This window comes from Elephas maximus, chromosome 4 (genome assembly GCF_024166365.1).
Source record: "Elephas maximus indicus isolate mEleMax1 chromosome 4, mEleMax1 primary haplotype, whole genome shotgun sequence".
Taxonomy (NCBI): domain Eukaryota; kingdom Metazoa; phylum Chordata; class Mammalia; order Proboscidea; family Elephantidae; genus Elephas; species Elephas maximus.
This window is the reverse complement of record NC_064822.1, coordinates 190,843,365-191,335,161: the sequence shown is the minus strand read 5'-3', so window position 1 is coordinate 191,335,161 and position 491,797 is coordinate 190,843,365. Positions and strand designations below refer to the sequence as shown.

The 491,797-nt window shown below is 49.6% G+C and overlaps 9 protein-coding genes, 1 long non-coding RNA gene and 1 pseudogene across 20 annotated transcripts; 7 read left to right on the top strand and 4 right to left on the bottom strand.

Moving 5' to 3' along the window:
- The first annotated feature begins 45,538 nt into the window (after positions 1-45,538).
- On the top strand, positions 45,539-240,860 carry CELSR1 (cadherin EGF LAG seven-pass G-type receptor 1). Of its 4 annotated transcripts, XR_007517446.1 has the most exons (36): positions 45,539-49,604; positions 117,891-118,529; positions 144,171-144,393; positions 151,136-151,251; positions 153,726-153,814; positions 173,472-173,629; positions 174,711-174,874; positions 175,324-175,449; positions 178,455-178,621; positions 187,525-187,710; positions 189,324-189,437; positions 190,430-190,604; positions 192,071-192,212; positions 194,336-194,456; positions 196,779-196,962; positions 198,222-198,323; positions 199,222-199,316; positions 200,011-200,220; positions 201,647-201,830; positions 204,447-204,593; positions 206,013-206,214; positions 207,455-207,622; positions 210,055-210,181; positions 212,740-212,940; positions 229,082-229,256; positions 233,857-233,969; positions 234,344-234,423; positions 234,728-234,854; positions 235,471-235,596; positions 235,896-235,990; positions 236,228-236,331; positions 237,046-237,213; positions 237,732-237,899; positions 238,187-238,457; positions 239,067-239,742; positions 240,170-240,860. XR_007517446.1 is itself a non-coding variant. In XM_049884670.1 (35 exons), the coding sequence occupies exons 1-35, from the start codon at positions 46,052-46,054 to the stop codon at positions 239,089-239,091; spliced, it is 9,012 nt and encodes a 3,003-aa protein (XP_049740627.1). In that variant the 5' UTR covers positions 45,539-46,051; the 3' UTR covers positions 239,092-240,860. The 4 variants fall into 4 exon arrangements, 3 of the variants coding, with proteins under 3 accessions (XP_049740627.1, XP_049740626.1, XP_049740625.1); XM_049884670.1 differs by having other exon boundaries at positions 234,377-234,423; positions 239,067-240,860; XM_049884669.1 differs by having other exon boundaries at positions 239,100-240,860.
- Positions 80,228-81,765, top strand: LOC126076173 (uncharacterized). Its single transcript, XM_049884690.1, has 2 exons — positions 80,228-81,129; positions 81,199-81,765. Exons 1-2 carry the CDS (start codon positions 80,499-80,501, stop codon positions 81,474-81,476), a joined length of 909 nt encoding a protein of 302 aa, XP_049740647.1. The 5' UTR covers positions 80,228-80,498; the 3' UTR covers positions 81,477-81,765.
- On the top strand, positions 120,192-125,491 carry LOC126076174 (uncharacterized). 2 transcript variants are annotated; one of them, XR_007517448.1, is made up of 3 exons: positions 120,192-124,829; positions 124,894-124,957; positions 125,278-125,491. It is a non-coding gene; the product is annotated as an uncharacterized LOC126076174 (long non-coding RNA). The 2 variants fall into 2 exon arrangements; XR_007517447.1 differs by lacking the exon at positions 125,278-125,491 and adding an exon at positions 125,022-125,265.
- A 51-nt stretch (positions 240,861-240,911) lies between the features above and the next one.
- On the bottom strand, positions 240,912-287,029 carry TRMU (tRNA mitochondrial 2-thiouridylase). Of its 5 annotated transcripts, none has more exons than XM_049884686.1 (12): positions 286,904-286,990; positions 283,760-284,352; positions 281,894-282,059; positions 280,269-280,375; positions 266,040-266,162; positions 260,671-260,843; positions 259,194-259,247; positions 259,045-259,111; positions 252,266-252,366; positions 250,091-250,235; positions 249,462-249,544; positions 240,912-248,595 (listed from the first exon to the last, which is right to left on the bottom strand). In XM_049884686.1, exons 3-12 carry the CDS (start codon positions 282,034-282,036, stop codon positions 248,431-248,433), a joined length of 1,161 nt encoding a protein of 386 aa, XP_049740643.1. In that variant the 5' UTR covers positions 282,037-282,059; positions 283,760-284,352; positions 286,904-286,990; the 3' UTR covers positions 240,912-248,430. The 5 variants fall into 5 exon arrangements, with proteins under 5 accessions (XP_049740643.1, XP_049740642.1, XP_049740641.1 ...); XM_049884685.1 differs by having other exon boundaries at positions 283,781-284,352; XM_049884684.1 differs by lacking the exon at positions 283,760-284,352 and having other exon boundaries at positions 286,904-287,029.
- An 8,390-nt stretch (positions 287,030-295,419) lies between these two features.
- On the bottom strand, positions 295,420-333,099 carry GTSE1 (G2 and S-phase expressed 1). Its single transcript, XM_049884671.1, has 12 exons — positions 333,011-333,099; positions 332,562-332,648; positions 323,025-323,082; positions 322,276-322,924; positions 319,295-319,465; positions 318,344-318,470; positions 315,779-316,156; positions 305,607-305,679; positions 303,458-303,694; positions 297,814-298,018; positions 296,361-296,600; positions 295,420-295,825 (listed from the first exon to the last, which is right to left on the bottom strand). The coding sequence occupies exons 2-12, from the start codon at positions 332,626-332,628 to the stop codon at positions 295,742-295,744; spliced, it is 2,289 nt and encodes a 762-aa protein (XP_049740628.1). The 5' UTR covers positions 332,629-332,648; positions 333,011-333,099; the 3' UTR covers positions 295,420-295,741.
- A 7,104-nt stretch (positions 333,100-340,203) lies between these two features.
- On the bottom strand, positions 340,204-368,471 carry TTC38 (tetratricopeptide repeat domain 38). Its single transcript, XM_049884683.1, has 14 exons — positions 368,252-368,471; positions 367,158-367,235; positions 365,339-365,420; positions 364,253-364,424; positions 363,547-363,720; positions 358,819-358,894; positions 354,286-354,405; positions 349,190-349,249; positions 349,022-349,060; positions 347,819-347,900; positions 344,466-344,631; positions 343,892-344,051; positions 343,582-343,655; positions 340,204-341,832 (listed from the first exon to the last, which is right to left on the bottom strand). Exons 1-14 carry the CDS (start codon positions 368,282-368,284, stop codon positions 341,739-341,741), a joined length of 1,410 nt encoding a protein of 469 aa, XP_049740640.1. The 5' UTR covers positions 368,285-368,471; the 3' UTR covers positions 340,204-341,738.
- Positions 359,488-361,121, top strand: LOC126074810 (60S ribosomal protein L36-like; annotated as a pseudogene).
- An 11,866-nt stretch (positions 368,472-380,337) lies between the features above and the next one.
- On the top strand, positions 380,338-387,617 carry PKDREJ (polycystin family receptor for egg jelly). Its single transcript, XM_049884663.1, has one exon. It carries the CDS (start codon positions 380,522-380,524, stop codon positions 387,341-387,343), a length of 6,822 nt encoding a protein of 2,273 aa, XP_049740620.1. The 5' UTR covers positions 380,338-380,521; the 3' UTR covers positions 387,344-387,617.
- Positions 387,618-389,045: 1,428 nt separating this feature from the next.
- On the top strand, positions 389,046-397,774 carry CDPF1 (cysteine rich DPF motif domain containing 1). Its single transcript, XM_049884667.1, has 4 exons — positions 389,046-389,504; positions 392,683-392,795; positions 394,314-394,425; positions 396,861-397,774. Exons 2-4 carry the CDS (start codon positions 392,683-392,685, stop codon positions 397,005-397,007), a joined length of 372 nt encoding a protein of 123 aa, XP_049740624.1. The 5' UTR covers positions 389,046-389,504; the 3' UTR covers positions 397,008-397,774.
- An 818-nt stretch (positions 397,775-398,592) lies between these two features.
- On the bottom strand, positions 398,593-488,550 carry PPARA (peroxisome proliferator activated receptor alpha). Of its 3 annotated transcripts, none has more exons than XM_049884664.1 (8): positions 488,449-488,550; positions 487,381-487,461; positions 433,125-433,371; positions 423,461-423,621; positions 420,930-421,068; positions 419,578-419,780; positions 411,979-412,426; positions 398,593-406,440 (listed from the first exon to the last, which is right to left on the bottom strand). In XM_049884664.1, exons 3-8 carry the CDS (start codon positions 433,330-433,332, stop codon positions 406,193-406,195), a joined length of 1,407 nt encoding a protein of 468 aa, XP_049740621.1. In that variant the 5' UTR covers positions 433,333-433,371; positions 487,381-487,461; positions 488,449-488,550; the 3' UTR covers positions 398,593-406,192. The 3 variants fall into 3 exon arrangements, with proteins under 3 accessions (XP_049740621.1, XP_049740622.1, XP_049740623.1); XM_049884665.1 differs by lacking the exon at positions 488,449-488,550 and adding an exon at positions 488,128-488,215; XM_049884666.1 differs by lacking the exons at positions 423,461-423,621; positions 487,381-487,461; positions 488,449-488,550 and having other exon boundaries at positions 433,125-433,230.
- LOC126076499 (uncharacterized) lies at positions 487,408-488,269 on the top strand. The gene is made up of 2 exons (XM_049884990.1): positions 487,408-487,665; positions 487,836-488,269. The coding sequence occupies exons 1-2, from the start codon at positions 487,408-487,410 to the stop codon at positions 488,247-488,249; spliced, it is 672 nt and encodes a 223-aa protein (XP_049740947.1). The 3' UTR covers positions 488,250-488,269.
- Positions 488,551-491,797: the final 3,247 nt, after the last annotated feature.

The window sequence follows — 491,797 nt, the reverse complement described above, 5'->3', positions numbered from 1 at the left end:
AAGGTCATTGATTGGTCTGGCCTGTCATCTGCCCTTGCTCAGTCCAGAAAGGCAGTGGGGGGAGGGGGGCCTCTCAAATCAGATCTTAGGGTCAGACCGTTCGCTTCTGAAAGTCTTCCCCCACTCTTGGGCTGCTAAAGTTTGGTCCTATCCCGCAGGAGAAAAGTTCTGGGGTCACCCAGAGGACGGGGTTGATGGTTCTGCGCATGTCAGGTGGGCCAGATTTGGTCTTAATTGGCTCTGTGGTCTGTGACCCCAGCCTTGTTTTTCTTATCTTGGACGGGAAGTTGGCCGATTGCCTAAAAAAATCCGGTGAAACCAGTTAGAAGGGGAGGTGGCTCATGCTACTCTACTTACAAGTTGGGGATTGGTAATGGTGCCCAGAGGCTGTTGGCCTCATCACAATTGTTATGATTCAGCCATTGATGCAGCCACTGTGTCAGTCCATCTCGCTGAGGGTCTTCCTCTTTTTTACTGACCCTGTACTTTACCAAGCATGATGTTCTTCTCCAGGGACTGATCCCTCCTGATAACATGTCCAAAGTTTGTGAGACAGTCTTGCCACCATTGCTTCTAAGGACCATTCTGGTTGTACTTCTTCCAAGACATTTTGTTCTTTTGGCAGTCCAAGGTATGTTCAGTATTCTTTGCCAACACCACAATTCAAAGGCATCAGTTTTTCTTTGGTCTTCTATTCATTGTCCAGCTTTCACATGTCTATGATAAGATTTAAAACACCATGGCTTGGGTCAGGCACATCTTAGTCTTCAAGGTGACATCTTTGCTTTTCAACACTTGAAAGAGGTCTTTTGCAGCAGGTTTGCCCAAGTTAATAACTCGTTTGATTTCCTGACTGCTGCTTCCATGGGCGTTGACTGTGGATCTGAGTAAAATGAAATCCTTGACAACTTCAATCTTTTCTCCATTTATCATGATGTTGCTTGTTGGTCCAGTTGTGAAGGTTTTTGTTTTCTTTATGTTGAGGTGTAATCCATACTGGAGGCTGTGGTCTTTGATCTTCATTAGTAGTAAGTGCTTCAAGTCCTCTTCACTTTCAGCAAACAAGGTTGTGTCATCTGCAAAACGCAGGTTGTTAATGAGTCTTCCTCCAATCCTGATGCCCCGTTCTTCTTCATGTAGTCCAGCTTCTCGGATTATTTGCTCAGCATACAGATTGAACAGGTATGGTGAAAGGATACAACCCTGATGCACACCTTTCCTGACTTTAAACCAATCAGTATCCCCTTGTTCTGTTCGAATGACTGCTTCTTGATTTATGTACATTTTTTTTTTCCTCATGAGAACAACTAAGTGTTCTGGAATTCCCATTCTTTGTAATATTACCCATAATTTGTCACAATCCACACAGCTGAATGCCTTTGCATAGTCAATACAACACAGGTAAACATCTTTCTGGTATTCTCTACTTTCAGCCAAGATCCATCTGACATCAGCAATGATATCCCTGGTTCCAGGAAGCTAGAAGCAGGAATTCAGGTGTGGCTCTAGGGGGAGGTCCTTCCTTGTTGTCTTAGTTACTTAGTGCTGCTATAACAGAAATATCACATGTGGATGGCTTTAACAAACAGAAGTTTATTGTCTCACATTTAGGTGGCTGCAAGTCCAAATTCAGGGTGCCAGCTCCAGGGGAAGGCTTTCTCTCTCTGTCAGTCTTGGGGGAAGGTTCTTGTCATCAATCTTCCCCTGGCCTAGGAGCTTCTCAGCACTGGGACCCTGGGTCCAAAGGACTCTGCTCCTGGCTGTTCTTGCTTGGTGGTAATGAGGTCCCCCTCCTCTCAGCTCACTCCTCTCTTTTGTGTCTCAAAAGAGAATGACTCAAGATACAATCTAATCCTGTAGTCTGAGTCCTGCCTCATTAACATAACTGCCTCTAATCCTGCATCACTAACATCACAGGGGTTAGGATTTACAACACGGAGGATAATCACATCAAATCACAAAATGGTGGACAACCACACAATACTGGGAATCAAGGCCTAACCAAGTTGACACACATTTGGGGGAAGGGGGGCATAATTCAATCCAAGACACTTGTCTATTTCAGTTTCTAGTAGTTGGCAACCGTTGGCGTTCCCGGGCTTGTAGATACATCTGTCTCCGTCTTCAGATAGCATCTGTCTTCCCCTGTGTGTGTCCCTGTGTCTGTTCTGGTCTTTCCATAACTCAGAAGTGACTTGGTTTAGGATCCACCCTACGCTGGCATGACCTCATTAATGTAACAAAAGAAAAACACCATTCCCAAGTGGGATCACATCCACAGGTCCAAGGGTCAGGAATTCAACATTTTGGGGGACATAATTCAATCCACAACACAAGGCATGGACCCGATATCCCTTGACATGGGCACTTGATGTGTAGGAGGCATCCACACTGCCTGGGGCAGTGCTCCTCACGGCTACCTTATTGCCCCATTTACAGAGGAGGACACCCGACCACTCAAGGCCACACAGCCAGTTCCCCACCTCCTCTGCTTGGAGCTGAGCTGGATGTGAGGGAGAGGCAGGACTGTACCAAGAGGATATCACCAAAAGCCAAGCTGTGCTGGCAGCTCCAGAAAAGAGGCCTGGAGCCCACTCACATCCCTGGGATGGACCAGACCCTCAGACGCCATCTCTAGCCTCAGATGTTCTCAACAGCGCCCCAGCGCCCCTCCCAGACCCTGCGGGCATCTGGAGAGTAAGATGATTGGACTCAATAGAAACCCCCAGACAGAACTACCATATGACCCAGCAATCCCGATCCTAGGTATATACCCAAAAACTGAAAGTAGGAATGCAAACAGAAACTTGGACATCAGTGTTCCTTGCAGCGCTTTTCACAATAACCAAAAGGTGGAAACAACCAAAATGCCCATCAACAGATGAATGGATAAACAAAATGAGGTGTACCTGTACAATGGAGTACTACTCAGCCAAGAAGAGAGATGAAGTCCTGATGCGCGCTGCAACATGAATGAACCTCAACAACATTGCGCTGAGTGAAGCAACTCAGTCAGAACAGGACACATACTGTATGACCCCACCTACATGAAACAGGCAAGATACAGAGACCAAAGGTTATTAGGGTTAGCACAGGGGGGAGGGAGGAGGAAAGGGGGAGTCTTAGCTCAGGGGACATGGAGATTCGGGTAATGGAGGTGGAATAATTTGGTCACGGTTGCACAAGATGATGAATGTAGCCAATGTCACTGAATTGTACCTGTGAGAAAGGTTGAACTGGCAAATGTTCTGTTCTATGTATCTTTACCACAATACAACAATTAAAAAGAGAGAGAGAAACCCCAGGTGACAGCCAAAAGTAGAGGATGTTGGTGGCCAAAGGAAGGCACTGGTCAGAAAGAGGCCAGTGAAAGGCATGGGCAACAGAGCCTCGGCAGACCCGAGTTCAAATCCCAGCTCTGCCTTTACCCTCTGTGACCTGAGGCAAGTCACCTGACCTCCCAGAGCCTCAGTCTCCCAAACCCTGAAATGGGAACAGCAACACCCACCTCCCAGCCCCAGGGCCAAGGGAGATGATGGGGGAGGGGCCAGGTGGTGCCTGAGCACCTCCTATGTACCAGGCCTGAGCCCGGCCTCTGCCCCTTACTCAGCCCACCGCAGCACATGGAAACCACTGGTGGGACACTGGACAGGCCTCTGTGCTCTGTGCCCAGCACCAGCAGGTGCTCCAGGAGCAGTGCTCAGTATCCGGTATCCACACACAAAACCCAGGTCCCAGGGGACACCAAGGCACAGGGGCTCAGTACCTGGCGGGGCCACCAAGGACAGTGAGCCCGGGCTCTGAGCCCCTGGCTTCCTGTGCAGCTATTTGTGAGCTGGCAGCACTTGGCACAGAGCAGCCCTGGTAAGGTGTGGCAATACCCAAATGGATGTCAGAAGAGACTCTGAAACTTGCTCTTGCTAAAGCAAACGGAAAAAATGATGAAGTAAAAGAGCTGAACAGAAAATTTCAAAGGGCAGCTCGAGAAGACAAAGTATTATAATGACATGTGCAAAGACCTAGAGATAGAAAACCAAAAGGGAAGAACACGCTTGGCATTTCTCGAACAAAAAAACTGAAGAAAAAATTCAAGCCTTGAGTTGCAATATTGAAGGATTCTACAGGGAAAATACTAAACGCAGGAAGCATAAAAAGTAGATGGAAGGGATACACAGTAACTGTACCAAAAGGAATTGGTTGATGTTCAACCATACCATTTCAGGAGGTAGTACGTGATCAAGAACTGATGGTACTGAAGGAAGAAGGAAGAAGTCCAGGCTACACTGAAAAAAGGCACTGACAAAAAACAAAGCTTCAGGAATTTACAGAACACCAACTGAGATGTCTCAAAAAATGTTTGCAACACTAGAAGTGCTCACTCATCTATGCCAAGAAATTGGAAGACAGCTACCTGGCCAAGTAACTAGAAGAGATCCATGTACCCATTCCAAAGAAAGGTGATCCAACAAAATGTGGAAATTATGAACCAATATCATTAATATCACACACAAGTAAAATTTTGCTGCAGATAATTAAAAAATGGTTGTAGTACATCGGCAGGGAACTGTCAGAAACTCAAGCCAGATTCAGAAGAGGACATGCAACGAGGAACATCATTGCAGATGTCAAACAGGCCTTGGCTGAAAGCGGAGAATACCGGAAAGATGATTACCTGTGGTTTATTGACTATGCAAAGGCATTCGACTGTGTGGATCGTGACAAACTATGGATAACATTACAAAGAATGGGAATTACAGAACACTTAATTGTGCTCGTGAGGAACCTGAGCATAAATCAAGAGGCAGTTGTTCAAACAGAACAAGGGGATACTGCATAGTTTAAAGTCAGGAAAGGCGTGTGTCAGGGTTGTATCCTTTCACCAAACCTATTCAATCTGTACGCTGAGCAAATAATCCAAAAAGCTGGAGTATATGAAGAAAAACGGGGCATCAGGATTGGAGGAAGACTCATCAACAATGTTCGCTATGTGGATGACACAACCTTGCTTGCTGAAAGTGAAGAGGACTTGAAGTACTTACTGATGAAGATCAAAGACCACAGCCTTCAGCAGGGATTGCACCTCAACATAAAGAAAACAAAAATCCTCACAAGTGAACCAATAAGCAACATCATGATAAATGGAGAAAAGATTGAAATTGTCAAGGATTTCATTTTACTTAGATCCACAATCAACACCCATGGAAGCAGCAGTCAGGAAATGAAACGAGGTATTACATTGGGCAAACCAACTGCAAAAGACCTCTTAAAAGTGTTAAAAATGAACTAGATGGTGCCTGGCTGCAACCGATGACTGCCCTGACAGGGAGCACAACAGAGAACCCCTGAGGGAGCAGGAGAACAGTGGGATGCAGACGCCAAATTCTCATAAAAATACCAGACTTAATGGTCTGACTAAGACTAGAAGAATCCCGGCCGTCATGGTCCCCAAACCTTCTGTTGGCCCAGGACAGGAACCATTCCCGAAGCCAACTCCTCAGACATGGGTTGGACTGGACAATGGGTTGGAGAGAGATGCTGATGAGGAGTGAGCTACTTGCATCAGGTGGACACTTGAGACTGTGTTGGCATCTCCTGTCGGGAGGGGAGATGCGAGGGTAGAGGGGGTTAGAAACTGGCAAAACGGTCACGAAAGGAGAGACTGGAAGGAGGGAGCGGGCTGACTCATTAGGGGGAGAGTAAGTGGGAGTATGTAGTAAGGCGTATATAAGTTTATATGTGAGAGACTGACTTGATTTGTAACCTTTGACTTAAAGCACAATAAAAATTATTAAAAAAAATGTTGAAAAGCAAAGATGTCACCTTGAAGACTAAGGTGCGCCTGGCCCAAGCCATGGTGTTTTCAACCACCTCCTATGCACATGAAAGCTGGACAGTAAATAAGGAAGACCGAAGAAGAGCTGCTGTCTTTGAATTATGATGTTGGTGAAGAATATCGCATATACCATGAACTACCGGAAGAACAAACAAATCTGTTTTGGAAGAAGGACAGCCAGAGTGCTCCTTAGAAGTCAGTATGGTGGGACTTAGTCTCACATACTTTGGACGTGTTGTCAGGAGGTTCCAGTCCCTGGAGAAGGACCTCATGCCTGGTAAAGTAGAGGGTCGGTAAAAAAGGGGAAGACCCTCTACAAGATTGATGCAGTGGCCCCAACAACGGGCTCAAGCGTAACAGTAACTGTGAGGCCGGCGCAGGCCCCAGCCGTGCTGCCTTCTGCTGTGCGTAGGGTCACTCTAAGTCGGAACTGACTAGATGGCAGCTCATAGGAACAAGGGGAGGAGGGCAGAGCTAGGGGCCGGGGAAGCAGGATCCTGGAACTGGAGCAGCCGCAGGGAGGCCTGGGGACAAGCCCCAGGCCGGGAGTCAGGGCTTCTGTCTTCTGACTCAGTGTGACTACCCAGCAGCTGCTTAGGCACTCTGGGTTCTGGTGCGGAGAATGGGGGGATCCCAGTGGAAGCCTGAGGGGCGCGGTCACATTTCCCAACAGCCAGGGCCCCCAGGAACTGGCCACATCCTGTCTGCCAGCCCCATCTGAGCCTACCCTGGACACCCCCAGCCCCCACCCCCACCCCACCCCCACTCTCCAGCTCAGGTGGGGGAGTTGCTCCCACAGTGTCTTCTATGCTGACACCTGCGTCCTGCCTTCCCCATGGCCCTGTGCTGCCCGCCTAGGAAGCCAGGTGTGCGGGGACCTTAGGATGCCTGTGGGGTGAGAATGGGGTAAAGCCTGGAATCTGCAGGGTAAGGGGACCCCCAGAAATTCTGGGGTACTCTGGAAGTCCAAGATGCTCACCCTAATCCCTCACAGCCCTGGGTGGGTGCAGGTGAGAGAGGGAGGACTCAGAAGACTACCCCTCAGCCCCTGCACTTCCCTGGGCCAGCCTGCACTGTCTCCGGGATCCTCACACCTTCCCGCACAGGTTACATTCCCTGCCCGGTTAAACAAACAAACAACAAACTGGTGGCTGTTGGGTTGCCTCGACTCAGGGGTCAGCGCAGAACTGTGTCCTGTGGGGCTCTCAATGCCTGGCTTTTCAGAGGTGGATGACCAGGCCTTTCTTCCGCAGTACCTCTGGGTAATGCAATCTCCAGCTTTTGGTCAGCAGCCAAGTGCGTTCACTGTGCGTCCCACCCAGGGACTCCGGCCTGCCAGGAAAGCAATGTATTCCCCCTTTTATATGCGAGAGAACAGAATGTGCGGATGTCACATGAGCTGTCCAAGGCCTCTGGGGACACTCTGAACCCCGAGTGTCTGCCTCTGCCCAAAGCTCACACCCTTTCCATGCCCGTCCCACTGCCTACCCTGGGCAGGAGGACTGTCAGCAGCTCAGTGTCTGTAGCTTCCAGGAAGAGCGTCCTGGCTCTTCAGAGCAGGTCCAAGAGAAGCCAGCAGGGGGCGGGGTGGGGGCTGCCCAGGACAGGGGCCCCTTTGGGAGGGATGGGGGCTGCCCCGTCTGTCGCCAAGCCCTGGGCAGGGGCAGCTGCAGAGTGCAGGCCTGGTCCGCCTGCTCTGTCCCTGTCCCGGCCCCTTGTGATGGGGGCAGTGGTCCTTTGTGCATTACGCCTGTCTGGGGATGCTGATGACTCCAGAGGTAAAGAGTCTAAACAGTCTTCAGCACCCAGGTCCTTACCCTCAGCACCGGCGGGGTTTGAGGTGGCTCCCCCCATGTCACCCTTGGAACTGGCAGGGTCTACAGTGGTCCCCCCCATGTTGCCCCAGTACTGGCAGGTGGGAGATGCTCAGCAGGGGTGCACGCCAGCTGAAAGGACCCAGTACAACCCCAGCCTTGCCCAGAAGGGGAACAGGCTGAGTGAGCCCCGAGGACAATCACTTCTGACCTCTCTTTGTGCCAAACCCGGTGCTGGGGACACAGGGGCAGGGGAGGGAGACCCAAGGCTGTCCCTGTCCTCAGGGCTTCTTGTAGAGAGACAGAAGCAGACAGCTGAGCTTGTCACAGCATGGCCAGTGCTGGGATGTGGGGTGGGCAGGGTGAAGGCAGGGTGGGGGCCTGCAGAAGACACCTGGACGAGAAGAGGCCAAAGAGTGAGCAGGAGCAAGGAAAGGTAGGAGGGGGCCATCCAGGCAGAGAGCATGGTGTGTGTAGAGGTCTGGGGGATGGGGGAGACGGAGAGAGAGAGAAGATAGCGAGAGGAGAGAGAAGACAGCGAGAGGAGAGAGACAGACAGAGAAGTAGAGAGACAGACAGAGAGATACAGGAGGCAGAGACACAGGGATACAGGAGACAGGGACAGAGAGGCAGAGGGATATAGGAGACAGAGAGAGACAGAGAGAGGGATACAGGAGACAGGGAGAGACAGACAGAGGGATACAGGAGACGGAAAGACAGACAGAGAGAGACATGCAGAGAGACAGAGACACCCTTATAGTACACTATGTAGTGCCCTAGTTTGCTCTGTGTATTTTCTGTTCCCCACTAGAATGGCAGGGCCTCCCCACCCCCATTGGCTCCTTACACTGCACACAGTCATTTGTGCAATGACAGGTCCTCACCTCGGGGCCCCGCCCTAGCTGTGGTCTCTTCCTGAGTGCCAGCTCACCATCCAGCCTGACATCCCTATTGCCATCCCAGCACCCACAATAGTGGGCACCTTTTGTCTCAGAGCCTGTCCCTCCCACAGGCTCCTGCACTGCTAAAGGGCGGGGCCGTGCCTGGCCCCTCCAGGGAGCAGGGGCCTTGAATATAGTTCCTTCCCAAGCCCTGGAACAGGGCTCGTCTTGGCCATCTCATCCCTGTGCCCCCTCCTCCAGGAAGCCTTCCTTGATGGCCCCTCTTCTCCAAGCACCCACAGGCTGCTTGGCTCATCCTGGGCTTTTCAGAGCCTGCCCACATCCCAGCCAGAGCCCATGCCATGGGGTTCCCCTGTTCCCTCCTCCTGCACCCTTGAGCTACCCCAACATTGGACTTGGACACTGGCCTCAAAGCCCTGCCCCCACCTCAGATCCTGAGCACTGGCCCTGACCCTTGGGCTGCCTGGGGCCCCGCCCTCTCCTCAGCATGATCTTCTCTAGGTTGTTGCAATCTTTGGCCCCATAAAACCATGTAGACCCAGCCCAGGGAGGGTCAGGCCGTCCCACACATGATCTTGGCCTCTGGAGGGACAAAACGGCCCACCTCTTGGTGGCCATGCGTGGTTGGACATGCCACTCCAACCCTCTGAGCCTCAGTTTCCTCATGTGTGACTAATGAGGTGCCCACCGCCTGGGCTGGGCCTGGGGTCTCTGCCCCACCATGCGTGCCCTCTGGAGAGGCAAAGCAGGAGTCTGTATGGGGGGAGCCTCCGAGGAAGGATCTGGAACAGGAAATGCAGTCCCTGCCCAACTGGTGCTGAAGGTTTGGTATCTCTGTGTGTTCTGTATAATCACTGCATATTTGCCCTCAGCACCGGGAGCACCCCGCAGATAGTGGGCACAGTGATCGTGGCGTCAGCGAGTGGTCAAAGGACCCCAGAAATGTAAGGTTCCTATTCCCTTGGGTTTGAAATGCCGTCAGGGGTAAGATGCACCATCTACTTAGGAAGAGCTCTTCGGGAAGGAGAACCTCCCTCACCCCCGCACTAGAGGCACACGTCTGCTGTAGCTGCTCTAAAAAAAAAAACACCCCAGAAATGTCCAATCAGGACAGACCAGTGTCTCTGAGCCAAGGAAGCATGGTGATAAAGGCAAGGTGTAAATACAAGGCTGTCTCCCTTGGGAAATCGTTTCCTAGGCTGAGGACTCTGTAGGATCTCTGGTCCCTCACCAGGGCTTAGCTGGACTCCAGGGAGGTGGGAGGGAACAAGGATGGGGGGATTGCACTCCAACTTGGGGTCCAGTACGCTGAGCCTGAGGGAGTGCGCCACCTGGTGGCCGTGGGTGGCAGTGTTGCGCTCAGGGGCAGGCTCACACCCCTGGACCTTGAACCCATCCCCTGCCCCTGCCTGCACCTGGCTTCCTCCTTAGCAGCCCTGCCTTCTGTCCCCTCAGGGAGGAAGGACAGGGACTGGGTCAACTGCTGTCCTGAGTTCTAATCTAGGCTCTGGGTCTTCCTGGCTGTATGAGCTCAGCAGGACTGTCCACCTCTCTGAGCCCCAGTTTCCCTACTTTGTAGTAGGTGGTCGGGTTCTCCGTCCTGCCTTCTTCCCTCCCTCCCTCTGCAGCCATCCACAGATGCTGGCACTGTCAGACCTGCCTGTGAAAACCTGGGAGAAGAGGACCCGTAGGTGGGCCCCCAGGCCACGTGGTCAGAGGCATTGAGTTAGCTCTGACTCACAGTGACCCTATGTACAACAGAACGAAACACTGCCTGGTCCTGCACCATCCTCACAATCATTGCTATGCTTGAACCCATTGCTGCAGCCACTGTGTCAATCCACCTCCTTGAGGGTCTTCCTCCTTCTCGCTGACCCTCTACCTTACCAAGCATGATGTCCTTCTCCAGGATCTGGTCCCTCCTGACATGTCCAAAGTATGTGAGACAAAGTCTTGGCACCCTTGCTTCTAAGGAGCATTCTGGTTGTACTTCTTCCAAGACAGGTTTGTTTGGTCTTCTGGCAGTCCATGGTATATTCGACAATCTTTGCCAACACCACAATTCAAAGGCATCAATTCTTCTGTCTTCCTTATTCATTGCCCAACTTTCCCATGCATATGAGGCAACTGAAAATACCATGGTTTGGGGGAGGCGCACCTTAGTCCTCAAAGTGACATCTTTGCTTTTTAACACTTTAAAGAGGTCTGTTGCAGCAGATTTGTCCAATGCAATACATCTTTTGATTTCCTGACTGCTGCTTCCTTGGGTGTTGATTGTAGTTCCAAGAAAAATGAAATCCTTGACAACTTCAATCTTTTCTCTGTTTATCATAATGTCGCTTATTCGTCCAGTTGTGAAGATTTTTGTTTTCTTTATGTTGAGGTGCGATCTATACTGAAGGCTGTGGTCTCTGATCTCCGTCAGTAAGTGCTTCATTTTAATTAATTCAAATGTAAATAGCCAAACGGGGCTGGTGGCTGTGCCATATTGGACGAGGCACGTCTAGGCAATGAAGTGTCTGCAAAGACACACCCACAAAACTGACAAAGGTTGGCACCTCACACTGCAAAATCAGCCAAGAAAAATAAAGGAAAGAAATTAAGAAAATGACAGAAACCGTGGAAGAATGACTTAATTCAGAACTGGAAAAGCTCAGAGACAAAGCTGCAGAGCCAAGTTACGACGCGCACTGGGAACAAGTGAGCTGGGGCTGAGGCTGAACGTGATTAGAAGAAAGGAAGCTTTGAAAGCTGAAGGAGTCATTCGAAATAAAAGAAAATGTAGTTTGAAGGTGCAGACCTCAACTGAGAGGGACACAAGAATGAATAAACACAGCAGATAAGGCCTTGAAATAAATCGTTGGTGTTAGCTGCCTTCAAGTCGGCCCCCGATTCATGGCGGGCCCCAAGCACAATGGGTTTTCATTGGTTGATTTTCAGAAGTAGATCGCCAGGCCTCTCTTCCTAGCCTGTCTTAGCCCGGAGGTACCACTGAAACCTGTTCAGCATCATAGCAACACGCAGGCCTCCACTCACAGATGGGTGGGGCCTGCACATGAGGCTCATTGGCCGGGAATCAAACCCAGGTCTCCTGCGTGGGAGGGGAGAATTCCACCACTGAACCATCATGAGCCCAGCAAACATTTACCCAGCAGGTATTCTTTTTTATTTATTTATTGTGCTTTAGGTGAAAGTTTACAAATCAAGTCAGTCTCTCATACAAACAGTTATACACACCTTACTACGTGCTCCTAGCTGCTCTCCCCCTAATGAGACAGCACACTCTTCCTCGCCACCCTGTATTCCCATGCCCATTCAACCAGCTCCTGTCTCCCGCTGCCTTCTCATCTCACCACCAGACAGGAGCTGCCCACATAGACTCAAGTGTCCACTTGAGCCAAGAAGCTCACTCCTCACCAGTATCATTGTCTGTCTTACAGTCCATCCAATCCCTGTCTGCAGAGTTGGCTTTGGGAGTGGTTCCAGTCTTGGGCTAACAAAGGGTCCAGGGACCATGACCATCAGGATCTCTCCAGTCTCAGTCAGACCGTTAAGTCTGGTCTTTTTAAGAGAATTTGAGGTCTGCATCCCACGGTTCTCCTGCTCCATCAGGGATTCTCTGTTGTGTTCCCTGTCAGGGCAGTGATCAGTGGTAGCCGGGCACCATTTAATTCTCCCGGTCTCAGGCTGATGGAGTCTCTGGGTTATGTGGCCTTTTCTGTCTCCAGGTGGGTTGGCTGCTTGCTAGCATTTAAGACCTCAGATGCCTCTCACCGAAGTAGAATGCAGAACGTTTTCTTAATACATTTTGTTGTGCCAATTGACCTAGGTGTCCCCTGAAGCCATAGTCTCCAAACCCCCATCCCTGTTACTCTGGACTTCAAAGCATTTGGTTGTATTCAGGAAACTTCTTTCCAGCAGGTATTCTTGCCAAATGCTTGCTGGGCCCTGGATTGGCAGAGATGAGCCAAAGGAAAACAGAACATACATACAAGTAACCACATCCCCGGGCAGCCTGGGCTAGAGACCCGAGAGGGATCCTGGTCCAAAGACATGGGAGGCGGGAGGAACATTCTGCCCAGGGTGGTTAGGGAAGGCTTCTTACAAAAGGGGTCATTCAAGCTGGGTGTGGAAGCAGGGGCTGGCTGTGATAAGCACAAGGCACGGGGGCTGTGCAGCCACTCATTGCTGATTGATCTCCAAGTATGTGAACATTGGTGGGTGCCAACCTGGCCAGAATCGAGGATCTGAAATGCTCATTGCAGAGCTGAGAGCAGACCCTTCCACTCACCTGGTTTGGTGGCCTGTGCATCACACCTGCCTGGCATCCCTGCAGCACTGGCTGAGCTGGAGGCTAGGGAAGGACAGGTGTGCACTGATGGCTCCCCGACCCTGCACTTTTCACAGACCTCTGGCTGAACCCTGAGGTTGGGGGCCCTAACACCAACATGACCCATGAAGCAAGACCCCCAGGGGCCTGGCCTGCCCACCCTAAGCAGTGCTCCTGAAATGTCCCCCCCTCCAGGCCTCCAGTCCTTGCCAAGTCCCAAGGCCATCAGTAGTGCTGCTGAGAGCTGGCCTGGGAGCCTATGGCCAATGAAGGCAGAGATCGCGCCCAGCAGGCAGCAGTGAGTGGCACTGACTCCTGGGAGGATGGCCAACAGGATGTCAGCCTGCCCAGGCACGTCTCTTTCCTCTAGCTAACTGTGACACAGCCACTAAGGCCCAGCCCACCATCACCCCTCTGACCCACCAGCTGGGCTGGGTCCTCCCACGTGCTGTCCTGCCTCAGGGCTTCCCTCTGTGATATATAGACAGTGAGTAGTTACAAGTGGAGAAAAACCAACTCAGGCGAGCTCAAGCAGAAAAGAAAATGCACTGACGCCCGTAACTGCCAAGTTTGAGGGTGTCCTTCAGGCACAGTTGGATCCAGGCTGAAATGGCTCTGCCTCTTTTGGGGTTGGTTTCACCTCATGGCAGTGCCAGGTCAACTGTCTCCCCTGTCAGCGACTGCATGAGAACTAGAGATTTCCTCTGTTCAACAGTTCTAACTGGTTGTGCTCGACCTGGCTGGAGTCACATGTTGGCCCCTGAAGCATGAAAGACTATGGTTAGCTCTGCTTGGACTCCATGGTCTGAGAGTTGGGGAGGAGATGGGATGCAGCGAGCAGTCAAAGGAAAAATGGAGCTGATAGGCAGCGACACAGCTGTCCCCCTTATTGTGGTTAGATTCCCCCCCCCCCAGACTACCCACTACAAGGGCAGGGACCTGACCGAGGCACCCCTGTGCCCCAGCACTGTTGGCACCAAGTAGACACAGAACAAGGAAGGGCACTAGCACGCTGGCTTTGGTAGAGCTCCTCAGGGCCTTCATACATGCTGTTCCCTCTGCCTGAAACAGCCCTGACTCACATGCCCACCTGTAATGGTTAAGGCTGTGTGTCAACTTGGCTGGGCCATGATTCTCAGTGATTTGATAGTAGTATGATGGTGGGATCACTTCCATGATGAGGTTTGATGTTATGTGATTACCTCCATGATGGGATCCACCATGAGTAGCCAATCAGTTGAAAGAGAATTTCCTTGGGCATGTGGCCTGCACTGAATATAGGTGGATATCCTGGCAAGACTTCTGGCTTTTGCTCATTCTGGATCCTGCAGCTGCTCTGTTATCTGATCTCCGGTTCTTGGAATGTGAGCTAGCAGCTTACCTGTGGTCTTGCCTGCTAATCTTTGGGATTCGTCAATCTTCAAAGCCTGTGAGCAAGAGCCCTGCTCTCCAACCTGCCCATCTTGGGTTCGCCAGCCCCTGTGGCTACATACATCAGGAGTCGCCTGGCCCACGGCCTTGGGACGTTCCAGCCTCTATAGTCACGTGAGCCGTTTCCTTGATATACATCTCTCTATATATACATATATTTATACACTTTACTGGTTTTGCTTCTCTAGAGAACCCAGCCTAAGACACCACCCTTCCCCATTACGCCTCTTCATCCCTCAGGTCTCACTCAGCTCAAAGCTCACCTCCTCAGGGAAGATCCCCGAGCCCCATGCAAATTGAGTTCTCGTCTTTGATCTCAGAGAACGGCACACTGGCATTAGCCCCCTGCCTGCGCCATTAGTTCATACGGTCTGTCTCCTCCAATTAACTCGCTGCCTGTGTCGTTAGTCCGTAAGGTCTGTCTCCTCCACCAGAATGTAATATGGACTATGCCCGTGGAAGCAGCAGTCAAGAAATCAGATATATTATTGCATTGGACAAATCTGCTGCAAAAGACCTCTTTAAAGTGCTGAAAAGCAAGATGTCACTTTTATGACTAAGGCGCACCTGACCCAAGCCATCAACTTTCCAATTGCCTCACATGCATGCGGAGGCTGGACAACAATAAAGGAAAACAGAAGAATTGATGCATTTGAATTGTAGTATTGGCGAGGATTATTGAATATACCAGAAGAACAAACAAATCAGTTTTGGAGGAAGTACTGTCCCAGTGCTCCTTAGAAGCAAGGATGGAGAGACTTTATCTTGCTTACTTTGGACAGGTCATCAGCGAAGACCAATCTTTAGAAGAAAGCATCACATTTGGTGAAGTAGTTGTTGCTGTTGTTGTTAGGTGCTGTCCAGTTGGCTCCAACTTGTAGCGACCCCATGTACAACAGAACGAAACATTGCCCCGTCCCGCGCCATTCTCACAGTCATTGCTATGCTTGAGACCACCATTGCAGCCACTGTGTCAATCCATCTCGTTGATGGCCTTCCTCTCTTTTGTTGGCCCTCTACCAAGAATGATGCCTTTCTCCAGGGCTGGCCCCTCCTGATAACATGTCCAAAGTACATGAGACAAAGTCTCACCATCCTCGCTTCCAAGGAGCATCCTGGCTGTACTTCTTCCAAGATAGACTTTGTTCTTCTGGCAGTCCATGGTATGTCCAATATTCTTCGCCAACACCCATTATTCAAAGGCATCAGTTCTTTTGGGTCTTCCTTATTCCTTGTCCAGATTTCACACGCATATGAGGCAACTGAAAATACCACGTCTTGCATATGGCCCACCTTAGTCCTTAAGGTGACATCTTTGCTTTTTAATAATTTAATGAGGTCTTTTGCACCGGATTTGCCAAATGTATTTGATTTCTTGACTGCTGCTTCCACAGGTGTTGATTGTGGATCCAGGTAAAATGAAATCCTTGACAACCTCAATCTTTTCTCCATTTATCTTGATGTTGCTTATTGGTCCAGTTGTGAGGATATTTCTTTTCTTTATGTTGAGGTGTAATCCATACTGAAGGCTGTGGTCTTTGATCTTCATTAGTAAGTGCTTCAAGCCCTCTTCACTTTCAGCTAGCAAGTTTATGTCACCAGCATAATGCAGGTTGTTAGTGAGTTTTCCTCCAATCCTGATGCCCCATTCTTCTTCATATAGTCCAGCTTCTCAGGTTACTTGCTCAGCATATAGATTGAGTAGGTACGGTGAAAGGATACAGCCCTGACACACACCCTTCCTGACTTTAAACCATGCAGCATCCCCTTGTTCTGTTCAAACGACTGCTTCTTGGTCTATGTACAGATCCCTCATGAGCACAATTAAGTGTTCCCAAATTCCCATTCTCCACAATGTTATGCATAATTTGTTATGATCCACAGAGTTGAATGCCTTAGCAGAGTCAATAAAACACAGGTAAACATCTTTCTAGTATTCTCTGCTTTCAGCAAGGATCCATCTGACATCAGCAATGATATCGCTTTTTCCATGTCCTCTTCTAAATCCTACTTAAATTTCCGACAGTTCCCTGTCGATATACTACTGCAGCCGCTTTTGAATGACCTTCGGCAAAATTTTGCAGGCATGTGATATTAATGATATTGTTTGATAATTTCCTCATTCAGGTGGATCACCTTTCTTGGGAACAGGCACAAATATGGATCTCCTCCAGTCGGCTGGGCAAGTAGCTGTCTTCCAAATTTCTTGACATAGATGAGTGAGCACCTCCAGCACTACACCGTTTGTTGAAACATCTCAATTGATATTCCATCAATTCCTGGAGGCTTGTTATTTGCCAATGCCTTCAGTGCAGCTTGGATTTCCTCCTTCAGTACCATTGGTTCCTGATCATATGTTACCTCCTGAAATGGCTCAACATCGACTAATTCTTTTTGGTGCTTCCTGAGTCGTTTAATATTTTTCCCATAGAATTCTTCAGTACTGCAATTCGAGGCTTGAATTTTTTCTTCAGTTCTTTCAGCTTGAGAAATGCTCGGCGTGTTCTTCCCTTTTGGTTTCCTATCTCCAGGTCTTTGCACATGTCATTATAATACTCTATCTTCTCGAGAGGCCCTTTGAAATCTGTTCAGCTCTTTTACTTCATCATTTTTTCCTTTTGCTTTAGCTACTCAATGTTCAAGAGCAAGTTTCAGAGTCTCTTCTTACATCCATTTAGGTGTTTTCTTTCTCTCCTGTCTTTTTAATGACCTCTTGCTTTCTTCATGTATGATGTCCTTGATGTCATTCCACAATTCATCTGGTCTTCAGCCATCAGTGTTTAATGTGTCAAATCTCTTCTTGAGATGGTCTCTAAATTCAGGGGGGATATACTAAAGGTCGTACTTTGGCTCTGGTGGACTTATTCTGATTTTCCTCAGTTGATGAACTTGTTGATGTTGTTAGGTGCTGTCGAGTCAGTCCTGACTCATAGCAACCCTATGCAAAACAGAAAGAAACACTGCCTGGTCCCGCACCATCCTCACAACTGTTGCTATGCTTGAACCCATTGTTGCAGCCACTGTGTCAATCCATCTCATTGAGGGTCTTCCTCTTTTTCACTGACCCTCTACTTTACCAGTCTCTAGGGACTGATCCCCCACTGATAACGTATCCAAAGTATGTGAGATATAGTCTCGCGATCCTTGCTTCTAAGGAGCATTCTGGTTCTATTTCTTCCAAGCAGACTCCACTCTTGGTGCCAAATTCTGTCTTAGTCATCTAGTGCTGCTATAACAGAAATACCACAAGTGGATGGCTTTAACAAAGAGAAGTTTATTTCCTCAGAGTAAAGTAGGCTAAAAGTCCAAATTCAGGGCATCAGCTCCAGGGGAAGGCTTTCTCTTTCTCTGTCAGCCTTTTCTCTCAGTCAGTTTTCCCCCAGACTAGGAACTTCTCGGTGCAGGGACCCTGGGTCCAAAGTGTATGCTCTGCTCCTGGCACTTCTTTCTTTATTTCTCTCTCTCTCTCTTTCTCTCTTTTTTTTTATTGTGCTTTAAGTGAAAGTTTACAAATCAAGTCAGTCTCTCATGCAAAAATTTACATACACCTTGCTATATATGCCCAGTTGCTCTCCCCCTAATGAGACAGCATACTCCTCCTCTCTACGCTGTATTCCCCGTGTCCATTCAGCCAGCTCCTGTCCCCCTCCACCTTCTCATCTCCCCTTCAGACAGGAGCTGCCCACATAGTCTCATGTGTCTGCTTGATCCAAGAAGCTCACTACTCACCAGTATCATTTTCTGTCTTATACCTCAGTTCAATCCCTGCCTGAAGAGTTGGCTTTGGGAATGTTTCCAGTCTTGGGCTAACAGAAGATCTGGGGACCATGACCTCCGGGGTCCTTCTAGTCTTAGACCATTAAGTCTGGCCTTTTTAAGAGAATTTGAGGTCTGCGTCCCACTGCTCTCCTGCTCCATCAGGGGTACTCTGTTGTGTTGCCTGTCAGGGTCCAGCACTGCTTTCTTTCTTTCTTTTTTTTTTTTTATTAACTTTTATTGAGCTTCAAGTGAACGTTTACAAATCAAGTCAGACTGTCACATATAAGTTTATATACACCTTACTCCGTACTCCCACTTGCTCTCCCCCTAATGAGTCAGCCCTTCCAGTCTCTCCTTTCGTGACAATTTTGCCAGCTTCCAGCTCTCTCTATCCTCCCATCCCCCCTCCAGACAGGAGATGCCAACACAGTCTCAAGTGTCCACCTGATATAATTAGCTCACTCTTCATCAGCATCTCTCTCCTTCCCACTGTCCAGTCCCTTCCATGTCTGATGAGTTGTCTTCGGGAACGGTTCCTGTCCTGGGCCAACAGAAGGTTTGCAGACCATGACCGCCAGGATTCCTCTAGTCTCAGTCAGACCATTAAGTCGGGTCTTTTTGTGAGAATTTGGGGTCTGCCTCCCACTAATCTCCTGCTCCCTCAGGGGTTCTCTGTTGTGCTCCCTGTCAGGGCAGTCATCGATTGTGGCCCGGCACCATCTAGTTCTTCTGGTCTCAGGATGATGTAGGTCTCTGGTTCATGTGGCCCTTTCTGTCTCTTGGGCTCTTAGTTATCGTGTGACCTTGGTGTTCTTCATTCTCCTTTGATCCAGGTGGGTTGAGACCAATTGATGCATCTTAGATGGCCGCTTGTTAGCATTTAAGACCCCAGACGCCACATTTCAAAGTGGGATGCAGAATGTTTTCATAATAGAATTATTTTGCCAATTGACTTAGTAGTCCCCTTAAACCATGGTCCCCAAACCCCTGCCCTTGCTCTGCTGACCTTTGAAGCATTCATTTTATCCCGGAAACTTCTTTGCTTTTGGTCCAGTCCAGTTGAGCTGACCTTCCATGTATTGAGTATTGTCCTTCCCTTCACCTAAAGCAGTTCTTATCTACTAATTAATCAGTAAAAAACCCTCTCCCACCCTCCCTCCCTCCCTGCCTCGTAACCACAAAAGTATGTGTTCTTCTCAGTTTACACTATTTCTCAACATCTTATAATAGTGGTCTTATACAATATTTGTCCTTTTGCCTCTGACTAATTTCACTCAGCATAATGCCTTCCAGGTCCCTCCATGTTATGAAATGTTTCAGAGATTCGTCACTGTTCTTTATTGAAGCGTAGTATTCCATTGTGTGAATATACCACAATTTATTTAACCATTCATCCGTTGATGGACACCTTGGTTGCTTCCAGCTTTCTGCTATTGTAAACAGAGCTGCAATAAACATAGGTGTGCATATATCTGTTTGTGTGAAGGCTCTTATTTCTCTAGGGTATATTCCGAGGAGTGGGATTTCTGGGTTGTATGGTAGTTTTATTTCTAACTGTTTAAGATAACGCCAGATAGATTTCCAAAGTGGCTGTACCATTTTACATTCCCACCAGCAGTGTATGAGAGTTCCAATCTCTCCGCAGCCTCTCCAACATTTATTATTTTGTGTTTTTTGGGTTAATGCCAGCCTTGTTGGAGTGAGATGGAATCTCATTGTAGTTTTAATTTGCATTTCTCTAATGGCTAATGATCGAGAGCATTTTCTCATGTATCTGTTAGCTGCCTGAATATCTTCTTTAGTGAAGTGTGTGTTCATATCCTTTGCCCACTTCTTGATTGGGTTGTTTGTCTTTCTGTGCTTGAGTTTTGACAGAATCATATAGATTTTAGAGATCAGGCGCTGGTCGGAGATGTCATAGCTGAAAAATTTTTCCCAATCTGCAGGTGGTCTTTTTACTCTTTTGGTGAAGTCTTTAGATGAGCATAGGTGTTTGATTTTTAGGAGCTCCCAGTTATCTGGTTTCTCTTCGTCATTTTTGGTAATGTTTTGTATACTGTTTATGCCTTGTATTAGGGCTCCTAAGGTTGTCCCTATTTTTTCTTCCATGATCTTTATCGTTTTAGTCTTTATGTTTAGGTCTTTGAACCACTTGGAGTTAGTTTTTGTGCATGGTGTGAGGTATGAGTCCTGTTTCATTTTTTGCAAATGCATATCCAGTTATGCCAGCACCATTTGTTAAAAAGACTATCTTTTCCCCAAGTAAATGACACTGAGCCTTTGTCAAATATCAGCTGCTCATATGTGGATGGATTTATATCTGGGTTCTCAATTCTGTTCCATTGGTCTATGTGTCTGTTGTTGTACCAGTACCAGGCTGTTTTGACTACTGTGGCTGTATAATAGGTTCTGAAATCAGGTAGAGTGAGACCTCCCACTTTCTTCTTCTTTTTCAGTAATGCTTTGCTTATCCGAGGCTTCTTTCCCTTCCATGTGAAGTTGGTGATTTGTTTCTCCATCACATTAAAAAAATGTCATTGGAATTTGGATTGAAAGTGCATTGTATGTATAGATGGCTTTTGGTAGAATAGACATTTTTACTATGTTAAGTCTTCCTATCCATGAGCAAGGTATGTTTTTCCACTTAAGTATGTCCTTTTTGATTTCTTGTAGTAGTAGAGCTTTGTAGTTTTCTTTGTATAGGTCTTTTACATCTTTGGTAAGATTTATTCCTAAGTATTTTATCTTCTTGGGGGCTGCTGTGAATGGTATTGATTTGGTTATTTCCTCTTCGATGTTCTTTTTGTTGATGTAGAGGAATCCAAGTGATTTTTGTATGTTTGTCTTATAACCTGAGACTCTGCCAAACTCTTCTATTAGTTTCAGTAGTTTTCTGGAGGATTCCGTAGGGTTTTCTGTGTATAAGATCATGTCATCTGCAAATCGAGATAATTTTACTTCCTCCTTGACAATCTGGATGCCCTTTATTTCTTTGTCTAGCCTAATTGCTCTGGCTAGGACCTCTAGCACAATGTTGAATAAGAGCGGTGATAAAGGGCATCCTTGTCTGGTTCCCGTTCTCAAGGGAAATGTTTACAGGCTCTCTCCATTTAGAGTGATGTTGGCTGTTGGCTTTGCATAGATGCCCTTTATTATGTTGAGGAATTTTCCTTCAATTCCTACTTTGGTGAGAGTTTTTATCATAAATGGGTGTTGGACTTTGTCAAATGCCTTTTCTGCATCAATTGATAAGATCATGTGGTTTTTGTCTTTTGTTTTATTTATATGGTGGATTACATTAATGGTTTTTCTAATATTAAACCAGCCTTGCATACCTGGTATAAATCCCACTTGGTCGTGGTGAATTATTTTTTTGATATGTTGTTGAATTCTATTGGCTAGAATTTTGTTGAGGATTTTTGCATCTATGTTCATGAGGGATACAGGTCTGTAATTTTCTTTTTTTGTGATGTCTTTACCTGGTTTTGGTATCAGGGAGATGGTGGCTTCATAGAATGAGTTAGGCAGTATTCCGTCATTTTCTATGCTTTGAAATACCTTTAGTAGTAGTGGTGTTATTTCTTCTCTGAAAGTTTGGTAGAACTCTGCTGTATAGCCATCTGGGCCAGGGCTTTTTTTTGTTGGGAGTTTTTTGATTACCGTTTCAATCTCTTTTTTTGTTATGGGTCTATTTAGTTGTTCTACTTCTGATTGTGTTAGTTTAGGTAGGTAGTGTTTTTCCAGGAATTCATCCATTTCTTCTAGGTTTGCAAATTTGTTAGAGTACAATTTTTCATAATAATCTGATATGATTCTTTTAATTTCAGTTGGGTCTGTTGTGATGTGGCCCTTCTCGTTTCTTATTCGGGTTATTTGTTTCCTTTCCTGTATTTCTTTAGTCAGTCTAGCCAATGGTTTATCAATTTTGTTAATTTTTTCGAAGAACCAGCTTTTGGCTTTGTTAATTCTTTCAATTGTTTTTCTGTTCTCTAATTCATTTAGTTCAGCTCTAATTTTTATTATTTGTTTTCTTCTGGTGCCTGATGGATTCTTTTGTTGCTCAGTATCTATTTGTTCAAGTTGTAGGGACAGTTCTCTGATTTTGGCTCTTTCTTCTTCTTGTATGTGTGCATTTATCGATATAAATTGGCCTCTGAGCACTGCTTTTGCTGTGTCCCAGAGGTTTTGATAGGAAGTATTTTCATTCTCGTTGTATTCTATGAATTTCCTTATTCCCTCCTTGATGTCTTCTATAACCCAGTCTTTTTTCAGGAGGGTATTGTTCAGTTTCCAAGTATTTGATTTCTTTTCCCTAGTTTTTCTGTTATTGATTTCTAGTTTTATTGCCTTGTGGTCTGAGAAGATGCTTTGTAATATTTCTATGTTTTGGATTCTGCAAAGGTTTGTTTTATGACCTAATATGTGGTCTATTCTAGAGAATGTTCCATGTGCACTAGAAAAAAAAGTATACTTTGCAGCAGTTGGGTGGAGAGTTCTGTATAAGTCAATGAGGTCAAGTTGGTTGATTGGTGTAATTAGGTCTTCCGTGTCTCTATTGAGCTTCTTACTGGAAATCCTGTCCTTCTCCGAAAGTGGTGTGTTGAAGTCTCCTACTATAATTGTGGAGGTGTCTATCTCACTTTTCAGTTCTGTTAAAATTTGATTTATGTATCTTGCAGCCCTGTCATTGGGTGCATAAATATTTAATATGGTTATATCTTCCTGATCAATTGTCTATTTTATCATTATGTAGTGTCCTTCTTTATCCTTTGTGGTGGATTTAAGTTTAAAGTCTATTTTGTCAGAAATTAATATTGCTACTCCTCTTCTTTTTTGCTTATTGTTTGCTTGATATATTTTTTTCCATCCTTTGAGTTTTAGTTTGTTTGTGTCTCTAAGTCTAAGGTGTGTCTCTTGTAGGCGGCGTATAGACGGATCGTGTTTCTTTATCCAGTCTGAGACTCTCTGTCTCTTTATTGGTGCATTTAGTCCATTTACATTCAGCGTAATTATAGATAAGTTTTTTAAGTGTTTAGTGTTGTCATTTTGATGCCTTTTTATGTGTGTTGTTGACAATTTCATTTTTCCACTTACTTTTTTGTGCTAAGACGTTTTTCTTTGTAAATTGTGAGATCCTCATTTTCATAGTATTTGACTTTATGTTTGTTGAGTCGTTACATTTTTCTTGGCTTTTATTTTGAGTTATGGAGTTGTTACACCTCTTTGTGGTTACCTTAATATTTACCCCTATTTTTCTAAGTAAAAACCTAACTTGTATTGTCCTATATCGCCTTGTATCCCTCTCCATATGGCAGATCTATGCCACCTGTATTTAGTCCCTCTTTTTGATTATTGTGATCTTTTACATATTGACTTCAATGATTCCCTGTTTTGAGCGTTTTTTTTTTTTAATTAATCTTAATTTGTTTTTGCAATTTCCCTATTTGAGTTGATATCAGGATGTTCTGTTCTGTGACCTTGTGTTGTGCTGGTATCTGCTATTATTGGTTTTCTGACCAAACAATTTCCTTTAGTATTTCTTGTAGCTTTGGTTTGGTTTTGGCAAATTCTCTAAGCTTGTGTTTATCTGTAAATATCTTAATTTCGCCTTCATATTTCAGAGAGAGTTTTGCTGGATATATGATCCTTGCCTGGCAGTTTTTCTCCTTCAGTGCTCTGTATATGTCATCCCATTGCCTTCTTGCTTGCATGGTTTCTGCTGAGTAGTGTGAACTTATTCTTATTGATTCTCCCTTGAAGGAGACCTTTCTTTTCTCCTTGGCTGCTTTTAAAATTTTCTCTTTATCTTTGGTTTTGGCAAGTTTGATGATAATATGTCTTGGTGTTTTTCTTTTTGTATCAGTCTTAAATGGGGTTCGATGAGCATCTTGGATAGATATCCTTTCGTCTTTCATGATGTCAGGGAAGTTTTCTGTCAGCAGATCTTCAACTATTTTCTCTGTGTTTTCTGTCCTCCCTCCCTGTTCTGGGACTCTAATCACACGCAAGTTATCCTTCTTGATAGAGTCCCACATGATTCTTAGGGTTTCTTCATTTTTTTAAATTCTTTTATCTGATTTTTTTTCAGCAATGTTGGTGTTAATTCCCTGGTCCTCCAGATTTCCCAGTCTGCATTCTAATTGCTCAAGTCTGCTCCCCTGACTTCCTATTGCGTTGTCTAATTCTGTAATTTTATTGTTAATCTTTTGGATTTCTGCATGCTGTCTCTCTATGGATTCTTGCAACTTATTAATTTTTCCACTATGTTCTTGAATAATCTTTTTGAGTTCTTCAACTGTTTTATCGGTGTATTCCTTGGCTTTTTCTGCAGTTTGCCTTATTTCATTTCTGAGGTCATCCCTGATGTCTTGAAGCATTCTGTAAACTAGTTTTTTATATTCTGTATCTGATAATTCCAGGATTGTATCTTCATTTGGGAAAGATTTTGATTCTTTTGTTTGGAGGGCTGTAGAAGCTGTCATGGTCTGCTTCTTTATGTGGTTTGATATCGACTGCTGTCTCCGAGCCATCACTAAGATATAGTAGTGATTTATTCTATATTTGCTCACTGAGTCTTATCTTGTTTTGTTTTCTTTCAATATACGTGGATGGGCTACTAGATTGTGCTGTCTTGTTTGTTGTAGCCCTTGACTTACTTATGACCTATTACCAGCTGGTTTGGGCTGTTGCCAGATATATATGCCTGAGTCTATTCACTATTCTTGAGTCAGCACTGCTTTCTTGCTGGTGTGAGGCTCCCCGTCTCTGCTCTCTTCCCTTTCCTTTTTATCTCTTGGGAGATAAAAGGTGGTACAGGGTAAAGAGTGAGATTCTTGGCTCAAGTAGACACATGAGACTATATGGGCGGCTCCTGTCTGGAGGCGAGATAAGAAGGCAGAGGGGGACAGGAGCTGGGTGAATAGACACGGGGAGTACAGAGTGGAGTAGCAAGATGTATATATGGCTTTGTATGAGAGACTGACTTGATTTGTAAACTTTCACTTACAGCACAATTAAAAAAAAAAAAAAAAAGGTGGTTCAGGGCACACCCCAGGGAAACTCCCTTTACATTGGTTTAGGGATGTGTCCTGGCTAAGGGTGTTACAATCCCAGCCTAATCCTCTTTAACAAAAAATTACTATCACAAAATGAAGGATCACCGCACAATACTGGGAATCATGGCCCAGACAAATTGATACACTTATTTCTTGGTGGACATAATGGAACCCATGACATTCCACCCTTTGGTCCCCAAAAAACCACATCCTACTAACATGCAAAACATATCCATCTCATCATATCAGAGTAAAAGTCTTAACTCCAAATCCAAAATCCAAAAATTTCTCTTCATCCGTGAAATCTAGAATACAAGTTATCTGCTTCCAAAGGTACAGTGGCAAACAGGCACAAGCTAGACATTTCCATTACAAATGGGAGAAACTGGAGGAAAATAAGGGAAAACAGGCACCAAGCAAGTCAGCAGAACATATTAGCCCTCAAGGCTTTAAAAATAATCCTCTGTTCTCTGAGAGAATTTACACAATAGTCCTTCCCTCCAGGCTGTAGGTATTGGCCACACTCTCCAGCTTCTGAGTGGAGGCCTCTCAGCCCTGTGGTTCAGCTCCACCTTCCAGGCCACCGGGACGGCAACTCTGCTCCCCCGGCTTTAGGTGCACCGTTATGAGTAACTGATGGTCTCTGATCAGCAGTCAGCCCCTGGCCTTGGTCTGACTGATGGTATTGAGCTTTTCTGTCATCTCTTTCCACAGATGTAATCAATTTGATTTATGTGTATTCCATCTGGCTAGGTCCATATGTATAGTTACCGTTTATATTGGTGAAAAAAGTATATTTGCAATGAAAAAGCCGTTGGTTTTTTAAAATTTAGTCTCGTGAACTCCGGCATCGCTTCTATCACCAAAGCCATATTTTCCAACCACCGATCCTTCTTCTTTGTTTCCAACTTACACGTTTCAATCACCAATAATTATCAGTGCATCCTGATTGCATGTTTGATCAATTTCAGACTGCGAAAGTTGGTAAAAATCTTCAATTTCTTCATCTTTGACCTTGGTGGTTGGAGTGTAAATTTGAATAACAGTCATATTAACTGGTCTTCCTTGTAGGGGTATGGATATTATCCTATTACTGACAGCATTGTACTTCAGGATAGATCTTGAAATGTTCTTTTTGACGATGAATGCAACACCATTCCTCTTTGAGTTGTCATTCTTAGCAGAGTAGACTATATGATTGTCCAATTCAAAATGGCCCATACCAGTCCATTTCGGCTCACTAATGCCTAGGATATCAATGTTTATGCATTCCACTTCATTTTTGATGAGTTCCAATTTTCCTAGATTCATACTTTGTACATCCCAGGTTCCGATTATTAATGGATGTTTGCAGCTGTTTCTTCTCATTTTGAGTCGCGCCACATCAGCAAATGAAGGTCCCGAAAGCTTTACTCCACCCACGTCATTAAGGTCGACTCTACTTTGAGGAGGCAGCTCTTCCCGAGTCATCTTTTGAGTGTCTTCCAACCTGGGGGGCTCATCTTCCAGCACTACATCAGACAATGTTCCGCTGTTATTCATAAGGTTTTCACCGGCTAATGCTTTTCAGATGTAGACTACAGGTCATTCTTTCTAGTCAGTCTAGTCTCCACAGCTTAAAATCTTTGTCACCTGCAGGATAAAGGCCAGACTCTGAAGGCCGGCTGCTGCCCACCACTGGCCTTATCTCCATCCCTGCCCCACCCCCTGCACTTCCCCGCTCAATAATATCAAATTGCTTGTGGTCTCCAAACCCCCCACAATATTTTCTTCCTCTATGCCTTTGTACAAGTTGTTTCCTTTGACTAGAATTCTCTCACATTCCCATATGCTTGCTGAACTTCTATTCATCCTTCAAAACCCAGCTACCTGGAAAGCTTTCTCAGACACCTTCCCCTTCCCCACAAGGAGGCTGTACTTGGAGTGACCTGTCTCTTGGCTTCATCCCACAGTATTTTAACTAGTGTGCGCGCGTCTATCTCCCCACAGACTGAACTCCGGAAGAGGAGGTACAGAACTTCTGGTTCACCGGACTCCACACCCAGCACAAGGCAGCCCTCAGCAATGGTACGGGGCCCAGATGAATCCTGAAAGAAAGCAAATACACCCACTCCCCTCCAAATCCTGGCCCCCAAGAAACATGGTGAGGGTTTGGAGGTCACAGTGGCACCCCTCAGAGGGCCAGTCTGGGAGTGCTCGTGGCTCCCACTCGGGAACAGAGGCCTGTCTTCTCCTCGTTAAGAGTGGTTGTGAGGAGGCGGAGCCAAGATGGCGGACTAGGCAGACGCTACCTCGGATCCCTCTTACAACAAAGACACGGAAAAACAAGTGAATCGATCACATACATAACAATCTACGAACCCTGAACAACAAACACAGATTTAGAGACGGAGAACGAACTAATACGGGGAAGCAGCGATTGTTTCCAGAGCCTGGAGCCAGCATACCAGTCAGGTACGGCACAAGCACAGAGACCTGCTCCACCCCCCTGAACTAACCCCGGGAGGGGGACTAGCCGGTTCCACGGGCGGCGTGGGACGCAGCCGTTAGGAGAAGTCCCCGGGAGGCAGTGACTGATCTTGGAGCAGAAAGAGCAGCACCCGAGCCGGGGAACCGTCCCACAGGGATTTGGACTGCACGCAGGTACGCCATAAACACGGAGAGTTGCTCCACCCCCTGAACTAACCCCGGGAAGGTGACCATCCGGGTCGCGCGGGCGGCGTGGGACGCAGCCGGTAGGAGAAGTCCCCGGGAGGCAGCGACTGGTATTGGAGCGGGGAGAACAGCGTTCCAGCCGGGACACTCGGTCGCGGCACAAGCACGGGGAGCTACTCCACCCATCTGAACTAACCCCGGGAGGGGGCCCACCTGGTTCACGGGGGCGGCACGGCCACGCGGCTGGAGGGACGAGAAGTCCCCGGGAGGCAGCGACTGATTTTGGAGTCGAGAGTGCACCGTCCCAGTAGGGGAGCCTTGACGCTGGGCGTGGGGCTGGAAGCGGAGGATCTGACCGTGACTCCAGCGGGCCAGACCCCCCGGGGGCAATCTCCACACAGACAGCACACATAGGCGACGCGCCCGCGGGAATCTCAGATATAATAGTCTTTCCAAGCAAGACAAGCAACTCTGGCTATATTCTGAGGTGCTACTCTCCTATCTCTCTGTTCCCTCCCCCACCCTCCCCAGGCGGCTTCATTAACATCTGAATAGCCTGAGCCAGAGGGAGAACTCTGATAGGGATCTGACTGCAGTTTTTTTTTTAGCGGATTTTCTGGAAAAACTAGTTTCCCAGTGATGGCTCGGAGACAACAATCCATATCAAACCACTTAAAGAAGCAGACCGTGACAGCTTCTCCAACTCCCCAAACAAAAGAATCAAAATCTTTCCCAAATGAAGATACAATTTTGGAATTATCAGATACAGAATATAAAAAACTAATTTACAGAATGCTTAATGATATCACAAATGAAATCAGGATATCTGCAGAAAAAGCCAAGGAACACACTGATAAAACTGTTGAAGAACTCAAAAAGATTATTCAAGAACATACTGGAAAAATTAATAAGTTGCAAGAATCCATAGAGAGACAACATGTAGAAATCCAAAAGATTAACAATAAAATAACAGAATTAGACAACACACTAGGAAGTCAGAGGAGCAGACTCGAGCAATTAGAATGCAGACTGGGACATCTGGAGGACCAGGGAATCAACACCAACATAGCTGAAAAAAAATCAGATAAAAGAATTAAAAAAAATGAAGAAACCCTAAGAATTATGTGGGACTCTATCAAGAAGGATAACCTGCGGGTGATTGGAGTCCCAGAACAGGGAGGGGGGACAGAAAACACAGAGAAAATAGTTGAAGAACTTCTGACAGAAAACTTCCCTGACATCATGATAGACGAAAGGATATCTATCCAAGATGCTCATCGAACCCCATTTAAGATTGATCCAAAAAGAAAAACACCAAGACATATTATCATCAAACTCACCAAAACCAAAGATAAACAGAAAATTTTAAAAGCAGCCAGGGAGAAAAGAAAGGTTTCCTTCAAGGGAGAATCAATAAGAATATGTTCTGACTACTCAGCAGAAACCATGCAGGCAAGAAGGGAATGGGACGACATATACAGAACACTGAAGGAGAAGAACTGCCAACCAAGGATCATATATCCAGCAAAACTCTCTCTGAAATATGAAGGCGAAATTAAGATATTTACAGACAAACACAAGTTTAGAGAATTTGCAAAAACCAAACCAAAGCTACAAGAAATACTAAAGGATATTGTTTGGTCAGAGAACCAATAATATCAGATATCAGCACAACACAAGGTCACAAAACAGAACGTCCTGATATCAACTCAAATAGGGAAATCACAAAAACAAACAAATTAAGATTAATTAAAAAAAAATACACATAACAGGGAATCATGGAAGTCAATAGGTAAAAGATCACAATAATCAAAAAGAGGGACTAAATACAGGAGGCATTGAACTGCCATATGGAGAGTGATACAAGGCGATATAGAACAATACAAGTTAGGTTTTTACTTAGAAAAATAGGGGTATATAATGAGGTAACCACAAAAAGGTATAACAACTCTATAACTCAAGACAAAAACCAAGAAAAACGTAACGACTCAACTAACATAAAGTCAAACACTATGAAAGTGAGGATCTCACAATTTACTAAGAAAAACGCCTCAGCACAAAAAAGTATGTGGAAAAATGAAATTGTCAACAACACACATAAAAAGGCATCAAAATGACAGCACTAAAAACTTATTTATCTATAATTACCCTGAATGTAAATGGACTAAACGCACCAATAAAGAGACAGAGAGTCACAGACTGGATAAAGAAACACGATCCATCTATATGCTGCCTACAAGAGACACACCTTAGACTTAGAGACACAAACAAACTAAAACTCAAAGGATGGAAAAAAGTATATCAAGCAAACAATAAGCAAAAAAGAAGAGGAGTAGCAATATTAATTTCTGACAAAATAGACTTTAGACTTAAATCCACCACAAAGGATAAAGAAGGACACTATATAATGATAAAAGGGACAATTGATCAGGAAGACATAACCATATTAAATATTTACGCACCCAATGACAGGGCTGCAAGATATATAAATCAAATTTTAACAGAACTGAAAAGCGAGATAGATACCTCCACAATTATAGTAGGAGACTTCAACACACCACTTTCGGAGAAGGACAGGACATCCAGTAAGAAGCTCAACAGAGACACGGAAGATCTAATTACAACAATCAACCAACTTGACCTCATTGACTTATACAGAACTCTCCACCCAACTGCTGCAAAATATACTTTTTTTTCTAGCGCACATGGAACATTCTCTAGAATAGACCACATATTAGGTCATAAAACAAACCTTTGCAGAGTCCAAAACATCGAAATATTACAAAGCATCTTCTCAGACCACAAGGCAATAAAACTAGAGATCAATAACAGAAGAACGAGGGAAAAGAAATCAAATACTTGGAAAATGAACAATACCCTCCTGAAAAAAGACTGGGTTATAGAAGACATCAAGGAGGGAATAAGGAAATTCATAGACAGCAACGAGAATGAAAATACTTCCTATCAAAACCTCTGGGACACAGCAAAAGCAGTGCTCAGAGGTCAATTTATATCAATAAATGCACACATACAAAAAGAAGAAAGAGCCAAAATCAGAGAACTGTCCCTCCAACTTGAACAAATAGAAAGTGAGCAACAAAAGAATCCATCAGGCACCAGAAGAAAACAAATAATAAAAATTAGAGCTGAACTAAATGAATTAGAGAACAGAAAAACAATTGAAAGAATTAACAAAGCCAAAAGCTGGTTCTTTGAAAAAATTAACAAAATTGATAAACCATTGGCTAGACTGACTAAAGAAATACAGGAAAGGAAACAAATAACCCGAATAAGAAATGAGAAGGACCACATCACAACAGAACCAAATGAAATTAAAAGAATCATTTCAGATTATTATGAAAAATTGTACTCTAACAAATTTGAAAACCTAGAAGAAATGGATGAATTCCTTGAAAAACACTACCTACCTAAACTAACACATTCAGAAGCAGAACAACTAAATAGACCCATAACAAAAAAAGAGATTGAAACGGTAATCAAAAAACTCCCAACAAAAAAAAGTCCTGGCCCGGACGGCTTCACTGCAGAGTTCTACCAAATTTTCAGAGAAGAGTTAACACCACTACTACTAAAGGTATTCCAAAGCATAGAAAATGACGGAATACTACCCAACTCATTCTATGAAGCCACCATCTCCCTGATACCAAAACCAGGTAAAGACATTACAAAAAAAGAAAATTATAGACCTATATCCCTCATGAACATTGATGCAAAAATCCTCAACAAAATTCTAGCCAATAGAATCCAACAACACATCAAAAAAATAATTCACCCTGATCAAGTGGGATTTATACCAGGTATGCAAGGCTGGTTTAATATCAGAAAAACCATTAATGTAATCCATCACATAAATAAAACAAAAGACAAAAACCACATGATCTTATCAATTGATGCAGAAAAGGCATTTGACAAAGTCCAACACCCATTTATGATAAAAACTCTTACCAAAATAGGAATTGAAGGAAAATTCCTCAACATAATAAAGGGCATCTATGCAAAGCCAACAGCCAATATCACTCTAAATGGAGAGAACCTGAAAGCATTTCCCTTGAGAACGGGAACCAGACAAGGATGCCCTTTATCACCGCTCTTATTCAACATCGTGTTGGAAGTCTTAGCCAGGGCAATCAGGCTAGACAAAGAAATAAAAGGTATCCGGATTGGCAAGGAAGAAGTAAAGTTATCACTATTTGCAGATGACATGATTATATACACAGAAAACCCTAAGGAATCCTCCAGAAAACTACTGAAACTAATAGAAGAGTTTGGCAGAGTCTCAGGTTATAAAATAAACATACAAAAATCACTTGGATTCCTCTACATCAACAAAAAGAACACCGAAGAGGAAATAACCAAATCAATACCATTCACGGTAGCCCCCAAGAAGATAAGATACTTAGGAATAAATCTTACCAAGGATGTAAAAGACCTATACAAAGAAAACTACAAAGCTCTACTACAAGAAATTCAAAAGGACATACTTAAGTGGAAAAACATACCTTGCTCATGGATAGGAAGACTTAACATAGTAAAAATGTCTATTCTACCAAAAGCCATCTATACATTTAACGCACTTCCGATCCAAATTCCAATGTCATATTTTAAGGGGATAGAGAAACAAATCACCAATTTCATATGGAAGGGAAAAAAGCCCCGGATAAGCAAAGCACTACTGAAAAAGAAGAAGAAAGTGGGAGGCCTCACCTTACCTGACTTCAGAACCTATTATACAGCCACAGTAGTCAAAACAGCCTGGTATTGGTACAACAACAGACACATAGACCAATGGAACAGAATTGAGAACCCAGACATAGATCCATCCACGTATGAGCAGCTGATATTTGACAAAGGACCAGTGTCAATTAACTGGGGAAAAGACAGCCTTTTTAACAAATGGTGCTGGCATAACTGGATATCCATTTGCAAAAAAATGAAACAGGACCCATACCTCACACCATGCACAAAAACTAACTCCAAGTGGATCAAAGACCTAAACATAAAGACTAAAACGATAAAGATCATGGAAGAAAAAATTGGGACAACCCTAGGAGCCCTAATACAAGGTATAAACAGAATACAAAACATTACCAAAAATGATGAAGAGAAACCCGATAACTGGGAGCTCCTAAAAATCAAACACCTATGCTCATCTAAAGACTTCACCAAAAGAGTAAAAAGACCACCTACAGATTGGGAAAGAATTTTCAGCTATGACATCTCCGACCAGCGCCTGATCTCTAAAATCTACATGATTCTGTCAAAACTCAACCACAAAAAGACAAACAACCCAATCAAGAAGTGGGCAAAGGATATGAACACACATTTCTCTAAAGAAGATATTCAGGCAGCCAACAGATACATGAGAAAATGCTCTCGATCATTAGCCATTAGAGAAATGCAAATTAAAACTACGATGAGATTCCATCTCACACCAGCAAGGCTGGCATTAATCCAAAAAACACAAAATAATAAATGTTGGAGAGGCTGCGGAGAGATTGGAACTCTCATACACTGCTGGTGGGAATGTAAAATGGTACAACCACTTTGGAAATCTATCTGGCGTTATCTTAAACAGTTAGAAATAGAACTACCATACAACCCAGAAATCCCACTCCTCGGAATATACCCTAGAGATACAAGAGCCTTCATACAAACAGATATATGCACACCCATGTTTATTGCAGCTCTGTTTACAATAGCAAAAAGTTGGAAGCAACCAAGGTGTCCATCAACAGATGAATGGGTAAATAAATTGTGGTATATTCACACAATGGATTACTACGCATCGATAAAGAACAGTGACGAATCTCTGAAACATTTCATAACATGGAGGAACCTGGAAGGCATTATGCTGAGCGAAATGAGTCAGAGGCAAAAGGACAAATACTGTATAAGACCACTATTATAAGATCTTGAGAAATAGTAAACCTGAGAAGAACACATACTTTTGTGGTTACGAGGGGGGGAGGGAGGGAGGGTGGGAGAGGGTTTTTTTATTGATTAATCAGTAGATAAGAACTGCTTTAGGTGAAGGGAAAGACAACTCTCAATACATGGAAGGTCAGCTCAATTGGACTGGACCAAAAGCAAAGAAGTTTCCGGGATAAAATGAATGCTTCAAAGCTCAGCGGAGCAAGCGCGGGGGTCTGGGGAACATGGTTTGCGGGGACTTCTAAGTCAATTGGCAAAATAATTCTATTATGAAATCATTCTGCATCCCACTTTGAAATGTGGCGTCTGGGGTCTTAAATGCTAACAAGCAGCCATCTAAGATGCAGCAATTGGTCTCAACCCACCTGGAGCAAAGGAAAATGAAGAACACCAAGCCCACATGACAACTAAGAGCCCAAGAGACAGAAAGGGCCACATGAACCAGAGACCTACATCATCCTGAGACCAGAAGAACTAGTTGGTGCCCGGCCACAATCGATGACTGCCCTGACAGGGAGCTCAGCAGAGGACCCCTGAGGGAGCAGGAGAGCAGTGGGATGCAGACCCCAAATTCTCATAAGAAGACCAAACTTAATGGTCTGACTGAGACTGGAGGAATCCCGGCGGTCATGCTCTCCAGACCTTCTGTTGACACAGGACAGGAACCATCCCTGAAGACAACTCATCAGACATGAAAGGGACTGGTCAGCGGGTGGGAGAGAGACGCTGATGAAGAGTGAGCCAATTATATCAGGTGTACACTTGAGATTGTGTTGGCAACTCTTGTCTGGAGGGGGGATGGGAGGATAGAGAGAGAGGGAAGCCGGCAAAATTGTCAAGAAAGGAGAGACTGAAAGGGCTGACTCAAGACGGGGAGAGTAAGTGGGAGTAGGGAGTGAGATGTATGTAAACTTATATGTGACAGACGGATTGGATTTGTAAACGTTCACTTGAAGCTTAATAAAAGTTATTATAAAAAAAAAAAAAAAAATTAAATGAGACCACATGGGCAACAGTTACTCTAAAGCATAGATGAGAAGTTTGGCAGGGGGTTGGGGGGAAGGCAGTGAGACTAAATTAATGGGAGTGGGACAACTAGAACAGAAATAATGAGAATGTTGACAAACTGTAGACTGTAACCAATGTCATGGAATGTTATTTAAAGAAACTGTTGAATGGGGAACTGTTTTGCTGTGTATGTTTTCATCAAAAATATAATAAAATATTAAAAGAAGAAGCAAAAAAAAAAAAAAAAAAAAAAAAGTTCCTGGACGGAATTAAAATAAAAATACAAAATGAAAACCTACGGCTATCAAACTTTGTGGGTGAGAAAACAAATAGACGGTTGTCAAGGCTGGGGTAAGAAGAGATTGACTGCAAAAGGGCATGGGAAATGGTCTGGCATGATGGAATACCTTGGAATAGCTTGATGGCGGCAGTTGCACCATTGTGTGCATTTGTCAATACTCACCAAATGGTTAGCTAAAAAGAATGAACTTTATCTAAATTATACTTTAATTAAAATAATTTTAAAAGCATGTATCTTGTCACAAACAGAATTTTTAGCTGTTTCAGCTTGTCTCAAACCCAGACAAGGGAAGTGGGGCTGTGGGTCTCAGTGACCTCTGTCCTCCTTTAGCAGGGTGGATAGCATGACCTCGACCTCGTGAAGGATCAGCTCCCCCCAGTCATCTTCACCTAGTTCAACAGCTCACTGGGATGGGGAGTCAGAAAAAAAAAAAAAAAAAAAGAGTGGTTGTGGGTGAGTTGCTGCACCTCCCCTCGGGGGCCGGCATGGCCCCACTGGTACATTCTGGCACCGAGAACACCTGCTTCCCTGTGGAAGACTCTAGCTCCATTTCTAGGTGGCAGTTAAGCAGTGGCTCCCAAGGATGTCGCCTCTCCCCAAGAAGAATATTGAGTATACCGTGGACTACTAGAAAAACAAACAAACCAGCCTTAGAGGAAATACAACCATAATGCTCCTTAAAAGCAAGGATGGAGAGACTTCGCCTTGCTTACTTTGGATGCATCACCAGGAAAGACCAACTGCTAGAAAAGGACATCCTGTTTGGTAAAGAAGAGAGTCAGGGAAAGTGAGGGAAATCCTCCATGAGACGGATCGTCACAACAGCCGGAACAATGGACTGAAACATGCAATGATGGTGAAGATGACGCAGGACGGGGCGGCCTTTCATTTTGTTACATACAAGGCCGCCGTGAGCAGATGACAGCTACCAACAACATAGATGTCCGTGTCCTCATTGCAGAGCCTGTGAGCATGTTGTTAAGTGGCAGGAGGAATTAAGGGTGCCAATCATCTGACTCTGAGAGGGGAGATGGTCCTGGGTTAAGCGGGTGGCCCAGGCTAATCAGAAGGAGGTGGGAGAGGAAGTCAGGTGGTGGGATGTGGGAAGGACTCCACCGGCCACTCCTGGCTTTGAAGACGGAAGAAGGATATGAGCCGAGGACCACAGCAGCCTCCAGAAGCTGGAAAGGGCAAGAAAATGGATGATTCTCTCCTAGAGCCTCTGAGGGTACGCAGCCCTGCCGACACCTTGCCTTTAGCCCAGGAGCACCATTTCGGACACCTGATCCCCAGATCTAGAAGAGTGTGCATTTGTGTTGGTTTAAGCCCTTAGGTTTGTGGGGTTTTGCTACAGCAGTAACAAGAAATGAGTGTACCCCACTTCACAGAAGAGGAGGCTGAGGCCCAGGGAAGGGACTCAGCCAAGCCCACAGCCAGGGGCCCGGCCAGACCAGTGGGTTCCCTGCCCGGCGCTCCTGGCCCTGGCGGCCCTCCTCCTCCGGTGCAGGGACAGGGCCCCAGCAAACACAACTCTGCAGAGACGAGAGGTGGGAAAGGCCAGCCGCACCCATGTTTCTGGTGCCCCAGCAAGCAAGCAGATTGTGTGCTCTGAATCAGCCAAAGCGGCCAATTAGCCACTGTGGGCAGAAGTTGGAACTTGCAGGATCTGAGCACCCTGCCAATAGCTCCTCCTGGTCCTCACGGCCTCGCGGGGCAGATGGCAGAGCGCCAGGATGTCAACGTTGTTGCGGGCCTTCTTGGCCTCTGTGGGCACCAGCACACGCCCCTCCCAACTCCCCGAGGCCCGCCCGGGGCCCTGGCCTCTTTACAGCATCCTCATCCATCTTCTTGGCTTTTGATCTGGGCAGGGGCTGCTCTGGGGCGTTGCTGCAGATCTCAGCATGCTCACCAAATTCCAGCAGGGCCTGAATCATCAGGTCCTGCCCAGGGAGGCCCTGTTCCCCCAATGCCTGAGGGGCTGGCCCCGCACACACCAGGTGATGGCCAGAGGCCTGGCCCTTGGGCCAGCTGTTCAGGGAGTCTCAGCCGACCCCTGCCAGGAGGAGTCCTCCAAGGAAAGAGGGCCTTGTGTCCCTGAGCTGGACTTTTGTCCCTGGCAAGACTGGCGGCCTACAAAAGGCTGCAAGAGCCCTGGTGCTGGCAGCTCCCCACGGCTAGGGGCTCTTTCTGGGAGTCACACAGGCCTCAAGAGAGCTATGCCTCACTTCTCTGATGGCCACAGGCCCTGTGCTCTTGGAATGTAGGACTCCCTTCGGGGTTTTCACTTAGGGACCACCGCAATGGCCTCCTGCCCCCAGGCTCTGGCGCAAGCACACAGACAGCCAGTGCCTTCAGGTTCAGGTAGGGCTTCTCCACCTGGACAGTTGAGCCTTCTGTCCCAGGTGTCTGCCCCAGTGGTCGGGGAAGTGGATGGCTCCCTTCTCGTCCTCCCCCACTGCCCTTCCCAACTCCCTCCAGGGTGACAGGGTGGGAGGCCTGTGGTCTGCTCCCAACACTCCACATAGTGGGTGACTGCACTTGGTGACAAAGGCTGTGAGCTGGGCCGGGCGGAGCAGGAAGGGGAGTGAACTTTCCTTAATAACGACAGCAAAAATAGCCATGCTCTTTTATCGGGTGCTCGCTGGGCTAGGGCCTCGTTGGGGTTATTTCTCCTTCCTTCACTGTCACCATTTCCTGGTGGAGCCTGAGAGGCTGACCCACTAGTAGAAGGAGGCAGGGGGACTGGGATTCCAACTCAGCTCCCCCGGCTCCAAAGCTTCGTGGCCTCTGGTGCTGTGTTCTTTTTCCAAGGAAGATATAATTCGGATCTGAGGACTGTGTGTATCTTATCTGTCTCTGGGTGGCACAAACAGTTAAGCACTGGGCTTCTGAACAAAAGGTTGGTGGTTTGAATCCACCCAGAGGCAGCCCAGAAAAGACCTGGCAATCTGTTTCCGAAAGATCACAGCCATGGAAAACCCCATGGGGCACACTTCCCCTCTGACACACATGGGGTTGCCATGAGTCGGAGTTGACTAAACAGCAGTGGCTTTGGAATATTTTTAAAAATCTTATCTGGGTTTTCCTCCCTTTCCGTGGAATTACCAACAAAATCATCCCTGTCCATGGCCATGAGCCCTCACCCCCACCCACCTCATATCCTGGAAACATTTTCCGAGTTGAGCAAGTGAAGTAAACTACCAGGGTGTGGACTGCTGTGTGGGTACCGGGCCTTCCCGGCCACCCTCTGCCCCCAGAAAACCAAGTGGCGGCGGTGGCAGCCTCCTGTGGGAGAGCCTGGGGCCTTCCCACTCCGCCTTCCCCTGAAGCCCTTCGCAGCCCCCTGCCGAGTGTCCTGTGCACAGAGGTTCCACAAAATGTTCCTCCAAATTGAGTGTTTGGTCTGTACACCCTGGTCCTCTGCAGTGACAACAGGCTTCTCCCAGGGATGGGGTCAGTGGCATGGAAGATTGCCAAGGTGTTTCAGAGGAGAGAGAAGGCATGAGAGGTGGGGGAAGGGAGGGAGGGCACACATCTTCCCCACCCCGCTGCCTGGAGCACCACATGCCTGCTGCCAGGGCCCAAACCTTTTGGGGACCTTGATGTCTATTTCCCTCACCCATCTCCACTTCCAGCCCATCAGTAAATCCTGCTCGCTCACCTGCAAAAACCAAACCCATTGCTACTGAGTCAGCTCCAATCCGTGGCAACCCCATGTGTTACGAACGAGCAGAGCTGAGCTCCACTGGGCTGTAATCGTTACAGAAACAGATCACCAGGCCTTCCTCCTGTGGTATTGCCAGGTAGGGCTGACACTTCAACCTTCTGGTTAGTAGCTGAACGCAAAACCGCTTGTGCCACTCAACTCCAGCCCAAATCTGACCACTTCTCTCTCCTCTACGGCTCCCAGCAGTCCTCACCTGGATGCTGTAGTGTGGCCTCCTAACCAGCCTCCCAGAGCCTCTCCATCCACTTCCAACCGTCTAGAATGACAGTCTGACAGCATAAGTCGCGCCCCAACACTCGCTGTTCTCAGTGCCCAGTGCTTCCCGTCGCACGTCCACCGGCCCTGCATTCCCCTCTCCCCACCCCAGCCACACCAACTGCAAACAGCCCAGTGCATTCCTGCTTTGGGGCCTTTGCACTTGCTTGAATGTACTTCCCTGCCTGGTATGTGCCTCCCCCTAGGTCCCCAAGGCCAGCTCTTTACCACTTCCTTCTCTGCACCTTTGTCACCGTCCTCTTTCTGGATCACCCCACCCCAAAAGGCCCTTCCCACCACCCTCCTCCCCTTATTCAGCTTTATTTTTCTTCCCTGGAAAGTGTGTATTTGCTTATGGAAGGCTGTCTGTATTCTCCCGTGAGAACAGCATCTCCATGAGGGCAGGGGTGCTGTTTTGTTTACCGAGGTACTGAGTGAATGTTGAGCGAGGGCAGGAATGAGTGCAGGAAGGGAAGAAGGCCAGGTGTAGGGTACTGTGATTGTCGCCTCTGCCACCGCTGAGGGTTCGCTGGCCTCCTGCTGCAGGCAGGACGTAAGCCCCTGGCCAGGAAGCTGGGATGGTGTGTTGGAGAATCACTAGCTGCATGGCTGCTGGGGTCAGGAGGCTGTCCCACCCAGACACACACCAGGGAAAGAGGACTGAGCAGCGAGAGGTGGGCGATGGTCGGGGAGGCGGGGAAAGCAGAGGTCACCCTTCAATTGTGGGAATCCCTGGGTGGCACAAATGTTTAAGCGTTCGACTACTAACTGAAAGGTTGGCGGTTTGAATCTACTCAGAGCACCTCGGAAGAAAGGTCTGCTGATCTGCTCCCAAAAGGTCACAGCCATTGGAAAGCCTGCGGAGCAGCTCTGCTCCGACACACGTGAGATTGCCGGCCTGCGGAGCAGCTCTGCTCCGACACACGTGAGGTTGCCGGAAGTCAGGACAGGCTCGATGGCAACTGGTTTGAGTTTCTTTGTTTGTTTTTTGGGGGGTGGTGGGGGTGGGAGCAGCTTCAGCGCCCCTCCCTTTACTCAGCAGGGATTGAAGAAATACCCAAGGAATGTCCTCAGGGAGCCATTGATGACAGCCAGGGTAGTGGATTCAACATCAAAATATAAAAATAAAGAATAATTTCAAGAAAGATCATGTGTGCAGTTTTGCAGAGTACACAGTTGTCTTGCCTTCCCCTCCATTCAGAAGAGGGAGAGTGTATACAGTCAAAAAGCAGAAACAACCCAAACACCCATCGATGGATGAACGGATAAATGAAACGCGGTCCACCCATACGAGAATACCAGAGAGTTCTCCTCTGACTTACAGGGTCGCTACGAGTCAGAATCGACTCGCCGGCAGTGGGTGGGCTTATAACAAAGAATCAAGTACTGATACACGCTCTGAAGTGGGTGAACCTTGAAAACACTGTGCTCAGTGAAATAAGTCAGACACAAAAGGACATTAACCGTGTGACTCCGTTTAGAGGAAACGTCCATGACAAGCAAATGCATAGAGACAGAAAGCAGATTGGCGGTCGCCAGGGCCTGGAGGCAGGGAGAAATGAGCGACCGCTAATGGGTACAGGGTTTCTTTTTGGAGTGATGGGAATGTTCTAGAATCCGGTAATGGTGATAGTGGCGTAACCTTGTGAATATGCTAAAGACCCTGAATTGCACACTTTAGAAAAGAGTGAATCTTATGGTAGGTGAATTATACCTTGATAAAAAAAATTAGAAGATACATGTACGAGAAAAATAATCAAATAAGACAATTGTGCTTTATATCATATTGGTTTCGTTATAATATTTATGGGTATTAGGTTGGGGCTAGGAACAATGATGGCGATGACGACAGTAAACACAACGAAAAAGACAAGAGCAAACACCAAACACCTGTGGGTGGAGTGTTGGCCCTCTCCTGGGTGCAAAGCTGCATTCTCCTTCCCGAGAAGGGGTTCACTCTCCCATTTTGCTCTGCTCCTACCACGTGTGGCTGTCCTCAGTCCTCGGGATCCTCTGATCCGTAGCCCTCCCAGACACCTCCCCCCAAAATGCAGCTCCAGGGACTTGTGTCCTGGATTTGGTCCTTCACTCTTTGCCAGTTTAGGTCGTTCTCAGGGTTCCCCATGGGTTAGCGGCCAGATCTGGCGTGAGACAACATGGTGGAGTTCCGGCCCCCTCCGCATGCTGTGTGCTCTGGGCCTTATTTTACAATGTGTGAGCGGGGCTAGGAGCCTTACCCTGCAGACAGTGAGGGGCTCACGGGTCCCAGGAGTAACAGGGTGGTGTGATCCAGAGGCTGCGTGACTTGCCACTGCTCACGCACAGCAGGGGCTGCAGAAACTTGGGGCCGCACCTCCTGGTGTGTGTACACATCCACAGGACCTTCTGATCAAGGTGCGATGACCGTGGAGCTGAGAGGGTCGGGCCCGCTGGGGTCTCGCCACCTGCTCATGAACAGTGTTTGGTGGACATTGGCACTGGGAGGAAGGAGCCTTGGTGGTACAATGGTTAGGCACTCAGCTGCTACTAAAACGTTGCTGGTTTGAACCCATCAGCTGCTCCGTGGGAGGAAGATGTGGCAGTCTGCTTCCTTAAAGACTTACAGCCTTGGAAGCCCTATGGGGGAGTTATACTCTGTCCTATACCATCACCGTGAGTCAGAACTGAAGGCACCACAGGTGTCCCCAGGTATGGGCGCAGACTGTACTCGGCCACTAGAGGCCACTGCAGCCCGAGGATGGGCCGGGTGGCCCCACCAGGACTGGCACAGTGTGTGTGGGGTGGAGGGGTGCCCTGTCTTCCCTCCCCACCCAGGCTCTCCAGAGAGACACGATGACAGTTCTGGTTATGAGAACTGTCCCCAGCACCTTGAGTTCACAAACAGAAAAGGATGAATTAAAGCATTTCAAGCCAGTCTGGAGAGCGAGGCTCCAGCCTTTGCCCATGCCAAGGACCTTCCAGAACCTTACTCGAGCTAGAGCACGGCACAGTGCAGGTTGGCCAAGTGCTGGCAACTCCGGAAGAACCACAGACTCACAGCCATCACACTCACCACTTCAGAGGCCAGGGAGGGGGGCCTAAAGAAACCCACACTCGTATGTAGACAGATTCTGGCCACTTCAAGCAGGAAGACACCCTTTTTTTGTCATCATGTTGTCCTGGTCTGCTGGGGAAGTGCTAGCACAGAAAACGTGCTTGGTTACAACCTCAGTCCCCTTCATCCCTTGCCTCCATTAACATCTAATGAGTGCACGGTCCCATTTTTTGTTCCACATTTTAACTTTCACAATTTTCCAAGGCGAGTGGGTGGTAGGAAGGGGAGAGGTGGGTGAGGAACTCTGTTCCCAAGAGGATTTTCCTTCTGAGTTCCAAAAACAGGGCCGACCAGAGCGAGGCCAGGACTCGATTCTTGGTTTTCCCTGACACGGTGGTTTCTTGTGGCTCCTGGCTCCTTAAAGCCGGCCAAGGAGTTTACTGTGGAGGAAAGAGATCCCAGAATTCTTGTGGGTTCTGGTTGGGGTCCCTGGCAACCTGGCAAGAAGCACTTTGCGCTGCTTTTTAGAACATGTGCAACACTGGAGATCCACATCTCCTGCCTTTTTAAAAAAAAAAATTCTATTTTTATTTTTAAAAGCACTACCTTCAGGTGAAATACCTCAGGAGTGTACTAAATGTAAACGTCAATTACGATTCCTGGAGTCCAGGGAGCTGTAGCAGCGATTCCAGATACAGGAAAGAGCGCTGGCAGTTCCGTCTCTTCTAGCCAGTGGCTCTCAGGGGCAGGGGCTCCAAGTCACCTGGGGGGCTGGTTACTAAACTCCAAACCCCCTCCCCCTTCTGAGGTGACCCCCAGGAGGAGCCCCTGAGAATCTGTGACTGAGCCACTGTTTCTCAGAGCTCCTGGGCACTGAGAAGAAGGAGGAGGGAACCCCTCCTGCCAGCTACCCCCAAAGCAGAAGGGGAGGTGACCAAGACATTGACACCAGCCCTTCAGGCGGTGCTGGATGAGGCTACCACAAATGCCATGTCCCCTGCCTGGAGCCCCAGCTTCGTCTCTGAGCCTCGGTTCCACTCTCTCTAAGGGCCCTAAGTGGATGGGATCATCCGCTGACCACAGACCCCTAGGAAACCAGTTGACACTTTAGCCCTTGCCTGGCCAGAAGCACAGACACGTGTGTGCACCATCCGATACGCAATTTCAGTGTCAACCTCAAAGGCGCTGATGACCAGAACTCAGGCTAGGTATCAACGGCAACAATAATAGTAACGGTTAGCCCTGGGAGATCTAAAAGCTGAGCCAGCCCCTTTACGCAGATCAGCTCATTCATTTCTTCAACAATGCTAACTAGTTAGTGGCAGCATTGGAACTCAGGATTTTCATCCTGCTTGATGCAACTGGACTTTTTTTTTTTAGAGGTGGAATATAACATGCAGACATAGAGAAAAGAGCATCAAACCTGTATTTAGAGTTCAGTTCAGATTATAAAGCCACACTCAGGTCCAGAATCAGTGACCCAGGCCCCCAGGCTCCCTCCATTCACAAGCATTTCCTTGCTATTCTGCCTGTTCCTCCTACTGGTGGGTTTCCTGAACAACGTGGTTGAGTTGGGTCGTCTTGGGCCTGCTTGTGAACCAGATCATATTTTGTCTCTCAGCCTGTGTGTGTGATCCAGGCCTGTGTTCCGCCCCAGCCCTGGGACCAGGAAGTGGTGAAGGGCAGCCCTGGGTTATGTTGCAGGTGTTCTGTTCCGGGAAAGCAGGTCCACGCCCAAGCTCATTCGCTGCCTTTGATTCAAAAACCAGCCAAGAGCAACGCAACAGAATCTTCCACTTGCCTAAACTCAACCCACCCTATTTTAAGCCCTATTACACAATGCGTACTCTCTGGGGTTCTCCAGCTTTCGCCCCACCTGGGTCTCCCTTTGCCCCAGTTCAGATGTCTTCCACAGGGCCCAGCGGAAGGAGCTTTGGCCCCACCTGGCTCCCATTTCAGGCTTCTTCTGTGGGGACCACCAGCAGGGGCCTGTGAGCCTTGGGGTCCTCCCTGCCTACTTGACCTGAACTCCTGTCCTTTGAGCTGCTGAAACACACACAAACGGTGGTCTGGGGAGGTCCTGGATGGGTGGCCTTCCAGGGGCAGACTTCTCTCCTCCCCCCATCCTCCACACACACACTTCCCAGCAGGGCTCGCCAGTGGAAACTCCCAGAGTTACAAGGTTCTGAAGCAACCAGGGAACCCTGGTGGTGCAGTGATTAAGTGCTAGGCTGCTAATCAAAAGGCCGGCAGTTCAAATCCACCAGTTGCTCCTTGGAAACCCTATGTGGCAGTTCTACTCTGTCCTATAGGGTCATTCTGAGTCTCACTTGACAGCAACAGTCCCCCCCGCCCCCCCCCGGGGTTTGAAGCAACTACATTTTGGGTCAATCATAAGGTCTTCAAATTCTTGTGGATGGAAGAAAATGCTCTTCTCTGGCTTCACCCAAAGACATCCTTTTTAGCAGTTTTGAGTAAAACTGGCGGAGCGTCTGTATTGCCTAGATTATGTCCAAGGAGATATACCCTTCCCCACTTCTGAGGTCGTTGGTGATGGTTGTCAGGCTCCAGACACACAGCGCCTGGAGGCGCTGAGGGGATTGGACACGCCCTCGTACAAAAGACCCCAATGTGGTGGCGACTTCGAAACACATCGCACCCCTCTGCTTCGATGGGACCCGTAAGGAAACTTCGTCAGAACGCGAGAGATCCAGACCCCACCCCCAACCCCCAGCGGTCCGGGACCATGAAGAGGCTGGAGTGGGTTTCCCTCAGAACTCTGTAGACGGAACGCTCACCCCGACCCGCGGCGGGGGGGTCACAGTCCTGAAAAGCCCGGCTTTCCAGTTGGTTCTCCGTAGGAGGGCGGTGCAGTCCGAACGCCCTGCTCCTTCCCCAGGTTGATCCTCCACCTGGCCGCCTCCGGGGCGCGCTCCAGGAGCATCCGGAGGTTCTAGAACCCAGGGACAGTGTCCAGGCCGGGCGGCACGTGTGGTAGGCGAGCTCGCCCACGCCGTCCACACTCTAAATCCCGATGGTCGACCCAGGCTGTTTTTCTTTTCGTTTAAAAGTGGGGCCGGAATCCGGCTACTCGCATATTGGGTTTCAAAGTCCAGGGACGGTTCTTCTCTCCCGGCAAAGCACTTTGGCCTCCCCGCGTGTGGATGAAAATGGGGAACCGCCCCCAGCAGCCTCCGCGGGTCCTTACCCGGGCCTGACGCCCTGGGTCCCCTCCCCGGGAGCCGCCGGGTCACTCGCTGCGGCCTGGACGGCGGTCTGGACGAACCAGCTCCGCCCGGAATGGGGGAGCTTAGGGCCGCGCCCGGGTCCCCGACGTGCGGAGTCCGCGCCCCTGGCAGCTGCCGCCCGGCGCCCCGGAGCTCCGCCTCGGCCCGCCCTCCGGGAGATGGGTAGGGAGGGCTAGGGGAGTGGGCCCGGCCCCCGCCCCGCGCGCCCCCGCGTCTCCATAGCGATTCTCCCGGCGCGCCCCGCTCGGCCGGCTCCCCCCGGGCCCGAACAATACTCGGCGGGCAGGCGGGGCGGGGCCGGCGGGGCGGGGAGAGCGGCGGGCCAGGCGGAGGGAACCCGCAGGAACCGGCCGCCCGGGTGCGCAGCCCAGCCCGCCGGACCAGCCAGCCCGTTCTGCCGCCCGCACCTCACGCTGCCGGCCGAGCCGCGCCCGGCCACCTAGAGCCGCCGCCGCCACCGCCGCAGGTTGATGCGCGGCGCCTCCCGGGACGCGCGGAGGAGCCATCTTGAAACCAACTTCGCCAACTTTCCCAAGTGCTCTCGCAGTGGAAGCTGCGCGGGAGGCCAGGCGCGCGGCCCTCCGAGCCCTCGCCAGGACCTCCCGGGAGGCCGGGGAGGCGGGGCGCGGGTCGCCTCGAGGGGTCGGCGCCGGGCGCGCAGGAGCCGCGCCGCGGCCGCGCCGAGTGGATGCGGAGGCGCGCGGGGTGCATGCACTGTGCTGGGGCGCCGGGCTCGGGCTCCGGGCCATGGCGCCGCCGCCGCCCGTGCTGCCCGCGCTGCTGCTCCTGGCCGCCGCCACCGCCCTGCCCGCCCTGCCTGCGCTGGGGCTGCGCGCGGCCGCCCGGGAACCGCATGTCCCCGGCGGGGCCCGCGCCTTCCTTCCCGGGCCCCGCGAGACCTACCCGCTGGACTCGGCGCGCACGGCCCGGGCGCCGCGCGAGTTTTTGGCCGTAAGCCGCGATGGGCGCCTAGTGGGACGACGGCGCGGGCCGGGCGCGGAGCCCCGGGGCTGCGCGCGCCCGGGTAGGCGCCCATTGCCGCTGCCTGTGCGCCTGGCCGTGCGCGGCGCGGGGTCGGCACTGAGCCTACGCCTGCGGGCTCGCACGCTCGGCCCGGGCTGTGGGGCCCGGCGCGGACCGGCTCCCGGAGCGGAACTGCGCGCGCGGGCCCTGCTCTCGGCCCCCGGACCTAGCTCTTCTCTCTGCTTCCCGGGCCCCGGCGGGGCCGCGCTGCGCTTGGCCCGCACCGCCTTCAACACCTTCCCTGCCTGCCGCTGCCCGCCGCGCTCCGGGCCCCGCTGTCCGCGCCGCCCCGTCTGCCTGCGCTTGATGTGCGTCCTCGGGCGCACGGCCGGCACCGTCCCGGTGCGTCTAGCCCTAGAGGCGGCCTCAGGGACACCCTCCTCGTTGCCGTCGCCGCCAAGCCTGCCCCGAGCTGGGGCGGGGGTGGCGCGGCGGGCACGACGGGGCGCGGGCGGCATTACTAGCCCGCAGTTTCCGCTGCCTAGCTACCAGGTGTCAGTTCCCGAGAACGAGCCGGCGGGCACGCCAGTCATTGAGCTGCACGCGCTGGATCCCGACGAAGGCGAGGCAGGGCGCCTAAGCTACCAGATGGAGGCGCTGTTCGACGAGCGCTCCAATGGCTACTTCCTCATAGACGCCGCTACAGGCGCAGTGAGCACGGCCCGCGCGCTGGACCGCGAGACCAAGGACACGCACGTGCTTAAGGTGAGCGCCGTGGACCACGGCTCGCCACGGCGCTCGGCCGCCACCTACCTCACCGTCACGGTCAGTGACACCAACGACCACAGCCCCGTGTTTGAGCAATCTGAGTACCGTGAGCGCGTGCGTGAGAACCTCGAGGTGGGCTACGAGGTGCTGACCATCCGCGCCACCGATGGCGACGCTCCCTCCAATGCCAACATGCGCTACCGCCTGCTAGAGGGCGCGGGCGGCGTCTTCGAGATCGACCCGCGCTCAGGCGTGGTGCGCACGCGGGCCCCGGTGGACCGAGAGGAGGCGGCCGAGTACCAGTTCCTGGTAGAAGCCAACGACCAGGGCCGCAACCCGGGCCCGCTCAGTGCCACGGCCACCGTTCACATTGCCGTGGAGGACGAGAACGACAACTACCCCCAGTTCAGTGAGAAGCGCTATGTGGTCCAGGTGCCCGAGGACGTGGCACCCAATACGCCCGTGCTGCGCGTGCAGGCCACAGACCAGGACCAGGGCCAGAACGCTGCCATCCACTACAGCATCGTCAGCGGGAACCTGAAGGGGCAGTTCTACCTCCACTCCTTGAGTGGGAGCCTGGACGTCATCAATCCTCTGGACTTCGAGGCCATCCGCGAGTACACCCTGCGCATCAAGGCCCAGGATGGGGGCCGGCCTCCACTCATCAACTCCTCGGGGCTGGTGGCCGTTCAGGTGCTGGACGTGAACGACAACGCACCCATCTTCGTGAGCAGCCCCTTCCAGGCTGCTGTGCTGGAGAATGTGCCCCTGGGCCACTCAGTGCTGCACATACAGGCGGTGGATGCGGACGCGGGGGAAAACGCCCGTCTGCGCTACCGCCTGGTGGACACGGCCGGTGCAGGGGGCGGTGGTGCTGGGCCTGAGGACCCCGCCCCGGGCCCGGACTTCCCCTTTCAGATCCACAACAGCACCGGATGGATCACAGTGTGCGCGGAGCTGGACCGTGAGGAGGTGGAGCACTACAGCTTTGGGGTGGAGGCCGTGGACCACGGCTCGCCGTGCATGAGTTCTTCCGCCAGCGTGTCCATCACAGTGCTGGACGTCAATGACAATGACCCAGTGTTCACGCAGCCTGTGTACGAGCTGCGTCTGAACGAGGACGCAGCGGTGGGCAGCAGCGTGCTGACCCTGCAGGCCCGCGACCGGGACGCCCACAGCGTGATCACGTACCAGCTCACGGGCGGCAACACGCGGAACCGCTTCGCCCTGAGCAGCCAGAGCGGCGGAGGCCTCATCACCCTGGCCCTGCCGCTGGACTATAAGCAGGAGCGGCAGTACGTGCTGGCGGTGACCGCATCCGACGGCACCCGCTCACACACGGCTCAGGTCTTCATCAACGTCACTGATGCCAACACCCACCGCCCGGTCTTCCAGAGCTCTCACTACACGGTCAGCGTCAGTGAAGACCGGCCCGTGGGCACCTCCATCGCCACCATCAGTGCCACCGACGAAGACACGGGGGAGAACGCGCGCATCACCTATGTGCTGGCGGACCCAGTGCCACAGTTCCGCATCCATCCTGACACCGGCACCATCTACACCATGACCGAGCTGGACTATGAGGACCAGGCCGCCTACACGCTGGCCATCACTGCTAGGGACAACGGCATCCCCCAGAAGTCCGACACCACCTCCCTGGAGATCCTTGTCCTGGACGCGAACGACAATGCACCCCGCTTTCTACGTGACTTCTACCAGGGCTCTGTCTTCGAGGATGCGCCGCCCTCAACCAGTGTGCTCCAGGTCTCTGCCACCGACCGAGACTCGGGCCCCAACGGCCGTCTGCTGTACACCTTCCAGGGCGGGGACGACGGCGACGGGGACTTCTACATTGAGCCCACGTCTGGAGTGATCCGCACTCAGCGCCGACTGGACCGGGAGAATGTGGCCGTGTACAGCCTCCGGGCTCTGGCTGTGGACCGGGGCAGCCCAGCACCCATGAGTGCCTCGGTGGAGATCCAGGTGACTGTCCTGGACATCAATGACAACCCCCCTGTGTTTGAGAGGGACGAGCTGGAACTCTTTGTGGAGGAGAACAGTCCGGTGGGGTCGGTGGTGGCGAGGATTCGTGCCAATGACCCTGATGAAGGCCCCAATGCCCAGATCATGTATCAGATTGTGGAGGGCAACGTGCCCGAGGTCTTCCAACTGGACCTGCTCAGTGGGGACCTGCGCGCCCTGGTCGAGCTGGACTTTGAGGTGCGGCGAGAATATGTGCTGGTGGTACAGGCCACGTCGGCACCGCTGGTGAGCCGGGCCACGGTGCACGTGCGCCTACTGGACCAGAACGACAACCCACCGGTGCTGCCCGACTTCCAGATTCTCTTCAACAACTACGTCACCAACAAGTCTAACAGCTTCCCCAGCGGTGTCATCGGCCGCATCCCAGCCCACGACCCCGACCTCTCCGACAGCCTCAACTATACTTTCCTGCAGGGTAACGAGCTGAGGCTGCTGCTGCTCGACTCGGCCACGGGCGAGCTGCAGCTCAGCCGCCACCTGGACAACAACCGGCCGCTGGAGGCGCTCATGGAGGTGGCCGTGTCGGGTGAGTGGCCAGGGTGCGAAGAGTGGCTCTGTGGGGACGTGCAGGGGCCCTGCCCGGATGTGCCAGGGCACATCCGGACAGGGCCCGGGGCAGCTCTTCAAGGACTCGTTGCTCTGCTGGTGCTGGGAGTGCCCCCCACCCAGGGCCTGGCAAGTGGGAGAGGCCCATGCTGCTTCCTGAGCCTTTTGGCTGGGAGCAGGCCTGGGCTTTTTCAAGTTCAAGGCCTTAGCTCCTTGGCACTTTTCTCAGTGGGCCAGTGGCTCCTGCATCCTGCTGTTAAAACTTGGCCTTAGGGTAATGTGGGCCGTCAGGTTTGCCTGGCAAGGCTCTGTAGCCAGCCACATAGGAAGATCAAAGGTCACTGTCCACCCCACGTGCCAATTAGTTTTTGGGTGGGACCGTTGGAAATTGCCGGATGGGTCCCTGAGTCACGCCGTAGTGCGGCTGTAGCTCTCAAGAGCCCCTTCGGTCTGGCTTTTCTGTCTCCTCCAGATAATAACAGTCAGGCTTATGTGAGCTTGCATGTGTGAACAGCATAGCCTCATTTGATCTTGGTTTTGGCTCCTGCACACGGTCTTATAATTTGGGTGTTACTTAAGAGGCCTGGCCAGGATGGCGGTGGAGCCAGGGTGGGAACCCTGCTCGCCTGGCCCCAGGGCTGGAGGTGAGCTGGTGGGGAGGAGGGCTCAGTGTGGAGGCAGAATGGTCCCCACGCCAGAGTCCTGGCGGGGCCTGCAATCCTGGGTGGAAAAGGACGAGTAGAGAGTAGGGGGATTGCTAAGCATGGAAGAAAGAGGATTTCAGGGTGCAATAAAGGGGCCCCCAGCACCTCTTTGAGAGCATCTGCTTGCCCTTCCACCCAAGGGGTGTGAGTGGCTGGCATAGGTGGGCAATTTAGGAATGAGACCAGCATCCCTCAGACCAAGCTTAGGTCTGTGCGTGGCTGGAGCCAGTGTTTGAAACGAATTCTTTAAATAAGAAATGGTTATGATACTGTATCTTCCAGGGAGTCCTGAAAGAATTACAAAGTTAGTTTTTTGAATTGCTTTGTTTCCATAATAAAAAGCTGCCTGTAATTCCTTCTTTCTAACGGCGGGGTAGTGAACAGGTTCCAGTTATGGCTGTTTGCTCATAAGATCTGGAAACCCTGGGTCCCAACTGAAAGTGTTGCAATATGTTGACATAGATTTGGCAGCATTGTCTATTTGCAGGTGAACATTTTAGGTTTTGGGAGTGTGAGATGCTGACCAGCATTACAGCCACTCAGAGCAATGCTGTCATAAAAATAAAAATTACAGATAGCACAAAAAAGTTTCTATCCTAAATTTCCACTTGCATTTTCTTACCTTTTAACTCTGGTGGTATAGTTTGAATCCACCAGGCGCTCCTTGGAAACTCTGTGGGGCAGTTCTACTCCGTCCTATAGGGTCGCTATGAGTCGGAATCGACTCGACGGCAGTGGGTTTGATTTATCCCGCTTCAGCAGTCTTTTGCTTTGATAAAACATAGTGAGAGTTTTGGTCAATGTAAAAATAGCTTGGCAAAATAATAGGGTTTTGATATTATGTGGAATGGTGCTTTTAGTGGGAGTGGGTCTGTCCTGGGAGCAGGGTTGTGTGTCTTGAGCATGAGGAATGTGGATGCCCTCCCTGCTGGGCCCACAGCTGGAGGAGGGGTGGGGGCTCCACGTCTCAGTGACCCAGCTCCTGGCTTTGCATCCTCTTGTAAAAACCTGACACTGGGGCCTCTTGTGTCCATCCCCCAGATAATAACGATGGCCTTTCCCTGGCTTCTTACCAGGCCTCAGGCAGTTTTCTACCCTGTTGTTTTTACACTGTCATATATTCCTCTGGTAACTGAGGGGAGGAGTGGTAATGCTGCCACAGCCCATTTTACAGATGATGAAACTGAGGCTCAGAGGCGTTAAGTGACCTTCTCAGCGCCACATAGCCTGTGAGCAGGCGAGCCAGGCTTCACACCACCAGATGAAAGAGTTCCCGCTCTTCAGAACCCCCTGCCTTACCTAAGAACACACTGCAGAAATGAATTGTTGAGCTCAATTATCCCAGTGGCAAAACAGTCTCCTGCCTCACAGGTGGCATCTGGGGATGCTCCTAACTCTCTTAGACCTTTTGATTTAATGCCCTGAGGTAGTGAATCACTGTAGGCTATAAAAATCTGTAATTCCAAACACCAAAGCTGCGTCTAAACAAAACAGGACAAGAGACCAGCCCTTGAATTAAGCAGACCTGGATTCTCTGATTCTCCGGTTTTACTAAGGAACAACCGGGGAAAGCCATTGTTTCAGACTTACACAAAGTTTTCAACAAAGGTTTACAGCCATACCCTAAAGCCTTCAGTGCGTTATTACGGCCCGGGAGGCGCTAGCAGGAACAACTGGGCTGTCTATTAGGTTTTATTGCCGTGATTCCAGGAAAAGTGTGTGCCTCTAGCAGAGGAGCCTGTTCAGGATGGTGCACTTGGGGGTGGTGTACCTGGGTAGGTTGCACCTGGGGATGGTGTACCTGAGTAGACTGCACCTGGGAATGGTGTACCTGGGTAGGTTGGACCTGGGGGTGGTGTACCTGAGTAGACTGCACTTGGGAGTGGTGTACCTGGGTAGGTTGCACCTGGGGGTGGTGTACCTGGGCCGGTTGTACCTGGGGGTGGTGTACCTGCGTAGGCTGCACCTGGGGATGGTGTACCTGGGTAGGTTGCACCTGGGGGTGGTGTACCTGAGTGGGTTGCACCTGGGGGTGGTGAACCCGGTTAAGTTGCACCTGGGGGTGGTGTACCCGGGTGGGTTGCACCTGGGGGCGGTGTACCTGGGCCGGTTGCACCTGGGGGCGGTGAACGTGGGCGGGTTGCACCTGAGGGCGGTGTACCCGGTTAGGTTGCACCTGGGGGCGGTGAACCCGGGTGGGTTGCACCTGGGGGTGGTGTACCCGGTTGGGTTGCACCTGGGGGTGGTGTACCCGGTTGGGTTGCACCTGGGGGTGGTGTACCCGGTTGGGTTGCACCTGGGGGTGGTGTACCCGGTTGGGTTGCACCTGGGGGTGGTGTACCCGGTTGGGTTGCACCTGGGGGTGGTGTACCCGGTTGGGTTGCACCTGGGGATGGTGTACCCGGTTGGGTTGCACCTGGGGGTGGTGAACCTGGGTGGGTTGCACCTGGGGATGGTGTACCTAGGCTGGTTGCACCTGGGGGTGGTGTACCCGGGTAGGTTGCACCTGGGGTGGTGAACCTGGTTAGGTTGCACCTGGGGGTGGTGTACCTGGGTGGGTGGCACCTCGGAATGGTGAACCCGGGTGGGTTGCACCTGGGGGTGGTGTACCTGGGCCGGTTGCACCTGGGGGTGGTATACCCGGGTAGGTTGCACCTGGGGGTGGTGAACCTGGTTAGGTTGCACCTGGGGGTGGTGTACCTGGGCCGGTTGCACCTGGGGGTGGTATACCCGGGTAGGTTGCACCTGGGGGTGGTGAACCTGGTTAGGTTGCACCTGGGGGTGGTGTACCTGGGTGGGTTGCACCTGGGGGTGGTGTACCTGGGCCGGTTGCACCTGGGGATGGTGTACCCGAGTAGGCTGCACCTGGGGGTGGTGTACCCGGGTAGGTTGCACCTGGGGGTGGTGAACCCGGGTGGGTTGCACCTGGGGATGGTGTACCCGGGTAGGTTGCACCTGGGGGTGGTGAACCTGGGTGGGTTGCACCTGGGGATGGTGTACCCGGGTAGGTTGCACCTGGGGGTGGTGTACCTGGTTGGGTTGCACCTGGGGGTGGTGTACCTGGGTGGGTTGCACCTGGGGGTGGTGTACCTGGGTGGGTTGCACCTGGGGGTGGTGTACCTGGTTGGGTTGCACCTGGGGGTGGTGTACCTGGTTGGGTTGCACCTGGGGGTGGTGTACCTGGGTGGGTTGCACCTGGGGGCTGGTGCACCTGGGGGTGGTGCTCCGGGGTAGGGAAAACCTAGGGGCTGGGCCTGAAGCAGACATGCCCCAGAATGAGGGCAGCTCCCTTCTGGGGCCTGGGGTTTTAGCACAATCATTTTGACTGTGAGAAGATAGTGTTGATGTTTTTCTGTAGCCACCAAGTACAAAAGACCATTTGAGAATGTTTCGAGGAGTGAATGTAGCTCAATGCAAATAGCTGCCATTTTGGGATTCCATCCGTGATGTAAAATGTTCATTTTATATGCGACGGTTTTTGAAGGAGGTTTTAAATTCTGTGATAGAAGCTTTTTTATGATGAATGCTTCCAAAACCTGTGTTGGTATTTTTCAAAGCAGCCTGGCTGATCGCCAAACAGGAAAGGCAAGCACTGCGTGCCTGCAGCACTGCTGGACGTTGGCCTCTTAGTAACACAGGCAATGGGAGTTGGGCTTGAACATGCGTGTGCCTGCGGGCTTAGGCTGTTGGTAAAAGACTTCCCTGACCCTGTGTGCGTTTGGATCTGCAGATGTGGAAAAAGCATTTGGGGGGTAGAAATAACTGCTCGATGAGTCATTCCAACACGTCAGAAGATACTGAAACTCGGAAAAGCACGATATTGAGTAATCTTTTCGCCGTTTACTGTGGTGTGGAGTGAAGGGAACAACCTCATCCAGGCTTCATAAAGTCTGGAAAGTGTTTGCCTCGTTTCATACAGGACACCATGGGGATTTTTAGCTAGAAGACTACAGATGAAGCGGTGAGGAACAGGCCCTTGTCCCAGGCGTCTTCTGGGTGGAGGGCATTATTTTATTTTTCTGGCGCTCACAGTGTAGAAAAGGCTCAGGAGATCTTAAATCCCTCAGTGGTGCAGCTGGGTTCTCCCTGGGACAGAAACTATCCGGGAAGAGTTAGGTGCTCTGGAAACGCTAACCACTTAAGGACATAGATAACTGTGAACACCGAAGTCACTTACTAACATACTTTCTGAAACCGTGACTCAAAAATGGAATGTTTATCCATTTATTGAGTGCCTGCTGTGTGCAGCCAGTGTGGTCTGCACAACAACTGTGGGCCCTTCGCTGCGGGTGGTGGTACACGTGGGCTGAATTCAAGGATGGGGAGGTGACTGGCAGATGTGGGGAGGTGACTGGCAGATGCAGAAAGGTGGGTCCCGGGACACTCCGGTGCAACTGTGAGTGTGTGGCACGCAGTCTGGGCAGGGATGGGGACCCCCTGAGTCTGAGGAGGGCTGGGCTGAGTAGGGCTTGGTGGTCCTGTGAAGAGGAGGCTTGGGGCTGAGTGGACACATGGGCCGGTCTCTGGGGCAGTAAGAAAGGGTGGTGGAGGGAGGAGGGAGCATGGCGGGAACTCGTGCAGTCAGCCTGGCCAGTGTGGGGTGGTGGGGTGGAGACATGGACCAACGGAGGAGGGCTTTGGGCGGTGAGATGGTCAGATGGTGGTGCAGACGGGGTTGCTCATGGCCACGTGCTCCCCGGGCCAGGAAGTCCCAGGCTCGGCCTGTCTGAGCACAGCCAGTTTCCTGGCCCACACTACCTTATGAGTAGTAGGTACTGCTACTATTTCCGTCTTGTGGATGTGGAGGCCAGGGCCCTGAGAGGCTCAGTGACGCGCACCCAGGTCACCCAGCTGGGGTGGCAGAGTGGGACCTGAGCCCGGCCGTGTGGCTCCATTCTCAGAATAATAGGCTCTAGAGGGGTGAGAGTGAGGGAGAAGCTTGTAGGAAAGGGATGCGCTGTGGGGAGGACCACGAGGCACCTTTGAGATGGTCAGGAAGGCTTAGATGTGCAGGTCGCAGAGCCTGGAAGGGAGCTGGGGGGGGGGGGGCGCTGGGAGGATGGGCGGGGGCCTCGGGCGATGGGGTGACTTGGACCCATGAGGGCCTGGGTCCTGACCTCAGCACCTGCAAGCTGGTGGTGTGGGGTCTCTGTCTTCCTCTACCTAACAACCAGGGTGACGGGGAGATTGTTTCATAAAATCCGAGAAAAATCACCAGGTGGGGGGCGGTGGTGGCAGGAGGGGGTGGTCCTGGAAAGTGCCCTGAGACCCTCGGAAGAACCAGCCAGGAGGAGGGAGTACTGAAGCCACGTCTGAAAGAGTAACCTGCATTATTGGTGACGTGAAAGCCCCAATCGGGGCCCAGTGGCACCACTGGAGAAGTCCACTAGGTTTGGGCTGACGTAGACGCCACCCATTTAGAAACCTGAGAGCAGAAACCTGTTCAGAACTGGATAGATGGAGGGGGTGCGGGCCTGGGGGGCTCTGGCAGTGCGTCCGGGCCTAGAGTTGTAGTGGGTGGCACAGTGCCCAGCGTGTCATCCTTGCCAGCACTCAGATTCAAACAGCAGTAGATTTTATCATGTGGGGCACAGCATTGTGGGAACTATTCCGAAGTTCAGCCCTATTCCATGCAGGCCAAAGCCTTGGGGGAAATATTTCTCTAACTTTTTCTTCTGATCCTGTAACCTGAACACACAGGTCCATAGGAAAGTCCTAGAATTAGGCTCCTGACTACTGGGGGGCGGGATGTAGTAAATAAGCCTTTTTAATTCGGCTCTCCTTGGCCGTCCCCTTGCTTTTTGCATGTTTGTTGTGGAAGGCGGCCAGGTAACCAGGGTGACCTGAGGACCGATGGCAGCAGAGGAGTCCAGGTTGTAACACTGGGGGCCAGTTTTAATGCTGGGCTGGTCCTGGGGGGACCATGAGGCACCAGGCCTGGCACACAGGAGGTGTCTGGCAGATATTTGTGGAATGGGTGGGAAGGGCACACAGGGTGGGGCTCTCAGCCGAGGCCGTGTAGCTGCCACCTTACTTGGTAGAAGAGGAGGCTAATGAGGAACAAGACCCCCCCACCCCGATTTTAAATCTCGCTGACATATGCTGGGGTTCCTGGGTGGTGCAAACAGCGCACATAACTGCCAACCAAAAGGTTGGAGGTTCGAGTCCACACAGAGGTGCCTTGGAAAAAAAGCCTGGTGATCTACTTCTGGAAAATCAGCCACTGAAAACCCTCTGGAGCACAGTTTACTCTGACACACACGGGGCTGCCGTGAGTTGGGGTCCACACAATGGCAGCTGGTGGCTGCATGTGCCGGGGCGACTTGGCACCGGGTGGGAGGAGTGGGCGTTTTTAAGGAAAGCTGCGAGTCGGGAATTCTCGCCCTTGACTCCAGGTAAGGGCGTGTGGGTGTCTTGGCAACAAGTTCCCCTTTTGAGGTGCGAGCAGTCCAAGGCTGAGGAAAGCCCCGGGGCAGCCCCTTGGTGTTCTAACGCTTTAGTGGGCATCTGTTCCTGGGTGTCCTGGGCAAAGGTCCTGGGTTCATTCTTTTTTTTTCCTTTTCCCTTTGTTCATTTCATTTTTTAAATTGTGGTAAGAAATATATGCAGTGAAACTTGCGGGAGCTGGAACTTGACAGGACTGCCTTGTTCTCCCAGGTCTCACAGGTTTTCCACCTTTGGCAGGGTGCAGCCTTACTGCTTTTCTATCACTCGTTTTAGCGGAAAATATTTGAGTTTTCCTTCTTGGGCAGGTTTCTGCCTTTTGTAGGCATAACAAAACGTTTGCCAGATCACCTGTTTTTCCGTGTACAGTTCAGTGACACTGATTACCTTCCTCGTCTCATGCAGCTCCCACCACTACCCTTCCCTAAATGCTTCTAGATGATTCCACTGCAGTAACAGAAACGCAGAGCCCCCTGAGCTAAGACCCCTGCTTTCCTCCTCCCTCCCACCCCCGGTAGCCACCAGCGCGCTTTGGCCTCCGTGCATTTGCCTGTTTCACACAGGGGTCGTACAGCATTTGTCCTTTTACGACTGACTTCGCTCAGCATCGTGTTTTCTGTTCATCTACGTGGCGGTGTGTATCAGGACTTCCTTGCTCTTTATGGCTGAGTAATATTCCATTGTGTGGATGGACCGTGTTTTGTTTGTCCATTTGTCTCCTGGGGGACATTTAGGTTGTTCTGGCTATTGTGAACAGTGCTGCAGGGAGCCCTGGTGGTGCAGTGGTTAAGCCTTTGGCTGCTAACCGAAAGGTTGGTGGTTCGAGCCCACCAGCCGCTCCATGGGATAAAGATGTGGCAGTCTGCTTCCGTAAAGATTACAGCCATAGAAACCCTATGGGGCAGTTTCACTCTGCCCTACAGGGTTACTGTGAGTTAGAATCAACTTGATGACGTGTTTTTGGATTCGGCGTGGCTTCTGGCGGGATGTAAGTGACATCCAGTGGGGTATAAGCGACATCCATTGGGGTGTAAGCAGCAAGTGGGCAGTTGTTGTTAAAAACCTTTTTTTCATTATTATTGTGGTGAAATCTGTATAAGACTTACCGTTTTTGCCATTTTTAAGTGTGCAATTCTGTGGCACTGACTACATTCACAATGTTGTACAACCATCGCTATTATTTGTTTCTAAAACTTTCCGTAACCCCAAACAGAAACTACTTATCAAACGATAACTGTCCCCCTCCCCAGCCCCTGGTAACCGCTCCCCCCGCTTCCTATCTCTGTGTGTGCCTGTTGTAGGTGTCTCATGTAAGTGGAATCAGACAGTCTTTGTCCTGTGGTATTTGGCTTCTTTCATTCAGCACAGTGTGTTTGGAGTTTGTCCGTGTTAAAGCACGTGTCAAGACTTCATTTCTCTTTATGGCTGCATAATATCCCACCGTACATATGTGCTGCATTTCGTTTTATGCCATTTAACCCACGGAGCCTGAAAAACACACTTGAAGCTTGCACAGATTCCCATGAGTTGGGGGTTGCCTGTTGTCGATTCTTCCAGAAGGATGGCTGAATTAGTGCATAGAAAGGGCTCTCAGTGGTTTGTTCCAGAAGGATATGTCTGGTCAGTGCAGTTGGCATTCCTAAATGCCAGCAAGTCATGGCATGGGCCCAGCTCCCACGTGAGACACCGAGGTTCACACATCAAGAGGCTGACCCGGTGCCACCTGGGCTTAGGAGCCCGCCGGTCAGCCTGGCCTGGGGACGCGGGAGATGTTCGCTATGTGAGTGAGTAGATGAGTGAGTAAGTGAATGAATGAATGGACTGTCTTCAGTCCACACTTCCTTCCTGGCTCTATCATAGTTGCCTCTTGGCTGTGAGGGGACTGGACAAGCAGCATCTTCAGATTTGTGCTGTCCCCCCAACTGGCCTTGGGCCGAAGGATCTGATGACTGCGCCGAGAGGGTGACCCAGTGGCATTGTCGGCCAGGTGAGGAGAATCTCTTGGGAGCAGGGCTGTGAGGCTGGTATGGAGGGATGTTAGGAAGGTCCCAGGGCCTGCACGCAGGAGCGCAGAGGTGAGGCTGCCTAGCTGGCAGAGTCAGGACAGAGGAGCTGATCCAGCTCAGGTGGGTGGAGGCCGACAAAGTGAAATGCAGCCTGCACAGATGCGGAGTCTGTCCAGGGACCGAGCGTGGTCACAGTGCCTCAGGGCGTGACGGTGGCATGTCTACCAGGGAAGGTGCTGTGGCCGTTTTCTAAGCATTTTCTAGTGTCTTCTTGTGCCCCCGTCCTGGGGTGGGCAGCCGAGGCGGGGGGTGGTATAGAGGGGCAGGGGAGAGAGGGGTCTCGGGAGGTGTATTCCAAGTAAGGGTCTCTTCTGGGTAGAACCAAAGGTCAAAGGTCACCTCAGCCAAGCTGGTGTCTGGGCTCGGGGCGCTCATGACCCTTGGGAGGGGGCTCCTGGTGGTAGGCCCCCCAAATCTTCTTCATCTCCCCTGTTTCCTGGGCTTCTGCCAAGGGGAACTCTTCATGCTGGGAGGAGTCCTCCACAGAGCCCCTAAGTTTGTGGGACCAGGGGTCATCTTCCTGGGCATGGTCATGGCTAGACCTGGGTGTCCTGTAGACTCTCCCCTAGCCTCTGGTGTCGGCCATGCACCCATCCTGCCCACTGCTGATGGTGGGGTAGATGTGGACGCTGGGACTCTAGGCAGCATGGAGGTCCCCTCACCATCTGAGTGATGCAGGGGCGGTGGGTGGCCCTGGGCAGAGGGACGAGGTCACGTGTGAGTCCAGGTCCTGTTTCTGGGTCCTGGACACTGACAGATCACATGAAGGGAGCTGAAGCAGCTGGGATCTGACCCCCCTCCTCCTTCTCCCCCATACCTTCTTCCATGCAGAAAGTTTTCATTCTTTTTTAACAAATAATTAAAAAAATTTTTTTAATAGACTTTGAATTTCAAGCACAGGTTTAGGTTTACAGGAAAGCTGCACTGAAAAGACCGAGTTCCCCTCTGCCCCTCCCCCGTATGCTCCTTCTCCTGTTGGTAACATCTCGCTTTCATTGCTACCATTGATGAACCAGTTGTTGTTAGCTGCCAACTCCTGGCAACCCCATGTGTTCTGGAGTAGAACTGCACCGTAGGGTTTTCTTGGCTGCCATCTTTACAGATGGCCAGGCCTGTCTTCCACAGCACTGCTGGGTGGGTTCGAACCACCAACCTTTTGGTTACCAGCCGAGTGCAAGCCATTTGTGCCACCCACGACCTATGATGAGTCAATACTGATACATTATTGGTAACACAAGTCCGTAGTTGACATTAGGGTTCACGCTCTGTGTTGTACAGTCCTTTGGGTCCATCATCACAGCATCGCGTGGAACAGTTTCCTGCCCTGAAAATGCCCTGGGCTCTACCTGTCCATCCCTCCCCCCACCCAACCCCCAGCAGCCACTGATCTCCTCACTGTCTGTATAGCGTTCGTTGCCTTTTCCAGAATGTCATATACTTGGAATCGTACAGAATATAGCTTTTTCAGATGGGCTTCTTTCACTCAGCAACACGCATTTGAGGTTCCTCCATGTCTTTTCATGGCTTGATAGCTCATTTCATTTCTGAGTAAAACTCCTTTATATGGACATTTGTTCATTCATCTGTTGAAGGACATCTTGATTGCTTCCAGTTTCTTTTACCAATAACTGTTTACCCGTTGTCATCAATTCCAAGTCTAGTGACCTTATAGGACAGAGTAGAACTGCCTCGTAGGGTTTCCAAAGCTGTGATCTTTATGGAAGCAGACTGCCACATCTTTCTCCCGTGGAGTGTCTGATGGGTTCAAACTGATGACCTTTCGGTTAGCAGCCAAGCCCTGCACTTTAACTGCTGCAACACCAAGGCTCCTTGACAGTTCTGAATAGAGCTGCTATAAACATTTGTGTGCAGGTTTTTATGTGATTGTGTGTTTCATCTCACTTGGGCAAATACCTAGGAGTATGATTACTGGATTGTATGGTAAGCCTGTGTTTAGCTTTGTAAGAAAGTGCCAGACTGTCTTCGAAAGTGGCTGCACCATTTTGCGTTCCCACCAGCAGTGAGTGAGCGTTCCTGTTGCTCCATATTGTCAACACTGGATGTTGTCAGTGTTTTGGATTTTAGCCATTCTAATAAGTGTGCGGAGGTGTTTTGATTTGCATTTCCTTAATGACTTTTGAAGGAGCCCTGGTAGCACCGTGGTTAAGTACTTGGTTGCTAACCAAAAGTTTGGCAGTTCAAACCCACCATCTGCTGCATGGGAGAAAGATGTGGCAGCTTGCTTCCATAAAGATTACAGCCTTGGAAACCCTATGGGTCAGTTCTACTCTGTCCTATAGTGCCGCTATGAGTCAAAATCAACTCGGCAAGGGGTTTGATTTTTTTTTTAGTGACGTGTGATGTTGAGCATATTTTCATATGCTAATTTACTAAATGTAGATCTTGTTTGGTAAGACGTCTGTTCAGGTCTTTTACCCATTTTGTAATTGGGCCATTTGTTTTCTTGTTAAGATTTCTTTTTTAATTGTCTGTCTTCACGGCCAGTTCTATATAATTTTTATAGTTTTAAGATTTGTGTATATCTAATCTGAATAGTACTTGGTTAAGTTAAGCTAACAGTAATTAATTCATATAAAGCCATATACTATGTTAGCATTTGGAGATAAGACTCTTACAAGGCAATAAACTGTTATCAGCTATCTGATTGTCTGAGAGACTGTTTTAATTGTCAGAGTGAGGTTGTTTAGCTGCGGGGAGTTTCCCCTTAGGTGGAGCCAGGGGCAAGGATGCAGGCCCTTCAGGAGAGCCCCTCTCCCTACTGGAGAGAGCCGCAGAGAGTTCACTATAGTCGGCAGTGAGGTTTGGGTCTGCACCATCACTGCCCCATGCTGGCGAGTCTGGGGCAGGGGGACAAGGTCACGTCCACCCCCTCTGGGCCTCAGTGTCCCCTCCTGACACAGCGTGGGATCACATCTCCCAGGACCTCTGACCCTGACTGTTGTAACATCCTGTAGGCTAAAGGTTGGAACGCAGAATCCAGCTTGGGCACACCTGTTAAGTAGTCACTCCTGTCCCTGCGCCCTCTCGTCCTTGATAACTTTCTGTCTCTAGGGATTTGCCTGTTCTGGACATTTCATATGAGTGGAATCACACACTATGTGACTTGTGTCTGGCTTCTTTCACTTTGCATGTTTTCAAGGTTGATTCACGTTGTAGCATGTAACAGAACTTCATTCCTTTTTATGCTGGCCTCTTTTGGAGCTGGCTCCCCCCTCGGCTGCCTGGGACTTCCCTTAGGCCCCACTACGGCCACTAGGGCAGACAGATCGTTCCCAAGGGCACCAGAGCAACCTCAGAAAACCAGAATGTTCTCTTGACCATCAGGAACAGAGGAGGGAAGAGAAATGGTTTGGGAACTCTGAAAATGACCTTGTAGTCCTGGCTCAGAGGACCAGGACAGAGAAGGTTCTGGAGTGTGGGGAGTTACACCTGGGAGTCAGAAGTGTTGAGTTTGTTTCTGCCCTGTAACTTTATAGCTCCTGAGCTCTGGGGTTCCTGAGAGAGGAGGTGGCCCAAATAAAGGTTCTAGCTTCTTCCAACTCTTCACACTTTTTGGTCATCTCAAATGCTGTCTCCCCGAGAAAGGACACTGGAGTGGGGTCAGAACTAGGCAGCTGTGTGGTGTTGGTCATGCAATGGCGGGGGGGGGCGCACCTTGATTAGGAAGAATGAGGAGCCCCCATCCCTAGTCACCAGGATTTTACTGAACTCCGGGGGAGCTGGTTAAACCCAAATCAAACCCATTGCAACCCGATGTGTTACAGAGTAGAACTGTCCTATAGGGTTTTCTTGGCTGTAATCTGTACAGAAGGACTCCTGCTGGCACAGTGGTTAAAACGCTCGACTGCTAACCAAAAGGTCGGCGGTTCGAAACCACCAGCGGCTCTGCAGGAGGACGATGTGGCAGTGTCCTTCTGTAGAGATTGACAGCCTTGGAAAACCTGTGGGGTTGCTATGAGTCCAAACTGACTCAACAGCAGTGGGCCTGGTTGACATTTGGAATCTTTATGGAAGCAGATGGTCAGGCCTTTCCTTCCACGGTGCCGCAGGGTGGGTTTGAGCTGCCAGCCTTTAGGTTAGTAGTGGAGCCCAAGCCATTCGCACCATCCAGAGACCTCTTGGTGAGCTGAGTGTATGCAGGCAAATAGTGGTTGTTGTAGGTGGGGGGAGCCCAACGAGGGGGGGCAGGGAGCCCTGCAGGCTGGGACAGTCAGGAGGGATTTCCCAGAGAGGCCAGGAGCTGTTGAGCCTTGAAGGGCAGGTCAAACCAAGCAGCCGAGGAAGCAAAGGGCCCAGGGTTGGTGTGGACGATGCGGGGGTGGGGCAGGCAGGGTCGTGGAAACTGCCCGTCTGCAGCGTTGTGGAGGGTGCAGGCTTCTCAGGAAGATGAGCAAAATTATCCCAGGGTCTGGACATTGCGGTCTGCAAAGGTTTCAGGTCATGGGGTCAGGGTCTGCTGGAGCCACTGACCAGCAACTGTTAGGTCCGATGAGGTCAGAGAGTCCAGCCTCGCCTCTGGGAGGCCTTTGACGTTGCGCATGAGCTGGCTCCTGGGGACATTCACTGTCTCTGGGTTCTGTCCTCCAGCTTAGCCTGGGCCTGTGCAGAGAGGGCTGTAATTGTGGGCGTGTTGCTGTCTGTACAAGTGTGAGGAGGAACACGGCTCGCCTGCAAAGGCTAACGGGCACTCCCTGTCTCACGGGCCTTCTGGAAAGTTCTGCTTCACTCACAGACTTTGGAAGCTGACACCTGTGCTTAATTCAAGCCTCTTATTAAGCCATAAATAGGAGCCCTGGTAGCGCAGTGTTAAGTGCTCATCTGCTGACTAAAAGGTCAGCAGTTCAAATCCACCAGCAGCTCCGGAGAGAAAGATATGGCAGTCTGCTTCCGTAAAGATTACAGCTTTAGAAACCCTACGGGACATTTCTACTCTGTCCTATAGCGTTGCCATGACTCAGAATTGGCTTGATGGCAACAGGCAGTGTTCCATTAAGGAGCCTGGTGGCGGGTGCAATGGTTAAGCACTTGGCTGTTAACTGAAAGGTCGGAGGTTCCACCACACCAGCTGCTCCACAAGAGAAAAGACGTAGTGATCTGCTCCCATAAAGATTACAGTCTAGAAAACCCTATGGGGCAGTTCTACTTTGTCCTATAAGGTTGCTATGAGCCGGGATCCACTTGATGGCAGTGGGTTTGGTTTGGTTTTATTAAGCCATACAGAGTTGTTATCAGTCAGTTAGGTATTAGATTTTAGGGAGAGAACCAGGGCTTTTTGTGTGTGTGGACCAGTTTTTCCAGGTACAGACCTACCTTCGTTTCAGGTGCTTGACCCTGATTCCTTTGGGTTAAATTGTACGCCGAGGTCTCCTTTCCGAATGAACAGAATCCAGTTAGCCCACCTTCTGAAAAACAGCGTCAGATTCCCTTGTTAGCATGCCAGTGGCTTCTGGGGAGCCGGCCCCTTCGTCCTCCTTTCTTCCCCTAATGGCCTGGATGATGGGCAGGACAAGGCCCCGTTGACTGTGTTCTCACAGACGTCTTGTTCCTGGGTAACTGCTGAGATGAGATGGTAATGGAGTCTGGGTCCTGCTTCTCGGTGTCACTTAAGAGGGGGGCGAGCAGTATGTGCAGAGTGAACACCATGCAGAACCGGGGTCACCGGGTAGGTTTTCAGACACGAGTCCCCCCTCCCTTTCTTTTTTGTGTCTTAAAGCCAAGTGACACAGCTGTGGGAGTGTCCTTTTCAGCCCAGCCCTCTTTTCCAGGCATGGAAAATCCAAATATGTTATTGAACCCGCCCCCCCACAGATCTTCAAAGAGAGAATGGAAAATATTAGGGTTTATTGTTCTCTGAGATTTCCTATTCATCCGGCAAACGGCTGTCAGGGGTCAGGGATGGACCTGCCTCTGTGTGTCTGTGTATGTGCGTGCGTGTCTGTGCAAGCGTGTGCCTACATGTATGTGGGTGTGTATGTGTGAGCATGTGTGCATGAGTGTGAATATGTATGTGCACATGAACATATGGGTGGATACATGTATGTGTAGGCATGTGTGAGTGCATGTGTGCAAGCATTTGTGAGCACATGTGATGCATGTTTGTGCATCTGTACCTATATGCATGTGTGTGAGCACATGTGCACGCATGAGCATGTATGAGTGCGTGAGCATGTATGTGCATACATGTATGTGTATGCACGAACAGGTGGGACCGTACATGTATGTGTGCATGTATGTGCGCGTGTGTGAGTATGCACGCAAGCATGTGTGTCTGCCTGTGTGTGAGGATGTGTGTGTGAGTGTATATAGGCACACATGTATGAGTGTGTGTGTGTACCTGTGTATGTGTGCATGTGAGTGCGTGTGCGTGTGGTGTACAGGGCAAGGATCCTGGTGGAATGAGATGGTGTGTTTGCATGGACATCTCACTGTAAGCACACGCGCTGGGGACAGCAGGACTGTTCGGTGACGGTGGCATGTGTCTCTGCTGCCCGCCAGCACCGGCCACCATTTATTGCTAAATAGGAAGTGGGGAGTTCTAGGTGGGAAGCTGCTGGCTGCAGGGTTGAGCTGGCTCCGAGTCCCTGGTCGAGCCAGGAAGCCCACCCTGTCTGCAGGGGCTCTGTTTCCCCTCCTGTTGTTTCCGTTGCTTCTCTGCCTGGCATTTTTGGAGACCAGAAGCGAATTTGGGGTGGTGAAAACTGGGCTGAGCTCCTTCAGTGACAAACTTGTGTCTCGCAGCTCCTCTCTCTGGAGTTGAGGAAACTGAGGCAGCAGGGCTGGGTTTGGGGGGGCAGGGCTGTTCCTCTGTATGCTGTCCCAATGGGGTGAGCACCCACCTGGGCCAGACTCCAGGATGCTTCGAAGTCTGTCTTCCATGTAACTTCGTGTGTCTCTGCATCTACACTGTCTGAAGCCGACGAGCCTAAGCCTTCTGGGTTTTTCTTGCCCTTGTAATTCCTGCTTAAAAAAACAAAAAGGGTATCTCATGACTTAACCCCACGTGACACAGGCTTAAGTAGGATTCTGAGGGTGGGTCAGTGAGGGGTCAGCTGCAGGTGGATGAGGGAGGAGGGTGGGAAGTGTGAGGTCAGGGAGGCCAGCTGCCCTTCTGTGCCTGCTAATTCCGGCAGTGTGGCTGTAGGGAGCAGGTGGCAGCTCCCATCACAGCACTTGGGGTACTGCTGCCACTTCTGGAAGAGAAAATGATGGTGAGAGGCGGGAGAACTGAATTCGTGAGTTGAAGGGGCACGATGGAGCGAGTGAGCTGGACGAGGAAATTGCCAAGCAGGTGTTAAGGTGGCAAAGACAAACTTTCTAAACCTTTTATACTTTTACAAGATCATAACTGCATAATCTTTGTCAGAGGCACTGTATTATACAGGTAGTCTCTGACTTGTGATGTATTCGAGTTGTGACGAACCGCACGTCTGTTTTTTTGTGTTTTGTGTACAGGCAGTACCCGACTTATGACAGGGTTCCATTCTGACGACTTCCTTGTAAGTCGTTTCTGATGTAAGTCAAATACCTCATTTTTTAGTTTTCATTATTATTGCCCTTTATTTTCACTATGTACATAAATACAATCTTTATTTGTCTTTGGGGTTTAGGGAACATTACATATAAACTTACAGATACATTTTAATACATGCGTCCATAAAAAAATACACAGATCAGGCCCAGGACAGAAACCATTCCCGAAGCCAACTCTTCAGTCAGGGATTGGACTGGACAATGGGATGGAGAGGGATGCTGGTGAGGAGTGAGCTTCTTGGATCAGATGGACACTTGAGACTATGTTGGCATCTCCTCCCTGGAGGGGAGATGAGAGGTTAGAGGTGGTCAAAAAATGGCGGAATGGACACGAAAAAAGAGAGTGGAGGGAGGGAGCGGGCTGCCTTATTGGGGGGAGAGCAATTGGGAGTATGTAGCAAGGTGTATATAAGTTTTTGTCTGAGAGACTGACGTGATTTGTAAACTTTCACTTAAAGCACAATAAAAATAAAATAAAATAAAATACACAAATCATTAAAAAAACAGAGTCGTAAGTGCAAATCGTGTTAACTTGAATACGCCCTAAGTCGAGGACTCCCCATAAAGTTCTCTTGGTAGGGTTAATAGATTGATTTAGGGGGGCTGACTTTGGTACCACCAGCTCGTAACACAGGTTAAACAAGTTTAGTTTCTGGTTTCTGAAAGCAACCATGTATACTTTTAAAAAAAATTGTGGTAAAATTCACTTGACACAGAATTCACCATTTTAACCATTTTGAAGTGTACAATTCAGTGGCTTTTAGTACATTCACAACGTTGTGCAACCACCCCTCTGTCTAGTTCTAGAACATTCTCGTCACCCCAGAACTGCACATTATTTTTTACATTTTAAAACCAGATGGCATTTTTTAAACAATGTTCAATATCACTTTGGGTTTTTGTTACTGATATTGGAGAGACACTGTCAAATCACAAAGACTTATCTCTGTCTACCGACGGTGACGGGCTGCCTTGGTGGGAGTGACAGATGCCTGGCTCATCCTCGCAGGGCTTGTGGTGGGCAGTGCCTGGAGGCAAGGCTTGGGGGACAGGCTATAGCAAAGGGTCAAGTGCATCTGCCTGCCTGCGTGGGGTTGAACCTGGAATTCCCATCCCGAATTGGTTACCAAAACCTTTGGGGCTCTGCCAGGCATTTTCTTTCCCATCTCTTGGCTGACACTGGAGTCCCCAAACACCCTGGTTTGCCTGGGATGGAGGGGCTTCCCAGGTCACAGGACTTTAACTGCTGAAATCAAGAAAGTCCTGGGCAAACTGGGATGGGTTGGTCCCCCTAGCTGACAGCCAGCCCTGACACACTCGGGCTGTGGTTGGAGTCCTGAGCATCTCTGCTTTCTGGGAGACTGACCCATTGGTGCCCCCAACCTGGCACTGGCCAGGCACCATCCGAGCTCCTTGCCTGGCTCACCAGATCTACCACAAGCCTCTCTCAGACTCATCTTTTTAGAGTGCGGTATCACCACCCCCCACACACTTTGTTCTGAGTGTCAAGTGAATCCCTGCTGCCCACCACTGCCCCAGGCCTGCCTCTGGAGACCTAATGCCGCTCCTAACCCCTTTCTCCCCCAGTTCCTGCCCACCCACCTTCATGGAGCAGGTGTTTCTGAGCTTCTATTCAGTCTTCACGCCTCGTCCCTGCCCGGAATCCTATATCCCACCCCCACCCTAACTCCCATCTCCACAGACCATCAGCCCCAGCTCCGACAGCGCCAACTCAGGGACACCTGGCCCAGGTCACCACAGCTGCCACTCAGCGAGGCCCTTCTGGACCAAGAGCTCCATCTGGGTCGTCTGTGGCCCTACACCGCACCTAGCCCATGGGGTAAATGCAATGTTGTGGAATTGAACTCAGTACCTGGCCCCTGCAGCCAAACTCGGGCCTCCACTGCTTCCTAGCCACTTCGTGGCCACCTGCTGCTCGCTGAGTCCAACCTCAGGCTGTCTCCACCCTGCCGTCCTAACCCCATCTTGGTGTCAGGGCCCAGCATGCCTGCGTCTTCCTCCATGTGCCTTTCCCTGGCCGCCCCCATCTAAGCTCCATCCTGTGAAATCCCCCGCACTCGTTAGCCAGCACCACCCTGCCTGGTGAAAGCTTCTCTCTCTTGAGCTGTTGGCATTCAGCCAGCCTGGGCAAGCAGATGTCCGGCTAGTGGAAGCCTTGATACTTTACCATGAAAAATAATCCTTTAAAGGTATTCTCTACACTTCTCTGCTTTTGAAAGACTGATTTTATTAACAGGATGCATCAGTCAGAGTCCAGTGGGGAAAACAGAAGCCACTCTAGGTATTTCAAGCAGAAAGGGATTTAATTCAGGGAATTGGAGTGGCTACGTAAAGGGGCTGGCCCATGCTGGTGCTGCCTTTTACCCACCATTAGTTGTTGTTGTTAGGTGCCATCTAGTTGGTCCCGACTCATAGCAACCCTGTGTATGACAGAATGAAACACTGCCTGGTTATGTGCCATCCTCACTTTGTTGTTATGCTTGAGCCCATTATTGCAGCCACTGTGTCAGTCCATCTCGTTGAGGGTCTTCCTCTCTTTGCTGACCCTCTACTTTACCAAGCATGATGTCCTTCTCCGGGGACTGGTCCCTCCTGATGACATGTCCAAAGCATGTGAGACAAAGTCTCACCATCTGCACTTCTAAGGAGTATTCTGGATGCACTTCTTCCATGTCAATTTGTTCGTTCTTCTCACCCACTGCAGGGCCCGTTCTACTTGGAGCCTGTCCTCCTCTGCCCCCTGGGTAGCCCCTGCAAGAGCCAATGCCTCTGCTAGCACCCCCACCAGACCCGAGGGGCCTGTCGCACCACTGCATTGCCCACACTGCCCAGAGTGAATGGCCTCCTCCCTCCTGATCTGCACAAGCTCCTCCCCCTGGCAGGACTATTTAGAACCCCACAGGTCAGAGAGGAGGCGGGGAAAGGTAGTTTTCAGACTTCCAGCCCCCTGTTTTGCAGAGAAGAGCACAGAAGGGCAGGAGTGGGCTAAGTGCCAATAGTCATGACACATCTACTAACTTTTCTGCAGTTGATGTGGGAGAGTAAAGAGAAACAACCTGAAGCAATACTACCTAGAAATAATCATTTCTGTAGCGTATCTTTCCAGATTTTTCTATGTATATTCATATACGTGTGTGTTTTGCCACAATTGTTATATTGTGTAAACTGTTTTGTGACTTGTTCTTTTTACTTAAACTCTGTTATTGTTGTTGGGTGCCGTTGGGTTGATTCCAACTCAGAGAGACCCCATGCAACAGAATAGAACTGCCCATAGGGTTTCCTGGGCTGTAACTCTTTATGGGAGCAGATCACCAGGTCTTTTCTCCCTTGAAGCTGCTGGGTGGGTTTGAACCGCCAGCCTTTTGGTTAGCAGCCAAGCACTTACCCATTGTGCCACTAGGGCTCCTTCAGACTCTATTGCAGGCATTTCAAATGCTATATGTCTGTGTCAGTCAGGGTCCTCCAGAGAAACAACCTGTGTGTGTGTGTGTGTGCGCGTGTGTGTTGTGTATAAAACTTTTTCTAAAACTGAAGGTGCAAAGGAGCTTTTGGTGATGTTCTTAATTGTGACTGTGCACGTAGAATCTCTAAATGTGGATGTAAGTTTGTATGTTCGTTACAAGAAATAATCTTCGCATGCGGATGGTGTGTAGCCAAAGATGTTAAAATGTGATTTCTTTAAAGAATGCTGGGATTGAGACAAGGGCTGAGGGCCCGCATCCAGCAGTGGCCTTGGAGTGGACACCTGGTGGCCCAGCGTAGACCTGCGGCAAACCCAACCGGGCTCGAGGGTTGGAGCTGTTGTGGGTGGAGGCTGGCACCCCGGAGGGGTAGGTGGGGCTCCAGGGCTCTTCCTGCACTGTCTTGCGCTTGCTGAGTGCAGTAGAGTGACTCAGAGACCCAAGTGTGCTGGGTGGGGTTGCTTCTGAATGTAGCCCCCCACTGTGGTGCTGACCAGGCTCCCGAGGCAGGGCAACCACCTCCTAGAGGTCCTGCTGCTCTGTGGTGTGGGGAGGATGGCCCCGTAAAGCCGGTCATGGTCTGGGAGGATGAAAGGGAGTGGCCCCACTGGCGCTGACCGTGGCCATTGTCCCTGCCTTCCAGTGGGATCTGTGTCCTCGGGCCATGTCCTCCTCCAGCCCCTCCCTCCAGGACTGACTCTGAATGACCGCTGGCCTCAGGCCTGCGGAGCAGAGCATCAGGTGAGCTTTCACCTTCGGGCCTCGCCCTGATGGAATATCAGGACCCGTTTCAATGTCAGAGTCCCTGGGTGGTGCAAACAGTAAAAAGCACTTGGCTGCTAGCCAAAAGGTTGGCGGTTCAAGTTCACCCAGAGGTGCCTTGGAAGAAAGCCCCAGTGAACTTGCTTCTGAAAAACCAGCCACTGAAAACCTCACGGACCGCAGTTCTGCCCTGACACACACGGGGTTGCCGTCGTCAAGTTGACACCACGGCCGCTGGGAACTGGGATAAGTGTTGGGCTGAGGGCTTCAGCATCGTACAGGCCGACAGTTGAAGCAAAGCTTCGGTGGATTTGGCGGGGAGATCAGTGCAATTTAGAAACATGTCCCCGTGGTCAGCAGCCTCTCTCAGTCCCCCTGGCACCATCGTCCTTCAGCCTCAGTGGGAGCCCCAGCCTCGGGCCCCACCTAGGTGTGGAAAGACCCCCCCACCTCAGCCACAGTTAGAGGCAGATTCTGGCCTCAAGGACTGTTTCCCATGAGGGGCTGGGAAGTGAGAGAATTGTAGACATGCCACATACAGAGCTGGGATAAATGATAAACATTCACACAGTCTGTTATTCTGAGTTGTTGTTAGGGGCCGTGGAGTCGGTTCCGACTCATAGCGGCCGTGTGTACGACAGGAGGAAACCCTGCCCGGTCCTGCGCCATCCTTACGATCCTTGTTACACTTGAGCCTATTGTTGCGGCCCCTTTGTCAATCCACCCCATTATTCTGAGTAGGCATCAGTGAACTTACCTGCAGCTTTTAGTTCCCGGTGTCATTTTCCCAACGAGCACTTAGGAAGAGTCTCTCTGTGGGGGAGTGCCGGCCCCCGAGACCCTAAGGATGGACTAGACAAACATGTCGCTGCCTACGGGAAGCGCGCCCCATGGTGATGGAACTCCCGTTGCTGGTGCGGAGGATGAGGGCAGATTTAATAACCCCACCTGCGGGGTCTCATTACGGTGAACCTAAAGCCCCCCACCCCCCTGCCAAATTCATCTTTGCTGAAATTTTATGGTTGAGGGTGTTGCTTGAGATACTCAAGCTGTAACCTGAGACCCCGTGTGCTGGAACGCCTCCATTTCAGCTGTCTGACTACATCTGACTTCCGGGTGTGGACAAGCTTGTGGGCTGAGCCAGGCACCTGTACAGCCTTACTCAGGATCCTGCGTGTGGGATGTAGATGTGGGTTTTTATCTCCTCGAGGATTTATAGGCTGTTTTTGCCTAAGACAGTCATGGACACTTTTTCCCTTGTGTTGCCTGATATTTATAGAAAGTATAATCAGCAGTTAGGGCCTCCTGCCCCTGTTCCGGGTCGCCGCTGCTGTATGGAGGCCCGGGTGGCCCAGTCAGGGGGCCACCGTGGTGGTGGAGGTGGTAGAGAGACCTGGGTTTGAATCCAGCCCGGGGAGACCACTCTGTTTTAAGCACCTCCTCTTCACCCTGCTGGTGAGGGAGCAATTCCCACCGTAGCGTTATGGGGATGGCTGAACACACGACAACTGACCCTGGACAGACTGACGAGGTGACAGCAGTTTATCAGTCACGTGTGCTCACAGCCAGGGGAGGAAGACGTTGCACCATGACGGGCAACACGGGGGCACACTGAGGAACAGAGTAAACAGCAGGGGCTGTGGGAGGCAGGCTTTGTAGTAACAAGAGGGTGAAGTGCCCTCTGGTTCCCACAGGAGGATGTGATTGGCTGGTTTGGATAATTCTCCGGGCAGGCAGAGAACTGAAACGTACCACTCAGGGAGAAGCAGTAACTGTGCCTGGTCCCCTGGGTAAGGAGGCTGTTTGGTGAAGGGACCATGGGGAAGCAGAGGGGGCAGGGGATTTAGGCTTAGGCTATGCGAGGCCCTCCTGGTTTCTCCTGATGTCAAGGTATATACATAACACTGAGCCTGCATTTTAGGCCTTACACCCCCTCACCTCTGTGCCGCACTTTCCTCACCTGTAAATGGGACCATCTCCAGCATCTCCCTCTAGTTGTAAGCTCTCAAGGACATGCTCTTGGTGAGGGTTTGATACGTACAGGCTGCATCGTTACTACTGTAACTGCCATCACACCCAGGGCTCCTGCCAGCCCACCCCAAACACAGTTGGCAGCATGGGGACCATTGGGCTTGGGCCGAGATGGGGAGCAAGGCTTGTGTCAGCTGGGGCACCCCAGACCTCAACGATTTGCCGCAAGGTGCCACATGGTCATGGCGGAATTGAAATAGCTGAGCTGGGAGGAAAATGAGAGGAAACCAACACCCCACATTCCTTTGACCTGGGCAAGGGACGTTCTTACTCAGGAAAGGGATGAGGGTGGTGGGTAACTGTGTCCAGTTACCCAGAGATACATGTGTAGTTGGTGGCACCTGGGGCTGTAGGACAGATGCTGAGGGCACCCACTTGCCAGTGGGAAAGTGCTCATCTTGGGGCTGCCCCACACTGGGAGGTGCCTCGCCAGCCCCAACCCTCTGCCTGGTTGCCCACTGTTTGCCCTCAGCACCAGGTGACCAGGTGCCCACTGTACTTTGTAGCTCCCCCAGAGGACGTGGCCCTGAGGCATATCTTCCCTGCTGCCCTGAGCATCAAGTTCTGGGGTCCCACTGTCGTCTGTGCGGCTAACAGCTGCCCAAGGTGGAGGCACAGTTGGTTTTTGTTGAATGAATGAATGAATGACAGAATGCCAGAGACACTTAGCACAGTTAGCACTGTGTTATATAGTATAGTCCAAAAGGGAAGGCTTACCGAGGTTGTGTTCTGTGTGGAGGCAGGCAGGGCACTCTGACAAGCTCCGTGGTCCCCATGAGGTTTAGGGGCCTGGGTGATGAGGGCAGTGGAAGGAGCCATAGGCTGCCACCGGGCCTGAGCTGTGCCGACCAGCTGTGTAGACTCATGGGGCCAGGGGCTGGAGGAGATGGCTGGACTGTAGGGCCTGCCGCGTGCACCGGGTCATGCCGTCCTCGTCTGCATCTTTTCTCCATAGTGGTGATGTTTCCAGCCCGTTTTCAATACCTGTCTTCTAGGCACAAACAAACCCAGACAACTGCTGGGCTGACCTGATACGAAAACCGGCACTTTGTATTTTTAATTTTTTAAGAAACTTTATTATGAGCAATAGAAGTTGGTTTTCAGAATTAAAAAAAAATGGGGGGCGGGGTTTGTTTACAAAGGTAAGCATGCTCACTCTAGACAGCTCTGGCAAAAGCGTAAAGGGGGAAGCAGGAAACCCCCAAGCCCCACAGCCCAGAGATGCCCCCTGTTGACCTCCCGGCTTGCTTTAATTGTGACTTTCTTTGTGCTGGGCTGTTTCTGACTTTTGTGTTAGTGAGATGAAGGTGCTTTCTGGTGCTCCCAGGGCCTCGCTGTGCCTGGGGAGTACTTAGTGTCAGCCATGCCGCCCTGGCTGCAACCAGGATGCCTTTCTTGGCTGTCTGTCGCTGGAAAGGCCCTGGCAGGCACACAAGTTGCCATGGCGATGGGCACTCCTTGGGGCCCTTTACATTGGAGAGCCAGCCCTTTGTCCTGATACCTGCTCCGCCCCGTGGGACAATGGCCCTGAGCAACAGTGTGTATCCCCTCACTTTAATTGCCTTCAAGGGGAAGCCCAGGAAGAGGGACAGTCCAGTCTCCTGGAAGGAGCCGAGCTGCTCAGTGCTGTTTGCTTCTTTAATGCTGAAGCAGAGCCCACAGCTGGGCCTCCTCGTTTAAAAAAAAAAAAAAAAAAAATCGTTTACTCATTTCACACCCTGAAGACCTTAGCTTTTTTACGTCCCCTTGATTGATCAGAGACCACCCCTGTGGGTGCAGCTGGGCTAGCCTCATCTGCTGAACAAAGAGGGTTCAGAACTAGTCCAGCACCATCATCCCTGTCCCTAGCCACACTGGGAAGGGGATACATTCTCCCTCCCTCTGCACCTCCACTAGCCCTGTGGCCAGGAGTGCGGGTCCCTCCTGGCCCAGGGCCTCAGAGGCACTGTCTGTGCAGGGACAGGGGAGTGGGCTTGTCAGAGGGGTGAGGACAGAGATGAGTTTGTCACCTGAGTGGAGGAGGGGAGGGTGCTGTGGGTTCTCAGTGCCCCATTGCATGGGTCCCCTATCAAATCATAGCAACCCCATGTGACAGGATAGAACTGCCCCATAGGGAGCCCTGGTGGCACAGTGGTTAAGAGCTTGGCTGCTAACGAAAATGCTGGTGGTTCAAATCCACCAGCCGCTCCTTGAAAACTATATGGGGCAGTTCTACTCTGTCGTGTAGGATTGCCATAAGTCAAAATTGGCTTGATGGCAATGGTTTTTTTTTTTGGTTTAATGTTTAGGGAAGCATATCACCAGGTCTTTTCTCCCATGAAGCCTCTGGTGGGTTTGAACTGCCAACCTTTTGGTTAGCAGCTGAACGCTTAACCCGTTGCGTCACCAGGGCTCCTTTAACCAACAATCTATTGTGTGCCAAGTCCCAGGAGCAAGCCCCTGCCTCAGGATGCTCTGGGCCCCGCCTTGCTGAGCCTCTCCCCCACTGCCCCGGCCCCTCATCGGCCCCTCCTGCCCAGGTACCCTCCTTCAAGGGCTTGCCCTAACCTGTCCCCTGAGCCTCGGAACCCCCAAAAACCTGTGTTCTCTGTCTCATCCTCTGCAGTGTGGACACTTGGGGCCCGGATCATTCTTTGTTGGGGGCGGGGTCTGCCCTGTGCACTGTAGGGTGTTGAGCAGCACTCTACCCCCCCAGCCACCTCTACCCACCGGTGTCAGCAGCCCCCTGCCCCCGAGCTGTGACAGCCAAACACAGACTTTGCTTCTTTAGTGGCTTCCTTTAGTGGCTTCCCCGTCTGTCTGGAACGGCCGAGGGAGGACAGTGGGGCCCTACAGATGGCTGCACTGCTCCAAGCCCTGCCTCCTTTGGAGGCCTCGCGTCTCAGGTTTACAGCAACCGGAAAAATCTCAGCGTTTCCAGGAGCATTCTCACACTGGCAGGGCTTTCTTCTCACCACCCGTGGGAGATGTGTTATTTATAACTCTGTGGCATATTCATTCTTAGAAATCTGACATTTCTGAATTTCAGCTAAACTGAGACTCACATAGACCCTTGGGAGGCAAACAAGCTGCAGCTAATGAACTGGGGCCGGACCTCTGAGAGACCCAGAGAGGGACCTCACGCGTGTGGGAGGTGGCATTGGGCCCCTGAGAGACCCCTGCACGCATGTGGGAGACGGCACTGGGCCCCTGAGAGACCCCTGCACACATGTGGGAGACGGCATTGGGCCCTTGAGAGACCCCTGCACGCGTGTGGGATACGGCACTGGGCCCTTGAGAGACCCCTGCATGCGTGTGGAAGACAACATTGGGGCTCTGAGAGACCCCCGAGAGGGACTGCACGTGTGTTGAAGGCAGCACTGTGCCCCTGAGACCCTGAGAGGAACCGCATGCGTGTCAGAAGCGGCACTGGGCCGGGCCATGGAGAAACCACTTGAGGGAACAAAACATGAGGGCACTCATAGCAAATGGGGGGGCTGCCTAGAGAGCGTGAGAGACCGTCGGAATTTAGCAAGTAAGCGACGCCTTTCAGGGAGGGCCAGCAGGCGGGAGGTGAGTGTCAGGACGCTGAGGGAGGAGAAGGGGGGCCTGGCTTGTGGGAAATGCCACACAACAAAGAGCTTTTACAGGGGGCTATAGGGGGCAAGCAGGCCCAGCGGGGGGCAGGGGATGACCGAGCAGATGACAGAGAGAAAGCAGAGCCCCGCGTTGCTCACATTCTCCTGACAGGGACGTGATGGGCCCCTCCTCCCCCTCGCCCTCAGCTGCCCCGTGTGGACAAACACTCCCAAGCTCCTGAGCCCCTGCCCGGAGCCACTCTTTCTGGGCACTGCAGACACAGGGGCCTGCAAAAGCTGGCTGGCCTGACTGCTGGAAGCTTCTCTCCAGGGGGCCAGGCAGTGCCCACGGTCAACTGGCCGCTGTTGCCGGAGCTATGGAGGCAGGGGCCCTGAGGAGGCTCGGGGGGGCCTTTAACCCCACACACGCCCAGTGAGCGCCTGCAGGTGCTGAGCCCACACCCGGCACTAGGGTGTCTCAGCAAAGGGGCAGGGGCTGCCCCAGGCCTCCATTCTCCCAGGACTGTAAACCCACATGTAGGAGGGCTTTCCTGTGGTGGAGACGACTGTAGGGGAGTGGACAGGAGTGGCCAGGCGGGTGACGGCTGGGGCAGTGAGCCTCAGGCAGATGTTGCGGGCATGATGCTTGGTGTCGCTGCCTGGTGGGAGGCCTGGCACACCTCAGTGTCTGCCTTGGGAGGACATGGGCTCCAGGACAATGTGATGACCAGGGTGGCCACTTGCCCTGGGGCACACCTGACTAGTGGGCCCAGATTCTCATTTTTTTTACGTTTCAATTCTTGTGAAAATATACCCAGCAGAGCATACACCCATTGGTCAGTTTCTACAGTTTGGTGACGTTGGTTACGTCTTTCGCACTGTCGTCGCTATTCCTACCCATGTTGTCTCACCACCGCTGACTAGACTCCCTGCCCCTAAACTTCTCACCTACGCTTTAGCCTTATTGTTGGCACTTTGATCTCCTATAGATAATTCTTTAAAAGAGCACAGTGCTCACAGTGAACACTCTCTACTAGTTTAGCTAAACAGTTGTTTAGTTAAAAGATGGCTTCAGGGAATAATTTCGGTTCCCAGTTTTAAGATTTCCTCAGAGCGGTAGATTTGGGGCTTCCTCCAGTCTCAACAGGTCCAGTAAGTCTGGATTCAGTTAGAAGCTGAAATTCTGTTCCATGTTTCTTTCTAGTGGGCCCAGATTCTGCCATTTAATGGAAGTGGCAGAGAGGACTCCAGAGGAGCTGTCCCGGGAGCCCCCCCTGCCAGGGATGGCCAGGCCACAGGCACCTGTCACCAAGGGTCACCCTGAGCTTGGCTGGTGGTTCTAGAAGGCCAGTGGGCTAGCCATCGGGGCTGATGATGGTGATAGCACTGGGGACCAGGCACACACTGTGTGCCTGTGCTGAGCGCCACGCGGGTGTACTGGCGCCCGTGAAGGAGGTGTCCCATTGCCCTGGGAGCGTGGGGGAGGCGGCAGGTGAACATGTCATGGGACGGTGTGCTGAGGTGTGAGGAGGGTATTTGGGAGGTGGATATGATGATTTCTTCACGGTGCCAGGCTGTGTGAGGTCTGGGGACTCATGGTGAGCACCTTGTGGTGGGAACGGCCACCCAGATGAATGGGGGCCCTAGTGCTCCAGCTGCAAGGTGGGGCACTGAATGGCAGAGCCCAGCCTGTTTGTGGATGTGGAGGGTCCAGATTTCAGTCTCTGAGGCCTGGGTGGCCGGCGATGAAGGGGGAAGTGGGTAAGGACAGGTCACAAGGGGTCTGCTTGACTGGCTGAGAAGGTGGAAGCATGGCCTGGTGTGGGGGCATGTGTTTGGAGATGGGTGGCTGGGTGGGGTTTGCGTTTTGGAGTCACCACTGTGGAGGCTGGAGGGGTGCTGGGGAGCTGAGCCCGGAGGTGGAACTATTGGAATTCTTGGACAGATCAATCTTTTTCAATCTTTTCCATAGGTAAAAATAAATATCTTTCTTTTTTGATTTGCATTTCTCTCTTTAGGGAAATTGAGCAGTTTTTCATCTGTTCATCAGCCATTATATTTTTCCTGTGAATTGCCAGTTTGCTTTTTCAGTTAGGTTATCTTTTATTGATTTATTTACTCTTTGCATGTTATAAACTTGTAATATACATATATATTTCATAATATTGAGTTTTTCTTTTAACTCTATGGTGTATCTTGCTGTGTCACTTTTAAATATTTTTGTCATGGAAACTTGGTCTTTTTTGTTTATGGCTTCCGTGTGACCATGGACAGCTTGCTTAACTTCTTTGAGCCCCGGTTTTTGTTCTTTGAAGTAGGGACAGACCTCGTAGGGTTGGTTGAGGATTAACTGTACACTGAGGTAGCAATAAGCATCTCACCCAGCCTCTGGCTACCTGGCTCGTTCCTGCTGGGAACTGACCATGGCTGGTGGAGTTCACAATACCTGGTTCTTTCTGGCAGGTCTCTGGGGCCTCCCGTGGTCACAGGTTGGGGGGTTGTAGGTTCCTCCGACCTCCTCAGCACCATGAATGACAGGAAGAGGAGTCTCAGGCTGACTCCCTGTCTTCGTCTCCCAGTGCTGCTACAACAGAAATACATGGATGGCTTTAACAAAAGGAAATTCATCTTCTCACAGTTAGGAGGCTAGACATCCGAACTCAAGTCGCCAGCTCTAGGGGAAGGCTTTCTCTGTCTGTCGGATCTGGGGGAAGGTCCTTTTCTCTTTTCAGCTGTGTTCCTCAGTTCCGGAGAGATCGTGTGGCATTGATTTTCCCCTCTGTGCTTGCTTGTTTCTGTGCCTGATCGGCTCTTTTATATCTCAAAAGCGATTGGTTTAAGACGCACCCTCCACTGACATGGCCTCATTAACTAACAAAGAAAGCCCTTATTCCCAAATGAAATTAGGCCCACAGGTATACCAAAACCAAACCAAACCTGTTGTCGTTAAGTTGATTCCTATTGATAGTGACCCTATAGGACAGAGCAGAACTGCCCCATAGGGTTTCCAAGGAGCGGCTTGGTGGATTCAAACTGCCAACCTTTTGGTTATCAGCCGAACACTTAACCACTGCACCACCAGGGCTCCAGGTCCACAGGTATAGGGGTTAGGAATTACAACACCTAAATATGGGGACACAGTTCAATCCAGAACTCCCCCCCACCACCAACCTGGCAGACCACATTCACCAAGGAGTGACACAGCGTAGTGTCGCTCCGGCCCTGTGAGCTCAGTGACCTGCCAGCTGTCCCAGCCACATCTGGCATGAAAGGGCTGGTCAGAGCAGAGGTGGAGTCTGGAGTCTTCCAGCACCGGCTCTAGCTGACCTCCTAGGTGGAGTCAACCAGCCAGTGAACAGCCTCTGGTTGTCGACTGGACATGGCAGTTGAATTTCTGGGTCCAAGGCTCCATCCCCAAGGGGGCGGGCTCCTGCCTGCTAAGTTCTCAGGGCCTGTCCACCCAAGGGCCAGGGGCCCCTATGGTATTACTAGCTGAGCCTAGGACCCCAAGGCCCCTTATTTTACCAGGAAAGCTCCTCTCTGCCCCCACTGTTAAGTAACAAAGCCACAGGAGAGGATGGAGACAGAGGGATGGCGGAGTGTCTCCTAGAGTCACCTGGAGTGGCCACTTCCAACTGCAGCCAGTCAAATGCTTACCAGGCGCCCTGGGGTGCAGTTCCAGATGGGGGCCTTGAAAACATAACCCACTTCTCCTAGGGAGGACAGTCATGGTAGCTTATTTGGTACAGGGAAGTATTTTACAGTCAGTTATCACTGCACGGTAGCCCCCCACATCTGGTGTTTCAGTTACCCACAGTCAACAGTGGTCCAGAAATAAACAATTCATAAATTTTCAGTTGTGTGCTGTTCTGAGTGGCGGGGAGAAATCTCCAGCTGTCCCTCTGTGGAACGTGAACCATCCCTTTGTCTGGCGTGTAGGTTTTGTTGTTAATCTCTTACTGTGCCTAATTTACAAAGCAAACTTCATCATAAGTATGTACGTATAGGAAAAAACAGTATATATAGTGTTCAGTACTATCCGATGTTTCAGGCATCCACTGGGGGTCTTGGAATGTATCCTTGGTGGATAAGAGGGGACCACCCTACTAGAGCCCCTGGGTGATGCAAACGTTAATGCTCAGCTGCTAACTGAAAAGTTGGAAGTTCGAGCCCACCCAGAAGCACCTCAGAAGAAAGGGCTAGAGATGTACTTATAAATAGTGAGTCATTGAAAGCCCTTTGGAGCACAGTTCCACCCTGACGCAAGTGGGGTTGCCATGAGCCAGAGTCGCCTTGGCAGCGACTGGTTACTGGTCATCACTGAACTTACAACCTGGTCATCACTGTACTCACAACCTGGTCATCGCCGTACTCACAACCTGGTCATCGCCGAACTCACAGCCTGGTCATCGCCGTACTCACAGCCTGGTCATCGCCGTACTCACAGCCTGGTCATCGCCGAACTCACAGCCTGGTCATCGCCGTACTCACAGCCTGGTCATCGCCGTACTCACAGCCTGGTCATCGCCGTACTCACAGCCTGGTCATCGCCGTACTCACAGCCTGGTCATCGCCGTACTCACAGCCTGGTCATCGCCGTACTCACAGCCTGGTCATCGCCGTACTCAGAGCCTGGTCATCGCCGTACTCACAGCCTGGTCATCGCCGTACTCAGAGCCTGGTCATCGCCGTACTCAGAGCCTGGTCATCGCCGTACTCAGAGCCTGGTCATCGCCGTACTCACAGCCTGGTCATCGCCGTACTCACAGCCTGGTCATCGCCGTACTCAGAGCCTGGTCATCGCCGTACTCACAGCCTGGTCATCGCCGTACTCACAGCCTGGTCATCGCCGTACTCACAGCCTGGTCATCGCCGTACTCAGAGCCTGGTCATCGCCGTACTCACAGCCTGGTCATCGCCGTACTCGCAGCCTGGTCGTCGCCGTACTCGCAGCCTGGTCGTCGCCGTACTCAGAGCCTGGTCGTCGCCGTACTCACAGCCTGGTCGTCGCCGTACTCACAGCCTGGTCGTCGCCGTACTCAGAGCCTGGTCGTCGCGGTACTCAGAGCCTGGTCGTCGCTGTACTCACAGCCTGGTCGTCGCTGTACTCACAGCCTCGTCGTCGCTGTACTCACAGCCTCGTCGTCGCTGTACTCACAGCCTGGTTGTCGCTGTACTCAGAGCCTGGTCATCGCTGTACTCACAGCCTGGTCATCGCTGTACTTACAGCCTTGCATGGAGCATGCGTTTTTTAAAAAACATCTTGTTCCTGATTTTGGCCTGGGTTGTTCAAGGGAAAAAGTTAGAGGCAGGAGAGTGTAGGGTTATGATCGTGGGGTTTGGATGCCCCTTATCTGGTGACCTCAGGGTTGTCACATAACCTCTCAGAACCTCGGTTTCCTTGTCTGACCAATGGGGGTGCTGGAACCTACTCACGGGTCCTCAAAGCACCCAGAGATGTGCTGGCCGTGCTCTCAGGCCTTGGACTCCGATTGCTAATTCCCCACGAAGCTCTCCCACCGTCTGTAGGACAGTGTTCTGAGTCATAGATAAAACCCGTCCTGAACTGCCCTGCCCTTCAGAATGAAAGGTGGGCCACCATCTGACCACGCTTGCCTTCCCTGGAGTTCCTGAACGATAAAGATGGGGTGGTTTGCCTTCATGTTCTCCTTGCCAAGGAAGCTCCTGACTGGTCCAGATGGGATTAAAAATATATGGAAATTCTTTTCAGGGAGTTACTGTCTGAGTTCATGGGAAGATACGCCTGGCTGTTCCTTCTCCCAGATGTCCACATACCAGAAGATGGTTTACTTAAAAATAGCATTTTTGTTCTGTTTTTTGGGGAGTCTTTGAAACTCTGATTTTAAGTAACCAAAGCTGTGGAATCAGCTCTGACCCCAGGTGTGTCAGAGTAGAACTGTGTTCCATAGGGTTTTCAATGGCTGAGTTTTCAGAAATAGATCACCAGGCCTTTCTTCTGAGGCACCTCTCCTTGGGCCCAAACCTCCAACCTTGGTTAGCAGCCAGACACATTAGCCATTTGCACCACCTGGGGACTACTGGGTGGGGGGGCATGTAAACAACCTGAGTTCCAGCTCTGAGGAGCCCTTCAGGCCTCTGGTTTATGCACAAGGACCTTGGCGTGGTTATGAATGGTAGACAGGACCCGGCTTCCCAGACCATGTTCGGACACACTTGTGAGATAGGATAATGGTTGCAGAGTGAGCTCTGAGAAAAAAAACGACATCCTGGGGAGCTCTTCCAACAAGAGCCCTGCAGAGTCTTTGTAAGCCCTCACAAGGATCCCAAGTGCAGGTGTGGGCTGGGCTGGCCTCTGTTCTTTTGTGATAAGTTATCGGTGTCATTTACGCCCCCTTTGGAAGCTCCTGGGGCCCCGAAGTCCTTTTGCCAGTGGCCTTTGTGCTCAGCGTCCATTCAGCCCACCCCGTCCATCTGAACAAGCGCCGCGCAGCCGTCATTCCTGCCTGTGCAGGGCTGCTCGTTCCCATGGTTACCACCCCCACGGTGAATGTGATCTCTGAGCCTGGGGGAGGGGTGGCAGTGGCTACTTAGGAAAGGTTCTCTCCACCAGGCAGGGAACGCCGAAGGCAGCGTCTGCCGGAGTCCCTGGGGGATGCAAACAGTGAACATGCTCAGCTGCCAACCAAAAGCTTGGAGGTTTGAGCCCATCCCGAGGTGCCTCGGAAGAAAGGGCTGGTGGTTTACTGAAAAATCAGCCTTGGAAAACCCTGTGGAGCACAGATCTGTTCTGACACACATGGGATTGCCATGAGTTGGGGTCGACTCCACGACTAGTTTTTTGAGTGACTGTCCTTGGGATAAATTTAGCTCCTGAAAAACCCTATGGAGCAAAGTTCTCCACATGCGGTTGCCATGAGTCAGGGTTGACTCGCCCAGCAGCTGAGTCTTTTTAAGGGACCTTTACTCTGAGGGGACTCTGAGCAAGCTTCCCTGTTGGACACTGGGCAGTGGGCGAGGGGCCGGGAGGAATCTGAGCCGGGAGGGACTGGAGACGGGACATGCAGAAATAATCCAGAGGTGGAGGAGACAGGTGGGAGCAGTCAGCTGCTGAGCCAGGAGTGGGGAGGGGGATGCCTGCAGGATTCTGGCAGTAGAGGGGGGCCCTCTGGGGTGGCAGCCACTCTTGGGGCCTGGCGCAGTCCAGTGGAGAGGGAGAGGCGGGCTGTGGCTTTGGAGGAGAAGGTTTGTACACAGCGAAGGGGATTCAAGCCCTAGAGATCAGGAGCATCCAAAAGGGACCTGCCCCGGCCAGCAGTTGGCAAGGCTGTTGATACCCGGCAGCTTGGGGACACCAACTTGATACAGGGTTAGAAACATCTGCAAAATATCCCCTGTTAATGCCATTGATAGAGGTCGAGGTTGTTTCCCATTTCTTGTTATTGTAACAAAGTGATGACCGTCCTTGTCTCTGAAAATGCTGGTGGTGTAGTGATTAATGCTACGGCTGTTAACCAAAAGGTCAGCAGTTCAAATCCACCAGGTACTCCTTGGAAACTCTATGGGGCAGTTTTAGTCTGTCCTACAGGGTTGCTATGAGGCAGAATCGACTCGACAGCAACAGGGTTGGATTTGGGGTTTTGTCCTTGTCCCTGGATGGTGCTTATGGTTAGTGTGCTTGGCTGCCAGCTGAAAGGCTGGAGGTTGGGGTCCACCCAGAGGTGCCTCAGAAGAAAGGCCTGGCAATCTACTCCCAAAAAACTCAGGCACTGAAAACGCTATGGAGCCCAGTCCTCCTCCTGACACGCGTGGAGTTGCCACAACTGGTTTTTGAGTGACTGTCCCTGGGATAAAGATATTCGTGTACAAATGTACAGGTTTCTGGAAAATAGGCACATAGAAGTGGATTTTCTGGGGCGAAGGATGAGTGATGTTGAGCTTTCGACCCATTTTCCCAGCTGTCTTCTAAAAAGGCTCCATTAATTGACATGCGTGTCACCAGCACACAGGCCTTTGGCTGGTGTCTGCTCCAAGCTTGATGTTATCATTGTCTACAATCTTTGCCAATCTGATGGGTTTAATTTTCACCTTTCCCTGGTGGCTTTGGGGCAGAGCTTCTTCTCAAATGTTTGTTGGCCATTTGCATTTCTTCTGTGGTTTGCCACTCCCATCCTCTTGCCGTTTTCCTCCATGGTTTCTGGTTTGGGGTCTAGCAGAAGGCATGCTGGATCCAAGGTTTGTAAAGTTCCCCGTGTTTTTCTTCAATGTTTTTGCAGTCTTATCTTCCCGTGGCGTACAGCAATTTATCTGAGTTATTTTTGGGTAATGGTATGAGGTGCAGGTTTTGTTTTCCCAGTGGTCTCGATACCTGTCATTTGAAGAGTCCACCTCTCTCCACTTGAAATGCCACCTTTATCACAAGCTGCATTCCCGCAGCCATATAAAAAGGCTCCCGTGTACCTGTCCCTTTGCTCTCATCACCCCACGATTTTAATTACTGTTGTGTGATTGCTTGCTCTGAAAACCAGCGGGGCCTATTTCCTCCCATTGTTTTTTCATAACGTTACTAGAGCTATTTGCGTGGATTTTCTCTTCTGCGTGAACTTAATGCCTATGTCTGCTAAAGCTGGACGATGAATAAGGAGGACCAAAGAGTTGACACCTTTGAATTGTGGTGTTGGCCAATAATATTGAATATTGAATATACCATGGACTGCCACTAAGTCCAAAGATGAAGAAATTGAAGATTTTTACCAGCTTCTACAGCCTGAAATTGATCGAACACGCAATCAGGATGCCTCCATAGCCACTGGCGATTGGAATGTGAAAGTTGGAAACAAAGAAGGATCAGTAGTTGGAAAATATGGCTTTCGTGATAGAGATCGCATGATAGAATTTTGCTAGACCAACGACTTCTTCATTGCAAATACCTTTTTTCACCAACATAAAAGGCAACTATATATGTGGACCTCACCAGATTGAATACACAAGAATCAAATCAACTACATCTGTGGAAGGAGACGGTGGAAAAGCTCAATATCATCTATCAGAACAAGGCCAGGGGCCGACTGTGGAACAGACCATCAATTGCTCGTGTGCAAGTTCAAGTTGAAACTGAAGAAAATTAGAACAAGTCAATGAGAGCCAAAGTACAACCGTCAGTGTGTACCACCTGAATTTAGAGACCATCTCAAGAAAGATTTGATGCTTTGAACACTAATGTCCGAAGACCAGATGAGTTGTGGAATGACATCAAGGACATCATATGTGAAGAGGTCATTAAAATGACATGAAAGAATGAAAAGACCAAAATGGATGTCAGAAGAGACTCTGAAACTTGCTCTTGAATGTCGAACAGCTTGAGCAAACGGAAGAATTGCTGAAGTAAAAGAGCTGAACAGAAGATCTCAAAGGGCAGCTTGAGAAGACAAAGAAAAGTATTGTAATGACATGTGCAAAGAGCTGGAGATAGAAAAACAAAAGGGAAGAACATACTTGGTATTTCTCAAGCTGAAAGAAATGAAAGAAAAAATTCAAGCCTCAAGTTGCAATATGAAGGATTCTGTGGGGAAAATGGAAACCCTGGTGGCGTAGTGGTTAAGTGCTACGGCTGCTAACCAAAAGGTCGGCAGTTCAAATCCATCAAGCGCTCTTTGGAAACTCTATGGGGCAGTTCTACTCTGTCCTATAGGGTCGCTATGAGTCAGAATCGACTTGATGGCACTGGGTTTGGTTTGGATGGGGAAAATATTAAACAATGCAGGAAGCATCAAAGAAGATGGGAGGAATATACAGAGTTATTATTCCAAAAAGAATTGGTCAGTGTTCAACCATTTCAAGATGTAGCATATGATCAGGAACCGATGGTACTGAAGGAAGAAGTCCAAGCTGCTCTGAAGGCATTGGTGAAAAAACAACCTCCAGAAATTGGTGGAATATCAATTGAGATGTTTCAACAAACGGATGCAGCGCTGGAAGTGCTCACTCATCTATGCCAAGAAATTTGGAAGACAGCTACCTGGCCAGCCGATTGGAAGAGATCCATATTTATGCCTATTCCTAAGAAAGGTGATCCCACTGAATGCAGAAATTATCAAACAATATCACGTGCAAGCAAAATTTTGCTGAAGATCATTCAAAAGCAGCTGCAGCAGTACATAGACAGGGAACTGCCAGAAATTCAGGACAGGTTCAGAAGAGGACGTGGAACCAGGGATATCATTGCTGATGTCAGACGGATCCTGGCTGAAAGCAGAGAATACCAGAAGGATGTTTAAATAATTACCTGTGTTTTATTGACTAGGCTAAGGCATTCGACTGTGTGGATCTTAACAAATCATGGATAACATTGGGATAAATGGGAATTCCAGAACACTTAATTGTGCTCATAAGGAACCTATACATAGATCAAGAGGCAGTTGTTCGGACGTAACAAGGGGGTACTGTGTGGTTTAAAGTCAGGAAGGGTGTGTGTCAGGGTTGTCTTCTTTCACCATACCTATTCAGTCTGTATGATGAGCAAATAATCTGAAAAGCTGGACTACATGAAGAAGAACGGGGCATCAGTATTGGAGGAAGACTCATTAACAACCTGCGTTATACAGATGACACAACCTTGCTTGCTGAAAGTGAAGAGGACTTGAAGCACTTACTGATGAGGGTAAAAGATCATAGCCTTCAGTATGGATTACACCTCAACATAAAGAAAACAAAAATCCTCACAACTGGACCAATAAGCAACATCATGATAAATGGAGAAAAGATTGAGGTTGTCAAGGATTTCATTTTACTTGGACCCACAATCAATGGAAGCAGCAGTCAAGAAATCAAATAACACATTGCATTGGGCAAGTCTGCTGCAAAGGACCTCTTTAAAGTGTTGACAAGCAAAGATGTCACCTTGAAAACTAAGGTGCGCCTGACCCAAACCATGATATTTTCAATTGCATCCTATGCATGGGAAAGCTGGGCAATGAATAAGGAAGACCGAAGAAGAACTGATACCTTTGAATTGTGATGTTGGCGAAGAATATTAAATATACCACGGACTGCCAAAAGAACGAACAAATCTGTCTTGGAAGAAGTATAACCAGAATGCTCCTTAAAAGCAAGGTTGGCGAGACTGGGTCTTACATACTTTGAACATGTTGTCAGGTGGGCTCAGTCCCTGGAGAAGGACATCATGCTTGGTGAAATACAGGGTCAGCAGAAAAGACCCTCAACAAGATGAATTGACACAGTGGATGCAACAGTGGGCTCAAGCATAAAAACAGTTGTGAGCTTGGTGCAGGAACTGGCAGTGTTTCATTCCGTGGTATATAGGGTCGCTATGAGTCAGAACCAACTCTATGGCACCTAACGACAACAACGGACTGCCAAAACAATCAACAAATCTGTTTTGGAAGAAGCACAAAGATGGCGAGACTACTTCTCATATACTTTGGACATGTTATCAGGAGGGATCAGTCCCTGGAAAAGGACATCATGCTTGGTACAGTAGAGGGTCAGTGAAAAAAAAGGAAGGTCCTCAACGATATGGATCGACACAGTAGCTGCAACAGTGGGCTCAAGCACAACAACAATATTGAGGATGGCGCAGGACCGGGCAGGGTTTCGTTCTGTGGTACATAGTGTCACTATGAGTCGGTGACCATAGCAGTCCTGAAGTCTGTGTTTTATAACTCCGAGTTTGTTTTCTGTCGTCTCAGAGTATCCGTTAGTTTTCGTTCAGGTTGTCTTCTCTTCTGTGCGCCTGGTTATTTTTTACTGTGTTCTGGACATTGTATTTCAGACTTGTTTGTAGAAATGACATGAGGTCTAGGATTTGTTTTGAATCCCCCAGCCCCTCCTTGGAAACCCTATAGGACAGTTCTACTCTGTCCTGTAGGGCCGCTATGAGTGGGAATCCACTCAATGGCAACAGGTTTGGGTTTTGGGGTTTAAGTTCCTATAATCTTCCTCTAGAGAGATTTATGTTGGGTCTGGCAGGTGCAAGAGTTACTAGCGATCTGGGGTCACCGTCATCTATTGGAAATTGACCGGTATTACTAGTCGTTTTGTTAGTTGCCATCAAGCCAGATCTGATAATGGCAACCTAACATATAACAGAACAAAACATTTCCCTGTCCTGTGCCATCTTCGTGATCATTGGTATGTTAGAGTCCATTGTTTTGGCAGTTATGTCAATCCATCTCATTGAGGGTTTCTCTCTTTTTTTTTTTTTTTTTTTGACCCTCTATATTACCAACCATGATGTCCTTTTCTAGCGATTGGTTTTTCCTGATGACATTCTAAAATAAGTGAGCTGAAGTCTTGCCATCCTGGCTTCTAAGGAGCATTCTGGTTGTATTTCTTCTAAGACTGATTTGTTTGTTCTTCTAGCAGTCCATGGTATATTCGATATTTTTCACCAACATCGTGGGTTGAATGCATCAATTCTTTTTCTGTCTTCCTTTTTTATTGTCCAGGTTTCTCATGTATATGAGGTGATTGAAAAGACCATGGCTTAGGTCAGATACACCTTAGTCATCAAAGTGACATCTTTGCTTTTTAAAACTTTAAAGAAATTTTTGGCCTCAGATTTGCCCAATGCAATACGTCGTTTGATTTCTTGACTGCTGCTTCCATAGATGTTGATTGTTGATCCAAGTAGAATGAAACAGACAACTTCGATTTCTTCTTCATTTATCATGATGTTGTTTATTGGTCCAGTTGTGAGAATTTTTGTTTTCTTCACATTCAGATGTAATACCTACTGAAGGCTGTAGTCTTTGGTCTTCATCAGTAAGTGCTTCAAGTCGGCAAGCAAGGTTGTACCATTTGCTTATCGCAGGTTGTTAATGAGCCTTTCTCCAGTCCTGATGCCATGTTCTTGTTCATATAGTCCAGCTTCTTGGATTCTCTCAGCATTCAGATTGAATAAGTAAGGTGAAAGGACACAACCCTGCTGCACTCCTTTTCCAATTTTGAACCTGTCAGTACCCCCTTGTTCTGTTCAAATGACTGTGTGTTGATTCACGTACATGTTCTGCATGAGCAGAACTAAGTGTTCTGGAATTCCCATTCTTTGTAAAAAAAAAAAAAAATTCTTTGTACGTTAACCATAAATTGCCCTGATCCACACAGCTGAATGCCTTCACATAGTCTATAAAACACGTGTAAACATTTTCTGCTAGTCTCTGCTTTCAGCCAAGATCTATCTGACATAAGCAATGATATCCCTCATTCCATGCCCTCTTCTGAATCCAGTTGGAACTTTTGGCAGTTCCCTGTCAATGTCAGATTGAGCGCAGATGCTGGTCAGGGATACTCGTCAATGCCTGGCCCTTGGCATGTGCCCATTCTCCTGGTTGAGCCAGGGATACGTAAGTTTTCAGTGCACTGTTACCCCAATCTTTCCCAACAACAACAACGAAAGTGCCTGGTGGATGTAACCCTCACTGGTTACATTGTTTCCATGAAAAATGTGGTCTGAGGTGCAGAGTTATACAACCTGTCTGGTCATGGGGGCTTCCAGCAGGCCGGTTCTTGGGGAGTGAATGCAGTATGTTGGCTAAGTTACTCATACAGGTATCCTGTTGGTCAGTGAAATAGTGGCCAGGCCCAGGTACTTTTTCCAGCTGAGTAGGATCTTTTCTTTTTCTTACACAGAAGAGATTTGCTAGGCAGTGTGTGAAAATGGCGTGGGGGCAGTGTCTGATGTCCTCTAACTTCACGAGAGGAAGGAGAATCAAGATCAGCAGCCCAAGGCTGATTCCCATGAGGCGGGTCAGACATGCCTCCTCTGTCCGCCATCTTTACAAATTCTGACACCAGCAGTCCCTCCCACAGCACTCTCTGCTTCTCTGCTGGATTCATTGCAATAACCACACAGAACTCACAGACTACACTCATCCTAATAAATTATGGGGTTTATTAGGGAAGTAACAGAATTCAGGCTCAGGAACACTCAGCTCTTCCATCAGGACAGCCTGTTCCCAGCTGTGCTTACAGGCACGCCTCTCCCCGGCCCTCAGTTTCTGCCCCAAGGCACTCAGCTTTCTCTCTCTGTGGGCCAGGAAGCCTACTGTGCTGTCTCCTGTGGGTCTCTCCTGCTGGTCTCTCCTTCCTTGGTGGTGGTGGGCTCCTCTTGTCTGCTCTGGAATTGGCTCTCTTTGAAGGCAAAACTGACCAGTCCCCTTGGTAGGCCACGGTTACCCCATCGCACAATCACCTGGGTGGGAGTTACAAGGCCATGGATAGAAAGGCCACACACAAAAGTAATCAATCCATTGCATGGTGTTAGACCAAGAAAACACAATCACCATGAGGGGCTCTATGGCTTCTCGCTTTTACGACAGCCAGGGGTTAAAGGTGTTGACATCTGAAGAATGAGAGTTAGGGTAGCTGTCTTATGGTCTGCCAGAGAGATGTGCTGCAGCCAGCAGACAGCAGAGGTGTGCGCCATGGATGCCTTCAGCTTTCTCTGCCACTGGAGTTACCATGGCAACAAGTGTGGCATGGTACCCCTGGCCTCTTTCTGCATAGTGTGATCTTTATGACTTGGCTGTTGGGCTAAAATGCCATTCTGCCCCCATTATTTGTAACTAATCGTTCCCTTGCCACCGCACCCCCATCAAGCTGTACTCTGGCGTATCTTATACACACTCTGTGTGTATCTCCATAGGAGCCCTGGTGGCTCAGCGGTTAAACATTCGGCTGCCCACCAAAAGATCTGCAGTTGGAATTTGCCAGCCACCCCTTGGAAACCCTTTGGGGCAGTTCTACTCTGTCCTATAGGGTCGTTATCAGTTGGAATTGACTGTATGGCAACAGGTTTGTTTTGGGTTTATATGGAAGTTTTTCTCGACTTTTATAATAGTGCTCCCAAGATCTCATCTTAGCAAAAGTGACAAGGAATCCCCAGCAGCATGGAGCCCTTGAGTGGGGTCTGGTTTCTGCACCCCCACCCTCACGCTGCCTTGAGTATGTTCCCACCCTTCAGAGGCAGTGCTGAGACCAAGATGGCTGCTGTGACCGCCGCCTCAACCGAATGCGTAACCAGACGCTGTCCAGGAATGGGCAAGTCCCCCAGACTTAATTCAGGAAGAAGGGCTGAGGTGTGAGTTTCCAGTGTGGCCTTGTCAGTGGGCCCTGGAGTGGGAGCGGAAAGGAGTGGCAGCCCCCTCTACTGGGTTGGGGGAATGTCCCAGGCCTCCGGAGGGCTGCCCCCCTGCCAGCGGGTCCTGCACCCACAGGTAAGGGTCTGGAGCCAGTTGTCTTTTGAGCTTCTCACGGGCACTTCAGCACCGGGAGGAATCAGATGTCACAAATAACCTCTCTGTTCTGTGTGTCGCTTTGTGTCGCTTTGTCCCTGAGTGAGTGGGGGGCCGTGAGCTTTCTAACTAGAGGAGCCACCAGCCCCTCCCATTCTGGGTGAGACAGAAGCACACCCAGGGGCTGGCGAGGGCCTTGCTGTGGGCAGGGTGCGCAGCAGGCCCACGCTGGCCAAGGAGATGCATCTGTTTAGTCTATCTCTGATGCACTTTTTTTCCTCTAGAGAGATTTTAAATGTTTTTCATGTTCATTTTTTCTACCTTTTAATTTTCCATCCTGTTACCAGGATAGAAAGGAGCCCTGCTGGTGCAACGGTTAAGCACTCTGCTGCTGACCAAAAGGTTGGAGGTTTGAACCCACCTAGCAGCTCCGTGGGAGAAAGACCTAGTGATCTGCTCTCATAAAGATTACAGCCTAGGAAACCCTATGGGGCAGCTCTACTCTGTCACAAAACAGCCGCCATGAGTCTAAAATTGACTCAATGGTACGCAACACCAACAGCAACCCAGATGGAGATAGATAGCTGTCATAGAGTCGTATTTCATTCATGGCAACTGTCATGGATTGAATTGTTTCCCCCCAAACTATCTGCCAACTTGGCTAGGCCATGATTCCCAGTATTTTGTGATTGTCCACCATTTTGTCATCTGATGTGATTTTCCTATGTGTTGTAAATCCTGCCTCTATGATGTTAATGAGATGGGATTAGCGACAGTTATGTTAATGAGGCAGGACTCAATCTACAAGATTGGATTGTGTCTTGAGCCAATCTCTTTTGAGATATAAAAAAGAGAAGCAAGCAAAGAGATGTGGGACCTCATACCACCAAGAAACAAGAGCCCTGAGAAAAGCATGTCCTTTGGACCCAGGTTCCCTGTGCTGAGAAGCTCCTTGGCCAGGGGATGACTGATGACAAGGACCTTCCCCCAGAGCTGACAGACAGAGAAAGCCTTCCCCTGGAGCTGACACCCTGAATATGGACATCTAGCCTCCTAAACTGCCAGAAAGTAAATTTCTTTTTGTTAAAAGCACCCAGTTGTGGTATTTCTGTTATAGCAGCACTAGATGACCAAGACAGTGACCTTACATACGACAGAATGAAACACTGTGCAGTGCTGCACTGTCCTCATGGTTACCGGCCTGTCTGAGTCCGTCTCACTGAAGGTTTGCCTCACCCTCGTTGGCCCTCTGCTTCACCAAACATGATGTCCTCCTCTAGTGATTGATCCCACCTGATGACGTGTTCAAAGCAACCAATGATCCGTTGTGACATATAAGGTTTTCACTGGGTGATTTTAAGAAGTAGGTCACTAGGCCTTCCTTCCTATCTTGTCTTAGTCTGAAAGCTCCACTGAAATGTGTCCGCCATGGGTGGCCCTGCATAGCTTCTAGTATCACAGCAACACACCAGCTACCACAGTACAACACTCTGACAGGTGGGTGATGGATGTCACCAAGAGCCTGTTTCTAACCTGGAAGAAAATCCGTCCGAGTAGGCAACAACACGCAGCTACTGGTTTTGAAAACCCACGGGCACAAGATACAGAAAAGAGAAATAAACAGGTAGTTTTGTCCATGGGTAGAGCTGGGTCAGGAAGACTCTGTCTTGGGAGTGATGGCTGGACTGTGTTTCCAAGTGAAAAGCACAGGCGTTCCATGTTGTTTGTTCAGGTTGTCTTAGGTTGGCTTGTCTCCTTGTGCGCCTGGTTATTTCCTACTGTGTGCTGAACATTGTATTTTCAGACTTGTTCGTAGAAATAACTAAGCCCATTGATGGCCGACATGCTTTTATAGTGAGAAGTGGAACTTCTGTTTCAAACAAAGGAAACTTGAGAGCAGGCTCGCTGTAAGCCTGAGGTCTGTCTCCTGGCAGCGCTGGGCAAGATGGCGCATTGCCTGGGAGGGGCAGCTGGAGCTGGGATGGGTCTGCCTGAAGCTGGAGAGCAGTTGGCTTTGGGCATCCTGGCTTGAAGCTTGCCAACCACTCCCTGCTCTTCTCTCCCACCTCCCAGTAGTCCCCTCTGTTGTCGTGACAGCTGGTCTCTGGGTGTGTTTTGACTTGGCCTTCCTGGGCACAGGCAAGGGGCTGGTGTAGTGGACAGACAGTGACCTCAAACAGACCTTTCTTGCCTGCAAAAGTGCACTGAAACCTGTGAGAGCCGAACTCAGCAGGACTGCCTTCTTTTTCTGGTCTCATAGCTTTTTCGCCTTTGACAGGATGCAGTCTTACCAATTTTTTATCACTATTAGTGGAAAATATTTGAGTTTTCCTTCTCCGACAGGTTTCAGCCTTATGCAGGTTCCGGCTGTCACAGGCTTTCTGTAATATGAATAGAGAAACTTTGTTTTTCCTTTTGGTTATGTGGCAAGAAAAACTTAAAAAAAAAAATTACTTTCGGGCTTGGTTCCTTTAGAACAGTGGTTCTCCACTGGGGGGCAATTCTTCCCCCCAAGGGACATTGGGCAATGTCTGGAGACCCTTTGGTTGTCCTGGTTTTCAGGTTGGGAGTGCTACCGGCATTTGGTGGGTAGAGGCCAGGAACACTGCTCAGCATCTCACAGTGCACAGGCTGGCTGGCCCCACACAGAGAATGACCTGGCCTGAACGTCCACCTGTCCATCATGCCGAGCGGAGTACTGTGTCCAGTGGGGTTTCAGCCGAGCCCCAGCCCGTGGTGATGGGTGGGTGGGTGTCTTTGGACTCTACTGTGCTGACACCCACCTTTGGGGAAGTGGGATGTGGTATGTGAGGTCCAGGACCTGGAGCCCTGGCTGCATTTGGGTGTGTCATCAACCAACCAGGTGACCTTGGGTAAGCCATTTGACCTCCTGACCTCAGGGACCTCGTGTGCAGAACAAGGAAAGTGAAACCTGCCTGGTGGGGTTGCTTGACGGATTTGCGATGAGGTATCGCAGCCGTGTCGGGCCAGCACGGGCGCTCGGCGGTCTGTGGGGCTGTTGAGGTGGCAACAGTGAGAGCAAAGCTCTCCTGTGCTGAGGGGCCAGTGCGGGGGCTGCAGGAGCTTGGCCTTGTGGCTTTTCTGTTGATTTTAAAGCCACCCCCAGCCTCACCCTGTCTCGGGGACGTGGCTGCAGGGAAGCCACACGGTGTTAACCCTGCTAAGTGTCTTTCCAACCCAGGTCATGTTTAAAACATGATTTTTTTTTTTAGGAAAATGACATGGCCCTAGAGTACAAAGGGTAGTGACCTTTTATCTGCCCCTGATTGTAACATGTCCTTGGGTGGTACAGTGAACGCACTCAGCTGCTAACCAAAAGACTGGAGGTTCAAGTCCCTGCAGAGGCACTTGGAAGAAAGCCCTAGAGATCTGCTTCCAAAAAATCAGCCATTGAAAACCTCGTGGAGCACAGTTCTACCCTGACACACACGGTCACCATGAGTTGGAATAGACTCCATGGCAACTGGAGCTGGTACTGAATTGTTACGTAAACCGTTTTGGCTGAGAACAGGACACGTTTGGAGGGGCCAAAGGCGTGACAGGGAGTCTTAGGGACCCAGGTTCTCCTCCGTCTCTGCTAGGACCTCTCCTGGTGACCCTGGAAAGACCCCTCTCGGCTCCTGTCTCGTCAGATGTAATTAGGGCATGGGCCCCTCGAGTCCAAGGGTCTCTCTGGCTGGCAGAGGCCAGGCCCCTCGGGTTCTGCTCCAGGTGGGGATGCCTGTGGATGCCACGTGGTGTCTAACTTCTTTGCCTCTGCAGCCCTGGGAGGTGGGAAGGGCAGATACTACCCCCTTAGAGGCGAGGCAGTGGTGGTCAGTGTTAGAATCCTCTCCTTCCATGCGGGAGACCTGGGTTCGATTCCCGGCCAATGCTCCTCGTGTACGGCTACCGCTTGTCTGTAAGTGGATGCTTGTGTGTTGATAGGACGGTGAACAGGTTTCAGTGGCGCTTCAGACTGAGATGGACTAGGAAGAAGGCCCTGGTGACCTACGTCCAGAAATCAGCCAGTGAAAACCCTACGGATCACAACAGAAACAAGGGCTCATGGGGATGGCGCAGGACTGGGCAGCATTTCCTTCCACTGTGCTCGGGGTCACCAGGATTCAGGGCCGACTCGATGGCAGCTAACAGCCACAAAAACAAGGGGCGAAGGGGCAGAGGCGTGGGAGGGGCCTGTGCTCACACACAGCCAGGCACGGCGGCAGCGCTGCTTTGGGGTCTGTGTTTCTGGCCCTGTGAACTCACGTCCTTGGAACCTCAAGGCCACAGAGCCTGGGGGAAGTGGTGTTTCCTGACGGGGGAAGGCGGCTCTCAGGGGCTCACGGAGGGTCCCGGGTCCTGCTCCTGGAGCAGCTTTTACTGGCCTGCAGCAGCATCTCGGATCTAGGGGGGACTGGGGCCACTGAAGCCCCTCGGATTCTGAGCAATACTGTCCCTTCGTATACAAGGGGTGGGACGGCCACCCGCACCTGTGCAGAGGCCTGTCCTGGGGCACCGGGCCCCTGCCTCCTGCCGTCTGTGAGCCTTCTGTGGTGGCAGTGGTGACAAACCCACTCTTGTCTGTACCCAAAACGGGCACCTGGGAGAACTGGGCTTGGGTTGATAGTTAAACATGCCCCTTGCCAGAAAGCCACTCCATGGGGTCAGGAAGGGATAACCCTGTGGTTCCTTACTGGCCGCCATTTTCAGTGTGATGACTAGAATTGAGGACAGCTTGTTGGTTAACAATTCCCAGCAGAGGAGCAGTCAGGCCTCAACAAGGCTGGTTACAGGCTGAGAATCAGTCTTGGCTTCGGAAGAGTTGACTGGCTGGCAATTGATTGAGTTTCACATCATCTGTGTCACCAGCAGGAGGGCAGCCTGACCCTGCTGTGGGCGTGGGTGCCACTGCGGTGCTGGATCCAAGCTGGCTGATCCCCTTCCTGCCTCCATGGCTGAAAGAGGGATGCTGGGTGCCAAGGGATGATTCACTGCCTTTCAGCCAAGAAGGCCCTTCTGGGAGCTTTCACCATGGGGCCAGGGTGCTGTTTGTTCCTCGTACCCCTCAGTGAGTCCATGTAGGTGCCCCTGGTTCTCCAAGGCCTGTAGGCCTGTCTCTCTTCACGGGTACCTTCCCGTCAGAGGTGCAAGCTCAGGGCGGGGACACAGGATTGTTGTGTGTTTCCTGCACGTGCACACATATACACACACATACACATGAACACACATGCACACACATGCATGCATAGCATAACCCCCCTTTCACTCACAGATCCGAATGCACACACGTACACACAATGAACTTGTGTACTTGTGCACATACATGCACATACACACGTACACATGTACACGCATACATACATGCTCAAACTCACATGCACATTCACGCACACATGTGTACATGTGCACACATGCATGCACACACCAGCTTCCTGGCTTCATGGGCTCACCTGTGTACCCTTGACACCTCCACATTTCCTCCCTGCTGTACCCGTTGTCACCAGGGGCTCGGGAGTGGGAAGTCTAGGCTCCTTGTGGACCTGGCAGCCATGTCCGTGCAGACACACCTGGGGCTTCAGCCTCCCAGACCCCATCCTCTTGACCATCCCTTGCCTCCAGCCCCGAGAGGTGGCTGAGTGGTGAGGATATGGGTGTGTGTCATACTTGGGGTTCTGAGTATCGTCTGACAGGTTCCCTGTGGTCACCAGGTTCAGGGAGGGGATGGGGTAGGTGCTGAGTGCAAGACTGCCTTCATCCATGACGCCTTCCCACCTGGGGTGCCTCCTTCTGCTGCAGGATGCCGCTCAGGGACACCCCACCACAGGTCTCCATCAGCACGGTATATACCTCCCAGGTCTCCATCAGCACACTGCACTCCTCCCATTAGCAGAGCACGCCCCTGCCCACTCCTCCTATAACACTGCACGCCCCTCCCACACACCTCTGATAACACTGCACGCCCCTCCCCCACACCTCCCCTAACACTGCATGCCCCTCCCCCACTCCTCCCATTAACACTACATGCCCCTCCCATAACACCGCACTCCCCTCCCCCACACCTCCCATAACGCTGCATGCCCCTCCCCCACTCCTCCCATTAACACTACATGCCCCTCCCCCACACCCTGGGCCCCACCCCTGCCCCACCCCCGTGGTACTTACCTCACTGTCATTGTGGCCCCATCTGTCACCCCCACCAGGCTGAGGATGCTGGAGGGCTTGGCTGTGTTTGTCCTCTTGGCATCCCTGGAGTTGGACCTGGCACACAAGGCTTCAAATCCTTGTCGAATTCATGAGTGACGACAATTTTAATTAGAGTTTCTTTGAGCTCATGTTGCAGATTAGAATCTGTAAAAAGCCTTCTTATATGAAATAATTTTTAATTATAAATGCATTGTTAATATACTCGGCTGTGGCAATTACTGAGAGAACGCGTATATCCTTTTCAGGACCCTTGGGGGACTCTAAGAGCAAAATCCAATTTGTTACTTTTAAGACATGTCTTAATCACTTAATAACAGGATATTTGATAGCAGACTAATCTCCATCTGTGCAGAAGTGTGTGAAAGACTTCACCCACGGAGCTCGGAGCTGGCGCTCTCCTTGGGGACTGCGGGCAGTGTGTGAGGGACTGTGTGTGTGTCAGTGTGTGTTTGCATGTATGTGTGCCTGCGTGTGTGTTTGTGAGTAGTGTGTGAGTGTATGGGTGTGTGTATATGTTTGCGTTTTTATGTATGCGGGTGTGTGTTTGTATGTGTGTATGTGAGTGTATGTATGTTTTTATGTGTGCAAGTGTATGTGTGTGTATGTATGTGAGTATATGTGTGTATCTATGTGTTTTTACATGTGTGAGTGTATTGTGTATGTATGTGAGTGTACATGTGTATCTGAGAGTATGTGTATATATGCATGCGTGTGTGAGCACTTATATGTGTGCATATGTGTGAGTGTGTATTGTGAGAGTTGTGTGCATGTGTGTATATGTATGGTGTATGTGTGTATGTGTATACATGTGAATATGTGGATGTGGGCATTAAGTGGAGGACGTACAAGGAGTGGAGGCCTGGTCACATGTGCACCTTAGGTGCTCAGCAAATGTTTGGGTGATGGCCGCCCCTCCTGTGAGACAAGAGGCACACAGAGGTCGGGGCCAGAGGTCAGACAGACCCACCCTCAGGGACCAGGCGCTGACCAATAGATAGGGGTGGGGGACTGTGGGCCCCGGTCTTATCTCAGTGGGGGTTCCATATGGACCACATTGTGATGTGCAACTTAAAAAGTACCTGAAATACTACAGTATATTTACTGCAGACTAGCGTGGCCATGAGATGTGTCATTGTTTTAATTAGAAAAAAGAGACTCAAACCACAGTCCACAATAGCAGAACACAGTTATATTTCTTCCCGAGGTCACTGCGGAAGGGTGGTGCTGCCTGCTCCAGCCCAAGCCTTTTTCCTCTAGGGCTTCAAACAGGTTTTTCCCAGTTCAGTTGTGGGTGAGGAAGTCTCACTGGAACAGACCCAAAGTTTTAAAATTTAGGTGAACTGAAATGGGAAAAATGACAGGTCAAAGCCCTGCCAGAACCTCAATCTCCCTCTTAGAAAACAAGGGCAGCTTATGGGTTGCATAGCAACCAAATCTCTTGCCCATTGGATTTTGAGCAGAGCTGGAAACAGCAGTGCCCCACTCAAAGTCCGCACTGCTGTGAATATGTGTTGCTCTCTACAGTCCTGCCAGTAATCCAATCTCATGCATCAGGCTCCTGGAAGGGCTCACTACACCTTTTCTAAGTCTCCTATTCCAGGACTTCAACCTTGATCCTTTCCTGCTCTGGTTACCATGCCAGGTCACCCAAATCATAAGAATTTGGGTCTGTTCCTTTTTCGCTCCATTGGCCATGACAGAACCAGTTCAAACTGGCTTGAAGCCCTGGTTTCCCCAGACTGTCCAGGGTGCAGCACAGGCCTAGATGCCCACAGACGTGTATTCCAGAAAATTCCACGGAGCCCAGCGCTTGCAAGAGGTGCCAGTGTGATGGAACCATGACTGGCACCTTGTTGCAGCCTCGGTGTCAGAGACACAGTGTCCTTACCTCCGAAATTTGGAGACATGGGGCCTACCCTGCAAGGGGGAGAGGAGAGGTGTCAGCCAGCCAGATTGGATTTTCAGCTTCACTTGAGGTGTTCCCTGCTCTGGCGACTCCCTCGATAAATGAGCTGAGCTGAGCTGGGTGCTGCCTGCCAGCACGCCGGCGGCCTCCTCCTGTCCAAATTGGGTTTTGAGTCTCTGCTCGGATCTTCTTGCTCACTGCTTCAGAATAGCCCTGCAGCTCATTAGCTTCAGGGGAGACAGGAGGGGTGGCCGCGAACAAAGGCCGTGGAATGGAAACCGCAGAGCCCAAGTGAGAAGGGAGGGCTGGCCTTCAGTAGAACAGTGTGAGGAGAACGTTGTTGCTTCACTCTTTGAACCCTGGAGGCGGATTTAACCATCTGGATGTAGGGGAAAGGAGGCCCGAAAGAAGCAAATTAAAACACTCAACTAGACGAAAACATGTAAGACGTAGTAAAGACCAGAAAAGAAAGGAAGCTGGATTGCACACGTTCTCCGTTTGCTAGAGAATCTTTCTCCCCTGGAAGGGCTGTGCAATTTCCCGCTATCGGTCCTTCCCCCGGAGTCTCTAGTTAATAGCCCAAAGCGACTGTGTCTTCTCCTCCCAGCACATTGCTAAACGAGGCTCTTGAAAGGTAGAACTGGAATTTTCTTAGCAAATATTTAACCAGAAAAAAAAAAATTCTGCTTTTCTCTTCTCAGCAGTGGTGATGTCAGCTGCAAATTAATAGACGTCTGAGCCGATATTTGATCCTTTCCCCACAGAGAATGATCCGTCAACTATTCACTAAATATGGGTGGGGGGTTGGAGGAGCCTCAGAAGAAGCAAAGACGGCCTCCTTGCTGGCGGGGGAGAGGGTAGGGGGTGGAGGGTTGTCCCCCACTGATGGTGGGGACTGGCCTCTCTGGGCAGGCAAGTGTGGTCACTGGGACCACTCACTGCCGTGTCCCCGACAGCCACAGGACATTGTGGACAGAACCCCTGTGTCTGCCCAATGGTGCTGCCGTGAGGGGAGGAGGGAAGGACCTTCGCAGCATGTGGGGCGCTGCCCCCTGGGCTGCGGGGCCCCTCAGACTTTTGGCTCTAACCCCACCTTGGAGTCAGTGCCTTAACAGAGCCTCTCAGTGGCATTTGCATCTTAAAAGAGATCTCCGTGGAATTATTCTAGAAGGGACTGGAGGCCCCAGGGCTCCTGAGCCAGGAGACACTTGGGGGCTGGCAGCGAGTGGAGGTCCCTTGTCTGTGTCTCCTAGTACTGCTGTAACAGAAATACCACAGGTGCGTGGTTTGAGCGAACACAATTTTATTCTCACAGTCCTGGACGTTAGAAGTCTGATCAGGGTGCTGGCTCTAGGGGAAGGTGCTCTCTGATGGCTCTGGGGGATGGTCCTTGTCTCAGCTTCTGTAGCCCTGTGTTCCTCAGGGCCTTGACCATCTCTACGGGGCAGCTGTCTTCCCCGTTTGTGCTCACTTGTCTCTATGTTGCTCTTTTTTTAACCTCAAAAGTGATTTGTTGTAGGACACACCATCCACTGAATGGCCTTATTAACATAACAAAGAAAACTATTTCCCTCATTAACATAACAAAGAAAACTATTTCCAAATGGGATGACATCTATAGGCATAAAAACAACCAAACCCTTGGCCCTTGAGTGTAGGGACCCTATAGGTAGAGTAGAACTGCCCCATAGAGTTTCCAGGGAGCACCTGGTGGATTTGACCTTTTGGTTAGCAGCCGTAGCTCTTAACCACTATACCACCGGCGTTTCCAGGGGTTAGCATTCCTACACATATTTTGGGGACACACAATTCATTCCGTAACATCCCTCCAAGTCCCCTGCAGATGCCAGGGCCCCATATATGGAGGAAGGCTGGCCCCGTGGCAGCTGCTGGCCCCGTGGCAGCTGCTGGCCTGGGCTGGGCTGGCCTGGGGGACCACCCTGTCCCCTGTAGGCTGGAGGGCAGAGTGGACAGATATTACCACCACCAAGACACCTGCCCAGCCTCCACCCAGCAGCCCCTTTTTTTCTTGCCTCGATCCCCTGGATTTCTAGGCTCAAAGCCCTCTGTGTCTCCCACGTAGGGGTGCCTGAGAGCTGGGGGGACTCGGGAATTTTCCAACCTCACTTTGGGGCCCAGAGTTCTGAGTAATTGAGGGTTGCGCTTGCTTCCCTGGAGGCAGAAGGATGTATATAAACTGCCTTCCACTGGAGCTGGCTTTGTTGTTAACACATTTCCTCTTAAAGAGGTACAAATTATCAGCATTAAAACTTGAAATTCCCTCTTCTCATTAAGCCTCTGCCCAAACCCGTTACAGTGGAGTCATAGCGATCCTATAGGACAGACTAGAACTGCCCCATAGGGTTTCCAAGGAAAGGCTGGTGGATTCGGAGTACCGACCTTTTGGTTAGCAGTTGAGCTCTTAACCGCTGCGCCACCAGGGCTCCTAAGTCTCTGTAGGTAGTAATTATTTTCTCCCCAGGAAGTGTTCATTTAAAGTGTGAAAGGGTCGAGTTGACAGGGGGAGGTCGCCAGGCCACCTGTGCTCTGCTGGGAAGACCACGGCTGCGTCGTGCGTCGTTCGTGGTCACTGGAGCCCTCTAGGGCCCCACGTCCCTTGTCACAGGGGAGTGGAGTCTGCTCTGACTGTCCTACGGTGTTGTTGAAGAAGCAGGAGAGGTAATAGGTGTGTTATAGACTGAGTAAGGGGTTCCTGGGTGGCGCAGATTGTTAAGGGCTCAGCTACTAACCAAAAGGTTGGAGATTTGAGTCTACCCAGAGGCACCTTGGAAGAAAGGCCTGGCAGTCTACTTCTGAAAAATCAGCCACTGAAACCCTATGGATCGCAGCCCTACTCTGACACACGTGGGGTCGCCAGGAGTCAGAATCAACAGGACAGCAACTGGTTTTTTGTTCTTCTTTTAATGGATTAAATTGTGTCCCTCAAAAAGATACGTCGAAGTCTTAACTACCATCCCCATACCTGTGAACGTGACCTTGTTTGGGGAGAAGTAGCATTTTTCTTGCAACTGTTATCTGTTAATGAGGTCACATTGGAGCAGGGTGGGTAATCCTAATCTCTTGTAAGAGGGGAGAGCAGACGTGGGGACAAGGGTGGCTGGCAGCCCCCAGAACGAGGAGAGAGGCGTGGAGCAGTTTCACCCTCAGTGCCTCAAGGGAATCCACACAGCCTTCACCCAGATTTGGACTCCCAGACCTCGGAACTGTGAGAGAATAAATTCCTGTCCTTGAAAGCACCCACCGTGTGGTACTTGTTACTGCAGCCCACAGACACTGATACAAAGTAATAATAGCAAAGGTTTATGTAGCTCTGGGAATCCTCACCTGTTTCGTTGATGAGGAAACTGAGGCACAGAGGTTAAGTAACTTGCCGAGAGGAAGTGGGTGGCAGCAGAGCAGGATTGTCCTTGGTCACGGCGAGCACCTTGTGACCCAAAACCCAGTGCCCAGTCTGGTCCCCTCCTCACTCGGTGTCTCAGGGACATCACACAGGTGAGCACGCCCTCTTTCTTGAAGCCCCCTCTTTCCCGATATCCCCATGGTTAGGCTCCTGGTCCCTCCGCCCCGCCTATCTGTTTACCTAGATGTCTGCCTTTGTCTGCACTCTTCGAACCCATCACATCCCAAAACGACTTCCTCATCCCCAAGCAGTGGATGACCTCACCTCCTCCCCAAGTTACTGTCCTGGGAACGGTGTCACTGTGGGAGACAGAACCCTTCCCTCTGCCTCTTTTCTCCTACTGATCAGTCTACCTGTTTCATTTAAAGAATTTTTCTTGTTGTTTGGAAATAGTTCACGTGCGTGAAATACCATGATAGACTTCTGTGTGGTGCGTTCTTGTTGGCTGCCGCTGAGTCAGCTCCAACTCGTGGCAACCCCACGCGGCAGAGTAGAACTGCTCCATGGAGTTTTCAAGGCTGTGACATTTCAGAACAGATCACCGGGCCTGGCTTCCGAGGTGCCTCTGAGTGGGTTCCAACTGCCAACCTCTCAGCTGGTAGTCAACCACTTAGCCTGTTGTGCCGTGTGGTATAAAGGATAACAACAAACCTCTGTGTCTTACTCATCTAGTGCTGCCGTAACAGAAATACCACCAGTGGATGGCTTTAACGAAGAGAAAATTTTTTTCTCACAGTCTAGTAGGTTAAAAAAAAAAAAAAAAAAAAGTCCAAATTCAGGGCATCAGCTCCAGGGGAGGCTTTCTCCCTCTGTTGGCTCTGGAGGAAGGTCCTTGTCCTCAATCTTCCCCTGGTCGAGGAGCTTCTCAAGCGCAGGGACCCTGGGTCCAAAGGACGCGCTCTGCTCCTGGTGCTGCTTTCTTGGTGGTCTGAGGTCCCCCTCTCTGCTTGCTTCCCTTTCCTTTTTATCTCTTGAGAGAGAAAAGGTGGTACAGGCCACACCCCAGGGAAACTCCCTTTACCTTGGATCAGGGAGGTGACCTGAGTAAGGGTGGTGTTACAATCCCACCCTAATCCTCTTAACATAAAATTACAATCACAAAATGGAGGACAACCACACAGTACTGGGACTCATGGCCTAACCAAGTTGATACATTTCTGGGGGATGTAATTTAATCCATGACACTCTGTGTGCCTGTGCCTAGCTAGTACCATAGAACTTTCCATACCCCGAGGCCCTCCATGTGCCAAGTCACACCCCTCTTGTTCTTCCAAGGGAATTTTGGGGTATTTTTCCTTCACTTTTCATTTTGGTTGATGGTACATGTTGTGAGGCATACAGAATATAATGGTCCGTGGTCCCTTATCTGCTATTCCAAAATACAAAAAGCTCTGAAAACAAAAGCGAGTTTTGTAAAAATCCATTTGACGGCAAAACTGGACCCAAACCAGCATGAAACAATTGACAGTTTTTATCCTAATAATGTGAATATTCACGTGTTGCTGCAGAAAGATTATGCATTTGATTGTGGGACCTGCTGTTGTGTTGTTGTTGCCGTCCAGTTGCCTCCAATCCATGGAGACTTTATGTATGACAGAACAAAATGTTGCCCGTTCCTGCGCCATCGTCGTGATCACTGGCATGTACGAGCCTGTTGTTGAGGCTGTTGTGTCAATCCATATCATGAAAGGTTTCCTTCGTTTTCGCTGACCCTCGCCTTTATTAGACATCACGTCCTTTTCTAGTGATTGGTCTTTCCTGATGGATCCAAAGTAAGCGAACTGAAGTCACCGTCCTCACTTCTAAGGAGCGTTCTGGTTGTATTTCTTCTCAGACTGATTTGTTCACTCTTCTGGCGGTCCACGGTATCTTCACTATTCTTTGCCAACACCACAGTTTGAATGCGTCAGTTCTTCTTCTGTTTTCCATTTACATCGTCCAGCTTTCCCATGCATATGAGGGGATGGAAAACACCATGGGTTGGGTCAGGTGCACCATTTACTTTTCGAAAAAAAAAGGTCTGAATTCTAAACCCTTCTGATCCTCAGGGTTTCAGATAAGAGATTAGGGACATATGTGTTGTTAAGTCGTGTCTGTTTCTGGAGATTATGTAAACAGCGCTATCATATAAACACCACTCTGGAGTTGATACAAATGATGCCATTCTGTGTTCACTCAGTGTCTCTATCCATGTGCCGAGTTGTAGCTCATTCATCTTCATTGCTGTGTGGTATTCTGTCACGTGAATATACCACACTTAATCTGTTACACCGCTTGGGGTGTCCTTGTGTGTGTCTCCTGGCACAAGCAGACAAGGCTTTCCCTGGGGTTATGTAGCTTTCATGGAATTGCTGGTCATCGAGCTTGGGAGTGTCCACTCCATTAGGTAAAACCAGCTGTTTGAAAGAATGAGAGAACTAGTTCACATTCCCACCGCCTCTGGACAAACCTTCCTTCTTGTTACTCATCCTTGCCACTGTTTGTTGGTCTTTGACTTAATTTTTGCCAATCTAAACAAAAAACCCGTTGCCGTTAAGTTGATTCCGACTGGACAGAGTAGAACTGCCCCATCAAGTTTCCAAGAAGTGCCTGGTGGATTCGAATTGCCGACATTTTGGTTAGCAGTCAAAGCACTTAACCACTACGCCGCCAGGGTTTACCAGCCTGGTGGGTGTTAAATGATACCTCATAGTGGTTTCAATTTGCATTTCTCAGGTTACTAATGATGTTGAGCAGCTATTTATTTGTTTTAGGGTCATATATATCTTCCAGTCCATGGCTTGTCTCATCATCAATTATATGTGATTTTCTCTCTCGAGTTCTTATTTTTCATGTAGTCAAAATTATACATTTTTTTTCTTTATGGCAGTGCTTTATGTGTCTTGTTTAAGAAATTATTACCTACCTCAAAATTATAAAAATAATTTTGTATGATCTCTTCTAAAAAAGGTTTTTGGTTCACATTTAAGCCCTTTATTCACATGGAATTGGTTTTTTAATGTTTGGTGTGAGGTGGGATTCCGACTGCATCTTGCCCTTCGTGTAGATCACTGGTCGTCTCGGGACCATTTGTGGAGAAGTTCCTCTTCCAGTTGCCAATTGTGTCACGCATCACGTTTTCATGTACGTGTTGGTCTGTCTCTGGGCTCTGCTGTCCATCTGTCTCTTGGTCTGCAAATAGCAACTTTAATTCCCCTTCACCAAGTAAGGTGACATATACACAGGTCCCAGGGGTTAGGGTGCAGACATCTTTTTAGGTCCCTATTCAGCCTAACACGTGTGTTTTTGTTGTGTGCTGCTGAGTCGATTCCAACTCATAGTGACCCTATAGGACAGAGTAGAACGCCCCATAGGGCTTTCTAAAAAAAATTTAAAGCTTTCTAGGCTTTAATTTTTATGGGAGCAGATCAGCAAGTCTTTTCTCCCACAGAGCAGCTAGTGAATTTGAACCACTGACCTTTCGGTTAGCAGCTGAACATTTAACCATCGCGCCACCAGAGCTCCTTCTAGCACACATAGCCATGGGAAAAGATAATTTATAAAAGTACCACGTAACAACAGAAGTTAGCTTCCCGCTCACCTATCCCGTAGCCGCCCACGGTCCCACTTCCTCCCAGAGGCAGCCACCATTTCCTGTTCCTTGTGAACCCTCTGGAGGAGACTGCTTTGACCTCTGAGGACGTTTTCGCCTGAAGAATGGGGTGTCTGGATGAGGAGGAGCTGGTGGCATCTGCCAACTGGGTGACGATGGCATTTCTGGAACTGGAGCCTGGAATGATGCTATCCAGCTCCCGTCCTTCCCAGGCCCTCGGCCAGTGGTGAGCTGTTTCTGAGCAGCTGTGAATATGGAGACTTCACCGGGCTCTGAGCAGGGTTCAGCGGCCTTTGAGGTTGGGTTGGATTGGGTTGGGTTGGATTGGGATGGATTGATTTGGATTGGGTTGATTTGAATTGGGTTGGTTTGGGATAGGCTGGGCTGTGCTGTGTTAAATTAGGCTGGGCTGCGTTGAGTTGGGCTGAGCTGGTATGTTTGCTAACATCTCATCTATATTTCCCATAGCTTTCCTGGGCTGGTGGTTCATTGACTGGTCTGGGGCTAGAGGACATATGGGGTTCTTTTGGTGGGTATTCATGGGCCACATTGTCATGCCAGAGGGTATCATTTGGTTTAGAAAGAGGAGCTCACTAGTTTTTCAAAATTCATTCTTGCATTTAATCTTTGCCTCAGGGAACTTGGCCAGCTTTCTTAGAATGGGAACAGAAAGGTGGCAGGGAAGAGCCGGCCTGGACAAGCCCAGCTGGCAGCGCAAGGCCCAGACAGTAGCGGCCGGGGAGGCGTGGAGTCCTGGGCCAGCCTGGCAGTGGTGGGGTGACTGAGCACAGGACCCCAGGCCCTGCTGCTTCCCAGGCTCTTGGTACTTTCAAGTGGGAAGAAGAGTCCAGAAATGTCTGTGTCATTTCCTAAAGCAGGAGTTCTCGACTGGATACGATTTTGCCCTCCTCTGTTTCATGGGGATATTTATCCATGTTGGGCATGTTTGGTTGTCACAATTGGGGGGTGGCTCGTACTGGCATCTCATGGGTAGAGGCCACGGATGCTGCTCAACATCCTACAGCAGACAGGATGGCACCTGTCCCAACAGACAGTGGTGCAGCCCTGCATGTCTACAATGCCATGTGGGGAAACCCTGCCCAGGAACTCCTGTGAGTGCTTTTCTTCTCCCAGTCTTAAAATTGAGAAGGAAACACTCGACATTTCTGAAGCTGAAAGAACTGAAGAAAAAATTCAAGCCTCAAGTTGTAATATTAAAGGTTTCTATGGGCAAACTCCCAAAAATCCTCACAACTGGGGTAATAAGCAACATGATGAGAAATGGAGAAAAGATTGAAGTCGTCAAGGATTTCATTTTATTTGGACCCACGATCGATCAACAGCCATGGAAACAGCAGTCAAGAAATCAGAAGATGCATTGCTCTGGGCAAATCTGCTGCAAAAGACCTTTTTAAAGTGTTGAAAAGCAAAGACGTCCCCTTGAAGACTAAGGTGCACCTGACCCAAGCCACGGTGTTTTCAGTCACCTCACATGCACATGAAAGTTGGACAATGAATAAGGAAGACCAAAGAAGAGTTGACACCTTTGAATTGTGGTGTTGGAGAAGAATAATGAATATACCATGGACTGCCAAAAGAACAAACCTGACTTGGAAGAAGCATAATCAGAATGTTCCTTGGAAGCAAGGACGGTGAGAGTTCGTCTCATTACTTTGGACTAAAGGACCAAATGAACCAGAGACGCCACCAGCCTGAGACCAGAAGAACTAGATGGTGCCTGGCTACCACCAATGACTGCCCTTCCGGGGAACACAACAGAGAGTCCTGGACAGAGCAGGAGAAAAATGTAGAACAGAATTCAAATTCACGTAAAAAGACCAGATGGGGGAACGTGCCGTCACGTTGTGGGGATTGCTACTAATGTCACACAACAATATGTGTATACATTTTTGGATGAGAAATTAACTTGAGCTGTAAACTTTCACCTAAAGCACACACACACACAAAAGATGGAAGGAATACACAGAGTCACGGCACCAAAAAGAATTGGTAGATGTTCAGCCATTTCAGGAGGTAGCATATGACCAAGAACCAGTGGTACTGAAGGAAGAAGTCCGATCTGCACTGAAGGTATTGGCGAGAAACAAGGCTCCAGGAATTGATGGAACACAGTTGAGATGTTTCAGCAAATGGATGCAGCGCTGGAAGTGCTCACTCGTCTATGCCAGGACATTTGGAAGACAGCTACCTGGTCAACCAACTGGAAGCGATCCATATTTGTGCCCATTCCAAAGAAAGGTGATCCAACAGAATGTGGAAATTTTCGAATGGCATCATTAATATCACACACAAGTAAGGTTTTTCTAAAGATAATTCAAAAATGGTTACAGCAGTACATCGACAGGGAACTGCCAGAAATTCAAGCCAAATTCAGGAGAGGATGTGGAACCAGGGATGTCGTTTCTGATGTCAGATGGATCCTGGCTGAAAGCAGAGAATGCCAGAAGGTGGTGGTGGTGTAGGTGCCCTCGAGTCGGTTCTGATGCATAGTGACCCTATGCACAACAGAAAGGTGTTTACCTGTATTTTATTGACTATGCAAAGGCATTTGTTTGGATCATAATAAATTATTGATAACATTGCAAAAAATGGGCATTCCAGAACACTTAATTGTGCTCTTGAGGAACCTGTAAGTAGACCAAGAGACATTCGTTCGAACAGAACAAGGGGGTACTGCATGGTTTAAAATCAGGAAAGGTGGGTGTCAGGGTTGTATCCTTTCACCATACCTATTCAAGCTGTATGCTGAGCAGATAAGTCGAGAAGCTGGACTGTATGAAGAAGAACGGGGCATCAGGATTGGAGGAAGACTCACTAACAACCTGTGTTATGCAAATGACACAACCTTGCTTGCTGAAAGTGCAGAGGACTTGAAGCACTTACTAATGAAGATCAAAGACCACAGCCTTCAGTATGGATTGCACCTCAACATAAAGAAAACAAAAATCTTCACAACTGGACCAACAAGCAACATCATGATAAATGGAGAAAAGTCTGAAATTGTCAAGGATTTCGTTTTACTTGGATCCACAATCAACACCATGGAAGCAGCAGTCAAGTAATCAAAGAACATATTGTATTGGGCAAATCTGCTGCAAAGGACCTCATGAAAATGTTGAAAAGCAAAGATATCACTTTGAGGACTAAGGTGCGCCTGACCCAAACCATGATATTTTCAGCCGCCTCATATGCACATGAAAGCTGGACAATGAGTAAGGAAGACTGAAGAAGAATTGACACCTTTAAATTACATTGTTGGTGAAGAATATTGAATATACCAGGAACCTGCCAGAAGAATGAACAAGTCAGTTTTGGAAGAAGTACAGCCAGAATGCTCGTTAGCAGCGAGGGCGGTCCGACTTTGTCTCACATGCTTCGGACATGTTATCAGAAGGCACCAATCCCCGGAGAAGGACATCATGCTGGGTAATGTAGAGGGTCAGTGGAAAAGAGGCAGGCCCTCAGCAAGATGGATCGACACAGTGACTGCAACAATGGGCTCAAACGTAGCCAGGGTTGTAAAGATGAAGCAGGACCGGGCCGTGTTTCGTTCTGTTGTTCACAGGGTCACTGTGAGCCATAACTGACTCAATGGCACCTAACAGCTACAATACTCTTAACAAAAAAACCTTATTTCAAGCCCGTTGATGGCCTGTCGTCCTCAGACTAGGAGTTTAGTATTGATCTCTAGACTTTTGGATTCCTGTTCAGCAAAAAAATCCCTCTCTATTGTTAAATTTGTCGTTAGTTGCCGTCGAGTCAGCTCTGACTCGTGGTGATCCCAGGTACAACATAACGAAACGTTGCCCAGTCCTGTGCCACCTTCAGGATCATTGATGTGCTTGCGTCCATCGTTTTGGCCACTGTGCATTTTGAGTGCCTTCCCTCCTGAGAGGCTCATTTTCCTGCACTGTATCAAACAATATTCTATTGGCTGATTTTTGGAAGTAGATTGCCAGGCCTTTCTTCCTAATCTGTCTTAGTCTGGAAGCTCCTCCGAAACCTGCCCACCATGGGTGACCTTGCTGGTAATTTGAAATACCAGTGGCATAGTTTCCACCACCATCACAGCAACAACACACAAGCCATCAAAGTACAACAAACTGACAGGTGGTGGGTTGTTAAGTTAGTACTTGAAATACGAAGAAAAATAAGGCCAACAAAAGGTTCCTGATCAAACTTTCTGTACGGTCCAGGTTGGAGCCCGAGGTGGCTGGTTGTGTTTTCACTAAAAGTATGTGAACCAATTCCCCACGCACAGGAGGTTTATTTCCCAATGTTTGGTTTACAAGGTAAACAAGCAAAGCTGACTTTAACTCCACCCAAGCCGGTAACTCAGCGATTTTATGGTGAGTGAGTTCAGTCATCTTCAAGGTTAGAGGGGTGCTTCCAGCTCTTTGAAGTCAAAGGCGGCTCAGCTCTGCTACCATGACTTCTGTTCCTCTCCTCTGAGTTCACTCGCCGTCTTGGTTTTAAGGAAACCATTCTTTTTTATTGTCGTTCTTAAAAATATACACAGCAAAGCATACACCGAGGGAAACCATTCTTAAAATGCCTTTTAACATAAATTTCTCCTTTTGGATAATCTTTCCCAAAATAAAGCTAATTTTTATCGAGTCAGTCTTTAGCTCTTAAATGAAAGCGCTCATTCTTTATCTTGATAAGCTTCCACTTTCGAAAAGTAGGTGCCCACAAAGTTGGTAGCTTGGGGTTGGGCCAGCTGCTTCAAGGAGTGACTAAATCTTCCTGTGGGGTGATGGAGCCTGTTATGATCTCAACCTTCCGGAAGATTCCATCAAGCCTAGAAATGGCGGGCTGTGCTTCCATGGAATAACTTGGTAGTGTGAAATTTCGAAGTAGGTACTAACTTTCCTCTTGGGTTAGGAGCTTTATTTTATACATGAAATCAGGAGAGAGAACATTGCTGAATTGATGCTATCGGAGATCACATGATTTGACTGTAAATAGTAAACGTGGGAGCGGTATTGAGAAGGCGGCTCTTAGGTGTCTGTTTTTTCATTTCTCCTCATTTTTGGCGCTACCTGAGCTGGGTATTTTCTAAAAAATGGAATGTTTATCTGGACTCATTTGGGCCTCAGGGTCTGGAGATGTGATTTCTTCTCGCACACCGCCTTTCTGTGTCTTTTGAGAGAATCCTCTTGTCATTTCTAGAATTTTTGTTCTGGAAGGAAGGAAGGGATGCTGGATAAATAAGCATGTCTTGGAAACAGAATAAAGGTGCGAGACAACATTGAATATTTTATTTGAATAGTTGTGCATCTGAAGCTCTAAAACGTTTCAGAAGAGCGTTAGAGTGCTCCTTGTTCGCCGACTGCGTTTTCCAAGTGCTGGCCAGCACATTTCCGGTCCACCAGCTCCTGGGCCCTGCTGTCAAGGAGGCGTTTGTTGTCCTTCACTAGCAGATCAGACGGGAACAGGACAGGTGAAAGCACTGGCCGGGAACCTGCGCCTGGGCTCCTCCTGCAGAGCTGGTTTGGGGCTCTCCCACCTCTGTCCTTAAAAGAAAAAATCCAAACCTGTTGCTAGGGAGTCAATTTGACTCAAAATGACCCGAGGGGATGGAATAGAGCTGCCTTGTAGAGCTTCCAAGGCTGTAAATCTTTACAGAAGCGGCCTGTCCCATCTTCCTCCCATGGAGCAGCTGGTGGGTTTGAACGACTGACCTTTTGGTTAGCAGCTGAGCACTTAACCTTTGCACCACCAGGGCTCCTTGCCCACCTCCTTAGGCCTGTTGCAGTTACAGGTAGTAATTTTAAATGTCTTGCCACAGATTGTCGTGTTTGGTTGGGGTTGTTAACGACAGGAGCAGCACTTTGCGGGTGTCAGATGCTTGCCTCGTGTTCTGTAGTGTGTCATGTAATTCCGCAGCACCCTGGTCGGGGGCATAACTGTTCCTGCTTATGCTTGACAGATGGGCCAGTGAGGCCTAGTTATCCTGGGTACAAGTGGGGGCTGGGGTTGCTGGCCTGAGCTCTCCCGACACTGGGCCAAACTGCAGAAATATCTCTGCATACCATGTAAAATTTTTTCTGAAAGGTGTCTCTTGCACCCAGATCCCCTGATGTGGGGCACCTACTTGTGTAACAAAGAGCTGGTGTTTTGCACAAAGTTGGACTCTTGCTGAAGGTGTATTTGTACTTTGTCATTGTTAGGTGCCATTGAGTCGATTCTGACTATAGCGGCCCCATGTGACAGAGTACAACTGCCCCGTAGGGTTTCCTAGGCAGTTATAGGAGGAGCCCTGGTTAAGCAGTGGTTAAGTGCTCAGCTGCTAACCGAAAGGTCTGTGGTTCAAACCCACAGACCGATGTGGCAGTCTGTTTCCATAAAGACTAAAACCCTTCAGTTAGCAGTGGAGCGCTTAACTGCTGCCCCACCAGAGCTTCCTGTTTGTAGTTTGCAGGGCATGTAATGGTTAAGTGCTACGTGCTAACCAAAAGGTCAGCGGTTCGAATCCACTAGGCACTCCTTGGAAACCCTATGGGGCAGTTCTGCTCTGTTCTATACGGTTGCTACGAGTTGGAATCGGCTCGACGGCACTGGGTTTGGTTTTGGTTTTTTGGGTGGTATATTCCAGTGTGTCTGAGAGTGTGTGTCGGGGGGGTACGTGCTAATCAAGCACACAGATGTGAAGCCTGCTGCTCTCCCTCTGCACGTTCTTGAGGTCGAAGCTGAAGCAGGTGTGTCCCTGAGGGACTGTGGGGAAGCCAGGAAGAGAGCATTTGAGCCCAATGCAGCGCGAGCCTACAGGATTTGGGATTTGGGATTTGGGATTCGAGCAGAGCCCTGCCAGATAAGGGAGGAGGGAATCCTGGGGTAAACTCACCCCAGCCGGCCCCTCGGGCTCTCAGGAGTAGAGCTGCCCACTGGGTCCAGAGGGGACTGTGGCATTCAAGGACAGGCCAGAGTGGGTGTTTCCTCTCGTGATGGGAGGCCCTCCCTTCAGAGGCCAGGAAGGGTATGTTTGCTTTTTGAAAAAGCTGTGTGTGTTTTGAGCTGGGCTGGGCTACTTTTCAATAGTGTTGAGTGTTCAGTGTTCGTTTTAGCACTTACATGTGAGAACCACAGCAGAGAAAACATGGGGGAGGGGCGCGGAGGGTGCCTTACGGGTGTTCTCTGAGCTTCCCCATCCCGAGCTGTTCTGGAGTCTTGGGCCAGTAGCGTCTGTCACCTGCTGGGTGTGGGGGCTGGCCATGCTGACCTGGGTGCACCCTGCAGGCAGGTGGGAGGGTCGCTCACAGCGGGGAGATGTCAGGCAGCTCACACTCAGGCCTAGCTGCGCCTGTGAGGGGCTCAAAGATGGAGAAGGGGGACTAGGAGATGGGGTGGGGGGGCTGAAATCATCTTAGGTGAAGGATGCACCATGGGCAAAGGGGCTCCTGTGGTTAACTGCAGAGTGTTCTGGGCCAGGGGCCAGCTGGTAGACCACTCCTCCCCAGTGCAGGAGCTTGGGTGGCCCCCTATAGTGGGGTGAATGGTGTCCCCCCAAATTATGTCCACATCGTAACCCCTAGATCCTTGTTTGAAAATAGGATCTGTGTAGATGAAATTAACTTCAGGATCTCAAGGTGAGCTCATCCTGGATTTCCCAGGTGGACCTCAATCCAGTGCAAGGGGTCCTTACAGGAAATAGGCAGAGGGAGACCAGGTAGACCTCAATCTACTGCCTGGGGTCCTTACAGGAGATAGGCAGAGGGAGACCAGGTGGACCTCAATCTACTGCCTGGGGTCCTTACAGGAGACAGGCAGAGGGGGACTAGACATACAAAGGAGAAGGCATAAAAAGACAGAGACAGAGATTGGGGCCATGTGACCAAAGAACACTTGTGGCCAGGAGCCCTGGAGGTGCAAAGGTTCAGTGTTCAGCTGCTAACCAAGAAGTCAGTGGTTTGAACCCACCATTTGCTCTGAGAGAGAAAAGACCTGGCGCCCTGCTCCTGTGAAGATTTCAGCCTGGGAAACCCTATGGGGCAGTTCTGCTGTGTCACATGGGGTCTCTATGAGTCAGAATCCATGGACCAGCAACAGCAGCAGGAGAGTGGTGTGGAACACATTAACCAACCCCGCCATACCTGGATTTGGGACTTCCGGCCTCCAAAACTGTGACAGGAGAAATTCCTGTCATTTTAAGCCACGCAGTTTGTAGTACTTTGTGCAGGCAGCCTGAGGACACTGAGACACCCCCAGGAGAGGAGTCAGGGGTGGGCTGAGGGCACAGGGGCCGGCTTGGGGCCGATGGGGCCGGGCCCTTGGGGCAGGGGAGAGCGGCAGCTCCTGGACACGGTAGGGGCTGGGGCTGCCTTTTGGGGGCTGGCTGGCTGGGACCCCAGTGCTCACTGTCCCAAGACCTGGGGGTCCAACAAGGGAGGGGTGTGCTGGGACACTCTGCCCCAGCAAATGGAGGTGACGTGTGTTGGAAACAGCAGGGCATGGCTTTGGGTTCCAAATGAGAAACCACAGTGTGGGTGCCTTGGAGGACAGGAGGGACACAGGAGAGCGAGGGGCAGCGGCTGAGCCCCATCACCCTGCTCCCCTAGTGCCCTGCTCACTGGCCCCAAGAGCAAAGGCAGGCAGCACTTCAGTTTCTGTAAAATTCCTGCCTTGCCCACAATGCCCGTATGTGAGCCTCCTCCTGGCCCAAGGGACACTCCTCCCCCTGCCCTTGGGTGGTGGTGTCCCAGGCCTGGCAATACTGCTTGTCCACCCCGCCATTACCACCACAGGGGGTGAACTCGGCGCAGGTTCTTAGTCTGGTGGCTGTTGCCCAGAGGGGAGAGAAACCAGAGCCTCCAGGTAGTGGGCTGAGAACATCGCACCTGTTGTCTAGCCTCAAAGAAAGGCCCACAGAGAGATGCAGAAAGCCGCTTCAAAGGCCCCAGGCTTTGAGTGCGAGGCGCCAGGAGTCCACATGGGCAGGGTCGTCAGCCATGGTGATGAGAGGCCAGCTGGCTGATCTGTGGAGGCCTCAGGCAGGGACAGGAGCCGATGCCTTTGTCTCCAACCAGCTGAAGAGCAGGTAACACCCTGTGGGCAAGCATACAGTGGCCTCGGGAGGATGGTCAGGACTCACTGGGACATCGGGCTGTGTGGCACACCGTCTCGCCGGCACTGGCTATAGAACAGAGGTTCCCCCTCCCCCCGCTGAGATCGCGGTGTGTGTGGGACAGAGTGGCGAAGACCCATGGTGGGTACATTTATACGCAGGTCACCGCTCTCCTGGGCTCCAGCTGCGACTCCAGGGGCCTGTGGGCACCATCACAGTGTTGCCGCAAGACCCAGCGTGCTTCACGTGTTGGAAAAACCAGGTGGTCACTGGTGGCTTTAGCAAACAGAATTTTATTTTCTCATTTTCTCTCGAGGCTGAAAGTGTGTGTGTGTGTAATCTGCTCTTTTTATAGCTCAGCAGTGATTAGCTTTAGAGCCCCACCCTGCCCAGGTATGATCTATTTAACATAACAAAGAGAACTCCATTTCCAAACCAGAGCACAGCCACAGGTGTAGGGTTAGGACCCCACACGAATTTGGGGGACACAGTTCAATCCACAGCAATACTACGGTGCGTTTGTCACAATTGAGAGACCAGTATCTACGCACTGTTGTCAACTCAAGTCCATGCTTTGTTCAGATCGCCTTAGTTTTCCCCAATATCCGTGTTCTGTCCCAGGATCCCACATGGCATGCAGTCCTCACGTCTCAGGCTCCTCTGGGCTGTGACAGTTCCTCACTTTCCTGTTTTTTTGGAAGGAAGAGGCTGTTGAGTGTCCACTCTGTGCTCTGTGGAAGCTGGAGACACATCTGTGGGACTTTGTCTTAAAGCTTCTGGGTTTTATGCCAGGCTTAGAAGTACCTTTTCCACACCAAGGTTAAAACTTTATTATCTTTAATTTTTAGATTTACCTTGCTGGGGTTATCGTGAGGACCAAATGGAATAATAGGTGCCGTGCGCGGGTCTGACGTGAGTGCTGGCTGGGCAGCAGGGTTGTTAGCGAGGTGGAAGCCAGGCTCACCACCAACCGAGCTTGTGTTCTTGGATATGAAAGGCAGCTTCTCTGTGCCTCAGTTTCCCTCACCTGTGAAATAAGAGTAATGCTGGTGCCCCTGGAATCTCAGGTTGGCTGGGGTAACCCAACCAAGCGCATGCCTGTGGTTGTGAGCTCTGAAGGGGTTCCGTTCTCCGTTGTTTAGACAAGTTAGTGACTCATAATCCCTGCCCAGTATGATTCATGGCTCCCAGGCACCTGAGACAAGTACAGTCCGAGGTGAGGAAGCCTTTGTAGCATTTACCCCTGTTACTTTCAGAGCTTTGTGTCTGCTGCTGTGCCCTTGTCGGGGGCTGTGGTACTTCGCTGGTGTTGAAGTGATGTGGTGGGCCTCCAGGTCTCCTCACCTGGCCAAGAAAAAAAAAGAGCTGCCATCAAGCCAACTTTGACATCTGGTGACCCTATATGTGCCAGAGTAGAACTGTGCTCCATACAGTTTTCAGTGGCTGATCGTTCGGAAGTAGGTTGCCAGGCCTTTCTTCCGAGGTGCCTCTGGGGGAACTCAAACCTCCAACTTTTCCATTAGCACTCAGCTGTACGAGTCCACCCAGAGGCTCCTGGAAAGAAAGGCCTGGCAATCTACTTCCCAAAAATCAGCTACTGAAGACCCTGTGGAACACAGTTCTACTCTGACACACATGAAATCTCCAGGAGTCTGGGGCCAACTTGATGGCAGCTAACAACAAGAAGAAAAGTAAAACCCATCAACAGAGTGTAGGCCAAGGCTGTTCCCCAGGCAGGACCAAAGGGGGCTTCCTGGATGCCGGGGGTTTGAGTTGGCAGAGGGGAGGTGGTGGGGGGGGGGTGGTCTGCTGCAGGCTGGAGCAGGTGCAGAGGACGTGGATCACGGGCTCTGTCCCCATGTGTCTGGAGCGGAGTGTGTGAGAGGGGGTCTCTGGGCAGTGAGGGGCTGAATCATGGTGGTCATTGGGGTGCCCTGCTGGGCAGTTTGGGGATCCACTGAGGGCTTCCGCACAGCAGAGTGACCTGATCAGACTGCCCTTTAGGAAGTGGGTACAGGTCAGTGGGTCAGTTGGAAAGAGTGAGACCCAGGCTGGGAAAGGTGTTGGAGGTCAGGGCGGCAGCAGTGGGTGGGATGGGACAGCAGGGAGATGGGGGCGGGGTGCCCAGCATGGACAGAGCATGTCTGAGGCTTTCCTGGGGGGCGGTGGGTGGAGTCCGTGACTCCCAGGCACCCAAGTGACCCCGACTTTCCTCTGTCCTGCAGACGGCATCCACAGCGTCACAGCAGTCTGCACCCTGCGCGTCACCATCATCACGGACGACATGCTGACCAACAGCATCACGGTCCGCCTGGAGAACATGTCTCAGGAGCAGTTCTTATCCCCGCTGCTCGGCCTCTTCGTGGAGGGCCTGGCGGCCGTGCTGTCCACCGCCAAGGACGACGTCTTCATCTTCAACATCCAGAACGACACCGACGTGCACTCCAACATCCTGAACGTGACCTTCTCGGCGCTGCTGCCGGGTGGCGGGCGCGGCCGCTTCTTCCCGTCGGAGGACCTGCAGGAGCACATCTACCTGAACCGCACGCTGCTGACCACCATCTCGGCGCAGCGCGTGCTGCCCTTCGACGACAACATCTGCCTGCGGGAGCCCTGCGAGAACTACATGAAGTGTGTGTCGGTGCTGCGCTTCGACAGCTCTGCCCCCTTCATCAGCTCCACCACCGTGCTCTTCCGGCCCATCCACCCCATCACCGGCCTGCGCTGCCGCTGCCCGCCCGGCTTCACTGGTGACTACTGCGAGACCGAGATCGACCTCTGCTACTCCAGCCCCTGTGGCGCCCACGGCCGGTGCCGCAGCCGCGAGGGCGGCTACACCTGCGAGTGTCTGGAGGACTACACAGGTAGGGCCGGGGGCGGGCGCTCACCTGCGGGCCGGGGGAGGCTCAGGCTGTGGGGTCCCCCCACGCAGAGTGGCCTGGCGCTCACCTTTGCTTTGCACAGGGGCTCCCAGTTCACACTTGGTGGTTTCCTTTGTCTTCTCCTGGGGGAAGGGTCAAAGGGCAGATGGAGGGGGCTGAGTTGTCAGCTCCATGAACGTGAAATGGCTTCAGAAGTAGCATTCTTTCCCTGGCAGATGAGCTGGAAGGAGCTGCTTCCTGACAGCCACTCCGAGGTCTCATTCATCTTCACTGTGTATCTTAGTGGAAGCCCCTGGGTGGTACAGTGAACACACTCAGCTGCTAACTGTAAGGTCGGAGGTTTAAGTACACCCAGAGGCACCTTGGAAGAAAGGCCTGGCAATCTACTTGTGAAAAACCAGCCATTGAAAATCCTCTGGAGCACAGTTCTATTCTGACACACGTGAGGCCTCCATGAGTCATAGCAACTGGTATGTCTTATTTACCTCGTGCTGGTGTAACAGAAGTTCCACAAAAGGGTGGCTTTAAAGAACAGGTATTTATTTTCTTCACAGTTTGGAGGTTAAAAGTCCGAATTGGGATCTCCGGCCGTGCAGACTCCTTCCTTGTCAGTAGCCCTGGGCGTTCCTTGGCCCCTTGGCTTGTAGACATTCCTCACACGGCTGCTGACTTTCCCCAGACGTGCTGGATTTTGTCTCTTATCTGCTGTTTTTATAACTCAGAAGTGATTAGGTTTAGAACCCATCCTAACATAAAAGAAAACCCTAGTTGTGAACAGGATCACAGCTACAAGTATATAAAAAAAAAAGGGGGTTAGAATTCCAACACACACTTGGGGGGACACAATTCAACCTGTAAAACCCTATGGCTTAAGTCACCTCTTTTATGAGAATAGTAGGGGGAAGATAGGTCCCTCGGTGGCGCAGTTTGCGCTCAACTACTAACCTAAAGGTTGATGGTTTGAACCCACCCATCGCACTGCAGAAGAAAGGCCTGGTGACCTGCTTCTGTATAGACGACAGCCAAGAAAACCCAATGGAGCAGTTCTATTCTGTAACACATGGGGTCAACTCAACAGGTTTGTTTTTTCGGTTTTCTGAGGGGGCTGGTGACAGTGTGAAATCCACTTTTTAAAAATCTAAATGCACACAGCTGCATGTGCCTCCTTTAAGGGGTCTTAAATGTGAAGGGCCCCAGATTTCAAGTTTGATTACTGATGTAAGACAGTGGAACGTGGTAGGAATCATTTGGGTCTTGAAGGGCCTGTTGTTCTGTGCCTCCTTGTCACAGCAGAAATTAGTCATCCTTTCTGCCTCTGAAGATACACTTACATCGAGACATCCCAGCAAATCACAAAGATAAAGTCCTCCAAATGCAGCTGGCAGTTACTTTTTAAAAAGGAAAGACCAGCCCAGGAATGGTACAAAAAGACATGTTCCTTCCCCACAAATCTCACCCTCGATTGCCTGTTGCACAGAATTATGGCCCAAGTGAGAACGACCTTTATGATGGCTCCAGTCGTGAGCAGTTGGCCTTTTTTAAGAAGCTCTCTGGAGATTAGACAGGGCTCGATTCATACCGGAGATACCTTCGTGATTCTTCCACAGCCGTGTCTCCCATTAACGTGTTTAATATAAACACCTGGGAAACTGTTACTGGCTAGCGTGGTGGTTTTATCCAGCCCATAGCTCTAGGTTTACCCAGCTTATGGCAGGGGTTTAAAGTATTAGCGGGTTTTATCAAGCAGGAAGAGGGAGTAAAACCGGGAAGGGAAGCACAAAGAAAGAGGAAGGCCGGCTGCCCAGGGCTGTCTGCAGGTGAAGGGGAGAAAACCCCGTGGGGAGCGAGTGGCTGGCAGCCTGGCAAGGCGGGCGCATTCTGTGTGTGACATGTTCCGGCACCCTCGCTGCAGAGCTGGCAGGTTGGCGGGCAGGTGGGGAGAGAGAGGCTGGAGTCACCTCTTCCATATTCTCCCTGCCACCTCTGCCCTGTCTCTCTGGTTCTTTCTCCGAGGGTGCCTTCCCGCTGTCTTGCTCATGGTTAATCCTACGTTCTGGTGACTCTGGGGTTTGGCAGTAAGAAAGGGATGCAAAGGTGGCAGGGGCCACCAACCCTGGCAGCCCACCCTGAGCTGCCTGGTGTCCCCCCTACTCTGAATCGAGTAGAAGCGAGTTCTGTGTCCATCTCATGACCCCCCTCCTCTCCTTTCCATGAGACGGCATCCAGCTGGCCTCTCAGACTTTGCCCAATTTGCAGACATGCCAGTCAGCTGGCAGAATTTGCCCCTCTCCTGGCTGGGAAGCACCCCATGGGACCCGGCACCCTCCCAGCTCCCGCTGCATGGCCCGAATGGAAGTGGGTGCTCCAGCCCTCAAGCCTGCAGTGGCCCCAGTCCCTTGCAGAGAGTCTGGTGCCCTCCAGGGACTCAGCCAGGGCACCATCACTCACTCATTGCATACTGTTGACTGAGCACCTGCTGTATGCCAGGCCAGTGGGCACAGACCTGCCCTGCCCACTGGTTGAGACAGTATCACCCAGGACCTGGCAGGGAGAGCCCTCCAGCACCTCCACTCTCTGGCAGCTTGGTCTGGGGGCACTGGGAAGCCGCAGTGCCAGGGTCAGGACCTCTAGGGCATGAAGACTTACATGGGTTCGAGGAACCAAGCATTGGCCTCCTGGGCTGCTGGCAGTGAGCTTAGCTTTGTGAAGTCCAGAATACAGGCTATGAGTAGAAATCAACTCGATGGCAATGGGTTTTTTTTTGTTTTTTTGGTGTCTTAGTTCCGAGAGCTGCTGTAACAAAATACCACAAACCAGGTGGCTTTAAAGAACCGAAATTTATTGCCTCACAGTTCTGGAGGAAGGAGTCCAAATCAGGGTGTCAGCCATGTCAATTCCTCCTGAGGGTCTGCGGGAGAATCTGTTCCTGCCTCTCCCAGCTTCTGGTGGCTCCACGCGTTCCTTGGCTGCAGCTGCAGCGTCACATGGCATCCTTCCTCTGTCTCCCTGTCTCTGTGTCTCTCTTCTCTTTTATAAACCAAACCCAACCCATTGCCTTCGAGCTGATTCAGACTCATGACACCCCAACAGGGTAGAGCGGAACTGTCCTGTATGGTTTCCAAGGAGCAGCTGGTGGATTCTAACTGCTGGCCTTTTGGTTAGCAGCCACGCTGTTAGCCACGTCACAGCCTTGGAAACCCTGTAGGGTCACTATGACTCGGGATTGACTCAACTGCAATGGGCTTGGTTTTTTTAAATAACATTTTCAGACTTCCTGTTTCCAAACAGGGTTATCTTCACAGGTACTGCGGTTAGGACTTCAGCACATCTTTTGGGTGGACACAGTTCAATTCATGACACTGGGGGCCATCTTAGGGCAGGGTAGGTCAAGGCTGCCAGGGATCCGTGAACCTACAAATCCTCTCTCTGGATGGATTGACCCAGCAGGGTAGATAAATGACTTCTAACGATCTCAAATTTTGCTTTCATTATTAGAGTCATATTCTGGGAAATAATGGCTGTGGAATGGCAAAGCCTGTCATCACCAGTAAGACTGGCTCAGATGCTGTGATTGGCATGAGGTTCATTTGAATCTCTTTGGACACTAAAATTTTCATATGTACTTCCCTCAGAGATAAGACTAATTAAGACTGATGATTCTTACCTGGTTCCGCTTCCTCTCCTTTTTCCTCTTTCCCCTTTGAAGCTCTTGTTTTGCGTAGAGGTAATTGAACTCATTTATTCATGATGAAAGTCGTTCTGTCATTGCAAGGGTTTTATTACTTGCTCCGTGGTAAGCTGAGCTCTGGGGCCGTGGTGGTTACGAGGTTGGAATGGACCCAGAGCTGGCTTCCCGTGCCATCAGCCAGGAGACGGCAGGAGACCCCGCATGGACTGGATGGAGGAAGGTCTCCTTTAATTCAGGAAAAAGCTCAGCAAATTTGATGCTAGGAAAACAAAAATACTCCTGGCGGCTCTGCTGTGTTTCTTAAATAAATGTTGGCCTCAGAGAAGCACCAAGGGCATCTCACTGCCCTTCGGTTCTTTGTGAGTTTTTTTTTTTTTTTTTTTAATGGGGTGAAAACATTCACACCAAAACGTTTGCCAATAGAGCAGTTTCTACATTTACAATCCAATGACATTGATTACATTTTTTATGTTGTGCCACTATTACTGCTCCCCTTTTCCAGAATATTCCATCACCATGAACATATACTCACTGCCCCCCCAAATAAGCAAACAAACAAAATCTCCCCCTTTCCGCCTCCCTCTCATCCCTGGTAACCATTAATGATCTTTGGCTTCTATGTATTTGCTTACTCCGTGTAAGTGAGGTTATGCAGTGTTTGTCTCTTTGTGACTGACGTCTTCGGCTCAGCATGATGTTTTCAGGGTTCATCCATGTGGTAGCATGCGTCAGGACTTCATTTCTCTTTATGGCTGACCAGTATTCCATTATGTGCACGTACCACGTTTTCTTTATCAGTTCATCTGTTGATGGACATTTTGGTTGTTCCCACTTTTTGGCTCTTGTGAATAGTGCTACGGTGAACACTGGTGCTCAGGTTTCTGCCCCCTCAGTTCTGCACAGAAGAGAAGACGAACACCCCTCTCACAGAGTGTCCTTGCAAATAACACCCAGTATTGGGCCCGTGGTTGGGGTCCATCACTGATCCCATTGTCCAAGAGAAACAGGTAAAGGAAGAGTTACAAAAAAAAAAAAGAACAAAAAACCATTGCCATTGAGTCGATTCCGACTCATAGCAACCCTATAGGACAGAGTAGAACTGCCCCATAGGGTTTCCAAGGAGTGGCTGATGGATTCAAACTGCCGACCTTTGGGTTAGCAGCTGAGCTCTTAACCACTGTGCCACCAGGGCTCCGTAAAGGAAGACTTAAGTATTAGGACTTGGGATGTGTCTCTTATGTTACCCCAATGTCTTTCTCAACTTAGCCAAAAGCCCGTTGTCATCCAGTCAATTTCAGCGCATAGTGACCCTACAGGACAGTAGAACTGCCCCATAGCGTTTCCAAGGCTGTAATCTTTATGGAAGCAGACTGCCACATATTTCTCCCAAGGAGCGGCGGGCGGGTTTGAACTGCCAATCTTTCAACTAGCAGCCGAGCGCTTAACCACTGCATCACCAGGGCTCCTTCTCAACTCTGCAGATGGGATTAAACGTGGCCCATTGTGTATGGCAAAAATACAGGGTTTTTCAGAGCCCCTGGCCTTTCATTTTGCAAACAACGTTGTTTTGGGTTTTATTAAATTCCCTATGGGGTGGACTTTGGGCCCCAACCTGGGTCACTCTTCGTGACCCAGACTCTGCGCTATTCTCTCCTGTCTTCTTGAGTTTGCACCTGCCTTCTCTCTGAAAGGCCATCCCTCCCCACACATCTGCCAGTTGCACCCCTCCCCGCCCATCTGCCAGTCGCACCGCTCCTCCAAGATCCAGACCCGTCCTCTGGGAGGGCCTCCACACTCCTCAGACTCCTCAGATGGAAGAGGTTCCGTGAAGCTTCCTGGATGCCTTGTTTTCGCTTTTATCTCTCTGCCTATCATCACGGGCTTTGAGTCACCCCTTCCCCCATCTACATGCCTCAAGACAGCAGCCACTTGATGGGTGATTACGGTTCTAGATGATTTTACCTGGATCACCTCACTCACTCAGCTCGTACGCACGCGAAAGGAAGACTGAAGAAGAATTAAGGCATTCAAATAGTATGATTGGTGAAGAATATTTAATACACCATGGACTGCCAGAAGAATGAACATATCTGTCTTAGAAGAAGTACAACCAGGTTGCTCCTGAGAAGCAAGGATGTCGAGACTTAGGCTTGCTTACTTTGGACATGTCATCAGGAAGGACCAATTGCTAGAAAAGGACATCATGTTTGGTAAAGTACAAGGTCATTGAAAGTGAGAAAACCAGCAGTTGACACAACGGCCACAATGGTGGACTTAAATGCCAAGGATCGTGATGATAGCACAAGATGGGGCAACATTTCATCCTGTTACACACAAGGTCTCCATGAGTTGGGGCCATGATAGCACAAGATGGGGCAATATTTCATCCTGTTACACACAAGGTCTCCATGAGTTGGGGCCATGATAGCACAAGATGGGGCAACATTTCATCCTGTTACACACAAGGTCTCCATGAGTTGGGGCCATGATAGCACAAGATGGGGCAACATTTCATCCTGTTACACACAAGGTCTCCATGAGTTGGGGCCATGATAGCACAAGATGGGGCAACATTTCATCCTGTTACACACAAGGTCTCCATGAGTTGGGGCCATGATAGCACAAGATGGGGCAATATTTCATCCTGTTACACACAAGATCTCCATGAGTTGGGGCCATGATAGCACAAGATGGGGCAACATTTCATCCTGTTACACACAAGGTCTCCATGAGTTGGGGCCATGATAGTACAAGATGGGGCAACATTTCATCCTGTTACACACAAGATCTCCATGAGTTGGGGCCATGATAGCACAAGATGGGGCAACATTTCATCCTGTTACACACAAGGTCTCCATGAGTTGGGGCCATGATAGCACAAGATGGGGCAACATTTCATCCTGTTACACACAAGATCTCCATGAGTTGGGGCCATGATAGCACAAGATGGGGCAACATTTCATCCTGTTACACACAAGGTCTCCATGAGTTGGGGCCATGATAGCACAAGATGGGGCAACATTTCATTCTGTTACACACAAGGTCTCCATGAGTTGGGGCCATGATAGCACAAGATGGGGCAACATTTCATTCTGTTACACACAAGGTCTCCATGAGTTGCAACCAACTCAACAGCAACTGACAACCACTACCTCACTTCATCCTCACAGCAGCTCTGGGCGTTGTCCGCATTTTAGAAATGAAGAAACTGAGGACGTGGAAGCCTACAGCCCAGGAGTTCTCAACTGGGGTCGGGGTGGGGAGCATCTGTCAGTATCTGGAGACACTTCCGGTTGTCACAGCTGAGGGAGGGGGTCCTAATGACATGTAGTGGGTAGAGACAGGGATGCTGCTCAACACTCACGGTACAACACAGGCCCCCACAACAGAATAGTCCAACCAGGATGGCAGTGTGGCGAGGATGAGACACCTGCTTGTGCAGGCCACAGCAGACGTCGGGATTTGAACCCAGGGGCCTGGCTCTGGAGCTCACGCTCTCCTGCACCACTTTGTGATGGCCCTGTGAACTTTTTGAGGTGGGAGAAGGCTGACTTCTCTGTCTACCTGGTCCTTTCTCTTGTGTCATTTACTTGTTTTTGTTGTTAGGTGCTGTTGAGTCGGTTCCAACTCATAGTGACCCTATGTACAACAGGAGGAAACACTGCCTGGTCCTTCGCAATGCTCACAATCATTATGCTTAAGCCCATTTTGCAGTCATTGTGTCAGTCCATCTCATTGAGGGTCTTGCTCTTTTTTGCTGACCCTGTACTTTATTTACCAAGCATGATGTCCTTTTCCAGGGACTGATCCCTCCTGACAGTACGTCCAAAGTATATGAGACGCAGTCTCACCATCCTTGCTTCTAAGGAGCATTCTTGTTGTGCTTCTTCCAAGACAGATTTGTTCATTCTTTTGGCAGTCCATGGTATATTTAATATTCTTCGCCAACACCACAATTCAAAGGTGTCAATTCTTCTTCCGTCTTCCTTATTCATTGTCCAGCTTTTGCATGCATAAGATGCAATTGAAAATACCATGGCTTGGGTCAGGCGCACCTTAGTCATCAAGGTGACGTCTTTGCTTTGTCAATACTTTAAAGAGATCTTTCGAAGCAGATTTGTCCAATGCAGTACGTCTCTTGATTTCTTGCCTGCTGCTTCCATGTGTGTTGATTGTGGATCCAAGTAAAATGAAATCCTTGACAACTTCAATCTTTTCTCCGTTTATCATGATGTTGCTCATTGGTCCAGTTGTGAAGATTTTTGTTTTCTTTATGTTGAGGTGTAATCCATACTGAAGGCTGTGGTCTTTGATCTTCATCAGTAAGTGCTTCAAGTCCTCTTCACTTTCAGCAAGCAAGGTTGTGTCATCTGCATAACGCAGGTTGTTAATGAGTCTTTCTCTAATCCTGATGCCCTGTTCTTCTTTGTGTAATCCAGCTTCTCAGATTATCTGCTCAGCATACAGACTGAATAGGTATGGTGAAAGAAGACAACCCTGATGCACACCTTTTCTGACTTTAAACCATGCAGTATCCCCTTGTTCTGTTCAAACGACTGTCTCTTGATCCGTGTAGATTCCTCATGAGCACAATTAAGTGTTCTGGAATTCCCATTCTTCCCAATGTTATCCATAGTTTATTATGATCCACACAGTCGAATGCCTTTGCATAGTCAATAAAACACAGGTAAACATCCTTCTGGTATTCTCTGCTCTCAGCCAGGATCCATCTGACATCAGCAATGATATCCCTGGTTCCACGTCCTCTTCTGAGACCGGCCTGAATTTCTGGCAGTTCCCTGTCGATACACTGCTGCAGCCATTTTTTAATGATCTTCAGCAGAATTTTGCTTGTGTGTGATATTAATGATGTTATTCTCTAATTTCTGCATTTGGTTGGATCACCTTTCTTGGGAACAGGCATAAATATGGATCTCTTCCAGTCGGTTGACCAGGTAGCCATCTTCCATATTTCTTGGCATAGGGGAGTGAGCACCTCCAGGGCTGCATCTGTCTGTTGAAACATCTCAATTGATATTCCGTCAATTCCCGGAGCCTTGGTTTTCGCCAAGGCGTTAAGTGCACCTTGGACCTCTTCATGCAGTACCCCCTACTTAGCGGCCCTTTTTTGGAAAGTGCCTTCTGTGTGCCTGCCGCTGTGTCCTTTGGCTCACGGCCCCCGGGTTTAAAGGCTCCCAGCGAAGGCCCCTTTTCCTTCTCCTACGTGTCTCCCCGTGGTCTCAGAGTGGAGAACCAGTGATTTGTTCGCACAGATTAGCATCTTCCCGGGAGGCACATTCCTCCAGCGGGCACAGCTTTGATGTCCCGGGAGGACGCGTTTTCCTGGAACTCAGGCATTCCTCTCCGAGCGGCCTGACCCCACTCTGCATCTGTCTGCCCACACCCAGGTGTAAACTGGTCTGGACGCCTCACCTGTTGGTACCCCGGACCAAGGCTCTGTTCGTGCAATTTCAGCAGAGGGGCGCTTGGACTGCCGCACCCCTGCGTTTAGGCCCCATGAGACTGTGGAGTCAGAGGGCGCGGACGCGGCTTCTTCAGGAGAGGGCTCCCCGGTGTGGACGTGGTCTGGTCCATGTTGGGGCTACAGGATGAGGATGTGGCCTGGTCTGTGTGCAGGCTTCCGGTGCAGACGTGGCCTGGTCAGGGAGGGAGCTCCCAGTGCAGATGTGGCCTGGTCAGTGTGGAGCTCGGGGGTGCAGATGTGGCCTGGTCAGGGAGGGAGCTCCTGGGTCGGGACATGGTCTGGTCAGTGTGGGGCTCCTGGGTATGGATGTGGGCTGATCAGTGTGGGGGCTCCTGGGTGTGGATGTGGGCTGGGTTAGAAGTCAGTGGATCAGTAGCCACTTGGCAGTGCTTCTGTGATGCTGGCTTTCAAGCTTCATACTGATGTTTCCAGGCCAAAAATACCAAACTAAATTAGTTGCCATTGAGTTACCCCCAACTCATGGTGACCCCATGTATGTCAGGGTAGAACTGTGCTCCACAGGGTTTTCAATGGCTGAGTTTTTGGAAGTAGATCACCAGGCCTTTGTTCTGAGGCACTGTTTGTGCCCCCCCAGGGCCTCCATTCCCAGGTCAAGGAGTCCCTGTTATCCTGTGTGAGGACTTCCCTGGGTTTAGGGACCTGCCTGTCTCCTGTTAAGCCCATCACAGGGCTGGGGAGATTCCCAGTAGGTTCAAGACCAGAGAAACTTTGGTGTGAAAATCTAATCATCTTTTTAGCTCTTTGGGAAAATTTTAAAATAAATTCTGGCATGTCTCTGATTCTGTTGCAAGAAACATGTGTCACCTGACTCTGAGTTTTATCATGCACTCCCTTATCACAGTTGTTGTAGTGTCTCCATCATCACGGGTACACTCAGTCGCCGGGTCATCCCAGCTGGAATCCCATGCTCACATGTGAGCTGGGAGACGCCAAGCCAGGTCTGAGCCGCTCTGTTATCCCACGGAACAGCTGTCACTTAACGGGGGGGAGAGAGAGAGAGAGAGCCCTGCTGGCGCAGCAGTTAAGGCTCGGCTTTGAAAGGCCGGTGTATCCCTAGAACGTTATTGTAATACTGGGGCGTTATTGCATTTTGGGGTGACTTTGTTTTCCGTTAAAATCGAGTACTGAGAGATCCGAAGTGTGGATACATTTAGGCAGGAATCTCTTGTTCTCCCCCAGAAAGGTCTTTCTCCAGAAGCTGAGGCTTTCAACACACAGAAATAACCTCTTTCCCCCCTGGGAAGTTGGCAGTCCAGTGGTAGAATTCTCGCCTTCCATGTGGGAAACCCAGGTCCGATTCTGGCCAGTGCATGCCATGTGCAGCCACCACCCATCTGTCACTGGAGGCTTGGGTGTTGCTGTGATACTGAACAGGTTTCGGTGGAGTGTCCAGACAGACTAGGAAGAAAGGCCTGGCAATCTACTTCCGAAAATTAGTCAATGAACCGCTCTAAAAGGGCTCACAACAGAGAATTTTGGACAGAGTGGGAGAAAAATGTAGAACGAAATTCAAATTCCGCCAAAAAAAAGACCAGACTTACTGGTCTGACAGAGACTGGAGGAACCCCCGAAACTATGGCCCCCTGGACAATCTGATAACTCAGAACTGAAACCACTCCCGAAGCCCTCTTTTCAAACAAAGATTAGACAGGCCTACAAAACAAACAGTAACACACGGAGGAACGTGCTTCTTAGTTCAATTAAATGTACGAGACCAAATGGGCAACTCCTGCCCAAAAGCAAGACAAGAAGGCAGGAAGGGACAGGAAAGCTGGATAAATGGACACAGGGAACTTGGGGCGGAAATGGGGTGGGGGGTGCTATCACATGACGGGGATTACAACCAATGTCACAAAACAATATGTGTATAAATTTTTGAATGAGGAAAAAAACCAATGAGCCAATGGAAACCCAGTGAATCACAACAGTCCAATCCACAACCAATCATGGGGATGGTGCAGGGCTGGGCAGCGTTTCGTTCTGTTGAGCATGAGTTGCCATGAGTCGGGGCCCACTTGACAGCAGCTAGCAGCAACAACCCTGGGGCAAGGGGTCGGTGTCCAGCCAGTTGGCCACTGGGGATGAAGACAGCCCTTACGCTGACCCCCACTTTCTTCTTTCGGGTTCCCAGCATCGGCGGCAGCACAGCCACTCTGCCACCCCGCTTGTCAGTCGTTGTCTGGGGAGGGCACCTGTTGGGTGAGGGATCGGCTTCTGTGGTTGGTTTTCCTTTCTGGAGATCCCAACACAAGAGCATTCCTGTGCCCCGCCTGTCAGCGATTGGGTGGCCAAGCTGGGTGCAGGGCGTGGTCAGGGAGGAACAGAAGCGTGTGTCAGGCTGTCTGACCACGGGTCAGCGACGGGACCCCAGGACGGAGGCGGCAGGCAGTGAAAGGCCTCTGTTTAAGTCTTGTCTTCAGCGACCTCTCTGGCTGCATCGGGGAGTGGACAAGGTCCCTTGGCCTCGCCGTGGCCGAGTCCCCCGTCACCGGTTGTGTGTCCTGGACGTGTGGGCACTGGGGACGTGTGGGCACTGGGGGAGCAGCTGCTTCTGCAGAAGGAGCGAGAACGTGAGCTCTGTGAAGGAGCCAGGACCCGGGTGTGTGCTCACCCTGGAATGGGTTCCTGTGGCTGCCGAAACCGCCAACAAACTTCGTAGCTTAGCACAGTTCAGATTTATTCTCTTACCGTTCTCGAGGAAGTGGGAAGTGGGTTTCACTGGGCTGCTTCCTCCGGAGCCTTCAGGGGAGGGTCCATATCTTGTCTTTTCCAGCTCCGAGAGGCCGCCTGCATTCCTTGGCTAGTGGCCTCTCCCTGGCTTCACTCCAAGCTCTGCGTCCATCCGCACATCTCCTCTGACTTTGACCCTCCTGATCCCTCTTATGGAAACCCTGGTGGTGTAGTGGTTAAGTTCTATGGCTGCTAACCAACAGGTCGGCAGTTCAAAACCACCAGGCTCTCCTTGGAAACTCTATGGGGCAGTTCTACTCTGTCCTATAGGGTCGCTATGGGTCGGAATTGACTCAAAGGCAGTGGGTTTGGTTTTTTTGGTTTGCATCCCTCTTATAAGGGCTGTGTGCTCACATTTAGGGCCCACCCGGATAATCCAGGATCATCTCCCATCTCAAGATCCTCACTTAATCTCATCTGCAAAGTCCCTTTTGCACGTGTGGTCATGTAATTTCAGGGATTAGAGCATGGACGTCTTTGGGGTCTGTAATTCTGCTAACCACTGAACCCCACCGGCATCTGGCACCTACTGGCACTCAGTAAATACATGTTGAGGAGCTGCAAGCGGCCTTTCCTTCCACGTGGCAGCAAGGAGCTGGCTGTCCCTGAGCTGTCCCCTGGGGTCACAGCTTGGGCTGCTGGCCATCAAATATTGCTGGGCAAGTATAGTTTGAGCCCCAGGACTGAGGGTGACCCCCGTGGAGAGTGTCCTCTGCTCTCCCACCCTAGCACTGGGGAGATGCTGGAAAGGGCCACCCCATGCAGGTGACCCCTCCCGAGCCCCTTCCCCAGGGGGAGGGACAAAGGTCTCTCTGTGCTGCTCCTGGCCCATTTTCATCATGCACCCCTGGCCCACCGGGGGCCGGGTGTAGGGAGGTCAGACTTATCAGATGGAGTTGGTTACATGGCGGGAGGGGTGGAGTGTTATTAACGGGTGGTTTGACTCCCCGGATATGAGCCCGACTCCCAGCGATGAGTGAAGGGCATGCCTTCTTCCCGACACTGGTCCCCAGGAACGCGCACCCCCCTCCCCCAGCAGTGGCAAGCACAGCGACCACTCCTCACGGACGGTGGAGGCTCGAGCTGGCATTCCTGCACAGTCTGGACACGCCGTTGCTGTCTGATTCTTGGCACCTTTTCCTGTGAGCTGATAAAGTGCAGACCTGCCCCTTCCCAGCCCTCCCTGCGCACAGCTGCCTGGTTTATTTTCCTCCAGTAAGGTGCTTCTGTAACGGTTACAGCCTAGAAAACCCTACGGGGCAGTTCTGCTCTGCCACACGCGGTCACTACGAGTCAAAAATCAACTCGGTAGCAACTAACAACAGTAACAAAAAAGGTTCTTTTTCCCATGCTCAGCAGGGAAGTGCCCCGATTCTCAGCCCACCATCCAGGTCCTTCCTCTGTGGCCTACTGTGGCCTGGCACAGTGACTGGCGTGGTGTGGGCTGGTGTAGTGTGGTATGGCCTGGTATGGTGTGGCCTGACGGGCCTGTGTAGTATGGCCTGACAGGGCCTGTGTGGTGTGGCCGGTGTGGCCTGGTGTGGCCTGGAGTGGTACAGGCTGGTGGGGCCTGATGTGGCACGGCCTGGCAGGGCCTGTGTGGTGTGGCCCGGTGTGGCCTGGTGTGGCACAGGCTGGTGGGGCCTGATGTGGCACGGCCTGGCAGGGCCTGTGTGGTGTGGCCCGGTGTGGCCTGGTGTGGCACAGGCTGGTGGGGCCTGATGTGGCACGGCCTGGCAGGGCCTGGTGTGATGCAGCCTGACAGGGCCTGTGTGGTGCGAGGCCAGCCCTCCTCACAGCTCCTGCCCACTTCCACCAGCAGAAGCCAAGTGCTCAGCCCGGGACTAAGCTCTGCAGCTCCTTCTCCCACAGGGTGCTGGCCCAGGCCTGTCTCCTCGCTCCCACCCTTTCCCTACGACACCTTTCCAGGCTGCCCTCATTACCTCCTTCAAACCAGGAAACCACACAGTCCTGCATCCAAAATGGTCCTCGAGACTTGCAGGCAGGAGTCAGGTGTGCCCTGGCCACCAGGCTGGCTGCCCTGGCTGTCTCTACTCCCCTGGCCACCTCTCCCAAGACAGGAGCCCTCCTGGGCGAGGCTGTGCCCCCTACCCCTGTGGTTGACTGCAGAGGTCTAGGGCACCAGGGGGGCCTCCACACCCCCACATGGGCACTTCAGTGGGCCTCTCAGCTTGTGGTCAGGCCCTGGGGCTTCGAGAAAGACTCCCCACTGGGCTTTGTCTCGTCTTGGGCCTTGGCTGCCCCTGAGCTGCTGTCAGTGTCCTTCCAGAGGGGAACTGTGTCCCTGGCCTGTCCCTTGGCTCAGAGGAACCTGCCTTGTTCCCAGATGTTTTACTCGCTCCTCCTGGGGGTTTGGAGGTACCTAGCCGAGATGGGATCTGAGACCCCAGGCCCACACTGGGTGCCTACGTCCCTGGTGGTCATGAGTGTGTCCCTGCCCAGCTCTGCTCACGCCTGGGTGGTGATGGCCTGCCCTCTGGTTGGCACCCCCCTCCCACCGCTTTGGCAACCAAGACATACCTGCCCACTGATGTCCACCTGTGCCCCAGGGCTGGGGGGCGGGGCTGTTTATTTAGCACCTCCTGGGTCTCACTCTGCTGCCAGCCAGGGGGCCAGGAAGACACAGAACAAGCAGGTCTTTATCTTTACCTGCTTCAGTGTACTGACGTTTAGAGAGAAGCTGGAAAGGCTTACAGGCTGCTGGTTTCTCTGGAGAAGTGTCCCCAGAGAAAGATTCCTCCTGACTTGGGGCAGTTACCTGGGTATGTTTAGGGTTTGTATATTTAAGTTTTTGTGTGCACTTGTGGCTGTCACAATGAAGTACCACACACTTGGTGGCTTACAAAAACAGAAATTTATTCTCATAGTTTTGGAGGCTAGAAGTCTGAAATCAAGGTGTCGGCAGGGCCCTGCTCCCTCCAGAACGATCCGTCCTTGTCTTCCAGCTTCTGGGGGCCCCTGGTGTCCCTTGGCTTGTGGCCGCATTGCTCCATTCTCTGCCTGGTGGTCATATGGCCTCCTCCTCTTCCCTCTCAATGTCTCCCCTCTTATCAGGACATAAGTGATTGCACTTAGGGCCATCCAGATAAGGCCCAACTACCAAGATCCTTCTCGCAATCACATCTTTCGCCTTATAAAGTAATATCCAAGTTCCAAGAATTAGGGTGTGGGCATATCTACTCTGGTTGGGGGGTGGGGCACCATTTAGCCAATTGCAAACCAGTTAGCATCCAGTCAGCTCCAAATGGTGGTGGCCCATGTGTGTCAGAGTAGAGCTGTGCTCCACAGGGCTTTCCATGGCTGGTTTTTTGGAAAGCCTTTCTTTTGAGGCACCTCTGGGTGGACTTGAACCTCCAACCTTTTGGTTAGCAGCTGAGCACTTAACTATTTGTACCACTCAGGAGGGACCAATCCTTAGAGAAGGGTATCATGCTTGGTAAACTAAAGAGTGAAAAAGAGGAAGACCCTCAATGAGATGGATTGACAGAGCGGCTGCCATAGTGGGCTCAAGCGTAACAACGTTTGTGAAGGTGGTGTAAGACCAGGCAGTGTTTCGTTCTGTTGTGCATAGGGTCACTATGAGTCGGAACTGATTCGATGGCATCTAACAACAACAACCACTCAGAGACTCGTAGCCCACTGGAGGGTTGTTTATTTTCTTGGTCCCCCAGCTGTAAATAGGGGAGAGGAGGTTGGGGAGAGCGCCCGTTTACTAAAAGGATGTGTCTCCCAAGTGTGACTCCCGGGGTGAGAGTAGGTGGGCCCGCAGGCCTTCAGGGACCCTTGGGCTCTCAGCTGCCTAGGGCACCCAGGGAGTTTCAGATACACACTGATTATTCCGGGTCAGCAAGGTTATAGGTGACTCCTCTAAGAAGATCCAAGTTAGCAAGTGACCCAGGATTGAGTTTTCTTGGGTGCTGGAATGCGTGTTTTATTTTTATTTTTTAAAATGGGTGTGTCTGGGGTTCTGGGAATTTGCTTCAGAGACAATAAAGAAGTCATCCCAGGAAGCCCAGCCGTGTGGTCAGGTGGCTCCTGGTCCCTCACTTCCTGCCACCCCTCCCCCAGCCCTCTGTGCTGCCCAGGGCAGGTGTCTGGGCTGCTGCTGCAGGGACCCTTCCTGGTAGCCTTGCCAGGTGAGGTGGGAGGGCCGGGCCCTGGAAGGGGGCTGTCTGTAGGTGCCGTCTGGGCGGAGACTGCCAGGGGCTCAGGGCTGTGGGCAGAGCAAGTCCATAAGAGGTGAGAAAGGCAAACAAAGCTTGACACTCTCCAGAAGAGGAGGAGGTGACAGGGAGCAGAAACCGGAAGACTCCAGCGAGGTTTAAAGGGAACCAGGGGAGGGGAGGCGGAGACATTGGGGCTCTGTGGTAAAATTCTTGCCTCCCGTGCATGATACCCGGGTTCGATTCCCAGCCTGTGCACCTCGTGTGTAGCCACATGCAGTCAGTGGAGGCTGGTATGTTGCTATGATGCTGAACAAGTTTCAGTGGAGTTTCCAGATTAAGACAGACTAGAAGAAAGGCCTGGCAATCTACTTCCAAAAATCAGCTAGTGAAAACCCTATGGGTCACAACAGTCCGTTGTGCATGGGGTTGTCCTGAGTTGGGACCCACTTGATGGCAGCTGACAACAACAGGCAGGGGAGAGAGGAGCAGTAGGGATGAAGGGGCAGAGAGGTAAAGCCCCAGTCTCCTGGCTGTGGGGCAGGTTCAGGTACACTGCAGGGAATAACAGTAACGTCTCTCCAGAGAGTCACAGAATTTGCTCATTTACGTTGGCTTCAGCCTCCTGGGAGCTAGGATGACACCATAAAAAAAAAAAAAAAAATCCGTCGCTGTTGAGTCAATTCCGACTCATAGCGACCCTATAGGATAGAGTAGAACTGCCCCCATAGGGTTTCCATGGAGCTGCTGGTGGATTCAAACTGCCGACCTTTTGTTTAGCGGCCAAACCCTTAACTACTGCACTACCAGGGCTTCCTAGACAGCACCATGGCAAGAGAGAATTCCCAGCCTCCGTGGAGCAGTTCTTCTGGGGAAACTGAGGCTCTGGGTCACGGCTTGCACGAGGCCACACTGCCTGCAGCCTCTCCGTGTCTTGGCAGTGATGTTGGTTGCTTGGTAGAAGGGGGTGCTAAACCCCCTGTAATCCCACCCTGGGGGCCCCTAGCCCCTCCTACAGTGATGGTGTGGAGGGCCCTGATCCCAGGGAGGTGGTGAAGGTGGCCTCCCGCTTTCTGGACCCCCCTTTGAGCTTGGAACTGAGGGGTATAAGGCCGACCTGGGTTCAGCGTTTGCCCCCACCTGCAGCTGTGGGACCTACACAATTCCTCACCCTCTCTGAGCCCTGAGTCATTCAGCTGCACAGCTTGAAGGTTATCTGATAACCAGGTTCACTAGACTCTCGGTGGAAATGGTCGTTCTCATTTCTTCATCCCCCAAATGAGGAGCTGGTCACCAGGGCATCCAGGCTTTCTGTCTGTCTCTGTGGGTCTGCTGCTGCCTTGTAGAGCCAATCTGGCAAAGGTGTCCCCCTCTGCAGCTCCGTCACTGACCCGAGGGCCTGGTGGCCGAGGCCCTCTGCTGGCCATGTGGGCTCTGAAGCCGCTGGAAGAGGCAGGGTCCTGACCAGAGATGGACAGTCTGCATGACCTGCCTCTAGGCTGAGGCCACCTGGGGCTTTTCTGTGTGACCCCGTGCCCGGGGGGCCATGCTGGCCTGGGGCTATCCAGAGGTGGGAACGGTGGGAGTCCCCCCTCCTCACCACCCCCCCCCCCCCGACCTAGCATCAGGCTTTGCATGGGATGGACCAACTCCTGTCTGGAGAGGGGGCTCGTCGCTGGCATGGACCTCAGCCAGGCCCTTGCTGTGAGTCTCTTTTCACAAGTGGGGCACAAGAGGCCCGGGTTCTAGCACCAGGGGCAGCCAAGGAGACTGGTTTGCATACAGGCGGCCTCGGGAGGGAGCTGAATGGCTGCTGCTCGGCTCCTTCTTTGACCAACAGAGTGGCTGCATAATGTACACGTGTGTGAGGTATGAATGCATGTGTGCATCTGTTGCATGTTTATACATGTTGTGTACATGTGCATGGGTGGGCATGTGGTGTGTGGGCATACATGTGCACAAGTGTGGGCACATATGTGTGTGTGTGCATGTGTGCATGCATGAGTGTGGTTTGGGGGACTGGAGGTACTTTCTTAGGTCTGGTTGGGAGCTAGCAGGGTGGGCAGAGGGTGGACTGATGGGTGGGTGGATGGATGGGTGGGTGGGTGGGTGGATGGATGGATGGATGGATGGATGGATGGATGGATGGATGGATGGATGGATGGATGGATGGATGGTTGGGTAGATGTATGGAATGATGGATGGATGGATGGTTGGATGGATGATTGGATGGATGGATGGATGGATGGATGGATGGATGGATGGATGGATGGATGGATGGATGGATGGATGGATGGATGGATGGATGGATGGATGGATGGATGGATGGATGGATGGATGGATGGATGGATGGATGGATGGATGGATGGATGGGTAGATGTGTGGAATGGTGGATGGGTGGATGGGTGGATGGAATGATGGATGATGGGTGCATAAATGGATAGGTGAATGGATTATGGATGAATGGATGGAATGATGGATGGCTGGATGGTCAAAGTTTCACAAAGTTTAATAATTTCTGACGTACCTTCCTCTTTTCTGAAAGCCTGGAATTTTCACTTCTCCTTTCCTCGAATCTTTTTCCTTCTGCTGGTGGCAAACCTCTTGACCTGGACCATGCTGTTGGAAGGTGTCTTCTTTGTTAATATGCAAGAGACTTTTCCGTATTCTTTCTGTATCCTAACACCATGTCATGACTGAGTTCTTTGATGGGTATTGGGGTTGTCTCCAGGTTTGGTGCCTTTGTGTTTGGCTCGCCCTCAAGCCTGCTGCTGGCGTGGTAACTACCTGATGAAATTGTCCCACGGTCAACGTTCTCTGGCTCTGCTACTCTCCTTATGTCTGAGTTCTGCATTCCATATTGATCTTAATTCTGTCTAAACTTCAGGCTTCAAAGTGCCTTTTATGCTTCTGCTTGAGCTGTACCCTCACTGCCTTTGGAAATTCTAGTTTTTCTGGTTCAAAGCTCTCTTAGTACTAGGAAGGAATTAATTCTTTTATTTACTTAAACACTTAAGACATCAAACCTTTATAGGCTCGTCTCCTCCTGGAGCCCATCCCGTTCTCCTCTCAGCCCTGAGGGCCTCGGCCTGGCTCTGCCCCTCTGGGGGGCCCCCAGTGCTCTCTGCATCCCCCCCCGCCCCCGCAGCTCCCAGGGCAAGTTCTGAGCTTGAGCTTGGCTGGCTCGGAAATCAGCCTTCTCCCGGTTCCCGTCAGCAGTGCCCTTGTCCGGGCTCTCCCCCTCCTCTCCTGAACCTACTGGGATAGTCCCACTGCCTTCTAGGTCTCCGTCCCCGATCGACCCATACCCTGAGCCCTGCTGGGTCCTCCTTATCACCAGGTCCAGGCCTGGTAGGGTACACATCTGGCACCTAGCATCAAGGCCTCACCCTTTGCCCTGAGGGGTTCCCTGGCTGGGACGCTGGGCCTCCCATGCCTCTGTTGGGCCCTTTCTGGGGCCAGGGGGGCCCTGGCTCCTCTGATGAAGACGTGTGTGAGGCCTTGGGGGTAGGATGGGCCTTCGCTCCTGGAGCGTTTATTTCAGTCGAAAATTTGGGGTGTGGGGATTCCTTTCCAAAATTTCTGTTTGAGGTGGCACATTTGCAGCCATGGCAAGGAGGCTGAGCCCTGTGCCCCTAATACTGAGGCACTGAGAGACCTGGCAATGGGCTAGGAGCCTGTGGCAGGCCACATGGATTATTGAGTTCTGCTATTAATTTGTCCCAGTGAACCCGATCCTGTGCTGAGTAGGACAATGTGGGGTTTCCCTAGGCTTAAAACAACTTTTGGAGGCAGCGATGGTTCGGTGGTAGAATTCTAGCCTCCCATTAGGGAGAACCAGGTTCGATTCCTGGCCAACGTACCTGACAAGCAGCCACTACCGTCAGTCAGTGGGAGCTTTCGTGTTGGCATGGTAACGAACAGGTTTCAGTGGAGCTTCCAGACTAAGACAGGCTAGGAAGAAAGGGCTGGCAGTCTACTTCTGGAAATCAGCCAGTGAAAACCCTGTGGATCACAGCGGCCCAAACCCTGACCAACCAATCAAGTGGATGGTGCAGAACTGGCAGTGTTCTGTTCCGTTGTGTGTGGGGTCTCCATGAGTAGGGGGGGCCACCTCAGCGGCAGCTAACAACAACTACAATGGGATGACTCAGAGCAAGCATTTGACTCCAAGCAAAATACTAGAACATACAGAGAACTCAGTGTTTGGTTCTGTTGTCCACAGGGTCGATATGAGTCAGAACCGACCGACTCGACAGCACCTAACAACAACGGAGAACTCCAAACTTATTTTGAATACGAATTCCTAGAAAAGGAAAAATACAGTGAAAGCTTGATAGTAAGCACCCCTGAGACCATTTATTTCATTAAAATGGTGTTTCTTTTAAGAGCAGTATTAAATAATCAGGGATAGAGGGCTCATTAAAAATTTGATCCAAGTCATTTACCCTACCTTCTAATACTGTCTCAAAAGTGACAGGATACGCCAGCGATGACATGTGTATGATCATATTACATAAGATAATAGCGCCAATAGTACCTGTCTTGCTGGACTCTCTTCCTCCCTTGATAGCTTTGAGGAAGCAGGTGACCATGTTGGGGGACTCCATTGGCAAGGACCTGCAGGTAGCCTCTAGGTACTGAGGAGGACCTATGGCTCAAGTAGCCCTGGTGGCTCAGTGGTTAAGTGTTCTGCTGCTAACCTAAAGGTCAGCAATTGGAACTTACCAGCTGCTCCCTGGGAGAAAGATGTGGTAGTCTGCTTCCATAAAGATTACAGCCTTGGAAACCCTATGGGGCAGGTCTACTCTGTTCTACAGGTAGCCATGATTCAGAATCCACTCGACGGCAATGGGTATGGTTTTGGGTAAGATGGCTTTAAGAATTTAAAATTATCCTATTACATATCCTTTCTACTTGCAGTTCAGTGATGTCAAGTGGGTGGCTTCAAATTGGCTGTAGTGGGAGAATTTACACCACGGAAATTGGCAAGTGCTACAAATCAGGGAGTTGGTTATTAAACATTTGCCGGCACACCACTGCATTAAAATAAGTTTAAGAAAAAGTGTTAGTGAATTCCTGGACTTTGCAAACAAATTAGCTGGAATGGCTGCACAGGAAGCATCCTTGGTGTGGACTTGATAGCAGACTCTGAGAAGGAGCCTTCAGAGGACCCAAGAGTCGGCCTGAATGAAGGTGCCAGAACCCTGAGATGAGGCCCTTTCCCAGGCAGGCCCAGCTCATCTGAAACCTGACCACTCAGAGTTCTCACCGCCTTTTTTAAAAAAACGCATTTTTAACTGTAAAATTAATTCCTCACTCATTGCATCAACAGAATTCCTAAGTTATTTGAGTCAAATATGTGAATTATGTAGGTTTTGTGATTGCATGGATTAAATACAAGCATTAATCATTGGCTGGGACTGGGGAAAATGTCGGCGCTTATGACTTCACTTCGCAAGCATTTCTTGAGAACCTGCTGGTGCCAGGCCTTCGCCCTCTGGGTGCTGAGCATCCTGGGTGCGGCCCCACAGCTGACCCTGCCCTGTCCCTGCCCTCGCAGAGGCTGGGAGAGGTGGACATTCAGGAGCAGTCACACAGACGGATGTGAGCCTGGAGCCACAGCGAGCACTCAGGAGAGGAAAGGTTCTTGGTCCATCAGAGTCTGCCGTGGGCACCTGGGGCCTGGTCAGGTGGGTGGGCAAAGGTGTCCCTGAGGGCGAGTGCCAGAGTTGGAGGACAGGTGTGGCCAGGAGACAACCAGAAGAGAGGGCGCCAGGTACAGAGAATGACCAATGGATTGACGTCCACTGCCGGGTCATCACTGCTGCTGCTGGGGAACATCTAGGGTCCTCCCAAGTGCCATGTATATTAGCCTGTTACCCCTCCCTGCAGCCCTGGAGGAGACCACGTGGCCACATGGGAGGGCGTGGGGTGGGGGAGTGTGCTGGGGACGGGGCTGGGCATGCAGCTGAGGTCCTCACAAGAGCAGTGGGAGTGACGTGTGATGAGATCGGGGCTGGGCATGCGGGTAAGGTCCTCACAGGAGCAGTGGGAGTGACGTGTGATGGGGTTGGGGCTGGCCATGTGGGTAAGGTCCTCACAGGAGCAGTGGGAGTGACGTGTGATGGGTCAACATTTGAAAAGGCCTCTCCAGTCCTGTGTGAAGAACAAGCAGATTTGCTCTGCAGTGGGCAGCTGGGTGGTCGCTGGGGTTGTACAGTGGACGTGGGGAAGTGATGTAGACTGGGGTGGAGGTGGCAGTGACACAGGGACACAGGACTCTGGAGATGGTTGGGGAGCAAGGAGAAGGAGGGAGGCAGGGTGGCTCTGAGGTCCAGACTTGTCTGCCCTGCACAGTGATGGAGCCCCTCCCCCAGATCCGAACCTGGAAGAGAACAGGCTTGGGGAGGTGAGGACCCTGATTCTAGGATTAAAGTGCCTTGAGAGAGACAGGGGGAGAAGTGTTGGATATGGGGTGTGGGGCTCAGGAGAGAGGGCCGGCCGGGGAGCCGTGAGTCCTGGCTTTGCAAGGGTGAGGGGAGCCGGCCCACGCCAGGGCCCCAGGTGTCCACCTTATATGATGAGATGGCACGAGCCTGTCCTGATGGCGGAGAAACCAAGCCCAGCACTTCCCAGAAGCCGGGGAAGAGGCACCCGAAGGGAAGGTGGCCAGAGCACTGAGCCTGCAGATTGAAGCTTGAGTATAGCGCACCCAGATGGAAGGTGGCCCAGAACTCTGGGTTTGCAGAGGCAAAGACTGACCCCGATTGTAATTTTAGTACAGTGCACAGGGCCACCAACTGGAAAAAAAAAAAATGAAAAACCATCATGGTAACAAAAAACAAAACTTCACAGAGACTTAGCTTTACTTACAACACACTTAAAATAGCAAGAGCTTTCACGCAGAGAAACAGAAATAAGCCAGCCTCATTTTCAGTGGGAAACCCAGATGCTTCAAAGGCACTTGTGTCCCTTGAGGCGGGGGGAGTCAGTGGTTTTACCTTCTCACTTTCAAGGCTCAGCCTGAGAAAGAGGGTTTCCCTGTGACCATTGAAAACCTGGAAACTGTGCTTGGAAACAGGACTAAGCCCAAATCCAAACCCACTGCCGTCAAGTCGATTCCGACTCGTAGTGACCCTACAGGACAGAGCAGAACTGCCCCATAGGGTTCCCAAGGAGTGTCTGGTGGATTCGAACTGCTTACCTTTTGGACAGCAGCTGAGCTTATAACCGTTGCGCCATCAGAGCTCCTGGGAACAGGAGACCAGCTACCTGAAGAACGATAAGCGCTTTCTTCACTCAAGGCCTTCCTTTCTCTGGTCCCAGGCAGCAGGCTGCCTTTAGAGAAAATTGTAGACAGATGGAGAAATTGTACCCTCTGGAACTTAAGTGAAGGTGGGTGACTGCAGACTTCCCAGTTGAAGGAGAAGGTGGGATTTGGAGGCTGTGTGGTTGGTGCAGGTGGGGGAAGTGGGCTTGGTGCTGCTTTTATCAAGGATGAAAGTTTGAACACTTGGACCAAGGCCTAGACTTGAATGTCAAGATAATGGAGATTCTGGGACACAGTGGAAGGGAGGACTGCAGGAAGAGCTGTGCCCCCCGGGAGGCCTCCCTTTGTTTGGCTTCACGGTGAGGTGAGCACACCCCGCCCAGTTCCCTCTCTGGGCTTTGTTATTCAGGAATATGCTGTGCTTGACCAACAACTGGCTAAGCTGGAGCTCTGAAAGCAAACATTGCCTAATGGTACACACATTGTTCAGGTAGAAACTGAAGAATCTGCAGAGTCTCAAGAAGGAGAAATGCATGGTAAGCTAGGCGTTGACTATTAGTATAAGAATTACAGAAGAAGGCTGCAGGCTGCCCACCTGGAGAAGAGGCCCGGGGCTGTCAAGTGTGTGGGTCAATGTGTGTGTGAGTGTGTGTGTGCGCGCACGTCAGTGTGATCATGCGTCTTATCGCAAAGTCATTTGCAGGAAGAGAAGACTAAACAGCCTACATGTCTGTCACTAATAGAATGAGGAACAGATGATTTAGATTCTGAGGCATTCCTCTAATGCAATACTGAGCAGCCATTCAAAAGAAGGAGAGAGAGCTCCTTGGCCTCCCAGGAAGCTCCCCGGGATACATCACTGAGTCAGGCAGGCATGCAGCAGGCAAGGTAGACCAGATGCACGTGTCGCCCACCTTGCGTACTTACTTATCTTCTGGAAGGACACACGAGAAACTGTTGAAGACTTTTACTCTTCATGCCATACTTTCTGTGGTTTGAATTTTTTAGTACGTGAATATAATAATTTTATTTGCAAACACAGTCATTTAAAAACCAGGGGCTGACAAAGAGTTTTGCTGGGGCCTGGGGAATTTTCCAGTTGTGTGAAGCCCCTGATGGTCTGTGAGGAAGTTCTGGCTGGTGTCCACCCCACATGGTGGAGGTGGAGGAAGTGGATCCCGGCCATGTCAGCATGGGGGCTGTCATGCCTACCCCAAGAAGTGAGGACTGCTCTGCCAAGCAGCTGCTGGCCAACATGGTGGCTGGTCTCCAAGCGCTGTTCAGAATTGATTGGTGCTGTGTACAACCTCCCCAACTGCCTTGAGGGAGAAACTTTCTCTGTTGGCGAGCACTGGGACCTTCCCAGCAGGCTGAGTTCCCAGCGCCCTGCTCTGATGGAGCCTCGGGGGGAAGAGGTGGTCAGCTGTGGGCTCCCCAATCAGTCTTTCTAGGAAGCAGGATGCATTAGGCCCTGAGGAGGGGGCATTAGAGTACAGTGGTCCCTGCCTTCAGTGAGCACCCAGGCAGGTGGAGAGACGGACTTGATTAAAAACACTGGAGTCCAGTGTTGGCGGGGTGTGCAAGAGGTCTCCGTGAGAGGCAGGGGGGAGGGGCACAGCAGGAAAGCTGCCCCAGAAGAAAGCCTTCGGGTCCAATCTCATCATGGCATGCTTCAGAGTCTTGGACAAAGCTTGGATGTGTTCAGCGATCATGGTGGCATGGGTGTAGGGAGGGAGGTCTGAGGCCTTCTTTGTCTGTTTCTAGGTAATTTGCTTGTAAGAGAGAGTCTGGCTCAGCCAGTGGGGTGTTTAGAACAGGGGTGGGTGCTGAGAAGTGTTCATTGCTGCATAATCTCTTTGTCCCCTGGAATGCGGGGAACCCAGAGGCTTGGGACAGGGATGGGGTCAGTGCTCAATCAGTTGCCTGGCACATTCCATCCTCAGGTGCTTATTGGAAGCCCACCAACCCACCCCAGCCAGTTGTCCTGGGTTCTGTTTGATTACCCTCCAGGCACTGGGTGCCGTTGTTACAATGAGAAAAACAACATACGTATAATTGCAGCTCAACCCTGCTGTGGTTCCAGGGGAGTTAACGCTTGCTTCACAAAAACCCTCACCAGAGCTGTGTTTTCTTTCTGCAGCTGACTTACAGCTCCAGTGTTCCAGAGGCTACGAGGGACTGACTTGCCCCTCCCTTGGCCACTTGTGTGACCTCTGGCTGTGTCCTGTCCTCTCTCCTCCAGGGGAGCACTGTGAGGTGAACGTGCGCTCGGGCCGCTGCGCCAACGGAGTGTGCAAGAATGGAGGCACCTGTGTGAACCTGCTCATCGGTGGCTTCCACTGCGTGTGCCCTCCAGGCGAATACGAGAAGCCCTACTGCGAGGTGACCACCAGGAGCTTCCCACCCCAGTCCTTTGTTACGTTCCGTGGCCTGCGGCAGCGTTTCCACTTCACCATTTCCCTCACGTGAGTGTGTGTCCTGTTGGTACCACAACGAGTACGTAGAACATGGTTGTTGTTGTTAGGTGCCATCGAGTCAGTTCCAACTCATAGCAACCTTGTGTACAACAGAATGAAACCCTGCCCAGTCCTGACCCCACTGTTAGAGCCACTGTGTCAATCTATCTTGTTGAGGATCTTCCTCTTTTTTGCTGACCCTCTACTTTCCCAAGCATGATGTCCTTCTCCAGGGACTGGTCCCTCCTGATAACCTGGTTACTAGGGCAGAAAAGTGTCACATTGTGTCCAGATATGCCTTGTCTTTCTAGATAACAACAAAAGTGTTGCTCACTGGTGGCTTCTGATACTTGAGTAGCTTTGGCCAGTGCTGGCTGCAGGACTGGCTGCGTAATTTGTGGGGCCCAGTGAAAAATGAAAAGCTGGCGTTCCTCATTCAAAATTATTAAGACTTTCAGGATGACAACAATAGAACACTAAACAAGCTTGGGGCCCTTCTGAGCACAGGGGCCTTGTGTGACTGCACAGGTCTCACACCTGTGAATCCAGCCCTAGCTGTTCTAGTCCAGGTCTTTTGCCAACACTTGGGCATCTCTGACATCTAGGCAGGAGCTCTGGTGGTGCAGTGGGTAAGCACTCAGCTGCTAACTGGAAGGCCAGGGTTCAAACCCACCAGTTGCTCTGAGGGAGAAAGATGTGGCAGTCTGCTTCCGTGGAGATTACAGCCTTGGAAACCCTATGGGGCAGTTCTATTTTGTCCTGTAGGGATGCTATGAGTCAGAATCAACTCTAAAGAAACAAGTTTGGTTTTTACAGGATGCCCAGGTGGCCAAGGTGAAGGAAAAGGGGACCTGCAGTGTATGAATGTCTTGGGGCCACTGCAGCCAAGTACCGTGAGCTGGGTGACTTACAACCACAGAGCTTTATTCTGACAGTCTGGAGGCTAGGAGTCAGAAATCAAAGTGTCCACTGAGCTGCACTCCCTCCAAAGGCTCCGAGGGAGAGTCTGTTCCTTGTTTGTCTCCCAGCTCCGGGAGGTTACCAGCAGTCCTTGGCATTTCTTGGCTTGTGGACTTATCACTCCATCATCACATGGCTGTCTTCCCTCTGTGGTCTGCAGTGCTCAGAGGTGGGAGGGTGGAGACTGCCTGCTCAGCACCTGGCCTCTAAGCATGACCTCCAATGGGCAGTTGGGCAGACACTCTCAGAAAAGCCCCAGAAGTCAGTTCCGTGGGGCTTGGACATTTAGACTGTGTGTGTATGAATGTGCCAGCGTCTCTGCTTGGGCGTCGCCTACCTCTTGGCAGGTCCAAGAGGGATTTCAGGCCTTGTCTTGGGAGGTCCCAGTGTTGGCCCAGCTGCTCTGGCTGTGGTGTCTTGACCCTCTGTTCCCCATTCCAAGTCGTATCCTGTGACCCCTTGTCCTGTGCCTCTCGTATCCATCCGCTGCTGCCCACCCCAGCAACGCTGTTAGCTTTGACTTCTCCCCAACCCGCTGCTGCCATCCCAGTTCTCAGCACCTGGCCCAGGCCTCCATCATCTCTCACCTGTGCGACAGCTGGCAGGCACCTGGTGTGACAGCCCCAGTCTGGTTGGCTCTCCAGCCTGCGTCAGGCCGAGCCTGTTACTGCCCTACCATGGCCCCCACCAGGCTAGGGCGCATTTACTTCTCCATGGAGCGCAGGGCCCTTTGTGGTCAGACCTTTATGGCCCCTCCCCCATTTCCTGCACTTCGGGCTCTGTGATGTGGCCCCTGACCCCCTCATACTTCTCTGGGCCTGGACATTCCTGGCACCCCACCCACTCACTTCCTTCAGGAAGCCTGCCCCAGCCTGGCCTGCATGGTGGGCAGTTAGATTGCTGCCGGCCCTCTGGCCACAGCTGTCCTGACTTGGATGTCCTGGCCTGTGGGGCTAGCGTCCCGCCCACCCCGGTGACCCCACCAAGGTCAGACATGTTGCTTCCTCCGCAGGAATGGGCTTGAATCACTGATGGCTTCCTGCATTAGGGCTCAGTCTTCCAGCTCTAAGCTGGTCCTTTATGCGGTTCCCTGGTTGGGGCAGTGAACCCCTGCCAGACATCCTGCTCACAGTTTTTTTCTGGTGTGAGATTATTCAGTTGTGCCAAAGTCCCCAAAGCAGATGGATTTTTAAATCATTAGGTAGTCACACAGCACCTGCTGCAAAACTTGCCCAAGGTCATAAAGCTAGCAACGGGGCTCCACCCAGACGGCTCGCTTGCGGCCCTTGCTCTCGGTACCCCTGCCGATACACATTCTCGCTCCAGGTTTGTGCTTTCGGATTGTGGGCATTTCGCAGGGTCTGTCCAAACCCACCCAGCGGTGCCATGGAACAAAGGCCTGGCGATCTGCTTCCATAAAGATTACAGCCAAGAAAACCTCATGGGGCAGTTCTACTCTGTCATACATGGGTCGCCACGGGTCAGAGTCGACTCGAAAGCAACAGGTTTGATTTTGTTTGTTTTGGTTTGCTTCCTGAATGTCCCTATTTAGACAAGTAAAATAATGACAGTAGCTACTGTTTGCTGAATTCGCGTGTGCAGGCACGGTGCTCATTGCTTTATTTCTAATCCTGAGATTTTTGTCCCTTTTGCAGGAGAACAGGGAAGCTGGAGAAGTGGGAGGAGGTGCTGGGCTTCTGGCTTAGACTCGGGGACCCTCTTGTCTTGGTGGCGTATCGTTTGGTTCTGAAAGTGGTTTTGAGATTCAGGCTGTTTGGAGACCTGCTGGTCTGAAGTTTTACCCCTTTGGCTTCGGCACATCGGCCATGGCTCCCCCACTTTCTCACCTTCCACTTCTGGGCAGCTTGCTTTTCCATCTTTTCAACTGTGAAATGGACTGTCATGGGGTAAATTGTGTCCCCTCAAAAGTTATGTTGAAGTCGTAACCCCCTAGAACCTCAGAATGTGACCTTATTTGGAAAGAGTGTCCTTGCAAATGTAGTGAGTGAAGATGAGGTATTGGGGTGGGCCCTAGTCTCTTCACCGCTGGTGTCCTATGAGAACAGGAGAGAGAGGGAATACAGCCAGGTGAAGGAGGAGCAGAGGTTGGAGTGATGCTGCCATGAGCTAAGGAATTCCTGGAGCCACCAGAAGCTGAGAGGGACAAAGAAGGGTCTTCCCCAAGAGGCTTTGGAGAGAGTGCGGCCCTGCCGACACCCTGAGTTTAGTCTTTTAGGCTCCAGGACCGAGAGAGACTAAATGGCTGTTGTTTTAAGCCACAGATTGTGGTACCCTGCTAGGCAGCCCTGGGACACTAGTTTATGAGCTAATGGTGGCTCCCGAGTGGGTTACTGTGAGCATTTGGGGAGCACAGGATGTGCCTGGCACGGTTCTGGTTGCCATTACTCTCCCCGCCCTGCTCACCTATAAAACAAGCAGGTACATCCTTCAACAGCGGCAAGGCCCGAGCCCAGGTGGCCAGGCCTGGTCGTTGCCCTCTGCCTGCTCTCAGCACTGAGCCCTTGCTCCTCGCCCAGACCCCTGTCCTCCAAAGGCTGCCCTATGGGCACAAGCCCTCGGAAGTGAGGACTCCCTGGAGATCCCCAACCACACTGTGTCTCATGTGGCTCGATGTTGAAAGCAGAGGGAATGCCAGCCGTTCTGAATAGCAGGGGTCCCTGTGTCTTCTGGGCAGTGCCTCAGAGCATGCGATGGGCGTTAGCTTTAGGCTTGTACGTTGGCATATGTGTAGTCATTGTCACCCGCTGCGTGGGCGAGTCCGCATCCTTCAGTCACGCAGGCGGTGACTGCTGGCAGCTAATCAACCGTGGGAGGGGTCCCTGTAGGAGGCTGACCTGAGCAGGTGTCCAGAAATCCTGGTGTCAAAGGCAGAGGCCCTAGGCTGAAAGCTGGCAAAGGAAGCCTATTGGCGCCAGAGCACAGAAAAACTAGAAAATAGTGATGTTTCATTAAATGTCTGCATAACATAATGGTGTGTCCACCGCCATTGGTGTGTGGTGTTGGTAAGATCATGACATTTGACAATAATTGGGTGTTTTCCTGATGCATGCAATCAGGCCAGTGCTAAGTCAGTGAGTGTCTCGTAGGGTGTGACTTCAAAGCCAAAGTAAAAAAAAAAAAAGTCTCCCTTAGTTTTTACAGAAGACAAGTTACACCTTTGGGGCTGTGGTTGCAGGTGGATAGGACCCTCAGAGGCACCTGGACCCTCTGTGCACGCTGAACGGAGCGGCTGGAGTGTGAGAGCTGCGCTGCTATTCATTTTAGACCTTTCCTCTTGCTGTCTCTTCTGTTTTGAGCTTCTGTTGGTCAAGTACCTGGGGACCCCCAATGAGCTCTGTTTTCCCAGCCACCTCTCATTCCTCCTCTACTTTTCCTTGTTCTCCCCCTCTCTTCCCCTGCCCCCCCTCTTTTTACTTGCATTGTTCAGACTCTCCATGTCTTAATTATCTAAAAAAAACTCGTTGCCTTCAAGTTGATTCCAACTTATGGCGACCCTATAGGACAGAGTAGAACTGCCCTGTAGGGTTTCCAAGGAGCAGCTGGTGGATTCGAACTGCTGACCTTTTGGTTAACAGGCGAGCTCTTAGCCACTGTGCCACCAGTGCTCCTTATTAGCTATCTAGTGCTACTAAAACAGAAATACCACAAGTGGGTGTCTTTAACAAAGAGAAATTGATTTTCTCACAGTTTAGGAGGCTGAATTCAGGATGTTGGCTCTAGGGAAAGGCTTTCTCATCTGTTGGCTCTGAAAGAAGGTCCTTGTCTCTTTGAGCTTCTGCTCCCGGGCGATCTTCGTGTGGCTCGGCATCTGTCTTCCCCCATCTTTGCTTCTAGCTTGTGCTTAATCTCTTTTATATCTCAAAAAATTGACTGAAGACTCACCCTATACTAATCCTGCCTCATTAACATAACAAAGACAGCCCATTCCTAAATGGGATTATAACCACAGGCATACAGATTAGGAATTACAACACATATTTTTTGAGGGGAGCCTTGATGGCACAGTGGTTAAGAGCTATGGCAAGCTACGGCTGCTAACCAAAAGGTTGAAAGTTCAAATCCACCAGCCACTCCTTGGAAACTCTATGGGGCAGTTCTGCTCTGTCCTGTAGGGTCACTATGAGCCGGAATTGACTCAATGGCAAAAGGCTTTTTTGGGGAGGGGACATAATTCAATCCATAACACTCCCCTACGGTTCCTTCTCTAGTTCTCTGCCTCCAGCAGAGAGGGTTCTTGATGGGAGGGCACAGTGCAGGACATATAACACCAACACTACCTGCTCTCACCAGCTCTTCTCTTGCCTTGGTCAAAAGAAAAACTTGCCAAAGAGAATTAGGAGGGAAATAAGTGTGGCGATGAGCTGATCCCAGGGTTAATTAAGCCCTTTTGCCTGCCCACTCCACTCCCAAAACATCCAGCTTGTTACATGGGTATTTTATTGTTCGTGTTTGTCATCAGTTCTTGCTGGCATTCTAAGCAGAGGAGATTTGAGGTATAGATGTGAGCTATCGATTTTATGTAAGTCAAAGAGAAGGCTGAGCTAGGTGTTTGAGGCTGGTTCAGACAGACTCCTGCTGCCTGAAAACAGATAAACCAGCCTTGAGTCAAAGGAAGGAATTTCTCTCACTTAATCTCTGATGACGGAGACATCCAGCTAACTCAGGAAACAGCTCCAACTTCATTCAGCGGGTTTGCAGGGTTCTCTGTAACCAGAGATTCCAGGGAGACATGGTGCAACTCAACAGCCCTGAAGACCACCGGCCAGGAACCCTCAAGACTGATGGGGTGGTTTTCCTAAGGACCACTGGGGCAGGAGGCAGATTTCTGAGACTGTGTTTCTCTCTTGTCAGAGTAATCAGCTTTTTACTCTTCACATGCGTTAAGTCCCGACAGATATGTTCATTTTCATGCATTTGGTTCTTCCTTGATGCTGTCATCCACTCATTTATTATTTAGCACTCACATGGGTAGGACTTTGTTTTAGGCTCTAGGGTACAGCGGTGAACCAGAGTCATAATCCCTCCCCTCAAGGATCGTACATTCTTATAAACAAATATGTAAATCAGGATAATTTCCAAAATAAACAGGGCCATGTAATAGGCAGATGAACTGGGGGGTACAGATTAGATAGAACGAGTCAGGGAGAGTCTCTGAGAAGGTGACATTGCAGTGACTCCCGCGAGATTCAAACAGCCAGGGAAGATTGTTTCAGACACAGGGAACAGCAGGTGCAAAGGCCCTGCGGCAGCAGAGAGCTTGGTGTTTGCGAGCAAAAGAAGCCAGTGTGGCTGGAGTGTGCGCGCAGAGACTTGAGGGCCATAGGCCTCGAGGTGGTCCGTCAACCTAGCATCCCTGTGTGAACGGATGCTGCACCCCTCTGCCCAGGTGTACATGTGGAGGTCTCTTTCCAATAGCAGAAAATTCGCTGCATGTGCCTTCTGTCCAAACATCTCTAGCTGGTGTACTGGCTGTGTGTCATGCTTATAGAACATTATATAATGTAATCTTTGCAAGTTATGCAGGATGTAGTAACCAGATTCACCCATGGAATTTGGTTTGCTACTTCCAGCAAAGAACATCACTAGTCAGGTTTTATGGCTTGTCAAATCTTGATGTGACCAGAGTCTTTCTGGAAGCACGGCCCCACGTTCATCCCGCCTCTGGCTGGGCTTGTCATTTCTGGGCTGCCTCTTATTTCCACGTCTGGCACCTGTAAACCTTCTGTTCTGAGTCATTCACCATGAGACATGCTTCTGCTTGGTCCCTCAGGTTTGCCACCCAAGAAAGGAACGCCTTGCTGCTCTACAACGGCCGCTTCAATGAGAAGCACGACTTCATCGCCCTGGAGATCGTGGACGAGCAGGTGCAGCTCACCTTCTCCGCAGGTAGGGCCTCCTCCACAGGAAGGAGCAGCTCCCTGAACGCTTCATGGCACCTTGTCCCTTAAAACTACTCCAGTCCTGAGCAGCCCCTTTGAGCATGTTCACCCTTCGGTCCTCTGACGAAAGAAAGCCAAAGTGTACGAAGCTGTTAGTTGCAGTGTTATTTATAATGCTAAAATATAGAAGATACAGCTCAAATTTCCAAAAATCAGGCAATCATTAAGTAAAATGTGGTACATCTGTACATTAAAAATATTTGCAAAGCCTTTAACAGTGTTTGCAGGGAGATTTTAGCAATATGGGGAAATGTTTCACTACATAAAGACGGTGTGCCCGTGGAAAAAAGACTGGAGGAAAGTGTACTGAGACGTTAACTGTGATTGTCTCTGCACAGCGGGATTACATGACTTTTCATTTTGTTTTTGGGTCTATATTTTCTAAATTTTGTAAAATGGACTGTTTTGGTTTTTTATATAAATACAGATCATGCAACCCATTAGTAAAAAAATAATCTGGGTAACTCTGATGTAGAGAATATTTCACATCCGTTGAAAGCTCTAAGGAGAGGGAGAGAGTACAAGTGCTTATGTGTTTGGAGTCTTGGTGTAGACTGTTCCTGATTGTGCTCGGTTTTGATGATGCAAACTTGAGAACAGCTCAGAGCTACTGTTGAGGTTCAGCAAGGGTGATCCCTCTGTTAGGGACTTTCTAGATTAAATCGTGATACACATTTTAGTGTGTTAATGGTGTTGGTGCCCAGACAGGGACTCTCCAGCCATGAGTAGCTTTTCTTCTCACCTTCCTGGCCGGGACCCAGCGTTCATGATTTCCTGGGTAGACTCCCTCTGGCCATCCACCCACCCACCCACCCCTTTCTCTCTGCGGCTGTCGTAGATGCTGCTGAGAGAGCCACGTGGCTCCTGGGCTCAGTCCTTTAGAACGTCCTAGCTCTCTCAGATCAGAGCTGGAAGATGGCTTCCAGGTGTGTGCTGTGGTTTTTAGCCAAATGCCAGGCACTTTGAATGAAGTGTGCAAATAGAAGGAGAGATGGTACTTTATTAAACTGTGTCCTTAATTTTTAGTCATAGGATAAAATCAGTTTTGAAGAAACGCAGGCCAGGGTGTTCTGTAGCACAGACTGTCTCCAGCCCCCACTCGGTGGTCGTGTGATTTAGCAAAAGCCCCTCAGCAGCACAGGGTCCTCCAGTGGGGGCTGTAGCCACACCGTCTCCAGGCATGCACTGTGAACTCCCAGGCTTCGTGGGGCAGGATGCCGCTCCTCTGCCTGGATCTCTGTCTGCAGACCCATGCCCCTTGTTTCCAGAATGTCCAGCTGGTTCCATGGGGACTGCACCTCCTGCCCAGGCTTGGCAATGGCTGACCCTGCCCTTCTATGCACCCGAAGCTGCCTCCTCCCAGCTGCCTGCTCAATCCAGAGTGCACACCAGAACATCTGAGGGGATTTAAAAATTATAGCTGCCTATAATGCCAGCCCTGGTGGCGCAGTGATAAAGAGCTCGGCTGCTAACCAAAAGGCCGGCAGTTCAAATCCACCAGCTGCTCCTTGAAAACCCTATAGGACAGATCTACTCTGTTCTATAGGGTCACTATGAGTCAGAATTGACTCGATGGCAACAGGTTTGGTTCCTTTTTGTATAATGCCAGCCCAGCTGAGGCAGGAGCTCCAGGATCAGAAGTGACATTGATGCCTCCTCCCCCAAAAAAGGAGAGGCACCAGCAGAGTATTCTGTGACCTCTCCTTGTGACACCCTATATGACATTCTAGTGCGTTGCTCAGGACACAGGAAAGAAAGTGCTCGTGAGCAGTGTGAGAAACAGAACTGTATCAGTTTGGACTTTGTCTATGTTGGTGCAACGCGGAAAGGAAAGGATCCCCGCTAAAGTGTAACCGTGATTGCTTCTGGGAATTGGAGCAGAAAGATGCCGGTGTGGCTGGAGGGGTTGGTGGAGAGCCAGGACAGGGCCTGGAGTTGGTGAGATGCTGAGCTCATCACAGACGGGTTCTCCTTCTCTACGCTTTTTAACATTCTTCACATTTAAGACAACACACAGGAGTGACTCTTGTAATCAGAAAAGGGAAGCTTAGGAGCGGGACCTGAGTAACTGTGAAGAGGTGGTGGTGTGTACCCTGTGACCCTGTGGGGAGGGGGACATGTGGCCTGTGGATATGGGGCACTCAGAGAACGGCCGTGTGGGTAACCTTCCAAGATCCTGACCTGGAGGGGGAGCCCTTCTTTTCCTTGCCAGCACCCCCAGCAGCCTTAACGGTTGGGGTCCAGTCCTCAGGTGTGGGTGGAGCGATGGGTAACCTGAGGGTGGGTGCTGCGGGAGGGGCAGCGGTACGGCCACGCTTCTGAACGGTGTGCACCTGCCCTATGCACGGCCTCACGGCCAGACCCTTGGTGGCGGACGGACCCCGTGACCTCTGTTTCTGTCTGTTCCTTCCTCCCCTGCAGGTGAGACCACCACGACGGTCGCACCACAGGTGCCTGGCGGCGTGAGTGATGGGCGGTGGCACTCCGTGCAGGTGCAGTACTACAACAAGGTAGGACCGGACACCACATCCTTCCCGCAGGGCCGGGGCGGCCGGTGGCAGCCTCCCTGTGGTTTTTCTGTCTTAGGACATTTAACCTGTTGCCGTTGACTCAATTCTGATTCACGGTGACCCTATGAGACAGAGTAGAGCTGCCCCATAGAATTTCCAAGGCTGTAATCTTTACAGGAGCAGACTGCCACATCTTTCTCCCGAGGAGTGGCTGGTGGGTTCCAACTGCTGATTAAGCAGTGTACCACCAGAGCTCTTTCCTGAAGACCCCTACACTCTGAAATTACATATAACCCACTAAAAACCTAATTATATATATGTATATATATCATATGTATATATGCTGGGAGAGAAAGTGATTTAAGAAATAAGCATTTGCCGAATGTCTGGTGTGACTGCCCCAGCCCTGTGCTAGGGTGGGGGTACTCCCGGGCCGAGGAGAGAGACAAGACCCCAGAGGTCACCCTACAGCGTGGCAAGGACGCAGAAATAATGTATTCATTGGTGGGGGCTCTGGCTAGAGCCTTTACTGGTGGCTAAAATTCCAGGCCATTCAGACTCGTGTCTAAATCCAAAATTGTTTGTTGTACCCGGTGTTATGGACTGAATTGTGTCGCCCTAAAATTTGTGTTGTAAATCCTAACCTTTATGCCTGTGGTTATAATCCCATTTGGGAACAGGTTGTCTGTTCTGTTAGTGAGGCAGGATTAGTGTAGGGTGTGTCTTCAGTCAGTCTCTTTTGAGAGATAAAAGAGATTAAACAAGACAGCCAGAGAGGCTGAGATGGAAGAGAGATGCCACGCCACATGGAGGTCACCCGGGAGCAGAAGCTCAAAGAGACAAGGACTTTCCTCAAGAGCCGACAGAGAGAGAAAGCCTTCCCCTAGAGCTGGTGCCCTGAATTTGTACTTCTAGCCTCCTGAATTGTGAGAAAATAAGCTTCTGTTTGTTAAAGCCACCCCTTTGTGGTATTTCTGTTAGAGCAGCACCAGGTGACTAAGACACTGGGTGTAACTCGAACATCAGAACGCGCTCCCAGGAAGTGCTGGCATGCTGAGGGCGTTCTCTGTTCCGCCCTAGTTTACCGTTTCTTGACTTATCCAGAAAAACATTGCTGGTTTTTGCAGCAGGATGCCCAGCTTGGGTTTGCTGTGGTTTTGCAAATGCTTTTCTCCCTGCTCAGATAGTCCAGGCTACCTCTCCTTGAATTGCTCTGTGTTGGGGCTTGCCTGCCTACGCTGAGCTTGGCCTGTCTTCCCCAAAGTCCTCCCAGAGGGGCCGTGCTGAGCCTGGCTGGCAAACCAGGGCTTCTCCCCCCTCTGCTGGAATTAGACCGTGGAGGAAAGTGGTTTCTGGATTTCATACGCACTGGGTTCCAGTTTTGCAGAAACACCAACGAATGGTGTTTGCCCCCAGCACTTGGGCCTGCGGTCATCTTGTCTTCCGTGACCCCTCTGAACGGGTATGGCAGTGACCACCCACAGGGGAACCCCCGAACGGGCCCTCTGCAGTGGCCTCAGATTTTTTCCTTAGTCTCCTACCCGTGGGCAGGAGCTGCCTGCCGCCCGTCAGGTGCTGGCCCGGGGAAGTTTCTAATGCCTGTATGGAATTCCTCAGTCCATTTGCAACGAGGGCAAAGGAGATGTTCGGGGTGGTGGGGGGTGGTGGGTGGTTTGGAGTACATATCTGAGGTGACTGGGAACATAGTGCCTTTCTCGGAATTTTAAGCAATAAGGAGGGAAGGGGTGCCCAAATGTGCCAGGGGCAGGGTCTGGGCCAGTGTCGAGCAGCTGCTGCTGTCACTTCTCTGGAGGTGGTGCTGAGCGGCCCATGGGATGCTTGTTGGAAGCATGCGCCAGTAAGTAGGGGAGGTGGGGTGAGGTGCTGGTGGTCCGACAAAAGAAAGAGGACAGGCCTCCACAAATACAGAGAGGTAAGTTTGCCGTGATTGTCCTATTTCAAAGACTCTCGCTTTTGTGTGGAGTGGTGTAAACGGCTAACGCGCTTGGTTGTTAACTGAAAGATCGACAGTTCAAGTCCCCTCAGAGGTACGTCGGGAGGAAGACCTGGTGGTTTCCTTCAGAAAAATCCGCCACTGAAAACCCTACAGAGGAATAAATACACCCCAAAAGGACAAATACCGTATGACCTTGCTGCTAGAAAAACACAGGGAAAGACAGGTATAAAGAAACCAAAATTTATTGGTGGTTACCAAGGGTGGGAGGGATGGGAGAAGGGGCAGTTAACAGGGATGGAAAAATCACCTTGATTGAGGGCAGGTTGCACGGCCGATTATTGTGAGTGCTGGCACTAAGTTGTACACCTGTGAGAAGCTGAATTGGCAAAGTTGTGTGATAGACATATTTACAACAGTGACAAAAAAAAATAAAAGAGTAGCTGCTGAGAGGCTGGTTATGTATAGCCAAACACCTCATGGGGTTCGGTGCCTTGGTTTGGAGGTTTAGGGTCATGATTTCATTGGGACATCCTAGTTCATTGGCCTGATAGTATGGTCAGTGCTTCTGTTCTGCCTCCTAGTTTGTCATGTAAGGCCTGGGGTCTTAAAAGTTTGCAGGCAGGGATCCAGAGAGCAGCAGTTGGTCTCCATTCGCCTGGAGCAACAGAGGAAGAAGGAGGTCCGAAATAGGAGGAGGATATGGAAGGCGTGGCCAATTGCTTCCATGACAACTGCCTCCTTTGCCATGAGACCGGAAGAACTGGATGGTGCCCAGCTACCATTACTGAATATTTTCACCAACGATTCCATAGAAGAATCCTGATCAAAAGGGGAAAATATAGAACAGAACTTCAAATTCTCTTGGGCACCAGATTTTCTGGAGCCATGGAGACTGGATGAACCCCTGAAACTACTGCCTGAAATAATCTTTAAACCTTAAACCAAAAATATCCCTGTCATCTTAAATGTCATCTTAAAACGAAACAATAGTTTAGCTTAACTAATACAAACTGTCTGCCTTAAACATTCTACTCTTTCAAGAACTGTCTCTATGGGATCAGACTGACAACAGCAACTCGAAAGATTAGATAGGAACGTTAGCGGGCAATGAATTTATGTCAGTGCCGGAGGAACAACTCAGAAAAGGAGGGTGGGAATGGTTGCACAACTCGGAGAATGTGATCAGTGTCACTAAATGGTACATGTAGAAACTGTTGAATTGGTATATGTTTTGCTGTGTATATTCTGAACAACAACAAAATAAATAAAATTTAAAAAAAGGAAAACCCTACAGAGCACAGTTCTGCTCTGACACGCATGGGGTCATGGCTTAGTGCAGCTGGTACCGGTACTAGTTTTTGCAGGAAATAGTGGCCACCTGTGGCTGTTGGGACAATTAGTACCCACTGTGAACACACCTGAAGGAGCCCTAGTGGCACAGTGGTTAAGTGCTCGGCTGCTAACCAAAAGATCAGTGGTTCGAACCTACCAGGTGCTCCTCTGAAGAAAACATGAGGCAGTCTGCTTCCATAAAGATTACAGCCTTGGACACACTGGGGGGCAGTTCTACTGCGTCCTACAGGGTGCTATGAGTCGGAATCGACTGGACGGCAGTGGTTTGGTTCTGGTTTGGTGAATACCCCTGCCGCCACTCATCTGGAGAGCAGCCTCTATTTGTTCTGTGAGAAGCGGTGGGTGCAGGTCAGAGCCCGATCCCCCTCTCCAGCATTGTCTCTCAGGGGCTGCGGTGGGTCCGTAGTGTGGTTTTTACCCATACATCTCCGTCTGTGAGACCTGTCATCCCCAATGGACACCCCCTGGGTGTCTCATCCTCACTTTAGTTGCTCTGTCTTACCTCTTTTGGGGTGCCTCCTGGGGCTGCCCAAAAGGAATTTTCTGTCCTTCATGACCTACACCCCGCCATGGTGAACACCCCCCCGCAGACTACCCCTGCCCCCAAGGCAGCAAATGGGTCAGAATGCAGCTGCCATGTCACAGAGGACATGAGCCGTGGGGGCAGATGGGCCTGCGCTTCTGTGTCCCCCTCTTGCGAGGCATAGCCTCCCCCACGCTGCAGGCACTTTCCGGTAAGCACTGGTGTGGCAGGCCCGGGGCTGTCCTGCCTGAAGTCAGGCCTGAGTCAGCTCCAGGGAGCAGGACGGACAGACTGCACGGCACTCTCATCTCCCTGGCTTTACCCACTGAGTCCCCGTGTTGGTGGCAGGACTCCTTCGAGGCCTAACCCTCCTGGCCCAAGGAGTGGTCGAGGGTGAGCGGTTTTCTGGCCCAGACATGTCTGGGCTTCTGCCATGGTATTCCGCACACCTGTGAACAGAAAGAAGACGGCCGCTCTGACGGGGACACTCCTGCCTGCCCGCTGCTCCCGGGCAAGCAGCTGCTGCGTCCACAGAACATCTGGCCCTGCGCTCTGACTGGGCGCTCGGCCCCGGCCCCGGTCCCTCCTTTTGCACTTTTCATGCCAGTGAGGCTGGACACCAGAGAGCGACGTGCCCAAGGGGTGTTTGCATTGGCGGGCTCAGGGTGACAGGCCCACCAGTTGGGCTAGGGGTGGTGGTGGGACTCCGTCTCTGGGCCGGGGTACTGGGGACCAGGCTCCATTATCACGAAGCAGAGAAAATATATTCATGGCAGTGTTTGCCTTCCTGGCTGTATCTGAAATACATTCCCCAGGGTCAAGCTGAAAGTGGTCCGCTAGGGCAAGTGGGATGGCCTTGGTTTCCCCACTAGAGTGCATGGGCAGGTAGCATGTTCTGGTACCTTCTGCCAATGGTCGAAAGAGTAGCATGTCCACGGCCGAGTAGGGACGGGGTCCGTGGTGTTGACATCCCTGCCCAGGCCTTAATTCAGTCTCCTTGGGCATCACACTCTGCACCTGGAGAGACAGGTAGGACCGAGGGGCTGCTCTGCACCCACCCGCCCCCCCACCCACGGACCACAGCAGCACACAGTGAGGAGCACCACCCGGTGCGTCACAGGGGACGAGGGGCCCAGGATAAGCGGCCAGGGGATTAGGGGAATCCACTGCTTCCGCTCACCGCAGGGTCTTTCAACACCTGCCCTCTGTGGGATCAGGCCTTTCCTGTCTCTCTCCCGCCTGAGGCTGTTCCGTGGAGGAAACCAGCCGTTTCCACTCCGAGCTCCAGGCCCCTATCGTGAACACAATGGGCAAATGGGCAGGGATTGTGTGCATCTGTCTTGGGGTGAAGGTGAAATGGGTGGGGGGGTGGCAGGGCTGTTTCTCCAGAACTTTCTGTCTCTGCTGGAGGGTCTTATTTACCCAAGTGCTAAGTCGTTCCTCAGAGGATGGCTCAGGCAGGCACTGTAAGGTTGCCAAACATGTTAGAGTGGGGTAGGAGGGCGGCCAGTTTGCCAGACATGGCCACCGTGACCCCAGGGCCTGGGTTGTCCACAATCAGCCCCTCAAGGCCTCCTCCGCTCCCCACCCTGCGCCTTAAGTCTATGACACACACTGGCTGTTTCCCACTTAGGTACTTTTGACCATGGGGTCCTCTGGCTGGAGAGCCATCTCTCTGCTCACCCTTTATTTGCTGACCCCCTGCCCCTCTTGGATCACTCAGTGCTGGGTTGACTCCTGGACCCCTCCCTACCCCGCTGGGCCCTCCCGACTGCCCTGTGCTCTGTGAATGTCCCTAGTGTGGCTGTACTTCACGCTGGAGCTCAGCCCATCTCTGCACTCTCCTGAGAGGTCACATCCAGCCCCCCAACTTACATGCCACCTGTTTCAGTGCCCTAGGGCTGCCATAACAAAGTACCGCAGACTGGGTGGCTTACCACAGAAATTTATTCTCTCACGGTTCTGGAGACCAGGAGTCCAGAATCAGGGTGTGGGCAGGGCCATGTGCTCTCTAAAGGCTCTAGGGGAGGATCCTTCCTTGTCTCTCCCAGCTTCTGGTGTTGCCAGCAGTCCTTGGCTTGTAGACCCATCATTCTAGTCTGCTTCCATCATCACATGGCCTTCTCTTTGTGTCCAAGTTTCCTTCCAAATCCAAGGATACCAGTCATTGGATTTATGGCCCCCCTACCACAGTGTGCTCTCATCTCAGCTTGATGACATCTACAAAGACCCTATTTCCAATGAGGTCATATTCAGAGGTTGCATGTAGACAGGAATCTGAGGGGACACTATTCAACTCAGCCCACCACGTGAGCACTGGCTACTCCCAAGTGTAGACCTGCTATCTTGGCCTTGCCCTTGGCCCTTACATCCAACTTCTGGCTCAGTTTCTCCACCTAGCTGTCCAGCAACTCTCCCGTCCAAGCTTCTGCCTCCCACCTGCTTCTCCCCACCTGCCAGGGAGCCCAGGCCTTGTGGCTGCTCAGGCTAGGACTGTTGAGGGCCTCCTTGACCCCCATCTTTCCCACACAGCCTGCATGGAGCCGTGGTCCTCTGTGAGTGGACAGCCTGAGGGGAACGGGGCAGGGAACCCTTTGATATGGTCCATATGCATCGGCCTCCCCAGGCAGAGAGCAAGACAAAGTCAGCTTACTTTTTCTTAACACTTAATGACGTTTTAAATGAGAAGATCCATTAGATTAGAGGTTACCAGGGACTGGGGGCAGTGGGGAGGAGGGCTGTGTGAGTTTCCCTTTGGGATGATGAAAATTTTTGGAAATAGGCGGTATGGTGGTTGCCCAACATGGTGGATGGAATTGATGCCACTGAGTTGTGCACATACAAGTGGCTAAAATGGCTCATTGTGTGTTATACATAGTCTATCACAGTAAAAAAAGAATGCCTGGGCTCTAGTTGAAGCAGACTTCTCCCCTCAAGCCTCGGCTTCTCTGCTTCTAGTTGAGCAGGATGTCCAGATGCCTTGAGCTGTCCATGACTTTGGAGGAAAGCACCCACACACATGGGACGTCATTAGGAGTGACTCTCTCCTGCCTATGGCGTCTCAGACCCTTTGCTTGTTCAAGTCCGTCAAGGCGGCTTGGGTTCTGGGTTTCACATTAAACCCCAGAGCTCCAAGGAAGGTGGGTTATGCGTGGATGGTGCAAAGAAACTGAGTGACTCCCTCCCCCTGTAGCAGCCCATGGGTGCAGGAGGGGCTCCCGCTGCCTTGGCCAGTGTTGCAGAAAACAGCAGACACTTGTTGAGACTGGTTTCTGGCAGTGTCCCTGGGGGCCTGTAGACCTGCTGTGATTAGCAAGTATGTGACCCTGCGGGTGTAGCTGAGGGGTGTGAGGACTTCCCTGGTCACTCCCTGCCGCCCTCCTCTCATTCCTTCGTTCATTCACTCATCAAATGTTTGTTGAGTGCCTACTGTGTGCCAGGCACTATTCTGGGGATGGGATACAGCAGAGGACAAAAGAGATAAAGGTCTGTGGTTTATCTGGAGCTCATGTTCTACAGAGAGTCAGGGAGATTACACAAAATAAGTGAGTAAAATGTGGAATTGGTGGTGTTACATGCTTGAAGACAATGAAGCTGGGGTGGAGGCCGAGGAGGTGGTGAGAGCCGGTGGGGCTGTCAGTTTGAAGGAGACGGTCAGGGAAGGAACACGGAGCACCCCCTTTATCTGACTCTCCTGGATAAATAACAGGCTTGTCCTGTTGTTTCCGGTTTTTTATTTTGGACCTTCTCTCTTGGCTCCTACCACAGAGATGAGAATTTAGGTCTACCTCGTCCGTCCCCCACACCCTCCACCAAACCTTCACCAGTTCTGGAAAGGGCCTGTTCAGGGTGCTTTCTCTGCATGTAATAGAGCTCCAAAGAGCCTCTGCTTTTGAGACACGTCCAGAAAGATGGACAGAAGCTATTATTGGAGAGCGAGAGGTTTGTGCTGTTTTCTAAAACTGGAAGACTGGAAACATTTGTCATGATCATAAAAAGTAGACATGTAGTCCTTTCACAGAATCCAACTTAGAAAAGCCAACTCAGAAACTATTTAATAAAATACAAGGTCATCCATACAGTGGAATGGCATACAGCCATTACCAATGATGGGGTGGAGCCCTGTGTGCTGTGTGGGAAGGTCTCCAAGAATATCATTAACAGATTAAAAACAACAACCACATGGCGCAGAACAAGTCAGAGGGTGTGGATTTTTGTTTTAATTTTATTTCAAATTTCTAACTTTCAGAAAAGTTGCAGAAATAAAACAAGGACTCTTATATGCCCTTCACCCAAATCTCGCGGTTGCTGGCATTCTGCCCCGTTTTCTTCATTGCTCTCTCCCCACCTGCTCCCTCCTTCCTTCCTTGATAATCAGTTGCCATTGGGTGGATTCCACCTTGTTATGACCCCATGTGTATCAGAGTAGAACTGTGTTCCATAGGGTTTTCAATGGCTGACTTTGCAGAAATAGATTGCAAGGCCTTTTTCCAAGGCGCCTCTGGGTAGACTGGAACCTCCAACCTTTTGTCTAGCTGCTGAGCTCATTAACCATTTGCACCCCCCAGACATCTCATCCTCAGTATCTTCGTGATATCTCACCTGCTAACGATAGCATCTGTGGACAGTGCGTACCCGGCATGCAAGGCTGGTTCAATATTTGAAAATCGATCTACCACATTTAACAAGCCAAAGAAGAAAAAATCACATGATCATATCACAGAAAAAAAACACGTTTGATAAAATTCTAACCTCGTTCATGGTGAAAACTCTCAGAGCAGTAGAAATAGAGGGGAACTTCCTCAGCTTAATGAAGAGCATCTACGAGAAGCCTACAACTAACGTCATACTTACTTAATGGTAGGAGACTGGACACTTTCCCCCTACGATCGGGAGCAATGCACGGATGTCCACTGTCACGACTCTTGTTCACCACGGTGCTGGACGTTGTAGCCTGTGCAATGAGGCAAGAAAAGACAATAAATAGCATGCAGATCAGAAAGGAAGAAATAAAACTCCCATTTGCAGGTGACATGATTGTGTACATAGAAAATCCTAAAGAATCTACAAAAAACTCCTAGAACTAATAAGTGAGTTCAGCAGGGTCATAAGATACAAGGTAAACGTACAACATCAATTCTATTTCTATATACTAGCAATGAACACGTGAACACTGACATTGAAAACCAATACCAAAAACATTACTTAAGTATAAATTTGACAAAACATGGACAGGATTTGCATGATACACACTGCTGATGGAATAAATCAAAGAAGATCTAAAGAAATGAAGATACATAATATGTTCATGGATTTAAAAAACCAACCCATTGCCGTCAAGTCAATTCTGACTCATAGCGACCCTACAGGACAGAGTAGAACTGCCCCATAGGGTTTCCAAGGCTGAAATCTTTACGGAAGCAGACTGCCACATCTTTTTCCTGCAGAGCGGCTGGTGGGTTCGAACTGCTGTCCTATCAGTGAGCAGATGAGCACTTAGTCACTGCACCACCAGGGCTCCTTATGTTCGTGGATTAGAAGACCCAAATTAGTAAAGGTGTTAGTTCTCCCCAAACTGATACACAGATTTAATGCAATTCCTATCAAAATCACAAAAACAATTTCCGGTAGATATAGACGAGATTCTTCTAAAATTTATATGGAAAGGCAAAGGATCTAAAATAGCTAAGACAGGTTTGGAAAAGAAGAATAAAGTGGGCAGAGTCAGTCTACCTGATTTCAAGACATTTTACAGTAATCAAGACCGTGTGGTAGTCTACTTGGCAGAGGAATAAATGCATAGGTCAATGGAACGGAACAAAGAACCCGGCTACAGACAGACCCACACAAATGTCCCCAACTGATTTTGACGAAGATGTGGAAGCGAATCAGTGGAACTGGTGCTGCGGCGATCGCACATCTATAGGGAAAAAACAAAACACCTCATCCTAAGTCTCACACCTTATCTAAAAATTAACTCAAAATGGCTGGAAGTGTAGAAATATAAATTTTTTAGAAAAGTACAAAGAAGAAAACCTTCAAGATTTAGGATCAGGGAAAGAGTTGTTAAACCTGACACCAAAAGCATGATCCGTTAAAGGAAAAATTGATAAATTGAACTTCACTGATCAAAAGACCCTGTTGAGAGAAGGAAAAGACAAGCTACAGACCGGGAGAAAATATTTGCAAATCACATATCCAACGAAGGACTGGTATTCTCAAAACTCAGCAGGTTAAAAGCAAACAATCCAATTAGAAAATGTGCAGAAGACATGAAGAGGCATTTCGCCGGAGAAGATACAGACAGCAAATAAACCAATGAAAAGATGCTCAACACCGTTAGCCACTCACCAAACCAAGCCGACTCTTAGCAACCCTATAGGACAAAGTAGAACTGCTCCATACTGCCGACCTTTTGGTTAGCAGCCAAGCTCCTAAGCACTGCAAACGCCAGGGCTCCAAAAACGAGGAGTAATAATAATAGCACTACACACCTAGCAAAACGGCTAAAACAAACAGTAGCAACACCAAATGGTGGCGTGGATGTGGAAAAACCACCTCACTCATACGTGACTAGTAGGAATGGACAATGGTACAACCGCTCTAAGGAGCTCTGGTGTCGAAATGGTTACGAGCCAGGCTGCTAAATGAGTTGGAAGTTCAGACTCACCCAGCGACTCCACGAAAGAAAGACCTCGCGATCTGCTCCTGTCAAGATTACGGTCTAGGAAACCCTATGGGAACAATTCTGTTCTGTCACACTAGGTGACACCTAACAACAACAACACAGCCACTCTGGAAAACAGTTCAGCAGTTTCTTTAAAAACTACACATGTAACTAGAATACAACCCAGCCATTACTGTCTTAGACATTTATCCCAGAAAAACAAAAACTCGTATTCACACAAAAACCTGGACATGAATGTTTATAGCAGCTTTTTTCATAGGAGTCAAAAGCTGGAAATAAGGCGATGTCCTTCAGTGAATGAATGACTAAACAAACTGTGGTACGTCCATACCGTGGAATACTGCTTGGCATTGAAAAGGAGTGAACTACTGATACAACAACCTGGATGAATCTCCAGGGAATTATGCTGAGTGAAAAAAAAAGCCTATCCCAGAAAGTTACACATTGAATGACTCCGTTTATGTAATGTTCTTGAAATGATGAAATTATAGAGATGGAGAACAGATCAGCCGTTTCCAGGGATTGGGGTGAGGGTGGGAGGGACGTGGGTCACGACCCTTTCCATAAATAGTCTTCCACGCAGTGGGTTCCTTTGGGAGATGTTTGAGAAGTGACTTAGTTATCTAGTGCTGCTGTAACAGAACTCCCACAAGTGGATGACTTTAACAAACAAATTTAATCTCTCACAGTCTAGGGAGCTAGAAGTCTGAATTCAGGGTGCCAACTCCAGGGAAAGGCTTTCTTTCTTTGTCAGCTCTGGGGGAAGGTCTGTCATCAATCTTTCCCTGGCCTAGAAGCTTTTCAGCACAGGGGTCCCTGGTCCAAAGGACGAGTTCTGCCCCTGTTTCTTCTTTCTTGGTGATAATGAAGTTCCTCTGCTCTCTGCTCGCTTCTCTCTTCTGTATCTCAAAAGCAATCGACTCAAGATACAACCTAAAATAGAAATACCATATGATCCAGCAATCCCACTCCTACGAATATATCCTAGAGAAATAAGAGCTCTCACACAAATAGGCATATGCACACCCATGTTCATTGCAGCATTGTTCACAATAGCAAAAAGATGGAAATTACCCCGGTGCCCATCAACAGATGAATGGATAAACCGTATGTACACGCAATAAAATATTATGCAAAGATAAAGAACAATGATGAATCTGGAAAACATCTCACAACATGGATGAATCTGGAGGGCATTATGCTGAGTGAAATAAGTCAATCACAAAGGACAAATATCGTATGAGACCACTACTATAAAAACTCATGAAAAGGTTTACCGACAAAAAGAAACAATCTTTGATGGTTATAAGGGAGGGGAGGGGTAGGGATGGAAAAACACTAAATAGACGATAGGTAAGTGGTAACTTTGGTGGAGGGTAAGACAGTACACAGTACTGGGGAAGCCAGCACACCTGTACAAGGCAAAGTCATGGAAGCTCCATAGACACATCCAAACTCCCTGAGGGACCGAATTACTAGGCCGAGGGATGTTGGGTCCTAGTTCAATTGGCATGACATAGTTCATAAAGAAAATGTTCTACATTCTACTTTGGTGAGTAGTGTCTGGGGTCTTAAAAGCTTGTGAGCGGCCATCTAAGATACGAGGGAAAGTTTAGTGCAAATGACTAATGGACCACAAGTACTACAGCCTCCACCAGACTGAGTCCAGCACAACTAGGTGGTGCCTGGATACCACCACTGACTGCTCTGACAGAGATCACAGTCGAGGGTCCCACACAGAGCTGGAGAAAAATGTAGAACAAAATTCTAACTCAGAAAAAAACAAAACAAAACAGACTTACTGGTCTGACAGAGACTAGAGAAACCCTGAGAGTATGGCCCGCAGACACCCTTTTAGCTTAGTAATGAAGTCACTGAGGTTCACCCTTCAGCCAAAGATTAGACAGGCCCATAAAACAAAACGAGACTAAATGGGCGTAGTTCAGAGGCAAGAACCAGAGGGCAGGAGGGGACAGGAAAGCTGGTAATGGGGAACCCAAGGTCCAGAAGGCAGAGTGTTGACATGTCGTGGGGTTGGCAACCAATGGCACAAAACAGTTTGTGTACTGATAGTTTAATGAGAAGCTAGTTTGTTCTGTAAACCTTCATCTAAAGTACCACAAAAAAAAGACAAAAGCAAAAAAAAGATACACCCTAATCCTGTAGACTGAGTCCTGCCTCATTACCATAACTGCGTCTAATCCTGCCTCGTTAACATCACAGAGGTAGGATTTACAACACACAGGAAGATCACGGCAGATCACGAAATGGTGGACAACCACACAATACTGGGAATCAAGGCCTAGCCAAGATGGCGCGCATTTTTGGGGGGGACACAATACAATCCGTAACAGTACCCTCTGTACGGTCTCGCATATACTTGAGTTGCTTTTAAGAAAACGAAACAGTGAAGCAGAGGTACCTGGGTGGTGGGATTATGAGTCATTTTTGTTTTCTTCTTTCAAATTTTCTGTTTTAACAATCATTTGATTTATCGAATATACAAGATGAAGCTAGCCTTTTTTAATGTCATGAAATGATAGGTAAGCTTTGCAAACTACGTAACACCTTTAGGGTAGAGGAGACGGCCAGCGGGGCTCTAGGTGTTCTGCCTTCTCTGTGCCAGGGCCTTATTAGCCCTACATGCCTCTCACTGACCAAGGGGCGCAGTGTTAATACCGTGTGGAGGGGAGCACGGGCCGCCCCCTCCCTACGTGCTTATTTACGACTCAGAAAGTTGACCGAGTTCACAAGGCCTAGCTAGCCTGGCTCATTCCGTGTCCCTTTGGCTGTGTCTTCTGGTTAAGAAGCAAGTTTCTCAGGGATGTTGTTGTTGGTTGCCATCGACTTGCCTCCTACTCATGGTGACCTTACGTACGACAGAATGAAACCACGCCCCGTCCGGTGCCATCCTCACGATCGTTGGCATGTCTGAGTCCATTGTTGGAGCGGCTGTGTCAGTTCTTCTCATAGAGGGTTTACCTCTTCTTCGCCGACCCTCTACTTTACCAAACGTGATGTCCTTCTCCAGGGATTGATCCTCCCGATGATGTGACCAAAGTAAGCTAGACATAATCTCGTCATCCGGGCTTCTAAGGAGCGTTCTGGCTGTACTTCCTCCAAGACTGATTTGTTTGTCCTTCTGGCAGGCCACGGTATATTCAGTATTCTGAGGGGCAGAAATCCCCTTCTGTTGCGTCCAGCCCAAGGGGGTAATTGATAAATATCGAATACCCATGCATCCGTAACAGGGCAGCATTCCATTTGCTCCGCTGGGCTGAAGGGTCATGTCTGTGACCGCTGTTATCCTTCATCTCTGGCTTGGGACTTTAAATGGCTCCCTGGAGTGGACTTAGGCGGGTAATAGAAGCTGGGGGAAGGGGCTTGTAGCAGTGGCCTTTCTTCCCCCAAGCCAGTGAGCCCCGTGAGAGAGGTGACAGGCCTGCCCTCTGTGAGCCCGCTGGTGGCTGCCCCGCAGGTGGCTGTGGCTGGCAGGACAACACAGTGTACATGGTGTGCCCCCGTCACGCTGATGGGCGATGGAGCTGGCAGATAAGGCACCTCGTTTCCTTTCCAAAACAGGCCGGCAGATGCTAGAATGTCACCTGCAGTGGAAATGTAATTATCCCGGTGAGCACGGGCAGCCCCACCCTGGGCCTTTGTATTCCAGAACCCTGTTATGGAAAGTCACCCTGGGGGAGGGGACACCTATTTCACTCGGGCCCTGGTGGCTCGCTGTCTGTGCCCTGGTCCCTCTGTCCTCTGCTGATGTTTTCCTCGCCCCTCCATCCTTCCCAGCCTGCCCTATTGCTTCATCCCAGCAGTGTGGATGGAAGCCCACTTGGCCACTCAGCCGCCTCCCCCTCCCTGGCTCTTCCCTCCTTCTCTCGCATCTGCCCCCACCCCAGTTCTGGAGGCAGAGGGCAGAGGGTAATGGCTGATGTGTGGGGCCAGCAAACTGGCATCAACACGCCCCATCCTGCCATGGTCCCTGAAGGGCGGACCTGTTGCTCTTCATTGTACAGATGTGGAAACTGAGGCACAGAGTAGGGCACTAGGAGACGAGGACTGGGCGAGCCTCCTGACCCTCAGAAGAAGGCTGTTAGGTGCCCTCCTGTTGTGACCAGCCCTCTCCCCACCCCAACTCTCCGCTGCCTTTCTAGTCACTTTCTTGCTGTCTCCCAAGCATTCAGCCCCTCTTCCCACTGTTGTCACCCAGATTCCAAGCCCGGCACCCCTCAGCGGCCCGTGGAAGAGGAGGGGGGTCAGGCTGGCCAGAGGCTGGTGGAGGCAAAAACAGGCAGAGGTCTGAATGGGGGAGGCCGGGGGTCTGTGGAGAGCCTACAGAAGTTGGGGGTGTGGGGAGGGGTCTCTCTGTTGCTGTCCAGATAGCCATCTCTGGGGACAGAGAGGCCTGCGAAGGTCCCAGCAGGAGCGGGCCAGGGCTTTGCAAGTGAGTGTGTGTGTGAGAGAGACCATATGTGAGTGGGTATGGATGTAAGTGTGAGAGAGTGAATGCGTGTGAGTGTGAGTGGGTGTGAGTGTGTGGGAGCCTGTGGGTGTGTGTGTGTGTGAGTGTGGGACTGAGAGTGTGAGTCTGAGTGTGGGACTGAGAGTGTGTGAGTCTAAGTGTGTGTGTGAGTATGCAAGTGTGTGTGAGTGTGTGAGGGTGCATAGGCGTGAGTGTGCGGCAGCACCTGGACCTGACATTTGTATTCCGGCAAAGTCACGCCAGAGGCTCCTGGGAAATCCAGCTTGAACTCCGACAAGCGAGTGCACACCCGGGTGTTATTTTCTCCTGGTGACTCTGTCCACCGATTTCCCAAGGCGCATCGGAGAAATGCCACGCCTGCTTCCGAGCAAGCCGACAGCCTTCCAAGGAGGAGCTGTCTGTCCGTGCCAGGCCCAGCAGGGGCCTGGAAACCTGGAGGGTGTCATGGTTGGGCCCTTCAGAGCCTCGTTCCCTGCCGCCTCTGGCCCTGCAAGTGCCTGAGAAGGTCCGCGCTAACTGCTCAGGTCTGTGTTTGACTCTCTGTGAACATACCTCAGGCGCGGCCACTGTGAATTCTCTGATATGAACTTGGTTAATCATTGCCGACACTGAGCGTGAATTCAGTTTTTCCCAAGACCCTCCCCTCCTGGGTGTCTGATTTCGCAGGCACCCCTCCCCCATGGCCTCCCCTGCATCCAGCATTTGCAATCCACCCCCCTCCGCCTCTCCTGTGGGGAATTGTCTGCAGCGAGTTAAAAGGCTGCAGAAACGTGAGCTTTTAAGAACCAAATGCATTTGGCAACACACAAAATCCCCGACAGACACTGGCCCAGAGTGGCTGAGCCAGAGCAGGAGCCAGCCGGCGGGGAGGGTCTGAACACAGGGGAGGGTGTGTGGGAGGGAAGTACCCAGGGACCAGGCCCCACGGTGGCTTCTGCTGAGGTGCGGGAACCAGGGACCCTGAGCTGCAGGTGTGCAAAGCTGAGTGCCTTCAGGGGGCTCCCCTTTAAGGCCCAGTGGCCTTAAAGGGTTTTTTCAGATGGTGGCAGGAGTGAGCATAAGGCTCCTGTCCTGTGGCCAGCATCCCCCTGCCTGTGCCGTCCAGGGCTGCACACTGAGAGACAGGCTGTCACCATCCACAGGCTCTACTGGCTGGATGTGCCTCCCGTTTGCCTGCTTTGCTCAGAGCCCTGGGTGTCCAGGCCTGGCCACTTATGACCTAAATGTCTCAGAAGTGGGGCCCAGGACTGATGGCCTGCTTTCAGGGTGGGGGCCGCATGGCGAGGGGGGTGCTGCACACTTGGCCGAGCACAAGGAGGGCAGATGCCGGGGCACCAGGGCCCACTCCACATGGACTTCTGCCCATCCTGTGCCCCACATCTGCTATCACAAAAATGGAGAAAAAAATCACAGATTGCCATTTGGCCCCGGTGGTACAATGGTTAAGCACTCGGATGCTAATTGAAAGGTTAGTGGTTCGAACCCACCAGCAGCTCCACAGATGAAAGACCTGGCAATCTGCTCCTGCAAAGAGCCTTGGAAACCCTATGGGGCAGTTCTACTTGGTCCTGTAGGGTTGCAATGAGTAGAAATCAACTCGGCAGTAATGGGTTGGTAATGCCCACGCTATCTTTTCCTTTCGTAAAAACACATAGCAAACTTTAAAAATCAATCTTAAAAATATTGGGAAGCCGTTTGTTTTGTTCATCCTTTGTTCCTCTGCGCCCGGCCACCCAGCAGAGCCACGGGGCCCTTCCTCATTGGCGGTGTGAGTCCCACCTGGGCGTTCTCCCTAACACGTGGTGGCGGGGGTGCTCCAACCGCCACCACTTTGGGTTGCTCCCACTGCCTTTTTGTGCTTTGTGCTCCCTGGGCAGCAGGAGAAAAGCTGTCCCGCCTTGAGTCAGACAAATAGAGGACCCGAGCCCAGATCTGATCCACCTGGGAGAGCTTGGTGTCAAGGCTGCGTCTCAGTAGCAGCCAGTCTGGGTAATTCTGTGCGCGCTGTCTGCTCCTCACTGAGAATGGGGACCGTCTTAGTGTGTCTTATCAGCCTGGACTGGGAGGCCGGGTTATGTGGTTTACCTCTGTTGTACAGGTAAAATGGGGAAGGATATTCCCAAACTTGAGCCAGGTGGAGAGTGGCCAGGTGGGTCCAGAAGTGCAGGCTTCCAATACCCTTCTAGGCATCTTGTTTTTTTTTTTTAAATAAGGTGCAATTTACGTAACATAAAATCCACCGTTTTAAAATGAGTGATTCCGTGGCATTTGGTACGTTTACAGTGTTGCGCAACCATCGGTACCTCTCTGGTTTCAGAACATTTTCATCACCCCAAACAAAACCCTGCACCCACTAAGCAGTTACTCCCTAGCACCCTCCCCCACAGCCCCAGCCCCTGGCAACCGCCAATCTGCGTTGTTTCTGTGGATTTGCCTGTTCAGAATTTCATATAAATGGAATCATACAATCTGTGACCTTTTATGTCTAGCTTTTTTCACCCTGCGTCATGTTTTCAGGGTCCGTCCGTGTTGTGGCACGAATCAGGACTGCATTCCTGGTTACGGCTGAAGAATATTTTATTGTATGGGTGGACCATTGATGGGCATTTGGGCTGTTCCCGCTTTCGGCAATGGGGAACAGCGCTGCTCTGGATGTGTGCGGACATGTATTTGAACGCCTGTCCTGAGTTCTTCTGGCTGTATGTTTAGGTGTGGCATGGAGTTGCAGGGTCACGTGTAACTCTGTGTGTAACCCCATCCAGGCTCCTTACCTCATCTGTGACGCCATGTCCATCTTATCCACTGCATCCCTGGTGCTACCTTCGGTCTGCCCTGCTTGGTGATAGGACCACACAGTTGATAGTTTGGATGCGTGTGAGACACAGACTGGCCATGACGGGGGAGTTTTAAATTGCTGGTCCCTCGTACCGCCTGTTTGGGGCAGTGTAAGAAGGGATGGGCGGTGGGTGCTGTGACTGCCCCTCTGCAAAGCAGGGGCCAGGCCTCGGATGTCTCAGGTCCTCCCAGTGCTGCTCTCGACCTCCTTCTGCTAGTCCTTCCAGCTCTTAACCCCAGAATGTAGTTTCTGCGGCCAAAGGGCCGTCGCTTTTGACCAAATGGCAGTGAAGCGGGGCTTAGGAATGAAGCCATGTGTGTCAAGCCAAACCAGGTGCCGTGGAGTCGACTCTGACTCATGGCGACCCCATGTGTGTCATAGCAGAAGTATGTCCATGGGGTTTCCGGTGGCTGGTTTTTCAGAAGTAGATCACCAGGCTTTTCTTCCGAGGTGCATCTGGGTGGACTCGAACCTCCAACCCTTTGGTCAACAGCCTAACGTGTTCACCGTCTGCACCCCTCAGGGGCTCCGAGTGTGTGTGAGTGAGGTCTGTCACAACCTGTCCCGTTTGCAGCTTTGGTTAAGTCGCGCCCAGACTCCGACGCCGGGTATCTTCACAGCAAGTTGTCTCTCGTCAGCGAGCGCTGCTGCAGATACAAATGATGACTCTTTCCTTTTCCCTTAGCTGCTGATTACAAGCGGGGGTTTGCAGCAGCTGTAATTTTGTCAGCAGCAGCCCCCCTTATTAAAGCTCCCCAAGACTAAATGCTGTTTATGTCCTTCCTCCCAAACCCCCTCCCATCCCCAAGAATGTAAATTATGAGCTGTGAAGCTCATGTTCACTAGGGAACGATCGTTCTTTCCCCCAGAGCACACCTAGTGCTCGGGCATCCAGTAATGGGCGCTCGCTCCATTCCCAAAGTGTGCTGTTGGTGGAGCGAGGAGGAGTGGACTTCTTCATGCTCGTCTGTCAATCAGCTGAAGGCAGCCCTCTAAGGAAATAGCTTATCCCACCTTTTGAGGGGTGGACAGGCCCTGGCCTGGCTGGAGTGACAGGGATGCCTTGCCGTATGGGATGAGGACAGAGCAGGTCTTCGGAGCAGGGAGCAACCCCCAGGGTTTGTCCTTTAGGAACGTGGACCAGATGGAGAGCAGGGGCTGGGTCAGGAGTGAGGCGGTGGCAGACACAGGTGGCCGACGCTTTGACTGGAGGGAGGGCAGAAGCAGGTACTCAGAGGGGGTCTCGGGGCTTTGCTGCTGGCCGGTGTCTGAATTCCCTACTGCTGCCATAACAGAGATATCACACGTGGGCGGTTTTAAAGATGAGTAATTTATTCTTGCGGTTCTGGAGGCTAACAGTCCAAATCACCATCTGGGCTGTGTCGCTCCCTCCTGTGAGCCTCTCTCCTAGTTTCTGGCGTCTGCTGGTAATCCCTGACGTTCCTTGGCACCTGTCTTGCCCGTGTGTGTCTCTGTGGCTATTCTGGTCTTTTTATAACTTAGGAGGGGTTAGGTTTAGGGCCCACTGTACTCTGGTATGACTTCCACAACATAACAAGAGAAAACCCTATTTCCAAACAGGGTCATATTTACAGGGGCCAAGACTTTAATATATATTTCAGGGGGACACAATTCTTCCCAAGCACTCAATTATGGGGATGTGTTCTCCAGGAGTCTGGGTGGGGTCCCTGTCCCTTCTCCCCATGCCACCCTCCGCTGAGGACCCTGGGAGATGGCAGCAGGAGTAGGTTTATCTGCCAGGAGCCCTGGGGGACACCCTGACATCTTCTCTGCTTTCTCTCTGACAGCCCCACATCGGCCGTCTGGGCCTGCCCCATGGGCCGTCGGGAGAGAAGGTGGCTGTGGTGGCTGTGGATGACTGTGACACGGCCATGGCAGTGCGCTTCGGGAGCTACGTCGGGAACTACAGCTGTGCGGCCCAGGGCACCCAGAGCGGCTCCAAAAAGTGAGCACCTAGAGCAGGGCCTGGGTTTCCAGAACCTTCCATGCTCCAGAGCCGGCCTCCTGGACACACAGGAACACTCTGGGCCCCAGTGCCCTGGCAGCTGTGACCTGGACTGCAGCCAGATTCCCTTCCTTTGGTTGGGACACCTTCCCTCTGACACAGCAGAACCTTCTAGAATAAGTCCCTTAGAAGCATCTATCTGAGTGGTGCCAAGGCCAGCCCCAGGGTTGTGATGGCTGTCCCCAGCCCTGTCTTCATCGCCATGGTTGCTGGCTTTGTCCCTGCACTGGTCCCTGGGGCTCAGTGCTTAGCCAGTAATCCACACCCTTTGGGTTGACAAGCCCATTTCGCCTTTCTGGTATGAGAGTTTTCTCAGGGCTCATCTTTTAACTCCATCAATGTGTGTGGCCTTCAGAGACCAGAGCCTTCATTCCTTCATCCTTGTTGGACGATTTCCAGTTGTGTCTTGGTGGATGTTTGATTACCTTTTGAAGACCACATTTAAAATTAACCGGATGCATACCAGGCCTCTGACGTAGGCTCACAATGGTCACACACCCGTTTGATCTAATCCCTCACCCACTGTAACGCAGGTGGGATCGAGGCCTGAGAGGTTAGAGCCCTTCCCCAGGGCTGCAGCCGCTCTTGGTGGAGCCAGGGTTCTAGGCGCCGTTGACATCCCTTCTGGCTCATCCTGCATCCTGGGAGGCTCCCGAGGACACCAGCATCCCTGTGGCTGGCATTCACTCTGGGTCTGTGCGTGCCACACCCTGGGTGGTGGGCTGGGTGGACAATAACTGACCAACCCAGGGCATGCAGCTTGTCAGGATGTAATGCAGTGTGGGTAAACCGAGGTACAGAGAGGTTTGAAGAGCCGAGACTGGAGCCATCAGAAGTAGGACCCACCTATATGCTATGACCCGTCCATCCCCACCCTCCTGCTACCTGCCTGTTCCACCCTGAAATTCGCAACGAATGTTGTCTCTGGAAGCAGGGCTGGTGCGCCGTTCCGGCAGCTTCTGGCCTGGCAGCGTCCAACCTCCCACCACTCAGGCCTCACAGGGCAGCCTTGCTTCCCCAGGTCCCTGGATCTGACGGGCCCCCTTCTCCTGGGGGGCGTCCCCAACCTGCCCGAGGACTTCCCTGTGCACAACCGGCAGTTCGTGGGCTGCATGCGGAACCTGTCCGTTGATGGCAAGAACATGGACATGGCCGGCTTCATTGCCAACAATGGCACCAGGGCAGGTAGGCGTGGCCTGCATCCGCATCCCTGGGTACCGTCTTTATCCTGGAACTGACCTGTGGTGCCCAGGCATGGGTGCCTGCTGGGAGTGGATCAGAGCTGGGCTGGCCAGAGACGTGCTCTCAGGGTCAACTCTGAGAGTGGGATGTGCAGTTTGGGGTTGCAGTGACGCTGCTGTTACAGCTGCCAGGCTGGGATGGCCAGACGACTGGGGTGTGTGGTGGCCCAGAGACCTGGAGGCTCCGGACGTCTGCAGAGTTTTCAAGTCCTCTCTTCTTACAGCTGCCAGAGGGTCACAGGCCCAGCGGCTTCGCCTGGTGCAGGCCCAAGGCCTCTGATTAACCTGGCTCAGTTTTCATACCTGCAGGGGTAGCATTAGGTCAGACAGCCCCCAGCACGGTACCCTGCCCCACTCTCCACTAAGACCACACCTCATCTTCTGTCCTTCCAGGCTGCACTGCCCAGAGGAACTTCTGTGACGGAGTCTGGTGTCAGAACGGGGGCACATGTGTCAACAGGTGGAACACGCACCTGTGTGTGTGCCCGCTCCGGTTCGGGGGGAAGAACTGTGAGCAAGGTGAGTCCTGGCCCGTCCAGCACCACTTCATCCCCTACCCTGGATGGGGTGGTGCCTGGGACCCCTTGTAAAGGACCTCACAAGGAGACCTTCATGGATCTAACATCTGGGGCTGACCTTCTGGCACCCCATGTGTCTCCCTGACCCCACAGTTGTGGTCCCAGTGGGAGCAGGGCCTGGGCCAGGGTGGGGGCTCTGAGGGTCGTGGGGCCACCACAGTGGGGTGAACCTGCATCTGGGAGCAGGGGGTCAGGGGTGGTTCTGCAGGACACAGCAGCATGTTTGAGCAAGGTAACATGAGGTTAGGCAGCCATGAGGGTCAGTTCCCGGACGGGGACGCAGTGCCTCCTGGTAGCTGCATCTCTCACAGACCATCACTGGCCTGAAAGCTGTAGGTCCCCAGGCCCAGCACCCCAGCCCTGTGTCCCCTCACATGATCTCAGAGGGCATGCACCTCCAGTTGGCTGGGACAGTGCTGTGACCGTAGAGGAAAAGGGCCATGGGTCCCCTGCCCTGCCCTGCTGTAGCCACGGCCTGGGTTTCTCTTCCTTTCTGGTGCGTAGTTACAGCCATACGCTGGTAAATAAGTTCCGCCATTTTTTTAAATCATCAGCTCTGTATTTAAGATAAACAGAAGCGAGAGGCTGAGGCCAGGCCAGTTGGGGCAAGCTCACTATCCAGCTTCGGAGGTTCCCGACACTTGTCAGCAACATAGAGGCTGCAGCCCGCCCCGAACTTCAGAATTTAACACAGCACCTGCTCTGTCCCATGGGAGCCGGGACCCAGCTGGGCGGGGCTGGTCTGAGGAGCACCCAGCGCCCTGTAGAAGTCAGGTGTCCTCACCTGCACCCCAAACGTCCCATGCAGGTCTTCGCACAGCTATCTGGGGGATGGGGTCCAACTCCGATTCTCAAAGGAGTTAATGAGCCAAGAAAAGGTGGGGAACCATGGTCACCCATGTCAGGACAGGAAAGCTAACCAGTCACTGCAGGTGAGCGGAGGTGGAGCTTGCCTGTCCAGCGGCTCCACCCTGCTCGGGAGGTGGTCGCTTAGTGGTCTGAGGCCGCAGGACCGGGAGTAATATTTGTCTGGGACAGATTTAAAAGTCAGGGTCTGCTTTTTCACACATCGAACACCTGGGGAGCCACAGCTGTGAATGGAGTCCCTGAGCCCCGTGGTCTCTGTGCCCGGTGGGCTCTCCCGGGCCCTCCAGACAGGACCTGGTGTGAGCAGAGAGCCCAGCACCATGGGGTGGGGCCTAGGCACCGGGCGTGGCCGTCACAGTGGGGTTTCCTGTTATGGAAGCCAGGCTACGCCAAGGAAAACGCGGCCACTTGTTCGGGTTCATGCGAGCAGGAAGCAAACACGCAGGGGTCAGGAGGCTCAGCGTTCCCCAAAGGCAGCCCTCTCGTGGCGTGCCCTCTGCTGCCAGTTTTGGGGTTTGTGCTGATGACCGTTTAATCCCGCTTTGGCTAGATTGCAGGAGAGGCCACTTGCCTCAGGTGGTCAGGAGTCCATGATGCAGGCCTAGGAAGGCAGCTTGGCTCAGCATCATGCCTTGTTCCCATGTTTTTCCAAGTATCACACACTCGGGAGCCTGTGTGCCCACACCGCCACCTCCCTGGTTAGCCTAAATCATCGAGGAGCCGTAGGCCAGCCGGTGAGCAGGGGGCATAGGGCGTGGAGGCCTGGTGCCTGTCCCCAGGAGTGAAGGCCTGGTGCCTGTCCCCAGGAGTGAAGGCCTGGTGCCTGTCCCCAGGAGTGAAGGCCTGGTGCCTGTCCCCTGGAGTGAAGGCCTGGTGCCTGTCCCCGGGAGTGAAGGCCTGGTGCCTGTCCCCGGGAGTGGAGGCCTGGTACCTGTCCCCGGGAGTGGAGGCCTGGTACCTGTCCCCGGGAGTGGAGGCCTGGTACCTGTCCCCGGGAGTGGAGGCCTGGTACCTGTCCCCGGGAGTGGAGGCCTGGTGCCTGTCCCCGGGAGTGGAGGCCTGGTACCTGTTCTTGGGAGTGGAGGCCTGGTACCTGTCCCTGGGAGTGAAGGCCTGGTGCCTGTCCCCGGGAGTGGAGCCCTGGTGCCTGTCCCAGGGAGTGGAGTCCTGGTGCCTGTTCCCGGGAATGGAGTCCTGGCGTCGGTCCCTGGGAGTGAAGGCCTGATGCCTGTCCCTGGGAGTGGAGTCCTGGTACCTGTCTCCAGGGGTGGTGGCTCGCTGGGGATTGGAAACCCCCCCAGACACCAGCTGAGGGCAGTGCAGGCTTTGGAGCCTGAGGGGCATATACACACAAACGTGTGTGTTTGTGCATGTGTGCTCATGAAGACTCATACTGTGCTCATCAAGAGATTGTCCCCGCCACGATGCCTGCTTGGGCCCAGCCCTGACAGCCACCAGGCAAGTGTGAGTGTGACAGGTGGGCTGGGCTGACCAGGACCATCCATCAGCACCCTTGTTCACGGAGCCCAGGATCCTGGGTCACCCCACTCTGCCCCCTTCCTGGCCCGAGAGCACTTGTTCCTCAGGCCCAGGTTGGGAAGCTGCAGGCCTTTGCCCGCCCTCCCTGGAAGGTGGCCCTGTCCCAGGAGTGGGTCTCTGCAGGGCCAAGGGGGTGGGTTCAGCGTTCTAAACAAAAGAAACCAAGCCTACTGCCGTCAAGTCGATCCTGACGGAAGGTGACTCCGTGTGTTACAGAGTAGAGCTGCCCCATGGAGTTTTCTTGGCTGCGATCTTTATGGAAGCAGAGGGCAAGGCCTTTGTTCCGTGGCACCGCTGGCTGGGTTCAAACCGCCAACCTTTTGGTTAGTCCACTGCAAAAGATTTGTGCCACCCGGGACCTTTCAGAATTCTAGTCAGTGCAGGTGGGCACAGTCTCAGAGACAGGCCTTTGGTGTGGAAGTAAAACAGGCCCAGGACTCCCCCTCCCCGCTCTGGGTCCTGAGAGCCAGCTCCCTCCCCAACATGATGTCGTTGCATGCCCCTCCTGGGACCTTCTAAGGCTGGTTTTTGCGTCCACAGTCATGCCTCACCCCCAACGCTTCAGTGGAGAGAGCATCGTGTCCTGGGACAACCTGGCCGTCACCATCTCTGTGCCGTGGTACCTGGGGCTCATGTTCCGCACCAGGAAGGCAGACGGCGTGCTGATGGAGGCCACTGCTGGTGTGTCCTCCCAGCTCCTTCTGCAGGTGAGCAAACCACATCCCCCCACGTACCTTGGGGGCAAGCGCCCACCTGTGGGCTTTAACTGGGTGCTCAGGGAGCTTGCAGGAGGGACTTTGCCTCATCACCGCCCTGGAGTGCCATATGGGCCCTGCAGCCTCTCCAGCGTGAATGAGGGACGGAGATATGAGTGTGCCTTCCCCAGAGGCAGGACCACGGTGCTATTCATGATGAGGTAGAGTGCGGCGAAGGCCGAGCCAGCGAGGGAGCCCCATGGGGCATTTGTTTCCAGCGCCCTGCGGCCACTGTGCCTTTGAACAGCAAGCCTGGTCTCTGTCTCGCTGTGGATGTGGCCTCCTTTCTGGCCGACGGGCATTCCAGAACCGGAGGAGTGGTGAGCACCCTCCGGTGACAATGAGAAATCCCCCCTCAAACTGTAATGCAGCAGTGGCTGACCTTGCTGCCTGCAAACCAGATTCCGACTCATGGCAACCCCAAGTGTGTCACAGTAGAGCTGTGCTCCGTGGGCTTTCCGGCGGCTGGTTGTTTGGAAGCAGATTGCCAGGCCTTTCTTCCAAGGAGCCTCTGAGTGGGCTCAAACCCCCAACCTTTCAGTCCGCAGCTGAGCACGTTCACTGTTTGCACTACCCAGGGACTGCTGCTGGGGGTATGCCTTCTCTTACTCCGCTTGTATCACCTTCCGTATTACGTTCTCTTTTAATCTTTTTGGCCTTTAGTGTTTTATTTATTTTTTAAAAGTTGTTCTTGTTAGGTGCCATCGAGTTGGCTCTGACTCATAGTGACCCTATGCAAAATAGAATGAAACAGTGCCCGGTCCTGCCCCATCCTTACAATCGTTGTTATGCTTGAGCTCATTGTTGCACCCACTGTGTCAATCCACCTCGTTGAGGGTCTTCCTCTTTTCCTCTGACCCTGTACTCTGCCAAGGATGATGTCCTTCTCCAGGGACTGATCCCTCCTGACGACATGTCCAAAGTATGTAAGACGCAGTTTGCCATCCTTGCTCCTAAGGAGCATTCTGGTCATACTTCTTCCAAGACAGATTTGTTCATTCTTTTGGCAGTCCATGGTATATTCAATATTCTTCGCCAACACCACAATTCAAAGGCGTCAATTCTTCTTCGGTCTTTCTTGTTCATCGTCAAGCTTTCACATGCATATGATGGGATTGAAAATACCATGGCTTGGGTCAGGCGCACCTTAGTCTTCAAGGTGACATCTTTACTTTTCAACACTTTAAAGAAGCCCTTTGCTGTGGATTTGCCCAGTGCAATGGGTCATTTGATCTCTTGACTGCTGCTTCCATGGGTGTTGATTGTGGATCCAAGTAAAATGAAATCCTTGACAGCTTCAGTCTTTTCCCTATTTATCACAATGTGGCTTATTGGTCCTCTTAAAAGTTAGATAAGGCTAAAATTCCTAAACACTTAAAAAACATTTTAATGTACCCTACCCTCTAGTTTTTTGGTGTTGAGGACTGTTTTCATGTGCATCTCCCCAGCTCTGTAGTTATTTCATCGGTGGGAACAATTATGCGTTAATTTGTGAAGAAAATGCCTCGGACTGCTTTCACCGGCGGCCCTCTGCCTCCAGCTGTCTATACTCAGGAGAGTGGAGGAACCCTCACCCTCGCTGTCTGCCTTTTGGGTGTTTAAAATACTCCCCTACCCTGGATGTTTCTGCTTTGTGAGCAGGGGTGCTCGGGGATCTTGGGTGCCGGTGCAGTGGGCTTGCCCGGCCAGGCTCTGGGCCGCCAACTCACCCCCTGCCCACATGTCTTCAAGGTTTCCGTCTGCAGTAACAATGGGGACAGGACACCCCGCGTGGACATCACCACCTGTAACCCCACCCAGTCAGGCCGAGGCCTGAGAACACTCAGGCGATTCCTCTACTGCCGCTGGTTTGCCCTCCCTGAAAACCCACTGGCTTGTTCTTCTAGAAAGCCCACTGCTCTGCCCTCCTGGAAAGCCCAATTTGATGCCTGTTTTCGGACTTAGTGTGCCTCCCTGATGAGGTGGGCTTGTGGGAACTGCCCCACCAAGGGGCTCCGTCTGAGTTGGAGGGTTCCACAGACAGCATGGCCACACGGCCTGATGGTTTTCTCTTTCTTCCAGGCTTTTCTTCAAGGGTGTGCTTGTATGTGTGTGTGCACACATGTGTCTCTGTGCAAGTGCTTGTGTGTGCATGTGTCTACACACGTCTGTGTGTCCGTGTCTATGTGTGCATACGTCTGTACATGTGTTCACTCACGTGCATGTATGTGCTGTGTCTGTGTGTGCATACGTGCGCCCGTGATGGTATCTAGACATTCTCGGTCTTGGTCTCGGGAGGTGAACTCTCTGTTCACATGGGTCATTCATGATCTTCAGCCACAGCGCCCCCTCTCTCTTCCTTCCCCTCGCTCCTCCCTCCTCTCCACCTCTCCCTCCCTCCTCTCCACCTCTCCCTCCCTCCTCCCCACCTCTCCCTTCCCCCCTCCCCTTCCTCCTTCCTCTCTCCCTCCTCCCCTCCCTTCCTCCCTCCTTCCCTGTGTCCCTCCCTCCCTGCTGCCTCCCTCCTTCTCTCACTCTCCTCCCTCCTCCCTACTCCCATCCCTCCCTCCTACTCTCCCCTTTGTCTCTCCCCACCTCCTCCCCTCCCCTCCCTCCCTCCTCCCGGCCCCTCCTTCCCTCCCTCTTCCTTGTCCCTCCCTCTCCCCTCCCCTCCTCTCCCTCCTTCTCTCCCTCCTCCCTTCCCTTCCTCCCTCCTGCCCTTTGTCCTTCCCTCCCCTCCCTCCTTCTCTCACTCTCCTCCCTCCCCTCCCTCCCTCCTCCTCTTCCCTCTCCCTCCTCCCCTCCCCTCACTCCTTCCTCTCTCCCTCCTCCCCTCCCTTCCTCCCTCCCCCTCCTTCCTTCTCTCACTCTCCTCCCTCCCACTTCCCTCCCTTCCTTTTCCTCTTCTCCCTCCCCTCCCTTTCTCCCCTCTCTTCCTCCTCCCTCCTCCCTCCCTCCCTACCTCTCTCCCTTTCTGACACAGGAAGTTGCTGCCTTTACCACCAGCCTCCTCTTTTGCCTTGGCGCCAGATCACATCACACTGCCTTCAGGATAACCCACTCCACTACACGATAGCCCCTATGGTCAGGAAGTCCCTCCCAGAGCTAGCTGTTTTGCTCCTTGCTGTAGCTATGTGTCCTCATGAAGCATCATTTCATCTCACTCCTTTGGCCCCATGATGTTGTGTCTGCCCAGTACAGAATGGACTTAATTCTAAGGCAAGGCAGTTGGTGCTGGGGTCAGAGGTTGTTGCTTGGCGTGGGGAGAAACCAGGGCCTGGAGATGATAGCCCCGGGCTCCTGGTTCACCCATGGCCCACGCTCCTGTGACGCCCACAGGCCCCTCTGCCTTCCTCCCTGTAGTGAGCCAGTCCCAAAACACTCCCTGTGGCAGGCTCGGTGTCGGGGCAGAGGGGCTGCCAACCACCCCTGCGAGCCCCCTGACTGGTGGGTACGCGGGGGCGAGACCCTGAGGGCTCCTGGTGGGTCAGCAGAGCAGTTATGACAGGGCCATGGAGGCGGTGACTACCCTGCTGGGGCCCAGAGAGGAAGCTGTCCTCTGTCCGCCCACCTGCCCCGCTCACCCACGTCAGCACTCAGGAGCGCTTTCCAGCCAGACCTATGCAGACAGCTCCAAGGTGTGATGTGTGCAGCGGCCTAATTACAGTTGTCTTTGTTTTTCCCTTATTAACGTGTCATTTCACCGGTTTACCAGCAGTCACAGAAGCTAGGGCTCAGCCAAAACTTGGCAGGCACGGTTCCGCCTGGGGTGGTATTTTTCTCTGTGGTCGTTTCACCGTTGGAACAAATTAAATTGGCTGTGCAGACGATGAACTGGAGCTTGCAGGTCGTCATTTGGCACTGGGGTCGCTGTAGGAAAAAAGTACGCTTTCCCTAGAACAGCACTGAAAGCCAGAGACTCGTATTGTTTGAGTGATTACGTTATGTGTAGCTAACTCGAAAATTAAGACTTTTTTTGTTTTGTCTTATTTTTTGCCAAGGAATATGGCCAGCCCCTCCCTTTGGAAGGCTGGATGGAAAGAATGGTGGCCTCTGGGGTATCCTTCAGACCCCAGTAACCACCTAGAAGGCCGCCCCAGGGAAGTTCCCAGAGGCTGGTCAGCTGGGTGTTACCAGAATGTTCCAGTTTATTTCCTGCAGGCCCTGTGGGCTCTGACGGGGTAGCAGTCGGGGAGTTCCTAAAAGGTGCCCTTGGTGGCGGGCTGAATAAGACCACATCATCATCAAGCAGCCCTGACAATTTGGGTAATTGCTCTCAGGCGACCTGAGTCTGCCTGCATTGTCAGATGGGATAACCTTGCTATTGTTGAAGGCCTCTGTTAAATTGGTGACAGGCCTGAGGTGGCAAGCAGGGACTTCCATTCTGCCAGGATCACTTTTGTTTGTAGACATAATGTCATTTTTATTGTGGACCTTTGGGCTTTGGGGTTTTGCTAGCGAGAACAGTGAGAAAGAACGGCAAGAGAAACGAACACGTTGACGTCAATGTTTGTGAAGTACAAGGAAGTAAAATATAAAAAGGTGAAAAACTGTCTTCTTAAATCGGCTGTCCTTTGAGGCCAGAAATCAAAATACATTATTAATTGCATGACTTTTGGGAATCAATTAAAAATCTTTTGTTTTCCATCATGATTGCTTCTTTGAGCCATGGGATATTTAGAAGTATATTTCTGAATCTCCAAACATGCGGAGTTTTCTAGTAAACCATTTCGTTTTTATTTCCAGAATAATTGCCGGTTAGAGAACGTATTGTGTGTGATTTCAGAACCTTTCAAATGTGTTGAGACTTGCTTCACAGCCCAGCACATAATCAGGTCTACTGACGGTTGCCTGTGTACTTGAAAAGACTGTGCTCTGCAGTTCTTGGCTACAGTGTTCTCTACCTGTCGAATACATCAAGCTTGCCTATCGTGGTGTTAAAATCTTTGGTAGCCTTGCTGACTTTTTTGGTCTGCTTGTCCTCTCAGTTATTGAGAAAGACGAGTTAAAAATCTTCAGACACAATTGCGGATTAATCTCTTACTCTTCTTTCTGTTTACTTTTGCTTTATAGATTTTGAGGCTGTGTTATTTGGTGCATACAAGTTGTCCTTCTCTTCCTGGCAGATTGACTGTTACCATTATGGAAATCCTTTTGACCTCAAGCCATGATTTTTCCCCTAATGTTTACTTTGTCTGAACCAGTACCAGTTTTCTCTTGGTTGTTTACATGATGTGTCTTTATCCTTTTACTTCCAACATTCCTGAATCCTTACTTAAGGGGTATCTCTTTTAAGCAGTACATTAATAGTTGTTTTTTCTGTCTTTAATCAATCCTGAGCATTTTCACCTTTTAATTAAAAAAAAAAAAAAAAAACACTGCTGTTGAGTCGATCCCAACTCACAGCAACCCTGTAGGACAGAGTAGAACTGCCCCATAGGGTTTCTAAGGCCGTAAATCTTTACAGAAGCAGACTGCCACATCTTTCCCCCGAGGAGTGGCTCTTGGGTTCGAACCAATGACCTCTCGGTTAGTAACTGAGTACTTTAAACACTGCACCACCAGGGATCCTTGCCTTTTCATTGAGGTGATCTTAAAACATAAGTACATAGGTTAGTTAAAATGCATTTTTTAATGATCATTCCATACATGCATTTAAACATGATCAAATGGCCACCTAAATCTGTTTTCTTTAATGTTCTGTGGTTCCCGTTATGTTCAAGTTTATGTCTGATGGTTGTATTAACTGGTTTCTGTGTGGGTCTGTTTCTACTGCCTCTTGTTTCTCTTGGTTTTCACTCACATTGTCTTGTCTCCTCATGTACATGGTTATTTCTGATTGAGTGCTGGACCTTGTATTGAAGAACTGTAGAGAGAATTTGAAGCTAAGGTGGCTGTGTCATTATCCTCCAGGTAACACAAAGGTGTTTCCCTCCGGTGGGCGGCTAGGAGAATGAGCCATTCCAGACCACTTTAATCAGTCATGCTCTGAAGTGACCAAAAGCTGGGCTTTCGTTCCTGTAAGGGCCGGTCTGGTTCCTGTTTATTTCTAGCGTATAGACCTATCTTGCTGGCCCCTAGCCTTGGCAGGCCCTGAACTACGGTTTTTATCACCCTTACCCCTGATGAAAGCTTTTTTAACTTTTCGGCTTCAGCTGCATCTTCTAAAACAGGTGACGACCTTAAAACCAAAAAGCCAGTTCCCCTCGAGTCAGTTTCAACGCATGGCTACCATGTGTGTGCAGAGTAGAACTGTTCTCTATAGAGTTTTCAAGGTTATGATCTTTTGGAAGAAGATCGCCAGGCTTTTCTTCCAAGGCACCTCTGAGCAGGTTCAAACTGCCAACCTTTCAGTTAGTAGTTGAACACTTAACCATTTGCACCACCCAGAGATGCCTACCTGACAACCATGTGGGAAAGCAAACACCTGACTCACCTCTGTAGATTTTCTTCTTCTCCAGGTTATTTCCCTTTAACTCTACAGAGCCTTGAATCTCTCTAACACCTTCATATAGGTGTTCTTTAATATTTCATTCCATTTTTCCAGGTATCCTCAGGAGTAGGGTTGAGCCAGCTACCCATTCCTTCATTGGCATTGGAGCCCTGCTGGCATGGTGGTTAAGAGCTCGGCTGCTAATCAAAAAGTCAGCAGTTGGAATCCACCAGCCACTCCCCGGAAACCCTATGGGGCGGCTCTACTCTGTCCTATAGGGTTGCTGTGAGTCGGAACTGACTCAGCGGCAACAGATTTGGTTTGGCTTTTTGGTTTTCATTGGCATTGTCTCTAACCACATTGTCTTCAAACGTGAGCATCTTAGGCCAATTACAATGCTGGTGTCAGGTTTCTTCTTACATGTATTTAAAAGCCTTGTCTCATGAAATGTAGCATTTACATCCAAACCTACGTGCTCAGTACTCACCTAAATCTGTGATGGAGCCTAATCTTTAAGCTTAATGGGCGTCTTCTCAATTCTCATCTTCCTTAATCTCCATCAAATATCTGACACTTCTTACCGTAGAAAAAGACATACAGTTCTGAAGCGTGTTAAAGGTAACAACAAATTAAAACGTTGCTTAACGTTTAAGTCCCACTTTTGATCCAGGGCCATATTGAGTCTGTTTGCATTTCTTTGTGTGTGTGTGTGTGTGTTTTAATATACGTATATTTTTATTGTGCTTTAGATGAAGGTTTACAGAGCAAATTTAGTTTCTCATTAAACAATTAATACACATGTTGTTTTGTGACATTAGTTACCAACTGAGCTACATGTATTATTATTTGTTTTATGAGTCTGTCTAATCTTTGGCTGAAGGCAAACTTCAGGAGTGACTTCAGTACAGAGCACAGTACAGAGTGTCTGGGGAAAACCAATTATGTTTTAATTCAAACATAGATTAACTCCAAGAGAGCAAAGGCTCTGCCTGATTTGTTCACCATTTAGGTCCAGCACCTAGCAAACACACAATGGGTGCTGACAAAGGAAAGAAGGAAGGGGGCAGGCCCCCAGGCCAGCTGTTGTGTTTCGTTGCTGTTGGCTACCTTGAGGCAGTAGTAGGGACTTAAGGGACTTAGCTCATGAAGTCAGGCAGACTAAGGTCCAAATCACAACAAGAGGCATCATTTAGTAAGTGCCTGTTGTGTGCTGGGCACACTTATGGTGGATTGACATATAAGATTTTAGTTAATATATTTAAATATCACCACAGTGGTTAAGAGCTATGGCAGCTAACCAAAGGGTTGGCAGTTCAAATCCACCAGCTGCTCCTTGGAAACCCTATGGAGCAGTTCTACTCTGTCCTGTAGGGTCGCTGTGAGTTGGAATTGACTCGACGGCAACGGGTTTGGTTTTGGTTATTTTCCTGTGCAGTAAGTTCCATTAGAAACCCAATTTTTTAGGTGAGGAAATAAGCTTTGAGAGGGTTAGTGATTAGGCCAAGGGCATGCAGGTATTAAGGGCTAAACCTGATTTAAACACTTGGCTCTCTGACGCTCAAGTCTGGGCATTCCCACCGAACCAAAGCACCCTGTGCATTGCTGGAAAGGGTGTGAGTCCATCCTCAAGGAAATTACAGCCTGGAGACGAGAGGGGCTCTAGGGCTTTCAAAGGAAACTAGAGTAGGAATGTGTTCAGTGGTTCAACAAAGACCCCCTCCCCCTCCGAGCACCTTCTCTGGGCCAGGGACTGGGTCATGCCAGGTACTGGGGCTACAACGGAGAACATAAGCCAGCCTCTTGCTTTGTTGGTAGCTCCAAGTCTAGTGGGGAAGCCAGGCCCTATTCAAGTAATCACACAAGTACTACACAACACTTGGTTAGTAACTGTGATGAGTGCTTCAAGGAAGTTCAGGGAGCTAGGAAAAACTTTTTTTTTTATTGTGAGCTGAACTTTTTTCTACTATTTTTTTTTTTATTGTGCGTTAAGTGAAAGTTTACAAATCAAGTCAGTCTCTCCTACAAAAATCTATATACACTTTTCTATATACACCTAATTGCTCTCCACCAATGAGACAGCACACTCCTTCCCTCCACTCTCTCTTTTTGTGTCCATTTGGCCAGCTTCTGACCCCCTCTGCCCTCTCATCGCCCCTCCAGACAGGAGATGCCAACATAGTCTCATGTGTCTACTTGATCCCAGAAGCTCTTTGTTCACCAGTATCATTTTCTATCCCATTGTCCAGTCCAATCCCTGTCTGAAGAGTTGGCTTTGGGAACGGTTCCCGTCTCGCGCTAACAGAAGGTCCGGGGACCGTGACCACTGGAGTCTGGGGACCATGACCACTGGAGTCCTATTTCTTTGTGTTTTAAGTGACTGCAAAGTATTGTGTATTTTGCCATCACTGGCTCAGTTGGTAGGTGTGGCTCTCCTTTCCTACAGATCCTGGATAATTACGTCCAGTTTGAGGTGTCCCACGGCCCCTCTGATGTGGCATCCATAACACTGTCCAGATCACGGGTTACTGACGGGGAGTGGCATCACCTGTTGATAGAACTGAAGAGCGCCAAGGAGGGCAAGGACATCAAGTACCTAGCAGTCATGACTTTGGACTACGGGATGGACCAGGTGAGTGGTCACCTATACCCTCTTCAGAACAGATCTCTTGGTCGTGTGAAAACAGAGTGGCCCCTGGTATTCATTTCCCAGGGCTTCTGTACCAAGGCACCTCAGATGGGGGCACTTAGAAGAACAGGAGTGTATTTCTCTCACAGTTCTGGAGGCTGCTAGGAGTACAAATTCAGGGTGTCATCAGGGCCACGCTCTCTCCAAAGGCTCCAGGGGAGGATCCTTCCTTGTCTCTCCCCATTTCTGGTGGGCCCAGGCATCCTTAAAGCATCTTTGCATGGCCGTCTTCTCCCTCTGCCTCTTCTCTTTTATAAGGACAGCCTCAGCTGGGATCAGGACCCACCCTACTCCAGTATGGCCTCATGTTAACTGATATCTTCAAAGACCCTGTTTCCAAACAAGGTCATGTTCACAAATACCATGGGTTAGGACTTCAGCCTACATTTTTGGGGAGCACGATTCAATCCGTAACACCTCTTAATGTGCCAAGACCTGCTGGAGACCTTGTGGATTTGGGGGAGCATTTGGATCCAGTGTTCCTCCTCATGCTGGGGTCCCCAGAGCCTGTGTTTTACTCTCCATCCCTGCAGTCAGGACTGGACCTCGTCCACCTGTGTCCTCGCTCATGCCTGGCACACCCCGTTAGCACCCTCCCAGCAGTTCCACTGAGCAAAACTGTATTGAGCAACGACTGTATACTCGGCCATGTGCCTGTAGGGGTACAAAGACTGACAAGGCCAGGGTCCTTGCCCTCAGAGTGAACAGCGAGTGAAGGTGAGGGGAGCAATGAGACCCAGGTATCAGAGAGGTGCACCTGGCCCAGGTGGACAAAGTAGCATTCCAGGCAGAGCACTCCCAGGAGACTTGCGCCAAACCAAGCTGGATCCCTGCAGGCAGCAACACGAGGTATTTTGTACGAGATACTCAGACACGTAAGGGGCTACTTGTGATTCTTAAGTGCTCCTGCATTCTAGATCCACCCTACCCCCCAGCTCTGAAGACAAACCCCTGCAGTGTTCCAGGTGCAGGCCTCCTTGGGGCAGGGAAGGTGGCAGAGACTTCCTGAAATTCTTGCAATTGCAGATGGAGTTTCTGTCCACTGAGGTCTTCATAGTTTGGTGAGCACTGGGTTACAAGTGGCTCTTTAGTGGTCAGCCGGCTACAAGGTGGGGAGAGTTGCCCACACTCCCCACGTTGGCCAGCTGGGCTGGATGCTGATGGGCATCCTCAGCTGGGTCTCCTCGCCCTGGCATCGCAGGTGTCAGTCTCCTCGCCCTGGCATCGCGGGTGTCAGTCTCCTCGCCCTGGCATCGCGGGTGTCAGTCTCCTCGCCCTGGCATCGCGGGTGTCAGTCTCCTCGCCCTGGCATCGCGGGTGTCAGTCTCCTCGCCCTGGCATCGCGGGTGTCAGTCTCCTCGCCCTGGCATCGCGGGTGTCAGTCTCCTCGCCCTGGCATCGCGGGTGTCAGTCTCCTCGCCCTGGCATCTCGGCTGTCAGTCTCCTCGCCCTGGCATCAAAGCTGTCAGCCGTGCTCTCAGCACAAAGCTGCCCTTGGCCTGGCCTCCCCTGGGAGGGCTGCTGCAGGGATGGTGACGTTTCCTGTCTTTGCACAGAGCACAGTGCAGATCGGGAACCAGCTACCCGGGCTAAAGATGAGAAGCATCGTTGTCGGGGGCACGTCTGAAGACAAGGTGTCCGTGCGCCAAGGTTTCCGGGGCTGCATGCAGGTACGGAGAGTTCAGAGCCACCCTCCACCTCCGCTGGGCTGGGAGGGGGCCGCCAGCACCATACGGGTGCCGTTGGTCAACCTGCTAGTTTTCAGAGTTAGTTTTTATAAATAATTTCCCCAATAGGCATCTTGAACTTAACATGCTGAAAACAGACATCCTGATTTTGAGCTCAGACGTGTCCTGCCCCAGGATCCCCACTGGGTCAGGGGCTCCCCCACTTCCTCCCCTCATCCCCCCATTGTCCAATCCCCGTCTGCCTTCATGGCGTGTCCTGAACCCAGCCTCTCGCTGCCTCCACCCCCACCCTGTGCAGACAGAACCCAGCCCCTAGTCCTAGTCCAGGCCCCTGGTCCCAGGGTTCTAGCAGCAGCCAGTGAGTTGCTTAAAAGGGGCTCAGCTCACATGCCCCGCCCTGGCCTCGCCTGGCCTCTGCTCCTCACACCACCCACTGCACCCAGGTGACCTGGTCCCGTGTGACCTGCGAGCTCACTGCTGCCCCTCCTGCCATGCTTCGGCCACGGGGGCCTCCTGTCCTTGAACTCCCAGTTAGGCTCCTGTGTGTGCCATGCCTGGGACCCCCTTCACCTGGAATCTCCCTGCCTGGGACCCCCTCTGCCTACCTGCCCTGAAGCCAACGGAGCTCCCTGCCGCCCGCCCCCCCCACCCCCCCCCCCCACCCTGGTCGGCACTGCCCTGTCTTTCTGGTTCTCTCATTCGTGTTTTCTTTATACGGAATTACTACGGCTTTGTGTCCACACTGTTGGCCTCCCTCCCTGCCTGGAGCGTATACCTGACAAGGACAGGGTGACCGTCCTGCCGTGTCCCAGCACTCAGCTCCTCCCTCCCCAGCAGCTCCACCATCCCTGCTCTGTAGATAAGATATCCAACAGGGTCCTGGGGAGAAGTTGGGGTGCCCTACCCTCCACTGACCTCCTGAATCTCCTCCGGGTTCTTCTGGCCCTGAGCCTGACCAGCCCTCTCTGACCCAGGGAGTGAGGATGGGGGAGACATCCACCAACATCGCCACCCTGAACATGGACGACGCCCTCAAGGTCAGGGTGAAGGATGGCTGTGAGCTGGAGAGCCCCTGCGCCTCGAGCCCCTGTCCCCCCCACAGCCGCTGCCACGACACCTGGGACAGCTATTCCTGCCTCTGCGACAGAGGTGGGCACTGTTCCTTTGGTTTTAGAAATCAAGAGGGAAGCTGAGTCCAGGCGTCGGCTCGGTGGGTGGCCAGAGCCTGGGCCTTTGCTCAGCAACAAAGTAGCAGCCCTCTCTCAACTTTCAAATGCATTCTCCTGTCTGTCCTTTCTTGGCATACAGCAGACATTTCAGACTTTATTTTTTTTTTTAATAGTATTTTATTGTATTTTTGGTAGAAGTGTACAGAGCAAAACAGGTTCCCATTCAACCATTTCTACACATAACGTTCAGTGACATTGGTTACATTCTTCACATTGTGTCAACACTCTCATTATTTCCATTCGAGTTGTTTCACTCCCATTAACCTAGTCTCACAGCCCCCCAACCTTCTCAACTTTGCTTTAGAGTAGTTGTTGACCATTTGGTCTCATGGATAGTTTTTTAAAAGAGTGCAGTACTCAAGGTTAATATTCTTTATGAGCTAACCTGCTATTTAGCTAAAAGGTGACTTAAGGGGATAGTTTCATTCAAAGTTCAAAGAGTACCTCAGGGCAGTGGTCTCAGGAATTCCTCCAGTCTCAATGGGTCCAGTAAAACTGGATTTTTTTTGAGAATTTGAAGCTGTGTTCCATGTGTGTTTCCCTTTCTATCAGGATCAATCTATTGTGATCAGAACATTCAGTAACAGTAGCTGGGCACCATCTAGTTCTTCTGGTCTCATGTAGATAGTTCTATAGACTGGTTCCTTCTTTAAATCTCGGGTTTCCAAATTTCTTTTTTGCTCCAGACAGGCTATGTCTTAGATGGCTGTTCACAAGTTTTTAAGACCCCATATGGTACTCACCGGACTAAAATGTAGAATGTAAACTCTATGAACTATATTATGCCAATTGACCAAGTTGTCCCATGAGACTATAACCCTATGTCTTCAAGAAAACTAATCACGTGACGTGATTGGCACACAGCGAGATTGGAGCTAGAAAGTGAAAAGTACACATGCAAAAAAAATTATGCCTTCAGTGGTCACCCTAATTTTTGAGGTGCTAAAATCATTGTCAGCAGATACCCATCAGCCTTGTGTCCTGGGCTGGCTAGGCCCCCTCCATCACTGGCTCCCACCCTGCCTGGGGCAACTGCAGTAGACAGGCCCTTAGCCCCAGGGTCGTTGGGTCCACACCTCTCTGGGCCCCCCACTTCCTGGGGCAGCAATAGCAGATAAGCCCTGAACCCCAAGATGGCTGGTGCCTCTCCCCAGCCCTCTCCCTCCCCAAGCAGCCTTGGAGGCCTCAGTCCCTGCATTTGCAGGTCCAGCCACCTGCTGTTTGTACTCACCATCACTTCGTGGTGGCCCTGCCCCTTTCCTTTGCTGAGTATTGGGACAGCCGAGGCCCAGAGAAGCCCTGGGGTGATCATGACATCCTAACACAAGGGTCTCACTCTGTGATGTGGACCAACAGTGCTGAGGTAGCTGGCCCTTGTCTCCTCAGGATACTTTGGACGGAAGTGTGTGGATGCGTGCCATCTGAACCCCTGCGAGCACGTGGCCACCTGCGTGCATGCACCCAGCTCCCCCCGGGGCTACGCGTGCGAGTGTGGACCTGGCCACTACGGGCAGTATTGTGAGAACAGGTGAGCCCGCAGGTCCTCACCTTCCTCTGGGTGCCCGGCTACTGCTCCTCCAGAGGGGCTGTGTGCTACCTTCGCCCAAAGCACGTGTCATTCTGAGTAACAAGAACATTTTTTATTTGCTTTCAAATTTGACATCACACCAATCCCATGTGATCAGGTGTAACACAGCAGGTGGGCAGCGGGGCTGTAGGGAGGTGAGGGTTACGTGTAGGAAGTACTTGATCAGTGGGGTGGACATGAGCCCTGACGGGTCAGTGATCCTGCTGAAGCCCCAGCAGGGCAGCCACGTGCACCTGGGCTCTGAGCATGCCCTTTGCCAGCACCTGCCCACAGAACTCAGGTGTGGTTGTCACAGGTAAACCACCCTCCCAGGTGGGGCCCCTGGGGTCTTCATGACTCCACACTAGAGCCCTTCGGAGGTGATGTAATGGATTGCACATCTCCCTTGGCCACCTGCGGCCACCGTGGTGCCCAACGCCAGGGAAGAAGGAGCACATCGGCTGGCCCATGCTATTTAGAGAGAAAGCCTTGCTCTGCTTCTCTGCTCATTCTAGACCAGGATGGGGACTGCCATCCCTGCCTCCATGTCCTCGGGGTACAGTACAGCCCCATCCCAGGTCAGGGAGGGATGCATCCAGGGACAGCTTGGAGGAAGCGCCCTGGGAGTGCAGGGGGAGGTGGGAGCCAGGGAGGCTGTAGGGAGAGGACATCCCAGGTGAAAGCTGGCGCGGGCTGAGCCAGCAAGGAGCAATGGCACAGGGTGGTTTAAGGAATTTGGCGGGCTTAGTCCTGGTGGGCAGGGCCGGTGCTGCTCTGGTGGTGTGTCCTGAGCTGGGAGGCTGGGATATGAGGGCCTACCCAGAGTTCAGCGTGTGCAGGCTGCAGGGGCCAGCAGGAAACTGGTGAGATCGGATCTGGTTTTCGAGGGCCCACTGGCCACCACAGGAGTAGTTTGGAGCAGGCAGGGGACCAGCTGGGAGGTATTCCAGATGCACACCAAGGCTGCGGAGGGACGAGGGGAGGGGGACACACGAACGCTCTGGGATCCCTACTCTGTCAGTGCAGGTCCACAAACACTGACTGGACTGCCCTGGGCTCAGGTACCCTGCTCTGGTGGTTTGTATGCCTCAGGTGTGTACACAGTCAGTACTTCATAATGGCTTTTCATGGGAGTGAGTGAGTAGGAGAGGTGATCACCTGGTGATCAGGCAGATAGGAAGGCCATTAGCAGGACAGTAAGCGGGGGACGTGGTTTTGTTTTGGGGACATCAGCGGGAAGGTGAACCTGTGGTGATTGCTCAGGTGAGCAGTGGGGGTGGGGCCGGGGACAGAGGTAGCAGACAGCACCTGGGAGGGGCGGACTGGCCTCACCACCTCCTTACCTCCACATGTCTGCTGGGGGGCTCAAGAGCAGGACTGGGCCTGACGCCCTCTGAGCCCACCATGTCCCACGGTAGACCTTCCACATGCAGCTCTTTTGAGTTTGCTGATTTGAGGTCAGTCCCATCCATGGAAAGGCTGCTCGGACCATCCACGGGGATGGGAGCCAGCGACAGGCCCAGGAATCCTGGGAACAAGAAAGATGTCTTAGAAACCACCTTGTCCAGAAATTGGTGGGAACTTCCCAGCAGGTGCCCCCACGCGGGCGGCATCCCCCCCGGTGGGCGCCCCATCCCCTGTGAGCCCCCCGGGTGGCTAGGCTCAGTCATCTGTGGAAAGCTGGCCTGGTCATTGGGGCCCGGTCATCACTGAGCCCTCATGAGTGATGAATACCACACTGCCCTGCCAGCCACGAGTGCAGTGTGCTGTGGCCCAAGGCTCCGTGTGGTTCCATTTGTGTCTTTGAGGTAGAAGAAAAAGACGTGAGAAAACGTGTTATTTTAAAACAACTGTTTTGTAGGGAGTCTCTCTCCAGCCGTGGGGCCCTCAAGAGCTGGGAGAGGGCACTAACTTCTCAGAGGCCCTAGGGGAGCCTGGGATGGTTGATGGGATGTGCCCCAATCTGGGCCCAGTTGAGGATCCTAGCAGACACTTCTGTGCTGCCCAGGACCCCCCGGCGTCCCTTTTGTTCTGAAAAGGATATCAACACAATCTCTCCAACATCCACTCCGTTTCTCCAACAGAATCGACCTCCCATGCCCCAAAGGCTGGTGGGGGAGCCCTGTCTGCGGACCCTGCCACTGTGCCATCCACAAAGGCTTCGACCCCGACTGCAACAAGACCACCGGGCTGTGCCAGTGCAAGGTGAGGACATGGAGGGAGGGCAGGGCTGAGCCAGTGGGAGGTGAGGACCTGGGAGGGAGGGAGGGCAGGGCTGAGCCAGTGGGAGGTGAGGACATGGGAGGGAGGGCGGGGCTGAGCCAGTGCAAGGTGAGGACTTGGCAGGGAGGGAAGGTCAGTGCGAGGTGAGGACCTGGAAGGGAGAGCAGTGCTGCCCCAGTGGGAGGTGAGGATGTGGGAGGGAGGGCGGGGCTGAGCCAGTGTGAGGTGAGGACGTGGGAGGGAGGGAGGGGCTGAGCCCAGCACCCACCTCAGGTCCTGATCCCAGGGAGCTGGCACACATGTATGCACACACATCTACCTGTACACATGTGCACACACAGCACACAAATCTACCTGTATACACACACACGACATACCTGTAGACATTTGCACATGCACACAGCACACAAGCCTACCTGTACACATGCATGCGTGCACATCCACTGTACACATGCACACTGACTTGCACATGCCTACCTGTGCACACTCACTCGCACACACATTATCTCCCTGTACACACATTCGCACACACGTCCTGAGCCAGAGAGATCAGTGTGCACACACACACACACACCTGCACACATGCAGACACACAGGCACTTGAACACAAACCTGTCTGTAGAAACACACACACGTGTTTATGTGAAGCTGTGTTTTAGGCTCAGCTGCCCACCCACGTGCTCTTTGATGCCTGCACACACCTGGGACGCAGAATCCCTCACAGTCGTCAGCCAACACCCGGCCTGTAAGAGGAGACCCAGCCATTTCTCTGAAGGGCGGCTCTTCTTTGACACCGGCCGTGGTTCTCCCCGCTGGCCATTTCCTAGTCCTTTATCTGCCTGCATGGATGCTGGCTGGAATTTAAGCACATTAGAAGCGTTCCTCCATTCCCGCCCCCGCGTGTTCGGGTGCCACAGCTGTGCGGCACAGAAAACCTGCTTCCCCAGATCTCTGAATGTTCGAGCGTTCTTCCCTTCCAAATTGCACGACACCACCCACTCGACCTCACGCAGCGTCACCCACCGTGGGCGTCACTGGGTCCATGTCTGCTGTCGAGCAGCGATAACACAAAGCCCCGCAGATGTCTCGTGGTCGCAGCCGCGCTCAGCGAGGAACACGGCTGCCCCGCTGAGGTGGAGCTGACCCAGGAAAGGAGGTGGTAGTGGGGCGCCCTCAGGTGTGTCTGTTTAAATCAGAAATGTCCCAGATGCCGCACAGTGGGTACAAATGAGATGTGACTTGTCTCCTGACAAGCTTAAATGAAACAGGAGAACAGCGGCAGAGGGCCTGGCTCCGGCGGGTCACGCAGAGGGTGGTGCAGCGTCAGCGGGCAGCAGGCGGGAGAGACCAAAACCAAAGGCAAACCCGTTGCCATCAGTCGATTCTGACTCACAGCGACCCTATAGGACAAAGTAGAACTGCCCCATAGGGTTTCCAAGGAGCAGCTGGTGGATTCGAACTGCCGACCTTTTGTTTAGCAGCCAAGCTCTTAACCACAGTGCCACCAGGGCTCTGGGGGAAACGTTCTCATAATTTTTTTTTCATAAAAAATGGTAGAAAATGCAGAAAATAAAATTCAGCACAGTCTGACTTCCTGGGGTGACTGCGAACATTTTACTCTCCTTCCAAACATCACAATGTCCCATGCAGGTGGTGTCACAGTGTCACACAGGTGGCATCACAGTGTCACAACGCAGTTGGCGTCACAATGTCACGCACAGGTGGCGTCCTGCTATAGGCAGAGTGTGAGTCCCTGCAGAGCATAGGCACCTGGATATCGGCCCGAGAATCTGCCCAAACTACAGCTTGCTGGTTTTTTGGAGGAGGGACCTGCCAAGCGCGGGGTGGCTGGTAAATGGCTGAGCTGGGCGTAAACTGGGACTTTCCAAACCCAGAGCACATTATCTGGACTGTCACCTGACCTGGCAGTGACGGACATTGAGGTTTTTTTATTAAAAAATAATAATAATAAAAAAATAAAAGTTGTTCCTCATTTTTGACAATTTCAAAAAAAAAAAATGCTGCAAGGGCCATGAACATCCTTAAGTCTCTGTTTGAGTCTCTGATTCTTTTGGGGACAAATAGGAAAGTGGCCCAAGGTACACGTTTGCTACAAAATAACGGAGGGAGCCTGTCGCCTGGCTGGGCTCAGGGAGTGTGGGCAGGGGAGAGGTGAGAGGCCCAGGGGCTGGGTTGGTAGCCACTGAGGATACACCGGGAAGGGTGCTGCGGTTGCCCGGGGGCTGACCTTCCAGAAGTGGGAGTCGAGGCTCAGGCGGTCACACGCCCCTCTTCCCTCTGCAGGAGAATCACTACAAGCCTCCTGACCAGGACGCCTGCCTGCCCTGTGACTGCTTCCCACATGGTGCCCACAGCCGCACCTGTGACGCAGACACCGGGCAATGTGCCTGCAAGCCAGGCGTCATTGGGCGCCAGTGCAACCGCTGTGACAACCCCTTCGCCGAGGTCACCACGCTGGGCTGCGAAGGTCCGCAGTGGTTCCTGAGCCCCTCAGGCCACATCTTGGGGGCAGGCTGCTGGGCCAGCACATACATGTGTCTGCATGTGTGCGTGTGAGTGTCAGCGTGTGTCTGTGTGTGTGCTTGTGTTTGTGTGTGCATGTCTGTGCATGTCTCTGTCTCTGTGTGTCTACATGGGTCTACATGTGTCTGTGTGTGTATATGTCTGTGTCTGAGTGCATGTGTGTTGCATGTGTCTGTGTGTGCCCGTGTGCCTGCATGTGTGCGTGTGTGTGTCTGTGGGTGTCTGCGTGCATGTGTGTGTTGCATGTGTCTGCATGTGCCTGTGTATCTGTGTGTGTCTATGTGCATGTGTGTTGCATGTGTCCATATGCACCCGTGTGTGTGTGTACATGTGCATTATGTGTGTTGCATGTCTGTGTGCCCGTGTCTGTGTGCCTGTGTCTCAGTGCATGTATGTCTGTGTGTGCCCATGTGTCTGTGTGTGCCTGTGTGTCTCAGTGCGTGTATGTCTGTGTTTGCCTGCGTGTGTGTGTTGCATGTGTCTGTGTGTGCCTGTGTTGCAGTGTGTATGTGTGTGTTTGCCTGTGTGTGTTGCATGTGTCTGTGTGTGCCTGTGTGTCTGCGTGTGCCCGTGTGTCTGCATGTGCCCATGTGTCTGCATGTGCCCGTGTGTCTCAGTGTGTGTATATGTCTGTGTGTGTTTGCCTATGTGTGTGTGTTGCATGTGTCCACGTGTGCCCGCGTGTCTGCGTGTGCCCGTGTGTCTGTGTGCCTGTGTGTCTTAGTGTGTGTATATGTCTGTGTGTGTTTGCATGTGTGTGTTGCATGTGTCTGTGTGCCTGTGTGTCTCAGTGTATGTCTGTGTGTGTTTGCCTATGTGTGTGTGTGTGTTGCATGTGTCTGCGTGTGCCCGTGTGTCTGCATGTGCCCGTGTGTGTGCCCTTGTGTCTCAGTGTGTGTATATGTCTCTGTGTGTTTGCCTGCTTGTTTGTGTGTGTGTGTTGCATGTGTCTGTGTGTACCCTGCACACTCCTGGGGAATGCTCTGCAGGTGGCTGGTTGGACTGTTTCCTTTGCCTTTGGAAGCCTGGCCCTGCAGAAGAGGTGTGGTTAGAGCCTGGGTCCTCCCAGTTTGATTCTACCTGGTGGAGGGTAGTGAGTGGCCCAGTCCGTGGGGGACAGAGCCTCCCCTAGGGAAGCGCGCAGGGCAGGTGGTGTCCTGGCTGGCCGCGCGGGGCTGAACTGTCCTCTCCCACTGTTTGTAGTGATCTACAGCGGCTGTCCCAGGGCGTTCGAGGCCGGCATCTGGTGGCCGCAGACCAAGTTCGGGCAGCCTGCAGCGGTGCCATGCCCCAAGGGCTCCGTGGGTGAGTATCGTGGCCTGTGGCCTTCCCTGGGTGAGGAAGCGCACCGAGGCCACTCATTGACAGGGCCCACAAAATCGTCAGTGTCAGCAGACCGTCTGAGGAGCTCTTCAGCCCGAGCGTCAGGGGGAAATAAGACGTCTTCCTTAATGTTGTTGTGTGCCATTGAGTCGGTTCCAACTCATAGTGACCCCACGTGACAGAGCAGAACTGCCCCGTAGGGTTTCTTAGTCTGTGATTTTTACAGGAGCAGATCACCAGGTCTTCCTTCTGCGGAGGTGCTGGGTGGGTTTGAACCACCAACCTCTCGGTTAGCAGCTGAGTGCTTAACCACTGAGCCACCAGGGCTGCTTTTTTTATAGCAGACAAAGCAGACAGGCATGATGCAAAAATGAGTGGTGTGGCTCAAGTCCGGCCCGCGCCCGTGTCCTGCTCGGTGCTGCCGCCCCCACTGGGGAAAAGGAGCTGCGGTGGTCACAGCACTGGCTTCTCTTTGTAAGATGGGGTGACTGCGTCTGCTCCTGGAGATGGTGCACGGAGAGCGTGCGGCGCAGGCGGGGTCCGGCTCACACGGGCGAGGCGCGTGGACGTCACTGGCACTGTGCATGGTTTAGCTGGCTTCTTTTTCACAGTCTTGCACGAACGTTCGCTCTTATTTCCCAGACGGTTCAGGTAGACAGAACAGCCTGGATGTAGATGTCTGGGCAGCTGTAAACGTGGCCCTGCAGGACACAGCAGTGTGTGTGGTGGCTGCACGGTGTCCTCTAACCGTGTCACCCGTGTCTTGGCCCCTCAGCCCAGTGCGCCAGGCCTCAGCAGACGCAGGCTGGGACGTTAGCACAGACACGCGATGGCTCCCTCTCCCAGTGCCAGGTCTGCTTAACGGTTCTTGGCTCTCTAGGAAACGCAGTGCGGCACTGCAGCGGGGAGAAGGGCTGGCTGCCCCCCGAGCTCTTCAACTGCACCTCCTCCTCCTTCCTGGACCTCAAAGTCATGGTAGGCAGACCTCAGAGAGAGCATGCAGGGGCCCCGCGTGTTGTGGGGGACGGGGTGAGGGCAGGCGGGATTGCACAGATGCCACGCGTCTGGGCAGAGGCCAATGGGGGCTCATTCCATGACTCGGGAATATTCGGGGTCACTGTCTGTTCTGGGGCCCCACAGCCGAGCACCTCCCTTTCTGTCACCCCACAACCAGCTCTGGTGTCTTTGGTTTTGCAGACTCAGGGCCCCGATATTCAAGTCTGCTCATTCTCAGATTCCGTCCAGTTTTCACCTCATTATATTCTTGTGCTCCTTCCATTTAGCCTTTTTTTTTTTCCAAGAAAAAAAAACTTGCTGCCGTTGAGTGAATTCCAACTCATAGCGACCCCAAGTGTAACAGAACACAACTACTTCATAGGGTTTTCTCAGCTGTGATCTCTATGGAAGCAGACGGCCAGGGCTTTTCTTCCGCAGCAGCACTGGGTGGGTTTAAACCACCCACACTTTGGTTAATAGCCAATCGCAAACCCTTTGCACCCCCAGGGTCCCGGCGGGTCCTACTTTTTCTAATTATCCACCAACATTATTTTGGATTTCAGAATTTTTTAAAGTCCCCTTCTGACAGATAAGCTTCCACCAGAAAGTCGTGAACTCCTGACGGCCGCTGGAGTAGCTCTGAAAGCCTTCTGTTTGCTCCCGCTCCTTCCAGAACGAGAAGCTGAGCCGCAACGAGACGTGGCTGGATGGCGACAGCTCTGTGCGGCTGGCCAAGGCACTGCGCAACGCCACGCGGCACACTGGCGCCCTGTTCGGCAACGACATCCGCACCGCCTACCAGCTGCTGGCCCGCGTCCTGCAGCACGAGACCCGGCAGGAGGGCTTCGACCTGGCGGCCACGCGGGACTCTGGCTTCCACGAGGTGGGACAGGCGGTGACTGTGGCCAGAGTGGAGCCTCAAATGGTCCCTTATTGGCACCGCCTTTTCAGTAGAAACCCACAAACACTATGTAGTTTCCCCTCGAAGGAGACGTGGCAAATAAACGTCCTGTCCGTAAGAGCATCCCCCTCCATAAGGACCTTGCCTGCAGTGGACACCAGTCAGCTCTGTCCACCAGCATCACAGGTGACGAAGGACACTTTAAAAGAGATTGAACACAAACTTACTTTCATGGCATTTTTACCCACTTTTTAAGGAAACCGTGACCATTCCCGAGCTGTCCGCTACAGTAGCTGAACAGTGACAGAGTGTCACATAAAGCAGCTGACAACAGCAGGCAAGAGGGGCTCCCAGGGCTCCGTCCCAGCCCGAGGCCTCCTTGGGGAGCAGACCCCACACAGTCGGCCCCTAACTCGCTCCCATTCTGAGCGGCCTGGCAGGCAGCTGCGGTGGTAGCCCATGTTCTAAGTGGTTTAGGGTACCTCACCCGCTTGTTCCTCACACATCCTATGTCACAGTTCTGGTATCACCCCATTTTACATATAAGGAAACTGAGGCCCAGAGAGCTACGGGGTTTGCCCAAGGTCACACAGTTCGTTGGGGAGGTACCCAGAGGCCCCTGCCCATTGCACTCTGAGGGTCTGCTGCAAACGCCCATGCCTTTGCCCAGGCGCCCTCCCGTTAGATACCCAGGCCCCAAGAATACTGGTGAGCAGGCATCCCTTTTGTCCTGACATCTGTGACCTGCTCTGGAAAGCCTGGTCTCATGCTTCCTTGTTCACACCTCTCCATGACACCCCCCGCCATGTCCATGGACACCCCTTGGGGCCCGAGCAGGTCCCTGGCCTCTTGGAATCCAGACCTGAGGGTCTGTGCTGACAGGTTTGCCCCCCACTCTGATTCTTCACAAACGGGAGCCCCCACTGGTTTCTGTACCAGACATGGCTCAGGGACCCCGCGGAGAGCCCCACCTCCCCCCAGGCCACCCGGCCACCACCCTTCACATATGCATCAGGGTACACAGGAGTCAGGGACATCCCCAAGACTCAGCTGAGGAATCACTGACCCCACAGCCTTGGGGCTACCTGCTCAGAGGAGGGGTGGCCCTTCGCAGCTACCTGGTTTACCTGGAGGGGACCACTGATGAAACCAGGGGTGTCTCCACACGTGTCTCGGGACACAAACAGGGAAACCTCCACAGGGCTCCTCTCTGTAAAGTTTCCTGCCTTGAAAATTAACGCCAAAAAACTCTCCCCACTCTGGTCCTGCCGGCTTGGTCTTGACAATGTGGGGGCTTTCTAGAAGCTGCATTGCTCCTGAGGGCAGCTGGGTCTCTGATCACTGGGCATGTGGCCACATGGCCCATGGTGGACTGAGGCTGAGCACCGTCCCTCTGTCTGCCCGACAGGATGTGGTGAGTGCGACCAGTGCCCTCCTGGCCCCAGCCACCCGGCCTGCCTGGGAGCAGATCCAGAGAAGCGAGGGTGGCTCGGCAGAGCTGCTGCAGGGCTTCGAGGCCTACCTCAGCACCATGGCGCGCAGCGTGAGGAAGACCTACCTGCTGCCCTTCGTCATCGTCACCCCCAACATGAGTAAGGGCGGGACCCGTGGGGGGCCAGGCTCATGGATTCACCACGCCTGGGCTGTGGCCTCCAAAGGCTGAGCTGCCTGGGGGTCTGGGGGGTACAGCCCCCGCCGCCTGGCCACTTGCTTAGAAAAGTGACATCATGTCCATGTACCTCCACATTCCTGGCTGTGTCCATTGGGGGGCCATTGGGAAGTTGAAGGTGATCCATGATAACACACCTCACCCCTCCAGCCCCGGGGTCGGTGTGGTCCTAGGCAGAGGAGGCTTTGAGCCGAGGCCACAGCGCAAGGCTGGCGGCCCAGCAGGCCCCGGGCACTCAGTGCGGGCTTTCTAGTGACCCTGGGGGTGAGTATGTCACCTCTGTAGCCTCGGCCGAGCACCCACAAAGCGTGCAGGATAGGCTGTTCAGGGTGGGAGGGAAGGGTGGGTTTCTTCATGCAGAGCAGCCCCCAGGTGGTAGAACCAGCCCCACCCACTCCACACAGATAGAGCTGACAAAGTCCCTGGGGGGTGGGCCCCACATGAGGGGCATGCGGTCAGCACAAGGGGTTGTCCCTTCAGAGGGATTGGCCCATCGATTATCACAGCAGACTCCCCCTACTGTTTGTCACGGGCATGGCCAGGTCCCTAACCTGGGAGGGGCCCTCAGTTACTGTCCAGAAGACAGGCTGCTCTAGACATCCAGGGTCTGACCCGCCCTGCCCTGGGGTGGAGGTGGGCTCATGGGCGCCCTGCCATAGTTGGAGGCAGGATGGGAGGGTAAGGCCCCCACATGCCCACTTTCTGAAGAGGAGCCCTGGTGGCACAGTGGTTGAGAGGTCAGACTGCTAACCAAAAGGTCAGCAGTTCAAATCTACCAGCCACTTTTTGGAAACTCTATGGGGCAGTTCTGCTCTGTCCTTTAAGGTCACTGTAAGTTGGAATCGACTTGACGGCAGCAGGTTTAACATGTCCCAGAAGAGGTCCTGGCCAAACCGCCTGCAAGCTCAGGGCTGCACAGGACCCAGGAGCACCTGGTCCCCTGCACATGGACCCCCCCCACACCTGGGCCCCCCTGCACCTGGTCCAGCCTCCAGAGCCCTTGGGCAGAATCCCAGACTTGTCCCCTTTGTGCCACCCCTCCAGTGAGGGGCTCCTCTCTCCCAGGTCGCCTGGTGCCCTCGTCCTGGGAGCCCTCCTGCCCTGGGTGAGAGCTGCCAGCACGTTCTCCTTGGACCCCCGTGTGCTGAATCACAGGTCACCATGTCCACCCTTGGTCTCCTTGGGGCCAAGCACCCTGCTCAGCCCTTCCTCCTGCAGTCTGGCTCTCACCCCACCCAACCATCAGTGTCTCCAGAGCCGGCGCCCACCCTGCTCCTGCAGGTGGTGAGGGCACCACTCATACTGAGAATAATGGATCGGGGGCTCAGCAGGAGACTTGGGGCATCTCCCTGGGGGACACAGGTCACTACCTAGCCCTGTGACGGCGCCCCTCAGAGCAGGGGCATCAGCACAATGCAGAGGTACCCCCACAGGACAGACTTGAACGTGTCATGCACCAGTAGAATCTAGAGCTCTCGGGCCTGTCTCAGGAGCCACTTAGGCTCTGCCTCCGGGAGTTAGAGGGAGAGAGATTGGGATGGGGCTCCCGCTGTGAGCCGCTCTCTCAGGGTTATGTGTGGAAGTCTCATTGCCTCCTGTCCTGAAGGAGCTGTAGGGCACAGCCACATTCATGCACTGACTGCTTGGGGTGTGCACCACACTGACAGTAATGCCGAGCACCTGCATAGCACCCTGCACACGTGGAATGCCATGCAAACGTGTGACATGCATGTGTATAGTGACATGCATCTGTAACACCATGCACACCTGTAATGACATGCATACGTGTAACACCATGAAATATAGGTAACACCGTTCACACCCATAATGACGTGCATATGTGTAACACGGTGCATATAGGTAACAACATGCACACCTGTAATGACGCGTGTATATGTAACGCCATGCATATATGTAACACTGTGCACACATTGAATGATGTACACATGTGTAACAAGCATGTGTGTAACCCCATGCGCATGTGTAGTGCCATGCACGTATGTAATACCACGCAATTGTGTAATACCATGCCTGTATATAACCCCATACACACATGTAACACCATGTACACGTGTAATACCATGCATATGCGTAACACCGCGTACATGTGTAATGCCGTTTATACGCGTAACACTGCGTTGTGTAATGCTGCACACGTGTAACACCGTGTGTGTAATGCCGTGCATACATGTAACCATGTGTGTGTCATGCCACGCACACGTGTCACGCTACGTTCACACGTAGTGCATGCAGCACACTGGCCTCCCAGGATCTCAACCCATCACAGGCCCCAGCCCACTGGCTCCTGGACACCACGTTAAACACCTGAGCCTGCTCCCGCTGACTCCCTTCACACGCGGGTGTTCTCCTGAATGACTGAGCGGGCAGAAAGGACACGGAGAGGTGGAGCTGGATCCCCTGTTAGAGGTGCTCGGTTAGCGACGGCAGCTCTGGTCGATCGGAAAGCAGTAGTGGTTCCAGGAAGCTCCTGTGAGTGCAGCTGGGGTTTGTGTGTGACTGAAATGAACTGTCCCCACAGTCCTTGCCGTCGACATCTTCAACAAGTCTAACTTCACGGGAGCCCGGGTGCCGCGGTTTGAGAACGTTCGCGAAGAGTACCCGAAGGAACTGGAGTCCTCGGTCGTCTTCCCTGCAGACTTCTTCACACCACCTGAGAAGAAGAAAGGTAAAACCACCTAGGAGATGACTGCTGCCGTCTGGGGCCGGAGCACGGCACTTTGCAGGAATCCTGGAAAACGAGCCCCACCGTCCCCACCGGCAGCCCACTCGAGGGGCGGCCGGGGCGTGTGCTGGTGTCAGAGCTGATTGGCAGGCATCTCAGTAATTTATAATGTGACAAATAAGCGAGCCCTTGGAACTGCACGTGCGCGAGCCCTCCTCGGTGTGCAGTGAGGGGCTGCCCACACGTGGGGTCACCATGTGTAGGAACTGACTTGGCGGCAATGCGTCTGGTTTTTTTGGTTTTAGGTTCACACACTTAGAACAGGTAACAAGCAGGAGGGCCACACACCTTGACCGTCCCCCTCCCCAGAAGAACCCAGAGTCGTGCCTGTGTATCATGCTTTAAGCCAGGAGTGTGATTATACTACAGAGTGGCTTAAATATGTGAAATTGTTTTCAGGTGTTTTTCATAGCTCGCTCTCAGCTACTAAAAACTTCTTCCCAGAATAATACCCGTTGCCATGGAGCCAACCCTGTGTGTGTCAGAGTAGAACTGTGCTCCAAAGGGTTTTCAGTGGCTGAGTTCTGAGAAGTGGATCACCAGGCCCTTCTTCTGAGGCATCTCTGGGTGGAGTCGAACCCCCAACCTTTGGTTAGCAGCCAGGTGTGTTCACCGTTTCACCACCCAGGGACTCCTAAACATTCCATAAGGGATAATTTAAAATTTGAAATGTTTTCAGTAAGTTGGTTTTTCACATTCATTAGCAAATGTATTAGTAACTTTTTTATAAAGTTACTGAAATTACAATTTATAAAATCATTTTAAAACACATTGTGTGAACCTGGGGAAAAGAGATGGAATAGGCTGCCACAAAGGCCCCTAAGTGGCCCAAACTTAGGTTAGCTATGCTCGACTACTACCCTAAAGGTTGGTGGTTCGGACCCACCCAACAGCACTGTGGAATAAAGTCCTGGAGATCTGCCTGCATTAGGGCTACCATGAAGAAAACCCTAAGGAGCACAGTTCTGCTCTGTAACACACGGGGTCGCTGTGAATCGTAACCGACTTGACGATGATGGTTTGGTCTTTTGGGTGTAGGCTCACACATTTAGAACAGGTGACAAGCAGGAGGGCCCCACTCCCTGGCCCTCACAAAGTTCCATGCTGTCTCTCTCTGTTGCATCAGTCGCTGAGTTTTTCTGGTTATCTGAGTGCTATTTCTCATGCCTTCAGTCTTTCAAAGCGGGCTTTACTCAGATGTGGGGTCACAGCAGGTGCCGACCCATCTTACAAGCTGTGTGTCATTTTGGGCTTGCTCACCCCGTGATGCCTGCTGATTGCTGAGAAGCACCAGCCCAGGGAGCATGGCCTGGCAGGACAGAACTGGGTACGCAAGCCTCACCCTCTGTGCCCTCGTTGCAGAAGGCCCCACGGCCAAGCCGCCCAGCCGGAAAGCCGCCCCGCAGCCAGCACACCTGGGGCCCAGCACTGAGAGGGAGGCCGTGTCCAGACAGCGGAGACACCCGGACGAGTCCAGCCAATTTGCTGTCGCCCTGGTCATCATCTACCGGACCCTGGGGCAGCTGCTGCCTGAGCACTATGACCCTGACCGTCGCAGCCTTCGGTATGGCCAGGTGCCAGGCTCCCGAGGGCCTGAATCTCAGCCACCCAAACAAGGTTATACCAGACCCTTGCCTGAGGAAAGAGACCCTACCCATGTTGGTCCTAGTCAGCCGTTGCCTCCTCCTGCCTCGTCCCCGCTCCTAGCCCTCCATCCTCAGGCCTCAGCTCCTGGCACACCCCGGTGTCTCTGCCAGGAAGGCCCCCAGGGCCCATTGTAAATCTGCCCACACCCAGAAAAACATGCTTCCCGTCGCGGCCCAGCACTCACAAGGGCGACTCCATAAAGACTGGGTGAAGTCAAGGATCCACCCACAGGAGCGTCACGCCCTCAGAGAGGCATGCACACTGAGGCCTCTCTAGCTGAACCTGAAAGTCGTTTTCTAGAAGCTTCCCTGGGCTCTGCAGCCTTCGCGTCCATGACCCTTACTGACTGGACGATATTCCCCCACAAGCTGTCTTAGCCTCCTAGGGCTGCCATGACAAAGTACACCAACAGGTGACTTAAGAGAAGTTTGTTGTTCCGCAGTCCTGGAGGCTGAGAGTCCAAAGTCCGGGTGTCAGCAGGGCTGAATTCTACCCAAAGGCTCCAGGGGAAGCTTCTTCCTCGTCTCTCCCAGATTCTAGTGGCCCTGGGCGTTCTGGGCTTGAAGCCACAGATAATCCCTCATCACACGGCCTTCCTGTCTCCCTGTCCCTTCCCTTCTCCCCTTTTATAAGGACACCACTCAGATGGGATCAGGATCCGCCCAACTGCGAGCCTGTGTTAACTGAAAGCATCCTCAAAGGCCCTATTACCAAACAAGGTCACGTTCACAGGCGCCAGGAGTTAGGACTTGAGCACATCTTTTTGGAGGCACAGTTTTCAATCCACAAGAAGCTGTAGTGTGTGTCTCCAGCTTCCTTTCAGCAGACATTTAAGCCGTTGCTTCTGTTTTTGCTGTTACATACTACCGGGCTGTAACAGCTTTGTGAATACACCTTCTCTTTATTTCTGAATTTCTAACATCCACCTTTTGCCCAGAGGTGGTGTGCCTCCCCCCATGTGCTCTCTGTAGTGGTGATAACCCTGCTTTGGGGGTGAAGGCGGTCCCCCAGGCCTGCTGAAGAGCAGGGTCTCTTTCCCATGCTCACAGTCTGCAGTTAGGTGCTGACAGAAGGACGGCTGACCTCTGTCCCCGGGTGTGCATGTGAGTTTAAAATGGACGTTTCCTCAGCGAACTTCTGCCTGGTTCCCGTGACAGGCTGCCCGGCCGGCCGGTCATCAACACGGCGGTGGTGAGCGCAGTGGTCTACAGTGAGGGCGCTGTGCTCCCCAGCCCCCTGGAGAGGCCCGTCCTGGTGGAGTCCATCCTGCTGGAGACAGAGGAACGCACCAAGCCCACCTGCGTGTTCTGGAACCACTCAATCCCGTGAGTGTGACGCTGCTGGAGGCGAGGGCGGCCATCTCCTACCCCGGGAGCGTGACGTCTCAGTGTGAGGCTTTGCTGAGGCTGGAGCTCCTGGCAGGTCTTAGACACCCAGGCTGGCTGAGTGTCCCAGGGGCCTTCTTTCCTGGCCTGTTGCTCCCCTCCCAGCCGCCATGGGGCAAGAGGCTTATCCTCCAGCTCTGTTCTTAGAGGCGTGAGAGTCTCCGTAGGCGCACACACAGAGACATGTACACACACATGCACACAAAGACATGCACATGTGGAGACATGCACATGTGGAGACGTGCACATGTGGAGACATGCATGCACGCAAATATGTACACACACATGCACACAGGTGTTCACACATGTGTATATATGCACACAGAGATGTACACACGTGGAGACATGCATGCACAAGACATGTTCGCACATGCACACAGGTGTTCATACGTGTGTGTGCACGCGGAGACACAGACATGCACACACATGCGTGTGCACATATACATGCAGACACACACATGCACATACAGACGCCCCAAGAAGGGTCAATGTTGGAAACGGGCCACTCCCCTGCAGGGCTCCTGGTCCACTGCCACACAGCGCTGCGGCTTGTGTCCTGGGCCCAGGAGCCCCTCCCCCTGACAGCGGCAACTCTCAGACATGCGTGTGGGTCTCTATATCAGACGGGCTCCCCGCCCTCTGCCCTGCTGCGAGGCCATCGCAGCACAGCTGCTGGGGCTCTTTTACCCCAGAGGGGCCACACGTTCCTTAGTTTTCAGCCCGTCTCAGACAAGCGTCCAAGGCCTCCAGCAGACTGTCAAAGGCATGCAGTGGCTCATGGTAGCGAACGCTCTAGCATTCTGAGTGTTACTCATTCGTTCACACAGAATGTTCTAGGAAAAGGTATTCTATAGTTATAGAAACGAAAGTGAGTGGTTTTTACCCACAGGTGAGGCTTTAGGGTCGTTTTCTGTTGTCTGAAAGCCAGCGGGGCTCCTGTTTGTTTCTTTAGCGGCAGGGCTTTCTGTGTGAGCCCTGACTTGTGGGTGCCGGGCTGTGTCTGCTCCCTGTTTCTCCGCTCGTTTGCTTTCCTGGTTCCATCTGGATTTTAGTAGAAAACAGAGCCGAGCCCTTGCCACGCGGCTTTGCTGCGTTGAAGGGAGGCCAAGCACGGTCTCCAACAAGAACGACTGCTGCTCCTCCCCACGCCAGTAGAGGGCGCCGGCAAAGGGGTGCCACCCTCCAGGAACAGAGGGAGTGCAGCCGAGCTCCCCCACCCACCCCACGCCCCCACGCCCAGATGGTGTGCTTCTGGGACTTCCTGTGTGATGCTGCATTCCCTAAAAACACAGATCCGCTGGATCGAGCTAGAGGGGACCCCTTCAAGTGCTGAGCTGGGTGTGCTGCCCGGGGTGAGCCAGCAGATACCCTCCCCTTGGGGCAGCATGTTTGGCAGCCAAAGGGACCAGCGTCCTTTTGCCCCTGCCACGGTACCCTCCAAAGCCTTGTTAATGAGCAGCCAGCCCAGTGTGTGGGGTACAATAGGCGCTTGGTTTGAAAAGGAGACAATGGCGGGATCATTTTCATGACGAGGGAAGTGCTGCTGTGAGACGCCTGGCCAGCTCTCTTTCTCTCTTTGGTCACTCCTGGCAGTCAGCTATTGCTATAATTACTGCTCTCCTCTTTGGGTGGTATTATCCACAGATCTGAAAGCTCTTGGCAAACGCATATTAACACTCACGTCCCATTTCACAGATGAGTAAACTGAGGCTCAGAGGGGTTATGTGATTTTCCCAGAGTCAGCAGGGGCGGGGCAGGGCCCTCCATGAGGCCGAGACACACCTCCCCGCAGCTCGTTATTTGGGACTTCCCAACAGTAAAACCCGGGTAATAATAGAGCCGGACTTTCCAGCCGTTCCCGTAAAAGATTGTGCAACCTGCAGATGAATAGGTGAAACGCATGTGAGAAATTATTTCTTAAATCATTTAGGCTCAAAAGGAGGCTTGAGTACAAAGTACCTGTTTTAACCACGGGCCAGTGTTTCTCATACAAAGGGATGCCGAGTGGGCCTAAGACGCTGCCATTTAGGTTTTATTGCCGGGTGGCATGGAAGACTTGAACTTCAGAAAGTGCTCATTAGAAGCCCTCAGCAGCCACAAAAGGGAAGGGAGACTGTTCACACAGCCCTGAATGACAGCGGTCTGTTGTTCCAGACAAAGGCGACCAAAGGTGTTTGTCTTCAGGGCATGACGATGTCAAAGGAAGGCAGGTGAAGGCTACGCCACAGCGTCATTGGACTTTCTGTGGGAGCAAGTCACTGCTGTTAGCATCTGTCCGTTCCTTTGACTGAGGCTGGTGGACAGGACGGCTGCCCCCTGGCCTTCTGTGATGGAGGGAACCGGCTCACCCACCCTTCTTCCTTTTTCCACAGCCTCGGCGGGACCGGAGCTTGGTCGGCCAAGGGCTGTGAACTTCTGTCCCGGAACCGGACACACGTGGCCTGCCAGTGCAGCCGCGTGACCAGCTTCGCGGTGCTCATGGATGTGTCCCGGCGGGAGGTGGGCGTGGCAGCCTGCCTGCCCGGGTCGCGGGATCAACCCCTTTGGAAATATATCCTGCCCCTCCGCCAGCTCTAGCTTTCCTTTGAGAGCTTTGAACAACCTGAGTCGGCCAATTAAAACCCACGTTTGAGGAGAGAGTTGGCCAGAATTTGCTAGGATTTCCATCACAAAACCCCATTAAAAGGGCTCTCAAAGAGCTGAGGTTGTAAATGAGAAATCGCTGGGGCTGACCCTAGTCTCAGACTCCAAAGAGATCCCTCAAATGTAGACCTCACTTCAAAGCGGGTTTTCAGCGCCTTTTAGCTGATGCTCAATTCTGAGAGAGAAAAGCCTGGGGCTGGTGTGTACAAAGCAGGTATCTCCCTCCAGCCACTGCAGACGCCGGGTGGGAAGACAAAGGGGCCTTGGTCCCCAGCCCCAAGCTCTGGCAGCTAATGTTTAACCTCCGCCATTGAAACCGCCTGGGAACAGGAGCCGGCCTCTGAGGGCCCGCGGAGGGGCTGTGCCCTGGGGAGGGCCTGCGGCCTCTGAGGGCCCGCGGAGGGTCTGTGCCCTGGGGAGGGCCTGCCCGGAGTCCCATTAGGAGGTCAGCAGGGCCGGTGTGTATGGGACACCGTATTAGGAACTGAGAGTAGAGGCCTGTGTGTGACCTCACTGTTGTCACCTCCTTCTTGGGGCTGGGACGCCATCCAGGAGCCCAGGACTTGGACCTTCCCAAGGGGATTCTGGTTTGAAGTGGGCCGAGCTCCTCTCACATCCTTGGAAAGGGAGTGAGACGTGGGGACACTGCTAACTGGAGACAGGTGCCCAGGGGATCGCGTGCTCTGTGTAATCGCGGGGCAGTGACATGAAGCCGGCCCCTTGGCCTTCCCCTGACAGTGGGGCGCCCCTCGTGGGTGGCCCAGGGCCCAGCATTGCTGTTGCTCTCGTGAGTTGCCGTGGAGTCGGCTCTGACTCGTGGCGACCCCATGTTCAACAGAACGAAACGTTGCCCGGTCCTGCACCGTCCTCACAATCGTTGGTGTGCTCGAGTTTTCGCAGTGGCAATAGGTCGACGGTTTGAACCCACCAGCTGCTCCTCAGGAGAAGGATGTGGCAGTCTGCTCTGTAAAGATTACAGCCTGGGAAACGTTACGGGGCAGTTCTGCTCTGTCCCATAGGGTTGCTATGAGTTGGAATCAACTTGACGGCAATGAATTTGGGGTTTTGTGTTCACACTGGAGGGATTTGGGGTCATCTCAGGGCTATGAAGCTGGGAAGAGCTAACCCTCAGGCTAAGGAAACTAAAATTCAGAGAGAAAAAATGAGACCTGAGTAGGACTCAGGCCCGCATGTCCCAGGGGTACCTTGAAGCCAGAGACTTCGGACCAGCCCCCCAGGCAGTAGGGAAGCCAGGGGGTGGCTGCAGTCCTGGGTATCTTGCCCCTCATGGGGGCAGCAGGCTACAGGAGTCACCTGAGGACCCAGGGCCCCCGGAGAAGCAGAGCAGACTGAGGGCAGAGCATCAGGCCTCCCCACACCACCCAGTGCTGGTTCCCAGGACCCCCTGGGCGGCCTGTGGCTCAGATCCAGGGGTGCACAGTTCTCTGTCACCAGAGCAATACTTCACGGAAGCTACCGGAAAATCAGAGCTTGTTGTTCCCAAAATGGCAGATGTCCTCAGGTCTCAGTGTCCTATTGCTGTAACAGAAACACCACCAGGGAGAGATGGGGCTTTGACAAACAGAAATTTATTTTCTCACAGTTCTGGAGGCCAGAAGTCCAAATTCAGACTGTGGCTCTGGGGGGAGGTCCTTCCTTGTCTATTTCAGCTTCTAGCACCTGCCGGCAACCCTTGGCCTTCCCAGGCTTGTAGATCCATCTGCCTCCGTCCTTGTCAGGTCGTGTCTGTCTTCCCCCGTGTGTGCTTTCTTATCTTTGTGCCTAATCTGCTCCTTATACCTCAGAAGTGACTTGGCTTAGAACCCACCCTGCACTGCTATGGACTCATTAACACGAAGAAAACCCCATTTCCAAACAGCATCGCATCCACAGGTGTACGGTTGTTCTTAGGTGCCATCGAGTCAATTCCGACTCCTAGCAACCCCATATGACAGAGAAGATCTGCCCCGTAGGGTTTCCTAAGCTGTTATCTTTACGGGGGCAGATCACCAGGTCTTTTCTCCTGAGGAGGGGCTAGTGGGTTTAAACTGCCAACCTTTCGGTTAGCAGCCAAGCGTTTTAACCACTGTACCACCAGGGTTAGGATTCCAACCCATATTTGGGGGGACACAACTCAATCCAGGACGCTGGGTCCTAAACTGGCGTCATATTTGGCCAAAGCACAGGGGATGTGTCTCCCGGCACAGAATCTGGGGCAGGCAGGCTCGGCACCTCCTGTGTGAGCTGGCTGCTTGGTTTGGGTGTAGTGCCACTCTGAGAACGACATCACAGTCCGCTGTTTCCTGCCCGGCTCAACCCAGCTAAGACACACCAAGCTAGTCTGTTCTTATCGTGGAAGAGCTGGATGCCTGTCATGGCCCTCACGTTCTCCTGCCTCTAACCTACCCCCGCAGCATGGCGAGGTCCTGCCCCTGAAAATCGTCACCTACGCGGCCCTGTCCTTGTCCCTGGCGGCCCTGCTGGTGGCCTTCGTCCTGCTGGCGCTGGTCCGGGCGCTGCGCTCCAACCTCCACTGCATCCACAAGAGCCTCGTCGCGGCCCTCTTCTGCTCCCAGCTGGTCTTCGGGGTCGGGATCCACCAGACAGAGAACCCGGTAAGGCCAGCCCTCCACCCTGGCTCTCCCCAGGCCAGAGGTTCTGCGTCTGTTTGTCCGCTGGGCCGTGCGGAGGGTCTGACCTCTCTGGATGGCTGGCTTCTTTAGTCCCCAGCAGGCTGCCCCCACCTGACCTGATGGAAGAATTCTCGCCTTTCTAAGAGGCAGGGACCATGCTCACCACCATTTAGTTTGATGGCAGCATCTATGGAGCTGTGGGAAGTTATGGCTCTTGGTCTGGTGGGCTCATCACTGTGCACCGGTGGCGCGACTCCCTGACATGGGTGTCTGAGGGAAACCTCGCTGGTAGGGTTGGGGCTCCATGGACCAAGCTCTGCTGTCCTGATGCAGACACCACTGAGGTACTAAGGGGTGCAGCCACCTGTCAGGTCCCTAGTCCCGGGGCCAGGGATTCCAGCTGGAGTGGCCGGAAGACCCTCACAGTGCCGTTACAGGTAAGCATGGGCGTCTCCCACCCGTCCCCACCTGGCATCTTCCAAGCATCACGGCTACATTCCCTGTGAAAGCCCATGTGCTCCCCAGAGCAAGAGGGGAAGTCTGAACGGGCCCTGAACTGGGCGAGGTGGGTCTGGTGATCGTACGACATTGAAGAAGCGAAAGGAGCTTCTGAAAGAGAGAGTAAGTGGGGGCGGGGGAGGAGATGGGAGAGAGAAGAGAAGAAACTGCAGGACTTGGGCTCCGTCTGGTTAGATCTAGGGTCATCTTGCTCAAGGCACCTCAGGGTGGAACCGTTCAGACGGACGGAGCGTGGACACTTGGGGGTTGCAACTGGGTTATTGTCGTAGGAGACGGTGATGATGGTGGCTGGTGTCTGTGTATGTGTGTGAGTGTCTGCCTGTGTGTATGTGTGTGTCTGTCTTAGTCATCTAGTGCTGCTGTAACAGAAATACTGCAAGTGGGTGGCTTTAACAAAGAGAAGTTTATCCTCTCCTAGTCTAATAGGCTAGAAGTCCAAATTCAGGGTGCCAGCTCCAGGGTAAGCCTTTCTCTCTCTGTTGGCTCTAGAGGAGTGTCCTTGTCTTCAGTCTTCCCCTGGTCTAGGAGCTTCTCAGCGAAGGGACCCCGGGTCCAAAGGGTGCTCTCTGCTCCTGGTGCTTTTTTCTTGGTGGTATGAGGTCCCCATGTCTTTCTGCTCACTTCTTTTATACCTGAAAAGAGATTGGCTTAAAACACAATCTAATCTTGTAGATTGACTCCCGACTGATTAACGTAATTGCCACTAATGCCATAGGATTTACAACACATAGGGAAATCACATCAGATGACAAAATGGCGGACAATCAGACAGTACTGGGAATCATGGCCTAGCCAAGTTGACACGTTTTTGGGGGACACAGTCCAACCCATAACAATGTCTGTATGTGCATGTTCGTGTCTGTGTGTCTGTATGTTTTTGTGTGTATCTGTGTGTATGTTTCTCTTTGTGTGACTGTGTGCTTTTGTGTGTCTGTGTGCATGTGTGTATGTATGTGTATGTCCACGTCTGTGTGTGTCTGTGTGTGTATGAGTGTGCGTGTGTATGTATGTGTGCATGTATGTGTCTGTGTGTGTGTGAAGCACTAACCTCACGTAGTACGTTTGAATGCTTGGTTTGCACACTTCCATTCCACTGACCATCCGGGGAAGCTCTATGGAGTCAGGATCTGAGCAGGTGGCTTGGAAAAGCAAGTGGAGGCAGGTTTGACCTTCAGGGCTCACATTTGCGCTTTTGTCATTTTTTGGTGCCTGGTCATGGAGAACATCAGCACTGTCTTGTTCTTTTTTTTCTTTCTTTGGCTTAAACCCAACCAAAAACTTAGACAAGGTGAAAGTTTATTTTTCCTCATGTGAGTCCAGGCAGGTGATCTAAGGTCATTCTCATTTAAGAGCTTAAATATAGCTACACTAAAAACGAAGCCAAAACTATGGCCACGCTGGACCAGACCTAAGGGTGTGCAGCTTCAGGCCACTGGACCAGGCCCGAGGGGGTGAAACTTCGGGCCGCTGTACCAGGCCTGAGGGTGCGCAGCTTCAGGCCAGGGCCAGTGTGACTCCAAAGCTGAACCCCTGGCCAACTAGCTACCATCCTCTCTCTGTTACCCTCAATGGATTCCTGGGGCCCCCTGAGGCCGGGCATTCTTACCTCTGTTCTTACCCCACAGGGAGGGGGCTGCCTTAGCAATTCATCAGCCATTTCCAAATAGTGAAAGCCTAGTGAACTTGGTCATGGGGGGTCATGGGGGCTTATGGAGTGTCAGGGATCATGGATTGTCGTGGGGATCATAGGGGGTCATGAAGGCTCACAAGATGTGGTGGAGGCTCACGGGGTGTAATGGGGCTCACGGGATGTAACGGGGACTCATGGGGTGTAATGGGGGCTCACAGGGTGTGGTGGGGGCTCACGGGGTGTACTGGGGGCTCACAGGTGTGGTGGGGACTGACGAGGTGTGGGGCTCACAGGGTGTCATGGGGACTCATGAGGTATAATAGGGGCTCACGGGGTATAGTGGGGGCTCACGGGGTGTAATGGGGGTTCACAGGGTCTGGTTGGGGCTCCGGGGTATCCAGCCACACCTATAAAAGGAATGAACTTTTTTCTAGACAGACAGTGGAAATCAGGCCTCCTTTTTCCTAGACTCCTGACTTCCTTCTTCTAAACTTCTGAGCCTCCAACTTGGGAAAGATCAGCTCCTCGGGAGGTTGGCCACAGACTCACAAATTGCTCACACTGTCAAGCGCCAGCCCCTGCAGCTGGTCACGTCCTTACGCTCCTGGAAGACCAGGCTTCTTAGGGTGGAATGTGGAACTTCGAACTATAAGCCTCCAATAATAACCATCTGGTCCAGCCCTCTGCCAGCGGCTGTGTTAGCCATTGCACCGAGGTCCACCTCACCCAGCGCCCTGCTAGGCCAGCTCCACTTTCAGGAACCTGTCTGGGGCCACACGGAAGTCCCCCAGGCTGTGGGCTTCTTTCCCAATGGGGGCTTGGAAAGGGATGACCCAAATTTGATAGTCAGCCACTGCCTTAACCCGGGAGCTTTGGGAGTATTTAACCCTTTACCTTCGGTCGTCATTCACGTACTCAATGGCTGTGCCTTGAATGAGCACCTCCTGTGTGCGTTCGTCTGGGGACACCACAGGGAATGGAGCAGCTGGGGTCCCCACCCTCCTGGAGCTGGTGGCCTGGCAGAGTGACCTGTGTCCAAATGGGATACATAGCATGCTCGAGGGGGATGCATCCTGGGGGTGGGAGCAGACCAGGGGGGACCCTAGTGGCTGCACGGGGAAGCCATACATCAGCTAAGACCGAGAGCTGGACAGGAAGCAGCCAGGCAGCGGTTTCAGGGGTCTGCAGGGGGTCAGGAACTGGAGAGACCGGATGGCTGGCTCCGGGAGAGGAAAGTAGTGGTGAGGAATCTTTCCTGCATGCGGCCTGCAGCTGCTTTTAGAATTCAGGGAGGTGAACTGTGTCTTATCGCTTTAGAGTTCCGTCCATCTGCAGCATGAGGAGGCCTGGTCTGTGGTAAAGGCAGACAGATTGCACCTGCTGGTGAAAGGCAGTTTGCCCAACTGGACAAAAAGTCAGCCCACGTGCCACTTACGAGAGACATGCATGAAGACTGAAAGTAGAGATGAGGTGTAAATACCAACCAGAGGAAACACCAAAGGCTGTATCGTTACCAAACAAAATCTGCTTTAAGGTAAAAAGCAGGAGTAGTAATAGAGTGAGTTGCTATAGGCTGATGTGAGAATCTGTTTATTGGGAAGATACACGCTTTCTGAATTTTTAGTAACTAACAAAGTGGACTCAAAATATACATATAAAAAAAAAAGAAAGCACAAATTCCTTTAAAAAGTCAAAGGAAATTGGTAAGAATCATAATGAAAAATTTTTTTAATTTTTATTGTGCTTTAAGTGAAAGTTTGCAAATCAAGCCAGTCTCTCACACAAAAACTTATACACACCTTGCTACACACTCCCAATTGCTCTCCCCCTAATGAGACAGCCCGCTCTCTCCCTCCACTCTCTCTTTTCCTGTCCATTTTGCCAGCTTCTAACCCCCTCCACCCTCTCATCTCCCCTCCAGGCAGGAGATGCCAACATAGTCTCAAGTGTCCACCTGATCCAAGAAGCTCACTCCTCACCAGCATCCCTCTCCAACCCATTGTCCAGTCCAATCCCTGCCTGAAGAGTTGGCTTTGGGAATGGTTCCTGTCTTGGGCCAACAGAAGGTCTGGGGGCCATGACCACCAGGGTCCTTCTAGTCTCAGTCAGACCATTAAGCCTGGTCTTTTTACAAGAATTTGGGTTCTGCATTGCACTGCTCTCCTGCACCCTCAGGGGTGGTTCTCTGCTGTGTTCCATCAGGGCAGTCATTGGTTGTAGCCGGGCACCATCTAGTTCTTCTGGTCTCAGGCGGATGTAGTCTCTGGTTTATGGGGCCCTTTCTGCCTTCCTCTCTCTTGGGCTCTTAATTACCTGTGTCCTTGGTGTTCTTCATTCTCCTTTGATCCAGGTGGGTTGAGACCAATTGATGCATCTTAGATGGCCGCTTGCTAGCGTTTAAGGCCCCAGACACCACTCTCCAAAGTGGGATGCAGAATGTTTTATTAATAGATTTTATTATGCCAATTGACTTAGATGTCCCCTGAAACAATGGTCCCCAAACCCCCGCCCGTGCTACGCTGGCCTTCGAAGCGTTCCGTTTATTCAGGAAACTTCTTTGCTTTTGGTTTAGTCCAGTTGTGCTGACCTCCCCTGTATCGTGTGTTGTCTTTCCGTCACCTAAAGTAGTTCTTATCTACTATCGAATTAGTGAATACCCTTCTCCCACCTTCCCTTCCTTCCCTGTCTCGTAACTATCAAAGAATATTTTCTTCTCTGTTTAAACTATTTCTCGAGTTCTTATAATAGTGGTCTTATACAATATTTGCCCTTTTTGTTGTTAGGTGCCGTCGAGTCGGTTCCAACTCATAGCGACCCTATGCACAACAGAACGAAACACTGCCCGGTCCTGTGCCATCCCTACAATCATTGTTATGCTTGAGCTCGTTGTTGCAGCCACTGTGTCAATCCACCTCGTTGAGGGTCTTCCTCTTTTCCGCTGACCCTGTACTCTGCCAAGCATGATGTCCTTCTCTAGGGACTAATCCCTCCTGACAACATGTCCAAAGTATGTAAGATGCAGTCTCGCCATCCTTGCTTTTGAGGAGCATTCTGGTTGTACTTCTAAGACAAATTTGTTCGTTCTTTTGGCAGTCCATGGTATATTCAATATTCTTCACCAACACCACAATTCAAAGGCATCAACTCTTCTTCGGTCTTCCTTATTCATTGTCCAGCTTTCACATCCATATGATGCGATTGAAAATACCGTGACTTGGGTCAGGTGCACCTTAGTCTTCAGGGTGACGTCTTTGCTCTTCACTTTGAAGAGGTCCTTTGCAGCAGATTTACCCAATGCAGTGCGTCTTTTGATTTCTTGACTGCTGCTTCCATGGCTGTTGATTGTGGACCCAAGTAAAATGAAATCCTTGACAACTTCCGTCTTTTCTCCATTTATCATGATGTTGCTCATTGGTCCAGTTGTGAGGATTTTTGTTTTCTTTATGTTGAGGTGTAATCCATACTGAGGGCTGTGGTCTTTGATCTTCCTTAGTAAGTGCTTCAAGTGCTCTTCACTTTCAGCAAGCAAGGTTGTGTCATCTGCATAACACAGGTTGTTAATGAATCTTCCTCCAATCCTGATGCCCCGTTCTTCATATAGTCCAGCTTCTCGGATTATTTGTTCAGCAGACAGATTGAATAGGTATGGTGAAAGAATACAACCCTGACACACACCTTTCCTGACTTGAAACCAATCAGTATCCCCTTGTTCTGTCCGAACAACTGCCTCTTGATCTATGTAAAGGCTCCTCATGAGCATAATTAAGTGTTCTGGAATTCCCATTCTTCGCAGTGTTATCCATAGTTTGTTATGATCCACGTGGTCAAATACCTTTGCAAAATCAATAAAACACAGGTAAACATCCTTCTGGTATTCTCTGCTTTCAGCCAGGATCCATCTGACATCAGCAATGATATCCCTGGTTCCACGTCCTCTTCTGAAACCAGCCTGAATTTCTGGCAGTTCCCTGTCGATATACTGCTGCAGCCGCTTTTGAATGATCTTCAGCAGAATTTTGCTTGCGTGTGATATTAATGGTATTGTTCTATAATTTCCACATTCGGTTGGATCACCTTTCTTGGGAATAGGCGTAAATATGGATCTTCTCCAATCAATTGGCCAGGAAGCTGTCTTCTAAATTTCTTGGCATAGAGGAGTGAGCACCTCCAGCGCTGCATCTGTTTGTTGAAACATCTCAATTGATATTCCATCAATTCCTGGAACCGTGTTTTTCGCCAATGCCTTCAGTGCAGCTTGGACTTCTTCCTTCAGTATCATCGGTTCCTGATCACATGCCACCTCTTGAAATGGTTGAATATCGACTAATTCTTTTTGGTATAATGACTCTATGTATTCCATCTTCTTTTGATGCTTCCTGCATCATTTAATATTTTCCCCATGAATCCTTCACTATTGCGACTCGAGGCTTCAATTTTTTCTTCAGTTCTTTCAGCTTGAGAAACGCCAAGTGTGTTCTTCCCTTTTGGTTTTCCATCTCCAGCTCTTTGCACATGTCATTATAATACTTTATTTTGTCTTCTGGAGAGGCCCTTTGAAATCTTCTGTTCAGTTCTTTTACTTCATCAATTCTTCCTTTTGCTTTAGCTGCTCAATGCTCAAGAGCAAGTTTCAGAGTCTCCTCTGACATCCACCTTGGTCTTTTCTTTCTTTCCTGTCTTTTCAATGACCTCTTGCTTTCTTCATGGATGATGTCCTTGATGTCATTCCACAACTCGTCTGGTGTTCAGTCACTAGTGTTCAATGCGTCAAATCTATTCTTGAGATGGTCTCTAAATTCAGGTGGGATATATTCAAGGTCATATTTTGGCTCTCATGGACTTGTTCTGATTTTCTTCAGTTTCAGCTTGAACTTGCATATGAGCAATTGATGGTCTGTTCCACAGTCGGCCCCTCGCCTTGTTCTAACTGATGGTATTGAGCTTTTCCATCATCTCTTTCCACAGATGTAGTCAATTTGATTTCTGTGTGTTCCATCTGGCGAGGTCCATGTGTATAGTCGCCGTTTATGTTGGTGAAAGAAGGTATTTGCAATGAAGAAGTCGCTGGTCTTGCAAAATTCTATCATTCGATCTCCGGCATTGTTTCTATCACCAAGGCTGTATTTTCCAACTACTGGTCCTTCTTCTTTGTTTCCAACTTTGCATTCCAATCGCCAGTAATTATCAATGCATCTTGATTGCATGTTCCATCAATTTCAGACTGCAGCAGCTGATAAAAATCTTCCATTTCTTCATCTTTGGCCCTAGTGGTTGGTGTGTAAATTTGAATAATGGTCATATTAACTCTCTTCCTTGTAGGCATATGGATATTATCCTATCACTGACAGCGTTGTACTTCAGGATAGATGATGAATGCAACACCATTCCTCTTGGAGTTGTCATTCCCAGCATAGTAGACTATATGATTGTCTGATTCAAAATGACCAATACCAGTCCATTTCAGCTCACTAATGCATAGGATATCCATGCTTATGCATTTCATTTTTGACAATTTCCTATTTTCCTAGATTCATACTTCGTACATTCTAGGTTCTGATTATTAATGGACGTTTGCAGCTGTTTCTTCTCATTTTGAGTCATGCCACATCAGCAAATGAAGGTCCTGAAAGCTTTACTCCATCCACGTCATTAAGGTCGACTCTACTTTGAGGAGGCAGCTCTTCCCCAGTCATCTTTTGAGTGCCTTCCAACCTGGGGGGCTCATCTTCCAGCACTATATCAGACAGTGTTCTGCTGCTATTCATAAGGTTTTTGCTGGCTAATGCTTTTCAGAAGTAGACTGCCAGGTCCTTCTTCCTTGTCTGTCTTAGGCTGGAAGCTCAGCTGAAACCCGTCCTCCATGACTGACCCTGCTGGTATCTGAATACCGGTGGCATAGCTTCAAGCATCACAGCAACACACAAGCCCCCACAGTACGACAAACTGACAGACACCTGGGGAATTTGCCCTTTTGCAAATTCACTCAGCATAATGCCTTCCAGATTCCTCCATGTTATGAAATGTTTCACAAATTCATCGATGCATAATATTCCATTATGTGAATATACCATAATTTATTTATCCATTCATCCGTTGATGGGCATCTTGGTTGCTTCCATGTTTTTCCTATTGTAAACAGTGCTGTGAACATGGGTGTGCATGTATCTGTTTGTGTAAAGGCTCTTATTTCTCTAGGATATATTCCAAGGAGTGGGATTGCTGGATCATATGGTAATTCTACCTCTAGCTTTTTAAGGAAGCACCAAATCGATTTCCAAAGTGGTTGTACCATTTGACATTCCCACCAGCAGCGTAGAAGTGTTCCAATCTCTCCACAGCCTCTCCAACATTTTTTATTTTGTGTTTTTTGGATTAATGCCAGCCTTGTTGGAGTGAGAGGAAATCTCATTGTAGTTTTGATCTGCATTTCTCTAATGGCTAATGATTGTGAGCATTTCCTCAAGTATCTGTTAGCTACCTGAATGTCTTCTTTAGTGAAGTGTCTATTCATATCTTTTGCCCATTTTTTAATTGGGTTATTTGTGTTTTTGTAGTTGAGTTTTTGCAGTATCATGTAGACTTTAGAGATCAGGCGCTGATCAGAAATGTCATAGCTAAAATCTTTTTCCCAGTCTGTAGGTAATCTTTTTACTCTTTTGATGAAGTCTTTGGATGAGCATAGGTGTTTGATTTTTAGGAGCTCCCAGTTATCTAGTTTTTCTTCTGCATTGTTAGTAATGTTTTGTATACTGTTTATGCCATGTATTAGGGCTGCTAATGTTGTCCTATTTTTTCTTCCATGATCTTTATCATTTTAGATTTTATATTTGGGTCTTTGATCCATTTTGAGCTCGTTTTTGTGCATGGTGTGAGATATGGGTCTTGTTTCATTTTTTTACAGATGGATATCCATTTGTTAAAAAGACTGTCTTTTCCCCCTTTTAACTGTTTTGGGGCCTTTGTGAAATATCAACTTGCTTATTTGTGGATGGATTTATGTCTGGATTCTCAGTCTTGTTCCAATGGTCTATGTATCTGTTGTCGTACCAGTACCAGGCTGTTTTGACTACTGCGGCGGTATAATAGGTTCTAAAATCAGGTAGAGTAAGGCCTCCCACCTTGTTCTTCTTTTTCAGTAGTGCTTTACTTATCTGGGGCCACTTTCCCGTCAATATGAAGTTGGTGATTTGTTTCTCCATCTCAATAAAAAATGTCATTGGAATTTGGATCGGAATTGCATTAAATCTATAGATCGCTTTTGGCAAAATAGACATTTTTATAATGTTAAGTCTTCCTATCCATGAGCAAGGTATGTTTATGTGGTCTTATGTAGGTCTCTTTTGGTTTCTTGCAGAAGCGTTTTGTAGTTTTCTCTGGTAAGATTTATTCCTAAGTATTTTATCTTCCTAGGGGCTACTGTAAATGGTATTGATTTGGCCATGTCCTCTTTGATGTTTTTTTTGTTGGTGTAGAGGAATCCAACTGATTTTTGTATGTTTATCTTGTATCTTGATACTCTGCTGAACTTTTCTATTAGTTTTAGTAGTTTTCTTGAGAATTCCTGAGGGTTTTCTGTGTATAAGATCATGTCACCTGCAAATAGAGGTACTTTGACTTCTTCCTTGCCGATCTGGATGCGCTTTATTTCTTTATCTAGCCTAATTGCTCTGGCTAGGACTTCCAGCACAATGTGGAATAAGAGTGGTGATAAAGGGCATCCTTGTCTGGTTCCCGATCTCAAGGGGAATGCTTTCAGACTCTCTCTATTTAGGATGATGTTGGCTACATAATGAAAATTTTTTAAAAAAACAGAAAATAATGCAAGTATCACATATCAAAATTTGTAGGATTTAGTAAAAGCAGAACATAGAAGGAAATTTATGAGTTAAGTAATGTAACTTGAATCTTAGAAAAAAGAACAATAGAATAAACCCAAAGAAGAGATAATAAAGAAAAGAGCAGAAATCAATGAAATAAAAAATAAAGATACAGGAGAGGATCAATAAACAAAGCCAGGAGTCATGTTTTTAAATAAAACAACAAATTCCAGTGAGACTAATGAAAAGAATGAAACCACAAATAATATTGGGAGGGGAAAAGGAGACAGAATCACTTTGAGGAGTCCCTCAGTTGTGCAAACGGTTAACAAGCTTGGCTGCTAACTGAAAAGTTGGAGGTTCGAGTCCATGAAGGGGCGCCTCAGAAAAAAAGGTGATCTACTTCTGAAAATCAGCCCTTGAAAACCGTATGGGGAACAGTGCTATTCTGACACCCATGGGGTCGCCATAAGTTGGAATTGACTCAACACATCTGGTTTTAATTGCTTTGAACAGTTTTATGCTAATAGATTGGAACTTAGGTAAAGTGGATAAATCCCCAGAAAAACACACTTTTTTCAAAACAAATTTAAGAAGTGGAAAGCCTGAATAGTCCTATAACCAGTAAAGAATTTGCATCAATGTAAAAAAATCATGACCAAGTTGGGTTTTTCTTAGAAATACAAGGGTAATTTAACATTGTAAAAATCTATAAATGTCATTCACTTCACTAATAGATTTAAGGGGACAAGAAGCATAATTTTTTTCAATGAATGCATGATTTTTTCCCCATTCACGATTAGAAAAGAAGGAATGGAGAGAGAGAGAGAGGGGAAAGCCTTTTTAACAAACTAGGTTTTAGGAATAGGAAAGAACTCCATAACTTAATGAAGGGCATCTATAGAAAACCTAAGTTGACATAAATAGTGATGGGAAAATATTAGAAATACCTCCTTTAAAATCAGGGGTAAGAGGATGCTCACTCTACCACTTCTAGTCACCCTTGTACGGGAGGGCCTATTCAGTGCAATAAACAAGAAAAATAAACAAAAGGCATATGAATTGGAAAGAAAGAAACAAAGCTCTCATTTGTTGATGATATGACAGATCTTAAAGAAAAATCTAAAACAATTTAGAGACAAATTTTGAGAACTAATCGGAGAGCTTAGCAAAGTTGTTGTTGTTGGATCCCGTCAAGTCTATTCCAACTCACAGTGACCCCTCTGACAGAGCAAACTGCCCCATACTGTTTTCTAGGCTGTAATCTTTATAGGAGCAAATCATCAAGTCTTTCTCCCTCGGTTTGAACTGCCGGCCTTTCAGTTAGCAGCCAAGTATTTAACTGCATGAAGGTAGTTGGCTGTTACTGGAGATGTAGTATATATAAAATCAGTTGTATTTCTGTGCACCAGCCACAAAGTGTTGGAAAATATCATTTAAAAAGTAGACCCACCAACATTTAAAAAGTAGAAGATACTGAAATAGAGACAGTGGGAGTAGACAACCTGTTAAATAAGTTTGGCTGTGAACAGGAGGTGAAAAGCTATTGGCCACAGCTAGAGGGGAGGTAAGGATTGGCAGAGCTTTTATAGGACAGGAGAGATCTGAGCCTGTGTAAATGCAAAGGTGAAGGAGCCTGGAGCAAGAGAGAGAGAGTGCTGTGGCAGCTGGCCAGTACAGGAGGGAGGGAGGAAGGACAGATGAGGAACGGGGAGGGAGGGACGGGTGAGGGACAGGAGGGAGGTCCCTGGGAGTGAGTCAGGCGCCAGCTTTAGAGGAGGCGGTGGCAGCTCACATTTATGGTGATGGGGTGGAAGAGAAACGCACAAGGGGGAGGGAGGGGAGTTCTTGGCTTTGGCAGTCCCTGGCCGCTTGCAAATGATTTTCCATTTGTAACCTGAATGAGATTTTCAAAATGCACTTAAGGGTCACAACCCACTGATGGGGAGTTGCAGGTGGGATTTGGAGAGGAAGACGACCTGGATCTCACTGTTCCACATGCTTCGTGCAGGCTTTACATACATACTTCATCTCGTGCTTCGGGCTCAGCTAGACTGAGCAACCTGCTCAGGGCCCCAGAGGTAGGGAGTAGGTGGCGAACATGCTGAATGGGTGTCCATCCACTGGGAGGGCAGCGCAGAAGCCCCCAGTCCTGGTGAGGGTTGCCTTTCCCTAACCTGCTCCAGGTCACTGTGTGTGTGTGTGTGTGTGTGTGTGTGTGTGTGTGTGTGTGTGTGTGATTTCATGTGTCCATCATGAAATAGTGACCCTAAAAGCCAGACCAGCTGACTGTCACACATGTACGTGCGGTGACTCAAGGAAGTTCAAAGACTACTCTAACCTCACCCTGGTCACTCTCAAGGTTAGTGATGGGCCATGGCTTTCAATAGCCTCTTGCTGGGGGCAGTGGGCCATTTCAACACCACTACGACGTGCTGTTGGCATAGCAGTCATTGATCATCAACTATGTTAAATCTACCAAAGACCCAGATGCAGGGAACACCTTCCATCCCTGCCGTTATGGATCCCACTTTGTAGAAGTGGGCATGAATGGTGGTACATGAATGTCAAGTGTCAAAATGGTGCCATGGTGGTGGATAGGGAGCTGTGCCTGGGTAAGGCAGGGGTCAGGGAAGGGCTGAGCAAGGCCACTCATTTGCCATCCAGTGGAAGGGTCCAGAATGAGTTCAGGACAGATTGGGGATTGGGTCATCCAGAGCCTGAGGGATGACACCAAGGCACACCATCTTCCTGTTGCAGGCCATGGGATGGCATCAAGAGCCATGACCGGGTCTGTATTTTAGAGAAAAGATCCTGGCAATGGGTGGAAGATAGGTGGAAATGACAGAGATCAGAAAGCAGCCAGGATATCTTAATCGGTGTGGTAGGTGGAGCTGAAGCTCGAAACTGAGGTCAGGCAGCAGGTGTGATGAGAAAGGCAAGAGTCAGGACCAACCAGACATGGAGGGAGAAAGAGGAGGAGTTGGAGATGATTTTAAGATCTCCATAAGGAAGAGTGAATGGGTAGACAGATGGATAGGAGGATGGATGGTTGGATGGTAGGTGGATGGGATGGAGGGATGGATGGATGGACAAGGAGGTAAAGACGTCCCTGATCGAGATGAAAATAGGTGGAGTGACAAAGTTTGAGTGAGGTTGTACACACCCATTGGGGGGCCTCAGAAATTGTGGGGCTTCAGTATAGGAAGACATCTCTTGGTACAGAAATAGTACTGTAGAAATGGTCAGACACCGGGAAAGGAAGTGCAATGAAAAGTCAAAGGTGGAACTTTCTAGCTCGCTGGTGAGGGCCACATACAGGCTTGAGCCCTTCCTCCTGATTTATTGCAGGTGGTTGGACCTCTTAGGACCCTCCTGAAGTGACCAAATCCTACCTCATAGGTAAAGGCAGAATATAGCAGGGAAACAGCTTTGAGAGGGCTCCATTGATGGACTTAGTGACTTCTCAGAAGCGACACTCAAGCTCCGGTGCTGCCACACAGAGGACAAACCTTCAAGCATTTGTTAATTGAGCAGGATAAAACCTGCTTACTGCCCTCCAGGGGGCTCCCTAAGACCAGGGCTCTGGACTGCCCTCAGGCACTGGTGTGGGGCGCTTCCCCTGTGCTGACACCAGCAGGGGCACGCTATGTGGTAGGGGTTTCTCTACATGTACAGCCAGGTGCCCCTTCACTGTGTGCTTGTTCTTAGTGCATCAGGCAGGCGAAGGCTCTCGGTTGGAATATACACGATTAATTTCAAAGCCCTTTAAGTGTGTTTTGGAGTGGTTTGGATAGAGGGGAAAGTAGGGTTGGTGGCAAGCCGCTCCTTGCAAGGAAATACCACATGTCAAACAAGGAGAGTCTGTCCCTGCGCAGCTCAAGTGGTGACTCACAGGCCCACCTGGAAGGAGAGCTTTCCAGCAAGCCATGCACTGGTGAGCACGCAGAAGGGCAGGAATGTGGGGTGCACACAATTCCGGGCCTTGGCACCGCGCCTGGCTCTTATGGGCTTTCTGTAAACTCCCAGTCCTACCTCTGGGCGAGGCGTTTCATCTCCCAGATTACCGACAGGCTGAAATGATTTATTGTGCATTAGCGTGTTGTCTTTGTTCTTTTTCTGGAAAGGGTGGTACTTGGAGCGCAGAAGTCTGTGCATGCTTAGCCCCATTAAACTGAAAGTCGTATTTCTAACACTTTTTTTTTTAATGGAGGTTTTGTGGGTTTACTTTCCACATTAGTTAAGGAAAAAAGCCTTCTAACCATTCTTCCTCTTTCTAAATCAACCATGATTTCCATCTGGGGGTAGCTGGGGTGTTTGATGGGGGGTTTCTTCCCATGCCACACTTGCCCCTTGCAGCCAGGCTGGGCACTTCGCCCTCCGCTAAGCGCCTGTTCCCTGACCTTGTCTGGCATCCAAGGTCAAGCACACGGTCTCAGTCATAACAGAAGTCTCCTTTATGGTCTGCTTGGATTCCTGTTTGTAATGCATTTGAAGAATGTTAATGCTAAAATGGGGGGTGCGAACAGCTAAGCACTAGACTAACTGAAAAGTTGGCAGTTCAAACCCACCCAGAGGTCTGGCGATCTGCTTCTGAAAAATCACAGCCTTGGAAACCCTGTGGAGCAGTTCTACTCTGCCCACATGGGGTCGCCATGAGTCGAAGTCAACTTGATGGTAACAGGTTAACGGGTTAATGCTAAAAGTGTCCCCTCACACATCTCCAGGGTTTTAATTTCTGGAAAGTACCTGGCCTGTTGACAGCAACATGGGCATGCAAGCTTGACCTCCACAATTCACCCTGTTCCCCAGAGTCCACGTGGCCTGGGCTTGGCAAAATGGCATCCAGCATGTGGTCACAGCTGGGGGTGTCTCTTTTGTGAAGACGCTGAGCCCCCTGGGGGGACTGGACTTGTCAGGTTGTCTGGGACCCGAAAGGAAGCCTGCTCACACCTCCCAGCCAGATAGATAGTGAGACAGGGCTGTACGGGTGGGTCATGCATGTTCTGCCAGCCCCTGGAGCCCTGGCCTGGGCAACCCCTTCCAGAAAGACCCAGGGGAGGCTGCTCCAGGCCAAATCACAATCTCTGTAAGTCTAAACCTACAGCATGTGGACAGGATTTGTGATAATGATCTCAGAGCCTGGATCCCCTGTGTCACCATGGTCCTACAGTGCCCAGCCCTCCCTGCCACTGCCGTTCTTCTGTTCTTCCACCTCATTCTGGCTCCAGTTTCTGGTCAAGGGCAGCCTGTGGGCAGATGGACGGGCCATGAGGATCTGCAGGGTGGTCCACCAGCCTTCTTGAGAGCCCAGGGTGGCCCCCAGCTGCTCTGCGGGAGCTGATTTCATCTTCCCAGGCACTGGGGCCACTGGGCAGCCACCCGGCCCCACCCTGTTAGGGATAAAAAACAGAACATGTGATCTCATTGCTGCTCCATCTTCAGTGGAAAATATAAGGCTCTGTCAACTGAGTGCAAAAGCCAAACCAGACCCATTGCTGTCAAGTCAATTCCAGCTCATACCAATCTTACAGGACAGAGAAGAACTGCCCCATAGAGTTTCCAAGGATTCAAACTACCGACCTTTTGGTTAGCAGCCGAGCTCTTAACCACGGTGCTACCAGGGCTCCAACTCAATGCAGGTGATTTTTTCTTAGTTGACAGCAAGAGTCCTGACGCTGGGAGCTCCTCCCTCCCTCCACCCGCACCCACTGTGCCGTGGGGGCCAGGCAGGGGTCAGCTGCACGGGCTCAGAGCCGTGGGGGACCGCCACCCCACTGTGCCTGTCTCTGCAATATTTTTTTAAATTAAATGCCAATGTGAAAAAATTGAGAAGCACCCTATGGAAATCCAGATTCCCAGCTTCTCTGGCACAAACTAGATGGTATGCCCCCTCAGAAGCCCAGCCTCAGGCTCCGTCCACTCATGGCGGTGGCCGGTGAGCAGCAATCCCTTGGTGGGGCTTGAGATCCCATGATGGGAGATGCCCAGCACCCTCTGGGTGAGCCAAACAGAAAGGACATCTCACTTGATTTTTCCTTCTTCTGACACTGCAGACTCTCATGGTTTAAAGGGGCCTGTTTGGTCACTTCCCTCCCGGGGCCCCTGCCTGTGTGGCCGCTGTGGGCGCCACTGACCCCCCACCTCTCTGCTGCAGTTTGTGTGCACGGTCATCGCCATCCTCCTGCACTACATCCACATGAGCACCTTCGCCTGGACCTTCGTGGAGGGCCTGCACGTCTACCACATGCTGACCGAGGCCCGCAACATTGACTCGGGGCCCATGCGCTTCTACTACGTCGTGGGCTGGGGCGTCCCAGCCGTCATCACAGGTGAGCCCAAGGGAGGGGCAGGAGTGACCAATGCTCAGTGCAGTTCCACCTGTCATTGTTGACACAAGAACCCACGTCCCAGGGAAGCCAGCTCCCCAGCAGGCAGGAGTCATCTGCCCTCCTCAGTCTTCGGTACCAGCTCTGATGCTTGGCCAGCCCTGGCAGAGGAGGCCTCACCCTGCTCCCATCTGCACAGGCTATGCAATTGCTCTGCACTTTCCAGCACCTAACAGACAAAAATTTATGTGTCTGCCTGATGGATGGATGGATGGATGATGGAGGGATGGATGGAGGGATGGAGGGATGGATGGATGATGGATGGATGGATGGATGGATAGATGGACGGGTGGGTGGGTGGATGGATGGATGAATGAGTGGATTGAATGAAGGAGGGATGAATGGAGGAAGGGAGGATGGATGGGTGGGTCTATGGATGGGTGAATGTATAAATTTATGTATGGATGGATGATAGGGTGGGTAGATGGATGAATGAATGGACAGGTGTATGTGTGTATGGATGGGTGGATGGGAGGATAGATGGATGGGTGGTTGGGTAGGTGAATGGATGGATGGAGGAAGGGAGGATGGATGGGTGGTTGGGTAGGTGAATGGATGGATGGAGGAAGGGAGGTTGGATGGGTGGGTCTATGGATGGGTTGAAGGTATGTCTGTATGTATGCACGGATTGGATGGGTGGATGGATGGGTGGATAGGTGGGGGGATGAATAAATGGATGGGTGCATGTATATGTATGTGGATAAATGGATGGATGGAGGAAGGATGGATGAATAGGATGATAGATGGTTGGTTGGGTAGATGGATGGATGGAGGAGGGGAGCATGGATGGAAGAGGGATGAATAGATGGGGGGATGGAGGAAGGGAGCATGGATGGGTGGGTGAATGAAGGAACAGAACAGCAGGTCTTCCTCAGCACACTTCTTGCTGAATATCAGAAAGTGAACATTTGATCTCTGCCAGGACAGATACGCACTTCTCGCCACAAAAGGAAAAGCTGAACCCCCTTCTTCTCGGTTGTCCCAGTGTTTCAGGGATCCAGACACAGAGCCTGAGGCTGGAGGCCCTGGGTGGAGGCCTTGCTGCCCCAGGGCCCTGTCCAGCAGCCACCCTGGTGCAGTGGTGGGTTGGCCTCAGGTTCACTCTGGCTCTCACAGCTGCGCGGGACTGGTGTCCTCACATCCTCGTGGGCTGGTAGGCAGGCGTGGCCTCTCCTCTTTAGTAAGGACACCGCGTGTATTGAATTAGGACCCACCCTACTGCCATGTTAACCTAACTGATAACATCTTCAAAGACCCTATTTCCCGATGAGGTCACATTCACAGGTGCCGGGGTTAGGACTTCAACATATCTTTTTGGAGGACACAATTCAATTCATAACATGCCTCTAATATTTTGGCTTCTTTTTTTTAATTAGAAAATTAAGCTTAGGAACCAAATAGCTCAATTTATTTACCTCAACTTCTGTGAAGAGAAATGAAGAAGTAAAATCAAAATTATTTGCTGATTTCATACACGAGAGATTTAAACTTTTGCTCTGTGTTTCCCACAGCCCCAGTGAACTCAGATCTGTTAGACCTAAGTCCGTACCGTCCCCATTTGGGGTGTTCCTAGAAGAGCACCCTCGGCCTCCCCCTCTCCGTCTCAAGGAGCTGGAGGGTCTGTAGATAGTGGGGAGGGGTGTCCCAGGTGTCCCCTCTCTGCTTCCCACACTCCTAGACCAGTGGGGGCACCCAGGGTCCCCAGTGCAGGGGACTCGGTGATGGGCAAGGGCTTGCCCTCGGCCACAGGCCACAGCTAGCCTGCTTCTCACAGGTTAGCCTCAGTCCTGGGTGGGGACCCCAAGGGGCCACAGTCAGGGAGGGGGTCGGGCACATCAGAGGCCCTCGTAGCAGGGGATGTCCCCATGAGGTGGGCAGGAAGGGGCTCTGCAGAGGGAATCACAGACGCCGCTTAGTTCCGGGAAATCCCACCTCAGAGGCCGCAGGGGCCTCACCCCACACAGAGCCCCCCAGTCGGAGCATTCTGGGTCTTCTCGTCACAATCGCAGGCTCTGTCCCTGGAACGTGCAAGCACACCTTCGGTGGCACCTGCCACAGGCTGGACTTGAGGCTAGTGTTTTGTACCTTACCTTTAACTGTCCCTAGGAGGGAGACTCATGAGAACAGAGGCTTCTGTTCCCACCGGCCTGTCCCCAGCCAGGCACAGAGCTTGGCATAAAGGGGGCCCTGGACGTGTGGATGAGTGAACAGCTCACTTGCCGGTCCCATGGGGCATTTGGGAAGCAGGCCTGGGGTGGGGTGCCCCTCATGTCCCAGAGTTGCTCAGACAGATGCCTTTCAACGTCCACTTCACAAACGCTCACTGGCCACAGGCCGCCATTGTGGGCACAGGTGATGCGCAGCCCCCACCGCGCGAAGTTCTACCTGGGGGGCCAGACAGGAGGGAAGACGCAGCAGAGGGCCCCCACCGGGCCAGGTGGGCGGGGTCAGAAGAAAAAAACAAAAGAGGGAGACATGCTCCATTAGGTGGCGTCTTCCGTCCAAGTATCGAGAACACTTTTACGTGAAGCAGCTAACCCTGCGGGTGTCTGTCATGTGTGTCCCTGCCCCCCCGCCCCGAGATCTCTTTCTCCACCCCAATCCGGGCCGAGATCCCCTCCACACACCACACACCTTGGAAGGCCGCTGCCTCTTGAGGTGGCTTTGGAATCTAAATTCAGACAGTCCACATTTCCCGCTTGCTGAAGGAACATTTTTTTAAACACCGAAGTCTCTTGCAAGAGGACTTAAGTGACCCCGGGAAGCGCAGGCTGAGGCAACGGTGTTGGCTGGTCACAGCCGCCAGGCGGGGCGAGGCCTCATCTGCACCAGGTCTGCCTTCTTCCTGACCTGACTGCTTCCCACAGGCCCTCCTCGCCCTTGTGTCCAGACAAGGCTGTAGTTTGAGTTCTAGCCTTGGCCTCCCAGGGGCCCCACCCTGTGCAGTCTCCAGGGCATCCCCCGGACAGGGTGGAGCCCGTCCCCAGAGCCTATGCGGTGATTGATGTCAGCACTGTGGCTGCAAAGCGGGGGCCCCCTGGGGCTGCACTGGCCCTGTCCTGGGGCCGTGGGAACTGCTCCCAGCTCTGGTGCTGCATGGCAGTGACCTGGGTGAGGACGGAGGTTCCCATGGGCCCTCTGTTTGCCGGTGTACCTCCCACGACCCATCAGGCTCGCTTGCTGAATACTCCATGACAGCCATGCATGCCTTTGTTCATTGGCTCACCCTCCGAGGCTTCATTTACACCTGGGCTCTGTCCTCACAAGGCGCCCCCACCGGGGGGGACAAGCATCGGGAACAGCGCAGGAGACAGTAGGTTCATCCACGAGACTTCCATGAGGGTGGGCTTGGGAACTTGGGATGGGGGAGGCTGGAAGGCTGCCCGAAGGAAGCGCCTTTTGAGCTAGGCCTGGCCATGTTGGGGGTGGGGGTTGCGCACCCAGAGCCCTGACCTGGGGGCGTGGAGGCGGGGTTGGAGCAGTGTCCCCAGAGTCACGGCAATGCTGTGGGGCCCTGAAGACCAAGGAGGCCACCACATCTCCTCAGGCCGGGGGAAACCACAGGGCAGGGAGGGAACTTAGAGCACAGGGAGACCTCAGCTTTGGGATTTGAACACGGAGAACCGTGAGGAGGTCACAGAACAATCCAGGCCAAAGTTGGGGGAGGCCGGGGTGGGGGACTGAGCCGAGGGGGGCTGGCATGGGGCGGCAGGTCACACCTGCACTTGTTTCCCTAAACAAGGTCTGTGATGCAGGAGCACCCCAGCATCATCGTGCAGACAGACGGCTCTGCACAGACAGCCGTCCTGTCGGGTCTTCACGGTTACCAGGAAGAACACCCCTGGGATTTACGATGGCGTTGCTGCTTGATACCATCTGCATGTACTTTGTGCTGGTGGGCCGGCTCTCCTGTGTGACTGTGTATGTCTCTGGGTCTGTGTGAGCGTGTGTATGTGTGTGTGTGTCTCTGTGGGCATGTGTGGGCATTGTGTGACTGTGTGTCTCTGTGGGCATGTCTGAGCATGTGTGTGTGTGGAGCATTGTGGGTGTGTTGAGTGTGTGTGTGGGCATTGTGTGTGGGTGTGTGTGAGCGTGTGTGCATGAGCATGTGTGTGTGTGTGATCATGTGTGCGTGTGTGAGCATGTGTGTGGTGTCGGTGTGTGTGAGCACGTGTGATGTATGTGTGTGAGCACATGTGTCTGCACGTATGTGTGCACATTCTCACACACATAGCCTCCAGCTCACTCGGTCCCGACATCCTGGCCTGCATGGCCCCAAGTGCTCCCTGCCACCCTCACAGCCCCGTCCAGTGCCTCTCTGTTCATCTCTGGTTTCCTCAGCAGGGCCTCCTGTATAGCCACTCTCCCCGCCTGCCTGCCCAGGCCCACATGGGCAGTCCTGTGATTTGACACCAGAGGGACCTTGCCTGGAGGGACCTGTGTGGGGTCCCTTATCCTCCGACGTCCCTCTGAGGACAATCCCTGGTCCCTGGGCCCTGCCTGGGTGGGACCCTCACTCTGTCCACCTCTCTGCTGTGTCCAGGACTGGCAGTGGGTCTGGACCCCCAGGGCTACGGGAACCCTGACTTCTGCTGGCTGTCCCTGCGTGACACTCTCATCTGGAGCTTTGCTGGGCCCATCGGGGCTGTGATAATTGTGAGTGCCAGGCGTCCCTGTGACTTGGGGATGTGGGAACCCGGGGCCTCTCAGGGAGCCTCTCAGGGGCCTCAGCTGGCCTCTGTCACCTAGGCCATCCTGCGGCTGGGCAGGAAGGGGCAGGCCTGGCCGTAGTGGTCACTGAAGCTGCCAGGTCGGTGTCCAGCCTCGTCTGCAGATCCTTGGGTCTGGCTTCACTTCGTGTCCACCACGAGCCTGCCCCGCACCCAGCCGGGGACAGCCTTGTCCACAGGCCCAGGGACCACAAGGACAGCCACCGGGGACGTGGGAGGGAGAGTCTTCGGGAAAGCTTGGCTTTTGAAGGCTCCACTCAGCAAGACAAGGTGCCACCTGTTTTTTTTTCTTCCCCCCAGATCAATACAGTTATTTTTGTCCTGTCCGCCAAGGTTTCCTGCCAAAGAAAGCACCATTACTACGAGAGAAAAGGAGTCATGTAAGCTGGCGCAAAGCCTGACTGGCAGGGGTGGGCCACGCGGGGCCTGCGTGCAGCCAGCCAAGGTGGGCCCGGGCCAAGACCCCTTGGCCTATATGTGGTGGAGGAGGGAGAGAGGAGCGGCCGGGAGGCCCTGGGCCCAGCACCTTGTCCAAGCCCTCAACTCCGATTAACACCTTCCATCCCTACACAGCCCCTTGAGAGGTGTAGCATTACCACCCCCCCTTACAGTTGGGGAAACTGAGGCAGAAGGGAGGGGCGTGGGTGGTGGGAGGGAGGACACTGAGTTTACACCCCCCACCAGCTCCCTGCTGAGGACGGCCTTCCTGCTGCTGCTTCTCGTCAGTGCCACCTGGCTGCTGGGGCTGCTGGCTGTGAACCGCGATGCGCTGGTCTTTCACTACCTCTTTGCTGTCTTCAGCTGCTTACAGGTAGGCTGGGCGGGGCTGTCTGCGCTGCTGGGTGGGGTGGCCAAGAGGCTCCCAGGGATCCAGGAGCTGCATCCTCACCGCCCCAGGACAGGCGGGCCACACCTTGTGTCCGGACATTCCGACGTAGGGGGATGGTGATGGCCGAGCCCACCACCCACACAGGAAGCCTGTCCCCAGCCTCCTGGGCCCATCCTTACAACCCTGGTGCAGTCAGAACAGCCCTATGCTTGGCAAGCACAGGGCTGTCCCTCCTCCCCACCGTATTTGGGGACGGTGAACCATGGCAGCTGTGCCCCCTGGGTGGAGTGTTGGACATTCACATCTGAGGGCACCCAGAGGTTGAGGGCCTGTGGGCTGTGGAAAAGGGTCCCGGGGGCTGTGACTCCAGCGCCCTGACCACTCCATCCAGCCCTGAGCTAAACAAAACCCCTCAGGAGGGGAGGCTGGCTTGGGCTCAGGGGCATCTCTGGCCCACACCAGCAGGGCTGGCCCTGTGCTCACGGCCTCCACACATGGGGGGCTGTGCTGCGGCATCCTCGGGGCGCATGGTCCCACTGCTCATGCCACCTGACTGCGTCTCCTGAGGCCTGTGCCCAACTACCCCTCCACCCTCCAGGGTCTGTTCGTCCTCTTGTTCCACTGCGTGTTCAACAGGGAGGTCCGGAAGCACCTGAAGGGGGTGCTCGCTGGCAAGAAGTTGCACCCGGACGACTCAGGCGCCACGAGGGCCACCCTGCTAACGGTAGGGTTACTGGGACACCACCTGCGGGGCCAGGGAGCAGGATGAGCCCCTCTGAGGGATACCTACCAGCCGAGTGGCCCTCGACACAGGGGCACCCCAGAGTACTGGGGGCTGCCAGGCAAGGACCCTCGAGCCAGAAACCGAGGCCATCCTCCCCCAGGTTGAGTGGGGTGGGCAAGCAGTCGGGAGCTGGCATTTTGGGGTCTGCCAAGGGGATGGAGTCACGTCTGCTGTGGGCACTTGGCTGTCAAGGCCACCTGGTGCAGGGGCTCAGCCAACAACCAGGCGTCCCTCCCCAGCGCTCCCTCAACTGCAACAACACGCTCAGCGAGGAGCCCGACATGTACCGCACGGCCCTGGGCGAGTCCACCGCCTCCCTGGACAGCACCCTCAGGTCAGGTGTCTCCCTGGGGCTGGGTGGGAGTCCCGCGACACATGTCCCACAAGCCGGGGGCACCTTGCTCTTGTCTGTCCATTGCTGTCAGTCAGAATACAGATCGGGGCATTGCAGAGAACCTTCCGGCACCCCAAGGGCCTTTCCCCCTGGCCCATGCAGCAGGTGCTCAGTAATGTTGGGCGGCAGCAGCAGCCACCCCTCGGAGCGGTGGTGCTGAGCCCCCATCCTCTCTAGGGATGAAGGTATCCAGAAACTCAGCGTGTCCTCGGGGCTGGCGCGGGGCAGCCATGGGGAGCCAGACGCGGCCTTTGTCCACAGAAGCACCAAGAAGGCGCACGGTACGGTTCCCTGGAAGGGGCTCCCACAGCCTTGGAGGGTGGTCAGAGGCCACCATCACTCTCAAGGGATGTCTGAGTCTTCTGGTGCTGCTATTATCAGAAATACCACAAGGGGAGGCTTTAAAGAACAGACATTTGTTTTCTCACAGTTCTAGGGGCTGGAAGTTGGAATTCAGGACACCAACTCGGGGGGAGGTCTTTCCTTGTCTATTCAGCCCTAGTAGCTGCCAGCAGCCCTTGGCGTACTGGGTGTAGAGGCATCTGCCTCCGTCCTCATCCGATAGCGTCCTCTTCCCCCGTATGTATGCTTGCTTTCTCTGTGTGTGCTCCTTACACCTCAGACGTGATTAGATGTAGGACTCACCCTGCCCTGACATGGCCTCGTTCCCAAACAGGATCACATCCACAGGTATAAAAAGCCCAAAGACCAAGCCAGCTGTCGTCAAGTCAATTCTGACTCATAGCTACCCTGCACGACAGAGTAGAACTGTCCCATAGGGTTTCCCAGGAGCTGCTGGTGGATTTGAACTGCCACGCTTTTGGGGATTAGGATTTACAACACCTATTTTTGGGGGGGCGGAGGGGACACAGTTCATTCCATAACAGAGGGTCCACAGGGGCCTGACTGCCCCCAAAGCCCCAAGCCCAGTGGCTTCCTCCAGACATGGCCAGGACCCCCTGGGCCTGAGCCTTCATCCCCCCGTCTGCCCACAGGCCGTGACTCAGACTCAGACAGCGAGCTGTCCCTGGACGAGCAGAGCAGCTCCTATGCCTCCTCGCACTCCTCAGACAGTGAGGATGAAGGCTTGGAGGCTGAAGACCAGTGGGACCCCGTCACGCCCCAGGCCCGCACCCATGGCCCTGCCCACAGCACCCCCAAAGGTGAGCAGGCAGGCACGAGGGCTTGGGGGGACCCGGCCTCTCCTGGCCATGGGGGTCGGCCCGGGGCTGGGTCACTGCCTCCCAGGATGTGCCTGGCAGAGCTGCAGCAACACAGGAGACAGCTGGGGTGGGGGCTCTCCCCGGGGGGCCCGCCCTCCTCATGCTGCTCATGGAGCACAGACGGGGAGGGGGCCTTGCTCTCTGTGGGTCTTCACTACCAGGACAGGGGGTGGTGGGCAAAGCTGGCCCCACCTGGCTGTCCAGCAGGAAGCCCTCGTGAGGCTACAGGGTACTGGGGTTGAAGTGGGGGAGCCGCAGCCATAGGCCCCCACAGTCAGGACCTTTCCTCGGAGGCCTCAGTTTCTACCCCCACAGGGTGCAGCTCTGCCAGGCCTGGAGGTCTGGGAGTGGCCAACTGGACCGTGCTCACAGCCAAGGGAGGGAGGGAGGGAGGAAGGGCCTGGAGCCCTTTGGGGGCGGACCGGTAAGCAGTGCCCGGCCCTCTGCTCCTGCTTCAGTGGACCCTGCAGCCAACCACATCGCAGCCGACTGGCCAGACGGGAGTGATGGGGAGGAGCCGGGCAAGAAGCCCCGCCTGAAGGTGGAGACCAAGGTCAGCGTGGAGCTGCACCAGGAGGAACGGCCAGCCGGCCCACTGCCCAACCCGCCTGTGGAGCAGAGGAAAGGTGCCGGGCGCGTGCCCCCTGCGGGCTGGGAGCCAGAGCTGGTCCCTCATCCTTAGCAGCTGGGGGCCCCAGGGGCAGTTCCTCATCCTGAGGGTGGGGGGCTGGGGGTTGGGTGCAGCACCTGGAGGAGGGCACCTGGGACCTGAGAACCATGAGCAGCGGAGTTGCGGGGGGGGGACACCAACAGTGGCCAAAGCCTGGTCCAGACCTGCAGAGACCAATCTGTCTCCGAGCTGGCCCCACCCTTCACTTCTGCCTAGAAGTGACCACCCATCTCCCCGGCCCAGGCATCTTGAAAAACAAGGTCACCTACCCACCCCCACTAACTGAGAAGACCCTGAAGACCCGGCTGCGGGAGAAGCTGGCCAGCGGGGACCAGAGCGCCGGCTCCTCGCCAACATCCTCCCTGGGCTCCAACGATGGGGGACTGCGAACCCCCACAGACTGTGACGTCACGGTCAAGAGCCCACCACCCCGGGAGCCTGTGCGTGAGCACCTCAACGGGGTGGCCATGCATGTGCGGGCGGGGAGCGCCCAGGCCAACGGCGCTGACTCTGAGTGAGTGACCCTCGAGTGACCCTCCCATGTGCTGGGTGGCTGTGGTCTTGCTTGCCCTCGGTGGAGCCCAGGTGTCCACCATCCCCCCAGTGGGGGGAAGGGGTGCCGGGGAGGGGATTCAGCTCAGGTGAGGTGGGACGGACACCACCCGCAGGCCCCATGGGGACTGGAGTAGCCACACCTCTGGAGTGCCCCTGAGACCTAGCTGCAGGGGTGACCTCTCCCTGCACCCCTCCTGGCTCACATCCCTGGGAGTGAACAGGCCAGACCTTCGGACCTGCCTCCTAAGGGCCAACTGAGGATGTTTGGCTTCCAACCTTGATGCTTCCTGTGTGCTGGGGCTGGTGGGTGGGGAGACACGTCGGCCCGGCCCTCCAGTGCACCAGGTGTCAGCGGTCACATGCTTACCCTGCCCCTGCCCTCCGTGGAGCCCCTTTGTCCCCCTCTGCATGGCTCAGTGGGCAGCTGCGCCATCCCCACTGACCTTCCCTATGTGCTGGGCGTCCATGGTCTTGCTCCCCCAGCCCTGCCCTCCATGGAGCCCAGCTGTCACCCTCCTCCCCATGGCATGGCTCCTCACTGACCCTTCCGGCTTCTTCCCGTGAACAGAGGCAGTAACGAAACTTCAATTTGAACCATCAGGAAACCGTGAGGCGAGTCCATCACTCCACATGGCGTCTGTGCAGCGTGTCCTCGACCCTGGAGCCCAGGGGGCACTGCCCTTCAAGTGAGGCGGGCCCTGGGCGTGGGGCTCCTGGACTGGCAGCCCCGGGACCTTCCTCCACTGCAGGGGCTCGGGCTCATCGGACCCTGTGACAAGTGCCAAAGGCCACAGGCTCAAGGGAGATGTGTCTTCAGACGCAACAGAGCCACCGCTGTGCCGCTGGCCCAGCCAGAAGCTCACAGCAGGGGGGCCACCCGGGCAGGCCGACACCTGCCAGGGCGCAGGGGTACAGGGCAGGCCAAGGACCAGAGTCCGTCCGCCTGTGTGGTTGTCAGGCCCACGGCAGCAGCCTCGCCAGCCCTCTGCAGGGCACCACCTGTCTTAAACAGCTCTGCCGTGACGAGGAGGCGTAGATGCTTACAGACTGGTACAGGATGCTGAGACGGCGAAGGCTGCGTGTTTCATGCCTGTACTGATGGTTAACACGGAGACGTTGTGGGTCGACTGCTCACTGTTTTTATATAAGATTGCACAGTCATCCCTGAGTCGGGTGCACACGGATACAACCGCCAGCATCTCAGCCATACAACCGCCAGCATCTCAGCCAATCAAAAGCGTGAGGTGCGTCAGGGTCGTCAGGTGGAAGTCCCTGGTGCCGACGGTGGCCGGTGGCTGAGAACACGCAGGCATTCAGGGCAGCCTCCTGCACCCGTGGCGACTTTGTCAGTGTGTTTGCTCCCAGCTCCAGCCGCCCCTGCGTGGGTTACTGCAGGGCTGTGATTCACCACCGGTCCTCCCTGACCCCCCTTCGCCAGTTAGCTCTCAGGCCCTAAGGCCTCCCTGGAGCCCTGCCCAGTCAATTCCTTTGTCCCTCTCCTCCTGTTCATGTGTTCCCGACTCTGACAGAGGCCTGGGTCCCCCGGGTGTCACAGTTCTTCCTGCCAACTTCCCAGCTCTCCTAGACGCCGGGGATCTGTGGGCGGGCTTGAGTCCCATCCCCAGGGTCTGACCAATTATTTCATTTTACTTCAAATGGCCAATTGTGCAGAGGGACAAAACCGGAGCCAGGCTTTTCAACGGTGACCACACTGCCTTGGAGACGCGCACCGCGGACCAGCTGGGACTGCCCCACCGTGGGCACCAGCAGAGTGGCCCGCGGGCTGTGGCATGGGGCCCGCAGTCATTCAGACACATTCTATTTCAGTGTTACCTTTGTTCCTCAAATGAGGTGTCCAAATAAACGATCGGCACAGCTGCTTGCAGCCGTAAAATATGGCAAAAGCTCAGTAAGATGCAAACACGGTCATACCGTGGACTTTTCACCTTTCATTCCGATGAAAACGCGAACGTCGTTGCCGAATGATCACACGAGAGGAAAAGTGGATCGGGAAACGGCCGAACACTCAACACGTAGTGAAATCTGACCCCGAGGTCCTCATGCCGGGGTGAATTACAAGTGCCTTCACAGTGCTGTGCGGGTGCGTGGTCTCTGTCACTGTTTACCACTGAGGCGTTTTCTGAGTAGAAAGGGAGTTCTCCTACTTCTGAGTCTTTGAACACTCCGTTTAGGTAGGACCTCTTACAACTGGACTCTGCCCCTCGTTAGTGCTTCAATTGGGTCAGAACCGTTACCAAAAAAAAAAAACTGTCCGTCTTCTTAAGACAAAGAATTTAAACCTATTTTTATGACCTAAAACTTTATGAGAGAGATTAGACACTGGAGGTTTTTTTTTTTTTAACAAATGTATATTTATTAATGTTCAAAACACTGGAATTACGGCACAAATGAGAAAAGAGTCTACAATAAATTAAGATTTTTGAATTTGTACTTGCACTGTGCTGGTTTCCCCCTCACCTCCCCAACCTGCCCGCCTTCTACGGCGCTGTAGGAGGGGCCGTTTACGGGGTGCTGGCCGACCATTACGGGGTGCTGAGGACAGGCCCCGGGGAGCTCTGTGCTGGAGCTTTCTGCTCAGTCTCCTTCGGGCCCACCACGGCCTGGATGGGGAGGCCCTGTCTGGGGTTTCCTGAGGTGCCTGAATTGTGATCTTGTCTGTCACCAAGTTTGGGGAGTACTTTGCCATTGCCTCTTCAAATACTTTTTCTGCACCAATTTCTTTCCCCTTCTAAGACCCCAATGGCATGAGCGTTAGGCCTTTTGATATCATTCCAGGTGTCCCTGAGGTTTCTCTATCTTTTTTCATACTTCTCTCTGTTCTTCAGGTTTTCATAACTTCTAGTGATTGATCGAGTTCACTGACTCACCCTCTATCAACTCCATTCTGCTACTGAGCCTACCCAGGGAGTTTTCTGATTCATGTACTGTGAATTTAAGTTCCAAAATTTCCATTTGGTTCCTTTCTGGCATTTTGATATCTCTGCTGCGGACTTGTAGTTGTCTGTTCATTTCAAGAGTATTTGCCTTTGCTTTACGGAGCATGGTTCTAACCGCTGCGTTAAATTCTGTCACATAACCCTTTTATGACCCAATTATTTTCTGCTTTGAATTTTTTGTTGATACTGTGTTTTCATAGTGGAAGCCATGCTGAGCCAAGGAGCATTTCTGAAATGTTGTTTTGAAATAATGGATTTTGATATATATTATGTAGGACACACTTGTCCCCGTGGGCTCTAGGGGCAGGATTCTGTGGGACACACTTGTCACTCTGCACTCGGGTGGGATTCTGTGGGACACATGTGTCCCGCTGGACTCTGGGGTGGGATTCTGTGGGACACGTATGTCTCTCTGGACTCTGGGGTGGGATTCTGTGGGACACGTGTCCCGCTGGACTCTGGGGTGGGATTCTGTGGGACATGTATGTCTCTCTGGACTCTGGGGTGGGATTTTGTGGGACACATATATCCCTCTGGATTCTGGGGCAGGATTCTGTGGGACACACTTGTCACTCTGCACTCTGGGGTGGGATTCTGTGGGACACGTATATCCCTCTGGATTCTCCATCACCTTCTAGATCCCTTGACAGGGCCCCTTTGCTTGATTTCTCTATCCAGAAAGATGGGTTCCCTCAGACTTTTAGTCAACTGCGATGATATCTCACATGTCCACCCAACTTGGGCCACTCCCAGGGACAAGTGTAAAAGGAAAGAGAGAGGATAACAGGGCCCCTACCCTCCTCTCTTGGAGTCCTTGCCCTGGGGCCTGCTGTGTGGCTCCAGAGATAGGGCCTCCCTCAGGTCAAATCTGGGAGAGAAAAACGACCAAAAGCATCCCACACATCCCAGGGTCATTTTTCAAGCTTTGGTGTCCTCCCCTGTCACTTTCCAGGGCATTCAGTCATTGCTTTCTGGATTCTGTCAGAGTTATCAGCTGTAAAACCGGAGAGACCGGCTCTGCCCGAGGACTGGGGGCCCACCTGAGGAGAGCTTCTGCCCTCCCGCTGGGCCTGGAGAGGCTGAGGTGGAACCCTACCTGAGGAGGTACCTGGTGAAAAGTCCAGAGAGTAACCCCAGGCGTCCTGGGTGCTTGGGCCCATTCCCTCCCCAACCCTTAACACAACAGGGACCTACACAGACTGAAGCTGCCTCCAGCCCTGACCCACCGTGTTTCTACACAAAGTAGCCAACCCCTTCAGGGTAACACAAGCCCCCATTACTAGTCGATTCTGATCATGGTGCCCCCATGTGTGTCACAGTAGAACTCTGCTCCATAGGATTTTTAGCAGGGCTTTGAACTCGTCCGGAAATTTCCAGGATAAATGAGAGCAGTGTACCCATGGTACAGAAACCAGATCTGCTGCCTGCAGGATTCTGAACTGAGTAGGAAACAGACAGGGATGCCCAGCTCAGAGGCTGACCACGCTGCTCTGAACGTGTGTTGCTCTCTACAGTCCTGCCAATAATCCAGTCTCCCTCATGGGTCCTGAAAGTTACAGGAGCCTGATGCGGGAGATTGTGTGGACACACATTAAAAATGGTGCAGTCAGCTGCCATCTTTGAGAGGGGCACTGCTAGTTGCTTCCTCCAAAAAAAAAAAACTGTTACTGTTGAGTCAATTCCAGCTCAAATTCACAGCGACCCTACAGGAGACAGAGTAGAACTGCTCCATAGGGCTTCCAAAGAGCAGATGGTGGATTCAAAGAGCTGACCTTTTGTTTAGCAGCCGAGCTCTTAACCACTGTGCCACCAGGGCTCCCTTTGCTTTCTCCTCAGATCAGAGTCCCATGGGCAACAGTTTTGGTTTCTATGCAATTCATACACTGCTTTCATTTATGTCGGCAACTACTGAGCTATTCCAACCAAGTCCGAAGCCTGGTTTTCAGAAGCAGATCACCAGGACTGTCTTCTGAGGGGCCTCTGGGTGGACTCGAACCTTCAGCCTATCAGTTAGCAGAACACTGCTGTGTCATGTCCAAAAAAAAAAAAAAAAAAAACCCGTTGCCATGCAGTTGATTCCGACTCAGCGACCCTGTAAGTTCAGAGAGTGTAAATGGGCTCCACCTGCAGACAACGTGTCAGAAGTTCCCACCATCCAAATGCCCTCCCTGACTGGAGCTCGGAGCTGCACCTGAGCTGGCCTCCAGGGCCTGGCTGATGGAGGAGTGGGGAAGAGGCCTGGCCTGAGGACAGAGGGCCCATCAGGGGTTGGGGTGGCACTGGGTGGGGCCCATGGGAGGAGCAGGGCCTGTTGGCAGAAGGAAGGGGTTTGGGACTGGGCCAGGGGTGGGGAAGGAGTCTTCCAGGTGTGAAGGTGAACACTTCTGAGATCTGTGTCACTGCAGTGAATCTGGGAAGGGGGTGGGACAGGCAGCAAGGGCCCTGACCAGGGTCCCAGCGAGGCCCGAGTGAGAGCGGCCGACGCTTTCATTTGTGTTCATTTGTGTAAGAGCAGGGAGCAGATAGGCAAAACCTCTAGTGAAGGGCCAGGATGAGTTTTTCGTTCCCTCCCCTTCTCCTTATCAGCAGGCGTGGGGGTGGGATGCCCCAGGGGAAGGAGGGGCAGTGCAGGCCCTACTTCTCCGCCCCAGCCCCTCCCAGGCGCCCTCCAACAGGGGTGGCTGCCCCTCTGCCTACCCCAGCCCTGGAGTTCGATATCCCCAGAAGCTGTGGAGTCCTGCGGCAGGCAGGGGGAGAGGCCAGAGATCCCAGCCACAGGGGGGCCCTAATGGTGCTCCTGGTCATCGCTTTCTGCCCTCAGGATCTAAACCTACCTCTGAGTGCACCCAAGGGCCTTGTAGAATTGGGTTGTGGCCTGAGGGGGTGTGGGAGACAGGCTGTGCCTGAAAGGAGGGCAGCACCAGCCAGAAGCTCGGGGAGGCTTGGGACCTGAGGGGCAGTGCCGGCTCTTGCCTCTCTCCTCCGTCAGCCCACTGGCATCGGGCGCATTTCTGTGTCATGGTCAGCTCCAGGGTGGGTCAGAGTGGCCACTACAGTGCGCCCGGGGGGCCCAGGGCAAACTCAGTCCCAGGCACAAGGCCCAGCAGTGAACCCAGGAAACCTGAGCCCACAGAGGCCCAGGCCTCCCCTCAGGGCTGGCAGAACAAAGGCAGCGTTTCAGCCCCGGCCCATGCCCAGCTGGGCAGAGTGTCCCCAGGGCCCAAGGGGACACTACCGGCCCATCTGGTCCCCAGCTGTGGTCTGTCTTCTGCCTGGGGTAGAGCAGGCCCGTGGCTGGGTCTGGCCTGGGGACATCTGCTGGGGCACAGCCTGCTCACCCTGACTGCCTGGCCACTGGCCCTTCACCTCTGGGGCTCAGTTCTCCATCAGCAGCATGCGGACCGCCATAGAGGCCGTCTGGCAGGGATGAGGGGGGCTCACGCAGCGGGCCAGCACGGCTCAGGTCGTGTGCGCAGTCACGGCCAGGTTCTGACCCCTCTGACCCTGAGGGCAGTCCCTGCTGGTAGACAGAAGAATGGGCCCCAGGGTGTGGGGCACCCAACAGGGAGGCCTGACCCAAGGAGGGCTTGGTCAGGGAGGTGCCCAGAGGAAGCAGGGGTGCTGTTTGAGGAGGGGCGGGGTGGCCCTTCAGACAAGCCATGTCCTCCTGTCCATCAGAGAATGGCAGACACCTCCCTTTGCCCTGCTGGCAGGAAGCGCCTAGCCTAGGGAGGCAGACCCTGGGAGGGTGCGGCTCCTTTCTGGCTGTGCTGCTGCCCCCAGCCCGCAAGTTTGTGTGGAGTGTGGGGACAGGTCAGTGGAACTGGGCCATTTCCAGGGCTCCTCGGAGCGCTCTCTCTCCACGGCCATGCCTCCCTGCCCCATGAGGTCTCTGACTTCAATCCAGGTGGAGTTCTACACCTCATGGACCCCACTGCAGAGGGGCCAGGGCTGCTGCTTCTGGCTTTCGGGGTGACTGCTGCACCTGGTTCCCAGCTCCTCAGGGCCTCCAGCCAGAGCCCCTGCACCATGACCTGTCACCCGACGTGGGCCCCCACCAGCCCACGAAGCCCATCAGGCCCAGCCTGTGCCTGCTGTTGCCACCACCACGCCCAGGCTAAAGGCTGGAGCCACCCAGCAGCCCGCGGCCTCCTGACACCAGGCCCGAGGAAGGGGCCACCTGCCAGGATAAAGTCCCCAAGGTGGCATCAGTCCTGCCCTCCTCCCCGATCTCTGGCCTTTATTTCCACCTGTGGAGCAGAGCCACCAGCTGTCCCCGCAGGAGGACCTACTGTCTGGGTCACCACAACCATGCAAGCCCCCGTCCTGACGCGTACTAAGAGCTCAGGGCACCTGGACCCGCTTCTCCCTGACGCCACCTGGCTTCCAGACAAGCAGAACATACCCTCCTGCTGTGTCCTCCACAGTCGTCAGCCCCACTGGCGTCTGTCCCAGACCCTCTGTGTCTAACTCCTCACTCCAAACTTCCTAACCAGCCCTCCTCCCTGCCACCTGCCGGCCACCCAGCCCATACCTGCTGCCACTTGCTGCCACACCTGCTCCCTCATCTGTAGTTCCCACAGCAGCCAGAGGGGTCTTTCCTGCAAACATAAACCAGATCACAGACCTCTTCCACTCGAATCCCTCCCAGGCCAGCCCAGCGGAGCCCCAGTCCTGCTCCCCGCACCCCACCCTGCCCCATCCCAGCCTCCCTTGCAGCAGAGGTGGGTGCTGGGGAGAAGGGCTGGGGCTCTGTGGTTTGTGCGCATATGTGCGGGTGGAGTGTCTGTGCACATGGGCACGAGTGGTGGGCTGTGCCCCGAGGCACCTGCTCTCCCCCACCTCAGTCAGCTGCCAGGCTAGAGAGGGCACAGCTGTGGGATGTCAGGAGGTAGGTGAGGCCGTGACCTGCTCTGAGAGGTCACCTGACCCTGGGTGTGGCCCTCCCTGCACCAGCAGAGCCCCTTTGTCACCCCCAAGGAGTGGGGAGCAGTGTGGTGGGAGGGGACCTGTCCTCTCAACCCTGACAGAGCGTCCCTCCCAGCAGGCACTGGTCAGGTGGTCCTCAGCGTGGGCTGAAGGAGCCCGCTGCCTCTGCTCTGCGGTTGGTGGCTGTTGAGTTGATCCCGACTCACGGCAACCCCATGTGCACAGAGCAGAACTGCTCCATAGGGCTCCAATGACTGACCTTTCAGAAGCAGGTCGCCAGGTGCCTCTGGGTGGGTTCAAACCGTCAACATTTTGGCCAGTAGTCAAGTGCTTAACTGTTTGAGCCACCAGGGGGCTCTTGCCTCCAACCTAAGGCCATCTACTCCAGAGATAGGGAAACCACTCCTAGACCCCACAGGATCTGGCTTGGGTCCCAGGCCAGTGAGAGGAAGGGAGACCCTGGCACACCTGACCACCTCGCCCAGACCTGGGTCCTCAGGGCAAAGGCTACAGGAAGCCCAGGACAGGTGTTGACACTGCCCCAGTCCCAGGGTAGGCCGGCAGGGAAGTCAAGGCAGCAGGAAGGGACCAGTCACTGGCTGGGTGACCACTGACGGGAAGTGAAGGGGGAGGCACAGCTGCACATCTTCTGACTTCCCTGCAAACCCTGCTCCAGAGGTACCTTTCAACCAGCTAGGGTAGGCCGAGGTCACTCCAGGGGTCACAGTCTGCCCCACTCAGCACGGCCACTCAAAAGCAGGGCCAGCTCCTCATTCTGGCCTGCCAGGCAGCTCCGGCTGGGTCTCAGCACCTGCCCACCACTCTTCCCCCACAGCACACCCTCACACACACACACCTCCCACGGGCTACGCAGGAAAGCAGCACAATAGGGCACACTTGCGCTGACACTTGCCAGATGTCCCAGTGAGCTCTGGGGAATCGGGGGCACCCAGGGATCCCTCAGCAACACGGGGCGGGGGGACACTGAGGGATCCCTCAGTGACGGGGGGGCACCTGTGCCCACAGGTGCTGACCTGGGGGTTGGCTTTCTCAGGCTGAGAAAGGATGTCACTGACCAGCCTGCCTCCCGCAGCCCCTCCCCAGGACCAAGGGCTCCTCAGTCAGGTTTCCACACCACACCTGCCTGGTGCCAGGCACTCTGCAGAACAGGGTAGGCCTCCAGGCCAGGGACTACAGATGGGGGCTGCCCTTCAGGGGGGCCTCTGGGCCTGGGGCTGCAGATCAGGACTGCCCTTCAGGGGGACCTCCAGGCTGGGGACTGCCCTTCAGGGGGCTGCACCTTCGGGGGGGCCTCTGGGCCCGAGGACTTCAGATGGGGGCTGCCCTTCAGGCGGGCCTTGTCCTGCCCTCAGACATCCTAGGCGTGACCTTGCCAGACTGGGACTCGGAGCTTGAGGCCCGCACATTCTGGATGGCAGGTCTACACAGGGCAGACCTGCCACAGATGGGGCACTAGCCCTGGGGCCTGCACAGGGGGAGGGGTGTTCGGTGCGCCAGCCCTGCCTCCCTCCAGGGCCCTTCACATCTGCGGAAGCACCTGGTCGGCCCAGGTAAGTGGAGGGGCGAGTGGTGGGCTCTGAAACCAAGGGAGGGAAGGGGGTTCTTCTCGCTCCTCTACCCCACCCACCCTGCCTTTCCACATTAAAGCAGCTCCCAAAATGGCCCACCCTGGGGGTCTCGGTCCTACTGAGGGTCTATCAGAGTCCATATCCCAGAAATAATTTTATTTGACACCGCCCCATAGTGGCCCGCAGGCTGGCGGGTAGGAGCCCTCCAGGTGGGGTAGGGGCAGCCATGAAAAAACAACACTATAAATAGGGCTCTTGGAAGAGACCCACTCGCCAGTAAACACTTCCGGCTGGATTCCAACTTCAAAAGGACGGATCTGGCCTTTCTGGGCCCTCCCTGGGCTCCAGAGGCTTTCTGGAACCTTGGCCAGCCTGGCCCGGACAGGGGCGGCCCACCCGGGTGGGCTTCTGTGGGTCAGGCAGCAGCAGCAGCAGCAGTGGACAGCTCAGTGGTGGATCAGGGCGTGGGGCCTGGGCCTGGGTCACCACCCGTACCATCACTGGCACCCTCGGAGGCCACTCGGGACCTGCTCCTACCCCTCTGCAGTGTGTAGGCGGACGGCCCCAGCCGCAGGATCTTCCCGCTGCCCAGGCACTCATCCCCCTTGTAGAACACGGCAAACTGCAGGACAGAGAGGCCCATCACCCACATGTGGGGGTCTGGCAGGCAATGGGCCTGAGATGGATGGAAGGAGAGGGAGTGGTGGCACTCCAGCAGCTTCACTGGGGAAGGGGAGGGAAGGGCAGGGCAGGGCAGGACCCCTTCCTTGAGTGGACCTCACAAGCCCCTCCACCCCAACACGTCTTCAGCCTTGGAAACCTGGCCATGGGGGCTGGAGGGAGCTTTGGGCCCCTCCCCCAAGGCTCCTCGAGGGCTCCCCCAGTCCCAACCAGCTACCGGCCTTCAGAAAGCCCCTTGTGCCTACACCTGTAGCTCCCAGCCCCTAACACTGCCCTCCGCCCATGCTCCAGTGGGCGCTCCCTCCTTGGAGGCCCTGCACACTCCACCCCACAGGGCGCTGGTTCCTTTGCCTCCCACAGTACAAGCCTGACACCTCTCCCAGTCTTGTCCCTGCTCTGGGGCCCAGCCAGGAGGGTGGAGCTGGACCCCCAGTGCCCGAGCAGGACCCAGGCCAGGAGAGCTAAGGTCCAAGGGGATGGTCAGAGAGTGGCTCTCCGTGTGGCTGCCACCATTCCATCGTCGTTCTCACTGGGGTGGAAGGGGCGTCCTCTGAGCCCCAGCTCCCTCCTTGGTAAACCAGGGAGGGGGGTGAGTGGGCTTTGTTAACACCTGTCTCATGGAACAATGGAGGCTCCGAGACCCCCACCACATGCAGGTCCCAGCCCACAGCCCTGTGCAGGCTCTTGGTTAGTGCAGGCACCTTCCTGTGTCCCGCTGGGCATCACCTCCCCCACTGGGGGCACCACAGAGCTGAGCACACCACCCACACACCCCCCAACAGCCCACACCCCCAGAGCCACACTCACCTGCCCGGGGGTGAGTGCCCGCACGGCCTTCACTGAGGTCACCCACACTGTGCCATCCTGGTTGAGGGTCAGCACACAAGGCACTGGGGGCGAGAGCAGCCTTAGAGGGGGGCTAGCCTCAGGCCCCCAGGGAAGAAGGAACACTGAAGGACGGGGACTGCTGCTCAGAGGAACTCCCATATCACCTCCATACAGGAGGGGCAGGGCAACTGTCAGAGGGACCCAGGGAGCCACCACCCAGGGCCCCTCGGCACGACTCAGCCCTGCTGCCTGCCCCAGCTGTACCGGGACTCCCAGCCCAGAGCCACCCGGGGCCCCTCCGCCTGACAGGGCCCTGCCACCTGTTCCAGCCACACCGGGACCCTCAGCCCAGAGCCACCTGGGGCTCAGCAGCAGACAACCTCAGACTCTGCTGCCCTCCTGCACAGGAAGCAAGCTGCTCCTCAGCACCCCCAGCTTGTCCCCATGGCAGGACAGGGGGCTTTGATACTTCACACGGTCTGAACAATGAGGGACTGTCCTGCTCACAGCCCAATCCCTGCTGTCCTAAGAGCCCCCTATGGCTCCAGAAAGCTTGGCCCCCAGTGGCCTCTCGCCCTGAGCCAGGGCGGCCACTCCCGCTCAGTCACCTAGCTCCATCTGGTGGCGGAAGCGGAAGTGGCACTCCATCATCTTGTCACGGACCAGGGCGGCAGGCGGCTCCTCTGTGACCCAGTGCACACGGCTGGTGCGCAGCAGGTCTCGGTATAGGGCAGGGTGGTCCGTCCGTGGGGCCTGAGGGTGGAAGCCAGTCATGACCACGGAGGGCTGCACCCAGCCTACCTCAGCACTCATCAGAGCAGCAAGTGTGCCTTGAGGACTTTGTACTAAAAAAAACCAAACCCGTTGCTGTCGAGTAAATTTCGACTCATAGCAACCCCACAGGACAGAGTAGAATTGCCCCAGAGGGTGTCCAGGGAGTGGCTGGTGGATTCCAACTGCAGACCTTTTGGTTAGTGGCTGAGCTCTTAACCCCTGCCCCACCAGGGCTCCGACTATACACTGGCACCTTCTAAATGTTCACAGCTGGAATCCATCTTACCATCTCACAAGCCCTTTATACTCACTTTGTAGATGAGGAAAACGGAGGCACGGGGGCAAGGTGGCTTGCCCAGGGCCACACTAGCAAGAGGCAGTGGGGAGACTTGAACTCACGTCCATGCTCGCAGCCCTCACACCTGCAGCCTGCCTGGGGCTGGGAGGTCCCAGTTGTCTACTCCCTGGGTCCCACCTGCCTGTCTCTCCAAAAGGCCTCTCAGAAACTCTGTCCAACACCACTGGCTGAGGGGAAGGAGGGGAAGGTGGCCGCCGGCCCCCGGAGTGGGCACCAACTGAGGCTGTGGACATATCCCAGAGCTGACTCGGTCTGCTCAGGGCTCCCAGCCCCGCAAGGGGTAGTTCTGAGGCCCCAGGTCCCCACCCACCACTCACCCTCTGGCCTCTGCACCACTGAAACGTGGGGCCCTAAGGGTCTACCCTGGCTTCGCCTCCTGAGGCAGCCCTGGCAGCAGTAACTCCAGGGATTGCAGGGCCTATGTAGTGAGGACAACCCATGCAGGGACCAAGGTCAGCTGATGACTCCTCAACCAGGCACTGGAACTTCACAGTTACCACGTCAGCACTCGAACTCAGGCCTGACCAGAGCTGCCTGCCAGGCTCCTCACTCTCCAGCTCTTCAGGGAGGTGCCCCTCAAGATTGGCAGCCCCTGGCCATGTGGAAGGGAAGGTCCCCCAGCACCGTGACAGAGTACCTGATGGCACCTTGGCCACAGGCTTCTCAGCTGGCACTGTGAGATTCAGGTGGAGGGGTCTCTGCTGTGGGGGCTGCCCTGCTCAGCAGCACCCTGGCCTCCACCCACTAGATGCCAGCAGTATCTCCTCTCAGTGGCGACAAGCACAAACATCTCCAGACACTGCCAGGTGTCCAGGATTAGGGAGCCTTGCTTGGCTGAGAAGCCCTGGGCTCGTGCGTGGGGTGCAGCACAGTCCCCAGGGTGCGTGGGCTCCAGCGCAGTGGCTCAGTGCCCTGTGGTAGCAGGCAGCTGACCGGATCTTGCCTCCACCACTTCCGTTTATTCAGCCATTACTACTGAGCCCTGCCACAGAGCAGGCCCTGTCCCAGGCCCACAGCTACCTCCTCTCCAGTGACCTTCAGTGAGTTACTCGACCCCACCAAGTCTCACATCCCTCTTTTGTAAGCTCAGAGAAGCAGTGTCCATTCACAGAGACCAACACAGTGATCAGGTGATCAGCACACAGTAAGTAGTAAGCGCTCAATAAATGCCTTAAAGACAAACCCTTCTAGTCCCTCGGGCTGCCCCAGAAGAGGTAGGTGAGAACACACAGCCTTTGCTGCGGCCCCTGCACGGCCTTCATCATCCCCCGCACGGCCTCCACCATCCCCTGCACGGCCTCTAGTGTCCCCTGCATGGCCTCCACTGTCCCCCACATGGCCTCCACTGTTCCCCGCACGGCCTTTGCTGCAGTCCCCTGCACAGTGCCCTCCTGGTTGAGGGTCAGCACAGAAGGCACTAGGGGATGAGAGTGGCCTGAGAGGGGACTCTGGCCATGGACCCCCAGGGAAGCAGAAGCACTAATGGGAGGGGGGCTGCTGCTCAGAGGGACTCCCAGTCTCATCTCCACCTGGGAAGGCAAGAAGGCCCCACCCTGCTCTCCTAGGTGCTGCCCAAGCCCCTGCTCCCCCCAACACACGTTGCTCTACTGAGCACAGACCCCACCACCTGGGACAAGGCAGCACCACTCACCACAAAAACATCACCGTTGGCACCATCCTTCTCCACCACATACCAACGCTCCCTCAAGCCACTAATCCTTGCTCTCTGGCCCAGAGTATACAGGAACCAACCTGTGGAGGCAGAGGTTGTGGTGAGGCTTGGTGGCCAGTTCCGGTCACAGCTCCCCCACAGGAAGTGGAAGCCATTCTGCCCAGATGGAGGGAACAACGCTAAAGAGCAATTCACTGTGCGACCATCCAGGACCTGAGCCCCAGCCCCGGGCCCTTCCACCAGCCACACGGGTCGGGCCACGCTGGATTGACTTGCTGGGCCACCATGTGGTGGGGAGAGGTTCCCTCGTGCCCTCACCCTGCCCTCAGGGACACACCTGCCCCCTGCACCTACACAACCATCTCCACACTCCGTCTTCCCACCTGCACAGCAAGCTGGGTGACTGATTCACCTCTGACTTCTCCACACCTGGCACAGACAGGCCACAGGCCCATGCCTGGCCAGAAACTCCCCATACGGAACACCTCTGACCCTGTGGATCACACAGTCCTTCATCACAGAAGCCATGCTTTGAAATCAACGTAATTCCTTTACCTGAAGTGGGATTTTTCTGTAAGCTTTTATTCATATACTGAAAAATAATTCTATTTACGGGGCAAAACTCACACAGTGAAGTCCTTTTGAAACAGATGGCATGCTTTCTATTAACTCCAATGTTTAAAAGGGGACCACATCATTGAGACGACTTGAACAACTGGCATAATGTAATTCATAAAGCTACATTCTACATCCTAGTTTGGTGAGTAGTGTCCAGGATTTTAAAACCTTATGAGCATCCATCTAAGATACAACTATTAGTCTACACTTGTCCAGAGTAAAAGAAAAAGAAGGAAAATAAACACTCAGAAGAAACTAGTCTACAAGATAAACCATCTACATAAACCATGACCTCATCTACCCTGAGAACAAAAGAACTAGATGGTGCCCGGCTACCTCTACTAACCTTTTTGAACAGGGCCACAATAGATGGATCCTAATAGCATCCATCCATTAATAATTGGAACCTGAAATGTACAAAGTATGAATCTAAGAAAACTGGAAATTGTCAAAAATGAAATGGAACACATAAACATCTATATCCTAGGCATTAGTGAGCTGAAATTGACTGGTATTCGCCATTTTGAATCAGACAATCATATAGTCCACTATGCTGGGAATGACAACTCAGAGAGGAATGGTGTTGCATTCATCTTCAAAAAGAGTGTTTCAAGATCTATCCTGAAGTACAACGCTGTCAGTGATAGGATAATATCCATACACCTACAAGGAAGATCAGTTAATACGACCATTATTCAAATTTACGCACCAACCTCTAGGGCCAAAGATAAAGAAATAGAAGATTTTTAACAGCTGCTGCAGTCTGAAATTGATGGAACATGCAATCAAGATGCATTGATAATTACTGGCGATTGGATTGCGAAAGTTGGAAGCAAAGAAGAAGGATCAGTAGTTGGAAAATATGCCCTTGGTGATAGAAACAATGCCGGAGATCGAATGATAGAATTCTGCAAGACCAATGACTTCTTCATTGCAAATACCTTCTTTCACCAACATAAACGGCGACTATACACATGGACCTCGCCAGATGGAACACACAGAAATCACACTGAGTACATCTGTGGAAAGAGACGAGGGAAAAACTCAATATCATCAGTCAAGAATAAGGCCGGGGCCGACTGTGGAACAGACCATCAATTGCTCATATGCAAGTTCAAGCTGAAACTGAAGAAAATCAGAGCAAGTTCAAAAGAGCCAAAATACAACCTTGAGTATATCCCACCTGAATTTAGAGACCATCGGAAGAACAGATTTGACACATTGAACACTAGTGACCGAAGACCAGATGAGTTATGGAATGACATCAAGGACATCATCCATGAAGAAAGCAAGAGGTCATTGAAAAGACAGGAAAGAAAGAAAAGGCCAAGATGGATGTCAGAGGAGACTCTGAAACTTGCTCTTGAGCGTTGAGCAGCTAAAGCAAAAGGAAGAATTGATGAAGTAAGAGAATTGAACAGAAGATTTCAGAGGGCGGCTTGAGAAGACAAAGTAAAGTATTACAATGACATGTGCAAAGAGCTGGAAATGGAAAACCAAAAGGAAAGAACACGCTCGGCGTTTCTCAAGCTGAAAGAACTGAAGAAAAAATTGAAGCCTCGAGTTGCAATAGTGAAGGATTCTATGGGGAAAATATTAAATGATGCAGGAAGCATCAAAAGAAGATGGAAAGAATACACAGAGTCATTATACCAAAAAGAATTAGTTGATGTTCAACCATTTCAAGAGGCGGCATATGATCAGGAACTGATGATACTGAAGGAAGAAGTCCAAGCTGCTCTGAAGGCATTGGAGAAAAACAAGGCTCCAGGAATTGATGGAATATCAATTGAGATGTTTCAACAAGCAGATGCAGCGCTGGAGATGCTCACTCGTCTATGCCAAGAAATTTGGAAGACAGCTTCCTGGCCAACTGACTGGAAGAGATCCATATTTATGCCTCTTCCCAAGAAAGGTGATTCAACCGAATGTGGAAATTATAGAACAAGATCATTAATATCACACGCAAGCAAAATTTTGCTGAAGATCATTCAAAAACCGCTGCAGCAGTATATCAACAAGGAACTGCCAGAAATTCAGGCCGGCTTCAGAAGAGGATGTGGAACCAGGGATATTGCTGATGTCAGATGGATCCTGGCTGAAAGCAGAGAATACCAGAAGGATATTTACCTGTGTTTTATTGACTATGCAAAGGCATTTGACTGTGTGGATCATAACAAATTATGGATAACATTGCAAAGAATGGGAATTCCAGAACACTTAATTGTGCTCATGAGGAACCTGTACATAGATCAAGAGGCAGTTGTTCGGACAGAACAAGGGGATACTGATTCGTTTAAAGTCAGGAAAGGTGTGCGGCAGGGTTGTATTCTTTCACCATACCTATTCAAGCTGTATGCTGAGCAAATAATCCGAGAAGCTGGACTATATGAACAAGAACGGGGCATCAGGATTGGAGGTAGACTCATTAACAACCTGCATTATGCAGATGACACAACCTTGCTTGCTGAAAGTGAAGAGAACTTGAAGCACTTGCTAATGAAGATCAAAGACCACAGCCTTCGGTATGGATTGCACCTCAACATAAAGAAAACAAAAATCCTCACAACTGGACCAATGAGCAACATCATGATAAACGGAGAAAAGATTGAAGGTGTCAAGGATTCCGTTTTCCTTGGATCCACAATCAACAGCCATGGAAGCAGCAGTCAAGAAATCAAAAGACGCGTTGCATTGGGTAAATCTGCTGCAAAGCTACCTCTTCAAAGTGTTGAAGAGCAAAGATGTCACCTGAAGACTAAGGTGCACCTGACCCAAGCCATGGTATTTTCAATCATATCATATGCACGTGAAAGCTGGACAATGAATAAGGGAGACCGAAGAAGAAGTGACGCCTTTGAATTGTGGTGTCGGAGAAGAATATTGAATATACCATGGACTGCCAAAAGAATGAACAAATCTGTCTTGGAAGAAGTACAACCAGGATGCTCCTTAGAAGCAAGGATGGTGAGACTGCGTCTCATACTTTGGACATGTTGTCAGGAAGAATCAGTCCCTGGAGAAGGACATCATGCTTAGCAGAGTACAGGGTCAGTGGAAAAGAGGACGACCCTCAGTGAGATGGATTGACACAGTGGCTGCAACAGTGAACTCAAGCATAGCAACGATTGTGAGGATGGCGCAGGACCGGGTGGTATTTCGTTCTGTCGTGCACAGGGTCGCTGAGTCGGACCTGATTCGACAGCACCTAACAACAAATAACAGCAATAGCATGCAAGCAAAATGTGGAACAGAACTCACATTCTTTAAAAGTCCTGACGTACTGGATTGTTGAAGCTAGAGGACTCCCTAAGACTATTGCCCTGAGATACTCTTTAAACTTTGTTGTTGTTGTTAGGTGCTATCTTAGTCATCTAGTGCTAAAAAAATATATATATATTATATATATATATTTTTTAATAACAGAAATACCACTAGTGGTTGGCTTTAACAAATAAGAATTTGCCTCTCACAGTTTGGTAGGCTACAAGTCCAAATTCAGGGTGTCAGCTCCAGGGGAAGGCTTTTTATCTGTCACCTCTAGAGGAAGATCCTGTCATCAATCTTCCCCTGGTCAAGAAGCTTCTCAGTACAGGGACCCCGGGTCCAAAGGGCGCACTATTGTCCTGGCTCTAGTTTCTTGGTGGTATGAGCTCCCCATTTCTCTCTGCTCACTTCTCTCTTTTATATCTCAAAAAAGATTGGCTTAAGACACAATGTAATCTTGTAGATCTCATCAACATAACTACCCCTAGTCCATCTCATAAACATGATCGTGATAGGATTTATAACACATAGAGAAATCATATCAGATGAAAAAATGATGGACAATCACACAATACTGGGAATCATGGCCTAGCCAAATTGATACACACATTTTTGGGGGATACAATTCAATCCATGACAGGTGCCATCCAGTCGATTCCAACTGATAGTGACCTTGTATATACAACAGAATGAAACATTGCCTGGTCCTGTGCTATCCTCACAATTGTTATGCTTGAGCCCACTGTTGCAACCACTGTGTCAATCCATCTCTCTGGGGGTTCTTCCTCTCTTTCACTGGTCCCTCCTCATAACATATCCATCCTTGCCTCTAAGGAGCATTGTGGCTGTACTTCTTTCAAGACAGATTTGTTCGTTCTTCCAGCAGTCCATGGTATATTCAATATCCTTCAACAACACCATAATTCAAAGTCCTCAATTCTTCCTTGGTCTTCCTTATATGAGACAACTGAAAATACCATGGCTCGGGTTAGATGCAACTTAGCCCCCAAAGTGACATCTTTGCTTTTTAACACTTTAAAGAGGTCTTTTGCAGCAGATTTACCCAAAGCAATACATTGTTTAATTTCTTAACTGCTGCTTCCACGCCCACTGATTGTGGATCCAAGTAAAATGAAATCCTTGACAACTTCAGACTTTTCTCCATTTATCATGGTGTTGCTTATTGGTCTAGTTGTGAGGGTTTTTATGTTGAGGTGTAATCCATACTGAAGGCTATAGTTCTAGCTCTTCATCAGTAAGTGCTTCAAGTCCTCTTCACTTTCAGCAAGCAAGGCTGTGTCATCTACATATCACAGGTTGTTAATGAGTCTTCTTCCAATCCTGATGCCTCATTCTGCTTCATATAGTCCAGCTTCTCGGATTATTTGCTCAGCATACAGATTGAATAAGTACGGTTAAACTTCGAACCAAGACTATTCCGAGGTCACCTTTTAGCCAAATAACATATTGGCTCATAAAATAAAGAATATCACCCCTGAGTACTACTGTTGTTGTTCAGTGCCGTCAAGTCGGTTCAAAGTCACGGCGACCCTATGCACACCAGAACGAAACACTGCCCGGTCCTGTGCCATCCTCACAATTATTCCTATGCTTGAGCCCACTGTTGCACCCACTGTTTCAATCCATCTCATTGAAGGTCTTGTCTTCCTCTTTTCTCCAAGGACTGATCCCTCCTGACAACATGTCCAAAGTATGTGAGATGCAGTCTCGCCATCCTTGTTTCCAAGGGGCATTCTGGTTGTACTTCTTCCAAGACAGATTTGTTTGTTCTTCTGGCAGTCCACTGTATATTCAATATTCTTCGCCAACACCACAATTCAAAGGCATCAATTCTTCTTTGGTCTTCCTTATTCATCGTCCAGCTTTCACATGCATATGAGATGATTGAAAATACCATGGCTTGAGTCAGGCGCACCTTAGTCTTCAAGGTGACATCTTTGCTTTTCAACACTTTAAAGAGGTCCTTTGCAGCAGGTTTGCCCAATGCAATGCGTCTTTTGATTTCTTGACTGCTGCTTCCATGGCTGTTGGTTGCGGATCCAAGTAAAATGAAATCCTTGACAACTTCAATCTTTCCTCCGTTTATCATGACGTTGCTCATTGGTCAGTTGTGAGGATTTTTGTTTTCTTCATGTTGAGGTGCAATCCACACTGAAGGCTGTGGTCTTTGATCTTCAACAGTAAGTGTTTCGAGTCCTCTTCACTTTCAGGAAGCAAGGTTGTGTCATCTGCATAATGCAGGTTGTTAATGAGTCTTCCTCCAATCCTGATGCCCTGTTCTGCTTCATATAGTCCAGCTTCTCGGATTATTTGCTCAGCATAAATGGTTTTCTACATCCAGATCTTTGCACATGTCATCATAATACTTTGTCTTCTCGAGCTGCCCTTTGAAATCTTCTGTTCAGCTCTTTTACTGTGCCCCTTTAAAAAAACATCTCTATGAGAATAAATGGGTCAACATTTACTTTAAAGCAAAGATAAGGCAAGGGGGCTGGGAAACTAGATTAATGGAAATGGAACAACCAGAACGGAAATAATGAGGAGATTGACATGCTGTGAAAAAATGTAACCAATGTCACTGAACAATTTGTGTAGAAAATTGTTAAACGGAAATCTATTTGCTGTGTAAACTTTCACCAAAAACACAGTAAAATATTATTTTTAATCAAGACATCTTGAAACATAAAAACCTCTAGTGGAAACTACTAGTAAACGCCCCTGTGCCCTAGACAAGTGCCGCCACAGACCGAGCCCCGTGGCCCAGCAGCGGACGGGGCCCCAGGTGTCCTAACCCCCCGCACTGAGGCTCACCCGACCCGGGGCAGAGGGAGAACAGCCTGGCGGTGCCTCACCTTGATGTGCTCCCAGGACCTTGTTGTCTTCTATGGAAATGAAGTTCCCAGGCCGAGGCTGCAGATACTGAAAGCAAAGGGTCGTGACCGAGGCGGCCTGGCCCAGGGCAGAAACAACGGCTCCACCCTCTGCATCAGAAAGCACTCACCTGAAGAATGAAATTCTCGAAGTTTCTTTTGCCAACAAAGCAGATGCCCATGCTCTGCAATGAGAGGAGGGCCGCGTGAGCCAAGAGGATGCAGGGCGTCCTGAGCCAGGGCCAGCATGTGACAGGAGGGAGGCTGGGCTCTGTTCTGAAACCCCAAGTGCCTCCTTAGCCCTGCCACCTGCCCACAGCCCCATCCCCTCCCAGGCACAGGGCCTGCTGTCCTCCTGCAGCACGCCTTAGTCCTCCCGGGTTCATGAAGGTCCAAAACACGGGCCCTATCACCTAGGTAAGTAACCTGCTTCATTGCCATGCCCCACAGGCTCTGGCCCCTGTAGCAGAACGTCAGACTAGCTCCACCAGGAAATAATCCTGGGAGTGGAGGGCAGCAAACCTCCAGCAGCAGAAAGAAAACCAAACCTGTCCAGCCCTTCGGGCCCCCATCCCATGAGTGTAGGGCTGAGACAGGGACCACAGAAGGAGCAGGAATTAGATCAATGGGCCAGAAGCGAGAGCTTCAGCAGGAGGGTGGGAAGGGAAGACTCAGGCCCAGCACCCTTTTGCAGCACAAGAAGACAGAGCTGCAGTAGACCTCTCTCCACTGCTGCATCTGCCAGATGGCTTCACACCATGTCTCCTTCTAGAAGACAGGTTCTGTGAGGGCAGGGCCTGTTCCACACAGCACCATAGCTCCTCAGCTCCCACACGAGCAACACCTAGAACCTAAATAGGTGAACTGGTGGGCAGGGGAGACAGGGCAGATGGATGGATGGGTGGGTAGATGGGTGGGTGGGTGGGTGGACGGATGGGTAGGTAGACAGATGGGTGAGTAGGTGGGTGGATGGATGGGTGGATGGATGGGTAAATGGGTGGGTGGGTGAGTAGATGGGTAGATGGGTGTGCGGGTGGATGGATGGGTGGGGGGGTGAATGGATGGATGGATGGATGGGGGTGAATAGGTGGATGGATGGATAGATGGGTGGGTGGGTGGATGGGGGGTGAATAGGTGGATGGATGAATGCATAGATGGGTGGGTGGATGGATGGATAGATGGGTGGGTGGGTGGGTGGATGGATGGGGTGAATAGGTGGATGGATGGATGAATGGATAGATGGGTGGGTGGGTGGATGGATAGATGGGGGTGAACAGGTGGATGGATGGATGAATGGATAGATGGGTGGGTGGGTGGATGGATGGATGGGGTAAATAGGTGGATGGATGGATGGATAGGTGAGTGGGTGGGTGGGTGGGTGGGTGGGTGGGTGGGTGGGTGGGTGGATGGGTGGATGGGTGGATGGGTGGATGGGTGGATGGGTGGATGGATGGATGGATGGATGGATGGATGGATGGATGGATGGATGGATGTCTTCTTCAGGGACAATGATTTGCTAATAAAAGGCATGGCCCCTGCTTTTCCTTGTACCATGCAAATGGTCAACGTAAACACATAACAAATCAGAGGTAAACTGCTCCATCATACCTCCTTTTTCTGAAGCACGTGATGAAGTCTATTCTCAGCAGCTATTTTCTTTACAAACTCTTTCGTTAATCCCCCCAGAGGGAAGATAGTTCTCCTCAAGGCATTCTGGGAAACCTGGCTGAGAAAGAAGGTCTGGTCTTTAAAGTTGTCAGCTGCCTGGAGGAGTTTTACCGCTGCCAAGAGCAAAGAACAAACATGTTACAGGAATTAAAAAAAAAAGTGATACTTTGCCTTTAATAAGGTCCTGTTTACTTAAATAGAATACCCCTGATCTGTCAGAGACTAAAATCAATACTCATTAGTAGATTACTAGGAAAATTAAAAAAAGCAAAAAACAATCGTGGATAATATAAGGAAAATTCTCACCCCCAATTCATCTACTATTGAAAAACGATACAGGGAAGGCAGATTTTTATGTAATAAGGAAATTCATTCTAGTTCATACTTCAGATTATAATATTTTCAAAGGTAAAAAATCATATGAGGAAATGTCCTGAAGTAAGAAAAAAGAGCCAGTCTAAAATCAACTCAGACCAATCTGGGGAAACCGGACACAACACCAACTCATAGAAAGCGCCACTGAGACGGTGTCAGGTGTGCTTTTTCTAAGAGCCAGAATACATTCGTGCCGCGGGCGTTTTCGAGGCCTCTCTTACTTTCCCAGCACTGTACTTTTCTTTCTCAGTGTGATTATTGATAGGTATGTGTTTACTGCTATCGTATTGTTGTGCTTTTTTTTGTGGTGCTTACATCTTCTTTGTTCCTCTTACTTTCCTGCACTGAGTTCCTTTTGTTTGTAGATTTCTCTTTTCTTTTGTTATTATACATTTTGTGTTTACTGAGACTTTACGTTTTTCTTCTTTTTTACTCTGATGAGTAGGTTCGTTAACTTTCTTTGTGGTTGCCTTGAAATTTACACTTACCTTCGTAAGTTTCAACCAGTCTTTATATTGCCTTGACATCCTTGATGTTACATATTACCTTAATTTCCTCTCCATTTGAAAGTTCTATGCCTATACTGTTTCCCGTTTTGTTGTTTTGACATTGTGGTCGTTTACACAATGATGTCTCTGTTTCCCTGTTTTAAGTCTTTAAAAAAAAAAAATTAGCTGTGTTTTATTATTGAGAGTTCTTTACCTAGGTTGGTATCTGGCTGATGCTGTCCTGTGTCCTAGACCCAGTTGTAGTCTGATGTTGTTGGTTCTCTAACCAAAGGACTCCCTTTAATATTTATTGTAAGTTTGTATTTGTTTTTTAAAATTCCCTTAATTTGTTTTTCTGGAAATGTCCTAATTTTGCCATCGTATTTGAGAGACAGTTTTGCAGGATTTATTATTCTAGGTTGGCAGGTTTTTTTCTTTCAAGCTTTTATATATATCATCCCACTGCCTTCCTGCCTGCATAGTTTCTGCTGAGTAATCAGAGTTTAGTCTTATTGTTTCTCCTTTGTAAGTGACTTTTCGCTTTTCTCAAGGTGCTCTCAGGATTCTTTGTCTTTCGTTTTGGCAAGTGTGATTATAATATTTCTTGGTGACTTTCTTTTGGGTTCCATTCTCTATGCAGTTTGTAGAGCATCTTGGATGGTCAACTTGTCGTCTTTCATGATATTTGGCAAGTTTTCTGCTAGCAAATCTTCAACAATCTTCTCCATATTTTCCATTTTCTACCTATTCTGTAACTCCAATCGCGTGCAAATCTTCCTCTTGATTGTGTCACACATAATTCTTAGGTTTTCTTCATGTTTCTTCATTCTTTTCTCAGATTTTTCCTCAAACAAAGGGGCACCCGTGGATTTGTCTTCAATCTCACTGATGCTGTCCTCCATTATTTCAAATTTGCTCCTAAACCGTCTATTGAGTCGTCCATTTCTGGATGAGCTGTCCATTTCCAGTTGCTGTTTTTGTAAGATTTCGAATTATTTATTTCAACATTTTGTTCTTGTATTATTTTCCTGAATTCTATGGCTTTGTCTATGTTTTCCTTGATTTTGGCTATGTTTTGGTGGGCTTTCTCTGTGCTTTCCATGATTTTGTCTGCGTTTTCCTTGATCTCTTTCCTAATCTCTTGGAGAACCCTAAGTATTAGTCTATTGTACTCCATATCAGTTAGTTTCACTGTTTTTTTTCTACCAGAAGGCCATCTGATTCTTTATTTTGGTCACCTGCTGGAGCCATCTTATCCTGCTTACATGCACCTCTCAGTCTGGCCCAGGCATGATGGGCATCTGCGTGGGTGAAGAAAGCCTCCGAGTCTTGGGGATGTGGCATCAGCTGAGGGACACTGGTTGTGGTCTCCTGGGTGGTCAGGATGCAAGGCAGAATGGGGCAGGGCTCGACGAGCAGAAGTGGCCAGTACTGTACTTTTAATTGCACTTCTCTTCTTGGTAAAAAATCGTGTTTGTTTAGAGTCTAAGCAGGCGCCTGTCAGACGCCCTTCTGTAGCTCCTCCTGCATTCTCTATTTTACTGTAAAGACCATCTTCAGGCTTTGAGGCGATGGTGCAAGGTGACTGACCTTTGCCACATGGTCTTGGTTCAGGAAAGGAGGGATCTCTCATCTCTGGCCCAGATCAGTGAAAGGACACAGCTTCCTGTCTGCTGGGTCACAGAATTCCATGATTGGAGCCATCTGGCTCTCTACTCTGGGCTTCAAGGATCGATGGAAAGACACCAAAGCATAATATCAGTATTAGGGCTTCTTTCAACACTTCTCATCTTTATCTAGAGCTAAGAGAAGCCTAAGGACCTTGGTGTCTCAGTGGTTAAGTGCTTGGCTGCTAACCAAAAGGTTGGTGGTTCAAACCCACCAGCTGCTCCACAGGAGAAAGATATGGCAGTCTGGTTCTGAAAAGATTACAGCCTTGGAAACCCTATGGGGCAGTTCTACCCTGTCCTATATGGTCATTATGAGTCAGAACTGACTCAACGGCTATGGCATAAGAGAAGCCTCAGCAAGTCAGACAAAGCGTGCACAGGATGGCAGTGACAGTCACAAGTGTGGCAGCTCTGGGTGCAGTCAGTGTTCTCTACCCCTGAACTCAAGGCTGATTCTCATACCAGCCATGTGAGATGGAACCATCCCCATTTTACAGATGAGGAAACTGAGGTTCACATGATTAAAGGCTTGCCCAAAGAATCCAGGTAGAAAATGGCGAGGCGAGAAGCTGAACCCAGGCTTCTAAATCTTGATTCTATTACTTTCCACACATAAAACAATAAACCAGTTTAACAACGAAAAGTAGAATCCAGTCAATGGGTCATAGGTAAACAGAGCAATCTGCCAAATCCTACTTTTTATTTCAAAATGGAATTCAGTCAAACAGGTTGCGTGTGTATCAAAGCCGCAGACCATGGGGTGCAATCTGCATTACCTTCTCCTTGCTCTGGGTTATTTTAGAACAAAGTCAAATTCTATGATTTTGAGAAAAGAAAGTAGCCACTCTTGAACTGAACGACCATCACGGAGGGAGGCGGAGGGGAGCTAGCAGCAGCCGAGGGCCGGCATGTGCAAGAGCTTTCTCACACCCAACAGCTCCTCCAGGCCCGTGGCCACTCAGCTAGGCCAGGCACAGCACCGCTCGTTACAGAGGAGACCAGGGCCCAGGGGCCTGAGCGAGGCTCTCTGCCCTGCTGGGCCCACTCCCCAGGCCAGGCCAGGCCAGGCCAGGCCAGGCCAGGCCAGACAGCCTATCCCACCTCCCCAGGGCAACTAAGTACAACAAAAATACAAAGGCTTTCTGTGCCTAATAAACGCACTAGAAACAAAGACGCTGTGGGAGTATTAAAATAACCCATCAGACCTAACCCAATGTGGGCCAGTGTCATCGGCAGAGCCTGAGAGTCCCTGTGGCCTGTGGGAAAGGCCCAGACAGCAACACAGTAACAAGTCCTCAATCTACTCTGGCCGCTCACATCCAGGGTGACATGGTGAATCTGCTGTGGCATTCCCAAGTGGCCAGGCTTTGCATTCAAACTTGTGTCTTCCTGAAACAGAGATGCTTCCTGTGTGAAGAGGCCCAGGACCATGAAAGGAGGAGCTGAGAGGTCCCCCCACCCACCTGAGCAGCAGGGCAGACACAAGGCAGGCCCTGACTCCTCACAGCAACCTACAGACAGTGCGAGGCTCCCCAGTAAAGGTCAGTGCTGCCCCTGTCTGGGCCAGAGTCATAAGTTACGTGGGAACTTTCTGTTGTGAGCACATCCGGCTTTCTTAAAGAGATATGGAGAGAAAGAGAGGGAGGGATACAAGAAGGGAGGGAAGGATACAAGAAGGAGAGAAAAAAAGAAATAAACAGGGCGGCCAAGCAACTGCAGCACACTGGCCACAGAGAAGGCACAGCGCCACATGCCTGCTCCTGCCTCCGCTGGGCATGGTGACACCAAGTGAAGAACTCAGCAGTGCCTGCTGCAGCAGGAAGAGCTCAAACTACGGAACCAGGCAGAACCAGATTCAAGTCCAGCTCTACCACCTGTAGTACAAAGGACTTAACCAAGCCTCCATTTCTGCATCTGTAAAATGGGGATGAGAATATGTACCATGGAATATTGCTAACAGGACAGAAGTGAAACACAGCCATGTAAGCACCTGCCCGCTCCCGGGGACTCTCACTGCCCACAGGTGGGGCTGGAAGCAAGGCTGGAGCACTGGCCATTCAATGACGCCCAGGTGACTGTGAGGCCGGATGTGGAGCAACGTTGCCAATGAGAAATGCCAATCCTGCAGAAAGGTGGCCCTGGGCCCATTCTTCTTTCACTTAATAATGCTGTGAGCTCATCTTTCTACACACAGGTACACGAGAACAGCCCAGCAGCATCCCACCCAGGTCCCTGTTTGGCCTTTACATTCTTCCAGAAGGGAGAAGCTGTGCTCTCTCCAACACTCGTAAACCAGTTTGTAGATACACACGGTCTTTGTAAACAGTCACAAAGCCTGAGCACTAGGGCTGTGCTGAGAACGCAGGTCCCATCCCACCTGCTGCACCGAAGGACACCTGGCCTCGAGCCCTCTAAAACTCCGTGGCAGGAGAGGCCTTGGATAAACCTACAGCACCTCAAATGCCATCGTGAAATATCTCCTCGAATGTTATTCGATCCTTCAACTCACCAACCCACGGAGCCTACGGCTGGATTATAAATTATTGATTCCTTTTTTCACTAGCCCCTGCCCTGGCACCTGACCTGGCTTCTCCTGTTCCCAGTCACAGACCTCAGGGAGAATGGCCCTCTTGGCAACCACTTCTCAAACATGAAACCAAACAGACAGGCTCACACAGAGGGATGGCCGACTGCTCAGATTACAGCCCGCTGTCATTCTTCAAAACAGCTACTTTGTTCACAAACAGTTGGCTCTGACCTGGGCACACTGGCTTACCGTTTCTAAATTCAAATCGATTTCTGAAAAGCCCTTCTGGCCTCTGAATGTGCTTCTGCTGGAAGACTTCGTCATCTTCCAGGGATGTCCTGGCGTAGTGACCTGTGGCCATGGCATCGGCTCCTGTGAGGTGTTGAAGCACAAGGGTCAGATGGGAGCCTCACGCTCACTGGCCTTGGCCAGCATGAGCCTCAGACAGGAAGAAGTGTCACACACCAAGTCTCACACTGGACAGTCTCCACACCTGACCTACCACCAAACAAGGAGATCCTGCGAAGCAGCAGCGAGCATCTCAAATCCTGCTAGACCAGCAGCTTTTCCCTCTGATCTGAAACTGCTAACAACCTTGCTACATAGTTGCAGCTTTCAGAGGCTTTCAAATGTTAACCTCTATCCATTCCTTCACTCTAGCTCAAGGAAATAATCAGATATGCATATAAAGATTTAAGTACAAACCTCATTCTAGTATTTCTTACACTAAGGAAAAATTGAAAACAACCAAAATGGGGGAGGGAGGATCCCGGAGCTACTGCAGTTGATATTTACAAAGAATTTTTTAATGAATCAGACAATGCTTGTAACAGTGCTAAATCAAAAAAACTAAACCCGTTACCATCAAGCCGGTTCCAACTCAGCGACCCTACAGGACACAGTAGAACTGCCCCACAGGGTTTCCAAGGAGCAGCTCGTGGATTTGAACTGTCGACCTTTTGGTTAGCAGCCAAATGTTTAACCACTGCACCACCAGGGCTCCGTAACACTGTTAAGTATGGAAAATCTGTGCTGTACAGACCCCGTCTATTAAACACACAGAAAAAAGATGAAGAGAAATCTCAGGTCAGTTTGATCCTAGGAAGTGAACTTACAGATTTTTCCTCCTCTTTTGACTGTTCTGTAATTTTAAAATTTCTTTAATAAATATGTATTATTTTTATCACAATGAAGGTCCACCCAACACATTCAATTTCTTCTTTCTACATTATGCAGAAAAGTGAAAGAACCTACCAAGGCTCGTATTAGTCTTTAACGTTCCCATTATGGGAAAATTTCAGATATTCAGTATCGTGAAACTTTTTCCTGAAAGGTGCAGCAACAAAACTGATTAGACACTCAACAACCGCAACTAGCTGTATGTGGACGAGAGCCACAGCGAGAATGAACTGCTGCAAATACACGTTCACGACCTGAAAAAGCACCAAACCAGACCCGTTGCGCGGAGTCCGTTCCGACTCACGGTGACCCCACAGGGCAGAGGAGAACTGCCCCAGAGGGTACCTTTACTGAAGCAGCCTGCCACATCTTTCTCCAACGGAGCAGCTGGAGGGTTTGAACCGCTGACCTTTTGGTTAGTAGCCAGGCACTTAATCATTGCACCACTAGGGTTCCTCAAAAAAGGATTAAGGGGAGGCGGAGCCAAGATGGCGGACTAGGCAGACGCTACCTCGGATCCCTCTTACAACAAAGACATGGAAAAACAAGTGAATCGATCACATACATAACAATCTACGAACCCTGAACAACAAACACAGATTTAGAGACGGAGAACGAACTAATACGGGGAAGCAGCGATTGTTTCCAGAGCCTGGAGCCAGCGTACCAGTCAGGTACGGCACAAGCACAGAGACCTGCTCCACCCCCCTGAACTAACCCCGGGAGGGGGACTAGCCGGTTCCACGGGCGGCGTGGGACGCAGCCGTTAGGAGAAGTCCCCGGGAGGCAGTGACTGATCTTGGAGCAGAAAGAGCAGCATCCGAGCCGGGGAACCGTCCCACAGGGATTTGGACTGCACGCAGGTACGCCATAAACACGGAGAGTTGCTCCACCCCCTGAACTAACCCCGGGAAGGTGACCATCCGGGTCGCGCGGGCGGCGTGGGACGCAGCCGGTAGGAGAAGTCCCCGGGAGGCAGCGACTGGTATTGGAGCGGGGAGAACAGCGTTCCAGCCGGGACACTCGGTCGCGGCACAAGCACGGGGAGCTACTCCACCCATCTGAACTAACCCCGGGAGGGGGCCCACCTGGTTCACGGGGGCGGCACGGCCACGCGGCTGGAGGGACGAGAAGTCCCCGGGAGGCAGCGACAGATTTTGGAGTCGAGAGTGCACCGTCCCAGTAGGGGAGCCTTGACGCTGGGCGTGGGGCTGGAAGCGGAGGATCTGACCGTGACTCCAGCGGGCCAGACCCCCCGGGGGCAATCTCCACACAGACAGCACACATAGGCGACGCGCCCGCGGGAATCTCAGATATAATAGTCATTCCAAGCAAGACAAGCAACTCTGGCTATATTCTGAGGTGCTACTCTCCTATCTCTCTGTTCCCTCCCCCACCCTCCCCAGGCGGCTTCATTAACATCTGAATAGCCTGAGCCAGAGGGAGAACTCTGATAGGGATCTGACTGCAGTTTTTTTTTAGCGGATTTTCTGGAAAAACTAGTTTCCCAGTGATGGCTCGGAGACAACAATCCATATCAAACCACTTAAAGAAGCAGCCCGTGACAGCTTCTCCAACTCCCCAAACAAAAGAATCAAAATCTTTCCCAAATGAAGATACAATTTTGGAATTATCAGATACAGAATATAAAAAACTAATTTACAGAATGCTTAATGATATCACAAATGAAATTAGGATATCTGCAGAAAAAGCCAAGGAACACACTGATAAAACTGTTGAAGAACTCAAAAAGATTATTCAAGAACATACTGGAAAAATTAATAAGTTGCAAGAATCCATAGAGAGACAACATGTAGAAATCCAAAAGATTAACAATAAAATAACAGAATTAGACAACACACTAGGAAGTCAGAGGAGCAGACTCGAGCAATTAGAATGCAGACTGGGACATCTGGAGGACCAGGGAATCAACACCAACATAGCTGAAAAAAAATCAGATAAAAGAATTAAAAAAAATGAAGAAACCCTAAGAATTATGTGGGACTCTATCAAGAAGGATAACCTGCGGGTGATTGGAGTCCCAGAACAGGGAGGGGGGACAGAAAACACAGAGAAAATAGTTGAAGAACTTCTGACAGAAAACTTCCCTGACATCATGAAAGACGAAAGGATATCTATCCAAGATGCTCATCGAACCCCATTTAAGACTGATCCAAAAAGAAAAACACCAAGACATATTATCATCAAACTCACCAAAACCAAAGATAAACAGAAAATTTTAAAAGCATCCAGGGAGAAAAGAAAGGTTTCTTTCAAGGGAGAATCAATAAGAATATGTTCTGACTACTCAGCAGAAACCATGCAGGCAAGAAGGGAATGGGACGACATATACAGAACACTGAAGGAGAAAAACTGCCAACCAAGGATCATATATCCAGCAAAACTCTCTCTGAAATATGAAGGCGAAATTAAGATATTTACAGACAAACACAAGTTTAGAGAATTTGCAAAAACCAAACCAAAGCTACAAGAAATACTAAAGGATATTGTTTGGTCAGAGAACCAATAATATCAGATATCAGCACAACACAAGGTCACAAAACAGAACGTCCTGATATCAACTCAAATAGGGAAATCACAAAAACAAACAAATTAAGATTAATTAAAAAAAAAATACACATAACAGGGAATCATGGAAGTCAATAGGTAAAAGATCACAATAATCAAAAAGAGGGACTAAATACAGGAGGCATTGAACTGCCATATGGAGAGTGATACAAGGCGATATAGAACAATACAAGTTAGGTTTTTACTTAGAAAAATAGGGGTATATAATGAGGTAACCACAAAAAGGTATAACAACTCTATAACTCAAGACAAAAACCAAGAAAAACGTAATGACTCAACTAACATAAAGTCAAACACTATGAAAGTGAGGATCTCACAATTTACTAAGAAAAACGCCTCAGCACAAAAAAGTATGTGGAAAAATGAAATTGTCAACAACACACATAAAAAGGCATCAAAATGACAGCACTAAAAACTTATTTATCTATAATTACCCTGAATGTAAATGGACTAAATGCACCAATAAAGAGACAGAGAGTCACAGACTGGATAAAGAAACACGATCCATCTATATGCTGCCTACAAGAGACACACCTTAGACTTAGAGACACAAACAAACTAAAACTCAAAGGATGGAAAAAAGTATATCAAGCAAACAATAAGCAAAAAAGAAGAGGAGTAGCAATATTAATTTCTGACAAAATAGACTTTAGACTTAAATCCACCACAAAGGATAAAGAAGGACACTATATAATGATAAAAGGTACAATTGATCAGGAAGACATAACCATATTAAATATTTACGCACCCAATGACAGGGCTGCAAGATATATAAATCAAATTTTAACAGAACTGAAAAGCGAGATAGATACCTCCACAATTATAGTAGGAGACTTCAACACACCCCTTTCGGAGAAGGACAGGACATCCAGTAAGAAGCTCAACAGAGACACGGAAGATCTAATTACAACAATCAACCAACTTGACCTCATTGACTTATACAGAACTCTCCACCCAACTGCTGCAAAATATACTTTTTTTTCTAGCGCACATGGAACATTCTCTAGAATAGACCACATATTAGGTCATAAAACAAACCTTTGCAGAGTCCAAAACATCGAAATATTACAAAGCATCTTCTCAGACCACAAGGCAATAAAACTAGAGATCAATAACAGAAGAACGAGGGAAAAGAAATCAAATACTTGGAAAATGAACAATACCCTCCTGAAAAAAGACTGGGTTATAGAAGACATCAAGGAGGGAATAAGGAAATTCATAGAAAGCAACGAGAATGAAAATACTTCCTATCAAAACCTCTGGGACACAGCAAAAGCAGTGCTCAGAGGTCAATTTATATCAATAAATGCACACATACAAAAAGAAGAAAGAGCCAAAATCAGAGAACTGTCCCTACAACTTGAACAAATAGAAAGTGAGCAACAAAAGAATCCATCAGGCACCAGAAGAAAACAAATAATAAAAATTAGAGCTGAACTAAATGAATTAGAGAACAGAAAAACAATTGAAAGAATTAACAAAGCCAAAAGCTGGTTCTTTGAAAAAATTAACAAAATTGATAAACCATTGGCTAGACTGACTAAAGAAATACAGGAAAGGAAACAAGTAACCCGAATAAGAAATGAGAAGGACCACATCACAACAGAACCAAATGAAATTAAAAGAATCATTTCAGATTATTATGAAAAATTGTACTCTAACAAATTTGAAAACCTAGAAGAAATGGATGAATTCCTTGAAAAACACTACCTACCTAAACTAACACATTCAGAAGCAGAACAACTAAATAGACCCATAACAAAAAAAGAGATTGAAACGGTAATCAAAAAACTCCCAACAAAAAAAAGTCCTGGCCCGGACGGCTTCACTGCAGAGTTCTACCAAATTTTCAGAGAAGAGTTAACACCACTACTACTAAAGGTATTCCAAAGCATAGAAAATGACGGAATACTACCCAACTCATTCTATGAAGCCACCATCTCCCTGATACCAAAACCAGGTAAAGACATTACAAAAAAAGAAAATTATAGACCTATATCCCTCATGAACATTGATGCAAAAATCCTCAACAAAATTCTAGCCAATAGAATCCAACAACACATCAAAAAAATAATTCACCCTGATCAAGTGGGATTTATACCAGGTATGCAAGGCTGGTTTAATATCAGAAAAACCATTAATGTAATCCATCACATAAATAAAACAAAAGACAAAAACCACATGATCTTATCAATTGATGCAGAAAAGGCATTTGACAAAGTCCAACACCCATTCATGATAAAAACTCTTACCAAAATACGAATTGAAGGAAAATTCCTCAACATAATAAAGGGCATCTATGCAAAGCCAACAGCCAATATCACTCTAAATGGAGAGAACCTGAAAGCATTTCCCTTGAGAACGGGAACCAGACAAGGATGCCCTTTATCACCGCTCTTATTCAACATCGTGTTGGAAGTCTTAGCCAGGGCAATCAGGCTAGACAAAGAAATAAAAGGTATCCGGATTGGCAAGGAAGAAGTAAAGTTATCACTATTTGCAGATGACATGATTATATACACAGAAAACCCTAAGGAATCCTCCAGAAAACTACTGAAACTAATAGAAGAGTTTGGCAGAGTCTCAGGTTATAAAATAAACATACAAAAATCACTTGGATTCCTCTACATCAACAAAAAGAACACCGAAGAGGAAATAACCAAATCAATACCATTCACGGTAGCCCCCAAGAAGATAAGATACTTAGGAATAAATCTTACCAAGGATGTAAAAGACCTATACAAAGAAAACTACAAAGCTCTACTACAAGAAATTCAAAAGGACATACTTAAGTGGAAAAACATACCTTGCTCATGGATAGGAAGACTTAACATAGTAAAAATGTCTATTCTACCAAAAGCCATCTATACATTTAACGCACTTCCGATCCAAATTCCAATGTCATATTTTAAGGGGATAGAGAAACAAATCACCAATTTCATATGGAAGGGAAAGAAGCCCCGGATAAGCAAAGCACTACTGAAAAAGAAGAAGAAAGTGGGAGGCCTCACCTTACCTGACTTCAGAACCTATTATACAGCCACAGTAGTCAAAACAGCCTGGTATTGGTACAACAACAGACACATAGACCAATGGAACAGAATTGAGAACCCAGACATAGATCCATCCACGTATGAGCAGCTGATATTTGACAAAGGACCAGTGTCAATTAACTGGGGAAAAGACAGCCTTTTTAACAAATGGTGCTGGCATAACTGGATATCCATTTGCAAAAAAATGAAACAGGACCCATACCTCACACCATGCACAAAAACTAACTCCAAGTGGATCAAAGACCTAAACATAAAGACTAAAACGATAAAGATCATGGAAGAAAAAATTGGGACAACCCTAGGAGCCCTAATACAAGGTATAAACAGAATACAAAACATTACCAAAAATGATGAAGAGAAACCCGATAACTGGGAGCTCCTAAAAATCAAACACCTATGCTCATCTAAAGACTTCACCAAAAGAGTAAAAAGACCACCTACAGATTGGGAAAGAATTTTCAGCTATGACATCTCCGACCAGCGCCTGATCTCTAAAATCTACATGATTCTGTCAAAACTCAACCACAAAAAGACAAACAACCCAATCAAGAAGTGGGCAAAGGATATGAACACACATTTCTCTAAAGAAGATATTCAGGCAGCCAACAGATACATGAGAAAATGCTCTCGATCATTAGCCATTAGAGAAATGCAAATTAAAACTACGATGAGATTCCATCTCACACCAGCAAGGCTGGCATTAATCCAAAAAACACAAAATAATAAATGTTGGAGAGGCTGCGGAGAGATTGGAACTCTCATACACTGCTGGTGGGAATGTAAAATGGTACAACCACTTTGGAAATCTATCTGGCGTTATCTTAAACAGTTAGAAATAGAACTACCATACAACCCAGAAATCCCACTCCTCGGAATATACCCTAGAGATACAAGAGCCTTCATACAAACAGATATATGCACACCCATGTTTATTGCAGCTCTGTTTACAATAGCAAAAAGTTGGAAGCAACCAAGGTGTCCATCAACGGATGAATGGGTAAATAAATTGTGGTATATTCACACAATGGAATACTACGCATCGATAAAGAACAGTGACGAATCTCTGAAACATTTCATAACATGGAGGAACCTGGAAGGCATTATGCTGAGCGAAATGAGTCAGAGGCAAAAGGACAAATATTGTATAAGACCACTATTATAAGATCTTGAGAAATAGTAAACCTGAGAAGAACACATACTTTTGTGGTTACGAGGGGGGGAGGGAGGGAGGGTGGGAGAGGGTTTTTTTATTGATTAATCAGTACATAAGAACTGCTTTAGGTGAAGGGAAAGACAACACTCAATACATGGAAGGTCAGCTCAATTGGACTGGACCAAAAGCAAAGAAGTTTCCGGGATAAAATGAATGCTTCAAAGCTCAGCGGAGCAAGCGCGGGGGTCTGGGGAACATGGTTTGCGGGGACTTCTAAGTCAATTGGCAAAATAATTCTATTATGAAATCATTCTGCATCCCACTTTGAAATGTGGCGTCTGGGGTCTTAAATGCTAACAAGCAGCCATCTAAGATGCAGCAATTGGTCTCAACCCACCTGGAGCAAAGGAAAATGAAGAACACCAAGCCCACATGACAACTAAGAGCCCAAGAGACAGAAAGGGCCACATGAACCAGAGACCTACATCATCCTGAGACCAGAAGAACTAGTTGGTGCCCGGCCACAATCGATGACTGCCCTGACAGGGAGCTCAGCAGAGGACCCCTGAGGGAGCAGGAGAGCAGTGGGATGCAGACCCCAAATTCTCATAAGAAGACCAAACTTAATGGTCTGACTGAGACTGGAGGAATCCTGGCGGTCATGCTCTCCAGACCTTCTGTTGACACAGGACAGGAACCATCCCTGAAGACAACTCATCAGACATGAAAGGGACTGGTCAGCGGGTGGGAGAGAGACGCTGATGAAGAGTGAGCTAATTATATCAGGTGTACACTTGAGATTGTGTTGGCAACTCTTGTCTGGAGGGGGGATGGGAGGATAGAGAGAGAGGGAAGCCGGCAAAATTGTCAAGAAAGGAGAGACTGAAAGGGCTGACTCAAGACGGGGAGAGTAAGTGGGAGTAGGGAGTGAGATGTATGTAAACTTATATGTGACAGACTGATTGGATTTGTAAACGTTCACTTGAAGCTTAATAAAAGTTATTATAAAAAAAAAAAAAAAAAAGGATTAAGGAACGTATTATTACATCTTGACTAATTTTCTGTTGTTGTGTTGTTAGTTGTCATCAAGTGGGCTTAGACCCATAGTGACCCCATGTATAACAGAACGTAACACTGCCTGGTCCTGTGCCGTCCTCACAATGGTTGCTATGTTTTAGCGCATTGTTGCAGCCACTGGGTCATTCCATCTGGCTGAGGTCGCCCTCCACTTTACCAAGCATGGCGTCCTTTCTAGCAACTGGCCTTCCTGGTAATGTGTCCAAAGTAAGCAAGATAAAGGCTTACCATCTTCACTTCCGAAGAGCATATGGCTGTACCTGCTCCAAAACTTATTCATGAGCAAGATGAAAAACCCACCTTAAATCTACTTCCTTAAAGAACAACCACTCACACCTTTACGGCAGGGTTCTTTCTGAGGACCTTGAGCTCAGAAGTCTAGGTCTCAGGTAGTTTCACTGTGTGGCACTGCTCCATCAGGCCATTCAGACGAGAAAACTTCACTCATCAACTTCTTTCCACGGCATTCCTGGCCCATAGCCACTCAGGGGCTCCCTGCACAGCTGCGGTGACAGGGAGTTAGCACTCTCCAAAGGCCAACATTACACCCCTGAAGCGCTCCGTTCCTGTCCTCCACTCTGAGCCACGATCTTTCTCTTGCTGATCCTAACTCTGCCCTCTCATGTCACACGCAGAGAATGCAATCCCAACTCAAACCCTTGAAGACCATTATTATGAGGAGGCTCAAAGTACCTGGAGCAGTTCATCAGATGCCTTATTCCCAGACAGCCTCAAAATCAACATTGAACCACACTCCACGGACCTGTGGCTCTTCTTGAACACACTGGGATGAAATCTAACACACCAGATGTGGTCTAACCAGGCCGACCACTGCTAGACCGTCCTCTCCCTTTTCCTAACATTATCTGACCATCAAGGCGACCTGCATTGAGTGTGTGTGTTTGTGTGTGGTAAAATACACGTAACATAGAAGTTACCATTTTAAAGTGTGCAATTCAGCGACATTAAATACATTCACAATGTTGCACAACCATCACCACTACCTTGTTCCAGAACTTTCTCACAGAAGCCCCATACACACTGAGCAGTCACTCCCATTCCCTCCTGCCCCCAGCCCCTGGCAACACCAGCCTGCTGTATCTATGGAGGTAATGATTCAGGATATTTCATATAATGGAATCATACAGTATGGGGCTGTCATGGATTGAACTGTATCCCCCCAAAATATCTGTCAACTTGGCTAGTCCATGATTCCCAGTATCCTGTGACTGTCTACCATTTCGTCATCCAATGTGATTTTCCTGTGTGTTATAAATTCTGTCTCTATGATGTTGATGAAGTAAGACTAGCGGCAGTTATGTTAGCGAGGCAAGGCTCAATCTACAAGGTTAGGTTGTGTGTTAAGCCAATCTCTTTTGAGATATAAAACCAGAGAGACTTGGGGACCTCATGCCACCAAGAAACAAGAGCCCGGAGAATACTGCGTCCTTTGGACCTGGGGTCCCTGTGCTAAGAAGCTCCTTGACCAGGGGAAGACTGAGGACAAGGACCTTCCTCCAGAGCCGACAGAGAGAGAAAGCCTTCTCCTGGAGCTGACACCCTGAATTTGGACCTGTAGCCTCCTAGACTGTGAGAGAATAAATTTCTCTTCGTTAAAGCCATCCACTTGTGGTATTTGTGTTATAGCAGCACTAGATGGCTAAGACAGGGGACTTTGAGTCTGGCTGCTTTCACTCAGCCTAATGTTCTCGAGGCTCACCCACATTGTAGCATGGATCAATGCTTCATTCCCTTTTAAATGCTGAATAATATCCCACTGTACAGAAAGCCCACATTTTTCTTATTCATGCATCTGCTGATGGACATGTGGGCTGTTTCCACCTTTTGGCTACTGTGAATAGCGCTGCTATGAACATTTGTGTCCAAGTTTCTGCATGAACACATTTTCAATCCTCTTGGGAATACACCTTGAGGTGGAATTCCTGGGTCAAATGATGATTCTATGTTTAACTTTTTGAAGAACCACCAAACGGTTTTCCACAGCAGCTGCACCATGTCACATCCCAACCAGCAATGGATGAGGGTTCCAATTTCTCCACACCCCCGCCAAACCGTGTTATTTCCTTATTTTATTTTTTATGGCCATTCAAGTGGATGTGAAGTGGTTAGGAAGTAGCACCTCACTGAGTTTTGACTTCCATTTCCCTAGTGACTGAAGTCATTGGGCATCTTCACGGGCTTGTTGGTCATTTGTTTTGCTCTAGTGTTTACAACAAGCACATCCAACTAAAGTCCCCAGGTCTTTGGGACACAAATGGCAACCAAGTCAGGTGTTCCCAGCCTTGTACTGGGAGAATTAACTATTGAGCCAAATCAGCAAACTCCGCATTTACTGCTGTTAAGTCTCATATTTTGGTGTTAGCCCAGGGCTTTTTAAATTGTACCTAAAAGTGTTCTTTGACTATCTAGTTCCGTGAATCAACATTTTGTCATCATCACCTCAGCTTTAGGTCACTTTCAAATTGGATCTACAAGTCTTCTTTGGCCTCATGCGAGTCCTTACTAAGTGCTGACAGGACAGAACTGCGAGCACCCTGAGGCCACCACTGGGCCACTGGCACAGAAAGACAAGTCCTAGGGTGTGGCCATCCACAGCTGGGTGAACTAGAAGGGGACAGAGCAAATCGAGAGGCCAGTACCTGGAACTTCAGTAGCTGAAGCTGACCCCAACTGCAGGGGACAGGAAGAAGAAACTAGAATTCACAAAGTATAGCAGATACCAAGCAGTAGGCTAAGTAAGCAACTCAGGACAAGAATCAGGAAAATTCAAGAGAAAAAAAACAAGGCCCCCGGGCACCTGCTAACTCAGAACTGAAGCCATTCTCAGAGTCTACCTCCCAGCCAAAGATCAGACAGCCCCATAAAACAAACAGTAACACACCTGAGGAGCATGCTTCTTAGTTCAATTGAGTGAACGAGACCAAACGGGCAAGATCTGCCCAAAAGCAAAGCTGAGAAAGCAGGGAAGGGACAGGAAAACTGGACCAGGGGAACCTGCGGTGGAAAAGGAGAGAGTGCTGACACATTGTTGGGATTGCAACCAATGTCACTAAGCAATCTGTGTTTAAATAAGAAACGAATCTGCTCTACAAACTTTCACCTAAACCACAATAAAAAATAAATAAATAAAAGAGAAAGAACTAGGGATGCCCTAATAGGCAAATGGAATCTATAGAGAAGGCATTTAGGAACGGACAAAATCTAGAGACTCAGATGGGCAGGCAGGTTGTCAGCTGGTAGCAGGGCCTTGACCATGGGCTGGACTCTGGAGCAGACCACTACAACACAGCATCGAGCCCATAAAAACAGAACAGAGACCCAGGATCCAGAATCAGGGTACAGACAGCAGACCTCTTCTCAGAACAAAGCAGAAACTCATTGTGCAAGCAAGAGAAAAAGTAGGATTCGTGAAGAGGACGGCTCAGTGCTGCGCTTGCTGAGCCCTGAACGGGGGCTCCAGAAACCTCCCCTGGATGCAATTATGTTGGGAACTCGAGCTGAAGGCAGAGCTGAGCCTGCACCAGCATCTGACAGCCCCAGCAGAGAGGCACGGAGATTCTGCAAAGGCAGACAGGCAGGGCAGGTCCAGATGATACCCAAGTCCCTGGTGAGTTCCACAGACCACAGATAAGTCGTCTAGAGACGAGGTGCTGTCCTGTCTCCTGTGGGCTGCGGCCACCTCTGCACTGCTTCGGCTCTTGGTTGACGGAGTCTTCTCCTCACTAGAGTGAAATGAAGCCACACAGATACCACGTAGTCCTGCGCCCACTGGCTGGTGCCCTCCCCACAGTGGGCCTCTTCCACCTTGTGTTCTTGCTCTGACCAGGCCTTTAAAAGCGCTTCTGTTGTCTTTGGTATTTTCCCAAAGCTCTAACCTTCCAGGTACACTCGTAGACGTCATTCCTCATTTGTTTTTCCTTGTTGTTGTTATCCCTTTAAGGTTACTAACAATTTATATTCACGATCTTACTTTTTAGAATCTCCCATCCCTCCTGGGCACCGTCACTTTTCAAGGCTTTGGCCAGGGATCAAACATATGTTTTCTCAGACTTTTTGAAGTTGGTTTTCCTGAAATGACTGTACATGCCCTCACATTTTTGAGGTCCATGATGGAGGGGCCACTCTCTCTTCCCAAGGATCCTATCATTTGCAAATCATCAGAAAGTTCTTTGTTACTCAGAATGAAATACAAAATTCCATCGTTAAAATATCATCGCTCAAATCACTACCTAGATAGCAGACAAGTGTTAACTTTGGTGAAGGGAAAGAGGGTGCACAGTACAGGGGAAATCAGCACAACCTGATCAAGGCAAAGTCACAGAAGCTTCTTAGACACATCCAAACACCTTCTGGGACTGAGTTACTGGGCTTGAGGCTGGGGACCATGGGCTCGGGGGACATCCAGGCCACTTGGCATAACATCGTTCATAAAGACAGTGTTCTACATCCTACTTTGGTGAGTAGCATCTGGGGTCTTAAAAGCTTGTGAGCAGCCACCTAAGATACATCTATCAGTCTCATCCCATTCAGAACAAAGAATGAAGACACAAGGAAAACATCAGTCCAGAGGACTAGCAGGCCACATGAACCACAGCCTCCACCAGCCTGAGCTCAGAAGAATCAGATGGTACCTGGCTACCACCACCAACGGCTGTGACAGGGATCACAGTAAAGGGTGCTGGACAGAGCAGGAGAAAAACGTAGAACAAAATTCAAATTCACACACACACACACACACACAAAAGGCCAGACTTACTGGTCTGACAGAAATTGGAGGAACTACCAAGACTATGGCCTCCGGATACCCTGCTAACTCAGAACTGAAGCCACTCCTGAAGCTCGCCTTTCAGCCAAAGATTAGACAGGTCTATAAAACAAACAATCACACACATGAGGAACATGGTTCTTGTTCAGTCAGATGGGCAATACCTGCGCAAATGCAAAGACAAGACGGCAGGAAGGGACAGGAAAACTGGAAGAATGAAAAAGGGGAACCCGGGCTGGAAAGGCAGAGAGTGCTGATCCAATGCGAGAATTGCAACCAATGTTGCAAAACAATTTGTGTATAAATTTTTGAATGAGAAACTAATTTGTTCTGTAAACTTTCACCTAAAGCACAAAAAAATTAAAAAATGAAAGGTATATTTAATGATTATCTGAGAAAGGTATAAAACAAAGCTGTGATTAATAATAGTTAAAAGTAAGTTATGAAGGTAGCAAAGAATTCTTAAGAATTTGTTTTTTGAAACATGTTAAGTATCATTTTAAAACTAAGAGTATTTGGTAAAAACTAATAATACCATCGTTCTCACCGCCTCCTCTCCTTCAGAAAGAAGGTGTTTGCTCCTGGCTATCTCTGAAAATCTCTGATTTTAAAAAAACAATTGAAAATAACCCTTTACTTACCGAGGTTATCCACAGCATAATGGAAAAAGCAGTTGAACTTGATATGCTTGTTGCACACTATGTCAGGATTTGGAGTCCTTCCTTTTTCATACTCATTTAAAAAATCACTAAAAAAAAATAAAATAAAAACCTTACATTTCTAAGCGTAAAACATTCCTCAAAAAAAAAAAAAGTTACATTACTTGCTTAAGAGTGTTTCTACATCATAACAAAACTACAACTTTCTTTCTGTAAAACAGAAGTACTTCCATAAAGGCCATTTTCGGTGTTTTCATCAAATACCTGTATCTAGCTAGCTGTACTTTTCATTAAGTCTGTGACGACGCATAAACCTGGGTGAATAATAGACATGGTGTCATTACCTGTGGCTGTGGCCACTCTGTCTCCCCAAAGGCTCCCAGGGGCCTGAGGTCAGGAGAGGAGGGGAAGAGGGGCCGAGAGGGACTCACTGAACACCTGCTTCCCTTGTCTTCTCCAAAGAGGAAGGCTCAGATGAGGAAGAGGCATGCCTGAGTCGGAGAAGGAGGGAAATCCACATTTATAACACCGGGCCCTATCAGCCATCCTGCCATCTGAGCCTGGGCAAACACCAAATGCTTCACTAATGTGACCATACATAAGTCCGGGGTGCAGAAGGGGGGGTCAGCCCCTCCCACCAAGTGGATTTCTGCTCTACCAGGCTGGCCGGACATGGGAGGAGGATGTTACAGTGCAGCCTGCGAAAGCCAGAACCTGTTGGAGAAGGAAACTCAAGTACCTTCCTCTAAAAGAGGGCGACAGAAAAGTGGAAAGCCTGTACCCTGCCAAAGGCAGGAAGCTTGCAAGACCTGGAAGAACAAGGCAGTTCCACAGAGTTGCAGCTCTCACAGGTTTCACTGTACTGTTCTAGGAAGACTTAGCAAAAAATTAATAGTTTTAGGGTATTCACTTCAAGAGGGTCAACTTAGCCGGCTGCCGTGAAGTCAACTCTGACTCGTGGCGACCCCATGTGTGCAGAGGAGGACTGTGCTCCACAGGGTTTTCAGTGGCTGAGTTTTCAGAAGTAGGTCATCAGGCCTTTCTTCCAAGGAGCCTATGGGTGGGCCTGAACCTCCAACCTTTCAGTTAGCAGCTGAGCACGTCGACCATTTGTGCCACCCAGGGATTCCTTCAGTACAGTAAGCACTTAACACGATCTGCTGGGGTTAGCTGAGATTTTATATTAAGGTTTTTTGGCACGGGAAGGTGGTCACATGACTTTTTCTCAGATCTCCCTGAATCACTGGCCTGCGCCATCTTGCCTGGGCATCAAGCAAACTCCCTGCGGCACCTTCCAAGGCAGACCCCGGCCTTCACTCCCCTCTCTGGATTTAGGTGCAGAAACATCACTAGGTTCAAGAAGGCCTTGAAGAGCCTTCTGGAAGGTGGCAAAATCACAGGAACGAGAGCCTAGGGGAGCGCTGGGATCCAGGAGTCGCCCTGCCACGGAGGGAGGTCTGAGGGTGGCCAAGGCCCCACACAGGGCTCCACGGCCAAGGAAGAGCACTGCCAGATGGGGGTTCGCCCGGCCACCTGGGGGGTCCTTCCATGCGCAAGGACTCAGGTCGCAGCAGGAAGTCTTGCACAGGTGTGTCTGCGGCACTCACCTGAACACTTCATTCCAGTACTCCTTCACGTAGGACACCTGATGGAAAGGGATGTCCAGAATTTGACACACTCCGTAAGCATCTTCACAATCTTTGTCAGCAGTGCAAACGCCATGCTCATTCAGGGAATCCCAGTTCTTCATAAACACCCCCGTCACTTGGTAACCTGGGGGAGGAAGCATGAGAGAAGAGAGTACATAAAGTCACCCTGGAAGGACAAGGGCAGAGGCTTTGGCTCCGGGCAGCTCCCGTGGGCCACACTCCCAGGCCTCTGCTCACCGGTGTCCCTGGCGGTCCCTCCTCTGCCCCCGGCCCTGAGCTCTGCTACTCCTAGGGCAACGGGACTCTCCCAGCTGCCCTCGACGCTCTTCCCTGCGTGTCCGCTTTGTAAAAGCCTCCTTCCTCACAGTGCTATCCAGGCACAGAGCAGAAACCCTAGGATGGGCCCTGGCACCTTGCCTACCCTTAATCTTCCAAGGCACACGGCAGAACAGGCACCTCCAAGACAGGAAACACCTTCCACACCGAGAGGAGAGGACCATGCTTTTTCTCTGCCAAGACCATCAGCTCCCTCCATCGATGAGCAAAACACAAGGAAGGTTGGGATTTAAAGCCGTACAGTCTGGGGAGGAGGGTTTACCTTCTGCAAGTAGTAAAATATTTCTGGTCTTCCCAGAGCCAATCTCTTCCCTCCAAGCAGCTTCCACATATCCCAAAACACCTCTCCACTCCCCACAACAGAAACCTTCAAGCGCTCCCCAGTGCCTACTCAACATAGCCTAAAGTCCCTAATGTAACATTGCCTGTAATCAGGGCTCAACCTCCTGCTTGGCCCTTGGCTCCTCCACCTTCGTTGGGCCAGGCCCAGCCAACGCTTTCATGCCTCTGTGTTTCTCTGCTCGGGACTCTGCCAGAAAGGCTTTCCTCCTTACCTAGCACCTCCCATCCTTTGCTAATTGAAGTCCTACTCTTTCTTGAAGTCTCAGCTCAAGCACCATCACCTCTATGACACTTTCAGTTCCCCCTTTCTCACAATTATGTGTGCTTGCAGTTTGCCTATACCTCTCTTTAGCACTTATTAGAGCGTGCATGACTGTGATGATTATCAACAATGTTGTTGTCAGGTGCTGTCCAGTCGGTTCTGACTCAGTGACCCTACGTACCACAGAATAAAACACTGCCTGGTCCTGCGCCATCCTCATAATTGTTTTCATGCTTGAGTCCATTGTTGCAGCCACTGTATCAATTCATCTCCTTGAGGGTCTTCCTCTTTTTTGCTGACCCTCTATTTCACCAAGTATATTGTCCTTTCCCAGGGACTGGTCCCTCCAAAAAATAAAACCTTAGGAGAGAGACCTCAGGTTTCAGTACATCTTGGTAAGATATCTGATGCCCCATCTGCCCTACCTAAAGCTGCCAGAAGAGCTCTGGGAACTGTCAACAGAGCTACGGAAAAGTCAGTAAAGGCTAGTAGACTCCTTAAGCAAAACCAGCCAAGCTTCTCTGCCAACACGACCGAGAAGACTGGTAAACAAACAGCTCTGTTCCTGCCTTGGATGACACCCACCCAGAAATAGAGTCTTTCCCTTCAATCCTCTAGATTTTGAGTTCTGACCTGCCTGAAGAGCACTGCATTGAACACCTCCCCTTGAATGGAGTACCTCAAACTTCAAGAGCTCCTAGACATGGGCCCCCTCACATGGGGGTCCAATCTGTCAGTCTCCTTCAAGTATTCTGTCAGCCCTGGATGTTGAATTGCCACCTGCTTGCTATGACTTAAGATATTTAACCTTCTTAGTGCTTTACAGTTTTTATTGTTATTAATAAATTAATAAAGTTATTTCTAAAAAATAGCATTGAAAATACCATGGCTTGTGTCTGTCGCACCTTAGTCCTTTAAAGTGACATCTTTACTTTTCGACACTTTAAAGAGGTCTTCTGCAGCAGATTTGCCCAATGTAATACATTGTTTGATTTCTTGCCTACTGCTTCCACAGGTTACTGACTGTGGATCCAAGTAAAATGAAATCCTTGACAACTTCAATATTTTCTCTATTTATCGTGATGTATCTTATCCTTTTTTTTTTTATTGGTCCAGTCAAGGATTTTTGTTTCATGTTGAGATGTAATCCATACCAAAGGCTGTAGTCTTTGATCTTCATCAGTAAATGTTTCAAGTCCTCTTCACTTGCTATTTTCAATAGCCTCATATGCATGCGAAAGCTAGACAATGAATAAGGAAGATTGAAGAATTGATGCCTTTAAATTATGAAGCTGGTGAAGGATATTGAACATACTATGGACTGCCAGAAATCCAGCAAGTCCGTTTTGTGAGAAGTAAAGCCAGAGTGCTCCTCAGAAGCGAAGATTCCAAGACTTCATGTCATGTACTTTGGACATTTTATCAGGAGGGACCGGTCCCTGGAGAAGGACATCATGCTTGTTAAGGTGAAGGATCACTGAAAAAGAGGAAGACCTTCAACGAGATGGACTAACACAGTGGCTGCAACAATGGGCCCATAGCAACGATTGTGAGGACGGCACAGGACAGGGCAGTGTTTTATTCTGTTGTACATGGGGTCGCCATGAGTCGGAACAGACTTGACAGCCCCTAACACCGATATGTACTAGTGACCACTATCAATTTCTGAGTGTCTAATACGTGCTGGTCTGGGGTAAAGAAACAAAAAACAAATGTGTTGCTGTCAAGTCGATTCTGACTGGTAGCAACCCTACAGGACAGGGTAGAACCCCACAGAGTCTCCTAGGCTGTAATCTTTATGTGAGCAGATTGCCAGGTCTTTCTCCTGTGGAGCTCCGGGTGGATCTGAATAGCCAACCTTTGGGTTAGCACCCGAGCTCTAAACCACTGTGCTAGCAGGGCTCCTTTGGTCTGGGGTAGACCCTTATATATGCCATTTAATCCTGCTAGTAACCCCATGAGGTAGATATTATTCCCATTTTACAGACGAAGGTCATGAGCTGGCATATTCACTCTCGCATTCTAAGTGCCTAACACCAAAGGTGGTGGAAAGCAGATTCCACAAATGTTACCAGTGAATGAGGCCTCACACTGGAAGGGGCCCACAGGTCAACAGTTCATCTCAGCTCCCTGACGCTAAACGCCCATGGGGCGCCCTTTGGAGGCGTGGAAGAAATGCCAGTGCTCTTGTGGAGAAGTCTGTCACTGATTGAGGGGGACTGCAGAAGTGATGCAACTAGCAGGCAGCCCCTTGGTATTTAATCACACGTGTTGCCTGACAGCCATCTCGGCAGGCCAGAAAGAGAGGGCATCTTCCGAGCAGCACTCTGTCTCTACTCTCCTAGCCAATGTCTGTGGCTTCGCTGTTGGCAACGTGCGGATGCTGCCATCACCATCCATCAAGGCTGCGTGGGGCCTCAGACCCAGTGATACCCTCCCTTCCCCCACTCCAAAAGTACAGGGAGTCAGGACCCACTCGGAGGACGTAACTGAGAAGTGTGGGCCGTGACTCCTCCAAAGGAGGTGAAGCTGCCGTGGGCTCTCCTTCCCATGGAGCAAGTGGTGGGTGAGTAGCAAGTGAGGGCAGGAGGAGAACGAGGGTCACGCAGAGGGGAGAGGACAGATGAGAGCGAGAGAGCAGGTGAGGAACGGGGGAGGTCAGGCATGTGAGGACGGGTGGAGGACGAGGGTCGCAGAAGTGAGAGGGCAGATGAGGTGGGCGGGGGAGGAGGGTCACAGAGGCCAGAGGGCAGGTGAGGCGGTGGGGGACGAGGGTCGCACTGAGGTCAGAGGGCAGTGAGGCGGTGGGGGACGAGGGTCGCACAGAGGTCAGAGGGCAGGTAGGCGGCGGGGGACGAGGGTCGCACTGAGGTCAGAGGGCAGTGAGGTGGTGGGGGACGAGGGTCGCACTGAGGTCAGAGGGCAGTGAGGCGGTGGGGGACGAGGGTCGCACTGAGGTCAGAGGGCAGTGAGGTGGTGGGGGACGAGGGTCGCACTGAGGTCAGAGGGCAGTGAGGCGGTGGGGGACGAGTGTCGCACAGAGGTCAGAGGGCAGGTAGGCGGTGGGGGACGAGTGTTGCACTGAGGTCAGAGGGCAGTGAGGCGGTGGGGGACGAGGGTCGCACTGAGGTCAGAGGGCAGTGAGGCGGTGGGGGACGAGGGTCGCACAGAGGTCAGAGGGCAGTGAGGCGGTGGGGGACGAGGGTCGCACAGAGGTCAGAGGGCAGTGAGGCGGTGGGGGACGAGGGTCGCACTGAGGTCAGAGGGCAGTGAGGCAGTAAGGGACGAGGGTCGCACAGAGGTCAGAGGGCAGTGAGGCGGTGGGGGACGAGGGTCGCACAGAGGTCAGAGGGCAGTGAGGCGGTGGGGGACGAGGGTCGCACAGAGGTCAGAGGGCAGTGAGGCGCTGGGGGACGAGGGTCGCACAGAGGTCAGAGGGCAGTGAGGCAGTAAGGGACGAGGGTCGCACAGAGGTCAGAGGGCAGTGAGGCGGTGGGGGACGAGGGTCGCACAGAGGTCAGAGGGCAGTGAGGCGGTGGGGGACGAGGGTCGCACAGAGGTCAGAGGGCAGTGAGGCAGTAAGGGACGAGGGTCGCACAGAGGTCAGAGGGCAGTGAGGCGGTGGGGGACGAGGGTCGCACAGAGGTCAGAGGGCAGTGAGGCGGTGGGGGACGAGGGTCGCACTGAGGTCAGAGGGCAGTGAGGCGGTAAGGGACGAGGGTCGCACAGAGGTCAGAGGGCAGTGAGGCGGTGGGGGACGAGGGTCGCACAGAGGTCAGAGGGCAGTGAGGCGGTGGGGGACGAGGGTCGCACAGAGGTCAGAGGGCAGTGAGGCGGTGGGGGACGAGGGTCGCACAGAGGTCAGAGGGCAGTGAGGCGGTGGGGGACGAGGGTCGCAGAGCCGAGGTCGTGAGGCCCGTCGCCCCCCCCCCCATGCCCGCGCACTGAAGTCCGACAGGGCGACCTGCCGAGGCCGCGCAGGACCGGGGAGCCGGGACGGAGGCAGGCGGGGGGCTCGGCCGCCTCACCTCTCCGCTTCAGCAGCAGCGCGGCCACGGCGCTGTCCACCCCGCCCGACAAGGCGCACACGACGTGCCGCGCAGCCAGCATCCGCCCGGCCGACCAATTTCTCCAGGGGCTGCCGACACCATTTCCGCTCCACGCCGGAAGTCCCTCCCCGCAGCGGTGTCCTGTGAACTCAGCCCAGCCAGAAGCATGCTCTCCGCGCACCGGCGTTCCGCAGCTCCTCCGGAAAGTACCTGGCGCACCTGGAACCCGCCCTCTTGCTCCTCCGGCAGCTCGGCCTGGCCAGCCTCCCTCCGTCCCCCGCGCACCGGCCGCGGACGTGTTCTCTCCTTCCTTCTGCCGTGCTTAAGGCGGAGTGTGGGAAGGCAGGGCGGTACAAATAAAAGCAAAGGAAGGGGCCCTGGACAGAGCAGAGGGGGACCAATGGCCCCTGGCGGGGCTGGGCGAGTCCGGAGAGGACCTAGTCCAGGACAGCACAACTCAGACCAGGAGGCGCAGGGTTCGAGGAAGGCGCAGTCTGCTTTAGCACCAGAAGCTACAGCGCGCACACAAAACGCTGGCATTCTTTAATTCAGTGTTGTAGGTTGAATTGTGTCCCCAAATATATATATATATGTTGTAAATCCCAACCGCTGTACCTGTGGCAGGAGCCCTGGTGGCGCAATGGTTGAGCGCTGGGCTGCTAACCGAAAGGTAAGTGGTTGGAACCCACCCAGTGGCTCCAAGGGAGAAAGACCTGGCAATCTGCTCCCAAAAAGATTACAGCCTAGAAAGCACTATGGGGCAGTTCCCGTCTGTCGTATGGGGTTGCTATGAGATGGAACCTGTTGAGGGTCCTCAACAACAACATACCTGTAGATGCAATCCCATTTGGGAATAGGGCTTTCTTTGTTATGTTAATAAGGCCATATCAGTGTAGGGTGCACCTTAGTCCTTGAAGTAACATCTTTGCTTTTTGAGGTCTAAGGTGTGCCTGACCCAAGTCATGGTGTTTTCACTTGCCTCGTATGCGTGCAAAAGCTGGAAGACCACAGAAAAGTTGATGCCTTTGAATTATGGTGTTGGCAAAGAATAACAAATATACCATGGACTGCCAGAAGAATGAACAAATCTATCTTGGAAGAACAGCCAGAATGCTCATTAGAAGGAAAGATGGAGAGACTTGGTCTCACATACTTTGGGCATGTTATGAGCAGGGACCAGTCCCTGGAGAAATACATCAAGCTTGGTAGAGTAGAGGGTCAGGGAAAAAGAGGAAGACCCTGGACGAGGTGGATGACACAGTGGCTGCAGCAATGGGCTCCAGCATAACAACGATTGTGAGGATGGCGCAGGACCAAGCAGTGTTTGGTTCTGTTGTACATAGGGTCATTATGCATCAGTACCGACCCAACGGCACCTAACAACAATAGTATAGGATGTATTTTAGATCTAATCTAATTTTGGGCGGGGTCAGGACTACTTTATTTATTTTAGTTTTATTGTCCTTTAGGTGAAAGTTTACAGAGCAAATTAGTTTCTCCTTCAAAAATTTATACACAAATTGTTTTGTGACATTGATTGCAGTCCCCCAATATGTCAGCACTCTGCCCCTTTCCGCTTACACCCTGGGCTCACCATGTCCATGCTTCCAGTTTTCCTGTCCCTTCCTGCCTTCTCCTCTTTGTTTTTGGGCAAGTGTTGCCCATTTGGTCTTGTATACTTGATTGAACTAAGAAGCACATTCCTCACATTTGTTACTGTTTGCTTTGAAGGGCTGTCTAATCTTTGGCTGAAAGGTGAATTTAGGAGTGGTTTCAATTCTGAGTTAGCAGGGTGTCTGGGGCCATAGTGTTGGAGGTTTCTCCAGTCTTTGTCAGACTAGTTGTTGTTAGGTGCCGTGGAGTTGGTGTGGTCTTTTTTGTAAGTTTGAATTTTGTTCTACATTTTTCTCATTCTGTCCTGGGTCTGTCAGAATGGTCTGTGGTGGTAGCCGGGCACCATCTAGTTCTTCTGGGCTCAGGTTGGTGGAGGCCGTGGTTCATGCGGTCCATTAGTCCTTTAGACTAATATTTTCCTTATTTCTTTGCTTGTCTTTGTTCTCTTTTGCTCTGGCCAGGATGGGACCAATAGATGTATCTCAGATGGCCACTTGCAAGGTTTTAAGACACCGGGTGCCACTCACCAAAGTAGGATATAGAACATTTTCTTTATGAACTATGCTATGCCAGTTGACCTAGACATCCCCCGAGACCATGGTCCTCAGCCCAGTAACTCAGTCCTTCAAGGTGTTTGGATGTGTCTCGGAAGCTCCTGTGACTTTGCTTTGGTCAAGTAGTGCTGACTTCCCCTCCCCTCCCTCATAACCATCAAAGATTGTTTTTTTCTGTATGTAAACCTTTTCTTGGGTTTTTATAGTAGTGTAGATCTAACCACTTTTGAGATACAAAAGAGCCAATTAGGCACAGAAGAAAACAGACAGGGGAAGATCAACACTATATGAAGACAAAGGAGACCACCCAGTCCACAAGCCCAGGAACTCCAAGAGTGGCTGCTAAAGAAGCTGAGACGAGGATTCATCCCCAGAGCCAAAAGAGAGAGAGCCTTCCTCTAGAGCTGGTTCCCTGAATTTGGACTTCTAGCCTCCTAAACTATGAGAAAATTAATTTCTGTTCATTAAAGCTGTTATAGTAGTGCTAAGAAACTAAGACAATCACTAACTCTCAACTTTTTCAACTTCAGTCCACAGTACTACATTTTGCTTGTGACCTAGAATACATAAACCAAAAATCCAAACCCGTCGAGTCTGACTCATAACAACCCTATAGGGCAGAGAACTGCCCCATAGGGTTTCCAGGGAGCACCTGGTGGATTCGAATTGCTGACCTTTTGTTTAGCAGCTGCAGCTCTTAACCACTGCGCCACCAGGGTTTTCAGAGCACATAAGGTATAAAAAAGAACACCTCTTAAAAAGAGTTCTTACCCATACAGCATGCCAGGTACCCTGTTACTGTCTCCTTTATGCTTTTTCATTTTTAAAAACTGCTGGTGCAAAGTCACTAAATTGATTTCATGTAGGAAGTGAACCACAGTTTGAAGGAGGGAGAAATGCCACTACAGAGGCAGTTGGTTCTGAAACCAGACCAGTAACACACAGGCCAAAGCTTGGCATTCAGATAATGTTAGTTTGTTAATGGTTTCTTAAAAGTTTAACAACAGACAGACGTGCTTAAGTAAGGATAATTACTAAACAAGTCATTTTCTTGAGAATAGGAACTTTTAAGAACCTAGAGTGAAATGAAGTCTCTAAATCCCCGTTTCCAAGAAAAGGAGGAGCTGCCAATTGGAGTCATGATCCCCAGTGCCAGGATAGGAGGAGAGAAGTCACAGGGTCTCTATAGGAAAACAAAATGATGGTATTCCCAGAAGAATAAAGTGTCAGGAAGATGGCCTACAAGGGTAGCGATTTCATCTTGCATTTCACAGAGGCGATAAAGCTGATGTTTCGACACCTGGCCTTCAGCAAAAAAGATTGGTGGGTAAAATCTTTAGTCCAGAGTCTCGTGGCCCTAGCTGTGCTGACATCACTGGAGTTTTTTAGTCTCTTTTTCTAGAGGGCCACACTCTTCCTCCCTGTGGCAATTTGACACTAAGTTAGGGTAGAGGTGTGGGGGTTTACCTGCCCAAGCCAGTAGGCTTTGGCTTCAAGTGGGTGGCAGTCAAGCCACAAAGTGGCTGAAATTTACATTTGCAACATACTTTCTGCTACTTTGCAGTTGAATATATGGTACTGTAGCTGCTTTATAACTTCAAGAGTAACCACTGTGTGTCATCCAGATTTGTGGTGGACCAGCTAAAACAAAGGGAACACAGATACCAGACATGTCAAAATGTGAAGCCACCACCCATTGTCAGTTTGTCCTACCATCGTGCTTTGTGTGTTGCTATGATACCGAAAGCTATGCCACTGGTATTTCAAATGATAGACAGGTTTCGGGAGAACTACCAGACTAAGACAGACTAGGAAGAAAGGCCTGGTAATCTACGTCCAAAAATCAGGCAATGAAAACCCTCTGGATATCAGAATATAGTCCGAGGCTTTGACTCACTTACTTTGGATGTGTCATCGGAAGGGACCAATCACTGGAGGACATCATGTTTAGTAGAGGGCCAGCAAAGGCCAGGGAGACCTTCAGGGAGATGGACTAACTGCATAGCTGCAACCATGGACTTAAACATACCAGCAATCATAAAGATGGCACAGGACCTGGCAATGTTTCATTCTCTTGTACATGGGGCTGCCGTGAATTGGAGCCAACTGGATGACAACTAACAATAACAACAAAAAAAAATGAAGACATTTGCCCCGCAAACTTAATGAAAAGGGTAAAACCACCTGAAGCTGGGACTCCTAAATCTGGAAGAGGTGGCCCTCTAGTGGCAGCCACGGCGTCATTGTTGTTAGGTGCCCTAGAGTCAGCTCCGACTCATAGCAACCCTGTGTACAACAGAACAAAACACTGCCTGGTCCGGCGCCATCCTCACAATTGTTATGCTTCAGCCCATTGATGCAGCCAATGTATCAGTCCATCTCATTGAGGGTATTCCTCTTCTTCGCTGACCCTCTACTTTACCAAGCATGATGTCCTCCCAAAGTACGTGAGCTGAAGTCTCACCATCCTTGTTTCTAGAGAACATTCTGGCTGTACTTCTTCCAAGACCAAGACTTGTTCGTTCTTCTGATAATCCATGGTGTATTTGGTATTCTTCACCAACGCTATAATTCAACGGTATCAATTCTTCTTCAGTCTTCCTCATTCATTGTCCAACTTTCGCGTGCATTTGTGGCAACTGAAACACCATGCTTTGGGTCAGGTGCACCTCAGTCTTCCAAGTGACATCTTTGTTTTCGACACTTTAAAGAGGTCCTTTGTAGCAGATTTGCCCAATGCAATATGTCTTCTGATTTTTTGACTGCTGCCTCCATGGGCGTTGATTGTGGATCCAAGTAAAATTAAATCCTTGACAACTTCAATCTTTTCTGCATTTATCATGATGTTGCTCATTGGTCCAGTTGTGAGGATTTTTGTTTTCTTTATGTTGAGGTGTAATCCATACTGAAGGCTGTGGTCTTTGATCTTCATTAGTAAGTGCTTCGTCCTCTTCACTTTCAGCAAGCAAGATTGTGTCATCTGCATAACACAGGTTGTTAATGAGTCTTCCTCCAATCCTGATACCCTGTTCGTCATATAGTCCAGCTTCTTGAATTATTTGCTCAGCATACAGATTGAATAAGTATGGTGAAAGGACACAATCCTGTTGCACACCTTTCCTGACTTTAAACCACGCTGTATGCCCTTGTTCTGTTCAAATGACTCCCTCTTGGTCTACGTACAGGTTCTGCATTTAAGTGTTCCCCACAAGTAAGTGTTTTGGAATTCCCATTACTCCCAATGTTATCCATAATTTGTTATGATCCACACAGCCGAATACCTTTGCATAGTCAATAAAACACAGGTAAATGTCATTTTGGTGTTCTCTGCTTTTAGCCAGGATCCATCTGACATCAGCAATGATACCCATTGTTCCACATACTCTTCTAAATCCGGCCTGAATTTCTGACAGTTCCCTGTCAATGTACTGCTGCAACCACTTTTGAATGCTCTTCAGCAAAATTTTACTTGCGTGTGATATTAATGATATTGTTTGATAATTTCAACATTCTGCTGGATCACCTGTCTTTGGAATGGGCAGAAATATGGATTTCTCCCAGTCGGTTGGCCAGGTAGCTGTCTTCCAAATTTCTTGGCATAGATGAGTGAGTACTTCCAGCACTGCACGCATTTGTTGAAACATCTCAATTGGTATTCCATCAATTCCATGGTGCTACACGCTATTATGGAAACCCTGGTGGTGTAGTGGTTAAGAGCTATGTCTGTTAACCAAAAGGTCAGCAGTTCGAATCTACCAGTTGCTCCTTGGAAAGTCTGTGAGGCAGTTCTACTCTGTCCCATAGGGACGCTATGAGTCAGAATCTACTTGATGGCCATGGGTTTGGTTTTGGTTTTTGGTTTCCATGTTATTGTACAGCGCAAGCAGCCAGCCCCTCACAGAACTCCAGAAGCGCTTTAGACTCTAAGGGACTCTCTGCAATTCCTCACTGAGCCCTTTGAGTTTTGGATTTAGGGTTGGGGTGCCAGAGGAGGAAAAGAGCTTGAGAGAGGGGAGTCTTTGTCAGACTGAGCCACTGATGGAGGGACCAAGACAGAAGGGACAGGGGACCAAAGCCCAAGAGGGCGCTTTGGGTTCCTTTGTCACCTGCTCTCAGCAAAGGCTTCTCCCATCTGTCTGAAAGGGCTTAAAACCAGATGACTCCTGTCCTGCCTGGCGACAGTGCACCTTGGCATTGCCCACCCAGAGGAGCCACGGGGGAGAAGGGTGGTGAAGGAGGAGACAGGGAAGACCATGGGCGAGGGGGCACTGGATGGAGGAGCCCTGAGAACTGGGCAGAGGCTGCAGGCTCAGCTCACCCCTGGGCTTGGAGGAAGACAGTCACAGCACAATTTGGTTACCTCACTGTCTGATTTATCTAATGCTGGTATAACAGAAATATCCCAAGTGGGTGACTTTAACAAACATGTTTATCCCTTTACAGTTGAGGAGGCTAGAAGCCTGAATCAGGGTGCCAGCTCAAGGGAAAGTTTTCTCTGTCAGCTCTGGAGAAAGGTCCTTGTCTCTTTTCAGCTCTGTTCCTTGGTTGTCTCATGTGGCCTGGCATCTATCTTCTCTTGTCCCTGCTTGCTTGCTTCCTTGCTTAATCTGCTTTTATATCTCAAAATAGATTGATTGAAGACACTCCCTATACTAATACTGCCTTGTTGACATAACAAAGAAAGCCCCATTCCCAAATAGGATTGTAACCACAGGTTGTAATATAGGATAGGGTAGAACTGCCCCATAGGGTTTCCAAGGAGTGGCTGGTGGATTCAAACTGCCCACCATTTGGTTAGCAGCTGAGCTCTTAACCACTGTGCCACCAGGGCTCCAGCCACAGGTATAGGGGTTAGGATATATAACACATGTTTTGGGCAGAAACAATTCAATCTATAACACACGATATACCTGAGTTTAAGCCCTCTCACCAAATGTTAAAGCCCCAAGAGGGTAAGAAGGCATGAGCTGGACCTCACTGTCGCCAACAGAAGCACAGCCTGACGCACAGCAGAGCCTTAGTCATGTTTGTTGAACTAACTCAACTCCATGTCTGGGATTTTTCTCCTGTGAAAGGAGAGAGCAAACCAGTGGATATCTGGGAACGCTTGCAAAGCTAAAACTCTAGAATTCTCCGCTGCCCACCGGGAATAGAAAAGGAGACAGGAGCAATGGCTAGGATTTCTATAGCAGGTTCTTTTTGCCCCAGTTAGCCAGGGGCTTTCTAAAGCAGGGACATCTTGCTCTGATACTGTAACTTCAGGACAAGTCCAGTGTGGCCCATCATGCTTCCAAGTGTTCTGCTTACACTGAAAGGTCACGTACAGGGGCAGCAATGCTGTTTATAACGGACACTTTACTTTCCATATCTCCATTCCACAGGCACCACCATTCCGAAGGAGATATTACAGTCACATTAACAGCTAGAGGTTAGCAGGTAGCCCTACAGCCTCTCCCCAGCTTTCTAGACAGAGGAGGCACCATGCGGTTGTGAACAAACGTGGCTGTGGGGTCAGAAAGCTGAGTGCTGCCTGTCGCCTTTCTCCTCCCTGGCTGTGACACCCAGGGCGAGCCCCTGGACTTCATTCTGAGAAGTGTTCTCATAAATTAGGGGATTTCAGGTCAACTTCTTTTTTTTAAAAATTTAAATTAAAATGGCTTTAGGCAAGGAGTACACTTTCCAATGGCTAGTAACCTACTGCCGTAGAGTAGACTCTGAGTCTTGGCAACCCCCACCTGTGTCAGAGTAGAACTGGGCTCCACAGGGTTTTCAGTGGCTGTAATCTTAGGGAAGTAGGCCAGGCCTTTCTTCTGTGGCACTGCTGGGCAGATTCAAACCACCCTAGTTACCCCCATTTTCACTGTCCTCTGTCAGGTGGCCTCACCCAGTTGTGTGCCTGCTTAGCCTCTGAAGGCAGCTGAGGTGCCCTCCCCCTCCCCCTGCAGAGCTGCCCTGAGGCAGAGCACAGGACACCCCGATGCTGTTCAGAGAAACCCTTCCCCAGCTCCTGTGTTCCCACTTCCCCTCTGTATCCCCATCTCCCTACAGCAGCATCTTCCAAGGTGAGGTCTGCGGACCATCTGCCTCAGAGCCACCTGCTAAAAGCGCAGGTTCCCAGGCCTGCCCAGCCCCGGGATCGGTATGAGGGGTGGGGCCTGAGGAACTGCACCTAAACCACGCTTTTTGGGCGATTATTATTCTCATTAACTTTTGAAAATCATCTTAACGAATTAAAGCCTAGCTTATATAAACCTCCAGTACTGATTAGTGATAAAAACAGTAAGCATGCCAGAAAATGAAGAGAAGTTTAATATACTGAAAGTCATTTCAAAATTTATTTTAAATCTGGAATATTTAACTTTTCACACAAACTTAATTTTAAAAAACAGCTACTTGACATTTTACATACAAAAGATTTGAAGACAAAACCCTCAGTGTGTAGCGACTTGGCCCAGTGTAAACAGGGCGAGGAGGGCAGAGAAATGCTGTAGACACGACACAAGTCCCTCACCCACAGCCACCAGGCAAAGTGCACTCACTTGGTTTTTTATTTTTTAAATACAATTTCTCTTAAAATTCATTTCTAAGGGTTGAAAACCACATTGGACGAACTGTTCTGTTAACAGAGTAACGTGGGAAGGTCCTCTGCTCAGAACTTGAGGAGCGGGGACTCCACATTCTCCTTGTCGGCTGCAGGGCTCAGCTGGATGAGAGGGGACTCCAGGTCTATCAGCTAGAAGAGAGGGACAAGGAGGTGAACACAGCGTCTGTGCCGGCCTGTCCATCGTACCACCCACTACACCTCCTAGCCATGTCCTCAGAGGACTGTGGCCACCAGGGCATCCTCTCCAGCTGTGGCTTGGTGCCCTTAAACACCTCAGTAAGCCCAGTTCAGGTGTGCTGAAAAGAAATGTTGACCATCACATCTAGGAGGCTGGTAGGAGCAGATGACATGTACTAAGGACCCCAGAGTTCTTTCACACCTGAGTGCTCCCTCATGGTAAGGCACCAGGGAACATGGTGAGGCAGAGATGGGATAAGTTCTGGGAAGAAAGGGGCTCTATAAACCAGGACAGGCCTCCTAGGTGGTAGTCAGTAAACCTCGAGGCATTCAGGCCACCACAGGTGAGCCTGGCACCGAGCCATGTGGCCCTTAAAAGCCTACTGGCCACTCCCAAGCTCACTGTTACATGTCCTGGGTCTAGGAACAAACGGGGAACTGAGACCACCCAAGGCTGAAGTCAGCACAGTCGCCTGGCCCTTCTCACCTGGCCCACGACTTGTAAAGGCTTCAGTACCACATCTTTGTTCATGTCTGGAGTGTTTATCATCAGGTCAATCAGAGGTTTACTTTCAGATTCCAAAGCCACAGAGGGTTTCAGTGGAAGCTGGCCTCCATTGGCTTCTGGGGTATTGCAGAAGTCGATGAGTGGGAGGTCAACGAGGGGCCTGCTCTCAGCCTTTGGGGTGATGGTAAGCTGATCCAGTTGGATATCTACAAGAACAGCCTAGATAACACAAGACAGGGACATCAGTCTTGATGAACTCAGAGATTGTAGCATTTTATAGTCAGTCACTGTGGGAAACACAGCCTGGCTCATGTCCCAGGAGAACTAGCACTTTGGAAACCCAAGGGATGAGGCCTTAGTGGGAGGAAGTGCTGACCCGTGGTGGGTGTATGCTAATCCATGGTCCCTCTCTCTGGTCTGTGTCTACCTCCATGTATGCCCCTCCTGCCAACAGCCATCTCTTGAGCACACACTGGCCCCTTGCTCCTAACCTTGCTTCCCAGGTCCCTTCCTTTTACCCTTGACTTCTCCTCTGTCAAACACAGGAAAAGAGGTGTTGCTTTTTTCTCCTCTGGAAGCCTGATTTCCTCTCTGACAGCTGGATCCAGAGGCCGGGGATGGTAGGACACGGCACTGCAGAGGCAGCTCTGTGCACTCATGCCACTCGGGTCTCCATGCCCACCTCCCTTAACCCGGGGGACAGATACACCCACCTCCACTAACCTGGGGTAGACACGCCCATCTCAGCTAACAGGGGTGGACACACTCACCTTCACTAACCCAGGGGTGGACAGGCCGACCCCAGCTACCCTGGGGTGGACACACCCACTCCAGCTAACCCTGGGGTGGACAGGCCCACTCCAGCTAACCCAGGGGTGGACAGGCCCACTCCAGTTAACCCTGGGGTGGACACGCCCACTCCAGCTAACCCTGGGGTGGACAGGCCCACTCCAGCTAACCCTGGGGTGGACAGGCCCACTCCAGCTAACCCAGGGGTGGACAGGCCCACTCCAGCTAACCCTGGGGTGGACACGCCCACTCCAGCTAACCCTGGGGTGGACAGGCCCACTCCAGCTAACCCTGGGGTGGACAGGCCCACTCCAGCTAACCCTGGGGTGGACACGCCCACTCCAGCTAACCCAGGGGTGGACAGGCCCACTCCAGCTAACCCAGGGGTGGACAGGCCCACTCCAGCTAACCCAGGGGTGGACAGGCCCACTCCAGCTAACCCTGGGGTGGACAGGCCCACTCCAGCTAACCCTGGGGTGGACAGGCCCACTCCAGCTAACCCAGGGGTGCACAGTGGATATGCCCCCCTGTGGTCACCTGGGAGGACACGCTCACCTCCGCTAACCTGGGGTGCACACGCCCGCCTCTGCTAACCAGGGCTGGACAGAAGCAAGCAAGCAAGCGGCGTCTGCTTGTCTTGTACCTCACTCAGGGGTGTGTTTTCAGTTGTCTTTGCTTCAGTTAGAGTTGCTTCTGTAGTGGTATTTTTTGAGAAAGTAAAATCTCTCTTTTCTGGAGAAAAATTAAGTGCCTGGGGTACAGCAGACGGGGAAGAACAGCTTCCGTCCGATGAGGAGTCGGAGGGCCTGGAAGCGACCTTTCTGCTGCTCTGGGTGGCTGGTTCATTTCTGTGGGAGGAAAAGAGAAAAACCATGTATGAGAGCTCTGTGACAGCCAGACATGTCACTGCATACACAGATCAGGTTTGGAGAAGCATCATGGAGTGGAATGAGCCCTGGCTCCACCAGGGATGGCCTTCGGACCTCGAGGGGCTCCCCTTCCTGACCCTGCATTTCCTCTTGCATAAAAGCGGGACTGGATGACTTCTGAGGTTCCTCGGAGCTGCTTCTTCCCCGTTAAAACCAGTGAAGTGAAGGAGAGGAGCATCTCCCGTGCTCGTGAGAAGGGGCAGTGGCCACACCCAGGAGTCCCGCTCCTCAACGGCCACCCCAAACAGTCACTATTTCCCGTCGCTGCCACTACAAAGCCTGCCGTGAGCATCTCTGTATGGAGGAGCCCACATTTCACCTCCATGGGACAGAGATCCATGGTGGGATACATGTGAGTTAATTTTAACAAGTGTTGATAAATGGCTTTCCAAAACACAGGCCCCCAGTCGACAGTCGGCATTTCTACTAGCAATGTCCTGGATCACCCTTCCTGCATACTCCCTGGCTGCTGTGAACACTGACGGTCTGTGAAGAGCCCTCTCCTAGTCCCTGGGATCAGGATTTCCCTGCTTCTAGTGAACCTGGGTCTCTTCATGTGTTGGTAACCATTGGGACTGACGGTTCTCTGAACTTATTTATTGCCTTTGCCTGTTTTCCTGCTGTTTACATTCAGCCTCCTGTCCACTAACTTCCTTTTTTGTGGTATTAGTCACAGAGCTGACTTTTCTTAATTTCAGTTTTTATTAAGGTCTCCTACCCTGAGACTGTCCACACAGTCCCCTACTTTTTCTCCTCCTTTTTTTTTTTTCTTTTTCTACCGAAGTTGCTAATTCATCTGGAAATTTGTTTCTCCATGGTATAAGAAGGGGTCCAATTAAAACCATTTATTAATAATCCATTATCCTCTCCCTGAACCGGGCTACCACGTTTGTCATACTTAAAGTTCTTCTAATCACTAGGAGTTTTTGCAGAGCCTCTGTTCTGCTGCCGGATCTATTTCTCATGCCTGGGCAGACACTGCCCTCCTGAGCTCTGCACCTCCGGCAGCTGATGAGCCACTCCTCCCTTACTGTGCACCCCCACATCTGTTGGCCATTCTCAGGCATGTCTTCCTGATAAACTTCAAAATCATTTTGTCCAATCAGAAAACAGAACTCTGTTGGGGTTATAATTGGGATTACAGTAAATAAATATATTAGATTTGGGAGAACTGCCCTCTCTTATATTAATTCTTCTCATTCAAAACCCTGGCATACCTTTCACTATGTCCAGATCTTATTTTCTATTCTCGGATAAGAGGCAATAGCATTTAAAATCAAGGTACTGAGCCTTTCTTGTTAAAGGTATGCTCAAGTATTACAGCTTTTCTCTCTCCTGTGACTGCAATGTTTCCACTGACAGAAAAAAACGACTGGCGGCTTTCCCATCCTTTCCCACGTTCTCAGAGGTTTCCTAGGAACGCCCACATTTTTTCCAAATGGTTTGCATTATCTGCTATGATTGTTTTTCTCCCTTGGTGTCCTGATACAAATTTCTGGATACAATGGATTGAATTATATCCCCCCAAAAGAAATGTGTAAATACTAACTCCTATACCTATAAATGGAAACCCTGGTGGCATAGTGGTTAAGAGCTATGGCTGCTAGCCAAAGGTCAGCAGTTGAAATCCACCAGGTGCTCCTTGGAAACCCTAGAGGCAGTTCTAATCTGTCCTATAGGGTTGCTATGAGACGGAATTGACTCGATGACAACAGGTATACCTATAAATACGACCCTGTTTGGAAGTAGGGGTTTTCTTCTGTTATGTTAATGAGGTCATACTGGAATAGGATGGGTCCTAAACCTAGTCACTGCTGAGTGGTGTCTTATGAAAAGAGCAGAACAGACACGCAGAGGGAGACCACTGCCATGAGAGGAACCACCTAGAAGCAAAGAAATGCCAAAAACACCCGGAAGACACCCGGAACCGGAGAGGCCCACCCAAGAAATCGACACCTCTGAGACTCTGGCTTAGACGTTCGGGTTTCAGAATTTCTGTTCTTTAAAGCCACCCACCCCCGTGCATCTGTCAGTTTGTCTTACTCTGGGGGCTTGCATGTTGCTGGAAGCTATGCCACCAGTATTCAAATACCACCAGGATCACCCACGGTGGACAGGTTTCAGCTGAGCTTCCAGGCTAAGACAGACTAGGAAGAAGGAGCCGACACTCTACTTCTGAAAAGCATTAGCCAGTGAAAACCTTATGAACAGCAGGGGAACACTGTCTGATACAGTGCTGGAAGGTGAGCCCCCCAGGTTGGAAGGCACTCAGAAGACGACTGGGGAAGAGCTGCCTCCTCAAAGTAGAGTCGACCTTAATGACACGGATGGAGTAAAGCTTTCGGGACCTTCATCTGCTGATGTGGCGTGACTCAGACTGAGAAGAAACAGCTGCAAACATCCATTAATAATCAAAATGTGGAACGTGCGAAGTTTGAATGTAGGAAAACTGGAAATCATCAGAAATGAAATGGAACGCATAAACATCGATATCCTAGGCATTAGTGAGCTGAAAGGGACTGGTCTTGGCCATTTTGAATTGGACAATCATATAGTCTACCATGCTGGGAATGACAACTTGAAGAGGAATGGTGTTGCATTCATTGCCAAAAAGAACATTTCACGATCTATCCTGAAGTACAATGCTGTCAGTGGTAGGATAATATCCATATGTCTACAAGGAAGACCAATTAATATGACTATTATTCAAATTTATGCACGAACCACTAAGGCCAAAGATGAAGAAACTGAAGATTTTTACCAACTTCTGCAGTCTGAAATTGATCAAACATGCAATCAAGATGTATTTATGATTACTGGCAATTGGAATGCGAAAGTTGGAAACAAAGAAGAAGGATCAGTAGTCAGAAAATATGGCCTTGGTGATAGAAATGATGCCGGAGATAGAATGATAGAATTTTGCAAGACCGACGACTTCCTCATTGCAAATACCTTCTTTCACCAACATAAACGGTGACTATACACATGGACCTCACCAGATGGAACACACGGGAATCAAACTGACTACATCTGTGGAAAGAGACAATGGAAAAGCTCAATATCATCAGTCAGAACAAGGCCTGGGGGCAACTGTGGAATGGACCATCAATTACTCCTACGCAAGTTCAAGTTGAAACTGAAAAAAATTAGAACAAGTTTACAAAAGCCAAAGTGCAACCTTGAGTATATCCCACCTAAATTTAGAGACCATCTCAAGAATAGACTTGACACGTTGAACACTAGTGGCTGAAGACCAGACGAGTTGTCGACTGATATCAAGGACATCATACATGAAGAAAGCAAGAGGTCATTAAAAAGACAAGAGAGAAAGAAAAGACCTAAATTAATGTTAGAAGAGACTCTAAAACTTCCTCTCGAGCGCTGAGTAGCTAAAGCAAAAGAAAAAATGAAGTAAAAGAGCTAAAAAGAAGATTTCGAAGGGCAGCTCGAAAAGACAAAGTAAAGTATTATGATAACATGTGCAAAGAGCTCAAGATAGAAAACCAGAAGGGAGGAACACACTCAGCATTTCTCAAGCTGAAAGAACTGAAGAAAAAGTTCAAGGCTCAAGTTGCAATACTGAAGGATTCCACGGGGAGAATATTAAACAACACAGGAAGCCTCAAAAGAAGATGGAAGGAATAGAGTCACTATACCAAAAAGAATTGGTCTATGTTCAACCATTTCAAGAGGTAACATATGACGGTACTGAAGGAAGAAGTCCAAGCTGCACTGAAGGCATCGGTGAAAAACAAGGCTCCGAGGGTTGACAGAATACCAACTGAGATGTTCCAACAAACGGATACAGCGCTGGAAGTGCTCACTCTTCTCTGCCAAGAAATTTGGAAGACAGCTACCTGGCCAACCGACTGGAAGAGATCCATATTTATGCCTATTCCCAAAAAAGGTGATCCAACCAAATGTGGAAATTATCAAACAATATCATTAGTACCGTGTGCAAACAAAATTGTGCTGAAGATCATTCAAAAGCGGCTGCAGCAGTGTATCGACAGGAAACTGCCAGAAATTCAAGCCGGATTTAGAAGAGGATGTGGAACCAGAGATATGACTAATGATATCAGATGGATCCTGCCTGAAAGTGGAGAATACCGGAAAAATATTTACCTGTGTTTGCTTGACTGTGCAAAGGCATTCAACTGTGTGGATCATAACAAATTATGGATAACATTGTGAAGAATGGGAACTCCCGAACACTTAATTGGGCTCATGACGAATCTGTATACGGATCAACAGACAGTCCTTTGAAGAGAACAAGGGGATACTGATTGGTTTAAAGTCAGGAAAGGTGTGCGTCAGGGTTGTATCCTTTCACCATACTTATTCAATCTGTATGCTGAGCAAATAATCCAAGAAACTGGACGATATGAAGAAGAACGGGGCATCAGGATTGGAGGAAGACTCATTAACAACCTGCGTTATGCAGATGACACAACCTTGCTTGCTGAAAGTGAAGAGGAATTGAAGCACTTACTGATGAAGACCAAAGACCACAGCCTTCAGTATGGATTATACCTCAGCATAAAGAAAATAAAAATCCTCACAGCTGGACCAATAAGCAACATCATGATAAACGGAGAAAAGGCTGCGATCTTGTCTATGTTGGCTGAAGTCTCCCTGATGCCATTTGGGGGTGAGGGATCAGCTCAGTGGGCCTCCAGTCAGTCACAGGACAGCCCCGAGTGTGGCTGTCCCATAGGGGATGGGAGGTGGATGCTGTTTGTCCCCAGGGGACAGGCACAGTTCCTCTAGATAAGGCACTGGAAGGGCACCATCCAGTGGAACTTTCTGCGATGATGGAAAAGCTCTGCATCTGTGCCGTCCCACAGGGTGACCACCAGCCACGTGTGGCTACTGAGCACCTGAAATGTGGCTCTTGCCCAGAGGATCTGACCTTGGAATTTTATTGACTTCAGTTAAAATTTAAATAGCCACCCGTGGCTGTGGCCTCCACACTGGGCACTGCAGACCAGAGGACGGTCCCTGCTCCCTGGCATATCCTATTCCTATAGCTTTGGAAAGTCGGCCCAGTCCCACAGCCCATCCTAGCCTCCCATCACCCACTCGGACCCACAGAGCTGGGGCCACTCTCTTGTCAGAATCCATAGCTTTCTGGGCTCCCCACACTGGTCTCACCCAGCCTCGGTTTTCTCCACCAGGAACCCCAGGGTCCAAGGCCTTACAAGCCTTGGAGCCTTGAGCCTCAGAAGCTGTCTGGCTCAGGGGAGCAAGACTGAAATTGGAATCAAAAGCGGGAAAAAAAAGATCCAATTTAAGGTCACTATGTTCCCAAGATCCCCCAGCCTTTCCCACAAACTTCCTGGCGCCTTCATCTCTTACTTCACTCCAGATCTCTTCTGGGGCTCAGAAGAAAGTCGCCGAGCAGGCACACACTGGGCAGAAGCCAGAGCCCGTGGCGTGGTCCGTGGTGTCATCAACAGGAGGCCAGAGAGGCGGTGGCTAGCAGGGGTGGGCATGGCCGGTACACGTTTTATGCTCACGGGGGTTCTCACGCTGGGGAGAAGGCTTTGGGAGGCTGGCCCAGACGAATGTCTGATGGGAGTGCTGTGGATAACCCTGCAGAAGACAAAGACAGAGAGTCTTCAGCAGAGATGATCTAAAAAAAAAAAACCTCATGATTTAGCCAGTGTGCTGCTACAACAGAAGGCCCCGTGGTTCAACAGAAGAGGTTCTGGCCAGGAAGGCCTTCAAGAAGGGGCCCCAACATGGGCAGGGGCCAGCTGCTGCCAGCCCCACCAGGAACCCTGGCACGTGCTCCAGGCTCCTGACGGGCAATGCCTTCTCCCTCTCTCCTCACCAGGAACCAAAAGACAATCAACACATCTGATTCACTGTAACGAAGGGGCCCTGAAAACACCCTTCCCAGCAGATCCACTCGATTTTATGTTACCATAAATGTCTGCATCAGTGAGTCCAGGAAGCAGTGGTGTCTGGTGGGGCCTGCAGGCATACCAGCAGGTCTCACTACCCGCTTGGTCACAGCCCAGATCAAGTGTGAGCAAAGCCACACTTCCCCTGGCGAGGAAAGCCAGAGACACTGGCCCTAGTTTCTCACATATCTCTCCTTATGTCCTGGGCAACGGTCGTGGCTTTGACTGCAAATGTATCCTACCTAGCTCCTGGTCTGTTTCGTGGTGGTTGTCGTAGATAAAGGAGAGAGCAAATAAGTCAGGAACATGCTACCAGCACGGAACCCATGCGAGGTCTGGGATGACACACTTGTGGGTCTGTCATCCATCAAGGACAGTCTATATTCTTCAGAGTCTGAACGGCAGACCCCCAGGCATTTTAAGGGCAGTGAGACTATTCCGTATGGTACTGCAACGGCGGGCACAGGACTTCATGACACAATGAGCCCTCATGGAAGCTATGGGCTTAGTTAATAGCAACGTACTGCTATTGGCTCAACTATTGTAACAAATGTACCATAGGAACGTGAGACGTTCAAAATAGGGGGAGCTGTGGGGGCGGAATATTTGAGAACTCTCCTTACTTTCTGCTCAATTTTTTTGTTATGCCTAAAGTTGCTCTAAAAAGATAAAGACTAATAGTTTTTTAAGTCTGAAAACAAACATAACTAACATTAACTGAAAAAGAAAGGGGTGCTATAAAATCAAGCTACCACGGTCTCAGTAACCTAGTGCTGCTATAGCAGAAATACCACACGTGGGTGGCTTTAACAAACAGAAGTTTATTCCCTCACAGTTTAGGTGGCTAGAAGTTCGAAATCAGGGAGCCAGTTCCAAGGGGAGGCTTTCTCTCTCCATCAGCTCTGGCAGAAGGTCCTTGTCATCAATCTTCCCCAGGTCTAAGAGCTTCTCAGTGCAGGTACCCTGGGTCCAAAGGACGTACTCTGCTCCTGGCTCTTCTTGCTTGGTGGTATGAGATCCCTCTCCTCTCTGCTCAATTCTCTTTTACATCTCAAAAGAAATTGACTCAAAATACAACCTAATCCTGTAGATTGAGTCCTGCCTCATTAACATCATGGAGGTTAGGATTTATGATGCGTAGGATAATCACATCAACTCATAATATGGAGGACAATCACACAATACTGGCAATCATGGCATAGACAAATTGACACACATTTTTGGGGGGATACAATTCAATCCATAACAACCTCTTTCTCCAAAGTCCTGGAATCACGGCCTTGCTTCCTTTATTGCCAACTACTGGGAGCTCCACTACAAAGTCCACTGAAAGTAAATAAAAATAGAGTCCTCAAAGTAGTCTCATGAGGTAGGAGCTGCTGTCTCATTCTATAGTGGGGGAAGGGAGGCACAGAGGGGTAAAGCAGGCCAGGAAGTGGCTGGCCAGCTCTGGTTTTCACTCCTAGCCATGGCCAAGGGCTCGGCCGGGCAATGGGTCACCGTACACTGGAGGAGGCAGTGTACGGGCTTAGCAGGAGCTTCAGCCTATTCTTAGCAGCTCTATAAAACGAAATGAAGCAGAGACCGACTCCACTCACCTCCCAGCTGATGTGCACGACTGTGGCCTCTGTGCTCGAAAACGCTGTGGGGTGGCGCTGACAGGGGATTCACCTATGACAGTGAGAGCAAGAGGTGCATTCAGTCAAGTGTGGCTCAGGTGGGAAACCGTTCTGAGATCATCACCAAATGGCCAGGTTTCCCATAAATGCCTCATTTTCCCAACTTCAGCAAAATGCTCTAGAAGGCACAAATGGGTCAGACGAGTCACGAGGGTCAAGCTGCTGGATGCAGAGGTGAGAGAGGGTGCAGGGGCCATGGTGGGAGGGCCGTCAGGGTCTGGCTGAAGGCTACAAAAGAGAATGAGCCTCCCTCCCCACCCTGCCCTTCACCCTGGCTGCTCACCCCTATGGGACGGAAGATGCTCCAGTAGAGAAGGCAAGGCTTGGCTTGTAACTAAGTAGGGTCTGTCTGTGAGACAGCTTCCAGAAGCTCTCTAGACACTTGCCCCCAGAGACTCCATTCTGAAGTAGTTAGGTCCCAGGCCAGCCCAGCAAAGCCATACGCCATCACGGTCCGGAACCACAACACTCCCAGGGTAATAACACACCATGGTACAGACGTGCTGTTTTCCGGTTAGCCAAGCACTTGCATGTGTACGATCATCCAATCTTTACAAGGTGACAAAAGGTAGGCTCAGGGGGTTTAGACAAGGCCCCAGACATAACCATGCCACTGTTAACTTCACAACACAGCTCTACATGAGCCAGCTCAACAAAGGCCCTCACAGGTGTGAGAAACATACCCCCTCAGAAACACCCTCACCAGTTCAGAAGCTGTTACGGATTGAATTGTGTCATCCTCAAATGTGTTGGAGTCCTGACCCCTGTGCCTGTGATCCCATTTGGGAATATGGTTTTGGCTTTCTTTGTCATGTTAGTGAGGATGTAACAGGGCAAGGTGGGTCCTAAACCTCATCAGTTCTGAGTTATAAGAACAGCATAGACAGGGACAAGCAAGCACCAACAGGGGGAAGACAGACGCCACACAAAGATTGCTAAGGAACCGAGCAATATTGGGACGACAAAGCTGAGACAAGGATCTCCTCACAGAGTAGACAGATAGCCTGTCCCTAGAGCCGGGGCCCTGAATTCGGACTTTCAGCCTTCTGAACTGTGTGAAATAAATCTCTGTTCTTTAAACCCCCGCTTGTGGTGTTTGTTAGAGAACAAGGAGACTGAGACAGAAGCCGACGGCGCTGAGGCCGTCCCCAGAGTCCTTAGCCACCAAAGGGGCAAGAGAAGCCTGGCGCTGACACCCTTTTCAGCAGCAAATCCGAGGAAGCCTAGCGGCAGCGAGGGTAAAAACCAGAAACCAGCCCTCCATGGGACCCCTCCTAACGCTGAGGAACTGGCCCTGCCTGCCCCGCCCAATGTCACTGCCCCTCTTCAAAGCAAAATCTTCTCAAAAGAGCTTGCTAAAAATAAAAGGACAGATATTGTATGAGATCACTATTAAAAGAACTCGAAAAATAGTTTAAACAGAGAAGAAGATATCCTTTGATGGCTACGAGAGCGGGGAGGGAGGGAGGGAGAGGGGTATTCACTACTTAGATAGTAGATAAGAACTATTTTAGGTGAAGGGCAAGACAACACACAATACAGGAGAGGTCAGAACAACTGGACTAAACCAAAAGCAAAGAAGTTTCCTGAATAAACTGAACGCTTCAAAGTCCAGCGTAGCAGGGGTGGGGGTTTGGGGACCATGGTTTCAGGGGACATCTAAGTCAATTGGCATAATAAAATCTATTAAGAAAACATTCTGCATCTCACTTTGGAGGGTGGCATCTGGGGTCTTAAATGCTAGCGAGCGGCCATCTAAGATGCATCAATTGGTCTCAACCCACCTGGAGCAAAGGAGAATAAACACCAAAGGTATAAGGTAATTGTGAGCCGAAGAGACAGAAAGGGCCATACATAGCAGAGACTACATCATCCTGAGACCAGAAGAACTAGGTGGTGCCTGGCTACAACCGATGACTGCCCCGATGGAACACAACAGAGAGCCCCTGACGGAGCAGGAGAGCAGTGGGATGCAGACCTCAAGTTCTCGTAAAAAGACTAGACTTAACGGTCTGACTGAGACTAGAAGGAGCCCAGAGGTTATGGTCCTCAGACCTTCTGTTAGCCCAAGACAGGAACCATTCCCAAAGCCAACTCTTCAGACAGGGATTGGACTGGACTATGGGATAGAAAATGATACCCGTAAAGAATGAGCTTCTTGGACCAATTAGACACATGAGACTATGTGGGCAGCTCCTGTCTGGAGAAGAGATGAGAGGACAGACGGGGGTAGAAGTTGGCCGAACAGACACGAAAAAAGAGAGTGGAGGGAAGGAGTGTGTTCTCTCATTAGAGGGAGAGCAACTAGGAGCACATAGCAAGGTGTATACACATTTTTGTGTGAGAGACTGTCTTGGTTTGTAAACTTTCACTTAAAGCACGACAAAAATTAAAAAAAAAAAAAAAAAGAGCTTGCTAATCTCTCCTCTCCTGCTCCATTTCTCATCTCCTTCTCTTTAATTTTGACCTTATCAAAGTAACTCGGGCACAGAGTTAAAAAAAAAAAAAAAAGCATAAAATCTTATGAGACAAAACAGTCTCAGCCACACCCCATCCCCACATCCAACTCATTTTGTTGTTCCCTGCGGCATTTACCTTCATATTTCTCAACTACACGCTTCCATCGCTATTTCTTTCTTCTTCTTTAAATAATATTGCATTTTTGGTGAAAGCAAATTAGGCTTCCATTTGACAATTTTTGCACAAGTTGTTCAGTGACAGGCGTTCTCTTTCACAGTGTGTCAATGTTCTCTCGAACTGTGTTTTGGCTGTTCTGTTTCTAGTGCTCCAGTTTCACTGCCCCCTTAGCTTCTCACCTTTGCTTTACGGTAATCGTTGACCTTCTGGTGTACATTGCTATTTCATGTCTCAAACATTCTAGATGTCATGAGAGAGAAGAGCCTTGCTCCTTCACATGCCTTCCCGGTACAGTTAACCTGGCCCTCAGTGCCTCCATCATGACTGCAAATGTCACGCACAGCAGAACCTAAGGATGTACAATGACCACGTGGCCTTTCTTGTGCTCCCATCCATCCCCCACCTCGAGTTCTTAATAGTTGCCTAGTTTTGTTTTCTGGTTTTTGGACCTGTGACATAATTGTCTCATAACCTCCGTCAGTCTCTGGAAGCATTTTCCATGTGGTCGCACCTCTCAGGTCACCAAGTCCACATTTTTCATAGAGATCTCTTTTCGAAACCTGATGCGGCTATTCTTGGGCCAAGCTGCTCAGGTGTCCTGGGAGGTCCCTTCACTCTCACCCCAGGAATTCTCAGCATTCTCCTGTGCTGGTTTTCCTCTTTCATGGTTCCCAGTTCTTCCTCTTACTGTTTTATCCCTCATCTTACCAAATCCTCCAGTCGTTTTCAAAGGTTATGTGGGAGGATAATTGTTTTTTATGAGATTTGCATGTATTATCTTTTTTATACCCTCACAATTGACCAAAGGTTAGTTTGAGTAGAAAATTCTAGGTTGTAAAATCATTTCCCCCAAAATGTTGAAGGTGTTATTCCACTGCAGCTTCCGCGACTGTCAAGGCCAAGTCCAAAGTCGTTCTGAGACTCAATCCTTTGTGTGATACTCCCCTCTCTGCCCCCCAGAAGCTTTTAGGATTTTATCTCTAGCGCTCTGAAATTTCAGAGGAATGTACCAGTAAAATTTGACGGACCCTTCCAGTCCATGGCCTTGTGACTTTCAGCTCTGGAAAGTGTTCTTGCATCATTTCTTTGATTACTTCCTCCCCTCCGTTTCCTCTGTGTTAACTTTCTGCAACTCACACATACTGGACAGTGTAAAAACCTTGCCTCTATTTTCTTTACTATTGTCCATCTCTGATTCTTTTTGTATCGTTTTCTGGGGAATTTTTCCAACTGCACCTGCTATTATAACTTTACTACTATAGGTTTTAATTCCAAAGAGCTCTTTTTTATAGTCTCCTGTTCTTACTCCAAGCAGCAGTATCTTCTCATCCCTGATATTAATTGTAGACTTTCTTTGTGTTCTCTTCCGATCTCTGCATTGTCTGATTTCTCTGGGTTCCTGCTTTTGGTTTGTGTTCACTTGTCTTTCATGCTGAACCCTCTTCTTGAGTGTCTGATAATTCTTGGCTTTCCATTCATATCACAATCAGACACCAAGAAGCTACTGAAGCTCTCCATGTACCAGTGGGGCTTGGTGACTGACAGGCTTCGCAAGACTGAGCAGCAGGCTGGCTTTTTCATGGGGAGGTCCCCAAATGGCAGTATCTAGAGGTCTTTCCTTTGGGGTCAGCCAGTTTCTCCTACCTGCCAGGTCTCCCTGCATCAGTCCCACCAGTGTCCTCCTCTGCAAACAGCCAGGGCTCACCTTCCTCTACACCTCCACGTGCCTCCCCTGTCGTGGACTACGGGGGCCTCACTGTAGTAGTTGAAGGTCCCAGTTCAGAGATGCATTTTCACGTCTTATTCTTGCTGTTTATGGGTCACCAAGTCCCCACTAAAGAGCCCTGGTGGCACAACAGTTAACCACTCAGCTAGTAACCAAAAGGTTAGTAGTTTGAAAGCATCCAGCAGTTCTGTAGGAGAAAAGACCTGGCGATCTGCTCCGATAAAGATTACAGCCTAGAAAACCCTATGGGGCAGTTCTATTCTGCCACATGGAGTTGCTGTGAATTGGGATCAACTCAGCGCCACACAACGAGTCCCAACTTCTGGGACAAGGGAGCAAAAAGGTCTTTGCTATCTTAAAACTGGAAGGCCCGTCTCCTCATACTCTACTAGGCTGCAGTGAAGTAGCTTTTTGTTAAAGCCACCAGCAATTTCCAGGTCGCCAAATACAATGGCCACTTCTCTATTCTCGTCTTACTCAGCAACACTTGACAGCTGCCCCCTTGTTCTTTCCTCCTGCTCTTGATTCCGTTCTCCCTCTCTGCTCCTCGTCCTCTGGCCCAGGTCTGAATGTTAAAACAGCTCAGGGCTCAGCCCTGGGTCATCTTTTATAACTCAGCTCGCTCCCTAGTAGAGCTTGCCCAGTCTTACAGATTTAAAAACTCCTGTCTCCCTGGACAGTACAGATTCACAATAAATAACACTATTTGTCACTGAATAGTTTAAAAAATAATGCAACTTGTCTCTGGGATAGTTTCTTTAAGGGGATATGTGTATAAAAGGCTTCATTACAGGGCCATGTGAGCATCGTCCCCGTGCTCTGCGAGTTCTCAGACTCACCTCCGCTGATGACGGCCAGTGTCTCAGCTACACAGCACACAGCCCGGCTCCCAGCCAGAGCACGAGTGCTGCCTGTTATCTCAGAGTGCTGTGCTCGGTGACAGTCTGCTTTACTCCCCCCCCCCACCTCATTCAGCTGACACTGAGTCTGTGGGGACATTTCGACACATGATGCACGATGAAAGGTGTGCAAGAGGAGGTCCGTCACTGATGTTGCGAAGAAAGAAGAAAGAGCCTGCAAATTTTAAAATGCAAACTGTAGAAGTACCTGAGGAGCCAGCAAGAACTCAGTCCAGGAAACAAGAGAGGAAAAGTCAGCAGGCGATTATGGATTGGTAGAAGTCCTTTGGCATCAAGCAGTTTGGCAGCCAGGAAGGACTAAGCAATGACTGTAGGAACGTAGCTGGAAGAAAAACAGCCGGAGACAAGTCACAGCTATAAGCACAGGAAGGAAAGGAAGCAAACACTACTGAACGTACCTCCAGGTGACCTACGGGTGAGGCGCTTCCGGAAAACTCAACCAGGGAGGGTCCCTGTTTCTAGAAACACACTCACGGCAACCTTGTGAGTCACAGAAGGAAGTTTTGCCTGGTCCTGTACCATCTCCACGGTTACTGGCGTATTTGAGACCGCCCGCTGTTGCGGCTACTGTATCAGTCCATTTCGTGGCGGGTTTCCCTCATTTTCACTGACCCTCTGCTTTACCAAACATGACATCCTTTTCTAGTGACTAGTCTTGCCTGATGACATGTCCAAAGTAAGTGAGCCCAAGTCTCACCATCCTTGCTTCTAAGGGGCATTCTGGTTGTATTTCTTCGAAGACTGATTCGCTGGCACTTCAGACTCCACATGTCCAAACTGGAGCTCTAGACTTCCCCTCCCCAACTGCTCTTCCTCCTGCCCTCCGATCACAGTGAACAGCGGCACCAGGTGTCCAGCCCTCCCGTCACAGTGAACAGCGGCACCAGGTGTCCAGCCCTCCCGTCACAGTGAACAGCGGCACCAGGTGTCCAGCCCTCCCGTCACAGTGAACAGCGGCACCAGGTGTCCAGCCCTCCCGTCACAGTGAACAGCGGCACCAGGTGTCCAGCCCTCCCGTCACAGTGAACAGCGGCACCAGGTGTCCAGCCCTCCCGTCACAGTGAACAGCGGCACCAGGTGTCCAGCCCTCCCGTCACAGTGAACAGCGGCACCAGGTGTCCAGCCCTCCCGTCACAGTGAACAGCGGCACCAGGTGCTCAAGCCAAGTCCTCAGAGACACTTGATGGCCTCTCCACATGCCCACACTGCCTCCTACTCCTACTCTGCCAGACATCACCCAGCCTAGAGCCCTTTGACCACCACCACCCAATCACTGGTCTGGATCACTCAAGGCTCCCGCACTCTTCTGCCCGCTTCCACCCTTATGCACGACAGCCCATTTTTACTCAGCGGGGTGATCTCCTGAAGGTCATATTGCTGCCCTGCTTAAAACCCTCTCTGGTACTTCCAACCGCACTCAAACCGCATTCTATGGTCCCAGGACACTACGTGATCTGGCCTCTGGCCACCTCTTCTTTTCCTGTCTTTTTATTCTTCGCCTCGTTCACTAGCCTGGCTGAGACTGCTAGTTTTTATTCAATATCCATTCTCCTCTTCTTCCCAGTAAGATTCTGGCTGGGCACAGAATAAAGACAACATGTCCAGTAGTTGTTCCTGACTTGGCTTTGTGGAGTCTTGCCCTACGCGTGTGCTGCATAGTATTTGGCTCAGGACGTAAGGCTCCCTCTTAGGTTCCTAATACTCTGCCCCTCAAATTCCAGCTAATTTAGCTGATTCTAGCTGTTGTCTCATCAAATCCATGAGACTGTGGGCTCTGACTGTTACCTTCCCTTGCAGTTAGGTACGGTCATGTGACTAAGTCCTGGTCAATGGAAGTGACATGTACAACCTGCGGTACGCGTGTTTGAGAGGTAGGGGTTTGCTCGTCTTTATATAGTCCACCCTCCTGCCTGTAGGTGTGAAGGCTGGAGCTGGTGCAGTCATTCTACACCATGAGGAATGGAAGCTAATCATGGCAAAACAAGGAGCCTGGATCCCTGACAGCGAGGAGTGCCATGCCAGTTCTGGAATGTTTACCTAGATTTTCATGTGAAAGGGAAGCAAACATCTATCTTGATTACAGCTGATGTTATTTTGGACTTGTAGCAAAACCTAATCCAAACTACTATAACTACACTCTAGGCTTTATTCTGTTCCCAGAACTTGTCAAACATCTTTCTGCCTCAGGACCTTTGCACTTGCCATTTCCTCTGCCTGGAATGATCTCCCTCTGGCTTTTCTAATGGCCACCTCCTTCTCCTGGGTCAGATCAGCTCAGTGTCGCTTCCTGAGAAGACCCTTCACTGGTCGCCTTATCTGAAGGTGAAGTAGCGAAAATGCATTTTCTTCAGTGTTTTAATATTAGGGAGAATATATTTTCTCATTTGTTTTAGTATAGCTGTATAAGCTGTGATTAATCTCTAGTCATTGGAAAATGGTGCAGGGTCTGTTCAAAATACAGCTGAGCAGCCTGTCCCACTCTTAAAACATAACAAACACCCTAATACCTTACAACAGGTTTTCCCCTATTCAAAATAGGTGATTGAGAGCTTGACATGTCTAACACCATAATGATGCTCTAAGTAATCTCTAAACTTTTTTTTTACCGCACCAGCTGCAGCGGTCTCTTCCAAAGGGGTGCGGAGCTCTCTCAGTCCCTGTGGCCTTGGACTTTTTTCTTCTTTTTTTGTTCTCTTGACAAACAGCCTTCAACCTGCAAACTGCCAGGAAGGCTCTCTGGCATTTTTAATCTGCAACTTTCTTTCTCCCTATCTCAGCCACAGTGGACTTGGCAAAACAGTTCCACTAGCCGAGAGATTCTTATGTGAGTTTTCAGCCTGTTACAAATATACTGATTAGAGTCTGGATACCTGACATGCATATCTTTACTTTAATAGAGTTTTTTGTAGTTGTTTTGTGACGTAGAAGACCATCTGTGGACTATGTGCGCAAAACGAAAGGTAACCCTGATCTTCCCCATATAAAACCCTCCCATCAGCCCTTTGGGGTAGGCAGAATTTGGGAGAAATTTAACCCCCTCTGTCTCTTGAATACTGGTATTCAATAAAGCCTTCTTACTGCTCACCTCCTCCTGTCTCAGTATTGGCTTTGCGGCAGGTGGCTTGAACCCACGATTTGCAGTAACAAAGGGGCCACTCTGTTTAAATTCCTCCCCAACATATACCAGTCATTATGATATCATTCTCTTTTATTTGCTTTATTATACTTATTTGATAACATTTCTTGTCTTTTACCATTAAGACGTAAATTCCACAACAGCAGGGATCTATCTTATCGTTACAGCTTTTGTACCTGAAAGAGTGCCTAGCACACAGAAGACACTCAATAGGATGGCTTGTTCTTACACGAGGATTTGAGGAGTTAAGGGATACTTGTAGTGGCCACCAATGCTGATAACCTCCAAATACCCAACCACCTGGAAGCATGTGTATTTCATAGAGGAGGCCAGAACAGTCCTCACTGTAAATGTGCTCTGCATCACTACGTCGCACAAATTTGTGAGATTAAGTCATTCAGCCTTTGCTGAACACCCACCTGCCACCTGCCAGACACCAAGACGGTGCAGGCAGGGAGAACCAAGCAGAGCATGGCAATCTCATGGATTTGAGACTGCCATTAGCTGGGATTTGAGGGGCAAAGTATTAGAAATCTAAGCGGTATCTCTTGAATCCTGGGCTGAATGCTAAGCTGCACACTTGTAGGGCAATACTCCATAAAGCCAGCAAGAACAACTACTGGGAAACAACTCCCCGAGCTCACAGGGCTGGGAAACATTTGCATTCTGGCAGCCAGAGTGGGGAAACCTCGCTGAACACACAGAAAAGCCAGGCATTAGTAGGAGGACTAAACTACCCCAAGAGTAAAACCTATGGTAGATCCACCCCCGCAAAGCTTCCACTATCATTACGTTCAAGGATTAAAAGAAAAACATAAATACCACGAGAAGAAAAATGGAGAGACTATGTCAGAAATAAACAATTAACTGGATGGGCTTAACTGCAGATTAGGCGTACTGCAATAGAAAATACACGTGAACTTAAGATACGGCAGCAGAAACTATCCAAACTGAAACACGAGAAAAAAGCCTGGGGAAAAAAAGCACAGACCTCGATGACTTATGAGACAACACGAAGAGGCCTAACAGATGTTCATTAGAGTCCCAGGAAAGAGAGGGAGAGTAGGAAAAAATACGTGAGGCAATAATGGCCAAAACCTCCAGGTTTGGTTAAAAATGCCAATCTACAGATTCTAGAGAAGGACATAATGCTCGGCAGAGGGTCAGAGAAAACAGGAAGACCCTCAACGAGATGGATTGATGCAGTGGCTGCAACGATGGGCTCAAACATAACAATCATGAGGATGGCACAGGACCGGGCAGTGTTTCCTTCTGTTGTACACGGGGTCACTATGAATTGGAACCGACCCAACAGCACCTGACAACAACAGATCAAAAAACTCAAGAAACCCCAAGCAGGATAGAACAAAGAAAGCTACATCCAATTGCTGAAATAATTAAATTGCTGAAAACCACAATAAAGAGAAAATCTTAAAAGCCACCAGAGAAAAATAACATGTAACATACAGGGGAATGAACAGAACACAAGAAGGTCCACAGACTTCTCATCTAAAACAAGGCAAGCTAGAAGACAGTGGAACGTCTTTTAAAGTGCTATGAGATAAAATGAAAGCGAAGAACCCGCCATCACCAAAACTAGCAATTTTTTTAAAACTCTAAGTAGAATTTCTTCAGTGTTTTTAAAACAGATTAAAATTAATCTATTACTTACCAATAGAAAACTTAGGAATTTTAAATTGATTTGTAGGGGTAGGCATAATCTTTGTCTTGGAACTTAGACAGGAATCTCGCCTTCTTGTACTCCCGGTTGTATTCAATTGAGAAGATCTTGGCAAACTGAACGTGGAGTCCAGCTTCAGGCCTGCATTTTCTGGAGTCCGTGGTTGCATGAAGGAAGCTGTGCTGGGCCCCTCGGGCTGCTCTGCCATGAACTCGGCAACGTCCGCCAACTGTGTTTGCTTGCAGGATGCATCTGCAGGACCTGACCGCCAAGACTGCTGCTGGGTGGGGGGTCCCAGTCTGCTCAGACTCCTGTTGGACACAGCCCGGGAACCGTTGGCAGGAACACCTACTAGGTCACCTGATTTAGCTGCAAGAGGAGACACACAAAATCCAGCGACCACTCGAGTTTACATTATTTTTAAATTAGGAAGCTATTTAACTAATACAAGGTACACTATCTTTACACATCTACCTTAAAATGTTTGCAAAGGAAGAAAATCATTTTTCTCTCACGATGACATCCATACAAGAGAAACATGCAACACGTGAACCACAGTCCATGTCGGTCAAGAAACTGTCCGATACCAGACAGCGCATATTGCTGGTGGCTAAACTCGGTGTTTTCAAAGGTACTAATTGTATCCACAATTGCCAAGATGGATAATACCCAACCAAACCTGTTGCTGTCGAGTCGAATCCGACTCACAGGATCCTAAAGGACAGAGTAGAATTACCCCATAGGATTTCCAAGGAGTACCTGGTGGATTCAAACTGCTGACCTTTTGGTTAGCAGTTGTAGCTCTTAACCACTACGCCACCAGGGTTTCCAAGATAGATAATAATATATATGAATCAAGCTCTATCTCTTCATTGATGGTACTGATGGCAGAAACCTACCCTAGTAGGACAGATGGAAGTGGGCAGTCTAGTCACCGAGCCCCTCACGCCTCATCCAGACAGAGAGGCGGGGAGGGGAACATGGAGAGAAGACAATCGTTACTGGTCAGTTCCTTTAAATTATGGGAAGTAAGCTGGGTTATGTGAATCATGAACACTACTTAAAATAGAATAGCAGGTAAACTAAGATGAAGAATACTCAGCTACCAATACAACAGGCGTCCCCGGCACAAAGGGTTAAGTGCTGACGGGTGGTGGTTCGGACCCACTCAGAGGCACCCTGGAAGAAAGGCCTGGCAGTCTGCTTCCAAAAGGTCACAGCCATGAAAACCCTATGGAGCACAGTTCTACTCTGACACTCACGGGGTCTCTGTGAGTCAGAATCAACGCAACAGCATCTGGTACACTGGTAGACCAGTACACCGAGTGCACAGGCAATCTGGTAAAAGATTCTTAAAGAGAAAAACCGCCATAGCTTATATTCACAGAGTGCGGAGCAGGTTTACAACGTCTCCCCCCACATACTATCTGGGCCTTGTGACTCCACTAAGCACAGTACAGAAATACGCATTCTCCAGGAGCCCCGTCCCACCTCCACCTTTACCAGAGGTGGGACTGCAGGAACAGGGAACAGAAAGGGGGCTGACACACCGCATCAACACAGGGGGCCACATCTGACAGCCACCGTCACTGTGAGAGCTGCCATCCACTGAACACGGGCCTCAGGCCGAGAACAGGCCAGGCCCACTCGCCACACCGGACGTGTACTCCTCAGCCACGCTGCGCGCCAGGCATCAGCGCCCCAATTGTAAAGATGAGGAAACAAACTCAAGTCCTCTCAGCTGCTGAGTGGCAGGGTTGGGATTCCAGATGCCATCAGCCGGACCCCAGAGCGCATGCTTCTCACGCGTTGTGAGCAGAACGCCCATCGTGCCGCAGCGAGCGCCAGTCAGAGGCCACGCAGCAAACAAACTTCAAGAGGCCTTCCTGGGAACTTGAGGGCCTTTCCCTCAGCCTACCAGAGTTTCTCCCCTTTACCACTAGATGGCACCTTGGTCTGCTTAGTGAAATTAAAACGGAGCCTGAATTTAAACAGGTTTCTGGCACAGTGGTTAAAGTGCTCAGCTGCCAACCAAAAGGTCAGTGGTTCAAACCCAGCAGCCACTCCACAGGAGAAAGACATGACAGTCTGCTTCTGTTAAAATTCACAGCCTTGGAAACCCTGTGGGGCATTTCTCTGTCCTATGGGTTGATGGGGTTGCCATGAGTCCAAATCCACTCGACAGCAAGGGGGTTTTGGGAGTGGGAATCGAAATAACTGTCCTGAGTTCCAGGGGCCATATGACCAAAATGATGTGAAACGGCCCTATTATAACAATTGGTTCCTGACTACTCTTGCATCGAGGCTGCTCTGCGTGTCTGAGCGTCTCGGGTGCTAGGCACCCGCACACAGCAATGTGTGTATTGCTCTAAAGGGAAACCATCCGTGTGGGTGGGCCTCTCCTCACAGAGGGGCACGTTTGGGCAGACGGGGCCCTGACAGTCTCTTCCTGCCCCGGCCTCCAGCCCAGTCACAGCCCAGAGAGCCTCAGTGGTTCTGTAACACTGTCTTCGAGGGGCGGCCGTTCAAGGCCCCCATGAGCGTGGCCGGCCTCACCTTCACCTCCTGCTGGAGAAGTGCCCACACCAGAAGCTGCACCGGAAACAGACCCCGAGGATGAGCTCTTCCTTGCAAGACTGCTAGTGCGACCAGGGGGTTTTAACAGGGTCCTCTTTAGCCCCAACTGAAACGAAATGTTAAAAAACATAATACTCAAAAATTCCATTATCTACCCACTACCTGGAAACCTTGGTGGAGCAGTGGTTAAGCGCTATGGCTGCTAACCAAAAGGTCGGCAGTTCAAATCCACTAGACTCTCCTTGGAAAGTCTATGGGGCAGTTCTACTCTGTCATATAGGGTTGCTAGGAGTCGGGATGGACTCGACAGCAACGGGTTTTTTGGTACCCACTACTTATTTCTAAAAAAGTAGTTTTAAAATAATTTTTAACAATTTCACCGCACATGAATTTAAAGAAGAAAGTCAAGAAGTGTTTCTCAATGTGTAGTCTTCAAACCAATGCGTCAGAAACAGCTGGGGCGGGGCGGGGGCGGGGGGGAGCTTGTTAACAGGCTCTGGAGCCCTAGCCCAGACCCACAGAGGCCCAGCTTCTGGCAGTTTTAACAAGTTGGCCAGTGACTCACTGTAGCTACACCTGACAGCTAATGAAGGGGGGTAACAGCAAGGCTGTGGATGGTCACCTCCCCGCCATGCAGGGCTGCAGCTCATCAAAGATGCCACCTCCAGCCTCACGCGGGCAGGCCCCTGGAGGGGAGCAGGAGTATCCCTACTGCAAAGACCTTGATGCTCAGGGCCAACCACTCCTCAGGCAGAGACAGCCTCCAGCCCGCACTCCATACCTGCAGGCCTTGGCTTCTTTGCAAGAGCTTGGTACAATGCAACTTTCCAAACTTGGGTTTCATCACAAGACATGTCACTTGTATGCAAAGGAGCCACTTCGTTCCCATCCATCACAAGTCGCCACAGGCCCTGCCCCATGCTAGCTCACCTTGTTTGGCACAGGCAGTGCTCTCTTGCCTGGTACCAAGTGGCTTCTGCTGGCTGGCACAGTGACAGCAACCGGGGCCGCTCTGGACTTCTCAGGGAGCACTTCTCTGTGGGACTCCTTATCATTCAGGAGTTTCGTCCTGGAAGGACTAGCTGATGTCTCTTTCTTAGGCTGAAATGTTTAACTTAGAATGTGAGAACTGTCCAAGCTTTAGCAACACACAGTGACCCTAAGGCTCCCACTTAGACCAAACCCAGGCCCCAGCTGCCTTCCCAAACACGGCATAGGTTGCTCAACTCATCAACTAAACTGAAGGGAAGACAGCAGCCCACTTCCTCCACCAAATCATTCTGATCAAAAATCATGATGGACTTTGCTTCCTTCTAGGACACAGTTAACTGAACACCAAGGCCAGTCATAACAGGCGCAGCTCTAGGGCTACGCCCCAACTGAGATTCTTATTTAAAAAGGATAATGAGGAAAGCCTTTCTGGTTAGACAGGTTTTAAATGCTGTGCAGAAAGTTAGCCTTCATGAAGCTTTCATCTCTCCTCCCGGAGACGGTGCTCGTCACAACCGATCTTCTGTGTCCAGTACTGGGCGCCATTTTCCTCTGGCCAGAAGAGGCGAAGAAAGCCTCCTGGCGTGTTCAGACAAAGGGGCGTTCAGGACATAATTCGCGCTTACATAAGCAGCCTCCTTACAGCCAGGAGAGTTAATAAGGCCAAGAGTAACATAAGCTCATATAAAATCAGAAAGCAGCAGCAGCATTTTTCCCCCTTGACAGCATTTTTAGAGATGGAGATATACGTCACATAACTCAAAATTCACCGTTTTAAAGGGTTCACTTCAGTGCTTTCCAGAACATTTACTGTGTCATGCAATCAACACAATCTGATTTCTGAACACTTTCGCCCCCACAAAAGAAACCCCAAACCTGTTAGTGGTCCATCCTCACCCCCTCCAGAGCCCCACCCCCCTGCAGCCCTAGGCAACCACTAATCTACTTTGTCTCTAGAATATAATTTGTCTATTCTGGACATTGCGTATAAATGGAATCATATAACATTTGTCCTTCTGAGTCTAGCTCCTTTCACGCAGCAAGTTTTCGAGGTTTATCCACGTTGTAGCAAGTGTCAGTATTCCATTTGTTTTTACTGCCAACAGATACACCGCTGCACGGGTGTACGTTCTCTTTACCCCTTCGCCAGCTGATGGACCTTTGCGCCGTTTCCACCTTTCTGGCCATTGAGAATAATGCTGCTATGACCACTGGCGTACAAATGTCTCTCTGAGTCCCTGCTTTTAATTCCTTGGGGATATATACCTAAGAAGGGGATTGCTGGGTCACTTGACAATTCCGTTTTTAACTTTCAGAGGAACTGCCAGGCTGTTTCCCCAGCAGCTGCACCGTTCCACATTCCCACCTGCCACGGAAGAGGGGTCCGATTGCCCCACATCTTTGCCAGCACTTGTTGCTTTTTCCATTTCAGTTTTTTAAATTATGATTATGTTAGCGATATCTTTTAAAGACGTTTCTTATAGGTGCTGCAGTAGAGCGGCCCAGCTGTTTCTAGAGGCAAGCCTCCCATGAGTGAGGGTGTGCCCGCACAGGAAGTGAGCTTAAAACGCAGCGGAGCTGTAGAGCAATGTCTCCTGGACCAAAACTTCGCTCTCTGGCCACCAGACCACCACCTAGGGCCAGGGGGAGAAGGCCTCGGAAGAGCCAAAATCATACCACAGCCTGCCTGCCCTAAGTTTTATGTCTGTTACCCCCAGCAAAACCCACACTGCTCTCATTCTGGAAGCACCACTTTAGAAATGTCCGTCCAAAGTGGTGTCCAGAAAAGGGCATCTTTCTGACTAAAGGGACAGGTCCCCACAGCAATTTGGGGGGGAAGATACATTTTGTAGAACGCTTCCTCTCTGTAGGGCTCTGTATGGCAGGTGTGCAGTTCTGTCCCGGCTTCTGATAGCAGGAAGTCATGTGGTTCAGAGGGAAAAGGAAACGTCCAGCCCTGCTGTGTGCTGAGAGCTGACCTCAACCCCAAACAACCATAGACGCCCTTGCTCTTTGACTGGCTCAGGCAGTGGAAGTCTGTTGCCCTGGAGGGAGCACAGCTGGGGAGGGGCTGCGGCCAGTCTCCTTCCACACCTCTCTGCTGCCTCTTCTCCAGGTGAGGAGTTACCATCCCTCACCTGAGCAGAGTCAGATCAGGCAAAACCTCGAAGCAAGCCATTGTCTAACACCCACCCTTCTCCTACCTGAGCGCCCTCCCCCTCCCCAGCTCTTGGGCCCTCAGCCGCCCAAGTTGGCTGACTGAGCCCCAAAGGTGCACCTGTCCACTGTCACGCCCCATTAACACACAGCTATGCAGGACATGCACACACACACACACACACACACACACACAAAAACTATTCCTTTTGAGCTGATTCCAACCCACAGTGACTCTACAGGCCAGAGTAGAACTGCCCCATAGGGTTTCCAAGGCTGAAATCTTTACAGAAGCGACTGCTATGTCTTTCTTCCACAGAGCAGCTGGTGGGTTAGAACCTCTGACCTTTCAGTTAGCAGCCAAGTGCTTAACCACTGTACTACCAGGGCTCCTTCTATGCGGGATAACTAGTGGCTATTTGACTCATAGTGACTCCATGTCTTACAGAGTAAATCTGCCCCATAGGGTTTTCTTGGCTATAATCTTTATGGAAGCAGTTCTCCAGGTCTTTCTTCCATGGCACCACTAGGTGGGTTTGAACCGCCAACCTTCAGGTTAGTGGATGAGATCAAACTGTTTGTGCCCCCAGAAACTTTTTTAACCCAAGTCCACCCCAAGACCAGCTCCCCACGCTGTTACTGATTTTCACGGTTCTGAGCCCTCACAGCAAGCACACAATGGGTTCCACAACAGGGCACAAACGGGGCTAAGAAGCCAGACAGCCCACCCCGCAGACAAATGGCTGGTACGTGATTCCGTCTACCTTCTCCACAGCCAAGAGAGTGCTTTTTCCTCTGCCAGATGAAGCTCGGGGCAGCTGCAATTTGCTTACAATCTTTTTCTGTGTTACTGCCTGACTCGGAAGGTGAACAGCACTTGGCTCCGCTGCCAGAGAAGAACGAGAAGCCGGACAGGTCTCCTGCATCCGGGTGAGGCTGGCTGGGGCACGGGTGCTCTGCAGGGCCTGGACAGAGCCAGAGAGCAGGGCCAGGCCTGAGGGAGGCTGAAGCCCCGAGCGTGGTGGGCCCATCAGCGGGCTCTCCGACAGGTAGTACGTCTCCCTCTTCAATGACGTGGGGCTTTTCTTCATTTCACTTCCTTTCTCAAAAATGGTTGTTTTTAATTTTGATTCCTGCACAAATATTTCCACGCCCTGGTCTCCAGGGCCTTCGGGCTTCTCGGCGTCGGCGGCCTTGTTCTTGCTGCTGCCTTCAATCTGCAGCGCCAGCATGTGAGCTTCTTTATAGACTTCCACAAACTTCTCCCCTGTGAGAGGGCTCCAGGGCAAGCAGCTTTCAGATGCCGGTAAAAGAGGTGCTTCGGGAATTTGACTGTTTAGTCCTACACTGGCAGGAAAATGTCTTTCTTCACGCCCAGCAGGTCCAAAGAAGACTTCGTCGTCTTCGTTTGCACTATTTTTAAAGAAAGGGATTATTAATAACACTGCATTTAAATGAGACTTCACTGAATGTGGGTAAGCTCAAGGCAAGAGAACAAAACTCATGTGCTTACCTTGAGGAAGACAATGAAAGGTCAAAGTCAAACTTCTCATCAGCCAAAAGAAGAACACCTGGGGGGAAAAGTCTGCTGTTATTTCAGGGCTGGGGTTGACAAACAGAAAAATATAACCACTTTCTAGAGCTACCAAAACTACCGTGAAATTTTACTCCCAAAAAGTACAGCCCACCCTACTCATCAGGAGCCCTGGTGGCACAGTGATTAAGAGCTCTGCTGCTAACCACAAAGTTGGCAGTTCAAATCCACCAGCTGCTCCTTGGAAACCCTATGGGGCAGTTCTACTCTGTCCTGTAAGGTGGCTATGAGTCAGAACTGACTCAAGGGCAAAGGGTTTTTATCACATTTCCATAGTCACATTTTCATAGGGACCTCTAGATTATCTTATTTTTGCTGTCTTCTTTCTAAAACAGCACTAGCCATTCTGTGTGTTCTTAGCTGCCCTGAAAGTATAAATCCTTATCTTTAAGATAGAATCTAAAATGCATTCCAAGTCATTCAACCAACTTCTCAGGATTAAGTAAGTCACTTCCGGGTATAGAAGAACACTTTCAAAACACAACCTGCCTCAGGTCTCCTAGAATTAGATCCACTTCTAACCAAAACCAAACCAAACCTGTCGCCATCGATTCTGACTCAGAGCAACCCTGTAGGACAGGGTTTCCAAGGAGTGGCTGGTGGATTCAAACTGCTGACCTTTTGTTTAGCAGCTGCAGCTCTTAACCACTGCACCACCAGGGCAACTATAAAACACCTATTCATCTTTCACAAAGGAATACAGTATTATTCAAACACACAGTAGGAAGTCATCACATATTTGTTACTAACGGTCATCTCTCTTTTGGCATCTTTCCTGAACCCGTCCATATTTATATCATCGCGCCCCCACTGTACCGGTCTGTTTACATGCTGACTCCCTGTAACAGACCACAGGCTCCTGGGTTAGTCGGTCCCTCTGCTGGGGCAGAGGACAGTGGTGGTTCAATGGTAGAATTCTCGCCTCCCATGCCGGAGACCCAGGTTCGATTCTCAGCCAACACACTCCAGGTACAGCCACCACCCATCTATCGTTGGAAGTTTGCGTGTTGCTATGATGTTGAACAGGTTTCAGCAGGGCTTCCAGACTAAGATGGATAAGAAAGAAAGGCCTGGCGATCTACTTCTGAAAACCAGCCAAGAAAACCCTACGGGTCGCAACAGTCCAATACCCAACCCATCATGAGGATGGCAAGGAACCAGGCAGTGTTTTGTTCTGTTGTGCACGGGGTGGCCATGAGTCAGGGTCCAACTTGAGGCAGCTAACAACTGCTGGGGCCACTGCACCCCTGCACTAGGTCCCACCCCAGGGCTCCCACAGCACCCTGACCTGACCTCTATCACTGCACTAGCCTCACCATTCCATTGCCCCAACTAGACTGTAAGCTCCTCCAAGATCACAAATGCCTCATGCTTCCCTCAGTTCCCCAGCCCGGCACAGGGTCAACACTTAGCAGCTGTTTAGGGAAATGCACTGTTTAGGGAAATGCAACCCAGTCCTGGAAAGAATATATGGCAGTGTCACAAAGAACGTCTTATTTCATCCTCACACACAACGCAGCATGCTTATCAAAATGATAAAACTTAAGAATACATTTGTCCGAATTAAGTCCTAATTAGTCAGTTAAATTGGTCCTAATTACCTAATCAAGGAAAAGGTAGAAAGTACAAATGCACAAAAGAAATAAGGGGGAAATAACCATAGAGAGAAGAAACTAAAAGATTCATAAGGTGGCTTGTTCAACTCCATGCAAATAACCCTAAAAAACTTGGCTGAAATAGGTAATATTCTAGGAAAATATAATTGACCAAAACTGACTTCAGAAGAGAGAAAACAAGTCTTAACAGTTCAATGATCATAAAATAACCAGAAAAACTTATCAAAGAGGTATCCTTTCCAAGAAGGTACAAGTCCCAGGTATTTTCATAGGATAATTCTATTGACCCTTTAAAGAGCATATTATTGCAATGCTATTTATATAGCTCCAAAGGACAGAAGAAGGAAACCTCCCAACTCGTGTCTATGAAGCCAGCATAATTGTGACACCAAAAATCTATAAAGGTTCTCAGTAAAGAAAGCAACAGACCAATCTCACGTATAAAAAACCCAAAAAATCTCACGTATATCAACATAAAAATCCTAAATAAGAACATTAATAAATAAACCCCAGCAACACATTACATAATAATAATAACACATCATGACCAAGTGAGGTTTACTTCAAGACTGTAAGAATAGTTTAATTGTATGCAATCGAATGATTTAATTCATTAAGGGGAAAACCACATGATCATCTCCACACATAAGGAAAAGGTGTATGAAAAATGCAACACACACTGATTTTAAAGAATCTTAGTAAAAAGTAATAGATATATTTCATCAGGTTAAGGGTGCATCTATCTCAACAAAAAGCTAAAATCAGGTTTAATGGGACAACACCAGAAGCATTCCTTCTAAAGTAAGGACAAATATATTTTATCAGTTAGGACTGGCAAACTTACTCTGTCACCGCCCGCCTTGTCGGTGCTGTGGTGGCTGCGTGTTGCTGTGATGCTGGAAGCTGTGCCACCCGTATCTCAAATACCAGCACAGTCACCCATGGTGGACAGGTTTCAGCAGAGCTTCCAGACTAAGACAGACTAGGAAGAAAGGCCTGGCGACCTACTTCCAAAAGTCGGCCGATGAAGACCCTGTGGCCCAGAGCAGTACACTGTCTGATGCAGTGCTGAAGATGAGCCCCTGGGGGGAGGCACTCAAAGTACACAACGGCTGCAGCAATGGGCTCAAGCGTTCAAACGACCGTGAAGATGGCGCAGGACCCGGCGGCCCAAACGACTGTGAAGAGGGCGCAGGACCCGGCGGCCTTCTGTTCTGTCCTACATGGGGTTGCTGTGAGTTGGAGTCGACTCGAGAGCAACTAACAACAGCTTAGGCTGCCGAAACAACCAACCCTCAAATCTCAAATGGCTTAAAACAACAATGGTCTGTTTCTCACTCAAACTCAGAGTCTACTGAGGGTGGGCTGGGGGCTCTGCTCTCTGTCCTCCTCATTCCAGGACCCCGGCAGACACAGCCTCCACTACAAGGTACGCCGCTGTTCTCCACAGAAGGGGGGAGCGGAAGGGGCATATTCCATATTGGCTCTTAAAGACTCCTGTCACTGTGAGTCACAATCAACTCGACAACAATAACAACGCCCAGAAGCGACACACAACACAGTGCTCTCATTTCACTGGCAAAGCAAGTCGCCCGGCCAGATCTAACGTCAAGTGGGCAGGAAGTACAAGCCTATCGAGTACCCGGGAGTACTGATGAGCTGCGCCAACGGCCACAACCTACCTGTAAATTAACCCACGAGCCAGCATCAGGCTTAATGGAAAGTTGTAGACACAATGCCTTTAAAGCAAGGTACACAGCAATGGCGTCTACCAGCACCACAACTCTTAGGATTATTCTGAACACATTAACTGACACAACTAGATAAAGGAAGGAATTTAGAGGTAAAATGATCGCTGTGCACAGACGTTATGATTACAAACACAAGAATATCAGGGAATTGCAACCCATGTCACAAAACAATATGTTGTGTAAGTTTCTGAATGGGAAATTGACTTGAGCTGTAAGCTTTCACCTAAAGCACAATAAAAACAAAATCAGAGTGAAATAAAAACTAAAATAAAAGTTCAAAACAAGAAAATCAACTAAAAACAATTATAATTACTAAAGAACATTGTTACTGCAATTAACAGCTTTCACATACACAAACAACAATTAAAAGATACAACGGAACGAAGATCTCATTTAGAGTAGCAACAAAAAATACAAAATACCGATGAACAAACCTAATAAGAATATGCAAGAAGGAAATAAGAAATATTAGTATGTCATAAAAGTAACATATCAAACAAGAACATATCAATAAACGGTGTTAGATAAACTAGATAACCCTTCAGAAAAAAAAAACAATGAAGTTTGATCTATACCTCATACCATACCTGGGTAAATTCCAAATAAATTAAAGACTTAACTGAAAATAAATAAATAAAGCACTAAAGAAACAAATCTGTCTTGGAAGAAGCACAGCCAAAATGGTCCTTAGAAGCAAGAATGGCGAGACTTTGTCTCACGTACTTTGGACAAGTTACCAGGACGTTTCAGTCCCTGGAGAAGGACATCATGCTTGCTAAAGTACAGGGTCAGCAAAAGAGAGGAAAACCTTCAACAAGATGGACTGACACAGTGACTGCAACAATGGGCTCAAACATAGCAACGATTGTGAGGATGGCACAGGACCAGGCAGTGTTTTGTTCTGTTGTACACAGGGTCGCTATGAATTGGTACAACTCAACGGTACCTAACAACAGCAACAACAACAAAAGAACACGAAGAAATCATAGAGAAATTATTTTATGACTTCAGAATACAGAGGCCTAACTATGATACCAAATTGGTTGGCAACAAATACAAGATTGCATATTTTCCGAATATATAAAATTTAAAAAATCTCTGCATGGCAAAATCACCATGAACAAAGTTAAAAGAAACAAGAATCAGGGAAAAGGATATTTGCAACTAATATCACAGACAAAGGGTTTACAAACGTGCCTACAGAAAACAATTAACCTAACCGAAAAATAGACAAAGGATATGAACAGATAATTCACAGAAAATAAAAATTACATGTTCTTGGCATAAACAGTATACAAAACATTACTAACAACGCAGAAGAAAAACTAGATAACTGGGAGCTCCTAAAAATTAAACACCTACGCTCATCCAAAGACTTCATCAAAAGAGAAGGATTACCTACAGACTGGGAAAAAGTTTTTAGCTGTGACATTTCCGATCAGGGTCTGATCTCTAAAATCTACATGATACTGCAAAAACTCAACTGCAAAAAGATAAATAACCAAATCAAAAAATGGGCAAAGGATATGAACAGGCACTTCACTAAAGAAGACATTCAGGTAGCTAGCAGATACATGAGGAAATGCTCACGATCACTAGCCATTAGAGAAATGCATATCAAAACTACAATGAGATTCCATCTCACTCCAACAAGGCTGGCATTAATCCAAAAAACACAAAGGAATAAATGTTGGAGAGGTTGTGGAGAGACTGGAACACTTCTACACTGCTGGTGGGAATGTAAAATGGTACAACCACTTTGGAAATCGATTTGGCGCTTCCTTAAAAAGCTAGAAATAGAACTACCATACGATCGACCAATCCCACTCCTTGGAATATATCCTAGAGAAATAAGAGCCCTTACACGAACAGATATATGCACACCCATGTTTATTGCAGCACTGTTTACAATAGCAAAAACATGGAAGCAACCAAGGTGCCCATCAATGGATGAGAGGATAAATAAATTATGATATATTCACACAAAGGAATACTGTGCATCAATAAAGAACAGTGAGGAATCTGTGAAACACTTCATAACATGGAGGAACCTGGAAGGCATTATGCTGAGTGAAATTAGTCAGTTGCAAAAGGACAAATATTGTATAAGACCACTATTATAAGAACTTGAGAAATAGTTTAAACTGAGAATAAAACATTCTTTTGTGGTTACGAGAGGAGGGAGGGAGGGAGAGTGGGAGGGGGCATTCACTACTTAGATAGTAGATAAGAACTACTTTAGGCGAAGGGAAAGACAGCATACAATACAGAGGAGGTCAGCACAATTGGACTAAACCAAAAGCAAAGAAGTTTCCTGAATAAATTGAATGCTTCGAAGGCCAGCGTAGCAGGGGCAGGGGCGTGGGGACCACGGTTTCAGGGGACATCTAAGCCAATTGGCATAATAAAATCTATTAAGAAAACATTCTGCATCCCACTTTGAAGAGTGGCGTCTGGGGTCTTAAATGCTAGCAAGCAGCCATCTAAGATGCATCAATTGGTCTCGACCCACCTGGATCAAAGGAGAATGAAGAACACCAAGGACACAAGGTGATTACGAGCCCAAGAGACAAAAAGGGCCACAGGAACCAGAGTCTACATCATTCTGAGACCAGAAGAACTAGATGGTGCCTGGCTACAACCAATGACTGCCCTGACAGGGAACACAACAGAGAACCCCTGAGGGAGCAGGAGAGCAGTGGGATATAGACCCCAAATTCTCATAAGACCAGACTTAATGGTCTGACTGAGACTAGGAGGACCCCGGTGGTCACGGCCCCCAGACCTTCTGTTGGCCCAGGACAGGAACCATTCCCAAACCCAACTCTTCAGACATGGATTGGACTGGACAAAGGGTTGGAGAGGGATGCTGGTGAGGAGTGAGCTTCTTGGATCAAGTGGACACTTAAGACTATGTTGGCATCTCCTGTCTGGAGGGAAGATGAGAGGGTGGAGGGGGTTAGAAGCTGGCGAAATGGACACGAAAAGAAAGAGTGGAGGGAGAGAGCGGGCTGTCTCATTAGGGGGAGAGTAACTGGGAGTGTGTAGCAAGGTGTGTATGGGTTTTTGTGTGAGAGACTGATTTGATTTGTAAACTTTCACTTAAAGCACAATAAAAATTATTAAAAAAAAATTTGTACGTAAGTCAGAACAGTTAGGTATGATTTGTATCTAACGTCAGTCAAATTTTTGTCTTAGTATACAATATATAGTGTGCCTTTCTATGTATGAAAAACATTAAAGAAACATTCCAGACACACTAAAACATCTTTAACATAATAATACAGTGATAATAATAATGTTTTGATGGGCGTCATGAAGCAGCTCCCGTTTGCTATTATGAATCATTGTGTGTACCTTGAATTTTTAATATAATAGGCTTTACCGGGATTGGTTCATCTAAGTCAGTTGGCATAATAAAATCTATTAGGAAAACATTCTGCATCCCACTTTGGAGAGTGGCATCGGAGGTCTTAAATGCTAGCAAGCGGCCATCTAAAATGCATCAATTGGTCTCAACCCACCTGGAACAAAGGAGAATGAAGAACACCAAAGACACAAGGTAATTATGAGCCCAAGAGACAGAAAGGGCCACATAACCAGAGACTACAACAGCCTGAGACCAGAAGAACTAGATGGTGCCTGGCCACAACCAGTGACTGCCCTGACAGAGAACACAACAGAGAACCCCTGGGGGAGCAGGAGAGCAGTGGGGTACAGACCCCCAAATTCTCGTAATAAGACCAGACTTATTGGTCAGACTGAGACTAGAAGGACCCCAGAGGTCATGGTCTCCAGACTTTCTGTTAGCCCAAGACAGGAACCATTCCCAAAGCCAACTCTTTCGACAGGGATTGGACTGGACAATGGGACAGAAAATGATACTGGTAAAGAATAAGCTTTTTGGATCAAGTAGACACTTGAGACTACGTTGGCATCTCCTATCTGAGGGGAGATGAGAGGGCAGAGGGGGTTAGAAGCTGGCAGAATGGACACGAAAAGGGAGTGGAGGGAAGGAGCGTGCTGTCTCATTAGGGCGAGAGCAATTAGGAGTATATAGCAAGGCACATATAAATTTTTGTATGAGAGACTGACTTGATTTGTAAACTTTCACTTAAAGTACAACAAAAATAAATTAAAAAAATTACATGTTCTTAAATACATGACAAGCAGTTCAGCCTCACTTAAAAATAAAAGTAACGCTGATTTGGAAAAGGATGTTGGGAGCAGGTGCACGGCTTGGATAAGGTCATCAATATCACTGAACTGAACGTGTGGAAATAGTTGGGACGGCATACATTTTGTTCTGTATACTTCCACCAAGGTAAAAAAGGAATAGTGCAAAATACACTTATCCTCAGGTTCTTCCCCCCTTTTTTTTGAAGAGAGAACCACATGTTTGTTGAGAACTCCTAGAGGATTTCCATGGTGTCTAGCATGTAGTGGGAGCTCAGCAAATGTTTATTAAATAATCCAACAGAGTAATTATTCTCTTTTTAAAATTGTGCTTTAGGTGAAGGTTTACAGAGCAAATTAGTCTCCCGTTCAATAGTGTCTACACAGACTGTTCCGTGACATTGGTTGCGGTCTCTGCAGTGCATCGGCACTCTCCCCCTCCCACCCCGAGTTCCCACTGCCATTCCTCTGGTCTTCCTGCCCCTTCCTGTCTTCTTAGCTTTGCTTTTGGGCAGATGTTGTCCTCTTGGTCTCACATAGATGATCGTTCTAAGGAGTACTTTCCTCATGGGTGTTATTGTTTATTTCACAGGCCTGTCTATTATTCAGGAAACCCTGATGGCGTAGTGGTTAAGAGTTATGGCTGCTAACCAAAAGGTCGGCTGTTCGAATCCACCAGGCACTCCTTGGAAACCGTATGGGGCAGTTCTACTCTGTCCTGTAGAGTCACTATGAGTCGGAATCGACTCACCGGCAATGGTTTTTTGTTGTTGTTGTTGTAGTTTTTTGGCTGAAAGGTGATACCTAGGAATGGTTTCAGTTCCAAGTCGGAAAGGTGTTTAAGGGCCACAGTCTCAGGGGTTCAGATTCTACTTTTCACCTATCAGATTGGCAAAAGCCAAAATGTTTGATAAGCTATAGGCAGGGCTGTGGGTAAGGCTGTTCATACCCTGCTGGGGCAGGTGTAAATTATTACAATTCTGTGGTGGATGACTGGCAGTATATATCAAAATAAGGGAGCCCTGGTGGCTCAGTGCTTAAGAGCTCAGCTGCTAACCAAAAAGTCAGCAGTTCGAATCCATGAGCTGCTCCTTGGAAACCGTAGGGGGCAGTTCTACTCTGTCCTATAGGGTCGCTGAGTCGGAACTGACTGTAGGGCAACAGATGTCAAGATAAGAAATGCACAAACGCTTTGGCCAGCCACTGTACCTCTGTGAATGACTCCTACAGACATTCACAGATGCGTGAGACGGTGTCCGGTACTGCACCATTGTTTGTAACAGAAACCACCTAAATGTTCACCCACAGCAGATTAGATTAATTATAGTACCTCCCACAGTAGAGAACTCCAAAACCCATTGCTGTTGAGTTGATCCTGACTCCTCATAGCAACCCTACATTACAGAGCAGGCTGTAATCCTACAGAAGCAGACGGCCAGGTCTTTTCTCCCAGGGAGCAGCCAGTGTATTAGAACTCCCAGCCCAATATTTAACCATTGCACCACCAGGGTTCCTTCACTACACTACATAGGTACAAGAAAAAGGACAATAAAACTCAGTATGTTGATACACAGCCATCATCAAGATAAAAACAAGATGCAGAACAGTATAAAAAGGGGGGATTGGTCTACACTGTATACGTGTTGGCTTGCATTTGCACTTACTCTGGAAAGGAACCCCAAAAAACGATGACATCTGAGGACTCTGGAGGGGGGGTGAGAGGGGACAACTGGGTGGCTGAGGGGCAGAGATGAGGACACACTTCACTTTTGACTTAAGAACGCCTGGAGGGCAGGGGCCGTGTCTCCCTTGGGTGCAGGGCGCGGAACGGGTCCTGAATAATCCGTGAACAAACCCTCACAGAACCACTACATCCACCCCGTCTTCACCGCGGGCCTCACCACCCTTCTTACCAGCGTCCATCTTCGCCGGGCCCACCGGGCTGGCTGCAGGCCCCTCGCTGCGGTCTCCTCGGTCCATGCAGAGCGGTCAGGAAGAGCCTGCGGGAGGAAGGGCCGGAGGTCAGCGGGGGACAGAGCCGGGGCCCCTGCGGCCGGGCCGCGGGGGGACCCCGGGCAGGGCTGGGGCCGCGCGCAGCGCCCCTAAAGGCAGCGTCCCGCCGGGAGGGGCAGGAACACCGCGCAGGACGGCGCCCACCGGGCCGGAGCCCCGGGAGTCGCCGGGCGGGGCGCCGGGGTGCGGGGAGAACGGGATCCCCGGCTCTCGGGCGGACATGGGGTTCGGCGGCCCGGGAGCCCCACCCTCACGGCCCGGCGGGAGCGCGCGAGGGGACCTGCGGCTGCAGCCAGCCCGGGCTCCGGACGGCGCTCCGCCCCTCCCCGGCCACGCGCCACCTGCCCACCTGGGCCGTCTGTCCCCACAGCCCCCGACCCCGAGCCGCCGCCGGGCCGGTGAGTCTCCGCCAAGGGTTTAAACGCCGCGCGAGGACGTCTCCAGAGGCCGGATTGGTCGGTTTGAAAGGGGTCGCACCGGCGCCGGCCGTGGTGCATCCTGGGAATTGTAGTCCGAGCGCCTGCTGGGTGAGGAAGTTCCGGCGCGTGCGCACTGTCCCCGCGCCGCGGATAGGCTCCTGCTGAGCACTGGTTGCCGCCGCGGATAGGCTCCCGCTCGAAGGGCTCCCGCTCCGATTGGCTCCTGCCGCATAGGCTCCTGCCGCATAGGCTCCCGCCGCATTGGCTCTGGGCCCGATTAGCTCCGCCCCGATTAGCTCCCGCTAGAGCGGTGTGCAGACACAGACCAAGCTGGGTCCCATCAAGTGTCTTGAAGTTGCGTTAGGATGCCTAGTGACTTTGGGTCCCCTCATACCGGCCTTAATGCCGAGAACTACATGTAGCAAGGGGCCTTATTGGAATCCCAACTCTTGTGTAAAACGGAGAAAATTTAAATTCCTACCTAAGATGGTATTGGCCATTTTGATTCGGACAATCATATGGTATGATATGACGTGAATGACAGCTTGAAGTGGCCTTGCATTCATCGTCAAAAAGAACATTTTAAGATCTGTGCTGAAGCACAGTGCTATCAGTGATGGAATAATATCCGTATACCTACAAGGAAGATCAGTAGATACATCTATTACTCAAATTTACATGCCAACCACCAAGGCCAAAGATGAAGAAACTTCTGCAGTCTGAAATTGATCGAACATGCAATCAGGATGCATTGACCATTACTGGAGAATGGAATGTGAAAGTTGGAAACAAAGAAGAAGGAGAAGTAGTTGGAAAATATGGCCTTGGTGATAGAAATGATGCCAGATATCACATGATGGAATTTTGCAAGACCAACTGCTTCTTCATGGCAGATACCTTTTTTCAACAACATAAATGATGACTATACACATGGACTTCCCCAGATGGAACACACAGGGGTCAAAACGACTACATCTGTGGAAAGAGATGATGGAAAACCTTGATATCACCATTGAGAACAAGGCCAGGGGCTGACTGCAGAACACACCATCAATTACTCTTATACAACTTCAAGGTGAAGATGAAGAAAATTAGAACAAGTCCATTAGAGCCAAAGTATGTCCGTGAGTATATTCCACCTGAATTTAGAGACCATCTCAAGAGTAGATTTGACTTATTGAACACAATGACCAAAGACCAGATGAGTTGTGGAACAACATCAAAAAAGCAAGAAGAAAGCAATAGGTCATTAAAAAGATAAGAAAGAAAGAAAAGACCAAAATGGATGTCAGAAGAGACTCTGAAACTTGCTCTAAACATTGAGTAACTAAAGCGAAAGGAAGAAATGATGAAGTAAAAAAACTGAACAGAAGATTTCAAAGGGCAGCTCAGGAAGACAAAGTATTATAATGCAATGTGCAGAGACTGGAGTTAGAAAGCCAAAAGGGAAGAACACGCTTGGCATTTCTCAAGCTGAAAGAACTGAAGAGAAAATCCAACCCTCGAGTTGCAATATTGAAGGATTCTACAGGGAAAGCATTAAATGACCCAGGAAGCATCAAAAGAAGATGGAAGGATTACACAGAGTCTCTATACTAAAAAGAATTGGTCAGCATTCAGCCATTTCAGGAGGTAGCATATGCTCAAGAACTGATGGTACTGAAGGAAAAAATCCAACTGCACTGAAGCCATTGTCGAAAAACAAGGCTCCAGGAATTGATGGAACACCAAGTGAGGTGTTTCAACAAGTGGATGCAGCACTGGAAGTGCTCACTCATCTAAGCCAAGAAATTTGGAAGACAGCTACCTGCCAGCCAACTGGAAGAGATCCAGTTTTGTGCCTATTCCCAGGAAAGGTGATCCAACCAAATGTGGAAATTATCCAACAGTATCATTAATATATACACAAGTAAAATTCAGCTGAAGATCATTCAAAAGCAGCTGCAGCAGTGTATCAACAGGGAACTGCCTAGAAATTCAAGCCTGATTCAGAAGAGGACATGGAACTGGGGATATCACTGCTGATGTCAGATGGATCCTGGCTGAAAGCAGAGAGTACCAGAAAGATATTTACCTGTGTTTTATTGACTATGCAAAGGCATTCAACTGTATGGATTGTAGCAAATTATGGATAACATTGTGAAGAATGGGAATTCCAGAACACTTAATCGTGTTCATGTGGAACCTGTACATAGACCAAGAGGCAGTCGTTCGAACAGAACAAGTGGTATAAAGTCAGGAATGGTGTGCGTCTGGGTTGTATCCTTTCAATCTATATGCTGAGCAAATAATCTGAGAAGCTGGACTGTATGAAGAAGGAAGCAGATGACACAACCTTGCTTGCTGAAAGTGAAGAGGACTTGAAGCACTTACTGATGAAGATCAAAGACCACAGCCTTCGGTATGGATTACACCTCAGCATAAAGAAAACAAAAATCTTCACAACTGGACCAATAGGCAACATCATGATAAAGAGAGAAAAGATTGAATTTGTCAAGGATTTCAATTTACTTGGATCCACAATCAACACCCATGGAAGCAGCAGTCAAGAAATCAAACAATGCCTTATATTGGGCAAATCTGCTGCAAAGGACCTCTTTAAAATGTTGAAAAGCAAAGATGTCACCCTGAAGACTAAGGTGTGCCTGATCCAAGCAATGGTCTTTTCAATTGCATCATATCTGTGTGAAAGCTGGACAATGAATAAGGAGGACCTAAGAAGAACTGACACCTTTGAGTTGGGGTGCTGTTGAAGAACACTGAATATACCACGGACTGCCAGAAGAACAAACAAATCTGTCTTGGAAGAAGTACAGCCAGAATGCTTCTTAGAAACAAGGATGGCAAGAGTTTGTCTCACATACCTTGGACATGTTATAAGGAGGGACCAGTCCCTGGAGAAGGACATCATGCTTGGTAAAGTAGACAGAGAAGAAGAGGAAGACCCTCAAGGAGATGAACTGACATAGTGGCTGCAACAGTGGGCTCAAGCGTAACAATTGTGAGGATGGGGCAGGACCAGGCGGTATTTCTCTCTGTAGTACATATGGTTGCTATGAGTTGGAACTGAGTTGACAGCACCTAACAACTACAGCACCCGTGGTGTTGGTGTGAAGGTCCCTGGGTGGTGCAGTTTGTACTTGTCTACCAACTGAAAGGTTGGCAGTTGGAACCAACTTGGCAGTGCCACAGAAGAAAGGCCTGGTGATCTGTTTCTGTTAAGATTTGAAACCAAACATGCTGATCAAGTGGATTCCACCTGATAGTGACCTTATAGGACAGCGTAGAGCTGCCCCCTAGGATTTCTGAGGCTGTAAGTCTTTATGAAAGCAGACTGCCACATCTTTCTCCCTCAGAGTTGCCGGTGAGTTCAAACCACTGACCTTTCGCTTAGCAGCTGAGTGCTTTAACTACTGTGCCACCAGGGCTCATTCCCGTAAAGATTAATGCCAAGAAAACCCTTTGGAGCCATTCTAGTCCCATGGAAGTCACCACGAGTCAAAATCGACTCCACAGCAATGGGTTTGGTTTCTCTGTGTGTTGGTGTAAAAAGACTAAAGGCAACCTGGGCACTTCCATTACTGTTGCTATAGTAATCAGAAGACCCGGGCCCTGCTGGAGGAGTGCACAGGTGTACCTGGAGCCCAGGTGCTGGGTCCTTGCTCCAGGACCACAAGAAGCCCTGCTGAGGCGGTGTCCGCAGTAAGCAGCTCTGAGTGAGAGCCTGAAGAATCCAGAAGGTGTGGCAGGAACCTGTCCTGGGTCTCATAGGTGGCCTGGGGGCTGGATTTGTCCTGAGGACAATTGGCCAGTAAGGGTGAGGCTCTGTGACATCTCTGCTGCCCAGGTTGGGCTGAGGGGATGTATTGGAGGGGACAGGCAGGGGCTGGGAGGGGGAGGCCTGGATGGGGGAGTCACATGTTGGGGAAGGGTTGGAGGTAGTAGACGGGATACCCGACGGGAGCCACCTGGAGAGGCGAGGACAGGACTGGGAGGTGAGTCACTGGCAGCAGCTTGAGACTGACCTCACTCAGCTTTTTCTTGTGAACACGTACAAACGACACTCCCTCAGGGGCTGGAGAAGGTGCCTCGGTGGTACAAGTGGTTTGCACTCAACTACTAACTGAAAGGTTGGTGGTTTGAACACACCCAGCAGCTCTGCAGGAGAAAGGCCTGGCAATCCGCTTCCATAAGATTACAGCCAAGAAAACCCTGTGGAGCAGCTCTACTCTGTAACACACACAGTCACTATGAGTCGGGATCGACTCAATGGCTATGGGTCATGGGCTGGAGGATCACATGAGGTACTGTGTATTCCAGGTGCTCTGTCCAGGGCCAAGCATTATTGTAGTTATCCAGGACAGAGAGATGGAGGGAGGAGCCAGGACAGAGGTCTGGAAAAAGGGCACTGTCTTTGTTACTTAGTGCTGCTGTAACAGAAACACCACAAGTGGATGGCTGTAACAAATAGAAGTATATTCCCTCACAGTCTAGGAAGCTAGAAGTTCAAATTCAGGGGGTCAGCTCCAGGGGAAGGCTTTCTCTGTCAGCTCTGGGGGAAGGTCCTTGTCATCAATCTTCCCCTGATCTAGGAACTTTTCAGTGCAGGGTCCTCAGGTCCAAAGGACGTGCCCGCTCCTGGCACTGTGTTCTTTGTGGTATGAGGTCCCCATGTCTCTTTGCTCACTTCTCTCTTATATCTCAAAAGAGGGTTTAAGACACAACCTAATCTTGTAGATTGAGTCCTGCCTCATTAACATAACTACTGCTAATCCCACCTCATTAACATCATTGTTGTGTGCCCTGGAGTCCATTCCAACTCATAGCTACCCTATAGGAGAGAGTAGAACTAACTGCCTCATAGGGTTTCCAAGGAGCGGCTAGTGGATTGGAACTCCCGACCTTTTGATTAGCAACCTAAGCTCTTAACCACTTTGCCACCAGGGCTCCCATTAACATCATAGAAGTAGGATTTACAACACACAGGAAAATCACATCAGATGACAAAATGGTGGGCAATCACAATAGTAAGAACCATGGCCTAGGCCAAGTTGAAACATATTTTGGGGGGACACACTTCAATCAGGAAAGAAAGAAAAGACCAAAATGGATGTCAGAAGAGACTGTGAAACTTGCTCTGGTGTTTTCAATCGCCTCATATGCGTGTGAAAGCTGCACAGTGAATAAGAAAGACCGAAAAAGAATTGATGCCTTTGATTTATGGGGTTGTCGAAGGATATTGAATATACCATGGACTGCCAAAAGGATGAAAAAATCTGTCTTGGAAGAAATACAGCCAGAATGCTTAGAAGCAAGGATGGCAAGACTTGGTCTCACATACTTCGGACATGTTATCAGGAGGGACCAATCCCTGGAGAAGGACATCATGGTTGGTAAAGTAGAGGGTCAGTGAAAAAGAGGAAGATCCTCAATGAGATGGATTGGCACAGCGGCTGCAACAATGGGCTCAAACATAACGATGATTGTGAGGATGTCACAGGGCTGGGTAGTCTTTCGTTCTGTGGTACACAGGGTGGCTATGAGTTGGAACTGACTTGACAGCACCTAACAACAACAATTCAATCCATGACAGGCTCCACCTCCAAGGATGATGAGGACCTATTTATTTGGGGCAGATGGGTATAAGGTGTCTGTGGGACATCCACAGAGAGCTGTGTGAGGGCAGCTACCCCAGGCTCAGGCCCTCTTCCGAAAGCCTTCCAGGCTGGTTGGGCTTCCTGTGGGCTCCCTGGCTTTGCACCGTCCACAGCAGTCACCCCATGTGGCTGTGGTCCCTCTTCACTCCTGATCGCAAGTCCAGCACCCCATGAGAACGTGAACCCCTAGAGAGCAGGCGAGGTCTCAATCATCGCCATTCCCCCAGCCTTGCCTAGGTCGGTGCAGGGTAGGGGCTGTGAGAGTGGGTAAGGTGGGTGGTCACGCAGCTTGGCAGGAACCTGGCCTTCCCCCCTTGTTCCCACTGTGGCTTGTCTCATTGTCCCTACTGCCTCTTTTCTATCTAGGGGCTCCCTCTGAAGACTTTGGCCTCAAACCACCACCTCCTCCACACCCAGTCCACTCTCTTTTCCTCTGGGTCCCCTGACCTCCCCTGCCCCACCTCAGCTTCTGACCCTGGCTCTCCACTGAGTTCTGTTGTATTTGCTAAGGATCCTGGTTAACTGGAGAAGGGTGATGGTGTTGGGCAGACCCAGGTGCCCATCCCAGCTGTGGGGGTCAGCCAGGAGCCTTTGGGTTGCAAGTAACAGAAAAGCAGCTTCAAGCTGGCTTCAGAGAGGAGGCATTATCGGCCAAAGGAACTGGGCTGTCCAAGGGTTGCTGTAGCTTCAGGTCTGTCTCTCGGCCCCCTCTCTTGCCCACCCTCAGGAGGCCAGAGCTCCTGGCTTTCCTCTACCTGCCAGGGCCTCCTAAAGCCAGCGGGCTGGTTTGGAGTCGCTGCACCAGCTCCATGGCGCAAAGTCCAGGCTTACCCAATTCACATGCCACAGGACAATTATGGCAGGAGCTAGGAAATTCAGGGTGCCAGCTCTAGGGGAAGGCTTCCTCTCTCTGTCAGCTTTGGAGGAGGGTCCTTGTCATCAATCTTCCCCTGGGCTGGGAGCTTCTCTGCACAGGAACCTCAGGTCCACAGGATGCACTCTGCTCCCAGCGCTGCTTTCTTGGTGATATGAGGTCCCTCACTGCTAGTTTCCCTTTTATCTCTTCTAAGATAAAAGGTGATGCAGGCCACGCCCCAGGGAAGCTCCCTTTACACTGGATCAGGGATGTGACCTGAGCAAGGGTGTTACCTCCCACCCTATTCCTCTTTGATCTAATCTTGCCTCATTAACCACAGGCAGAGATTAAGATTTACAACACATAGGAAAATCACATCAGATGACAAAATGATGAACAATCACACAATACTGGGAATCATGGCCTAACCGAGTTGACACATTTTGGGGGGACACAATTCAATCCATGACAACTGTGGTGCATGGGCCAAATTGCTGGAGGACTCATCCCTTCCAAGACCCCCACCCCCTCCCTGACTTCAACAAGTTGCCTCCAGTATCAATGCAAAGAACTGGAAAAACGCCCGTGCCCTCTGACCTCCCTCACAGGAAGGCCGGCATCAGCACAACCTAGTCAGTAAATGATACCTGACCCCGTGCTCACGCAGGCGGCCCTGGGGCAGGCTGGACATGGGGAGCCGGAGGCAGAGGCTCAGATCCTGTTAAAGCTACGTGTCCCAGTGGTTCAGTTCTTGCCACGAACAAGCAGCCCAAGCTCAGGCCTCGCACCCCAGAAAGTGTTCCTGCTCCAGCTACATGCATCCACAGCATTAACGCCAGAGCTGACAGACGAAGCCAGGGACCCTAGACCCCATTACAACGTTTAAAAGAACAACTCTGTCTTAGTTTATATATAACAGAAATACCACAAGTGGATGGCTTTAACAAAGAAAAATGTATTCTCTCACAGTTTAGGAGACCAGAAGTCCCAATTAAGGGTGTCTGCTCTAGGGGAAGGCCTTTTCTCTCTGTTGGCCCTGGAGGAAGGTCCTTTTCATCAGTCTTCCCCTGGGTCTAGGAGGTTCTCAGTGCAGAGATCTCAGGCCCAACGGACATGCTCTCCCCCCAGCTCTTCTTTCTTGGTGGTAGGGGGTCTTTTCTCTCTGTTCATTTCTCCTTTTATCTCTTGTAAGATAAAAGGTGATGCGGGCCACAGTCCAGGGAAACTCCCCTTACAGGGGATCAGGGCTGAGATCTGTGTAAGGGTGTTGTATCCCACTCTAATCCTCATTAACATAACCTAATCATGCCTCATTAATGGGGCTGTCCCTGAGTAAGGGTGTTGCATCCCACCCTAATTCTCTTACAACTGATTGGCTAATCACATTATGGGGGATGATTACATCATTACATAACTCAAATTACTGAGGCTCATGGCCCGGGAGAGCTGACACATATTTTGGGGGAACACAATTTAATCTATGACAAACCCCAAGTCAGCATCCTACACAGACTTCCCTCCATGGGCTCGCACTTCTGTAGGAGAGCAGCCCGGGGCAGAGGCCAAGGGCAGCGAGGCGGGGTCCCCCCGTGAGGAAGGAATCCCAGTGGTGCCTTCACTAGCTGAGACCCTGAGTAAGTCAGCTTGCTCCCATCAGTACCATCACCTGAAAGACAGGCCAACAAGACCTGCCTAGGTAAAATGAGGACAATTCCAGGGAGTGACCCTGGGCAGCCTGGTGGGGCAGGGTGGGGGAGCTACACTAGGGGCTGGGCTGGAAGATTCTCCTGCCCCAGCTGAGCCTGCCCCAGCCTCCAATCCTCCTGCCCCACAGTTAGGGGGTATGAGGGTCCCCCTGGGAAAACACAGCTTGCAAGGCAGGTGGTCACAGCTGGAGCCCCATTGACTGATTGCTTAAAATGCATGCCAGCACCTCAGAAAGACTGGAGGAAGATTCCAAATCACATGTAAAGTTAATTGGTGTCCCCTTTTCCTGTAAAACTGCTGGTTTATAGGATGTCTGCACACGCCAAGCTTGCCCACCAGCAGCCCTGCCAGCCCTCGCTGGTTTCCACTCCAGGTGGAAGTGGACTTCCCAGCCCGGGAAGCAGCTGAGGTGCTGCTGGCAGAGGCGGCCAGGCCTGTTCACTGCATGAGGTGGCGGGCGGCCGCCTTGCGGATGAGCCGCTCGGTCAGGGGCGAGCCAGGCTTCAAGGCGTCACGTTCCATCAGGAGGCTTCTGCAGAAACAGACAGGTTCTGTTGGGGACCTCCTAGAAGTTGGGGACACGGTGATCCTAAGCCCCGAGGCAGGCATTGGCAGCCCAGACCGGAGACAGGGCAGGCCTGAGAGCAAGAAGCCCCCTTCCAGGGTTGCTGGAGGAGGGTCCCCCTCACTGAGGAGAGAGGAGAGGGAACAGACTGGAACAGCCCAGGCTAGGGCCCAGAGGTGGGGAGAACTGAGAGAAAATGGGTGTCTGGTTGGGGGTGGCAGTGTGAGATGAGAAATGGTAGCCTTCCAGAACCCGGCATCCACACACTGCCGGCCACAGTATAACTGGGACATCCATTTTTTGGAGCCCCTTAAAAACAAAAGCTGGAAACCCTGTAGCTAAGTGAATGACAGGAATTCCGAGGGTGAGGGTTGGCCTCAGGAACGCTGTGCGTCAGGAACTCAGGGCTCACCCTCCCTCCATAGCATCATGTCGGTGCCGGGCCAAGAGGAGCCAGGCATGAGAGGCAGGGAGCCACACTCAAGGCCATTTTGGGAAAAGAGCAGACGGCAGAACAGAAGGCAAGGTGTGATCTGGCTCGTGGGTTAAAAAAAAAAAAAAAACCCTGAGTTTAAAAAAACAAAATATAGGTACAAAAAAATAAAAACAAACCAGTTGCTATTGAGTTGATTCTGACTCAGGGTGATCCCATGTGCACAGAGTAGAACTGTGCGCCACAGGGTTTTCAGTGGCTGATTTTTTGGAAGGTCACCAGGCCTTTCTTCCAAGGTGCCTGTGGGTAGGTTCAAAATGCCACGCAGGGAGTGTCTGAGGTAAATACCCCAAACACAACAGTGACTGGGGGGTGTTATGGGGCTGGGGCCTGCCCACCTTTGGAGGCAGGAGGAGGGGGTGGCCCTGCTCTGTGTGGACAGCCCCCAGGTGCTGTGGGATGGGGACAGGAGGCTCAGAGGGGGCATCCCTGTCACCCCGACAGCTGCAGGCATGGAGCATGGGCTCTGGGTCCCAAGCAGGGGCCTGGGCAGGAGGGTGGGGCCGTCTGAAGGAGCAGGGACGACCTGGGCCAGAGAGGGGTGCTGGTGAGCACACACAGAGCACCCATGCCCTTCTGCCCATGCTAAGGATAGGGGCAGGAACTGGGTGGGATGGAGACCCTCCCTTTCCTGATCAGACCCTCTCCACCTCTGTCTCGGCCCCCAACATGTCCTGGATTGACTTTTTATCCTGGCCTCGTTGTCGTCTGCCCGTCTTGGCAGCAACCATCAGCAGCTAGTTTACATGTGTGATTCACGGCTTAGAGTGAGCCCCTCCACCAGACCTAAGCCTCCCACAGCAGGGCCTGCTGCTCACCATGGTCTCCTGGCTCCCGGCACAGGCAGGAAGAAGACCGTGAGCTGAGGCCTAACGGACTATGGGTGTTGGCCAGGTGGAAAAGGAGAGGGGTGTCCCAGGCCAGGGCCCGGGGCCTGAGGAGCAGGCCGCATCTGGGTAACTGTTGCTCAGCATGGCTAGGACGAGGAGCGGGCTGTGGCGGGGAAGGAGATTGGGCCTGTGGCTTTTTAGAGGGTGGGGAAGGCTGGTTCCCTTGGGTCGGGCCGAGCTAACAAGGAGAACCAGACACCCGTGTAGCCCCCCGTCTGCACAGCCTCAAAAGCAGAAAACAACACAGGCCACGGGGGTGCTGGGAGCCTCCAGAGGCCACAGGGGGACCCTGGTGAGAGAGCAGCAGGGGGGCCGCTCCCCAAGTGAACTCACCGTGCCACATTCCTGTGGGCGCTGGAGGTGCAGTTCAAGGCCGCGTGAATCAGCAGCTGGCTGAAGACGTCTCTCTGAAATGCCAGTTAGGGGAGCAAGGCTCTGCCACGTGGGCCAAGGACGGGAGGGCCCCGATGCAGGCCTGCCCACACCAAGGGAGACAGGGTGCTGCCACTGTGCCATCCTCACCCCCAAATTTACAGGTGTGGGGGAGCTGAATGATCAGGACACTCCCAGAGAGTGGGCACACGGGGCTGTGGGCACCAGGGCCTTGATGGGCACAGTGCTGCCCCTCGCGCCACCAGCTTACCTGGGCATTGCTGCCTCCAATCTGGATGAGCCGATAGCGGATGGGCAGAAGTAGTTCCATAGCACGGTCAGCGTTCCCGCTCTCAGCCTCCACCAGGGCCTGACACAGCGGCACCCCCACGTCGCGGGCCAGGCGGTGCTGGTAGTTTCCCCCCGGGGACCTGCCAAGGCAAGAGCTGTCCTCAGCCCCCATCCCGGCCCTCTGTCCTCCCGCCTGACTTCAGCTTCCTACGGGTCCTTGGCACAGTGCTCAACACACAGTGGGTGCTTTGAGGAGGTGAGATGACACAAAGAGCTCAGTGAGGGGAGACCAGAGCTCTGAGTTCAGATCTGAGCTGCACTCTGCAGATTACCAGCCCCTGGCCTTGTGCTCTGTCCTTGGTTTGCTCATTTGTGAAGCAGGCGTGGCAGTGCCCACCTAGGCAAGCTGTCAGGACTGCAGACCATGCCGTGGGTCGGGTACTATCACTGCTGTCCACTGTCTCCCAGGCCGGCCCCCAGCCTCCTCCCAGGACAGGAGCAGCATTGAGCAGGCCTCGGTGCGTCCCCAGAGCCCCCTCCAGCCCTCTGCATACTCGCTGGCCTCCTGCAGGGTGCTCAGCAGCTCCTGCGTGGTCCGGGTGTCCCGTGCACCCAGGGAGGCCATCAGGAAGTGGGCGTCATTGAACAGCAGGACGTGGTCACGGCTGTGCTTCTGGGTCACGGGCAGGACATCCTGCCAGCGCTCACCCACCGGCACCCCTAAGGACATCAGGAGACCCGAGCCTGTGTTAGGCTCTGAGCACCTCCTGTCCCCTGCCACCTCCACCCACACGTCCTCCGGAGGCCCTAGTGACCTGCTCCAGGCGGGAAGCCTGGGCAGGAGCACGCCGGCCGGCAGCAGCCAGCTTCACACCAAAGTCTCCTGTCTCCTGGTAACGTTAACTTTGTTCAATTACTGTATTTTTACGCAAATAATGCATGCCTTCTACGTTTGTTTGCCAACCATGCCCTCCCATTGCCCCTGCCCCCTGTGAGGTATTTTCTAACGGTGCTACTCTGGCCTGGCCAGCCCCCACCTGAGTCACTCATTAGCATAAACTCTCAGGTGTGGTCTGGAGGGCTCATCAAAGACGCTCACCTACTGGGGAAACTCCAAGGCTTTAGAGGTTCTCTCTCAGGAACCAAGGACAGAGACCAGATTTTTGGGTGAAGTTAAATCCTTTACCGCACAATATTAAAGGAAGTCTCCAGCCCCTCTGACAAACGGGGAAACCACTTGTGAAATTCTTCTAGGTGACAGCTAGCATGGCACCCGCTATGTAACAGGTGCTTGGTGACAGTTAATCAGGCACGGGCTCCACTTTCCTATAGGTTCGTAGGGTCTACAAGTCCCCACTTCTGCTCCTCTCTCCCACACCTCCTCCCTGCCTTCTGTTTCTGGAAGTTGCCGTGCTCTCCCCTCTTCTCCTTGGGGCACCCTCATGATGGTGAATGCTGCCCTTAACCCCACTTTCTCAATCCATCAGACCACACAACTGCTCTTGAGCTCCACTCTACAAAGTGAGGGAATAGTCCTTTCCTCCACCTGCCCCTCAGCAGTTGCCCCACGCCTCTGAGTCTGGGGGTCCCTGTCCCTTCTGCAGCCTTCCTCACACTTGTGGTTAGGTGGCCCTGGCTCAAAGCCTCGGGACTAGAGAGTTCCAGGTCGTTTCAAGCTCTCTGCCTCTGCAGGTCAACGAGACTCAATGCTTCCTCAAGCCCCTTCTCCATCCGCTGGATTCTGGCCATGGTTGGCAGACAAGACACAAACTCCCCCCACCCTCAAGAGCTCAGGGGTTTCAGTTTCAGCTAGGCCTAGGAAATTCCTGGCCTAGGGCCTCCTGACTCAGCCTGAGCTGAGCCCCCACTGCTGAGAGGTGTCTTTCTCCCAGGTAGCTGGGAGCCTGTCCAGCCCTGTGCTCCCTCCACGAGGGCTCCCCTGGGCTCCCCAACTCCCACCGCCTCCAGCCTCCTCTTGCCCCATTGGACCACATCAACCCTCCCTCACTCACACCCTTAATGGGCTGCTGACCACTATGTCCTGTGTCTCGGGACAGGCTGCACTCGCTGTATGTAAGGTCTGTTTCTCGTCTCTGCCTGGCAAGACCCCATGCATCCATTCACCGCTCACATTTCACCGCGACTAGGAAGCCTTTGGAGCCCTGGTGAGCAAGAGCTGTGGCTGTCAGCCAAAACGTAGGCAGTCTGAATCCACCAGCCGCTCACTGGAAACCCTATGGGGCAGTTCTACTCTGTCCTGTAAAGTTGCTATGAGTCGGAATTGACTCCACAGCAACGGGTTTTGGGTTTTTTTGAGGAAGACTTCCCAGAACCCTCCGGAAGACCCCACACATCCTTCCACCACTCACATTTCACCCCCACTAGGAAGCCTTCCTGGAACCTAAGAACGGCTCACCGTACTCTCCCTCAGGTCCCTGGAGTGCCCTGCCCAGGCGTCCATTCCCACACTGACCTGCTGACCCCAGGACCCTAGGCCTGCTTAGGTACAGACATGGCTCTGCTGAGCCTGGGGAGAGGAAGAACCACCTGCTGCCCCCAAGGTTGCTGGAAGCCCTCCACAGCCCCAAATTGTGGCCAACCCGGTCTGGACTCCCTGCAGAGCATGGGGTGGCTATGCTGAGAAACCTCTCACCGATCCCAGGGAGCAGAGAAACGCTTGTCTCCCTTGTTCTAAGACAGTGGCAGTGTCTAAAGGCAAGCGGCCAGGTGTTGCCTTTGCCTGTAGGCCTGGTGAGCAGGTGGGCAGGGCAGGGAGGCAGGGCTGGGCGGGGCAGGCAGGCCAGGCAGGCAGGCCAGGCAGGCAGGCAGGCAGGTGTGGGCAGGGCAGGCAGGTCAGGCGTGGGCAGGGCAGGCAGGTCAGGCGTGGGCAGGGCAGGCAGGCGTGGGCAGGGCAGGCAGGCAGGCAGGCCTGGGCAGGGCAGGCAGGCAGGCAGGCCTGGGCAGGGCAGGCAGGCAGGCAGGCCTGGGCAGGGCAGGCAGGCAGGCAGGCCTGGGCAGGGCAGGCAGGCAGGCAGGCCTGGGCAGGGCAGGCAGGCAGGCAGGCCTGGGCAGGGCAGGCAGGCAGGCAGGCCTGGGCAGGGCAGGCAGGCAGGCAGGCCTGGGCAGGGCAGGCAGGCAGGCAGGCCTGGGCAGGGCAGGCAGGCAGGCAGGCCTGGGCAGGGCAGGCAGGCAGGCCGGCCTGGGTAGGGCAGGCAGGCAGGCAGGCAGGCCGGCCTGGGTAGGGCAGGCAGGCAGGCAGGGCAGGGCAGGCAGGCATGGGCAGGGCAGGCAGGCATGGGCAGGGCTGGCAAGCATGGGCAGGGCAGGCAGGCAGGCCTGGGCAGGGCAGGCAGGCAGGCCTGGGCAGGGCAGGCAGGCAGGCCTGGGCAGGGCAGGCAAGCAGGCAGGGCAGGCAGGCCTTGGCAGGGCAGGCAAGCAGGCAGGCCTGGGCAGGGCAGGCAAGCAGGCAGGGCAGGCAGGCCTGGGCAGGGCAGGCAGGCCTGTTCAGGGCAGGCAAGCAGGCAGGCCTGGGCAGGGCAGGCAGGCCTGGGCAGGGCAGGCAGGCAGGCAGGCCTGGGCAGGGTAGGAAGGCCTGGGCACAGTGGGCAGGCAGCATGGCAGGCAGGGGTGGGCGAAGCAGACAGCTGTGCACAGGGCAGGCAGGTACTTCCCTGGGTGGAGGGAGATGGGAAATGCAGGAAAGGGCCTTTTGGGGTTGGGAGACAGCAGAGGAGCTGACAGCAGAACTGCAGCCAGCGTGACGGCCCTGGGCCTGAGGCTGGGCCCTGAGTGACGAGTGACGTGCTGACGGGCTCTTGCCAGCCCTTGGCCCAGCCAAGGCACCTCTGCCTCCTTTATTTGGGAGTGGAGAGGAAAGGGGGGCTGGGGAGTGTGGGGCTGGGGCTACCTTCCAGCTGCAGCCGGTAGAGCATGGAGCAGCTGTCCACCACGTCCAGCATGGTGCCGCTGGTCTGCAAGCTGGGCAGGATCTGGAAGACAAGGCCACCAGATGCAGGGCCCAGGGGCAGGGATGAGGGACGGTAGGGACAGCCACACCTGGAGACTGCAGGGTAGAGCTGTCGGCCAATGCAAACCACCTCCACAGCTCCCACCACCTCAACCATCAGGGCTGTCCCCTCACCCAGGGCTCCCGGAGCCACAAGGGGCACCCAGGGGTGGGGGACACGTGCCAGACAGGCTCTGGCCTCGTTACCTCCCATCCTTGAGGCACCTCCCACCCCCAAGCCTCAGCCCTCGGTGTGGGAGACTCATCTCACCCACGTGTGTGCCTGCTGGACCACCCGATCTGTGCCTCCCATCACGTTTTAGCCTTTGCTTCATACTACGAAATCCTGATGACCCCAAAAGGATTCCTTAAACCACAGGTCGGTTTTCTCTCTGCCTTTATTGTGAGTTTCTTTCTGGTGTCTGGAGCCCAAAACCATGCATTTTAGTGATCCTGAATTCTATCAAGCCCTCACAGGGGTAGCTGGGGGAGTCCCTGGGTGGTGCAAACAAACAGTTAATGCACTCGGCTGCTACCTGAAAGGTTGGAGGTTCACATCCACCCAGACGTGCCTCGGAAGAAAGGCCTGACAATCTACTTCTGAAAGATCAACCATTGAAAACTCTATGGGACGCAGCTTCTCCTCTGACACGCGTGGGGTTGCCATGAGTCAGGACTGACTCTAACAGGTTTTACTGGTTTTGGGGATCCCTGGCAGCTGTGCGCTGGAATCGACTGGACAGCAATGGGTTTGGGGTTTTTTTTTGGTAGCTGTGAGTGAAGCTTTTTTATTTTTCTCTCCAAAAAAATGCCTGTAGCAACTCACCTAGCAAAGCAAATCTAGAATGCTCAAGAAAATCTGAGACGACCAAGATTGCCCGCCTTGATGCATAAATGCCCACAGGGTGAAAAGAATCAAACTAAACGTGCTGAGTTACAACACTGCTTCTGGCAAACTCAACCCCAGGACGTCTCACACAAGAAACTCGTCTTCTCCAGCTGTTTGCTCTGGCTGGCTGGGACAGTACTGAGGACTCAGGGAGCTGCTAGAGACTAAGAGGTAATGGCTGCAATAGACCAAACACAGGACATACACAGACTTACGTGGTTGTCATAAATGGTGAGCGCTGCCTCATAGTCACCCTGGAGGAACAAAGTTCCCGTGGTTCACATCTGCGTGTTGCCCCAGGGAATAGGCAGCACAGCAGAAGGGAGAAAACGGTCCCCTTCTCTGGACTTCGTCATCGGGTTACACGGCACAGACCATCTTACCTTTTCAATCAGATATAAAGCCCAGTGCCAGTAATTATGACAGGCCAGCATGTCAGAGTCCTGGGGAAACAATGAGGAAATGAGAGGAAAACCTGACAGCCCGAGAAAAAACGAACGTGCTTTTTCTTTTTTTTTTTTTAATTGCGGTCAGAGTTACATAACATAAAAGAACCATTTTGAAGTGAACGATTCAGTGGGATTTAGTACATTCACGATATTGTGCAACCACCACCTCTATTCTCATCACCCCAGAGGAGACCCAGTGCCCATCAGAGGTCACTCCCCATCCCCCGCTCCTCCCAGCGCCTGGCCACCACCAACCTCCTTCTGTGTCTACGGATTTGCCTACTGGATATCACTGTTGGGTGCTGTGGGGTCGATTCCGACTCATAGCGGGCCCCTGTGACAGAGCAGAACTGCCCCGTAGGGATTCCTAGGCTGTAATCTTTACGGGAGCAGATTGTCAGGTCTTTCTCCCACGGAGCTGCTGGGTGGGTTCCAACCACCAACCTTGCAGCTAACAGCTGAGGGCGTAACTGTTTGCGCCACCAGGGCTCCTCCTACCGAATGTAGCTCTGTGCTAATGTGGAACCTGTCATCTTTGAGAACGGAGGAAAAGAAAATCTACCCAGCACCTGCTCTGAGAGACAACGATTATTACTCCTGGATATACCAAGGAGGAAACTGAGGCTAAGAGAGGTTGACAACTTTAGCCCCAGAGCCAGACAGTGGGCGCACTGGGTCCATAGGGAGGAAGGTCTTTCGGTTCCTCACCTCCATCCTCCCTGCGTGTAAAGTGGAGATGACGAATAAAGATGTATTCCACACTGGTCACCGCACCCCTTGTGTGCCAAACAGGGTGCTTGGACAAGACCAGGGGGACCCAGGAGCCACAGACATATAGATACCCACTTGGGGCTGGGCTCATATTAGGCTCTGGCGGCAGCCTCCAGAAGAGGGGATGCCATTCTGGCCCAGGCCTATCTCTGTCCAAGGGCCTGCCCTGAACAGCCCTTTTATTATGGGTTGAATTGTGTCCCCTAAAAAGATATGTTGACTAAGATATAACTATTGGTCTCTACTCATCTGGCGCAAAAGAGAAAGACGGAAACTGGAGTCTCAGAGAAGAAACCAGTCTACCGGGCTGATAGCCTACATGAGCCACAGCCTCACCTACCCTGAGACCAGAAGAACTAGATGATGCCCACCTACCACTACCAACTGTTCTGATCAAAGCACAAAAGATGGACCCTGATAGAACAGGAGAAAAACATGGAATAGAACTCAAATTCTTAATAAGTCTAGACTTAACTGGACAAATTGAGACTAGAGGACTCCCTGGGACTATGGCCTTGAGATACTATTTAAACCCTGAAGTGAAACTATCCCTGAGGCCATCTTTTAGTGAAATAATAGACTGGCACACAAAATAAAGGATATTAGCCATAAGTACAGTGCTCTACTAAAAAACCATCTATATGAGACCAAAAAGTCCACATTTACTCTAAAGCAAAGATGAGAAGATAACGGGGCAGGGAAACTAGAGTACTGGAAACGAAACAACCAGAAAACAAAGAAAATGTCGACACATTGTGAAAAACCAAGCTAATGTCACTGAACAATTTGTGTAGAAATTGTCAAACGGGAACCTCATTTGCTGTGTAAACTTTCACCAAAAACACAATAAAATATTATTTTAAGAAAAGATATGCTGAAGTCTGTCAGGGATTGAATGGTGTCCCCTCAAAACGTGTGTCGACTTGGCTAGGCAATGATTCCCAGTATTGTGTGGTTGTCCACCGTTTTGTCATCTGATGCAATTTTCCTATGTGTTATAAATCCTACCTCTATGATGTTAAGGAGGCAGGACTCAATCTACAAGATTAGGTTGTGTCTTAAGACAATCTCTTTTGAGACATAAAAGAAAGGAGCCAGCAGAGAGTCAGAGGGACCTCCTACCAACAAAAAAGTAGAGCCAGGAGAACAGCATGTCCTTTGGACCTAGGGTCCCTGCACTGAGAAGTTCCTAGACCAGGGAAAGACTGATGACAAGGACCTTCCCCCAGAGCAGACAGAGAAAGAAGGCCTTCCCCTGGAGCTGGCACCCTGAATTCAGACTTCTAGCCTCCTAGACTGCGAAAGAATAAACTTCTGTTTGTTAAAGCCATCCACTTGGGGTCTTTCTGTTAGAGCAGCCCTAGATAACTAAGATAAAGTCCTAATACCTCTACCTGTGAATGTGACCTTATTTGGAAATGGAGTCCTTGAAGATGTTACCAGTTAGGTTACTGTGAGGTCATACTGCAGTAGGGTGGGTCCTGATCCAATATGAGTGGGGTCCTTAAAAAAGAGGAGACACACAGACACAGAGAGACAAGGGAGAAGGCCATGCGAAGACAGAGGTGGAGACTGGAGCGATGCAGCCACAAGCCAGGAACACCTAGGACAACCAGAAGACAGAAGGGGCAAGGAAGGACTCTCTCCTAGAGCCTAGAGAGAACAAGGCCCTCCCAACACCTTGGTTTCAGACTTCTGGCCTCCAGACAAAAAGTTTGTTATGTTAAGGCACCTAGATCATTGGTTTTTGTTACAGCAGTCCCAGGGAACGCACACATTTTCCTTCTAGAAGGCTCACTGCAGATGGCTCCTCCTCAGCCTGACAAAAGGACTTGACAACTCCTTCAGCCTCCTCACACCCCGTGCCCATCCTGTACCAAACCGCCTGGCTCTCCTCTCCCCACAAGGCCATCGTAGGCTTGGCAGCTTTGCTGGAGCAGGCCCTCTGCAAGAAGACCCTCCAACTCCTCCTTCTGCATCTCGTAAACTCCTACACGTCCTTTAATGCTCTGCTTAGATGTTGCCCTCCTCCGGGAAGCCTTCCCTGACCACTTCCCCCACAAACTGGGTTGGGTTCGATGTCTTTTCTGGGCTCTCACATCCCCCATTGTGTCCCATCCTGCTGGAGGTTGGTCACTCAGCGAGGACAGGGAAGTCTGGGCTGGACCCTCCATGGGATGCCTAGGGCTGGCACAGGCCTGGGGCAGGGTCTAGAGCATTGCTGGCTCTGCATCTGTACCTGCACGCCCAGGGCAGTGTAGGTGGAGGACAGGGAGCCTGAGGCCACTCTGTCTGCCCCCAGGCTACCCAGCCAGGCAAAGGCTGCCGAGAGCCAAGGCAGGGACAGACACAGACAGCAGAGGACGAGGGTCCACTCAGAGATGACCCAGCTGGCCTTGGTGCTAATACCAATAGGCACTCACTGGGGCCAAGGATGTCACAGTTGTCACATGGCCATTTTACAAATGAGGAAACTAGGGCTCAGAGGAATTGGGATTTTGCCACAGGGTAGAGCCAGGCCTCAAACTCAGGTTTCTCAAATTCCCCTAAAATCACAGTGTTTTGGCTCAGGAATGTGGCCCTGGCTGGGCTGCCCCTTTCCCCACTCCTTGGTGCAGCCTGGGAAAGGCCCCTGTCTCCAGCCAGGAGACTAGGCCACACTGCCCCTCCACCTGCCCCGCCGGCTCCTGATACAAATAATAGTACCCTGTGTTCGCAGTGTCCCCCAGGGCCTGGCTTGTGAAAGTGTCAGGGCAGACGGAGGCGGGGGGAGGGGGTGTGCACAGGAGGGAGGAAGAGAGGAGCTGGACAAACGCCTGGGCCCCAGTGCCTCTCCAGGCTCGTGTCTGGGATCCTCAGGGAGATGGGAGCGTGAACCTCATGGAACTATACTTCTCAAAAGCTCTCTTCCTCCTGGCCCTGCTTTACCCAACACCACTTCCAGAGAAGTCCCTGGGACCTGCCTTCTTGTGAATCACATGCACTGGAAACGTTCTGGGCCAGGGAGCTGCTTGGAAGGACCCTGGTGCCCAGGCTGGTTCCTCCACTCCCGGCCTGTTCCAGGTCTCTCCTGCTGTACTTGCTCCCACCACGGAGCCCTGCCGCTTGGAGCCAGGCCCTGGAGACAGAGCCCACCATTGAGAGAGAAGGACTTGGAAGTAGGCTGCACCTGGACAGGTGGTCAGCTCTGTGCCAGAGGCAAGCATGGGGACATGGGCACACACACAGTCAGGAGGGCCATCACCACCAGGGTGGGGGGTGCCTGAAGGGGCAGCAAGCTGACAGCTGGCTGGGTGAAGGCAGCCGCCATGAGGGGGAAATCGGAGGCCACAGCAAGGCCAGGCCACAGCAGAGGGCCTGGGAGGGCAGTAGGGTCTGGATGGCTCCAGCTCCCCCTCCACATGGGCCCCAACTGCCCATACAGCAGCCTGCAGACATCACCCCACTCACTGCCCTGCTGGGCTATGAGCCCCCTAAGGGCCACTCCCTGGTGCACGGTTTGTTATGTGTCCTTCAGAAGATGTGCTGAAGTCCTAGCTCCAAACCTGTGAACGTGACCTTGTTTGGAAAAAGGGTATTTGCAAATGTTATCAGCTAAGGTGAGGTCACCCTGGAGCAGGGTCCTAATCCCATGAGGGCTGTCCTTATTAAAGAGAAGACACAGACAAACAGTGATGACAGAGTTGGAATGATGCAGCCGCAAGCCAACGAACGCCAGGGGTGGCCAGGAACCACCAGAAGCTGCAAGAGGCAAGGAAGGCTCTTCCCCTAGGGCCTTCAGAGAGGCCCGGGCCCTCCGGCATCCTGTGTTTGGACCTCTGGCCTCCAGAGCTGCCTGACAACAAATGCCTGTTGTTCTAAGCCCCACAGTTTGCGGTGATCTGTCACCGCAGTCCTAGGGGGGCCACCCAGGCTTCCAGGGTGGAGCCCACTGGCTGGTGACCGAAGTGGCAGCTCAGGGCCCTGACAGCTCTCACCTGTGCTTGGCCCTTGTTTCCCTGGGAATTTTCTAATCCATTCCTTTTACAGCCCTACGCCTTCAGGCCAAGACCAATTCTAGAACCACCTGCAAAATGCTGGCAGGCAGTGGGGGGCTGGGGGGCTCCAGAGGAGGCTGTGGCATGGAAGAAGCACCTCCACGCTAAACACTTGCCCCAAGGACTAAACTGTACCCTGTAATTCCCGTCCAAAAAGCCTCAGCTTAGCCAAGATGACGAACGGGTTTTTCTGGACAGGCGTCCCAGCCCCAAGAATCGTACCTTCCAGTTGGGTTCTGAGCGCTGCATGAATTCCAATCCATCCTTGATTTCTGCTTTCATTTCGTGGATGTGGGCTATGGTGTGCACCGACCACGTGTCCGTCGGGTTAAGAGACAAAGCCTGTGGGGTGGCGGGGTGGAGAATGAGCGGCGGCGACAAGGATTAGTCAGGTGTTATACAGGGGCTCCAGGGTGAGTGTCAGGGGTGAGCACGCTCAAGGATCGGGCTCTAACTCACAACAATGACCATTCCAACAACAAAAACCAAAAAAACCAAACTCGTTGCCAAGTCGATTCCAAAGCACAGCGACTCTACAGGACAGAGTAGAACAGCCCCACAGGGTTTCCAAGCAGTGGCTGGTGAATTCGAACTGCCGACCTTTTGCTTAGCAGCCATAACACTTAACCACTGTACCACCAGGGCCCCCATGCCAACAATACAATGACAAAACAATTACCAGCCCAATGAGCGGCCCATTCACGGTTCACCATGTGCCTAGCGCGTGCTGGATTCACGCACAAGTCCCAGGATGCTGCCAAGGTAGGTGGTGTTGTTAGCTGCTGTCAGTGGGCCCCCAACTCATGGCAATCCCACACACAACGGAATGAAACGCTTCCTGGTCCTGTACCATCCCCATGATTGTTTGCAGGTAAGACAGCTGTGATCCATAGAGCTTTCACTGGCTGATATCTGGAAGTGGATCCCGCCCTTCCTCCTAGTCTGTCTTAGCGTGGAGGCTCCCCTGAAACCTCTTCAGCATCATAGCAACACACAAGCCTCCACGGACAGACGGGTGGTGGCCGTGGATGAGGTGCACTGGACAGGTTTCGAACCTGGGCCTCCCATGTGGAAGGCAAGAATTCTACCACTGAACCGCCACTGATCCCAACCACCAAGGTAGGTGTCACTGCCCATTTCACAGATGAGGAAACTGAGGCCGAGTGAGATTAAGTTACAAAGCTGGATGGCAGCAGAGTCATCCCCTTGGCCCTGCCTCCTGGGTACAGCTGAGTCACCAACATCCTGCTCAGGCTCTCCGAGCCTCAGCATCGCCCCCTAGAAGGACCACTGATGACACCTTCCCTCAGGGGCTGCCGCAGAGAAGAAGTGGACGCTGCGCAGATAAACGAGGTGCAGACCATCAAGTACTCCGACGGCTCTTGCTGTTTCTTCCTGCTAACACGCCTGGAATGGCCACACACGTGCCTTTTCCTGGCTCAGAAAAAGCTGTCCTGACAGGGTTACTACAGTATTAATCATAGCACATGCTCACCTGCCAGGAGCCTTAGAGCAGCCCCTGGAGGCAGGCAGGACAGGGACTCCACCTTGTGGAGGCATCGTTCCTCACTCATCTGCCCATCACATGTTTACCAGGTGTCTACCAAGCATCTACCGATCGCCAGGCAGAGTGTGGCCTGAGGCTCCGAGAGGCTCTGGGGCCAGCCCGTAAGTGGACGGTCCTCTTGAACACATGTCCCCCAACCACATCACGTGACCCGCCACCCCTGCCTCAATCTCCCCACACCTTTCACAGAAGCAGAGCCTGGAAGGTCCAAGCTCCTTGCCCTGGCCTGGCCCCTGCGGGAGGTTTAGGTGAAGGCTGACCCAGCACCCCGTTTTCCCGGCCCCACCCCTGCTTGCCCAGCTCATGGGGGACCGGGAGATGGGTGGGTCTGTGAGGCCCATCAGAGGCGCAGCTTATCCAATAGGCGAGGTAAGCACGGTGCTTACCTTGCTTATCAGCTCATCTGCAGTGAACAATTTCACATTTTTTTTTTTTTTTACTGCATCAAAGATTCTGCTTCTAGATGTGGCTGGCATCTGTCTCTCTCCTAACCTGACAGCACCTTCCTGCAAAATCAAAGCCTCTTTTCAAATTTACAGTCCTGACGGGGACGGATGACCCAGTAAGCAAGGTAAGCATAGGCTTATTCGTGCTTACTAACTAATCTGTAGTGAACAGTTTCACATGGGTTTCACCACATGTGAAACTGTTCATTACAGATGACCTGGTGAGCAAGGTAAGCGCCGTGCTCACCTTGGATATTGGATAACCTGCCCCTGGCACCCACGGGACGGGGGTGGTGCCGGGCATTCAGGGACAGAACACTTTGCAGAGACTGCAGGGCACAGCCCAGCCTGCGGGGATTCACTGGCAAGGCTGGCGTTCCCACAGAGGTGGAGGGTTAGGTCAGAGCGTAGGACCACCCACCAGGTCCCACAGCCCTGCCCTAGGTCCCTGGCTTCTCTGACAGGTTGCTAACCAGCCTCCTCCCTCCCTTAGAGCCTTAGAGCTTCTGAAGCAAAGTCCAAAGGCCCTGACTAGCTTACAGGGCCCAGCGAGTCCACCCTAGCCCTACCTGGCCTCTGCTCCAGGTGCCCTGCCCCGCCCACCTGCAGCCCAAGCAAGCCCTCTCAGGCCTTTGCTCCAGGTGCCCTACCCCAGCCCCAGCCTCAGCCTCTCCAGAACAGGCCGTGCCCACTCTGCTCCCTGCCCTAGCCAGCCTGGGCTCACCTGCCCAGTGTGCAGATACTGTCCCCAGCACTGCCACCACCGGGAGGCCGACCAGACCCCAACAGACCAGGTAAAGCCCCCTCCTGCTGCCCCAGAGCCTGTGTGGCCACCGTCACCACCTGGGTATTCTTGCCCAGTAACTGCCCATGACAGCGCTGGTGTTGTGGTCAGAGTGCGGCCACTGGCAGGAGGGCGGATAGCAGGAGAGAGGGGTATCAAGTGGGGCAGGGGATCCCATTCCACCACTTCTTGCTCCCCACAAGGCAGGTCTGTGCCCTCGGGGGAGGGCCTGCCACATCTGTCACCAGACAGACCCTTGTCCAGAGCTCTCGGGCCATCCTGCCAGCCTGCAGGTGGCCAGTGAACATCACTCAAGCAAGGGCCCAGCAGCAGTGCTCTGCAGCGACCCGGCTGAGGCTGCCCCGGGCAGTGGTGCAGACCCAGGGCATCAGGAAGCTGTGCAGACTCCCAGCCCTGATTTCTGGCTAAAGCAAAAAACTCACCACCCTACACCTTGAGTCTGGGCTCCATCTCTGTAATCAAAGCAGTCTTCACAGACCCCATGGGCCCTGTGGACCCCAGAGGGTATGGACTCCTGGGGAGAAGACTGGGGGCTACCTTCAGCCAGGTCTAAGGGAAGAGCACTGGCCAGGATGCTGGGAAATTGGTTCTAGTCCAGGCAGCTTCAAGGGCAGGGTCCCGGGCTCCTGAGAACCCCAGCTCCACCACCTCTGAGCCGTGGGGCTTGGGCAGCTCTGGCCTAGCTCTGCGCCTCAGCCCCTCCTCTAAGCAACCAGAGGTGAACAGCTTGCTGGCAGAGGTGTGTGGACGAGAGCGGGTGTATATAACGTGCCCAGCAGCCAGCCAGCACAGGAGCTGGTATTGCCCTTTCTACATGATGCCCTCTCTGAGCCACCGTTTCCGCCTCTTTGAGAAGAGGGGCTGGAGGAGCAGCAGTTCAGGGGCTTGAGACTCCACAGCAGTGGGCTGCACAGGACTCCTGCCCCCAGGCCTGCTAGCACAGCCTGCCAGTGGTCCCGCTGCTGGCCACATGAGCCACACACCCCTGCGCCCGTGGCAAACTCAACCCTGACGTCTGTACCACTGCTATGTCCTCTGTGATGGGGCTCTGGTGGTGCAACGGTTAAACATTTGACTGCTAACTGAAAGGCTGGTGATCTGAACCCACCCAGCAACTCCACGAGAGAAAAGACTTGGTGTCTGCTCCCATAAAGATTACGGCCTAGGAAACCCTATGAGGCAGTTCTACTCTGTCATCTGGGGTCACTATGGGTGGGAATCGACTCAACAGCACCTAACAACATGTTCTCCATGAGCTTTGTCCCTTCTGACAGTGGTGGTGGTCCAGGAACAGGCCCCTATCCACTCGGGGAGGACACCCGGTCAGATCCAACCGGAATTATCACTCCACTCCCTGGAGGCCTGGTATTGTCAGTCATGCCTAGAAACGTGGAGTTCAAGGAGGGAGAACCCATGTTCACATGCGCTTCTCCATCTACAAAGTTCCTTTCCCAGAGCACAAAGCTGGAATTTGGAGACAGACGGAGCTAGGTGGAATCCCATGGTTGCTACTTTGTGCAACCCTCAGTGAAGGGTATGTGACTTCCCTAAGCCTCATCTTCCTCACCAGCCACTGTGGATAGTTACACTGTTTGCCATGAAATGTGTTGGCCAGATCACGTGTTTGCCGCACCACGTGTTTTCCATGTCACCTGTTTGCTGTGCCATGCGGCTCTGAGGACAATGGGAAGGCCACGGGGTGAACCGTGGGCACACAGCAAGCCCTCGACAAGTGGCAGCTACCACTATTACCATGGGGCGGGGAGAGCCCTCCCTATAACTCTGAAGAAACAAGGTCCAGAGGAGGAAGGAACTTGCTGGAGTCACATACCAACAGGCCCAGTCTCTGCCCCACATTGGGAGGACCCTCGCATTCTCTGCCCCACCCGGACGGCTACTCCCTGGAGGACTGGGCAGCTCAGGAAGGGCCCACTTACCTCCTTGGCGAGCTTTTCCGCCTGATCATAGAAGTTGGTTTCCATCAAGCCAAACGAATAAATGCCTTTCACATAGCTAAGAACAGAGAAGAAATAGCTTTTTAAAAAAAAAAAAAAATGGCGCATGGGAGATTTTTAGGTTGTGAAGCTATTCTGTGACACTGTAATGGGGAACACACAACATGGTGCATTTGGCAAAGCCCACAGGACTGTACAGCACAGAGCGATCCCAGTGTAAGCCAGGGGCTTCAGCTGATAACAACGTGTCAGTGTTGGCCCACCCGTTGCAACAAACAAACCACAGGAGCGCCAGGTGTTAATACCAGCAGAGGCTGCGTGCCAGGACAGAGCAGGTACACGAGAACTCTCTGTACTGTCTGTGCAGTTCTTCCGTAAACCGAAAGCTGTTCTAAAAAATCAAGTCTAAAAAGAAAATCGACAGGGTGGATTTGTGTTAAGAAATAAATAAAACGCCTTCTGCTGCAGCAGAAACCCTGATGGTGTACTGCTAACTGAAAGGTCAGCAGTTAGTGATCCACAAGCCACTCCTTGGAAACCCTATGGGGCAGTTCTACTCTGTCCTATTGGGTTGCTATGAGTTGGAATTGACTCGATAACAACGTTTTTGTTTTTTTTTTCCGCTACAGCAGCCATTGAAGAATAGCAGCCATGGCTGTGCACTGCTGCCCCATGGCCGTGGGCCTCAACAAGGGCTACAACGTGACCAAGAACCTGAACAAGCCCCACATTCACGTGGGACACAATCCGGAAGGTGTGCAGCTTCACGCCCTATGACCAGCGCACCACTGAGCTGCTCAAGGTCTCCAAGTTCAAGCAGGCCCTCAGGTTCACTGAGAAAGGGTGAGGGCAACACATCCATGCCAAGAGGAAGTGAGAGGAGCTGAGGAATGCCCTGGCCGTCTTGAGGAGGCAGCTGCCAAGGACTGTGCGTGCCTCTGTCCTCATCTGCTGTATCCTCGCCCCAGGTAATATAATAAAACCTTTCCAGAAATAAACAAATAAGATGGCCTGGGACTGTTCGGCCCTCACATACCCTAGCCAGGCACTGTGTCTCCCTAGGGACTCCAACTCATGGCGACATTATGTACAACGGAATGAAACGCTGCCCGGCCCTGTGTCATCCTCACAATCACCAGCATGTTCGAGCCCACCGTTGCAGCTACCATGCCAGTCCATCTCACCGAGGGTCTCCCCCGCCCTCACTGGCCCTCTACTTCACCACACACGAAATCCTCCTCAGCGATGGATCCCTCCTGACAACACGTCCAAAACAAGCAAGTCAGATATCCTGTTGCAAAACGTAAGGTTTTCACTGGCTAATTTCCCGAAGTAGGTCACCTGGGCTTTATTCATAGCTTATCTTAGTTTGGAAGCTCCGCTGAAACCTGGCCACCATGGGTGACCCCTGCTGGTATTGGAAATAACAGGAGTATAGCTTCCGGCATCACAGCAACACGCAAGCCACCGCAGTACGACAAACTGACAGACGGGTGGAGGTTGAGTGCTTACTGGGGTCATTTAATTGTCAACATTTAAGCACTGACCGGTGCGTACTGTGTGCCAGGTACTATCAGGCTCTTGAGTCTATTAATGCATCTGACAACAAACCTATATGAGAACTCAATGAAGGTAATAAAGTGTGGTGGTCATGAGAGCTGGTCACAAGCAGCCCAGTTCTCTCTCTATTCCTGAGCCCACACAGAAGTGCCTTCCTGGTCGTCAGGTGACCAGTCTGACCAGTCACTAGGGAGTGGGAAGATATTCCTTTTACTCTGAGCACTTAATTGTCACTGTGAGTCCCCCAACCCACTGCCATCGAGTCGATTCCGACTCATAGTGACCCTATAGGACAGGGTAGAACTGCCCCGTAGAGTTTCCAAGGAGCACCTGGCGGATTTGAACTGAAAACCTCTTGGTTAACAGCCGTAGCACTTAACCAGTCCCCCAGGGGCTCTCCTTTCTCTCTGCCTTAGCAATGGCCATGGCCAGAGAACAGCTGCTTCATCAGCGGGGAGCTGGAGGGAGATATGGCCGGGGGCGCTGAGCCCCCAGCCCTCCTGTGGTGGAGACGCCATGAGCGTGAGTGAGAAACTTGGGTTGTAATGAGCTTTGGAGAATCAGCTTTGGGGGCTGCTTATCATGCAGCAGAAACTATCCTGTCGTGACTGACACGTCACAGTGCTGCCTAATTCACAGGCTGGGGTGGAGATGAGGCGAAGAAGCTGGAGCCTTTTCATGAAGGTACAGGCAGTCATGGGATTTCCAATGAGCTCCGTTCCTAAATGTGTCTATGTCGAATTTTCAAGTCGGAACAGTTAGGTATGGTTCATATCTAAGGTCAGTCAATGTTTGTCTTAGTATATAGTATACCTTTCTATGTGTGTAAAACATTAAAGAAGTACTTCCAGATACACTAAGACATCTTTAACATGATAATACAGCAATAATGCTAATAACAATGTTTTGATGCGTGTTGCAAAGTGGCACCCGTTTGTTATTACAAACCACTGTCGGCCCCTCGAGTTTTTAACGTAATTGGCTTTACGGGGTTGGCTTGTAACTATGGGTTGTACGTAAGTCAGGTTTTTGTAACCCAGGAACTGCCTGTAATAGCAATTATGGTTTCGTTATTTACAAAATATAATGAAATGATGCAAAAATATACAAAGGCCTCTTTGGCAAAATTTCAGGTAAAATCCAATATCAACGTACTTTGCATTTTATATTCCTAGTCATCTTTCCTCGCTGAGAAAAATGGAATTAAAAGAAATAGAGGAAACAGCAACAGTATTAACAAATAGCCCACGAATGGGTGTAGAGGTAGAGAAGTATGCTAAAGTGGAGTGGAGGGTGCAAGGCAACACACCCACCTGCAGATACAGGTCGGGTTGCAGGTAGTACTACATACACATTTGTAGGTGCCGCGTGTCTATTAAAATAGACACTAGAACACACAGGAGCATAGTCATTGAAACGTCCTAGACATAACCAAACACCTCGTGGGGTGAAGTTACTAGGCTTGAAGGCTGAGGACCATAGACTCAGGGGACATCTCTGTCAATTGGTACAACATAGTTCATAAAGACATCCTACTTTTGTGAGTAGCGTCTGGGGTCTTAAAAGCTTGCAAGTGGCCATCTGAGATACAACTATTGGTCTCATCTCATCCGGAGCAAGGGAGAGTGAAGAAAATCGAAGATTTAAGGGCAGAATTAGTCTAAAGGACTAACAAATCACAGTAACCACGGCCTACGTGACTCCAAGACCAGAAGAATTAGATGGTGCCCTGCTGCCCAGAAGAACTAGATGGTGCCCAGCTTCCACTACCAGCTGCTCTGACCAGGATCACAACAGAGGATCCTGGACGGACCAGGAGAAAAATGTAGAACAAAGATCAAATTCATATAAAAGACCAGACTTACTGGTCTGATAGAGACTGAAGGAACCCTGGAGACTATGGCCCTAAGACACCCTTCTAAAGTGGAATTGAAGCCATTTCTGGAGACTACCTTTCAGCCAAATGATAGACAGGCCTACAAAATAAATAACACCTGAGAGAAATGAGCTCCTTAGAACGGTTGATTATATGGGACCAAAGGGCAAAATCTGCCCAAAAGCAAAGATGAGAAGGCAGGAAGGGGTAGGAAAACAGAAACATAATGGGGAACCCATGGGGGAAGTGGGGAGAGTGATGACACATTGAGGGGACTGTGACCAATGTCTTGGAACACCCTGTGTACAAATTGTTGAATGGGAAACTATTTTGCTCTGTTAAACTTCACCTAAAGCACAATATTTTTAAAAAAGTAGAAGCAGAAGAGTTCCTTTCAAGAATGAAGCTGTGACGTGGGAAAGAACGCAGGATAGAGCTTAATGGTGACGCCAAGAGAGACACCATGTTTTCAGGGTGGGGCCGAGGAATCTTAAGTTTTTAGCATAGAGGAGAGAGGTTAAGAAGTAGGTACGGAACCATGCCCAAAGCCAACCTTTCAGACAGGGATTGGACTGGACAATGGGATAGAAAAAGATGCTGGTGGAGAATGAGCTTCTTGGATCAAGTAGACACATGAGACTATGTTGGCATCTCCTATCTGGAGGGGAGATGAGAAGGCCGAGGAGGTCAGATGCTGGTGGAATGGACACAAAAAGAGAGTGGAGGGAAGGAGTGTGCTGTCTCATTAGGGGGAGAGCAATTAGGAATACATAAATTTTTGTACGAGAGACTGACTTGATTTGTAAACTTTCACTTAAAGCACAATTAAAAAAAAAAAAAAAAAAAAAAGTAGTAGATATGACCCCGGAAACTACTGCCCTGAGATAATCTTTAAACCTTAAACCAAAAATTCCCCTGAAATCGCCTTAAAACCGAACAATAGCTTAGCTTAACTAATAAAGAATGTGGGCCTTGAGCATTACGCTCTTTTAAGATCTATCTATGTGGGATCAAATGAACAACGGCAGCTGGAAAGATCAGACAGGAAGCTTCGCGGGCAGTGAGCTTACGTTACTGGGGGAGGAACAACTCAGGAAAGGAGGGTGAGGACGGCTGCACAACTCGAAGACTGTGATCAGTGTCACTGAATTGTACACGAAGGAACGGTTGAATTGGGGTATGTTCTGTTGTGTACATTTTCAACAACAACAAAATAAAATAAATTATTACGAAAGAAAGAAATGGAAATGATGTGATTTCCAGCTGCTGCCCACCTGCTCAGGGGTATGTCAGGTGTCCAGAATGGGTAAACCCGAGCAACGGAATCTCGCATCTGTTCTTGGAAGCCCAGGTAAAAATAGGCATCATGGGAAAATTTCAGGGCCAACATGTCTGTCGGGTGGTCCCGGAGAATCTGTTCCCATAGATCACAGGCTTTCAGAAAGTTCCTGCAAGGCCAAAGAGATATCTCAGCGGCACTGAATACACGGTTCACGCACACGGCAGGGTGAGTGGCATCGTGTCTTGGCAGTGTCACGATTTCCACTGAGTTGGTTAAAAAAAAAAATCAGTTCCCTTGGCTGCTAACCAAAAAGTCGCCAGTTCAAATCCACCCGCTGTGCCTTGGGGCAGCTCTACTCTGTCCTGTAGGGTCTCTGTGATTTGGAATCAACTCGACGGCAATGGGTTTGGTTTTTGGTTCTATCTGAGATAATTCTGTGATGTGGCTCTGTTATTTGTGTAATGGAAATAATAACCAATTTATTTAGTGAAACAAAACAAGCTACTTTGAATGCTTAATTGGGAACCCTGACCAACAGCCTCCTCATTGGACAATCACCAGAATAAAGTGGCAGGCAGGACATAACCCATGAGGCAGGAGGAGAATCCCTCCCGGCCCCCTTCCTGTTGGGGGTGGGGTGACCTGTGGCATCAGGCAGCGTGGCCCCCATGCCAGCCTGGCCCCAGGAGGCTTCTCACCCCTCAGCGAACATCTCCACTGCAGACACATGCAGCCGCTCTCGCTGCGTCAGCGGCTGGGCTTCTGACATCTCCACCATCGTCTTCAGGGCCTGGGCCAGCTCTGGGTCCAACCTCACAGAGGTCCCGGTGCCAATCAGCAGGAGGCCGTTGGCGATGACATGGCCCATTGCTGGTGGGAGGGTGGGAAACAGCTGGGGATTTGGATGGTCCGGCCCACACCTGGCCTCATGTGTGATATCAACAACCCATGTTCCACGGGGTACAGTGAAGTGGAAAGGGTTGTCACCTGCGCCCTCTGCCCACAGCCCATCACATGGCCTTTGCCCTTACTGCACAGTGGAGGGAGCAGCCACCCCAAAGCATCCTGGACTTCACAGGTAGTTCCACAATCAGAGCATCTGGGGAGCACCCCCTCCCCCAGGTGGGCTGGTTAGGAGCTGCCTGTGGGCTCCTGGCCTGGGTTTCCCTCACCAGCTGGTACTGTCACAAGGACAGGCACAGGGCCTGGCCAGGGATGCTGACTGGATGCTGTTCAGGGTGGAGGCCCTGAGGCCCTGACCACAGCCTTGTAAAGGCTCCAGGCTCTACCTGGGCTTCCTGGCCCTCACCGTGACAGAGAGAAGGTGTACGCTGGGGTTTGGAACTCAGTTGTTAGCCCAGGACTAAGACCTAGGACCCAGCTTCTGACCTGGGGCTTGGTGTCTGCTCAGAACCTCAGCTACTGGCTCTCCCCAATAGGCCACTTCTGTCTCTGCCCACTTAGTAAGAGCCTCCTGCCCTCAGCAGTTGGCGGGGGGGTTCCTGCTGCCCTGCCCCCTTCATCAGCCTTTCTCCCAGGCCCTACACTGGGGCCACCAACCTGAAGCTGGGGCACACTGGCACCACTGACTGGAGCCTGGTGCCCTGTGCTGGCCTCTCCACACCCACTGCTCATGTGCAGGCCTCCACCCCCTGCCTGGGCTGCCAGCCTCTGTGGCAGTCGGTCCTCCCCACCCCAGCCCAACTGGGTCCCTGTGGTCAGGGAACGAGAGAGGGACTGGGTCCATGAAACTGGGCTCCTGACCCAGGAAAGCCGTTACTCACTGAAGGTCGGGTCTGCTTCTTTGAGCTTTGACAGGCAGCCATCAAGGCCACCAAGACTCTTGTCATTGGTCCACTTGACATACTGAAATAAAAAGGCAGAACACGGCTGTCCTCAGGGATTCCTTCATTTATGTTAATTAAGGCATGTAACTAAATCTAGACTTTCTTTCTGGAACACTGAGTCTTCTCTGGACTCTAACCCAAAGAAACCATAACCTGGTTGATCTTACATGAAGCGATTAAATGCATACAGGACTAAGCATAATTTCAAAGGAAGGAAACATCAAAAGGAAGGTTCCTTCTGACAGGAAAGCTGCTACACGATGTCAGCTTCTTCAGCCATATAACTAAAAAACCCATTGCCGTCAGACTGATTCCCACTCATAGTGACTCTACAGGACAGAGTAGAACTGCCCCACAGGGTTTCCAAGGAGCAGCTGGTGGATTCGAACTGCCGGCCTTTGGTTGGCAGTCGTAGCTCTCAACCACTGCACCACCAGGGCTCCTCTCCAGCCCTAAGGGGCCCTTGAAATCAGGTACTGCAGTGGGGGCATTGCTACTTGTTATGGATTAAGTTGTGTCCCCCAGAAAGATATGTTGAAGTCCTGACCCCGGTACTGTGGAAGGTGGCCTTGTTTGGATATAGGGTCTTTGTAGGTGTCAGCAGTTAACACGGGTCATACTGGGGTAGGGTGGGCCTGATCCCACATAAGTGGGAGAACAGACACAGTAATGATGTCACAGGGCGAAGAGGCCATGTCAAGATGCATCTACAGGCCAACGAAGGCCAACAAACGCCTGCGGCTACCCAAAGCTGGGAGACACAAAGGAGGCTCTTCCCCTAGAGTGACCGAGGGAACATGGCCCTGCTAATGCCCTGAACCCGACTCCTAGCCTCTAGAACTGTGGAGAAATAAATTTCTGTTCTTACAACCCACCCAGTTTATGATTTTTTTTTTATTGCAGTCCTGGGAGACAAATATGCTACTTGCTAGTCATTCCTTTAAAAAAAAAAAATAATAATAATAAACATCCACCGTAGGACACTGGAAAGAGAAACAAAAGCTGAAAGACAAAACCCTTAATCTCATCACCATTTCTGCGTAAAGTGAAAGCTGTGAGAGCTTGAACTTGACGGGACTGCCTTGTTTTTCCGGGTCTCAGTTTTCTGCCTTTGACAGCAGGCAGCCTTACCACTTTTCTCTCTCTCCTTTTAGTGGAAAATATTTGCGTTTTCCTTCTCTGACAGGTTTCCCCTTACACAGGTCCTAGCTTTCACGGGTTTTATCGTTATTTGCTTCTCGTCTTTTTTTGCATATTAAAAAGCAATTCCCAACACCGTAGTAGTGTATTGGGTGGTCACATGTGCCCTTGCAGCTTCATGGGCTACACCCACACAGAATAAGCACATGTACTCTAACAAGGTACAGGTGAGCTGGCACAGAGACTCAGAGAACCCATGTGCCAACGCAGGCTGAGATGACAATGGAGACATGGACACGCCAGACAGTATGCACAGGCTGGAAGAGTGTGCTGCCGCTCAACTGAGGACGCTGTCATGTGACAAACCAACCTGCTGCTGTCAAGTTCATGCTAACTCATAGCAACCCAACAGGACAGGGTAGAGCTGCCCATAGGGTTTCCAAGGCTGTAATCTTTACGTAAGCAGACTGCCACATCTTTCTCCCGCAGAGCAGCTGATAGATTCTAACCATCGACCTTTCAGTTTGCAGCCCAGCGCTTAACCACTGCGCTCCTAGGACTCCTAGTAACAAACCAAGTGCTTTATAAAGGCCGCCACTTCTCTTGGTGAGCGTACCTGGGTCAGGGTGGCATCAAACAGCTTGCAGGCCTCATTACTTGTGGTGGAGAGTGGTAGCCCAGCATCCTTCCACGCCTAGACGGAGCAACACGAATGGAGCAAGACCAAATATTGGGCCTTATTCCACGTGGTCCTTTCAAACAAATACACGCAACACCAACCCGCAATCCGCCCCCCCCCCACACCCAACAGTTGTGCAGGAGTGGGTTTCAGTCTGATGAGACCTCATGGGCAGGCACTGGACCCAGATTTCACAACCACAGTGCCAACCAGACAGAGCTGAGCCCTGCTGGGGCAGATCTCAGTTCGAATCCCTGCAGCCTCCAAAAGCTGTGTGCCCTCTGGCAAGACCCTGGTGCTCAGACCCTGCCTGCCCTCTCTGTAAAACGGGGTTCATGAGGACCGAATGGGGCGACCACGGGCGTCTGTGCCAGAAAGAGCCCTTTAGGAGATGGGAGCTGCTGGTCGTGATGATGTGGACACCGGTCACCTCCCCGGACCACAAGGAAGTCTAAAGGGGGCAGGGAGGTGGGAGGCTGGCCTCTCCATGCGTCGGGCACGCGGTGCACTGCTATCCACCAAGATAAATTCCTCTCAGACCCACTGAGACCTTTAAATCTGTCCATGAAACACCTGGACATTATAGGAATTAGGCAAGGTAATGGCCACCAGAGGCCCGCTGGTAATGGCGTAGAGGGCGGCCACTTGGGTCGAGTATTGATTGTGTGGCCACGAACAAGTCTCCCTGCCCTCGGTCCTCTGACCTCCCTCCTCCTCATGTGCAAAATGGGCGCAGCTCTGGTCGGGTGACGCAGGAGACTTGGGCCCTCTCAAATGACCAGCGCCAAGCCGTGGTTACTAAGCTGAGCTTCTGGGAGACCCTGCTGGTTTCCCCGGTGGGGCCCACAGGAAGGCCTTCCGGTTCCTCCGGTGTGCGTTCGCGGGGGCGCCCGTGCGCCCTTGGCCGAAACTCGAGCCCCGCCGCGCGCCCCCGGCCTCCGCGCGCCCCAGCCAGGTCTTCGGTTCGCGCCCTAGGTCTGACCTGGGGCGCGCAGGGCACGGGGAGCGCGGAGGAGCGGGGCCGTGCGTACCTGGCAGTCCCGCAGCGACGCGAGCGCGGCCATGGCGCTGCTGCAGGTCAGGTCCTGGAGTTCTGCTCCCGCGCCGCCGCGGCTCTCCGGGGAAGCTGGGCCCGAGGGGCGGGGCAGCCGTGCCCGCCTCGTTCACTGGTCGGGATCCGACACACCACAGCGGTAGCCCGGGGACACGGGCCCGCCCCGAGCCCCAGGCGGAGAAAACTCCGGTGCCTCCACCCCTTAGCCCAGGGGACGCTCGGGGAGGGGCCGCGGGCTCTCCTAGGGCCTGCGGGAAGCCAGACCCGGCCCAAAGGTCTGCTCCGATGTGAACCCCTCATGTGCGCGCCTTCCTTCCGTATCAGATTAGGATTCCGGGCAGGAGAACCAGGCTGCGGGCCTGGGGGATCTGGGGGTATGGGCAAGGTCGTGGACCGCGCCTACTACCCTGCCCGGTCTTGCCCCTCGCCCAGGGGACCCTCCTTGCCTGGGACCCTTTTGGGACACGGCCACACTCAGAGTCCCTAGGGAGGCAGGGGAGCCCTGAGACAACGGGCACTTCTAATTTTTATGTAGTCTCCCACTCGGAAGCCACACACACACTCAGAGATGACATTTTTGTCCAGCCTCTCGTGGGCCCCGCTTTACTGTGTTATCCGGCCGGTGTCCTGGGCCCCACCCCCTCTGTCTTCTCGAGGACTTTGCCGGGGATGTATTACTGCCCCTTCCTGCAGCATCAGTTTCACCCTCTAACTGGAGTTCTGCCATCAGCCACAAACCCACTCTAGCCTGGTCTGCTCTCCCCACCCCACCCTCCAGGCCAGACACTAAGGCGCACGGGGAGGTGAGTCCAGTGACTCCAGGGCCCATCCCGTCCTCGTTTATAACGGTGATATCTTGTTCATCAAATAATGGATTTTTTGCATTAATTTTGATTTTCAAAAATATTGCATTAAAATATTATTTGTCTTGCATAAGAGCTAAAACCATAAAACTCTTAGAAGAAAACGTAGGGGTAAATCTTCATGACCTTGGGTTTGGCAAAGGATTCTTGGATATGACACCATAAGCATGAGCAACACAAGAAAAAGTAGATAAATTGGACTTAATCAAAATAAAAAAAAGTTTTGTGCATCAAAGGACACTATCCAGAAAATGGAAAGACAACCTACAGAACGGGAGAAAATACTTGCAAATTACATATCAACAACAACATCCAGAGTAAATGAAGAACTCTTACAACTCAGCAACAAAAAGAAAAAGTCCAAATTAAAAACTGGCAAAAAAAAAAAATTTAATTTTTAATTTAAAAATTGAATAGGCATTTCTCCAAAGGAAACATACAAATAGCTAGCAAACACATAAAAAGATGTTTGACGTCATTCATCATGAGGGAAATGCAAATCAAAGCCATAATGAGGTACTACTGTTGACCCACTAGGATGGCTACAATAAAAACAGAAATGGAAAATATAAAGTGTTGACGAAGATATGGAGAACTAGGAACCGTCCCTCACACACTACTGGTGGGAATATAAAATGGTGCAGCTGCTGTGGAAAACAGTTTAGTGGTTCATCAAAAAGTTAAACATCGAGTTTTTAAAAAAAAAAAACCATTGCTGTCAAGTCAATTCCTACTCATAGCAACCCTACAGGACCAAATTATCAAACTATGTCATTAATATCACACACAAGTAAAATTTTGCTGAAGATCATTTGAAACCGCCTGCAGCAGTATATGGACAGGGAACTGCCAGAAATTCAAGCCGGATTCAGAAGAGGACATGGAACCAGGGATATCATTGCTGGTGTCAGATGGATCCTGGCTGAAAACAGAGGATACCAGAAAGATGTTTACCTATGTTTTATTGACTGTGCAAAGGCATTGGACTGTGTGGATCATACCTATTATGGATAACATTGCAAAGAATGGGAATTCCAGAACACTTAATTGTGCTCATGAGGAACCTGTATGGGAATCAAGAGACAGTCTTTCGAACAGAACAAGGGGATACTACGTGGTTTAAAATCAAGAAAGGTTTGGTCAGGGTTGTATCCTTTCACCACACCTATTCAACATGTATGCTTAGCAAATAATCCAAGAAGCTAGACTATATGAAGACCAGTGGGTCATCAGGATTGGAGGAAGACTCATTACCAGCCTGTGTTATGCAGATGACACAACCTTGCTTGCTGAAGAGTGAAGAGGACTTGAAGCATTTACTGATGAAAATCAAAGACCACAGCCTTCAGTATGGATTACACCTCAACATAAAACAAAAATCCTCACAACTGGGCCAATAAGCAACATCATGATAAACAGGGAAAAGATTGAAATTGTCAAGGATTTCATTTTACTTGGATCCACAGTCAACACCCATGGAAGCAGCAGTCAAGAAATCAAAAGACGCATTGCCTTGGGCAAATCTGCTGCAAAAGATCTCCTTAAAGTGTTGAAAAGTGAAGATGTCACCTTGAAGACTAAGGTGCGCCTGACTCAAGCCATGGTGTTTTCAATCACCTCCTATGCATGTGAAAGATGGAGATGAATAAAGAAGACTAAAGAAGAATTGACACCTTTGAATTGTGGTGTTGGAGAAGAATATTGAATAACCATGGACTGCCAAAAGAATGAACAAATTGTTTTGGAAGAAGTACAACTAGAATGCTTCTTAGAAGCAAGGATGGTGAGACTGTATCTCACATACTTTGGACATGTTGTCAGGAGGGATCAGTCCCTGAAGAAGGACATCATGCTTGGTAGAGTGTCAGTAAAAAAGAGGCAGACCATTAATGAGATGGATTGACACAGTGGCTGCAACAGTGGGCTTAAGCATAACAACGATTGTGAGGATGGCGCAGGTCTAGGTAGTGTTTCATTCTTTTGTTCATAGGGTTGCTATGAGTTGGAACTGACTCAATGGCACCAAACAACAATGAACTGTGAGAGAATAAATTTCTCCTTTTTAAGCCATCTATTTGTGGTATTTCTGTCATAGCACTAGTAGATAAGTAAGATATCTTCCTTGTATGCAACACTTCTGCCACAACTACCATCCTTGGATTGTTAGATTGCCTTATCCACCATGATGGTATCCCACACAGCATTGTCTCAGATCAAGGGACTCACTTCACAGCAAATGAAGTGCAATGATGGGCCCATGCTCATGGAACTCATTGGTCTTACTATGTTCCCCATCATCCTAAAGCAGCTGGCTTGATAGAGCAAGGGAATGGCCTTCTAAAGACACAATTGTGGTGCCAGCTAGGTGGCAATATCTTGCAGGTTTGGGGCAATGTTCTCCAGGAGGCTGTATATGCTCTAAACCAGCATCCAGCATATGGTGCCGTTTCTCCCGTAGCCAGGATTCATGGGGTCCAGGAATCAAGAGGTGGAAATGGTAGTGGCACCACTTGCTAATACCCCTAGCAACCCACTCACAAAGATTTTGCATCCTATTCCTGTGACCCTATGCTCTGCAGGTCTAGAGGTCTTAGTTCCAAAGGAAGGAATACTCCCACCTGGAGACACATTTCTGATTCCATTGAGCTGGAAGTTAAGAATTCCACCTAGGCTCGTTGGGCTCCTTATGCCTCTGGATCGACAGGCAAGGAAGGGAGTTACCATATTGACTGGTGTGATTGATCCTGATTACCAAGAGGAAATCAGACTGATATTTCATAATGGAGGTAAAGAAGAGTATGTCTGGAATGCAGGGGATCCTTTAGGTCGTCTCTTCATACTACCATGCTGTTATGGATTGAATCGTGTCCCCCAGAAATGTGTGTCAACTTGGCTAGGCCATGATTCCCAGGATTGTGCTTTTGTCTACCATTTTGTCATCTGATATGATTTTCTTATGTACTGTAAATCCTATTTCTATGAGGTTAATGCCCTCATGCCTCTGTCAGTTTGTCGTATTGTGGGGGCTTGTGTGTGGCTGTGATGCTGGAAGCTATGCCACCAGAATTCAAATACCAGCAGGGTCACCCATGGCGGACAGGTTTCAGCTGCGCTTCCAGAGTAAGACAGACTAGGAAGAAGGACCTGGCGGTCTACTTCTGAAAAAGGTTAGCCTGAGAAGACCTTCTGAATGATACATTGTCTGACATAGTGCTGGAAGTTGAGCCCCTCAGGCTGGAAGGCACTCAAAAGACAACTGGGGAAGAGCTGCCACCTCAAAGTAGAGTTGATCTTAATGGCATGGATGCAGTCAAACTTTCAGGACTTTCATTTGCTGATTTGGTACAACACAAAATGAGAAGAAACAGCTACAAACATCCATTAATAATTTGAATGTGGAATGCATGATGTATGAATCTAGGAAAATTGTAAATCATCACAAATGAAATAGAATGCATAAACATAGATAAACTAGGCATTAGTGAGCTGAAATGGACTGATGATGGCCATTTTGAATCAGACAAACACATGGTCTACTATGCCAGGAATGACAAATTGAAGAGGAATGGCATTGCATTCATTATCAAAAAGAGCATTTCAAGATCTCCCCTGAAGTACAACACTGTCAGTGATAGGATAATATCCATATGCCTAGAAGGACGGCCCTGGTGGTGTAGTGGTTAAGTGCTATGGCTGCTAACCAAAAGGTCGGCAGTTCGAATCTGCCAGGCGCTCCTTGGGAAATTCTATGAGGCAGTTCTACTCTGTCCTATAGGGTCGCTATGAGTCAGAATCGGCTCGACAGCAGTGGTTTTTAGAAGGAAGGCCAGTTAATACAACTATTATTCAAATTTACACACCAACCACTAAGGCCAAAGATGAAGAAATTGAAGATTTTTACCAACTTCTGCTGGCTGAAATTGATCAAACATGCAATCAGGATGCACTGATCATTACTGGAGATTGAAGTGCGAAAGTTGGAAACAAGAAGGATTGATAGTTGGAACATATGGTGTTGGTGATAGAAATGATGCTGGAGATTGTGTGATAGAATTTTGCAAGACCAATGACTTCTTCGTTGCAAATACCTTTTTCCACCAACATAAACAGTGACTATACACGTGGACCTAACTGGATGGAATACACAGGAGTGAAAGGGACTACATCTGTGGAAAGAGATGATGGAAAAGCTCAGTATCATCCATCAAGACAAGGCCAGGAGCCGACAACGGAACAGGCCATCAATTGCTTATATGCAAGATCAAGTTGAAGTTGAAGAAAATTATAACAAGTCCACAAGAGCCAAAGTATGACCTTGAGTATATTCCACCTGAATTCAGAGACCCTCTCCAGAATAGATTTGATGCATGGAACACTAATGATCAAAGACCAGATGAGTTGTGGAATGACATCGAGGACATGATTTAGGAAATAATATTAGACTGATTGAGCTGGAAGTTAAGAATGGGAATCATGGCCTAGCCAAGTTGACACACATTTCTGGGGGACACGATTCAATCTATAACAGCATGGTAGTATGAAGAGATGACCTAAGGGATCTCCTGCATTCCAGACATACTCTTCTTTACCTCCATTATGAAATATCAATCTGATTTCCTCTTGGTAATCAGGATCAATCACACCAGTCAATATGGTAACTCCCTTCTTTGCCTGTTGATCCAGAGGCATAAGAAGCCCAACATGCCCAGGTAGAATTCTTAACTTGCAGCTCAATGGAGTCATTATTCCCTGTCCTTGAGCATAGAGAATGTGACCCAGCTGTAGCTGGGCTCAGAAGGACACATCAACTGGGCCTTGAGATAAAGACAATAGGTAGAATAATCTTGGAAAATCTCTTTCAGAGAAACTTTTACATAAGCCAGGACACAAAAGACTTTCTACTCTTATCATTTTCTATTAGCATTTAGTGGATAGAAATTTTTTGGACCAATGAAGACCCTCCTGACTGTCTGTTACCGAAACCTATACCAATGATTGTTAAGAAAGAGAATTCAAAATGTAAGATCACAGTTTCTAGCCAACCTGTGAAAAGCTGAAGCTTTCAATGGTTTTGCCCATTTTGTAATGTTAATATATATTGATGACTCTGTAATATTCTCTGGACTTGGGCAGATGTGGCTGTGACAGCACGCTCGTCCATTTTCCCATTCTTGTTTATTCTGTGACGTTCTTTGTACTCAGACATACATGGCTCTAGCAGCGTGCTTGTCCGCTTCCCACTTTTGTCTTTTTGAATATATGCCAAATAAAGCTTTCTTTTTCTTTACAAAACTTTGCTATGTTTTTCCCTTGCAATAGACATCACACATGAAGGAAGGAAGAGGTCATTAAAAAGACAGGAAAGAAAGACCAAAATGGATGTCAGAAGAGACTCTGAAACTTCCTCTTGAACATTCAGGAGCCAAAGCGAACAGAATGATGAAGTAAAAGAAGTGAATGCAAAATTTCAAAGGGCGGCTGGAGTTAATACTTTACTTCGTCTTCTCGAGCCACCCTTTGAAATGACACGCGCAAAGACCTGAAGCTAGAAAACCAAAACGAAAGAACACGCTCAGCATTTCTCAAGCTAAAAGAGCTGAAGAAAAAAATTCAAGCCTCAAGTTGCAATACTGAAGGATTCTATGGGGGAAATTTTCACCGGCTATATGCTTTTCAGAAGTACACTGCTGGGTCCTTCTTCCTAGGATGCCTTAGTCTGGAAGCTCAGCTGAAACCTGTCCTACATGGGTGACCCCGCTGGTATCTAAATACCGGTGGCATAGCTTCCAGCATCACAGCAACACGCAAGCCCCCACAGTACGACAAACTGACAGACACGTGGGGGCAGTGTTTCGCTCTGTTGTGCATAGGGTCGCTATGAGTCGGAGCCGACTCGACGGCACCTAACAACAACAACAACATGGGGGAAAATACTGAATGACACAGGAAGCATAAAAAAAAAAAAAAATGGAAGGACTATACAGGCACTGTACCAAAAAGAACTGGTCAACATTCAGTCATTTCAGGAGGTAACGTATGATCAAGAACCGATGGTACTGAAGGAAGAAGTCCAAACCGCACTGAAGACATTGGGGAAAAACAAGGCTCCAAGAATTGGTGGAATACCAATTAAGATGTTTCAACAAACGAATGCAGAGCTGGAAGTGCTAACTTGTCTATGCCAAGAAATTTGGAGGACAGCTACCTGGCCAACCTATTGGAAGAGAGATACATATTTATGCCGATTCCCAAGAAAGGTGATCCAACCTGTCATGGACTGAATTGTGTCCACTAGTGGTATTTCTGTCATAGCAGCACTACACAACTAAGACACGTGACGTGTGATTAAAGGTAACCGAAAACTACTGCAACCCAGTTCCAACATGACTACTTGGTTAGGCCATGGTTCCAAGTATTGTGTGGTTGTCCTCCATTTTGTGATTGTAATTTTATGTTAAGAGGATTAGGGTGGGATTGTAACACCACCCTTACTCAGGTCACCTCCCTGATCCAGTGTAAAGGGAGTTTCCCTGGGGTGTGGCGTGCACCACCTTTTATCTCTCAAGAACTAAAAGGAAAGGGAAGTAAGCAGAGAGTTGGGGACCTCATACCACCAAGAAAGCAGCACCAGGAGCAGAGCGCGTCCTTTGGATGTGGGGTCTCAGCGCATGAGAAGCTCCTCGACTAGGGGAAGATTGAGGACAAGGACCTTCCTCCAGAGCAGAAACAGAGAGAAAGCATTCCCCTGGAGCCAATGCTCTGAATTTGGACTTGTAACCTACTAGACTGTGAGAAAATAAATTTCTCTTTGTTAAAGCCATCCACTGGTGGTATTTCTTTTATGGCAGCACTAGACAACTAAGACACAACCAAATGCAGAAATTATTGAACAATATCTCTAATATTACACACAAGTAAAATTTTGCTGAAGATCATTCAAAAGCAGATGCAACAGTACATCAACAGGGACTTGCAAGAAATTCAAGGTAAATTCAGCAGGGGACATGGAATGCGGGATATCATTGTTGATGTCAGATGGATCCTAGCTGAAAGCAGAGGATACCAGAAAGATATTTACCTGTGTTTTATTGACTATGCAAAGGCATTCAGCTCTGTGGACCATAACAAATTATGGATAACATTGCGAAGAATGGGAATTCCAGGGCACTTAAATGTGCTCATGAGGAACCTGTACATAGACCAACAGACATTCGTGGGAACAGAACAAGGGGATACTGCGTGGTTTAAAATAAAGAAAGGTGAGTGTCAGAGTTGTATTCTTTCACCATATGTATTCAATCTGTATGCTGAGCAAATAATCTAAGAAGCTGGACTATATGAAGAAGAACAGGGCGTCAAGATTTGAGGGAGACTTATTAACACCCTGTGTTACATAGACAACATGACCTTCCTTGCTGAAAGTGAAAAAGACTTGAAGTACTTACTGAGGAAGATCAAAGACTACAGCTTTCAGTATGGATTACACTTCAAGGTAAAGAAAAGCAAAATATTCATAACCAGCCTAAAAAGCAACATCATGTTCAACGTAGAAAAGATTGAAGTTGTCAAAGATTTCATTTTACTTGGATCCACAATCAAGACCCATGGAAGCAGAATTCAAGAAATCGAAAGATGCACTGCATTGGGCAGATCTGCTGCAAAAGACCTCTTTAAGGTATTAAATGCAAAGACGTCACTTTAAGGTCTAAGCTGCACCTGACCCAAGCCATGGGGTTTTCAGTCGCCTCATATGCATGAAAAAGCTGGACAATGAATAACAAAGATGGAAGAAGAATTGATGCGTGTGAGTTATGGTGTTGACGAAGAATGTCGAATATACCATGGACTGCCGGAAGAATGAACAAATCTGTCTTGGAAGAAGTTTAGCCAGAATGCTCCTTAGAAGCGAAGATGGCGAGACTTCGTCTCACATACTTTGGATATGTTATCAGGAGGGACCAGTCCCTGGAGGAGGACATCATGCTTGATAAAGTAGAGGTTCAACAGAAAAGAGGAAGGCTCTCAACCAGAGGGATTGACTCAGTGGCTGCAATAATGGGCTCAAGCATAACAATGATCAGGAGGATGGCCAGGACTGGGCAGTGCTTTGTTCTGTTGTACACAGGGTTCCTGTGAATTGGAACCAACTCGATGGCACCTAACAATGGCACATGATGTTAATAAGGTAGGATTTGAGGCAATTATGTTAATGAGGCAGGACTCAATCTACATGATTAGGTTGTGTCTTGAGTCAATCTCTTTTGAGATATAAGAGAGAAGTGAGCAAAGAGACAAGTGGACCTCATGCCACCTAGAATGAAGAACCAGGAGGGGAGCACATCCTCTGGACCCTGGGAGAAGCTCCTAAATCAGGAGAAGATTGATGAAAAGGACTTTCCCCCAGAACCGACACAGAGAGAAAGCCTTCCCCTGGAGCTGGTACCCTGAATTCAGACTTCTAGCCTTCTAGACTGAGAATAAATTTCTCTTTCTTAAAGCCATCCACTTGTGGTATTTCTGTTACAGCAGCACTATAATCACCCATGCCGTGTGACTAAAGTTAATGGAAAACTACTGCAACCCAATTCCGACATGACTATTAGTGGCCCAGATTCTTCAGGAATGAAGGTTTGGCGTCACCCCATTAGCAAAGAACCATGAGCAGCTGAGGTGCTTGCTGAGGGCAAAGGAATATGGAATGGGTGGTGGAAGAAGGTAGTTCTTAATACCAGTAAAGACCGGTTGCAGTAAGGAGGACTGTAACTGTTATGGGTAGTTCTTCCTTGTATGTGTGCATCAAATATTTTTGTTCTCTTATAAAATATAAGAAGTAAACAGAGTTAGTGCTTCCTTGGTTGTATGCGCATTAGTTGTATCCTGTTAGGTGCAAGTATATGACTTTAGTCAGGGATTATGTATGGTTTAAGAGATGTGTCCAGGTGTCAGGTTGACAAGGGGTGGACTGTGATGGTTACAGCTGTGTGTTAACTTGGCTGGGCTATGACTCTCAGTGGTTTGGCAGCTTTGGTGTAGTTTGGCAGTGGCATGATGATGTAATCACTTCCATGATGAGATCTGATATAATATGATCACCTCCATGATGGGATCTGCTGTGCATAGCAAATCAGTTGAAAGAGACTTTTCTTGGCACTTTATCCTGCATACAATATAGGTGGCCTTTCTGGCAAGGCTCTTTGGGCTTTCACTTGCTCTGGATCCTGAAGCTGGCTCCTGTTATTTGACCTCCAGTCTTGGGACTTGAGGTAGCAGCTTACCTCCGATCTTGGGATTTGTCAGACTCTGCAGCCTGTGAGCCAGGGCCCTGTTGTGTGACCTGCCAATCCTGGGCTCACCAGCCCTTGAAAATACGTGAGTCAGGAGAATCCTCCAGCCTGACCCATGGACTTGGAACTTTCCAGCGTCTACAACTGTGTGAGCCATTTCCTTGATATAAATCTCTCTCTCTCTCTAGATGTTTCACTAGTTTTGTTTCTCTAGAGAACCCAGCCTAAGACACCATTTAACAATTTCTACAGTTTGTTCAGTGTCACTGGCTACATTTTATACAGTGTGTCAACTTTCTCATTATTTCCCTTCTGGTTGTTCTGTTTCCAGTAATCTAGTTTCCCTGCTCCCTTGCCTTCTCATCTTTGCTTTAGAGTAACTGTTGACCACTGGCTTCATATAGATGATTTTTTAAAGGACCAGAGTACTCATGAGTGATACAGTTTATTTTATGAGCCAATCTGTTATTTAGCTAAATGATTACCTCATGGAATAGTTTTGGCTTAAGGTGTAAAGAGTATCTCAGGGTGATAGTCTCGGGGAGTCCTCCAGCGTCAACTGGTCCAGTAAGTGTGGACTTCTTAAGAATTTGAGTTCTGTTCCACATTTTGCTCCCATTCTGTCAGGATCCATCTACTGTGTTGCAGATCAGAACAGTCAGTAGTGGTAGCTGGGCACTCTTCAGTTCGTCTGGTCTCAGGGTAGATGAGGTAGTAGTTCGTGTAGACTATTAGTCCTGTGGACTATTGTCCTCCCTGAGCCTTTGGTTTCCTTCATTCTCTTTTACTCCGGATGTGTAGAGACCGATAGTTATATCTTAGATGGCCCTCACAAGCTTTTAAGACCTCAGATGAGACTCACCAACCTAGGATGTAGAACATAACCTTTACATACTCTATTAAAGCCAACTGACTGAGTTATCCCACGCAACTATGGTCCTAAGCCCTCAGGTTCTGTAAACCAATTCTGTGAGGTGTTTAATAAGTATCCATGTTTGTGCCCAGATAGTTATATTTTACAAAGTCACCACAAACACTGAATTAGGGAATACTGAGCAGTTGCTTCTAGGGGAAATACATAATCTTGTCTTGCGTGCATTTAATATATATTGTTGATCCATTAACATCAAACTCACAGCCAACAGTACTGTTAACTCATGCCTGACGGAGGCTTATCTAACATATTTATCACTTTTTGCACTTAGGAACATTAGACAGCATTTCAGTACTATGTTTAGTTGCCATTTTAAACAGAGAAATCATTAACAAAAAGCACAAAGATGGGGGGAAATGTGGCACCCAATAGACTGTGAAAAGGACGCTTGATTGCAGTGTGAGAGCTGAAACAAGGAGGCAGAGCGTCACCTTGTTTAACCTCAGCTGGGAACACGTGCCTAGCGTGACTCGAATTTTCCCTGCCCTGCATGTACTGAGGAATGATTAGAAAAGCTCTCCAGAGTCACAAACAATCTAGTAAGCAGGCTAATTCACAAGAAAGGAATCAGTGAATAATGACCGATTTTATGCAGGATGCAGTTAAAAAGTGCTCAGTGGGAAACTTAAACCGTTTTAAATGATTACATTAGAAAAGAATAAATATCTAAAATCAAAACCTAAGGTTTCACCTTAAGAAACTAGAAAAAGAAGAGCAAAGTAAACGCGCGTAAAAAGCCCAAAGGCAGGCCTCTCTGGGTGCAGGGTGAGCTCACAGTGTCTTCTGTGTTCCCCTACTTTGTTCATAGGCTTTCCTGAGGGAGTGGGATCCCGCTACCGAGCCCTGTCGGGGGTCAGAAAGCTGAGCCACAGTCTTCCCACTTAGCACCCCCTGCTCGGGGCCTACACTCGTGGGAGGGGGAGGGGAAGAGCAGCCTCGGCGCCACCTGCTGCCCCTGCCACCCCATCTCCACCGTCCTGGCTGCTCTCCCGAGCCCTGCGGGCCCCACCACCCTGCCGTCCCAGTGGCCTCCCTGTCCCCGCGACTCCCGCTAGGCCCCCGGACAACGCTGTCGCGGTCGTTCTAGAGGCCCTCGCGACCCCCGCGGCCGTTGAGCTGGGCCCGCGGCCTCCTCGGCGCCCTCCAGGCTCCCGGCGGGCGGCGCCATGCGGCCGGGGCCCGCGCTCCTCCTCCTGGGCCTGGGCCTGGGCCTGGGCCTGGGCCGCCTCCCGCCGCCCTCGGCTCCTCGCGGGGCCCAGGCCCCCGTCCCACCGTCGGGGGTCCCGCCCGGCGTCCCCGCGCGGGCCGAGGCCGCCGAGCCGCGCTTCCTCCGGGCCGTCCCGGGCCTCGGGGTGCGCGGCGGCCGGGCCCGTCTCCGCCTGTGGCCCCGCGCGGCTCCGGCAGGCGGCGTCTTCCTCAGCGGCAGCCGCAGCCTCTACTGGGCCCGGGCCCGGGGCGCGGGGGTGGCGCCGCGCTGGTACTGTCTCGGCGTCCGGGTCCTCCTCAGCGCCCGCGGCGGCCCCGCGGCGCCCACCGACCTGGACCTGCGCCTGGCGGCGCCCGGCGGCCGGCTCTCCCTGCTGTGGTCGGCGCCGCTGCCGCGCCCGCTGCGCCATCTGCGGTGGACCTTCCGCCTGCGGCTGCTCGGGCCCGGGGAGGCGCGGCGCCCCCGCAACGCCTGGGCGGGACCCCGCGTCTCCTCCCGCTCGGTCCGGCCCGCCGACCCCCAGCCCCACGCGGGCTTCGTGGCCGAAACCAGGTGTCCCACGGACGGCCCCAAGCCCGTGGCTCTAGAGGCTGTCAACTCGTTCACTCCCAATGCCATCGAGTCCTCGGTGTCCTGTCAGATGAAACCTTGTCTTATCAACCAGGTAAAGGTCAACAGAAACGAAACTCCTTCCCCGGTGCGGCTGACCTTGAAGACTGAAGCTACCATTAACGCCACCGTGGAGGTCGACTGCCCGTCCGCCCTGTCCATTACTCAGTATTGGGAGATCTTTTCAGTGCCTTCTGCGTTGCATGTGCCCGACTGGACTAAGCCTTTGGAAGTACCACAACTCCAGACAAGGGTGAATTCATCATCTCTCCACATTCCGAAGTCTTCTTTAACTTGGGGGGTGTATGTGGTTAATTTCATCGTGAGCATCACCACATCGGAGCCAGCAATGCCTTTGGTGAAAGACTCAGATTACATCTATGTCGAGGTTGTTAGAAGTCACCTGAAGGCCATTATTCCTGGGGATTACAGAATAACAATGAATTTCACAGATGGGCTGGTTCTGAATGGTACAATGTCTTCCGATCCAGATGCAGACAACCCATCAGAGGGACTCAAATTTTTTTGGTACTGTACCACAAATCCAGGAAACTACCAGGGAGATGAAATCACAGTGTCAAGTAGCCAAATTTGTCACCCAGGGCAGACGGACCTGCGCTGGACATGGGCCTCTGGCCCTGTACTAACACTTGTACCAGAAACACTTAAAGGTAACCGTGTGTATTTTTTCAGAATGGTGATACAGAAAAGTGACAGAACAGCATTTTCTGATAAAAGGGTGCATGTGCTCCAAGGACTAACGCCTAAAGCAAGCATTTCATGTATTGAAAATTGTGGTAGAATTTTAATCATATCAGATCGATTTTCTTTGTTTTTAAATTGCACAAATTGCGCCATAAGCCGCATCTTCTATAAGTGGTCGGTTTTGTCACCTATAGCTCGTGAGATGCCATTTGATTGGACAGGGCAAACTGCAACAGGGAGAAATGGTGCTTATTTGTCTATGAAGGCTTTTGCCTTTCAGCAGTTTTTGGAAGCGAGATACTGGATTTCTCTATACATAGCAACTTGGGGTGGCGTGATCTTGGTCTTTAGGCATGGCTTTGTTATTAACCATGCCCCTCAAATCGGAGAATGCAAACTTAACCCCGTGACAGGGATTGCATTTGTTACTAAATTTGACCTTGGGTGCAGTAATTTTAAGGATAAGGATATCCCTCTTACATATAAAATAATAGTTTCCAATTTGCACAGTATTTGTGAAATAAGTTCTTTAAAAGAGAACACCTTGGGGGCCATCCCATACTTGGGGACCCAGTCTAGAGCACCCCCTTTCTTTCTCCCAGTTGGTGTGTTGGCTAATCATTATGCCGTGAAGCTCTATGTTCAGGTTTATGACTCTCTGGGAGCTTTTTCGCAGGTGACTTTGTACGCCACTGTGCGGGCTCCTACTGATGAGAACTCACCGAGGACTGTGCTGCATCAGTTAGTCAATGCCACCATGGGACCAAGTTCATCACTATCTACTTTGCTTCAGAAGCAGGATTTTTTATCTGCAGGTTACTTACTATATATAGTAGCTTCCGTTTTGAATAGCATGAAAACTGACTTAACCCTCCTCGATGTCAAAACTAATATCCGAAAACACCTTGTCAATCAGTCCTTCCTTCTTCCTATGACCACTTTGGTGGAGATTAGCCAGGTAGTCACGATTATAACTGAATTAGCCCAGAAAGAGTCTGAATTCACCCAAGTTGATCAAAAACTTGCCACCGTGAGGATATGGCAAGCAAATCAAGCACTACAAGCTTATCGACAAAAAGAGACACACTTCCGTTCTGAACAAATAGAAATTGTGAGTACTGGAATATTTACTATTTTGTCTAATATCCTTAAGCAGATTGCTTCTCACCAAATCGTTCAAGATCCTTTCTATGTAGTAGAATCTCTAGCAGACACAATATTGGCTAGTAAAGTGCCGGGGGGTGAAACCACTGTACTGAGGACTTCCAACTTGAACATGTATGTAAAGAAAATTGAGAAGTGGGATGTTACCAAGGTCTTCGCCCAAGAGCAACATTGCCGAAATTGTTTTTATCCAATCCTAAATGAGAGCAGTGGTCCTGATTTGCCTCCAAATGCTCCAATTTCTACGATGTTTTGTGAGTTTGCAGATGACCCCTTTCCTTGGTTAAATTATGGGGGGAACATTTCAACAGAGGTGGTTGGGTTTAGAATGACAGGAGCCAAAGCTAATGGTGATGTGCTTGAGGTCATACCTGATGTAGTGGAAGTGTACCTCATCAGAAAAAACTTGACCTCTACTGCTTTTAGTCTCACAGTAGGGCCCAATGGTGAGCATGATGAGGTTGACGAGTCCTTGAAAAAGACAACAGGGGGATTTCGCTTTGAAGTGGACAGCAGAGTAGTCAAGGAGCTGTTGGTCCACATTGTGACCAATGTGACTGTGCTGTTCAAGCTGTTGGTGTATGCGGGCAGTCAGATCACCCCCACTGCTCTGGTGGCCACCTTCCTTGTGCCCCATGACACGCCTCCTACTGCCAGCCAGAGTGGCCTCTTTGACCCGGCCTGTTCAGTGAAGGAGGCCCGTGTGGTTTGCCTTCCCCAGTCCCTGCTGCAGGTGATAGCTCGGCGCAGACGCTCGTCCAAGTATGCCATATCCGTGGTTCTGCAGGCCCCTCGTTTTGTTTTGACGCCAAATGACAAGCTAGTGAGAATTTCTCTTTTCAGCGTTCACTGCTTGGACATGTACGGGATCCAGAGTGATTGGAGAGAAGATAATTGCATTCTAGGTGAGAAGACTAGCTGGCACAAAGTGCACTGTATCTGCAGGAACAAAGTGAGGGCCAGGCGGCAGCTGAGCTCCATTTTAAACCTGACCAGCGTTCAGTTGCATACCCGCTATGTGATGGCCAAGGTGATCGTGGTCCCTAACCCTGTAGATCTACAGCTAGCGGGCATCAGGAACATCTACCAAAACCCAGTGACCCTCTTCACTGTGCTTTTCATTATGGTCATGTACACAGTCCTGGCTTTCTGGGCCTTGCACAGGGATGAAACAGAGCAGTTTCTTAGGCATCGTGTGATAGTTCTACCTGATAATGACCCTTATGATAACATATGCTACCTGGTCACTATTTTTACAGGAAGCCGTTGGGGGTCTGGAACCAGGGCCGATGTCTTTGTCCAGCTTATGGGAACAGAGGGTAACAGTGATGTGCATTGTTTAAGCCATCCATATTATACAACTCTCTACCGAGGAAGCATCAATACTTTCCTCCTAACGACAAAAAGTGACTTGGGGGACATCCACTCCATTCGGGTGTGGCACAACAATGAGGGAAAAAAGCCCAGTTGGTATTTGAGTCGAATCAAAGTGGAAAATCTGTTCACCAGATCCATTTGGCTGTTCATGTGCCGGAAATGGCTTTCTGTTGACACCTCTTTGGACAGGAAATTCCAGGTCACCCACTCAGATGAGCCTCTAAACAGGATGGACTTTTTCTTTATAAATACGACTTATGAGCTAGGGAGAAGTCACATGTGGTTCTCTGTTTTTGCTGGCGTCATTGCTAAACCAGTTAACAGGCTACAAAAATTGTCTTGTTGTTTAGCTGTGTTGTTGAGCTCTCTTCTTTGTAATATTATGTTCTTTAATGCCAATAGACAAGAAACTGTGTCAAAAAGGTTATACTACCTAAGATTAATGATGATAGGAATTGAAAGTGCCTTAATTACAGTGCCCGTGCAATTATTGCTAATTTTTTTGTTCACGTATTCCCAGAAGAAACCTACTCACGTGAACCTAGATGAGGTGTTGCCTCGAAAGCATCATCCTGTGATGTCAGAAGAAAGTGGATTCTGGGACAACCGTTTGGCAAAGTGGTATGCTTATGAAACCACTAAGCTACAGACCAGGGAGGCTGAAAAGCTTACATCTAGGGGCAATCCTGAACTTTCTAAGGCTTCTAGACAGGGTACCATCAAAACCCAGAGCCAGCTTGAGAAGGCAGAGGCTGAGGCCCCACAGATGCACAGAAGTACAAATTCCAACAATAACAACAAGGACAACAAAAAAGACAATCAAGATTTTCTTTCTAAAGAGCCCCCTTCCCAACAAAAACCTAAGGCCAGGATCCTTCTGCCTTGGTGGTGTGTTTATGTAGCATGGTTCTTGGTTTTTGCCATTTGTAGCATATCATCATTCTTTATTGTATTTTATGGACTGACTTATGGCTATGACCTGTCAATACAATGGCTCTTCACATCTTTTTGTTCATTCTTTCAGTCAATTTTTCTGGTGCAGACATCTAAAATTATACTCTTGTCAGGTTTTAGAACAAGTAAGCCCAAGTACTGTAAAAACCTTCCGTGGACAATCAAATATCGTTACACAGAGATCAAGATTCACGGGCTGAGGAAGAATCCAGCTGAAAAGCACAAGCAGCATCTCCACATCAACCACATCCGGGGCACCAGAATGTACCAGCCCCTCACGGAGGATGAAATTAGAATATTCCAAAGGAAGAAGAGGATCAAGAAAAGAGCACTTCTCTTCCTCAGCTACATTCTAACGCACTTTATCTTTCTAGCCCTTCTGCTCGTCCTCATTGCACTCCTGCACCACACCGATAGCTTTTACTATAACCAGTTTATTAGGGATTATTTCTCCACGGACCTTGCCACGGTCACTAAACTGGAACACATCTACAGGTGGATAAACAAGGTGTTGTTGCCTTTGTTCCACAATGACCTGAATCCAACATTTCTTTTCGATAGTTCATCTAAAATCCTTGGCCTTCCACTGATGCGGCAAGTACGAGCAAAACCCAGTGAAAAAAAGTGTCTGCCTGACAAAACCCTTGTCCTAAATATCATTAAGAGGGAAATTCATTGTCATCCCAAGTATGGCATCCACCCAGAAGACACAAAAAACTATTCCAGCTTTTGGAATGATGTTGATGAGCAGGCTATCAGCAAGAATCCCAATGGGTTTACTTATAAGCCACCAGAAAAGAAATGGGCATATTATTCCTACGGGCTGTTACATACTTATGGATCAGGAGGCTACGTATTCTATTTTTTTCCAGAACAGCAGCAGTTTAATTCCACATTGAGGCTCAGGGAACTCCAAGGAAATAATTGGCTTGATGAGAAGACGTGGGCTGTGATTTTGGAACTTACAACTTTTAACCCAGATGTGAATCTGTTCTGTAGCATTTCTGTCATATTTGAGGTTTCTCAATTAGGAGTTGTAAACTCGACTGTATCTGTGCACTCTTTTTCAGTTTCTGACTTCAACAGGAACACATCAGCAGAAATCTACTTGTACCTGGCCATTTTGATTTTTTTTTTAGCCTATATTGTTGATGAAGGCTATATCATTATGCAAGAAAGAGCATCCTACTTGAGAAGTGTGTATAATTTACTCAACTTTGCTCTAAAATGCATATTTACTGTTCTGATTGTGCTCTTTTTCAGGAAACACCTCTTGACCACTGACATCATTCAGTTTTACTTGTCGAACCCTATGGATTTCATTCCATTTCATGCGGTTTCTCGAGTGGATCACCTCATGAAGATAATTTTAGCTTTTCTGTTATTTTTGACAATTCTGAAAACCCTTAGGTATTCCAGAGTCTTCTATGATGTGCGACTGGCTCAGAGGGCCATCCAAATCGCTCTTCCCGGCATCTGCCACATGGCCTTTGTGGTGTCCATTTATTTCTTTGTATACATGGCTTTTGGCTACCTGGTATTCGGCCAGCATGAATGGAACTACAGTAACTTGATTCACGCTACGCAGACAGTATTCTCTTATTGTGTCTCAGCTTTTCAGAATACTGAATTTTCCAGTAACAGGGTTCTTGGGGTCCTATTCCTCTCGTCTTTTATGCTGATCATGATCTGCATCTTGATCAACTTGTTTCAGGCAGTGATTCTTTCTGCCTATGAGGAGATGAAGCAGCCTGTGTACGAGGAGCCATCAGATGAAGCAGAAGCAATGACGTATTTGTGTCGGCAGCTAAGAGTGGTGTTCAGCTTTCTGACCTTCCGATCCAGGGCCAAAGATGAACCCGAGTTCGTCATCGATATGCTCTATGGACAGCCAGAGAAGAACAACTGCCGATATCTGGGGCTGAAGACCAGAAACATTAATGGGAAGAAAATGGTTTACCTCGTTGTTTGATCAATGACAATTTCAAGAGCCACAAGGAAGATTTCCCCTCAATGCTCAATTTGTGGGATTAAGGCATGTTTAGTGGCCAAGTCCTGCTTTCCACCTGTGTCCTCCACAATGCACACTTCTTACATTTCAGAATATCCCCACTCTTGGCCTCTGTCCTCAGGAACGTGAAAGTGCGTTGGAATGTAACGTAGGGCCTGGGGGAGAGGAGGATCAGGGCATTTGATTTCGGAACTGAATTCCCTTTATCAGGGCATTGCGTAACTCCTGGTAGAGAGGCAACCCTTATTTCTTTGGAACCTGTAGCAGTTTAGAGCCACTAGTTTTGAGAACTAGATTTGGGGGAGGGGCTGAAGAGGTCCAGCCCTGGCAAAGCATTCTCCTGCTGCTTCTGTGCTCATCCCAGGCTGGAATCCATGCCTGCTGCTTCACAACTGAGCCCCAGACTCCTCAGCCTTGCTTGAAGTTTTCTTTGCAGACCAGGGCTGTTGAGTCTTCTCCCCATTCCCCTCCACACACATTCCAGCTGACCCAGGACTGGAGGGGTCTATGGGCAGTTCCCAGTATTTACCCTCTTGCCTGGGAATGGGAGATGGGGGTCAGAAATCTGAAGCTTCCCATCCACTCAAGGCTACTACAAGTTAAAGATGTAAAACCTAGTATTTTCTGACAGAGGCACATGCTTTTGTCAAACAGCAAAGAGATATGTGTGGGTTCACACCGACATACTGTACGTGTTACGTATGTTGACTATAGCCGTACATACATTCAAGATGTGGGCACATGGTCATGACATTATTTAGGAATGATAACAAAAATGTAGTTTATCGCTTAAGAGCAACATCGGGTACCCCAGCTGCTATACTGTCACTCAGAAGCGTGGTCATTTATGTCCAGACAATGTTAAGCTTGATGAGCATTAAATGTGAGGTTTCTTCTGTGAGCCTTGCAGTGGTTGCTGTGTGTGGTCCATACATCCAAGTAGCCCCTGCCTCAAAGTCTAGAGCCAGAGGAAGGCGAGGGCCCCATCAAGCGGGCAGCCGTTTCTCAGCGAGTATGCGCCATCCAATGTTCGCCCCTCAGAATCTTGCCTTGCGCCATGTTGGCAGCACGACTCTGTGCTCTGCCAGCACCTGCACACTGTCCATCGTCTCCTCCTGAGAGGACGCCGAGAAGCTGGGGCGCGGAGAGGGCGTATCTGCCAGGACAGGGACTCACCCCCGGCCACTCAGCGTCAGCGAGTGTTGGGAGGTCTTGGTTGGGTTTCCCAGCTCCCCTGGTGGGGGGTCCCGGGGAGGCCGGCCCACCCTGGCTCCTCAGCGTCTGACTGGAGCGCAGTTTCCTCAGGCACAGTCTCCTCAGCGCTGGCCTTCAGGCTAAGAAAGAGTAAACGTGTGGCAAATTGCTCCTTTGTCCCGACGGGAGGCCAGGGGCAGGCCGAGGCGGAGGGCGTCCTCCTCAAAGCCAGCAGCTGGCTGGCTAGTCACGCCTCGCCGGGCTCGCGTTGTTACCGGGGAGAGCGGCAGCAGGCGAGAACTAAGACGCTTCGGCTCCGCAGGCGCGCTCTCAGGGAGAGGCGCGGGGAGCAGACGCGGTCCGGCCTGTGCCCGTCGCTTCGCCGGGGGCCTCGCGCCGGCAACCTCCGCTCTGAGGAGCCCCGTGGGAAAGGAAGGGAGCCTCGGAGCGGCCACAACAGGAAGCACGGCCGTGTGCTTGCCAGGAGCAGCTCGGACACCGCCTTCCTTCAGTCCCGACTCTGGCCGGTTGCTGATACCTCAGCTCTGCCCTCGGCTTTCCCGGCAGACAAAGCGCGGAGCCCCGGGAAGGCGGAAAGGACACCAGCGGGCGGAGCCGGCAATAAAGCCCCGCCCCGCGCCACTCCCGCGTCCGCCCAGGACACGGTCAAGGGGCGGAGCCAGCGAGAAGGCCCGCCCCGCTCCGCGCGTGCGCCCGAGGCCTTGTCCTCAAGGCGTGGTTCAGCGACGAGGTTCCGCCCTGATCCGTTCCGCGCGTTCGCTCGGGGCCTGGTTCTTCAGAGAGTCGGAGCGGGTGACGAAACTCCGCCCCTCGCCCGGCTGCGCGTGCGTTCGGGCTCAGCCGTCAGGGGGCGGGGCCGGCGGGTGGTGGCGCGCACGCGCCGTAGGGCGCGGAGCCGCGCGCGGAGGTGAGTGTGTGTGGCGGTGGAGGCTGTGCGGGCTCCCGCGGCGCCTCCGAGCGCCTCCTTCTCCCCGGTGCCGACCTCCGCTCGTTAATGGGCGTGGCGGGGCCCTGAACGTCAGGGACTGAGGCTTAGGGGTCGGAGCGGCTGCTCGCGGGGATGTGGGAGGGACGGGGGACGCGGGGAAGCCGCGTCGCGGATGGCGGGCTCTCTGGAGCTTCCGGGCGCGGGCGGGAGGGCAGCGGGCTCCAGGTGAGGGAACACGTGTGCAGAAGGCAGCCGATGCCCGCGAACACCCGGAACCCGCCTGCCTGCTAAAACGCCCAGCCGCCATGGGAAGGACCTAGGTAGCTCCCATGTAGACGTGCCGAGCGGAATTAGGTTCACACACATCCACAGTAAAATAGAAGTTTTTTCTTTTTAGCCCGGGTGCGATGGCATGACATTCCGGGATCTGTGCTTCCCAGGTTTGCACGTGGGTGCAAAGTTCATACCGAGTAACATACATCACACTGTCAGATTCAGAAGACCGGAGAGATCACACTGGAGAGTTAGGGACCAGCTGATTAGAACTTTGAAAAATGAGTAGAAATTCCATTTGTTGTTGTTAGGTGCCCTGGAATCGTTCTGGATTCATAGCGTCCCCATGTGCAACGAAGGAAGCACTGCCCAGTCCTGCACCATCCTCTCAATTGTTGTTATGTTTGAGTCCATTGTTGCAGCTACTGTGTCAATCCATCGTGTGGAGGGTCTTATTCTTTTTCACTGACCCTCAACCAAGCATGATGTCCTTCTCCAAGGACTGGACCCTCCTGATAACATGTACAAAGTACGTGAGACGAAGTCTCACCATCCTCGCTTTTAAGGAGCATTCTGGCGGTACTTCTCCTAAGACAGATTTGTTCTTCTGGCAGTCTGTGGTATATTAGGCAAAGAAAAAGATGGACAGTCTAGAAAATCATAACTTTTGTTGAACCCATTAGATAGCTGAGGTTATAGGGCAACCCAAAAAACCACACCCATTGCAACTGAATGGATTCCAACTCATAGTGTCGCTATGGGACAGAGTAGAGCTGCCCCGTAGGGTTTCCTGTGTTGTAAGCTTTACAGGTTTTCCCACAGCACATCTGGTTGGGTTCAAGTTGGTTTGCAGAGAAGTGCTTAACTACTGCACCCCCAAGGGCTCCTTAACAGGGCAACCAGTTAGCTAGAAATGTAGGGAAAGATGGGTGCCTCTGAGACAAAGTGGGAGAGGCCTCTCTGTACAAGCAGATACAAATTCAGCTAAATTTTTTTAAGGAAATGCTGTATAGTGAGTGGGCTAGTGTGAGAGTATAGAAACTTTGGGAGCCACAGACACAAAGGGAGCTTGCACCCACCTGCAGGCTCTTCTCCACAAACCTTCACTGGATACTCTTGGGAAAGAGTGGGGTCAGGGCAGGAGACTGGAAAAGTCCCATTGGTGCAGGCCTGGAGAAGGAAGATGGCTGCTGCTCCGGTTGGATCCTTCCTGGATCTTTCTCCCCTGCCTGGGTCTTTCTCCTTTATGGAACAAAAGCGTTAAACCACTGGGGGATGGACAACAAACCCTGTCACCCATCGGGCATAGGTGAAGTCCTGTTGCAGCTAGGGATAGAGAAATGGAGAAATACCCTCTACCCCTGGGGAGGGGGCAGGAATTGTCCTGGGAACAGATTACTAGAGGTCACCAACTGCTGGGGAGGGTGCAGGATTCCTGAGAAGACTTCACCCCAGCACCCAGGTACTGTGGCCAGTCTAAGACTGAAGCTGGGTCAGGACCACAGGAAACCCACCACCACCAGGCAGGCAGGGACTGAGTAACAAGCAACTGAAGTCTACCACTGGGGAGGGTCAAGACAGACCCTGTCTGAGGCACAGGCAGAGAAAGGCCTAAAGCTCTCAGCGGAATATGCATGGAGAGAAACCCTCCATCGGAATGAATTCTAACCCCAAGGACAAGGTAAAGCTAGAGAAATTTGAAGCCAGTGATGCCCTGAGGAAAACAATGGCAACTACATAACCCAAACCCACTTCAGCTCCTTACTAGATTGACTCAATATTCCATCCTAAAGGCCCAGCGGGGAAAAAAGAATGCCCATTTTCAGGTGAAAATACTACTTACCTTGGTCTCTACTGTTTACAATGTCCAGGTTTCAACCAAAATTGAGACAAAAATAAACTGCACTGTCAAGGCTCAGAACAACCTACAGAACCAGAATTAGATGTGACCCAGATATTAGAACCATGAGACTGAATTTAAAATAAACATAATAATTAAAGGTTGTAGTGAAAAAGGTGTCTGACGTGCGTAAATGGGAAATTTCAGCAGAGGAGGAAATGGTCAAAGGGAAATGCATGAAATAAAGAGATGAAGAATGCCTTTAAAGGGTACATGAGTTGATACGACATAGCTGAGGAAAAAAAATGAACATGAAGATAATTCAATAGAAATTAGGTAATTCCATTTGAGCAAACAACAAAAAAAGCAGAGGGTCAGCAAAAAATTGGAAGACCCTCAATGAGATGGATTGACACAGTGGCTGCAACAATGGGCTAACACGTAACAATTGTGAGGCTGCTCCACAACTGGGCAGTGTACATAGGGTCTCTGAGTCGGAACCAAAACAATGGTACCTAACAACAGAAAAAGAGTGAGGGAAAAAGCAGAACAGAGCATTCAAGGACTTGGGACAGTATCAGATGGTCAATATCAAATACAGTAAAGCCTGCAAAAGCCAGAACCTGTGTAAGGCAGAAACCTGTCAGAGAGGGAAAACTCAAATATTTTTCACTAACAGAGGGTAATAGAAAAGTGGTAAGACTGCACCCTGTCAAAGGCGGAAAACTCAGAACAGGGCAGTCCCGTGGAGTTCAAGCTCTCACAGCTTTCACTGTATCTGCAGTTGGAATCTCAGAAGAAGAGAGAATAGGGCAGAAGTATTTGAAGTGATAATGACCAAAAATTTTCTACAGATAATTAGATATCAAACCCCAGATCAAAGACTTCATTCAAAGAAGCACCAAAAAAGCCAAACCTGTTGCTGTGGAGTTGATTCTGACTCACAGCAGGTTAAAAACAGACAAAAACCTAAGTGTATATTCACACTGCTGAAAACCAAAGACGACGAGAAAATTTTCAAGGCCCTGTCTCTTCATCTTGCAGATGGCGTCTGAAGCAGAGCGCCGTCCCCAGGGCATGTTTGAGTGCCAGCTCTGTGCTCTGTCAGCTCCATACAGCTACGTGGGACAGAAGCCCCCCGACACCCGGTCTGTCGTGTGAGTACATACTCTCTGGGCCTGTGGCCCGGGAAGTGCCTGCCCCAAGCGGCTGGCTGGGCCAGCTGCCACATGGTGTTGTGCTGTAGGCCTGTCCCTGCCCAGGCCCTGCAGATGTGACCTGAGCTCTTCCAGAATCTCCAGGCCCCTCCCCTCCAGCCCAGAGTTCAACACCCACTCATAGCCCAGGCTGAAACAGCCCAGCAGCTGAGAATGAAAGGACCCTTGGTAGCTGGCTGCCTCATTTGAGGCTACGCCCTTCTTGTGTGTCCCCCCCTCCCCGCCCCCCGCCGCCACTGGCTCCTATGGAGATGCTGTTAGCACCCCCTCCCCCCGCCTACTGGCTCCTGTGAAGATGCTTTCAGCACTGCCCCCCCCCCCACCGTGCTGGCTCCTATGGAGATGCTCTCAGCACTTGCAGCACTGCCCCCCCACCCCTCCCCGCTCCTGTGAAGAAGACGCTTTCAGCACCTCCCCCCCCCGCCCCCTGCGCTGGCTCCTGTGGAGATGCTGTCAGCACTGCACCCCCACTGGCTCCTGTGGAGATGCTCTCAGCACCCCCCCCCCGCAACTGTATCCTGTGGAGATGCTCTCAGCACCCCCCCCCCGCTGCCTCCTGTGGAGATGCTCTCAGCACCCCCGCCCCCACTGGCTCCTATGGAGATGCTCTCAGCACCCCCCCACCCCCGCTGGCTCCTGTGGAGATGCTGTCAGCACTGCCCCCCCGCTGGCTCCTGTGGAGATGCTCTCAGCACCCCCCCCCGCAACTGTATCCTGTGGAGATGCTCTCAGCACCACCCCCCCAGCTGGCTCCTATGGAGATGCTCTCAGCACCCACCCCCGCTGGCTCCTGTGGAGATGCTCTCAGCACCCCCTGCTCCCCGCTGGCTCCTGTGGAGATGCTTTCAGCAGGAAGCCTATCTTCCTGCAGCAGGTGCAGCCTTGGCTGACAGCAGTGCACTTCCTGAGGCCCAGGGCTACCAAGAGTCTGCCTTGACCCCAGTGGGTCCTGGGCTTGTTCCTGGACATTGTGGAGGGGGGGAAAGCTGACTGATGCACCACTTACTGGGGGACACAGTGACAGGGACAAGGCTCCTTTGTTCTGGCGGGTTCCTCTGCTGATCAGGAACCTGGGGCGTCATCACATGACCCTGTCGGTCTCGTCTGATGTTCGATGTGAGGACATTGCCTCTGGGGGCTGTGGGGTGGATAGAGGCTTTGGGTCCCCCTGGGTGGAAGCAGGCAGCTTGGGAGTAGGTACCGTTTGCTAGGGGTGCAGGGGAGCATTTGGGAATCTTGGAGGGAGCCCTGCTCTCCCCACCCCTCTCCAGTGAACAGGCTGGGATCTGGGGAATCATGGCACGCCAGCCCTTAGGCTGAGGAGGCATGGTTACCTCCACCATGGCCCCAATTCTTGGGCTTTCTGTTCTTACCTTACTCTGTGGCCTGGGTGAAGCAGCCCCCACCCTGACGAGTGTGTGCCCAGGCCATTCTGACTGCTGTTGTCCTTTTCTGCAGCCTGCTGGAGGAGAGCTACATCCTGAAGGACCCCTTCACTGCAGACAGGGACAAATTCCTGGTCCTTGGCTCGCGATGCAGTGTGTGCAGCAGGCTGGTGTGCGTGGGCCCGGTGAGTTAGTGGCCGGGGCTGGGACTGGACCCCCAACATGTGGCCATGGGAGAGGATGTGTGGCCCAGGGACCAGAGCCTTGCTGGGGTGGAGTGTACGTCGGCCTTTCCTCCCTGTGGTCACCCTTGGAGCCTTCCAGACACCAGGTGGGGCAGGCGGTCAAGGCTCTTAGGGGCCAGCTGGCCCACCCCATTATAGATGGGGCCCTGCAACCCAGAGGGCTTGGGGCATGGGAGGGGGCAGCCTAGGGTCAGTTAGAGGGTCTTGGTGTGGCCTGAGGAATGCTGGGAAATTGTTTCTTGGAGACCCCTCCCACCAGTAATGCACATACGTGCCAGCACCCTCTCATGCTGGGTGGGACTGTCTCTTGTGGCTGTTCCTTGGAGGGATCTCCCAGAGGAAGGACGTCTCTTTCCTCAAGCCTTTGTTGTGTGCCGGGTGAGGCTTCCTCAGTCCTTCCCCAAACCTAGTCAGGGGAAGCAGCGCTGCACTCATTTTAGAGACGAGGAAACTAAGGTTCAGGGAGGCTGAGTGGGCCAAGTTCACCTGGTTAACTGAGCCTGTTTGAAAACCTGCAGCTGGGAAGGGGTGCAGCAGCTAGCCGATGGGCATGGCAGTGACCTGAGTGACTCTGGGTTGGGATGAGCACCCCTGCATTCTGCCTTTGGGGTACAGGGCTAACAAGGGGAGCTGAGTCACAGACCACATTTCGAGGTCAGACTCCATCTTCAAAGGTCAGGCTGGGGCTGGGTGGGAGGAAGCCACAGTGTGGGCAGAGGTGGCATTGGGAGTGTCTGAGGAGCATGGAGGGCCCGGGGAGGGAAGGAAGACTCTGGGAAAGAAGACTGGGAGGGTGGGATGGGCCAGGTGGCAAACAGCCTGGAATGCCACCCTTTGGAACTGGGGGAGGTCCCCACGCAGCTTGCAGACCCCCAGTTTCTTCTGATTAGTCAGCTGCTACCCGGCCCGTCCCCATGGGATGGTTCCTTTCCAGGAATGAAGGAGGTGCGGCCTTGTATCAGCCGAGGTGCATTCTCAGCTGTTAGAACAGAGAGACCTCTAAAACACAGTGGCCTCAGTAAGACAAACGTGCATTTACCTACTTTTCTTCTGTGTAAGAGTGCAGAAGCAGGTGGCCCAGGGCCAGGGGGGGTCATCCACTTTGGGTCCACTGTGGCTGTCCTGACTCCCACCCAGTGGGAAGGGGCGGGGGAGCTTATGCCTGTACCTTTGAAGGGATGACCAGGAAGTGATACAGCTCCCAGTGACACCTCCCACCCCCGCCCCGACCAGGACGCAGTCAAGTGGCCATGCCCAGGTGCAAAGGGGCCAGGGAACATCGTCCTGCAATGGGGCCATGTGCCAAGTTGGGGCTCGGGTCCAGTATTAAAGGACCCAGTTGGACATGTCCACTGGTCCATGGTGTCCTGTGAACCATTGGACTGTCCCTGTGCACCCTGCTGTGATCATCGTGAGAGGCAGGGATCTCAGGCTTCTGACTCTTTTGCAGGGCCTGGGTCATGGCTCCCTTCTTTGGCATTTGCCCCCGTGATGGGGCCTTGTGCCCTTTAGGACAGCTGCACTCATTGCAGCCTTTACACACCTCAGCCTCCAGCAGCAGGCAGCAGGGGGAGGCCTCCTGAGTGTGTTTACTGGGCCGTGGAGGTGGTGCCTCTTCAGCCAAGACTCAGCCTCCCTGGGAACTTGGCCTGTCTCAAGCTATCCCTCTGCCTGCTGGAATCCTGCCCTCTTTGAGAGCCAGGGAAACCCTGGTGGCATAGTGGTTAAGTGCTATGGCCGCTAACCAAAAGGTCAGCAGTTCAAATCTGCCAGGTGCTCCTTGGAAACTCTATGGGGCAGTTCTACTCTGTCCTATAGGGTCGCTGTGAGTCGGAATCAACTTGACGGCACTGGGTTTGGTTTTGGTTGAGAGTCAGCTGACAGCTAGCACTCAGTCTCTAGGTGTCCACAGGCCCCAGCCAGGCTCTCACTCCCTCCTCTGAGCTGCCTTCTGCTTCCCTCTCCTCTTCAGCAGGCCCTCAGCCCACCACACTGCCCAGTCCTACCACAGCCACCCACCCGGCCCTGCTCACACCTGTTGTGTGAGGTCACATTGGCTGTGACCTCGGCTCGGGCCTTGTCAGTAATGGTCTGTATTACCCCACCCCAAGTCTCCCTGTCCCCACATGCCCCCTCCTAATCTCCGTGTATGTTGTCAGTCTTACTGTCATCCCCACTTCTCACCCCCACCCCATCCCTGCTCGCAGTGCTTCACCAACTTCATTTTCCCGTTGGCAAAGCTGAGGGTCCTCTAGGCGGCCTGCCAGGCCCTGCACCCCCTGCTGCCTCTGTTTCTGCATCCTGGGGGGCCGGCCTCTGGGAGAAGCTGCTCCCAGTCCCGTGGTACTCAGTCCCCTTGCTTTTTTCTTCTTCAGGAATGCAGTTTGTTCTACTCCAAGAGATTTTGCCTCCCTTGTGTCCGGGAGAACATAGCTGCTTTCCCACAGGAAATCCGGCAAGATGTGGAGAAGAGGAAAGCTCTGGCCAAGATGCCCCACGTCAAGCCCAGCTCTCGGACCTGAGGGCGGGGGGAGCCAGGTGCCGGCCCCTGCACGGAGCTGCTGGGGACAGCTGAAGCCCGGGCCAGCCCAGCACTGGGTTGCAGGCCACCGTGCCTGTTGTCGCTCCTGGGCTGTGTCTACAGCTGGGGGAGCGGGGCAGGCCAGTCTGCAGCAGCAGTGAACCTCTAGTGCCGAGGTCCCTGAAGCACCAGGTGTGGCTGTCCCTCAGGCCCAGATATGATGGGGCGGCAGCTGCCCAGAAAGGGAAACCTGGGCCGGCCTGCTGGCCCTCCCTTTCTGTCTGGGCTGGGGGTCCAGGCCTTACGTCCAGGCCCTCTGGCTCATCTGCTGACCCACGCGTGGGCCTGGGGGCCCTTTTCTTCCTTCATGCTCACTTATCAAATACGGGGTCCCCATCTCTGGTGCCATTGCTGTGCTGGCTGGAGGATGCAGCCGTGGGGAGCGGAGGACCCTGGTCACGGTCTGGCATCTCAAATGGTCGTGTGGAGGAGGTGACCAGTACTTGGAGCAAGGAAGCGGAGAGTTCACCAAGAGTGAGCCTGTGGGTACTGGTGGGGAGGGTGGCTGAGTCACGCCAAAAGCTGCAGGACACGCTCGATCCGGTGATGCTCTAAGGACAATCTGACAGCAGCTACCTCCAGAGTGAGACTGGGAGGTTAGATGGGTGGAATTTTTACTTCGTGTTCCTGTGGAATGCTTGCAAGATGCTGTAACCTTGAGTTTGTATTGTATTTATGATTAAAAAGCCAAAGAACCAGTTTTTTGAAACATTGCAAGACCTGCTGTTCTCCACAGTGATCCACGGGTCTCCTGGGAAGCAGACCACCAGCTTCCAGCCTCTTCTACTCTCTCAGGCTTTGGCTCCAGCTCCAAGCCCAACTCCGTTCCCTCGGCGCCACCCCCAAGTCAGGGCTGCCTTTGGCTCCCTCTGTTCACTCTCACCTCAGAACCTCTGTGTTGCTGCCCGTGTGTTCTCCTTGTCCACTTGGCCCTTGGTGTCTGTGAAGTCCAGCCTCACGGCCTACTGGGATGTTCCCGTGGTCCCCCATCCCTGTGGCCCCTCACCCCCATGGCCCCTTTTCTCGGTCGCACCTCACCCTTGTGGCCCCTATCCCTGTGACCTCCCTCTGCCATCACCTACGTGGTTCCAGTTGGTGTCACAATTCCCTGTGGGTTTACCCAGTGGACCCAGCTAGTTCAGGAGCAGGGACTGTGTCATCTTTTGTCACAGTGGGATGGCCGATTTACAGGGCCGGGAAGTGTCAGAAACAGGGTTGGCAAAAGAAGGAAGGAAAAGCTTTTACTGAATGAGTGGTGGGCTGGATTTTGTTTTAAAATGCCTGTGCTTTCAAGTTTCCTGTTTCCTATTTCTTTGGACCAGTAGGTCACTTGGGGCCACGTTATCCCAGGTCTGTTCCGACACTGAAGGACAGAAGGGGGATCCATGTACAGGCGAGGGCAGCCGAGGTGGCTGCTCTGGGCAGAGTGAACACCAGGGGATTTATTTTTCCCAGTGAATTCATTGGTACAGCATCACTCGAAACTCACCGAATAATTTTAAAAAATAGTTTATTTTTTAAAACCATTAAGGCAAAACTGTACCCTGAAATTAACCCTTCACATTCATCAGTCTTAGGACATTCTAGACACGAAAGTTCCCACACGTTCAGGCTGCAGATTAATACACAAGATCAGCTCAGTCTCTTCATGGGAGATTTCAAAGAATTAAAGTGGTATTATAGTCATTTTCTAGTAGCCTGGAACCACCTGGTCAGTAAATGTGACTAGAACAATTGCATGGCCCTTCTGTGCATACCTGTTTCCTGAGGTCCTGGACACCTAGCCATACCCAGAGTCTGGGGAGGACGCCGAAGCCTCAGCAGCAGTGTCTACTTTGGAACGGCCCGTTTTAGTGATAAAAGCCAAGGTCTCTAAGCCCCTAAGTGCTTTAATGAGAGTCTAAGGCACCTAGCAATGGTGACAGTGAACACAGGTCCAAAAAGCAAGTCCAGTCCTTGCTTTGGGCATGTCTACCCTTCCTCTGTGGGTCCCGGCAGGCCCCTTGCTATGGGGATTTAGCCTGATGGCAGTGTGGATTCAGAGGGCATTACAAATGCACACCAAGAAGCTTTGCCACGATATTAAAAACCATAGATGGCAGTGGTTTCTGTCTTGTGCTTCAGGCGGGCTGTCAGACGCCACCAGAGAACTGCTGGTGCAGATGGTTTCCATCAGACTTTCCAATTGCCAGTGTTCTTTGGTAATAACCCACAGGCCTTAATCACCTGAAGAACGGACAGCTCTTGATTAAGCAGGATTAGTTGATGGTCTTCAGCAAAACACTTGTACAAAATCCATGACCTCTCTCATACCTGGCGTCTGAGAGGGCCTTGCTGGTGGGAATGAACACAGATGACAATCGCTGGCGCTTTATGAAACATGGCAAATGGGACAGATTTACACAGCAAGCACAAATTCTCTGTGGCTCAGTAGAAATTAAAAGCTTTGATGTGTGTGTGTGTGTGTACTTATATTTCAGGTTCCTTTGTGTTTCCAATAGGTTCAAGAACCAGGCTTTTAAGAATATACCATCAATTAACACTGATTTCAAAAGAATCCAAATGTTTGTTACTAGACACGTGATTGTAAATTAGTAAAATATATTAGGATGTTGTTTATAAAAACAAATCACAGCATTTAGGACACAGCTATTAACATAGTTCTTTTAAATGTACAGTGTAGAAGAAATGGTGCTATGCAACAGGAACCCTGCAGTCTCCCCAGAAGGGGCATTCAGTGGTATTCGTCTTTTTTGAGGTACTTTTTTTTTTTTTTTTTTTAGGTCTGAAAAAGGAACCAAAAACCCGTTGCTGTTGATTTGATTCTGACTCATAGCGACCCTACAGGACAGAGTAGAACTGCCCCATACAGTTTCTAAGGAGCGCCTGGTAGATTCAAACTGCTGACCTTTTGGTTAGCAACCATGGCTCTTAACCGCTGTACCACCAGGGTTTCCAAAAAAGGAACAAATTGTCTAAAAAAGAAGACATTTCCAAACAGTGGATGGGAAAAAAAAAAGTGGATGGATGGTTTGCCCTTGGAAAGCTCAGTCGCTCACTCGTTTGGAGGGCCTGAAGCCTGACCCTCTCTGTCTTGAGGGGGCAGAGTTGAGGTCTGAGGCCCTTCAGAAGTGCCCAGGGGGGTCCAGGAGATTGGGTGGCCCCTGTGCCCTGATTCTGTGCTCTCTCCTTTCCTGAGGAGGCAGGCCCATGGTGTGGGGGCTTGTCTGAGAAGACTGGCTTGCGTGATGCCACGTTGGTCTACTGTACTAACAAATTTTAGATGCTGGCTAGAAGGAAAAGAAGAGCAAGAGAGGACGAGGCTGGTATAGTCCCTCCTCTGAAGAAAAAAGTGGACATTCACGTGTGAACCAAACTAGCAAATAAGAAAGCACACCTAGGCCTTCATTTGCTGTCTACAATGTAAAAACCGATGTTTCTTATTTTTTGCAAATAATAAATTTAACAGCTGTGGGGCAGCTGAGGTACTTGATGTTACCAGGTGCTTCAACCAAGACCTGGCCTTGAACGTGGGCATGGCCTTGGCCTGCACTACTTGGCAAAGGACGTGGTTGTATATACTTCAGCAGAACCACGTTGTACAGTCCTTCCCTTACAAGAAAAAAAAAAGGTTTTTTGGGGCGGGGGGGAAGAAAACGATTATATTTATCACGTCTCATACTGCAGTTCTGAGAAGCAAACAGGCAGCTGACAGTCCTACTGCAGACCTGAGGTGGCTTCCAGAGATGCCCGGAGCTGGTCTCTGTCATTTGAATAAGCCTGCCTTGTTCCTGGAAACCCTGGTGGCGTAGTGGTTAAGAGCTATGGCTGCTAGCTAAAAGGTTGGCAGTTTGAATCCACCAGGTGCTCCTTGGAAACCCTATGGCCAGTTTTACTCTGCCTTATAGGGTTGTTATGAGTTGAAATTGACTCAATGCAACAGGTTTGGTCTGTGTTTTTGTTTGTTTCTGATAAGCCTGCAGCCCACTCCACTGAAATAAAGTTTAAGAATCTGCTGCATTCCACAAAAAATAGATAACAGAACGCATTATGTCATTATCTGAACTAAAACACAAAGGCTCATTTTATTTTCTTAAACTCGCCCAAGTTCCTATTTAGTTTGTATTGTGGTTTCCAAAGAAATACAATGGATTTCACATATTCTGTGTCAGATCCAAATGGGGGATGATGACCACTTTCCTGAATTCTGCTAAAACGGCAGCTAGAAACGTACACCCACCCCAGGAAAAACCCAGACCTCGACCTAAAACCTGGACCGAAGCTTAGAGCTTTCTGTACAAGACATCTTTCAGTGAAGTCCATGGCCTGGGTGAAGTCTGCGGGATTAGGAAGAGGCAAGCTACTTGGTTGTTCAACAGCATAGAAGAATTTGCTGGTTAGTGAGGCACTGTCAGCACAGTTTCGGGTTGATTAGTAAATACTTTGTCACAAACCCTTCTTTGCTGCTCAGAGCTACAGGACAGCCTTTCCGCTCTCTCACTTCTGGCTGTGGCATCTGAGGTGGGCTCAGTGACTTGGCTCTCACCATCGCCTTTGTCAGGAAGATAGAGTCACCGTCACTAAAGACAGATCTGGTTGATAAGAATCATTAATTCCAGTGCAGCCATACCGATGAGCATGTCCAAAAAAAGCCAGGAAAAGAATAAGCACATCAAGTCTGGCTGTGGAGCTTCCCAATGCTTTGCAGAGCCAAGGCTGTGAGAACTGGGCATGTGGGCAGCGAGCCCTCCATTGGTGGCAGCAGTCTGGATCTGTGATTTCTATGGCTGGTATAATCTGGCCTCCCCTGAATCTATGCTGCTGGTCTGGATGTAAACAGAAATGAGGCCTGCAGAGGATGGACCAGCCCTCACTAGCACGGCCTCTCCACTGTCCATGGTCTACCCTGCGTCCCAGCAGAAGCCATGTGTCACGCTCACCCAAGGTGTAAATGATTGGTAATAATGGGAGACAGCACGGCCCATGGAGTCCAAAGCCCTGCTAAGCCAAGCCTTAAATGGGGGACGATTCCATTCGGACCTTCACATGGGGCTGAGGAACAGAGGAGACATGAGCCTGCTCTGAAAGCTGTAAAGAGCCACGGCAGGAGATGGTTAGAGACTTGGCAGGTCTTTCCTGGTGAGGTCTGCGTTTTGAAATAGGTTGAACAGCTACTTAGGCCAGTAAAGGTGGAGGACTCTGGGCCAGGCCAGCTGCAGCTGGAAGTACTGGACTCGCTGGGTGAGGTCAAAACCTGTACCTGCTGCCGTGGAGTTGATTCTGACTCATAGTGACCCTATAGGATGGAGTAGAATTGCTCCATAGGGCTTCCAAGGCTGTAATCTTTATGGAAACAGACTGCCACATCTTTCTTCGGCAGAACAGCTGGTGGGTTTGAACTGCCTACCTTTCGGTTAGCAGCCAAATTCTTAACCACTGTGCCACCAGCGTTTCTCTGAGTTAGAAACAAGAGTTCAAAAAGACACTCCAAAGATGGGTGTGGTCACTGCCTAACAACAAGGGTCTCCATCCCTCTTTTGCGCCTCCCACAGATGAGTGTCCAGTGTACCCGGTGTCATGGTGGCTTGAGAAGGGACGTGAGGCAGGAGTGCATGTAAGCAGACAGAGAAGCACAGATGCTGGTCGGGGTTCAGAGGCCTGAGAGAGTCCCGCTTTCACCCAGGTGCTATTGGGGCACCAGCTGCTTCTCTGACACCCAGGCCAGGCCCAAGCTCACTTCACGGAAATGCCCATGCGGATCTTTAAATCTCCCTTTTAAACAATACAAGTTCTTTGAAAGTCATGTTGCTGAGTGCCCTCAAGGCGATTCTGACTCGTAGCAACCCTACAGGACAGAGGAGAACTGCCCCGTAGGGTTTCCTAGGCTGTAATCTTTACAGGAGCAGATTGGCAGGTCTTTTCTCCCATGGAACAGCTGATGGGTTTGAACCACAGACCTTTTGTATAGCAGCTGAGGGGTTAATCATTGCGCCATGAGGGCTCCTTTTAAAAATCCTCTACCCCACCTGTGTTGGCAGCCCTTGGAGCACTGAATTCTGCGTGTGACGCACCCACCCGCCCACCTGCTTGTGCCCAGGAGGCAGGAGGAGGAGGGTCCTGCAGAGGAAGATCATGGTGGGGTGCTCGGTCCCACCGGGAGCACTGGGGTTCAGAGGCATCACTGGGGAGACCCCTGTTGTCCCTTTCTTCCAGCCAGCATGTAGGACAAAGACTATTTGGTAATATCGTGGTTTCTGAGGAGTTTGGTACTTTTTTACTACAAAAGTTGAGAAAAACATGTTTAGACAATGCCTTTTTGAAGAATGGGCCAGGGTGGTGAGAAGGGAGACAGGTGATAGCCAGCCTTCTCCCCCAAGGAGAGGGTCTCGCCCACATGGCTTGAAGCGTCCTGAGCCAGACACATTTCCATTGTACTTGATGCTGGAGACTACTGAAACCCAGTGAGTAATGAAGGCACTCTTGTAATAGTTCTATTTTGAACTAGTGAATTATCAGCTTACGTTTGACTATGGAAGCTTAAGAAATCTTTGTTAGGGTGACTCAAAACATTCTATAATTCATCAAGTGATGATTAGTGACTATGTTATTTAAAATAAATGGGAACATATGATTTTACTTCCTGTTGATACAAGTGGATGGCACCAGGTGAGGTCACTTGGGTCTCCTTGCTGGTTTCCTTGGGGACATCACTGGTAGTCTAGCCAGTCCTGGGGAACCAAAGGCTCACCCATGCTGCTGACCATCATGTGGGCGAATGCACAACCTGCCCCTTTGGTTAGCTCAAAGGGTAATGCTGGAAGCCCAGGGTCAGGAGCCACGTTAAGTAGGTTTCATGAATATTTAAATTTTACGTAATTCAAAGGACAAATTATTCTTCTGGAAGACTGGTGTCAAGCTTCACTGTCTAGCTGGATGGTGTCCATCCAGGGCACATCAGAGTGAGAGGCTGCCATGGACAGTGGAGGGAACACGGACTCGGTATTCAAATCCAGGCTCTGATCCAGCGACCTTGGGCCCAACACCGCCACAAGTCTCTACAGCACCCCGCGTCCTCAGTTGGGGAAACAGCATCTACTGAGTAGCATGGTTCTCACAGGCTGGCTCTTGTCTGGAGGAGGGCGACCTCGTGATTCGTTTCATATATGGAAATACTTTTATTTGCTCCCAGTCCCTAGTACCTGCAGTGCAAACTGTTTTCTGCTGGCCAGCAGATCTTTTGACTGGATCTTTAAAAAACAAACAAACAAATGAAAAGCCAAACCCCCGAAGTGTGTCATTTTTAAAAAGATGTCCTAGTGGTAAATGCTGACTTTTTTCCAGTTGAAGCCTCACAATTTTACTGTCCTTCCTCGTGTGACATTTGCAGAATGCTGATCCCTATCGATCGCAATCACTCTTCAACGGTAAAGAACAGTGATCGTAGAAGAGCCGAATGTTGTAAAGATGGCAGGGCAAGGCACCAAGGGGCATACCCAGGCCATAGGGCGGAGGTCGCGAGGTGCCCAGTGGCCTGAGGAGGCAGAGTCTGGCCTTGAGGTATTGCTGTTGAGAATTGTTGGAAAGTGTGATTATCGGCAACAGTGGGCAGATGTGGACAGACCTAGTGTTTCTGGGTCCACCTTCTCTAGACAGATCATCACCACCGCACTGCGGTTCCAGCTGGACTGAGGTTTAGAAGTTGATCTTTAAGTCTCAAACACACATCTTAGATGTTGGAAAACTGCCTTACGTATAGTCTAAAAGGGAGCTCTGTCTACATCTTTGTAAAGATAATCAGGGTGCTGTGAAATTGGGGATGAAATAAAACCACCACCTGAAGGCCATGGTCCTCGGCCCTCTGGTGTTCCCAGCCAGTTCTCCACCCTCTGGCGCCCCACGCTGGGAAGTCAGAGTTGCCTTATCTCCTCCACCCCAGAGCACCTACTACCATTGAGAGTTAAAAAAATTAAGTTCCCTATTTAAAAGAGCAATACAGGAAAAGACAAAAGAAGCTGCCTTGACACATTGAAAAATAATTTGTTGATTTACCCTCAAAATACTATGGTGCCCACAAACAGCTGAATCGATTGGTTTGGGTTTGGTAGGGAGAGGAATGGGAGGCTAACATGCATTCGGAGTTTCTCCTGTTCCTGTTATCACAGACCCTAGCTTCACACAGGCATCTATCAAGTCCAGGGTGGGGCCATCTTGAGATAGTGTTTTGGGATCTACACAAATCTGGAAAGAGGCTTTTCCACATACCAGCTACCAGCATGAACACAAACCAAAAAAAAAAAAAAAATCCAAACAAACCCATTGTTGTGGAGTCAGTTCTGACTCCTAGTGACCCCACAGGACAAAGCAGAACTGCCCTATAGGGTGTCCAAGGCTATAATCTTTATGGAAGCAGGTGGCCACATCTTTTCTCCCCAGGAGCAGCTGGTGGGTTTGAACGGCCAACCTTTTGGTTAGCATTCGAGCACTTTAAGCACAGCACCACCAGGGCTCCTCCATCATGTACACAGTGAACAGAAAACGCAACCACTGCTGCATTTTGATAGCTTATCAAATAATTCCTTAAAATTCCAAATCTTATGATTAAAAAACAGCAAGTCAGGAAACAGAATTATGTCTTCCAAATAAATACTTTTGCTGCTTTTTAAATACCTAGCCTTTGGACACATCTAGATTGATAAGATTATAAAAGTAGTTAGAAAGCGCTGATTAGTATCCAAAATTACAAAGGTGCACAACACTCAAAAGGGAAGGCAGACCACATATTTTGAGATTACCCAAGAATTAAATGGTAGATTACCAACGGGATAGAGAGAAACCTGCGTGAATGAATGCCACATGCATGGAAATCAGACTGCTGAACACCATTCTTAATTTTCCAAGTCCTGACTGTTAGCCACTGAGCACCAGCATTTGAATGCTTTGCACGCTTTTAGGAGGACTGGTTAAAACAAGAAACGTGGGACGGTATTCGGATTAGCTAGGGTGTACACCCTAAGATGAAAGTGGTGGGCGTTTGTGCAAAGTTGTGTGGCTCCAATTCCCCATTTGTAGTGCTGTCAGCGTTAAATATTCTTGAAGAGTTTGTTTTTCTTGTGTGTTTACAGGCACTCAGTACATGTCCCTGTAGATTTCTTGCAGCAGTGGGTGCAGGGCTGCGTCGGATTCTGTCTTTTTGATGATCTGCACGAGCTGCGCATGCTCTGTGACCAGCTGCCGCAGGTCTGCCATCTTTTGGAGCAGTTTTGGGAAGAGGAAGCTGTCATCTGGGTGGTTGCTTTGCAAGTGGAGTTTAAGCACGTGCACAATACCTTCCTGCATTTTTTCAATGTGCTGTACGTTTAAAAGGCCGGGACGATCTGTTCTCAACAGAAAAAACGAGAGGTTTGAGTGTGAGAATTAGTGTTTTAGCGCCTAAGTGTCTACCAGATTGAATTGTGTCCCCACAAAATATGTGCTGTAAATCCTAACATCTATGCCTGTGGTTATAATCCCATTTGGGAATGGACTGTCTTTGTTATGTTAATGAGACAGGACTAGTGTAGGGTATGTCTTGAGCCAATCTCTTTTGAGATATAAAAGAGATTAAACAAGCAAGCTAAGACGCAGAGAGGAAGAGCGATGCCAAGCCACATGAAGACCGCCCAGGAGCAGAAACTCAAAAGAGACAAGGACCTTCCTCCAGAGCCAAAAGAGAAAGGCTTCCCCTAGAGCTGGCACCCTGAATTAGGATTTCTGGCCTCCTAAACTGTGAGAAAGTAAATTTCTGTTCGTTAAAGCCACCCACTTGTGGTATTTCCGTTATAGTAACAACAGATAACTAAGAATTTGGTACCATGAGTGGGGTGCCACTCTAACAGATACCTAAATTATGGAAGCGTTTTTGGAATTGGGTAATGGGTAGAGGCTGGAAGAGTTTTAAGGTGCCTATTGAAGAGACTTGGTAGAGTCATGGATGTCAAAGGCAATTCTGGTGAGGGCTCAGAAGGAAGTGAGGTGAACTACAGAGAAAGCCTCTACCATCTTAGAGAATATATATGGTACCAGCAACAGAATGTTGTTAGAAACGTGGTCGTTAAATGTGCTTCTGGTGAGGCTTTACAGGAAAACGATGAACACATGATTGGACAGTGGAAGAAGGGAGATGCTTTATATGCAGCGGCAAAGAACTTGTCTGAATAACATTCGAATGTTTGGTAAAAGGTAGAACTTATAAGTGATGAACTTGGATATCTGGCTGAAGAGATTTCTAAACAAGATATTGAAGGAGCCATGTGGTTTCTCCTTGCTGCATATAGTAAAATGCAAGAAGAAAGAGATGGATTTAAAAATGAACTGTGCAAAATGAAAACAAAGCATAAATATTTGGAAAATTCTGTTGTACAAACTAAAGAAATGTGTCCTAGAATTTTCACCAGCGATGTGGCTATACAAACTTTTGTTAAAGAGATCAAGCCTGCGACTGATGGATCTAGCCAACTACCACAGCAGAAAACCCACCAGCTTAGACTAAAGGAGACAGAGAAAGAATGAAAGGAAAGAACACTGTCTGCCTCTTGGAATTCTACAGGCAGGAAACAGGCCAAAGGAGCTGTATCTGTTATCCTCCATGAAAAGAAAAGGACCATCCCTGGAGCAGCTCGGAGATCTGCAGAACTGTTGGAAGCAGGGTTGCATCAGTTTCAAAGGGCGGAGTCATGGCCTCCTAGGTTTAAAAGAGCCAAATCTTCACCAAGTCATTTCAGGAGTGTGGGGCTGCTGTTCTTGAGTGCCAGGAGGATCAGGATGCTGCTCAAAGCTGAGGGGGCAGGGCTGCCATCCCCAGGGAGCAGAAAAACGGGGATTACCGGGGCCAGGGGGTGAGGTTGCCACTCAGATGGACTAGGAGAATGGGGCCACCCAAAGCAGAGGGTGCAAAGTAGCTGTCCCAGTGGGCCTGGAAGGTGGAACTAAAGCCCAGGACCAAGGGGCCAACACCCAGAGTCTAGAGGACGGGGCCATTGCCCAGATGGTCCCAAAGAACAGAGGATTATTTTTGAGCCTTAAGAGCTAATGTAAATTGTTCTGCTGGGTTTTGGACTTGCTTGGTGCCTGTTACCCCTTCTTTGCCTCCAATTTCTCCCATTTGTAATGGAAATGTCTACCGTACCTGTTCCACCATTGTACTCTGGACACAGATAACTCGTAGTTTAGATTTCACAGGTTCACAGATGAAAAGGAATTGTGCCCCAGGATGGAATACACTTAAAGTTTCACCCATATTTGATTTAGATGATTCAAAAGATGAGATTTTGGACTTGGAGTTGATTTAAGACTTTGGGAATGATGTGATGGAGTGAATGTGTCTTGCATGTGAATTTTTGGGGATCAAACCAAAATCCCGCTGCCGTCGAGTGAATTCCGACTCGTAGCAACCCTGTATAGGACAGAGTAGAACTGCCCCACGGGCGTTCCAAGGCTGTAAATCTTTACAGAAGCCAACTGCCACATCTTTCTCCTGCAGAGTGGCTGGTGGGTTCAAACCACCTTGGGGATCAAAGGGTGGAATGTTATGGATTGAACTGCGTCCCCCCAAAATATGTGTTGTAAATCCTAACGTCTATGCCCGTGGTTATAATCCCATTTGGGAGTGGATTATCTTTGTTATGTTAATGAGACAGGATTAGTGTAGGGTGTGTTTTGAGTCAATTTCTTGAGATACGAAAGAGATTGAACAAGCAAGCTAAGAAGCAGAGATAGAGGAAGAGATACCAGACCCAGCAGCAGAAGCTCAAAGAGACAAGGATCTTCCTCCAGAGCTGAGAGAGACAGAAAGCCTTCCCCTAGAGCCGGCACATCCTGAATTCAGCCTTCTAGCCTCCTAAACTGTGAAAAAATAAATTTCTATTTATTAAAGCTACTCACTTGTGGTATTTCTGTTATAGCAGCACTAGATAACTAAAACACCAGTTTTAGCCACCAAACCTTCCTGTTTTACATGGCTTTTCTTACAAAAAGGTCCCTGAATGGTGCCAACAGTTTGCAGTCAGCTACTAACCCAAAGGTTGGTGGTTCAAACCCACCCAGCAGTGCAGTGGAAGAAAGGCCTGATGACCTGCTTGTTGTTGTTAGTTGCCATCGAGTTGATTCTGACTCACAATGACCCCAAGTGTGCAGAGCAGAACTGTTTAATAAAGTTTTCAAGCCTGTGGTCTTTCAGAAGCAGATCTCCAGGCCTGTCTTCTGAGGCACCTCTGGGTGGGTTCGAACTGCCAACCTTTGGCTAGTAGTTGAGTGCTTAAACATTTGTGCCACTCATGAAAACCCTATAGAACAGTTCTACTGTGTAACACGTCGGGGTGCCATAAGTTGGAATCAACTTGACCACAACGGGTTTGGGCTTTTTTTTTTTTTTCTTACAAAAAGCCTGACTGCCTTTGTTGTTAGTGTTTTTAGGTGCTGTTGAGGTCAGTTCCAACTCATAGCGATCCCGTGTACAACAGAACAAAACACTGCCTGGTCCTGGGCCATCCTTAAGATCATTTTTATGCTTGAGCCTATTGTTACAGCCACTGTGTCAATCCATCTCGTTGAGTGTCTTCCTCTTTTTCACTGGATCTCTACTCTAACAAGCATGATGTCCTCCAGGGACTGGTCCCTCCTGACATGTCCAAAGTATATGTGACACGTAGTCTCGCCATCCTCACTTCTAACGAGAGTTCTGGCTGATTCTTCTTTTGTCTTTGGCTACCTTTAGATACTGTCAATTTGATTAGAAGAAACAGATTTTTCCAAGGTTGCTCAGCCTCATACGGCAGACAGGACCAATACCCACACGTAAATATTTATACTCCTTGGACCCAGTATCACCTGAAATTGACTACCTTACAGTGTTGACCCATCATTTTGTATTTCTCTGGTTACCACCCGCCAGGGGAAAAACCCCCAAACATACCAGAAGTAACTATGTTTAGATGATGATTACAACAACCCATTTTGCAGAATATGAGAAATCAAGTTCTTCCTCCTGAGTCAAAACTAGATATTGGATCCCAGTTTTTCACCAACATCTAAGTGGTGCTATGATGTCAGATGAGCCCTGGTGGCACACTAGTTAAGAGCTTAGGCTGGTAACCAAAAAGTTGGTGGTTTGAATCCACCAGCCACTTCTTGGAAACTCTATGGGGCAGTTGTACTCTGTCCTATAGGGTTGCTATGAGTTGGAATTGACTCAACTGCAACGGGTTTGGTTTTTTCTATTTGTGGCATCAAGCCCTGTTGCTGTGCCTCTTCTGTGACTGGGCTGAGAAGGAAGTACAAGAGAAATGAACAGTGAACAGGAGCCCGATATGGCCAGCGGGTGGGGCAGGCTGAGACTTGGTGCAGGAAGTGCAAATGTCCACCCCAGGTGAGCTCCCTGCGGGAGTGGCACTGGCCTTCCTGGGCCAGCCCCAGGCCACGTGTCCTACCTCTACATCTGCGTCCAGGAAAATACCACCCAGATCCAATGTGTGCTTGCTTTAAAGCCCCATTCATTACTATGCTTTTCAGTAGCGTTGGTTCATCCTGTGGATTCTGAATCTTTATTCTTTTTATAATTGTAAAAGAGTTTACAAGTTCTTAAACTGAAATGAAAAAAAAAGAAGCGAACCCCCCTCATAATTTTAGTCCTCTCACAGGTTTAACGTATATCTCACTAGACAGTTGGTTCATATATACGCGCGCACACACACACACAAACCCATTGCTGTTGAGTCGATTCCGACTCATAGCGACCCTATAGGACAGAGTGGAACTGCCCCATAGGGTTTCCAAGGAGTGGCTGGTGGAATTGAACAGCTGACCTTTCGCTTAGCAGCCAAAAGCTTAACCACTGTGCCACTAGGGCTCCATATACACACACACATATATGTAAATATAAGAAGCCTTGGTTAAGTACTTGGCTGCTAACTGAAAGGTTGATGGTTCAAACCCACCCAGTGGCTCTGTGGGAGAAGGACCTGGCGATCTGCTTCTGTAAAGATTACAGCCTAGGAAACCCTGTGGGGCGGTTCTGCTCTGACACGTGGGGTCGCTGTAAGTTGGAACTGACTAGATATCACCTAACACAACATATGTGTATATATATATGTGTGTGTGTGTGTATATATAAATGTATATTTGATTACAATTTCTTTTGCAAAAATGGGATCACATTACACATAAATAGTTTTGCAATTGCTTTTACCCACAACACTTTATCTCGGGGTGTAGGAAAGGGCAGTGACAAATTACGTACTGCTGCTTTGCCCTTTTGTACTTTACGCCGTAACGTAAGTGCTTCCTCTTCCGACTAGAGCCCAGCTGGACAGCAGCAGGGACATGCTTGCAGTTCCGGGCTGCCCTTGCCAGCTCCCCTCCCGGTGTCTAGGAGGTTGCCGGCAGCCTCTATCTAGACACACATCAGTCATGAAAGACTGGCGTGGCTTCCGGCAGCATGGTGGGCGGCCACCCCGTCAGCCCCTGCCAAGGCTGGAGAAGGTCAGCTGAGTTTACAGTAGAGGGATGACCTTGCCAGATCCGGGACAGGGCTATTTAAAGGAACATGACACCAAGCCAAAAATCTGGCAGTGTAGAGCCAACTTCCCTGCAGAGAGGCCCAGATTCTCCTTCACGGGGATGAGTTTCCTCTGGCAAGGCAAACCTCGTAATCACTGCCAGTTAGGTACTGAAATTTCTCAGGATGAAATAGCATGAGCATATCAACAGTGACAGCTACTATACTAACACCTCTCTGGAGCTTTATAGAATACTGTCGCGTACATGCCATCACCGAATTCTAGGCAATGGCAACACAATGACCCTATCAGTGCTCAGGCCACTGGCCCAAGCTCCAGCTGACATGACAGTGGTATGAGCAGACTGGGTGGGTAACTTACCCCCACAGCAAATGATAGCAGCCACAAAGAGGGAAATATCGCTGTCGTCCAGCTCCAGTGCATTGAACTTCATTGCAAAATCAAACTTGGGCTCCATGATGTCGCAGAACGGTTTTCTTAGGCTCTTTAGGAATTCCCGAGTTATAAAACCATTCCCATATGCAACCAGCATCCCATCTTTGTTCATCACAGAAGACAGCATTGCAAATATGGCCTCGTAGACGCCATATTTTAGCAAAGTCACTTGATCATTCAAGTCTAAGTTGGCGAAGCCTGGGATGGACTTGGCAAACTCTGTGAGCTCCGTGACAGTCTCCACTGACGTGCACTGGCAGCAGTGGAAGATGCGGACCTCTGCCTCCTTGTTCTGGATGCCGTTGGCCACCAGCTTGGCCACCAGCGTCTTCTCAGCCATGCACAATGTCTCCATATCGTGTATGACGAAAGGCTGCAAGGACAGACACTGGAATAAATCAGAGGATTTGTGACCAGTGACACTGTTAAGTATCAATCAACTAATGAGCACCACTGGATCCAAATCACCAGGCTTGGTGCTACAGAGAACTCAGAATGTGTATAAAATACAGTCCTCAAACCACTTTAAGTTTAGTTGGGGAGAATTAGACATTCATGGAAAACTCACAGTGTAAATCAGTAAGATAGTAATTGTCATCGTCTGACATTGGGTATGGATTTCACTGCTAAGAAACTCAAATACTGATTTTGGCAATGGCACTAACAAGAGAATATTAGCAAAGCACCTTTAGCATTTTGAAATATTTTCTGAATTCCCAAATACTATTACAATAACCTTAATAGCAATCACTCTTAATTTGACCATTTTATGAACTTCAGTGGTAACCACTGTCATTTAACACTGACTGTTGAATGGACAAATCTGGCTTGTACTATGTAACTCCAAAAGTTGGCATATGTACAGAAAGAAGCAAACAAGCATTGTTAAACTGTTGCACTTTTGGGATAAACTGGAAAAGCCTTGAAGTGCCCTTGTTTCTCTGTGCACAAGACTGAAACCTTCACATCAGTGTCCTGTGTCTTCGTACAAAGGCTGAATCCCTGTGGCAGCTCCCTATGTCTTGCTGGACCTTCTGTGCCCGAACCTTCTGATCTTGCCATCTTAGAAAGATCTAGTGGTGGAAAGAAGAGATGGTTGCCCAGAAGGGGTAATTATATGTCTGGTGGGGCTCGAAGACCACTGCTGGTCAACGCTGACATCTTCGTGTAGAACAGAAGAGATGATACTGCCTAAGGCATTGGTTTGATTTACAAGGTATCCTATTGTTGGGTGCCATGGAGCTGAGTTTTGACTCTTGGTGACCCCGTGTGACAAAGCAGAACTGCCCTATAGGGTTTTTTTGGCTGTTAATCTGTATGGAAGCAGATTGCCAGGTCTTTCTCCCATGGAGCCACTGGGTGGGTTTGAACTGCCAACCTTTTGGTTAGCAGCCTAGTGCTTAAACATTGTACCACCAGGGCTCCTTAGCTATTCCATCCCAAAAAAATCAAGCCTATTGCCATCGAGTAAATTCCGACTTACAGCACTTATTTCACCACCAGGGCCCCTATAGCTGTTCTATAGGACATGCAAATACAGACCAACAAGGCAATGGGGCCAAGGCATGTTTTCAGTCCCTACTGGAGTCCATGAACATAGAACATGGGAATGCCCCAGTGATTTTTAAGAATTGCTCTGCCCGTGGGCAGAGCACTTCACTGTTCATGCGCCTGGACCTGGGATGTGAAGCGTCCTCTATTTGGAGCTCAGGCGAGCACCTTGAGAAGTCACAGCACATGGCCATTTCAGGGCACCTTTGAGGAGGTCCCTGTGCAAAGGCCAGGGGAGAGTGTTGGTAACAACAGTGTTGGCAACAATCAGACTGACTGTCTTGAAATGTTTAAACAGAATCAGAACTTGTAATCTAGTGTCAGAAAAAAAACGATCCAATTCTGCATCTAAGGAAAGGGGATATTTAAAAAATTATCCACAAATGCGTGAAAACATACCAAATATGAAACTCAAAGCCGAGTCTTATTAAGGAAGACTAAAACTGTCTTCCCTAAAGACCTTAAAAATGGGTCAGATGACCAAGTCGGGGGCGGCTCTGCCTGAAGGTAGAAGAATGGGCCGTGGGAAACAGAATCAAACCCAAGAGGCTTCTGCATATGGCTGAGTAGTTCCTACAAGACTGGACCCTCCCACAAGTTAAGAACTATAAGCTCTGGACAAAACACACACAAAAAAAACAATAACCAAAGGCACTGGAGAGTGAACGCAAGCAGGTGGAATCTGGAGGGCGTCAACTTTGGAAGTAGGGATGGAGTGAGGGCTGAGTCTCATCTTCACAGCCCACGGGCAGGAAAACTTGCAGACCTGCAGGCCTCATGGAGCAGAAGGCATGCCTGAAGCAATCACAGCCACTGGGATGTGTGGGGCCGGGGGCTGGGAAGGACTGAGCCAGAGAAGGAAGCCCCAACTTCTGTGTGTAAGCTCTGCCCAAATGTCAACCCCTGAACTGAAACAAGCATGGGGCGGATTCAAAGCAGTACAGCTAGGGCTGAACTGAGCTGAAATTTGAGCTTCCTCCCCATACAGGCGAGGCAGAGTTTAGAGCTTGAGCCCAACCAAGGTGATTGCCTACTAAAACAAAACAAAAACAAACCAGCACTCTCCATAGGAATATAACAGAACTCAAAGTATCCATAACGTAACTTTTACAACATCCAGGATGCAATCCAAAAGTACTCCACAAATGAAGAACCAGAGGAATGTGACCGTTCTCTAGAGAAAAAACAATCAACAGAGACCAACACCAAAATGACTGGATGTTGGAAATGGTGGATGGGCACCCCAAGCAGGACAAAGACAAAGAAGATCACTCCTAAGCCCATCTTGGCCCAACTGCTGAAAAACGAAGACAAAGAGAAAATCTTAAAAGCAGTCAGAGAAAAACAGGACATTACTTAAGGGAGAAGACAATCAAATGACTTCTGATCGGAAACCATGGATGGTGGAAGACAGTGGCATAACATCTTTAAACAGTACTTCGTATGAAAAGTTACGCAGCGGTCTTCTTTCAGGAAAAGTTTAACTGTAGATTATTGGTAGGTTTACTTTGGATGAAATTATTTAATAAGCTTTTGGTTATGTGGACTACACATTTCTAGAAACAGTATAAAATATTAAATATGATTTTCATTCTGAAGACAAGTAGTATGTGTAATATTTGACCATAATGCAGCAGGCAAAAATCCCAAGACAGCAACATCTGTCTAAAGACACAAAGCTGTTCCAAGACGGCATCGGAGAAGCCATCTTTATTCCTAAGATCCTAAAATGTTGAGAATGACATTAGAACTCCTCTTTCAAAACTGGTTTTAGAACCTGTTCTCAGCCAAAGATAAAAAATTAGTCTCCCTGACTCACATGTATGTATTTTTTAAAACCAGAAGCTTTACTCTGTTTAACCCCAATTTACATATCAGGCTGGCTGCAGGTGACTCATGGTTTTGCCTAAAATTCAATGATATTAGCAGAGGGTAAAGATTTCCACAACTGAAAATATTCAAGACTCTGAAGATAATTCCCAACAATTCTGAGCAACAGGAGAATCTTTGAAATAAAGCTGTGATGCCCCCAAGTTATTACTTTATTCATTTGAGTGGTAAATTCTGATATGTTCTCTAGATTATAAAGTAACAAACCAAAAAATCCCGATATTTAAACCAAACAACAGTTCAGCTTGACTAGTAAAAAATGTCTGCCTTGAGCGTTATGCTCTTTTAGGAACTATTTATATGGGATCAAGTTAACAATAGTAATTTGAAAGGTCAGACAGAAAAGTTTGGGGACAGTGAGTTTATGTTAATGGGGAAGGAACAATTCAGAAAAGGAGAGTGAGAATGGTTACACAACTTGGAGAATGTAATCAGTGACACTGAATTATACATGTAAAAATTGTTGAATTGGTGTATGCTCTGCTGTGTATATTCTCAACGACAACAAAAAATAAAATACATTTTTTAAAAGTTAAAAAAATAAGGACAAAAACTAATACACAAAATTTTCATCGCAGCATTGAATTAAAGCAAAAATTTTGTACTAAACTAAACACCTTATACTTCAAATTTCTACCCTCTAAATATTCAGTGCCAGCGAGTTGGCTTTTTGTTTTTAACTGAACGCCCTCACCATTTTTCGGAGGTGCAGCTAGCTCTGAAAAAGCAAAGGCAGCTAAGCCTGAGTGACAGCGAGAGAGTGCATGTGTGGGAGGGAGTGTGAGTGTGTGACAGAGTGTGTATGTGAGTACTGTGAGGGTGATGGTGTGTGAGTCAGGGAGTACACGTGTGTGTATGTTAGAGTGTGTGTGAGAGAGGGGGTGTGTGTGAGTATAGGTGAGAGTGTGAGATGGTGTGTGAGGTGTGTCAGTGAGGGTGTGAGGGTGTGAGGGTGTGTCAGAGAGTTTGAGAGGGTGTGTGTGTGTGAGGCTGTGTGTATGTGAGGGTGTGTGAGAGCATGTGTGTGTGTGAGGAAGTGTGTGAGAGTGTGTAAGAGGGAGTGTGATCTGTGAGAGTGTATGTGAGGGTGTGTGTGAGGGCATGTGTTGAGTGTATGTGTGAGCATGTGTGTGTGAGAGGGTATTTGAGAGTGTGAGAGGGTACATGAGTGTGTGTGTATGTGAGAATGTGTGAGTGTGACTGTGTGAGGGTATGTAAGTGTGCATGAGAGTGTGTGTGAGGGTGTTTGAGAGTTTGTGTGAGTGTGTGAGGGTGCGTAAGGCGTGTGTGTATGTAAGCGTGCATGTGTGAGGGTGTGTAAGTGTGTGAGACAGAATGTGTTGGGGCCTGAGCCCTTGGTGGCTGGGGACACAGACATCACAAGAAAGGAAGGGACTTCGTTAACACTCCTCACAGTCTAATTTTCATGTTGCTTCAAGAATCTTTTCGTGACTGTCTTAACTCCTGACAGGCCATCAAATTATCTTTTTAAGACACTGTTGAAAAAGCACCTGCTTTGGAATCCACATTCAGAAGGAGCAACTGTTCTCCTTCCTCCCCTCGGCTGTTTCTGTCCCTTTTACCCTCAAATCAGCTAGGCCACAAGCTCCCCCAGAACAGCACAGACCTGCCCACTCGGGGTCCTGGGCACTGTCAGTACCGGAACCACAGGCTCATATCCAGTCCCAGTAGCCAGATGGAAGCAGACCCTAGCCAGCCTCCTGTCATCCCCCTCTTCCCTCCTCCTCCCGACCCCTCTTCTCCGTCCTTCCAGCCCCGGCAGTGCTCTCACTCCTGGGTGACCCAGCTCCTGACCCAGGTCAAGGGGCTTTGCTTTAGCTGATGGAAAGGCCGCAGAGGGGGTTTTCACAAATGAAGGAACGTCTACTGCAAAGATTAAACCCAGTTCTCCACTTCTACAAACCAGAGGACTACAAACAAACAAAAAAAAACTAAACCCATTGCCATTGAGTAGATTCTGACTCATAGCAACTCTACAGGACGGAGTAGAAATGCCCCATAGAGTTTCCAAGGAGCAGCTGGTGGATTCAAATGGCCCACCTCTTAGTTATCAACTATAGCACTTAACCACTATGCCACCAGGGTTTCTGACTACGTTGAAGTTAAAAGCTGTCCAGCATCTCTCTTTCCCCACCAAGATTTCAGACATTTCCAGGCCTAGCTATGGTCTGAGCTTCAGGAGCTCGAGAGTGGCCTCACCCCAGCTGTCCCTGCGGGAGGATGCAGCTCCTGAGGCCTGGGCAGCAGCATGGCTGCTCCACTGTGCTCCTTCCCTGGTGCACAAGGCCGCCTTTACTACAGGCATGTGACCATGCCTCCTCCGTCTCTCCTCCTCCCGCCTCCAGGCACCCCTCGGTGGTGGTGTTGCAGCATGCAGAGGCTGGTGTGGCTTCCTAAAGCTCTGTCAACACCAAACATGTCCTCTTGACAAAGCCTCCCCACGCCCACAGATCTGGATATTTGAGAAAAGCAGGCTCCACTTTCCAGGTAATTACTGTGTGTCCCGGGTTGGAACTTTCATGAAACGGTTGTTGAGTAAAAAACAAAACAGAACAAAACAAAAACCCACTGCTGACCCCAGTGCTGTAAGAACGAGGCTGGCCTGGAGCTCACAGTGTACTCTCATGCAATGAGCCTACATCCCAACAGGGGGCGCTGCCTGTGAGCCTGGTGCTGGGTGCCCTGGTTTGGAGGCCTGGGGGGCAGGGGTAGGCACTGGACTCCCAGTGGTACAACAGGTTCTGTTTTTCTTAGACAGTTAACCCCAATCCTAACCACTACTCTGTTAATTATTTCCTCGGGACGGAAAGCCAACAGCCCCCTCTCTGAGCTAACTGGCTCTGCCGGCCACCACAGGGCTCCTCTCAGTGACGCCTGCCACGTGCACTCTGTGCAAACCAAATTCACATTGAACAGGAGTGTTTTGTTAAAGATGATGTCTCGGTTTGCTCTAAATTCTTAAAATCCAGGGGAGAAACAGATCTCAAACAAAGTCGGCTACCCTAATTCTGGCTTGTGCCAATCATTTTTGGAATAGCTATTTATTCAAAGCTTAGGGGTTGCCTTTGCTTTCACCCTTGTGATGGAGAAAGGGGCCGCCCACCATGGGTCACCTGGCGTGGGTGTGGCTTTACCAATTTAATGGAGTTTGCTGGAACCCTTCTAAGATGTCTTGGCAGATTTAATTGGAGAATACGCTAAAGAATTGAAGACTCAGTAAAAAGAGGTTTGGTCTGTTCATGAAAGTAAGCAGCTTGTGAAATACTTTATTTTCCTGTGACTAAAAATTCTGGCTTGTAATTCCCAGTAAGGACTGCTTGAAACTACTCATTACTTCAAATCAAACTTGTTTGGCCATGTTTACAGGAAAAAGGCAAAATATCTTTATTCGCCGACCTCAGGCTGTCCCTCCCTTTGAAGGCAGCTCCGAGGTTAGTTGTACTTTAGAGGAAAGACCTATTTAACTATGGGGATGGGGGCTGCCTGACATCAGGCCGGCTGGTGAAGTGTAGGAGGGTCTTCGAGGGGCAATCTAGTTCCTACTGAAAATGTCCAAAAAGAAAATAAAGCTTCTGTCATGCCCATTCTAAGCCCTATGATGTCACAGAAAAAAGCAGGTGTGAGGGGGCACAGATGCCAGGGAAGACAGTGTTGTTTTAGAAGAAAAGATCCAAGAACGCATTTGGAGGGGAAAGTGAATGACTTCGTTTTTTGGCATTAAAATAGGGATTAAAAAAAAAAAAAAACGCATTTAAGAAATGACCCTAGTACATGGTAAGCTATTAACTAGATTTTTTTGAGTGTGTTAATTACACAGTCATGAAAATAACTTGCTTGCTTTGAAGCAGGCCACACCAAGAAGACAGGAGTTGCTGTGAAGCTGCATTTTAGGGTCTGGGGAGGAAATCTTTCCACGTCCATTGTCTTTAGTTTGCCTTTGGCCTGCGTATTATTTTCCCAACATTTCATACTCGTATCTTCAAGCAATCTCTAGACTGTGGTTGTCACGGTGCTAAGGGAACACTTCAATGGCTACAATAAAACAGCAGCAAAAACACCTACTGGATTGTTGCTGGCTTTCCCTGCAAGGATGACTCTGGCTTTGACCTTGTTCATGTTAAAGTTCTTCAGGTAGGCCTCGTAAATTCTCTTGGCAAGAAATTTGAGATCTGCAGTTTCAGTATCTTCGAGATCATGGTCACATGTAAGGATCTCTGCTTTCAATTTGGCTTTTTCGGACCTTGGCATTCGTCCAAAACGAATTGCTGGGGGTGGAGGGGGGAGATGAAATAATGGGAAACAAACAAATGAACAACACAGTGGCGGAGGCAACACAGACAATGGCTAATGGGCCAACGACAAGCTCAAACCATGAATTAAACCAGGAATGGGAAGCTACCAGGAAAGGAAAATCTAGTTCTCATTATGATTCAACTTTCCCTTCTGGAGAGAGAAAAAGAAAACTCAAACTCCATAAATACCAGACTTTTTTTTTTTTTTTACAAAGGCCAGGAAAAAAAAAAAGTAACACCATTACTCATTTCATTTGTATGATGAATTTAAGGGGACTATCAACTTTTTTTTTTTTTTTAATCAACTTTTAGGAAACCCTGGTGGTGTAGTGGTTAAGTGCTACAGCTGCTAACCAAAGGGTCAGCAGTTCAAATCCACCAGGCACTCCGTGGAATCAACTTTTAGGTACATAGTCGATCCTTTGGGTTAAGAGGATCAAAATAGCCCTTGGAAGGAATACATAAAATCTTTCTTTTTCTTTTTCCAGAAGATAAAGATATAATTCTAATGAACTAGTTATTCTACGTTTTGTTTCACATAGTAATTGTTGTTGCTGTTAGTCGCCACAGAGTCTATCCCGACTCGTGGTGGCCCCACGCGTGCAGGCTAGGGCTGCGTCAGCGCAACTGCTCCACAGGGTCTTCGAGGCTGGGAACTTCCAGAAGCAGATTGCCAGGCCTGTCTTCCGAAGCACCTCTGGGTGGGTTTGAACCACCAACCTTTTGGCTAGTAGTTAAGCACTTAACTAATTGTGCCACCCTGGGGCTTGTATACCTAACACGTTCTACAATGACAGCATGTAGAATATAACTAAATTTATAATGTGGTAAAATGTTTAAAATGACACACACTTACTGGGTATGATCTGAACTTTAAATCCCTGTGATTTCCAACCGGCTTCAGAGTTTTAATCTAAGTCTTACCACTTGAGGTTGTTAACGATAACTCCAAGTGTCCTGCTCAATCTCAGTTATTTGAGAGTCATCCTCTTAGGTGATTATGATTACAAAGGGATCAGGGTATTCAGGGTGGGAGCACAGTCATCTGAAATGCAGTCCACTCCCCCAGAACAGGGGGGCAGCTGAGGGAGAACTGGGGGGTGTGGTGCTGGCCTTACCTACCATTATGTGACATCCCCACCGAGAGGCACTTGTGGAAACGGCAATATTGGCACTTGTTTCGATTCTTTTTCTGAATCTTGCAGCTGCGATCACATTTGTCATAAACCAGCTTTAGCCGAATGGTTCGACGAAAAAAACCCTGTAAGATTAATATACAGTTAAGTAAAGAACATGGTCCCCCGGTAGGCTGTCATTGCCGTAGTTATGCTTCTGGTCGTTGTCACTCCTTAAGTGAGTTAAATGCAGAGAAAGAGTTCTTCTAAAGAGTCTGGCGTAACTGGGCGAAACTGAAAATCTTAAACTTAATAACATTTAAAATACAAAAATAATAACATGTGGCCTAATTCAAAGTGATTTCAAAGTGTCCTTATCTAACTCGGGCTGATACAACTACAATTTTCCAAAGAGGTACTTAGCCCCACTAAGATTTCTGCAAATGGAACTTTGTTCTCTTATGTGATGTATCCATATTTGTGACTCAAAACTTTCTGGAAAATTTTGGAAAAGATTATTAATTCTCTAAAAAACAAAAATTATAGTAACAGGAAACGGGCTGTTTGTAAATAATTTTCTTGCTTTATAAGATCATCTTAAACTTTACCCAGTTAAAAACAGCTTTATTATTAAGCCCACAAAATGCAAAACTAAACAACAGGTATTAAATCATGTTCCTGAAGAAAAAGCTCACTTTAGGAATAGTTTTTAGATTACTTTAAAGCATATGGTTAGAAATCTTGTGAAGATGTTTAAACCTGTTTTGGCATTTTAAAAATTTTTTTTAAAAAAAGACTTACTTATTTTTTGTTGTTGAAAATATATGCAGTGGAACATATACCCATCAACAATTTCTATATGTAAAATTCATTGACGTGGATTAATGGTTGCACAACCATCCTTACCCTCCTTTTCCAAATTGTTCCTCCTCTGTTAACATGAACTCACCGCCCCCTAAGTTTCCGAGCAGACCTTTTGAGTTGCTATTGTCAAACCGATCCCATATAGTTCTTTCAAACAGCACAATGTTCACGACAAATATTCTTTACCAATTAGATAAACTATTGTCTGCTTTAAAGAAGACCTCAGGGGATATTTTTGATTTAAGGTTTAAAGATTATCTCAGGGCAATAGTTTCAGGGGTTCAGCCAGCATCAATGGCTCTTGAATGTCTGGATTCCATATGAACTTGAAATTCTGTTCCACATTTCCCCCCTCTTGATCAGAATACTTATATAGAATCTTTGATTAAAATGTTCAGTAGTGGTTTGCTTTGGTATTTTTTCCCCTTTGCTTTTAAACCATTCTTTCATATTCCTGATGTGGTAGGTTTGGCTGACCTGCATAAGAGACAGCAGTTTCTTGGGGAATATAAGAGAAAGGTTGATATCCTCACCTGGCATCCTTGTTTAGGTGAGTTTGTAAGGTAGGATGGCCCAGAACATAAGGGATTAGAAGACGAAGGGTGAGAGGAGAGAATATCAAGCTCGAGGGTACAGAATGCTCTGGCTAACCTGGCCTGTTCTACTTGCTGGCCAGGCCTCAGAGACCAGGCCTCGGGTTGGGACAGAATGTGTAGCATGCCCTTCAAGGCTGTGGCATTTCCCAAAAGTTAGTAAACTCTTTGACACCTAGCACGAGCAATGGAAGGGGATTTCTGATCTCAACCAAACATTCAGCTGACCACATCTCCCGCGTATCACGCACACGAAGCACCTAAGCTATAAAGGAAATGGAATGCTAAAAGTGCGTGACTCAGGAGACATCCTTGATGCAATACTGCATGATTCTTCTCATCGTTGTGCTGGAAGACCACAGAGGGGCCGACGGTCCGGCTGGCAGAAAACCCCGAGGGGCCGACGGTCCGGCTGGCAGAAAACCCCGAGGGGCCGTCAATCTGGCTGGCAGAAAACCCCAGAGGGGCCGACGGTCCGGCTGGCAGAAAACCACAGAGAGGCCGATGGTCCGGCTGGCAGAAAACTGACCCTTGTGTACTCAGGGCCCTGGTCATAGATTTGGAGGTGTGGTATGTGGCCCGGCAGCTCTTCTCATGATCTAGTGGGGGGAGGACATGCACACGTGTCCCCGACTCAGGGGGAGCGGCCCCAGATGTGCAGGAAGGAATAGCTGGAGCGTCAGGAGCAGCATGAGGAATCGGCCACGGGTTCTGTCCTCGCCTGGGCACATACCCTGCGATCCTGAGGAAGACACTCCACCTCTGACTGCCGGTTTTCCTCACCCTTCCCCGCCTGACCCTGGAGGACCCTCAGAGAAAGTGGACGAAGGCTCTCCGACCTTGTATTCAAACGAAGGGTCTCTTCTTCGTGCTTTTACCCTTCCCTAAGCTATTCACAAAGCACAATACAGCCGCCCGTCATAGACTCTAGAGAGAAATGAATCTGTTGAGTCAGGTTAGTTTCCTATCTATGACTTTCTGCAGATGTTTTTAGCAATGAAAGACATTTGCATATAAAATAAAGGCAACCCCCATTAGACACTGCCGCTGCCACCCCCTCCTCCTCTGGGGTGCACTGTACCTTGCAGCCTTCACACGCATGCACCCCGTAGTGGTAGCCGGAGGCCTTGTCCCCGCAGATCCTACACTCAATGTTCAGTGCCCTGCTGGATGTCTCATCAGTGCTGCCGGGAACCACAGGATAGTTAACTGATGAAGGGCTTGAAGCTGGGGAGAGGGTATCTGGGGAAAAGAAGAGAGATTCACGAGTCTTTAAGACATCACCATCCTGTGTCCAAGTCAGGCTTAAGAGAAAAGGATCTCAGGTATGAGGTATCTAGTGATGAGGCATGAGTTAGTCTGCAGAGCTCCCATCCTGGGTCTGCCCCCTTCTGGGATACCCACACCCTCCTGTGCTCCTCTGACTCCAGCTGAGCTGGCAGCCCCAAAGCTTGTGTGCTCTTGCTTCTGCTGAGCTGCCTCGTGGGCTCTGGTTCAGTATATCCAGCTGTCTAACACATACCTCTAGCTGCAGGGCTCCCTCAATCACCCCTTGACATGTCCTACACAGAACCCGCCTTTGCTCCCTTCCTTCCAGCTCTTCTGCAATGGTTAGCTCAGCAAATGACACCAGAATAAAGTCTAACAACCGATGTGGGAAACACCAAAAGCACGTTCCAACAATGAAAAAAATGTTAAGTTGAACTTTATTAAAATTAAAACCTTCTGTAAAATACACTGTGAAGAATGAAAAGTCAAGACACAGACTGGGAAAAAAAGGGTTGCAAAACACCATCTGATAAAGGACTTGTATACAGAATATACAAAGAAGTTGTCAAACTGAACAGTAAATAAACAACCCAATTACAAAATGGGGAAAAGATCAGAACAGGCACCTCACCAAAGATACATAGACGGCAGACCAACACATGAAAAGATGCTCGACGTCACTTGTCATTAGGGAACTGTGACTTTCAATAACAATGAGATACCTCTACACAACTGTTAGAAGAATGGCACAGAGAGAGGCAACCCAGGCAGGGTCCAATGGCCTCCATGAATTGAGGATGTTGCTGGGATTCAGGAGAGACCAAGGCAGCTGGAGTTTTCAGGGCAGAGAGCTGCGCAGAGGGTCTCCCTGGAGTCTTTAGCTGAGTACTGATCGGTGTCTGCCTGTCAGAAACTACCTGGGACTGGGGAAAGAACCGCCAAAAAAGATCAGAGGGAATGATACCCAGGATTCACATGGGGCTGGATGTAGTCTTATTCCCACCACTGACAATGGAAAACCTCATAAGTCGTGGGGCATCAGGTAAAGTATTCAAAGGGTTTCGCTTCAGTAAAAAACCCGTTGCCATCGACTTGATTCTGACTCATAGCAACCCTATAGGACAGAGTAGAACTGCCCCACAGGTTTCCAAGGAGAAGCTGGTGGATTCAAACTGCCAATCTTTTGGTTAGCCGCAGAGCTCTTAAAGCCCCAAACCCAGGGCACTCTTAATGAGGCAAAATTAGCTAGAGAATAAACACTGCTCTGGTCCAATCTAAGAAAGTTTAAAAGCAAGACTTGGAAGGATCAAACATTTTTCAAGTAACATAACTGCTTCCTGAAACAAAGCCTAAGAAGGTTTATAGGAACACAAATATATCCACCACCCAATAAAGTTTACAATGTCTTGCATCTAATAAAAACTTACAAGATACCCCCAAAAGTAGGAAAATGCACCTTTTCCTCACTTATCGACTACCTCATTATCTAACATTGTGCATTTATGACAATAGGAAAAGATCTACTACCTGACTATTTTGACCATTAATGACATATGTCTGGCAGCAACAAATGTTGAGGTGCAAGGCAATAGTAATGCTAGCTGTGATGGTTAAGGTTATGTGTCAACTTGGCTGGGCCATGAATCTCAGTGGTTTGAAGTTATGTAATGATGTAATTTGGCAGTTATATAATGATGTAGTCATCCTCCATTTTGTGATCTGATGTGGTCATCCTCCATTTTTTTGCATAACATTGATTTCACATAATGACCTGGTCTTTGGAACCTAACCATGTTGATAAGTGAGGGCGGGGTGTATGAACCTTGATAAGGAACAAAAGCAATGAACTGAAACTGACCCAGAAATGACACAGATGACAGAATTGTAGACAAGAGCATTAAAAAAAAGTTATCATGACCATACTCCAATGTTCAAGACACTTGAAGAAAGACTGAATGTGTTAAGGTAGAGATGGGTGCCAGAGGGAGGGAGGGACTGAATCATGCTTCCAAAGATGAAATGAAAACTACAACATCTGATATGAAAAATACACTGGATGAGATTAGGAGCAGATTAGACAATACAGAAGAAAAGATTAGTAAACTTGAAGTCAGCAATAGAAACTATACAAAATGAAACACAGAGAGAAAAAACACTGAGAGAAAAAAACAAACATAGCTTTAGGGATCTATAGGACAAATTCAGTGGCCTAATGCACATATAATTGGAGTTCCCCAAGGAGTGGCAGAAGGGGGAAGAGAAAAATCATTTGAGGAAATAATGGCCTAACATTTTCCAAATTTGATGAAAACAACAAACTGACTGATCCCAGAAACTCAATGAACATTCAAGCACAAGAAACATGAAGGAAACAACATAAAGGCCCATTAAAATTGCTTAAAACCAGTGATAAAGAAAAATTTTAACAGCAGCCAAATAAAAAGGACACATAACATGCAGAGGAACAAAAATAAGAATGGCAGCAAATTTCCTGTTGGAAACAATGCAAACCAGAAGACAGTGGGCTGATTTTTTAAAGCATTGACAGAAAAAAAAAAAAAAAATCTGTCAACCTATAATTATATACCCCTCAAAACTATCTTTCAAAAGTGAGGACTTTTTCAGACATAGAAGTGCTGAAAGAATTAGTAACCAGCAGACCCATGTATGGGAAATGTCACAGGGAATCTTTTAGGCATAAGGAAAGTGACAACAGATGGAAATCTGGATTTGCATAAAGGAATAACAAGTACATGTAAAGGTAATTATGTGGGTAAGTATAAAAATTATTTTATTATTTAAATCTATGAAAGATAAATGCTTAAAGCAAAAACAAAAGCAATATATGGTGAGGTTTATAATATACTGTAGAAATAAAATCATATGACAACAATACCACAAAAGCCAAGAGGGGAAAAACGGAAGTTTACTGTCGTACACTAGACATGAAATAGTATCACTTCAATATCACTTGAAGTAGTGATGTGAGTTAAAGATGTATGCTAGAAACCCTAAAACAACACAAGGTGTAGGTAAAGCAAACAAAGAAGATAAAACTGAATTTGAAAAATTCAATTAATCCAAAAGAAGACACAAAAATAGGAAACAAGGAACAACATCCAGATCTGTCAGTCTGTCCTATTGTGGGGGCTTGTGTGTTGCTGTGATGCCGGAAGCTACGCCACTGGTATTCAAATACCAGCAGAGTCACCCGTGGCAGACAGGTTTCAGCTGAGCTTCCAGACTAAGACAGACTAGGAAGAAGGACCCAGCAGTCTACTTCCGAAAAGCATTAGCCAGTGAAACCCTATGAATAGCAGCGGAACATTGTCTGATATAGTACTGGAAGATGAGCCCCTCAGGTTGGAAGGCACTCAAAAGATGACTGGGGAAGAGCTGTCTCCTCGAAGGAGAGTTGATCTTAATGATGTGGATGAAGTCACGAAGCTTTTGGGACCTTCATTTGCTGATGTGGCATGACTCAAAATGAGAAGAAACAGCTGCAGACATTCATTAATAATCAAAACATGGAATGTACCAATCGTGAATCTAGGAAAATTGAAACTGCCAAAAATGAAATGGAATGCATAAACATCGATATCCTAGGCATTAGGGAGTTGAAATGCCCTGGTACTGGCCATTTTGAATTAGACAATCATATGGTCTATTATGCCAGGAATGACAACTTGAAGAGGAGCGGCATTGCATTCATTGTCAAAAAGAACATTTCAAGATCAATCCCGAAGTACAACACTATCAGTGATAGGATAATACTGATATGCCTACAAGGAAGACCAGTTAATACGACTATTATTCAAATTTACATACCAACCACTAAGGCCAAAGATGAAGAAATCGAAGATTTTTACCAACTTCTGCAGTCTGAAATTGATCAGACATGCAATCAGGATGCACTGATAATTACTGGTGATTGGAATGTGAAAGTTAGAAATAAAGAAGGATTGACAGTTGGAAAATACAGCCTTGGTGATAGAAATGATGCTGGAGATCACATGTTAGAATTGTGCAAGACCAATGACTTCATTGTAAATATCTTTTTTCAACAACATAAAAGGCGACTATACATGTGGACCTTGCCAGATGGAATACACAGGAATCAAATAACTATGTGGAAAGGGATGATGGAAAAGCTCAATATCATTATTCAGAACAAGGCTAGTGGACGATTGTGGAACAGACTATCCATTGCTCATATGGAAGTTCAAGATGAAACTGAAGAAAATTAGAATAAGTCCGTGAAAGCCTAAGTACACAACCTTGAGTATATCCCACCTGAATTTAAAGACCATCTCAAGAACAGATTTGACATGTTGAACACTAATGACTGAAGACCAGACGAGTTGTGGAGTGACATGAAGGATACTATCCATGAAGAAAGCACGAGGTCATTAAAAAGACAGGAAAGAAAGAAAAGGCCAAAATGGATGTCAGAAGAGACTCTGAAACTTGCTCTTGAATGTCGAATACCTAAAGCAAAAGGAAGAAATGAAGTAAAAAAACTGAACAGAAGATTTCAAAGGGCGGCTCGAGAAGACAAGGTAAAGTATTATAATGACATGTGCAAAGACCTGGAGATAGAAAACCAAAAGGGAAGAACGCACTTGGCATTTCTCAAGCTGAAAGAACTGAAGAAAAAATTCAAGCCTCGAGTTCCAATATTGAAGGATTCTATGCGGAAAATATTAAATGAGGCAGGAAGCATCAAAAGAAGATGGAAGGAATACACAGAGTCGGTATACCAAAAAGAATTGTATAACCATTTCAGGAAGTAGCACATGGTCAGGAACCGATGGTACTGAAGGAAGAAGCTGCACTGAAGGCATTGGCAAAAAAACAAGGCTCCAGGAATTGAAAAAATACCAACTGAGATGTTTCAACAAATAGATGCAGCACTGGAAGTGTTCACTCATCTATGCCAAGAAATTTGGAAGACAGCTAGCTGGCCAATAGACTGGAAGAGATCCATATTTATGCCTATTCCCAAGCAAGGTGATCCAACCAAATGTGGAAATTATCGAACAATATCATTAATATCACACTCAAGTAAAATTCTGCAGAAGATCATTCAAAAGCAGCTGCAGCAGTACATAGACAGGGACCTGCCAGAAATTCAGGGTGGATTCAGAAGACGACATGGAATGAGGGATATCACTGCTGATGTCAGATGGATCCTGGTTGAAAGCAGAGAATGCCAGAAAGATGTTTACTTGTGTTTTATTGACTATGGAAAGGCATTCGACTGTGTGGATCATAACAAATCATGGATAACATTGCAAAGAATAGGAATTCCAGAACACTTAATTGTGCTCATGAGGAACGGGTACATAGATGAGGAGGCAATCGTTTGAACAGAAGAAGGGGATATTGTGTTGTTTAAAGTCAGGCAAGATGTGTCTTGCGGTTGTATCCTTTCACCATGTTTACTCAATCTATATGCTGAACAAATAATCTAAGAAGCTGGAATATATGAAGAAGAACACAGCATCAGGATTGGAGGAAGACTCATTAACAACCTGCGTTCATTATGCAGATGACACCACCTTGCTTGCTGAAAGTGAAGAGGACTTGAAGCACTTACTAATGAAGATCAAAGACCTCAGCCTTAAGTATGGATTATACCTCAACATAAAGAAAACAAAAATCCTCACAACTGGACCAATAAGCAACATCATGATAAACGGAGAACAGATTGAAGTTGTCAAGGATTTCGTTTTACTTGGATCCATAATCGACACCCATGGAAGCAGCAGTTAAGAAATCAAAGGATGCATTGCATTGGGTAAATCTGCTACAAAAGACCTCTTGATAAGCTTTGAAAAGCAAAGATGTCACCTTGAAGACTAAGGTGCACCTGACCCAAGCCATGGTGTTTCCAATTGCCTCATATACATGGGAAAGCTGGACAACGAATAAGAAGACCAAAGAAAAACTGATGCCTTCGAATTTTGGTGTTGGCGAAGAATACTGAATATACCATGGACTGCCAAAAAAAATGCACAATCTGTCTTGGAAGAAGTACAGTCAGAATGTTCCTTATAAGCAAGGATTTCGAGGCTACGTCTCAAGTACTTTGGACCTGTTATCAGGAAGGATCAGTCCCTGGAGAAGGACATCATGCTTGACAGAAGGTCATCAAAAAAGAGGAAGATCCTTGAAAAGATGGATTAATACAGTGGCTGCAATAATTGGCTCAAGCGTAACGACGACTGTGAGGATAGTGCAGGACTGAGCAGCTTTTTGTTCTGTTGTATGCAGGGTCGCTCTGAGTCGAAGCTGACTCGACGGCACCTAACAACAACAACAAATAACCCGTGGGTTCAAGAAGAAATCAAAAGGGAAATTAGAAAGTATTTTGAACTGAATGAAAACAAATTAAAAATTTGTGGCATATGCTCTAAGCGTATACAGTGGAAATTTACAAGGCTAAATGCCCAGATTAAAAAAAACAGTTTTCAAATAAATGACCTCTAAAATCCTTAATTTCTCTCACCAATGTTTGATAGTTTTTAATATACAGGTCTTTCATATTTTTGTCATATTTATCATTAAATATTTCATAGTTTTGATGTTACTGTAAATAGTATTTTTATTTCAATATCTGTTCACTGGTCTATAGAGAAATAAAATTGATTTCGGTATACTGATCTGGCATCCTGCACCTTCCCAGGAGATAACTGGAATCTTAAGTCTGGCAGACACTTGTATAATGTATGTGTGTCCATCCTTAATAACCACACACCACACTGGTGTTTATGATTTTACATAAACTGAATCCTACTGAATCTACCCTTCTTAAGCTTATTTATTTTCATTCAACATTGCTTTTCAGATAGACTCATGTAAACACATGAAGAGCTAATTCATGGGGGCAGTGGTGGGTCCACGGTAGAACTGTTGCCTTCCACGTGGGAGACAGTGGTTTGATTCCTGGCCACCTCATGTGTGGCCACCACCATTTATCAGTGCAGGCTTGTGTGTTGCTATGATGCTGACCAGGTTTCAGTGGAGCCTCCAGACTAAGGTGGATGAGCAAGAAAGTTCTGATGATCTACTTCTGAAAATCAGCTCATGAAAACCCTATATGGATGACAATGGTCTGATAGGCAACCCATCGAGTGGATGGTTTGGGAGTGGGCACCGTTTTGTTGCATTGTGCATGGGGTCACTACGAATTGGGGCCAAACTGATGGCAGCTAACAACAACAATTCCACTGTACGAATGTCACAATTTGTCCGTTTCCCTCTGATGAACACTTAGCTTGCTTTCTGCTCCTCACTACCACCAACGCTGCAATGCACATCCTTGTACACGTGTCCGCTTGCATGGCTGGAGCTCTCTGGGAGTGGTTCCCACGGGCTGGCAGGGTTTTAGAGCAGGTACACTTTCCACGCTCTCTCCATAAAGCGTTCATCAGTAAGCATGCCCTAAGCCAAGTCTAAGGGCTCCCTCTCCCCATCTTTACTGAAGTCGTCGCACAATCATGAAAATGATCTTCCTGGAGGAGGAATGAGCAAGAGAAGAGAGCTGGGGAGAAACGTGCTCCCGGCCAAGAACCCAGCACAAGGGAGGCCTAGAGGTGAAAGATCAGGAACCCTTCCAGCAGATGGTACAGGGAGAACCTTCTCTCTCAATTCCGCAACAGTCCCCTATATTCCATCCTCAGAGTCGAAAACCATACACACACCTTGTTCACCACCCACCAACTACTCCTCCTGGCTCACCCAAGCCCAAGTCCTTCACTCCTAACCCAAGACCCACTGCTACCAAGAAGCCTTGTGTACTTAGGTCTACTCCAGATGGAACTTTCTTCGGATGAAGCTGTAGATCCTACCACACTCTCCTGGGTTGGCTTACACACTGCCCAGGGTTTCTGTTCCACAACTTCTTCATTCCCGACGACACCACAGGTTGCCTGAGTAGACCTCACGGTTTATTTCTTTGTATCTGCTTTGCCCGATGGAGTCCTCGGGTGGTGCAAACAGTGAACACACTTGGCTGCTAACTGAAGGTTAGAGGTTTGAGTCCATCCCGAGGCGTCTCAGACGAAAGGCCTGGTTGAAGATCTACTTCCGAAAAACCAGTCACTGAAAACTCTACGCTCACAGTTCTACTCTGACACACGCGGGGTCGCCATGAGTTGGAGTCAGCTTGATAGTAACCGGGTTTTTGCCTGCCTGGTTTACCTGATGTAGTTCTTACCGCAAAATAGGAAGTAGGTAGATGGTTAATACAAACTTCCGAATTAAAAAGAAGAGTAATCTCTATTATACCAGGAGTCTCTGAAGAACTACATACATTTTTTTTTTTAGGTTGATTCCTTGAAATTTATTGAGATTTCCATTGTGGGCTAATACATAAAACATTTATGTATTCTTGAAAAGGATGCATATTTAGTATTTGTTGAGTGTATATATATATATACACACACACACTATTGTTATACCATCAACAGTCTCAATTTAATATATTTTAATTATCTTTTTTAATTTTCTATTGTGCTTTACGGGGCAGCTCTACTCTGTCCTATAGGGTCGCTATGAGTCGGGATTGACTCGACGGTACTGGGTTTATTGTGCTTCAGGTGAAAGTTTACAACTCAAGTTAGTTTCTCATACAAAAATTTGTACACATATGTGACCCTGGTTGCTATCCCTATAATGTGACATCACACTCCCCCTTTCCACCCTGGGTTTCCTGTGTCTATCCAACCAGCTCCCATCCCTTTCTGGCTTCTCATCTCGCCTCTGGACGGGAGCTGAGCATTTAGTCTTGTGTATCTACTTGAACTAAGAAGCATTCTCTTCACGAGTATTACTTTACATTTTATAGTCCAGTCTTATCTTTTTCTAAAGAGCTGGCTTTGGGAATGGTTTTAGTTCTGGGTTAACAGAGAGTCCGGGGCCATGTCTTCTGGGGTTCCTCTAGTCTCAGTCAGACCATTAAGTCTGGTCTTTTTACTAGAATTTGAGTTCTGCACCCCACTTTTCTCCGGCTCCATCAGGGACTCTTTGCTGTGTTCCCTGTCAGGGTGATCATTGGTGGTAACTGTGCACGATCTAGTTCTTCTGGTCTCAGGCTGATGGAGTCTCTGGTTTATGTGGCCCTTTTTGTCTCTTGGGTCAATGTTTTCCTTGTGTCTTTGGTGTTCTTTAGTCTCCTTTGCTCCAGGTGGGTTGGGACCAATTGATGCATACAACAATTTTTAAACGCAGCTGACTGCCTTAATTGACGTTCAAGCATTATTTAATTTGTGTACAGCTTTTGAAAGAAGGCATACTATGCAAAGTGAGATGCGCCTTAAATGTTTCCAAGTCCCATCGGTATGTGATACAGTGCTTGATGGTGCGTGAAGATTTCCTTGCGAAAGATGTGATTTATTTCCTGCTGAAAGGAACAATTTTCTCTAAAGGAAAAACATTTCTGAACAAGACTTTCTAGGAAGCATCTCACTCACCTGTGATAACAGATCCATCTGACCCTGGACCGCTTCCTACATACTGATAATCTGTGAAACTGAAGCTTCCGGAGCTGTCCTCCCCGATGGACTGGGAAATCTCTTGAATATTTCCCATTTCCTGTAGGAATTCTTCAGACAGTGGGCTTTCCAGGTCGTCAGCCTCGAGCGGGGACAAGGGACAAATAGGGCTTTCCATGTCCATCATCTTGATTAGACAGCGCTGGTCATGCCACTGGACGCCAACCTGTGGGGGAAAGAGAAGAAATTGGTCAAGCTGATAAATGAAAACATGACTTTCTTTCAAGGGAAACATCATTTACTACCGCAGACACACCTGAATTCATGATCTAACGAGTAACGCCTTTGACCATCTTTTCTCTGCCTGACTCTTGGCAAACACACTAAGAAAATAAAAATCTCAAAACCACCCAACGTTTAAGGAGCCAAAGCTGATGGAGCTAGGAACCATCATCGTTGTCCACTGGTGTTTGAGCACAAGCTATGTGCTAAGCACTATTCCAGAGGTGGTGGGGTACAGCAGGGGACAAGAGAAAGCCTTGTTCTCCTGGGTGCCCTTTCCAGTGGGGACAGACCATGCTCAGATACACAGGACTTGTGTGGCATCTGTAGTAATGATAGAATGCAGGTGAGGGCGGCTGGGGCTCGGAGTGTGGGAGGGAGCTGGGCAGGTGTCCCAGTGGGAGAATGTGCAGGCAACAAGAGCAGCAGCACAAAGGGCCTGGGAGGGAAGCACACCAGCACATTCCAGAACAACCAGGAGGCCACTGGGGCTCAGGCTGAGGGGTGCAGGGAGGGTGGAAGGGTAAGAAGTCAGCATGTACACTGGAGGTGATATCCACGTCTATATGATCTCCTTGTACCCGTGCGGGTCACACCACGTAGTTATTCCTGAAAAACTATTGTATGGTAACAAATACTTTAGGTGCCTTGGGCACAGTGGTTAAAGCACTCTGCTGCTAACAGAAAGGTCAGTGGTTGGAACCCACCAGCCGCTCCGAGGGAGAAAGATGTGGCAGTCTGCCTCTGTAAAGATTGCAGCCTTGGAAACCCTGTGGGGCAGCAGTTCTACTCTGTCCTAGAGGGTCACTATGAGTCAGAACCAACTTGACGGCAATGGGTTTGGCAATGGATTAACAGATATTTTGCTGAGTTTTTAAAAATCTACGTAGGCGAGTCCCAGAAAATGCTGGATGGTTTCCACCAGCAAGTGAAAGCACACACTCCACAGGGTACGATGACAAAATGGAAGTTCTTCCGTGTTGAGACATGACACACTCTCGCTCAAACACTTCACACAACTTCCTGTGATGTCCCAGCTAAACCCAGTGTCCTCAGCACAGCACTCATGGTGGCCCTCCATATCATGTCCCCGACCTGATCCCTCTGTCCCCGTGGGGGTCCAGCGGCCTGGGCCGTCCCTCTTCCTCACATTCCACACTGTTTCATTTCTAGGCTTGTGCCCAGGCTCATCTGCCTCGACAGCCCTTGCCCACCTCTGCCTTCTCGGAGTGCCTCGCTTCTTCTCCCTCAGCCCAGCGAAGCCATCAACTGCCCGTCAAGGCCAACTAGGTGCCATTTAACTTCCAGAATTCTTTTCCCATCTGAAAAGTGGTCATGGCAATGCCCACAGCTCACATCACGGAGGAAGCCAAAGGAGGTGCGTGCCCACCACCAGACAACACGGGGCAGCTTTCACCACAGAGGGCGCTCTGCCGAGAAGACAGAACACCTTCCGAACAAATCCTCCATCACCCGTGTTTGAGGAAAGCCATTTCTGAATTCAGGCTTGCTTGAAGCTGACAGCAGCTATGAGCGCAGAGACAGGGGATGTTCTAGAGTTGCCGGGTGTCACAAGCAGGTAAGCACGCAACAACCAGGCTGAAGGTTGGTGGTATGAACCCACCCAGAGGCACCTCTGAAGACGGGCCTGGGGATCTGCTTCCAGGAGGTCACAGCCTTGAAAGCTCTACGGAGCAGTTTCAGTCTGCCCACGTGGGATCACCACGAGTCAGAATCGACTCTGCTGCAATGAGTTTGGTTTTGGAACCTTTTATCAGGACTTAGAATGTTCTCTGTAACCTGTTCGCACAGATCAAGCTGTGAACCTGTGACTTTTTTCTATCTTATTTTATTCTGCGTTGTATCAGAAGGAAGGTTTTGTTGAACTGTAAGGGGTGCAATCTGGGGTGAGCATTACTTAAAATATTTCTTAACCATGAACACGAGGGTCAAACACTGCCACGCTAACTCACTGCACCAACCATCGAGTCCAGCCTAATAAGAAACCAACATCTGGGCAGAGGCTGTGTTATCCGTGGGGCTGTGTCATCTCCTCCTTGACCCCGTCACAGACTCAGCAGTGCTATGGAAAACATGCCTTCTACTCCTGCAAATATTCTTTTTCCCACCTGGAGCATCAGAACAGGAGGACCTGGTCTTTGACTAATGGGACAATGTGAGTTTCTTTCTCATGACATGCAGGGAGTCAGGACACTTTTCAGTCCTACTGAGAAGCTGGACTATATGAAGGAGAACGCGGGATCAGAACTGGAGGAAGACTCACTAACAACCTGCTGCTCTGAAGGAATAACAATAATAAAAAAGAATAGCTGAGATTTATTTGAAGAAACGTCAGTCTTAGTGTCGGCGATGAGCAAACAAAATGAAATCCCTCGTAAAGTGAGGCAATCCCAGCCTTTTCTGGCCAGACAGACTGGCTTTCACATAGATCAGTGAACGTGCTGGCCTTCTGTTGTTTGAAGTGAGAGCAGATAATAAGCGGTTCGCTTTGAACACGTCCCCCAGCGACAGATAACCGAGGCCACATGGGCACCTGCTGTGGCAGCACATTCTGGCCTCCGGGCAAGTGCCCTGTCGCTCAGAGAGCAAACATATCAGGGGAAACTCCCATCACTTTGTCCCATTCCCACATCAGACTGCCATTGCCCCACTCTCTGTGAAAAACAAACAAGGGCAGCTCGTTCTTTGCTGAGTGCTAAGCTCCAAATATGAGGCAGCAGTGGTTCGGTGGTAGAATTCTCCCCTTCCACGCAGAAGACCCAGGTTTGAGTCCCGTCTGCTACATCTCATGCACAGCCATTACCCATCTGTCAGTGGAAGCTTGCGTGTTGCTATGACGCTGCACAGGTTTCAGCAGAGCTTCACGACTAAGATAGACTAGGAAGAAAGACTTGCTGATCTACTTCAGAAAAATCAGCCAGTAAAAACCCTACGGATCACAACAGTCTGATCCGCAAACGATCACAGGAGTGGCCCAGGACCAGGCAGTGTTTCATTCCATTGTGCATGGTGTCACCAGGAGTTGAGGACCAGCTTGATGGCGGCTAACAACAACAACAGCCAAAAACCAAACCAAATCCATTGCCATCAAGTTGATCTTAACTCATAGTGACCCTATAGGATAGAGCAGAAAGGTCCCATTCTTGAGGGTGGGGAACGCATCTTGCTAGTCTTTGTAGCCACACTTCTAACACAATTCCTACTACGTAGCAGGTGTTCAATCCCTATTTCTCACGCTGAGCCCAATGACTGGAACATAAGGAGCACTTGTTGTTGTTGTTAGGTGCTGTCGAGTCTGTTCCAACTCATAGTGACCCCATGTGCCACAGAACAAAACACTGTCCAGTCCTGTGCCATCTTTAGTCCTTGTTATGCTTCAGCCCATTGTTGCAGCCACTGTGTCAATCCATCTTGTTGAGGGTCTTCCTCTTTTCCACCGACCCTGTACTTTACCAAGCATGGTGTCCTTCTCCAGGGACTGATCCCTCCTGATAACATGTCCAAAGTATGTAAGATGCAGTCTCGCCATCCTTGCTTCTAAGGAGCATGCTGGTTGTACTTCTGAGATAGAGAAGGGAAAAAGGGACTGAGCCCCTAGGCAAAGGACCCTGAACTAAAACCACGTACTTAACTGATGATGCAGAACCCACATCCTGGAACATTCGATAAAGAAAGAATAATCCACCCAGCTCACGATGTACTTCCTTGTAAGGCTTTATTTTTCCAGAAGGACTTGTCCAATCTGGTCCCCGGGGCATCTGCAGACATCCACAAGGTGACCGGCAGTTCCTCCCAATGCAACTACTGGCAACAGGAATCGAATCGGCACCACTGGAGGGACTGCACAGGTGCCACACCCCATAATAAGTCCTGCCACCCAGTCCCAGGAGCCTTTGCTATGGGTTCCGTCTTACAGCCAACCTGCACGTGGACCTAATTTTCCTAACCTGGCCATCTCCCAGAAAGCCCTACCTTTCCCCCCCAAAAGTAATGAACAAAACATGAGATCCTTCCCACCTAAAAACCTTTCTAAGCCCCAGCAAAACCTCTGCCTGGTCCCTCTCTGTCCCTGCTAGTGAGCCTTCACTTTCTGCTGCTAATAAACCTTTGTTTGTGTGGAACATCTGAGCCTCTCCTGGTCATTCTTGGTCAGTAAAAGGCAAGAACCTATGCAGGGCTTAGTCCCAAGTTGGGAAGCTGTGGCCTGCAACACTTCCTCCAAGACAGATTTGTTTATTCTTTTGGTGGTCTATGGTATATTCAACATTCTTCACTAAAACCACAATTCAAAGGTGTCAATTCTTCTTTGGTCTTCCTTATTCATTGTCCAGCTTTCACATGCATATAATGTGATTGAAAATACCATGGCTTGGGTCAGGCGCACCTTAGTCTTCAAGGTGACATCTTTGCTCTTCGACACTTTAAAGAGGTCCTTTGCACCAGATTTACCCAATGCAATGCGTCTTTTGATTTCTTGACTGCTGCTTCCATGGCTGTTGATTGTGGATCCAAGTAAAACGAAATCCTTGACAACTTCAATCTGTTCTCCATTTATCATGATGTTGCTTATTGGTCCAGTTGTGAGGACTTTTGTTTTCTTTATGTTGAGGTATAATCCATAGTGAAGGCTGTGGTCTTTGATCTTCATCAGTAAGTGCTTCAAGTCCTCCTCACTTTCAGCAAGCAAGGTTGTGTCATCCGCATAACACAGGTTGTTAATGAGTCTTCCTCCAATCCTGATGCCCAGTTCTTCTTCATATAGTCCAGCTTCTTGGATTATTTGCTCAGCATACAGATTGAATACGTATGGTGAAAGAATACAACCCTGACGCACGCCTTTCCCGACTTTAAACCATGCAGTATCCCCTTGTTCTGTCTGAACAACTGCCTCTTGATCTATGTACAGATTCCTCATGAGTACAATTTAGTGCTCTGGAATTCCCATCCTTCGCAGTGTTATCCATAGTTTGTTATGATCCACACAGTCGAATGCCTTTGCATAGTCAATAAAACACAGGTAAACAGCCTTCTGGTATTCTCTGCTTTCAGCCAGGATCCATCCGACATCAGCAATGATATCCCTGGTTCCACGTCCTCTTCTGAATCCGGCCTGAATTTCTGGCAGTTCCCTGTCGATATACTGCTGCAGCTGTTTTTGAACGATCATCAGCAAAATTTTGCTTGCGTGATATTAATCATATTGTCCGATAATTTCCCCGTTCAGTTGGATCACCTTTCTTGGTAAATATGGATCTCATCCAGTCAGTTGGTCAGGAAGCTGTCTTCCATATTTCTTGGCACAGACGAGTAAGCACTTCTAGCGCTGCATCCGTTTGTTGAAACATCTCAGTTGGTATTTTGTCAATTCCTGGAGCCTTGTTTTTTGCCAATGCCTTCAGTGTAGCTTGGACTTCTTCCTTCAGTACCATCGGTTCCTGATCATATGTTACCTCTTGAAATGGTTGAATGTTGACTAATTCTTTTTGGTATAGAGACTCTGTGTGTTCCTTCCATCTTCTTTTGATGCTTCCTGCATCATTTATATTTTCCCCATAGAATCCTTCACTGTTGCAACTCGAGGCTTGAATTTTTTCTTCAGCTCTTTCAGCTTGAGAAATGCTGAGCATGTTCTTCCCTTTTGGCTTTCTATCTCCAGGTCTTTCCAGTGTCATTATGATACTTTGCCTTCTCCAGCCGCCCTTTGAAATCTTCTGTTCAGTTTTTTTACTTCACCATTTCTTCCTTTTGCTTTAGCTGCTTGATGTTCGAGAGCAAGTTTCAGAGTCTCTTCTGACATCCACCTTGGTCTTTTCTTTCTTTCCTGTCGTTTCAGTGACCTCTTGCTTTCTTCATGTATGATGTCCTTGCACAACTTGTCTGGGCTTCGGTCATTAGTGTTCAATATGTCAAATCTATTCTTGACGTGGTCTCTAAATTCAGGTGGGATATACTCAAGGTTGTACTTTGGCTCTCGTGGACTTGCTCTGATTTTCTTCAGTTTCAACTTGAACTTGCATATGAGCAATTGATGGTCTGTTCCACAGTCAGCCCCTGGCTTTGTTCTGACTGATGATAGTGAGCTTTTCCATCGTCTGTTTCCACAGATGTAGTTGATTTGATTCCTGTGTATTCCATCTGGCGAGGTCCATGTGTATAGATGCCATTTATGATGGTAAATAAAAGGTATTTGCAATGAGGAAATCGTTGGTCTTGCAAAATTCTATCATTCAATCTCCAGCATTGTTTCTATTACCAAGGCCATATCTTCCAACTGAGTTTAAGGTGCACTTGCTGATGACTCATTCCACACATAATGAGGTGACAATCTGTGAGACCTCACGTGGGCTCTGCCTCGGCATCTACAACGAGACCCCAGGTCAGAAATGGTGCATGTGGTGCCCGTGTCCACTGACAATACAAACGTGGTGACTGTCTAGAACACGAGTCCTAATGACTCTACAGCAGGAAGGTGGCAGGAAACTTGCAGGGTGAATTAACAATCATCTTAGACTTCAGAACAAACCTGCCAGAGGAAAAAATTGTTGTTGTTATTGCTAGTTACCATTGAGTTGATTCCGACTCATGGCGATCCCACGTGTGTCGGAGCAGAACTGTGCTCCATAGGGTTTTCAGGGCCGTGACCTTTTGGATGCAGGTTGCCAGGCCTGTCTTCTGAGGCACCTCTGGGTGGGTCTGAACCACCAACCTTTCAGTTAGTAGTTGAGCGTTTAACCAGGTGCACCACTCAGGTATGATAGTGAACACCAAAGTCCCACGTCAGCAGGAGAGACCATGCCTGAAAGGGTGATTGGAGGATGGGAAGAACTACGTACCAGCACGTGTCTCTGGGGGAACACCCCTGATGCTCTTCACCTGTGCATGTGGCCTCAGCACTCGACCTGGCACAGAGCGGGCACGCAAAGGAGGAAAGCAGTGAATGTACTTTAATGAAGTTGGTAAAGGAATGAATGGCGTATCAGCTGACTCTGTACCCCAGAAGCAGCAAGTAGGGAATCTGGGAAGTGTAACACGGTAAAACGAACGAGGTGCTCTGAAGAAAGAGTGAAGACGCTCAGTCATCTGACCAGACAGAGGAGGACGAAGCGCATCACTTCATCCTAATCTCCCCCAGAGCAGTTACTGAGTCTTACCGTCTTGGCACCCCTAGCTTAGTAGCAGAGTTTCTTAGACCGCAAAGCCCTTTGTAATTTTATGAAATTCAAAATGAAATAAGGGCAGCTTGGTAATTGCCCCAACTATCAAGAGATTTTTATAAACTATGTGATCAGATACTCGAGAAAAAGAACTAATGGAACTGTGTCAATTTTCACACCCACAATGTATATTTGATATAAAAGCTTCCCAATATTTATAAACATATCTACTTATTTTTTACTCGTTATACACCCTAATTTATTGTGTTACAAAAATTCTCTCAGATTATCACTTAATACGCTTACCAATGCCACCCTAAAGAAAAGTATAATTTGCTAAATTAAGTCTGCTAAAACTTCATTCGGTGACTTAAAGGCGAAAGATGGAATTTTTGTCTGATGAGTAACATTTATGCAGCAGGCAGACAGCTACTGCTCGATGAGTTTTTCTCTTTTCCTCCGAGTGTGATTCACTACCTTGTCCGATTCTTTCTACTTTTCCGTGTGCTTTCTATACAGGTACAGATCAAGGTACCCTCACCTTGCACCACAGCAGATGAATGAGGACCGCCTGCAAATGATTAACATGCTAAGGAAGTAAGTACAGAAAATGCCCACAGAAACCCTTAACCTAAAACAGAATGACAAAGTATCAGAGTATAAACACAGTAAAAAGCCAGTGACTCTGCACTTCAATGAATTAAAGCCAAAACATTTTAAACAGTTTGTGAGGCATCTAGGTCTTTCCCAACAATGCCTAAGGCAACTGCACTTGAAGTTTCTTCATTAAAAGAATTTGGCACAACGAAAATGAGTTAAAAGGCCAAAGTACCGCAAAAGAGTATCATTGAGCCTCTATACCTTTATCTTAAAAGACTGTTCCCAACGACATCCAAGGCAAATGCCCTCCAGGTCTTACACAAAGTTCACATCTCTTGTAAGATAAAAGGTGGTGCAAGCCACACCCCAGGGACACTCCCTTTACCTTGGATCAGGGAGGTGACCTGAGTAAGAGTGTTACATCCCCCCAATCCTCTTTAATATAATCTAATCTTGCCTCATCAACCACAGGCAGAGATTAGGATTTACAACACATAGAAAATTACATCAATCACAAAATGGAGGACAACCACACAATACTGGAAATCATGGCCTAACCAAGTTGACACATATTTTTGGGGGACACAATTCAATCCATGACAGCAATTAACAACAGCACATTGGTACAGAGGCCCCTGGGTGGTGCAAACAGTTAACGCTTGGCTGCTAACCGAGAGGCTAGAGGTCCAAGTCCACCCAGAGGTACCTTAGAAGAAAGACCTGGGAATCTACTTCCGAAAAAAACACCCACTGAAAACCCAATGGAGCAGCTCTACTCTGACACACATGGGGTTGCCATGAGTTGGAAAGACTCAACAATAACTGGTTATATCAGACACATGACCATGACTGGCAAACCTTAGAAGGCTGATTATTTTCAGAGTGAAACTGATGGTCACTTTTGGGGTGGGAGTCCATGTTTTACGAACATTCCTGACACACACATTGGGAAATGGCCTGAGCTAATGACTGTGCCTCTCAGTGGAGAACCCAGAAGAAAGCCCAGACCAAGGGCAGTGTGTATGTGAGTGTGCGGAAGAGAAGGAGGCGGGTGGGAACAAGGCGAGGAAGGAGGGCAAAGGCGAAAGCCATATGCGTGAGCACTCCGAGGGCCAGGCCCCCAGTGAAGTCACAGGTATTACCTCCTTTCGTCTTCCCAACACCAGGTCAGGGTAGGCATTATCGTTCCACTGACAGATTAGGAAACCCAGAGGCTCAGAGAGGCAAAGAATTTCCCCAACTCATAGGGGAAGAGACAACCAAAAACAAATACTGCAAACGCAGCGTGATGAGTCCTGAGATAACAGGGAATCCTGGAGAGGCAGGGAAGGCTTCATAAAGGAACGGTACGCTCAAGTTGAATCCCGAAAGGCAACTAGAAATTCAACAGGGGGAAAAAAAAAAGATAGAGAAAAGGGTAAGGGCATTTCAAGGAAAAGGGAAGAGCATATTATATGCACAGATGGCCTAAATCATTGGTGAGAACGTAGCTGGGGACAGCTGGACAATCCACTCTGAGAGCTGTATTGGTTACGTGTTACCGTATAACAAACCACTCCAAAATTTATTGTTAGGTGCTGTCATAGTAACCCTATATATAACAGAATGAAATGTTGCACAGTCCTGCGCTGTCCTCACAATCATCGTTATGCTTAAGCCCATTGTTGCAGCCACTGGGTCAATCCATCTCATTGAGGGTCTTCCTCTTTTTCGCTGACCCTCTACTTTACCAAGCAAGAGGTCCTTCTCCAAGGATTGCTCTCTCCTGATAACATGTCCAAAGTATGTGAGACGAAGTCTCGCCATCCTTGCTTCTAAGGAGCGTTCTGGTTGTACTTTTTCTAAGACAGATTTGTTCTTCTGGCAGTCCATGGTATACTGAAAACTTAATGGGGCTTAAAACTACAACCACTTTATTTGGTCACAACTCTGTGGGAGAGCAACTTGGGCTGGGCCAGTGCGGGGCAGGTCTTGTGCTAGTTTTCCCGGTCGTAACGAGTACAGCTGTAGTCATTTGGTGGTTTAACTGTGCCTGGTTTGCCTATGACGCCTCACTCACAGGGCTGGCAGTTAGTGCTGGCTGTGGTTGGGTCTTTCTTGCACCATGGTCTTTCCTCCTCACAGAGGCTAGCTTGGCGGGCGGCAGCATTCCAAGAGGGGAAATGCCAAAACGACAAGGCATCTTAAGGCCTCTTTTGGAAGTTCTATGAAGTATTCTGTTGTTCAAAGCAAGTCACAAGGCCGGTCCAGATTCCAGAGTGTGGAAACCAACTCCATTTCTGGATGGGAGGGGCTTCAAAGAACATGTGAGAGACAGGGGGAAGTGGCAAGAGATAGAGCTGCAAAAGTAGGAGAGGCAGGCAATGCCAATCACGGCGATTATTCATTGCATTATGGAGCTTGGACTTTATCCTAAAAGCAATAAGGAGCCACAGAAGAGTGTGAAGCGGGAGAGGAAGTGGAGAGATCCACATCAGGACTGTTCAGGCAGCAGGTGCTATCCAGATTTAAAGCAGACAAGACTAGAAACACCAAGACTCCTTAAGTGGCTGTTGTAACAGTCCCAGGAAGGACAACACCTCTGGGAACTGGTATGGGGCAGGGGAGGCTGGGGGAAGATACAGAGCTCACATCAACTGGATGAGGGATGAGGGACAGAGGATGAACCCACACTCCGGCTTAGATAACTGGGCAGATGCCACAACGTCCAATGAAATCTAGAACCACCAAGAAGAGTGGGTTTTGGGGTGGGGAAGAGTTGAAGCGTTCATCTTTAGCCTAGTGTTGAAGGTATCGATGACACAGCCTCAGCCTCCCTGAGCCTCATTTCCTCCTCTGGGAAGTAAAATAAAAACGATCCTGATTAATGGCACCCCCACGTGTGTCAGAGCAGAAGTGTGCACCGTAGGGTCTTCAATGGCTGCAGTCTTGCAGAAAGGACCCTCGGGGGCACAGATGGCTTAGCTCAACTACTAACTGACAGTGAATAACTGGACAACGAATAAGGAAGACTGAAGAAGAACTGACACCTTTGAATTACGGTGTTGGCGAGGAATATTAATATACCACGGACTGCCAAAGGAACGAACAAATCTGTCTTGGAAGAAGTGCAAGCAGAACGCTCCTTGGAATCAAGGCTGGACGGAAGGCTCACTGAGACAGTGGGAGGCCAGGGCTGGAAACAGAGCTTTAGGGCAAGGTACGGGAAGGCAGGATGATTCGGGTCCATTTATAAAATGACAGGAAACGCCAAACATCAGCAATGTTCTCAGCACGGAAGCACACTTGGGCCCCATGGGAAGGGTCGGGGAATTCATCCCCAGCCCTTCTATAACATGCTAAGAATATCAGCTTTACAAATGTGCCTCCACTTCCTGCAAGGTGAAAAACATGTTTGTAACAATTTCATAAGCGATAAGACTAAGGTCATTGTGGCTAGTTGCCGTCGTCAGCTGTGACTCGGGACAGCTTTATGTGTAACAGAACAAAATGTGGGCCGGTCCTGTGCCATCTTCACGGGACCAGGCCAACAGTTTTGGGACCAAGCCTCCTGAGTGTTCTGCCTTCCACATTCCCTAATATCCAAGATGCTGGTCAATACAATGGATGGAGGCTTGCTTGTCTTCCTTCTACGTTGTTGCTCTATAGCAAATTAGAGAGGAGTAAGAAAATACCCCAAAACCTGAGGTGCTTAACATAGTATTTTCATTGTTTTCTCAACTCTTATTCATCCTTCACCATATAAGAAAAATGGATACCCTAAAAAACAAAACCCAGGGCTGTTAAGTCGGTGTCAACTCATAGTGACCCTACAGGACAGAGGAGAACTGCCCCACAGGACTTCCAAGGCTAAGTCTTTATGGAAGCAGATTGCCACATCTTTCTCCCCCTAAGTGGCTGGTGGGTTCAAACCACCGACCTTTCAGTTAGCAGCTGAGCACTTAACCACTGCACCACCAGAGTTCCACCATATGGATAAGGAGGGCAGAAAAGCAAACACTTCTTTTCTTCACCAGTTCTATTTTGTAGATAATTGCCAGTGCAAGATTACAATTCGGTTTGTATAGTCACCAAGCAACTCCTCAACTTTATCAATCTGTGCAAGAGCTCTTTCAGGCATTTTGGGAGAGAGCCAGGCACCTATCTAAGGAGTTACAGAACAACTGCAGGGCGGGGAGGGACTCTTGCTGTTGTCAGGTGCCATCAAGTCACTTCCGACTCACGGTGACCCTGTGTACAACAGAAGGAAACACTGCACGGTCCTGCGCAGTCCTCACAATCGTTGTTATGGTTGAGGCCACTGTTGCAGCCACTGTGTCGGTCCATCTTGTTGAGGGTCTTCCTCTTCTGCTGGCCCTATATTTTACCAAGCATGATATCCTTCTCCAGGGACTGACCCCTCCTGACAACACGTCCAAAGTATGTGAGATGTAGCCTTACCATCCTTGCTTAGGAGATAAAATATACTCATCAACGATCACCCCCAAAAGACCGACTGCCAGATAGTACCATACAGTATGGAGAGAGAGACCCCAGAGTTTCAAAATTCAATTCCCACACTACAAAGGTAAATAGGAGCTAAGCTTTTCACCGAATGATTGTTTTTTAATCCAAAACTTAATCTTAGCCAAATGACTAGGAAATGCAGATTTCAGAGTCTGTCAAGACTGTCAATGCCACTTAGCTGGGTGACATTGTGCAAATTCACTTACAGTTTCTAAACCTCAATTTTCTTATCTACATACAGAAATACGGACTTTGAGATAAAGTGGTGAACCCAACATATGCATTTCATTTTTGTCTGAATCCCCTTTAAAACCACAGTAAAGGGTTCTTTCTTTTTCTTTTTTTTAAGAAGAAGGGACGGGCAGGAGAGGGGCTGGAAAGGTGATGGACCTTGAAGATTTAAGAAAGCAGAATGCAGAACCAGCTCCTGAAAAGCGAGAATCACCATGATTTATCCTGCAGAATCTGAATAGTTTGGGAACTGGAGGCCCTTCTGGTGGGGAGGGGGTGGGGTGGAGTATCTTAGTTATCTAGTGCTGTTACAACAGAAATACCACAAGTGGGGGGTTTTAACAAACAGAAATTTATTTTCTCACAGTTCAGGAGGCTAGAAGTTCGAATTCAGAACACCGGCTCTAGGGGAAAGCTTTCTGTCTGTCAGTTCAGGGGGCAAGTGCTTGCCTGTTGAGCTTCTACTTCTAGGCTCCATGGTGATCTTCACGTGGACTGGCATCTATCTTTCCTCATCTCTGCTTGCTCAATCTGCCCTTTTATAGCTCAAAAGAGTGACTCGAGAACACTCTACATTAATCCTGCCTGATAACATAACAAAGACAACCCATTCCTAACAAGGATTATAACCACAGGTACAAACCAGGCCAAAAAACCCCAAACCCGTTGCCAATCCCGATGCATAGCGACCTCATAGGACAGAGTAGAGCTGCTCCACTGGGTTTCCAAGGAGCGGCTGGTGGACTGAATTGCTGACCTTTTTTGGTTAGCAGCCTGAGCTCTTAACCACTGTGCCACCAGGGCTCCAAACCAAACGTATAGGGGTTATGATTTACAATACATACTTTGGGGGGACACGATTCAATTCATGACATGGGGTGAAAGCAAGGAGGGTGGGTTAAGGCTGTTTGAGCGGGGTCCCAGGTCTTCATCCATTCCTCCCCTCCCCCCATGGCCACTTTGCTCCTGCTGCACTTTATTCTCTAAAACGGGATAAAACAGGGCCCAAGACCTCAGCACAAGGGAGGGAAGTCACCGGGGACATTTGAAGGCAGGGGCGCCACACTGCAAAGGGGGACAAGACACTGTGACTGCCTCCTCCTCCTGTGTCCAGAACCTTGGTAGCTCTGGGTGCTCCCCCGTTCCCCTGTTGGACCCCACACATGGGTTGGAATATCTTATCTAGGGAATATCTTCCACCTCAGAGAGAATACCTAAAGATATGGACATCAGGTGTTCCCCTGCCCCGCCATCCCAGAAGCCCGGCCTGATCGCCTACAAACGTAATCCCCATTCTCATGCTCAGGGCTCCAACTGGCTCCTTAGTCCATCATGAGTAGACAACCCAAGACTAGCAGACATCTGGGGAAGCCTTTAACATGAGCCAACAAACAAACAAATACAGAAAATCAACTAGAAGGAAACAAGATATGGAGGAGGAAGACAACTACAAAACCAGACTGAAAGAAACAGACATTACTAATATCCTCAGAAAGGTAAGCTAACGCACTCCTGAAAAAAGAAGAGTATGCTTCAAAAAGGAACTTCTCAAGAACAGAAACCTTCTTCTAGAAATTAAAAACACGATCCCAAATTTAACAGAAGGGTTGGGAAGAAAAGGTAGTCATCTCCCAGAAAGCAGAGTGAGAAGACAGCGATGGAAAACAGGAGAGAAAAAAGCGGGAGGCCAGGTCCAGGAGGTGAAACTCCGCCAATACCGGGAGTTCTAGAGACACGCGACAACATGGAGCAGAGGAAATTCTCGACAAAAGAATTCAAGGAAATTTCTCAGAAATGAAGGACATGAATTTATTTCCAGGTTTGAAAGGGTCCACCAGGTTCCCAACAGAATGGATCAATCGGACCAACTCTGAAGCAAACCAGGAGTCCGTAGGAGGTACGAATGGTTAAGACTTGGCTGCTAACCAAAAGGTTGGAGGTTCAAGGGCACCCAGAGGTGCTTCGGAAGAAAGGCCGGGGTATCTTCTGAAAAAGCAGCCACTGAAAACCCTACAGAGCACGGTTCTGCGGTGAACCACATCGGGTCATGTGGGGTGGCCACGGTCCAAACAAATCACTGGGAAAGTCCAGAACACACTGGGGACAAAGAGAAGATCCTACAAGGTTTTTTTTTTTGGGGGGGGGGGACATGTCACATGCAATGCAGCAAGTATTAAAATGACTTTTTTATTCAACAGTTTAATTGGAATATAATTCATATACCATACATTTCACCCATTTGAAGTTTTCAGCATAACAGCTTATGGTATATTCACAGATATGTGCAACCATCACCACAGCCAATTTTCGTAGATTTTCACCACACCACAAAGAAACCCCATACCCTTTAGCTAAGGGTCCTGGTGGCACAACCATTAAGTGCCTGACGGCTAACCAAAAGGTTGGTGGTTTGATCCCACCCAGCGGCTCTGTGGGGGGAAAAAGACCTGACAATCTGCTCCCGTAAAGATTACAGCCTAGGAAGGAAATGCTATGGGGCAGTTCTGCTGTCACACAGGGTTGTGATGAACTGGAATCTACTTGATGGCAACAGCAGGGGTTGTCAAAATGTATTATACGTAAGAAATCTGGGGATCTGGTTAAAACGTAGATTCTGATTCAGTATATCTGGGGTGGAAATACAAATTCTAGGCAGGGGTTTGAACACAACAAACTGGTTCGAAGCTCTGCCCTATGTACAACAGAACGCTGCCCGGTCCTGTGCCATCCTCACAATCATTGTTATATTTCAGCCCATCGTTGTAGCCACTGTGCCAAAGCTTTGCGTCACCAGGGTGTGGCTCCTGAGATGAGAACTTCAGAGCCAAGAAACTCAGAGCCACAGTTCTAGCACCTCTATGAGTCAGTTTTTTAATTTCATTTTAAACAACAGTCTAATTGTTATATAGCTGCCATACAATAAACTGCAACATATTTAAAGTTTACAATTTGATACGTTTTGAACTATTTATACACCTGTGAAACCAGCATCACGATTAAGATAGGGGACATACCTATCACTCCAGACAGATTCCTCGTGCCCCTGTGTAATCCCTCCGTTCCACTTCCCCTCCCATCTCTGCCTCTGTCTCCACTGGTCGGCTTTCAGTCACTATAGAATAGTTTGCATTTTTCTAGAGTGCTTTTTAAACAGAATCGATCATACAGTATATTCTCGTTTATCAATCATATTTATCTTCTGAAAACTGTGTGTTTCATTAATCTTCTCTACCATTTTTCTGGTTTTCGATTCATTGATTTCTCCTCTGATCCTTATTATTTCCTTTCTGTGCTTACACTGGGTTTAATCTGCTCCTCTTTTTCTAGTTTCTTAAACTGGAGGCTGAGGTCATTCATTTGAGTCCTTCTCTTTTCTAACATAGGTGTTTAGTACTGTAAATTTCCATCGAAGTATTGCTTCAGTACAACTTCTGATATGTTATTTCCATTTGATTAAAAATACTTTCTAATTTCCCTTTTGATTTCTTTTTTGACCCATGGGTTCTTTGGAAATGTGTCATTAAGCCTCTAAATATTTGGTAATTTTCCAGATATATTTCTGTTATTGATGTCTAAGTTAATTCCATTATGGTACAAGAACCTACCCTGTAGACACGAATATTTTAAAAATTTATTGAGATTTGTTTTATGGCCCAGAATATGGTCTACCTTGGTCAATGTTCTGTGAGCACCTAAAAAGAATGTATACTCTGTTGTTGGGTGGAGTGTTCTATAAATGTCAGTTAGTGTTGATAGTGTTGTTCAAATCTTCTATATCCTTGCTGGCTTTCTATATTCTTCTGTCCATTATCTCTGACTGTAATTGTAGATTTCTCTATTTCTCCTTGCAGTTCTATCAGTTTTTTCTCCATGTGTTTTAAAGGTCTCTCATTAGATGCACAAACTTTTAGGACTGCTACACCTTCTTGAAGAATTGATCCCATTATTTTTTCAAATTTTTTTTCTGTTATCCACCCCCTCCTTTTAGGGCTTCCAATTATATGTACAGGCAGCCCCTGGGTTATGAATGTCCAAATTACATACAATCCGTAGTTATGAACCAACCCCGGTAAAGCCTATTATATTAAAAATTCAAGGTACACACAATGGTTCATAATAACAAACAGGAGCTACTTCACGACGCCCATCAAAACATTATTATTATCACTGTATTATTATGTTAAAGATGTTTTAGTGTGTCTGGAATGTTTCTTTAATGTTTTTCATACATAGAAAGGTACACTATATATTATATACTAAGACAAAAATTTGACTGACGTTAGATACAAATCATACCTAACTGCTCTGACTTACGTACAAATTTTTTAAAATAATTTTTATTGTGCTTTAAGTGAAAGTTTACAAATCAAGTCAGTCTCTCACTTATAAACTTATATACACCTTACTGCATACTCCCTATTACTCTCCCCCAATGAGACAGCCCGCTCCCTCCTTCCAGTCTCTCTTTTCGTGTCCATTTCGCCAGCTTCTAACCCCCTCTACCCTCCTCCCATCTCCCCTCCAGACAGGAGATGCCAACATAGTCTCAAGTGTCCATCTGATGCAAGTAGCTCACTCCTCATCAGCATCTCTCTCCGACCCATAGTCCAGTCCAATCCATGTCTGACGAATTGGCTTCAGGAATGGTTCCTGTCCTGGGCCTATGGAAGGTTTGGGGACCATGACCACCGGGGTCCTTCTAGTCTCAGTCAGACCATTAAGTCTGGTCTTTTTATGAGAATTTGGGGTCTGCATCCCACTGCTCTCCCACTCCCTCAGGGGTTCTCTGTTGTGTTTCCTGTCGGGGCAGTCATTGGTTGCAGCCGGGCACCATCTAGTTCTTCTGGTCTCAGGATGATGTAGACTCTGGTTCCTGTGGCCCTTTTTGTCTCTTGGGCTCGTAATCACCTTGTGTCCTTGGTGTTCTTCATTCTCCTTTGATCCAGGTGGGTCGAGACCAATTGATGCATCTTAGATGGCTGCTTGCTAGCATTTAAGACCCCAGACGCCACTCTTCAAACTGGGATGCAGAATGTTTTCTTAATAGATTTGATTATGCCAATTGACTTAGATGTCCCCTGAAACCATGGTCCCCACACCCCCGCCCCTGCTACGCTGGCCTTCGAAGCATTCAGTTTATTCAGGAAACTTCTTTGCTTTTGGTTTAGTCCAATTGTGCTGACCTCCTCTGTATTGTGGGCTGTTTTGCCCTTCACCTAAAGTAGTTCTTATCTACTATCTAATTAGTGAATGCCCCCTCCCACTCTCCCTCCCTCCCTCCTCTCGTAACCACAAAAGAATATTTTATTCTCAGTTTAAACTATTTCTCAAGTTCTTATAATAGTGGTCTTATACAATATTTGTCCTTTTGCAACTGACTAATTTCACTCAGCATAATGCCTTCCAGGTTCCTCCATGTTATGAAATGTTTCACAGATTCCTCACTGTTCTTTATTGAAGCGTAGTATTCCATTATGTGAATATATCGTAATTTATTTATCCATTCATCCGTTGATGGGCACCTTGGTTGCTTCCATGTTTTTGCTATTGTAAACAGTGCTGCAATAAACATGGGTGTGCATATATCTGTTCGTGTAAAAGCTCTTATTTCTCTAGGCTATATTCCAAGGAGTGGGGTTGCTGAATCGTATGGTAATTCTACTTCTAACTTTTTAAGTAAGCTCCAAAGCGGTTGTACCATTTGACATTCCCACCAGCAGTGTAGAAGTGTTCCAATCTCTCCACAGCCTCTCCAATATTTATTATTTTGTGTTTTTTGGGTTAATGCCAACCTTGTTGGAGTGAGATGAAATCTCATTGTAGCTTTGATCTGCATTTCTCTAATGGGTAATGATCGTGAACATTTCCTCATATATCTGTTAGCTACCGGAATGTCTTCTTTAGTGAAGTGTCTATTCATATCTTTTGCCCATTTTTTAATTGGGTTATTTGTCTTTTTGCAGTTGAGTTTTTGCAGTATCATGTAGATTTTAGAGATCAGGCGCTGATCAGAAATGTTATAGCTAAAAACTTTTTCCCAGTCTGTAGGTAGTCTTTTTACTCTTTTGGTGAAGTCTTTGGGTGAGCATAGGTGTTTGATTTTTAGGAGCTCCCAGTTATCTAGTTTTTCTTCCTCTACATTCTCTATAATGTCTTGTATACTGTTTATGCCACCATGTATTTTTTAACGTTGTCCCTATTTTTGCTTCCATGATCTTTATCGTTTTAGATTTTATATTTAGGTCTTTGATCCATTTTGAGTTAGTTTTTGTGCATGGAGTGAGGTATGGGTCTTGTTTCATTTTTTTTTGCAGGTGGATATCCAGCTATGCCAGCACCATTTGTTAAAAAGACTGTCTTTTCCCCATTTAACTGTTTTGGGGCCTTTGTCAAACATCAACTGCTCATATGTGGATGGATTTATGTCTGGATTCTCAATTCTGTTCCATTGGTCCATGTATCTGTTGTTGTACCAGTACCAGGCTGTTTTGACTACTGTGGCAGTATAATAGGTTCTAAAATCAGGTCAAGTAAGGCCTCCCACTTTGTTCTTCTTTTTCAGTAATGCCTTATTTATCTGGGTCCTCTTTCCCTTCCATATGAAGTTGGTGATTTGTTTCTCCATCTCATTAAAAAATGTCGTTGGGATTTGGATCAGAATTACATTAAATGTATAGATCACCTTTGGTAGAAGAGACATTTTTATAATGTTAAGTCTTCCTATCCACGAGCAAGGTATGTTCTTCCACTTATGTAAGTCTCTTTTGGTTTCTTGCAGTAGTGTTTTGCAGTTTTCTTTGTATAAGTCTTTTACATCTCTGGTAAGATTTATTCATAAGTATTTTATCTTCTTGGGGGCTACTGTAAATGGCACTGATTTGGTGATTTCCTCTTCGATGCTCTTTTTGTTGGTGTAGAGGAATCCAACTGATTTTTGTATGTTTATCTTGTATCCCAATACTCTGCTGAACTCTTCTATTAGTTTCAGTAGCTTTCTGGAGGATTCCTTAGGGTTTTCTGTGTATAAATAGAGATACTTTTACATCTTCCTTGCCAATCTGGATGCCCTTTGTTCCTTTGTCTAGCCTAATTGCCCTGGCTAGGACCTCCAACACAATGTTGAATAAGAGCGGTGATAAAGGGCATCCTTGTCTGGTTCCCGATCTCACTGGGAATGTTTTCAGGCTCTCTCCATTTAGGGTGATATTGGCTGTTGGGTTTGTGTAAAGGCCCTTTATTATGTTGAGGAATTTTCCTTCTATTCCTATTTTGCTGAGAGTTTTTATCATGAATGGGTGTTGAACTTTGTCAAATGCCTTTTCTGCAACAATTGATAAAATCATGTGATTCCTGTCGTTTGTTTTATTTATGTGGTGGATTACATTCATGGTTTTTCTAATGTTGCTTACATAGAAATTTGACTTAAAGACAGATTTAGAAATGGAACTTACTCGTAATCTGGGGACTGCCTGGATATTAGGCTGCTTCAAGCTATTTCACACGTCTCGGTGTTGTTTTCATTTTTCTCTCTTGTGTTTCATTTTGGATAGTTTTTATTGCTATGCCTTCAAGTTCACTAATCTTTTCTTCTGAAACGCCTAATTTGCCATTGATCCCATTGAGTTTATTTTCAATCTCAGGTAATTGTAGTTTTCACTGTAAGTTCAATTTGCATCTTTTTATATCTTCTATGTCCCACTTAATTTTTCAAACACCTGACACACAGTCATAATACCTTCCGATCTCCGTGTCTGCTGAATCTACAGTGAGTCAGTGCTGGGTCAGTTTTTCATTTATTTTTCTCCTCATTATGGGTCCTCTTTTCCTGCTTCTTTGCATGCCTAGTAATCTTTGGTTAGCTGTCGGACATTGCGATTTTGCCTTGTCCAGTGCTGGGTATTTTTGTATTTCTATAAACATCCTTGAGCTTTATTCTGGGATACAGTTCTATTACTTGGAAATCGTTTGATGTTTCTCTGTCTTATTTTTAAGACTTGTCAGGCAGGACCAGAGCAGTGTATGGTCTAAGATAATTAATGCCCGCGGGTACGGGTATTGAGGCTATAGCTGCTAACCAAAAGGTCGGCAGTTTGAATCCATCAGGCACTCCTTGGAAACTCTAGGGACAGTTCTACTCTGTCCTATAGGGTCGCTATGAGTCAGAATTGTCTTGATGGCAATGGATTTTTTGGTTTACCAAGATAAAGAGAAACCCTGGTGGTGCAGTGCTTAAGGCTCAACTGCTAACCAGAAGGTCAGCAGTTCGAACGTACAAGCCAATCCATGGAAGAAAGATATGACAGTTTGCACTTGTAAAGATTACAGCCTTGGAAATCCTATGGGGGCAGTTCTACTCTGTCCTAGAGGGTCGCTATGAGTCAGAATCAACTCAGTGCAACCGGTTTTGTTTTGTTTTGATTTTTATACTGAGGCAAGACCCTTCTGAGTATTCTATCCGATTCTCTTGAAGTATAAGATTTTACAGACTGGCAGGTGGAAAAGCTGCCGTTTCTAGCCCGTGTGAGCGCTAGCTGCTGCTCCCTCTGATCCTCTCAGATGGTTCTCTCCCCCACCTCAGGCACTCTCCTCACAAGCAGGCACCACTCAGTCCTTCCCAGATCTCCAAGGGTTCGCTCTGGACAGCTCTCCCCTCTGGTACTTGGCCTTGGGAACTCTAGACACTGGTCTCCCAGACTCTCAGCTGTGTCTGCTCAACTAAGGGGTCTGTGGTTCCCTTCCCTGCCCCGCGGCCTGGAAACCTCTCAAGGCAGTAAGCTGGGGTAGTTGTAGCGCCCACTTTGTATGTTTCCTGGTCCACAATCACAGGTATCATTCACTGCTGACGGTCTGTGTCTGGAAAAACATGGTTTCAATTTCATATATTTTGTCTGGACTGTTGGAGGGTAAATTGGTCTGTGTTACTCTATCTTCGACAGTGGTGCCGTGGCGCCGGTAATTTTTACACACATAGAACAAGTTGGCTATAAGGCCTAAGCCAGAGTTTCTCGATATTTTTTATGCGTGCCCCCTTCTAATAAATAGAAATATCTCATATTCTTCTTTAACATTGTTTTATATTTTAAAATAAATGAAATACAATGTCATACTTTTAAAATCTGTCCTATCCTCAGAGATTCTGATATTCCTTCTTGGGTGTATACCTGAGATTTTAATATGCCTCCTTGGGTGTATACCCCAGATCCTGATATACCTCCTGAGGTACAAACTTGAGTTGTGGATGCATATTCTTGACTATCTATCTGAAACTCTAATATGCTTTTGTGGGATAATAAGGAACTACTACAAACAATTTTATGCTCATAAATTTGACTACTTAGGAGATAAGGATCAATTTCTCAAAAAAAACTACAAACTGCCAAAACTCAACCAAGACCAGATAGACAATCTCAATAGCTCTGTAACCATTAAAGAAATCAAATTTATGGTTCAAAAAAATCCCCCAAAACAAATTTCAAGCCCAGATGGCTTCACTGAAGAATTCTATCAAACATTTAAAGAAGAATTAACACCAGTTTTACACCATCTCTTCCAGAAAATAGAAAAGGAAGGAACAATTCCCAATTCATCTTATAAAGCTAGTATTACTCTGACAAAAAAAACAGATAGTAAAAAAAAAGAAAGAGGAGAGAAAACTACAAACTAATATTCCTCATGAATTCAGACAAAAAATCCTCAACAAAATATTAGCAAATCAAATCTAACAATGTATAAAAAGAATCATATACCACGACCAACTGGGATTTATTCTAGGTATGCAAGACTGGCTCAACATTTGAAATTCAATGTATCCACCGTATCATCAACAGGCTAAAGAAGATCATATGAACTGATGCAGAAAAAGCATTTGACAAATCTAACACCTGTTCACAATAAAAACTCTCAGCAAGTTAGAAATAGAGAATAACTACCTCAACTTGATAAAGAGTAACTACAAAAACCTACAGTAAGCATCATATTTAAAGGTGAATGCTCTCCCTCTAAGATCAGGAGGAAGGCAAGGATGACTGCCCTCACCGATTTTATTCAACACTGTGCTAGAAGTACTAGCCACTGCAATAAGGCAAGAAAAAGGGACAGAAGACACACAGATGGAAAGGAAGAAGTGAAACTGTCCCTATTTGAAGATGGCATGATTGTCTAGGTAGAAAGCCCCAAGAATACACACACACACACACAAAGAAAAAAACCTCTTAGAACCAACAAATGAATCCAGCAAGGTCATAAGACCAACGCATAAAAATCAATTGCATTACTATATACTTACAAGGAACACACAGAAATTAAAATTAAAAACATAATACCATGTGCAATCACTCCAAAGAAATGAAATTCTTAGGCATAAACAACTAAAGATGTACAAGATCTATGTGCTGAAAATTACAAAACGCTGATGAAAATAATCAAAGAAGACCTAAATAAAGAGAGATACAATGTTCACGGATTTGAAGACTCAACATAATGAAAATGTTAATCATTTCCAAACTGATCTATAGATTTAATGCAATTCCTATCAAAATCCCAGCAAGGTTTTTTGTAGACATTCTGACTCATAGTGATATTATAGGACAGAGTAGAGCTGTCCATAGGGTTTCCACGGTTGTAAATTTCTATGGAAGCAAGACTGCAACATCTTTCTCCCGCTGAACTGTTGGTGGTTTCGAACCACAACATTTCGGTTAGCAGTCGATAGACAAGCTTATTCTTACGTTTTTCAAATGAAAAGCAATTTTTACTGAATATTTTAAGAGAAACAAAAAGAATCCAGGTATTCTGATGTTAAAATTGAGCATGTAGAGAGCACAGCTCCACCTGACATACTATCAATGTTCTAGATTATTTATTTATGTTGTTAGGTGCCGTTGAGTCAGTTATGGCTCACAGTGACCCTGTGTACAACAGAACGAAACACTACTGGTCCTGCACCATCTTCACAATTGTTGTTATGCTCGAGCCCATTGTTGCAGCCATTGTGTCAATCCATCTTGTTGAGGGTCTTCCTGTTTTTTGCTGACCCTCTACTTTACCAAGCATGATGTCCATCTCCAGGAGCTGATCCCTCCTGATAACATGTCCAAAGTATGTGAGATGAAGCCTCGCCACCATTGCTTCTAAGGAGCATTCTGGCTGTAATTCTTCCATGACAGATTTGTTTGTTCTTTTGGCACTCCATGGTATATTCAATATTCTTCACCATGGCTATGAGCGTTGATTGTGGATCCAAGTAAAATAAAATTCTTGACAACTTTAATTTTTTCTCCGTTTATCACGATGTTGCTTATTGGCCCTGTTGTGAGGATTTTTGTTTTCTGTACGCTGAGGTGGAAACCCTGGTGGCGTAGTGGTTAAGTGCTACAGCTGTTAACCAAGAGATTAGCAGTTCAAATTTGCCAGGCGCTCCTTGGAAACTCTATTGGGCAGTTCTACTCTGTCCCATAGGGTTGCTATGAGTCGGAATTGACTCGACAGCAGTGGATTTGGTTTGCTTTTTTTCTGGGGGGGGGGTACTTTGAGGTGTAATTCATACTGAAGGCTGTATTCTTTAATCTTCATCAGTGTTTCAAGTCCTTTTCACTTTCAGCAAGCAAGGTTGTATCATCTGCAAATCACAGGTTGTTAATGAGTCTCCCTCCAAACCTGATGCTGCAGTTCTGTAGACCTAACCCTGTTCAAACAACTGCTTCTTGGTCTAAGTACAGGCTCCTCATGAGCACGATTAAGTGTTCTGGAATTCCCATTCTTTGTAATGTTATCCATAATTTGTTATGGTCCACACAGTTGAATGCTTTTCCATAGTCAATAAAACACAGGTAAGGATCTTTCTGGTATTCTCTGCTTTCAGCCATGATCCATCTGACATCAGCAATGATATCCCTTGTTCTACGTCCTCTTCTGAATTTGGCTTGAATTTCTGCCACTTCCTTGTCAATGTACTGCTGCAACTGCTTTTACTTGCATGTGATATTAATAATATTGTTCAATAATTTCCACATTCTGTTGGATCACCTTTCTTGGGAATGGGCACAAATATGGATCTCTTCCAGTGGGTTGGCCAGGTAGCCGTCTTCCCTATTTCTTGGCATAGACCAGTGAGCACTTCCAGTGCTATGTCTGTTTGTTGAACCATCTCAGTTGGTATTCCGTCAGTTCCTGGAGCCTTGTGTTTTGCCTGTGTATTCAGCGCAGCTTGGACCTCTTCCTTTAGTACCATTGGTTCTTGATCATACGGTACCTCCCGAAATATTTGAGCACTGAACAATTCTTTTTGGTCCAGCGACTGTGCATTCCTTCCATCTTCTTGGGATGCTTCCTGCGTTGTTTAATATTTTCCCTATAGAATCCTTCACTATTGCAACTTGAGGCTTGAATTTCTTCTTCGGCTTGAGAAATGCTGAGCGTGTTCTTCCCTTTTGGTTTTCTAACTCCAGGTCTTTGCTCGTGTCATCATAATACTTTGCTCAGTCCTCTCAAGCCACCCTTTGAAATCTTCTGTTCAGCTCTTTTAACTTTATTGTTTCTTTCATTTGCTTTAGCTACTTGACGTTCAAGAGCAAGTTTCAGAGTGTCTTCTAGCATCCATTTTGGTCTTTTCTTTCTTTCCTGTCTTTTTAATGACCTCTTGGTTTCTTCATGTGTGATGTCCTTCCACAGCTCATGTAGTCTTTGGTTATTAGTGTTCAAAGTGTCAAATTTACTCTTGAAATGGTCTCTAAATTCATGGGGATATACACAAGGTTGTACTTAGGCTTTTGTGGACTGGTTCTAATTTTCTTCATCTTCAGCTTGAACTTGCATATGAGCAATTTATAGTCTGTTCCGTAGCTGGCCTCTGGCCTTGTTCTGACTGGTGATATTGAGTTTTTCCATTGTCTCTTTCCACAGATGTAGTCGATTTGACTCTTGTGTGCTCCATCTGGTGAGGTCCACATGTATAAGTCGCTGTTTATATTGTTGAAGAAAAAGGTATTTGCAGTGAGGGAGCTGTTGGTCTTGCACAATTCTATCATGTGATCTCAGGCATTGTTTCTATTACCAAGGCCATATTTTCCAACTACAGATCCTTCTTTTTTGTTTCCAACTTTTCCATTCCAATCGCCAGTAATTATCAATGCATTTCAATTGCATATTTGATGAATTTCAGACTTCAGAAGGTGATACAAATCTTCAATTTCTCCACCTTTGGCATTAGTGGCTGGTGCATAAATTTGAATAATAGTTGTATTAACTGGTCTTCCTTGTAGGCATATGGATATTACCCTATTACTGACAGTGCTGTACTTCAGGATAGATCTTGAAATGTTCTTTTGACAATTAATGCAATGCCATTCCTCTTCAATTTTTCATTCCTGGCATAGTATACCATATAACTGTCTGATTTAAAATAGCCAATACCAGTCCATTTCCGCTCATTAAAGCATAGGATATCTATCTTCAAGCATTCCATTTCATTTTTGACAACTTCTAATTTTCCTAGATTCAAGCTTTGTAATTCTATTTTTGATCGTTAATGGATGTTTGCAGCTGTTTCTTCTCATTTTCAGGCGTGCCACATCAGCAAATGAAGGTCCTGAAAGCTTTACTCCATCTGTGTCGTTAAGGTCGACTATTTTGAGGGGGCATCTCATCCACAATAGTATTTTGAGTGCTTTCCAACTTCCAAGCTGGGGGGCTCATCTTCTGGCACTATATCAGACAATGTTCCACTGGTATTCATAAGGTTTTCACTGGCCAATTTTTTAAAGAAGTAGATTGTCAGATCCTTCTTCCTAGTCTGTCCTAGTCTGGAAGCTCCACTGAAACCTGTCTACCATGCGTGACCCTGCTGGTGTCTAAAATACCGGTGGCATAGCTTTCAGCATCACGGCAACATGGGAGCCCCCACAGTACGACAAACTGACAGACGAGTGGTGGTATAGATGTCAGTATCCTAGCTGCTTAATTGTACTCTCATTTTACAAGATGTTTCCATTGTAGGAAACTGGGTAAAGAGTAAGCAGGGTCTCTAAATTATTTCTTACAACTGCGTGTGAATCTACAATATCTCAAGACAAAATGCTTAACTTTAGAAAAGCTACTAAAAGGGATGCAAATTCAGAGTGACATTTTAAGAATAAATAAGTGATTTGTTACATTTTCTGATCTACAGCTTTCCGAATCCAAGCATGGTAATAAGTGTAGCAAGGATAATATAATATGGAAACAGTCTTTTTTGTTTGCCTTGTCAGGTTTTTATTTGGAAGTAATTTTGCTTACAAAAAAGTTGCAAAAAAAAAAAAAAAGTACAAAGAAAAGGATACATCCTCTACGTAGTGATGTAGGGGGTCCTGGTGGCCCAGTGGTTAAGGAGCTCGGCTGCTAACCCAAAGGTCGGCAGTTTGAATCCACCAGCTGCTCCTTGGAAACCCTGTGGGGCAGTTCTACTCTGTCCTGTAGGGTCATTATGAGTCGGAATCGACTTGATGACATTTTTTTTTTTTTAGTAGTCACTTAAGATTAGTGTTTTACCCCTTTGCTTTATCATATTCTTTTTCTTTACAGGTTGTTGTTGAGTGCCGTTGAATTGATTTTAGTGCCCCCATGTGACAGAAAAAACCCATAGGGTCTTCTAGGCTGTAATCGTTATGGGAGCAGGTTGCCAGATCTTCTTCCTAAGGAGCCACTGAGTGGGTTAGAACTGCCAACCTTTCATTTAGCAGTTGAGAGCTTAACTGTTGCACCACTGGGCCTCCTTTCTTTATAGGTTGTTGTTGCTGTTGTATTGTTACAGCGACCCCATGTAACAGAAGAGAACAATGGGGCTCCCTGGGCTGCAATTCCTACAGAAGCGGATTGCCAGGTTTTTCTCCCACAGAGCTGCTGGGTGGGTTTGAACCGCCAACCTTTTGGTTAGCAGTTGAGTGCTTAACTGCTGCAGCACCAGGGCTCCTTTCATTATAGGTAGGTAGCTAGATAAAGACATGAGCCAATTCTTATTCTTCGCAGTAGTTATGTTCTATAAAGTCTCCACAAACACTGAATTATCGAATACCAAACCCGCCTTGTTCAACCTCAGCTGGAATTTTTCACTGCTCTGTGCATTTACACGTCTGCAAATGACCCCGAAAGCACCACAAGTATTTTTAACAAACAGGCAAATTCGCGAATATGGACAGGATCAACTGTGTACAGCAGTTTAGGTTCCCGTTCAACAATTTCTACACACGTTAATCAGTGACGTCGGTTACACTCTTCACAGGGCGTGAACACTCTCGTTACATTCATTCCGGTTGTTCTGCTTCAGTTAATCTAGTTTCCCTGCCCCCTTACATTCTCATCTTAGTTTTAAAGTAACTGTTGACCACTTGGTTTCATATAGGTGATTTTTTAAAGGAGCCCTGTACTTACAGGTCATTTCATTATTTTGTAGGCAAATCTGTTATTTGGCTACAAAGTGACCTCATGGGTTAGTTTCAGTTCAAGGTCTGAAGAATACCTCAGGGCAACAGTCTCAGGCAGGGAGCCCTCCAGTATCAACCAGTCCAGTAAGTCTATTTTTTTTTTTCCAGGAATTTGAGGCTCTGTTCCATATTTTCCACCCACTCTATCAGGGTCGACCCATTGTGGCCCCGATTAGAATGGTTGGTAGCGGTAGCTGGGCACCTTCTAGTCGTTCTAGTCTTAGGATGATGAGGCCATGGTTCATGTAGAACTGTATAGGTATTTAAGAGTAAGTTACATACATCAGGAAACCCTGGTGGCATAGTGGTTAAGTGCTACGGCTGCTAACCGAAGGGTCGGCAGTTCGAATCCACCAGGCGCTCCTTGGAAACTCTATGGGCCAGTTCTGCTCTGTCCTATAGGGTCGGTATGAGTCAGAATCGACTCGACGGCACTGGGTTTGGTTTGGTTTGGTTTATGTACATCATGACTCTCTCCTCCTAAATACTGAAGTGTGTTTCCTGAGAATAGGGATATTCTCTTACATCATCACCATAGTCCACCATTTCAGTAAATTTAACATGAACAATAACTTAATCTGCCATTCATATTCACATTTTGTCAGCTGACCCAATAATGTCCTTTATGGCATTTTTTTCCCCTCCAGTACAGGCTCCAGTCTAGGTTCAGGAGTCACAATCAATTGTCATTTCTCTCTAGCCTCTTTTAATCTGAAACATTTCCACAGCCTACCTTTGTCTTTCATGGCAGTGATGTTTTCAAAGAATATCATTTCCACCCCTCCTTCCCTTTTTTAATGGAATGTAGAAACTGCTTTGATATCTATTTATAAACCCAAAAACCCACTACTGTTGAGTTGATTCTGACTCATAGTGACCTTACAGGACAGAGTAGAACTGCCCCATAGGGTTGCCAAGGCTGTAAATTTTTACAGAAGCAGGCTCCCCCATCTTTCTCCTGGATACCTACTTAGAGTAACTTGTATTTCAGAAGACATCTACCTAGAAGACTCAAGACTTAATAAAAACTTCCAAATCAAGTTCCCCTACGTCTCCTTCTGAAACTGGGTTCTTGAAACAGGCTCCTAGCCTCTCCAGCAAGTTTCACACACTCCATTTTGTTAGTTCGCCAGCTGGAGATGTTTACAAGGCTTTCCTACTTGGAAGCAGAGGTTCCCAGAACTATGTAGTTTCAATTCCCATTCAACATGAAAAATAAAAGACAACTGAAAACATATTTATTCTGTACCTCCCAGACAAGAGAGCAAAAACAAAACAAACCCCAACAAAATCTACCTGGCAGCACTGATGTTAAACGGCTCCACACAATTTGAACTCTCAGTGAATGTTAGCAATAATACATCAAGTACCTTCTTCAGGCGCTGGCTGTAGAACAAATCCTTCTTAATGAAACTAGGATAAATGTGACCTAAAGTGACACGAACACTAAGGGAACAGAAGCAATCTGTTTGAGGAAATAAAAAAAAAAAATTAATTTTTTGTGATAAAGTCAAGTTCTGCATAAAAATAAACAGGAAACCTATTAAGGGTTTATTCATAAAACCCAGTGGGGTGACTGATTATGCGATTGTACGGGGCCAGACGCGAATCGTGCTGTGTAGCCTGTCCACACAACAAAGTGTTCCATGCAGAACGCTCCGTGGGGCGGGCCCTAGCCCTGCCAGTCTCCGGCAAGTCTCTGAGGTCAGGAGCAGCTGTCAGCATGCCCCGAGGTGACCTTGGTCTTGAAGTCTGCCCAAAGTCACAGCTTACAGTCCTTTGCACGGTCTGGTTGGTTGTTTGTTCTAGAAGGTGGTTTTCATCTTAAATGGCTTGCACCCTTCTAGTCACCATCTCCAGCCCCATGGCCACGGTCCCCAGGTGTGGCATCACTCCCTCCCACCTGGACCCCTGGGGAATTGCTCTCCCTGGCCTCCTCACCCGCTTTCCCCCACCTAGGGTCCAGTGCACCACTGCCACGTTCACCCTCCTGAGGCAGAGCTCCCATCATCCCACCCCTGCTTAGGGACTCTTGCGAAGGGCACCGATTCCAAGCAGCTGAACTTGCAGAGAAGGCACAGACCCGGGGTAAGTGCCCACGGCCATCCGGCAACTTGATGGCCTGGATCTGAAGTCCTGGCTTCCCTGCCCCACACAGTCCAGGGCTTTCCCACTGTTACACCTCACTTGCTGGAGCCTTTGGACGTTTGTAGTTAACCTCCTAACCGGACTGCTGGCTTCTGTCCTTGTTGCCCTTGGCCCCTGACAACTGCCAGAGGGAGCATGCTAACAGCTACATCAGAGTGCGTCACACCCCCACCTGGAAGCACCCGGGGCTGCTTTCACACAGAGTACAAACCAGAGTCCTTACAATGGTCCTCCAAGGTCCTACACAACCTGCCACCCCCCTCCATGACCTCCTGTCCTCGTCCTCAACAGGTCTTTCCTCCAAGTCACACTTCCTCACTAATCCTCCCAGGAGCCCAGGGCCACTGCCTGTTCTGACAGGAACACTGCCCATGCTGCTACCTGCTGACCACGTTCCTCCTCCTTCACGTCCGAACTTAAACGTCACTTTCTCCATCAGGCTGCCTGAGTGTCCCGCAGTGCCCCACCCCACCTGGGGCTCCAGAGCTCATGCTTTCTCCGCACCTGCTCCACCCACGGCATCAGCATCTCTTTCACGCCAGGTCACGTGCTACATCACCGTGCTCCTTCTTCTCTGTCTCTCCCCACCAGAATGCAGCTCTACCAGGAAAGGGATCTTCGCGATTTTTTTTGCTCATTTACGTACCCCCACAGGAGCCCTGGTGGCATCATGGTTAAACACTTGGCTGTTAACCCAAAGGTCAGCGGTTCCAACCCATCAGCAGCTCTGAGGGAGAAAGATGTGGTGATCTGCTTCTGTAAAGACTACAGCCAAGAAAACCCTATAGGGCAGTTCTACTCCGTCACACGGGATCGCTACAAATCAGAATTCACTCGATGGCACCCAGCAACAACAAATGTATCCCCAGTGCTTAGAAAGATGACTGGCACAGAGAAGAAACTTAATAAATATTTGATGATATTTGATGTTGAATGAATACATCTTCTCTTTATTTCTGGCCAAGATACACTACTCACCATTTGCCTTCCCCACCCCAGGCTTCCCAGCTCCTCTCCTTTATCCTACTCCTTCTGCCTGGAACACCTCCCATCCCATACATTTTAGGGGAAACTCAAAGACCAATTCCTCCTGAAAGCCTTGCTGATGCACCCAGGTCGAAGGACCCCTCCGCCTTTCGAATTTCCACAGCTCCTGACCTACGGCTCTGAGGGAGAGAACACTTGCCAGAATCTGTGACTCACATCCCTGATATCGATTGCTGCCCTTTCTGCCCCAAAACCCAAAAAGCCAAACCTGTTGTCATTGAGTTGATTCCGACCCACAGTGAGCCTACAGGACACAGTGGAACCGCCCCATAGGGTTTCCAAGGAGCGCCTGGTGGATTTGAACTGCCAACCTTTTGGTTACCAGCTGAGCTCTTAATCACTGCACCACCATGGCTCCTGCCCAGCTGACTTGTAACTCCTTAAGGCAGAATGTCACGTGGCTCTCCTTCCTCCCTATGCAAGGCAGGTGTTCAACAAATATTTACTGAATAAATCTAGTATTGGCACTAGGTTCTGAGCATTGTTCCATTTCTTAAAAAATTTTACTCATGTCATGTTCAATAATGGGCCCACGAGAGAAGCCCAGTGAAGACTACCAATTTTCACGGGGAAAGTGCATCCTACGACCGCCCTGGGAAGGGGTACATTTTGGGACATTAGGGTCATTCATTTGCTTGGCTCCACAATCAATACCCTTGGAAGCAACAATCAAGATACCATATGATGTATCATACTGTGAGAATCTGCTGCAAAAGACTTTTTCAAAGTTTTAAAAAGCAAAGACGCCACTTTGGAGACTAAGGTGTGCCTGACCCAAGCTATGGTCTTTTCAGTTGCCTCATATGCATGTGAAAGTTAGACAATGAACACGGAAGACAAAAGAAGAATCAATGCATTTGAATTGAATTGATATATACCATGGATTGCCAGAAGAATGAACAAATCAGTCTTTGAAGAAATATATCCGGAATACTCCCTAAAGGAGGATAGCAAGAGGTTGTCTCACTTACTTTGAATACATCATCAGAAAAGACCAATCGCTGGAGAAAGACATCATGGTTGAGATGTCCACGTAGAGAGTCAGCAAGAAGAGGGAGACCCTCAATGACATGGACTGATACAACAGCCAAAACAATGAACTCAGTCAATGATCCTGAAGACAGCACAGACTGTGCTGTCTTAGCACTCTGCAAAGTTTTTTCCTCTTGTATATAAGGTCGCCCTAAGTGGGAGTCAACTCAACAGCAACTACAACAACGGAGTCGTTTAAATGTCTGCAGTAGACTCTGTAGAGTCCACACAGTTCTGATAAACACACTCGGGATGTCTACATGTACTTGGTGACAGATGTCAGTATCTGTTGCATGGCATACGAGACCTTTCCTAAGACACCTACAGCTTTACAAGACTGAATTGTCCCTTCCATGAACATGGTATAGCCATTGTTTTATTTGGGTTATCTTTATTTCTCTCAAAAATGTTATCAGTATTCTGAGTAGAGGTCTTACTTACCTTTTATAGGTTTATTCCTATGTATATGATATTTTTTGTGATATTGTAAGTTTTTTTTCACTCGCCAACATGTTGTCCAAAGTGGTTTACCATTTTACATTCACATCGGCAGTATATGAGCATTCCAGTTGCTCTCTATCTTCATCCACACTTGGTCAGTCTTTTTAATTTTAGTAATTCTAGGTGGTGTATAGTGATGTCTCTCAACAAACAACAGTAACATTCACTACTATTCATTTGCATTTCCCTAATGACTAACGGGAGTTGCTCAGTGGTGCAAACAGTTAAGTGCTCGGCTACAGATAGAAAGGTTGGTGGTTCAAGTCCACGCAGAGGAACTGCAAAAGAAAGATCTGGTGATCTAGTTCTGAAAAATCAGCCACTTAAAACCCTACAGAAGCACAGTTCTATTCTGACACGCATGGCGTCACCATGAGTCAAAACGGACTCGATGGCACTGGTTCAGTTTTTGGTTAATGACTAATGATATTGAGCATATTTTCATGTGCTTACTTGCCACTCAATGCCCCTGTTGAAGAGTTTGTTCAAATCTTTGGCCTATTTTTTTATTGGGTTGTTTCTCTTCTTATTGAATTGTAAGTGTTCTTTATATAGTACAGATATAAGTCCTTTTTCAGATATGTGTTTTGCAAATATTCTCTCCCATTCTGTGGCCTGCCTTTTCATTTTCTTAATAGCGTCTTTTGATGAGCAATATTGTTTAATTTTGATGATGTCCAATTTATTTTTTCTTTTATAGTTCATGCTTTTTGAATCATATTTAAGAAATCTTTGCCAAACCCTGAATGTTTTCTTCTGGAAGCTGTATAGTTTTAATTTTTACAATTATGTCTATGATTTATTTCAAATTATTATTTTTTTAAATATGGTGTGAAGTGAGGTCAAGGTTCATTATTTTGCATATGACTATTCAATTGTTCCGGTACCGTTTGTTAAAAAGATTATTTTTCCCCCACTGTGCTGTCTTAGCACTCTGCAGAAAAATCAGTTGACTATATATATATATATATAAAACTAAACCAAACCCACTGCCATGGAATTGATTCTGACTCATAGCGACCCTATAGGACAGAGTACAGCTGCCCCACAGCATTTCCAAGGAGTGGCTGGTGGATTCAAACTGCCGATCTTTTGGTTAGCAGCCATAGCTCTTAACCACTGTGCCACTAGGACTCCGGCCATAGACATATATATGGGTTTATTTCTGGATTTGCTATTCTGTTCCATTCATCTGTTTGTCTATTTTCATATTAATAACATACTTTCTTGGTTACCACAGTTTTATAAGTCTTGAAATCAGACAGTCTACGTCTTCCAACTTTGTTCTTGTTTTTCAAAGTTGTTTTAGCTACCCAAGGTCCTTTGCATTGCCATATAAATTTTAGGATCAGCCTGTCAAATCCTACAAATAGCCTCTGGAATTTGATTTTGATTGCTTGGAATTTGTGGATCATTTGGGGAAGAACTGACATCGTAATGATACTGAGTCTTCTGCTCCAAGAACATGGTATATCTCACCATTTGTTTATTTATTTTTTTATATTTCTCTCAGCAAAACATTGTTACAAATATTTTCAGTGTACAGATCTTGTACATTCTATCCCAAAGCATTTCATATTTCTTGATGCTTTATTACTTTTTAAATGTTAAACTAACCTGAATTAAACCCTTTAATTTTCAGCACACTGAAGGTGTCCTTTCGTTGTCTTCTGGCATATAGATGATTGGGTTTTGGTGGAGAAATCAGCCCTCAGGTGTTGTTGCTGTGAAGGTAATGTCTTTTTTTTTTTTTTTTTTAAACCTCTAGTTTCTTTTAAAATTATCTCCTGATGTATGGTTTTTCAAAAGTTTTACTGCAATGTGTCTAGGTTCATATTTTTGTTTGTTTTAATCTGGTTTGTGGTTCTTTAGACTTCTTGATTATGTGACTTGATGTCTTTAATCAGTATTACAAAAACTTCAGCTGCTCTCCCTTCAAACATCCCTTCAAACATTGCTTCAGCCTAATTCTGTCTTTTGTCTTCTCCTAGGATTCCAATTACACGGATGATAGAATTTTTCACTACATCTTCTACGTCTGTATTTTCATCCTTTTGTCTCTGTGCTTCATTTTAGTGTCTTTTTCTGATCTATCTTACAATTCAGCAATTCTCTCTCAGTCATGTCTACTCTGCCCTTATACCTATCTACAGAGTATGTAGTACTGGTTTTTGTATTTTCTAGTGTCATGATTTCTGTTTGGCTATTTTTTTCAAACCAATGCCCTTTTAAAAAATATAATTTCTAGTGTGCTACCAAAATTCTCAGTCTTATCTTTCATTATCTTGACTACAGTAGGCAATCTTATTTTAAAGTATATGTGTATACTTTGAAAGTGTACATGGGTCTGTTTCTGTCGTTTATTATTTCTGCTAGTTGATGACGTCTTTTCTCCTCACACGCCTGGTTGGTTTTGGTGTGCACTATTTCCTGCTTCACACAGTAGAGTGAGACAATAAAAAGATCATGTAAGCAAAAACTGCATAAAGCAATTTAATAATTTTACAAACTTAAAAATTTTTTGTCTATATGTTGGCATCTCCTGCCTGCAGGGGAGATGAGAGGGTAGAGGGGGTTAGAAGCTGGCGAAATGGACACAAAAAGAGAGAATGGAGAGCGATAGCAGGCTGTCTCATTAGGGGGAGAGTAATTGGGAGTATGTAGCAAGGTGTATATAAGTTTTTGTGTGAGAGATTGACTTGATTTGTAAACTTTCACTTAAAGCACAATAAAATTATAAAAAAATTTTTTTTTGTCTAAACATTAAAAACTCTCTTACTCTTGGTTGTACAGACACAGGAAAGTAAAAAGGATAGTAAAATTAGTACCTACTTGGTACACTGTAATTAATTTAAAACATTGGGAGCCCCTGGAGGGTGCAAAAGATTAAGCACTTGGCTACTAACTGAAAGGGCGGTGATTCGAATTCACCCAGAGGTGCCTCAGAAGAAAGGCCTGGCAATCTACTTCTGAAAGGTCATAGCCCTTGGGAACCCTGTGAAGTGCAGTTCTACTCTGAAACCCATGGGGTCACCACGAGTTGCAATCAACTCAAAGGCAACTGGTTTAATTTAAAACATTAGAAACATTGAGAATTAAAGCATTTTATTTCCTTGTAAAAAACTTATCAAGGGTAGTCTGAACAATGCTTCCTGGTCTTCTTGTCATATGACCTAACAGTGTAGAGAGTACTGGCAGAAGTACGGCCAGACTGCTCCTTAGAAGCGAGGACGGCGAGACTTCCCCTCACGTCCATTGGACATGTTATCTGGGGGGACCGGTCCCTGGAGAAGGATGTCATGCTTGATAAAGCAGAAGGTCAGTGGAAAAGAGGAAGACCCTCAGCAAGATGGGTTAACACAGTGGCTGCAACAATGGGCTCAAGCGTAACAACAGTTGTGAGGATGGCACAGGACCGGGCAGTGTTTCATTCTGTTGTGCGTATGGTCGCTAAGAGTCGGAACCGACTCGACACCACCTCACAACAAGACAGACAGAACATATTCTCTATGCCTTAGCCAATTGCCACACTCATTTTTAAGTTTCCAGCACTTCATCCTTCGCATTTCCAATGTCACGGAACATCTCCAAGAGTTCCTTTAATGTGACGTTCTTTGTTGGCACCACGTCTGCTGGACTATCTCCATCCTTTTCATCACAACCACCTTGCTCATCTTTGCTGATAAATTCACTTTCACTCAGTGCCTATGGCTGCAAATCTAGAGCCCCTCCAAAGGTGGCAGTGTTAACAACCTTGCGGTCAGCTCTTTCTTTCATAACTCCACCTATGTTAGATTCGGGGGGCCTGCTGGCACAGTATTTAAGCACTCGACTGCTAATCGAAAGGTTGGCAGTTCAAACAACCAGCTGCTCCACGGGAGAAAGATGTGGCAGTCTGCTTCTGGAATGATCACAACCTTGGAGACCCTATGGGGCAGTTCTACTCTGTCCTACAGGGTCGCTATGAGTCAGAATCTGCTCAACAGCACTGGGTATGTTTAATTCAAATTACTCTTCCAGCATTATCGCTTTTCAATTCTATGCTTCACTCTCATCTTCGTTGGCCAATTTCCTTTGGGTTTGCCATTTTTGTAAAGTGTCAAGCGGATTTATCAGTGGGAGACAAGGAGGCAACACATCTCCACCCTTTACTGTCTGTGCATAAACTGCAGAACAGGTGCATAGTGACTAGTCACAAGCAGACTTTGAAAGAAGTGGCGTGATCGGTCACTGTTGATGAGGCATAGCTGTCATTTATGTAGTGACTGGTGGCCTGAAGAGCTAGCAGCAATATTTCACTTTTTGCAATTGTTGTTGTTGTTAGGTGCCGTCAAGTTGGTTCTAACTCGTAGGAACCCCATGTACCACAGAACGAAACACTGCTTGGTCCCATGCCATCCTCACAATTGTTGCTATGCTTGAGCCCCTTGTTGCAGCCAGTATGTCAATCCATCTCGTTGGAGGGCTTCCTCTTTTTTGCTGACCCTCCACTTTACCAAGCATCATGTCCTTCTGCAGGGACTGACCCCTCCTGATAACACGTGCAAAGTACACAAGACGAAGTCTCACCATCTCACTTCTAAGGAACATTCTGGCTGTACTTCCAAGACAGACTTGTTTGTTCTTCTGGCAGTCCCCGGTATATTGATTATTCTTTGCCAACACCATGATTCAAAGGCATCAATTCTTCAGTCTCCCTTACTCATTGTCCAGCTTTCACATGCATATGAGGCGATTGAAAACACCATGGCTTGGGTCAGGAGCACCTTAGTCCTCAAAGCGACATATTTGCTTTTAAATACTATAAAGAGGTCCTTTGCAGCAGATTTGCCCAATGCAATACCTCATTTGATTTCTTGACTGCTGCTTCCATGACCGTTGATTGCGGATCCAAGTAAAATGAAATCCTTGACAACTTCAATCTTTTCTCTGTTTATCATGATGTTGCTTATTGGTCCAGTTGTGAGGATTTTTCTTTTCTTTATGTTGAGGTATAATCCATACTGAAGGCTGTGGTCTTTGATCTTCATTAGTAAGTGCTTCAAGTCCTCTTCACTTGCAGCAAGCAAGGTTGTCTCATCTGCATAACACAAGTTGTTAATGAATCTTCCTCCAATCCTGATGCCCCGTTCTTCTTCATGTAGTCCAGCTTCTCGGATTATTTGCTCAGCATACAGATTAAATAGGTATGGAGAAAGGATACAACCCTGACACACACCTTTCCTGACTTTCAACCACACAGTATCCCCTTGTTCTGTTCGAACGACCACCTCTTGATCTATGTACAGGTTCTTCCTGAACACAATTAAGTTCCCTGTAATTCCCATTCTTTGCAATGTTATCCATAATTTGTTATGACCCACACAGTCAAATGTCTTTGCATAGTAATTATGCAATTACTCATGGTTAACATGCCGTAGTAATGGAAATGTGAACTGTGTTGGGATGCTGGTGTACTTTAACTAAAGTGCAGCAACTGAGAGGTCCCTGGGTGGTATATGTGGTTCACTCCTGCCTACTAACCAAGAGGTTAGCGGTTCGAGCGCATGCATCGGCACCCTAGAAAACAATTCTTGCAACGTGTTTCCATAAAGATGATAGCCAAGAAAACCCTACGGAGCAGTTCTAGTCTGTAACACATGGGGTCGCCATGAGTCAGAATCGACTTGATGGCAACGATTTTGATTTTTTTAGTATTATATTTCTATCATTAAGGTCACCACATATCTAGCCAATATTGTTAAAATAATAACTTTCTAATTAAAATGCTGATTAGAAATTTTAGAACAGAAAAATTATCATCTTTTCAAAAAGTAGATTTAAGTGAAGAGGAAGGCTCCATTCGTTCAACAGGTATTTTTTTAGGTTCTTCCTATGCCAGGCCAGAGCCCTGGTGGAGCAGTGGTTAAGAGCTCAGCTGCTAACCAAGAGGTCAGCAGTTCGAATCCACCAGCTGCTCCTTGGAAACCCTGTGGGGCAGTCCTACAGGATTGCTATGAGTTGGGATTGACTCAATAGCAATGAGGAATGGGGCTATGCTAAGCCACAGTCCCTGGGTGGCGCAAAGGATTAACAAGCTTGGCTGCTAACCAAATTTCGAAGGTTTGAGTCCACCCAGAGGCACCTTGGAAAAGAGGCTGGTGACCTACTTTCAAAAAATCAGGTGCTGAAAACCCTGTGGAGCACAGTTCTACTCTGACACACACGTGGGGTTGCCACGAGTCTGAGCTGACTTGACGACAACTGGTAAACTAGGCCACATTCCAACCACTAAGGACACAGGAGTGAACAAGAGAGACAAACACCCCTGCCCTCACAGGCCTGCCATCCTAGGGAGGGGAGGCAGATGGCAGACACACAAGCAAATAACACAGATTATATTAGATGGCAGTAAGTTGGGGAGAGGCTGCGGTTTTAAATAAGGTGATCAGGGAAAGCCTCCCCACGTGGGGAACACAGTGCACTTACGATGTCCTTCTTTCCTATGAAAGGAGCCCTGGTGGCATAGTGGTTAAGTGCTCAGCTGCTAATCAAAAGGTCGGCGTTCAAACCCACCCGCTGCCCCTCAGGAGAAAGATATGGCAGTCTGGTTCCATAAAGATTACAGCCTTGGAAACCCTATGGAGTAGTTCTACTCTGTCCTACAGAGTCACTATGAGTCGGAACCGACTTAACAGCAATGGGTTCTTTCCTGTAAACAGGGATACGGAGCTGACAGGGTCCCTTGGGCCCACCACCACCTGGACACTGGCATGCCCTCCTGACTTGCAAACACTGCTCTGCCACAGCACCAGCTCTGCTTTGGATGCCAGCCTGGTGGAGGGAAAGGAGGAGCCACCAGACTCTGCCACTCACTGGACTGTGCTTTCTATACATCGTCCCCTAAAACTCACACCACCCTGCGTGCGGTCAGTATCACCAGTGCCACGTTAGCTGGCAGGTGTGCCGTGGGGGCAGGGACGTTTGTCCTCAACTGACACCGCCGGGCACTTAACAAGTCCCCCGTCCAAGGATGAACAGGACACGTAAGCGGTCTCAACGCTCCATGCCTCCTTGAGCAAGGATTGGTTCCCACTAGACTGCAAAAAAGGAGTCCCTGAGGCCCCTGGGAAGGAGGCCTGGTGGTGCAGTGGTTATGCACTCAGCTGTAAACCGAAAGTTGGGCGGTTTGAACCCACCAGCCGCTCTGTGGGAGAAAGATACAGCATCTGCTTCGGTAAAGATTACAGCCTTGGAAACCCTGTCCTATAGGGTCACTATGAATCAGAACTGACTAAAGACAATGGGTTTGGGGGCCCCTGGGTGGTGTAAACAGTTAAGCACTCAGCTACCAACCAAAAGTTTGGTGGTTCGAACCCACCCACAGGCTCCTTGGAAGAAAGGTCTGGCAATCTGCTTCTGAAAAGTCACAGCCATGAAAACTCTATAAAGCCCAGTTCTACTCTAACACACATGGGGTCACCACAAGTCGGAATTGACGGCAACTGGCTCGTCTGTAAATCCATGAGGGCAGAAAGCAGCTGAAGAGCAGCTCCCAAGCTCTCCGTGCCCTAATCCGTGAGCCTGTAATGTGTGGTTTCACAAGGCAAAAGGGGCTTTGCAGGTGTGATCAAGGTTAGGGATCTCAAGGTGGAAGAGGAACCTGGATCACCCAGGTGGGCCACATCAAATCCCCCGAGCCCTTAAAAGCAGAGAACTTTCTCTGGCTGGAGTCAAGGAGATGCAACAGAAGGCAGGAGATGACGCAGAAAGCGTGAAAAGGACTCTTCCTGCCACTGCTTTGAAAACGAAGGGGCCATGAGCCAAGGAATGTGGGCTGCCCCCAGCACCTGAGAGTGCCCCCCATAACAACCAGCAAGGAAACGGAGACTGTATGTTTTCCAAACCCCCAGAAATGTACACTTAAAAAAGGATGAATTCTGCTGTAAGTAAATGATTTCTCAGGAAACTTGGAAGCAAACAAGCAAACTCAAACCCACCTGCCCAGTTTTCTAGGGGGTCTGTTAGGAAGTGGTGAGTCTGGTGTTGGCAGCCCGCCCAGCGCCATTGGCAAACCCACAAGGAGGGTAGTGAGGGTGAGAACTTCAAGGATATCGGGGAGCCAGCTTTGTTCCCACTTCATACCCCGGGGGGGGTTCATGGTCCCCTCCCCGCAGGGCAGGATACAGCTGCCTCCCTCCCCACCACCCGGCCAAGAAAAGTAAGAAACCTGCTACAGCCCCGGGTACTCATCAGCAGTTCTCTGTTAACCTGGAAGAGGTCTTTGCTGATAGCCTCGCATTCGTCTGGGGAAGGTTTTCCTCACTCACTTCTCTTGAACCAAATGGTATTTCGCTAACGACACCCTCTTTCTCTTATCCCTTCAGGTTCACCTTTCAGCGAGCAATGGGCACGCTCAGTTGTTTTTTTTTTTTGTATTAACTTTTATTTAGCTTCAAGTGAACGTTTACAAATCAAGTCAAACTGTCACATATAAGTTTATATACACCTTACTCCGTACTCCCACTTGCTCTCCCCCTAATAAGTCAGCCCTTCCAGTCTCTCGTGACAATTTTGCCAGCTTCCAACTCTCTCTATCCTCCCATCCCCCCTCCAGACAGGAGATACCAACACAGTCTCAAGTGTCCACCTGATACAAATAGCTCACTCTTCATTGGCATCTCTCTCCTACCCACTGTCCAGTCCCTACCATGTCTGATGAGTTGTCTTCGGGGATGGTTCCTGTTCTGGGCCAACAGAAGGTTTGGGGACCGTGACCGCCGGGATTCCTCTAGTCTCAGTCAGACCATTAAGTCTGGTCTTTTTGTGAGAATTTGGGGTCTATATCCCACTGATCTCCTGCTCCCTCAGGGGTTCTCTATTGTGCTCCCTGTCAGGGCAGTCATCGGTTGTGGCCGGGCACCAACTAGTTCTTCTGGTCTCAGGATGATGTAGGTCTCTGGTTCACGTGGCCCTTTCTGTCTCTTGGGCTCATAGTTATTGTGTGACCTTGGTGTTCTTCATTCTTCTTTGCTCCAGGTGGGTTGAGACCAATTGATGCATCTTAGATGGCCGCTTGATAGCATTTAAGACCCCAGACGCCACATTTCAAAGTGGGATGCAGAATGTTTTCATAATAGAATTATTTTGCCAATTGACTTAGAAGTCCCCTTAAACCATGGTCCCCAAACCCCTGCCCTTGCTCCGCTGACCTTTGAAGCATTCAGTTTATCCCAGAAACTTCTTTGCTTTTGGTCCAGTCCAGTTGAGCTGACCTTCCCTGTATTGAGTATTGTCCTTCCCTTCACCTAAAGCAGTTCTTATCTACTAACTAATCAGTAAAAAACCCTCTCCCACCCTTCCTCCCTCCCCGCCTCGTAACCACAAAAGTATGTGTTCTTCTCAGTTTATACTAATACTCAAGATCTTATAATAGTGGTCTTATACAATATTTGTCCTTTTGCCTCTGACTAATTTCACTCAGCATAATGCCTTCCAGGTTCCTCCATGTTATGAAATGTTTCACAGATTTGTCATTGTTCTTTATCGATGCGTAGTATTCCATTGTGTGAATATACCACAATTTATTTACCCATTCATCCCTTGATGGACACCTTGGTTGCTTCCAGCTTTTTGCTATTGTAAACAGAGCTGCAATAAACATGGGTGTGCATATATCTGTTTGTGTGAAGGCTCTTCTTTCTCTAGTGTATATTCTGAGGAGTGGGATTTCTGGGTTGTATGGTAGTTTTATTTCTAACTGTTTAAGATAACGCCAGATAGATTTCCAAAGTGGTTGTACCATTTTAGATTCCCACCAGCAGTGTATAAGAGTTCCAGTCTCTCCGCAGCCTCTCCAACATTTATTATTTTGTGTTTTTTGGATTAATGCCAGCCTTGTTGGAGTGAGATGGAATCTCATCGTAGTTTTAATTTGCATTTCTCTAATGGCTAATGATCGAGAGCATTTTCTCATGTATCTGTTACCTGCCTGAATATCTTCTTTAGTGAAGTGCGTGTTCATATCCTTTGCCCACTTCTTGATTGGGTTGTTCGTCTTTTTGTGGTTGAGTTTTGACAGAATCATGTAGATTTTAGAGATCAGGCACTGGTCGGAGATGTCATAGCTGAAAATTCTTTCCCAGTCTGTAGGTGGTCTTTTTACTCTTTTGGTGAACTCTTTAGATGAGCATAGGTGTTTGATTTTTAGGAGTTCCCAGTTATCTGGTTTCTCTTCGTCATTTTTGGTAATGTTTTGTATTCTGTTTATGCCTTGTATTAGGGCTCCTAAGGTTGTCCCTATTTTTTCTTCCATGATCTCTATTGTTTTAGTCTTTATGTTTAGGTCTTTGATCCACTTGGAGTTAGTTTTTGTGCTTGGTGTGAGGTATGGGTCCTGTTTCATTTTTTTGCAAATGGATATCCAGTTATGCCAGCACCGTTTGTTAAAAAGACTTATCTTTTCCCCAATTAACTGACACTGGGCCTTTGTCAAATATCAGCTGCTCATATGTGGATGGATTTATATCTGGGTTCTCAATTCTGTTCCATTGGTCTATGTGTCTGTTGTTGTACCAGTACCAGCCTGTTCTGACTACTGTGGCTGTATAATAGGTTCTGAAATCAGGTAGAGTGAGGCCTCCCACTTTCTTCTTCTTTTCAGTAATGCTTTGCTTATCCGAGGCTTCTTTCCCTGCCATATGAAGTTGGTGATTTGTTTCTCCATCACATTAAAAAATGACATTGGAATTTGGATCGGAAGTGCATTGTATGTATAGACGGCTTTTGGTAGAATAGATATTTTTATAATGTTAAGTCTTCCTATCCATGAGCAAGATATGTTTTTCCACTTAAGTAGGTCCTTTTTAGTTTCTTGCACTTGTACTTTGTAGTTTTCTTTGCATAGGTCTTTTACATCTTTGGTAAGATTTATTCCTAAGTATTTTATCTTCTTGGGGGCTACTGTGAATGGTATTGATTTGGTGATTTCCTCTTCGATGTTCTTTTTGTTGATGTAGAGGAATCCAAGTGATTATTGTATGTTTATCTTATAATCTGAGACTCTGCCAAACTCTTCTATTAGTTTCAGTAGTTTTCTGGAGGATTCCTTAGGGTTTTCTGTGTATAAGATCATGTCATCTGCAAATAGAGATAATTTTACTTCCTCCTTGCCAATCCAGATGCCCTTTATTTCTTTGTCTAGCCTAATTGCTCTGGTTAGGACCTCTAGCACAATGTTGAATAAGAGCGGTGATAAAGGGCATCCTTGTCTGGTTCCACTTCTCAAGGGAAATGCTTTCAGGCTCTCTCCATTTAGAGTGATGTTGGCTGTTGGCTTTGTATAAAAAAAAAAAAAAAAAAAAATTTTTTTTTTTTTTTTTTATTAGATGCCCTTTATTATGTTGAGGAATTTTCCTTCAATTCCTATTTTGGCAAGAGTTTTTTTATCATAAATGGGTGTTGGACTTTGTCAAATGCCTTTTCTGCATCAATTGATAAGATCATGTGGTTTTGTCTTTTGTTTTATTTATATGGTGGATTACATTAATGATTTTTCTAATATTAAACCAGCCTTGCATACCTAGTATAAATCCCACTTGGTCATGGTGGATTATTTTTTTGATATGTTGTTGAATTCTATTGGCTAGAATTTTGTTAAGGATTCTTGCATCTATGTTCATGAGGGATATAGGTCTGTAATTTTTTTTTTTTTTGTGATGTCTTTACCTGGTTTTGGTATCAGGGAGATGGTGGCTTCATAGCACACTCAGTTTTTTACGACAGAATCGAACCTGGAGGGCGTACCTGCTCTCGACGCTAGAACTATCAGCGACAATGAGAACGCAGACCTGTAACCCCATGTCCGGTGTTCTCTTGCCTGTAGGTCATTAGTGTTAGTAATCACCTGGGATTTAAATTCTGCTGACTGAAGTGGGTCACAAGGAGTTTAACTCTAGCACTTAATGCCTTCAAAATAATAATCAGAACAACTAAAACAGGCTCTAAAATTTCCTGGGTATTTTCCTTCACTCTTTCCTCTTCCCCAGTTTGGTTCCCAAGTTTTAAAGACAAATATTTATCACATGGCCACATTTGAGTCACTGTAGAGACATGGTGCATGCTCCCGGGCTGCAGGGTGCTGAGGGAGAGCAGCCTCCCTGGCTTTCCTTCAGCCTATTCCTCACCAGGAATCCTGATGGCCTAGTGGTTAAGTGCTATGGCTGCTAACCAAAAGGTCGGCAGTTTGAATCCGCCGGGCGCTCCTTGGAAACTCTACGGGGCAGTTCTACTCTGTCCTATAGGGGCACTATGAGTCGGGATCGACTCAGTGGCAGTGGGTTTGGTTTTGGTTTGGTATCCCTCACCACACTGAGGAGCTGGGCTATTTGTTTTCCTTCTGCCTCTCCTCCCAGGCTGGGAACCTTACTCCTCACATGGTGCAGAGCTTAAACTGCAGGGGACGCTGCTGTTTTCCCACTGCTTCTTCTAGTACCTAGAACAGGGCCTGGCACACGGTGAAAAAAACCAGCTGCTGTCAGGCGACTCCAACTCCTGGCGACCCCGTGTGTGTCAGAGTAGAACGGTGCTCCAGAGGGTTTTCTGCGGCTGACTTTTTGGAAGCACATCTCCAGGCCTTTCTTCCGAGGTGCCTCTGGGTAGACTCAAACCTCCACCCTTTCAGTTAGCAGCTGAGCCCTTAACCATTTGTACCACCCAGGGACTCCAGGTGCTCAGTAAATATTTGTTGGATGAATGAATGAGCAAACAAAGAAATGAGAGAGGTCCTCAATAAACCACCGCAGAAGTGAAGGCAGATGGGTCGAATCAGAGTGATTCAAAGTGCTCCAGGGTGTCGATGGACCCAAATCCTGCATCTGGTTTGGGGGTGGGACCAAGGAAGGCTTCTCGGTGGAGGTGGCATTTGATTGAGCCTTAAAGGCATCTCAAACTGAAGGCAATCCAGGAGGAACAGCACAACGTGGCATGAAGCGCCTGTGGGCAGGTGTCACGGTGAGCCAGGCAGCTGCTGTTGCTGACCTCCCGGGTGTTTGCGTGCCATCAGGCAGGGCAGCATCAACCAAGTCATCGCTCAGAGGAGCACTTACATCAGGACACCCCGACCTTGGGGAGGTTTCCCTAGGAGGAGGTTCAAACTGAGATCTCAAGGACAGAAGTTGTGGGGGATGGGGGGACAGTGGAAGGGAGGAGGGCCGGGGAAGGGAGAGCTTTCCAGGCGAGGTGGTGGACAGTGTCGGTCCTGGAGGTCAGGCCACGCCTTCCTCACTCACCACGGACTCAGGAACATCAGGTGGGTGAGTCAGTACTGAGGCTGGAGAGTTATAGGAGGCAGGTACCGGGACAGAGTTCCCACTACGAGCCAGGATGACGGTCTAGGGGAAGCACCAGTATTCACCATCCGCAGACCCATTAAACAACCTTTCCAAGGGCCCTGAGCCTCGTCCTGTCTCTAAGGCGGCTGCTGCAGGCCAGTGATGGTGACTGGAAGAACGAGGGTGGCAGGCCAGGCTCGGGGGAGGGGCTGGACGCACGGGTTTGCCAGCCTCCCAGAGGGTCATGGGCATTTGCAAGAGGCAGGTGGATGTGGAATCCAGAGCTCACAAGAGGTTAACAGAGTGCAGTGTCCACAGGGGGCAGGAAAAGGCAGGTGGACCCAGGTAACGGCGGGGGAGGGCAACGCTAGCACAGGAAGAGAGAGAGGTGGGGAGGGATCCAGACCGGGCATGCAGCACAGCCATAAAGCACCTGCCCACAGGGCCCTCGGGCAAGTCACCTTCATCTGAACAGGGATGAGGGCGGTGCTTTTAGAAGGAACCGTGGTGGCGCAATGGTTAAGTGCTCAGTTGCCAACCGAAAGGTCAGGGGTTTGAACCTACCCTGTGGCTCTTTGGGAGAAAGACCTGGCAATCTGCTCCTGTATGGGGTCACTCTGAGGCACCCAATAACAACAATAACAAAAATTACGGCTTTTAGAACAACAGAGGGAATGGACGTATTTTACCTCCAATTAGAATTTCATTTTCCATCTCTTAAAACTGGCTCCTGTCCTTGGCTCTAATTTTTAATTCCTCTCTCTTGTCTTTGAGAGGTTTCATCTTGAAGAAACCACACCAGACTCGACATCACAACTGGCACTTTGTGAAGTATCTGGGAAATGATCCGTCCGACTCAGAAAGCCCACGTTTGAGTCATTCATTCCAACAGGAGTAACTGAACACTTCCTAGTTAGCATGCCCTTCACCATGGCTGTATTTCTCCCTTGGCTATTTTTTTTCCTTCTGGAGTCTTCTTTCTCTTCTTCTACATCTTGTACCCTGTGCTGTCCTTGGATATGGTTAAATATTCACCTTCACGTAGATTTCTGACCCAGACACTAACAGCTAACCTTGCTGGATTCATCTAAACATAGAGAAAGCAGCAGGCAAAAGGCCTCTGTGTTTCCAGGGTGAAAGAAATACACCATATTCATGTCTTCTTATATGGACATTGTCATGGATTGACTTATGTCGCCCCCAAAATATGTGTATCAACTTGGTTAGGCCATGATTCCCAGTATTCTGTGGTTGTCCTCCATTTTGTGATTGTAATTTTATGTTGAGAGGAGTAGGGTGGGATTGTAACAGCACCCTTACTCAGGTCACCTCCCTGATCCAAGGTAAAGGGAGTTTCCCTGGGATGTGGTCTGCACCACCTTTTATCGCTCAAGAGATAAAAGGAAAGGGAAGCAAGCAGAGAGTTGGGGAGCTCATACCACCAAGAAAGCAGCACCAGGAGCACAGTGCATCCTTTGGACCCAGGGTCCCTGCGCCTGAGAAGCTCCTCCACCAGAGGAAGTTTGAGGACCTTCCTTAAGAGCCGACAAAGAGAGAAAGCCTTCCCCTGGAGCCAATGCCCTGAATTTGGACTTTTAGCTACTTTACTGTGATAAAATAAGCTTCTCTTTGTTAAAGCCATCCACGGGTGGTATTTCTGTTATAGCAGCGCTAGATGACTGAGACAGACATCCTGCCGAATACTCTCTGTGCTCTAACTACGTACATAAAGTCTGGGACTTAGACCGAATTGTCGTTGCTGGGTGCTGCTGGGTTGTTTTCAGCTCATAGCGACCCCACGGGACAGAGAAGACCTGCTCCACAGGCTGCACTCTTTACAGGAGCAGATTGCCATGTCTTTCTCCACGGAGCTGCTGAGTGGGTTTGAACCGCCAACCCTTCGGTTAGCAGCTGATCGCTTAAATATTTGTGCCACCAGGGCTCCTTGAATGAATTACTCCTGCTCTTATTTTAAAGTTTTCCACGGTAACCCTCCTCCAGTCACTGTCTGCTGTCACCTTAGCCAGGACCTGTGACCTTCCTCTTTAGTCAAACCCACCAACACTGACTCTTTACTTCCTATTGTTTCTCCGGCCCTCATAATCTTTGGTTTTTAGGCTGGTTGAGCAAAGGGTCCAGGTGCCAGGTGATGCAAATGGTTTGCTCGACAACTAACCAAAAAGGTCGGTGGTTCGAACCCGCCCAGTGGTGCCACACAAGAAAGGCCTGGCAATCTGCTTTTGTAAAGATTACAGACAAAAAAAACACCCTACAGGAGCTCAGCTCTACTCTGACACATGGGATCACTGTGAGCTGGAAACGACTCAACGACAACGGCAAGGGGTTTGGTTTTAGCAGAGGACCAGCAGTACTTCCCTCACCAACTCCATCTCCTTTCCAGCTCCTGCCCCACCCCAGCCCCCACCTCTGAGGTCCTGCACCACCTTTGCCTTATCTGAGCCTGGGATCCTCTTTCACCAGTTTGGACAAACGCTCGAGGCACCAACATGTCCACCCCCACAGCCTTATCACTACTTGTCCCTCGGGTTCTTTTCACCCTGTCTGTACTGGCCTTTTTTCTCAAGTATCGTTCGCTTCCAATGTCTTTTCGGTACCCCCTACCTTCCTCTTCTTCTTCCACCTGTTTCTCAAAGCTGCCTTCTTAGGCTCTCACTCTCCATTAAGCACTCACCTACAACAGCTTTGCACAAAACTTTCTTTTTTTTAACTACCTGCCTCTGAAGGTGTGCTCACTGCCTATAAAGGATTAGGTTGGTTGATTTACTTAATTTTTTTTAATTGTGATGAAAATACACATAAGGAAACATATGCCATCTCAACAACTTCTACACGTTCTGGTGACACTGACGACGTTCTTCACTTTGTGCAGCCATTCTCGCTATCTTTTCCCAAATCATTCACCCGCCAATTAGGTCTGTTTTTCCGATTTGAGAATGACAGCAGTAGAATATCCTCCTTTCTGGAAAACAGTCTCAAAAAAGCAAGTTTTTCTCAGGAAAGGAGACCACGAATGTCATGCTCTGAACTTCTGTGCACTTTCGATCACCTGCTTGTGACTCACCTGGTGGGCACAATGGGCAGAGATAGAACCCATAGTTCCCTTGCCTAACGTGGCAACCGATTCCATAACATTTTTCAAAGTGGCGGGAAAAAGAGGCAATCATGACACTCAAGCAAGATCCTCCCTGCATTGATCCTAAAATTCAAAGAATGTGGCAAACACGCCAAATACTGCCCTGTTTGATTCTATTGCAAATAGTTTTCACACACCGAGAGATGAGTCAACTCAAACCAAAACTCACATTTCCCTGAGCAATGTTTTCTGAGCGCCATTCCTGTGAGCCCCAACCTCAACGCACAGATAGGAAAACAGAATAGAAAGTGAGAGGAAATAAACAAGAGACTGACCCAGTTATCAAGCTTTACCCTAAAATGCGCTCAGATGAGACGTCATCTGGAATTTACCATGTTTACTCTCACTCCAGGGGAGTATTTACCTTAGGCTGGTGGTCTAGTAGACGTCAACTTGTTCAATAAAGGAAGTGCCTACAAAGCTTTTAAAGATTGCTCTGGGAAAAATCACTTTATTTAACATGTAGGTCATGGAAGAAAACTTGCTTTCAGCTCATCGAGATTCTAACCCTGCCATCCTGTACTTGGCAAGAAGCCGTATCCCTTCATTGTAAATATGCATTTAAACTCTCACATAAGGCAGATGGCTAACTTCTTAGGAAGCTCAGCAAGGGACATACCCACATGCTGATATTTAAGTAACTGGGTCACTTTTACTCTGGCCTGGTGATGTGCCACCTCACTCTGCTTACCATGTCCCCCTGGGCTATTTCAGTTATGAAGGGCTGCAGGAAAACTTGGGGTCTCACACACTCTTAAAAAAGAAAAGAAAAAAAAAAAAGGGACAACTATATTATTTATTCAACTATATAATAATTTAAAATCATTCATACGAAGCTTCATTAACTCAGAGTGAAGCAGTCATTCTGTTCAAAATGATATTCTCTCCAGGGCTTACTTGCCGCCTCTAAGTTAACGGGTGAGCGAAAGCAATCCAAGCAGAAACCTCTCCTCTGTACCTGCAAAGCCTCTCACGATGCAACGAGATACAAGCAGTCAGATGAGCACTGCAGGCCGGAACGCAGAAGGCATTCAGTCACTGTTGGCTCTAATTTCTGGTGTGCACACTTTATCTCCACAACTGGAGCAGGAACAGGACCCCGGTCCACTTAAATATAAGGATTCCCCAACCTCCAAGGTTTTAACACATCTCTTTATTTCCTACAAGGCCCCCAGGTGGCACAAATCATAGTGATCAACTACTAATCGAAAGGTTGGCATCCAAACCCGCCCTTGGCACTGCAGAAGAAAGGCCTGGCAGTCTCTTCCCTAAGAATTTCAGCCACGAAAGCCCCAGGTAGCACTTCTACTCTATAACACAGGGGGTCGCCATGAGGTGGAATCAACTCTATGGCAGCGGGTTTGGTTTGGGTTTTTCTTTCCTACTAAGACAGTTATTAAGGAGCCCTGGCGGCGCAGAAGTTAAGTGCTTGTCTGCTAACCAAAAGGTTGACAGTTCAAACCCCCTAGCCGCTCTGTGGGAGAAAGATGTGGCAGCCTGTAAAGATTCCCACTGCCGTTTAGCTGATTCTGACTCACAGCAATCCTTCAGGGCAGGGTAGAACTGCCCCATAGTGCTTCCAAGGCTATAGTCTTTGCGGGGGCAGACTGCCACATCTTTCTGCCATGGAGTGGCTGGTGGGTTTCAGCCGTCAACCTTTCGGTTAGCGCTTTCTATAGGGTCCCTGTGAGTCAGAAACAGCTCGATGGCAATAGGGAATGGTGGGGGAGTGATGGGGGAGACAGTTGTTTGGGATTTGAATCCACCATCCTGCAGAAAGAAATAGCATTTTATTTGGTTTGAGCCTCAGGCCATCTCATCTGACACCGAATCTACCCCAAACATATTATCCACTGCTACCTCCACCCCTGCAGCACTCTTGTAACAGGCACCATAGCGGAAGCCTGGCAGGGTGTAGGGGACATGCCCGCGCAGAGCTGACTGAGGGGTGGGCTCTCACTGTCCTAGGCTTGAGGGAGGCTGCAAAAATGCCCAGGGGAAATCCTGCTGCTGTAGGAGGAGGCTGCCATCTTTACTTGCTTTGGGGTACCCCCTGGCTGGCCCCCACCCAAACCTGAATACTGGAATTGAACACAGACACCCATCAATAAATCCTTATTGAATTACATTCTGTTCATCATTTACTTATTCCTGAACATTCACAAGTACCCACTGGTGGTGCAATGGTTAAGCGCTCAGTTACAATCAAAACATTGGTGGTTCGCACTTGCCTAGCAGCTCCACAGGGGTAAGACCTGGCAATCTGCTCCCATAAAGATTACAGTCCAGGAAACCCTATGGGACAGCTCTACTCTGTCACATGGGGTCGCTATGAGTCAAAATTGACTCAATGGCACCCAACAACCACAACTAAGTGTCACAATGGATTTAAACATATCAACAATCACGAAAATGGCACAGCACTGGGCAACGTTTCAGTCTGTCGTACATAAGATCGCTGTGAGTCAGAGCTGACTCGACGGCAAACAGCAACAACAAAGTATAAAGGACCGACCAGGCAGAAACGGATGGGGGCATCATCCCTGCAGACGGTGGGTTAGCTCGGTGCGCAGTCAGACAGGCCACGAGCCCCAGCGGAAGGCAGTGCCCAGTGATGGCTCGAGAGGGTGCGATCTAGGGCCAGATGGGAGCACTTCCAGCTTCGGGAAGTCTGGGCGGATTTCACTGACCCTGCCTTTCAGCAGGTCCCCCAGGGTGAGGAACAATCCCTTGCTGGGTCTGTATATAACCTAGACAGACCTGAGTACGAACAGCGGTCAATGCAGTACCACCAGGAGCCGGGGTCACGTTCACATTCAAAAGAAGCAGGGAGCGCACAGGACACTTGTTCTCCTGGGGTAGAACTCTCACTCCCTATTCAGGATAAAAATGAAAACTTTTGGTATGTACGGCACGGGGGTGGGGGGTGGGGGGTGTTGGGTTTCTTTCTGAAAGCCTTAGAAAAATCCTAAAACAGTTGAGGCAAAAATCACACAGGTATCTGAGCTGGTGCCACGAGAAACGCAGACAGCCTGTGGCAGGTCTCCCTCCTCTCTGAGACATGTCCTGGGATAGGCGTGGTTTTCTATACTTGACAAAGCGTTTCCGTGTAAGTCACCACTGTTGAGCTTCACATAACCCTTCAGACAGGGACTGTCTTCTGATGAGAAAACAGCAGTTTGGAAAGGTGGGCAAAGGTCCTGGGGCCTGGCGCTCAGGAACTAGGATCCCCAGATTCGGTGATAAACGATCTAACCTTTCCCACTGTACCAGCCTGCCCCCTGGTGCAAACCAAAGTCTTCAATTACTTTTGCTCTCTGCTGACCTCAGAACAAATCCAGGGTCACCACAAAAATAGCGAGGGAATAAGTCCTTCACTTTTTGAAGAGCGCAAACTCTTCCAGGGCACCAAAGTATCAGGGATAGAAGATGCTACATAATTACATACTCTAGAGGACAGAGAAGGAGCACACCTTCAAATAAAGAGCAAATCAGACTCTGTGCCAGTCTGTCACCTGCAGCACAGACCTGGCAATTCACATACCGAGCACTCCTTACAGCTGTCAGCTCAGCACACCTCGCCAGACAGAAGTACTTGGAAGGACAGACAAGTTCTTTAAAATATTGTCCTCTTATGGCTTTCCCTCCTGTTTGCGCTTGACTTCAAAGTGCCTTCAACACTCAAATTGTCAATTAAAACTCTTCGCCTGATTTTCCCTAATCACATGGCCTTGGAGGCAGCCTGGCCTGTTTTAGCAATTATTCAGATGGAAACAGTAGTTACAGCAAATGCTTTTCCTACAAACAGGAACTCTGCCTTTTTTTTTTTTTTTTTGAAACGTTTATGGAACATTTACAAAACTGACACTACACCAAGCTGCCAAAAACAGAAATAAAAGCAGAGGCCCTCAGATTCTGAAAAAGCAGAAATTACACAGGCCACATCCTCTGGTTGACTGCAACAAAATTAGCATGAGGGTTCCACAAAAAGGCCAGCCCCTTGGAAGTTAAAACCCTATCCATCCCCTGCCATGAAGGACACATCCATTCACACACACACACACACACACACACACACACACACACACACAGCAAAACTGTGGCAGAGGAAAAAAAGAGAACCTACTTACAAGTCCTACTTACAAGCCTGGCACACACGAGCTAGCGAAAAGAGCCATTTTATGGTAATTGGATGTCCCTGACTACACCTTTAACAGGTGAGAAAAGAAAAACTTTTTTTTTCCTACCATCAGTTAACTTCCTTTGGCTGCAAAGTTGTATAGAATTTTGTCAGGTCCACTGTCTCCTGGAGAACATGAAATGTTTCTGGTATTCCACAGGACAGTGGCCACACAAATCTGTATCATTTGGGGACTTTTTCAGGCCACCCCTGCCCTGGCTGTTGGCAGTCCTAGCGCTTCCCTACTATCTCCAGAAGCCATCTGCTTAGCCTTCACATTCGAATTAGAACAGCTAAAAAACAGCACGCTCCTCTGCGGTGGTATCTACCGTTTAAAAGCAACCATTAAATAACAGCATTTTCTGTGACCTTGTCTAGTTGTAAATAACCTGAAACCAGCCTTCTACAACGAAATGAAGTTCTTCCTGAAACCCACACGTTAAGGCAGGACTTTACAAGAAAAAATACATTCAGTTTTACCTTCACTGAAAATATAGCTGACATTGCTTCATAAAGCAACAATAATCATTAACAGCCACCTTGCCGCTGGCGCCGCAAGCAAACACCGAACTATTGCGATCTGGGACCGTCTGTAAATTCAACCTTCCATTTACCTGTCACGGGGACTTCTTGGTTCTGAGATGGCCTCGCCACAGCTGTTACTTCGCGGGAAAGGTAGGGCCTTCAACTCCAGCCTTGGCAGCAAGAAAGTAAAGGAGAAAATTATTACAATATGTTCTCTGGACTCCTCCCAACTCTCCACCAACTTGCAAGAGGAACGTCACCGTAACCCCTGCCTCGCGCAAAGGCTACGGCTTGACAGCGTGGTTCCCACGAAAACCCTTTGCCCCTCCTCCTGTGCCCGGCTCCTCAGCGCAACCTTTCGCAGGCAGCCCGGGGTAGGGGGTGGTGGGACATGGGGAGGGCAGGGTTGGGACTGGGGCTGGGAGGTGGGCGCGTGCAGCCCCTAAGCCCCATAAAGCCCAGCGAAGCCCAAGACACTCTACAACCATGTCCTTTTCTAAGAAAGAATCTTGACATTTGTGGCACTTTCCCCTCTTTCAATTAGAAAGGCTGGCAAAACAGGCTGAGCAGCTGTCCAAGAAGCCAGGACCACAGCAGCGCAGAACGGCGGCCCTTCCGCCAGCACCCCTCCGTCTCCACCGCGCCCCGCGGGCCAAGGCGCCGAGAGGCCGGGTTCCGAGGGTCGTGGCGGCCTTCGCAGAAACCCACCCGACCCGTCGGGGCCTGCGCGAGCTATTCCGTTGGAACCCGGCACGGCAGCAGCGCCTGTCCAGGACCGCGCAGGGAGCGGGGAGACCGTCTCTCTAAGGCGGCCCGCGGCCCGGGCGCAAACGCACCCGGAGTTTCTTCCATGGACCGGGCGCCAGCACTTGCCCCCTCCCTCGGGGCTGCCGACCAGTCCTCGGGGCCGCCCTCCTCGGCGGCCTTGGGTGTCTCAGGAACACCCCCAGGTCGGTGACACCAGGACCTTCGCGTAGCCCCGGCCCCGGGCGGACGAGGATGAGTGGACGCCAGGCCCAGCCGGCCGCTCTGAGCGAGGCCGAGCGGGGCGCCAGAGGCCGGGGTCCCCGCCCGAGCCCGCGCCCCGCGCGCATGCGCCGCACCCCTCCTTCGCCGCCTAACCCGCGCCCCGCGCCCCGCGCCCCCGCCCCGGGCACCTGAGCGGCAGCCGCTGCCCCGGGCCTCCTGGCCGACGCGCCGAGCTGGCGGCGCCGGGGAGGGCGCTCCTGCCGCCTCCGCCCCGCCCGCCGCTTCCCCCGCCCGGCGCCAACCCCGCCCGGTCCCCGGGTCCCCGGTCCGCCCCCCCGCGGCACGCGCCGCCCCGCCCGGCATCCCCCCCGCGCCGCCTCCCGGAAGCCCCGCCCCAGGCCCGGCGGACACACCCCCGGACGGCCGAGCCCGATTGGCCGCGCGCGGGGGCGGGACGCGCCGCGGTGTCCCACCTAGTGCCCGGGACCGCGGGACCGGCGGGTAAACTGAGGCCGAGCGCGGGAGGACTGCTCAAGGACACCCAGCAGGCGCCCCTTTCCGGCCCACGCACCCGGGGACGAGCCGCAGGGCGCGGGGAGGTGCCCGGGGAGGTGCCCGGCCGACCCATGCCACGTGGGCGAGGCCCCCCTCCGTGCGCCGGCTGGGTTCAGACTGGTACCCGGGCCGGGGGCCTAGAGCCTCAGTGGTGCGGGGAAGGACTTTGTCTCCAGGATCTTAGGATGCAAAGTGAGGAGAAAGGGGACGCAAGCGGGGGCTGTAGGGTCGACGCGTTAACAGGTGGCCGAGGTGCCAGGGCGCGGGATGGGAGGGTGAAGGGCAACGGGGACGGGCGCCAGGAGGCGCTGCCAGCTCAGACCCCACACCCGGTCCCGCCGCCTGAAAGCCGTGCACCCCCTCCACTCCCCAGTGCACAGGGGTGGACTTTGTGCTGGGCTGCCAAGGCGCTGGGCCTTCGCCAGGGCAGGGGGAGGTCGCGGCCCAGCAGCCAATGGCTAGGGCACGGGGAGAGCACTGCAAAGCGGCTTTGTGCTGTGACGCCGAACTCCCCGCGCAAGCGGAATGCGCAAAGCCACGCGGGGCCAACGCAATGGGGCGTCCCTCCTCTGGGAACGAAATGTGTGCTATGCTAGTCCTTCTGCTGCCCTCCCGCTGCTCCTGCCGGTTCTATTTATGGCATCGGGCGCCCAGGGGGACCCACAGGGGGGAGGAAACACAGCTCCAAACAGATCTCTGCGTTACGGGGGCCGAAGAGCCGAGGCTTTAAAAGATCTGTTTTAAAGTCACTTGTTGATTAGCTGGGTGCCTGTGGTGAACTTTGTCCCACCCACCCGACACCCACATTCCCTTCCTACTCACACCTTATTGCACGTGCTAGCTAGCAATGGCCAATATTTGTATTCTGCTTCCACATTTATGGAAACCTTGGTAGTGTAGTGGTTAAGTGCTAGGGCTGCTAACCAACAGGTCAGCAGTTCAAATCCTTCAGGCTCTCCTTGGAAACTCTATGGGGCAGTTCTGCTGTGTCCTATAGGGTCGCTATGAGTCGGAATGATCTCGACGCAGTGGGTTTTTGGTCCACATTTACAGGGCGATCCACACACATTATATCCTGGGTATCCCCTAGGTCGGGCAAGCAGCAGTGTTATCATTCAACAATGACTCCTGGGTGCCAGATAGGTGCCAGGCGTCATGGGTATAGCATCTGGGGACATGGGGACGTGGAAGCTCAGAGACGTTGTGGGATGCACCCCAGATCCCCGGCTGTCAGGTGTCAAGAGCCCAAGCCCAGGAGTGCTGGCTTTCCATGCCCAGATGCACCAGGCTGGGCTGCCAGAAACCCAGTCCGGAGAGGCAGCTGGAAAGTCCTGGTGAACATGACTCTGCAGGAGGACAGAGGAGTCTGTACAGGGTTCACCTGGGTGCTATGGACACGCCACAGACACAGAAAAGCGACGTTCACGAGTGTTTGGGGCTCCCAAGGGTTCAGGAGGGGAGCACTTGTTTTTTAAATAATATTTTGTTGTGTTTTTAAAAATTGTTATTGTACTTTAGATGAAGGTTTACAGAACAAACTAGCTTCTCAATAAACAATTAGTACACATATTGTTTTGTGACATTGATTACCAACCCCACAGCATGTCAACACTCTCCCTTCTTGACCTTGGTTTCCCTATTACCAACTTACCTGTCCCCTCCTGCCTTCTAGTCCTTGCCTCTGGGCTGGTGCGCCCCTTTATTCTCATTTTGTTTTACAGGCCTGTCTAATCTTTGGCTGAAGGGTGAACCTCAGGAGTGACTTCATTACTGAGCTAAAAGTGTGTCCGGGGGCCATACTTACTGGGTTTTTCCAGTCTCTGTCAGACCAGTAAGTCTGGTCTTTTTTGTGAGTGAGAATTTCGTTCTACATTTTCCTCCAGCTCTGTCCGGGACCCTCTATTGTGATCCCTGTCAGAGCAGTCGGTGGTGGTAGCCGGGCACTATCTAGTTGTACTGAACTTAGTCTGGTGGAGGCCATGGTAGTTGTGGCCCCTTAGTCCTTTGGACTAATCTTTCCCTTGTGTCTTTGGTTTTTGTTCATTTTCCTTTGCTCCAGACGGGGTGAGACCAGTGGAGTATCTTAGATGGCTGCTCACAACCTTTTTTTTTTTTTTTTTAATTGAACTTTACATGAAGGTTTACGGAATAAGCTAGCCTCTCATTAGACAGTTAGTACACAGATTGTTTTATGACATAGGTTACCGACTCCATGACATGTCAACACTCACCTTTCTTGACCTTGAGTTCCCTATTACCAGCTTTCCTGTCCCCCCCTGCCTTCTAGTCCTTGCTCCTGGGCTGGCGTGCCCCTTTAGTCTCATTTTGTTTTGTGGGCCTGTCTAACCCTTGGCTGAAGGGTGAACCTCAGGAGTGACTTCATTACTGAGCTTTAAGGGTACCCAGGGGCCATACTCTTGGGGTTTTTCCAGTCTCTGTCAGGCCAGTAAGTCTGGTCATTTTTCGTGTGTGTGTGAGTTAGAATTTTGTTCTACATTTTTCTCCAGCTCTGGCCGGGACCTTCTATTGTGATCCCTGTCAGAGCAGTCAGTGGTGGTAGCCGGACACCATCTAGTTCTGCTGAACTCAGTCTGGTGGAGGCCATGGTAGTTGTGGTCCATTAGTCCTTTGGACTAATCTTTCCCATGTGTCTTTAATTTTCTTCATTCTCTACTGAGACCAGTAGAGTATCTTAGATGGCTGCTCACAGGCTTTTAAGACCCCACATGCTACTCACTAAAGTAGAATGTAGAACATTTTCTTTATAAACTATGTTATGCCAATTGAGCTAGATGTTCCCTGAGATCATGGTCCCCAGCCCCCAGTTCAGAATTCAGTCCCTCAGGGAGTTTGGATGTGTCTATGGAGCTTCCGGAAACCATGGTGGCGTAGTGGTTAAGTGCTGTGGCTGCTAACCAAAGGGTCGGCAGTTCGAATCCGCCAGGCGCTCCTTGGAAAGTCTGTGAGGCAGTTCTACTCTGT

Coding starts and splice junctions, on each gene's coding strand:
- TTC38 (XM_049884683.1), bottom strand. CDS start 368,284: ATGGCCGCGCTCGCGTCGCTGCGGGACTGCCAG. Junction 344,052..344,465: donor ACCCTGCAGGAGGCCAGCGA/GTATGCAGAGGG, acceptor TTGCCTTGGCAG/GTCCCCGGGGGGAAACTACC. Junction 341,833..343,581: donor GCCCACAGGAATGTGGCACG/GTGAGTTCACTT, acceptor CTGTTTCTGCAG/AAGCCTCCTGATGGAACGTG.
- GTSE1 (XM_049884671.1), bottom strand. CDS start 332,628: ATGGACCGAGGAGACCGCAGCGAGGGGCCTGCAGCCAGCCCGGTGGGC. Junction 323,083..332,561: donor CCCGGCGAAGATGGACGCTG/GTAAGAAGGGTG, acceptor TTTTCCCCCCAG/GTGTTCTTCTTTTGGCTGAT. Junction 318,471..319,294: donor CACTGCCTGTGCCAAACAAG/GTGAGCTAGCAT, acceptor ATTTCGTTTCAG/TTGGGGCTAAAGAGGACCCT.
- PPARA (XM_049884664.1), bottom strand. CDS start 433,332: ATGATGGACATGGAAAGCCCTATTTGTCCCTTGTCCCCGCTCGAGGCT. Junction 421,069..423,460: donor ATGCGTGTGAAGGCTGCAAG/GTACAGTGCACC, acceptor TTAATCTTACAG/GGTTTTTTTCGTCGAACCAT. Junction 419,781..420,929: donor GGTGGGGATGTCACATAATG/GTAGGTAAGGCC, acceptor CTCCACCCCCAG/CAATTCGTTTTGGACGAATG.
- PKDREJ (XM_049884663.1), top strand. CDS start 380,522: ATGCGGCCGGGGCCCGCGCTCCTCCTCCTGGGCCTGGGCCTGGGCCTG.
- LOC126076499 (XM_049884990.1), top strand. CDS start 487,408: ATGGCCTCGCCACAGCTGTTACTTCGCGGGAAAGGTAGGGCCTTCAAC. Junction 487,666..487,835: donor CCTTTCGCAGGCAGCCCGGG/GTAGGGGGTGGT, acceptor TCTTTCAATTAG/AAAGGCTGGCAAAACAGGCT.
- CDPF1 (XM_049884667.1), top strand. CDS start 392,683: ATGGCGTCTGAAGCAGAGCGCCGTCCCCAGGGCATGTTTGAGTGCCAG. Junction 392,796..394,313: donor CCCGACACCCGGTCTGTCGT/GTGAGTACATAC, acceptor CCTTTTCTGCAG/CCTGCTGGAGGAGAGCTACA. Junction 394,426..396,860: donor GGCTGGTGTGCGTGGGCCCG/GTGAGTTAGTGG, acceptor TTTCTTCTTCAG/GAATGCAGTTTGTTCTACTC.
- LOC126076173 (XM_049884690.1), top strand. CDS start 80,499: ATGAGCCAGAGTCGCCTTGGCAGCGACTGGTTACTGGTCATCACTGAA. Junction 81,130..81,198: donor GTCATCGCCGTACTCACAGC/CTGGTCATCGCC, acceptor CGTACTCAGAGC/CTGGTCGTCGCCGTACTCAC.
- TRMU (XM_049884684.1), bottom strand. CDS start 286,985: ATGCTGGCTGCGCGGCACGTCGTGTGCGCCTTGTCGGGCGGGGTGGAC. Junction 266,163..280,268: donor TTATGCTGTGGATAACCTCG/GTAAGTAAAGGG, acceptor AACACCTCACAG/GAGCCGATGCCATGGCCACA. Junction 259,248..260,670: donor ACGTGCTTCAGAAAAAGGAG/GTATGATGGAGC, acceptor CTCTCATTGCAG/AGCATGGGCATCTGCTTTGT.
- CELSR1 (XM_049884668.1), top strand. CDS start 46,052: ATGGCGCCGCCGCCGCCCGTGCTGCCCGCGCTGCTGCTCCTGGCCGCC. Junction 173,630..174,710: donor ACCCAGAGCGGCTCCAAAAA/GTGAGCACCTAG, acceptor TTGCTTCCCCAG/GTCCCTGGATCTGACGGGCC. Junction 212,941..229,081: donor TCCACCAGACAGAGAACCCG/GTAAGGCCAGCC, acceptor TCTCTGCTGCAG/TTTGTGTGCACGGTCATCGC.